We start from the raw sequence: 519382 nt of genomic DNA on the forward strand, positions 1-519382 counted from the left end.
ACTGACTAGTGTTTTGGAGGTGTAACTGCAGAGTGACACAGACACACCATCGCACAAGTATAAATGCTCACAACGGCGTAGGCGACATGCGTAAGGTACGCACTGTAGGGTCTGCCACACAAGTATAAATCCCGCTTAACTCACCTAGCACCACTGAGCTAGCTGGTGTTACAGCTTAGACACCATTACTGTTTACATCTCGTGCTGTCACAAGACCTCTCCTCCATGAGTAGATGCACACTTCCTTCTGCGTGGTCATACAGTTGGTGGGTGTAGTTCGGTAGGAAGAAAAAAGTCCCTACATGAAACTGCTCACAATGTATCCATTGATTTACAGACATCTCTTTCGCTGTGCAAGTCTACGGTAAAAGGTCTTTTTGGGCCACAGGGCATCACATGATGGTGAATGGCCTGGTATGAGCCTCTCATCCATGTGCAGATGCACTCTTCCTTCTCTGTGGTGATATGGTTGGTGTTTGTAGTTTGGTAGAAAGACATTCTTTCTACATGAAACTGCTCACAACAAGGTCTGTGGATTATCTTTAGGTTACTAAAGATAATCCACAGACCGTGTCATGATTCCTGCAAAGAGACATTGTTGCTGACACTGCAGACATCTCTACGGCTGATACCTCCAACACTCCGCAACTCACACTAAAACAATCTAGACTGATAAATACCACTACAGGTAAGAGGAAAAATATGTATTTCTGATTTTGGGGTGTCCCTTCAACATTATTCATGTATCTTATGAGTAATTAGGGTGGGTAAAGTGGGTATAAATCAGTTGTTTCCACACATACATTCATCACAACAACCCAGTTTCTATTTTTTACACTTATGTTTGAATGCTAATGTCCAACCTCAACAGTTTTGCTGTCAAATTTCAGCAAAAACATTAATAATTAAACATCAAGGACTGAGTGTTTCATACTAATTAAAATAATGTAGAGTATTTGGTGTCTGACTCTATCAAATATTTGTCAAAAGCAGTTCTTGTGTCGTGCAATCCCCTTGTAGTGTGCCCTGAAATGTAATGCTAATTATTATGTCATCATGACGTGAAAAAGTTGTAGTTTCATTCCTTTCAGTATCTCCCAAAAAATCAACTTTGACAGAACAGATGCCGGACAAAGTAATGCATTACAAACATTTAAAAGAAACTAAAGTATCTAGAAGCTGAATGTGGAAGCTGTGATGTTGAAATTTACTATAAATTTGCACGTGTTTCACATATTAGAGGACTAGTAACTTCCAGTTAGACAAGTAGAAATGTTAAATTTTGTCACCCTGTCCTAAACAAATACTTATACAAAAAAAATCTCATAGGCCTTCTGTGGGATTAGAAAAGTACATGGTCACTCCATTTCAAAAAGACTGACTGCACTCTTAAATTTTGTTACCGTGTCTCAAAAAACACTCTTTTTTCCCACCTTACTATCTCAAATCTACACACAGTTCAAGATTTAGTTTCAGAATATTAAACAAGAGCTTGAAGGAAATTAGGGGATTTTTTGGGCTCTACAAAATTAGTAAGTCTATTTCTAATTAAAGAAATCTCATGAAATTCTCAACATAACTTTAGAAGCTAGAGTGAGCCGAGTATTAATAAAGTAAAGCATTAGTGGATAAAGACAGGGCTTTTGACAAAGGCCATTTTGATCTAGTTTTGAGTGCATTAAATAAATTACATTCTGGAGAGTTAACGTGGTGCTTGTAGCCTGGTGTTGAACTCAGCGGAGCAATCTCTAAATCCATATTCACCGCATTTCATTTTCAACAATCCATTCTTCAGAACATACACTCCATCTTGGTCCTCTCCTCCAGAAACAAGACCAACAGGATGGGGAAAAAATAAAACACAATACTGCAATGCCAGTGAATGGTGAACACAGTCTGGGGAGAAGAAAGATTCAGAGGTGGGTTTATTTTGAGAAAGTCTCTTCATGGGGTCAGCAGGTGCTGCTGAATCAGTCCTATACAGTCCCCACTTTGCTTTGGTGCTTTCTGGGCTGGGCCAGGCTGTGCTGTGCCGTGCCAAGCCAGGTCAGTGGAGGAAGAGGGGGAGGAGGGGAGGAGGAAGAGGAGACAAGCTCCTCAGGAGAGTTCAGACTTGCTGAGTGCGATGGCCAGCTCCAGGTCCTCTTGTTCCTGCTGGGTGAGCCTGGCAAGTCGCTCCTTTTCCTCTCGCTCGCTCTCGCGCTTTGCCCACTCTATCATGTCTTCCTCTGTTGGATACTGCTCCGTGAACACAGGACACACATGCACACACATGCACACACATGCACACACACACACACATCACACACGAAGGGAAGGAGAGGAAGCACAAATGCAAAGAAATATGGGGAGAAAGGAGACACAAACAGACAAACATACAGTTAACAGATTCTCAAGGATAAATGAACTTATTCTTGCAACCTGCTGATGACAGGTTACCAACAGTAACAGCTGTAACATGATGCATGCTATCACCCAGAGGTGGGACCAAGTCATTGTTCTGCAAGTCACAAGTATGACTCAAGTCTTTGCACGAAAGTCCTAAGTCAAGTTCCACATCTAGACCGACAAGCCTCAAGTGGAGTCCTAAACTCTAAACAAGTCATAATGTGCTCATGACCAAATATCATGCCATTTAAAGAGTAATAATATATTAACTTTTAATTTGTACTTACTTGTTAAAACAAGTTTATTGTAAATTGTTTGTCTCTGTCTGTAATCTTTGACCTGCATGTTTCGCATACTGCAATTCCTTTTTGTTGATCACCGTGTAGTTTTTGTGCACAACAAAATCATCTTTTGGTATCTTTTTTTCCAGCTGGCGCTCAGTAGCGTAAAGTTAGTCGGACTGACTAAAACAAAGTGGTTCTGGGGAAGTGCCGACTTGCTGGGAATGAATGGCGTTAATGTTTGCTGATTCAGGAAATTAAAGGAAATTTATTGATTTATGGCACACTTTTTAAATAACATTTTTTTAATCTTTTGGGCACTGGGGAAGGTATCAAGTATTCTCAGCATTGTCAAAAGGCTCAAGTCCAAAAAAAGTCATGAGTCACTGGTGTTAAAATTTAAGTAAAGTTGCGAGCATTTTATGATTTTGTCAAGTCGAGTCTAAAGTCTTCAATTTGTGACTTGAGTCTGAACCAAATCCAAGTCATGTGACCCGAGTCCACACCTCTGTTATTATCATTTACATGTATAAGCTTCATAAAGCAACTGCTGCCCTGTAACATCCATCAAGGATTCAATGATTTATTGACGTCATTATACAATACAGGACTGCACAATGAAAGTAGCTGTAGTATGTAATGTAATGTGATCATGATTACATGAATAATATCTCAGAGGGATTTTCTTCAATGGTACAAAGGTGTAAAGCCCACTGTGAGGCCAATATCAATATATCAAATAACAACATATCTGTCAATATTATGTTTGTTGATATCATACACGTATTTTCAATAAGAATCTCTTCAATTTAGTGATTATTATAATCATTATAAACTTATCAGAGCTCTGTGATGAACAAACTAGGGATACATGATATATATTGTCCCTTAATTAGGAAATTTATATTATATATTATTTCAATACTGAAATTATATCCAATAAATGACAAATTGCTTTCACTAACTGAACAAGTGCAACATCTGTCGTTGCCTGAGGGGACGTTTTTCAGTTTCAGAGGAAGACATCACGACGAGTTTTAACACAACAAATCTTTTAAGACCTCTACAAAGTTGTCATGGCAACGAAGATGTGTTGAAGGAATAGGAGGCAGGAGGCATTAAAAACTTCGGAGGGTTTACTGGAGACAGCTCAAAGGCTGAAGCAGATGATGACAAAATTCACAAATTATGGCACTTGTCTTTTTCCTGTGGTAGAAGACCAAGGATTTCGCAAACTAATGGCACATTTAGAAACTGGTAAACTCTCCCAAGCCGCTGCTACTTTTACCACGGACATGTAGACTTCTGACATTAAGTCAGTGAGTAGGGTTAGTTTGACAGCTCAGTGGCTGAGTGAAGACTTAAACATACGTGTTACCAACAGTGATGTCAGTTAGATTTGGTTCAGTCAGCGCTATGGAATATAAAATCATCCATTTTTGCTAACCACATCTTACCCTCAGGTGCACATAAATTACAGGTTATGAATTTATTTTACAATAGAAAATTTATCAGTAATCTTATCGGTGTCGGCCATTAGAAGCAGCTTATTGGTATTGGCTGAAAAAAATCCATGTTATGCATCCCCAGAAAAAACTACTGTATGTAAAAGTTAATAACTCAAACTAATTTTTGGCATTTCTGTGGCAAAGTTTCTTGTTTTCTTTTCAGAATTTTTTGAGGCGTTTTTGTCAGAAAGATTAGGAATTTGAGAGGAAAGAGACAGGATGAACATGCAACCAAGGTCCCCAGCCGGGATTAAGCCAGAGATGTTTCAGTTTAAGTCGAGCACATCTTAGCCCTGAGCCACTGTGACAGCTACAACAGACTGATAATACTGGCAACACCAACGTACCAGCCAGGCTTTACAGTGGTGAAGCAGGTCACAGAGAAAGACGCCCTTAACCATGTTGTGGTTTTTATTTAGCACTTTCTGGCTCAAGCTTGATAATGTTTCTAAAATGGTAAGGGTAAGGTACAGTCAGATCTCTGATGTTTATAACAGATACTTTGATGACTCTCTGACAAATAACTTTTCTCAAATACCCCTTTTCTACTAAACTAGCTCTGGTTCTTGAACTGGTTCTGTTCAGGACTGTTGGAAAGTTGGTGCTATCTGGCAAAGCAGCCCATGTTTCCAACAGCTTTGATCAGAATCATTGTAATCAAAGATGTGTCATCAACGCAGGGCATTGCACGATGCACAACAGAGGTAAACCATAGCAGCGAGATGGTGGATCGCATTGATCCAAACTATTGTTCTGTTATTAAAGATATATATATACAGTACAGGCCAAAAGTTTGGACACACCTTCTCATTCAATGCGTTTTCTTTATTTTCATGACTATTTACATTGTAGATTCTCACTGAAGGCATCAAAACTATGAATGAACACATGTGGAGTTATGTACTTAACAAAAAAAGGTGAAATAACTGAAAACATGTTTTATATTCTAGTTTCTTCAAAATAGCCACCCTTTGCTCTGATTACTGCTTTGCACACTCTTGGCATTCTCTCCATGAGCTTCAAGAGGTAGTCACCTGAAATGGTTTCCACTTCACAGGTGTGCCTTATCAGGGTTAATTAGTGGAATTTCTTGCTTTATCAATGGGGTTGGGACCATCAGTTGTGTTGTGCAGAAGTCAGGTTAATACACAGCCGACAGCCCTATTGGACAACTGTTAAAATTCATATTATGGCAAGAACCAATCAGCTAACTAAAGAAAAACGAGTGGCCATCATTACTTTAAGAAATGAAGGTCAGTCAGTCCGGAAAATTGCAAAAACTTTAAATGTGTCCCCAAGTGGAGTCACAAAAACCATCAAGCGCTACAACGAAACTGGCACACATGAGGACCGACCCAGGAAAGGAAGACCAAGAGTCACCTCTGCTTCTGAGGATAAGTTCATCCGAGTCACCAGCCTCAGAAATCGCAAGTTAACAGCAGCTCAGATCAGAGACCAGATGAATGCCACACAGAGTTCTAGCAGCAGACCCATCTCTAGAACAACTGTTAAGAGGAGACTGCGCGAATCAGGCCTTCATGGTCAAATAGCTGCTAGGAAACCACTGCTAAGGAGAGGCAACAAGCAGATGAGATTTGTTTGGGCCAAGAAACACAAGGAATGGACATTAGACCAGTGGAAATCTGTGCTTTGGTCTGATGAGTCCAAATTTGAGATCTTTGGTTCCAACCGCCGTGTCTTTGTGAGACGCAGAAAAGGTGAACGGATGGATTCCACATGCCTGGTTCCCACTGTGAAGCATGGAGGAGGAGGTGTGATGGTGTGGGGGTGTTTTGCTGGTGACACTGTTGGGGATTTATTCAAAATTGAAGGCACACTGAACCAGCATGGCTACCACAGCATCCTGCAGCGACATGCCATCCCATCCGGTTTGCGTTTAGTTGGACGATCATTTATTTTTCAACAGGACAATGACCCCAAACACACCTCCAGGCTGTGTAAGGGCTATTTGACCAAGAAGGAGAGTGATGGAGTGCTGCGGCAGATGACCTGGCCTCCACAGTCACCGGACCTGAACCCAATCGAGATGGTTTGGGGTGAGCTGGACCGCAGAGTGAAGGCAAAGGGGCCAACAAGTGCTAAACACCTCTGGGAAATCCTTCAAGACTGTTGGAAAACCATTTCAGGTGACTACCTCTTGAAGCTCATGGAGAGAATGCCAAGAGTGTGCAAAGCAGTAATCAGAGCAAAGGGTGGCTATTTTGAAGAAACTAGAATATAAAACATGTTTTCAGTTATTTCACCTTTTTTTGTTAAGTACATAACTCCACATGTGTTCATTCATAGTTTTGATGCCTTCAGTGAGAATCTACAATGTAAATAGTCATGAAAATAAAGAAAACGCATTGAATGAGAAGGTGTGTCCAAACTTTTGGCCTGTACTGTATATATATATTTTTAATCCAAAAACAAGCAGGGACCAACAATTAATGATTTGATGATGATTTCTCTGTCATTCTAACCTGTAGAATATGACACAACAACTAATGTCATCATGGTTCCCACTTCAGGTTAAGAAAAGACCTGCTATTTTTTGGTTCCAAACCAATTTATTTTTGTTTAAAATGCTCTAAACGGTTCAAATTAGGTGCAGGAACGAGAGCAGCACCTGATCCATGTTGGTGGAAAAGATATAAAACAGTATTTTGACCTGTCATTGTAGGAGAAGCACACATGTAACCAAAAAAAAAACACATTTGTAATTAAAGGCCCAGTGTGTAGGATTTAGTGACATCTAGTGGTGAGGATGGAGAACTGAAATTACTCCCATGTGCCAAGCGTATAAGAGAACCAGGTGTGGCCGACTTGAAAAAACAAAAATGCAAATGGCCCTATCTAGAGCCTGTGTTTGATTTGTCTGTTCTGGGCTACTGTGGAACAACAAGGCAGCCTCTGTGGAAGAGGACCTGCTCTACATATAGATATAAATGGCTCATTCTAAGGTAACGAAAACACGGTTTTTATTTTCAGGTGATTATAAACTAATGCAAACATAGTTCTGAATATTATATTCCATTTGTGCCGATAGATGCCTCTAAATCCTACACATGGGTCTGTTAATTAACATTTATCTGTGTCAGTCAGCTGTGTGGTCAATAAATCCGAAATGTTGCATTTCAGTCCCCCTACTAAAACTAAAAAAACCCCACTAAAAACCAATTTTTAAGATCAATGATGACCATCAACATGTCAACTTCTTTAAACGTAAACTTAAAACAAACCCATTCAGCCAGGCTTTTGATTAAGAATGATTTATTGACATTATTTTCATTATTTATTTATCTACTTTATTGTATTCATTTTGTCTTTTATTTTATTATTACTAATATTATATACATTTTTATTCCACTTATTTAATTTGTCTTTGTTAAAATTTTGTCTTTTATCTATTTTTTCTACTTTTAGTCCAGCTTTTATTTAACTATACTTTCACTAATATTATTATTATTATTATCACTTTTAAATCTTTAATTTTTTTCATCATTTTTATTGTTAAATTGTTTTTGTCTTTTATGTTGTTTTTATGGTCTGCACTTGTTCTGCCTTATTATCTGCTTGTCAGTCATCTGTAAAGCATATTGAACTGCACTGACATGTATGACAGGTGCTATACAAATAAAATATGACTGACTGATTGATGAACAAAGACAGTCTTTGCCCCTCACGTGTTATTAAACATGATGTGGAACAATGTGCATATAAAAGATGGGATATAAATGTGACAGATGAGATCTCCACTGAGGAATAAATGGGAGTTGTATTACCAAATATCACATTTGGAGATTCATGACAACAGAAAGCGAAGGACGGAAATTTTAAAATACACAGAATGCTGGTTAAGACAGTTAATCATTGCAGACCGGACATGCATTGTGCCAACAGGTTCATTATTCTCATGACAGACAGAAGCATCACAGGTCATCCAGTGTGTTACCCCCCATGCAAATGAAAGTAGGCAGCGATGATGGCGTTCACTAGCAGCAGGTATTTTATGAGCTGATGATTTCAGTGTAGAGTGGCACAGAACATGCACGATGAGAACACTGAAGAAACATCTAATGGATTTAGTAGAGAACATGCATTTATTACTTGTAGGTGGTACATCCCACTGCTGCGTTTAAATATGGATGAAATCAGACGTCAATAAAGTACTTAGCAAAAGGAATGGTGCGATTAATTGTTGAACTTAAACTCTTTACATGGCTTTACGTTCAGTCACTGATGTGATTGGTGGGATTCTGTCAAAGTACTTAAAAGGACCGTACTGGGGTTTTTGCATGTTTTAGCCCATTTAGCACAAATCCTATAAATCTTATTCTATTGTCCAGAGTTGTAGATTATGGGAAGCATTTTTCCTGCTTCCCATGTGGCCACTACAGTGTCAAAATACATCGATATGTACTTGTACAGACATAAAACTTGCTTTAGTTATAACAGTATTAAAGGGACACTGCTGTGTTTTTCAACCTGGACACTATTGTCCCATGTTTTTGTGTCTACGTGACAAATGGAGACAGCCATGTTTGAAATATGTCCTGTTTAAAGAGAGACACCTGCAGGTGCAACGGCAAAGAAGTCTGCCATGTAATCCCTAAGGGCAATTGTGCACCGTCAATTTACATCCACGAATAGTGCTTGTTTCTGCCACTGACAGGTGCTGATTGTTATTTAAAGTGTCTGACAATATTATGGAAAAGACCCTTTAAAGAAATAAAACATTTTTCTTCACCTTTCCTGGTCTGTTTGCTGTTGTGACCAAGTCTCACTCAAGGAGAAGTCTCGTTCTGAAATCTCATGAGAGGTGACTTGTTGCAAAGAAGCAACGATGGAAATGGTAGTGAGAGTTAGAAAGAGTGGTGCTGGGAAGAGTTTGATGTGTTGGAGTAAAGAAAGAGAAGCTTAGTGTTATCTAAAAGATTCTCAATGTCATGGCTGAATATTAAGCTGATTTCCACAATGGGGAAAAGTCCGTGAGATTTCAGAACGAGACTTCTCCATGAGCCAGACTTGGACGCAATAACAAACAGACCAGGTGTAATTCAATTTGTGGGGTGATTTTGTGGAACGCACTGGGTGAAGAAATAAAACAAAGAAAAGATATCAGACAGTTTAAGAACAGGTACAAAGACAGTATCTTCACTTCAAAGTACGGAAATGATTAGAGGGAATGAAACGCAAACTAAGTGTAATACTGTTATCCATTTTCTCAATTCATATTTTCGTATTTGTTTTATACACGGGGTAAAATTGGTTATTGGGTATTAAGAAGTGCAATGGTGTAAATGTGGCCTGCTTCACTACTGCTGCCCTCTCTCTCAATACTGGACCAATTTCAAAAATTGTTGTCTCCATTAGTCACTTAGACAGAAATACATGGGAAAATAGGGGCCAGGTTCAAAATACTGACATTGTCCTTTAATAACGTGTCATGTTGACCTTGAGTATTGTAAAAGTTGTGTTATTATTGTGCAAACCGGACAAATCAGCAATCACAACAATGCAGAAAATATAACCAACAAACAAAAGTAGGCCGCTTGAAAGGTAGGAAATAATCTTACATTTAAATCATGCTTTGGAAAATATCAGCCACAATGTATAAAAACAAAGTAAAAAAGTATAGTGACAACTTGCAGTAAATGAACTGAAAATGCAAAAACACTGCTACAGTCCTTTAAAAGCTCAGGCATTCGCAGATAGTGGTGTCATGGATGCACATAGAAGCCAGAGATGGTGCCCTTGATTCAACTCTTTATTCAACTTTTTTGACAGAGGTGTAAAGACACAGAGAGGAAGAGAATACAGGCGATCTGTTTCTCCACAACACACTGCTGACCAGACAAGGGCTGAACTGATAAACGAAAGGGTGGATGGGTGAACAGGTGGATGCATGAATAAATAGGTAGCGGCATGTGTAAAGGGAAAAAAACAACAAAACACTGAGATGAGGGATGATGGAGGCAGTAGTATGAGTGAGTAAGAGCCAAACACACAGTTAGTGCGTGCAGGTCAGGGTTCAACAGGGACATGCAGGTGCAGTCATGTGATGGGCGAGGAACTAGAATCAATGCTGTCTTATAATAATAGTTATCCATCCCAAATTCACAGCGTGACAGTACATTTCTGTGCAGCGTTACAAAGGGAAGAGCCCAGAGGATTTTAATACTGTTATCAGTTATTCTAAATATATCACCAGGGGTTCAACGCATTTAGATGCATGGTAAATAACTTTCCTATTTTGGCTTCTTTTGTTTTTTTAATGTTAGACATGTGACTATGCGCACATATTTTAATGAGTGAGAGGAAATGGAGGAGCCTCTAACGGGACATCGCGGATAAAAAAAAAGATTGGGGAGAAGAAAAAGAGAAATACTTTTGCGTTTACCGAGAAACTTTTCTGTTATCTCGAATTACTGCTATCATAGTCCATCTGTCTTTGGGTGCACATATGAGGTGATGTGTGTTCATGTTGGGACATTTCCTGAGGTAAAAGCTTTCTATTTGCTGTGGTGTTGCTATCACTTTTAACATTGACTGACACAGCTGCATCAGAGTCATGAGACAGCTGATTTGACAAGCTAAGAAAGTGTTTAATAATCACCATTCATGCTGATCTAGCCTGTATTCACTTTCAACAAACCCTTTACATGTCACGCTGCTGCAGGAGGTGCACATGGAACAAAGGAAAGCAAAAGTTTGTCAGTACTTATCTTTTTATTTCACCCTTCTCTTTTTATTCTCCCTCACAATATTTTTCTCCCCCATGTCCCCTCAGGAGCTCTGTATTCTTCTTGATTAATGTCTATAATTATTTACACCTGGCTCCAGTACATGAGCAGAAATTAATAAATGCAGTATTTCGCAGTATTTCTGTAGTGTAGCTTAGCTGCTACACATTTGGCCTGAAGCATATGTTATCTCTAAGTTTGTAAAACAGCAGCGTCAGGAAACTTCAAGCTTGTAGTCTGAAACAAATGGGATCTCACTCATGATACAGCAGGCACTACTTTGCATCTTGTTAGTAAAGGTCAACTGATGTAATGCCTTTACGCCTCTGAGCCCAGTCACTGGTCAAACCCAGAATAAGTGCTTTTCACCTGAGATGCTATGTCAATGTTAAAAATTGCATAGAATGAAACATTTTGCAATAAAAATACATATCTCATTACACTGTGAAATATGCACAGGCTGTAATGTCTGAGTGCTGAGTTGGGATGGCTAACAAAAGCCAAATGCAAGCAGCCTCTCATCTCTCCATTCACTGCCAACCATGAGGTGGGACTTTGTATGACGAAAACAGATGTGTGTAACCAATTAATATGTAACAAAACTTGTGTCTGTTACTACAAATATGCTGCAAAGTTAGTTTATCAGTGTCTCTGTAATTGCTCTAATGACATTTCTGTACATTTCTTCATTAAGTAAAACAGTGCAACTTCAATTCTGGGGCATAAATTAAGCGCAATCCCAATATAAATCAGTAACAAAAAATAATTACAGGTATAAAGAATCTTTACAGAGCAAAATAAAAATATTGCATTCAGAATAAAGAGCTAAAATATACACCAGCAGCAAACAGTATGCAAGAAAAATGAACTCAAATATGTAAGATTTAATAGCTCATGTTAGCTTAGCTCAAGAAAACGAGGTTATCAAATAAACAAATGCAGCATGAGGAACCTGCGCTACTGTGTGAGCCGGTTAGTTTGCTTCTTTGGGATGTTTTAATGGCAGTGGATGGAGTGATTTATAAAGCTGGCCTGATTTGCTTGGTGGTTGCTTGGTGATACAATTAAACAACTAAATGTGATTTATTAGAAGGAAAAAAAAAAGAGAAGAGGGCAGTGACTATTGAGAGTCATGTGAAGGTGAGGGAGAGGGCGAGAGGGAGGTGCTCACTTTGTCAAAGCTGGCAAATCGGTCAGCTTCCCGTACGTTGTGACGAGGAGGGGAGGAAGGGGCGAAGGGGTCGGCTAAAGGATCCTTGGCAGGCAGGGAAGAGGAGGAGAAGTCTCCTGAGGGCTGCTGGAGGAAGGGTCCTCGTCGCTGGAAGGAGTCAGAGGACTCTGTTCTGGAGATGGACGATCTCTTACCTGAGAAGGCACAGACACGCAGACAAAAGGGTCAGTATAGATGCACAGAACAAATAAATCACACTGTAGAGAGAAAAATCAAGCATTTTCCAACATATTGAATGTAATACAGTCACCTTTCCATAGCATGTACTGACCTGGAGGTGGAGGAGGTGGTCTAGTTGGCGTACCCGTTTTTGGGGGCAGTGCTGGGGGCACATCTGGGCCGGCAGACTGGCTGTCTTCCTGGAACAGGTTCTTATTGTTGATGCCAAACTGGTCAGCACCATTTGACTGAAACAGAAGGTTCGCACCGAATTAAATACATAGAGAATTACAACAGTACAGCTGTGAGTTTGCAATTTGGCGACAGCTTTATTCAGGGTGCCATAAAGTAACTTCAAAGCACATTTGCTGCTTAAAATGGAAGCAGCCAGCTTTCCCACCTCGAGCATTTCCAAGTGGTATTATTGTTGGTTGCACAGACAACCAGATGTTTCTCAGTCCACCATTTCCTCTCCTGGGGATATAAACTGCGTAGAAGTTACATTGCTACTCTTTGGTAACTAGGAACAGCTACCGATAGCTACTGGGAAAAGTGAAAGCACTACCCTCTTCCTGTTGGTTGATGGACTTCCTTTGTGCATTAAATCGAGCCTTCAGAGCTGCTGAGGCTCAGGAGGTAGAGTGGGTCGTTCACTAATCAGAAGATCAGCGGTATGATCCCCAGCTCCTCCAGTTCATATGTCGAAGTAATCTTGAGCAAGATACTGAACCCCATATTGCTCCCGATGGCTGTTACATCGGTGTGTGTGTGTGTGTGTGTGTGTGTGTGTGTGTGTGTGTGTGTGAGAGAGAAAGCACTTTGAGTGGTCAGAAGACTGTAAAGGTATAAGCTATACAAGTGCAGTTCTATTTACCATTTTCCATGGAGATAGTTCCCGGTAGCAGACAGAATTGCAGAGTCAAAGAGTCAAACATTCATAGAACTTGAAGTTTTCAATAATTTATGAAACTGCACATCAAATATTTTGCTAGTTAGTTTGCAGAATCACGAATAAGTGTTCCTCCCAAAAACCACAACGCACTCGACAGCTGACTCACAGCCTTCCTGAATGTTCTGGTTTGGCAGCAGAAAAGAGTTCAATGTGTCACAACAGTTTCTACCATCACCTTAGCCCACAGCCATTATTTACGACTAGATGTTGAGTGTGTTTGACTCCTTACTGACTGTTTCAGCACTGTGTAAAGGAAGCACAGGACATGAACAAGACCTCTTGATTACCTTCGTCAAAGCACTGAAATCTGCAAAGCCCCCTCCGAATGATTCATTACCAAACACAGCAGCAAACGGATCTGAAACACACAAACATATAAAAATCACTAAGCATAGAAAACTGTCAACAATCAGACACTGTAAACATTGTATTTTGCACATTACAATTTCAACAGCTGCAATGGCCTCTGTTCCCAGAGGGTGGCGTTACACCACAAGTCATACCTGGATCTGAGCTTGCATTCACTGTCGTACCACCAGGAGCGAACGGGTCATTTGTTGCTGCCGTGTCCTTCTAAAAACATAGAAACACACAGTGTTTAGCATAATGTACAATAAACTCTGCTGTGGATGTGAATACTAACTCTGATTAACTGGAACTATAAGTGATGTACATCAAACAACATTTAAGACAAAGACTTTTTACGGTCCTATAGACACCCTGCTTCAACATCATCAAACACATTCATGACGACATATAATTATCTTATTGCATATGCAAAAATGCCCAATAACTGCTTGTGACCAGGTTGTAGAGCACGTCTACTCACCACGGCCAGATCAGAGCTGACAGGAGAGCTGCTGAAGGGATCCGTCCCTCCATCCTGAGAACCAAATGGATCCGCCTCCCCGATGGCGTTCACCTTTCCTCCAAACAGGTCAGAGTCGGCCATATTGTTCCTTGTGGAGCTGAATGGATCCTTGGCTGCTAACGCTGGGTTGGTGGGTTTGGAGGTGAAAGGATCTGGACCTGCTGCTGGTGCAGCTGCTGTGTCATTTGGCTTGGCTGCAAACAGGTCTGGTTCAGGCGCGCCAGCGGTGGTACCAAACGGGTCGGCTGAGGCAGAGAAAGGGTCGTCTGGAGTAAAGGGGGCGCCGGAGGGCTGGAAGAAAGCATCTGCAGCAAAGGGGTCCGACCCTTTGAACGGATCTCCTCCAAATGGATCTGATTTAAGAGAAGCATGTAACACAAATATTAGTGTATACTTGCCAGATAATGCTGCATTTTTGAATGATTTTTTAACATAAAAGAGATCAGTTTGGCTGCTCATCACTTTCAAACAGGTTAAACTTACCTGCAACATCTGCTTTTCCAAATGGATCATCTTTGAATGGATCGTCTGTGGGGTAAAAAAAAATATGAACCTGCAACCTATGGTGCATGAATATAGATATAAATTAAGTACATCATTCTGAAAGTGCCCAAAACACTTTAAAATGCACAAAAAATACAACTAAATCTGTAAAACAAATCCGAAGGAGTAGGTCAGCTTTTTCCAAACAATTTCAGTGTTCAGTCATTTTATTTGAAAGCTGAACTTTAGATGTTTTTTGGGGACTCACGGTCAGTAAAGGGGTCCGAATGGAAGAAGTCCATCTCAGGCAGAGAGGGAGGGCTGGTCTGAGGTGGCATCGAGCGAGGGCCAACTTGAGGTGGTAACGAGGATGCGTTGCTTTCTGGGGACTCTGCTGGCTCCTGTTTGCTCTCTGGCTCTGGTGATGAGACCTGCTGAACAGCAACAGAGCTCTGATGACAAGCTTGAACACTGCAGTAAATGACGTGAACACTGTGTTTCTACTACACTTGATTGATTAATGAAAAACCTCTGAGAAACCAAAGTCAGTGGTGGAGGAGTTTTAGAGAATTCAATTGGCTGAACGAGACAAGTATACCTCAGTAACTGGGGGTCTTTACCTTTGGTGGGCTCTCTTTAGGTGATTCCTCTGCATCATCTATAATTTCCGAGGAGACGTCTGGCGTAGGGCTGCTTTGTTCCTGGAGACGTGAAGGGAAAACACCACAATAACAAGTGTTACTTACAGAGATTTAATTCTGAGAAGGGACTGAAGGCAAATATATTTATTACACTCACCGCGTTCTCTTGTGGCTTCATGAGGGTCGCCAGGTTATTGTACATCTCAGAAGAGGCCAAACTGTTATAGAGATCATCCAAGGGGTCAAGTTTCAACTTTTCCTCCTCTGGAGTCTTTGGACTCTCTTCCTCCTTCTCCTCCTCCTCTTCTTGCTTGTTCACCGCTTCTTTCTCTTTTTGATCTGAATGTTCTTTCTGCTGATTGCAGACAGCGGCTGGTTCTTCGTCCTTTAGTTCTTTAGGCTGGTCCTCCTGGAAAAGGTCCTGCTGGAAGGGGTCCCCCTGGTGCAGCTCTGCAGGGCCTGTTGATCCGTTGACCATGACGGGGGAGCTGTCCTCGAGGGCTCTCTTCCAGCTGAGCTGGGCAGTGACTGACCTCTCCTCCACCTGAAGGTCGTTCAGTTTCTGCTGAACCTAAAAGAGCAGAGAGATGGTGTGGTCCAGAGAATACAATATAGATTATGGGGGCATTGTGCCTGCCTAGTTTGGCTCTGTATTTAAAAAAAAAAAAAAAAAAAGCAAAGCTGGCATAATGAAGCGTAATGAAGCGCCTTTATCACGGGATATCTGTGTAAGAAGGGCTTCACATTCACACAAACCAACCTGTGCAACTTGTGTAAAGGAGTCACGGACAGACTCCTGCAGAGGTGTGAGCTGCTCCTGAGCAGCCTGCACCTTCTCCTGCAGCCTCCTGCTCTCCTCCTGCAGAGCGAGGAGCTCTTCTCGGGCCTGGACCAGCTCCTCTTCAAACTGACTTATCTTCTGTTCCTGCTCGTCATGCTCTGACTGCAGGGATGAAATCTGTGACGCATGTAACCTCATGAATATGCTGCATCACTCAGGAGAACTGAGCCATGCACTGTAATGTAATCAATTTATACTACTGATGTGCTTTGCTAGTGGTCAGTCATTTCTGTAGTTACACAGCTTTCCAGTGTTCAATACATTCATCTATCATGCCAAGATAATTATTCCAGACCTACCAGATGGGTCTCTTGGTTTGTCTGCTGGCGAATATGATTCAGCTGCTCCTCCAGGGAGGCTTTCTGTTGGTCCAGCTCCTCCAAGGCATCCTGGACCTTCTGACGCTGAGCCTGGAGCCGCTGCAGCACCTCGCTCTCCCTCGCCACCTCATCCTGTAAGTCCTGAAGGCATCAAGCCAAAGAGAGGACAGAAGGAAATCAGTGTGGGATTGTTTATTCTTTCACAGGCACACATCCTTCCAGGTCCTCACAATAAGCACTGAGAAAATGGACAAAAAGAAGTGCGTGCAAAACACGATGAAAGGAAGAAGATATGAGTAAAAGGTTAGATGGGGGTTGGCTTTTTTGTAATCTCGTGGTCTCAGGGGAATACCAAATAATCGCTTGGCCATCTTTGTTTCATGTCATTCCTCATGTTTTCCTGTCTCTCTATTGTGCTGCTGTCTAATGAAGGCAAAAACTAAAACAGAATTAAGTGGATTCACACAAGCAGTGACTCATCAGCAGAGCGGAAGTGGCACAAAACGACCATATTTCAAGTCAACAGAGACACCAGCTTCTGTAACAAATTCAAATGAGGCCGCCTGTAGCAGCAGCCTTCACAAGGCCGGCTAATAATCAGAAATATCTGCACCAAGAAATCATGGTGACCATGCCCATATTTTTTAGTTTTTTGTCCTTCTATTCAGACTTTCTGGAGGGAAGTAACAACAATCATTTCAAAAACTTTGAGCTTTAGTATTAGTACTACATTCACATCCCTTTTTCTTGGACACATCCCTGATGGACTGAGTAAAGATGATATCTATCTACAAAAGATCCTGCTGGCAGCAAGTAAGAAGGCCATTACAAAAATACTGGCTCCAGAAAAACTGCCCCACTGCTAGCCTCTTTATTAATACTGCTTTACACTTACATCTTCTGGAGCAGATGACATACTCCATACGACTTTAAAAAGAATTGGGGAAAAACGGTGGAGAAATGGTGTGTTTATTTAGCCAATGAGACAGAATCCACTTAGTTACTGTATATACCATATACACACCTTACTTTTAACTAGAAACGCTACTTTCACTACTGTGCAGCACTTACCAGAACTAGGTTTTTATAAGCTGCTGAACTAAAAATCTGAGCCTTAAAGAAGACAAAAGTGGATAGTGGATACAGGCAATAAGACGTGAGGCATCAGCAGGAAAAATGAGACACTCATAAATAAGTTACAGTCACTATTTTGGCCAGACAAACTGTGGAGGATGAAGCTCACTGAGCTGTGCAAGGCCTGGTTTTGATCTTTGTTGGGTTAAGTGATGCTCTTGCCAGGTGATTTTATCAACTACTTGCAAAATAAATATCAAAGTATTTCACTTCTGGCCATTCAGTGAGATCATTTCTTCAAGAGGACACTGAGACAGACGTGTTGTGCTCTGTCTCTATAGTGACAGTCCAGAACAATTGTTGTCAAGATAACAATGAATAAAACCACTCAGTACACACACACAAGAGAAAACAAAATACTGCATGTGAAAAAGAAGGAGGTTGCATTATGACATGCACATCGCAGTCTGTGTGATTTGACACTCTTGTGTAAATACAGGTGTGTCTGTTTCTTTAGACGGACGACTGAAAACACTCCAGAGCTTCTGAAAACTGTATGGGGACAGAAAAGGAGGGAAGGGAAAGGAAATACAATGCAACAAAGGTCTGTGGCTGGACTCAAATCAGGAATGCTGCAGTCACAATTTATACAGTGCATCTTAACCAATAGTTCACCACAATGCCACCCAACCCAACTAGATCTGCTTCCATACCCACAAAAATAACTGTTTGTGTGCATTTTTCTCATTTTCAAACACTTATGGAAAAGCAGCTGAGAGGTCATACTGACTGAAAATTCTTCCAATGTGGTGCTTTCAAGTACAAATGCACTGTGGTGGATTTTCTCCTCGCCTTTATTACCGTTACTTTCATCTAGGCTATACTGTGCATTAATAACTAAAATAAGTGAGGCACCACAAACCTCAGCACGGGTTGGCATTGAAGAGATTGAGACAGACTCTAAGCGAAGTGCAGTTCAAGTCACAGGAGGTTTATTCGCACACACCAGAATATAAATGGACCGAGTTGCAACTGTCTGTCTTTACGTCAGCCTACCTTCTTATATTATACCCTGCATGTACAGTCTCAGACAGCGATCTATCCCATTACCTCATGTTACCTCATGTCTAGCAGTGCATTACAGACAGACATATCTAATGTTCTTCTTACTAAAAGATGCTCATGTTCCTTATTTAGTCTTTCCTGCTAATGATCGGGTCAGTGTGACCTGACCGCAGTATCCCATACTCCTCTTTTCCTTAAAAAGCTTTCCTCTGGACAGCTGCAACTAACCACAATGTGCCCCTACGCCTACATATGGCCAGCTAACTAGGCAAGAGGGTATATCGTATCTTTGGGTCATTAAAACTGAGTTAAACACAACATGCCTACATGAGGTACAGTACTGCGACAAAGTAATAAAAGGTACATTTGTTCCTTGTGTAAAGTGTATATCCCTTCCCACCAGCTGGAAAACATTGATATGGTGACATTAATCTTCCTATGCAGTGCATTAATCTCTCTATGCAGCTCACCACCAGCTCAATTACAGTTCGTTTCAGTTCAAAATTCAGCACAAACACTGGGAAATTACTTTTAGCTTGTGAAACCAATGCCGTTTTGATGGATATCAGAGCTCTATCGCCACAAATAAATTCTTAATCTTAGAGAAAGACTGCAGGGGAAAGTCTTGGTGTGGAGTCTGTGCAGGGGTAGAGGAACACATCACGACAACATGTGATGTCTGGGATAAATTTAGAAAACACAATACAGAGTAAATAGCCAAAAGGCACTTAAGGTGACCCTGCAGTGCGGCCAAAAAATTCAGCTACATCAGCGTGAGGCTCCCTTGAGATCCACCCTCGCACTCAAAAATCTGACTGGATTCCCAAAAGCGGAGCAAACTAGCCCTTTAAGCCATCAGCTCCCAAAATAGAGCCCATCTCTCAGGCTCGGAGCAGGCGGCAGACACGCCTACACAAGGACACCAGCCTCTCCCTCTCTGTTAACTGTGCTTCTGAACAAGCGTCTAGGACTGCCGGCCAAATGTATTATTGATCTCCTCCACCGGTATATACATCACAACAAAAGTGAACAACTGCTTAAGCACCTCTTACCGTCTGCTTTGTCTCTCGAGGATCTTAATACAGCAGAAATACATGCATGCTCATACACTCGCTATGTTCCCACAGCAGTCTTAAGAGAGGCACTGATTACAAAAACAAGAGAGCAAACAAGCAGCATTTCCCCAAATATCTACACAGTCATATTAGCGATTCTGCCTGCCCATAAATTTCTCATTCTCTCTGCGTCCCCTGCACTGGGAACAAAGACAAATTCACAGACAAACAGAGACGGCGAGACCTTACCTGCACCTCACTGCTGCGCTGTCTGATGGCCTCCTCCTTCTCCTTGATCTCCTCTTCCACAGTGCTCTTCTCCCTGGGGGCCCAGCACAAGAGACATGAGTATTTAGCCACCAAGGACAAAGAGGGTAGACCTGGTACTCCGAGCCCACCCAGCCCCAGCCAGTTCTCCACTGTGCCTTCTTTGCCCTGCCCCTGAACCACCGCCACATCCTCTCCTTGAACTACCATGATGTCCTGAAATCACAACTCCACAGCACAGAGCGAGCCGCCTGAACGCCTTCAGCTACAGCAGGTGTGTGTCTGTGTGTGTGTGACGTGATATGAGGAAAGGTGGAGTGTGTGTGTGTCTGTGTGCGTGATGTTGTGGAAAGTGAGAATGTGCTTGCTCAGTCAAATGTGTGGGAGATGAGGAGTGAGAGGCAGATGGCTGCCTTAAGGATGGAGGGAGGAAGGGAGGGAGGAGAGACGAGTGATGATGAGCCAACCTGCAACATCTATCATTTGCGCTGCCCATATGTTCATCCTCTCTGGTTCACTCTTTCATCCACCCAGCCAGAGAGGAAATGGAACGGGGTGGGGTGAGGAGCAGGAAGACATACTGACTTGTGCGCAACTGACAATTAATGAATGCACATTTTATTTTCCATAAGACCATTGTACTTAGTGTGTTACAGTCAAGATGTTGTTACTGTAACAGACACCAGGATTTCAGCTCATTTTCATCTCAAGTCATTAAACCTCATCATTAATCATGCCTGATATAAATCATCTTAATAGGTATGGGGCTGTACCGCATATCATTTTTTTTTCCAAGGCTTCTACTGAGGTTTGCGAATAAAGCTTGAATATCTGTCCTCATTTTTTATGATGTCACCACCCTAAAACAAATAAAAAATCGTTGAACGAAATCTTCAATTTAAATAATAACCTCCTGAGACCCTATGTCCTCATATGACGACATCACATTTTGCTTTTATTTGACCTTTCCTTCATTCTGTGTAACTTAGGCCTGTTGTCCTCGTCTGTGGACACTCTTCTGTGCCCTCTAGTGGTAGTGAGACCGCAACACACTAATCCATGTAAAATCAAGATGGCAGCCATCTTTGCCAAGTCAGTCTGCAGCCGATCTCAACACAAAGTGGACAAAATCTGATCACATTTTATGATTGAAACTTGTTTATGAATGAATAAACATTATAATTAATGTTGGCAGTTTGATATGGCAACAAATTTGACCAATTTTAGCAACAGAAATAAGATGCTATTAACTAAGAAGTACTCATTTGAGGACATTGGGACTTCGTTATATTCTTGTTTGAGGAAATTGGAACATAAATATCGTTGACAATGTTTATTTTTTTAAACTTATCAGGTCCTACTGATCCTAAACAGCTAGGAGAAATTAAAAATGCATACCAAACAAAAATTCGGGTCTCAGGAGGATATGATTCATCAAATTAAAAATATAATAAGCAACTTTTCTGCATTATTATGTCTAAAAATGCCGAGAACAATGTTATACATTTTGTGTTGAGTTGTGTACTTATATTAATCTAAACCTTTCTAACAATGTTCAAACACGCTGTCACATGTCAGTGGTGTCGTATCCCTTTTGTGTATGTATTAGGGTTATGGTTATCTGCCAGAAGCTGTCATTGTCATCTGACTTTTCATCCAGTTTTAAACCACATTCTTACAAGACACTTTTTAGATCTTAGTCGTTTTTAACCATTTGTTTTAAACAGATGAAGGATTTTAGTCATCATACGTCTTAATGTGAAGTCATCAAAGAAACAAGCAAAGCAAACATTAGTGGCGACTCAGCTTTTGCACCTGCCATGTCAGAAAATGTTGGAGAAACACTTGAAGTGAAACTGCTTTATTCACTGTTTTTACCGGTTTTAATTACCGAGTCAGTTTGTTTTAGAGAGGAGGTGACCTTTGCCGATAATACAGCTCACGGTAAACACCTGAGCAAAGAACACTGAAGGAATCCTAATCGAGACACTGACTGCAATGATGGTGTTGCCCTGTCTTTTTTTTACTGTTTTGCTTGAGAGACCCATAGCAGTTAAAAAAGTTTCATATTGTATGTTTACATGAGTTAGTCTTTGTTTATTAAATCAACATTTCTTAATGAATAAATGTAAATTATGATGCTGTTATGATGACTGCTGCTAGACCGTTAATACAGGTGCGTGCCTACTTTTTTGTGCAGCAAGCAGAAGAGCAAACAGTTTCTTGACCTTTTTCAAAGGTTAAACGCTGACAAATATGGACTGAAGCAGAATATTTCATTTGGCAAAAACACATTGGGAATTTTGGAAATAATTACATCGATCTTTTTTCGTTAAATTATGACTTTTGGACAATGCTCTGAAAATGTTTGGATCATATGAGTCAGAAAACAATCCTAAGCAGCCACCACTGGGTATCTAATTCTACAAATCGTAAAACACTGATAATATTATTGTAGCCTTATTTTATCTGCAACTCTGCAGAAATATCATGTTTAAACAGAATGAACAGACGTAGAATTTTTTTTAAATGCTAAATGTTCTAAATGTTATGAATATATCTTCCAACTATTCAGTAAACACACTAATACTTGAAAAGACATCTGCAATTTTTTCTATGAATATTACCATGCAGATGGGGGTTTATTTTGCACCAGATTTGGAAATCCATCGTTAGATTGTGTTGGATTTCATTTAGATACTTAGCTAATATTATATAAAAATACATTACATTACTGTGTGTTAACGTTATGTATAACAAATGTATAAAAAGGAAATGAAACAAAAAGCAGAGGCAAAGCACTGACAACGCTGAGGAAGCTCCTGACAAATATACATCCTGATCAACACTTTGATTTAAATCTGCTACTTGGTTAACCCCTGTAACTATTCATGTAGGGAGGCTGCTCCATTGTTTTCTCACATTTGTTCAGGACAGCCTAATGATAGGATTTATGCATATATTTTGTATCATTGCTTCAGCTCTTAAGAGGATTACATCCTGAACCAAACGGTAACATTTAATATCCATTCTGAGCATTTGGTTTGTAAAACAATACAGAACACTCATTGTTCCTGTTCAGTTTCACATTTAGATGACTGAACCAAAAAAATAAAACAGAAACAGCCATCGACCTGAGAAAGCTCTGATCTTTGCCATTCATTTCAACACCGACTAAAAATAACAGCAGCTATTTTTACATTCTTTGTCTCCTCTCGCATCAAACGCACAATTCCCTCGATAACAATACACTCCTCTCCGAGCAAGCCTACAGTCAACTCAAGCTGAGCATCATTCCCAGTCTCCTCTTACCCATCATCATCCTCAACCTCACCCTTCTCCTCATCTCGAGCAGAAGGCTGCTGCCACATTTTGAAACAGTCACAAACATGAATCATCTTCTCAAACTCCCCTCAATCTGCTGCCTGTCTGAAGCTCTGATCTCTGTCATTTAGTTTCCACTTCTCTCCATCCTTCTTACCTCTCCTTCCTCCCTTGAACAGCTGTCACCTGGTGTGTGCACATCTGTGTGTATGTAATGAAAGGTGGGGGGTGGGGTGGAAGGCCAACTATCTCACTTCTCACTCTCAGCTTTCATGAATAGGGAAGCTGAATTCTTTTCGTTATGAAAATTGAGTTCAAAAGAACTGATACTGAAGACCAACTGTCAGTGAAACCAAGATAACATGTAAAATTACAAATGCTACATTTGTTACTGAAACATATTTTGGTTAATTAAATATTTTACTTGTTTTATGGGCTACATGTTTTAGACCTAAAAACATACTAGTCAAGAGAAAGTGTATATACGAAGTCTGGTGTGTATTGCATATTCTGTCACTCCTTCTTTCACTTCACTGTAAAACAGCACTCAGCTTTAAAGCCATCTGCTGTGTTTAGTAGCCTTAAAGATAAACACAAATGTTTATTTTTTGTCTGAGAGTGTGTGAGTAATATAAGCTTCTTTACTTGAACTAGTATTAAACTCTTCCACCCAGTGTGGTTCACAAATAACTGAGTATAAGTCACTTGTTTCCAGTCAAATTTATTTGGTTCTCTCAATTTGTGGGAAACACTGCATCCTGCTGGTCAGTAGGGGATACAAACATACATTTACCTGCTATGACACAAGACTTTTTTCTGGGGTTTATATCCCAATTTGACATTACATTAAAAATTTTTTCTAAAATCTTTTTCCAAGAATATATACATAGAAGCTGAAAATTCATCTTTTCTGGGTTTTAATAACATTTAAGCACACTGCAGCAAAAAAAAAAGAAGAGGCTTAAATAGCATGTCACCCATTTTTAAAGATGAACATTCAAATTAATTAGCGGAACTCTTAATAAGTGACAGGCCATTTTTATGCTACACCTTGTCACCACCAGTGACAAAACCCACACACACACCACTCAGGCACAACGATAAAACAGGTGCAGTGATTAACAATGATCCTTGGGCCATTCATGTGGATACCACTTGACAGGCTCCACCTACCAGGTACCCCAAGACACCACAGGACACCCCCAGAATTCTTTTGTCCTCACCTCAACAGGTCAAAGGCCTCATCGTGGATTGGACTTGGCTCTGATCAGTTGAGGTACAGACAAAGGACCTCAGAGGTACGGACACATCCCCGAATGCTTGATCAGATTGTGATCTGGGGAATTTGGAGGCCAGGTTGACGCATTGAGCTCTTTGTCATGTTCCACAGGCAATTCCTGAGCAGTTTTTTTGGTGCAGCATGGCATATTGTCCTTCTGGGGTGGCCATTGGCGAGTACCGTTTGCCATGAGGTGGGATACTTGGTCTGCAATTCTGTTTGGATGGGTGATGTGTGTCAAATGGCATCCACATGAATGTCACGACCCAAGGTTTCTTACCAGAGCATTGCATTGTAATGACATAATCAATGTTTTTCACTTCACTTGTCAGTGGTTTTAATGTTGTGGCTGATCAGCGTATATGGCTTCAGTAAGAATATGCATGACTTTACCTTTTTTAAATGAATATGAGAACAACAGCTTACCTTTGTAGTTCGACAATCTCATTACTGAGAGAGTCCAGCTCCTTGATAGCGGAGAAGTCGGCTGCCAGGTTAGCCATGTTGTTCTGAAGAAGAAGCAAGGCAGAGGATACAAGAGGGTTAAAGTCGCTGCTGAGGGTAGAACACCCCAACAATGATGACACGTCCTATACTGTGGGCTACAAATTACCTCTCATCCCAGACTCATTTTGAGAAAACGGCACAATTACTACCATGGTGATGAAAAATCCTGAATATTTAGGACATGTTACAGTGTAAAGAAATAACTGTCACAGCACAAATGAACAACAGAGCTACACTGATAGCTTTAAATTCACACACAAAGCCACTGATGGAGACACAAAATGGCAGGGATGAGAGGGAGACTACGTCAGGGGTAACGTTACTTGGAGGATACTACAATAAATTAAAATCATTTAGCTGATTGATTTGCGTCTACAGACTGGATGTGTTGCCCTCGGTGCATCCCAAAATACTTAAAACAGCAATCTCTGCTCTTGTCAGCTTTCCCCCATAGGCGTATGATGTAAAATGTGATTAAGTTTTGGTAACAGAAACACAAATAAGTGAGACAAGGCGGAAAGATGACAAAGAGAGGCAGCCTATTAGAAGTAATGAGATGCCCCCGAGTCAGTAAACTACCACACACACTCACTCAGGATCATCCCACTGCACGTGTGAAGTGGATGCAATGTAAAAATGTGAAGAGAGAACACAGAGGGAGAAGCATAAAAGTGTTGCATAAGGAAGAAAATAAAGACACAAAGCTGCAAGCTTTAAAAACAATTCATAACTTCCAAAAACAGGAGAAAGAAGGAAAAATATCAGTCAAAATAATTAAGCAAGAAACTTAAATCAGTCAGTTATGATCCAGACATCCCTGATCATTATTCATAGACTTGACTCACCTGTTTGATGTTCTGTCTGTCGGATGGAGGGATCATCTCCGGGGAGAGGCTCTGCGGAGGTTCCAGGCCTTTAGTCAGCTTCTGATTGATTAGATGAAGCGCCAGGGCAAACTGCTCTCGGGTCAGTTTCCCGATGTCTCCAATGTCACACAGCTCCCTGAGAACACAAACCGACACAGGTTACATAAGAGACTAACGATTTACACCTCGGGCAACGACTATTTGTGATAGCCTGGCCGATCATCATGTTCGGGGCAGTTACAACAGGACAGAGGCTAATCAACCATGTGAGGATAAAAATCCATGTGATGTGATGTGTCAGCACGCACTGCAGAGCTATGAACACTACTGTCGCCATCCTGCACCAACATCATCACACCATTATGTGTTTATTCCATATATTGCCATTAGATTAATAACCTCAGGCACAATATTTAAATATTTTTGGGACAGTAAAGGATTTATTGTTGATGTTGCATTGTGATTTAACACAATTTGTGCAGCCTCATGCTAACAAAATGTCCTCCAGCAACTCTGATATTCTTCAAATATGTCTGCATTCTATTTACCTAACATTGTATTCAGTTTCTCCAGAGTGTAACATAACTATTTTGATTCCCTTCCACTCTATTAAATGTCTTTCTGTCCTCTTCCTGAGGTTTATTCCTCAGGGTTCCCACACATTTTCATGGACAAATTTTCAAAACTTTCAAACAAAAAAGCAGGGGAGTGACAACTGACAATTCAGTGGCCTTTTAGCAAATTTCCTACCGGAGTCTGCAAGTTAAAATTGAACACCCTAGGCTGTCCACATCAATTGCTCAATCTCAATATACCGGTACCAGCACCAGTATGGAAACTTTGGGATTGATGACGTGTTAAATCGCACCTTCATAACATTATTTTTCTTGCCCCACTTGCCCAGCATTATTCAAACATATCAGATTCAACCTCCATTCAAACATAGTTCCAGCTAGCTGTCATACATGCGCAGAAGAACCGAACTCCAGGACAAAACGTCACACATCTACGTATGACAGAGCTACGTTACCTCAGTAGCTCAAGAAAATCAATTTTCCGTTATGTTACATTATGTGGAAAGATATCAATGGAAGATGGATGCTTTAACAATTTCATTACCCACAATAAAACTCCATGACTTTTCCAAAACTCTCAAGGATTTAACCGACACCATGACTTTTCCAAGCCTGGAAAATGAGAATCTGGAATTCCACGAATTTCCGTTTCCCTTTCTGTGACCTTGGGAAACCCTACTTTTTTTCCCTTACCCAAATCAAGGTGTCAGGATAGAGCATGTCATATGCTGTACAGATTATATAGCCCTTTGTGGCAAAACACGTGATTTGTAAATTTTGGCAAATATACAACCTCGATTCCAAAAACAGTGGGACGATGTTACAAAGATAAATAAAAATAGAATGCAGTGATTTGCAAATCCTTTTCGACATACAGTGGGGGGAAATAAATACTAAACATGTCTTTTATTTTTCATTAAACATCTCTAATGCAGCTATTCACATGAAATTTAGACCAGACATTGGTATTTACTCAAAAAAAAAAAAAAAAAAAAAAAACTTTGATAGAAATCATAACATTTCATTCCATAAAAAATATGTGCAATAAAGTGGAATGACACAGGAAAAAATGTACTGAACACACTAACTGAAACTTATTTTATACTTGGAGAAGCAAGTGCCAAGTTGAAGATGCTTACTGAATGAAGAAACTAATCTCTCAGTGTTCAAAGGGGATTTTGGCCCATTCCTCCACACAGACAGTCTATAAATGTTGAAGACTTTGGATGGCATGTTAATGAATCTTGAAAAAGAAATTTCACTTTCAAAACCTCAACAATTAGCATCCTCAGTTCCCAAACACTTAGAGAGCGTTGTTAAAAGAAAAGGTGATGTAACACAGTGGTAAGCGTGACCTTGTTCCAGCTTTTTGGATCCTGTTGCAGGCATCAAATTCAATAAAGTTTAGCGTTTGTACACTACATGCCTTTTTGCTGTACGGAATTGAATGTATGTCGAAAAGGAGTTGGAAATCATTTTTCATTTACGTTTAACACAGCAACCCAACTTCTTTGGAATAAAAATAATTTCATGAAGACCAAGTGAAAGGGTTTAAAATCTACACAATCACTGCAACTGCTACATGGTGTGTGTCTGGTGTGTGTGTGTGTGTTTTCGTGTGTGTGTGTGTGTTTTAAAGAAGTAGCCTTATGTGCTGGCAGAGGAGGTGAACGGGAGTTTTGCTGTCCTTACTTACCAGATACGTGCAAGGGTGGCAGAGGGCAGCCCAGTCTTGAGGAAGATGTCTCTGACTTCAGGTCCAGACACGAGGCCGTCCATGTCACTGTCTGTCTTGCTGAATAGCTCATCGTACTTTGCTTTGTCTGCTGGCGACACCACCCACTGCACAGGCAACAAAACACACTTTCAACTAGCACTGGAAGGAAGTTTCTTCATCATAGACTATAATACAGCCTACACAGGTGAGATAACACTAAATCAAAACTTACCTTCAAGCTCCCACTCGTCTTGTTTTTTTGAAAAACACACTGAACTAGCCAGTTTGAAATCATTTTAAATGTTTGACGTTGCAGCTATGTGGAGGTAAAGTAAAACATCCAAAAGCTTATCAGGCAGTGCAGGCACGGCAGAGACAGGTCCAGTACTCACAGGGGCAGCTGCTGGTGTTGGGGCAGGAGCTGGGGCGGGTTTAGGGGGGTGGGGCATGGTCTTAGAGCCAGCATGGGAGGAGCGACTGTCTTTGACTGAGGGGGGCGAGGGTAACAGGGGCATCACAGGAGGCACCGAGGGTTTTTTCCTCTTGGAGGGTGGAACCAGGGGAGGTGGTAGGGACATGGGAACAGGCTCCCCCTCCAGAGCTCTGTACACCAGATACATGGCCTGGGAAAGGGCAACAAAAATCAATGATAGAAGACAATTACCGATAAACACCCTGTGGTTTTTCCGTCCTCACACTTCTTTCGCGTCTCATTCCATTCAGGGATACAGAAATGATTTTCACAGCCTGTAATAGCTGCAAAATTGTTAGTATAATGAAGGCACACAAGTGTAGAAACATTCAAATCTATTCCTAGAACAGGAGATAAAAAGATATGATATGATTTAGACGCCAGGGAGATCAGTGCTGTTATATATTGACAGAAACAGTAGATTTGAATACATCAGTTCAGAAACAGTCTACACTGAAACTGTTACTGTAACCTATGTGGTTTGTTTCTATCTGTGATGTTAGCTTATTTCTTACCACAGAAAATTCATCTCTGTCCAACATGCCATCTCTGTCGATGTCACTGAGCTCCCACACCTTCAATACAAACAGACATTGGTATCAAGCATGCATCATTACAAAACCATGGTATATAATAACACGTCCCTGAAAGCTCTGACTCACTACTGACTCTCACTTCCTTTCAATTTCTCCCCAACTTTCTGCATTCCATTGTCCCCTCAGCTTTCATTTAGACCCATATGGAAAACATTGTGTTATATACAATAAATGTACAGTTGTTTTCATAAGAGATGTTTTAATGAGCTAGTTGGGTTTTTTATAAAGCCACCTACACAAACTGGTAACCATTAACGCCTACATGCATGTTTTTTTTTTTGTCCATACATTAAACTATCGTGTCGTATTTGGGTATCGTACCCTGCCGAGGATGTCCACTGACAGTTTGGAGTTGAGCAGGACCGGCTTGACCTTGTCTCCTGTTAGAATCCCTCCTACTGGACCCAGACTGTCAAAGATGGAGTCAAACTTCATCTTCTCCTCAGGCTGGGAATAAATAAAACAGATGTAAATGATTAAAGACAGATGATTCAGACTTGATGTATTCCTCATGCAGCTACTGTAAAAAAAGTTCTCTAATAAATGATCTTCATACAATTATACACACTCAAATGTATTTTTACAGTCAGTCAAATTAAACATAAATTCTCACAGCAGTGTGTGCCTCAATAACAACTTTAGTAATAAGTAGGCAGCGCTTATACAGCCTCTTTTATTATAGCAGGATGAAGCTGAGGTCAAACTGCTGTGAAGCAACGGAAACCTCACACCATTAAAAACTAACATGCCAATTAGAGCTAGCCACAATCAAGAGGAGAAAGTTGCCATCATATGTCAGTTCTTTACATTCGACAACCTTCACTGAGGTTCAGGTGAGGAAATGACTTGATGTATTGTACTGACACTCCCTTTATGACTGGTCTTTAACTGAACATCCAATATTTTGGTTCAGGTAGCTATTAAAATATATATTTATTTTTTTATTGTTAATATTTTATCAAACTTTTTTGCTTTTTTTCCCCCAAACATAAACAGGGTCACCGAATGTTAATAAATCAAATATATGTGCATACACAAGAGGGAGAAAAAAAAATTAAATAAAATAATAATATAAAAATGCATAAATAACAAGACATATGTAATTCTTAAAATTAAAACAAAGAAAATCTATATTCCTACATTAATATGTACCGCAATCTTCTCTGATCTACAAGCAGCAGATAAGGTCTCAGACACTCAAAAAGTATGCAACAGAGCACTGTCCACATGGCGTATGATTCAATTCCAGATTCAACGTACTACTAGTAGCTTCTCCACATATTTCTCCATCCTGTCCTTAGAACTGACAGATATTTGTTCACATGATGCAACTTTTGCCAACTCTGTGAACCATTCCTCAAAAGAGATCTCACCTTGTTTCCTCCAGTTTCTCATTAGAATTTACTTCCCCACCATTACACTGGTCTGAATCAAGTCCCTGGCTCACCAGTGAGATGTCAAACGTACAGCCTTGGGCAGAACTCGAAGTTAGCCCGGGTTATGTTTTTTATGCATTTGTGAACCTTTATCCAATAGTTCTGAATCATGGGACATTAATAGATCTGTTTTTATAGATTGCTCTTAGATGCAAAGGGTTGGGCGCCAAGAGCTCAAGAGTATTACACAACAGAGATGTGGATATCCTGGACATGTCTCAGTTTTCTCAATGTTTGTAGAGAACATACCTCCAACGTCTTTCCACACTACCAGCAAACCTAATATTCTGATATAAGGAGGTCTTAACAATGGCAAATGACAATACCTTATTACCTATTCACTCTAAACAGTTTATGAATTACTTCGAACTACACCAGCTAATTTGTCTTTTATTAAAATTACTCTAATAAAAGAAGAACGATACAGTAACATGTTCACAGGTAGTGCAACAAGCACCAGAGAAATTCAGGCTGATCAGCTGTTAGAATAAATCATTTCAGCTGTTACTGCTCTGTGCGTCAAGCAGCTCACACGCCCTCAGAATTTTATAGGCACTACTAGTTAATGTTTATGGACAAACAGTACTGACGCTGTACGGCTGTAAATGTCTGTTACATACTGAGCTGATCTGATTTATTTGACATTTTACATGAACACATCGTAAAAGATCAGACTGTCATGCATACATACTATATTGAAGGATTTATTTTTCTGTTGCAGTTCTTTTATGGGGAAGACAAAGATATCAAGGTATATTACAAAGAAAATATAGATTGTGCCTCACCTTGACGACCCAGGGAATGTCGACAGGCACTCCTGCTAAAAGCGGGCTGCTTGTGTCGTGCTGGAGATAAACAAAACTTAGTTATTCTTAGGTTTCATATTAAAAGATAACTATTTCACTGGTATGGGTAGAATATGTGGTAAATTAAATAATGTGTTCGTTATGCACAGTGGCAGACTTACAAATTTTGGGGGAGGAACAGCCAGATGAAGGCTCTTGAGTGCCACCTCCAGGCCATTTTGAGCACAGGCCACCAACCGCAAAGCTATGAAGAACTGCTGCTTGTTAAGAGCACCTTTACGTTCAGAGTCCGCCAAATCCCAGATCTACGGGGACAAACACATTTATTACCATCAGCATCAAAAGCAAAGACGACAGAGATTGTAATGATTCTGCACTGATCTGAGTCTTTGCCCACCTTCCCCAGGACCAAGTCAGCCAAGCCCGACCTCTTCAGGAACAGAGCTGCATCGGCTGCCACCACCCGCCCACTGCCCGTCGGATCAACCTGCACACACACACAGCCAGACACACAGTCATAAGAGCTTACATCATCTCAGAAACATCAGTAACACATCCAAACAGCTGAAAAGGACATTGAATTTTTGTCTCAGCCAATAGCTTTACGACCACAACACTGACAAAAGATTTGAATTGGAGAAAGAGAGAAGCAAATAAAGGACAAATGAAAACTGTGAGAATTGCCCTGTGGGATTGTGGAGTCACTTAAATCAATATGGATAATAAACCAAAGCTATTTTCTCGGCAGCCCATTAGCTTGGTATTGGATCTGTTAGTAGCCTTTCATGAGGCTCCCAGCGAGCTCCCCTGACATGTCGGGCAAAGGGAAAACATTATTAATTCATAGAGATACTTCCTTTACTGGACACAGAACCCGGAACTGATAGGAGAGAAGAGAGATCACTGCTCACTGCAACGCTTCAGTTTATTAAGGCAGCTAAAGCTAGTTGAGAGTTTAAAGGGTGAGTACACCCAAATCACAAGTAATACATTTTCTAAGTGTGAGTATTTTTCCCTTATGTATTTTTGTACTTCAAACATCTCTAAGTATTAGTCTAATCATCTTAAAATGGCTATATCAAAAAATAATATTGGGCTCACTATTGAATGAATTTCCAATATCCGCATTGTTATGTTTCTGGGAAGTTATATTTGCATACCTGCCGATAGTATTTGTCATAGATGGGATTTCCACTGGAGAGCTGCAAAGAAAGAAAAAAAAAATCAAGTTAATAGATTGAATCCAACCAGCGCTAAAGATTTAGACATTGAACGTCTGCCGACAGTTGCAGTCACACAGACGTGACTGTGGTTCGAGTCATAGTACAACTTAAGGTCTGCTGGGAGACGTGCTAACTGTCCTCTTAATGCCAATATCGATTGAAACTTAAACTAAGAAGATGTCCCTAGGTATGGGGAGAATGTCTGTCGAATATCCAACTGAAAAGTAAACCCACCCCTATGCAGCGGCCACGGCCGGCTTGACCACAGTGTTCTGGCTTGAACTGGAGTGTGAAACAAGAGATTATATTTTGTAATGGGAGCATGCGGAGTTGGTGTATTTGCTATGCGCACAATCCGCATGGTTACAAAAAATAGGCTGCATGTGGACGTCTGCAGAGGGGTCCAGATGGACCCTTGCAGACATGGGCAGATGATGAAATTTACATCACACAGCCAAGCAGACCCTCATGGACACGCAGATGCAGAAACTATGGATTGGCCTTAACTTGTACCACATTTTTAGGCACCTCTTAAATCTGTAATAACTCCCACTTGTGTCTGCTGCTCATATGGCTTCTTTTAGGTTTATGCATGAAATTAATCAAATCCCTAAAATCACCTTTAAAATAATGGGACAAAGACTAAACTAACACTTTAAAATTCCTTCTCAATACCACAGTTTACAAGCTGCAATGATCAACAAGTGTTTGCTGGCTACAGTAAGTGTGTCACTCACTGAGCCAAAGCAGCTGTCAGACAGAAAAAAAGGAAAGACTGATCCATTACAGATGGCGGACGCAGACACAGATTCTATAACCAATATGTTAAATTTCAGCCTTATTTGTCATCGTCATGAAACAGCTGAATTTGTCACTAAAACATCTGAATTATCTGTCAACGGCCCAAAACATCTGCCGGGGAGAAATGAACACAAAGAACAAATGCAACACTTCATTTAGTTCACTGTGCCAAAGAACAGTGCTCATAATAAGACCTGTTTTACTGTGAAAGACGACATGACACGGAAGTCAAGTTTTTCCCCCAAGATATAGACTTACAGTTTAAGAAAGTCACATGATTATTCTAGACATGGCAGTGTGCTAGACGTCAGATTAGAGCTGCAATCAATAGTTATTTTCCTTTTCGATTAATCTGTCTCGTATAGCTCTAATTAACCGAATGATCATTGAGTTTTAAAACACTGCGAAACCCAGATACATTCAGTTTACTATGATAAAATGAAAAGGAAAGCAGCTTTACTATGGTGTCACTAGCAAATGTTTGGCACTTTCCCTTGTCTATAAACAATTAATCTATTATCAGAGTGGTCTGCAGCTAATTTTCACAGTCAACTAATCATCTCAGTATTAACTAACTAATTCTACTAATGTTTATTTATGCTTTTGTTTGCTTCCTGGCAAAGATGAGCACATTTTCTGGAGAGATACAAAATGTGTCACACACCATTCAGTGAACATCTATGAGTCACAATGATGAGAGGGTTTCTGTTGAATTGCATGCAGATAGTAATGACATCAGGATAAAGGCTGCACTTCTCAAGGCTACTGATGCTCAGCATTAGACAGTTTCTACAGGGCGTCACTCTGCAGACAACAGCTAATTTTGCCTTCTGTCATATCCTCTCCTAAACACCCCCCTTTCCGGCCCTAACGCAATTGTCCACTGCTGGGCTGAACAGGAAAAGAATCAGCATTTCCTTCTCCATATAGCTAAAGCTTACAATTGGTTGTTGTGCTTTTTAAATCAACAGGTGCAGCGAAGGAGGAAAGGAGTGGACAATAATTGTCTGAGCTATGAATCAACCAGGGAGTGGCTATTTAACCTGTGGTTAGACCTGCCCTAGTGTTCCTCCAAAGAGAAACACATTGACATGCAAAATCATGCCATCATGTAAAACAAGAGCACAGCAAAGATCTGCCAGTCTTGTTACAGACTTGCACACACAGCTCAGGCAGAGAGGAAGACGCACATTTATCTGTCGGCTGTGTCAACTGCCAATTTACAGCGAGACTGACCACACGCACTTATCTTTCTCTGGCCAATGCAACTTATTTTCTGTGACTCACAATAGTGTGCCTGGAACTGTTGGCGGCTGTAACACTGTGGGTCATTGTACTGGTGACTCTTTAATTGAGCATTGAAAAAACACCCCTCAATCATTCCCCCAGCTACGCCATACAAAACTGCAGCAGATAGCAAGATGCATTACAGTGCAGTTGACACACCAGTCTGGTTTGTTCTGGAAATTTCAATTCCCCAATTCAGCCATGACACATTAATGTCACCAGTAACATGAATCAGTGGGTCAGTGTAAAGCTGACAAAAACACATTACTGCCTGACAGACCGATGAAGTTTCACAACACAGAGATATGAGCACAGGTTTTTGAACTCATCTGTGGGAGATAATAATGTCAGAGCTGCTGGTGGCAGATAGCTCCTGTCTGTTGTTAGAGGCAACAGTGGCTCAGGTAACAAGTCTGGGACTGTAACCTACTTATTACACCCGGCTGCTACCTGCTAAATAACTTATTTACTGTGCAAACAAACACACTTCCACACAAATTGCAGGATTTAACTTAGCTAGCAGTACAGTGACATTTTGTGACAGCAGTGCTGACTGGCGGCTACTCAACTCAACTTCCTCTTTCTGGTTTCTAAACAGCTATTAACAGTATTTGGAGTTTTTCTGTTCACATTGTGAACACAAAAACAACCGCAGCAGCTAACAGGCTAACAGTTAACGGTGTCCACTTCAGAAAGGTCATAGGGAAAACACAAACCCGGTCAGTGAAGCATGTTTACGTGTAATAATACAATTTAACTGACTGCCTGTTCAGTTAACCACATAGCAAGCTACACAAGCAGCAATGAAGTCCCCAACGGCTGCTTTAACGTACACTGTGTGTAACTTGCTTTATGTTTTAGCGGACAACAGTGTTAGCAGAGGCTCCACTAGCAAAGATATGACAGTGAAGCCACAACAGAGCCACACATGAGTATCTCGTATTAACATCTCTTTGGCCAGGACCAACTAGCCTGTAGCAAAACGAGGCATCTTAAAACGTTATCATACACACTCCTAACCGAAACGAAGCCAAGTAACGTTACATGGCGAGTGTGAAGTTTGACAAAGCGGCTCTAAAACAGCCCAACACTGCACACTAACTAGCTGTTAGCTAGCATGCTAGCTAGCTAGCTACGCCCTTACGCAGTCCCCAAAGAGATTAACGTTAGGCAGAAACTTTTCCCAGTCACAGCAGCACTAAACTTCCAAAAAGAGGGACGAGGATCGAGGTAGGCTCGCCTCTCCGCCCGCCCGGTTTCACCAACACTGCTAAAATGTCTCCGAGCAGAGCACACAGAGGACACCAGACGTTTGCTGTCGTTAGATTTGAGTTGTAAGACAGTGTTACCTGAGTAAGAGACAGAGTGGCAGCCATAGTGTTTCTGTTTCCCACTGCTTTCATGCTGCGCTGCTGCCAGACACAGACAGAGGCCGCTGAAAAACCTGGCACCGGACCTCTATGACAGGAATAAAATATTAATAAAATATAAAACCTAAAACCATAAAACCTATGGCTGGATAGCAGACTTTACTATCGTCTCTTAAACACGTAGCAAAAAACAAACCCTAAGCCAAAAGAAATATTGATTTTCATTTTATTTTATTTATTTTATTTTATTTTTCAATTTTTTTTTATTTAATTTAATTTAATTTTTATTTTCATTATTATTTTTCTGTTGTTGTTTTTTTAATTTTGTAGCAGAGGTGGAAAAAGAAGCAGATGTCACTGTAGTTTGTATTTATGTATCTATATATACATATACATAGCATATTTTGACAATCTAATTTTCCTGCACATTGATTCACTCTAAATTGCAAGCTGCTTTTAAGTTACAAAAGAAACACAACAATCAGGGCCTGGGCAAGGATTTTAGAAATACTGAGGTCAAAAGTCCCTCTGCTGCACCCCACCACATTTTCTTTAATTATTTGTATATTTATGTGTTATTTTTATTTTTTACAAAATAAATCTTTTTCAAGATTCAAGAGGTTTATTGTCATGTACACAGCAAACATAAACGTGGTTACAGGCAATGAAATTCTTACTTCCTGCCCTGACACCACTAAAATACACATTGACTTAACTAAAATAAATAAAAATAAATAATAAAAAAAAGAGCAAGTATTATGTACAGTCAGATTTGTTGTGCAAATATTGTTGTGCAAATAGTATCAAATATTGTTACATTGTCCAATATGTATACGTACAGAAAGACAGATAACCGGTTTAGTAGTCTGATGGCCTGTGGATAGAAACAGTTTTTTAGTCTGGATGTTCTTGCTTTCACACTTCTGTAGCGTCTACCAGATGGCAGGAGTTTGTAATTGTTTTTATTAGGTGAGCTTTTTAATGTACCTCAGGTTTTGATAGATCTGGGGAAACTGCATCTTCCTACTATGCACCATGGACATGGAACAATTGTCAAAAAGATCTAAAATCAGAAACCCTTATATCCATCAATGATTTTAAGGGCATCATAAACAGTGTGGTGACAGAGACATGTGCTTGTTTCTCTCGAGAGGCCACTATGTTTGAATAGTTGTTGTTTTAATGTGGATTTTTGTATTATATGTTGTATTTGTTGCATTTTAAATGTGTTCTGACTGGCTGCCACTTCAGCCAGGTCTCTCTGGTAAAAGAGATTTTCTGGACTTCCTGGTCAAATAAATAAATAAATAGTTCTGAATACTGTACATTTCCCGTGTTACATAATCATTGTTTTGTCAAGAAACTGAATGTCATGACTTAATCCTGTTTGACTTACTTATCCACAAATGCACTGTGGTCATATACAGCCGTCATCACATGAGATGTTGCATCCTCACCCACACATGCTTATACATACTTACTGCATACATGCACACACCCGCTGCCCACCCACACACTGATACATACATACACACACGTACACACACGTAAACACATGATAAACAAGACAGGATAAACATGCTTTACAGGGTTCCTCAGGGTGTAAAGATGCTGGGTGCGACTCCACTTAGTCTACAGAGCTGCATAGATTGGGCTCCATATCTTATCAAATTCTTTCTCTTTGTTACTGTCTTCTGGTATTGTCCTTTCATTACAACAGATAAGATTTCATTAAAGTTTTCCATTCTTGAAATGTAGGTGCTTCCTTATTTTCCCAGTTTTGCAATATGTGCTCCTCATAAACTTACGACGAATAAATAATTTGCCATCCTGTTGGGAAGAAGATAAATTGTTAAAATAAAAATAAAATAAAAATCAGAATTTTTAGAAGTTTTTTTCAGTTATCTATGGAAGACAGAGTCTAATGAACATGAAACATGTATTCAATCTTTAAAACCAAATTGATCAGGATAAAGTAACAAGTCACTAATGCAGTTATTAAGGAAGTTAGTAATAACTTTTAAGTTACGGTGTAGTTTGGAAAGTCTGAAGACCAACAGGCATATTTTCTTTACAGAAATCAGACAAGATGATGAGAAAAATGTGTGTAATAAGAACTGACGACAGCTGAATAATGTGCAATGTAAGGCAACCATTACTGTAATATGTCATGGTATTTTTCATATTTTGTAACAATTTGTTCAACTTTTCAGTTATAGATCTATAAAATGTATTTCACAACATTGTTTACATGTTGTTTCAAAGCCTCCACACTGCAAGAAATTAAAATCTGAATATCATGAATCTATCTGTCTGTCCATCTATAAGCCAAAAAAGTAGTCTCATTTAATTTAAATGAGTCTGAAAATAGTTATAATGTGTACATTTTCAGTTGTAGGAAGTAAACCCAAAGTAGTTTTTTCAATCGCAGTGAAACAATGTCAGAATACTCCGGTACAGTTACAAGACTTGCATTCAAAATCTTTCTTGAGTAAAAGTACATATGTGCTGGTGTGACACAAATACTTTCTACCATTAGGTGGAGCTCATTTTAAACTTTCCGGGTTGTTCAATTTTTACATAATGGTTTCAGATCATGTGCTTTGTATGTGTAATCTGATTCTGCAAGTAACTGTAGCTATCAGATAAATGTAAAAAGTACATTTCCATCTGAAATTCCATGGAGTAGAGGTACATGAGTAAAAGTGCCTGCAATGATCCTAGGGATGAGTGGGGCACAACCTAACACATTTTAGTTTTGGTTAAATGGTATTAAAACTGTTTGAGAGGATTTTTTGTTTTGTATTATTCTAACAACATGCAAATCCCTCTGCTACAAATACACACAGGGTTTTTTTTTCCTAGAATTTACCTTTCTTCTACAATTACACCAAGAAGTGGTGGAAGTGAAGTGTTAAAACATACCCTATGGGTGGGGTTAATTGTAACAGGCAGAGGGTTAGCTGTAACACCTGCTGCAAAAGTCTGTTTAATACAATTAATTCAATATAATTATAGCTATATACTATAGACCTCCATCTACATCAGGGGAAGGATAGGTATCCATACAAGTATCCATCCATCTGTCAGTCTATCATCAATATTTAATGGCTGGACTAATAGATGTACACTGAATAGGTAACCTAGATCCACATGTCAAAATATGAGTTTTGAATGTATGAATATTGACATGATTGTGAAATGTATGCCCATAAGATACATGACAAATTAAAATACAAAGTATATCTCATTTAAATAAGGACATTAGTTCAAACTGAACACAAGTTTGAAGTGGCGGCTTAGTTTTAACACCACATTACAACTAACCCTGCAGTGTGGAAATTTTATCAAGCCTTGCTAACACTTGCTGGGAATTGGTTACATAATTCAAAAACGGTGCTATGTTTTGGGCAACAGGACAGTTATTAAGATGACATATAGTTGAATTTGGTGACTTACACAGACAGCTCAGCAATCGAAAAACAAGCATGACAAAGAAATTTACTTACGTTGGCTGAAAACACTCTTTGTGACTGAACTCTGCTGAAACTCTGTTGAATTTTGCAGGTCACTCTTTGGCGGTATTGTGGTCAACTGGCCAGAAGCACCAAAGGAATGACCTGTGTAACCACTTAAGAAGTTCATTTACAATTTACCCCATGTTAGGTTGTGCCCCGCGCTCCCCTACTTCATGACTTTCCAACACTGCTACAAGAAAACTGGGTAACACTTTACTTGAAGGTATCTACATAAGGGTGACATGACACTGTCATAACTATGACATGACACTGTCATAACTATGACATGACACTGTCATGAACTTGTCATAAACATTATGTACATATCATAAACGTTTAGTTAGTGCCATTCGGTTTTTGTAATGACAAGTTGACACTGTTTGGGTTGTCTTGACTATGAGAACTTGACATTAACCAGGATGACATTACCAGCAGATGTCTTTGTCATAACAATAATAATCATTATATCAACTTGTCATAAACACAAAAAGAGGTGCATTTCTTGTTAATTTCAAGTTATTATGACAAAGACAACTTCTGGTAATGTCACTTTGATTAATGTCAAGTTGTCATAATCAAGACAACCCAAACAATGTCAGCTTGTCATTACAAAAACCGAATGACACTTAATGACAACAGTCATAAACGTTTACAACACCTACATAATCTTCATGACAGGTTCATGACTGTGTTATGTCATAGTTATGACAGTTTCATGTCACTCTTATGTAGATACCTTCAAGTAAAGTGTTACCGAAAACGGTAATGCAACTAAGAGGAAAACAAATACAAATACCATACAGGCCTGTGCTATCCATGTAAAGGCAGGTATTACAAATAGAAAGCCACTTTTAATATAACAAAACAAAATTGAGGAAGACTCCTGCTCATTTTCTACTGGTTGATTTTATTGGACAGAACACCTGTCTTTGTTTTCTTTTTTTTTTACACAGCAACATGAAAATCTTCCCACTTCAGTTACTACCATTAGTACAAAATATGTCTTTTACAAAAGGGTCATCTCTCAGACTGTTGGGGACAGTGTGTTGGGGTACAGCAGTGCAGAGATATTAGCATCAGAAATGAGGAGAACTGGTTGTGTACACCGACTATGAGGAAACGTAAAGTGAGCACCTACCGGATGAACAGAGGCTTTTCCTGCTACTAGAGTGCTCTCAATGTACATCTGAGTTTGAGCACAGTTTCTTTAGACACACGAGACTACAGTATGTGCATTGAAGTGAAAAAGTGTTAACTATACAGTACAAAACTATGCGAGGGATTTCATCTTAAAGCACCCCGTATTATCCTACGGACGACAGCTTTTTTTACGCACTCTTGTCCCCATGACATTAACCCTTGTTCAAATCAAGACCTTTGAATAACAGGCAATATAACCTGCAAAATGAAGTCTGACCCTGTCGAATCTTTTGAGGTCGACGAGGTCGTTAAAGGGGACCATGTGACAGAGTGACCAACTGCAAAAGATTAACAAAAAACCAACAGATTAATAAGACAAACAACACATGAGGTAAACCAAACAATTTCATGGTATCATCCACATACCAAATATAGCTTCTCATCTCACAACATTACTTCATAAAAACCCAGATTTTCAAAGAACACCAATGACAGTTTATATATTTCTGTTGGGTATCAACTGCGAAACAATTTAGGTGATTGACTTCCTGTCTCGACATTCGTTATGACATCTTCCTTCCTTCTATTACTATTCCTCGTTTAATATTATAATAATAGTAGTAGTAGTAGTAGTAGTAGCACATGGAAACAGGAAAGAGAATAATTGCCCTTTTTCGCCTTCTCCCTCGCTTTGTAAACAAACAAATGAAAACCCCACCCCACCCAGCCCCACCCCAGGGTGTCTGTCATGAGGGGCTATCATCTCGTCAGTCTCCAGCCTCGTTCCAATGGCTCATTGACACAGACAGTCAGTTCCTGCACCGAGTTTATAACTCATCCTTGAGTTTAGAGTCTGTGCCTTCCTCGTCCTCTTCTTCCTCCTCCTGCTCCTCGCCCTCCTCCTCCTCCTCCTCCTCCTCTTCGTCTTCCTCCTCCTCGTCTTTCTCCTCCTCTTCCTCCTCGTCCTCCTCCTTTGCGTCCTCTCTCCTCTGGCTGTCCTCTTCCTCGCGTTTCTTTCTCTCCTCCTCCTCTTGGCTTTCTTTCATCTTCTTCTCTGCATCCTGGAGATGACAAATTAAAAAGTGATGAGTATATTATTTATTATTATTATTTATTATTTTATTATATTGCATATTATATATTATATACATATATATGTATATGCAATTATGTGCATTTTTTCTGTATTTGACTTTATCATGCACATAACTGTACATATTCTATTCTTTTTATTCTATTGATGTATATATTGTATATATTGCCTCCACATAATGACGATATATATTAAAAAAAAAAAAATCGAATATATTAAGTACTAGTGTTAAACACAGTAGCATAATGCACAATTTCATTTTATTTTATTGCTTTATATTTACATACTTTTATTTCATACTCTTAATTCTTCTTCTTAATTCTCTGTTCTTTACATCGAAGCAACTGTAACCAATCACAATTTCCCCTCGGAGACCAATTAAGTATTTCTGATTCTGATATACACACCACAAAATACTAAGATGCAAGAACAGGACACATGACTTAAGATAGAAGCTTTGGACTGACCTTAGTTTTACCCCATGTGTCGTTGCCTACTTCCTCTGCCAGGTTTGGGTCGTTGGTGATCAGGAAGTTATCAAAGATGGTGCCAGACTTGACCTATATCAAAAAGAAGTCAACATTTTACTGTCAGGTACGTCATGCAAACAAATCCAGTGAAAGAAAAGCTACATGAAAAGAAACACTGACTGAAAACAGTTGTGTACGAACCAGAAACACACTTAAAACAGCCTTTGTGTCTATAACTGAAAATAAGGCACAACACGCCGCAAGTCAAATGTTTCTATTTGATGCATATGTTCAAGTTTAAATCGCATACTAGTTTACTGTCATTCATTTAAGCAAATTCTCTTATTAATAATCAGATAATAAAACAGTCAACATCTGTTTTTAAACTGAACTAACTGAACTAAATTTAAGTATGGCAAGCTAACTATACTTGTATGATAATTCACCTGTAAAACACGGATTTGTTTGATTTCTATTAGTTCTTTTTCTTTCTTTTATTTCTATGTTTTTTATCAAATTTATTTTTTGTCTCCTTAATACATCTACTTAAAATACTTCTTCCAAATGTTTAACTGTATGTTTAACCCCAATAAAAACAGTTGCAAAACAATAAAAAAGACATTCAGGGACAGTATCTTCTCACCTGCCACAAGTCAAGTCCAATCACGCCGATGCTGTCGTATTTATAGATCTCAGAATCGGCTGTGTACTCTGGGTTGTCAATCTCAGGGTGGATCCACTTGCCCTTGTAGGCAGGATTGTCGATCTCTCTTGGCTTCCACTCACCCTGTTAACACCCAGACAGGCTGGTTAATGTCAGAGGAATCAGAAAACAAAATACATCTGCTGATTAAGAGCTTTATTTGGAATAAATAATGAAATAGACAGCTCATGCTCGGTGTCACCTACAGGGCTGAGGCGGGGGCCCTAGTGGAGTGGTGTGGGACAGACAACCTGGTTTTAAACTTCACTTAAGGGCCCTGACACACCAAGCTGATGGTCAGCCATTGGTCCTTGGCCACTGGTGAGCATCTATCTCCCTAATTTTTGAAGTGTGTCCCACACTGTTGGCACTAGTCAGCCCTTGGCACCTGTTTTTTGGCTGATTTAGCTTGTTGAATCTGTGTCTGAGACAGCAAAGCCTGTCAGTGAGTGAAATTACTCTGACTGGCAGTTCATCTCAGTACACAAAAAGAGAAACAGAAGTGAGGAAAGTAAACAAACGACGAAGGTCAAGAGGGCGTGAGATCGAAACAAGATTATTTCTTAGCCACAGAGCTCTTAAGCAGGAATGGTTTGTTTTTGTGTTTTTATTCGCAAGCACACAGAAAATATCCTTTGTTCTTTAAACATCGGGTTGTCTTGTTAACGTGCTAGGTGGCTGACTAGAGTCTTGAATCTCTAATAATGAATACAGACTACCGCCCCCTGCTGCTATGGAGAGTTATTTCCTCTCAAGCAGGTGCATGTGCATGAGTTGGCCGTTGGCTGTTGTCTCTGCGGTGTGTTCAAGTGCAACTTTTTGACTAAGACACAGGCAACATGAGGTGATGCAACAGTTGGCCTTCACTGTCACTAGTTCTTTGATGTCAGTTTGGTGTATCTGGGCCTTAGGACAAAAGAGGTGATAACTGACCTCTGGAGGAATGAAGGGGGTCCTACCCATTGGTGATCAGTGACCAGATAGTGGGGAGGGGTGACACTTTAAATTCCTTGGCACCACCGTATGCCACACTTAAGAGGCTTCACTTCCTGCGCCAGCTTAAAAAGTTTGGTGACTGGAGGCAATGCTACAACTCGTCACCTTCTCAGTCACAGTGTGGTCTAGCAACACAGCTGCCCTTCAAAGGGAACAGTTGGTAAGAGTCGTACACACAGTGTCAAAGATCACTGGCTGTGATCTTCCCACTGTCTCCTCCATACATGCCACATGAATCAGATGCATGATGCAGAAGGTGATCGCTGACTCCTCTCACCCTGCTAGCTCCCTCTTCAAATCTCTCCCCTTCAGAAGTAGATTTCAGAGTTTCAGATGTAGGGCATCTTGCCTCAGGAAAAGCACATATCCTGAGGCTGTTCGATCTCGCACAAGGGCTTATAGTAGTAGAGCACGTATTGGCCAACAAGTACTTTAAGAGTAGTTACGTAGCAGCACAAAGCACTTCAGGATGTTATCATATTATGTGTGTTTGAATGTATAAATGTGAAACGGCTCTTATTTTACATATTTTATTTACTTGTGTATTTTCTGTTTTTAAGAGCTGAATTAAGGCAAATTCCTATCAACTGTGTTGACATGGCAATAAAGTATTGCATTTAATTGGACAGACTGCATGTTAGGAACTTAATGAGGCAATAACACAACAATGTGTCGCTGCCTCCCTTGGTGTATTTTCAATAAAGTAAATATTTTAGCACAATTACAACTCAAGCATTGCTCGTGTTGAAACAGGCTGTGCCCAAAATCATTCCCTTATTTACTCATTCATCACTGACAGATTGCGTAATACTGTGTACTTTGGGATTTATGGCAAAAAGTGTCGCACATGGTCTGGAAATCATTGATTTTGTTTTTGTGGGAGTCTTTGATAACACGATATTGCATCACATCCACAGCACACTGAGATACTGGACACCCAAATAAATCAATATGGAGTACTAAGTAGCAAAGAGGGAGTTGGTTCAGACACAGCAATAGTGTCTTCCATCTATTGACTGGATATTGTATATTAATTGTCATAATTATTTGCTGTTACCTTGTAATCAGGGTTAGCAACCATAGGTGGCTCCCACTCTCCGTCCATCTCTTCATCCCAGTCATCAGGCTTCTTTGCGTCGGGATCTGGGATGTTTTCAGGCTTGTCCCAGTCCTACCAAAGAGACACAGGGCATGGCCTCACAAAGACATACACTCTAGGTTTCATACAAATGAAGTGAATGCTGTTTGTAAGCAAAAGATAAATGTGTATCAGTAGGAAAAAATGGCCTCAAAAGAATTATGAAAGTGGTTCAAGCAGACTGACCTCTGGTTTCTTATCATCAGGGTCAGGAATCTTCTCCCTGTCGTCCCAGTCCTCTGGCTTTTTTGCTTCAGGGTCCTTAACTTTTTTGGGAGGCAGGAAGTCCCAGTCATCCTCCAGACTGCCAGACTCGACCTTCTTATTGTCGATCTTGACCTCGTAAGTGTTGTCAGGGTTCACAATCAGTGTGTACAAGTGGGTGTACTCATCATCCTGCAAGACACAAAAGAAATGTTAGCTGCTGTTCTGATTGCATTTTATTCTCCAGTGATTTGCATGTGACGTGTTTAGAATGCAAAGCACTCTCAACGTGTCCTTGGTGGTTTGGATTCATGGTGAGAAAGACAATGTAGTTATTGCAAAATGCTAATGTAATGAAACAAACTTTTGCTTCATGCTGCAGGAATGAACAAAAATGCCAACAGGAACCAATTATGGATGCCTCACCTTGCACCTGATGTCCTTGTTTATCAGATGGTTCTTGCCTTTGTAGTTGAAGATGACGTGAACCTTCTTTGTGCCGGGGCCGCAAATATCAGGACCTGAACAAGAAACAAATAAATAAGTAAAAATGTGGAATCCAGTCCTTAATTTAAGAGCCAAAACTAGGCAAACACAAGGAGGTAAGGGATAATAATTAGGCCTCAATATTAAAGATTATCTAATTGCCCGGGGCAAGCAAAATGCCATGACGGGCTGGTAAATCTAACAACTCATATGCCTGATCAGGAAAGAAAAAAAAGAATTTAAATAACCTTTTTCATCAGAGCAGATGATGAAAGAAGCTAAAGATTGAGCCATCTTGCGTCCTTTTCTTCTCTGTTAAGAGTTGCACATGCAAAGTACCGTACTGACTGGGCACTCGTGAGAAAATGGCGGCGGATCAAGACAAAGTTGATCACATTAAGCACAAGCCAGGTTTTAATTATCCCGTGGAAACAGGAGTTTAGCTGAGTGGTGTTAGAAGATTTGGGAGAAACTCCAACTATTTATTGCACAGTTTGACGCAAGGTGGATAAAACAGGGTTGTTTTTAAAAGGTACGTCTTAGTTGCTTTTTTATAACCACTTATAAATAAAATAATTTGTAGCAGCAAATAAAACTTGACTTTGCACAAGTAGATTTATGAGCCAGTTGCCCGACTGGGCCTTAGAAAGTTAAAAGTTGTCTGTGTGTACAAGCAAACTACAAGTTGTTTAACTGTGATGAAATATTATGAGAAAAAAATGCCAACACAGATCTCCCGACACTGTCAAGGAAACTGTCCACACTCACCAAACATGATGTTGTAGACGGAGTCTCCGTGCATGTCCTCCTGGTTGAGGCCAGAGGGAAACAGTTTGATGTAGCCTCCACCACAGTCAATGCTCTGCTCATGTTTCACAGTGAACTGGATGACCAGAGTCTCGCCCTGGTTGCTGAAGTCATCGAAACGGGACGACAAGGCGTAGAAGCGGGCATCCTGGCTGGTCTGCAGACCTAAAACAAAAACAAAGTTGCTGCAATGTTTCTGCATGAAGGGAAGACCCAGTATTGTGTGTAAGTCACCAATGTTGTTTTTATCAAATTGTTGTTCAGACTGGTTTGAATTTGTGAATTTGAATAAGTCTCTTCTCAAGTTATACAGCAGAGAGAATGGGACAAATACTGAAGTTGCTCCACAGAAAGTTACAATTGGAACAATTCTGAGACACTCTTACAGGACATACCATGATGATTTCACCGGGATAAGAGCAGTTTTAGAGTCACAGCTAGAAGCTCCACATTCAGAGTAATCTAATCTGGGTAAAATATCTTAAAACAATTGTAACATATGAGCCCATTGACTCATTAGTCACTAGTTCAGTGTCGATTTCAGCTTCAAAAAATGTCACCCCCTTCCAGCTTTAATCTCCCATTCAGGTAGAAAGAGTTGCATGTGTACATTTTGATTTTACTTACAAAACTCATTTATATTGTGCCACTTGCAAAAGTCATATTAACAACTAAAGTATCAAGAGAAATGGTCCTTTGAAGATCACAATCAACACCTAATTTAATCCCATACAAGCACCACATTGTTAAGTCTTGGTCAAATCTTCCACTAAACCTCCTCAACACAGACCGCAGACAGACACACACCCTTAGGACACCCACCCTTATCCTATAAAACACACCCAAAACAATGTGGGATGTGGGCGCTTACCAGTTTACACAGCTCCACACTGGGTGGGTATGATTTAACCTTTCCTCTCACCTTTGTCTTTCTCTGCGTCTCCGTAGAACTTCCCTGCAGACAGGACCCACTTGCCGTAGTCTGACTTGTGCTTGGATTCCACCCAGCGACTCTTCCAGGCATCTGCACAAACAAGTGTAGGTTCAGCTGCACAGCCGGCCACTGTGAACACACTCACAAGCTGCTAATCCACCACTGATGATGCATCAGTGCAGGTGCACTGGGAATGTGTTACGCTGCAGGGACAGGCTCTGGGTGATCGCTTTCACTATCTACACTGTGTGTTGTTAAGAGGCTGGTGATGAATGAATAAGACAGCTAGGTAAAGAGGGGTAACAGAGGATGACCAGGGGGGAGATGTGCAGGAGGGGGATGGGGAGGCAGACGGGGTTTGATGGTAGCTGGGGGGTAAAATGGAGATGAGGGGAGGGAAGATGGGGGGTCAAAATACAAATGGTGCCTGTGCAGACTTAATGCATGTAAAACTGAGATGTAAGCAAACACTGCAACACAGAAATTGTTAAATTATGAGCTGTCATGTAAAAAATAAAATCAATGCAACCACCCAACATGAAGAATATCCACTCATGCACTGATTCAGTATTGTAATATGTGATACAATTGCAGTTTCAACAAATCAAAACAGTCTAATAATGTATACTTAAATAAACAAAATGACCTCACCCCCATCTTCAAATTGCTCTCGCAAATACACAGTGGACTCGGCCAGTACAGATGCGGCCGACACGGCCATCAAAAGCAGCGACAGGACTGTCATTGTGACGAGCTCGAGCACCCCGCCAAATAAAAATAAAAATATATAATTACAAACACGTCTCTATAATGTGCTACACCTTGTAGCAGGCGTTGTTAGTCGGTCCAGTCTCTCATACAGTAATGTTACAGTGAAAACGCTGAGACACCGCCGCCGCTCTCCTCTCGCCTCCGAACAGATGTCTGAATCTGATTGGACGGCGGCTCCGAATCTCAACGAGGAAGCGTTGCTCCGCTCGGCCAATCAAAGGAGAGAGAATCTTGACGGACACATGATGCAGCCAATGGGAGCAGACCACGCGTTTGCTTGATACACGCCCAAGAAGGAGTGATGCGCCGGGTGAATCATCTAATAATACATCCATGTGAATCAGATGCATGAAGGAGAGGAGGAAAATCACAATAAACAGGATTAAATCAATGTAAAATATACGATATGGCAGTTTTAAACGTATCTACAGCTAGTCTAATTAGAAATAAGTCAACATACAGCACACTGAATGTGTTCAAGGCTCTCTCCAGACATGTTTTGACATATAAAAATACTGTTTTAAATAACAATGTGTCTGTTTCCCCTCCCAAAAACAATTAAAAACTACCTAAGGGTTTTCAAGATTACACCTACTCCACACTGGACCATGATGGGCTTTCAAGATAGTTGTGATGTCACAAATAATCTGTGTTGGGGAGTAACAAGCATGTAAATTACAAATTAAATGTAACTGCAATGAGTTACAGTTAATAAGAAAAAAAATCTATGATTAAATATTGGTTACTAATCGAATTGTTGCTGACTACAAAATGGTTACATCCCCAGACATATATATATATATATATATATATATATATATATATATATATATATATATATATTGGTATAAAGTTGATGTGTAGAATAATGTACATTCATTTTGTTGTTTTGCATCTATTCACCATGCAGGAATTTCTTCTGTTGGCATGACCTGTTTCCGGACATTTATCAGCTTTTGCCCGGCTTGAAACAACTGTCAATAAAGTCATTAAATAGTAATCAAATGTAGTGAGTTATATATTACTTTGATGGAATAATTAAAATAGTCACATTATTACATTTTAACAGGGTAACTAGTAATGTGTGACATATTGCATTTCAAAAGTAACCTTCCCAACACTGCAAATTATATTCAAATGTTAAACTTTGATATAAAGGTGAGCAAAGAGAAACTTTCCCCCTTCAGCAGATGAATGTAGAGTCCTTCTAGTGTCAAACTCTGCATGTGTATTATTCTGCACAATGAAGTTCAAACATCCACCTGAAGAAGCAATAAGAAAAGACACATTTTTGAGTGCACGGGGGCTTTTTTGTAGGGCTGCAATAACCAATAATTTTTATTATTAAACACTCTGCTGATCACAGGCGCATGTTCCATTTCAACATTGAGGGGAACAAGCGTGAAATGGGAGGTTTGGGTGTCCTCTGTCAGGAAATTTTGAGTGTCAAACACGTGTGCATTTTCTGCATCAGTTTTTGGTGTGAATGTCTGAATATTGAGCGTGACATATCTACTGTATCTTGCCTGAAATGTACATCTACAAGAGCTTTATTTAACAATGTTAATAAAGTTTCCAGTCTCCCCCTGCCTAGAGTTCCATAAAATTTAATTTCCAGCTCAACAGAGCTAATGCTGAATGTCAGAAATAACATAAAATACACACAATTTACACACATGTTTAAACTGTCTTGTTTTGTCCAACCAAAGCTTAAAATATAAATGTAATCCATTTATTGTCATGGAAGACTACACAAAGGGTAATTATTAAATAAAAAAAGTTTAAAAAAAAAGGTAGCTACTTATTGTTCTTTTGATGGATTAACCAAGGTTTTTTTTTAAAATTAATGCATCACTGAAATTGCTTCAGTTTATGACAAATGAATTCCCTACAATGACTGCATTCATTTAAAACAAACACTTTTTGTTGGTTTACAGTGGATGTTTATTTTCTTAAAACCGTTTCTGACATTTCTTTTCACGTTCTTCTTGTTATGTGACCCTGAGTTTTGGCACTCAAATCACTAAAACTGCCAATCTCTGTGTGAGAGGATGTGAAATGCGTGAATGAAAGCATTAAATCAAGTCAGTGAATAAAATTACATTTCTTAACTATGCCCTAAATCAACAGCAATATATTACGTAAAGATGACGCCACCAGGACACGTAACAGGATCATATGAAACAATGAAATTACGGACAATAAAAAAGAAATTATTAAAAGCACTGTTACTAAAAATATTTACACATAAAAAATAAAACCTTCAAATAAATGCATTGCTTTGGACACCTGTACTCTCACACAGTTTCCAGTAACAGTTTCAAGTAACATTTGCATCACAGTAGCATGTACGTCCGCTGTTCACACTAGTGCCATTAATATTGACCAAAACCTTACAGTACCACCAATGTGCATTCAGACAACTCCACAAAAAATAATCTGTTGCATTTAGATGCTCAAATATGGCACAAATGATGTCAATAAATAAACAGTGCTGATATAAACACAATGTCTGACATGCAAATACAAACACATGACGTATGAACTTAAAAAAAAAACAGTGCAGGATTTTGGCCGAGGTGGACAGATATAAATAGTGTGACAAAATATGTCTCAGTATCTCTCTATGACTAGCACTGCACAACCACTCAAACTGTTTAATTCTTCGTCTTAATACTGTGAGGATTCAGGCCGGGCAGGTGTAGAGGAGCAGCCACACTGCTCAGGATGACCGTCTGGCACTTCTCATGTCTTCAGGGTGGGTCGTGCTGCTTTCCCCTCTCATACCGGATCAGCCCTGCTGTCTGGCCTTCTCTGAGGGACCTGGACAGACACGATCTGTAGGGGGAGAGTACGTAGAGCGGAGCAGAGAAGACACATCTCCTCTGTGGCTCTGTATGCAGATGGGCTGGTAAAGCAATCTCACACCTCCTCCAGGTCTCTCTGTCTGTCTCTGACTCCTTCTACGGGAGAAAGAAGTTGATCCTCTGGGGTATGGACTTGCATCCCTGGGCTGAGAACAGTCGCTCCTCTTTGGGGACATACAGCATCGCCTTGGCAACCTCATCCAGCGTAGCTTCATCTGTTTCCAGACCTCGCGCTGCGTAGGCGTCCCGTGCACAGAGCTTGACATGGCGGTACTCCAGAGGCAGGAACGGCACAAAGAAGTCGATCAAGTGGCCAGACATCAGTTCACTCTGAGCAAACCCACCTACAACAGAGAACCATGCAAAGAAATTGCTTAGGAATCCCCAAACACAGTTAAAGCTCCACAAATCAATGTCTTATAATAAGATAGAAAAGACTCACTTTAATGTAAGAGGGCTGCTTATATCACGGATACAGCCAAGAATCAATACTGCAATCTGCAGCACTATGCTCACAGCTTTCAGCTAATTATCTTCATCAATTTCAACAGTAGAGTAACTTTAACCCTAACACACATGTAAAAAGAAGTTTGCAGCTCACTCAGTAACACAAAATTTGTTCACTTCCTGTCCATGTTGAAATGGCAGAGAGCAGAAGTAAACATATAAGCCACTGCTGAACAGAGCTGAACATCTGGTGAGCAGCTGAGAAATGTAAAGCGAGCACTGCAGCATACCATGAGACTCCATAGTTTCAGCTCGTAGCCGATGCTCCAAGTCTTCCATACCAATGTCCTCTCGATTTTGACCCGAGTGCCAGAAGTCCAGCGCTACATCGTTGATCGTTGCCCCGCCAATGTTACTGTAGAGACAACAGGCATGTCAGAAACATGATGTGGAATCTCTGCAGGTGTTTACACTGACTACATCGTTTCAGTGATCACAGATTAGGGTTGGCAAATAATGACATAATAATAATGGCAACTTCTTTTTGCATATTGTCTTTAAAGGTCCCATATTGTAAAATGTGAGATTTCCATGTCTTTTTAAATATAAAGCAGCAATAATGCTACATAAATGTGTGAACGCAAGTGTGTCCAAGGCCAGGTCAAATGACTGCCTACTCAGCTGACGTCCTTGCTCATCTGATGCTCCATTAGATTAAAAAACTTCTGTTGGTGCAGTTGCACAGACGCAGAGCTGAAGGACTGTCTCTGGAGCCACTCTACTCCCCGTGAACAGCTAGTTTAATGTCTGCCCAGTTAGCACGTGCTAACACAACAGCAGCAGCTATTAAACGGTCCCAAACTCACACTGACAGTAAATGACTCGACTCAAAAAAACAAATCTGTTGATAACCGTTACGTAACGTTAACTGTGATGCTAACAGTTAGCCCTGTCACTGTGTGTGTGCAACTGGGCAGATTGGGCTCCAGTACAGAGGTCACTCTCTCTCAGCAGCAGTAAATTTTACTGCACTGGCGCACCTCTTAACACGTAACGGCTTTGGTTGGGAAAATTATTTATAAGGGTGTAATGAATATGACAGCAGCTGCAACCATGCAATCTTCAGCGTACAAAACAAACAACAATGTCGGCCTACAGGACAAAAGCCACAGTCGTTTTCCTACTTGACAAATAATTGCTTGAATGGACAGTAAAGTTCACAATATGGTTTTATTTAAGCCTGAGTGACCTTCATCAGGTCTCTGTCTTGTCAATCACCCTTGACTTGTTTGTGTTTGTATGGACCATGATGTGCGGGTTGACGTTAACACAACTGTCAGCAGGTATAAACAGGCTTTTTGTATATCCAGTTGGAATGTTTTGCAGTGTATGAATGACATCAGCTGACAGGAAGAAAACATGGACTCCAGCTGTTGCCTACCAATGTGATTCCAGTGAAACAGTCTATAAAGATAAAAACTGCTGCTACAGTGTCGTTACAGTCATTCTTCTGGCTACAATGACGGTGCAGTGACACCGAGAGCGCAGATGTTAATACTGAGTAAGACTGAGATATATGGAAAAAACTCCTGAGCCATGTAGAGCTTCCCAACTTAATATAATGGCATTGCATCATCGCTGGGCATATTCTTATCTGCTCCTGCCATTATTCAACATGCATTCTGCGTGTATGTGCGTACATTAACACACATCGTGGACTATGATCTCTGTACACTGCACGTATTTGGTATAGTGTGAAGATGATCAGATGACTAATCAGAGCAGACTGGGCTTTTTGAGAGGAGTGCACACATTTGTGTTTTTTGAACATTAAATCATGTAAACACGTTCAAATAGAAACTAAAATAAAAGTATGAGCATCTCTCTTGTGTCATACGGATTACTGTTAATTTATTATGCTGATCTGTTCTGTATGACATCTATTGCACGTCTGTCCGTCCTGGAAGAGGGATGCAGTTGCTCTACCTGAGGTTTCTACCGTTTTTTCCCCCCGTTAAAAGGGTTTTTTGGGGGAGTTTTTCCTTATCCACTGTGAGGATCCTGAGGACAGAGGGATGTTGTATGCTGTAAAGCCCTGTGAGGCAAATTGTGATTTGTGATATTGGGCTTTATAAATAAAATTGATTTACTGAATTGATTGAAAATAGGTATAATATGGGACCTTTAACACATTAACTTCATAGTTAAATGATGATACTCAGTTACTGTAACCTGAGATCTCTACAAATTAGAAAATGTCCTTTGAAAATATAGTTTAATAAATAATAAAAATTCTCCATGATTATTTAAGTTGTTTTTTTTTTCAAATTACTATAGTATTTTTGTGATCCCAGGCCTCTCCTTCATGATATCACCACACCATAACAGTGCAGTAAGAAAAAAGGTTTCTATATTTGACTGAACAGATGATCCGTCAGCAGAAATTGGACATGAGTAACTGAAAACATGAAAAATCCATAAAGACGGCTAATGGAGACACAGGGAGGAACATCCCTTATCACAGATAAGCTGCCAGAAAACCTGGGACAGAGGTGCAATACATTCTGAGTCTCTGACCGGGCTTTAATAGACAGGCCGTGCCTGACATATCAACCAACCTGAGGAAGAGAAAGATGGCTCTGCGGTAGCTGACGCCATCTACGTTGTCATAGTGATCCATGTAGGGTTTGATGGCGTCGATGAGGCCTGGGTGAAGCTTCTCAGCCTCGTCGAAGATGAAGAGAGTCTGAGGGCAGCGCAACACCATGTCCCGGATCGCCTCTCTCAGCTGGCCCTGGAGACAGAGAGGTGTCGACATCACTAAAACTTCTAGATCTCCAGAAGAATAAGTAGATAAAATGTATTTTTTACTCTGTTCAGGTTTTGAGTGTGACACAAGTTAGAGTTTATGTGAAAGTAAATAATCAAATTTAGGTGAAATTTGAGTTTCAGGCTTTATAAATATTATATTCATTAATTTTCTGTAACCGCTTATCCTGTTGAGGGTCGTGGGGGGGCTGGAGCCTATCCCAGCCGACATTGGGTGAGAGGCAGGTCACTACAGGGCTGACACATAGAGACAGACAGCCATTCATGCTCATATTCACACCTACAGGTAATTTAGAGTCACCAATTAACCTGCATGTCTTTGCAGAAAACCCACGTTGACACAGGGAGAACATGCAAACTCTGCACAGAAGGGCTCCCCCCTGGGTTCGAACCAGAAACCCTCTTGCTGTGAGGCAACAATGCTAACCACTGCAACATTGTGCCTAAGATATTAATGTAAGTTATAGCCGCAATAGTAGCCAGAACACCTTACATTAACATTACAATAAAACTTAATAGGATTTGCAGGATTCTCACGGTCATGGGAAACCTGGAAAAGTTGTGGATTTTCACTTTTCCAGGCCTTGGAAAGTCATGGAATTAGGAAGATTCTTAAAAGTTTTGGAGAAGTCATGGAATTTTGTTGTGTTCTGGCCCTGTGTCCACATAGCACCTTTTTCTGAGCGCCAGAAGAAGGCCAGCGTCTTTTTTCAATTGTTCCCAATGAGGAGAGAGCGTCTGCGGCCGCATGCGGCCGCCTAGGAAAAAGGCGCTGCGCCCAGCGTCTTTTTTCCGGCCGCTCCTCCTTTTTTGTGCAGCCGCTCCGAGCGTTTTGAGTTGAAAATCTCTGAACTTTTCAGAAGGGCGCTGGTGTCGTCACCGGCGCTTTTTCCAGGCAACCAATCATATCGCGGAACTCGTCACCCTGGTAACCAGAAAAAAATGGAGAAGCTGGTGCTGGCCGTGTCCGTCTATCCGGAGTTGTATGACATATCACACAGACATTACCCTAACAGAGACTATATATATATATATATATATATATATATATATATAATAGTAGCTTAGTTAAATTAATTATTTTTCCAGCAATAGGCCTATATAAATTGAGAGATTTTACAGCAACACACATGTAATCAATTCTAACCCATACAGTGGTGGCAAAGTTACTAAGTACATTAACACAAATCCTACTAATAAAACATGATGATGACTTCAGAGAGAGCAGTTCGCGAAGGCTGCTCTCTCCCTGCCGGCTGAGGGACTGTTTGCGCTTTTACGCACGGGTCGGTGGTGAAGCGGCGCACATGACTCGTGCTACGGACGGACGGACGGACAGACAACCACGTATCTAAAACAGGTAATACATTTGGCTACATCTTTCCCACATCAAAGATCCGTGATCACCTACACCCGCGTGCGTAAAAGCGCACACAATTCCGTGTCCTCTCACCGCGGATGCTGTGATTTGATGGCCTTTACTCACTGTAGCCCACTCTTATAAGACCCAATAATAATAATAATAATAATAATAATAATAATGATGATGATAATAAGCTACTGTGGACCCATATGCCATGCCTTTTAATTAAATTACCAGAGGAGTTCGCTGAAAAGCAGGTAATGTCAGCCTGAATTACTCGCGTGCGTCCCCAGTGAAAATCGGCGTGCCCGGCGGCTAACCTAAAATAGGCCTGGAACCGGTCTCCATCTAACCGCAGCTCCTGGACGAGGCGATGGTATTCACCGTATTGATGCCTCCAACGGTTAGTGTCATGCACCCACATCCTCCTTGCTCTACATGTACGTCTGTCAGATTGAGCAGTGACAGCAGGGACATCACTATTAAGCTCATCCAAACATAATATGAGCGCAAGCATCTTCCGGTTGGTGCTCATCGTGAAAGAAATGTCAAACTATAGATAAAAAACAAAGAGGCGATGCTACAAAACGCGTCTACAGGAATTGTCAAGATATTGTTGTCATAGAAACGAAAACCCTCGTGAGCGTTTTTTTTTTTTGGGCGCACAGACGCTTCATCCCAGCGCTCCGCAGCGCCCTTCCAGCGCCTTTCTGCCAGAAAAGGCGCTATGTGTTATGTGCCTGGAACACCTCTAACAGGAGGCGCCCAGGAGGCATGCGCTAACCACCTCAACTGATCCCTTTCGACAAAAAGGAGCAGTGACTCTACTACGAGCTCCCTCCAGATGTACGACCTCCTTACCCTATCTCTAAGGCTGAGCCCAGCCACCCCACGGAGGAAACTTACTTCTGCCGCTTGTGTCTGCGATCTCATTCTTTCAGTCACCACTCAGAGCTCATGACCATAGGTGAGGGTTGGGACTTAGATCGGCCAGTAAATCAAACGCTTCGCTGGTCCGGTCCGGCGCAGCACCTGCATCACTGCAGAAGCTGCACCAAACCGCCAATCCATCTCACGCTCCATTCTACACTCACTCGTGAACAAGACCCCAAGATAGGCCTACCTGAACTCCCCTGCAGGAGGCAGTAACACTCACACAACTAAGAGAGGGCAATCTACTGGTTTCAAGCAGAGAACCACGGCCTCAGATTTGGAGGTGCCCCACTATTAGGCCTACTTTCAAATTGTAAAGCATTTTTGAGGTGGCACAAAGCTTGTGTTATTCATTGAGAATCATCATGGAAGTTTTACTATGGGACCTTGAAATGTCCTGGAAAAAGTATTAGGGGATCAGCATGTCCACATATACAAATTTTGACAGTATCAGAGTTTAAAGGTTACCCTGCACACTGGTTAGTCTGAGTACTATCACCTGTTAAATCTGGACTCAATTGTGCAATAACACTGTCAACATCATTTTGAAATCTTAAGCAGTGATTGTGTAAAAACGTGTATAAATACGACTACACTGGCATCTTTGATCTGGTTGGACAAACGCTGTGTTCGAAAAGGCCAAGAATATCAGTGCCTGTAGTACCGATGTTTGATCTGGAGCATCTGTCCAGACTATTATCATTCATACACTGAATTGCAACACACAGACCAAACATCTGACGCAGCAGATAAGGGTCCTGAGTACACTGCCAGCAAATGTCTGGCAAGGGACGTCACACTCTGTGCCAGGAGGGCTCCGGATATCTCACCTTGTACGTGTCCACCAGTCTGGCGTGCGGGAAGTGAAACGGGGCGATGAACAGTCGGACACACTCGCTCTTCACCCCGTCACGATACAGGTTATCTGCAATGATCCGGGCCACAAAGTTCTTGCCAGTGCCTGACCAGCCGTGGAAGGAGAGCGTCAGCGGCTTGTTGGACTCCGGGTTGTTGATAAAACCCTGGATGGCTTTCAGAACCACAGACTGAGCCAGGTGCTGCCCGTGGAGCTTCGTCTGGAGGTCCCTCGAAAGACCTGCACAAGAACAAGATTTAATAAGAAGAACAAGATTTACTATCAAGAAGGTTTTCATTTACAAGGAATTAACTTTGGTCTTTGATGCATATATTAAACATACAATAAACATGATATAACAAAATTAAAATAAAGACAAAGTACTGTGACAGTCAAGAACATAAATATAGAATAAAAACATTACAATAAAAGATACTTTAAAAATACTATAGCATAAATATGTACAATACAGCTGTTCTGAACAAGCTGTACAAAAATATTAATCAGCAGATGTGCAAAAGATCACACTATACCAAATACTTGCAGTGTACAGAGATCATAGTCCACGATGTGTGTTAATGTACGCACGTACACGTAGAGTGCATATTGAATAATGGCAGGAGCAGATAAGAATATGCCCAGCGATGATGCAATGCCATTATATTAAGTTGGGAAGCTCCACATGGCTCAGGAGCTTTTTCCATATATCTCAGTCTTACTCAGTATTAACATCCCTTGGCATGTTACTGCAGTCCAACACAGATGCTCAGTGGTGTTCACACTATTAGGTTTTAACTGAAGTCACTGATGCGCAGAAATGTGTGACAATATTAAAAGTTAAAGGGCTATGAAGGCAAGCAACGTAAGTATTTAACTCCGCAGCTAAAAAACAGCTGATAAATGAAGGTAAACATGCTGACCTCCGATCAGTGCAATTACAACAGAACCCATAAAGAACACAGCACTCTGAATCCCTTTCTGAGGGGCGTCTCAGGTAACATTTATTTGGATAGTCTGCTGACAGATAGGGTATAGGATATTTGTAACATTTTAACAGCTGTCTGAGTTGAGGTTTAACTGTTTTGTTTTATTCTGTAGATGTTAAACAGATTATCTATAGAGTGTCACAATTCATGGACGTACTGACATTCTCAGGATAACTCAGTTGAACTTGAAGTATTCACTTTGCAGCTGTAAACTGTCACACATTAACATTTACAGACAAAACAAAACAGCTGAATTGTTGAACCTCAAACAACAGGCTGCTGAGATGTTACATACTCCATGAAACCAGGGCTGTCCAATGTGGGGCCCCTGGACCAAAGTTGGCCCGCAATAAGGTTTGATTTGGTTTTTATCATAATATAAATTGCTGTTTATACCTTTTTCTTGAGAGGCAGACAATGCGAGTTAAATTTGTGGGATCCCTTATTATTGATTAGTCAGTCAGATGAGTTTGAATACATTGAGGCAGGAAAAAAATGAAGAGACAGTGGCAAATGGACAAAAGGCATTTCGGCTGACGGAACGAGGGATCCTAGAACTATTTTGCATCTTAACAATACAATACAATAAATAAAATACAACACAACAGGTGTTAACTTTTAGGCTGTGGTCCACCATTAAGTTTCAGTTTTTAAGGTATCCAAGCGAATAAGTTAGATCACCCCTGCTATTAAATATCTGTAGGCGGACAATCCAAATACAGTGTAAAATATTCCTCCTCCATCATTTTGTTCTTCTCAAACATAATTTGAGTTATCCAGTGTTAGAAAACCATAGTAGAAAACCTAAATTACACATCAAATCAGTCTCGCTTCCTGTAAAGTATCATCAAAATAAAAGACCTAATCCATGGTTGCAACTTACTTTATGGACATGGCATGTACTCACATTATAAAGATCATTTATTGTAAATATTTATTGCCATTGAAAGCAAATCTGCTGTCTGTCTTGTGTAAGCAGCCCATGTGAAGCAAGAAATGAAAGTAACTTTGTTTCAGAAGCTGGGTTTGATTGATCACAGATAATAATCTATGACTCAAATAAACAGGCCGACCAGAAACAGTAAAGAGTAGTCCAATTCTTTTTATGATATCTGATACAGATTGCAACACAACACATGATGTTGTTATAAAATCATATAAGGAAGTAAACAATGTGAATTACAGTACAGTATGGCCTGAGACAGGATATTGCTGGCACATGATGGGACTGTCCCAACACATGCACTGGGCCATATAAGCAGACAGTTTGAGTTACCTGTGATGTTGTTGGTTATCCTGCAGTCTCCAGATTCACAGCACTGGCCCAGGCTACAGTACCACTGATGCAGCAGGCTGATGTAGTCCTGGGGAAAACCTGCCCAGAGGTCCCTGGTAGGAACTGATCACATCAACAACAAAACGACTCAATAATGTACCAATACTGTAAGTCACGATGATCAGCTGTGCTTAATATGAGCTGTAATGTAACATACATACTGGTGAATCTGACAAGCATTACATAATAGCATGTGATAGGATAGCTTTCATTACATAAAATCATTTCTTACCTTGCTGTGTGGCATCGTCTTGGTGGGGCTGACACTCCCCCTCCCATATGTTGCAATAAATATAATTAAAATAGTAGGTGGACACATTGGAGATGCTGTCGAACTGGAAGAAGTCTGCCTCTGCGGACAGAGCCCAGAGCACAGGCAGCAACCACCGCACGAACATCGGTGAAGAGGCAGGTGCGAGGCGGCCGAAAAGAGACTGAACACCGCGCCCCGGGTCTCCTCTCCAGGTTTATTCAAACCAGTCTACTGATGGCCTGCTCAGTGTGGGATATTTAACCCTCTCCCCCATTGTAGCGAAGGAGGAGCCCGTTTTTCAACATTGCGTGAACTGCACATGCGCTCACTAACTCCGCCCGTTGTCAAGAGAATCTCGGTTTCCTGTCTCCAGGGGTTAATTAAACTGCATGTCACTAATTATAACACTGGTTCATAATATTTCAAAACATGTTTAGCACCGTAACAGCCCATAAAAGCCAGTGAGGATTAGAATACACCGGGGATGACGTTTTTCTGTAGGCTGTCGCGGACGTTAGCGTCACCCTGGTTGCCTTGTCAAAAAGCCAGTGGGATTTTTCCATTAGAGTTTGAATCGCTGCCGAAAATAAGCTGTGGCAAACAAACGTTTCAGACTTGTTAGACATCTTAATATTCACAAATGAACACTGCTTTCAAGATAATTGAAGCCTAAATGCAAACGCCAGAAGCAAAAGCTAACGTTAAGCTTTAAACGAACTACACAACGGTCGCAAGACCTGACGTCACCACAATCACTGTAAAACTGTTCCGCGCGGCTCGGGGTGATGACGTTTTGAAGTCTCGTTTCGCTAGTGGTAAGTAACCGTTTTTGAGGACACTAACAAGCTTTTAAATTCACGGTTGGGGGAATTTTTCGACGTTGTCTAGTAGAACATAACGTTTATGCATCTTAAGCTTTTGTTAGTGGCATCTAACCAAAAACCATATTAAAAAAAGTTGACTTTAAGACGAGGAAACCATCAATGGTCAAATTTAAGCAATTCCTGTGGCACTGCGCCTCATTTATGCCAAGGCAGCCACTTTGTGCAAGTTATCCGCCCACCTAGTTTACCAACGTCAGCTTAGAGCACACCGGAAGTAGCAAACAGCATTTTTATTGGTACATTGTGCTTTTCTGCTTTCAATAATAGACAAAAGCAAGGTACAGAATTTATTGTATAGTTTATTGCCACAATTTTGCAAAAGCACTTAAAGTTCTTGATATTCATGATAATGCATTCACATTTCTACATGCCACATTCTCACTCACACACACACACACACACACACACACACACACGAGGCTGGGGCTACCCCCGTTAAACATTCACACATACTGATGGCACACCCATTAGGAGCAGTTTGGGGCTCTGTCTTTCTCAAGGATGTTTCAACACAGGCTGGATGCCACAGCTGCTGGGTGGCTTGATCATCAGGGCCAAAGGGCTTCACAGCTGCACTCCTGAGGGGGAACAAACAGACTTCTAATTAAAAACAAAACTAGGAAAATGGGTAACAAAACTTGTTTTATGACCAAACAGCCTCAGAAAAAAATGGAACGGTAAGGAGTATAATCAAGAGCAATCATTTGGCAGAATCTTTTCATCACAGGTAGAGTGGTCAACATGGGTATTTATAAAAAGGCTAGCTGAAGGACTTGAGATGCTTACCAAGGTCAGACTGGCAGATGCAGCGCCTTCCTGGAGATGAAGACACAAAAAAACCTTATTACAAGTGAGTGACTGGTTGATAAAGCATTCAGTATACTGGGTTACTCAGTAACAGATGAGGTCCACATTAAACTTCAGGTCAGACATTTGTTAAGACATCACTGAACCCATGGTATCATTTAGCATCTTGAGTGAGGATCTGCATTCTCACCTCAGCAGATCGTCTTTGCTGTTCAATCCAGCATCGCCATCATAGCCTGAAGAAAGATTAGCCTAAGTTTAATATGCACACCAAACATTAGGATGAGTATTTACAGACTGACCAGGTCAGCTAGAGCTAATATAACAGACTCCATGGTTTACAGTCAGTTGTTACTTTGTCATCACACAGGCCAGTCTACAGGGATCACAAGGGGTTTACTGTGAGCAACCACGATCCAGCTAATGTACATGTGGAGCACTCAGACCCAGATGAGGCAGAGTTCAGGGGACCATTGCCATGAATGTAAACCAATTTTGGTACAGGAAAACTAAAAATTCCATCTTGTGATCAGAAGTTCCCAAGCATCTTAGCCATCTTTGAGTTAAGAGTGAAACAAGTAAATTTAACCAGATGCCAACTCCACTGGTCATTTGGGTCTGTTGTGCTTTTGCTCACTTTGCATACTCACAATGCTTGTGTGTGACCTCTTGTTCACACATCTGTCTCAGTCCCACTTGATCTGCAAGTAGAGAATTTGTTGTGAATTTATGCAATTTAAAAGCACATTTCTTTATCTACAAACAATCCAGATCAGACAAATTGACCAACTTCCTCAACTGGATCAGAGACCTGATTCAAATTCATCACATCTGAATGATTTAGCTACACTGTGCCAAACTTTGACATGATACTTACCAATGCAAGGCTGTAGATTCGCCAAGGTTTTACATGTCTGGATGGGATGAGAAGAGTTTTGTTATTACTGTGTTCTGAACACTTGAGGGCTTTAAGACAAATGTAATGGATACATCAGCTAGGAGCGAAAGACAATAGATAATCGTCACTGTTCAATCTGCTGAACTATGCACTCATCATTGTATCGTGCATCATTCCAGATTCTTATACTTCAGTCTTTAAATCTCACCTTCACTTTGTCTTTAGCTCCGCCATGTTCTTGTTGCTGAAAAATGGGGAAAAAAGTATTTAGAAAACACAGAAATCAAGGAGCCTCACTGATCATTGAGGCCGACACATCAGCTAGGAGCGAAAGACAATAGATAATCTTCACAGTTAAATCTGCTGAACTATGCACTCATCATTGTATCCAGCATCATTAAAGATTCTTATTCTTTACACTTTAATCTCACCGATTCTTGTCTTCAGCCCTGCCATGTTCTTATTCCTGAAAATGAGAAAAATATTTAGGAACCAACCCAGAAATCAAGTAGCCTCAGTGGTCATTGAGGCCAATACATCAGCTAGGAGCGAAAGACAATACATAATCTTCACTGTACAATCTGCTGAACTATGCACTCATCATTGTATCAAAGCAATGTAATTTATAAAAGGTTTACTCTAATAAAATAAAAAAAACTGAACTCACCTGTAACTGCTCTGAGAAGATGAAAGCAAGATCCAAGAACACCAGGACCATCTGCAAGTCAATTGCCAGAAATTAGTAAAATCCCACATTTAAAACATGCAGGCATTTCTTAATCTGCACTGCATCAGTATTAAGTCCTCTTTCACTCTTATTCAGAGAGATTCCCAATGTTTTTTTAAACAAGATCATCATTGACAGTTTGTGTTAGGAGAATGCTCCGAGAGATAATTTGGCCCATTACCTGTCCTGGATGTCACCGAATGGTCAAGTCAACCAACGAAAGCACACCTGCAGAAACAAGACAAAATGAGCAAACACAATAAACTTAAGCTTGTACACATAAAGTTGTCTGTGCCTCAGATAATTCAACTGGTGGGTTGAAATGATCGTCATCCATATTGTCAAGAGTAGCAAATAAAGGTCATCATAGCAGCACAGGGAGGATGTGCAGGAGGGCGGTGGACTGATGCTTCTCTGGGTGTTGCCATGTTTTGAGGGTAAGGCCAAATGTTAGAAGTCTGCAGGAACAGACTCAACTGCTTGGCATTATCTATGTACCTCAGCCAAAGGAGCAGTCTTAGCCTAAATGCTCGCCACTTGAGTTTGTGATGTATGATGAAAGCACTACAGTCTTCATCATGATGTGTTACCAATTCATTAAGACTAAAACCTGTCAAACTAACCATGGACACCAGAGAAGCAGGAATCCATCTTCACTGTCTGTTACATTAAACTGACACTTGCCTTGTTTCTCCATCAGTTCAGATTTTCAGCTTCCAGCTTCATGTCTCCTGACTTTGCCGAGACCTGTGAAAACAGATCTTTCAGTACCATACTAGTCATGTCAAAAGCAAAAAGCATAGCTTGACTAGAAGTCTCAGTGTAAAATTTCTCAGAAATCACTTCTGTCCACTACTCTTACACTTAAAATCATCACTGACTTCCAGTTAAAAAGCAGAATTAATTCCTAAAAGTAACTTACCTGTATAGTAGTTTGTGTTGGTCAATGCTGTACATCATATTGAGCCTGAAGAAACAAAAGCACTTTAGACAAGTCCAACATGCTATTAATCTTTTGAAGTTTGTGAAATGGCACAACTAAATCAATCGTGCCATTGCTTTAACCTCAGTAATGCAGTTCTCAGAAATCACTTCTGTCCACTACTCTTATAATTAAGCATCATTAGTTACATAACGTTATTCACAAGTAATGCATTTATGGTTCCTTACCATCTGACGTCCACCTTCATTTTGCAGAGATACTGTCGACAGGCCTGCAAACAGAAAAGGGAAAATGACATTTTTAGCTTTTAATACTAGTGTTTAAAACGATGCAGCTTCTTTGCAGTATAGTAAAACTTCAAAAACCTCATTAATTCCTGTAAAATAGTGCGCACACGGCAGTTAATAGTACAGGAGCTGTGCAGCTAACAACTAGTTTTAAGTCTTGTCCCATGCAGTCAGAAATGTTGGCATTCTTCACATTGATTCAGATGTCCCTACCAACATTTATTTCATCATATAGTCATGGGAAAATGCTACAGTAAGGTGAATTAAGTTATTTAAAGTGAAAGGATTAGCTCGCTGGCTAATTAGCATCTTGACACGCGCAACGGGGCACGTGGTAGAGGCCTGGCAGCTAACTATGCTAGCACTAACGGTTGTTCTCATTTTCATCTAGGAGACGTCAGCGAAAAATATAGCAAAGGTTCAGAAATATTAATAGATATGTTGCATTTTAATGTCTGCTTTCACACCAAGAAACGTCTATAGTTGTACTACATCGAATTAGGAAGAGTCAATGAGAGTCGGGAAGTCATATTTACCTGCTGCGTGGCAGAAGAGTGAGGACAAGCAGAGGGTGCGGAGCCTTTTTATTGAAGATGTCGCAGTGGCTGATGGGAGAATTTTTCAACGGTCAGCACCCCTGCTGGACATTCGTGTCATCAAAAGAAAAAAGTAAAAAAAAAAAAAAAAAAAAGTTTAAAATATATTTTAAAAATTGAATTACGTGCGAAATAGTAAGTGATGGAAAAAGTATTTAAATCTTTACTCAACTAAAAGTAAAAATACTACACTGTAAAAACGCAGCTACAAGTAAAAGTCCTGCATTCAAAGTCCTACTCAAGTAAAAGGAGGCTACAAAAGTGTTAGCATTAGTCTCTTGTCATTTGTCTCAAATCTTAAAACATAATGTTTTCAATGGCCTTTGGTTGTTTGTAGTGGTACTAATATTTTTATATTGTTCTTACTGGTGTTTTTCTGTTTTATATTTGTGTACGTGTTATATTGCTATATATTTGTGTATCGTTCTTTAATTTGTACAGGACTTTGGTCAACTGCGGTTGTTTTTAAATGTGCTATATACTAAATTTGATTTGATTTACTTAAGCACCAAGAGAAAATACTCATTACACAGAATGGCCCATTTCAGATTCACTGATATTATATTATTATTATTGTATTACATTTATTAATTCATCAGAATTTATAGGTGAATTTGAGTATTAATAATCTGAATTTGTAAAGTGACTAGAAACTAAAGTTATCAAACATATTAGTCAAGTAAAAAGTTCAGTATTTGCCTTCAAAATGTAGTGTAAGTATAAAGTAGTACACAATGGAAATACTTACGTAAAATACAACTACAGTACAGGCCAAAAGTTTGGACACACCTTCTCATTCAATGTGTTTTCTTTATTTTCATGACTATTTACATTGTAGATTCTCACTGAAGGCATCAAAACTATGAATGAACACATGTGGAGTTATGTACTTAACAAAAAAAGGTGAAATAACTGAAAACATGTTTTATATTCTAGTTTCTTCAAAATAGCCACCCTTTGCTCTGATTACTGCTTTGCACACTCTTGGCATTCTCTCCATGAGCTTCAAGAGGTAGTCACCTGAAATGGTTTTCCAACAGTCTTGAAGGAGTTCCCAGAGGTGTTTAGCACTTGTTGGCCCCTTTGCCTTCACTCTGCGGTCCAGCTCACCCCAAACCATCTCGACTGGGTTCAGGTCCGGTGACTGTGGAGGCCAGGTCATCTGCCGCAGCACTCCATCACTCTCCTTCTTGGTCAAATAGCCCTTACACAGCCTGGAGGTGTGTTTGGGGTCATTGTCCTGTTGAAAAATAAATGATCGTCCAACTAAACGCAAACCGGATGGGATGGCATGTCGCTGCAGGATGCTGTGGTAGCCATGCTGGTTCAGTGTGCCTTCAATTTTGAATAAATCCCCAACAGTGTCACCAGCAAAACACCCCCACACCATCACACCTCCTCCTCCATGCTTCACAGTGGGAACCAGGCATGTGGAATCCATCCGTTCACCTTTTCTGCGTCTCACAAAGACACAGCGGTTGGAACCAAAGATCTCAAATTTGGACTCATCAGACCAAAGCACAGATTTCCACTGGTCTAATGTCCATTCTTTGTGTTTCTTGGCCCAAACAAATCTCTTCTGCTTGTTGCCTCTCCTTAGCAGTGGTTTCCTAGCAGCTATTTGACCATGAAGGCCTGATTGGCGCAGTCTCCTCTTAACAGTTGTTCTAGAGATGGGTCTGCTGCTAGAACTCTGTGTGGCATTCATCTGGTCTCTGATCTGAGCTGCTGTTAACTTGCGATTTCTGAGGCTGGTGACTCGGATGAACTTATCCTCAGAAGCAGAGGTGACTCTTGGTCTTCCTTTCCTGGGTCGGTCCTCATGTGTGCCAGTTTCGTTGTAGCGCTTGATGGTTTTTGCGACTCCACTTGGGGACACATTTAAAGTTTTTGCAATTTTCCGGACTGACTGACCTTCATTTCTTAAAGTAATGATGGCCACTCGTTTTTCTTTAGTTAGCTGATTGGTTCTTGCCATAATATGAATTTTAACAGTTGTCCAATAGGGCTGTCAGCTGTGTATTAACCTGACTTCTGCACAACACAACTGATGGTCCCAACCCCATTGATAAAGCAAGAAATTCCACTAATTAACCCTGATAAGGCACACCTGTGAAGTGGAAACCATTTCAGGTGACTACCTCTTGAAGCTCATGGAGAGAATGCCAAGAGTGTGCAAAGCAGTAATCAGAGCAAAGGGTGGCTATTTTGAAGAAACTAGAATATAAAACATGTTTTCAGTTATTTCACCTTTTTTTGTTAAGTACATAACTCCACATGTGTTCATTCATAGTTTTGATGCCTTCAGTGAGAATCTACAATGTAAATAGTCATGAAAATAAAGAAAACGCATTGAATGAGAAGGTGTGTCCAAACTTTTGGCCTGTACTGTACGTCAAAGTTGTACTTAGTGCAGTACATGAGTAAATGTACTTAGTTACATTTTACCACTGGAAACAGTAGTATTGACCTTGAAAAGAGTAGTTTGAGTCATAATAATGTTAACTCAAGGTCCACTTATTCACTTTATCTGGGGCTTTCAAACCCATCTGATCATCTTCCTCAGCTTTATCTCAGGTTGCAGAAGGAGGTTCACTTTATTAAACTTGCAAAGGGAATTTAAAAGAAGTAAGCACCAATATCAAAAACGTATTGTAATAAATATATTCACTTGAGACTTTACTCAACAAAATGCTGAAGCTAATGTTACACATCAGATTTTCTGAGGATGTGTTATCCTGTTTTTGTACATGACGTTACCAAGTTAACTCACAAAGGCTGGATCACCAAACAGGCAAGGTGAGCAACTGCTCGGAGGCCCCAAGACCCTGTGGGCCCCAGAAGCCCCAGGTTCATAGCTGGAGCTGGTCAACTGATTTTGTGTAATTTAATTAAGATTTGTTAAGGTAATACATCAAGTAAAAAAGGCCCTGTGTTATGAGTTAACCTTCTGGCTATGTGTTGTACAGGTAACCAGTGTCAAAAACTGGTTTTAAGAATCCGTTTTTATTATGATGACATGGTGCATGTTCACAAATAAAGTTCTGTTTAAGTGAATTATCATAAACTAATTGACACCAATTAGCGTTTTTCCAGCGTCTAGTAGCACTGGTTGGTTTCTGGATGAATAATGAAGCCGTCATGTTGTCTTTCCTCTCTGACCCCGTCACAAGGTTTTCAGCAACGACACTAATCTGAAATAACCATGACAAAATCTCTCAGGAATAAACTCATGGAGATTTAATATTATGCATCAATAAACAGGAAAATCTGATACAATCAATGGTTATGATCAAAATGAAATAAAAAATACATTTTGATTGCTCTCTATCAGGCGATACTGAGTGATACTGAAATGTATGGCAAGGCCTCGATTCAATATAATTTACAAAGACATAACATGGAGGAAAAAAAAATTAAAAATTTCAAATTTAGCTTGGACACTGGATTTCATTTGGTTTCACTTAAACAGCATTTTGTATGCTTTTAGAGGAGGATTAAATTCAACACATTTTCCACTTGATCTGCATACAGCACCAGGAATATGTTTACCTTTATAGATTCCTTCACCAGATTCACTGATTTTAAGAGTCAGAGGTCTTGTAATCTTCATTTAAATCAACCATATTCATACAGGTCAAAAATCTAGAGCATACGATAATCAAATCTTTAATGTTGACAGATATAACAAGGGACTGCTGTGAGAGATATTCTCGGGCATTTTCAGGTGAAAATTGTTTTTTATTTCTGTATTTTATCCAAGTATCATTGCATTTAGATCCAACCTATGTAGCTGTAAATAAGAGAATGAATGATGATTCAATAAAGCAGAGGTGTACAGGAGGATAGATATTGCCCTCTATGTGGTTGTTATCTCAAAAAACATTGAACAAAAAATATAAGTTTACAAGAAAACTGATCCGGAAGAACACAGTCTGGACTCATAGCAGCTCTAAGAAACAGCAGCAGCGTTTCAAAAGTCTACTCTGGTTCCTCGATTTTTACTCTCCTCTCCCTCTGACAACACGTGAACCGTGAGGGTGATCCACTCTGACATCTTTGGGTTTGGAGAGGACACAGGGACAAAAAGGGAGACTAAACAGACTCGGTCCTAGCCTTACATCATGAACCAGCGAACCAGAAAGACAAAAATATGTAAACAATCATTTGTTCATAAATGCCTTCAGGTAACATGGACACATTTTCAGAGGACTGTTTGATCTCTGTCCAGATGAAAAGTCCCTTTAGCCTTATATCTAAACCTTTTTGGCATAATGGACACCCGAATTTGTCCTTTGACAGGCGATGTCAATGAGCTCTATATTGCATATATTCCACAAATCAGCGTGTTCAGATGCTATGGCTTAGGTAGGGCTTTGCTTCTGGGTAACACTTGAGACACAGAACAGTGTGAAGGACCACATAGGCGGCAAAGTTAACTCGAAATGGGAACATAACACCAAAAGGGTAAATGGAATGATTCCTAAAGATGTAAAGCCATCAAGTTCATATCTTCAAATATTTTACACTATTGCCAGAAAGAAAAAAAATAAACAAAAAGAGCATTGAAAATAAAAAAGAATATATATTTATATATCCATCATATGTATATCTATATATAAACAACAGTTACAACTAGTTGCAGGCAAGCGGAGAATTCCTCTCCCGCCCCTTTAAGATTAGTCCCTTCCACCGTTATAAGGCTGTCAGACTCTCGGAGGGGGCAGCAGCTTTCTTTCCTCAGTCACCAGATTCCCTGAGATGTAGAGCGCCATTTTATTTGTCAAGGTTTATTTGATTTGAACACCATCGACCACACACACTTTTGCCCCCCCTTCCCAAAAAACATCTGTGTAGGGAAACGAGTGGCTCGTCCTGTGGACCTGATGAGAGGTGTGGCCGTGAAGCTGACGGACAGAGCTGAGAGACGTGTCAACCCTCTGCGCTGCCAAGTCTCGTGTTGGCGGGTATCTGTGGCGGTGGAAGTGACATTGCCCAAATAAGGAGAGGAGCTTTACTAGTTTTCATGTTACATCTTAGATGCTTTTCCATTTGATTTCATTCATTTCCATATTGTTGTTTTACAGTCAAATGCAAAGCTGTGTACATATTCAATCATCAGTCATTCCAAGGCTTGGAAAAGAAGTGGTTTTGCAAAAGAGTTCTTATGAAGACTCTGTTGTGTGTGTGCATCTCTTTATGCATACGTATGGTGTGTGTTATCTGTGTGCGTAGTCTGCTCAGTGCCTCTGAGAGGCTAATCTCTTTAATAGAGGCTCGTCGTAGACCCAGCACTCCCCGTCCTCGTGGAATAGCTGCAGAAACACACAAACAATAATTATTACACTCAGATTTTTAAATGGATTGAAAACTAGAATTAGTGTCCTGCGGTTGTCTGCCTCCACAAACCAGTTAAACTGCAGTTTATAACTATGTCTGTCCAGACTCAAATGTGGCAATGACCGCAGACAATGCTTCAAATATGTTGCTGCAAAGAAGCTACACATTCTAAAACACGGATGCTTCACACATATGCTCGCCCCAGCAGCACAGAGGATCTATACAATCAGCACAGTTTCACGGTTGTCACCAAAGGTTAGTGTCACCAAGTCAGTATCTGACCACATGTCTCCCCTTCTGTTCCTGAGATATGGCGTTGAGTAATGGCCAGAAGTGTTTTTAAGAACATAATGTCACGGGGAAGCTGACCTTTGATGTTCTGGATATAAAATGTCACCGCTTCATCATTTTATCCTATTTGACATTTGTGAGAGAAATGTTGTCATGATTAGTGTATGAATGAAGTTATGGTCCAAAACATGTTGTGTGAGGTCACAGTGACCTTTGAGTGTCAAACATACAGTACAGGGCCAAAACCGGCCTGCCAAAGGGTCCAATCCAGCCCACGAGATGACCAGACTAAGAGGTGCCAGGTTTCAGGAGCAAGTTAAACAATGCCTCCTTCATTTGAAATTCTGCTTCAGAGGCTTTCCCACCCTGACCAGAATACAGCTCTCTGATATAACAATAAATACTTACTGTGGCCATGTTTAAATATTAAACATTGCGCAAAATACTGTCAGTCAGCAGCTTCAGTTCAAAACAATCTGTATCAGGAAATGTGTGAATAAATGCACATGTAATGACAGTGAGAAGTAGACTGACTGAATGTGAAAAAGCTTAGACATCCTGCTGAAATTGCACTTATTTTTCTTAAGACATCTCAGGTTGTTCATCAGTTTTGTAAAAAGACAACAATCTACAGACATTACTTGTAATTCTTTACACAAAATAAGGAAAATATTGGAGCTGATGGTACTTTTTGTGCAAAGGTTTTATTGGTCCGGCCCATCTGAGATCAAATTGGGCTGTATGTGATCCATGAACTAAAATGAGTTTGACACCCCTGATCTAATCAGTTCATCACTGAGTCCAAGAGGACAAACTCAAATTTGAGGAAACCCTCTTGGTGTGCTTGAGATACTGCATTCTTGAGAATGGAATGGATGAACGAACAGACAGACAACCCCTACTATCCCTGTACTATCACACAGTGTTCATGTTCTCTCTGGTCGATGAAAAGCAGTCTCACCCTGGTCTCCCACTGCTGCTCGTTCTCCTTCCTCTCTCTGGCTTCGGCTCTCTGTTTCTCCTCCAGCCGGTGTTTGGCATCTGTTGCTGCATCGATGTCTTTCAGCTTCAGGTTCAACGTCACGTCTCTCCACAATCTGGTGGTGAAAAGACAGTTTGTTTCTGAGTGAAGGCCTTTGTTCCTGGATCCTTCGTCCTGTGATATGCAAGAGTGCTCAGTGACCAGTTTCAGTTCTCACCTTCGGGACTCGTAGTCGAGCTGGTCTTCCAGCTTTCTCACTTTCTTCTTAATGATGCCTATCCTCTTAGTGTCTATGAACACTGTGTTCTCCTAGAAACACATATAAACACATTCATTCATGTGTTAATGTATTTATTTATTGCTGAACTCTTTCCTGACGTAGTTATTCTCCAATGAATGCCACATTTTGTACTGGTTACACTAATAAATGATTACAAATGTAGGTAATTACTGTCTAATTTGATAAAAGGAAATGAAAAAAGAAATAAAGGAAATATAATAAAGGAAAGACTCACCCCAGTTGCCCACTTGGCGTACATCACTCCGTTCCATTCTCCTTCGATGGAGCAGAAAGACTTCTTATCATTTGGTGCACTGAAAGAGAAACAGAATTGTGGTATGTGTCATTAAAAGGTCAAACTCTTTTATCCATTATCAGTGATTTTAAATTGTATTTTATAAGTTTTCCTCTTACAAAATCTCAGCGGTGATCCTGTGCTTCTTTCCTCCGTAGAAGGGTTTGGTGTGGAACACGATGTTTGCACTGTAGCCCGACTTAGAGCAGGAGATGCTGCACTCCCCGCCCAGCTCCACCCACGGCACAGTCAGAATCGACCTGGACGGACAGGATCAGGTCAGTGACGCACATATTAATGACCACAGAGACGTAATGAAGTTTTGACATGGACAGACGCAGGAGTACAGTGACACCAACCTGCCATATCCGTTGGGGAAGGTAAGGATGTAGTGTTCATCGTGCTCCAAACACGACACACAACCTGAAACAAGACCGGCAAGTAATTATTACAACTTCATTAAGCTGTGACTGTGTAAAAATATATCATGGAGTGTGTGAGGCTGTTTAGTACCTTGGCCAATATTGTGGACACCTATGGACATGCCTAAGAACTTAGACTTAGTCCAGATGTGGGCGTTGAACTGAATCTTCCTATTTAAACACTCTGCGTAGAATGCAGAAACTGGGGAAGAGAGGAAATAGTCAAGAGATTGTGGAAAAGTGGCAACGTCTTAGTGATTGGTCAAAAAATGAAGCAAACAACCATTAAGTGTCTTAAAAAATACATTTTCAGGCCTAAGACATACTAATTCAACATTTGATCAACTTGCTTTATACATTTTTGGCCTCTAAAAGGTAATGATAGATAATCTACAAAAACAACAACAACAACAACAACAAAAAAAAACAGTGGCTGTTCGTCACTTTACAAAAGCAAACAGTGGTCATCACAGTTTTCTTGACACTACATGACACAAGGTTTTGTATTTGCTGTGTAAACACTCAGGAGAAGAAGGTGTGACACTCACTGGGTGGGTGGTGAGAGACCTGCTCTGCCACAAAACACACGCTGTTGGTTGACGACCACGGTACTGGACCCTCTGACACCGTCTCCTGGTGGGTGGAGGAGAGGAGAGGAGAGGAGAGGAGAGGAGAGGGAGTCAGATTACATTATTATTTATGTTACAAACATATAAAAGATTAAAGAATGTATTATTTTAGAAACTATCTAAACAAAGGTTTCCCAAACATTTTTACCAATGAATATTAAAAAACTTAAACATAATATTTTACTCCACTTCCATGACTTTATTTAAGTAGTTTAAATAGGTAGGTCTACATACATTATTAAACATGAACTTCTCAGACATTTGCAGATAAGCAAACTGCTTACATTTGCTAACTTTACTAGCTACATTTGCCACTCCCCTTTTGGGTGATAGAAAACTTGAGATCACAGAAACGCCAATGCAATTCGACATGTGTTTGGACAATATTTTGACAAGTTTGTAAGCATTTATTTCTTGTTAAACAAACATTTGTTTAATGGACATGTCTAATAATTGTTTTGCGACCTTGCCTAACCTGAGCGTGTGTGATACCTTAATAAATTAAGGTAAATAGCTGTTAGGTCCCATCAGCCTTCCCCCATCTAAGTGGATCAGTGACCCAACACAGTGGCTGGATATTATTATCAATCATGACACCTGTTGATTCAGTGATATATGTAAAGTTTATTGAATCACCAGGGGTCGTTAAGCTAAGTATTGTCTGTAAATGACCAACATGTTAACAGCCAACTGTTTGATCGAGGTGGAGATCTAGCTGGAGGCAAATATCTGATGCTGCTGTACTGTATGACTGTACTGCAGGAGCCTGCCACTCAAGCTAACGTGAGCTATCCATCAGTAGTAACTGTCTTCAGCATCATTTAGCGACCATTAAATCTCTAACAGTGAATATTCATGTATATTACGTGCCTCATATGTCAGTGTGGTCAACACGCTACACAACAGCTGTTTGGCATTATCCTGTTTCTCTCTTGTTGTAGCAGCATTACTTTCCCCCAAGAGGGAGGGTGGGAGACAGCTTTGGCAAAGACATGATCATGCAATCTGGTCTGGTCTATGTGTATCACATGATACTACTGACGGTTCAACGGTCACACAGCGCAGCACTACATGTTAAATTAGTAGGGGATTAATATTTAGTCTAGGATTTAGGGATTTTTATGAAAATATTTTAAACAATATCCGAAATAATGTACATTAAAAACTTTTAAACAGTTTTTCTACCTTTACATTTTCGTTAATTTCATGACAGTGGGAACTCTGTAAACAATATTGAAATGAAGGCTGTGGTGTGTGAAGAAAAAATGTAAAGAACAGAAAACCAGTTCTTATGCAAAAAGATCTTTTTCTTTCTTTTTTTTCCAATTTAGTGTTTGCAAAGGTGGCCCTACTTGCTATTCCAGTCAAGTTTATTTGTATAACCAAAAACACTGTCAATGATACGAAAAAGTTAGTACTTGTAACATTAATCTGAGGTGAAAAAAATTGAACACTACACCATAGTGGATTTTATTCTCGGCAAAGAAGCTTATTCACATGGTCCCAGAAGTAGACAGAAGCCAAATAGGGCCGCAGAAGCATGTGGACTCACCGTGTGTAGGGACGGCTCCTCTGATTCGCTGGGCAGATCCCAGTGGCAGTAGAAGACTTCTCCCAGGATTGGGTTGTAAGGTTTCTTGGCCACTGAACCTTTCCTCCCTGCATGGAACGCTGACAGGTACCACTTTACCACGTGAACCATGCGCTCCCGGGGCTCCGGCTGATCAGCGATACTAGTGGAAGTCACACAGATGAGTTTAACTACTTCATATTTTACCATTTATAGATTTTGGGTATATTTAAATGTGTGTGTGACACAACAGCTCGCACCAATGAGAGAGAGGACCCTTACCTTACAAATAAGTCGGGATGTGCAAAGAAGTCTGCGTACATTTCTAACAAAGATCTCCTCTCTAGGATGAAGGTAGGCAGCACCACCTGTTAAATATAACGAAGGAGAAAAACTGTAAAACTGTTGCTGCGTGGGCTGTTCAAACGAAACAGCCTGCACGGATAATGTTAGTGAGTAAAAGATAAAGGACCACTGCAGAGAGAGGAATGCAGACTGAACAAAGAGAGCATGGAGGGAGTCAGGCTCATAAATAGAAACGCTGGTCTCTACCTTTGTGAGGTCCATTCCCAATCGAACTTGGGAGAGAAGATGCATGATGACACTCTTGTGCTCCTCCACGGACTCGCCCTCGCCTTCATCATCGCGGTCGTCGTGACTGTCAAATGGGTCTGAAGACAACAGCAGGGGACAAATCTCACATGGCTGCTGTAACATTATGTTCCCTGCATTTTCATGTGTTAAACATCACTTATCTTGTAACATTTGACAAACAAATGTTGTTAATACTTTAAACTAACTGGGTGGTGTAATATAAATAGATTTAACAGCTGTCATCTCCTGCTTCACCAAATGAGAGCTGCAGTTTAGTTTTTAATACATTAAGAGGCTTAAAAACAGTTGGGGAAAATTATTGTAATATATTTGTGTGTCTTGTGTGGTTTCCTTTCTTACCTGCATCTGTGGTGCCGTTGGACATGGAAGAGTTGAGGGACTCGGTGGTGTCTGGTCGTTTCAACGCTGTCGCTTCATTAGTGAGGGGCGAGGCAGCTTGAGGCCCTGAGGGACTGAGGAGGAGATAGAGGGAGTGGAAAGGAGGCAGGAAGCAGGAGAGATAAGGAAATAATGAGTGAGCAGGATTTCACTGGCAGTTTTGTTGCAAACTTCTCTGACTTTATTTGCAGTGAACTGCATTTTTGCAGCTGACCTGTTAAACACTATAATGACAGTGTTGTTTTAAGCTGTAGCCCAGTTTCCACTAAGCAGTACAGTACAGTTCAGTTCATGATGCTTTTTTCCTGTTTCCACTGTAAAGAGTTGTGGATGATACCAATGGAACTGTTCCGTACCGTCCCCATTTTTGGTCACCCTTCTGTTGGGGTACCTAGCACACAGATCTGGTACAAAAAAAAAAAAAAAAAAGTGTTGCGGAGCGTCGTTCCTGTGGGTTCCAGTAACACTAAACCCCTGAGCTTGCCTGAGAAGGACTAAATGCACAAACCTGCTATTTTTAAATATCCCATGGAGAGAGACTCTCACTGCAGCCTGTTTTATTTTGTTCTGAAAATGTTGACGTGCAGCCTCATTCTATGGACGATAAAAGAGGTACAGACTTCTGTCTGTGTCACTGGTGATAAGGAAATACAGTGAGTGCTGGACAGAGCAGTGAATGACAACAACCCCGCCCACATGAAAGAGTACGTTTGCGGTGGAAACGCTAGGGTCTAGGTACCATGTCTGAAGGGCTATTTTTGGTTCCAAAGGTACCATACCAAAAGTGCAATAGATTCACTGTCTGCAGTGCTGGCTGCAGCAAGGTGGCGTGATACTATACTCACTCTATGCAGTGTTTGGGGGAAGTGCTGCTCTGGTAGAACTCATCAGCATCATAGAACTCATCCTCGCTGGAGGAGTAGGAGAAGTCTGGCACCGAGTGCGAGGGGAGGGGGATGTGAGCAGGAGAGGCGACGCTGCTGCTGGGGCCTGACGGGCCACTCCCTAACAGAGGAAAAAAAAAACAAGCAAACATTGAGTGACATGTCAGTGCTCTCTTGCAGCATTTTTATTTTATGGATTTAATTAATAAGGCTTCTTTAGACATACAGCATACAGGTCATGGTCACATCTACATTATGTTGTTCATCTAAAGCACTCATTTCTGAGCGTGGTCCAGCTGGCTGTGTACAGTAACATTAAGCTGTCTTTAACATAGTGACAGCTTCCTCTGCAGAGCATATTGATAGTGCTCTCAAGCATGCAGCCTGCCTCCTTAGTGCACAGCGCAGCATTTTAATACTGCAGCCTCAGCACAGAAGACAAACAGGCATGAACCCTGTGCTTTCCTGTGCTTTTACACTTGTCTTTTTAATTTACGACTTTCGTGGAGACAGCACTCCGACTTGAAGAAGTACAGTAATACATTATGTAATTGTTCATTTGGCTCTGGTGGTTGAGTCCTTTTTACATTAACCAACATTCATGTTGCCTGCGAATTAAAGGATCTAACAAGAAATGATTCTGACAAGGATCCACACTGTTCTCCAAATTATGGTGCAATCAAACATTGTTACTGTTGAAACTGCTGATTTTTCCCAGGGAATGAGCAATACAGGATATTGCCATGTAAGAATTTAAAATAAGTAGTTGTTTTTTTGAAGTAGAGCTGCAACAATAAATTGATTCATCAATTAGCTGTCAATTATTTAATCAACTGTCAACCAATTAACCAGTTTGAGTAATAAAAAAAAAAGTCATCCTCTGATTCTTCTTCTTCTTAAATTAAATATTTTTAATTTTCTAATAATAAAATACCATATTTTCTGATTTCTTTACTCCTCTATGAAAAGGAAAATAACAGAATATCTTTGGGTTGTGGACAAAACAAGAAATTTGAGGACTTAATTTTGGGCTTCAGGAAACACTGATTGTGATTTTTCATCATTTTCTGACATTTTATAGACCAAATATCTAATCACTTAATTGAAAATCAGACAGATTAATTGACAATGAAAGAAATCGCTACCTGCAGCCTTATTTTAAAGTTAATTTTCAACTTGGAAACAGAAGCAGAAACAATCTCACCTGCTTGTGAAGCTCATGTGATATAATCAAAGGCTCGAGAACAGGACCTTGAGGTAATTTGTTTTTGTCAGCTGCTGTTTCCAAGGTCAATAGTGAACTTTGAACCTTAACACTTAAGTCAACATGGTTGCAAAGTCCTTTAAGTGCTAAGAAAAAATGGAAAACTGAACATCTACAAGTCCATTAAAACTCTGTTAATGAAGATAATCTGATATTACTGAAAACACCAGACCAGCTAATAAATAAACGAACCTTGAGTTGGGATTGTTCTGTTTGGTAACTATAATAAATATGCCACCAAAAGCCGTACCAAAGCACCAAACCAGGAACACAACTGTAGCTCCTAATATGTCAATGTATGATTTATATTAATAACTGCATCAACAAATTATCTTTTTTTATCATAGTGGCATAACCCCTGATTCTGTGATATAAGTGAAGTGAAGTTTCACCTGTGCTGTTGGGAGTTGGGGTCTGCAGACTGCCCATCACTGTGACGACGGGACCAACAGGTAACGTGGAGGGTCGTTGGTCTGATTTACACACCTGAGAAGCGTCTTTACCAAAAAGAGAAAGTCGATGCTTTAGCACTGACGCCTCAAAGATAAAGCCAAATGACATTAAAAACAGCAGCCCGAAATCCAGGAGGCTGAGGAAATTATCTGAGACGCTGCAGACAGAAGCTTCAGCTGTGAGGGGGATTACACAGTCTATTAAGAGACTGAAATTAGAATGGCCTACTTTGCATGGTTCATTTTCACAGCAGTCTAGTCATAGTCATCTGACCAAAATAGCCCAAAATGTTAGTCAGAGCTTAGTCATGCCATGCAAATCAATGTTGTCATTTATTTATTGACTGAAATTAATTGACCTAAAATATAGTGACACTGAAGGACAGCAATCTGCTTCAAAACAGATTAATGAATTAATTTTCAGAGAGAATTATGTCTGAAAAGTGAAACATAATTAATCACATTAATGTGTAACCAGCGTCGGGAAACCTACTTTAAAGCATCATATACTTCATAGTGGTCAACGCTGAAGTGCAGCAAAGCTACCCTACAGAGAAATCTAGAATGTTTAACTAAAGCTACTTGGAAAAGTAGCTTAAACTACTTTGTGAAAATGATCAAATTGACAATGTGCATGTGATACGAAATCATAGTTATTATATAATTAACAAAATATAGTACAAACAAGTTACATGCCAGCAAAAAATGCCACTCAAGTGCTCACTTTTTCACAGGTCATTCTTAAACTAAAATAATGAAGCACCCCACAATTCATGGGAAAGTGCAAGAGTGTCAGTTTTGGTTTTATGTGGGGGTACTGCACCAAACATGATCAGTTAGCCAGGTAACTTCAAAATTAGCATGCAACATCTGTTAATAGATAACAATAAACACAGCAGGGGGGTTCAATTACAGTAGAGAATGAATGGTAAAATAAAATAAAACTATAATTCCTATTTATGGCCCAAAATTAAATGCAGATTCAGTAGTTAACTACACAAATGATTCTTGAATTAATATGGAAATATGAATGTAGATCAACTTCAAGCAAACTACTGCAAAGCATAGTTAAACTACCAGTTTAATTACATGTCTACTAACACTGGTAATAACCATGGATATCATGCAGCTGGACTCTGCTGTAGATCCTCAACAGTCAGAAAAAATGAATTGTCCATTTACCTTCAAACAACGAAGGAACATTTTGTACATTAATCACGAACCCTGAATGATATCAATGTTGGCCGACTAGAACTTGCTCCCAGTTTTAAGCTACTGTCTTAAACACCACAGTGAAACATTGGAATTTTAAATGCGACAGAGTACTGACTCATTATAGTCTTTGTTCTTTGATAAAATTGTAAAAAAAAAAAAATAAATACATGTCAGCAAGCACTTTTGACTACACGTGTTTAACGCTGTGGCTCCATCAGCTGAAGGAGGTTAAGGTGTGAACAATAGGGGGAGCTGTTGTCAACCTCCCTGGATGATGTTCGGTCTGTGAAGTCTATGACTATGCGAGTGTTGACACATGAAGCACATAACCACAGGTGTCTGAATTTGAACAAGAAACGTCGAGAAAGCAGTCGTCTAGTACCTGTGGGTAGTGTGGTCTGTGTTGGCATCGTGGTGTTGACTACAGGAGTGTCCAGAGGAGGTTGGTAGATCCCATCCACTGGGTTTATGGTGCTCTGGAGGAAACAAAAACAACATTGCCATCAACAACAAAAAAAGCAACACTACATCAGACACTTGCTGCAACAATAGCACACCCACGCCACTGCCTGCTTACTAATCTAAAATGTTGCCTAACAGACAACAACCCTTGAGATTAAAATCCAATACTGCAAAAGAGAGCACAGTTCTGGCTACAGGAAACCTCAACTTATTTTGTAATATCCTGGAACACAACTAACCTATTTTAACATCTATAACAAAATGTACCTACATTCTCACCACAATGAAACCATTTCCTTTAACAATCAAGCCAGAGGTCAATGTAAGCTCTCACCTTCCACTGGACACCAACTTTACAAATTGTGTATTGGTTATATATCAGCTTAATGGTATACCTCCACCACGACAGAAGCAGTGACATAAAATACCCACCACCCAGCCTGGCGGATCAATTTCCTCTCACTTCATTTCCTGGAAAGAGAGTTTCCAGGTTTCATTATTCTGATCAATATGAAACCAACGACACTGCTTCAAACACCAGCAGTGGCTTCTTATGTTATGCTGTATATAGACCCCAGGAAGAGTAGCTGCTACCTTAGTGGCAGCTAATGGGGACCCAAATAAAGAATAAAGTTTTACCCAATAACCAACGGTGCCTCTGGACCTCTGAGCAACCTTCCAGTCTAAAAAGGAGTTAATTAACTCCACTGGGCTGCAGACTAAATCTGTAACATGTTTTAACTGTCTGGCTCTTAATTTCCCTGTGGTCAGAACCAGTTACCTGCAGTGGCCTGCCCTCATCAGTGACACCTCAACATCATGTGTCCATGCATTTGAATACAGGCACAAACATACACATAAAAAGCAGCCAGTTGGCTCATTGCAATGAGGTCACTGGCACCAACGACCCAACTGATAGGAACACTGATGACAACACGAGCTAAAGCAAAACCGTATCGACCCCTCCTTCCCAAACAACTTACCCTCAGGGCTCTGGGTGGCACTAAAATTAGATCCGGTCAATGTGATGTGTATCCTGTTACTCAATCTTGACCTGTAACGTGTGATTTTTTTTTAAAGAGATTTTTTCTCAGGAAGTTTTGATTAAGTCATTTGAGATCAACAGGAACAGGCCCGCTGAGTCATAACATGAGAACAGTAAAGTAAATGGTGTAAGTACCACAGTTGGGCTAGAATACCAGGAAGTAGACAACAGGCCTCCACAATCCCATGATGCAACACTGAGCATGTTACATAGAAGATACTGACTTCTAAGGAAGAAGAGCTGTGGTGTGAAGTCATGGTTGTTTTTCTTAAATGGGAATTCTCCAATAAATGCTGCCATAAGTGCAGTCAAGTCACTGTTTTGCAAGTCACGAGTAAGTCTCAAGTCTTGGCACTAAGTCCCAAATCAAGACAAGCACGTCTTGGGTCAAATCGCAAGACAAGGCTGACAAGTTCTTGGTCGAGCCCCGAGTCTGAAACGTTGAGTTTCGCGTCCTAAACAAATCACAATGTGTTCTTACCCAAATGTAACACTGTTTCAACAACACAGTAATCATAAATTACATTGAAACAAATCTTGAATGCTTTTTAAAAATATTGGTATTTATTAGTTTTGTTGATCACAGCATAGTTTTTGTGTGCCAACAAAATTATCTTTGGTATATTTTTTTCCAACTGGCCCTCAGTAACGTAACATTAACTCTTCCTGGTTCTCCAAACTTGATTGGACGCTGTAAAATTGATTCACACAAAGTGGATCTTGTGAGTTGGAAGTGTGACTTGCTGGGAATGAATGGTGTAATGATAGCTGATTCAGGAAATGGAGGTAAATGAGTTGATTCATGGTGCACTTTTTAAATAAAATATGCTTTAATTTTTGGCCTGGGGGAAGGTATCAAGTATTTTCAAGTCAAAAGGCTCAAGCTCAAGTGAAGTCACAAGTCACTGGTGATGAAGTTGAAGTTGAATTTTTTTGATTTTGTCATGTCTAAAGTCATCAAATGTGTGACTCGAGTCCACACTTCTGAATACTACCCTATGGACCTCCAAATTACTCTCTGATCTTGCTTTTCTTTGTGTCTAAATATGTCCCACCAGACATTTTAATGGCAACAAAAGGCAAGTTATGATCAGAAGAAGACAATGTCATGAAAAGCTTGGTGTGACATCTCTCTCAACTCCTCTCTGTTATCTTCAAGCTTCCTACCTCTGCTCCCTCCTTTCTACCTCCCCTCTGCACTGCCCGACGCACGCCTAGTCCACGTGTCTCCATGAAAGTAAGGCGAAGGCTACTAATTATAGCCAATTACAGAAATATTGGTCGGTCATGGTGGGACCAGCTCGTGGCTTTGCAAGCAGGACTTGAAGCAAAAGCAAAGAGAGAAAGAGTTACAGCTAAAAATGACTTTAAGCACCGTCATGATCGATATATAAATATATATTTTCCTCAGTGAATGTAATATTAATGCAGCAGGAAGCTCGAGCAGCAGAGAAAACCTAAACCAATCACAGCACATCAATTATTTTGATAGATAAAATGCTGAACAGGCTTCTGGTGTGCTTGGTTTAAAAGATTCCTGCACTTTACGGCTATTCCCCTGGCGCAGCAGTGCTAGACAAGGTCAATCAGACATGCTGCTAGTGTTTCAAGCTTTTTAAACGAAGGTCTACAGTGCACTTACTATTTACTCACATTATAGGCGTATGGGCAACGTGACAGACGGTTAGACGTTCTGCAAAGATATCTTTAGCACAAAGCTTAGTATGGCATAAAAAATGTGCAGTTGGGCATATAGACGGAGCTTATGCTATTTATACTATGTAATACTGTACTTAATGACTGTGAGATTAAGTCAGCTATGAGAGCAGTGCAGGCGTACGAGCCCCTGTGAGATTCCTGCTTTGAGGACCACACTGGGATTTTTCCTTGTGTTAGTTCATTACCTACAAACCGTTCACATCACATTACCGACCATTTCCAAAGCATACCACAAGCTTTTAGGTAGATTTTAAACCTTACAGCTACCCACTGAGTTTTGTTCATTCATAGGGTGGGCTAAGCTCTTGGTAAATTTAATTTGGAGTTAAGTCCTCACTTTTTTTCCTCCCTCTTTCCTTTCTATCTGACCACCTCTGCAACCTCTGTTTTTTATTGTACAAAAACTTCACACAGATATGAATCCCATCACATTGAAGGGACAGGGCTGGGTATTGGTAAGCAATACCTTTAAAGTATTGACCAAAATAACCAAGTAGTATCGAAACTTCTCCAGTCAAACATTACCTGCATTTGCTCCTTTTGGCACCTAGAGTCTGATCCTGATCCGCCCCGACTTCCTACCAATGAGCAAACTTTCTGTTGCTGCCTTCTCCGGTAAGCAGTCAGTTTAATGTCTACTTGGTTAGCATAAGCTCACACAGCAGCAGCAGCTAACATCCAACACTAAACAGTTAAACCATCTCAACAAACTCACACCATGACCAAAACGGTTCAAAAGAACAGATAAATCCTTGTAACTGGGTTACAGCATATCACGAAGCATATACTGCCATCCACTGGTGACCTGTCTCAACATATAAAGCCTGTTGCAAGAAATCTTGGCGTCATGTTTGATAGTTATTTATGTTTTGAACATGTCACTTAACTCGTCCAATCATGCTTTTATCACCTCAGAAATATTGCTAAAATAAGACCTATTCTACCTTTTAGAGATACAGAAACAATTTCACATGCTTTTATCTCTTCACGTCTTGATTATTGCAACAGTCTTTATTCCTGTCTTAATCAAAAAACCAAGCACGACCACATCACACCAGTTTTAGGCTCTTTACATTGGCTCCCTGTTTGTTTTAGGATTGACTTTAAAATCTTACTTTTAAGGCTCTTCCTGGCCTGGCCCCAAATTACATTTCAGACCTGTCAGTCCCTTATGAACCTTCACGTAGTTTGAGATCCTCGGCCAGAGGTCTTCTGCTTGTCCCAGAGTTCAGTGTCCAGTGTTTAGTTTTATTATACGGCACTTTGTAACTGTGTTTTGAAAGGCGCTGTATAAATAAAGTTTATTATTCGACTATGTTGTTAGATAACCTGTACGATAATGTTAGCCATTAGATGCTAACAGTTAGCCCTGTCACTAAGTGTGTGTGCAGGTGGAATCTCACCAACTGTCTCCAGCGCAGAGCTAACACTCCCTCAGCAGCAGCTTCAAGCAATTACAGTCTGTGTTGTGGTGAGGTCCAGTGCAGTCTATTGATAGAGTTGTTATATCGTAGGCGACTGGAATTGCTTGAGTTATTGAAGATGTTTCACCTCTCATCCAAGAAGCTTCTTTAGATCCAACTTAGACTTTACTTTTCAACGTCTTCAAGAAACTCATGCAAGTCCAGTTGCCTGCGATGAAGCACTTAGAATTACCATGACCTGGATAATTTTGAATCTTGAATCTCACCAACATATTGATAGAGTTGGCAGTTCACGTGCCAGGACGTCACCAAAACGTTCCACAGTATGGCTATACCACACTCCACTCCACTCCATTTACATTATGGGTGGCAAGACCATCATCACTGTAATATACTGAAAAAATACATATAATTTCCTCAGTTTTGTTAACTTTATTTTAATATAGTACCAAAAGCCAGAAAGACAGCCTTCATTCTGGTTTCTTGGTTAGAGTGGAATTCCATACCCACAAACATTAGAGACTCAGGAAGCTTTGCAGTGTTTAAAACCAGCCTCAAGCTTTGGCTAAAGTCAGCACAAAAATGTTATCACAAATTATTGCCCTGTATTTATTATACTGATACTATTTATCTCACACTGATGGACTGTTATGTATTGTGTATTGTCTTTCTGCTGCTCTGTGTTGTTTCTATTGTGGACCTGCCCTGGGACAACAGATGCAAATTAGCTGCAATTACTTTAAATTGTGCTTACTTTTAATTGTCCCGGAAAATAAACAGTCGAATAGTCGTTAGACTGCACGGCATTACCACTGCGAGCCAGGACTCTTTGGAAAATTTTCCTTGGTGACAGCATTCAAAGAGCTGTGCTGTCTGGAAATCAAACCCGCAAGTCAAAAGTTGATGGATAATGTATGCTTGGTGGTTGTTTGTTCTACTCACTGACAAAGTTTGCTGTTTGGCAGCCCACTCTCGAATCACAGAGGTCAGAGTGTTATTTAGAAGTAAAGAAGACTACAGTGTTTACTGTGATGGACTGTCAATCTAATGCATGCTTCAATTCACATACTAAAAGGAATGGAAACCAGTTGCTCCCAGAAATCAATCTAAATACTTAAAATGAATGCTTTGGAAAAGAACTCCGTAATTTAGTGCCAGTGATTTGTAGTAAAAACATGCAAAACACCCAGTGTGGCCCCTGACATGAAGCCAGGGCTCGATGGTTCAATAAGCAGGCAGTGTGTACATGTTAAATCAATAGTGAATTGGTGGACTCTAATTAGTGGGTGCAGTGAAGTGCAACATTCTCTTTTACACAGGCATGCATATACACATGTGCAGTCTATGTACACATACATATTCTGCAACAATGTGCATTTTCTGCATTTAAAGTTTGCACACATATTAACACTTTGTACACTGATGAAGAAAAGAATAGTTCCCCAACCATTGCTAGAAGAAATCTCAGATGAAATCAGAAAGTTCTTAACTAAATCAGCAGGATAGTGGTGGAAGACATGAGGGAAAGAGTCTGAGATAGAGCGTATCTCCAAATTAGCTGGCATGCACTACAGAGATCTGATTTATCTGATTTTCTACAGTGGAGAGTGAATTAAGCAAGAAAAGAAAGTTAACAGTTTGTTTGATTTAAATTCTTGTCATGGACAGAGAATGTCAAACTTACTATAAGTCCGTTTGCGTGTTGCTGTTCGTTACTTTGGTCCTTAAAATTTTGAGAAGACAATGTTAGACTACTTGTATAGGAAGGTTGAAGAGTCATTTCATAAAGCATCCTGAGCATCTGCCGTGTAGAGAGCAATGAGATCCATCCCTCTCATCACATGGAGCTTCATAATATTCACCAACTTGCCACATGCAGTATTCCTTTCATCACATGGTTAAAATCCTCCATCATTTCTTTTCCCATCAATAAGGACAGGGTTTCTCTATCATGACAATCTGTAATCTACAAGTTTCTTACAAGTTATTCATCATGAGTAAAAGATTTCTGGGTGTTAAAAAAAGTTTCAACTGTCACCTTACAACCACATGAAGCAGAAACAAGTGCTCTACTTCCTTTCAGAGGGCTGAATGGAACATGTGATGAAACGAGTACTGGGCTACACCCTCATCAACCACCGACCCAGATAGCAGGGAACTACCCCAGAGACACATGTAAGGTAACACACAGTGCACACTGATGCAGTCTCACAAGGACAATGACTGGTGAAGTAGCAGGCCAAACTATGGAGAGACGAATTGTGTTTACCTTGGCGATTTGCAGCAGTACAATACAGTGCTTGATGGACTCTACCATGCTCTGAAAGAAAAAAAACAGAAAAGGAATTCAGTAACTAGGAACTAGCTTGTAAACTCAACGGCAGGAAGGAAAGTGTCTTAAGTCCTGACTTACACAAGTAGTCTCCTTCAAATTTTCGATTTTCTGCAAAAAGAAAAGACAACCGTCTGTAAAACCAGTCATTTAAAAAAAAAACTTGTGCAATGTTAAAAAACAGAAGCTGATGCAACCAGTTTGACAGCAAACAAAGCACAACACTGAGGTCACGAGTCTAACTTACAACAGCAACTTTTTGGTTCTTTGGAAATCTACAAGACCGTTTGCCATACTTCAGAGACTGGTGGAGTCTCAGTGACAGACAAGTCAAAGTGACCAAGCGTTAATCTAAGGGAGGAAGTGAATCACACAGCTGCTGGGAAAAAAACACATATGCTCTGAAACTGAACTGCTTCCTCCAACACCTCTAATAGATAACTGTCCCTCAATGGCATATGTTTTAACTTTAATACACAAGCATGGTCTCTTGTTCATCAGCTACCATGCAAACCCTCAATGTTCCATATTTAGCTGAAGAGCTAACTGTGCCAGTCTGTTACAGCTGCAACTCAAAAATATGATAACAGTGATCGTAATAACTAAGAAACAAAAATTGTGAGCTGTTTACATGTTAAATTTTGAGTAAATCTTTGAGTTATGGAGAAGGGCCATGACAATGAAAGTGTATACCACTACTTATTTATGTTGTTTATGAGAAGTTGTATACTGAGAATATGCTTTAGGATTACCGTTCATTTTATGTTGTGTTTCCCACATTGGAAATGCATCAAAACAAATCAAATATTAGTTAATCAAAAGACAAGTAATCAGCAACTATTCATATTATCGACAGGTTACTTAAGTCATTTTTTAAGTAAAAATTGTCAACCTGTTCTGGTTCTTGCATCTCAAATGTGAGGATTTTCTGCTTTTATGCTTTATGTTATTGTAAATCAAATATCTTTGGGTTTGAGACAGTTGATGAGACAAAACCAAGCCATCATATTTGGGTTATGGGGAATTATAATGGGCATTTTCACAATTTTGGGACATTAAGCAGAAGAAAAGGATTAATCAGTAATGAAGATAAGCCTCAGTTTCAACTGTTTTAATCTGTTTTGCTAGCCTTTCAAATAAAAAGCCACAATTTAATTACTTTCTTAATACAAATGATGAGAAACAGGTTGTAATGTATAGTCATTTTTAAACCACTGCAATATATTCTGACAGTTTAAACCTGATAAGCGACACATATCAAATGTCTGCTTCACACTGACAGCCATCATTTTTCATTCCCCGGTGCTATACGTGAGCCTGCATCTCCTGCTGTTAGCCTCGGCACTAATGACAGCGAGAACAACGGACCAGAGAGCAGAGACATGAGGACAGACTAGCACTGCTGGTACTTACTCTGCGTGATTCATCCTCTTTGCAGTCCTTGATCTTCTCATCAAACAGCTGTGTGAGGTTGACAGAGAACAAGAGATGAAAAGGGCTAAACGGGAGATGGAACATGAGCTCTGATGGGTACACAGTCAAATGAGTAATGTGATTATAAGAAGGTGACTGTAAGGGTGTTGTGGCTTGAGATATTGTGGTGACGAGTAGCAAGCTCTTCTCTTACGCGTAGTGTTTTCATTAAGATTTTCTGCCTGTGAGAAGATGCTACCGCTTCTTTAAAAACATGATTCTCTGCTTTATCACCATGCTACCACAAATCTTACTATAACTTCTGCTTTGGTAAAGAAGAGTGAGGTCAGCAAGGAAATGCAAAATAAAAGGAGGGTAATGACGCAGATTCAAATGCAAGTCATGCCGTTTATGTATATGATGTATTTACAGATATAGGGTCAATTTTGGGTTGCAATATGGAATAAACAGTGTTACTTTTGAAGACAGTTATGCAATACTTTACTTAATTACTCCCTGTAGAAAATAGCTTGTTATACTAACCATTACATTACTTGTGCGTTTACTCCATAACATTGACTGAGGCGCAGTCACAGGTTTGCAAGTTAACACCAATACATTGATTAGCTTACATATGCTCACATATGGGCACACAACAAGGACAAGGAGAATCAAAAAGGCACTGAAGTTGACAACAACTGCCTCAAAATAAAACTATATCAATACATAAATGAGGTTTACCTTCTTATACTGCATAGCACAAATATTAACTGCCTCAAAATAATAGGCACCCATGAAATAATATAAAAGACTGGCCTTCCTAACACCATTAAATGATGACAGGCTTAAAAGGAAATAACATGTTGCTTGGGATATGAACTATATTTAGCAGGCCAACACATTTAAACAAACACACTTGAGTCACACACTCACCAAACCATAGCTTTATAGTAAACTGGTCGTGTTTATTGTGAAAACAGTAGTTACACCTCGTGAGTAGGAGATCCTTAAACTGTTTATCAGACAAACTGATCCTTCTCAGAGTCAGCACAGGACTGCCCAGGATAAAGAGCCTCTGCACGGGCACACTGGACCTCATCACTTCTGTCTGCATGTTTATTTATTTTTTTGCTATCTGCCCATTATGCAGATAATTGTTACTGTGTGTGTTGTTACACTCAACACTGGCAATACATTATTTGATCTATGTGGAAACTCTTCTAAATAGACTATATTACCTATTAATGTCCAACAATATATGCCAAAGTGAGTGTCAGATATCCTACATTTCTCAAACCTACATGAAAGATGAAATGATGATGTCAGTTTGGTGTTGCTCTGTGGAGTCCTACCTTTAACTGGTCAATCAGAATCTGCAGGTAGGCATCAGCTTCAGCTAGCTTCTTATCAAAGTCTTGAACACTAGGAACAAATCCTGTCTCGGCCTCCTGAGGATGGAGACAAGCACAGTGAAGCATTACAGTGCAGCCACAAACCAAATCTGTGTCAAACGCCATGCTGGTATTTGCATATTCAAAGTAAAATACACAGCCACACTACCAATAATATAAGCAACAGATTTACTTTTTATCCATTCATAAAAAAAAAGCTTGTCTGTGTCACCTCCTGGCCAGGTAGGCTTTGTAAGCTGTTGCACAAAATGGTGGACAGAAACATCAACAGTTCAGGAGAATCTTCCAGCAGCGTACTGTACTGGGGGAGATATGAATACTATTGTTTAAAGGCTAGCCAGCATAAAAGGCCAGCAGGTCTGTCTGCCTGCCTGACTGACTGGACGCCAGCGAATTTCAGGCTTCAACAAAACTGAATCAAGGAACTCGTGGCTGGAGGGAATTTAGTTACCGACACAGAAGCATGTGTGTAAATGGGTTGAAGTGCACTCAAATTCATTGTTTGTTAATTAGCCTGCCTTAATAGGCACATCAGAATCAGAAACACAGTCTCCACACACACACACATACAGAGACATAGGCACAGACAATTTCATTACATAATATCCATTAAAAGGTAATTACTAGACTATTGGCAGGACAGACGTGACCAGGCATCTGTCTCTATCTGTCTGAGCTCAACCAACCAAGAACAATCCAGCTGGCTGTGCCACAAAACCAGAGACAGGAAAATGAGCAGATAAATGTACGCACAGACGAGATGTCCTTCAAAAAAAAAAAAACAAACTGCTGGATTCTGTCAACTGCAAGGACACTCTGCAGCAATGCCAACACAATAACACCTCTATGCCACACCAGACGAGTCAGTAAGATAACTAACACAGTGTGTCAGCAGTTACTCCACACAGAACAACACCTCTTGCATGAAAAAGCAGAGCAAGTAATAGTAAAGCTGATGATGACTGTTAGAGTCAGACAGAAGTCATGTTAGTAAATCAAGCTCGTATCAAACCATGCTGGGCGCTACCGCTGCTTTGGACTCGCCGAGTTGCAGAGTCCTGGTGTGTCCTGTGTGCGTGGCGGCTTTTCTGCGTGTTACAGACGACCTCACAGGAAAGTGAAGAAAAGCCATCAACAGCAAAATGCTTTTAGCAGCCTGAGAGCCGCTGCAGTTTTAACGGTAAAGACATACTTTAAAGAGAACGAAATGTTAACTCTGCAGTCATGAAGTCTGCAGTCAACAAGCCTCACTTCCTCAAAGGATCAAAGGTTGCTTCAGTGTCAGTGTGACTGCAGAATATAGCTGGCCACATGAGGGCCTGAGCAAAAATGCAAACCAAAACAACTCTGCTGCAGATGTGAATGTCTATATACTGCATCAGTGTGTGGACACAGGTGCATGGATTGGCATTCCAGTGCGAGCAACCCCTCCTCTGTCTGCTTGCTTACACTACACTGGAAAAATCACTCCAGTTTATCAGGAAAACAGCTGCCACCTATATGGGAAGGCATTACATCATCATCATTTCTACCCCAAGCTGCTGACAAAACTACACAGAATTCAGAGCAATGTCAAAACCTGTACAGGTTCTTGTGTAAATACAGGGAGTGGACTACCTTTGCGAATCCTGTAATCTAGTAATGTGAAGTGTTGCCATTCATTTTGGCATCCCTCCTCTATTTACAGTGAGGATTAACTCCATCCACTCTGACATTATAGTATTTACAAAATAACAAACACATTACAACTAGGGATTTTCCTAACGACTAGTTTCCCAGACATTTAAACAGAAGTTTGATTTAGACTAGCCGACTAGTCTGAAAGTAAAAAAACATTTAGAAGACAGACATAATTAAGCTAAATATAATATGTAAGGTTAAACATTGTCCAGAAAATGACTGTGTGTGTCATAAGAGCCATTACAAATCTTTAATCACATTTTTTAATCACCAAATCGTATTTTAAAAGCCACTAAATAAATCAAATTACTGCCAAACCGCACTGGTTTTACGAGATTTCGTCTTTGTCCTACTTACCACTTCACTTCTTGTGGGACAGGGTGAAGCGACCAATGTGTTTTTTCGTCTTTCCCTCATTTCTTTTAATCTGCTGCTGTTAGCATTAGCAGCTAACAGATACTTGTTTTTTTATAAACCAACTCTTGACTAGGAATATATGACATTTCAGTGCAAATTATGTCAATATGTCATTTAAATGTGCACATCAACAAACACAATAAATCATAAGTGTAACTAAGTTTGACTGTATACTATTTTTGGTGCCAGCTAGCAATGGTAGCAATCAACTAGTCGACAAATTGTCCGACTTAAAACAATAGCATACAACCACAATTCAATGTAAATAGAGTTCAATATAAACCTTACATGTATCTGAAAGGTACAATTCACCACAGGGCTTCTACATTAGACAGCATTTAAGTGTACAGGTGTTGTACCATACACTACAACTGGTCATGTTTGCATTATAGGCCTAAATCCTTGTAAAAAGAAACTCAATAGGATCAGGGAAATAAACCATACATGGTGAAAACAAACAAAAAATAAGACAGAGCCCCTATCATTACCTAGTTAATATCTCATGTTCTGTCAACACAAACGATGGAGGGGAAGTGTTCCTTTTTTTTTTTAACAGAGTATGGAAGCGGACAGTCAGAGGCAGGTGGTCGGTTTATCAACAGCCACCGGACAACCACGTCACAGTGCTCACTTCTCCACTGTTCCCGAAATCTTCCCAGACGTCTGCACCTCCACTCCCACTCATTCCTAACGCACACACGCCGTGCATCCTGTCTGTGTGACTGTGACATAGTGGGAATATTTTAGAGCAGCCCGCAAAGTCTCACACATAAACACACACACACACAAACCCACCCTACTACCCCAGACTCTACAAACAACACCCTCACACCCTCCCCTCCTTTCTGTTTCTGTTTGTCTTTCCACGCAGTGTGACCCACTTTAAAATGCTGCTGTCCCGGCAGCGCACTGCAGCCGTTAAAGTTCTCCTTGCTCTGGTGCAGTGGCGTTTGTGTTTTTGTGTGTGTGTGTGTGTGTGTGTGTGTGTGTGTGTGTGTGTGTGTGTTTTACTTACTGGGTGCCTCGCTCCAATGGACATGCTGCGTTAAACCTTGGACATCTCCCCCATCAGGCCATTAAGCCTGACACAAGATCGTTTTCTCTTTCTCTGCCTCCGTTATTCTGTTTTTCCTCTCCCTACAGCAGCAAAACCACCAGCTCTGGTGAAGTTAGCGTTCTTTCTTTCTCCCTCCTCCCTCCTCCCTCCTCCACACAGAAACTGAAAACAATCTCCTCCTCTTGCTCTCCACTGCAGTCTGCCAATATAAACCACAGCAGCAGTTAGCAGTGCAGTCAGTCTGGCTACAGTATATCCTTCGGCAGCAGTTATCAGCTGAGCGTTTGGTATGAGGGCAGACAGAGCTGAGTTAATCCAGGACCCTCCCCTGGCAGGAAAGGCACACTTCCTCTCACGCAGGCAGAAGAGAAAACACACAAAGCAGCAGCAGCAGCAAGTGCTGACAGGGACAGGCACTAACAGCCACTCTGATTGGCTGAGGCAGCAGAGGCAGATGTTTGGCAGCAAGCAGGACCCAGATTGGTCACTGCTGCGTCACATGACGCTATGACAGCAGCTCACCATCACTGCATTAGTGTGTGTATGTGTGTGTGTGCACTGAGCAAGCAGGCACACGTAGCACATCAGAAGGATTTGCCACGGAGGGAGGGAAGGCAGGAAAAAAAAAGGAAGGAGGGAGGGGGAGCAAATGAAAAGGTTGGTCATGAGGGGAAAAAGGAGGAGATGGATGGAAAGAGCCGCACGTACATGACGGTGGGAGGGGAACAACGGGGAAGGTTTGGCTAAAGGAAGGAGAGGAGGAAATAAGGTTGGCCAAAGAAACAACTAGAGGGCAAGAAGAACAGGAAAAAGAACTAGATAAGACACGCTATGTCTCAACACTTAAAATAAACAAACAAAAAAAAATAACCAGACAAAACATGCCACCAGCAGTGATGCAACAGTCTTTCCTTAAAACTCTGCCTGGTCATGATACTGTGCAAAGCAGCCACATATTGCCAAACATTGTCCTTCTATGCTGACATGAATGCCACTATTATTTTCCATTTATACTGACAAGACTCATCCCTGACTCTCAACTGATCTGTTGAGCAATGAAATCAGGTACGAGCAAGAAAAAGTGCTGATAACAAAACCTAAAATGCAAAGTCCCTTTCAAGGTCGTCATATGGGTGTTGTAGTGTAGCACAGTACATGATTTACAGAGTATGCAAATGCATGCTATCTGAGGTGCAATAAAAATCCCACATTGAAAGCTTTGATATCAAGGTAACACATTTAGCTTCATTTTATGCTCACCTGTAGCTTTTTCACTACATCTATAGCTGCACTCTCTTCGGGTAAAGATTAGCATGATTAGGCAAATATGTCATGTAAAATAAAAACTTAAATTCTGACACAGGATTTGGTATGAACAGGCAAAACAACACACAACACAGTTGTCTCGGAACTGTAGTGGATGGATCAGACACGCAGACACACAGAAACTCACACACACATATACAAAAAAAGTGCATGGTTACATACTCGGAGTTGGAGGGTGTGACGGAGGATCGTTCCCTCTAAGGCGTGGATCCACTTCTCCCGCTCGTCTGCATCTCGGGCTGAGGGCAGAAGCATACAGACACACCCAGTGAGCCACGTTTTCCATACAGACACCGTCAGTAACCATTACACTCATGTTACACATTAATGACACTGAGACACAACACTGAAATGACATGAGTACTGGTGACACAGTGATGGACGCTGTGTTTATCTAAAATACCTTAATGTTCAGGGCTGAAGAGTCTATAATCATATGTATATGTAGTTTCACAAATAAGACAGTAATAACCATATACTTTTTATATTAGAGAGGCAAACAATGTGATTTACAGCTGAAGTAAAAAACATATCAAAATAAACAGAGAGGGCAATAAAAAGAAACAGATTTTGATGGGATTTCTGTCTGAAAATCAAATACAGAAACATGTCCAGAGATTTCATATGGCAGACGGCCATAAATGTCCTTAAAAGGAACAGACCAGCATTTTAAGTGACTGTACTCGACCAAGAAATAGTCCAGCACATAGTCCTGGACAGAGCCAGGCTAACTGTTTACCCCTGTTTTTAGTCTTTATGATAAACTAAGCTGATAATTTTCTGACTAGCTTGATATTTAAGGACATAAGGGAGGTATCTTTTCTTCCAAGTCAATTTATTGAGTTTTTTAAGGACAGATAATATGTGCATTGCAAAGGCAGCAACTTAAATGTCACACAAAGGCAAGATAAAGTAATGTCCAGTTGAGACAAATACAGAGAACAAGAAAGTAATAAACAATACAAAAAATAAATAAAGTTGAGGAGAAAAAACAAAAAACAACAACACACACCTTGGCAACCAAAATGTCACAAAAATGAGGATGTGATGTACCATGGATAGGCCCTAGTTACCGTACCTAACGTCAAGACCATAAGCTAGGAGTCAATTCACTTCTGCTGGGTTGGAGACCATTTGTCGAGAAACAGTTTTCAGATTTCCAGGAAGATATTTTCCTTGTTATATGGGGGGTATCTAACTTTCAGCAAGAAAGCAAATAGTGTTGTTCAAAATGTCAAACTGTTCCTTTAAATTAGTCATCAAAAAGACTAGTTAGTTCTGTACACAGGGTAGAAACACATTTTTTACCCCCTTGGGGCAAATCAAATACCTTGAATTTAGGAAGATTTTTGCCCTTTGCCTCTGATTATTTCTGGCACTGCCTGTACCTAAACAGCAGCTTAAAATGTAACAGCTGTCTAGCTGTGCTACTATACTAAACAAATCTAAGGAAAGTTCGCTTTCATATGACATATCTCAGTAAACACTTAAAAAAGAGAATCTCGAAGTGAAGCTAGAAAGGGCTGTGCATGAATATAGTAATACTGTATGATTTAAAGTGGTATCGTGTAGCCAGACCTATCTTGTAATGTGCCAGTGCTGGAAAAAAGGTCCCATCATAATTCCACACTAAGGGAAAAAAATCTCTGGGTTGTATGTATTTCTTTAAACCAATAACAATTGCCTTGGGCTTTGGGTGGGGCTAAGCCCAGGATGCAGGATTGCTTCCCTTGCAAAACAGTGTCGGGATGAACTTGGTTTGGTGGAAAGGCGAGCCTAGGCATTATAGTGGCTAAATCCCTGCAAAAGAAAATGCCACATAATACGTTCAAAGATGTTTTAGCGTGGATGTTGCTAGCTCAGAGGCGCTAAAACAAAGGGTGTAGATAGATCTGGCTATCTGAGATTAGTTTCATGTAACTATGAGGAATTTGCAATTATACACCTTCAAAATACTAGCAGGGTTTCTTTTAAGTGCTGTAAAGTTTAGCTGATTCAAAACACACCCACAACACACATTAAACATGGCTTAATAGAGACAATTTCAAACATAAGTAGACAAATCTGCTTCACTGTAACTCACAGCATTCACAGACACTTGTGTTTATCTGGACACAAATTTCCCCACAAATACAATATGCTAATGTTTTTAGCACAAACCTATGGCATTTTACATTGTATACATTAGCCAAGTGGCCGGCAATCTTTTCCTCTTCTCATAAAACGAAGGACAACAGCAATGTTTAACAAAGGTTACATAATTTGGCTCCATTACAACTCACAAGGTTCACTGACAAAACAACTGTCTTATACTACACATGTTCTACAAACAAATACAACATGCTAATGTTATTAGCACAAGCCTATGACATTTTATATTGTATAAATTAGCCTAACGACAAGCAGAGATTTCCTCTGCCCATATGAAGCAGGGATAAATCCCTGAGTATAAATCCCTGAAGGATAAATTATACACAAGACTTAAATTGCTATTTTTGTGGAGGCTTTATTGTCTTCACAATTTATTGTTTCTTATCTGTGAAATGCAAATAAAAGCTTTGTTTCCACTGAGGGAATTGGTTTCAGCCCACAGAAATAGACAGGAGGTCTGCGTAGGTTACAGCGTAGGCTCCATGTCAACCCAGAGCCTATAAATTCCGTCTTATACCCTCAGTCTGCATCCTGTGAGCCAGACTAAATTTCAAATATCAGTACCAGTATCAGATCAAATACACTAACACTCAAAATCTTGACTGAGCACTTATATTAGGAGTACTGACATAGTAAAATGTCAATATTCCTATGATCATGGTAAAGATGAAGAGATAAAGCTCGCTCCGAGCGGTGAGGCAGTATGGATTCTTGCCTATTTTTTTTTTTTTTTAACACGGAGCCTTTGGGTTCGGAGAGTGAAATGGAGCTGGGTGAGGCAGCACCCTCAGAGCAAAGACAAAGAACAAACAGTCCACCAGTGACATTAAACAGTGACCCATTACAGGACACCACGTGCAAACACACATACACACACTGACTGCAGAAGGCACATGCACAGTTTTTGGTGCCAGTGGCATACAGAGATACAATATCTTGTCCTCTACAAACAGACAGCTAGGATATAAAGATGTACTAGGAAGGATTTTACTAAAAAAAAAATGCATAGACTCATACAGATTCATCACTTAAGACCCACTAGAAGTTTGTGGTGGTGTATTTTTCTGCAGAGATTCCACCATCTGCCTGTATTTTCTGTTTGGGATGTTTATGGGCGTGTATCCCCACTGCGCTCAGGTGAGGCCGGTAGTGATCAGGTGCCAGACCGTAAACAGCGGGCATCCATGAGACACAGCACCGAAAAACACCAACATAGTGAGAGTAAATCTGGGGTTGGCTCTTACTTTTATTTTCACCGGTGATCGTGTTTACAAACAGTAACAGTAACCTATGTATTTACAGATTGTATTTCAAGTTATTAAAGATTTTCAGCAGGTTTACTCCTGCTTTGTGCATGTGGATGGCAGCCACCACAGTCAAACTACATCTCTAAAAGCTGTGAAAGAAAGACTTAATTAGATATATGCCACTGAATTAGCTGGCAAACTATATCCTATGTAAAAGTCATATTTCATTGAGCTGGAAACAAGACAGCTCGGCAGATGAATGCCTGTGCTAGCACAGAGGCTGAGCTTTGCTACAGCAGAAAAGCTTTTAAAGACATTAAAAGGCAGCCAAGGCTCAGGCCAATCCACTCAGACAGCGCCTCACTGGCCTCTCACTTTCCCCCTCAGCCAAACAGACTCTCCAGAGGAACAGATTACTGCGGCTAATGTTGTTTAGCTCTATTCATGACAGAGGAGAGGTAGTAGCAGGACCATTCAACAAAAACAAATACTCTAACTGTATGAACTGTGTTGCAAGTCCAATCTCCAGCCGTGATTTAGATTAGTTAGGTATGAGCAGTTAGTCGACTCAGCACATCTCCAGTGTTTGCCAGACAGCCAGTTGGCCAGTCACATGAGGCATACTGCAAGTCATGACAGTGCCCGTCATCTGACATAAACCTTCTTTGTTAATCTGCAGTTACATATTAAAAACCAAAAAAACACAACAGCATGTTACCTGTTCTTTTAAACATTTACCTGTCTTGATACAGACAAAGGGGAAAGGGACAAGCCAGAGTTAGACGAATAGACAAGATAGAACAAGATTAAGGTACAACTTACAACTCTTTGACCACAGTGTAATAGAGAAGGTAGCCTGCTACCTGGGGAGAGTTGCTCAGAAGTTGGTGGTGCCAACAGACCCAAAATGAATGGACAATGTTTAATAAGGGTTAAAGATATCTGTGACCAGTGTCTTTCTTTTTTTCCCTATCAGAAGATAAGAAATGAGGAGATTTTCCTGGTTTCTGAGTTGACAGTGAGAATACTTTAAGGTCCTACGCAGTGTAAGGGGTGTAAATGGCTTGTTACATGCTCTTCTAAAGCAATTATCAAATTTTATAGAGGAGCAAAAGGGGCAAAAGTCTAACAGTCACTAGGCTTGTTACTTCATACCCTCCTGACATTTCACCAGGGTATGACATATGACGATATTTGTGTAAAAAAAGAAAAAGGGACACCTTAAAAACTGAGCGACTGGTGATAGAAGTCATTACAACATGTATTGTGTTGCCTAAAATGCTGTGTTTCTAATATGGAAGCTGCCTACTTAAACAAGTCTTGATGGATTTAAGTACTTATGGCTCACAGAAAAATGAATAGATAGGAAGTAAGTGCTCTCAATACAGCATCTCTGTATCAGTTCATCAGAAAAAGGAGCATCTGTATTTTTGACGGTATTGAAAATCATACATTCAGGATTTCTAAATACCCAGTATACCACAATACCTTGATACCGCTGCCAACAGTGACCAAGTTCACGTTTTCCCTTTCACTACACAAAGCTGACATTAACAACACACTCGACTGTCATAATGCTGTTTCACCACTGCAACAGTGTAACACAGCCTCAAAGCCCAGCTGCTAAGTAGCGTCACAACAGAGGAAGGTGTGCTGACTAAACCCTATTACCGTAGGCTCTGATGCTTCCCCGCTAGAAGAAAGCAGAGATGCACGGTAAGGCTATTAGAAGATCAAGCACACACAGGAAATACTGTAACTCACACCAATAAACTCCAACCTATCCACCTACACACATGCCTTCCTAATAATCACTGTCAGACCCTGGCAGATATTGGATCAAGACCCATGACAGATACAGACAGACACAGCGAGTTGTTGTTGTGCCTGAAAAGAAAATACTGATGCCAAATGAAACACTGAGTTTCCACATACAGCCAATACAGAGCAGCAGCTCTGTCGGGCTGCAGTTCAGTACACGGATATTCATATCGACAGTGGAGGTCACCTCATGGATACCCGACCAATACATTTCCAAAAAAGTGTATGCCTTGATGTAATTTGTTCACATGATACAACCACTGAACCACCACTGAATGGTAACACAAACCTGCTAACGTGATGATATAAGAAGAGCTGAGATACTAAGAGGAAAACAAACTAATATCACAAACAATAAACTGTGAACACCATCAGAATCAAAAATTATCTCTGTGCTGTACCAAACTGAAGAAAACCACACTCACATATCCACGTTTTGGAACCAGGATTTCAAGTGTCTCACTGAAATATAACGATCCTCCTCTCTGTAGCAATCAGAAGTTGGTAAAAAGTTAAGCCTGAATTGTTTCTCAAACTATTTATGCAGTCAGTGGCTCCACAGCACTGCTGTTTTGTCAATGCATTTCCTCCTGTGAATGCACCAGCAGATGCAGACTATTTGCTAATCAAGGGGAAGTGACCAACTTCCATGTACAGTAATATGTGCATGCCCTTTATTCTGTCTACTTGATTTTCATACAGTTTCAAGTATTTGCCATTTTTAGCTTTTTTGCATAGAGTAAACTAAAGTAAGGAGCTGAATGGAAAACAGGGGAGTTGGAGCCAACATGCAAGGTCCTTCGCTGAGCTTGAACCAAGGACCTCTACCTCCATCGACCCCTACACTGGCACAACACTTCTTACATTGTGTGTTTACATATTTAAAGCCACAGCTGGTAACTTTTATGAAATTAACTCTGTGTCATATCTGCTGAAACTGTCAATATATTACGAAAAAAGTACATTAGACGGATAGTCTGTGAAAAAGAAAATCATGTCCCTTCTTCTCTTCCTACTGTTTCTAATGGCGTTTTTTGGTGTCTAAAATCAGACCGCGCTGCACCAAAAACAATCAACTGACAATTATGTCAGTCATGCTTGTGAACTGCGGTCACATTTTCAAACTAGGCACTGCTGGTCAAATAAGAATCAAGACTTTGTTGCTACATTGCCTGTTTCTCACCTTAAATGTTTTCAGAAACATATTTTAGTGTACTCTTTAGCTGTAAAATGAGTGTGAGGTGCTCAGTCCTCCTGTTAAACTGTACCCAACATGGCAGCCGGGTCACAAACATTCTCATTTTACAGCTAAACAGTACACTAAAACATGTTTCTGAAACATCTGAGGTAAGAAATAGGCAATGCATTCACAGAATCTTGACTCATATTTGATCAGTGCTGCCTAGTTTGACAGTTTGACCGTAGTTCACAAGGCATGACTGACATGACTGACTGCTGCTTTAAAGACTCATCTGCTCTGATTGGTAGTTTTTGTTCACATGCAGTAAGGCCATTAGGAATGCTACAAGGCAATAAAGTAGGCAGATTATAATCTTATATATATATGTATATATATATATATATATATTTTTTTTTAAAGTTACCAACTGCTTTTACTGCACTGTTATTACATATACACTATTATGTGGGCACACTGACGGTGTTAGCTTATACCCACATTAAAAGTAACATTATACTGGTCCCGTATACTTGGCCAATTGTAAAGCAAGTACTTCTGTGATCATTTTTTCCTAGAGTTAGTCATGCCATACTTCTGCCAAATTAGTCACAGAACAAAAGGATCGATCTCTTAAACCAGCTTAACATGTACATGCTTGAAAACCTGACGACCATCTCCTGCTCCAATTTTTACTCATCATATGTGCCTCCGCATACTCTTCTATTCCTAACTTACATCTTCCAGACTGTATTCAGCTTGTGATTGGAAATTGAATGTACATAAATGAAGTTACTGGGAGTTACAGCTACCTAGACTACATAAAAATACCATCAAAGACGGGTAAACAAAAACAGAGGTCTCTAATATCTACATTCAATGTGTACAATTAACACACACACACACACACACACACACACACACAGAGATACCATGTTTAGACAAACAGACAATTTAACACACTATCGGCCCCAGTGATGCATCCTTAACCCAAGGATTTTTCTTCCATCTAAGTGGTCAGGGTATCCAAACAAAGATTTCCCTTTACAATGCTCAGCCTCTCCCCAATAATGCTGCTCCTCCTTTCTCATAAGGCCTCTGTGAATTATTCATCCCTCCCCTCTTCTCTCTCCTCCTGCCATCTTCAGACAAGCTGATGAAATATTTCAGCACATGCTCCAGCGGGAGGACGAAGGGTCTGATGCACAGGACTGCGACTTGTCAGTAACGTGGCAGCTACCAAAATGTGATGCTAAGAGAATGCACAGTTTCAGAGGTCAACGAAGAAACAGTCTTGGTGCTATCTTTTCAGTTTTTTTGTTAATGTCATCTATGATTTTGCCTCAATTGTGTGGTAAAAATGTGAAATGAACTCATCACATCACTCCGGACTGACTGAGTCATATGTTATCTGCACAGTGGGACAACTTTCTGACTAAATACACAAGTCCAGATGCAGTCCTGAAAGAACACAGTGGTAAAAAAAATGATGACCAAGGTGGTTTACTTAAAAAGAGATAACAGCATACAGAGCAGGTGATATCCAGGTCCCTTGAGACAAGGGAGAGAGCATGAGAGGTCTCTCATTCTGGACTGATGGTCAGGGCCGTCAGGGCGGCCTGACAGAGAGGGAGGGGAAGACAAGAGATTGATAACTGCTGTAGATAAGAGGAGGTGTGTGAGAGCAGAGAGGGGGAAAGAGGAAAAGGGAAAGCTAAAGGGCTCTCAGGCAACTCTGATGCACCGCCGGGGGAGAGGGGCCAATGAATAATGGATGCTTCTCTAAATAGAAAGACAGCACAGAGCTGCACTCGGGGCTAACACAGAGGCCGGCCGGCTCAGAACCACACTTAAACCTGAGAGCTGGACTGTCCCATAAGAGGAAGTATCATGGCTCAATCCTGGGTTTCTCTTAAACCATACCATGAGACACACTTGTGGCTGTGTATCAGCAGATGTATTGGCCACTAGGAATTTAAATTCCTGTAAATAATATCAGCCTAGCTCTTTCTTTTTTCTTTTTTACCTCTCTTAACCTTAGCAGTGAGGCTCTACACATCACACAGACACAGTCCATACCTTACCCACGCAGCCAATACAAAATGGCACACAAGCATATATATATATATATATATATATATAGACGGACACATCAGATCCCGCTGTGAATCCTGGGAGACTGACTACATAACACACTCAGACCAGGATTGTTTTACAGCAACAGAGAAATCTCCTCCTGCCCAACATCCTGTGCATCTCTTGATATCCAAGCTAATCTGATGTATCCAGAATCTCATGCTCACAACACAAGTGGTTTTGCCATTTTTATATGATTGTGTCTAGAGCCGTTTCAATACCTTTATTAGTATCGGAAATACCTCTGATACTGCCTAAAATGCTGGATCGGGTAGCAGCAAGTACACAAGTCTATGTACTGATCCAATGCTTTTACTGTCACCGCTCTAAAACAGTAGCCTATAAAGAAAGTTGCACTGTGCGGCCACTGGCAACTACTCTTTTCGAGCGGCATAAAATAATTGATCGCAATAGCATAATCTTACCCATTAACAAATTGTCAGCAATTGGACAATATATTACACTGACAAGTCCCACCAGTATAAAGGCAGCTTGTACAGTATGCATGGTTTTACTTTTTAGGGGTGGCACCAGTGCTGCCAAAGTCAACACTATCAATCTTACAAAGCAGTGGTTCCCAGCTGGTGGGTCACAGTCCAAAAGTTGCTCACGGGTCCATTTTGAATGGACCGCAAGTGACTTGTGAACGTGTCAAGTTTGTAGAAAACACACTTTATTTTGAAGTACAGTGAATTTCTGGCAGAGAGCTTTTATTTTAATGAGCCATTTACTGCTGTAGAGTGAGTGAATAGTGGTCAGCTATTTAACAGAGACAGCAAGCTAGCTTAACAACCTGCCAAACACAAGTATGATACTAATATATTAAACTGTGTGGGCCTTGAACTAATGACTAAGGAGAAATCTGGACCCTGTGGTTGGACTAGATAGGAACCACTCTTATAAAGCAATGCCACACAATAATGATAGCAATCATTTCACATCCATACAGAATTAGTAGTACACAGCTGTTTTTTTAATGCAATGGTATGAGATCAGTAGTTTGTACTCGCTGCTACACAAGTTCAGGTATTGGAATTAGTACTGAGAAAGAAAAAATGGTATCCAAACATCTCTAATTGTGCCACATGTATGAGAATGTCACTATTGATTACGTGCCCAATTCAGCTAATGTACTCATGCTTATGATGATATGTTAAAATAATAATAAGGAAGCACCTTTGAAAACAGAGTTTACAAAGTGCTTTAACAAACAATGCAAAGCAGAAGCAAAATACCCAAGAGTCAATATAATAATTAGAGCCAAACAACAGTGCTGGACAAAGGCAAGCCAGGAATTGAGGTAAAATTAAACAAGTGATAAGACGCAAAAACATAAAAGAAAGAAAACCGACTATAATGACTGTTTTAAGCAGAAATCCTAACCAGAGATAGGTCGCTAATTAGCTCTGGCTAGAAATCCTACATACAATACATCTGTTTCATTTTATTGTAATCTGTTACCTTGACAGATATAAAATAAAAACAGTTAGCACTACTTCTCTCCAGCGGTGATTTGTGAGATGGTACAGCACACGTCTAGGTAAAAGGAAAGCCGCTGGGGTCACTTGAGGCACACTAGCATTGAGCCAAGGATGTATAGTTAAGATGGCTTTATTAGTTTAGGGCATATAAAAGTTACAAAGGAGAACACCGACCGCTTTCAACCCACATTGGGTCTTCCTCAGGGCATTCGGGTTAAGCTCCTCTAGGTGTCTGGAAAACAGATGTGTCTTAGAGACATTTCATGCTTTCTCTCATACAACAAGACGATCATGAAGGGTCACAATGAGCTGCGAGAACTCAGATTGTCCTGCGAAAGAATATGCTGCTTTCAAACAAACTGTCTCATTGGTAAAGACACGTTCAAATATAATATGATTTCACAAATATGCTAATGTCTTATAGTATTGCATTGTCATATTTACTACACATGTTGTATCATCTTTGTTGACTGCTGCCTTTTCATGCCAGCTATACACCCTGCCACAAATTAATTCCCCTCTTTGACTCAGTTAATGAAGGTTTTTGAATAATGCTCTTAAAATTAGAACGTAATTTGCATACATTGCTGCCGTTTGCCCTCTCTCTGATGTAGAAGTCTCTCAGACTAATTATTCAGATAATGAAGCATTATAGCTGATGCGAAAGACTCAGATTAACTGTGGCACAGAAAGTTCCAGAAGAAATTAAGACAATGACATCTGAGCTATTATTCACTGACAAACAAGTCTCTATGAGAAAGTGCATACGATAATTACCATACCGACGGGGAAAAAACACAAGTATTACATCACTGTTTTGCCAAACCAGCCAAATCAATGATGAGCAGAACAAACCCCAGAAACAACAAACATCCTGTTCTACATAACACACCTAGTCTGTACAAACACTGGACTGACACAGGACACTGCACACACTCTTCTCTCCCTAATAAGTCCTCACGGGCAACAGCCACTAAACAGGCTTCTTTATGCCGCTCTGAACTGTCCTTGAACCTCGATAACAAACCAATACACCTGAGCTCTCCGGAACATTCTGCTCCACCCTGACTGCACATCCCAGAAGACAAACAAACAACGCCTCCTCTCGATCCTTTTGCCCAGGACTGGCATGCATATGGACCATGAGACGTGCACGGTTTTCTCCTTACCCTTCCGTTTGTAGAACCACAGCATACAGCTTCGGAACACAGACATGGGAGAGGGCATGGAGGAGGTGAGAGGGGCGGGGAGCCCATGGACTGTGGCTGGTGACCCTCAAAAAGGAGGTGAAAGGGGCAGGGGGGTGGGGTACTGGAGGTGAAGTGTGAGGGGTTAGGTGTTGGTTGGAGGGGAGGGCTGAATACAAATGAACAGATGGAAGGACAGAGATGAAGGAAAGGTGGAGAAGGTTAGTTAGAGACCTTGGTGGAGTGATAGAATAAAAAAGGGTGTCTGCGGTGTACTGGACTGGACAGCTCCCTGTCAAAAAAGAGGGAAGGGTTGGCAGGACGGGAGGGGGGCGATGCTGTAGCTGAGAGCCAATCCTGTCCCTATGGAATGACTGGTGGGGAGATAGCGAGCGGCGGCAGCGGTGCAGCGAAGGGCGAGCAGCGGCAGCAACCAGAAGAGACCTGAGCTCAGCTTCCAGCTCAGCAGTACTCCCTTATTATTCCCAGAGGCTCAACTGCAGAGACACACAAGCAGCAATCTTCCTCCTCAGCCACAGTCAGGAGGGCCAAGGGAAAAAAAAAGAAGTCTTACTTGCTTGTATTTTTCCAGAGGAATCTGCCTAGCTCCCAGTGGAACAAATCTTGTTTATCTACAGAAATACGAGTCAGTCCAACTTCGCAGAGCTTGAGGACGTTCCACAGGAAGGGAGAAAAAGCTCAAGTGCACGCAGCACGCTTTGACATTGTGTAGATGCCTATGTGCATGTGTTTCCTGGCATTAGAGCCGATCAATCCAAGTCTTTAAAAGACGGGGAGGGAGAGAGGAGTGAGCAAGAGAGAGGGAGAGTGAGATAGAGGGAGCAAATGAACAGCAGGGATGGATGCAAAAAAAAAAATATATAAGAAGCCGGAGAAAGAAAGCCGGTGATGACAAGCAGAGAGGAGGGGGCATATAGAGAACAACATAAATAAAAAGGTAGACATCTCACCTTGGAAATGGAAAGTCTTCTGGTCCACAGTGATGGTGAATGTGCTGTCGTCCTCGTCATCAATGCCGATCACAGCTCCCTGGGCAAACAGAGATGGAGAGCGAGAGGGAAAAAAGCAGGCAGTCAGGCAGCGGGACACGTCATACTCCACTTTCCATTTCTATCCTCATGCCCTCCACATGTTCCAGCAGCCCCTGACGGGCTCTCTATTATATATTACCCTTGGTCTGTCTTGGTACCTCACTCTTTCCCCTTCTAAAGCTCCATCTCTTCTTGCATTATCGTCTTTTTCTCACAATCATTCTGTGTTCCTCTCTCTCTCTCTCACACACACACACACACACACACACAAGTGCAGCCTTTTGGAACATGGCAGAGAAGAAGGGAGGGGAGGAGGAGGTGGGATTTGGGAGAGCGAAGGAGGAGAAAGGCAGAGAAGGGTGGAGAGAGACAGGCACCGGGGACCAGCAGCTAGCAGCCAGCAGAACTGCAGAGAAACGGCCTGCTGGCTAGCTGGGACATTAGCTCCTAGCAACCGAAACAGGGTGTGTGACTCAGAGCTTCCTTACACAGCAAACCTGAAAGTAATAAAAATACCAACTACTACAGGGGGTGGATAAGACATAGAAACAGCTGTAAAAAAAAAAAAATTACAGTCCAGTACAATAGTGCTCCATAAACACCACCTTTAAGAAACAAACAATTTTTAACTGATAATTAGTTTTAGACTCTCAGAGTAATTAACACCCCAACCTCACCTAACCTCATACACTCACTCTTTACAAAGACATAATGTCAATTCCACTGTGTTACAGCATTGTCTTTGTTTATTTAAGTAGATAAAGTCGCAACACATGAACAAGGCCGCTCTTAAAGGAACAGTTCACCCCTAAATCAAAAAAAAAAAACAAAACATGTTTTTCCTCTTACCTGTAGTGCTATTTTTCAGTCTAGATTGCTTTGGTGTGAGCTGCCAAGTGTTGGCGATATCAGCCATAGAGATGTCTGCCTTCTCTCTAATATAATGGAACTAGATGGCTCTCCATTTCTGGTGCGCCAAGTGCCCAAAAAAAAAGTAAAACCTTAACAGCAATGTCTCTTTTTAGAAAGCATGACTCGGTTACTCAAGATAATCCACAGACCTTGTTGTGAGCAGTTTCAGGGAGGAACTACTTTCTTTCTACCGGACTACACACCCACCAACTGTATCATCACACAGACGGAATCGTACATCTGCTGACTCATCTAGCACCACTGAGCTAGCTAACTGAGCTGAGGAGGATGCAATTAACGTTTACATCTCATCCTGTTGAGAATGAGCCTCTCGTCCATGAGTAGATGCACACTTCCTTCTGGGTGGAGATAGGGTTGGTGGGTGTAGTTCAGTAGAAAAAAAGGTTCCTACATGAAACAGCTCACAATAAGGTCTGTGGATTATCTTGGGTAACTGCCGTCATGTTCTTTGGAAAGACACATTGCTGTTGAGTTTTTTAAATTCCGTTTTTTGGCGCTTCGAGCACCACAAGCTGAGTGCCATCTAGTTTTGGAGAGAAGGCAGACATCTCTACGGCTGATACCTCCAACACTCAGCCCCTCACAGCTAAACAATCTAGAATGACAAATAGTCCTACAGGTAAAAAAAAAAAAGTATTTTTGATTCAGGGGTGAACCATTCCAAAGTCCATAGAGCATAGTCAGTAAATTTTATTAAGAAAAAAAACTTTGAAGACAAACCAACTAGAGGTTTGGTATGTACAATGTGTGTATTATTGAAGCTAAACAAATTATTTACCACGTGATTTCAGAAGTAACCCAATGCAGTTGGGTTTTTTTTCTTTTTTTCTGAACATCCCAAAAAATCTTATAACAAAGTCCCCCTACTATCAGAGACTACTTGGTGGTCCATAGTGATGCAAAATAAGGAGTTGTCACAACTGATTAAGTTGACATAATGACAGTCTTTTGGTTGTGGAAGATGTGGAGTACACAAACAGTCCTCCACAGGACAGTCACCATTGTCGAATGAAAAGGAAATCTATTGGATTTTCAAATTTATCACATATACCACAGTCTCCATAAAGAAACAGATTTCTCTCTATAAATAGTTCTTTGTTGTACCTCATAATGGAGATGCATTATACTGCATGATCTGATCTGTAAAGTCATCATTTACAAAGTTTGAAATTGCTGTGATAATCTATATCTGTTGTCATTTCGTTCTTTGATGGAATAATGTTTTCATTAATTGTAATGTCTATACAGTACCAGTATGTAATACGGTAGAGTAGTATCTCCGAGTTTAATTCTGTGACACACAGTGTCACCAAAAACCAACACACAAAGGTACAGATTTATTGAAAAGTATTGTAAGTGGACTGTACTTTGTTTTCTAAAGCGCTAAATTTTTATTTCTTTTGGACATGGAGAAAGTTTCACTCTATATTCTATGATTAACATGACACAATTAAAAATTCAGTTGCCCTGTGGCACCTAAAATAATTCAACAACCAGTTTAACACTACATTAGAGGTCACGGCTACACGGTTATTCAAAACAAGACTATGCATGCTTGGTTTAGTGAGACAACAGATAAAGCCTTTGGGAAAGATACTTAACAAACCGAAACTAACATCAGCTAAGGGTTTGGCACAATAAACAAGACTCGGTTTGATAGAAGCAAAGTTATTTTTCTTTCAAGGCATAAAAAGTTTAAGAATGTATTAACAAAAATTCAACTTACATCCTGATTCAAAGTTGTATAGTGACAAATTAGAAGTCTTAGGAAAGAGAATTTTTTTATAACAACTCTAACTGTTGACAGGATATTTACAGCTCTATTATGCACATCCTCAAATGACTGTATCACAATGCACTGTGTCACACTGATCCACTCCTAACAGAAATTTCTGACCTATGACCATGTGCCCATAAATAACACTGGATCCTCTTTTCAGGTAGTTTCAGGAGATACTTCCTCCCTTCATACAGTTCACTGGAAACATTTTCAGGGTTCTTAGCAGTGGTTTTTGTCCCAAAAATGTGGTGGCATTAAATATGGGTTTTGCCACTGCTACTGTGAAAACTCAAGAGAAACTTTGTCTCCTTGATTTTATAATGAAACATGTGGAAAATAACATGAGAGTGCTCAATATGTGGCTGCCAGGTACGGACTCTGGCTTGTAAATGCCACTTGGGGTCTACAGAATTTGGATGAGGAAGCAAAGCCTGGTCTAACTTCACCTTTCATTAAAGTCGTAACTATCTTAATAAAAGAGAGATCATGCTGAGTGTTTTATATGCCAATATATGTAATCCTACCTCTGTTGGCTTCTTTCAATAAAAGCCCTAACCCCCACTGACAAATACACCAGCCCTGTATTTTCAAGAAATAAGAGCTCATTCTTTCAGCACTAATGTAGGCTCAGTGCCTTAAAAATCCTACTGCATTAGGAATCTTCTCTTCCTCTCTCGATAAGTAAGGTATTGTAGCAGGGCAGTTGCTGCCATCTAGTGGACATAGCTGAATACTTAAAACACATTGTGAGGGCAAACATCTACTAGGAGAGCCAAAAAAAGTCGAGTGATGGAGCTAAGAGGTACTGACACGTGTTAAACAAGGCCAATAAATCAAGCAATTATTATATATCAGATGTGAACTGCACGACACTGCATACAGCAATACTACAAAGTCACACATGGGATGTGTTGCACTGCACTCAGGACTAGGGATGCACAATATTGGATTTTTTGCCGATATATAACAACTCATTTGACCCATAACTGATATCGATATATCCACTTTTTTCCCCACCTAAATTTAGTGATCATCAAGTCTCTTATGTAGTGGAATTAACATCATATTATGCATGCATAGCTTTATCATTAAGACCCACCAGTAGATGGAGACATGAAATACAATCCTTTTAATGTGTGTAATACTCAATCATTGTGCAACTTAAGAAAAAGCATGTTGGCCGACTTAGATGGATACCCATGCCGTGCCAATACTATTGCGCATCCCTACCCAGGACAACAGTGAACTTGTGGAAACTCTTTCCAAATACCTTGTAAATGAGGGCAGCAACTCAGCCAAGCATGCAGGGTATTTATTTAGTTTATCAAAAGACAACTGTGTCAGGAAGAGGATGGCCTTGAGATAGGCCAGAGAATCTTACCCTGAGTCGCACACAGCCTCTTCTGGATCCTCGCATCATCTTGTCCTTTGACTGTAAATCAACAACAGAACAAATCAGAAATTAATACAGTCAATAATACAGGGCTATGGCTAACAGCACAGACAGGTTGCATTGTGCTGTGCGTCTTTAGGCTATTAATATCCATGAGCAATTTGATCCAAGTATAGTCTAAGAGTCTCCGTTCTAAATAAGAGTGAAGAGAGAAGACTCTCCACTCTGAACTCGTGCTTTGTATTTCAATGTAATGGAGTTTTTTTAAAAATGATATTACAAAATAATGCTTAAGAAAACAGAGGAAATTTAGACAATAATCAAACAGTGCATGAGAACAGAGGAGGTGAGTGAAGTCATATCACTTGGACGTAGGTCTGACTAAAGCTACAATTTAATCTATTGTTACTGCACGTTTTATGTTTTAATCACTTGTTTAAAACATATACACATTTTATTATACAGTAGATCAGAGCTGCATCTAACATTTTATCAGTTAATCTGCAGATTATTTTCTCAGATAATCATTCTGTCTATCACAATATCTCAGAACCAAATGTGGCATATTGGACTGCTTGTTTTGTCTAACAGTCCGAAACTCAACGATACTCCTTTTTTCATCATAAAAGAAAAAGTAAAAGCAGCAATTTGGGAAGCTGAAACTGGCAAATTTTATCAAAAATATTTACACTTGGAGTTTCCCCAGCAACAGCAGGAAGAAGATCCCGGATGCAGCCTTTGTCAATTACGCCCCGAAGGTATGGAACACACTACTTATAGATATCAGGGAAGCTAGCTCGCTAAATATTTATCAAAAAAAGCTAAAAACGGATTTGTTCACTTTAGCCTTTAACTAGCTCTGACTTCACTCATACACATCTGAAACTCTTTCTTTTCCGCTTTTACTTTCTATTTATGCTTCTTGCTGCTGCAACGCTTTTAAATCTTATTTGATTTCATGATTTATAGTCACACAACTCTATGGTTTTATGAATCAGTTCATCCATGCTTTAAACTGTTTTAAATGTCCTTTTATATCGATTTGCCTTGTCTGTTTTATGTCCATTGTGTCTATTTTCATGTGAAGCACTCAGTGCTTATACTGCCCTTATTGTAAAGGACTTTGTGCTGCACTTCTTGCATGAAAGGTGCTACAAAATTCCTGCGAGACACTTATTCTGCTTTGACTTCAGTCTGACTTTGAACTCAAGCAACAACTGATTAGTTTCAAACCTCTGGATCAGAGTGACTTTGCCCTGAAATGTACAGTAACTTCAGGTTTGTTCTCACAACTCACGAGGCAACATATCTCCACCATCACAATGATTACTTTCATGCAGCTATCCAAACAAAACTAGTAATGTTCTGTCAACAAAACAAACTAAACAATCTCATCAGACAGGCTGTCTCTGATCTGTAAACTACCTTGGAGAACAGGTTGTTGTGCACCATAGATAACATCTCATAACGATCTCCTAGTCAAATAACGGACTGCTTTCTTCTGTGTCAGTGCAAGAGGGTCGACAGGTGAAGCCTAACGGTGTTAACACTAATGCAAACACTCACTCTGGACTCGCACATCTCCTCTCAACTATCTGATCAGTAACTGCACGATAGATAAACATTGCATTTAATTTGCACTACTTGCACTATATCACCACTGGCATGTATGTACAGTATGTTCAGCAACAATCCTCTCATTATTTAAGGTACTGTCCATAAGCACTGAATATGGCTAAGTACTGCATTACTTTACCTGACAGTTACCTGCCTATCTACCTGCCTATCTACCTTACGTCACCTATCTATCAAACTTAGCTAACGTCACCTAGCGTTGTCACAGTATAAATCAATACTTATAGACCCAGTGAACTTGCTGAAGGGAGTGAGCCGCACTTAATCTCAGTTGTCATCTTCCTTACAACTTCACAAACAGTTACACTTACATCTTCTTGTCTGCTGTGACCTCGACATGACTAATCAGAGTATTAATCGACGCTGAAATATTAAATATCTAACGTTAACTGACGTTAGCGTTAGCAGACACGGTCTATTCCCGCGGTGTCTTGGTAGCTATTTAGCTGGCAAACCAGCGACTGTCGGACTCTCTTCTACCTACCAGAGATACATTTCGTCTCGCTAACTCACATAATCAAGTCTCTACCTCGCCTAATGCTGTTTACAAGTCACAATAATGTTTCGCCGACTCGGTGTATCTCAGCTTTTAGCTTCGCTAGCTAGCTAGCTAAATTAGCGGAAGTGTGGAAAATATTCTGTCACGCGATTCGTCAGTTGGTCTTTCGGGACTGTTCCTATTGGCTAACGTGTGGCTCCGACACCATGTAGACCCGCCTCCCCGTGCCAGCTGAGACTCCTGACAAACACAAGGCCCTTATCCCACTTTGACAAGCAGCGACAACTTCTACAATCAAACCTCCTGAGCGGATCGCTTCAGCATGTTCAAACTGTGGAAATGAACGTACTGTGTAGTATGACAGCAAGCCGGCATTGTAGTCCAAAACGAACCAGCGGTACTGCCATCCCTTCATAACGTTAGTCCACTTGCTGAGCGGCCCTTCCATGATGGACGCCATCTTTACAATAGGCTGTGGTTGGGGAGGAGTCAGATAAGGTGCGGGCAGGCGTCACCGGCAGGATGCTGCCGATGAAGATGATCTGAATAATAATCAGAATCCGGTTTATTGACAAGCAGGTGTTCACACACAAGGAATTGGCTTTGGAATGTTATTACACAACATTTAAACATTACGAGAAAATTAACTTAACAGTAAAAGCAAGTATTCCAAAATCAATAGACATTTATGTAGAGTACAATAAAATCATGAAAAAATACTTCTTTATCTAAAAATATGAATAGCATATCTGAATACAAATGAAAGTGCCATGTCGTTTTTAGAAGTGGTACTTATGTGAAGAAATGTGCAGAATGTTCAAGGAACGTCCAAAAGTTCACAAAATGAAGTAGAGCTGCAATGAATAATACATTAGTTGTCACCTATTAAATCAATTGGCAACTAATTTGATAATCCATCAATCTGAGTTTTTTTCTTTCTTTTTGTTTGTTTGTTTTTTAAAGAAAGAAATCAAAATGGTCTAATTCCTGCATCTTAAATGTGAATATTTTTTGTTTCCTTTACTCCTCTGTGACAGTAAACTGAATATCTTTGAGTTGTGGACGAATCAAGACAATTGAGAATGTCATAAAGGGCTTTGGGAAACACTGATCAACCGTTTTCACCATTTTCTGACATGTTATGGACCAAACAGCTGATGAATTGATTGAGAAGATAATCGACAGTGAAAATAATTGTGAGTTGCAGTCCTAGTATGAAGTATAAAAATAATGTGTACGATTTGACCTCTGAAGAAACTGCAACTGATTGGAGTGCAGTTTGGAGCAATATTTTCAGATGTTCATAGAAACCCAATCACCAGTTGATCCATTTCAACACATGCCATAAGGACATATTTGACTTCCAAGAGGAAATACTTCACCAAAGCTATTCCTAATCCTAACTGCACTTTTTGCCAGCCTGAACAAATCGGATTTTTTTTTTCATAAGGTTTGGGTATGAATTTTGGTCTCGAATGACTACAGTGATATCTGACATGATTGGTCACCGAATCCCATAAGACCCAATTGTTCTCTAAGTTAATGATGACTCTAAACTGAACTTGTTTGAATAACAGAGGAAAATTTGTCTTACTGGGTCCACTGCAAGAAAATGATTGCCCAGTGCTGGCCCCCTCCTCACTCACTCAGCATTTATCAGTGGTTAGCTTACTGTCGTGATATAGTGATGCTTGAACTATCCACAGCAAGGATCCACAAAGCAAAGTCCTCGACTGTCAGCCTTTGGAAAGACGCAGCAATGCAGATTTCCAACCTAATAATCTCAGTGCCTCAAGTACCAGTGCTCCAGTGATAACGTGTTAGATGTTAAGTTGAATAGAGACCGTAGGGGTGGGGGGTACAGGGGTGTTCATAAAGTCATTATGTGGTTGGGTGTTTTTGAGTGGGTATGTGTTGAGGGTAGGAGAGGGAATACTCACACCATTTGTTACCTTCTCTGTACTCCAATTCCAGTGCTGAACAAATGGTGTTAATAAAAAGTTGATCGCCAAAAAAAAGAATGTGTACAATTTATCAACAGTCCATGAGATGTGTGTTAATATCACACATAAAGACAGATGAAGACCTTAATGTAATGTGTAGTCTCTCAGGGGCGGTGAGAGTCCATGATGATAATTAATCTATAAATGTGCATCATATTTTAATACATGACAATGTTTTGTATGTATATTATTAATCTGAAAAGCAACAAGTGACTACAGCTACAAACAAAGGTAGTGGAGTTAAAAAGTACAACATTTCCCTTTGAAATGTAGAGAGGTAGAATTACAGAGTACTATTAGGGTTGACTGTGATAAAAGTTCACTGGGTTTGAACATATGGAGTTCATGAAATTAACCTTAGAAAGGCTTTTTTCTTTTTTTTTATCTATTTAATTACACCTCTGCTTATTATATTACATCTGACATTTTCCTGCTTTAATATTTACATTTTGCAGATTTCTTGCATTTAAAGAGATACCATGAGGCTACTGCGCCTTTGCTCTTAAGCCAAAGACAATAAAATGTCATGCACGGAGGCAGATAAACGACCAGGAACAAAACAGTATTCATCAATATCTTTATTATTTACAATAGGCTTAACACTGATAAGCAAAACTTCACAGTAATATAACGTGAGCTTTAAATAAAAAAAAAACAAAACAAAAAACAAAACAAAAACACAAAATATATATTTTGTACAATAAAAAAGTTAATGTTAACATCTCTGCCATTTTTTTTAATCCCTGTTTAGATTCACATATTCCATTATTTTGTGTGTTGGTTTACATTGCACTCGTACAACTGAAGAAGTGGCCTTTGGTATAATGGTGTGTACACACGTTCTCCAGAGCTGATCTCCAAAACAGAGACAGGAGGAAATTAAAAAAACAGATATACAGGATAAATGCAGGCGACATAAATAAAGACAATGCAGGAGACTGATAATGAGAATGAGCAGAAATTTGAGGAGAAAACATGGGCACCAAATCAATTTACTGATTCTGTAATCATTGATTAGATATGCTTTACTTCTTAAAAACAGTCCAGACTTTGAGTGTGTTTCTAGAAGGTTATTTTTTTCTAGATAAGGCTTTTTTTGGGGGGAAACTACTCTGCAGAAATGCACTACAACTCAACAGAAACTTAATTAAGTTTGCTAGGCAATTCAAAAGAGATATTTTAGACAAAACCTTTGATGTGGTCAGAGTCTGAGACACCAGAGCAGCTTCACTTTAGTGCCATGTTTCATTTGTCAGAGAGGAAACATAACCAGACGTGGCTGCACTAACAGTGTTAATGGCCGCTAATGAACGGCCTCTGTAACCGAGTAACTAAATACATAATCTTCATAGACAAAGTGCACCTTTCGGTTTCAAGTTTGCATCTGACTGTTAACCTCCATATGACAGAAATGCACGCTGTAGTGATATGCTTATCACAATCTCATGGCAAAGAAAAGAAAACACATTGTTGTAAAGATGTACTTTAACGCTGCCATAGCTGTGATATCTTTCAGTGATAGTGTACTGTACATAAATTATTTTGTTCACAAAAAGGCACCAAGAATCATGAAAGAAAAGATGATATTTCCGTCCATGTTATTCAGAAACTCACAGTGAATAGAAACCAATCATCAGTTTGTCTCGTAGGATCCTGTTTGGCAAGAAGTCGGACATTAATACTCACACACGACGACGTGAAATGATGATATAAAACGCACCACAACACAAGTTGACATAAACGTTTACTTGGCAATCCATCAAGTGTCATTAACAGGCATTTTGAAAGTGTTATGGACCTGCAGTGATTAGGTTTTGCGGTATGCAACATGTGTGGACGAACCGATGTGTCTGAGGCCTTATCCAGTGTACGTAAAGATGTGAGCCAAAGCAAGGAAAATAAAAGTATCTTGAGTTTTGTGTGCGCTGTACAGTTTTGTTTGTGCTCAAAAAACAGAGCAGCTGTTTCTGGACTTATTAGTGTGACTGAAATTAGGAGTACAGGCCAATAAAAAGAATTATAATAAATAAAATAAAATGGCACCATAAGAGATTAAAGAGTCATGCAGATGAACATTCGCCCGGGTTCAGAACGGAAGAATAATACATTCATAAAGCAGATATTCAGATCTGGGTGGATGAGCCTCAGTCTTGTAATACATCTCTTCAGTCAAAAACATTGCTCTTTATGCTGTAACCACACATAAATCTTTTGTTTCCTGGATATGAAATAAATCAAATATTTACATAACTTTTCTCTCAAAATAGGTCTGTGCTTTTAATAAAAAAAAGGAATAATTTAAAATTCAAGTTCATACATAGACATTCTAAAAAGCATTTTTTCTTTGAACCAAATAATGTACAAATTGCTCATGTGCTGAAGACATACTGCAGTTTTTTGTTTGTTGAGAGATCAGTACTGTGTGATTAGTGTGAAGTAGGTCTCTGCGTTTCGCTGTGTTCATACATGGAAGAATTTGAGGCACTGAGGACACGACAAGGCTACAGGGAATCCAGCACTGTCCATACTCGGAAGGACACTTATAGAAATACTGTCCCAATTCACCTGCTCATGCGCTACCCTGTGCTCTCCCCCCTCTACTCTCTCTACTCTCTTCTGCTCCATCATACAAGGAAGAAATGTAGTGTGCAAGGATTACTGGACATAAATATTGAAATGCTTTAGGAGACTGAGGATTTATTTTTCTCCCCATATTTGTGGCACTGTGTTAAGGTGTGAACATGAGTCACGTCACTGAAGCGAAGACAAATGCTGTGCATATGATAAGACACCCCACCATCATTCATCATGTTTTAGTATTGTGGGAAATAAACAAAATAGATTCCTAAAAGTCTTTTTTTTTTTTTTTTAAATCTTTTCTTTTTTAGATTTGATAAGCCTGTATTTGGTAATACTGAAACGTGCACTTGACGTTTCATCTGAGCTTATTTACATGCTTGTCAAATGCACACAACTTTCAACGATGTAAGTGATCCCTTCAGTCTTGTGAGGACACGTGGGAATGTCAGCGTCAAAACAGTCGATTATTCTCTAAAGATGATTCTTAAAAAACAAGGCTTTAAAGAAGCAGTGTGTAAGATATAAGGATATAGTGGCATGAAACGCTGAGGAATGCAGATTGCAACCAGCTGAAACTTTTACCGGTTAGATTTTCTTCAGTGTTCATTGTTCAGGAGGTTTTTACCAGGAGCTGAATTATCCACAGAGGTCTCTTCCTCTCCAAAAAAACGGACTAGGGGTCAAAAATAGTCACCTATTCCTACAATCAGGCTTCCATCTCCATCTGCATCGCCAATTCCTCCTTTCCAAAATGTTCGAAAGCATGGGTCAAAGTTTCTCCCATCAAGTCTGCTTTTATAGGGGCGTCGGTGATTCAGTGGATAGAGCAGGCGCCCCATGTACAAGGGTGTTGCTTTAGCGGCCCGGGTTCGACTCCCGTCTGTGGCCCTTTGCTGCATGTCCCTCCCTCTCTCTCTACCCCCTTCACACTTGTCTGTACTATCAATTAAAGGCTAAAATGCCCCAAAGAATATCTTATATATATCTTTATAAAAAAAAAACAAAAAACAAAAAAACAGTCTGCTTTTATAGATCACAACTTTTGTGTGGGAGGTGGCGTACGCCTCTTTCAGGCCTTGTTTTATGCGCACGCAATGTTTATAAATAAGACCCCATGTGATTTAAACACTGAATAAAGCAGTTTCATGTTCAAAATAACTTTTCCAATGCTGCTCATCGCGGAAGAGCTACTAACTACGGTGGCCGACGTGAAAACATAAATTGGCCCTATCTCAAGTTTGTGTTTGGCTTGTCTCGTCTGGGCTTCTGTGAAAAACATGGTGGCGCAACATGGCTGACTCTATGGACAAGGACCCGCTCCCTAAGAAGATATAAACAGTTCATCTTAAGGTAACAAAAACTATATAACTGAAGAAAACAATCAATTTCTGCCAATATGTCCCCCTAAATCTTACACACTGCACCTTTAATTATAGGGAGATTTATAATTTTATCACATTTGTCCATCTACTTAAAAAATACTATCATAAAAATGAAATAAAAATACTAAAAAAACCATCTGCACAGAAAACAAGAGTGTCAAATTGAGACCCCAAAACCTTAAATCATACTGAATCCTCATGTTGCTTCCAATCCTTTAGAATACAATGGCTTTAAAAAATGGCTTATGGTCACTCAGTTCCCCAGACACTGAGCAAAATACTCTACTGCGAAACACAGTACACCCAACTGATGATTCACTCGTTTGCAAAGCGCTGTTCGAGCTTAGTCAGTGAAAACAGTTGTCTAGTATTCTCAGTAAGGCTGGGCACAACCACCGTCATTTGCGCTCAGTACGTGACAGACTGACAGATAAGCAGAGTGAGCTTAGACTTGGCCAACTCGCTGGCCTGGCTACACACAGCTGATACACTCGACATTCATTTAACAAGGAGGCCTTTTATCACGGCCAGGTGGAGACGTGGGGCTAAACATTTCATTGTGTGACTTGAACCACATTTAGTTTGGCATAAAGATTTCTGAATATGTACAGGTCAGAGCAAAATTAGTGTCCACACTGGCATTTTATGAAACGGTTGTTTGTAAACAGTAAAAAGAATAGATTTTGTAGTGATTTCTCTGAGGTACTTTAGAGATTCATCTCGTTTCGTCCCCCAAAAAGCTGTCAAAAGAACCAGAAACATAAAAAAAGGGAATATAAGCAGTCTGTCGGGTAGTTAGGGGTGACGGTTGGTGTTGTCACAGTGGCTACCTCTGTACTACGTCACTAATCTCTTTAATACAGCTGTGCAGGTTGTCCAGTACAGTGTTGGGCCCCACGCCGCTCAGCCCTCCACCTCCTGAGGACGAGGCCCTCAGTTCATGCAGGCTGAGCTCCAGCTTCCCCACCGCCTCTCGGAAGGCAAATTTGTTCCTCATCTGAGGGATGCAGTCCACGTAACCTGAGCAGTAGTCTAGCAGCTGGTGGCCAGCGTCCAGCACCTGGCTGCTGGAGGGGCTTTCGGAGCTGGCGTGGAGGGCACTGCTCAGGCACTCAGCGCACTCCAGCAGGGCCTCGCGACTAACTCGCTCCAGGGGCACCCTCTCTGCCTGCTGCCTGGTTCGTCGCAGTGCCACTTTGGAACCGGCAGATGGTGCTGTGTGTGAGGAGGAGGCAGTGGTGGCGGCTCCGTTGGCCATTTTGGTGGGAGTCGTGTTGGTGGTGGCAGAGCAAGATGAGGGAACGGAGGAGGAAGATGCAGGAGGCACTTGTGGTGGTGGCACGGACGGTCTGCCCGTCGCCGCTCCTCCTGACATTCGCCCTGACCTGTGACCTTTCAACGTGTCTCCGTTTACTTCCACAGGTGCTCCTCCTACCTGCTCCTCTCCGTCGCCGCTGTAGGAGTGTTGCAGGCTGCGCAGGGTGGGAGGGGGAGGAGGAGCACACTTGGGTTTTACAAGTCGCGGCCTGTCCCGATCTGCTTGGTGCTCAGACAGCAGTTTGAAGCGGTTCCCCTGAGAGTCTAGCCCGACCAGGTGCACATCAGCTGGGCTGTGCTTCAGCGTGGGGGAGATTAGGACTGGAACTTTGTGGTTGTGAGTTGGTGCGCCTGCTGCAGCTGATGAAGCACTCGAACTAGAAGTCTTAGACGGAGATGGCCAACTCTGCTGCCTGTCCAGTCCTCCCCCACTCTCCTCTCTCCCCTCCCTCACCCGAGACAGACTGTCCGATTCCCCCACCTCCCCCCCAACCCCTGGTGCCCTCACTCCTACAGAAGCACCTCGGGGTAATAGCTTGGCTTTGGGCCTTTCCCTGATCTGTGCTGTCCCCTCATCCATCCTCCTCAGTAGAGTTTCTGAGGGCCGCGCAGCCCCGTTCTCTGGCTGCGAGGCTGTGGATGCAGTCCGCTCTAGAGGGGGTTTTGCACTGCGATTCCTGGGTAAAGTCAGAGCCATGCGCTCCAGGTCTGGCAGCCCAGCTGACATCGAGGAGGTAGAATTGGACCTAGGGAAGGGTTTAGGCCCTCCAGCTATACTTCCACCCTCCTCTGAAGAGGTTGTCTTTCCTGTCCGTAATCCCAGGGTCTTTTTGATGAGTCTAGGGGTAAAAAAACCAGCCAACCCGCTCCAACTGCTGCCGCTTGTAACCTGTGAGGCAAGTCCCCCACCAGAGGGCTTCTGTCCAAAAGCAGCCCCACAGCAGCGTGACTGCGCCTGAGTTGGCTCTCCATGGGAGTGAGACGGAGAGGCAGAGAAGCCACCGAGACTGTCCGACTGGGGAAGGGGAGGAGGAGCGCTGAAATCAGCGGTTGGCTCGTATTTCTTGTGAGGCTGAGTTTCCATCTCCCGGAAAGAACTGCTCCTCTTGGGTGGCGTCGGGAGATTGTGTTGGAGCTGAGAGGATGGTGAGGAGGAAGAAGAGGAAGACTTCTTCTTTATGAAGGAGCTAAAGAAGCCAGTCTTACGATCTCTTGTAAATGTGCCCATATCCTGTGCATCGTCTAAAAGGTTGCCGGGAGATTTGTCTCTTGGTTGCTGTTTTCTGGGCAGAGCTGGGGAGCTGCCTGATCGGCCATCCCCTCCTAACAAAGACGACGCCCAGCCTGGAAAGAGAAGAGAGAGCTGGATTAAAACTACGCAACAAAGCAGCACACACATCTATCTTTGTTAAAAAGTTACTTAATATGTTGCAAGAAACAGGTAATGAACGCTGCTCTGAATTCCCTTAGTCTCTCAATATGGCTGCCTATACATTAATGTCACTCACTCTTTCTAAAAGCTGTTATTTCATCCTTGGGGAGTCATGAGTAAGGAAAAAGCATTTCAGGAAAAGGGATGGAAAGTTTTCAGGCCATGCCAGTCATGCACATGCAGACACTGATTCAATGATTTACAAGGTGCTCTTGTAAAAGATGGGATGATGAATACACTTCCAGGAAGTGATGAAAACACATGCCAAACAGATTCCTCCCTGTCTCTGTTAGCAAGAGGAGCGTTGCGTAACTTCGCTCAAAGAGGGAAACACATTTTCTCAGTTCTGCCGGCCTTTAAATCAATACAGAGTAGTGCAGTCTGCAAACTGTGACTTGTTATAACTTCAAAAGTTATCTCAAGTAAATACAGGCACTAATAATTCAGTCTCTGTTCCTTATTTTGCATTTGCATGTAAATATAAATGCATACAAATAAGCAACATTAACACAACACATATGACACTAACATAAAGTAGAAATTACAGTTGCAGTCTTTGTGGTGTCATTAATGTCATATGTACACTTGGGGGTGTTTTATGAGTAGTGTCTTGTGCTTAATGACATTGTGAAATGTTCTGCTTGTTCCAGTTTTATCAGATTTATGATTTAATGAACGCACTGTTCACTTTATTGGTAAATAAATATGTACAGAGTGAAACATAAAAGCTGAACAATATGGTGACAGTGGGAAAATAGGTGAAAAAAGGGGCAAAGGAAGTGAAAGACAAAGACAGGCTGTCTTATTCACACATCAGGTAAACACACAAACAAAAACAAAAATTTATTTATAATATAAAACCAATAAATAAGCAATAACTTAAACAAGACAAGACAAACAAAAGACAACATATATTGTGGAAATTTAATAGTTGGGTTAGCAAATTAATACATGATTTGTTGCCAAGTATTGATTGGGATATGAGAATAAGAGTCATGCAACGACTGAGACGAGACAGAACATGAGCAAGATCTTCATTCCATTACTGATAACAAACAGTTTCCATAAATACAGACTATAAAATTTGTCAGAGATGAGGAAGAATGGTTGTGTTGAACTTGTAGAACACTCAGTATATTTGGTATCACATTATAGATAAGCTGAAACTACAAATATAATGCTTGAACAAACTGAAATCTTTTAAGGTTAATGATAAAAGTCTTTTAAAAATACTATGCAGGAACTGCTGTATCCTGGGAATTGTTTAAATATCATGATACCAGTGCACTTTAAGTCATACCGACACCAATAAAAAAAACTTAATTGATACCTTTTTATTTATAACATATTTTTCTGCTACATTCAATACCAATTATGTGCATGTAAGCATTCAGATAGCTACTTTAATTACTTAAAAATGTTGTGGGGGAATTTAGGCACGCTGAACTGCCAACTCTGTTATATACACTGCACGCGGCATCACCACACCACAGCCTGTATGGGTCATAGCTACGGCAGTAGTGGGCCATTTGCACGTGGCATTTAATCGAAGAACACCTGTAGTAATTGGCTGTGAGCAAAATAGTGAGTCAGTAGTGGTAGACTCTTCCCTCAGCTGTCCAGGGCTGCTCTCGCTTTCCCGGACCAGGAAACTGCCACTGATGAAGGACGAGAGCATGTGCTCTGCGGCGCTGCGTGACACAGGCCCATGGTATCAGCTGTGGTTCTCTAGACCTCAGCGATACATGATGTGGTAAAGATGGCACTTAACGACTGCAGTATTTCTACAGTTATTTTATTGTTTCTGCAGAAGAATTAGTTTGGTGTTTTGGAATTAATATTTATTCTCTGTATGTATTTGTATATTATGGTTCTTTTACAGTTGTGTTTATCTTTCACATTCTTTAATTGGTGTTGGATGACATGCACATGAGCACTGAAGTTTCATGGCTGAATTAATGAAACCTTGAACTTTAGAAATCAAATACTTCAGAGTGCTGACATAGTTGTAATTTGAGGGCAGTGTGAGGGGACTATGTCAGGCTGTGCTTGCAGATCTGCTTTGAGATCAACCGTATGCCGGACACATGCTTGCACCAGTGATCAGTCGTTGAGGAATATGACGGCCCTTCTTTTCAGGCGTCGGGCTTCGCGGCGCTGCAGTCGACTTGGGGAACCGGATCTCTCTGGCGTACCTGCAGAATCATAACATGGTGCACCTGACTGGTTGGTAGTGAGGCAGGCGTGTCTGGCTGTACCTGAGTGACCGTGCGTGCCGTGGTCAGATCGCCCGTCGAGTCCGCCCTCAATGTTTTCCTTGTTTTCTGTGTGCTTTAGGAGTGTGCGGGATTTGGAAGGCAACAGGGGCATGTCGTGACTGAAAGGGTGAAGTGGTCCACAGTGACCAGAGGAGGCTGTCTTACAGAGCTCCTCTGCTACCTCTGCAATGTACAAAAAAAAGATAACAAGCATAATTAGAAGGCAGTCATGATCCAAATTCAAACCAACATACAAACATTTGCTGACCAAACACACCTACGTTAATTCACGATGTTTTAACTTTCATCAAATGATTAGTCCAAATCTTACATTAAGTGGTGAGGTAAAAACTTTTTATTTTCTAATTTTACACTTTGCTGCTTGAAAGACACTGTTTTTTAATCTTTTCCGTACATCATCTGAAAGCGGGGAACCTGAAGATTAATTTTAAACTTTAAGTGACTTTAGAGTGTATAGGGGCTTAGAAAGTTATAATGGAAGTATATGATGGTCGTTCCAATGCTCACTTATGTCTCAGAAGTTGTTGTAGCAAGTTTGGGTTAACGCCATTTGTTACACAGATTTGGTACTAAGTTTAAGCATTGCTGATCACTCAAGACTGGATAAAAACTCAAAAAACTCAGATCAAAAATCCCTCCCAAATACCACATTAAGGCACCAAGACCTTCAGTAACACCTCATTAAAATCCATGCTGTCAATCGGTATCAAAAACTTATTACATTTGGAGATTTCTCTAAGAATTGTATTTTTTGGCGATTGAATGGTGAGTACTTCTCGTCTAAAAACTGCTGAGAAACCTCCTTTTGTTAAAAAAGCAAAAATGGTTTTTGCCCTAAAGTGCATGGGACTAGCAGAAAGTGGGTATGTCTGTAAAGGGGAGACTTGTGGGTACGAACAGAACCCATCTTCATTCAGATATCTTAAGGTGAGAGTTCAAGGGATCCCTGTGAAAATGGTCATGTAAGTTTTCCCTCGTCAAAATGTAGCCAAACTTTGAAGTGTTATTTGAACCCCCTCCCACTAAGCTAGCATAACATTGTTGGTACCAATAGATTCCTTCGGTATTCTAGTTTTATATGATACTAGTATATCCAGCTTTAAAACTCAGCCTGCTCCAGCCTTTGAATCACAGTATTGTCAGCTGAGGATGCCATGACTATGCTGAGTAACAGGGAATAATAGTTTTATCTGAAATAAGAATTTCGAGTCGTCTCTCAGAGAAGCTGAATTGAACGGGTAACTCAGCTGAGCCAAGTAAAAGTCAGCCTTCTGAATGAGAATGAGAGATCATCTGTTTAACTTAATCGGTGCGGTGATTTTAGAAGCTTTATTGAAGCTGCACAAAAAGTGACAGTTGAACTGCCAGCTGAGGATGAGCTACCGTACCTTCAGAGATGCTGGAGTCATGGAACATTGTTTCGAAGGCTTGGTGGATCTCTGCGAACGAAGGTCGGTCCATTGGGCTCCACTGCCAGCCTATCACAGAGACAGACAAAAGTGCTTGTTACTACTAGAAAGTATTTGACAACTATATATGACTTCAAATTGTTTTGAAGAAATGTGGTCTTTCACAGAAACTGTGACTCCAGACTAAAGTTCTTTCTGATGACAGGATGGTGTGTTTTCAGACAGTATGAAATAAGATGCAGTGAACTGTGACATGTCAAATGCTTGACAAAAATCGAGGAAAGAGTAATGGCCGAGCTAACTTTTTCAAAGCTGTCAGCCTCTATTCATGTCTTCCCACTGGAGTGCAACCACTGGATGAATACGTGAGACAAAGGTAAGATAGCTACTACTCACATGCTCTCATGAGTTCATAGACTTTAGGTGGACATCCTTCGGGCTGTTCCATACGGTAACCTTTCTCCAGGAGGTCATAGACCTGAGACAGATCGATGCCAGGATATGGAGACATGCCATAGGTGGCAATTTCCCATAGCAGCACCCCGAATGCTGTAAGGAGGACCATTTTTAGAGAATAAAACATTAGCACACTGGAAATAAGCTACAAAAGAAAAACACTTAATACTTCGATATTATGAATATATGCATATGTGTTGCTCACCCCAGACATCAGACTTGATGGAGAAGGTGTTGTATGCAAGGCTCTCTGGTGCAGTCCATTTGATGGGGAACTTGGCGCCTGCATGTGCCGTGTAGGTGTCACCAGTCATTAACCTGCTCAGGCCAAAGTCTGCGACCTTCACAACATGATTCTCCCCGACAAGACAGTTCCTCGCTGCAAGATCCCTGAGGGAGGGATAATGAAGTAAGGAGAAGAGAGGAAGAGGAGGAAAGAGACAGAAATTAGACCACTTTGATATACGAGGTGGATAAATATGCAAGACATGCATATACACACACATGTGCGAGTCTAGAGTATCCCCTCACCTGTGTATAAAGTTCTTTTTCTCCAGGTATTCCATGGCAGAGGAGATCTGTGTGGCCATGTACAGCAGCACCACAGCGTTCACTTCCTCCTTGTCACAATCTCTCAAGTAGTCCAGTAGGTTGCCGTGTGGCATGTACTCAGTCACGATGTAGAACGGAGGCTCCAATGTACACACACCTGTGGGAGAGAGGCAGCAGTTAGAATATAGATGGCAATAACCACTAAAGGCCTTTTCATATTAGGTACGATTGATTTGGACCATGCCTGAGTACAATTGCACCTCCCCTCAGCTTTCACATTAGTGATGTTCTGTATGCATGTACACTTGTGTCTTCATCTACATGACATTTCTGTTGTACTACAGCGTAGGAAAGGGCACTGCAGATGGACACTGTTGCCCCAGTGACCGCCATCAATGGGGACTGTCAGAGCAAAGTCCCTGCTGTGAAAGCACCCTAAAAGTATATGTCTGCCGAAGCTACCTCAAGAGTAATTTCAGGAGGTCAGGATGTATTGAGATACATATTAAAACTGATTTGGTTCTGTAGAGGCGCAGTTACTTATTTGTAGAATCAGTGGTATTCATAAATACTCACCAAGTAGCTGAACAAGGTTTGGGTGTTTAACCTCCTTCATAACAGCGGCTTCTTTTAAAAATTCTTCAACTTCCATGGTGTCCTCCTGTCATCACAGAAAAGAGAAAAAAAACTTTTATAAGCGGGTAGACAGACATACCAACATTTATGTTGCAATCACATGTAATACCACAGTTCACCTGCAGGAGGCGATCTATATCCACTTTCACAATTCAGCATTTCACAATGAAGTTCAGTGAAATTAAATGATAAGGGGGCCTTCTTACCTTGAGCGTTTTGACAGCCACTGTGAGGTTGTACTTCTTCCACACTCCCACGTACACCTCTCCGTACTGGCCTCCCCCCAGCTTGTGCTTCATGGTGATATCTGTGCGCTCCATCTCCCACTTGTCGTGGATAGGTGACACACCGTACACTGTGGGCTTGTTACATTTGGGTGCGGGGTAGTGCAGGGTGGTGACCAGGCCATCAGCGACAGTGGAGTGATGATGGACCAGCTCGGCCAGGGTGGCAAAACGGCTCTCAGACGTCACATACACCTGAGGGGGGAGGAATAAGGAAAGGATGAGGAGGGAGACAGGATTAATAAATGCTGTCAAAGTCCTCACACCATTTACAGCACACAGCCACACAACTGGAAATTATAATCTTTTATTTAATTTCAATCTACTAAACTCTACCTTTCCATCAGATGCGGTGTTGATCCGGTAGTGGTAGACTCTCCCCTCATAGCGGAGAGAAATGGACAGCTGTCCGGGGCTGCTCTCACTTTCCCGGACCAGGAAACTGCCATTGATGAGAGACGAGAGCAGGTACTCTGCTGCGCTGCGTGACACGGGCCCGTGGTACCAGCTGTGCTTCTCCAGACTGTTGACTGGTGTGATGTAGTTGGAGGGCACCCAACCTTGGCCGTTCTTAGAGCGCACTTCACTCCACTCTCCATTTTGGTTGTAGCCCAGCACACGCAGCTTCTCACCTGGACACAGGAAGGGAAATGTGTCACACTTGATCCCATGGTGATATAATCAGGAGTAGCGTGGACTGGTGGTTAGAAAATTGATACAGTAAAAAAGCCCCATATTCATGCCTTTTATCTCACACATGCTCAAGTGCCCTTTACCAAGAGACTACGGCTGATCACTGCTTGAATAAATTTTGCAAGTCATTTTGAAAAAAGAAAAAGATAAAAATTCTCTGATCATGAGTTTAAAGGGATAGTTCAGATTTTTTGAAGTGGGGTTATATGAGCCACAGTTAGTGTATTGCTTGCTGTAGATGTCGGTCAGCCTGCCCTCAGTTTGGACAAGCAGGAGTCCGATGCGGAAGTTAAACAATATACTGCTGTGGACGGGGGCAGCAACAAAATGTATTTATGCCACCTAAAAATGGTCCTACTTACCAGTTTAAGTGTACACACTATATCTGAAATATTTTCACTGCTTTAACTTGCCATCAGATGATTTCTGATGAGGAACTGAAGCTGTTACATCGCTCTCTTCAAAGCCAGACTCCATGAAGAAAAACAGTGATCTACATCGCTGAACAAAGGAGCTGCTGGTGTACCGCTGCCTTAATCTGCTAGTTTGTTTGTGTTTTTGTGTGACTTTGGTATGTAAAGGGTTAGTTCGGATTCACCGAAGTCACACAAACACAAACAAACCAACAGATCAAGGCAGCGGTAGACCAGCAGATTCTGTTTTCAGCAAGCCAATTTTGTGAATGGAGTCTGGTGGCTTTGACAAGAGCATAGATGGGGAACTGAAGCCGTTTATGGCTTATCCATAGGACGACTGTTTGACTGACAGGTAAGATAGAGAAAATACTCGCGGTATAGCATACATTTAAACTGATGGCAGTGCCCCTGCCGCTTGTCCAAGCTGGGGGCATCCCGACAGACATCTACTGCACGTAATACACTGACTATGGATATATACCCCATACAACCCTACTTCAAAAAATTTGAACTATCCCTTTAAATTTTAAATTCCTTAGAGAGATACAACATATGATGGAATATCTCTTCAGGTCACAAAGTTCATTATCACGCCTTGATAACAAAGTATATAATACAAAGTGCCTCCCATTGAAACTACATCAAAAGCTATGGAACAATGACAGGGTTGGGTGAACTGCATATCTGTCATAGAGGGCTAGGCAAAACCAGGCATGTAGAGACTTGGTCTGTTGTCTCCATCTCCATCTGTCTCTGACGTCAATGCGGGAGACATGAGCAGAGCGGCTGATGTGCTGGAGACATGAGGAAGGGGGGGTCCTAACATCAGTAAAACAAACAACACAGAATGAAGCAGTGATCAGACCTGTTAGTCTGATGTAGGATTGGGGAAAGACAAGGAGGAGGGCAGTGACTTGCCAGCCTGGGGAAGGAGGAGAAAGTATCAGTCTAACTACCTCTGCACTTCTACCACACACCCTCTACACTGCCTTTCTTCCTGTCCACATCCGTCTTTATCTCTCCCACCACTCTGAAGTTTTACACACAAAGTGTCCTTTAACCATGGTCGTCTTTCATCTCTGATGACATGGAATGTTACCTTTCAGTGGGCTTTCAGACCGAAACAGCTGTGTGTGTTAAAACAACACAGGGGCTGCAGTGGGAGTGTGTGTGTTGCTTCAGACACCGGTGAGTAGGGTTGGGAAGTATCTATTTTGTCATACCTTCATACCTTCCTAATATTTCACCAGGGTATACAGTAGATGATGGTATTTGTGTAATACTATCTCAGCCAATTGCAAGTTCGCCAAACAAGAAAGGAAAAAAAAAATTGTAAACCTATGTACACCTGCTGAATTCAAGTTTCTCTCTTTCACCAAACTAAGACTAGCTTAATTACATTTTTAACTCATTGAAAAACACACTTCATCAACAGGAACAACATATAACTCACCAAAACCATCTTGGTTAGTCACTGTTATATAATCACCAACTCTGGTTTGGTGGAAATAAACCCATGTAAGACATCAAGTAATGCTGGCACATGCTGTTTTTTTTCCTGCGACTTTTCTGCTGTTGCTGGATGTCTTTGTACTAGTCCTGTAATGTTATCCCCACCATTCTCACAGTCACCATCTTTCTCAGCTCAGCTGCCTGTTCAATGAGTAGACACTGACCTCTGGAGGCTGGGGCTACACGATACACAAAACAAATCATACTGCAATTATTTTGACAAATATTGGGATTGCAATGAGTCACGATTTTGTACCAAACAAGCATTTTTGCCTTACGCCTGGAATGTGATTTTTAAGCCGGGGCATCTTTGTGGCACCACAACACCTCATTTATAATATTATGACACACTTCATCTTAATCAAAAAAATTGTAGCTCCTGCAATTTGGATATTGCACTTGGCCATATTGTGCTTTCCGAAATACTTCAGTTAATTTTGCAGCATTCTGTGTACTACATATTTTTGACAGTATTAAAAATAATACAGTTGGGATTTCTAAATACCCTGGTAAACTTTAAAACAGTTATACAGCACAAGCCTACTGGTGAGACAAAGAAATTTGATCCAGGAGGTCCAGGTCGTGTAACAAATCAATGCATTTGAAGGCTTGTCGATGCCAATACACTGCACAGCAGTTCTTAATACTCTTAAAAGTAATCACAGCAACAACTATTTTTTTCCTTTCATTGCGAGTTAAACAGCAGAAATAAGCCATTGAAATTAAAGAAGTTAACCACCATTTCATGCAGAGCTGGAATTGATCTGAATGCAGCTTCAGGCTATCATGACGATGGATGCACAATGCCTTAAACTGTGAGAAATAGCAGACATTTAACTACAGTAAGTCTAGTCAGTACAACAACCATGGCTCACTCACTTGTAACCACTGACCAAAGCTGCAGGTCTAGCCTTTAAAGCTAGACACTGCGCTCGCAATCCACTGAACTACATTAAACAGAGATGGTTATCCACATCCAGCCCACCAATCCACCAGTCTCCTCTGTGTCTGTCCTCTGTGTCTGTAAGTTTTGTGGGAGTGGAAACACTGACTGCCTCCCTGCCTCACACTGGGAGCCATGTGTGCCTGAAGCCGGGCTCTGGTCTGGCCTAGCCTGGTTTGACCTGGCACAGACAAGAGACAAAGATTAGCCCCAGACATGGGTCTGCTAAGTCCCTCTCTCTGATCAGCCTCTGCCCCGCTGTGCTCATCCACCTGTTATTATTACAGTTGAAAGTATTCCATATTAGCGCAGCATTAGAGGCATGCTGAGGGTGTTTCCATGTGACAGAGCAAAGAGCGGGACAGATAGGAAAAGTGCAGTGGAGCCCGGGAGTGCACATGTGCTCGCATGTGGGCAGGAATCTCAGATTCACTCCATGAGTCAGGGTCTAAACATCATTTCCATCCCAGGCAGCTGCTGTGGAAGTCTTAAAACGATGGATAATTAACACACTCTGCCACGTTTAATGCTTTAAATCGGTTGGGTACACAAGCCTGGCTGTCTATGGATAATATTATGAGTGTATTTTAAGCTCATTGCTCGGGGGAGAGCTGGTTGACCGGTTAACTGCTGCTGGTTGACAAAGAGGAGGTTTGGATTGAGGAGTGTGTGTGTGTGTAATGGAGAGAGGAGTAAGAAATAGTGACGAGATTAAGACACAGGACAAGTATCGCTGGTATTTCTGTCATGCTGTCTGCACAGGTCTCAGATAACATTTTCTTGTTACAAACTAATATTATTTTTCAGCGTCTGGACTAGTGGATGACAAAACATAAAAACGTTAAGCTCACAGGTGGTGTAAAAGAATAACAGGTGACGTGGGGTGTGTGGGTGGGTGACGAGGAAAGCTATAGGCTAAGGGTCACATACCAGCTGATGTCACGACAGCAAAATTATAGGGACGGTTGGGAAAGCTCCTTTGACACACAACATTCCTCTGCCATAAGTACACTTTTACTCATCAAATATCCTTTCTAAGAGTTGATGACCTGCCAATCACAGGCACTGCCTCGAGGATATTACTGGTGACTCCTTGCTGCGTTATGTAAGGTAATCCCTCAGTCCTGTAGCAACCAATGTCAACAGTGTTGCCTAGAGGGCGTGGTTGAGAATGATCGATGACATGTAGAAATCTGTACAGGGACTAACATCACGTAGCAAGTGATGATGCATGAGGGACAAGTCTTTCAAGACTTGTTTCAGCATATGACATGACGAAATGGTTTTTGTGAGACCAGAATTTTAAGTCTTGAGGCAAAGAACACCAACATAGTGAGTTATTGCAATCACTTTAAGGTGACTCAGAAAAAGAAATGACAATACCGCTGCATTGTTTACCTTTAGTGATGCTTAGCGTGTTGTCTCCGCTGGCGACAAAGTCATAAAGTGCAACGAACAGGTTAGGGTCGCTCTCAGCCGCCCCCAGTAGGTTCTCCTTGGAGCTCCAGCGTACCGCCTCCGTCAGCGCTGCAGAGTCCAGGCCGAATGGCCGGTGAAGAGCTTCTGAAGGAAAACAGGGAGCAAGGGTCAGGGAGAGAGGAGGTAAACTATTAGACTGGTGAAACAAAATGTGACTGAGAATGCAATATCATTTACACGGGCAAAATCATAGCCATAATCACAGACAGGAAATAATGTGGAGTATACAGTCGAACACATCAAAATCCCAGCAAGTTTTGTGTCTAATAATCACCCTCGCCACGAACAGATAACAAAAGCAGTCCTATTCCAATACTGTCTTGAGGCACAAAGTATTTTGTAAGCAGGGTAGCCGAGATGCAAGACTGATGTCCTCTAACCAAATGATACAGACTGAATTCTCCATAATCCTAAAAGTCCATTTCACAGGTAGTCTACCTGTCTGTCCAGGTTTCCCCTGTCTGAGCCCTGTGTGAAGACGATCGCTACCCAGAGCAGCCCACTCGTCGTCAAAACTGCTGCTTGCCTGCAGGCACCTCAAAAGCATCACTTTAACCAATCCACTCTCTGAAGAACACTGTTACTGCTGGCTACACACAGAGGCCTGTCGTGTCTAGCCCGAGTCAGGTATGATTTGAGGTGGGAGTGTTTTCGTAGGTGTGTATATACGGTGAGCAACGGGGTGGAGCTATGACACCGGGGTTGGAAAGACTCTCTGTACAAGATACAGTGATTACCATAGCTACCTAACACACATCCACAGCCACACAATGATGATCTAGTACATGTGAGCCTACACACACTACACTCAACAGCTGCTGCCAAAGTCACTGCATGTCTGGACAGCTGCTGAGCGAGTGGAAGAGAAGAGTGGTGAAATGGAGGGACGGAGAATGGAGACAAAGTACTGTAATAAAAGCAACTTTTAAAATGGAAAAGCTCTTACTACGTAGCATGTTTTTTCTTGCTTCAAAAGAAGGTGAAAGCAGTGACTCAAACATTAACCTAGTGATGACTTATTTGTATGTAGACTGTTTCCTTTAGTGTATACTCACCTGAAAATATATCTACATAGGGTGCAAATCCTTATTCATGTTTCTACAGTAACCCAGAATGGACAAACCGAACACTGGCTCTAGATAAGCCACTCATGTTTTTTGCAATGGCCACCGTAGTTAGCAGCCCCTCTGCGACGAGCCAAACAGTGTTGGAAAAACACTGATTTTAACGTGACACTGCTTTATTCAGTGTTTTTACCGGTTTAAATTACCTGATCTTTTGTTTTTTTTGGAGAGGAAGGGACCTCTGTGGATGGTTTAGCTCACAGCAAAAACCTCCTGAACAATGAGCACTGAAGGGATCCTAACTGGGAGATCACACTTGGCACATGGGAGACATTCCAGCTGGTTGCAATCTGCAATACTCAATGCTAGATGCCACCGAATCCTACACAGTGCTCCTTTAAATGTACACACAATTTAGTGTAATCCAAAACAACAGCCTATAATGGTGTTCTGTTTTTGTTGAGACTGTAAGAGAGGTGTTCCTATCACTCTATGGTTGTTTTGGGGGCTGTAGTTCAAGGAATAGTAGCATACCGAGTGGTTATATTCTGTCCATGTGAGCACAGTATTTAACTGAGAAACCAATCCAGACCCCAAAATAATGTCAAAATCATAAACAGTGCTGCATTATTTTTAAACAGCAGCTATATGATTTCTACAGTCCAAAATAAAGCGTGGACTAGCAGTGAACTTCATCAGCACAGGCTTGTCATTATTTCTTTATAACAGTTTGGTCTTGAATCCCATGCACTGAATTTTATTTCAGTCAAAATGCAACCAAACAGTTAAAAAAAGTCTAAGATTAAGAAAATAATCACATGTCTATGATTTAGAGAACAGAAAGAGACAGCAAGGCATTTATGAGGAGAGCTAAAGGTCGTCTTCCGGTTTTCAACATCTGCTTGTCACAACACGCTACCACCTCCACATTCAGGCAACGGTTCACCAAAGAACTAGTTGATTCAGACGGTTTCTTTCCTTTAGAGCAGAAGAAACTAAATTTGAGACAGCATGACCGGAAATTTTGTTTCATAATGATGTAGATATATGTCGTAGGTTTAGCAATAGAACAGCTAACCAAACAACAAATGAAAAAGTCATGGAAGCAAAGCTAAAAGGAAACTGATGTAAAACCATGACTGCAATGAACAAAAACTCACTCAGCTAATGTGTGAACAATCACACACAACTCAGAGGTTAACATTTCAGTCAAATATAGCTTTTAATTTGAGAATTGAGAATGCAAGCTTGATAAATGTTAGATGCCAGACCACTCTGTATCATCAGACCATAGTGAGTGAGTCACTGAGAATAATGTAGGCTTTTCACTCTAAGCTTTCGAGACACTCTCTGTGGTTTAACCATGTTAAATACTTCAGTTTTCCTTAGACCACGTTAGGTTGGCCCATGCAAACTCCAAGTATTGAGTGAAATCTGTGTGTCAGTGCTCTAATCTTGCAAAGTTGGCAGAAATTCATCAAGAAATTAAGCATTATCCACTGTTAGTCTACACCATGTGGCAGGCACATGCCATGCATGCGGTTGAGAGCACAGAGATTTTCTGAGTTGTGTTCAAATCAGCACTCGATATCTTTCTCCCTTGCCAAACAGTTTAGCTATGTATTGTCCAGTCTGTCTCCAAATCTACACACAAAGCTTGCCCACCTTTGTTCTGGACCAGCATGCACTGCAGCGCGGCACTGGCCGTGACCTGGCTTAGCCACAGCTCCCAGTACATCTTCTCCCCTGGTCTGGTCAGCCACCAGTCCCAGTATCCAAAGAAACACGGTGGTTTCCTTGATCCGCTGTGCTGACTCTGAACAGTTGTTTTAAATCCTGACTGTGTCTATGTAGACTGAAAAGCACAAGTGTACATTCTCCTGGAGCATGAGCTACTCCTCTAAACCATCTCCTTCGCCGCGGGAGCGCAAATGCTGTGCGCGAAGCAATCAGGGAGAGATGGAGAACCCCCAGACAAAGTATTTACCCACGCTGTCCTTGAATCAAACCACCTAAACTTCTGAAGTTACAGTAGTGACTAGCAGCCTCCTGCTGGGAACTCCCTACGAGCTTTGATGTGGCCTAGGGGAGTCAAGATTTCCAAGGTCCATCTGGAGAGCACAGACATCCATGACTGATGTGCTCTGCGGTTTAACGCACTGTAAGGGATGGCAAAACGTGGCAGAGGGGGGAGCGAGGAAAGCGTGTGGTAAAGGGGGGGCATGTATATACAGAGGTTGGGGGGCAGGGCAGGGTGTATGGTATGGAGGAAAGTTGAATGTGACATGTGTGCATGTGTGTGTATAATGTGTGGTGTGGGAGTGTGTGAGGCCTGTACCAGCACTGTGCCCAACGGCAGATGGCTGGTCTTGTTGCCCTCGAGGAGGGGAGGGGGGGGTCCTATTGACCCACGCTTTTCTTCTGTGTGTATGTGTAAATGTGCATGACTGCAACTGCTGTGGCCAGGCTGAGCCAACTGTCAGACCTGCTCTTCTTACATAGCGACATATCACATCACTCTTGTCAGGAATGTTTTTAATGAAATAGTGATATTACGCCACACATTTGTCAAAGATCTCCATTCGAGGAATCGTTATTCCAGTCATCCGAGACAAACAGTAGGACACAAAACTCAATCACTGATTAGTCACGCACTCCAAGGCGCAAATCAAATAAACTAATTACCTAAAATTGTTTTCTCAGCATGATCCAGATTCATTAAGTCGATCATATTTCTTAAATGGCTTCTAAATCCTTCTTATGCCAGACAAAAAGCAAGATGCTGTTCCACTTGGCTGAGTACAAACCTCATGTGCTGGAGTGTTTGATTGAAGGAGCAGTTGGTCTGCGTGGGGTATGTCGTGTGCCCGTCCGGGTGCCTCAATGTGTGTGTGTGCTGTGAAGTGTAGCACATGTGCGTTCTGAAGAAACGACGGCTTTGTGTTGAGCAGAGCAGAAAGGGTATTTGCAAGACTGAGGGGCATGCCAAGCCTGCGCCCCCTCAGACAGCTGGGACAGAGGTGACCCTGGTCCTGAGGCACTCATATGCACACACACATAACACGTAGAGACACATCAATGGTGGGACTATCTCCTTGGCTGTCCCCCACAACCCTGCTGCTTCCCCTGCAGCTGTTTGTGTGAGAGACTGTGCCTCCATGTGTCTATAAAGCTTTCACTTCACAAACCCACCACTTTGTGCCAAAGTATTAAACAGCACAATAACGTCACTCACACAGCCAAATCAAAAACAATACAGCTCGTATCTGGAGCCCATGACCAGCGAGGTAAGGGTGTATTTTTAGCAGCTGGAGAACAAAACATAGCAGCATGACATCCAGAAATAACTCTGCAGAGCACATAGTGATGGTGGTGCGGAGATAGACGGCTGGCTGCCTGCAGGAAGCCCTGACTAAATCCTGAGACAATACCGCAGATGAGACCCACGTACACAAGACATTACATAAGCTTATAGGACAGGCGAGATCAGCTCCTGTGGCAGGCTCAGACAGAAAAGTTGAACAATACAGGAGAGTCATAGATATCGACAGAAAAGGAGGGTTGGAGCCAGAAAGACTGGGTTACAGTAATGTAGTGTATATAATCTCGAACCAGCATCTGTCTTCTGATATTTACTGATTAATTGAACAGCTCTTTTTTTGGTTCAAAATGTCTCATTAACACAAAAACATGGACATACCGTTTGCAATACCACCAAAGGAGATTTTAAATAAAATTCCAATGTCAGGCAAAGGCAAGTACTTATGTCAAGTCAAGCATATTAAAGTGATAGTTTGCATCTTTAAAATAGGGTTGTATAGGGTACTTATCCATCGTCATTGTATCACATACAGTACCTGTCAAATGGGACACCTCTAGTTTGGAGAAGCAGTACCGCCATGGAAGCTAAGCAATGTACAGCTGTTGATGGGGTCAGCAGCAAATCGTATTTTATCCAACTTAAAACAGTACCACCTAAAAAAATCATTAACAATGTAAGTGTATGGTATATTTTAGTATATTTTCAGCGCTTGACCTTGACACAGACAGCCCTTTGTGTTGGGGATGCTATCACCACTTCAGTTCCCCGTCTATCCTCTCGCCAAAGACACCAGACTCCTTTTACAAAACAGTAATTTTACTTCACAGAACATGGGAGCTGCTGGTCCACTGACTGATAGAGGCAGCAATAAGACCAGCAGCTTCTGTGTTCAGTGGTGTTAAAACACTGTTCTTCCTCGATGGAGTCTAGCTTTGAAGAGAGAGTTCCAACGGCTTCAATTTCCCGGCAACGTAAAGCAGTGAAAATATTCTAAATATAGTGTACACTTAAACTGAAACTGATTTTTTAAGCAACTAAAATATGTTTTTCTGCTGTCCCTGTCCACGACAGTACGTTGCTTAGCTTCTGTGGCCTGCCTGCTTCTCCAAACCGGGGCCGCGCTGACCGCCATCTACTGTACGTAATACACCGACTATGGATACGTACCTCATCCAACCCCACTTCAAAAGATCTGGACTATCTCTGTAATGTAGCAGCTCCTAATTACTCTATGTCTGATGGCTTGTGGCTTTACAGTCTGGACATCTTAAGACACCCTCTAACTTCTGAATCAGAGAAGCAAAAACTCCACTTAAAATCTAAGGGGAAAAAATAGGAGAAACTTAAGGAAGACCAACAAGCATCTTCCTGGGCACAAATACAAATGGTGACACATGGGCTGAGTAGCCTAGAATATATTTTATGTCTATGTTTTGTAGACCAAAACATAAGCCAAACACTATCGTTCATTAAGTAATTAACATACAAATGAATTATGAAATTAATCAGTAGTTGCAGCCCTACATAATATTCAACCAGGAAAAACAAGGTATCAATGCTAGACCAATAACTGTGAAGTAAATACAAGAGCTTGAAACAGACAACAATAAACAGAGGGCTGCCGCATCAGGGCTGAGATGCCAGCCAATCAAATAAACACAGCAATACTTTTTTTCATTTTTAATACCATATTCAAAATCACCACCAATCCATGTGCAACACAATTTATGTTGAAAATATTGAGCTTTTTGGCATCTATCTACAGTTTGAGAGGCAGTCCATAGCTGGAGAGGAGAGGAGAGTCAGTTGTTGTTCATGAGGACTGGACAAAGGACAATAGCCTCATTAATGCTACATCACAAGTGTGTGTGTGTGTGTGTGTGTGTGTGTGTGTGTGTGTCTGTGTCTGTGTGTGTGTGTGTGTGTGTGTGTGTGTGTCTGTGTGTGTTTACTTGCTCCCTTGTTTATGAGAAATTAAAATTCATCATGTGAAAACACAACACTTCTGTTGGTTAATATCAGCCTAAGACACTCCACCAGTTCATCAACTGGTGTGTAGTTCTCACTTCTCACATACATGTATGCACTCGTCTGATGCCTTCAGTCCACGCACGTCCACACTGGCAGATTTGGATGTCTCCCTCAATCACTCAATCAGACCCCCACCTTTAGCACATCCTGTTGTTGCAAACCTCGCTGAGTAAGTAATTACACATGCACATACAGGCCGGCCGCTACCGGGAAGGCCTGTGAATGTTCTCTATTGAGCTCAGCCACCAAGTCGGCGGTCTACATAGAGATACATCAATTAGGGAGTGGACAAACACTAGCCTGGGCCTTAGGGCCAGTGGATCATCCTGGAATGGAGAAGAATAGAGTCCTAACCCACGGCTCACCCTGCCCTGCCCCTTTCAGGGCTTGTTATGGGTTAATAATGGGCTCTAAGTGCTCCCTTCTAGGTGTGCTGGCAACAAAGCTAAGTGCTTCTTTATGTGACAGCGGAGAGGATGGGTGGCATATGATGACTCGAAACAAACTCCTCGTCCAAACTAGACCGGCCTGCTTCATATATAGCACAAATATGGCAGATGCAGCTTGACCTGCTTAAGTCAATTATATATATTCTAAATGAACTGCATGTTAATACAAACACAATTAAGAGTTAACCTGAAGTCACCAAGGTTCTCTGACCTGTCTGGGGCAGACTACACGCTGTCTGGGCTTAAAAACATTATTCAGTCCTCGTGATGTAAAATTTAAAAAAGCTAAAACATGCCTTTGGATTGTTAACAAGCATTTCTACTTTAGCCTCGCTAAAAAAGAGAGCGTGTTCCTTTGTCCAGCAGAAGTCATAAATTCACACAAAGTCCACTGAATGGAAATCTTAAACTGACATGACTACAACTGGTGTCAGAGCTCTGTTCTCACTGCAGATCTGCCTGCTCTTGTCCAACTTATTGTGCAATGTATGTGGGTGATGTAAACTGTCTGGCCTGGGTGTGTGTTTATATTCTCAACTCCTCACAGGTAGAAAGGTGTGTTCATCACAGCACATCTCTCCAAAGCTTTAAAAAGTACATTCTCTTTGCTGCCTCCTTCTTTTTTTGTCATGGCGAGGGTTTACAGAAGCACCCGAGGACTAATCTTAATGTCTGAACAGCTAATCTATGTGTGGTATGGTTAAGCTGTGATAGGGTGTAGCTTTAAGCTGCTTTACAATGATGCAATTTAATGAACTGACCAAAGCCAGAAGGGAAGATTTTACTTTCCCTGCACTCTCAATCAGATAGCAGAGATGCCTCAGGCTGCTAAACCAGCCCAGGTGAGCATCCACATTCAACATATAAGCCATGCCATGCCTCACTTTTATGGCTTCCCTTCTCATATTAATCAAACTACAACATTATTAGCTGAATGCAATGATAATACATACCTTGACAATGGAGCAGCCTTTGCAATGAATTACCTGAGACTAAAAAGTCCCCTGCAATCTTTCACTGAGCCATGTCAAATCAACAACTTGTAGCAGTCTCTTTTCAGAATAATCACATGCCATCAGTCAGACAGGATATTTGAGGACAGCAGTGCCGCAGAGTGCCCATATTAAGGATTTCTGACTGACTGGTCAGCTGGTGGGCGATTACACTGAAGGAGTAGGACATATTGGATAATCCTCAGAAAGAGCTGCACCACAACTTCCCTCACAAGGACAGACAGAAAGACAGTGTGTGTGAGAATGTGTATGCATGTGTGGGTGTTTACTGTAAGTGTGCGCAAGTGTGCATTTCTAGCCAAGTCCCCAGCCTGCAACCCAGAAGATAAGCAGCAGTGATAATGCCAGCTACAGAGGACTGATCCTGGAAGCGAATCAATGCTCAGCAGACTTGGCACAGGGACTGTCCCCCTTTTCCTACCCCATATCTAATTTTTTCCCTGCTACACCATTGCAGCTTAAAAGTGAAAACTGCGATTTAACCAGGAGCCACTACAACAATTTGGCTAGACCTCTGCGCAAGTTTAAAACATTTGGTGTTTCTAAGCTGACAGACGCAAGGGATGGTTTCACCATCTGCACAGCCAATCACTCACTGTTCTGATTAATCCTCACTCTTTAATGATATAAGCTGCAGAGAGCCGAGGCCAAGGAATAGAAACTAGGACTGTGGTTTTGGGAACTACAGCGGGTTGACTGGTAGCAGATGCAAAGGCTCAAGGCTACAACTGGGAGTTTGGGCACAGAAGCATGCAGTCACAATGACACAAAAAACTTTGTGGAGGAAAAAAAACACTCAGCTCAGTTAAACTTTTTTAAATCTTCAGTAAATATTTGTTTAGTTTCTCGAAATATGATAAATTAGATAAACTAATTGTATTTCAGTGTGGTAAAACTGGATTATGGCACATTCTGTTGTGAAGCATTATGAATTAATTAGTGTTTTTAATGGGATAACTCTTCTTAAATAGATTTGGGAAGAAGCCTGCAACAGCCTGAGCGAGCAGAGACAAGGGTTACAGACAGGCAGAGCTGGTCAACTGCAGGGACTAACAGCACAGGCTCAGCTGCTAGTCGTACTACAGAGCAGGCGTGGGATGAGGACGAAGGCACGGAGAGGCATACATTATTTAACACACAACCATTACAGAGTGCACAATGGTACATGCACGTCTTCAGACATAAACCATGTTTGATTGTGTTAAAATGATTTGCACAGGAACACTATGCTTCAGACACATCCACTAAACACACTTAATCCCAGCTCTCAGACAATCAGACTCATCAGTTTTGCCCTAATTTCTTGCCAGTTTCAACCAGAGGAGGTGTGGCCATGGCTCCTCCTAGTGGTTAATGGCAGCCACTAGGACTGACTGACTAGTTTTTATCAACAAATCATCTATACTCCAGGATATTATCTTTCAAAGCCTATTATAATCTCACCCATAGCTGCTGGAGTGTCTCAAACTTGATTTTCCCCAGATATTACAGTGGCTGCTGTGTGACTTATCCCGGTTGTTGGGGGTTTAGCACATAGAGTCCACAGAAAAGTGGATTTGTCTCTAATCTAATTTCACCCGTGATGCAAATCAGCTTACGTCTTTGGATCCTGGATCCAGGCATCTCTCTTCTCCTCTGGGCAGCTTAAACAGTGCCGCACTTTAGGTACAGCCGGCTCTACATTCACTATCAGCACTGCTGCCAAAAAAAAATTCCAATCCACTCATCTGCCCCAATTTCTATGATCTGTTTGGAGTAAAAATAGATTAGCCTACTGCTTTGTTGATTTTATAAAAAATAACACAGTCAATGCACCAATCGCTTCGATTCCTCCAGATTTTTCTTGCAAATAAAAGATGTGAAAGTGACTAATACTGAAAAGCAATAAGCTGCAATGCAACCTTTTTTAAGCAGATTCACCCCTCTGTGTCAGTTCAAAGGACTCTCCCCACTGCAGTGTGTATCAGATGAACCCACTGCAGAGATAGAGATCCCTGAACTCCTGACAAGGCTAAAGGGCTGGAACTGTCGATATGTTGCAGCCACTGATTCACCAATACTGCCCTTCAACCAATTCTCATAGAGGTGGCTGTCTGGCCATCTCCCCTTGAATCAGCACAGAGGCGGTCTGCTCCCTGTCTGTCCTTGTTTAGCTCAGTGTTTTATAGCTGGCCTGTCTGTCCAGTGGGGTAAACATCGTCTTGTCGGGAGACAGGGATGCTCAATTAGTGATGTGCTGCAGAGAACTGCTGCACACCTGAGCAGGGTACAGGAGCTGACTCGCCTTGTCTAAAGTGAAGAACAAGAAAGACACTGATGTTGAAAAATTTCACCTCTACCGAGGAGAGAAACATGAAAGGAAAGGGAAGGTAGGGGCCACTGGGCCAGGCATATTAACAGCCAATTTACATCAACAGCCTCCAGCCTCGCGTTTATCCCCCTAAAATGACTCAGTGGTTTCAGGCATACTGATAGAAACTCTAGTGGAAGCATGTGCACCATATGACACCCACAGATACTCACTAAAAAGGCAGCGACACACAGGCATGAGTTCAACAGACAAAAATGCATTCCTCATAGACTGGCACCTTTCAATTATATCCTGGGAGGGCATCATTTACCCTCTGAAGTGTGCTAGTCTGTTATAAAGTGGTATGAAGCTAGATTAATAAAACCACTTCAACATGTTGATCTTCAGTCGGGAAGACTCTGGAGCCATTCTGCCTAAGAAAACAGATATAGATACTAAAACATACATGAACACCGAATTAGATCATCAGTCAAACAAACACATTATCCGACTTGTTGACTCACAACGATATTATCTGTTCCTGTACTTCCTTTTGCTGCCGTGGCACTTTAACTTCCCTGCATGGGATCAATAAAGTTTATCTTATCTTAACTTCCTCTTGACGAGACCTGGTCACATGATGTCATTGTCAGATTCACAGAAATCAAATCCGGCTGCCTCATCAGTTTAGTCAATGCTGTTGAAAAGATTCATCAAACAAAAGAAAAGTGGTTGATTCTATTGAGTAATTTATCCCATAAATGACTGGGGATGACTATGAATTCTAGGGGCTGCTTGCTTGTATATTTTGTTGTCATATATCATACAGTACATTACGAAAAAATATCACGCTTGTTTTGTGGCTTCTGGTCATACTAAATTAGCATGTGCAGCACATCAATATGGGCTTGTAACTTGTGAGTATTTTGATTTTTGTTTTCAATTTCACAAACTAAATGAAGTACTTTACAAAAAATAACTAAATGACAAATAATTACAATATTTTTTTATTTATCCTTAACGAAAACTGACATTCTTACAACCAAAATAGCCTCCTTAAAAGAACAAGTCCACATTTCAACCACAAAGATGTCCAAGTCAATGCTGCATCATTATCATATAAATAGACAACCAGAAAAAAGACACTTTGATAGTCAGTGTAGGACAGAGTGCACAGTCCCAAGCTTCCTTGCTTAAGAGTCTTTGTTCTATTATTGTGTACTTTGAAGAGTAGCAGTCTCTCTGCAGAGCGGCTGTGTGACTGCATCCTGGCTGCTATAAAAAGGCCACTCCTGCCCCAACATCGCAGAGAACAGAGCAGTGCCGACACTGAGTGGTGCTGCACTTAGTAGGTCTGTCTGTCTGTGTATGTACTTCACGGTGAGGAGGGTTACTTTTAAGATGCGCAAGCCAGGAACTGGAAATGCGTTCCATTCCCAAAAGCTTGCGTTTTCTGTGTGTCCTTGTGGACGTTGGGCCGTGGAAATCAGCGGAAACTGGGAAAGTTACGCCAGTAGTTTTACATCTATGCAGCACATGTGAAGTGACCATCCATTGGAGGACACATAGGAGTGAGAAGCAACGCCAGCTCCAGGTGGACAGACATCAAACATCTAACAAAGTTTACACTAACAATGTGCAATCAAGTTGAGTAGAGGATGTCACAAACACACTGGAGTATTAAGAAAAGCCCTACATAAATAAAAAGCATAAAGTTAATTATGATGATGATGATATTACGCACGCCACCAAGTAGGCATCCTGTCACCACCATTACTCATAACCCAGGATGAGCCACTACGAGACCCTGCCTGAAGGGAAACGGCTAGGAGGAAGGAGGCAGACCATCAAGGGCATGGAGGAGTTACTGCTGGGATACTTCTTCACAGTTCAAATAGGAGATACTGTAGATCAGCACTGTTCTCCATGACTAACAGAGCAGATAACAATATCAGTGCATAGCTGTTGCTCAGATGCAGGAACACGGGTGAGGGGAGGTGCTGCCACACTTCTGTATTGTGGCTTTTTATACATGACTGTTAACCCACACTAGTCATGCAACACACCAGTTACCTCATGAATGCACTGATCACATGAAAGACAGTAGGATATTAAATTATAATCACATAGGAGTAGCTTTAAACGTGCATGTTTGCATGAGTGCAACCATACAATGACAGAAGGTGACTTAAATAATTCACATGCATTTCCCACTGGATCAAACTGTACAGTCAGCTTGCTGAGTGAGTTGTAACCGTAGACATTATCAGACAGAGGATGTAAGTGAGCATGTGAAAACCACTAGGTATTGTAATGTGAGCCTGTGGTAGCTACTATAGTGAGTTAATGGGGTGGAATTGCTACACAACCTCCGGAGGCAACAATCACTGTTTACCAAAGCAAGTATCTCACAAAAGGGGCCTTAGAGGAAAACATAACCAGCTAACCTCCAGTCATGACCCCTGAGGCTGAGCACAGAGGACTCTTCCTCTTTTCAGAAACATTGGCTCTCCTTTAGGGAACATTAGATCACATGCAGCACATGCAACACACTGCTTTATCTGTGTCAGATCTGAGCACTTTAGTTGCCCATTCTCTGACTAAACAGCATCCTGTCTGTATACACAGACAATGGGTAAATTAACAGTCACACAGTAAAATGGATGAGACATGGAAAGCTAAGGTTGGTTGGCATGGCTATTTCCGCTAACGCTTCGTTGTCAAACTAGCATGGACTCGGCTAGCAAACGCTAATGAGCAGCAAACAAATATCAAAGTATTCACCGTCACCCACACATCCGTTATTAACATGGCTCTCTTGTTACCTGAATGCTGTGTGAAAATATTGATCCCTGGGTCGGGCACGTTGACTGCAGCAGCCCTGCCTGGCGGTGTCCCGGTGCTACTGCCGGGTTCTCGGGGTCTCCTCCCGGCGCCGCTCCCCCGGTTCCCCTTCCCTTGGTGCGGTTGGGACGCGTGGGGCTGTGGTGGCTGGAGTCCGGTCGATGTGCTCTCACCGACGCGGCCTACCTGCTGTCCCATCCCGGTAGTTTGGTGTAAGGACGTCTGGGACGAAGCAAGCAAACCCCCCGTGCACCTCTGGTTCACATTCCCCCAAGCTGGAGCGGCCTGGCCCGAATAGTCTTCCTCAATCCCCTCCCCGCTCTTCTTCGCCGAGCTAACGTTAACTAGCCCGTATTAGCTCGCTCGGCTAGCCCGTTAGCTAACGTTAGCAGCTATCAGTGAAACCCACCCACCCTGACTTTAACAATAAAACCCCAACCCCGGCGTGTGACAGCTATTGTCTCTATTCCGGTGATCCAGATGGTGTCCGAGCAGAAATTAACGGTACCTGGCGAGAGAGATTCGGTCAAATCCGGAGCTTTTCAGAATCGTTTTGCCGTTGTCCGGCCGCTACGCGCCCCCTCTGACGCCGCCATCTTTACCGCAGAATAGGAGATGTGTTGCACAAGGCGGGGGGTTCGCCGCGATCCCCTGTCACCGTGATCCTCCACCTCTCCAGCACCAACACCAACCGGGTCCCAACAATCTCGGGCACCAGACCCAGCGGGTGGTGGGCCGAGGTGGGCTGTCTGATCCCGGCGTCCTTGAGAGAAATGCCGAAAAGCTTAAAACACCACTATCAGCTATTGTTTGTCAGGCAAATGCAGAGTGTTGAATGCAGTGAGTGCTTCAGGTTAATTGAAATTCTCTGCACTAACTACCATAATATGACCTGTGTTTGTGTTCAATTTAAAAATATTAAAAGACAGAAATGTATTAAAGTCCTTTATAAAGATAAAATTCAAAAATCCAAATGACAAACAGGCATCAGTAGCTGAGGAAGCACTGTTAAAATAGTGTGGATGGCAGTAAGACTAGACTCATAAGAGCAAAACATACCCTATTAAATAAAATCCTTGCCATTTCTTAATTCAACACAGATGTCAATAGACAGAATAAACTTGTATACAGCCATTGAAGTGCTTAAGTCATGTGTAATACCTGATTATGTGCACATAAACTCTTAATAAATACAACAAGCCCATTATCTAACTGGCACATTCACCTTTATATGCAACATTACTATATTCAACACATACATAAAAGATGAAGTTGATTAAAAAAGGTTAGTTAACATATTTCAGGTTTTTATTCTTAATAGTTCTTATACTTTGATGAGTCTTTTGAGACATTTGTCTACATCAGGAAATAGCAAACAACATACTGATTCATAAAACTATCACCTGACACAAAAAAACTATTCAAGGCCAGAAAAAAGATCACAATGAACACAAATATGACAGTTAAGCTAGCAGACATAAGCTCTGCTCCAACAAAAATAAAGATATAATTCAAATACATGGCATCTTTGCAGCCTGACTCTTTTTACTACCGTCGTTAACAAAATTATCAAAAGGCATAAAGCAAGATTTAAGCTTCAGCCATATGTGGAGCTCTCAAGAGTTAAATACCACAGCGTATTCCAGTGTTTCTGTTATTATATGTACATATTATAAAAATAGGTTGCTGGTACTTGTGTGTGTTAATATAAAATTTGTAAGGGACTCTTGCTCCTGACCACAAATCACAGCCAAATTGAGCAGAGGAAGGATCCAAAGTAAAAGCTTTTAATACAGTGCCACCTTGTGGTGGTCATACAGTTTTTGGAAGTGCTGAGTTTTTCCATTGCTGGTTTTTACTTCATATTGTGCATCTCATTATTCACAAGTGTAAATACAGTCTCCCTGCATTAACTGTGCATTAACTTTGTGATTTCCTCAAAATAATACAAATGTGTAAAGACATTATTTCAAGACCACAGGAACTAAAAGCACACTGAGCATATAGATTCTGTCCATTAGTTTGACATGGAAATCACTGTCGTGTAAAATGTATATGATGATTTAAATAAGAAAACACTGTCTTATTTCGTGTACTCAGTATCTGACAAAGCAATCTGTAGCCCTTAGTGCTAATCAAGTATCATCACTGTTTCAATGTTAAGACATTTTAGCAGCCAGCTGCAACAGTTACAGTAATAAGTTATTCTTTAGCAATTTCACCTCCACATAACTCTCAACAATGGTCATGGAAAAACAAACTTTAGGTTCACATGAAACTGACATTAGATGTATGTTCGAACCATTTCAGCTGAAAGTATTTGATTAATCAAGAATACATTCAGCAGTCAGAATATATTAACACACAACATACGTCCCCAACTGCGACCAACATGTTTAACACCTTCATTTTCCTCTTCAGAAAACCTGACTGCAGTCTTGAAGCTATAATACAGATGCCACAGTTCCTTATAGATTTATACAAATCACCAAACAGTGGCCATTTTTCAAAATAAATCTTATTGGCAGTGAAAATAAATAACATTGGAAGGCTTCCCAAACATACTGAATGTTATCTATAATAGAGTAGTAATTGCACACTCTGTTAAGTATTAACCATTACTGCATATGTGAATCATATTTGTATAGTGTGTTTGTATTCTGCTGCCGTATCATGTTTGTCACCATCATAATGGCACAAGGAGTGGTTTCACACTTGATCAAGGCAAAACGAATGGAAAAAAATAAATAGTGCTTAAAAATAAAAGAGTTCACATGTGATTATATGTGAACTTGTATTTTTGTGTGGTTTGTTTTTGAAAACATAAAACGGGTAAGTAAGGCATCACTGTGACTTTGCTTTCAGAGTAAAGAACATTTTGGCACATACTAAGTGGACCTCTTCCACACATTCATACACCGACTCAGTCATGACCTTAGTGCAATAAAATAAAACAAACTGGAAAGACCACAAGTTATGACAGTAACAGAAAGGCTAGTCAAATTTAAACTGATCAGTGATGGTGCTTTGCAGTAGTCCGAACGTAGATCACAGCCTGTCAGAGTCCGACATCAGTTTCTGGCAGCTCCAGGAGCGGGGCTTCAGTAACTCCAGAAAGGAAGGCTAAAAAAGAAAAGACATGAAGATGAATTTGTTTCTGTGATTGGTTGGCAAAGCAATAACTAACAGCCAGCTGAATTACTGTAGCTACGTAAACCATATATCAGTGTCTATAGGGCAACACAAAGCAATGGTGCAGGTATTACCTCCTTCAGCGGGCAGTAGCGCTGGGCATACCACTCCTGGGAGTACAGACAGATAATGACTCCCTGACCCAGGAAGAGTGACGTCCACATGATTATGTTCCAGATGGGACCTTTCCTTTGGTCATGCAGAATAAAGTTGAACATCACTGTAACATAAAGACAAGGGTGGAAGCGTAATTAAGAGAGACATAACTTGACGACGGTATTGTGTTTGTCATAACACAGGCAGAGCGATATTTATTAGATTTAACTGGATAGCTGAAAAGTCTCCGTGACTGCAATAAAAGCAGAGTGGTGTGAGAATTGTGAGGAGCACCGAGGTCTTTTTTTCTTACTTCCAAAGCACATGAAGAGGCAGAAGAGCACAGGATAGAAGAAGCCGAAGCAGACTGCAAGGATGTACTCGTGGACCACTGCAGACACCGTAAACACAAACAGCATGGCTGCTGGTCTACAGCGCTTCTGAGACATCTGGAACGACAGCAGTGGAGAGAACAGTCAAGTTAAAACAACGGTGGCATGCAGCTACACAGAGCATTTACATGGACATGAGTGACCTGTTCATGATCGAGTTTTAGTATGACCCTGTTTCATTTTAGCATGTGTACACCATATCCAGTTCATCTTACCTGGAGTACTCCAAAAAAGTGGGAAACTGTTGCATGTATACATCTTATCCTGGTTACTGAGAGCCGCTGACTACTTATACAGGTGCAGCTTCAGCCAAGTGATTTTACAGAAATACAAACAATGGCAGCAGCACTAATGTCTCATTTCAGGAGCTATGAAGAAATTGAGTTTTGTCTTTCGGTGATGAAAGCGTGTGCAGATCTTCTTCCACTGCTCCCCTATACTACTTGGTGGAAGTGACAGTAACACATGCACCAGTCAACGTGGAGGACAGCATTGTAAGAGCAGCATAGCTCCTTTCAGGAATAACATTAGGTGAGTAGCTATTATGTTGTGTGCGTGTGTGTGTGGCTGAGACAGAGAGAGAGAGTGACAGTGGATGTGCTCAGAGCAGACAGCTACTGGTTATTGGAGCAGAGAAGAAATTAGCTGTTGAGTTGTAAAGTGGTAGTAAAGGTAGAGTGCAGTGTTTAATATTTCCTGTCACTCTCATCTCCCATTGTTAGTTTCTGTAAACATCACAGTCCCTGCGCAAATAGACTGCTGCAGCAATCAGTAACTGGCTTATTAATATTTTTTTATCTATACTGGGAATATGAAAAACCTGATTTCTCTGTGCTCATGTAAACACTATATTCCGAATATGATCATAATTGGGATAAGCCTCATGAATGGGTTATTCATGTCCGTGTAAATGCACTCACTGTTAACACGTGCCTATGACATACAGTGAGCTTGCAACATTTCCCCCTTCCAAAGGGCGCTCTCTTCTGAGTTTCTTTTTTATCTAGCATCCACTCTAGGAACCTTTTTTTTTATGCTTCTTAGCATTTTCTGCCATAGCTTCTGCCATATTCCTAACTGCTGCTACGTCACTCTGGTCCCTCCCCTCCACCTAATCCTTTTAGGCTGGCTGGTTGATGTAAAATGCATCACTTCTGGTGCACCAACGCTAAAAAGTAGCCACAGGAAGGCAATTTTCGTACTGGCCAAATAGTGGTACTGCAATTACCAGGGCCTGTCACGTGACAACCTGCAGCCCAACTTTTCCCCACTGACTTATATTGGGAAAGACATGCCTGTAAGTCAATGGATAAATTCTTTTGAGCGACACAACCCTCACGAAATGACTTTTTTCACTATCAGGATATGATCCATTCGGTCCGATAACATTTCGGAAGTCTAGAAGACCTGCAAGTTTAACTCATTTTATCCCCATTCAAGTTAGCGAAGCACTAAACTGTGATTTTGGCTCACTCTCTTCCATCCTCCAGCCCTGACAGCAGCAGTGTGGTGGTGACTGAAATAATTTAAACTTTTGCCTTTGTCATCCTTGGTTTGTTTGGAGGTTAGCCATACTGTCTTCAAAAAAATTAAATGTTGTTTGCTGCTACTTCTTGCCTTTTTGTGATTATGATGGACCCTGCGTCTTAAACAGGTGGTCCCAGGAACCTTCTTTTCAAAAATTAAAATATACAGTACAGGCCAAAAGTTTGGACACACCTTCTCATTCAATGCGTTTTCTTTATTTTCATGACTATTTACATTGTAGATTCTCACTGAAGGCATCAAAACTATGAATGAACACATGTGGAGTTATGTACTTAACAAAAAAAGGTGAAATAACTGAAAACATGTTTTATATTCTAGTTTCTTCAAAATAGCCACCCTTTGCTCTGATTACTGCTTTGCACACTCTTGGCATTCTCTCCATGAGCTTCAAGAGGTAGTCACCTGAAATGGTTTCCACTTCACAGGTGTGCCTTATCAGGGTTAATTAGTGGAATTTCTTGCTTTATCAATGGGGTTGGGACCATCAGTTGTGTTGTGCAGAAGTCAGGTTAATACACAGCCGACAGCCCTATTGGACAACTGTTAAAGTTCATATTATGGCAAGAACCAATCAGCTAACTAAAGAAACGAGTGGCCATCATTACTTTAAGAAATGATGGTCAGTCAGTCCGGAAAATTGCAAAAACTTTAAATGTGTCCCCAAGTGGAGTCGCAAAAACCATCAAGCGCTACAACGAAACTGGCACACATGAGGACCGACCCAGGAAAGGAAGACCAAGAGTCACCTCTGCTTCTGAGGATAAGTTCATCCGAGTCACCAGCCTCAGAAATCGCAAGTTAACAGCAGCTCAGATCAGAGACCAGATGAATGCCACACAGAGTTCTAGCAGCAGACCCATCTCTAGAACAACTGTTAAGAGGAGACTGCGCCAATCAGGCCTTCATGGTCAAATAGCTGCTAGGAAACCACTGCTAAGGAGAGGCAACAAGCAGAAGAGATTTGTTTGGGCCAAGAAACACAAGGAATGGACATTAGACCAGTGGAAATCTGTGCTTTGGTCTGATGAGTCCAAATTTGAGATCTTTGGTTCCAACCGCCGTGTCTTTGTGAGACGCAGAAAAGGTGAACGGATGGATTCCACATGCCTGGTTCCCACTGTGAAGCATAGAGGAGGAGGTGTGATGGTGTGGGGGTGTTTTGCTGGTGACACTGTTGGGGATTTATTCAAAATTGAAGGCACACTGAACCAGCATGGCTACCACAGCATCCTGCAGCGACATGCCATCCCATCCGGTTTGCGTTTAGTTGGACGATCATTTATTTTTCAACAGGACAATGACCCCAAACACACCTCCAGGCTGTGTAAGGGCTATTTGACCAAGAAGGAGAGTAATGGAGTGCTGCGGCAGATGACCTGGCCTCCACAGTCACCGGACCTGAACCCAATCGAGATGGTTTGGGGTGAGCTGGACCGCAGAGTGAAGGCAAAGGGGCCAACAAGTGCTAAACACCTCTGGGAACTCCTTCAAGACTGTTGGAAAACCATTTCAGGTGACTACCTCTTGAAGCTCATGGAGAGAATGCCAAGAGTGTGCAAAGCAGTAATCAGAGCAAAGGGTGGCTATTTTGAAGAAACTAGAATATAAAACATGTTTTCAGTTATTTCACCTTTTTTTGTTAAGTACATAACTCCACATGTGTTCATTCATAGTTTTGATGCCTTCAGTGAGAATCTACAATGTAAATAGTCATGAAAATAAAGAAAACGCATTGAATGAGAAAGTGTGTCCAAACTTTTGGCCTGTACTGTATCTGAAAATATACATAAACATAAATCCAGCATATTTTGCCTTTCGCAACAACTGGAAAGCAAACAAGCTCAAGACTGCAGCTGGAGGCTGATATGGCCCTCTGCCTGTCATCCTCAATCTGCCCAGTTTAATATGCAGTACAATTTTAACCTTTAAATGTAGCAGGAGGTCCCTGCTCCATCTCTCTTTCAACTAAGGGGTCCTTGGCCCAACAAACATTGAGGACCCCTGTGTTAGACCTCTTTGTAATGAGCTTCTCTGGGGTTCATAACAGTTATGAATATTCATTTAAATGTGAAAGTCCTTGACTTCAGCTTTAATTTGATCCATGCATTTTTACATTAGCAATAAACATCATCTACATCTGACCTAACACAGAATGCAGCTGCTGTTCTTTATAAAAAATACTGCATCAATGGCAAAACCACTCACCCACAGTAAGTCCCGGTACACGTAGTAGTACAGCCAGTCATGGACCACCACGTTCCAAGTGCGATAGTAATTAGCAAAAGAGGTTGAGTTCCACCAATCCTGTGATGTGTAATCAAAAGTAACTATGTCAAATATAAAGCACAACATAGGAACTTAATTTAAATGTTGCTATAGCTGGCAGTAACAGTGGAATTAACCTTGTAAAACATCCTGTCAGCAAAGCGGAGCATCTCGGCAAAAGCATTAAGCCAACAGTGAAGGAAGGCAAAGAACCCCAGGAAGAGAACCAACACGCCTGCAAATTAAAAAACACGAAACATTGACTGATATGACTGATGTATTACTACTGCATCCCTTGAGACTGAGAGAGACTAAGGGGTGTATAAATGGGTATTTGCTGATGAGGTTGGGTCATCTTACCGGGCAGGATGGAGTTAAAGACACAGAGGACCATGGCCCTCAGGTCAAACAGCTGCAGGCTGATGCTATGGAACTGAGGGATGCACAGCCGCACAAACACGTAATAGGCATAAAACATACAGCCTAGTACCTGTGGGGTGGAAATGAATGAAATTATCAGAAAAAAATGAGCTAATATGTTTTGTTTGCAGTTTTAAACAAAGTCAGCCTTGAAATGTGACAGAGGTTTGTACCTGAAGTAACTTTGTGGCCACGTAGCCCCATCTGATCACTGGGTTTCTGAATTAAGTGAGAAACAAAGTCTTTAGCAAACACATGAGCTATTGCATGGAAAGAAATTACAGAAATTAGAGGGCCTGTTCACCTGGGGTACTTGTCTCTGTAGATGAGTGTGGGCGCAAACAGAAAGTAGAGATACTGAGAGACCTGAGGGACCACTGGGCTGGGACCTACAGATGAAAGGAGAGACTGCTTATCAACTTAAGGGCATAAGGGAAAGGGAACACAGTAGCAATAAGAATAAAAGACATTGTATGACTTTGCAAATAATCATCACTTTCCGTCAGGATAAATAAAGTTTTATCGTATCTTATGGGGAAAAGAAAACATGCTGTAGCTGGAAAGTGACATACTTGTCTTGTCTTTAGCCCAGGTCAGGACTCTTGGTACATTCTCCCTGACAAAGGAGTGAGCTTTCATCATTAGACGCACCTGGAATTAGACAGATAATTAAAACTGACACTCAATTCAGTAAGGGTGAATTTACATAGCATATTTCAAAAGGCATATGAAGGTGCTTTACACAAGGCAAGAAATATGGCAAAACAGGACACACTAATTGCAGATTTGGTCCACACTGATCATCTTACCTGTTCCAGGATGATGATGAAACATGACGCAGGTGGAAAACTGTTGGTCACCACCACATATGTCGGCAGGAATCCCACACCCAGAGCTTGGTAGAGCAGGAACACAGAGCCAAACAGCAAACTGCACAACTTGGGGTGTCTGTTAGACCCAGACTGGGTCTGTGACCACAGGTGGAACAGGGTGTAGGGGACCAGCAACACAGACAGGAACATGCAGATCCACGTGCACACCACCAGAGGGAGCTGTCCAAATGCGTAAACCAGCAGGTCAAAGTGCAGCACCAGTCTGAGGCAAGAGAGATAAAGTAGAGAGGAAACTTGAAGGCTTAGCTTGTGACAGATCTTACGAGATCAAAAGCGATTTAAAGGAATATTCACCCACAAAATGTTAATTTGTGTATCAGTTACTCACCCCGTCTTATGTTGAATTTGTGAAGAAAACTTTGTTTTTCTTGCATGCCTCCACAGTGAATGGAGAATCCCAAAACCGAGAAGAAGTATGGCAATGCTATATCAAAAAAGCTCTCACACAACTCTCTCCAAACACATGCGTATTTGCTAAAACCCTACTAATTATAAGACTTCAACAGCCTCACAGACAAGTAGCAGAGCTGAAACACACACGCTTGCCCAGGCGCATTACTCATATGTGGAAATGTTTAAAATGCAGAGGTTTTAGTGAATATACAGTGTTTGGGAAGCGCTGAACATAACACTGAATAAATGAGACTTGGATTACACTGCATGAGTTGTGTAAGAGTTTGTAAATAGATGCTTTGCTGTAATTTTGCTGTCTTTAAAAGCGGCTCCATTTTACTCCAATTCGTCAAGATTGCTTTTTGCATTTTTGGATTCTTCATTAACCACAAAGTCATGCGAGAAAAACAAAGATTTCTTTATGAAATTAACGCAACAGAGGGTGAGTAACTGATATGCAAATTAACACTGTGTGGGTGAAATATTCCTTTAAAGAATTCATTACTTCAGCAAAATCTTAAGGCATTATATAATCGCAGTATTCTACATTACCTGCCTTCATCAATGAAATCTACCACCAGTGTACTGAGGATAAAGAGAATGAGCAGGGCAATAAACATGTGGTAGATAGTCCTGATGTGGTTCACCTCAAACAGCTCGCTGCAGAGAAACAGACAGCAGGCGATTAGACTCTGGAAAGCTACACTGATGTATATGTGATGAACAAATGTTACATTTTTCCTCACATCAATGTGTAAACTTACTCTAAGAGGGATCTACGACTGACAAATTGCTTGCCCTGGCCATGAGGAGGACGGAAATGCCTAAAGGAAAACAGAATGACATCAGTGACCAGCTAATAAAAAGTGTGTGTATGACCAAGAGAGAAGTAAGGAAAGTTTGTGTTGAAGCCCCACACATCTGGTATGTTTTGCAACTTAAAGGCCCTGACACACCAAGCTGCCAATCAGCCATTGGTCAATGTTGGGCCAACAGCTGACTACGCAACAGCCGGCTTTCATCACCGCTAGTCAGTTTGGTGCGTCTGAGCCTTCAAACAAAATTTGCCTTACAAGGCTGGAAAAAGTTGAAAGGCAGCACCTGAGTTTGCTCCTCTCCTTGTCTGATAGCGGAGGTGAGAAGACAGCAGATACAGGCGCGGGCTCCAGGCTCGCCGACTCTTCAATGAGACTGTCCATGAAGTCGTTCACCTGACTGTCAAACTGACGCATCAGGTCGCTCTTCAAGAACTGAGCAATAGAGCAAAACACATTATCATTCATAGTCTGCAAACACCTGAACAAATATGGAATATTTTGGTGTTAAAGGTGAGAAGTTTCGTAGTTACAGTCACATTCATGCTTTTCATTTTCCGACTCAAGAGAGAAGAGAAGTGGTTTGAAAAAATTAATTTCTCAAGTGTCCTTGAGCAACGAACACCTACACAGTAATCAGCATTGCTCAGAGTAAGAGCATTAACTGAACAGGTAAAATATTAATATAGAAATGTCAAGCACATTTCCTTGAGGTGGAATTTTGTTCGACTATGTAGAAGACCATAAAAAATTGTCATGATAAATTTCACTTCATTGTATCAATTCATTTTCATATAAACTGTAATTCTGCTCTTTCTTCGTGTCGTCAAACCACCTGCTGAAGTTCACAGATAATCCATATTTCTACAGATTTAATGATACAGCTCATAGAGGATTGAGAAACGCTCAGATCAGTCTGGTGGGGATTTGGCTTTACAAAAATATCTCAAACAATGTCTATCTGATTGTAACAGAGAACCCATTAAATCATGAATAAACCCTGTCATTAAAGTGACAAATAAAAGACTACCACAGACGGAAATACCGCACAAACCTATAAAAAAGTACCCTATTTTTGACTGTCACAGTCACGGTGTCAGTCTAAGCTAAATTAGTGATTAACAGCAGGATGACAAACTGAAAATATCAACTGGAGGAAATTCTAGACAACTTGTGTAATAGTGGCCCATTACAACACGCAGGCTGAGCCTTTGCTTAACTCAGATAACTGACTTACTGACCTCTGCTTTCCGTTTCAGTTGTAGCTTTTTGCTGATCACATGTTCCACTTCAATTTTTCCTGAAATCGAAAGAAGAACACACACGTCCGTGTGTATTATACAGTAAAAAATATATGTCAACATGCTCCTTTGTAATCTTCAAATATCATTATAAGGCTAAGTGCTCTGGACACACCTAAATTAACAACAGAGCCAACAGTTGCCAGGTTACCCAACAGAACTTTGACCTGGTACATTTACACATCAATTCACACCATGTCAAATATTTCGAAAAATGACCATTGAATAATCTGCAAGAGGTTATCTGTGGGGCATTTAAAGGGACAGTGCATAAAAAGACACTAGTTTCATTGCTCACAGAGATTTTACATCTGTGTCAACAATACGATGAACTTTGTATTTTGAGATTTAAACAGTCGACAGTGATTTAAATATCTGTTGCTAATAGTTGAGTGCTGTTGAGTTTAGTCATTGTGTTTCAGAAGTGTTGCAGTCTGGGAAAAAGCAGAAGTCAAGTGACACCAGTCTTTATATCCAGTGTTGCAAAAAATGAGACACACCTATGTCATCTCTTTGACTGCTTGTGGTAAAGGTTACTTTAGGTTATTAGACTTGACAGCTGTCTGATGATGAACAAGTTCGCACAGTTAGTGAGGTCAATCACACAAACAATCAGCAGTAGCGCTCCACCCTGTCTACAAACAATAGAGCAAAAAAATTTACACTGTACGTGACACAGCAGCAAAGACAGCCAATACATCATATTTTGTTATCTGAACTCTTTTGTTTCAACCTTCCAAAACATTTAAAGGTCCAGTGTGTAGGATTTAGGGGCATGTATTGGCAGAAATCGTTTCTGATAATAACAAAAGTTGTGTTTTTGCTACCTTAGAATGAGCCGTTTCTAACTACATATGTTGTGGGTCCTCTTCCACGGAGTCCGCCATCTTGTTCTACAGTAGCCCATAACAACCGTAACTCTAGATAGGGCCATTCACGTGAGCCACTGTGGTTCACATACACGCTTGGCACAAACAGTCCAACAGAATGGTAGGATGCTAAGCCTTATTTACTACTATGAATTATATTATATAAAATTATTTCTTGTTTTTCATTTATAAAATGGAATAGAAGAGTAGTAGTATAGCAAATTTGTCTTCGGCCCACCGGACACAAGAGACAACATAATAAAAAGCAGACAAACGGTAAAACAAACATACGAGGTCATTAGAAACAAACTAAATCCATTTACATTGGTGTCTTGTGTGTGGTTTAAAACTCATCAGTCACTTTGTTGAGTTGAGAATACTGATGGCACTTGGGATGAAGGACTTCTTGAACATATATGTCCGTAATATCATGTAGTTTCTCTGGTGATGACACGTGTTTTCGCCATGTTTGGAAGAGCTATGCAACATCCAGTCGTAGATTCCATCACGGATGGTAAAAAGTTAAAATATTTCAACTTTGAACAGCAATGCCATTTACTGTTGCTGTTGCTGGTATTGTCTGCCCACTTCTCCTAATTTTACTGTCCTGCTCTCATCCACTAAAATGATATCCATTTTGCTGTTTACCATCTCACGGATCCCATGTGAACACAGCAAAACTCCTACACACTAGGGGCACCCGGTAGTTCAGTGATTAGAGCAGGCATCCATGTACAAAAGCAATGTCCTTGCTGCTTCCAATCTGCGGGCGTTTGCTGCATGTCATCCCCTCATCCCCCCCCCCCCCTTACAGTTTAGGTCCTGTCAAACAAAAAAAATTCTACACTGTATACCTTTAAGTGGTCAGTGTTTTTTATTTTAAATACACAAAAAGTTGAAGTCATCCAAAGATGTGTCAGATCATTGTTTTACAGTTCATTGACCCTTCCTGGTGATTATCCTGGTTAACCACATCAAATGTGCCACAGGTCACGTCACACTGCATGACTTCAGTGACTAACACATCCAGGGAAATTCACTGACATTAAACAGGGAGCTAGGGGCTGAATCAACATGCACATTGCACCACAGATGTGACTGTAATAAGAGGTTAGTGTCCTCTCTCTTGGTCCTGCTGATGAGGGAGCTGAGATATTCTTACCATTGCTGGTGATGTGGTTGTCTCCACCGCGTTGCTGGTGCTGCTCCTGGTCACAGTCCCCATCCAAAGAGCTATCCAGGTCAGGGAAGGTGGGCAGCTTGGGAATGGCTCTGCAGCGAGACCTGAGGACAGTGTCATCCTCACCCTCCATCCTACAGAAACAGGTAAGTTTAAAGAAACAAATCTGTGGCAGTGTTAGCACAGTGAAAGGTGTCATGCATTGAGGACACATGAGGCAGCTCACGCCACCATCACATGGATGGGAATGCAGAGGATTTTTGACAAACAAACCCAGTTGACAATCAAATCAGTCTCACATGACGCGGACACACAGCAGACAGACGGCTAGCAGTGCAGTTAGCTCCCATCAGCTCAGACTAACATCCAGTATGGCAGGCGGCAGGAGCTAATTAGCCTGCCGGTTAAATGTTAACACAAACCTTTCACTTCCCATAAAGCGCGGCGGCAGCTAGCTCTCAGCTCTAGTCAAATCAGCCCACTTGTTGACGTCTAGCGTTAGCAGGTGACAGAGACGATAAAGGAAATATTTAAATACTGTCCACCGACTTCCTGGACAGAGTCTCACCTCAAACCGCCGGGTGCTCTCGTGCTGTGAAACCGACCTCCGGCGTCGCGAGCTCAAAGTGAGACGTGTGACTCCTTCAGTCACAACAGTCGCTGCTGCTGCTGCTGCTGCTCACCTTCCCCATTGTATACACATAGGAGACGATGAGCAGGGCAGCCGACGCTGATTGGCTGAAAGTCTCTCCTCCTTTTGACGTCACTAGCGCCCACAATGTTGACCACTGCCGTCATTTGACTATAACTCATCTGTATGCTTTATGATTACTTAGAAACCATGCCATGCAAATAAATAATAACATCATTTATCAATTAATTATCTAACATTGGGATGACAGTTTTAAATTTACACCTGCTGCCAGGGGGTATGGTTGGGCATGGGCGGATTATGAAACAATGGGTCCCTGGGCACAGCCATGCAAAAGGCCCCACCCCCTCCTCTACACAGGAGCAACACACACAGACTTTGTGGTGGTGTTGCCCCCCCCTCTCAAATTTGTTTATTCAAAATTTCCAAATAGAGCACACAGAAAGCATAATAATATTTGGTTAATCCAAGTTCAGTTCCTCTGAAAATGGAGACTTGTTGCACATGCACATTACGGTTTCAGTCACACTCCTGAGCTCTGCTTGTGCTGCTCACCCTACTTAATTTATCAACGCTTCTCCAGCAAAGTGTAGATTTACTGTAGCAACTCCACCTCGTCGTCTGTCCAGACAAATGTTCGTGTAGTTGCCATCACCACTAGAGGGAAGGGCATATGCGCAGGCACGTGTTGTTTCATTCCAAAGTCACACTGCCAACTACTGGCCTAGCATGTATACTACAGCGTCATTTTTGCGGATCTGTGTGCACGACGATTGTTATTAAAACGTTGTCGTCTGAATGTGTTTTGTGTCTCATTTTGTATGTCTTTATATTTTTTTGGCCCTTTTTGTAGTTATTTTGTGTCTTTTTGCAGTTCCTTTGCATCTTGCTGGGGTCTTTTGTGTCTTTTACTGGTCAGGACATGTTATTTTGAGTGATGTTTTGCAGGTGAAGTCCAGTGGGGGCCTGTGCCTGGTAGGCCCTTTGCATCTTTTTGTTGTTTTGTGTCTCTCTATAGTAGCTTTGTGTCTCTTTGAATTGATTTTTGTCTTTTATTTGGTCATTTTGTGTCTCTTTGTAATTATTTTTTATGTCTTTACATTTGTTTTTCCCTTTTTGTAGTTATTTTGTGTCTCTTTGTATGAGTTCAGTTCCTCTGCATCTTTTTGTGGTCATTTTGTGTCTTGTCCTGGTCAGTACATGTTAATTTGAGTCATATTGTGCAGGTGTAGGCCAGTCAGGCCCCCTGACGCTCTGGCTCTCCAGGCCTGTGCCTGTTAGGTCCATTCAGTAATCCATCCATGGGTCTGGGGTGTATTTGCCCCAGGAGAAGCATTTTAAAAACGTAACAACTAGCACCATTTTACAGCATTTTAAATCCACAATCTCAGTTCAGGGATTCCAAAGTTTTGATGACTGAGTGCCATTTTGGGGAGCCAGCGTATGATTGAAGCCACACAGAGGAGCACACACTATGATTTTTTTCTGACCTTTTTTTGACATATTTTATGACATGCTAAACTTCAAAAATTCTATTACAGTTGAAAATGATATTGCCTACTGCATGTAACACTCATTTTACATTCTAGGTTTCTGCTTTTTCATACATTTAAAAGTAATGAGACAGAGAGAAAGTACAGTGTTTGACACTGATTGTACCCACAGAAGTCAAGCAATGGCTTCTCTTTGGGTACAGCAACACCACTTTGACAAACCACATGCAGAACTGCAGAACTGATATCAATTATAATGTCAGTTCGTTAAGTTTATTTCTGATTATGATTACATTTAATAATAATTATTTTGGACAGTAGTGCCTGTTTGCCTTTCTTAGAACACTTAGTCATTTTCTGTAACTGCTTATCCTGTTAAGGGTTGCAGTGGGCAGAAGCCTATTATAGCTGACACTGGGCAAGAGGCCAGGTAAACCTTGGACAGGTCGCAGGAGACAGACAACCGTTCACACTCACATTCACACCCATGGCCACTTTAGAGTTACCAATTAACCTGCATGTCTTTGACTGTGGGAGGAAGCCGGAGTACCCAGAGAAGACCCACGCTGACACAGGCTGACAAGGGCTCCCCCACCCTGGGGTTTGAAAACCCCCACCCTTTCATAGAACAACATTTTTTTTCTTGGTGGTGGTAACGTCCCCCCGAAACCTCAAATTAAACTAGACACTGACTGAAAAGCTAAAAGTGTCTAGACATAACTATTTGTCACAACTCAATACCTGGTAATGATTAATGGATATAAAAAAACACAAATCTCTCCACATACACAACATGAAATAGAAAAACAGATGCATTTACTCCCACTTGCAGTGTGTACAGGATTCTCACTGTATGCTGGACTAAGTCATGGCCTCTAGTTACCTCCGCTATGTTTTCGCCAGTGTTGGTCTGTTTGTCTGTTTGTTTGTCTGCAAAATAACTCAAAAAGTTATGAACAGATTTTGATGAAATTATCAGTAAAGGTGGATAATGGGACAAGGAACAGATGATACAATTTTGGTGGTGATCGGTTGAAGCAAAGTGGATAAAATAATAAATAAAGTCTGTCGTCTGAGAGCCTCAGCAGCAATTCCAGTTTCTAATGAGACGGTGAAAATAGCGCCATCTGGTGGCCGGAAAGCACGTCTTGTTCTACTTGCTAAATATTGTTGTAATTCTAAAGTTGAAATTAATGTTCTGTGTTGGAAAAAAAGAAAGTGAAAAACACAAAAAAACATATTATATTCTGTGTTGGTACAAAATAAAAATGAAATAAATACACCACAGTGTCTCCATGGTGAATGCATATATACCCTAATAATGATAGTGATGCAAATAACCTAATTGTGATGCAGGCTGCAAAATCTGATGCAGAGGGGGAGGGAATATCACCTATTTGGCGGAGGTCTGCACTCTCTGAGTGCTTTTCTGTGTGGTCATATGAATAAACACTAACTATTTTATTATTTTAATGGTTTATTTCATGGGGACAAATGCTTATTGATCAACAGAAATAAAAGACTGTAGTCTATTTAAGAACTAATATCCTCATGCAGGTACACTTCCAGCTGAAATAATTAAGACCTCAAAATTTGATCTTGATCCAGATTTTAGACAGGACCAACCTTTCCATGTCCACTGATATTGTACTTTACCAGAGCATACCTCCATAGTAAAGTCCAAAGTTAACCAAGTTACCCCCTTTGGGTCTGAGGCTTTGTGGCAGTTGTTGGCCTCAGCCTTGTTCATGCATTTATTTCAGAGGTGTATATTATACAATATTTCCTCACATGCGATGAACTTCTGCAAACTTTATATGTGTCACAAACAAGGGATAATGTGAATAAAATGAGCAATGTGTAAACACAGGAGAACATCTGTCATCTCAAAATTCATCAATCTCAAAAATAATCATGTGCATGACTATCTCATATCCAGTCCTTACACCACAGATTATTTACATAGGAAGATTATAACTACAACAAGAGTAAAGTTATTCTAATAAAGGCTTACTGATTTGAAATGTGCTCTAAACCGACCCTGAATGCCGCCTGAGTGGGCCACGACGGTTCATAAAACATGAATTGAACTGGTCTCATGAGTCGAGTGTGTCAAATACAGTTAACTGCAAAGACACAGGGATGCATTTATAAAAATCATGAACAACTACGCTATTTGAAATAATGATAACCGACTGAGGGCGTGTATAACCACAGATTTGACTCTGGTCTGTCTTGTGAATGGATCATGAGTAAATGTGTGAGGGGGGCAGGGGTGTGTCTAATGGTCATCACATGCATTTGGAAACAGGCAGTCATATAATACTTTGGGAGCTGTCACCTAAGGAGTATCTTGACTTCTGGACACCCTTAAACTTGGAGTGGCACCAGGCCCTTATCTGCAGCAGAGCAGAGAGGGCTTGAATAAATTGTATTGTGCTCTAGCAGTCTTAGAGATTTCTCACTGTGTGCATAACAGAACTCATCCTCCATTTACAAGGAATGGAGAAGCCATAAAAACATTTAACTATCACCATAAATTCTGGGTAATAGTGTTACTACTGTAAGAGGGCAGCATCAGTCGTAAACTTTAAATCAACTGGTGTAAGATCTCATCCCACAGATGCTGTAGTTACATAAAACATCTTGTTACAGCTTAATAATCACAGAGGAAGGAGCAGAAATCTACATTATCACCTAGATTCTAAATTATACTTCAGTTCAGCATGTACTGTAAGGTGCAGGCAGGCTCAGTAAAAATGCAACAGATTGCTTGATTTCATTCCACACGTTCAAAGTTATGATTTTATTTCCATAGTGCTGCACATCCTCCCCCTGTGAGGATGATGAGACACTAAATATAGTTATGATATAGGCACTTAAAGATCCAAGTCAGTTTCATTTAAGGAAATAAACTTAGGTGCTACATAAACATTTAATAACAATGTAAATAATGCTTAGCATAATAAAATCTATTAGTCCAGCTTATGACAATTCAATAAATACACAACAAAAAAGCAAACAAAAACAAAACAGCATTGAGCAAATAATCCAAACAAAACATCATATATCCCTGCTTTCTATATAAAGAGATATTTACATTTGTGATTCATCATGCACAGACACAGTCACTCTCTCACACACACACACACACACACACACACACACACACACACACTCCTCATAGGTCACAAGAAGCAGAGGGGTCCCAAAACAACAGTGATCTCAGGAACAAGGAGAGTTAACAATGTCGTCTCTACGCCCAGATCCCTGACAGGAAGTAACTCCATATCACCTCGATGTAGCTCTGTGCTCCCCCGAACCATCACAACTACCTCCACCTGAAAAATGACCAGACAGAGGAGACATGACGAGAACATGTGTCCTTTGTTCTTCCTGGATTTATTATTTATTCCTGAGAGCCAGCCCTTTTATGGCCGCTTATGGCACAGTGGAAAATTTTCATAAAAAACAACAAACATAAAATCTCCTGTAAAGTGACAAAATCCCTTTGTTCACATATCTATAGTACATTGGTGACTTACTTGGGAACATGCATTCATTGTCAAATGTCATTCATTTGTCAAAAAAATAGACAAAATGCACAACTAACAATGTTAAAGATAAGTTTGACTTATAGCATTGTTTTTTAGGAAAAAAAACGGGGAGTGCTGCACTGGGTCAAAACATTAATTAATTAGGTGTGGGTAACTATAAAAAATCAGGGGCACTTTAAGGATAGCATAAATAGTCACATGGGAATAAAAAGCAATGACTATCCAACTTTACTCAGAGTAGAGGTCCATGGTGTGGGCTGGCAGTCTAAAAAGGCATCCGAGGCACTCTGATTATGGATACACTAACTCGTTTAGACTTCAGTCTTCTATACCCTGATGAGGACTGTCTGAAGTTGAAACATGTTGGTTTGACCATGTGAATAAAGGATTTTGAACCACAATCAGAGTGCCTCTGATGCTCTTCTACACTGCCAGCCCAAACCGTGGACCTTTACAGTGAGTCACAATCAAAATTGGTTTTATTGCCAAGTAGGTTTTCACATACAAGGAGTTTGGCTTGGTGTATTGGTGCATAACAAAGAATATAAAATATATAAAAAATATACAGTACTTAGAAGCATGCGTATAAAAAGGAAATACTATAAATAATTAAACATAAAATCTGAATGCAAATAACAATAATAATAGTAATATAAAAAAATATGTACACTGTAAACATGAATAGGGAGTCAGTGCCTTTACTGTATTTAATACAAGCAGGAACAGGAGCTGGTGAGAAATCAACTGTCCGCCACTTTCTGCCAAGGAGGTTTGTTTGTCTGACTGTTTGCTAGCAAAATTGCGTAAAAACTACTAGCTTGATTTTATTGAAACTTTGTGGAAGGATGTAGCATGGACCAAAGAAGAGCCCATTAAATTTTGAAATGGATATGAATCACGGGGTGGAAACATGAAATATTTCATTACTTTCTGTAACACTGTGAAATAAGGTATCTGGCCTTGGTGAGGTAAATGCTGTACATCTTTAAATCCAGTGGATGGTAGTGAAGTTCAATGGTGATGAAACATAGCCAGTTGTGGAAACTGGATGACTCCATTTCACAATCCACATTCACAGGTACCAGTAATCGTCTGGGGCAGCTTACATTTCATTCAAGCCCTTTTTACACAGAGATTGTGCTACAGGGCTGCTGCAAAGTCCCGTCTTTATGCCTCCTTTGCATTTTTACGAAGAACCAAACAACGACGGCATCATGCTGCTCCACTGTGTGATTATACACTGCATCGGAGCTTTTGGGAATCAAAGAGGCATGATGGGCATAACATGTAACACCAGAGAGTCAGCATCTAGTGTGATACAAAACATATGCATTGGCAGCGCTTTCTAAACAACAATTGCCTTGAAGTGTCAGTAATGATAAATTACTTGCGGACTTGCCACTGTTCTTCCTCTTTAAGCTAGCCACTAACTGCTAACAGCTACTTTTACAATCTCCCGCAGTGGTTCACATGCATAACACTGTGCCTAAACATCACACCCATGCCTTTCATGATCTCGTCTTGCAGGCTGTCCTGTTCATACAGACACCGTTTGGACACTGTTACTGCCTCTGGTGGCAGATTAAAGGCGAGACCACTCTGCCCCCCCTCTCCTTGATCGTGCCTTATATACAGAATGGCGAGGTGGCATGATAGGGTTCCCACCTTGAACAGGCAGTGTTAAAGGGTCTTCAGACAACAATTGTTGTGAAACACTCAGGGACAGTATTTTCATGGGAGAGCTGGTATGACTATAACACCATGTGGGAGTTTTTTCTATTATGCAAATTTAAATGGCAATGACTCATGGCAAAAATTCTTCCCTGCAAACATCCAGTTTTTTGTAACAACTATTTTTGATAACAAGTTGCCATTTTCATAATGTTATTTTTGCCTAAGCATTTGATATTTGTACATACATATGTACATGATAAAGTATTTTCAGAATTTTACAAATGTCTGTACAATGAGTGAAAATATTTCCAGTTTTGAAGCACATAAATACACAGCTGACATGATAAGTTTACAGACAGGCACGACCATAGTTTGAAAGACTGTATATAGTGGTTAGGCTTGCAGATTTGCATATCACAGAATACTGGACTTTGGCGGCGGTCTGCGCTCTTTGAGTGCCTCTCTGGTTCATAATTATTCTACCTGAATGATTTCTACTTATCTGCAATCTGGTATTTTCTTTCATCCGAAATGAAAGGGCTTTGAACTGACACAAATACACCAGTTTGGTCTATGGTACCTGACAATCTGTTTTTCTGTTTCTTCTCTTGTGATGTCCTCTGCACATCTTTGTAAGCTGCTTGTTCCTTTTTTTTACAACAACAACAAAATATTTCCATCTTACCTCACAGCCTTTCCTGGACACTGTGGTAAGGTGTGAAATGATTTCTTTGCCAGAGTCTCCCAGGAAGTGAATAATCCTATTGGCTGTATTAGCTGTGCCAGTGACAGTGGAGTGGTTCGCTCTACAGCTGACAGTCATGTGCTGGAAAGATGTGTGGCTGTGTAACCGCAGAAACCTCAGCTGGACAACATCCACGCCAGTGTACTCAAACTATCAGAAACAGAAATCATTCATTTTAAGTCTGAGGAAAAGGATCACTGATGTTACCTGTGCTCAATGTTCCTCAGTCAATCCTCAGATGTGTCTCAGCCTTACCTTGTTTCCACCGTGCTGCTGGCTGAACCACTGGACGGACACTTTTGATTTCTTCTTTTCTGGTTCCCAACTTAACTTAATCTAAAGGATAGAATATTAGTGATATGTTTAAAACCATCAGTGGTACCATCAGATTTAGATATTTACATTGATCAAAAAATATGATTGATAATATCTTTCTTTCCCCAGAGCTATTTTTATTAATAGGTCCACACAGCTTTGGTGAAACAGCTTTTTGTATGCTGCTTCTGACACGTGAAATCTGCTGAAGAATCAATTAATATTCCAAACTCTATATATTATATAAGTATATTGTAATGTAAAAAAACATGGAAACCTTCTCATGTTGTTGCAGTTAAAAACAAGAGATTTTCTATTTCCTTGTAACAAGGACACAAGAAAGTGAACCCATTCCTCACTAGAGCTGGGTTGATTTTGCTGGTCAGTGTTCAAGTTTAACCCGGTTTGATTATATGCAAACCAGCTGAGCCAGTGTTGGTAATTATGACACGTTTTGGAAAATGAAGTAGTTGTCTACATCAGCAACCTGTGCCGATGGTGTCACAGCACTATGTGCAGCTCATACTGCATTAGTAACAGGCAATATGACAAAGTGATCAACATAATATTGCATTTGTCCATAAATGGACTAACAGAGCCACTAGTGTCTGACAGGCCTTGTGCAACCTACTGCTGAGTCGAGGCCAGAAACATGGCAGAGATCAAATTTCAGTAGAGCTAGGAGGGAGGAGGAGTGGCGCGCATTGTGTTTGTTTACTAGTTAATGTGTTTTTTGGGTAAGGAGAGGAGACACTGATGAGTTAGTCTCTCAAGGAAACTACAGTTACAACAAAATGGCAAAATTTTGGATTTGAAGCTGATGAAAGAGGCATTATTACTGGCTACAAGTGACACAGTGCGCCTATTCCTCACACAGTACTTCACTCGCTAACATTAGCTCCTGTAGGTGAGTGTACCTGAGACTGCACAGGGTCAATGCAGGTTGTTCCTCCTGCTGTGAAGTTACAGAATACCCTCACAGCATCATATGGACAGCCTTGATTGGGGTCCATGTAAAAGTAACCTGAAAGATAATCAACTTGAGTGCCCGATTTAATTTGGTATACAATATATTGTCAGAAATTGATTTACATATGAGCCTGTTCAGACCCTCACCATCATTCAGATGTGGGTATATGAGTCCCAGTTCATAGCAGGTGGTGGCAGGGTCATCTTTGGTTCCCTGAGGCCAGCTGAAGGATTCCTCCAACTCATCTACTTCAGACCATCTCTTGGACATCGACCTGGGCCGCTACAGAGAAATCCACCATTCAGACATTCAATCAGCCAAATATCGATCATTATACAGCCCCTTCAGTATGAAGAATAATTCAAAACAAAACTAAATGTAATGTAACGTGAATGAGAAAAAAGCTTGTACCAACTTTTTGTTGTCCTCCTCGTCGTTTTAGGAGGCCGGGTCTTTGTCTGGGTCTTGGCACATTTTTCAGTTTCGATCTTGTATTGGGTTTCGTTGTGGGCCTCAGCTCATTTCTTTGACCTGGTTTTGGCTTGTTTTTTGATCCTCGCCTTTGTGTTGGCTTGCGCTTGCCTGGTGCACCTGGTTTTCCCTGTAAAACAAATGACTTTGCTTGAAGAGCATGGCGCAAACCTTTTTGCAAAGTGAGAAACTTGGATCATTGCAAAGTTGTATTTTTCTGTATAATAAGGAAAGAGGTGTAAGAATAGGCTAAACTAGGCCTGGAACTAGTGACTGTGCCACATTTTATGGCCCCACTGATGTGCTGTCACCATAACGACTTACAACAATCGCCATTTTCTTTTGTACTAATATAAATGACCATTGACCTTACAGTTCAATGTTCTTTCTCTTGATTCCATTTCTATGCGATCAAGGCACTGGTACACCAGCAACTCCTGTGTTCTGCAGAGTAAAATTGTTGTTTTTGTCAAAGGGGTCTGGTGGCTTTAAAGAGATGGATATAACGGCTTCACTTCCCCGTTAGAAAGCGCTGTCAGGCAGCAAGATGAAGTGGTTAAAACATTCTAAATATAGCATACACTTAAAACTGATATGAACTCATTTAGATGGCTAAAATACATTTTGCTGCTGCTGCCCCTGTCCACAGCAGTACATTGTTTAGCTTCTATGGCGCTACTCTACAAGGTCTTACTGGTGGTCCACGCTTGCCCTTCACTCCCTTTAGTCCTCTCCTCCCTCGGACACCTTTCATTCCCTGAAATGCACAAACACAGTCAGACTGTCTGAAGACAACTATGCATATCACTATTTGCAATTAAGGTAAGAATAAATCAGACTAAAAGAAATGAAAGACACTATCATTTTAGGTTGACAATTACTGTCTTCCAAAATGCTTAAATTGAAAACTTTACAGGTAAAATAGGAATTTTAAAAAAGCACTGTGACTACATTACGTCAGGGACGACCCAGAAACCTGCAAACTCATGAAAAACATAAAACGAAAATACCTCACCTCAGTTCCACGCTGACCCTGTTATGAAAAAAGAACACAAAACTTCAGTAAAATGTGTCAGTATATTTTTTTTATATAGTAGTTATATAACAGAATATTAAAGCAACGTACAGCGAGTCCAGGAGAGCCTTTTTGCCCACGTGGACCCCGAGGACCAGTAACCCCCTGTGAAAATCAGACAGTTGATTAATAATTTGCCACTTTTTAACAGTATGAAAACAAAAGTAAAACACAACTCACCTGCTTTCCTTTATGACCTCTTCGACCTTTGAGCCCCTGCAAACCTGGATTCCCCTATGATAAAAGTTAGAAATGTGGTAGATCAGCTTTAAATACCCCCATTTTTTAAATTCAAATTATTTCATATTTCAAATAATTTCAACCAACCTTTAACCCAGGTGGTCCGATTGGTCCCAGTATCCCCATATCACCTGGGAGACCCTGTACGCGAAAAAAGAAGGATGAGAATAGGTTAAAACGATCTCCTTCAACAGTTACAAGACTCTTAAACATTACAGTCACATGGTCTGTCTGATTTCTGCACATTTGTCAGGACTCACTGTGAAATCATAATAATATTAGCAATAATATTTGCAAAAAGTCTTCTATAGTCAGTTCATCTATCAGAGTCAGCATCAGTAAACTATGATGGGCAGAATGTATACAGTACAGAAACATGAAAGGACGAAGTGTGGATTCAATTAATGAACATGAGTGAACATGACATATTCTAACATATTACAAATGTTATAAAAACATATTTTATATCTTATCCAGGTGAGGTGAGGTGGTGCACTGTGTGTTTGACGTTTACCTTAAGACCAGTAATGGCAGACTCGCCCTTGCGTCCTCTCAGTCCTGGAATACCCTGTATCAAGACCAATGATGATGCAGATGTTTACCAGGAAAGATGTTGTGTTAATTTATAAAAGTGATTTTATTTTAATGCTGCTGAACAAACGTAAATACCTTTGGTCCCACTGGCCCAGGTGGTCCTTGTTTTCCTTTTGTTCCAGCTTTACCCTGAGAGACACAAGATGACATCAGTAAGACACATGCTAAAGGAATACTTCATCCTCCAAATTATCATTTGTATGGCAGTTATTCACCCTGTGTTACGATGAATTCTCACATGACTCCACGTAGAATTAAGAACACCAAAAACAGAGAAAATTCTTGATGAACTGGAGTAAGAGGGGGCTGTGCTTAACAAAACTATATGAAAATATCCATTGATAAACTCTCACACAGTTTGTGAAATATAATCCAAATCATATACTCAGTACTTTCACGCACTTACATTTTCGCTAAACAGCATAAATAGCGCAGAGTTACTACTCGTACTTGCCTACGACTGCTTATACAAACATGTTTTAAATAGTAATTCTTTTAGTGAATATGCATGTTTGGGAGGTAAAACTGGATAAATGAGATTTGGAAGAGTTGTGTAAAAGTTTCTAAACAGATGCTTTGACATAGTCCTGCTGTTAAACGTGGCTCCATATGACTTTGATTCATGAAGATTTTTCTCTGTTTTTTGGTTTCTTCATTCACCATGGAGGAATGCAAAAAAAACCCCAAACTGTTTTCTTCACAAATTTGACAAAACACAGGTTGAGTAACTGATATACAAATGATCATTTAGGGAGGTGAAATATTCCTTCAAATACTGTTTTTCTTGGCACAATGAATAACATGATTATCTTAAATTTAAATAAATGGCATGATATTGTACCTTGAACCCTGGTGCTCCAATGTTTCCACTGATCCCAGGAGGTCCATGTTTTCCCTACAACACATGTTTTAAATGTATTTAATACCACAAAATGCATCTGTAGGCTAAACTGGCACAGATATTTATGAATAAGGGAAAAATAAGGAAAAATCCCATTTTACGGTGCAGGGTTGCACATTATCTCCATCTGTTTTGGAGCTTACCATTTTGCCAGCCCTGCCAGGTTTTCCAGGAGCTCCTCTGAAACCAATATCACCCTTTGGGATAAATAAGGGAAGGACTTGATTTAGTAAAAAGGCTGAACAACAGACTAAACTGCAGTATGGTACATTTTTACTTACCGGATCTCCTTCATTACCCACAACCCCTAGTAACCCGTCCAAACCGCTGAGGCCCTGAGAGCAAGATCACAAGACAAGAAACAAAAAAACAATCTTCAACAGATGTCCTCACTTTAACCTTGTTGTGAGCGGGAATACAACTATGTCATAACAGTGTATGTTCAAACTTTTGGTTGATTTCAGGTAGCAGTGATGGATTGGGTGATACATGTGTGTATTTTATTTGTCAAAAGGGATACTTGCGGGTTTTCCAGGTCTTCCAGCAGGTCCTGGTCGACCCAGTGGGCCTTCAGCTCCCTACAGAACACACTTCATTACTTCAACAGACTAAGACTGTGAGGCCCAGGATAAACTTTAATTGTGCAAAATCATCATGAATAATCAGAATTCAGTCATTGTTGCATTCTTTGTAGTAAAAGGTATACTACGCGGGACTGTCAGTTACTGTTTGTACATAGCTCGCCTGTAAAAATTGAAAGTACAAACTAACCCCAGATTCACTCTTGTTTGGTGTTACGCCTCACCATATTTGTGTTTTTTCTGCACTGTCTCTCTTGAATGCCTGCTGCTTACAGTCTGGCACCTGGTCAAAACCTTGTTATAAAGCTTGACCCATAAACGTCCTGAACACAGAAAATAAGAGGGAAATAATAAAAATCTCGGCAGAGGGCAGAAAAATACACTGCCATACACTGTAAGTAGGTCACAAGTTAGGATAGAGAGGGATTAGTGTTACTTCAGTATGAGTCTTTGTGTTGGTTTTTAGGAAAACCTGCATAGTATGTCTTTAAGTGGCATACAGTGCATTGCTCAGAAATTGTTTGGTGGATTTTAGATCTATCCAGATATGCTAGTACAGAGGTATCTGCCTTGTTTGTAGATATTAACTCATACAACAAACATTTGTCTTGGGGTATCTGGACCAGAACAATCATATCTGATTTTATTTGAAAATCTATTTTTAGATTAGACACAACTCACAGTTTTTCCAGGAGCTCCTTTGTTTCCTTTCCTTCCACGCTGGGCTCTTTTTCCCTTTATAAAGACATTATTTCCATGATGACAACTTTGTTTCATTTTTATTCTGTTGTAGATATTCATCTGAGCTGAGCAGTGCCTTCCTCTTACCTTTGCCCCCCGAATTCCTTTAGTGCCTGGAAGACCGGGAGGACCAGCAGGCCCAGGTCGACCTTTAGCACCCAAAGTGCCGATGAACCCGAGCTTCCCCACTGTCCCCTAAAAAAATACAGTCACACACTTAAATGATATCATAACATGATCTTTGTTTACTGAAGACATAGACTATTGGAACTGATAAAATACCAGAACATTTAGAAACACTGAATGAGTTCAAACATGTTATTTTACCGTTGCGCCTCTATTCCCAGGTTCTCCTCTTGCACCACTTTGACCTCTAATGCCCTGGGGATTAATGAAGGAGACACTGCGTCATTGTGGTAACATTTTTATACGCATCTCTACATATTCTTCTCCAGACTAGTTATGCAACACATAATGACGTCCCACCATGGGTCCTTTGATGCCTTGAAGACCGGGCTTGCCAGCCTCACCATGACTGCCCTGAATTACACAAACACACAACAAAGATGATATTAAATGAACTAAGTGAACCCCTTCAGTTCGACAGATTACAATTTCAGCATTGAAGCATTTCACTGTGTCAGAATGAATGAATGGTACATTACACCTTTGGTCCAGGCTTTCCAGTTTTTCCCTCAGCACCTCTCTTGCCTGGCAAACCCTGAAAGAAATTAATAAAGAGAAATTAAAAATGAGAAATAAGGAATAAAACAAGATCAGGGCTTAAAGATAAAGATACATCTGGTAACTTTTATGAAAATAAATTTGTGTCATATTTACTGAAACCGTCACTTTATTCTGAGAGAAGTACATGAGACAAACACTGTAAAACTTCTATTAAATGCCCAGTCCCTTTTACTAGCCCCGTGTGGCGACACATTTTGACAAATAAACACCTGTCTTAATTAGATGCCTGGTCTGGTTGCCAAGCTGCTCATTTTTTAGTAGAAGTTCTTCAGATGTATAAAACAGGGTTGTTGGTTACCTCAAATAATGTGTTCATTCCTCGATTACCCTGTAAGTTATTCATATTTATTTAGTCCATAAAAGTCCTCAGATCAAAAGAATCAAAAGGGGTTTTTTTTAATAAAAATAAATCCAAGTTGTGAGTATTGTTTTAACAGGATAAAGTGGTCGGTTGTGTTGGTATGCCTGGTGCCGTAAACCTTGAGTGCCGTAACTCTCCACTCTCTCTGATGCACTGTCTGACGGTTGCCTTTGTCTCACCTAGAATGTTTTCAGAAACATATTTCAGTGTACTGTTTAGCTGTAAAATGAGAAAGTGGGCTAAGTCACAAACTTTCTCATTTTACAGTGAAACAGTACACTAAAATTTGTTAGTGAAAACAGTCGAAGCGAGAAAGGCACAATGCATTAACAGAATCTTGATTCGTATTTGATCAGTGCTGCCTAGTTTAACAGTTTGATCGCAATTCTCAAGCAGTGTTTGACATAACTGACAACTTTGTTTGAGATTTCTCATCTCTGATTGGTTGTTTTTGTTCACATGCAGTAAGGCCATCAGAAATGCTACAAGGCAAAATAATGGGCAGAGAAGCATGATCGGGGTTTTTTTCACAGATTATCTGTCTCATTTAGTGCTGCGTGAATTTAGTGACAGTGTTATCAATTATAAAAAAAGTTGTTTTTTTTTTATGAAAGTTACCAACTGTAGCTTTAAAGAGAATACCTCACATGCAAAATGACTATTTGTGTATCAATTACGTAGCAGTTCATTATTATGTTACCTTGAATTCATGAAGAAAACATTTTTCTTGTAGCCTCCAGAGTGAACAGAGAATCCAACAAAAGGCAAACATTCTTCATGTATTAAAGTTAACAACGACCAGGTCTAACAACAGCAAAACTGTATCACAACATCCTTATACAAAGTCTCACACAACTCCTGCAGTGTAATCAAAGTCTCATAGTTTTGCTGTTGCTAAACATAATCTCTATTGACTTCACTTGATTAAAAATGTTTGCCTTTTTTAAGATTCTTCATTCACTGTGTAGGCATGGAAGAGATGCAGTTTTCTTCACAAATCTAACATAACACTATGTGAGTAATTTATATACAACCGGTAATGCTGTGGGTACAGTATTATTTTAGGTTAAGTCATGTTTTTCATGGCAACCAATTAATGAAAAGCAGTTTTATGCACAGTATATACAAATCTTAATGTACACTAACATTGATTTTTCATTGAGGTGAAATGAAACACATGCTGATAAACTGCTTTTGTTGCCATCTAGTGGTTGAAACTTTTAGTACAGTGTTACATATATTACATTCCAGATCAGAGTTGCCTGGACATAACTAGGTGGAAATGTTCAGTGCACAGAAGTCAACGTTAATGTTTTATAATGCAATAAAATGAGTGGAAGAAAGTGTGGAATTTCTCTTGAATATTATGTGATAAATATGCTAATGCAACAATAATACATATTCTTTTTTTGCACTGTAAACAGTGCACTTGGTGCATTTGATGTAATTCACTGCTCACGCATTGTAGGTTTTATGTCTAAATGTGACTACTGAATGTATGTGTTGAATCTGTCTGCTGCAAACCAAATCGCCATCCAAGGCACAAATTAATAAAGTGAAGTGAAGTGAAGTGAAGATAAGCTTAGTAACACATACTGGTGTCGATGGTCCAATTTGTCCAGGTGGACCTATTCTGCCAGGAGGGCCCTGGAAAGGGAAGGCATACAATTCACAGTGTTTACTTCTAGCTGTGTCTTATTGAAACAAAAGTACATACAGCATCTCTTATAAAAATCCCAACTATATATGGAATACAAATATATGTGTTAGTAACCACATGAAACTTGACACAAAAAGGCAACATGGCTTCAAGCATATGATACATATATATCTAACATGAAGCTCATCATGGGTGGCACGGTGGTGTGGTGGTTAGCACTCTCGCCTCACAGCAAGAGGGTTGCCGGTTTGATCCCGGGCGTGGGAGCCCTTCTGTGCGGAGTTTGCATGTTCTCCCCATGTCAGCGTGGGTTCTCTCCGGGCACTCCAGCTTCCTCCCACAGTCCAAAGACATGCAGATTGGGGACTAGGTTAATTGATAACTCTAAATTGTCCGTAGGTTTCCTCCCACAGTCCAAAGACATGCAGATTGGGGACTAGGTTAATTGATAACTCTAAATTGTCCATAGGTGTGAGCGTGAATGGTTGTTTGTCTCTATGTGTCAGCCCTGCGATAGTCTGGCGACCTGTCCAGGGTGTACCCTGCCTCTCACCCAATGTCAGCTGGGATAGGCTCCAGCCCCCCCGCGACCCTCAAGAGGATGAAGCGGTTAGAAGATGAATGAATGAATGAATGAATGAAGCTCATCATGACTGTTATTAGTCATCACCATACAGCATTTCAGACATCACTGACGATCAAAGAATCTTTATGTGTTACTAACAATGTGTCCCCGCAGCCCCTTCTGGCCTTTCGCCCCTGCTGCCCCAGTGTTGCCCCCTGGTCCGAAAGGTCCAGACATGCCTGATGGACCTTTGGTGCCTGGCTCACCCTGTGAAAACATCATCATCATCATCATCATCATACATTTCAGACTCTTGACAAAACTTTCTGCATGCACTTTGCAAACTTTGACCATCATTGCTTCTGACTGATGAATACGACTGACCTTGAGCCCTGTAACTCCTTGTTTTCCTCTGTCTCCTGGTGAACCCCTGTATCCCTGCAAATGAGGGTATGATGGTGAAGACTGGGCAGAGGGGGCACATTTTCCTTTTTAATTCAAACTTCAAATATATTCGGTGCACCACAGTGGGTCTCAGAAGTCTGTATCAATATTTTAGACATCAGCGGCTGCAAGGCTACCTGACTTTTAGATTCTGAGGATTATTCTGGTATATTTTCAGAGCAGAAACAGTCAAGAATGCAGATGGCACTGTCCTGCGTCACTATACAAAAGTAACAGGGGTTATACAATATTCTAATAAACTGTCCTCCCACCTGTTTCCCCGGTGGGCCCTTTGCACCCTGTGGCCCTTTGTTGCCTCTGTTGCCCTCAGCTCCTTTTGGCCCTTTCTGTCCAGGAGGCCCAGTGCTTCCCTTTTCACCCTGAAATGTACATAAAACAAATGGTTTCCCAAGTTTCATTGATGCATCTATGTTTCATCTACATACAGGGTTCTGCGGGGTCATGAAATTCCTGAAAACTTTAGACAAACTCTTTTCCAGGCCTGGAAATGGTTTGGAATTAACAGAATGTGTTAGATATTTTAAAATGTACATTGTTTTGGATATTGTATAAAATATGCTCATAAAAATCCCAAAACGTCTAACGTTACATGAAATACCTTTCCTGCATTACTAATTTGACATCTAGTACCACAATTTGTGGAGTGGAGTTAGCAAGTGCTAGTAGTTTGCTTATCTAAAAATGCCTGGGAAGTGGGTGTTTAATGATGTATGGCTGTATTGCTTAATCTACTTAAATAAAGTCATGGAAACTGGGTAAAATTGTTTAGTTTATCCACCGTTTTGAAAATAAAACGATGCACTTACAAACTGACATTTACTCACAAAAATGCCTTTCTGTCCAGTTGGCCCCTCAGGTCCCTTCAGTCCAGGTGCACCCTAAACACAAAAGCACTGGGTCACACGTACACATGATGAAGCTTATCATAAAGCTCAATCAAGCCTACAGACTGCATTGGCCTCTTATCCTGTGTTTTTAGAAAATCAGACCTTTTAGTGCCTTCGCATTCAGTTCAGTGAGAAAAGATATAAATCAAATCTGTGACAAACACAGTCTAATCAATCTACCTCCTCACCATCGAGACCAGCAACTCCCTCCTGCCCAACAGTTCCTCTGGATCCCTGAGAAGATGACAGAAACAACTGAGTGACGGATCAACAAGCTGATTGTTTCTGAAGTGGTTTCACAGACCACTCCATCACTTCACTACTCTGTATGCAGTAAAAGAAGCTTTACCTTATCTCCTTTGACACCAGCTGATCCGGGTGGTCCTTGAGGTCCATCTTTACCCTAGATGTAAAAAGAGCAAAGCAACAGTCACACAAAAAAGCCTTCCAACGAGTGCTGAAGGAAGACAAACTCATCTTGCTGAGCTTGGTGCTTGGAGAACTAAGTTTTGTGCATCTTAAAATATGTTTGCATTTGAGTATATTTACAAATAATCAGGGGTAACTTCGGGTCAAGTGTCTTGCTCTAGGACACTTAAACAGGCAGAGCCAAGCCAAGCCTCCAACCTTGGGATTAAAGGACAACTCACTGTACCTCCTGAGCCTAATTCCATGATGTCTGGGTGATTCTGATGAGGCTCCTAACAAGTTCCCCTATTTCAAAGAGGATGAATGGCGCAGACCATGAAAATGAATCTTGAATCTTGTGTTGTAGCATGATTAAGTTTCCTAGAAAATCTTAATGCAATCAGGATGACACTGAGGAGCTCAAATTACCACAGTAATCTACGACATCCTGGATCATCACTTTGACAACAGAGCAACCTGATCTGATGACTAACCCAAACTCTTGCCCCATGCCAAACTGGAAAGAAAGAAACTCATTCACACTTGTTCAGTGTTTGATCTTTTTCCATGCCTAACATTTTGACTTGTCAAACAAAAGTGTGATTAAGAATATTAAGCCTGGATCAGTGCAAAGCACACTGACAACAAAAGCTTGAAAATAAACTTACTGGGTAACCTGGAACTCCAAGTGGGCCAACTGGACCTTGTGGCCCCTGGTTACCTGGAAGGCCACGGGGCCCAACCTCACCCCATGGTCCAATGTTACCCTGGATACCCTGGAGGAAAAAACATGTACTCAGTAAAACAAGATATGTAAATATCTTTTGTATATCAAGACAAATTTCAGGTTTTGTTTGTATGTCATTCAAAACATCTCAGTCGGCAGATAAGCTATGTTTCCCAACTAAACCCAAGCTTTCTGGGAGGACAATGAAAAACCTCAACACAAAAGAGGGAAAAACAATCTTGTAAGCTACGCTTATTGTTGCTTCAAGAGTTCTTCGTACCAAGTGGGACTGACATACAGATGAGTGTCATCTGCAAAGAAGAGTTAAGAAGTGTAGCTGTAGTTGTAAAAAAGCTATTAGAAGAAGGCCAAAGAGGTCAGTCAATGATCAATTAAATACATTCAGTAAATGCTATGAACAGTAAGTATGATGCAGGCATATGCTCAAGACTAAGGGCGCAGTGACACATGAAATTGACATTGGTGAATATTCGCCTCCTGTCCACAAATCCGTCAGATTTGCTTAGTTTTGTATCAAAAAAATCAAACACTGTTTTTCATTAGAGGACTTGTAAGGACAATATTTTAATAATAATCAGAAGCTGACTTAATGAATGAGGAAGTAAAGGACTGGAGGGATCGAATGAATGAAAACATCTTACAGGAGATCCTCTGTATCCCTGTGGTCCAGGCATGCCCATCTCACCCTGAGCACAGAAAACAATCACTTAATAACATTCATATGAGGACATAAAGCAGCAAGGATGCTATATAAACTACAGCAGTGAAACTAATAACAGGAAAACAATCACTTACTGGGCGGCCTTGTTTCCCCCTTGGTCCCTCCTCACCTCTCTTACCCTTCATGACAAATATAACAAGGTGAACACCACATTACATTTCAAGATGTAAACCATGATGGAGTAACCAAGTGAACAAATTTGTCCAACGTGACAAAATGATCCAGTTTATAATGTTGACATATTTTGATAAAAATGCAAGCATTGACAAACTTGGAATTGAAGAATACCTTTAAGCCTTCACTTCCTGGAAGCCCTACTGGGCCCTCTTTACCTTTAACCCCCTAAAGGAAACCAACAGCATCCATCATGACATCATCATGCCTACATTCAGTTATTCCAAGAGTCTGCAATGTAACTTCCTAAAACTAAAGATGGTTATTTTCTAACTCACTCTCTCTCCTGGTTTTCCTGGTGTCCCCTTCATCCCTCTGCTCCCTTCTCCCTGTTGATTGATACAAATGCACAACTACATAAATCATCATATTCAGTCAGCACCACACATAATCTGAGATGCTGAGTAACCTACACTCTTAGAAATAAGGTTTCCAAAAGAGTTCTTCTTGAGGGTTTAAGACTCTACCTAGAACCATTTGCTTCTGTAGATCCCTGTTTTTAAGAAAGAGTTCTTCAACAATTGTTAGTAAGACTAAAGCCTTCTTTCCACCAAGTAGTCCTGTTCCGTTTGGTTTGGTACACATTAGAACAGCTATTTTTGCATTTCTGTGGTGAAAATTTGTGGATGGTACCAACTGAACTGTAGTTTTGTTTACCATCCCCATTTGTCATGATCCCACTGTTGGGGTACCTAACACACTGATCCAACACTAAAAGGTTGAGCTAGAGACAAAGCAGTCCATTGATTGGTTAATAGAGTGCTCCCAGGACAATGTTTTTCTGTAGGCCAACGCGGAAGTTAGCATTGCACTGGTTCCCCCATCAAAAAGCCTGTGGGATATTTCCACTGGATTTTGGATTATTGCTGTAAATAAGCTCTCTGACAAACGAACGTTTAGGATACTTGCATGTTTTGTTTAGCAAGATAATCTTCACAAATGAACAGCATTTTCATGATTATTGAAGCCTTAATGCAATTGCCAGACGTAAAAAGCTAACATTAGGCTATAAGCGAACTATGCTACGGTCACATGACCTGACATCGGCATCATAACAAGACTGTAAAGCCGTGTTCGGCGTGGCTAGGCATGATGATGTTCAATAGTCTCATTTAGCCACTTGTTAACAACCGTTTTTTTAAGCTTCAAAGTTCATGAGTGGAGTATATACTGATTCATTTGATGTCATAGAACAAAACGACAGACCTTATTTCAGGCATCTTACCAAAAATCCATTCAAAACACCCACTGACGAGGGATACATGAGTGGTAAAAGGCTAATTTCTGGGTTTTAGGACTCATTCCTGGCAGACTCTATGGAGAACCGTCACTCTTGCTAAGGGGTAAGTTTTGGCTGGTTTTGAAGGTTATGTAACCTCTGTTCATACTGAGGCAAGTTTTACATAAATCAGGGTTGGGTTGCGTACAGTACTAAAAGTACTATGGCGGATGTTTTTGGTGGAAACATGGCTTTAAGGGTTCCATTGAGAAACCCCTTTTTAGAAGAAAAAGTTCTTTAACCACTTGAAAGTTTGGGTGTTAAAAGTTACTTTATTAAACCTTTTTTAAAGGTTCTACTGGGAGCTAAAAGGGGTATTCTCTAGGGACAAATCAAAGAACCCCATATGGTTCTAGTTAGCACCTTTATTAACAACAACAGAAATGTGATCTTGTTTCATTAGGGTTAAAACAAAATCACATTTCACTCCAAGAAACAAAGGTGATTAACACTCACACTCTTCCCTACAGGTCCTTGGAGGCCAGGAGCTCCTGTTTTACCAGGCAACCCCTGTGGAAGATATTTAGTAGTGTATCAGTTATTTGTGACGCTGTGAGACGAGCAAATCTACTAATCAGTGTTTTTCATCAAACTCACTTTTGGTCCTGGAGGTCCAGTGTCCCCATTCATTCCATTTGCACCAATGGGTCCCTGGTAGAAAGATCATATCTTATCACTGTTCCTATCATGGTCATCCCTTGAATAGTCCAGCTAAAGGGTAATTTATGACAAATATGGACCCCTAGCTTTAAAAGGAGAACAAAAATTTAAACTTAAAGGAAATACCTATACTGTGGCTGGCTGATTGAGCTTCATGATTATGGTAAACTCATCAACAGTTTTTATTAAGTTCATGCTGTATATCTCCATAAATACAAAAACCATGATGAAAGCATCACACACTCTAATTATGAATTTGTAAAACCCAGTCCAGCGTACACAACATGATAGAGAGCCCTTTCTCATATGGAGGCCATAGCTACATTTACATAACCATGGAGTTTATGAACTCTATGAGGTGACAAGCAATTGGACAAAGTCAGAAATACAAATGTTGACATATTGCTGGTCGGTCTTACCCGGGCTCCAAGAAGTCCATCCTGTCCCCTGTTTCCTAAATAACCTTGAAGTCCCTAAGATAGGACACATCTTTAAGAAGGTTTTTTTCCTTTCGGGTGAAATATATGACACATTATTCATTGACCAACACTTAAAATTACAGCCTCAAAATTTCAATAATTTTACTTGACAGTCTCCTTCACCTTCAGGCCTTTAGGTCCCGTCACTCCAATGACTCCAGGCATTCCCTACACAAAAGGTTTACACATATGAAACACATGGTCTCATTAACATCTACAATAGCAGCAACTTGAGGGACACAGTTTAAAAAAGACTATCAAACAGACACATAAATGGAAAACGAATGGTTGAAATTAGTTTGTCTGGGCTACATAAATCAACATGAAGTCAATCTACAAATTCAATTGTAAAGATAGGGATATAATAGAGATTAAATGTTTGAACTGGACACCGTCACAGTCACATAAGGACAGGATAAGAAACGTAGCCACATAGGAACCTTAATACCAGGCTCTCCTTCACGTCCTCTCTCTCCAGATTTTCCCATCTCTCCCTGCAAATGGTTAACACAATTACATAATTAGTGTGGATTTAGCACAATGATCAACATCTAGAATAAATTTAAATCTCCAGTCACTCATACTCACAATTGGACCTGGCAACCCAGAAAATCCAGCTCGACCCTCTCGACCCTTTGATACGAAAAATGATCAGAATTGATTACAATGTAATATCCACACTAGCATTACTTCATCAAGTGAAACAGGATACTACATTCATCACCAGCTGCCACAACGTAGCAACAGCTCGTAGTGTTTTCAGCTTGTGAGTCTGTGTGCGTCATTATGTCCTCTGAAACCTATTTTGGCAGAAACTACTACAGAGGTGGTTTTGTTTATTTTGCCAGATGTTTATATGTCTGTCTGTGGACAGATTTTATTAACATGATAACATCACAACCATGCAAAATAGAGTCATGAAACTTTACAGGTGTGTAGCTGAAGGTGTGTAAATGAAGACTGACTTAAAATATGGGTGTGGTCTAAGCAAGGGGGTCAAAAGTGGGTGTTTGTGTGTGTGTGTGTGTGTGTGTGTGTGTATGTGTGTGTTTGGGGGCGGGGGTTTGGAAGTAGGGAAGGGGCCATTGCTGCCACTACTTTACACCCCAGGCCCACATTTGTTTTAAGTCGCGGATTGGCGTATTGCAGCAAGATGGCTCTAGTGACACCTCTGGTGACTTGAGTGTATATTTGTATCAGTATTGGACTACATTACTACAAACTGTTGTGTATATATGGAATATGACCACATTTATTATGGGTTATTTCTGCCAAGTTGCCGCTATCTGACATATTTTACAAAAATTCCCTCTTTCTCATCAACATCAGTGACCAGTTAATGTGAAACTAGTATTCTATATATATTCTGCACAAATATTAAAGTGAGTGATATTGATATTTTATCAATTTTACACTAACCCCACATGTACTAAAGTACCCAGCATCAATTTGTCCTACCTTGCCGCCCCGAGGGCCAGGAACTCCTTGAATACCATTTGGTCCTCGATCTCCCTACAAAAACAATAAAGAAACAAACATGTATATGCTCTAATTCATTCACACAAATGCACAATTTTACAAACATGATTCGTTCAACTTTCTCAAAACCGACCTTCGGTCCATCTTTTCCCTGCTTCCCTTGCTCCCCCATGATACCATCAAAACCCTACGACAATGATGACAGGTATAAAAAAAACTTGATTATTACAGTTGCTATATTGTTAGTGAAATGTCTTTATTCATCACACTTATTTCACTCACACTGGGTCCAGGAGGTCCTGGTGGCCCTGTTGGTCCTCCAAGTCCCTCAAGTCCCAAAGGGCCTCGATGCCCCTTTAACCCTTGTTTACCTGGAGGCCCTGGAAGTCCCTGTGAACGAACACAACAGGACGTTGAGCTGAGTGATCGGGTCAATAAACTGATCAACAATCAACTGAACAGATTGACAGGAAAGATCAAACTCACCAGGTCTCCTTTAAACCCAGAATCCCCCCTCTCACCTCGCTTGGCTTTAGACCCCTGGAAAAGGAAAGTGCACACACACACACACACACACACACACACACACACACACACACACAAACAAACACACGCAGACAAAAAACATCTACACATTTAGCTCAGTACTTAGAGTAACAGTATAGCAGCTTGATGTGGTTAAAATCATTAAATATTGCCATATATTATAATTGACATAAACACTTTAGCTGCAGTCAATACTGAAATTGCTTTAAGTAATCTTACTGGATCACCTGAGGGTCCAGGCTTTCCTGGATTCCCATTGGCTCCCTGAAATGAGATGGAAAAAAGCTCCAACATGACAAACTCACAACAGCACATCTGAGTTCATATCTTTTCTAGTTATTAATATTGCGTGTGCAGAGGAGGTACATTTAGTCCAGGTGGTCCAGGTTCCCCTATGTCCCCTTCATCTCCTCGATCTCCCTGGTGAAACACATAGACCACAGATGACAAAGTGACCTTAAAATGATGGCTGCAACCTACTGCTTAACTGTTCCTGGTTGTTTTTACATAAAGTGTACTCACAGGGTCTCCTTTAGGACCTGGAGGTCCATCTGGTCCTGGCCTTCCCTGTGAAAAAAAACCCCAAGATGTTTTCTTTATTCATAATTTTTTGTCTTCATGTGATAAAATTGTTATGTATGAGTCCTCTATGTGGAGAGCTTTTCACAAAGAGACAGCCACTAATTTTCCAACCAACTTGGTCAAACAAACATTTGCATCAAACTAAAGCACATTATTGGTCACAACTAAGGAAAAGTCAAATAATAATCTTCATCTGGAATGCACTTCCTGTTGATATACAATCATCAATTTCTGTATCCACTTTGAAAAAACATTTAAAAACACATTTTTTAGGATGGCATTTTATGAGCTTGCAATGTTATTTGTCTGTATATGTATGTATATATATATATATAGATTCACGTGAAGCTTGTGCACAGAGCTTGTGTACAGGTATATTTATATATGTGCCCATTTGTGTGAATGCATGTTCATATTTATGTATATGTATTTGCCTTTATCACCTTGTTTTTGCTTCATTTACCTGGTTTTATTGTCTTGTGAAGCACTTTGTAACATCTGTTTTGAAGTGTGCCAATTAAGTAAATTTCCTCTTCTTATTATTATTATTTTCCTTGAAAAGGACAAAATTTTGTCTCATATTTGTGACGACATGCCCTGCCCTTATGTGTTTTATCTGCGTCTCATTGTCTCCCTTGTCTTAGAGTATTTAAGTCCCTGTCTTCCCCTCCTCTGTTGCCAGATTGTCTTTACGAGAATGCTGGAACACTCACTCAAAGGTAGTGTTTCTTGTGAGTGTGTTTTTGACTGAGTTTGCCTTTTACCACCCTTTTGCCTGTTGATTTGGATACCTTTGCCTGTGGTACTGATCACCCTTGTACTGACCTGAGCCGGATTAAAGACCCTGAACTTTTATCTGCATCTGAGAGTCTGCTTTGTGAGTCCATCTCTAGTTTATGCTTGACAGTGTTGTGGCTAAAGCTACACAATCTTTGGGCCGAAATAACATTTGCTGTTCATGCATGTTAAATTGTTGTCTTTACTGTAGAACACTTTATTGTTGTACTTGTGGTCAGATGCTTGACTTGTAAATATTTACAAAATGAGGCAGCTATCATTAACTTGGTAGATCAGTCAGTATCAGCCATGGATATTCATAGACATAGAAATGTGCCATGGAATCATGTTTATTTTTATTTTTAATATATCAATAAATAAATACAGAAAAAAAATAAAGAAAGCAAACAAGCAGATAAAACAAGCATATATTTTGGCGGGTGACAAATGTTGCTGATGACACTCTGCCTGGTTGCAATTCAATAAGCAGGAGATGAAACGCTGCCAAATCTTGCAAACTTCATTTCCGTTTAGTGCGCAACAGCCATGTTTAAGCTTAGACAACACTACCCTGTCAAAATGCGCACACTACGCAAGGGGATACATAGTGTATGCAGTGTACTACATTTAAGTGCACTAACATAAGTATTGGATTTGAGACACAGCAACTGGTTCTGTTCTGATTCTGTGGCACTATGGGACTAAACACTTCAAAAGGTTTTGTTGTACCTGAGGTCCACGGACACCAGGAAACCCAGCCACTCCATCAGGACCAGGCTCTCCCTTAAGAAACACATGTATATGTACAGTTTAGACTTTTATTAAGGTAAGTAAAGGTCACCATTACTTGGTCTCTGTGAGAAAGTCTGTAAATGTCTTGTCACCTGTGGTCCAATCACTCCTCTGGCACCATGTGCACCTTGATGACCCTGATAACATAAAATATTGTTTCATAAATATCTTTGTCAATGTGGATTACAACTTGATCAGCTAGTTGTTTACTTACTGGAGGTCCTTTAACTCCTGAGACACCTTTTACTCCGCTGGGGCCCATTTTGCCCTGAGCAGAGGACACACTTTAATACTTGCACTTCTTAATTCAATATTATTTCAGTATTTAATCCAACATCATCATTTTATCCATTTTATGAAGACAGCGTTAGAAAACTTACGGGTGGGCCTGGTGGTCCACTGAAGCCTTGAGCTCCAGTCTCTCCCTGAGAATGATCAGCAATGTATCAAACAAGAATATCAGCGTAATTAAAAGCCCCAAATACTGACTGATAATAAAGATGATTGTTATTTATATAGATATGGATAATTGACACTGACCAGAGGTCCTGATGGTCCAGGAAAACCAGAAGGACCCCTGGCTCCAGGTAGTCCCTGTAAAAATGCAACAGTTCAGATGTCAAGTGCAGAAACTCACAACAAAAAGTAATTGTTTTTAGCACAGTAAAAAAAATGTGTATTTGAATTTGCACTTTACAGTGATTTTATGATGATGATGCCACGAGGGGTTTGTCAGCGGCTGAGGCACAGTCCTCCATATCGTAGTGCCCCTGGGCAAGATAATGAACCCCAAACTGCTACTGATAACTGCAAGGTTCATTATCTTGCTGTGTTATCAGTGTGTGATTGTGAGTGGGTGCATTTATCTGATGAGCAGGCAGCACCTTGGACGGTACTACCAGTGTACGAATGGGTGTGTGAATGTGTCATTGTGGCATGACGTGCCAAAGGTGCTATATAAATTTAAGTTTCAATTTGAATCATAAAGTCATCCATACTTACTATATAGCCAGGGACACCAACAACGCCTCTGACTCCTTTATTTCCCTGGTTACAGCAAAGACAGGAAAATCAGAAACACATATAGCAGCCCTCTACTACTGACAGAGATGTGTGTATGTAGTGAATGATGAATCTGACCTTATCTCCTTTTTGTCCTCTGTCTCCCTGCGGTCCAGCCTCACCATCATAACCCTAAAGACAGAGAGAAAGTGGTTTGACAAACAAATTTAAATAAAATGCTCCAGTCCAGCAACATAGTGACAAATTTACTAAAGAACAAAAATACCAACACTCCTGAAATACCCGCTGTTAACAATCTGACAAGTAACTAACTAAAATAGTATGAGAGGTAGGCAAGGTAGATACATAGATACGCATGTATCCATAATTTCAGTCCCCATAACATTAAAAGTCCAGGCCACTCTTACCCACTCACCCAGCTCCCCTTTGCTGCCCTTCTCTCCTTTGTAGCCTTGGGGACCCTATAGCGACAAGCACAAAGAATGCGACTGCCCTTACACGTATGGATGAAAACTACATATAACAAGGTATTAAAGGCCTGTTTGACAGCATTACAACTACTAAAATACACATATATTTTATATATCTGTCAGTGGTTTTACCTGTTCTCCAGGTAAGCCTGGAGGGCCTGGATCACTGTCCTTTCCTGGGGTCCCATCTCTCCCAGGTCGGCCTTGGGGGCCTGGCAGACCCTGTGGTCCAGGTTTGCCCTGAGGTACAACACAAGATGCAGTTGCCCTGGTCTCATGACAACTTTTACTGAGGAAAAACTTCTCACCCAGAATTCCTACAATTACCAGCTAATACATCCAGGTATTCCAGCAACTATCCTGAGCAACCACTTCATTATGATATGGCAACACACCTCAATACCTGAGGAACGACCTCACAGTAAGTCACAAATGCAGTTACTCAATCCACCATAACAACCACCTTCATAGACCGAATTAAAATGTTTGTTTACAATAACTTTATAGAGGTAGAACACGCTTTACAGACATGAAATCAAGGGGCAAATGCTACCTCAATTCGTTGGTTTATAGCCACCTAAAAAAAGGCCTATCTAAAAAAAAAAACAATATCAGTTTAGGTGTACACCATATTTAGAGTATTTTCCACCGCTTTACTTCGGCATCGATTTCCAATGGGGAGTTGAAGCCATTATCTCACAGCCACCAGATTCTGCTAACATGGGAGGTGCTGGTCTACTGCCGCCTCGATCAGTTTGTATATAAAGCTGTGAAAAAATTCCACATATAGTGTGCACTTAAACTAATAGATTATTTTAAGGTGGGTCTTTTTAGGGTGGCTAACATACATTTTGCTGCTGCCTCTGTCCATAGCAATACATTGCTTAGCTCCCTAGTTGGTAGATTTGGTTTATCAAAGACACCAGCAAGGCAACACAATACATAAAATAAGCACAGCAGAAATGTCAGGCAGGTCGGAAAACTGTAATTATTAACCATGATATTTCTTTAAATGTTGTAGTTAGGGCCGAAAATGAAAACAGAAAAAAACAAGTTTAGCAAATTCGCTTATCTCCCCAACTGAAATCAATTGCCAGCTGTGATTGTTGTCCTTACAGCAATGATTCCGTCCATACATCCTATTAACTCTCTTGAAATGCTAAGCAACCACACCTAACACCCTAGCAACTGCCTAGCAACACTGCAGCAACCAACCTCTGGTAATTGTTTGCTTAATCAGCAGAACAGTACAAATACAGTTCATTGAGAAGCTTTGGCCTTTTGTAGTTTCATATTACATTGTCACAACCTGTACATATTGCTCCATACTGTTCTACATATATCAGGCAATGAGTTCAGTGTAGAGTTTTTATGGCAAGAAGAGCTGAGACTAAGTAATGTACTGTAGCATTACCTCTCTTAATGTCTGACACTTAGAGAAGTCTAAATAAGCCTTATCAATGTAGTGTATGATGGAGTGAGCCCATAAACTAGCAAAAAGAGTCTGATAAGATGCAAATCAAGTGGAGATACCTACGATTTCCCCTTGAACTCCTTTTTGTCCTTGCTTCCCAGGTATTCCAGGTGGCCCCTGGAATACAAAATTTGCCACAGGAGTCATTTTATAATCTTTCAGATAGCTGTTTAAATTTTGCCTTCTCGAGTAATCACTTTTGTGTACTTACAAGTGGTCCGTCATCTCCAAGAGGTCCAGGAGGCCCCTGAGGCCCCCTAAGTTTCTGGAGATTAAAAAAAACAAAAACACATTGTCTTATATTTCAGTCACAACATGTCCTACATGTTTTGTTTTTTTTTTTTACACTAAACTGTATTTACACTATAAATAAAGTTATGATACATTATGTTGTTGGAGTTCTGAGCTGCTGTGCAGGATTTTGACTAACTTGTATTTAGGGTTGCAGTGATAAGGTATTAAGGATTAAGGTATACTGCAATAAAAGTTGACAGTTATCATACAGTATATATTTTGCTTATCTATGATACTGAAAAAAAGCAACTAGATGGAGAATCTCCCCTTTATTTTAGTTATTTTCTAAGGGAGACTTTTTACACAAACTTCCATTAACAAAATGGTATCAAGTTTCAATTATAGTGATAAAACATTTGTCGACCCAAGAGTAACCCTTCCATTTTCATCCCTTTACAGGTCATTGTGGTTGATTATAAAATAAATTCTTAAATACCATGATACCATGAAACTGCAATATTTTCTGAGACTGTTATCGTACCATAAAAATCTCATACCATTGCAACTCTACTTTTATCAGTGAAAGGAAAAAATGGATTTTCTGGGCAATAATTTTTGTAAACAAACAACCTACCGGCCAGGAAGAAGTCAGCATTTTATAGATCTTGGTTTTCTGCAAGAGAATGACAGAGAAAGTATTCCTGTTATAATGTAAACCTGTTTATACCACAAATAGTCCTCAAACAAGCTGCACTGAATATAACAAACAATCAGAGCAGTAACCACAGTCCCCACACATTTTCATGGACAAAATTTCAAAACTTTTTAATGACTTTTCAAGGACCCTTTTTTTTTTTTTTTACTTGCCCTACTTGCCAATATTTATAATGACAGCTCACTGGTTACACGGAGGGAGAGACAGAATGCAGGGAGAAATTGAAGACAAGTTTGTGATGGTAAACTAAATGTCACACATCAAAACGTTAGAGCTACATCTTATTGATATCTCCAGCAAATAAATTTGCTGTTATGCTACATTACAAGGAAACTTATCAATGGAAGACCATGGTACATACAACAAAGTCCAAGACTTTTCCAAAGCTTTTAATGATTTTTACTACTATCGTGACTTCTCCAGGTTTGGAAAATGTGCTTGTGAAATTCCGTGACTTTTTAAGGTTTTCCATGAGCATGAGAATCCTGAATAATCCAAGCATGAGGAATGTAATTTTGCTTATAAAAAAAAGGACTTCTCTATCATTAAATGTGAATCTAAATCAAAATATTTGCTATGTAGGACTTTTGTCTGGTTTGTGGTATATTAAATCTTTTACCATGGAATATGTAGAGGTGGCAAGAGTCAAGGATGCGAAACATTTATACCGATATACACATGACTACATGAGTAACACTGTGACTGATATTTATATGCTGGTATAATATACTCATACTACAAGTCTGTTATTTTGTGAGCTCAATATACAGACAAAATCAGTACTTTTGTGAAAACCAGTAAAACAGCCATAATATAACCTATTTTACTGCATATCTCCATATTCATACTTTCAGCGTAAATCCAAACTAGTGTGTAGCACCACCAATGAGCAAGTGGTCACTTGGTCAGAGCTTCAACAGCAGTTTACCTTGAACACCTCCCACTCTTCTTCAGAGGTTTTAAATACAACAATGGCAGGCATCCCAGGCGGACCCACAGGGCCTCTGTATCCTGTCCGTCCGGTCCTACCCATAACGCCTTGATAACCCTGAGAGGACAGAAAACAATATGACTGATGCAGAAAACAGGATGAGTCTAGATTATATTGTTTACGCATCCATCAACATGGACAGAGATAAAAATCTGAACTGATAATCGAGGCTGCATTTAACCAATTTTGATGACTAGGCATCAGAATACCAGGAGGAGCTAACCAAAAAAGCCTTCAGATATAAACTGCCTATCAAGCTGTTGGGGCTGTTGTTGCATCATTTAGCTTCTAGAGCTGAGGTTGATAGTTTAAGATGATTTTAAACCTGTGTGAAATAAATCGAATCTGATTGTGATGCCCTCAGAAGATTAAACTGCAGAGGTGTTGCTGTATCTGAGGTTTAATCAGGAGTGGAGGTTGTTGATTATGTGACAAACTATCACAAGTCACGTATATGAAAACGGGACTGATGGTTTTGTTTGGTTTAAGCAAAGTAGATAGGTGAGGGCTCATATACAGTAATCCAGTGATTGGTGATACTGGACATAAGTTATGCAGAAACACAATTTTAACTTAAATTAATTAAAATCTAATAGAATGTAAAGCTGTCTCTGCTACATACATCAAGACAAAAATTGGGAGAGGGAATTGAACACTGAAATTACAATGGAAGAATGGCTTAATATGTGCAAAACACAACACACCACCTCAAACTCAAAGATATGGAGGGAGTGTGGGTGGAAAAATTAACCTGCTACTTCATTACACCTAAAATATAGAATAAAGAAAGCAAGTGGAAAGATGGTCGACAGTTAAATTAATTACTCAATTCATTGACAATAAAAATGCATAAATGTGACATTTATTAATAAAAAATGAATTTGTATCAAATAAAAAAATTAAACATTGTCTCTAAATTGAACAGTTTCTGATAGACATCTGTTTGAAATGCAGTTTAGTTTAACGTTAACTGTAGAGTTCCCACTGAACTCAGCACAAAGCTGCAGGAAAGTAACACTGAGAGTAACATATCCTTTAACTTCAGTTAAGCTTGTCACATGCACATCTAGCTGACACAGAGCAACACAAACATACTGCCACATTCTTCTTCTACTACTTTATTCTTACAGTATCTGGTTTGACTGACCAACTCCTGTGAAAAATGTGTGGGTATTTAGCTTTCTTGTTACTGCTCTTTAACTGCCACTGTTTAACATCGTTTCTTTGCTATTTTATAACACAAACAGCTTGTCTGCCAACTATTTATCCAATATGTTTATCAAATTATTTCAGCTGATTATCCGTTAATTTAAGATATCCATTTTAGCCATGTAACATTATCCATTACTGTTAGCTAATGTGAACCATTTATCACTTTGAGCTAATTCAACTGTTTATCTATTATTGACAGATAACTGTTTTAACCATTTAGCTATACATTACCCTTAGTGTACAATTTAAATTTGTAATTATCTGTTTTTTAAGAAGAAGATATACTTTATTAATCCCTGAGGCGAAATTCAATTTTTTTCACTCTGTTGTCATATACACACAGACCCTAAATACACAAACTGGACCTATAAATGCATTGAATGCAGAGATGTCAGAGTGAGGGGACTGTCTTGGACAGGCACCCTGAGGTGCTCAGGGGCACTAAGGCAGTGCCCTGGCACCTCTCCAGCTACCAGCCCACGCTCTATGCTTGGTCCGTACAAGGACATGAACCGGTGAACCTCCAGTTTCTAAGCCTCCAAGTCCCTGTGGACTGAGCTACTACTGCCCTTTGTGCAGTGTTGAGCTACTGTAGCTGACACTATATGAGGATAGCCTATATTTTTAAGTTCAAATTGTAATCTCTATTTTTTCCATGTACCCAAGAGTGATGTATAAGGTGATGTATTATTATAAAATGCATAGTACAATCTTCATTGAAACTTCAGAAATACTCCCTGCAGTACAAGCACCCCTGTATCACTGGTCTACACTGCTGCAGGGCAGACAAGTGTCTGTAAACCAAAGCTATGACATAATGTAGACCATGCTGAAAGTAGTTTCTAGCTGCACACTAGGGTTGCATGGTTGGACAGTATATTGGATACTATCTGATTAACACTATGAGCAATTCAACTCAAGTTACAGTCTTTTGATTAATTGTTGATACAAAAAAGATTTCCTGATTCAATACATACTTTGTCTCCTTTAGGCCCTGGTAGTCCTGTCAGCCCAGGTGGACCCTGCAACCCCTGATGAAAGAGTGAGGAGATGCAGTTAGACATGGAAAATCATCACTATCAAAAATAATGTAGGCTACTGTAACCTAAATACAAAAGCAACCCATCAGGATTTATTGCTAAAGTTTTAGGTTAAACTTGAACTTCACTTATCCCTGACAGAGGGCAGTGAAACTAGAGCAGAAATGCAGATATCGAGGATTTATTATATCTGAATTCTGATTATTCTAATCGTTTTTTGTGGTATTGGTTGAGGGTATTGAGGGGAGATTTTGAACCTCTGGTGTAAACACACAGTCTTTAGAGATATCAGGAAAGTTACAGTACCCCAGTTTAGCCAGAGGAGGGTGACAATGGCTTTCAGGGAAGAGAGTAACCCCTCCCTTCTAACACACACACACACACACACACACACACATTTGCATGGCTGTCTAGGTGCTAGAATTGACACAGATATATGCTGCCATCTCAGTCATCAAATCAGCTCCACGCAAACTCAATTTCATCCAAGGTCATGACAGAAGATGAGATGAGAATATCACACAAATGTGATTAAAAATTTCCTATGCAGTTTGTTTATGCATTCATAACATCATTAAAACTCTGTCCTCAGTGTCATTCTGAATAACCCTGACATTTAAAGTATACCACGACCTGACCGACAAAAATAACTCCAAATGTGAAATCTAGATTTGATTGATTTTGAACATTTACACATGTAAATGTAAACAAGTCTTACCCTGATCCCAGGTCGTAATCCTGCCCCGTGATGTCTGACTGTGTATACAGGAGGCTGATTGGCTGCTTTAACAGTCTGCAGTGGAGGTACAGTCTCTAATTGGATGGAGGAGTCTTCAGTGCCAACATGTGAGATCCGATCAGGTGAGGAATGATTATAATCCTCAGAAATGTCAGTGTCATCATCATAACTTTCTTTCTCCATGGCTGCATGGCTGTGCACTTCCTCCTCCTCTAAATCCATCTCACCTTCATCAGTCTCTATCCCACTCTCCTGCGCTCCACCTGGTAGTCGTTGTTGTGGTGGTGTTTCTGTTCTGGGTGAAACAGTTTGCAAGCTGTCATCCATTTCTTCTTTTTCTTTTATCTCACTGGCTGAAACATTAACAATCTCATCCACCATTTTCTTGGTACTTAGTTCTGCGCTTTGTAATGTGGGAGTTGCAAGAGTCAGGTTTTGGGCTGGATCTTTCTCAGGTGCAGCAAAGTCCTCAGTTACATTTTCTTCTGTCTGTCTTAAGAGTTTAACAGGTGGGTCTACTGAAGCTGGAGGTGTAATGACTAGTGGCAATGCCTTTGTCCCCCCTTCAATCGAAGGGTACATGCTGGAAGTTACAAACCCTGGTTCTGTGATGGGGCCTGAGATAAGAGTAGACCTCGTAGCAAACTGTGGCCCATTAGAGAAAGATGCCTGTGTACTTGCGGTTTCTGTATCTCTTGATAAAACACCTGGAGCTGTGGGGGTTTCAATATGAACACTGAGGCCTGAAGTGGCTGTTGCAACACTTTCCAAGATAGATGCATCACTTGTCCAGGAGCTCTCCTTTGCCGCAAGAGTTGGTGGATGAACTTGCTCCTTGTACTGAGTGGTTTGAAGTGTGTGGACAAAAGGAGTCCAGGGTGTGATACTTCCTTCTGTGCTCCATGGCTCCTTCACTGTCTCTAATATGTCAGGCTGTACAGTAGAAAGCTGCTCATTTCCAGTCAGAGATGGAAGCTGTGGCTCAGTGTCTCCACCTTGATTTTCTTCCTCACTCGCAGCTGTTGGTTTGACCTTTTCTTTGTTGGTTGAGGCAACAGTCAGAGTGTCAGTGTCAGTGTTCACTACAGCTTTGGTGTCTGCATCCTCTGGATCAGGATGTGACTTCAGAGGGGACGTGCTGCTCACTGGATCCAGTCTGGGTGTCAGCTCAGTGGGAGCAGTCTGTAGAGTCGTGTCATGCGTGGGATTTTCTGGTCTGGCTGATACTGTGATCTCAGGCTGAGTGGTCACCTCATCTATAGCTGCAACATCCTTAAAAAGATTTATAGGAGGAAAACATTACCCTGTGTCTCCATTTTACAGTCTTTAGTGAGAATAACATTAACCTGAGAGAAGGAAGATTCAAGATTTATCAGTGAATCCTGCTCACCGATCCGTAATTTCCATTCTCCTATGTAGCATTACTGAATAGTTTCAAAGCAGGCAAAAGCATAGGTTTCATTTAAACATTAGGGGGAGGTCATATTAAGGCATTTTTGAGCATCAAACACTTTATTCCCTGCATTCTGATGACTTGTATACACAAATTTGGGCCTTTTCTGCATCTACTTATGGTGGAAATGTCTTAATTTGTGTAAAGGAAATCACTAAATTCAGGTGCCAGGTGACAATTCAAAATATAAAACAAGAGACCATCTTGCTATAATCACAAAAGCCATAATGCTGATATGCGACTTAAAATAAATGTGGGCCAAAGGGGTATAATCAACCCATATTGAAAAATGAAATGCACCGTCCTCTTTCTGAAATAATACCAGAAGTAAACTGTTAGTATAAAGATGGTGTCTTCCTTACTTATCCTACATGCATGTAGTTGACAGAGCTTTGACGCCACTTACAACCAGATGTAGCTCCAGCCTCTCACACATTAGCCAATCCCATTGGCAAAATTGGGTTAGGACTCATAGTAGAGGACTAGATCTGTTAATTTCTTTTGCAGCAAATACAGCGATTGAACAGACACTGACAGGCAACAGTAGTTATATTTTCATGTGGTCATGTCCCTACCGTCCCTACCAAATTCTACACCCCTGGAAGCAAGAATGGATTAGTCCATTGTTGGACAATAAGTAAACAAATAAACCACAGCTGTTAAGTAATAATATTAACTAATGCACAAAGCATATGATACAAACAAACTGCATACAAGAACAAAGACCAAGCCGTTGCTTCCATTGCACAGTTTAGTTTTGAGCTCTCTTTGGTGGAGTGAAAACAGTCTGTTCAGAAACGTAAACAGTCCCATAGAAAAAGACTTGGTGGAATCACACACAAGTAAAACATGCAGTTAGAGTCCAAAGCAAATCACATTTTATGACGGAAAACCTCTCTGAGACAAACATTCCCTGTGTGGCTTCCACAAACAGACAGACAGCCAGACAGCCAGCCAGCCAGACAGCCAGACAGACAGACAGACAGACAGACAGTACTGTACAGTACTGTACAGTACTGTACAGTACTGTACAGTACAGTACTGTGGATTTACACTTTGAAGGCTCATACATTCACACTAACATGCCATCAATAAATAAACAGTAGCACTACCATCTCAGGTCGAACAAACTTACTCTTCAGAACTGCAAACAGTGGATGATGGATGTGATGGAGTGGGGTTGGGAGATTATCAAAGGCCTTATACACACTCAGTTCACCAACTCACTTATTTTGCCTAATTAGACCTCCTCTAATGAGACTGTGTGGGCGTGTACAAACTAAGCTTAACTGATACCTCACTGCCTGTTTGCTTTGTTGCATGAAATTTGATGACCTCACATAATTCCTACCATAGCTCCACCTAACTTTAATTTGTTTCATAAAGTCAAACACTTACTGTGGTTCAAATCAAAGTCAGACTTCAGACAGATGTCTGAATTCACTCGTTGTACAATTCTGTTTCATTCTTGACTGCCCTAAAGGGGCAGTTAACCCCACACAACAAGGTCTGTGGATTGTCTGAGTATCCAGGTGATTTTTGGAAATAAACATTACTGTTTACTGAATTTTTCAAATGTGTTTTTTGGCACTTTGAGCACCACAAGCTGAGTGTCATCGAATTCCATCATATTCCAGAGAAGGCAGACTTCTCAATGGCCGATATTTCCAACATTTGGCAACTCACACCAAAACAATCTAGACGGATGAATAGTACTACAGGTAAAAGAAAACGTATGTATTTTTGATTTTGGGGTGAGCTGTCCCTTTAAGTAGGATCAACCTGCCATGAATCCTGCTTAAATTAGGACTTTTTCATAATAAAAAAAAACATGACAGAAAATGATTTCCCTGTGGAAGAATTGAACATTCAAAATGACATTTTACTGGAAAATTCAAAGACTGTAACACAAAAAAAGATCATAGCATCTCAAATCTCAATGCAGTGCTAACCATGTTCGTCTTAGAGTGGCTAACATGTTAGGCTTATAATAAGTCAGCCTTTGCTTTTGTGAAACTGTGAAATATTCATTAAACTAAGAGTAAATAAGACTGACCTAACACGACAGACCAATGTGAAATATCTTAACACTGGCCCCAGAGGTCTCATCAGCCATTATTACTGAAAACACATATGTGGAAGTGCCAGGCCTTTATCTATAATATAGTAGATTTGGTTATTAAATATTATGCATTAAAAGCAACAAAAAGGATATTTTGGATTAGCACAACAGCAAGCCATTCCCAATTAGACTGTTTATTGTTTGTTATGCTCGACGTAGCTCTGTGCTTGGCTGTTAAGTTCTAATAGAAGGAAACATGTCAATAAAACAGAGGCCATCAGGATGTAGTGTGTTATTTGTACCTGTGTGTTTGCGAGAGCTGAGCAGGTGCTGCTGTGATCTTGACAGTGCTGCTCTGCTGCTTCAGGATCTCCTAAGACAAAGATCATCTGCTGGATGGTGCCCTGAACACACCACAGACACACAGGAGACAGAACATGACCAGCTTAAAGAGTTTTAGCCCAAAATGTGGCTTACAGCTTTAGTGAAATGAGTTTTAATTCTATGTATGTATATATGTATTAGTCTCTGCTGAAAGGTCTTTGTTGATACTCCCACGAAGAAGCGCAGAGGTCAGAGGAAATTCAAATCTTACACACAGCTTTAGAGGTTGCATAACATCTCTATAATGTTTTACTGAACTTGAAATGCAGAAACTTGAAATGCAGAATGCAAATACAGACATTAAATTCAAATGATGATAAAGCGAAGCATAAAGTAGTTCAGATCTTTTGAAGAGGGAATGTATGGGGTACTTATCCATAGTCAGTGTATTTGCCCCCAGTTTAGAAAAGCAGACATGAGACTAACATGGAAGCTAAGCGATGTACTGCTGTTGTAAGCAACAAAAACACATTTTAGCCATCACAGAAAATCAATATTGGTTTAAGTGTACGCTGTATTTAGAATATTTACACTGCTGTACCTTACAGTCAGACAGCAATTTCTGTTATATCACTCTCTTCAGAGCCAAATCCCATTGACAAAAACAGTGATTTAATATTACTAAACACAGGAGCTGCTGCTGGTCTACCTCTGGCTTGATCAGTTATTGTGTTTGTGTTAATGTGTGATTTTGGCATTTAAAAGAATTCATTTGGATTTACCAAAGTCATACAATAACACAAACTAAGTAACTGACTGAGGCAGTGGTAAACCAGCAGCTCCTGTGCTCAGCAAGCCAAAATTACTATTTTTGTCAATGGAGTCTGGTGGCTTTGAAGAGAGCATAGATGGAGAACTGATGCCATGAACTGCTTCAATTCCCCGTCAGAATAGTTGTCTGACAGAGAGGTAAAAGTCTTAGGGCTGCTGTGAAATTGTGCCTACATAGGGCAACAAAAAAGTTTATCTTGGGTGCGCCGTACAATGGACAGCCAAGAAAGGATGGCAGGAGAAATACCCATACACCAATTCAACTAAGCTGGACAGCTACAAAAAAGGTAATAGGAAGTGATTAAAAACAGCAGCAAAGGTTTCAGTTGGCATTGATCTCAGCCTGTGAACCTTTTTTTGTGGCTGTCCAGCTCAGATGAATTGGTGTGCAGGTATTTCTCCTGCCATCCTTTCTTAACAGAGAGGTAAAGCAGTGAAAATATCCTAAATATAGTGTATACCTAAACAATGATAGATTTTTTTTAGGTGTGCCTTTTTTAAATGGCTAAAATATGTTTTGCTGCCCCCATCAATAACAGTACATTATGGCACTCCAAACTAGGGGTGTGTCAACTGCAATCTATTGTATGTAAGACATTGACCATACAACGCCACTACAAAAAAAAAACATTTTCCTTAGCTTCAACTCTTAACGCTATGGATCATGCAATACTGGTATTTCATTTAGCCCTGTTAATGCAGAGAAAGTGGAGGTAAAATAAGAAGTGGAGAGAATAAATGTAGGCAACAGGCTCTATTGTAACTGTGACTCATTGCTGATGTACGAGAGGAACACTCCTGACTGACTAAATAACATTCTAAATAAATTAGCTTGTAATGAAATTATGAAAAAAGATTTAATGACCAAGTCTGAATTTAAATAACAACAGGTGCAGATATTAAGCAGACTCTGAGTCAGTCATGGCAAAAAAGCTGTAAGTGGTCAACATGTAGCACTGAGTATGTTAGGTAAGTTTATCCACTGCTTTGGAAATACATGCATCACTCCTTAAAGTGCAGATACATGAGCGTTTGAGGTTAAATACTTCTTTCTTCAGTTTCCCATGGTGACATTTTCTACTCTGCATTTTATGAGATTTATTTGTCTATGTGAAAATCTTCTCCTGCCTCTTATCCTCTCACATGCACATTTAAGAAAACCCCAAACCTGATGCAGAAACATTTCAGCTTCTGGTAGTAACACCATGTAGCTCATATGAAACTGGTGCACAGCCATTAGTAATGCCTACATTTACAGAAAACCACTTAAAGCCCATTAAATGCAAAAGAAAAGTTGAAGATAAGAGAGACAACTGTGACTCCAAAGCTTTTAAGATGATGAATCTAAATTCACCACAAATTCCCACAGTGTAAGAAAAATAAAGCTCCAAAGACAACAGTTCCAAATCATCTTGATGTAATTAAATACAGAATAAATTACGTTTTTAGCTCTTTCCACTTATAATTTATACAGACATTCAAAATCTAGACCAACACAGTTAATCTTCCTGTCTCTACATTTTACCCCAAGTAGTCAGAAAGTTTGACAAATCTGACCTGAATCCATCAGCGACATTTTAACCAGTGATACGGACAGTCAGACTTACGCAGCTCAGAAGCAGTAGCACCACCACAGCACCCTGCATGGCTTCTGATAAAGGTAACTGCTGGACTCCTCTGACTGTAGCTGCCTTACACACTTAAGTTCAGGGGCTGAACTTGAAAAACACACACACATACCCCTCCCTGGAGGACTGAGCCCAGCGCTGGCCTGGCTGACCACACGTTTACAGCTCAGGGAGGAGAGATGATGAAACCAACAGACCAAGTTGTACAACCAAAGGCTCATACAAACACACACACACACACACACACACACACACACACACACACACACATATATACAGTACATATCCCCTCTGCTTCCTGTGGCAACACAGTGCCAGACACCTCAGGGTCCAACTCTAAAATCTCAGCAGGTTGGAATAGAGTGTGAACAAACACCACAGTCGGCCCTAAACATTACGCAATATAATTAGTTGCTCCCTATAAAAGTTTTTTTTTTTTAACAAGGGATAATAATGAAATAAATTGAATTTCCTGAACAAAAACTCTTTTCTTTTTTGCCAAAAAATAGTGACAAAACAACAAGCTCAGAGGCGGTTGAAATGGACAATTTAGGCAGACAAAGGCCCCGATCAGACGGAGCTGGGGTGGCTTTTTGCAAATGGCTTCAATGAGAGTGAAGTGTTTTGCTCCCTGCTTTTGAGTTGCTGAGCACCTTGTGGTTTTCTGCTCTATGCGTCTTACATTTTTGCAGGAGCTCCTTGAACGCCTCAAGTTGAAAAAACAGAGCAGAAAAAGTGCCCGTCATCATTGGTATTTTTCCCCATTGTCCAATCAGATAAATCGAGAGGTGGACCTTCTATGGTTGCGATGACAACAAGTAGTGGCATCCATGGTTTGTGTGAAGCTAACGTTAGCTCACTTTCAATGTCGCCCGAGGCAAGTTGCAAACACATCTGAGTAAACTGTCATCTCAACACCGTTTTACCAACCGTAATTAGGCCCGACGATTGACAGCAGATTGTCAAACCGTCCTGGACTCATCCTAAAATAAGCCTTCAAGCAACTTTCATCCAAGCGAAGCTCTTGGACCACCTGCTGTCACTTCCTGCTGTGACTTCTCTTTCTGAAGACCTCATGTACCCACACAGATATCCATTTCCCAGTGTCCTGTCCCAGAGTGCCCTCTGCCAGTCCATTTTTTATGCAGATTTTAAGGTTCAGATCCGTGAGTGAGGGTTAAGCTAAGGAGAGATGATTAAGTGGCTGCCTAGCAACCGTTAAAAAGACAGTCAAGCAAGATCAAGACAATCAAGAAAGCTTCTATCTAATCAGGGCAGGCCCTAATGAAAAAAAGCAGTGCTATGCGCTGGTGTCAGTTTAAGAGGATCATTAATAGCGTCAGGGGGTAATGGACAAATGCTGCATTTACTGTAGCCTGTATAACGATAGTGTTGCTGCCAACAGGTCCCACTTTAGTCTTTACATGTTCTTTTGTACATGATATGTGGTTAAACTGATATATACAATACACAAGTTGGTTTAGTTGTTACAATGAGGGGCCCCCCAAGCCAAATCCTACTTATTGCCCCCAAAGGTCTAGGGCCGGCCCTGCGACAGACTCTCAGTTGTGTCTTCTACTCTTTTCATTCTTGTCTTATTCCTGCTCCAACTTCATCAGTCCACACCAAAGACCTACATCTATATATCTGCCGTTTCAAGGGTTAAGTAAGAACCATTTAAAAGATGTGCATGTGCTGTTTGTGCAGTTATTTAAGTGACTAAACCCGACTACTGCAGACTTTTCCCTCAGTTCATGGCTAATTAACCAGTTGGTGACTGTTATGCCTATTCTGCCATTGAACTTCACACTGAGCCCTCCTCCCTCCATCTTTTCTGTCCAGGGTCAAGAGGGGAGGACTAAGGCCCAGGTGAGGAATGTGACATGAAGATTAGAAGAGCGAGGGGCTGCTGCCCGAGGTCAGATGGGGCTTACGGTAAAGGGTGTGTGGTGAGGACGTGAAGCTCCTCCCAGCAGCGTCAGGCCCAAAGTGTCGATCTGCGGTCCCAGGCCCAGACGCCAGGGGGTGCTCTCCTGCAGACAACAGTCCAGATACAGCTCCAGTCTGGATGGAGAGATGGACAGGGAGAGGCTGTGCCACAGTCCGTCCCACAGAGGAGCAGCAGGAAACCTGTCAGACAGATCTATAAGAGCTTTACTGTCGCATACAACAAACATAGTCGATTACTTAGTGTTTCGTGTTTTTAAAAATGCTTCTGTTAAATCTCTACCTCACAGAGTAACTCAACACTGGACTGATAAGCTACGTTTTACTGTGATGTCATGGAGTGAGTTGCACTATGTGTAAAATTAGAAACTTCCCTGCTCCACATATGTGAATATTCAGTTTTTCAACAAAACAAAACTTCACCTGCAAAATGGCCATTTGTATATCAGTTACTCACCGTGTGTCACGTTAAATTCATGAAACAAACTTGCATCTATCCATGGTGAACATAGAATCCAACTAGAAAAGCACTCAGAGAGTGCAGACCTCCGCCAAGTAGGTGATATTCCCTCCCCCTCTGCATCAGATTTTGCAGCCTGCATCCCAAATAGGTTATTTGCATCACTATCATTATTAGGGTATATATGCCTTCACCATGGAGACACTCTGGTGTATTTATTTCGTTTTTTATTTTGTACCAACACAGAATATGATATGTTTTTTTGTATTTTTCACTTTCTTTTTTTCCAACACAGAACATTAATTTCAACTTTAAAATAGCGCTATTTTCACCCTCTCATTAGAAATTGGAACTGCTGCTGATCATCTATTCCTTGTTCCATTACCCACCTTTCCTGAAAATTTCATCAAAATCTGTTCAAAACTTTTTGAGTTATTTTGCAGACAAACAGACCCTAACCCTAATGCCGGCGAAAACATAACCTCCTTGGCGGAGGTAATAAAGGTGAACATTCTTTATGAACTGAAGTCAGCAGAAGCTGTGTTTAACAACAGCAAAACTATATCAAAACATCAGTTTACAAACTCTCACACAACTTGTGCAGTATGAGTCTCATTTATCCAGCAGTATGCTTAGTATTCATGCTAAAGCCTGAGCACACATGAGCACCACTTGAGCAGAATTAAAATGCACGCACATGCCCAGGCGCCCTACTCAGCCTTGCATGAGACTGTTTATACTGACGTGTTTTGAATTATGATGTTTTAGCAAAAATACATGTCTTTAGGAAGCACTGAGCATACTGCTGGATAAATGAGACTTGGATTACACTGCACGAGTTGTGTGAGAGTTTGTAAATGAATGTTTTGATATAGTTTAGGTTCGCCTTTTTTGGATTCTTTGTTCACTGTGGAGGCAAACAAGAAAAACAAAGTCGTTTTCACTAATTCAATATGACATGCCGGGAGTAACTGATATACAAATGGTCATTTTGCAGGTGTAGTATTCTTTAACTTTAAAGTTACTATGTGTAGTGACTTTTTAACAAAACAATATGTCTAAACAAGCCACTGAGGGGCAAATGGGTGAATTTGCTCCGGACGCGTGTTCTGGGCTAACAATAAACCGCTGTCCAGTGCGCTTTTCTCTTTGGATTTGGCGATCCATTTATTCTCCATACAATGTATACATGCTTATCATAACACAGAAAGGTGACAGCATAGTCCATATCATTATTCCATTCAGCAATTCAGTTTTAACACGCTACAAATTTGATGCCTTTCAGCATGCTTCCACAGCACAGTCAAAAACTGTTTGCCTCCCCATTCCACAGACCTGATTCTCATTACATGGAGCTTACGTATATGCCCCTCACATGAGTGCTCCACCCTATGTTCAGTTTAATAATTGCATGTGTATGTTTATCTTTACCTTGTTTAGATAAGGACAGAATAAACAAACACACTATATTATGGCTCCAACACTATGTGTAGAATTTCAGTGTGATTATTAGCATATTTTAAATGGCTCTGATGCCATGGAAGTTTTTGTTGAAAAATCAGACATTCACAAATTTGGAGAAGGGAATTTTTAAATTTTACACATAGTGCAACCTTTGTCAGGACACAATGACATCACTGCTGGGTGTGGTCAGACTTGAAGCTTTCACTCAGAGAGTACAGTAAGACACAGCAAAGTCACAGACTGCTGTAGAGATTTAACAGAAACATGGTAACACTATCTATGAAGACCACATCTATAATGCATTGTAAGGCCATTCATAGTGAATTATAATGCATTCATAATGCTGTATGACTGCACTCATAAACACACATAATGCTTCCTGATGCACTATATCAACAGTCATATAAAATTACAGATGTGACTTATGAGTGTCTTATTGATGTGCTCTTGACTAGTTATTAATCACTTATGATACATCATAGAGTCTTTACTTAGCGCCAACAATGTAACGTTATGATGAAGCATGCATCAGAAAGCATTATGTGTGTTTATGAGTGCAGGCATAGAGCATTATAAATACATTATAATTCACTATTAATGCCATGACATGACATGACACATTATAGATGTGGTCTTTGTAGAAAGTGTTACCAGAATCACAAAGGTAACATGTGCTGAGTAATCGATATACAAATGGTCACTGTGCGGGGTAAGTATTCCTTTGGCTTGAGTTTCACTTTTTGGCTTTAGGGGAATTTGGGGTGACTTCTGCTGGGTCTAACATTCAACCTTATATGTTATATTTTCTAATAGAATCAAGTTTTTCTATTATATTCTCTATTACACATTCAGTGGAGTGTTTTTGTGTTTCCTCACTCATAGTGTTGTTCCCAGGCACTGACGACAGAGAAGAGTCTCGGTCCCACCTTCAGCTGAAAAAGCTCCTCCCCTTCCTGCCCTAAAATAACCAATAGCGGCGTCTCTTCTGACCACTGTCGACCCAGACGCAGACGCATCAGCACACTCAGCTCATCTGGAAAACTGTCATGTAAACGTTAGCACATTCACAAATAAATGTACACATACAGCAGACTGTCTCTGTCTCTCTCTCTCTCTCTCACACACATGATCATACACGTGTTCATATGCACATTGAATTCAGTGGACACCGACCGTTGTGAGATGAGAAAACAGGACTGTATAGATTTTAAACCGATGGATGTGGTGTCACAGAGAGACCAAGGACTTTCCTCCTAGAGAGCCGCCTCACAAGTGAATGTAAACTGTATCACAAAGCTGACAGATTCAGACGGCATTAGCACCCTGTGTGTGTAAACAGCCAAGGTCAAGTTTAACACCAAAGCCTTCAGCTAAATCCTTTCAACCTACACACCATGGAAAAAAGAAAAGACGCCCTAGATAAACAGGTTCACTGCAGTCACGTGTGACCTTGTCAACTCTCTGGAAATGAAAAATGATCCTTTGTAGTAAAGGATAAAGATTTACAGTGGAAACTTGTAAATAAGAAATATTTTACAAAGTGTTTTTGATTTTCAACATATTATATTAATTAGAATTGTAGAATATCAATGGACAATGTACAATGAATATTGACATATCATGTTTGTTAGAAAGACTGGTAATGTAAAAAACTAATAGTATTGGTATAGTATAGTAGAGGAGTATAGGTGAAATGGGCTTGAGATGACTTCCTTCAATTATATTGTGGTCGTGACTTAATGATACCAAACCCTTTTTAACTAACTGAAAATTTCACCTTAGACATAATGCACCTAGTTTTCACATCAGCTCCTGTGATGAGCCAAATTAATAATACTTACACAGGGCCAAAAACTGTAACTGTTGGTAGATTCAGAGTAGCATACTGTCCGATCTGATATGCTGGACATCCTCGGTCATCTTCTGTTACTGAGACGTTGTAATGACTGGCTGACTGCATGTCCAAGAGCTCTAATAGATCCACTACTGCAAACACAAAATGAAAGATTATTGACACTAACTTACATTTCTAACAAGGTCGATACTGCCAGAATTTTTAATTGCAATGTTTAGGAAAATAAAAGTCAAATAAAACATTTTCTAACTCATAACTTTGATATACAAAATAAAAAATATAACACTTTTGCCACTAAATAAAACTATCTGTGGGTGATGTGGAAGTTTTGGTGGATGCTTTACACCTCATACAGACAAATCCTAACAAATTTTTTATGCTTATTCACTTGGAATTTGAACATTTAAAATAAGTTGTCTGTTCCAGAGGCCCAACTGAAAACTTAAGGAGACAGAGCGTTTGCTGTCAGGGCCCCAAGAATCTGGAACAGTCCGCCCGAGGAGATCAGGTCGGCCGAGTCAGTGATCTCTTTTAAGTCGCTTCTTAAAACATACTTTTATCAGAGAGCCTTTCCGGATTTTACTCGAGTTTTAAGTTCATTTAGACGGTCTTTCATTTCCTCAGTCTTTGTACAGTAGTATTTTATCAGTTCTTTTAAAAGTTGTTTTCATGTCTTGTCTGTTTTAATTACTGACATGTAAAGCACTTTGTAACTGTCTTGAAAAGCGCCTTTGAAGCTAAATAAAGATTATTATTACTATTATATGAAGGCAACAACTTTAGTATCAAATTTCATATTGTACCCAGGCATTTATGTATGCCCGGGACACAAAGGGTGTAGAAGCTCAAACTCAAACCAAGCTCAGACAAGCGTTAAAACTAGGCAGTGCTGATCAAATATAAACCAGGATTATGTCACTGTATGGTCTATTTCTTGCGTAAAATGTCTTCAGAAACATATTTTAGTGCATTGTTTTGCTGTAATAAAAGAATTTGTAAACAGGAAGTAGGCACCTTCCTGTTTCCCGTATTGTAAAACAGAGGCTGAAAATACTGAGGTCAAACGGTAAAACTATGCAGAGCTGATCAAATATGAACAAAGATTCTGATACTGAGTTCAACATTTCTCACCTCAAATGTTTTCAGCAATATATTGTACTGTAATTCGAGATTGTTTGTTACCAGCCACCAGCCAATTAGTCTCATATGGAAAAATGGGAAAGCTTGCATTACGTCATCTACCAACGGGAGTGTTTATTGGTCAGGTGTCGTAGTTGGTCTCGTAGTGCAATCTGGTAGCTGTAGGTTTTCTGCCTCTTGAGCAAAAGCGAATAGCACAGCCCTTTTCCTCTGTTTTCTCTGGTCTTGTAGCACCAATTTCACAAGTGTTTACATCTTTCTACTGCACAGACAGCCTAGTTTATCAAAAGATCGTCTTCCCAGCAGTGAAATACTTCTTAAACAGCTGGATGAAGTGGATGAGTAATGCTCTCAGTAACAGGCAACTTCTTGGTAACATCTTAGTAACATTTTACCCACACACAGCCATCAATGTGCCTTGTCCTAAGTTTGCTTACCTTTCACATCTGCAAGTGTCACATCTCCTCTGTTCCTCCCATGATCCTTTGCTTTAGGATGGAGATAACACTGCTGTGCTGTGCTCACATCCCGAGACAGCGTGTCTGGTTTCACTATAAACGAGTAGGCTTGAACCCAGCAGAGCACCAAGAGCACAGATGAGCTCGGCATCATGTCCTCAGCAGACTGCAGAGAGAGAAGTGGTGCTGGGAGAACATCTCAGCTGCTGATACACATGGACCAGAGGGCCGGGCCTAACTGGCATCTCTGTCTTCTCACAAACACCCTCAGCTCATGTTTTGATCTCTCAACAGCAAACTAGATATCTCACCTATGTCTCCACTCTGTTTCCAGGGCACTGACACCTTTGCACCTGCGTATTTTGGGAATATGTGAACATACACACACCAATGCAAAAACACAGGTTCCTGGAGGAGTCAGTAGGTTCAGTGAGAACCATGAAATATCACAGTACCATTAAATTCTGTGCTTATGCAGACTCAGCCTGTGTTACTTATCCAAACATGGACTATACCTTAGCTACATTAAATTACATTAATTTGACACTTTTATCTAAAGTGCACTGGATGTAACTGTAATTGTTGCAGATAAAGACCATCATGCATTGCTTTTTTGAATTTTTTTGAAGCCTACAAAGTTGGAAGGATGTTTGCAGACAGTACAAATGTGTCGGTATCAAATTTCTAAAGGCCATTATACCCTTGAGGATGTCACTTAGTGTATGCATCTGATAACAAAATTTGCTTTAAAGGTCTAATGTTGGGAATTTAGTGGCATCTAGTGGTGACGTTGTAGAACTGAAGCTGCAAAAAACACTGCCAAACACGAAGGAGGACTACAGTAGACAGTGCAAAAATGTGAATGGCCCTATCTCGAGCCAGTGTTTTGTTTGTCAATTCTGGGCCACTGTAGAAAACACTGCAAACTCTACAGGTGACTAAGAACTAATGAAAACATAGCAATGAACATGATATACCATCTCTGCCAATAGATGCCCCTAAATCCTAAAGATTGTACCTTTAAAAGGTCCAGTGTGTAAGACAATAATAACACTAACGTTTTGGCCCTCATGGACCTTGGTCAAGAGTGTTGAACGAGACGTTAGTGTTACTAATAAATCGTGAGGCTGCGCAAGAGCAGTGTGTGGGATTTTCTGTTCTCAGACTTAAGTATACAGTAGTAACATGGTATCTGGTGGTCTCAGAGTGTAAGATATATACACCTATCAGCCAAAACATTAAAACCATTGGTGGGTGAAGTGAATAACATTGATCATCTTGTTACAGTGCAATGTTCTGCTGGGAGACCTTTGAACCTGGCATTCATGTGGATGCTTCTTGACACACTCCACCCACCAAACACCATTGCAGACAAAATAAACCCCCTCATGGCAACGGCACTTGTCGAAGGTAGTAGCCACACCACGAAAACTGCTCAGGAATGACCCCAGGAATGGCACAAAGAGCTCAAGGTGTTGGAATTTGCTTCCAAATACCCCAGATCACAAAGTAATCGAACATTTGTGGGACGCGCCGGTACACTAGAGATAACCCCGATCCATGGTGGGTGCTCCTTGGACTGGACTTGGCTCTGACCTGTCAAGGCATGGACACAGGACATCTGGGGGTGTGCTTTGGAGTGTGGCACTAGGGCGTTGGCAGTGGATCCTTTGAGACCTGTCTGTTGTGAGGAGGGGTACTGGCATGTCCCACGGATACTCGATCAGATTGAAATCTGGGGAATTTGGAGGCCAGATCAATGCCTTGCTTCTTGTTCCTCAGGCCATTTCTGAGCATTTGTTGTGGTGTGGCATGGTGGGGGGGGCTTGGTCCACAGCGGTGTTTGGATGAGTGAAGTGCTTCAAGTAGCATCCACAAGAATGCCAGGACCAAAGATTTCCCAGCAGAACATTGCATTGTAACAAGATGGTCATTATTATTCACATCATCTGTCAGTGGTTTTAATGTTTTGGCCGATCGGTGTATATACATAGTTAAATTCTTAAGTATCTGAAAGGTAGTAATATCAGCCAGTACAGAAAAGACAAGTGATCTCTCTTTAATGGTCCTTTGAACAGATATGTAAACACTTCTTTTGTTAAAGTCAAAGACAGGCATCATGATTCAAATGAAATATAAACGGTGCAATAAATTAAACATGAATTTATTTTGTACAGTTTATACTACATATTTACCAGAAAGCTTCTCTATCTATGAAATCCAGGCTTGAAAGGGAAGTCTTTGTGCGAGCTTCCCCAGGCACAGATTAGGTTGTTCTGTACAGAGATGGACATCAAGGTTAAGTCCTAGGCTGCACTGTACATGTTAAGCACGGTCCTATAAACTACAGGCTGAAGCCTTAACCTAACCTGTGTACTGTATGAGTCCAGCCTTGTAGTCGACACACTTCAGAGGAGGTTGCTCTGCTAAAATACATCTTTTTCAGTTCAGGACTTTCTGTCTGGGACTCCAGCAGGGGGCCTCTTCTGGCATTTGGATCCTCAGACCAGATAAGTCCTGTGTTCACATTTCAGAAACATGTCAAACTCAACATATTACATTAACACAACAGCACATGATATAAATATACATCTTATTTAGGGGAAACAACAAATAGTTGGAATGTTCAAAGATATGGACAGTGGATGCTGCGACTGAAAAAAACATTTCTCTGCCTGCTGTTCATCATAACTCTGTTGGTAAAGTGGTTAAAATCCTATTTAATATCATGAACACATTAAAATAAGAACAATCAGGCAGCTCTAAGACACGTCTCTCTCACACGTCACACCATGATCATGCATGTGGAAAATACTATAACTCTGGAGCACGGGAAATACCGTAATGCTTGTTTCTACCGACCAAACCAAATGTAACATAAACAAAGTGGCAACTAACACACAGACAAACCATACTGTGCCTTTGATTGCTCTTTTGTAAAAGCATCCATGTTGCATCACATGTAGAAAGAACGTTAGTTTCGCATCGTCACATGAAAGAAGGCAACACATCCTGAAGAAGACACGTCCCTGGCTCTATGAGCCAAGAGAAAATGGCTTTAGTCACCTCTCTGACTCAACATTGACAGCGGTTATCCAGCACAGAGACGTGAAAAACGAGCATCCATTTGCCTCCACGCAGGCTGTCTGTCCGACAGATGGTTGTACCTCAGGCCAAAGCTGTTACAGTCCATGGACAGTAGATGCAGACAACTGGGCCTGTGTGAAATCTCCTCTGGTCTCGTCCTCACGATGATGTCATCATGTTGATATCATGCTGACTGGCCTGTAGGAGACACTTTGGATCCTCACACGTCTTCATTTTGGATCCAAGAGATTTCAGAATGTAATATATTACAAATTCAGTGGTCCAGTATCCTGAGACAAAACATCTCTTACTCTGTAATCTGTCATCTTGAGCAACATGTTCACACCACAGAGTCAACAAAACCTGCACGGGGCTGCTCCAGCTGAAGGTACATTGTCATTGTTTTCACATAAGGACAGAAAAATAACCATTACTACAAGTTCTGCTCACTTAAAGGTCTGGAACATGATTACCTGTATTGACTACCTATTGATAAATGACTGTATAATGCCCATGAACCATGTGGATACTCTTGTTGTAAACAGGAACTGTGTGAAGTGGCTGGTTGCCAGTTACAAACCGGCAAAACCTGACTGAATCAGCCTCTGTTTCATTGCTACTCTTACAACTACGCACAGTCAAGATGAACAGCAATCCTCTCAAATGACCTGAACATAAGAACCAAAAGCTATAATACATTCATCGTATTACATCTGTACATGCTACCTCTATGTTCACCTACACAAACGCACTTAGATCGGTTTTCTTGGATTCAAACAGAGGTTTGGACGCCTTAGATCAACGTCTCACTGTATTTTGTTCAAATAACAATCAATACATTAACTTGTGTGGGAAGCCTTGGCAATGCTTGGGTTTGCCTGCAGTGATCTACGTATAGTATAGTGAGTCTCTGCTGTTCTCTTGATTTGGCAAGTTTTCTCTATTGAGAGCACACACACACACACACACACACATAAACACACACCTGTTTCCACACATACACAGACACACACACGCACACACAAACAAACACAGCATCCCTCCAGCTACAACATACACACAAAAGCACGTCTCAGATAGACACCCAAGTATCCAGACAAACAGCAGTGGAGTTCAATCCTGTCTGTTATGCTACTGGTACTGAGAGTACAAGTTCTCAGAGCCACAGAGGAGCTAAAGCCTTGTAGTGCCACGTGGAGCTTCTCCGAGGTGCCCAGTTGCTCTGTGCGTCCTCTTCATCTCTGGTTTTTAGCAGCGGTCATCCTCATCTGTATCACTTAACAGCTCGCTGGCTCCAGCCGGACTTGCTTGGCCCAAGTGCTTCCGGAAATGCCCGTTAGGAACCTGCCAGGAGTGTCTGAGCTGAGGGGCGGAGCTTATGGCGTTGGCCCGTCCCAGGCTGGTTGCCATGGCAGTCTCAAAAGTTAGGGTCTCCTGCCCGTCGCCTGCCTCTCCACCGCTGATGTCCTCATGGAATGGGAGGTAGGGCTCTGAGATGTAGCGGTGAGGAGACGGGTTACTCGGTCCTGAAACCTGACCTCTGGATGACTCCTGACCTGCAGTTAGGGGGGCGCCCTCCTTGTCAGCCCTCCATGAGGTCTCCGTGGAGCCACCACCTCCATCCTGAGGCTGGGTCTGTCCCTCAGAGGAGGCTGCTGGTGTAGGAGAGTTTTGGGCTTGGCAGACTAGAGGGGAGTAGGAGATGTATGGCCGCGGGCGAGAGGGTGTCTGTGGCAGCTGGCGCCGATTACGAGGAGTACCGGAGTCTGAGGCTGAGTGGACGGGGCTGCCTGATGTGTTTACCTGCAGACAACACAAGCACCATAGTGAGGAAAGTACCGTTGTAAACTCTTTCAGCTAAAGCCTCCTACAGTGAAGCGTATTGCTCCCTGCTTCTGAGTCACTGAGTGCCTTGCGTCTTTGCAGGAGCATCCTGAGCTTCGCATATAAAAAAAGAACTTCAACTCAGAGGCAGGCCTTGTGTTAAGCTAACATTAGCTCACCTTCCTCATAGCAGTAGGCTGCTAGACATACCTGAACAAACTGTAACCTCAACTACTTTGTAATGTTTTACCAACCGTAAACAGGGCTGACAACTGACAGCAGATTGTCAAACTGTCCCCGATTCGTCCTACAATAAGCCTTGAACTGATCATCAATCAGGCAAAGCTCTTGGACCAGCTGGTGGACAGATCTCTGTTTCCCTGTGTCCAGTCCCCAAGTACCCCTTGCCTGCCCATTTTTTATGCAGACTTTAATCTATAGATCAGTGAGTTTACTTCACAACAAAAAGGGGGTTAAGCTAAGGAAAGGTGATTAGGTGGTTGCCTAGCAACAACAACAAAAAGACACAGCAACCTGCAAACCGTGCTCCGTCTGATTGGGACCTACTGTTGGTTTTCTTTTCCAGGTGGTTCACTGGGTTCATTTCCGATCACAGGTACAAAACAGTCCCTGTTTTCATCCTACCTGGTGTGTGCGTCCTTCGCTAGGTGAACGGGACTTGCTCCTTTCACAGGATGGGTCGCGGCTGCGCTCTTCAGAGTTGCAGCGGGACACGTCCGGAGACAGTAGGTGGCGTCGTTCCTTAGATCGCCCTCTCTCATGACTGCTTGCTTCTCTGTGGTTGATTCTGGGACCTAAGAGGCGGAGAGATTTCTGTTAGTCCAAAAAGTTTAAAGGGAATAAAACCACCTTGGGTGTCCAACAGTAAAACATATCGTACAACACCCAAATTATCCAGTTTAAAGGCTCAATGAGTATTTTTCTTACTCTATAAATTGCAGGTGTGATGATGTAATTTAGGGAAATTGAAACTTATTTTGGCATTATCAATTTAACACATAGGTTAAAATATATTGAATTCAGTCTATTTTTAATTATAGTTTTAATTCAACAGACTAGTACATTGGTTCACTATTAGTCCATCTCAATGCCCCTCTTGAACACATCAAAAACTCTGTGTCATTAAATGATTTCAGTTTGCATAACCAACTGTCCATATCCATTCAAAATTTGCACTTCAGGTGGCAGGAAAAATCTAATTTCCGTTAATAATACTTTTTCATACTGGTTGTTCAATCAGTATAAATAAACCTCAATATTCAGTTTGCAATGAGGACTTTTCACCCAGTCCTTAAGGTCACTGCAGCTAAAATGTGTTAATCCTGATATTAAAGTCAACTGTGATTCTGAAGCAGCTAAATTTATTCGCAATAGCTCGAAGCAGATACTGTACATGTATTTTGCTTCTATTGTACTTCTCTTACTTCTAAACATCGCCATGAATATGTATCTGACTATAAGAAGTGTTGCGATGTGTGTACAGTGACCTCTGTAGCTCCTTTGGCGAGGCCTGTATGTGTCATCAGGACTGACTCTCTCCAGAGAGTGTTGCTCCTGCCAGAGGCCGTTCACACACTGGTCTCCGATGGTGGAGAAGGAGCGCTTCATCAGCTTACTGTCTGCTGACATCCCAGGCTACAAACACATTGAACAACCAGAGGAGAAATCACTTAAGTAACTATGAGTAAGACCTAATCAGCAAACACTCTCTCTCATAACCAAACACACACAAACATATAGACGTGCTTGCATTATGTGATTAGCAAAGTCTACAGTTTATCGATTTTAAAAACACTTTCAAATCCAACATTTGTTAGGTACTGAGTATGCGTTTGAAAAAAGGTTATCAGTCTCTATTACCTGTGGATCAACAGCCAGTCGGGGCATGGAGGACGCTCTGATTGATGCAGTCCGCTGAGGTGATTTAATAACTGTTGCATCTTGCCTGGCCTGCTGCATCGCTTTGTTGTACTCCACTACATCTGACACCTACACAAATACCACAGAAAAGGAGGTTGCTTGTTTCTCATTTATTTCTTCATTTGAGTTTCAAGAATCAAACTAGAGTCAAATTAGAGTCTCTCTAATGACGCTCTGATAATGGTTTAACAACAAAGCAAACCAATAAACAGTGTATCCCAGTACAGCTGTTGCATTTAGTTCTTGTGTCCACTTTAAGTGGAAACAGACAACTTTTCAGACCATTGACCTTTAGCCCAAATAAAATTCTGACATGCTTATGACATATGAACCTTTTAGGACACTGAGGACATCTGGGGCCGGGCTACTGATTGTCCGAAGAGTCAGAACAAAACATACACTTCCTACTCCACCCTGTAATGACTGCAACCTTATTTTAAAACTCACTTTTAAATCATTTTAAATTATCTTTTTATCTTTGCACCTCTTGTCTGCACTTGTATTGTAAATTATTTAGTAATTAAATTTACCTTTCACATCTTTTTTTCTTTTTACACTTTTCTGTATCCATTATTATGTTTTATATTCTTTTGCTCTGTAAAGCACTTTAAATTGCCCTTGTGTATGAAATGTGCTATACAAATAAAGCTGTTTTGCCTTGCCTAGGGCTTAGAAGTTGTATTGTTGTTGCCCTCGTAAAGACAACCAAATTGCTTTCCATTTTCATCAGAGCCTGTCAGCAAGTACCAAGTACCTACAATTCTTCACCATACACCATTTCTGCTACTGGGGAAAGTAACTGCAAAGAACTTAAAATGAAACTATTTGGTATCTGGGGATAGCTATCAATAGCTACAAGAAAAAAACAAACCTGAAAACAAAAGTGCTATCATCGTCCTGTTTTGGCCTCATTTTCCTGGGAGATAGTACCCAATGGCAGACAGAATTACATAATTGTGAGGCTTACAGGGAACCAGTCTGAACGCTGATGGTGTCATTATTTTAGAGCCATTGGATTGAAACAACATTTACCTCATCGTGGTAAGTTAAAGCAAAAAAGACTTGTCTATTTCCACTTTAAATTGTATTATCTTATTAGTAAAACTTGCATATAACAGGCTGAGAAATCACATAACTGTGCAACTTTCTACCAGGCTACTGTATGACTGACTGGGTTTTGTTGACCTTATGATCACCTCCAGTCAGCTTCAGAGTCACTTGCTGCTGACATTTACGCAGACTGAATGCAAAGATATATGTGGTTACCAGCGTGTGTAAATGATGGTGGTGATGTGGGTGGAGATAGGGATGGTAGGGTGAACGGTATTCGTCATCCTCCTCCTCCTCCTCCTCCTCCTTCTCCTCCCTGGAGCGGGACAGTGGCTGCAGGAACATCTCTTGTGGAGAAATGGGGCTGAGTGCCACAAAACCTCCTCTTGTGCTGAAGGAGCCCAAACAGACACAGACGGGGCAACTGCATTACTTACCCACAAAATCAATTATTGTTATTGTTAATGACCAAGATTCCAGCTACAGAAAACAAGATTTTTCTGTTCCTACCAACATAAATAAACACAAATCAATATAAATAACCGTGTGAGGAAAAGCTGAATATTTACAGAGCAGATCCGGCACTGTGTCTGAGGAATGAAAGGGATTTAGCATTGCATAGGATTTCTTGTGGCAGAGAGGAGGCATCCATACGCTGGAACATGGGAGCATGTTTCTATGGAGAAAAACACAAGGGGGAGATAGGAAATTAAAACAAATTGTCTCCTGTAAATACAGCTAAATGTCAGTGACACAATATTATTGTCAGTGGCCAGGTGCTTCTCGAGTTTACATCAAATTTTGGATGAACATGCTGTCTCTTCAGTTTGTTAATACAAACAAGTTGTACTCAGTTCAATCTAAATCTGACTGGTTCCTGGTACAAATAATTTAGTCTTAATTCTGAACCAAAGATAAATCATGCATAATCTAAAATGTTAAACAATAACCAATGTGAAAAGAGTAGAATTACGTAATAAAATACTGCACATCTGTGGTTGCTGGTTGCTTCATGGGAATTTATTTTGACTTAAAATTTGTCACAATACACCTATAAATTAAAAAGAAGAAGAGTACCTGTTCCTCCAGTTGCTGTCGGAGCTTCTTGGCCTTGCTCTGCTTGTAGTAGTCCATGATCATCATGGCGGCATAGATCTTCCCAATGGTCATGTCACTGGCTGAAAAGGGTGAAACCATCAGACTGTAAACACATGACCCTTCAGGAGTACATTATCAAATGAAACACCATTCACTAATACACTCTTAGAAATAAGGGTTCTCTCTGAAGGACTGAGTTTTATCCAGCACCATCAGCTTCTGAAGAACCTTTTTTTTTTTTTAAAAAAAAAAGGGATCTTCAACATAAGACTAAAGGCCTTTACACACTGAGTCAATTTTTTCTGATTTCTGATTTTTTCTGATGTCCTCAGAGGTGAAAAGGTTCTGCATAAAACCCCCAAAGAGAGTTCTAGGTACAGGTTTCACAGATACTTCTAGGTATGATCTTTATAAAAAGGTTCTACCAGGACCTAGGGATGCACCGAAATGAAAATTTGTAGCCGAAGCCGAAGCCAAATAATATTAAGCGCTTGGCCGAATACCGAGTACCGAATACCGAATATCGTTGTTTAGTTTTTCATTAGTTTTAGCAGATGAACCCCTTCCAGATTAGTGTTGTCACGGTACCAAAATTAGGACCCACTGTACGATACCAATGGAAATATCATGGTTCTGAGTAGTATCACGATACCACAGCGAAAATGAGGCAGATGTGCCTTTTGTCATTTATAAAAAGATAAATCACTTTTCTATAATACATCACTGATATTTCAATGGAATAAATTACTTACTGACTTATTCATACTTCAAAAACAGCATCAATAAGTGATTAACATAGGGAGGATCAAAATAAAATAAATTAAAAAAATAAGAATCAACCAGCCACCCTCCTCCCTTGACAAGTCACTTCATATGTAAAGAACAGTCCCTAAAGTGCGGTGAGGTTTGTGGGCCGTGAACGGCTCGTTTCTCCTCTGACACATCATGTACAGTCTGTGTTCGGCTGGCTCGGCTGTTCAGGTACTTCTGGGCAGCCCACACGCCAAGAAGAGGATATTTTTGGAGCCGCCTTCTCCGTCGCTGGTAAGCCGATGGCTGCCGTATTTGACAGGAATACATTACTGTCTGTGTCTGTGACCCCCGTTCAACCCACAATTGGTGGGATTCGCCTTTCGTTTCTGCTGGTGGTTGAAATCTGTAGGCTTCTCGCACAGCGTGCACAGCGTGCTGAATGATTTAAGCCTTGCTCGCTCCAAACTATTTTTAGTCGCAAATGCGAGTGCGGTGACGGACGGATCGCCACACTGCCGACATTTTACTCCGCCCGTCACGGCACACTGTTTGATTGCATTATCAAAACATGCCACTATTATTCGGCCTTGTTTTTAACTTATTCCACCGAATACTGAATGTGTGTTTTTTTGCAATATTCGGCCAAATATATTCGGTTACCGAATATTCGGTGCATCCCTACCAAGAACCAAAGAGAGTTCTCCTATGGAGACAAGCCGAAGAGCTCCATATGGTTCTAGTTAGCACCTTCATTTCTAAGAGTGTATAGCTACCAGCTATTGATATATACTGATATATAAATGTACTGTTAAATGGATAACTCTGATTTTTTTTAAGTTGGTTTGTATGAAGTACTTATTTATAGTCAGTGTATTACTATGGTACATGTCAGTCGGCACGTCCCCAGTTTGGAGAAGCAGGAAGGTGTACCAACATGGAAGCTAAGCAATGTACTGCTGTGGATGGGGGCACTTTGGTAAATCCAAACTAACCCTATAAATCACAATAACACAAACTAACTAGCAGATTGAGGCATCAGTAGCCCAAAAGCTCCTGTGTTCTGCAAAGTAAAGTGACTGTTTTTGTTAATGGAGTTTGGTGGTTTTGAAGAGAGCACAGGTAAGGGATTTAGTTCCTCTTCGGAAAGGGCTGTCCGACAGTAAGATAAACCAGTGAAAATATTGTAAATATAGTCTACACTTGAACTGATATATAATTTCAGGTGGCAAAAATACATTTTGCTGCTGTCCCCGTCCACAGCAGAACATAGCTTAGCTTCCATGACAGTACTCCTGCCTACTTCTCCAAAGTGGGAGCGTGCAGACCGCAATTTACTGCATGCAATACTCACACTATGGATAAGTACCTCATAGAACCCCACTTCTAACAATCTAAAGTATCTCTTTAGGTTGCAGGCTGACATCACCTTTGTGAATGGGAACCAGCAGGTCTAGTGTCTTCTGAGAGAGATGAGGCCAGATGACACCAATCTCCTTCTGCAGGTCCAGGTCCATCTGATTTCTATCCTCCCCTCCTGGAGATTAAAAAGAAATGAAAAAGAAATATGAAGTGTGATTTAATTAGTTTTCCGTAACAATGAAAGTGTGTCTGTAAGGTTTTGATTCTTGGTCTGACCTCTGGCTATCTTGATCTCCAGGGCGGTGCGGATGAGAGCCATGAGGGTGGAGGTGAAGTGAACAGACATGTCATCATCCACAGGCATGTTCATCAGGACTAGTCTCTGATGGCAGCAGAAAGAGCATCATAGTCACACAAAACCCAGTGCACCAAAAATTATAAAACATCACAGTGCAAAAGTGGAAGCTCAGAGTGGCTGTGGTGGATTGTAATGACGTACATAATAACTTAATATTCTCATTATATCAAGACAACAAATTATAATGTTGTGGCACTGATCTTTCAAAGCCCAAGATGACAATTCATTTAGCTTTTAGACAGTTAAAGTGTGACATTATCAAGGTCACACACAGGCAAGAACATAACTGTATTACTCTGTTATAAACAACATTTGAATATATTTCTGTACAAAAGAAAAAAAAAGCCTAGCTGGAACATAAGTGAGGTTGCCTACTCACCCATAAATGTGTTATGGAGATAATTAGAGAATCAAATTATGATTTCAGGGCAACTGGCCTGTAATAACTGATGAACAACCACAACCTTTCTGGGCGTCACTTTGCATTTCAATCATAATTTCACATAGCATAGTTTGCTTTGTTTAAATGAAATCAACTTTGAAATTAGACTACACTAGATAGACACAGAAGGATGGAGAGGACAATCTTGTAATTATTTACCATATCTTATTCTGAGACACAATATACAGTTATTATGTTTAGATGGAGAAGTAATGAGAAATAGCAATTTAGCAACCTTGACAAAAAGAGGTAGGGATGGGAATTGAGAACCAGTTTCAAAGTGTCTGATCCATTGATTCTGTATGCCTCTGAGCTTATTAGTTCCTTTTATTGATGCGCAGTGCAAAACAAGGATGTCAAACTCATACATCTTTGCTGCTGGAAATGTGCAACCACAAGGAGTCATGGTGGAGAGGAAGAAATTGTCCAGAGTATGGCTTCGTTTCAGGAAAAAAGGTGACAACAGTGCTGCTGTAATGTCTGTAAAATTATCATTTCAAGCAAAGGTTAAAACACCAACAATATGCTGAAGCATCTTTCTACACAACATGGGCTGAAACTCCAGGAATGCATGTATCTGACACTCTACCCACAAGTGCCACTGCTCCCCAACTGAGCAGCTTGTCCGTTACCAAGGGTTAATATCCTTTTATAGTGACATTTGTGCCACATACAGTCAGGTCCATAAATATTTGGACATTGACACAATTTTCAGCATTCCAGCTCTGTACAACACCACAATGGATTTGAAATGAAACAATCAAGATGTGCTTTAAGTGCAGACTCTGAGCTTTAATTTGAGGGTATTTACATCCAAATCAGGTGAACGGTGTAGGAATTACAACACATTTTCTATGTGCCTTCCACCTTTTTAAGGGACCAAAAGTAATTGGACAATTGGCTACTCAGCTGTTCCATGGCCAGGTGTGCGTTATTCCCTCGTTATTTCACTTACAAGGAGCAGATAAAAGGCTTAGAGTTCATTTCAAGTGTGGTATATTCATTTGGAATCTGGTGAGGTCATCTCTCAATATGAAGTCCAAAGAGCTGTCACTATCAATGAAGCAAGCCATCATTAGGCTGAAAAATCAAAACAAACCCATCAGAAAGATAGCAAAAACATTAGGTGTGGCCAAATCAACTGTTTGGTACATTCTTAAAAAGAGAGAACGCGCTGGTGAGCTCAGCAACACCAAAAGACCTGGAAGACCACAGAAAACAAGTGTGGTGGATGACAGACGAATCCTCTCCCTTGTCAAGAAAAACCCCTTCACAACAGTTGGCCAGATCAAGAAAACTCTCCAGGAGGTGGGTGTATCTGTGTCCAAGTCAACAATTAAGAGACGACTTCACCAGAGGAAATACAGAGGTTTCACCACAAGGTGTAAACCATTGATGAGCCTCAAAAACAGGAAGGCCAGATTAGAGTTTGCCAAGAAACATCTAAAAGAGCCTGTACAGTTCTGGAACAACATCTTATGGACAGATGAGACAAAGATCAACTTGTACCAGAATGATGGAAAGAGAAAAGTATGGAGAAGGGAAGGAACTGCTCAAGATCCAAAGCATACCACCTCATCAGTGAAGCATGGTGGTGGTAGTGTAATGGCGTGGGCATGTGTGGCTGCCAGTGGAACTGGATCTCTTATATTTATTGATGACAAGAGCAGCAGAATGAATTCTGAAGTGTTTCGGGCAATATTATCTGCTCATATTCAGACAAATGCTTCAAAACTCATTGGACGGTGCTTCACAATGCAGATGGACAATGACCCGAAGCATACTGCGAAAGAAACCAAAGAGTTTTTAAAGGCAAAGAAGTGGAATGTTCTGCAATGGCCAAGTCAATCACCTGACCTGAATCCAATTGAACATGCATTTCACTTGCTGAAGACAAAACTGAAAGGAAAATGCCCAAAGAACAAGCAGGAACTGAAGACAGCTGCAGCAGAGGCCTGGCAGAGCATCACCAGAGACGAAACCCAGCATCTGGTGATGTCCATGGGTTTGAGACTTCAGGCTGTCATTGACTGCAAAGGATTTGCAACAAAGTATTAAGAAGTGACAATTTGATTTATGATTATGTTAGTTTGTCCAATTACTTTTGGTCCCTTAAAAAGGTGGAAGGCACATAGAAAATGTGTTGTAATTCCTACACCGTTCACCTGATTTGGATGTAAATACCCTCAAATTAAAGATCAGAGTCTGCACTTAAAGCACATCTTGATTGTTTCATTTCAAATCCATTGTGGTGTTGTACAGAGCTGGAATGCTGAAAATTGTGTCAATGTCCAAATATTTATGGACCTGACTGTAGGTGGGCTCAACACATTTTTTCTTTGACTAAGAAGACCTAAATGGAAACACTGCTGTACAAATGTTTTCTCATTTCATCTACACTGTGTTTGGACTCAGAAATCATTAAACAGTTCACAGTCAATATAGGGAATCCACAAGACTCGGACCAATAAGCAGAATCAATAATGACACTGGCATCAATAAAATCTTACCAATTCCCATCCCTAAAACGAGGTCACAAAATAAATACAGGCAAAATCTTAAAAAATCATTTTTACTCTTGGCCTCTCCTGTTCTTCTGCAAAAGGAGGTCTCATAGTGGACACTGTTTATCTAGTTTTTAAAAGAAGAATCAAAGCACTCAAAGCACAAAGTACAAGAACAGCATTCATCTGCGATGGAGCATGCTTGCAGGCTCACAAATTCTCACACACACACACACACACACACACACACACACACTGTACACACAACCCACACATACAGTCAGTAGGCGATTAGTTAATTTCTAACAGGCAATATAGTTTTGAGAATATTTTTCGATCCATCACGAAACTCAAATTACAAATCCATCTGCTACTTCAGCACCACAGACAGCGCCATGGAGTTATCAATACACAGTCCAGTTAGGCTGCTCCATATTTCAGAGTTATGGTCAGGGCCACAGATTGCACAAACCTCTGTCAGTAAGGGATCAGTCACGTTTACATGCACAAAATATTCTGGGTTTTGCCCTTATTTCGAAAAAGACAATATTGATACTTAACTGTTTATATGGCTAATGAAAATAATATTCCACTGATATTCCTGTTTACATGTAGAGGTGAATACTCCCACTCCTCCTACTTAACGTGCCCTAAAATGTCAATTATCATTTCAAAATATGGAAAAGTGGAATGGTGGGAGTCTGGTGCCATTGGCTTCTTTGCCACAAAATAGGAGTTTTTCATAGTTTTCCACAGCTGGCAGACTTGTTGTACCCTATAAACACAGCCTCCCTCTTTCATTCCTTCAAACACCTTCTTGAAAAGGTTGGCGTTGTTGATTATGAAGTTTTTCATAATGTCTAAAAGTAGGTGTGTTTCTCCCTCCAACCAGAGTTGTGGGATTTTCTTTTGGGCATGCATCCAGCCTTGCAAACTGCTGGCTAGCTGGTTTTGTGTACAATGTATCCATGACAACAAACAATGCTGACCGTAAACAGACAAGAGGCTGTGTGTGATCCACCTGTGGTAAAAACCGCAACTGAGACTCATTTTCTGAATGTGCTGTATACATGTCCAATGAATGCTCCTAAAACCTGAACAGCATGTCCCATGTGACTTAGCTGGAAAATGCCACATGTGGAAAAAAGGCCTAATTCGGAGTATCCAAACAGAAAGTGCTGTTTATAAGATCTGTATCCAGGGGACTTTTCAAGGACTACTATTTTTTTTCTTGCCCCACTTGCCTGGTGTTTTTCAAACATATCAGATTCAAACCCTATTCAAACATAATTTCAGCTAGAGGGCATGTCTTGACCCATCAAGCTACCTAAATTCATGTTTATTTGTCATCCATGTGTATCCTGTTTTGGCCATCATTGTCTCATCTTGTTTCAGATCCAAGTTGTCAAGTTTCCCTCCTTTGTGATTACATCCTCTGCTCACCTGTGTGTCATTGTCTACCTTGTCTTAGTTTATTTAAGTCCCTGTCTTCCCCTCCTTTGTTGCCAGATCCTCTCTACCTTTGAGTTAGAGTTGTAGCATTTCCCTAGTGTTCCTTTTGACCACCCTTTTTGTCTGCTGAACTGGATACCTTTGTCTGTGTAACTGAATACACGTGTAGTGACCTGAGCCTGATTAAAAAGCTTGAACTTTTCTCTGAGTCTGTGAGTATGCTTTGTGAGTCCTTCTCTAGTTTGTGCTTGATAGGGCACATACAAAGAGAGAGACAGAACGCGGGAAGACTGTGGAGTAACATACATGATGGTAAACAAAATGTTGTCACACATCCACCCATATCAGAGCTACGTTATGTTGTCAGCTCCAAAAAATAAATCTGCTGTTATGTTACATTATATGGAGGGTTATCCATGGAAAATTATTGTAACAATTTCATTACACAACAAAATTTCATGACTTTACCAAAACTTTTAATGATTTGTACTTATTCCATGACTTTTCCAGGTTTTCCATGACTGTGGGAACCCCGTGTGACAAATTCAGAATACTGTCATCCGGAACAAGAGTGGAATATTAGTGTGCATGTAAACATGGTGAGTCATGCAGACTAGACTAACATAGTCAACTGAACAATCCCCTGTCCCTGCTCTTTCTCTGCTACTACGGGATGGAGAGAAGGGATGGCAGGTTAACAAGGGGCATCCATTTTAATCTTTTTGCTAATACTGGGGATTGCATCCTCCCTCAAATCGCCTACTGTTTAGAGTATATTTCATATTACACACAGATATAACATTGGGCTGTGGCAGGAGGCACATGCAGACATGTAAATGTAAGAAACAGAGAAGTATGAAAGACATGAGAACATTTGACGGCACACTTCACACACAACAAATGACTACAAAAGATTCAGCATGTAGATGTTTGACAACTTTCTGATCAATATTTTCCGACAGCTGCTTAGAGAAATAAACTCCACCACGACTCTTTCATCAGATAACAGCAAACAGATAATGATGTATTATTTTTTCTGCCAAGATGCAAAGCAAAACAGGCAAATCATTACTGTAGCGCTAATCATCTGCCAATGAAAAAACACTGGAGCTTCAACAAGCAATACTGCATTGGATAACCAACAGAAAAAAATGCCTTGTTTTTCCAATGAGCAACACATAAAATGAGCTCTTACAGTGCCTGTCCTTGTTGATTAACATATGAAGGCAGTGTCTGTTAGGCTCTAGTGTTTAGTCTACCTTATATGCCACCTTGGAGGGGCATTTCTTGCCCAGGCCTAGAGGTGGCGACATGTTGGTCAACATCTCATACATGTCAGTGTAATGGATACGACCACTGGGGGCGCCAGGTAACCATGAAGATGGGGGTGAGAAAGAGGGAAAAAGAGAGAGGGGGAGGAAAGACGGGGAGGAAAGAGGGAGAGGATGGGAGAGTGATGATGTTGGAGTGAAGGAGAAATTGAATAACAGTGGAGGAGTTGGGGAGAGTGTTCCCAAGGGATGGAGGAGGTAAAGAGCACAGGAGGGGGTGGAGGGTAAAAGAGAGGAACAAGAATGGAGGAGATACAAGAGAAAGAATTATTTCAAGGCATCACACAGGAGTAGGGAAAAAAGTAGGAGGAAATAAAACAGGTTGTATCTTTCTATGCTGCCATCAGAGCATAGAAATCTCGGGAAGGAGGAAACCTCGAACAAGGTGAGCAAAGAAATGACAGCCTCACTGGATCTGGTGCAAATATCAAATACTTACGTTATATGTGTGTCAGAGAGAACGAAAAACATCTTAAACCATAAACCAGATCCAAAGGTAGAAAGAGACAGGCTTCCCCCAAGTAGTTATACAACTGCTTTAAAAGCATTTTAAGTGCTTTGATAAAATTAAAATTATATATGTTCACTTATAATCCTGAATGAGGGACATCCTGTGCCTTAGTACCCTGAGACTTGAGTATCGTCATTCTTTGACCTCAGTAACACACCCCTAAAGGTCAAGCAGGGCGGTGACAGCTGGTGAAGGGAAGGAAAGGAGGGATAGGAGGAGGTCAGGAAGGATCCCACATGAGAGAGGCAGAGGGGGGTTTGTTGACATGGGGGAACCAAACCTTGCAAGCCACCCTGTGTGGGCAGTTCTTTCCAAAGCCCAGGGGAGGTGAGATAGTGCGTACAACTTTGTACATCTCCTTATAGTGGATCCTTCCACTAAGAAAGAACATACATGTAAGGTGAGGTCTAAATAAAGGCTCAGTCCTCCGGTCCTCACAGGAGCAGTTTTAGGACATTTAAACAGCATTTAAACAGCAACAGCAACGTTTTTTTAAAAATATGCATTGAGCACATGTATAAATATTGTACATTAGCATCATGGTTATTAGTCTCTCAAAGGAGCTGTATGCGACATTTGGAGCATATCTATGATTCAGAGTTTGGGCCGGGATTGCCTGCACACGGCTCTCAAACAGCGCTAACAGCGCTAACAACAGCAACAGTACTGTCAGACCTAACAGTGTTAACGAGGGGGGAACTTGAGGTAGGGTGTCGCAACGATGTCATTTCGCCACAGTGGGTCAGGATGGTGTTTGAAGTAGTAACTGTTGTATGAGTGCAGTGCAGAGCAGTAGTGATTAGCTTGTCACCACAGGGACTCACAGGCACTGACGCAGTGGCCCCAACTGGTGGGTTGTGGTCCAAAAGTGGGCCACAGGTCCATTCTGAATGGAACACAATCTTTCCATAGTGAATAGCTGTTTGCTGCTTAATTAATGCTCTGAATGTCCCATACAGTTCCTTAAAAGAATACATTTATATAGGCAGGTGAAGTTGGTTAGGCATGCTTATCAGTAGCTGTTGTCATAAATCTTGGATGCAGCTTGTTCAGATGCTGCTAAATGTGCTAGACATACACTCTAAAATAACATTTCTACTTATCACATGAGACACAATTTCAACCGCATTAGATGTGGACAAAGGGGAGTTTATATTCTACAGCATGACTTTGTAACACATCATTTAAAGGGGACCTATTACACTCATTTTACAGGTTAACACTTGTGTTTTGGGTTTCTACTCGAACATGTTAACATGCTTTAATAGTTAAAAAACACTTCATTTTCCACATACTGTCTGTGCTCAAACACCTTTACACATCGTTTTAGTGCTGTCTTTTTAAGCCCCTCTCCTGAAAAAGCCCAGTCTGCTCTGACATACCTTTTTCACAGCAGACATTTTGGAACTGAGCCATTGTTAATGTTATCAATGTCACCTGTGCTTTACCTGTGACAAGTCATAATGTCTGCTGTGAAAAAGGTCAATTGGTCAGCATTTCCGGGTTTTCCATATATCTGAGTCTCAGTACCATCGTTGCAGCCGGGGAACAAATGTAATGGAGTAGAACTGCACTTTCTACTCTGAAAAATTACCAATAAAAGCTTCCAAACAAAAACTCTGGAAGTAATCAACATCAGCAACCAATATTACATGTTTCCCTGATGTTAGCATGTAGCTACATGTAGGAGCGTAGGCTATGTAAACACTTGTAGTAGTGTGCCTGGAGTAGATGACCAAAGAAATCTGATGTCTGCTTGTCTTTTAAGTAGAAAAAAACATTGGTAACATAGTATTTAGAACAGTCTGAAGCCTCATTATTTGAAACTTTGGTCAGTTTTAACATGAACATCCGACATTGCAACGTTATGCATATATGAATGGAAATAAAGAAAAGTATAATACATCCCCTTTGTCTTTACTGAAAACTTTAGCATTTGTATGTGCACAGCTGCACTTTTGCTGAAACGTTGGTGTAGCATTAAGATAGAGAGACACTGACCAGGCAGCTCGGTCATATTCCCCCCAGATCCGGACAAACTCATCCAGATGGTGAGGACCCAAGATGGACGAGTCTCTCGTTAGATACTCAAAGTTATCCATGATCACAGCCACAAACAGGTTCAGCATCTGGACAGAAGATGAACAGCAGAAGAAAGGAGAAATATGAAGATGGAAGGTTCTAGAGGGGGAAACATCAGCTTAGTGCTTAAAATATAAAGCTGCTCAAAAACAACACGAGACAGGGAGTTTCTAACACCAGGTTACAACATCAAAAGAGGTATTGTTGCAGTTTAGAGGAGTCATTCACTCTCCAGTTTCCCCGTCTCACCAGGAAGGAGCTGAAGAAGATGAACGAGACAAAGTAGAAATAGGCAAAGTCAGAGCCACAGCCCCCCTCCTGGTCGGACGGCGTCGCTGCTGGGGGAAGCGAGGGGTCCGTCTCACACTTCTGTCCCCCCAGACACGACAACATGATCTCCTGCCATGACTCCCCTGTGGCACTCCTGAACACACACACGCATTACACAACACCATAAGGAGGAGGGGTCGGTCAGGACTTGAGTGGTCCAGCTCACAGTTTATTCACAGTTATGTCTGCCATCATCTGGAAGGTGTAATCAAAGCATTGAGACTCGCACCACTTCAGAGACAGCTTTTAGGTGCTCCAAATGTGAGACCTTGTTACGTAGTCTAAAAGGCATTTACAGATCATTCTGTATGCAACAGTGCTGAACTTTTAATGGATTTAAATGTTAATGTGAATGTTTAATGCAGCTGGTTTTTATTGTAATTTTTCCGCATGTGTTATGTATCAAGTTATTCTGCCATGCGTAGCGTCACAGGTTTCAAAAAGCACGAGCCAAGAAGATACAACACTTACCACGTTTAAATGTACTTATTTTTTCTCAAAGGCTTATGACAACAAACGTAAACTTTAGCTTGGAGAAATAAACACAAAATCAACACTCAGCACTTTGGTCCACAAATTGTGTAGTTTGAATCACTGCTGGGTCTCAATTTAACAGAGACACAAAGTTGATAACTACTCTGGAGTACTGAAGCGAGGCCACTGGTCTTGGCACAGTGTTGACTTCATCATGGAATAACTCCCACTATTGTGTTTAGGGCTGTTGCGATAATTATACTATTGCAATACTGCACTACTGACAAGTCAACTACAGGGTGTGGCAAGCAACTGCCACACCCTGTATGTTCACATTTTTTATTTTTTATATATAAAAAAAAAAAAATTCTAATAATCACGATATTTCAGGGGATTTTTGCGATAATTATATTCTTTACGAAAATAAATGACAAATATGACAGTTTGCCTTCAAATATTCAGTAACAACTAAACAAAAATGATTTCTTTAGTTTGTAAACAACAACAGTAACTCAGAGTGATATTCAGATTCTGTATACAATATTATTAGGTCAACAAAATAAAATCTACCACAAATTACACATTTAAACAGCTCCCAAATACAAAAAAATGTACCCTGGGATCTATATATATATAAATCAACAGGTGATTTCCTTCTTTTAGCAAAATCCTGAATGATTGAGTTGTTTTCTTTCCACCTGGACCTTTATGCTCTGCCATTTCTCCTCTAATCATCACACTGTAACCTGTGACAGCCTGTTATGATACAATAACTACTGCACAAGTTACATATATGTAGCTTTTTGTTGAGCTGTGAGCGTCATGTAGGTTTACATTTCCAAAGGTTTATGACAAAATCACTTGACTACACCGACTCTCATGTGCGCACGGTGAAAAAAGAAGAGAGAGAGACATTGTGCTGCTGCCAGAGGAGCCAGCCCGCTGAATGAGTTCCCTCTGGAGGGAGGGTAACTCCTGTTTTGTTTTCTTTCTTCTTGTTTTAGCTGAAAAAAACGCTGAGCCCTATATTGTGCCTCATTGCCCTCCTGTATTCTGCATTAAACAATACACTTTTACTGAATTTGGTTTGAAACTGTGTTGTCTTTTTAATTTAAAAGCAATATACCCAATTGTAGCCTAACAACAAAGCTTCTTTACAAAGCACTAAAATCAGGATATATCAAGTAAATTGCAAAAACAACAAAAACATGGCGACAATACTGCTTATCGTGCTGTTGAGCCACCTGTAATCACACAGGGGATATTCTTTCACTGTAACAGCCCTGGTTGTGTTTACACTGATCTGAAACAAATGACACAAAGTCCAAAGCTACCTGAAGAACAGGACTGACGATCTCAATGTGTCCTACCTGAACAGCAGCATCAGAGCACCAGAGAAGGTCTTGAAGTTGTTGTGCTGCGTAATGTGAGTCTCCTCATTCAGCTTAATGTTCCCAAACACCTGATTCACACAGATATATACACAACCAGAAAATGTAAAATGTGTAGAGCATGAAAACACTGTCACTGTAAAGGATTTTATTTAACTATGATACAAATATACTTATGGTGCTGTGGGACGCTGGATAAAAATGGTAAACACCATCTCCACAGACCTACAAAGACTGATAGTGCACGTGTCTTTCTAACCTGCATGCCAATGATGGCGTAGATGAAGAAGAGCATGGCGATGAGCAGGCAGACGTAGGGCAAGGCCTTGAAGGACTGGACGAAGGTCCACAGTAGAATCCGGATGGTGTAGCCTTGTCTGAGCAGTTTGATCAGACGAGCTGCTCGGAACAGCTTCAAAAAACTCATGTTGAACGTATCAACAAACTGGCATAAAGACACAGGGGAGGAGGGGGACCGTTGTTTACTGGCGGTGTTGTGGGATGTCAGCTTGTCATACACATGAATACATTATTGATGTTCACAGAAATACTTCAAACTGAGGAAAACTGTGCAGAGAAAAAGAGAGTCAGAAAGGTAACTCCCTCTTTCAGTCAAAGAGTCTAAATACTTGAAGCTGGGGAAGGAAGTTAACTGGAAAAAACCCAACAACAAACCAAAACAAAACACCAGAATCTGAAAGTCCACCCTCCTCCTGCAGCTCTCTGTCTAACCCTCTCTGTCACCAGACAAGCATAGGCATATGTTCAGCAAGAGTCATTCATTTCAGTCATCCCTATCATGATCCTATCATGATCCCAATCATATAGAATTACCGTCCTGTTTTCTTCGTAAACTTGTGGATCTGCAAAGCCCTCTGAGATGACACACTGTGACTTAAGACTCTAGCTAGCTATTTAAACATGAACTTGAATTAGCCGCTGCCGTGAGCCTTCGGCTAGGGTTACCAGAAGGCTCAGCTTTTTGAAACATATTCTCTCCATCTCTGAAATGCTTCCAAGATATTGATGTGTTTTCATTTGTTTATTGTCAGACTCTCTTTTAGACTCCCTTTATGATAAGTCTGTCTTCTGTTGTTGGGGTTGCTTTGCAGCATAGGAAGTTGTTGCCAGTGCTGGAATAGCAACTTTCTATGCAGGATTTTCTGCCATTTAATCAGGATTTCAACAAAGGGTTCATGCAGACACATCTGCATTTGTAGGACAGCCAATAGGAACCACCTCCCTCTGAAATGATTTGTGATCAGAGTTATTATAGTTTTGTATTTTTCTTTAGTTTTTATTTTAAAAACTAAAATGTTTTGTTATAGTGTAGTTTTTAGTTTAGCTTTAGTTTATTAGTTTCAGAATTAGTTTTAGGTTTTTTATAGAAGTTTAGGTAGGTATAGGTATTACAATACAAACACAAGACTAAAAATAAAGACATTTCTTCTATATTTTCCTTTTATTTTAGTCTGCTTCAGTTATTTATTTATTTATTCTTTAAAGTTCAGTTTTTACTTCAGTTCTAGTTAACTATAATAACCTTGCTTGTGGTTGGCCAGTCTCCCCTCATCGGCTAGATTTTTTAAAGCCTGAAAACAGACCCAAGAGGAGATACACAGGTCTAGTCACTCAGACCACTTGAGTAACAGTATGCTAAAAGGTTATCATGGAAATCTTGCCTGGGGACTCAAGAAAAACCCCTGCCTACCCCAGCTTTAATCATGTTTTTCTTATTACCTGCAAGTCTACCACGATCTCTGTGATGCTTCCCAAAACTGTGATGAAGTCAAAAATGTTCCACGTGTCTCGAAAGTAGTTCTGCAAAAAACAGAAAAGATGCTCTGAGCCATTTCTAAAGAGGATCGTGAATTCACATTGAGGCTGTGCGTTGCTCTTTTCTCTCACCAGAAAGCCGAAGGCCATGATCTTGAGGACACATTCAACAGAGAAGAGAACAGTGAACGCTGTGTTCAGGTGCTTCAGTACGGCCTCGTATGCTGGCGGGGCAGAATAATACTGAAAATAGAAAGGTTGCAGGGGTTAAACTACAAGAAATCTGTGTTATGAGAAGGATAAAAAAGTGGAATATTCCCTAACCATTTCACTGCAACCTCATGATACCATTCTGATATCAGTGTGAACATCAGCGCTGCACCCTGCAGATCTACAGGTTGATGAAAGATTCCTCCAGACCCATAAATAGTGCCTCAGTCTCTGCACCTCTCATCTGTCGCACTATAAAAGGAGTCATTCCTCTAGGGGTGGCAGCCACAGTTAATGAGGTCATGCTAAATAGCAGCCCCTGGACATTATAGATCAATATTTAATACAGGCTGAGTCACCCTGCGTCTGTCTGTCTGTCTGACTGAACAACCAGCACAGACCAAGAAAAGACCAGAGCAGAAAATAAATAGAGGTGAGAGAGGGATGGAAAAAACACTAAAATATCAGCAGATCCAAACGAAAACATCACAGTGTGTTGAGGTGCTACTGTGGGACCTAAAAAAGGACACATCCATGTTTCCAGTAAGGAGTGACACATCTCAGCTTATTTTAAAACCACAGTGTTAACTGTCGCAAGTTCGTGGCAGAATATGTTGCTGAGAAGCAAAACAAGGTGTGTTTTTCTCTGATTAGCAAACAAGGATGTGTGGAAAATGGTACGTCATCTTTAGGAGTGAGAAGACAGACGTAGATGATGGTAGAACCTGTCACACCAGTTTTCATCATCTCATTCTGGTCCTTGTAAAACATAGTGTTGTACAGGTTTTTCTTTCTTTTCTCTCTTCATTATCCTCACCTTCATCATCAGTACAATGGTGTTCAGAGCGATCATGGCCAGGACTGTGTACTCAAAAGAGGGTGACACCACAAAATGCCACAGACGGTACTGGAACGTGTGCCGGTTCTGGGGCATGTAACGGGTCAGGGGTTTAGCACTGATGGCAAAGTCTATGCACGCCCTCTGAAATACAGAGAACAGTAGAAAGAGGAAGGGAAGAAGAATGAAACGGTAGAAACACACAAAACACAGTCTAACTATCCGCCTTGTTTTCAAAGTTCAGTATGCAGTTCAGGGAGAAAGACAGGTGATTGTTGAATCTCATTCCCAGGTCATCAAATACCAACGACCTTGAGTTGGTAGTCAGGTCGAAAAACTAACCCAAAGCTTTGGTACTTGATGACCTGGGGATGATACTCAACAATTAATTTTCTGCCGAATTACATACTGCATCTTCAGTGACAGGATCATTTGTTTTTCCTTTTTTTTCTGTTTGCTTACATGAGGGCTGCAACTAATGATTGTTCTCATAATTAATTAATCTGCCCATTATTTTCTATTTAATCGCTCTGTCAATAAAATGTCAGGAAATAGTAAGTGAGTAATTTCCCAGAGCCTAAAGTGAAGTGTTTTCAAATAGTATGTTTTATCTGACCAACAGTCCAAATATCCAAAGCTTTCAGTTTATTAACATATATAACAAAGGAAAGCATAAAATTCTCACATTCAAGAGGCTTGAAATCTGCAAATGTTTGGCTCTTTGCTTAAAATATTTAATTGATCAACTTATTCAATAATTAAATAATCCAGGGGTAGGCAACCTGTGGCCCCGAAGCCACATGCAGCTCTTTAGCCCCTCTCCAGTGGCTCCTTGTGGCTTTGACAAAAAAAAAAAGAAAATAATGGTTATTTTTAAACATTTTAATTTTCATTCATCATTGTTGTAGGCATAAACTGACTCTAACATTCTCCAGCTGTAAAAATGTGTAGTCTATACACTGAATAAAAAATGTAACACTTTATCAACTAAAAGTATGTCATGCGTATAAAGCCTGGCGTCTTTTCCTCTAAATTTCAAGTATGTTTCAAGTATCTGTTCATTATCTATACCACTTGCCCACCATACCAACATGTCAGTCCACCATCAGCCCTCTTTGCTCCTTGGCCCGGAAGCTGAAACCCTAATGAAAATTCTAAGTTAGCGATTAGCTAGCTATCAAGTATTACGTCAAAAGAGAGGTGCCTAAGGTTAGAGTAAGGATACTGCAAAGGGCTACATCTCGTTACTAATAATGTGAATCACATCTTCATGTATAATGAGTTATGAAGTGGATTACTGATAGTTTGGCCTCATATTTTATACTTCAGGGTTGCGTTATAACAGGGTTCAGATAACCATCATGAAGGTGAGTTTGTCTTTTACAAGCAGTGGGCACAGTTTGTAGGGGCTTCTCATGTAAGCAACAAAGGGAATGCATCTGTAGCTATACATGTCTCCTTAAGTTTGCTGAACCTCAATAGCATAGGCTAGCTGTGGATTCCAAATTTAAAACAGGAAAGTCTCGGTGGACAATAAAGAATTTAATAATGCCAAATAATGCCAAAATAATCACAAATAGCACCCTGCAGAGTAGTCACCTTGTGGTAAAACATATTAATAATTGCTCATTTAAACCTGTTAGCCTAGACTTAATAGTCTGTGTTACCTTCATTATGAGGCTCAAACAAGAGAACTGATGCGCTCAACTCAGATGTCTTTAAAGTATAACAGGTGCTAATCGGAAAAATCACAAAATAGTTGTCAACACTCACTAATAAGAATGTAAAACTTTTGATGATGCAATGCTTATGGCTTAACACAGCCAGTCAGAGTAAATTTGATCTATTCATGCTCCACAGACTAGACAGTAAATCTATACTTTGAATAAAGTAAAGAGACAGAGAAAGGAAGAGATATGGAACATCAAAGTGTGACCAGATTAAGTGAGAAAAAATAAAATGAAAAAAGCTGATTAGACGAGAAAGAAGCTTATGGGTCAATAACCACGAAAAGACACAGAGAAAGCGTTTGTTTGTTCACCTCATTCTTTTCCAGGCTGCACTCCTCCATCATCTTATCCCCCTGTTCCTGGAAAGTGATGATGATGAGGGCCACAAAGATGTTGACAAAGAAGAAAGGGAAGACGACAAAGTAGATGACGTAGAAGATAGACATCTCCATCCTGTTGCCGTGGCTCGGACCTCTGTCTTCCTCTGTCACATCCACTGAGTGCTGCAGAACCCTGGAAGAGCAGAGACACGTTGCTGACCAAAGCTAATGCTAATGCTATTATGAGAACTTCCACTGTTTAGCAGGACAGAAACAGCAATAATTTTACTATAACATTCACTGAGGATATATCAAAATGCAAAACTGAGAATCTTGCACACTTACTGCTACTTATAGCAGTTATTAGTTTAGGAAGAAACTGTTTTGAATTATTTGCTCAGTGGGGTGGAGATCAAATGCCAATTTGCTATTTGGAAGAGGATATCATTTTAATTTATATCCACAGCGGCAGTCAATTAACAAGGGTTGGAACAGTACAAACCCACAAGCACTGTCAGTGAATTATTGGCGTAACCTTATTGTGAGATAATGAATAGCAAAAATCTTTTCTAAGTTAATCACATCTATTATATTTCCTTCATCAAAGGTCAGATTTGACCATTACCAAAGAACAAGCCACATGTTAAAAGGTTATAATGCTCATAAAAGCTAATGAGCCCTCTAAGAATGGAAGATGATATGTGGGAAAGTTCCTGCTGAATTTCCTTAACCAGCATGAGAATTAGTACTCTGCCGCTGATTCCAGGCAAACACTCACTGAGGCCATCCCTCCCCGGTGGAAACAGTGAAGAGAGTGAGCAGAGCCCAGATGACGTTGTCGTAGTGAAAGTCATGTCTCTTCCAGTCTCTTCTCTTCACCTCTTTCTTGTCCTTCCCGTAGTCGATGTAGTAACCCCTGGAGGAGGAGGAGGAGGAGAAGGAGGAGGAGGAGGAGGAGGAGGAGAGCAGGGGCAACAGAAGAAAGGTTGTAACAAGGAAATATCACCACTGCATACAGGGTTAGTAGTATACAGTCAACTTTTTTTAGAACAAAGGTATCAGATTGGTACTCTGTATTGGTTGATACACAAGTTCAGATATCTGAATCAGTATCGGGAAGGAAAAACACAACAGTGCTCATAAAAAGTAGGGATTTAAGAAAGATAAAGGAAAAATAAAGAAAAAAAGCCTTACTGGCAGTCCTTCTCTGTGTCCTTCGAACTGTCTGTGCAGTAGAAAAACTTCCCCTTGAAGAGCTGCACAGCGATGACGGCAAAGATGAACATGAAAAGCTTGTAGACGATCAGGATGTTGAAGACGTTTTTCAGAGACGTCACCACACAGTCAAACACCGCCTGGAAGAGAGAGACACATGAGATGAATAACGTGGTGAGATCAGGGAGTGAACGGGGTCTGTGCAGATACTGCAGCAAAAAACAGGCAGCATTTTCAGGATTTTCCCTGATGTGCATAACTGTTTATTTATTCTGGGGCATTGGTGGCTTAGTGGATAGAGCAGGCGCCCCATGTACAAGGCTGTTGCCGCAGCGGCCTGGGTTCGAGTCCAGCCTGTGGCCCTTTGCTGCATGTCATCCCCTCTCTCTCTCTCCCCCTTTCATACTTGGCTGTCCTATCCATTAAAAAGGCAAAAAATGCCCAAAAACATATCTTAAAAAAAAAAAAAAAAAAAAATAAAAAAAATTATCTATTCAGTCAAATTTATGGTGTCATCACACGATAATGCAGCTGCTGTGGACAGGGGCAGCAGCAAAACATATTTTATCCACCTTCAAAAAGTCCCACCTCAAAAATCAATCTGTACACTCAAATAATTTTAATTGTATAGTATATTGAGAATATTTTCACTACTTTATCTTGCTGTCAGACTGTCCTTTCCAACAGGGAACCGAAGCCGTTATATTTATCTATGCTCTCTTTGAAACCACCAAACTCCATTAACAAAAACAGTAATTTTACCTTGCAGAACACAGGAGCTACTAGTCTACAACTACCTCAATAAGTTAGTTTGTTTGTGTTATTGTGTCACTTTGGTTTTTTTAAAGGGTTAGTCAGATTCACTAGAGTCACACAATAACACAAACTAACCAATCGAAGCAGCGGTAGACCAGGTGCTCCCGTATTCTGTGAGATTATAAAGTAGTGTTTTTGTAAAAGGAGTCTGGTGGCTTTGAAGACAGCATAGATGGATACAACAGCTTCAGTTCCCCAGCAAGGTAAAGCTATGAAAATATACTCAATATAGCATATAAAACTTGTCTAACTGGAGATCCATGTTTGCCCCTCACACCCTATGGTCCTCTCCTGCCTTGGATGGTACCTCATAAGACCCCACTATAGAAAATCTGAACTATCCGTTTAATGTTGCAGTTTCACACCAGTACTCAAAAACAGCAAGTGTGAGTTTTACTGGCATGAACTGAAACCAGTGGCTGCCTGGAAGGTGCGAAATGAATGTAAAGCAGAGGTCTTTAACTTTTTTCAGGCCAAGGATCCCTTAGCTCAAAGAGAGATGGAGCAGGGACCCCATTCTACAGTATATATACTGAATAAAACTGAGTCGCACTCAAGATAATTCTCTAAATATTTTTGAGTCTTCTCTCATAGCAGTTGTAGCGTGGCTTGGTGTGTTTGCCTCACCCTCAGCACTTTTTTTTTTTAAAGATATTTTTTGGGGCATTTTGGCCTTTAATTGATAGGACAGACAAGCATGAAAGGGGGAGAGAGAGAGGCAATGACATGCAGCAAAGGGCCACAGGCTGGAGTCAAACCCGGGCCGCTGCGGCAACAGCCTTGTACATGGGGCGCCTGCTCTACCACTAAGCCACTGACGCCCCCACCCTTAGCACTTCTGTGGTTTTTGAGGTGGACGGTACATCATATGCTTGAAAAGTAACAAGACAATCCATTGTGACTCACGAGAATGTCCTTACACTTGTAATAAATTATACAGCTAACTGATAAATATGTTTCAATAGTACATAAATGTTAGCTAACTAGTCCATCTTGTCATTGCGTATAAGTGCTGACACTGATTTCGCACTAGCCAGCTCACATCATAGTACAAGGATTCATGGGTTCTATAAATTAAATGGTTTTTTTTTTCATCCTGATCAGATGCCCGAACCCCCTCAACTGACCCCTTTCGATGCGAAGGAGCAGCGGCTCTACTCCGAGCTAAAAATGTGATCAAGAACTGTATGTTTAAAGGTATGAAATGGCCCTTTGGGTAAAATGAATGTTCTTTACTGCCTCTCCCTGTGATTATAACGCGATGTGTCTATCTGTCACTCACTGCTCTGTGTGAATGGTATTAGTAACAATCCTAAAATGAGTACCTGTTAGCACACTCAGATGGTCCTCCAGCTGCCTCTTACACTGCCTAATTCCCTGCCTCCCCTCTCTTATTGTCTGTTCCTTCTTTATTCTTTTTTCTTCATTCTCTATTCTCTTCCTGTCTGCAGTTCACCACCTCAGTTTCCATTTTCTATTACTCCTTCTCCCACTGAGGAGTGTATTTGGTGCTTTAAAGTTTTTCAGGAGCCTGCCACCTGTGTATGCGCAAGCTTTTATGCTTTGTTTTCTCCCTGCAGACAGACTACGTGTGAGGTTTGACAACAAGTCTTCATGCCCTGATGCTCACAGTTTGTCACTTCATTGCTTATCCCCTCATCTCTCTACTCACTCTGCGTCTGCTCTCAGGTCTGCAACCAAGATATCAAAGACAAAGCAATTCTGACCTTGAGTTTAGGAAGTCTCTTGATGGTCTTAAGCGGTCTGAGGACACGCAGCACTCTCAGAGATTTGATGGTCTTAATGTCCCGCCCTTTGTTGTTTCTGTGCAGAAAGACAAACAGTGTGAGCATCACATCATTGCAGAATAGTAAATATAAAATTTTTAGACACTTCTTTGTTTGTTTTTCCCACCTTATTTGTCCGTTGTTATGTTATGTTTAATCTGACATATTCTACACTCTGAAATTTGCATACTTAAATACAGTATTTGTTCTAAAAGAGGAGGACTATTTTGATTTTTACCCCAAAACATTGCTGATGGTCAATCCCAAAGAGGCATCACCCATAGATGGAGAAAAACAGGAAAGAGGGACAAGTATATCAACAGTTATAATGTTATAAACAACATGGAGAGGATGACTGCATGAAGTGCAACATTTACAGCAGATAAAGCTCATTAACATCTGATTTAAAGACGCTTTGATGTTTAGACGTATGACTAGTGCATGTGATTAATTAGATGTATATAAATAATGTGACTGACGAGAGGGCGAAGGCCACCAGCGCTCCCACCACGACGATGAAGTCGAGGATGTTCCACAGGTCTCTGAAGTAGGAGCCATCGTGGAGGATCAGACCCTGGTCAATCATCTGAAGACAAAACAAGAGTGTTAAGAAAAAATGTCCTTCTCCAGGATAATTTGGATTCAACTACGAATTCACATCTTCTTATGCATTTCGAGTTTCAGTGTCAAGCTCCTGAACAAGTTAAATTAAATGAGCATTGGGCCTGACAAAGCTGTTTGTTGCTCCGAGGGTAACATGAATCAGTGGTTCCCAACGTGAGGATAGGAACCCCTACAAGGAGTCGTGAGATGATTAACAGCAGAGGAAAGTAGAAAGAACTGTTAACCACTGCTGCTGCACAACAACAGGCTCTTTTATCAGACAACCCTTGAATCTTTAAATAATTTTTAGATTCCCAAGGAGGACAAATTAACTGGTAATTTGCAAAAAAAGGGGCAAATAAAACATTATATTCTATTACACTTTCTGTCCAAAAAAATCTGGTGTACACATACAGCCCTGGCTCTGTAAATGGGAAACAAAGTGGCTTGGACCAAGGCTGTTCTCCTGCACTATTTGTATGTACTGTATATCTACGAAAAGTAATGCACCAAAATTTGTACATAACCCACATAATTGGGATGACTGTAATCACATGACCAGTGCACTGACAGGTTAAAAAGGGAAAGAAGTAATACAAAGAGTTATTTTAAGGAGGCAAGTTGGGGTGCTGGGTGGGTCAAACAAACACAAGACTTTCCCCCAGAAGAAAGGCAATCATGTCTTGAGTAAAACCAAGTGAACTTTGAGTTATTTTAAAGTATGCCATCACTACATGTCTTTTCCCAAACCTAGCCTACATAACTTGACTTACCTACCTACGTAACTTTATGTTAACTATGTTAGATGACGACACCATTAGTGGGGCACTATTTTGTTAGACATCATAAAAACTGTGTAACACAACACTAGTGAGTGGGATGGTAATACATAGCTTCTGAGGAAGCAGTGATGGGAGGGGTGTATTAATTTGGGTGCTGAGTTCAAATATAAAAAATCTGTCTTCAGAATCACAGAATTAATCTTTAAACTGGTCACAACCAATAAACATATACAACTGGAGATGAGGGGTCGCAAGTAAACACTGCTTTTTTGAAGGGCTCATGAGCCAAAATGATTTGAAACTGTGCGTCAAATGACACGGTTGAACTCTGGTTGAAAAAGTTATACATGTATATTCCACCACCACCATTTCTTGCAATCAATCACAACACAGTGACATGTCATTATCACACCATCTTCACATAGTAACTCACCTTTATAATCATTTCAAATGTGAAGACTCCGGTGAACACATAATCAAAATACCTCAGAACCTGGAATAAGTGTGAGACAGAAAGACCATCAAAGAGAAGGCTCAGAAGGTCAGATGAATTTAGGATGTAACAAACATAAATAATTAAAAAGGTTTCAGCTGGTTACATTGACTTCTAGACATTCAGGACTATTTGATTTCAGAGTCTCATCTTGTGGTTTGGTATGAAACAGTCCCCTCAAATGATGATTAGCCTAATTCCTCCCATAAACAACCAGCCTCAGTTTGTCTCACACTGTAATTTCCTCACTCATCAACAATTTAACTGCCCCCCATCAAGTCTCATTAGCGGCCTTTTGCAAAACAACTGAAGGAAATCTTTTTCTTTAAGGCACTTCTGCTGCTTAGTGCAGATGAAGCTATGAGACCCAGGGTACAGATAAACAATGATTGAAATTGTATTTCAGAGTGGTTCAGGAGAATGTAGAAACGGAAGAGATATACTGGCTCCTGATGTTACAGCTGTCCCTGTGTCAGACAGATGATAAACACATGAACGTGAACACACAAACCTTATTCCAGTTAGAGGAAGTGGCTACAGGGTCCTCAGCAGCCAGCGCTATACTGCTAGCAGCTATGACCAGCAGGATGGACATTTCAAAGTACCTGAGGTTCACCACGTAGTGACATGCTCGACGCACCCTGAGGGAGAGCAGATGGCAGAGTGGAGATGTGATGCAGAGGTCAGGGTCTATATCTACTAAGAGTCAGACTGTGCAGGCTTAAAGGGACAGTTCAACCCCAAATCAAAAACATATGTTTTTCCTTTCACCTGGAGTGCTATTTATCAGTCTAGATTGTTTTGGTGTGAGTTGCAGCGTGTTGGAGTAATTGGCTGTAGAGATGTCTGCCTTCTCTCCAATATAATGGAACTAGGTGGCACTTGGCTTGTGGTGCTAAAAGCGCCAAAAAATACACTTTAAATACTCAGCAGCAATGTCTTGTCGTGATCTGGTTACTCAAGATAATCCACAGACCTCGCTCAGAGCAGTCATGTAGGAACTATTTTCTTTCCACAGAACTACATCTGCCAGCCGTTTCACTGCACAGAAGAACTACTACTCATGGTCAAGAGGCTCGGGCTTGTGACAGTGCGATACGTAAACATTAATGGCCTCCTCCTAAAATGAGCTGTGAAGCTCAGTGCTGCAAGGCAAGGGTGGGTAGTAATGCATCACAACCAACACACACGAGTAAAAACAAAATTTTAATCAAACAAGTACATTTTTTATGTGTCTTTTTATAACTATACTTCTATTCTTTACTTGAGTGTATTTTTGAGCCACTAATCCACTTTTTAATTCACTACATTTCTCATTTATACCTTTATTACAAAGAGTCTGTTCTAAATGAGAGGATTTAGTGTGGGGGACAGAGCGCAGAGGGAGCACCTCAACTGTAGCTGCCTTGAAGAAAAACAAGCACCATGTCTCTTGACCACGATGCAATGATGAATTTTTCATGAATAATGTTAATCTTTGATGTAATGATGAAGAAGAGAGGAGTAGAGAGGAAATGGAGAGACAGTGGGAGATTGTTCATATCTCAAATGTATAGGCTTTCCTTATTTGTTTGTTTTATTATCAAAAGTTTGTTTATCAACCAGACCTGTCTTATTATCATTATTATTATTTTATTTTATTTTTTTGTGCTGGCCAACACATCCTAAAAATATTAAAATGGAAATTAACTTATACTAAAATTAATTTCTAAACCTTTTAAAAAAAAAAAAAAAAAAACTTTTACTTGAACAGGTTTTTGAAACAGTAATTTTCACTTTTACTTGAGTATAGATTTTCAGTACTCTACCCACCTCTTACCAGGCTAGGTGGGCTGGCAGTAGATGTACCACAGAGCTAGCTAATGTTACAGCTTAGTAAAGGAAGATGCCATTGGTGTTTACATCTCTCACTGTCATGAGCCCAAGCGTCTTGACCATGAGTAGATGCAAGCTTCTTTCTGCTCGGTGATACAGGTGGCAGGTGTAGTTTGGTAGAAAGAAAATAGTTCCAACATAAAACTGCTCACAACAAGCTCTGTGGATCATCTTGAGTAACCAGGTCATGATTTCTGGAAAAAGACATTGCTGTTTTTCACATGTATTTTTTTGGCACGCTGAGCACCACAAGCCAAGTGCCATCTAGTTCCGTTATACTGGAGAGAAGGCAGACATCTCTACGGCCCAGTCCCAGTAATGCCAATTTTTTCCGAGGTCATGCAATGTTTGTCATCATTTCTCAGTTTTATTGAGTCCATCCTGGCGGCAGCAACTTACGGGTTGTCAGGTTTGAAAATGAACATGCTGTCTGGAGTCACAGTGTTGACAGGCTTTGTCTCATCTGCCTCCTCCTTCTCTGACTTGCAGGTTTCAGGGTCCTTACTGTTGACTGGGGAAGGTCAGGAGAAGAAGATGAATAGGTGTGAGGAGGAGGAGTAGGGTAGAATGAGAAGATGGTAGAGTGGAGGAGGCCTCACACAGCCACGTTAAAACTTGTAAATTTAGTTTACAAAAAGGGATTTTGATGTGGAAAACATCCACTGAGCCTATACCAAGCTCAGCAGCAGTAAGCCAAATCAGTGAGCTATGGGGACTAGCTTAGACAATAACATGACTCACCGCTTCTAAAAATGCCTGAACTGTGGAGGCAACGATTTAGCTTAGGTGTAATAGATATAAAATGAAGCATGACTCTGCATGGCCTATTTCTCATCTCAAATACCTGTGATCGTGGAGAGCTCTAGAGATGACTGCACGTTGGGCACCTCGATGATCACACTGGAGCTGAGCTGAGACTTGTCCTGCTCCTGCTCTGTCTCCTTCTCTTCTTTGTTGCTCTCTGGGATGACAGGAGGTGACGGCTCTGATTGCTGAGGAGGTTGTTCTTGCTTCTGAGGACACTGGTCGTCACTGTGGCTCTGGTTGTCTGGTGGGTCAGCGTCTCCTCCTTCACTCCTGTCACCCTGTCTGAAAATACAAAGACAAAGCTGTTACTGGACACACAGGAGGACAGTGATACACTTACAATATGGTCAGTGCTGTCAGGAGGTGAATCGATAGCCGACTATAAACCACAATGTCCCCAGTTACATCAGGTCGGTTGCATGTCGTTTCTCATCTTTGTTTTTTCATTTCTGTAATTTCTCTACTGTTGACTACCTAATTAAGGTGTAAATAATAAAAACATGCAGCCGTGAATCATTCTTCAGTAAATAAATGTCGTTACATTTGAATGTGTTTTAGCAGCCTCTCGTCATTTTGGGTAAACTTGTTATGTTACTCCCTGCGTTCCCCTAAACAAGGTCATAATATATATTCACAGCACAGATGAATCTATTTGTGCAGAGTGCTGATACACAGTCCTGTGCTTAGATCTACTGAGTACATAAAAACAATGTCTGTGTTTTGTTACATAACATCTACAGGTCACTGAAAATCTCTGGCATTAAAAATCTAAATGTGACATCCTGGGATGAATCTCTTCTAACTTTGACTTTATCTGTTTCTTGAATTTGAAACATACTGCCAAACAAATACAACCAAACACATTGAATAAGCAGCTGTTTCACCTGCTCTCATCAGGTTTGGACACCTCTTCCTCCTTTGTCGTCCCTGCCTCCTTGTCCTCCACTTTCCCTGGATTTCTCCTCCTCTCTCTGCTGACTGAGCGACTTGACAAGTGGCTTCCCTTCCCAGGTGACGACCCCTGACTTCTGGAACCGCTCTGATGGTCGCAGTGATGCAGGGCCCTCCTGCCTCTGATTCCACCATGACCTCCTATCTCAGGAGTCAGTGTGTCAAGGTTATCTGGTGGTCTGAACTTCTTTACTGCCCTGTGCTGACGCTCGCCATTCAATCTGGGGCTGCGGCGCTCACTGACGGAGTTTTGACTCCGATTAATGCCCAGTTTTCCTTTTTCAGTGATGGGGTCTGACTCAGGAGGCTCTGGTATGGCCACAGATACAGAAGCATCAGGAAGGGGCTCGTTTGTAGGATCCAATGGCTCTGGCACCAGCACTGATGGTGGTTCAGGTATGACACCACAGAGGGCGGCGTTAAGAGACATATCCATAGACATGGAAGAGCCTAAGCCCTGTTTTTTGACTGGGGAGGCTAAGGGGTCGGTCAGGTGCTTCAAACTCCCGGTATGCGTGTGCTCCATGGCCTTGCGATGCAGTGACAGGGGACGTCCTTGGTGGGTCTGGGATGAAGCAGGGGGCCCGTCCTTCTCCTCGCTGGGGTTGCTGAACAGGATCTCTCGGCTGGACATCTGGCGGTGTCTCCGCAGCTGGCTGGTCCTCTGCTCCCACACTGACATGGTCATCCTTTTTCTTCTCTCTCTCCTGGACATGAAAGAGTTAGAGGGGTTGAGAGGTGGGGGTGGGCGGCCCTCCCTGATGCTGCCCAGGGGCTCCTCCAGGGAGCAGGAGTAGGTTGGCCGGCTGCGGTGGATGGCTCTTTTCCTGTACAGGTAGGGCCGCCTCCTCCGGCTTCCCCTGAGAAGAGAAAGAAAAGACAGAATGTCAGTATATAGAAGCAAATTTTATTATATGCAGCCCCACATTTAAAGCTCGGGTAGGCAGTTTCATATTGGCATCTTTAGGCACAAATCCCATAATAAACTTTGAGCATATTGTCACTGAAGTGGACTGAGAGAAAACTAGACCTCTGCACCTCCTCTTGACTCGGTGGCAGACTTTAGCCAACCACAGGTCATTTAAAAGAGAGCGTGTTCATACTGGCTGTTCTACCAATGCAGATGCATGTGCACGTCCCTTCGGTGACAGCCTGATTCAATGGCAGAGAATCCTGCTGAGAAAGTTGCTATTCCAGCATTGGCAACAACTGGCAATATTGCAAAGCAACCAAAAAAAAGAGAGTCTAAGAGAGTTTGACAATAAATGAAACAAAGTGTGTCACTATTCGCGAAGTGTTTCAGAGATGGACAGAAAATGTTGCTAATAGTTCAGCCTTCTGCTAACCAGAGCCAAATGCTCACAGCTGCAGAATAAAGGTTACATTTATGGAGCTAATTTTAGCTAAGGCCTAGAATCACAGCATGTCCTCTGCCTCACACCCCGCTGCTACAGACCACCTTGCTACAGGAGAGTTGGCAGCCAACTTTGAATCCAGCCAGTGCAACCCCAGCTCCGGGGGACCAGAAAGCCCTAGCTCCCTGCCGGAGCAGCTAACAGGTTAGACCCGGCGCTGCTGCTGGCCACCCAGTGCTAGGAGGGTTTGTGTTGGCCGAATGAGAGCCGCCACGGCCATTGACTGGCTGCTGCTAGATTTCCTTCCAAAAAAGTAGTCCGCAGTGGTGGGGAGCGAGGCAAAAGGACAGTGGGTTACTAACATTAGCTTGCTAATTTTTTGTCTTATTTATGGGCTGATAAAGGAGGATCTGAGTAAATGAGCTGTGTGCAACTCTACATGGCAACAATATTAAATAAATCAATGTATGGGAAACACTGGGTTACTACTGAAGCACCTGCATCTACCTGTGTTCTTCTGGAGGAAGGGGTTTTGGACAGAGAGCAGAGAGCTGCAGGAGGAGGCTATATTTTCAAATTCTGCAGTGTTTTCTTTTTTGCCTTTTCCAGATACTGCCTACCCCAGCTTTAAAGTTCAGAGGGGTTAAATGAAGGTCATTGTCTCTCACTTTAATTTTTTAATCTTGTATTGTTATTTGAAATCATTTTTCTTTTGCATGCTGAGTTTTCACCAAAATTTGAGTTTCTGAATCTGCTTTGATGGACTTAAGATTCTTTCTAGGTTCCCTTTTTGTTTAATAAAATGTAAATTAGCAATCAAGACGTTTGAGCCAAAAAAATGAATATCACAGTACATGTACTAACAAGAGGTTTGGTCTAATGTTTGAGTCGTTTCTCAACAACAAAGAGTTATTTCATGTCAACATGTAGCATTGTACTGAATCAATGAAGATGTTAGGTGATAAATTAACCAAGCCAGAGGTTGTTGTGTGACTGTAATAACAAAAAATGCAGAATGAAACCAGTGGAATAGATATAAAAAAGGTGGAGTAAAATAAGGTTGGAGAGTTTGGAGGTACAGGACAGAGCATGAGACAGAAAACCACACAGGATGAGACTGGGACATTTACCCACGTAAGAAAATCAGACAGGCGTTAGTGAGAGATTCAGAGAGCTGAACAGACAGTGTTACTTACTGGAACGTGGACTCTTGTGTGGTCCGTGTTATCAATGAGCGATTGGTTGAAAACAAGACATTAGTGCTTTTGTGAGCAGAGACAAAACAGACTAGGAGACACACAGCAAACAATCCTCAAAGACAAACGCAAAGATCAAAGTCATCAAAACAACTGTATGTAGACTTTTAAAGTCATTTACCAGCTGTTCTGAATTTGTTATTCATTGCTTAAGTGTAAAACTGGAATAGAAGACTACAGGCACAGATGAATTATTCATTGAACATTTAGTTGCTACATCGTGTATTCTGTTTGCAACAGAATATTTCCACTGCACACATCTCTTCTTTTAGATGTTTGTAATGATAAAAGAAACACTTTGAGACCAAAAACTGACTGAACCCCTGATGCTTTGCTGTGTGTCTCCACTGGAGCCAAGCGGCACATTGACAAACAAGATGGTAGCAGTATTAGAAACAATTAAACAACATTCATAAACATCAACAGTAAGCGCAACATTGATAAGAAGACATCTTAAGTAAGATTGAGATGTTAAGACAGTCTGAGCTACGATATGGGTACAGGTAGAAAACACAGAGATGGGCTCCATCAGCAAACACAGCAGAAGAGTGCATATTTAGATACCCTTTGAACAAAAACCACCACATTGGGATGCAGCTCTGAACACCACCCTCACCTCAGAGCACTCACACATTAGCATTCTTTTAGGACATGCTAGTAGAGCTGAATGAGGGAATTTATATGCGGAGCTTCAAAATATTAGTTTGAAAAATATTCAGAATACTCAAGAGCATTTGGGGGAGGGATTAAAGACTTCACAGTGGAAGAAAAACTGTACACACACTGATAACACTATCCAAATATTCCAGTCTATGTATCACTTGTTATAAACTGTATGTAAAAAACAGAGTGTGTAATTTCTGTTTTTCTTCCTTTGATCATGCCGACCAGACGCATGCGTTCCCAAAGTGAAATCATCATCAGCTTCCAACATGCTGCATCTCTTTCTTTATAGAGCAAATGCTGTCATGCAAGTTTCTTCAAGGTCAGCGGGGGCAGGTACCACCGGGGTTTCATAGCTGACATCGGAGATGAGACCAGAGCCCCCTAAAGTTCAGAGTGTCGTCTCTGAATGCAGATGCCGGCCCAGACGACCCCGTGGTATTCCTGTCTTCTCTATGGGCTCTGACAGGAGCCTGACCCTCGGATGGCTAAACCCAAACTGATGCACATCTCTACTTTTCTTTCTGCTCTGCTTTAATTTTTATTTCCGTTAGGTAAGTTTTAGGAAAATGGCCTCCAGAAAGAAAGACAAAAAGTGGGGCTGCACAATTAATTAAAATATTATCGAAACTGCAATATGGCCTAGTGCAACATCCAAATTACAGGAACTGCAGTTTTTTGGATAAAGGTAAAATGTTTCATAACATCCATTATAAATAAAGCATTGTGGTGCTACAGAGAGGCTTCGTCCAAATCATATTCTAGATGTAAGAGGACATATTTGTTTGGTACAGATCCCAGGAAAATCTCCACTTCAATCAAGACTCGTATCGCAATTGCAATATCTGTCAAAATAATTGCAATATCTTTTTTTTTGTATATCGTGCAGCCCTGACAGAAAGCGAGAAAGAAGGAGGTACATAATTATGTTAACAAAATGTTGTCTTGTTAAATCTTCCACATGCCCATGCAACAAACTGCTTGTTTCTCAATACACAGCGTGCACACAGAGCCAGAGGTCCTCACTCTTGTGCATGCACATGCACTTCCACCACCTACAACAAGGCACTGTGCAATCAATCCCTGAGAAAAAAACACACACACAATCTATTCTGCAAGCTGGAAACCTGAGCATTGAGAAAACAAGGTCATGTTATCAAAAATGTCCACAAGTGAAATCAACAGATCAAAGTCTGCACACACTTTATTTCACGTCCTTACACTCTTTACTAGCAACCACTTTGCTGAATCCAGGAGTCTATTACTGAAATGGACACACCATGTTAATTTGGACACTAAGTAACCCTGTCACCATGACAACATCATAAGCACCTCCCATCCTGGAGTGGAACCAGTAACCATGGAGACATGGACTTCAATTTGGAGCAAATTACAGTGCTGGGAGCAGGCAGAGGCTACATAGTAGACCTTTCAGTAAAGACCTATCAACAAGTCTGTAATGGGGCAGCATCAAATACTGATTCTCTCAACAGGCCCTGAAGTGCACAAGTTAAAGTTCTGTATTGATAACCCTACAACTGTTCTGCATGACATGTCTAGTTAGTCAAATCTACTGCACCTAATGATGAACTTGCCATTTGCTGCGGGTTACAGCAACTCGTGCTAAATATTGGCACTTTGGGTCAGTCCTATATACACAATCTGGAGGAAGGAAGGAAGGAGGGAGAGGAAGAGAGAGACAGAGTGAGGAGAGGAGGAGGTCAGGCAGGGAGAGCGGCTGCATACAGCACTTACTCTGAAGACATGAAGGAGGACAACGGTCCGACCTCCTTCGCTTTCTGTAGAGCGTGCTTCTGGTTGAACGCTGCCTCTGCCTCCTCTTCATCCTGATCAAAAAAGAAGAGGAGTAAAAGGCAGCGGAACAACTGTAGCATCTGTGAGTTTAAATAATTAAACAGAATCAAAGTGATGAGAGGAGATGAGAGCAGGACTGAACACGGCAGAGTGGAAAGATTATTAAGACTATTTAGCATTAAGTCACAGACTCTAACAAGAACAAGAGCAGGCTTGTTCTTTCTTTGCCACCTTTTTATTACCTTGGTGAGTTCTTGTGCGTTGGCGAGGTTATCCACAGCAATGGCCAAGAAGACATTCAGCAGGGTGTCTTGTCACAGTTGAGTTAAGGACATGGTCAAAGTGCAGCTGGGCAACCCTACCAATACTGACTGACACAACATTAACTGCTTGTTAAGAGACAGATAATAGAACCACAGATCCTCCCCTTCCTACCCAGAAACATACACGAATCTTACCTTAAAATGACTGATCAAGCTTTAGCTGTTAAAGTTAAGTGAAAAGTGAAAGTTGCACAATCTTAAGCTCTGGTCAGATCAAAGATTTACATAAGACAAGTTGAAACTTGCAGCTACGTGCAATGCGCCAGCCTGCAACATTCTGAAACCTGCCACTTTACACCTTTTCAACTAGACAAGATGGTGTATCGTCTATAGCTGCAATGATTAGCCAACTAATCAATTAGTTGATCGACAAAACACTAATTCAGAAACAAATTTGATCATCGATTTATTGAAATTTTTTGTGCAATAACGGCAGAAAGTTATGTTTTCTGTGTAGTTCTGTTCTAACATCCAGTTTTGGGTCTTTATTTGTGGCTGGATATAATTTGTAGCTTCTTAAAATATGAATGGGGATAGTGAGACACTTGCTATAGCTGCAAGTCTAGTTAAAATGACACAGTGACAACATAAAAAAGTGGAGTAGAGAATTTGGAGCATTCCACAGGGGCTTCATTGGAATACCTAGGGGGCTTATACAAATTTATGCTGTAAACTTGAGACAGGTGATCTCCTCACTTTTGTCAGTTTCTCCCATCTATTCCCAGAGCAGTTCTTTCAGTGAGAGGAGTTGGTGTTAGCTCTCTTTCCTCTGTCCAAAACTCCATTTTCAACCAGCTTACAGTTTGTAATTGACTTGACCAGTTGACTTTGCCACAAGATGACTGGCTGTTGAAACAGGTGACGTGCCTTATCTTCTAAAACAAGGAACTGGTGACTTGGCAAGCTGATTTACAGGCAACACCATCAGCTGGCTTGAGTCGAGCTGAGACAGGCCGGTATCTATTTTAGTATATTTTATTACTGATGGTAGTTAGTATAGGCTACTGACTAAAAAGAAGGCATTAAGTGCTGTGTATGGCACTTGGAAATGAAACCATTCATATTTAATTAAGGAGTGATAAAGGATACAGTTTCCAAACAGCGTGAGCACTATAAAGTAGATAGAGGACCACATGCCAGACTTCACTCCTCCTTGAGAGCGAATACCGTTGTACATCACCTCGTTCCAGTCCTCTCCAGTCAGGATCTGAGAAAACACACCCACAACGACACACACAAACACACAGAACATTATCTACAAAACTATCCTGAGCATCACCGTTGAGCTTAGCTATAAACTCCACACTTCCTGTATATTGTGAGTGTCTGCAGTACATTGTGTTAGCAATAAACTGACAGGTTTATTTCCAGACCTGAAAGACGGTCATGATGGCTGCAGGAAAGGTGTCAAAGTTTGTCGGGGTGTAGTCTTCAAAGATGAACCTGTGAGAAAGAGACACACTTAAAAAAGCAGGGCTGGGTCTACTTTTCTGTTTATTTTATTTTCTCGGTCAGAGAGAAATCAATTCTCCTCCTCTCCAGCTGGCTGGCTGATGTTTTTTTTCCATGTGCTCTGTATTCTTGAGGCCAGTTCATACACAAGGCCGGCCTTTATTGAAGTGACAGCTTGTGGGAAACAGCATCGACTCGGGGGAAAACAAAGCAACAAAAGCTGTGTGTGTGTGTGTGACAGAGAAAGTCTGAGATCTCCACCAAGCTCACACAGTCTGTTGGTATAATGAAAACAACTGTGAACAGGCCACAGGACAATCTATTCTCCTCTAAACTGAGTGTATTCAATAAAGAGGAATCTACTGAGCCATGGAGTCTACCTCAGCCTTGTTTTTAATGTTTGTAAATCTGTCTTCGCAGGAACCACAGGAAATGAGTAATGAGCTGAGTGGGAGAGAAAAACAGTCTATATTTTCTGCCAGATTAAATAGATTTGTCTTTCTGCCCAGATGGTTCCTCACTTGACTCAATTTCTTTACAGAACTACAAGCACTTTATTCTGTAGGTGACTAGTTAGTGTTACCTGCCACCAAAGAGCTGCATGCCAAGGAGTGCAAAGACAACGATGAAGAGGAACAGGAGGAAGATGAGGGAGATGATGGACTTCATGGAGTTCATGAGAGAGACGACAAGGTTTCTCAGCGACGCCCAGTACCTTAAAAGTCACAAAATATCACATTAGTGCAAGAAAAGGTTTTTAAAATGTGAATGTAATACTTAATGTTATTGTTTAAGAGGAATTAAAATGGATAGTTCAGATTTTTTGACGTGGGGTTATATGAGGTACTTACAGTATATAATCAGTATAGTCAGTGCATTACCTGCAGTAGATGGCGGTCAGCAGCAATGCAATGTAACATTTATTCAAGTACTGTACTTAAGTACGAAATTAAGGGCACCTGCATGTACTTGAGTATTTTAATCTTATGCCACTTTCAACTTTTACTGCACTACATCTCACTTTAGTTACTAGTCACTTTACAAATTAAGATTGTTGCACACAAGACATATGAAAATATACAAGTGCAGCTGAAATGATTAGTCGATTGATCAATTGACCAAAAAAATTAACTAACTGGCAACAGGCATTTTCCTGATTGCACTTACACACTTTTACTTGAGTAACATGTTCAATGCAGGACTTTTACTTGTGACGGAGTATTTTTACAGCGTGGTATCAGTACTTTTACATAAGCAAAGGATCTTAATACTTCATCCACCACTGGCAGTCGGCACACGCCCAGTTTGAAGAGGCAGGTGGGAGAACTGCCACAGGCACTAAGCAATGTACTGCTGTGGAAGGGGCAGCAGCAACAAATGTATCTAAGGCATGTAAAAAAAAAAAAGACAGTATCAGTTTAAGTGTATACTATACGTAGATAGCCCTTTCCAACAGAGAACTGAAGCTGTTATATCCATCTATGGTCACTTCAAAGCCACCAGACTCCTTTGACAAAAACAATAATTTTACCTTGTAAAATACAGGAGCTGCTAGTCTCTGCTGCCTCGATCAGTTAGTTAGTTTGTGTTACTGTGTGATTTTGGTGAATCCAAACTAACCCTATGAAACACCAAAATTACACAATAATACACACTAACTAACCGATCGAGGCAGAGGTAAACCAGCAACTCCCCGAGTTCTGCAAGGTAAGAAATACATTTTGGTGCTGCTCACATCCAGAGGAGTACATTGCTTAGCTTCTGTGCTGGTACTCGGTGTCTGCTTGATCAAACTGGGGTGTGCCAACTGTGGTTGTATAAAGTCTTTGGTGGCTCCAGAGGAATCTGTGTGAAGTCTGATAAATTGCCCCAAGTGATGTCGCTCCTAATCTCTGCTTGAGGCTAAGTAAGCCGCTACTAGCATGACACACCCAAATCCTGAAACAAACAGTCGCAAACAGTTAATTGTTTTCATTGTGGTTGATGTAGGTACCATGTTTTGACAAGGAGGTACGACTCATTGTATAGTTAGAGAATATCTGAGGTTCTGCTGCATCAATTTTGATTTGTTTTTTCAACTGCCCATCGAGAGATACAGATTTACAAATTTTAAGAAATGCAATAAAAAAGAATTCTCTACACAACACACACACACACACAAAAACTGCATATTACATCAACACTACAAACTCAACATGACTGCTAGCTTTCAGTCAACAGTGAAATGCACCATGTAAATAACATGAAACATCTCAACAGATGGCAAAGAGCGAGGAAGGCTGCAGCACTAACTTGGTGATCTTGAAGATCCTCAGCAGACGGAGAGCTCGCAGGACACTGATGCCAAAGGAAGTGCCAGGCCTGAAGAAACCCCACAGCACTTCAAAGATGCTGCCAATGATCACCTACAGACATATAAACGTACATGCATCTTCAATAAAAACCGCCAGAAACAAATGAGTCTAGGCTAACAGCTAGGACAGAGCCACAGTGAGACAGGAGAGAAGATCCAACAGAGACAGGTATAGAGGAAGAGAGGGCTGGTGCTGCATAATTTAAGAACACAAGCAGCTGGATTTTGGGGAAAACAAATATGTAGAGAGGGAGACAAAGTACTGACACTGCAGTCGAAACAGTTGAAGGAAGAGTGGAAGTAGAGACGCGGTCCCAGGCTGTACATCTTCAGAAACATCTCAGTCAGAAACAGAGCAAGAAACAGGAACTCTGCATAATCTGGAAAACAACAAAAAAAGGAATTTAGATTTGGAACTTTACATGATGAAGAAGAGCCATTTGATTAATTCACAGCAGGTGTTTAAAACTGCCTCAAGGTCAAATGAAGTGTGACTCACAAAGGAAGTTGGAAAGCCAGAGGGGCTGGTTATGGTGAACAATGGCCACACACAGCGTGTTGAGAGCTACGAGGCCCAGCACTGTCCAGTAGAAAGTGTGTGTCTTTACCACACGGCGAATGGAGATGCGCAGGAGACGTTCCTTGCGGCGAAAATACGCTGTTGGACCTCGTTTGGCACTCCTGATACTTGCTCTAGCCATGGGGATGCCTTGAGGGATAAGCAGGAGACAGAGAGGGAAAGGTAGAGAGATACTGTTTCCCAACTAGCAGTGCTTGTACAACATGTTCCTGTTCTGAATCTCTAACTATGTCCCCAATTCTGTTTACAACCAGACTGCAGCAGAGCTCAGTGTGCCCTACTGAAGTATGCCTTACATTTTATGTGCCCATATTCATGAGGCTGTCCAGCTCCCACTCACCCACAGAGGAGATGTCACCATATTGTTCCTCCCCTGGTTGTCCTCGATGCACCGCATCCATCCCTCTCCTCTTGATGGTGGTGGCTCTCTTCAACACTGCGGACAGAGCAGGTTGAGCATGAAAAGTCCCAGAACAAGATGGAATGAAAAGATGAAATTAGAGGGGACATACTGTGTGCATAATAATAAGAAGCTTCATTTAAATGGCTCTTCTCCTAACAAGGTAATAAAGAGCTTTTCAGAAAAAAACACAGACAAAAAAAATTAAAAAAAAATAGAATAACATACAAACAAATACCAAAAATATAAAATATAATATTATATTTCAGGATGGTGACACAAAGCAGACTTTAGGGCAACATGACCACAAAATACTGTTTACTTTTTGCTATTTGTTTTATTTAAACCCCCAAATTCAGTTTATCACTCCACCCTAAGATTTATATTTGCTAACCATCACTCTACTTATCAATGCATCTTGTATGAAAACATTGGGTGACCATCTCTAACAGTTAGATGTGATAGGCACTGGTTTCTAGTTATTTATAAAGCCTTAAATGGCAACATGGCTTCATATGTCATTTCTTTATTAATGTTTTTTTTAATTGTGAACAACACAGTGTAACCATTGCAACATATCATCGTGCATGTTTGGTTTTAGAGGCCGTTTACACGTTGCCGGCTATTTTCATAAACGGACATTTCACCGTCTCCGTTTTCAAAAAATTCACTTACCCATGTATATATACACAAGAGCATGCCAAACCTGTAGGTGGCAGTGTAACGAGAAGCTCAAGCCTTCCATGTATCCATTGTCACCATAGCAACATAGGTCGCACTTTTGACACAGGCACAAGTTCCGGCGCATACTGTGACGTCTGCTGCCTATAACTCCGTCTATCTCCGTTTATCTCAGTTTACATGCAAACGCGCAACCGGAGTTTTCCAAAATCTCCACTCTGGCCGGAGTCTTTAGAAAGACTCGTTTTCAGAGGAGAAATCTCCGTTTGCGTGTAAACGAAGGGCACGAAGGAAGATGTCTCCGTTTATCAAAATCACCGTGTACATGTAAACAGCCTCTTACTGTCCTGTCACTTTGTCTCCATCCGTCTGTTCTCCTGTGCCCTCCAGAAGGTGTAGTGTTTCTGTGTTTTAATTTGCTTTAATTTTACTCTTGACATCATTGCCTCAATGCTTCCTCAAGATTTAAATAAAAGTTGGATGAATAAATGAATAAATGTTTTGATCACATTGGGCTGAATCATAGATTTTTGAAGTTTTGCTGGTTGCATGTTTACGTGGCCCAAAAAACAGCCTTGTGTGACCACCTTTACATCTTAAAACACTAATAGGCAGACTCAGGCAGTATGTAACTGTGGAAACTTATATAATGATGAAGCAAATGACAAAGGAATCACAATGAGGATCATCTACACGACAAGCTAATGTCTGTGAAGTTTCAGCTGAGAGGGAAAGTTGAGCTCATTAACATTGCAGCTGAATGAGATAAAAATGATCATTTAATGTACAATGTGTAATGATCCAAACAAACTGACTGCAAACCTTCTGCTGCTGTAATATGATTTCCGTCATAGCAAACCATGCTCTGAGGCGACTTGACGGTCCATGCATTTCTCTTATTTGAGCTGCGGCCATACAGTATCGGTGACACGCCGTGCAGTGCACACATGCTGGAGTGAGTGTGATGAGTATGTTTTGGCCTTTTCACTGACTGTTCATGATTACCTTTCAGCCTATCCTTCCCTCGCTCACACACACATCTCCCTGCTACCTTGTGATTTCTGAATCTACTTGTAGTCAATATTTGCTTGGGGACTTTATTTAATAAGCTGTTGATCAAACACACACAGAAACACACAGATACACAAAAAGATTGCTGCCATTTCACTCACTCACACACACACACTCACACACACACACACACACACACACACAGAGGAGTGTTTGCTAAAGGCATGAACACTGAGCCCTGTCAACAAATACAGACACACACACACACACACCCAAGCACATGCATGCTGCTGCCTTTTCAGACCAATGGTTGCTATGGCAACCGCACTGTGCCGCCTTTCTTTTTAATCAAAGCTATCACAGCTTCCGCATTTATTTCCATCCCAACAGCTGGAGCCACTATCTGTTTCTACTACAGATTTGTATCATCCAATTTATTTCTACCTTGTCAGAGTGGCTTTGTTCTTCAAGTGACAGAAACATACTGAACAAGAAACACACCTGAACCAAGGATTTGCTCTCCTTTTTCTATGTCAAAGTGTTTGTATGTTTGTATTTGACCAACAGTGTGTGCGCATGTGTGTGTGTGTGTGTGTGTGTGTGGGGCAAATGAGGTGGAGAAGTTGGTGAGGGCGAGAGCAGAACAGAGGACGGTTCTCACCATAGGCACCACCTGTACTCCACTCTGGGAGGCTCCTGAGAGCTGCCAATCAATCAACATTTAATAAAAGCCGTGCTGGTTTAGCGAGGAGGAAAGGTCAAAGTAGAGTTGAGAGGGTCAGAGTAGGCACTTACAGTAACTGTCTGTAGGGTACCGTGTCTAGTGTCACTACCAGCGCTAATTTTCTCTATGTGACATTGAGAGTTGTAGAGAGCGATGTAATGGTGTATAATCTGTGCAAGTGCACCACACTCAATACAACATGTCCTGAACTTACGTAATATACTGCACTGTATATATTTATGTATTTATTTTCTGCAGTTGGGGTCAATATTGAATCCTTTTCAAGTTTTCCAGCTCAGCAGTGAAATATCAACAAGGCTAAAAGACTATAGCCACGCTAGCAGCTTTTTGAGGCTGTAGGTACAGCAATGATTTGTGCTAGTGAGCATGTTCACAGTGACAATGCTAAGATTTATGACAGCAACGCCTGATACCAACTGTGGGGCATAAAGATTGGTTACAACATTATTTGACATTGGTACTGGGCTGCTCACCCAATTTATGCTGATGTTAAAGTAAGACAAGGGTAGCTTTGCAGGGGTGATGAATCCAAGTACTGGAAAAATTCAAATTCTGACCTAGTGATGTCACTAGATAAAAGCTAGAGGATCACCTAAAGCCGGGCTGAGACTACAGGAATTTTAAAATCCTACCTGACTTTAAATTTGGGTCGCATCACACACATAAGTAGAAATGTTCTGCTCTCTGATTTCAAACATGCGCACACTACAAGATTTGAAAATAATGGCGCATCACAGACCACAGGATATCATTAACATTATTGTGCTAGAGGAGCATGAATGCACCACCTCACGTGATCTCATGGGGAAGCAGATGTAAGCAAAATGGAGATTGACGAGGTGCGACACTTTGCTGTAATGTTGATGATGCTTTGCTTTGAAAACAAAAGCAGAAGGCTAAACGAGAAAATGATTGGGGAGACGCAGTCAACACGAGATGTTTATTTTAAAGTGGGAGCTGGAGGTGAGATTTAATAGTCAGTTTTAATCTCAACAGCAGTATCCTAACTAACACTAGCCTCAAGGGCTAGAATGTTTAGCATTACTTAGCAACACCGTCAGCTGCTCTATTCTGATGTAATCATAACCATAATCATCCAGATGTTAAATTCTAAATGTGAAACATGTTTGAAACGATCAGGGCAGCCCTGATGAGTATGTGAGCAGTTCATGAGGTTTAAAACAGGGTCTGTAAACTTCTCACATCACTAAATAATCTGGGCTGAGTATTGGTTCCGACCAAGGACCCAGACTGGATTTCTCCTGATAGTCAGGAGGGGTGAAGTGGGGATAACTCAGCCCAAAACGTCTCTAGTCTGAGCCCAGCTTAAGTCTGTAGGATTCATCCTCCAGGAGTGTTTGAACAAAAATTCATGGCAATCCAGTTTTGAGACATTTCAGCCTGGACCAAAGTGGTGGTCCTATAACTAACTGACATTGACACTGCTTGCTGCTAGTATGGCTAAAAATGATCAACTAGCTTGAAATGTAATTTAATTTCACTGGAAAGAGCTTTTATAACTCCAATATGTATACCTTTAAAAATAGCGTGTCAAGCTAAAATCACAGACAAATACATAATACAGACTCTAATAGCATTTGCTTGAGTAGCCTTTACAAAGCACAGTTAGTGCATTTAGTGTGCATGCCAGCATTAAACTGATTCAGTCGAAGATAGACAGAATGTAAAGCAATGTGAGGATAGCAGAAAGACAATGTGCACAATGAAACCAGGAAAAATAATGATCTCTGCTTACTTACCGTCGAGGGCAGAAGGTCCTGAATTCTTATTCTCCTCAGCGAGCATCACTTCCTCTAGAAAGCAAAAAGTCAAGCCACAATCAGAAATGAGCAGCAGATGATGGCTCAGATGGAGAAAGAGATATACTGGCATCTTTTGTGACTATATCTAAATCTCAATTACGGTGGAGAAAGCAGCTGACAGAAAGCAGGTCGCATCAGATAGTCCCACGTTCCACTATTGAAAGGATTAGTCTTAAAGCTTAAAGTGAAATATCGATTTTGCTTTTCTCATCAAGAGTCTTGGTCTCCCTGCGCTGTGACTGGGACTAAAGCTACCTGCTCTGTCGATCCAGGCCCGATAGCCATTGAGCTCTCTCTCAATCTGCTGTTGGCGTCTCAGTTTCATGAAGGCCCTGCGGTTTTCCACCCTCTCCCTCTCCTTGGCAAATTCCCTGCAGAACAGAATCAAACCACAGAATCATTTGTTTACTCTTTGAGGATACGGGGATTTACTGTCACATGGATAAATAATTCCTCTTGGAGACAATCACCCGGGAAGAGCTATTGTTGTCTTGAACTAAGCTCCTCTCATTGTTCATTCAAACACAAGAGGAGAGGAGAGCAAGGCAAAGGAGGTCTCTTCTCTCGCTCAGTGGAGATAATGATAATGTGGATCCCCCATTAACCTTTCTGTAGTACTAATTAACTTGTATAGACTTTAACACCATGTACTCAAACAGCACAGTTTGGCTTGACAGTAGCTTGTTTGCCAGCCACCTCACTAGTCAGTGAAAAAACAACTTACAGTGTGTTGTCTGGTTTTCAGACTGCCAGGTCCTAAATCAACAGCAACAACACCACCAGCTGACTGTGTGGCTGTAGCTCATTTCAGGGGGTGTCTGCTTTGACGGATGTGGTGTAGACTTGAAAGGGCCTGAAAACTAGTAGGCAGAACCTGTACCCACTCCACAAAAGATTCAATCTATCCTGACAAAGACCAAACTAATGGTGTGTTTGAGTGGCCCTTACTCAGCGAAAGTAATGCCTTTGTCCCTTGTGGCACATGGCACCACAATGCGCCAAAGCCCCACACCCAAACCCCCTTACCTGCCGTGTCGGTGTGCTGTTTTGTAAGGCCCGTCACCTAAGACGAATTTGGCATGGGAGCTAATAATCAAGTCATAAAGTGAAACATTTCACCTGCATCACCAATGAGTTAAAAAGGACCACCTAAAGGCCCCATTGGGCAGCTGTAGCACGGGAGCTAGAGCAGCTGTCTACGAATCAGAAGGTCAGTAGGTCAATGCCTGGTCCCTGCAGGCTAGAAAAGCACCACCTTGGTTCAGATTTTTAGGTGAAAAGATGTGCTTAGACACAAATACGATCAACAGAAAGTTGTATTATTTCATATTTGGTTGATAAAGGCCAATGTAGTCATGGCAAGCATAATAAAAAGCTGGTAAAATTATGTATTTATGAGCTATGAGCTAGAAAAGCCCCATAAATCTCCCTCACAAAAGGCGGAAACCTTAATGAGTTTAAAATGAACCTGGATTGAACTTCCTGGTAACTGTTTGTAAACATACTTGGCAGCGAAAATGAAAGTCAAACCCATATTCATTCTCGTTTGGCATTTCACCTCGCCATATGTGCTTTTCTTTGGCGCTGGGTCTCTTGGATGCCTGCTGTACGCCCATAAATAGCCCGAACACAGAAAATAAGAGGAAAATATAAAAACACAGGCAGACAGCAGAGTCTCTGCAGGAAACAAAACTCAACACACTTCTAGTGGGTCATAACTCATGTTTGAGAGGGATTACTTCTGTATGAGTCCATGCTTTGTTTTTAGGAAAACCCTGCATAGTGTATCTTTAAACATGAACCTACCCAGAGAGGACTCCCAGCACCAGGTTCAGGACAAAGAAAGAGCCGATGATGATGAGAGGGATGAAATAGAGCCAGTTCCAGTTGGGGCCCAAGGCATCGTCGGTCTGAAACATCAAAATAAATTCTAAATTCAGTAAAATCACGTCACGGCTGGAGCAGACTCATGCTGCCACTGGGATACAAGACAGAAATACACAGGTGTAGGTGTTTGGGTGGCTGCTGAAAGTTTAAGTCGGAGGGCAGGCAGGGCATCGAACAGAGACATCATGTGTATTGATCTACTCTGGCCTCACAGGAAGAGTGTGGAGGAGAGTGGAGAAGTTACTGTATGAAGCCAATATAGAAACAGAGTATTACATCTTTACTTTAGTCAGTAAGTCTGTATGGTCAGCAGTTCTTTTTCAGCTGCACAGTAGCAGCGCGTCGTCCCCCTCTTTCCTTCCTCCTTTATTGTTCATCTGCAAAGCTCATTCAGCATCACTTTAGACAACATAATACAATCACTCTGGAAAATCATCTGCCTTCATCCGTCTCAATAAAAACTGAAAGAGCCGGCAGCTGACCGCAAATTAAACCCTGGGACAGCAGTTTGTGTGTGAGTGTGTGCTTATGGTTGTTGCTTTACCAAGATAATCTAAGGTAGAAGAAGAGACAACTAAAAAGACAAAGAAATTAATACTCATAGGTGTTCTGTTTCTCCCACAGGATGAGTAAGGCTCAAACTTTTACTTCTGCAATTGTCTTTAGGTTTCCACATATTTATTAACTGGCAATAGTGATTTTTGGCCACAATAAGTACATATATAATTTTTTTTAGAAATAGTATATACAAGACACATAACTTGTCTATTCTTCTTTCTTTTATAATGATTAAAACTGGCTCATTAATGGAAATCTTTAGACTATAGCTAAACAAAATTCATAAAGTCCACCACCCTGACTTCTTAAATACTTATTATTATCTGTTATCAAATCTAATGCTTAAGAGTTTGGGATAAATTCAGTGTTTTTTGGCCTTGGGGGAGTGTCGCAACTATTATTTTTTATTTTAATCAATCTTCAACTGATTAAATTTCAACAAAACTTCTGTAAGCAGTTTGGACCTTGATGAGTGTGTTTCTTTATTGGTTTGAAAATTGATTAAAAACTGGGCCTGAAACACTCAAAAATGTTTGACTGGAAAAGCTTTGGAACAATAATTTTTCATAATTTTCTTCTATTGCCAAAAGTAAATGAAAGTGAAATACACAAACTTTTTCAGAATGATCCAGTCTCATCTTAAATAATAAAGCAATTTAAACTGAGAGAACTGTTGTTCTGATGGCAGCACTGAGCCAGGCATCTGAATGTTGAAATTAAATATTTTATCCATCTATGTAGTGACTTTGCAAATACCAAAGTGTCCAGGCCTTCGTGAGCAGAATGATATATATTTTTTTGCAGTCGCTACTCCCATGTGTTTTAACATGGGCAGTGTTTTGTACAGTGTCCCTATCTGAGGACTGGATCTTGTAATTCAGCTGCAGCCAGAGGTGGACATGATTGGACTTGATTTGTTGGATGGTCATGCAGGCAACAGATATATCAAATTAGCAAATGGTGCCGCTGCTTGCTTTTCTGTTTACATACTCTGTGTGTGTGTGTGTGTGTGTGTGTGTGTCTGCGGTCCAGCTCCTCTCACTCTGACATAGATGCCCAAGAAGCGCACTGCAGCACCTCATCCCTGTTTTACAGTTACGCTACAGCACAAAAAGGCATTGTTTCTGGCTTCATCACTCACTAAGAACATGATAGAGTATTTTCCTTTTTTCTTTTACATAACTGCAGGGGAATTCAAAACACATTCTCTAGCTTTTGCAATTGGACTAAGAGTCCTTGAGCATTAAAAACATTCAGTTCACTTGACTTCCTGTCAATCCTACAGAGCAACAATATTTCTGACTCAGTCTACTCTTATTCGAAATCAATCTTGAACAATTGACTGCTCCAGGATGTGGACCAGGAGGACTTGAAGATACCAGTCAAGCAGGATGACAAAACTACATGCCAATAGATGCCACTGAGTCACATGAACATGAGAGAATAAAAATACTTTAAGATGCATGGTTCTGCTAAACCTGCCTTGAGAATCATGGTAAAATAAATAATACACATTAGTTCCTTGTACTGAAATATGGGTAAACAGAAAAGACTATTTTTAAATCTACTCTTTGTATTGATATTCACACAGAACATAGCAGAGGTGTATACAGTCATTAATCCTAGATTACATTTCTAAGAGATTCTGAAGCGTGCCATATTTCATAACTAGTAGGTGGGCAGTCTAATCTCTATTCAGCTGTTGCAGCATGTTGCAGCAGGTTATACATGTCTCAGGATAGATGGAATAAAAATGGCAAGCTGAGAGCAAAACAGGAATCAACAGAGCACTCTGCAGTTTCAACAGAAAAATCACAAGCCAGTAACCCCCTGTCCCCATGTTCTCCATCCACAGACAGACCGCCTGGCAGAGGAGGATACAGGGGTTACAGACCTCCACTCAGCTAGTATCAGAGTGCTGGAGCCAAAGCCGCTTCTCTTCTTTAGCGTTAATGGAATCTAAATTGTGACAAAATGCTGCTGCACCTCAATAATTTGCAGCAATTCTGGGAAATATTATGAGTGGCACATATATCTGTGTGTGTGTGTGTGTGTGTGTGTGTGAGCAGTCTCACATTGTAGAGTACAGTGGTCCATCCCTCCATGGTGATGCACTGGAAGACAGTGAGAACAGCAAACAGGATGTTGTCAAACTGAGTGATGCCGTCATTAGGGCCAATCCAGGTATCGGAGCAGGTGTATTTGGCCGGACACTGACGCACGCCACACGGGACCTCGTACTCAGAGGAGTCCACTGTCTCGTTTTCTGAACAGAATGGTGCATAGAGAGATAGAGAGAGAAAAAAGGAAGAAAAATGTTATGTGTCTTACAAGAGTCCATAGTTCCCAACATCAGACAACAGACCTTACCTTGTTCAGTGAATGAATTTGAAAACTATTCAACACTTTTCACACAGAATCTGAGAGTATGAATCTTTTGTTTTTTCGCCTACTGGTTTTTATGCTTCATCACATGAAGTTTAATTCTGCTAGATGATCTAGGCCAATCCATAAGTACCCATCATATCATGCTAGCTTGTCGGGAGGGGGCTAATTAACAAAATTTAGCTACATTTTGATGAGGGAAAAAACTGGCATGGCCATTTTCACAGTGGTCATTTGACCTCTAACCTCAAGGTATCTGACTGAAAGTGGGCTCTATGGGTACCCAAAAGTCTCCCCTTCACAAGCATGCCCATTTTATGCTAGTCCCATGCAGTTTAGGGCAATGTAGCTTTTTACATACAGTAAATGGTTGCCTGCTGTATTTGAATATTTCTGCATAATGGGGTCCCTTAAAAGTCTTGAAATTGCACCTGTTGGGTATGACTGAGATGCTGAGACTGTTGTGGGCTCATTGGTCCCAGGTTTATTCATGCGTAATGAAGCTAGTCCCCATTGAACCCATTTTTCTATTTGAATAAAGTGACCTATCATGGCCTTTAGGATTATCACAGCCTCATGAAACTTGAAAACTACAAACTAGAGACCCTGGGCCTTCAGAGGATGAATGGCTTTTATAGGTAAGTTGAAAATATTTCTTTTCTTTCAGTACAGAAGTGTTTGCCATCCAATCTCTGAAAACTGCAATTCTTACAGAAATCTTTAAATGTCAAAGTTTTTGATACCAAATAATATTTTTCTGTGGTGTTCCTCAAGGACTTGGTGTCTTAGTGTGGTGTTATGGAGGGTTTTTTGACCATTTAAACAATTCCAATTCTAAAAAATTATTTAATTTAGCACCAAATCTGTCTAACACATGGTATAAACCCAAAAATGCTGCGACGACGTTTATTACATTTTTATGACTAGAAAAACTTGACACACAGCATTGGGCTGCATCTCAAATTAATATTCAGGTTCATATACTATTGACCTGCTATATCCCCTTAAACATTACCTTGTACACAAGTCATCATTTAAGCTAAATTTGAAAAAATTCCCTGATGCGTTCTTGAGATATCACGTTCATGAGAATGAGATGGACACAACGTTACAGTGACCTTTTATCACCAAAATGTAATCAATTAATCCTTAAGTCCAAGTGGACATCTGTTAGCCTGTTGAGACCATCCTGATAACGAGCTCATCATTCTCTTTTCGTCTCTGTAGAAGTCTGGACTCGGAGCCGCCCCAAACACTTTCAGTGGGAGGGAGTACTCGCCTTGACAGACAAACACTGTAACAAAATACCCAGGAACATCTTTATCACCAACAGAGTAATGAATCAAGCTTTTGCCAAATCCAGTCAGAAGAACTGTGAATATGTCTTTTCCTCTGAGAAACTTGAGTGCTTCTTGTTTAATTGCTGTTAAAGGGAAATTTCGGTTTATTTCAACCCGTCTCCTATCGTCCTAGATTTGTTTCAAGTGACTAGTGACATAGAAATAATAGTTAGCATGTTAGCCGTTAGCCTAGATACAGCCGTAGCGTCAGACCTGTTAAAACGCAAGTGAACGGGCATCCCTTCAAGTGCAAAGTTAGTCCACTAAACAAGCTTTTTTTCCACAAAGACCGCCTCATATCGTTAGGATAAATGTCAGAGAACATATAGAAAACGACATGTAAACGTGTTGTCTTACCTTACCGGTGTGGTGCCATGTTTGTTTAAATCTTTAATAAAATAAATGAATGAACTTTTCAGGCTACTGTCCGGTTCTGCCTTCCAGCTGTTGATGCTTGTTCAGGCACGCTATGAGATCGCTGCTTGCTCTCGCAATATTTCGGTCGCGCTTTGGAAAGCAGAGCTAGATGGTAAACAAACATGGCACCACACCGGTTCTTGAGATATCACATTCACGAGTGAGATGGATGGACAGAAGGACAGACGGACAGACAGATAAACGGACAGACAGACAGACAGACAGACAGACAGACAACATGAAAACTTGATGGCTCCGGCCTGCGTCCATAATGCCCCCGGCCTCCTTATGCCTCTGTCCCAGCTGAGGCATAAAATCCCTCTGTATTAAACAGTGGAGCAGCTTGTCTGAACTGTAACGTGACCATTCAGTGACAGAAAATACTCACTTCAGTCTGTCTGTATTATCTAACTGTCCATTCAGCTTCAGTGTGATGGGAGCAGCTCGAAGGTTAATGACAGCTGTGAATGTACAATGAGCCATTGTGGCACGCTGCATTGTTGGTTTTAATTATACAGGACAACACTGCCAGTTTGGTTTGATCAAGCCTGCAGGTGCAGCCTGGCGTGCCATTGTGCGTACGTGTGTATGCATTTGTGATTACGACAATGGAGCTACTACATAAGGAGCTACGTACACGTCACGCAGCAGCCACACACATACAGAAGATCCACAAAAACAGCAGCAACAGAATGAGCTCAGTCCCGACTCTTTGCTTTTATCTTCTGTGTTGCAGTTTGCTGTCAAAATAGTTCTAATATTAGTCTTTTATCTGTTTACATTTATGAATTATTCACAGCCATTTCAGGCCCTTTCTGCAAATTGCTCTCTTTTGTTTCATTCATGCCATCAGTTCGTGGCAGAGGTGTTGAGACAATTCTCTGTTTTGCAGTAGAGTTCAAATTAGAGCTTGGCTGAAGATGAATAAAATATCTGAACAACAGTAATCACAAGATGTCACTATTGGCTACCAACACAAATGGAGCACTATGAATCATTGCACATGTGTGTGTGTATCTAAACTGGAAGACTGAATTAGTACAAATAACAGACTCACCAGTTATGTGGAATAAAGTCCTAACACACAGTGATTTAGCCAAATTTAAGACAGATCTTTGGACAAATCATTTTTTTCTTATTCAAGCATTGCAGGTAAGTAAAAAGGTAAGTAGTATATACTTGGTTCTATGCAAAGACAATGGGAATATTGTTAATAGAGCGAGTTAGATAAATTTACATTTTGCCGACAGGTAAGTAAAGGTGTAAAGAAAAAAGACAGTATTAGGTTGAGTGAAGGTTTGTTACATCTAAAATGGGGCCTTTCTTGTAGACTTGACTCATTTTGATCAACAAATTAAAATATGGATAAATAACATTAGAAAAAAGGTTTGTGGCAAAGACTTCAGACTACAAATTCAAATGTAAGACATAATAATTTCAGACTCTTTAAGACATTTTAAGGGCCTGCAGACCTCCTGATAATACACAGCATAGACCTGTGTGCGATAGAGACATTATACACTGAGTGAATCTCTACCCAGTATTCCAGGCTGTGGCGTGCAGGTGTAGTGCAGTTTGCCGCTGTAAAACTCCAGGCCGATGATGGCGAACATGAGGATTGCAAAAAAGAGCAGCAGGCCGATCTGCAGCAGAGGAACCATGGCCTTCATTATGGACTTTAGGACGATCTGCAGACCTGGAGGAAGAGCACACAGTGAGCTGAAGTGAAAACGCACTTAGAACAGTACAAATATGTAAAACATGCACGTCATAAAACATAATATTTGAACGTCACTTCACAATGATTGAAAAAATGTAATTTTCGAGGGGTGCTCAAGCGATTGGTTAATTTAACAATTGGCTGATCATCGGAAATTGTCAGTTATTCTGTTAATAAATCATTTAAGTAATTTAAGCAAAAACATCAAGGATACACTCGTCCCAATTTCTCAATGTGAATATTTGCTTGTTGTCTAAGTGTTTTATGATTGTTATCTTATTTCTTTGAAATTTTTAATGTTGGTCAGACAAAACAAGCAGTTTGAAGATGTTAGCTTGGGCTCTAAGAAATTGTTATTTTTTTCTGCTTTTTTCCTGACATTGTACAAACCACATTAATCAAAAGATTAATTACAAAAATAATCTGCAGATTAATCAATATTGAAAATACTCATTAGTTGCAGCACTTAGCCTTGGGTTATTGCAAAACTTCATGCTGATCACTGATTCATTTAAGGGGACCGATCATGCTTTTGCTATATACATATACATATATATATATATATATATATATATATATAATCCTACAATGTCCATATGTTGATGTTAAATGTGGACAAAGTTTTAAATAATAGGGTAAATATAAAAGTAATCCCTGTGAGCAAAAAAGACTCAGGCTTCAGACTGTACTGAATACTCTCTTCCCAAGGTTTTTTTTTTTTTTTTTCCAAATTTTGGCTACAAGCTGCAACATCAGCTCCTGAAGGATATATATATCATATGGTCATCTACTTCAGGCACGCTACTGCAAGTGTTTACATAACATAGCCTACACTGCAATATGTAGCTACACCCTGATGCCAGGGAAATGTGCAATCTTTGTCGCTAATGTTTCTCCCTGATTTCGGATCATATTACTGCTGGATCATTTCCTGTTCTGTTAAGAAACGTTTACTGGTTATTCTTCACATTAAAAAGTTCTGCCCTTCTGTTACAGTTATTTCCCCCGGCTGCAGTACACTGCTAACCTAACTGTAGCTAACATGTAAACTTTGTTGCCAATGTTGTAAATTTCTCCCTGAATTTCAGATCATATTCCTGCTGGAACATGTTCGGTTGTGTTAGGAAGCTTTTAGTGATGATTTTTGACAGTAAAAAGTGCTGCTATTCTCTGTTACAGTTATCCATCTGGCTGCTGTGACGCTGAGATACGGAAGACCATGAAATGCTGACCAATCACAACAAACTAAGCTTTTTCAGTAGGGGGACTTTGGATTTTGGCGAAGCAGAGACACTTTTTTTTAAAAGACATTTAGATTTAGATATTCTAATGTATGTATTTTTAAGTTTGTCTGAGGATGGAGGCTAAATTTCAGAGGCGATGTCTAAAAGCCAAATACCACCAACTGCTCAACTAGATACACTTTTTTTTTTAAACTTGACTCTTCAACTCTTCATATTTGGTACTCACTGGGGATGCCTGAGACCAGTTTAAGGGGTCGAAGCACTCGCACCGCCCTCAGGGTCCTCAGGTCCACTGAGATGTTCATATGCGCCCCTGCAGCGGCCAGGATCCTGCAGAGATGAACACAAATCCACATCAACAGAGTCACAGTGCAGAATGCTACAATTTTATGCTTTATAATCTATTGCAGAGCAGTGTCAAAAAGGGGACTCAGACACCACGCATAAACACGCTGAGGCCATCACACACAGTGTTGGTGGATGGCTGCAGTGCTTAGATATGGAGCGTGAGGACATGAGGGTCTCCAGTATGCAGCGAGAAAACAGAGAAAACAACAGGGATGTTTTTGGGGGCTTTTGGCTGTTTCGCAGTGTGTGGGAGGATGGCTGTGACAACTGCTATTTAGGAGGAGAACAAAGAAAGACACCCTCAGGCTGGAGAGACATGAGGCTTGCGGACAAGCACATGCGTGGACACACACACATCGCAAACACATCGACCTCTTATCTGCTACACAAAGTCCTAAAAAAGTTCCATTTTTACTTTATCTTGTTTTGTGTCCTCTATCCCCCCCGCCCTCTAAATACACCTCTGTGGCCTTCAGCCATCACACTGATGAGAAAAAGAAAGGCAGTGTCTGGTGATCTCCCCCCTGCTTCCTCATTAGTCTGCCCTCCTGCTTCCTTTCTCTCTCTGCTCTCTATACCCTCATATCTTGCTCTTCATCCCTAAACCTCTCTCCTCTCATCTCCCTCTTCCTCCACCTGTTTTTACAACCTCCTTCCAATTAGACTTGCACTTCTGACTCTGTTTATCCATTTTCCACTGACCTGAACACACATTTATTCCCCTTTCACCCGGATGCCTACTGAGAGAGAGACAGAGATGGATGGGGAAGTGAGGTAAAAACAAAAGAAAAATTGCAAACGGGGAGTTGAGGAAATGGTCTTGCCGAAGAGAGGATACAGCAGCAAAACTTTGAAGACAGAGTAACATAAGATTTACATGCTCCAAACTCTAAAACATAGATTCATACTGTATGTAAATGCACATTGCTTATCTGGTCAGTTGCAACCATTGAAAGATAAATAATTGTACTCATTAAATGTTCTGTATGTAACTTTCAGAAAATCTTTGTTAGTGACACCTCTCTTTAAGTTTGTTAAGAGAACTGCAGTCAGTATCATCCAGCACCTGCATCCACCACAACAGTGACAAACACAAGATTGACCATGACTGACCACCATCATGTTGTTAACTTTACTATCAGCAGTATTTCTGTGTTTCATCTGGCTCTATGATACTAACTAGCTTGCCGTTCGCAAATGACTTTCTCAGCTGATGTTACAAAGCAACCAATGGAGAACCATGCAGTGAACCTTTACAGTAAGTTGGCTAACCTTAACTTAGGTTATGGTTAGCTTGTTTGCTGCCCAGCTAGTTAGCTATGCTGCATCGATCTCGTTGCCTGGTAAATGTTAAATTAATTTTGCGAACCAACTCTGAGAGTCTGGACCATCTGGACGAAGCTGACGTTAACCACTCAATACAGTTTTTTGCAATGCTTGCTCACTAACAATGCATCCGCATTAGAAAGCATTCAGAGTTAGCTAACATTAGCCTGTTAAAACCACAATATATATCATGTCAGTGTTTTCTCTGGGATTTTTTTTCAACACCAGGAGAACTGACGTTTTGATATAGGGCACTGAATTTGATGAATACACCTTTTATCACACCACAATTGAGACAAGAAATGAGAAGAGAATGATCCCCAGTCAGCAACTGTAACAGTTCGAATGCAGCCAACGCAAACCTCAGTGGTAAGTGAAGGCCTGTGTCCTGCTGCTGCAAAATGTAAATAATGGAAACACAGCATGTGCAGACTCTGTGATGCGATAGGCGCCAGTGTTGTGTCGAAAACTCTTTCCCCGTTGATGTATGTTTCAGCCCTAACCCTAACCACCGGGGGGCGCTACGCATTAACGGGGAAAACACTTTTCAATGAAGGAACACATTTTGATACAGCATTGGTTGTTTTTTTATGTTAACAGACTCCATTTCTTAGCTAACAGCAGCTACTGTTGCACACTGTAGTGCTGTAGCAGAGTTGAAGAGAGATGCAGCATGATGTTGGGAGAAGGTGACCTTGAGGGCTTTCCGCCAGAAAGGGATTTCTGGGTTAAGGTTCATCACATCCTTTGGATTTTCTGTGAAAGATTTGGCCCAAATATTTTACAAAGAAGTTAGTCCACAGACTGTTACAGACAACTGAGAAAGTCAGGAAAGTCTTGTTTTTTTAAGTTACCTTACAGTCTGTTCACCCATTACCAAGAAAATGTGATTAATACATGTAAAAAGTTACATATAGTACCTTTAAATTCACTTTGATCATGAAGACTGGATAAAAATGAAGGCAACAGCATATAAAGAAATACTTTCTAAAGTAACTGAAAGGTGGATTAAGTAAAAGATTACAGCTTTGTAAACAGATGATTTATGTGCAGCACAGTGTTAAAGAACCGTCTTTATGCACAGTACTGTAATTTGCTCTAAGATGATAGCACAGTAGATCATCACACAGCTAGAAAAACAGATGCAATTACATTCCTGTGATACAGTGGTGAGAATCAGTCCCGTCTATATTGTTAGGAGACACAGAGCGCCATCTGATTTAATTAACAGAAGAAAGAGAGAGAGGAAGAGGTGAGAGAAAGATTAAAATAGCTCACCATCATCCACACACATACAGAAATACAATGATCCTCATGGGTTTCACACCTCTAACAATTCCCTTTTGGATTTTCTCCTCTTTCCCCTCTCACTCAGCACTCCACGTCTTTGTACTTCTCCCCTTATTCCCTCCTTTTACTCCAATCACTCCCTCTGCTGCCTCCTGCAACCTCTGTCATTTCATCCCCCACTTCCTCCATCTCTCAATCTTTCTTCAGACCATTAGTCAGTCCTGGCTGCTCTTTAGTTGTTATGGAGACTAGGGGATGGAGGGTCTAAAAATGGCTTCCTCATTTAGTCCGCTGTTCAGTGGATGTCCTGGGCCCTGTTTCCCAATTCCCAAAACGATTGTTTGTATAAGTTAAAAATGTCCAAACAAACTCCTCCTTTTTGCAGATGGAAATCGTGTAAAAGGGAGTTTTGTTTGTCAGCTTGTTTAAGCCAAGATTTAGTATGTGTTCCTGCTTGCAGATAAGAAAGGGGCATTACAGCTGTGAAGATAATGCTTGCTGCTGGTTCTAAGTCCGGGTCTTTTTTTGTATCTATGTCTTGGGTAGCTGTCTGGGCGTCAGCAGTATCACCATAACACCAAGAGAACAGTGGCAACTTCTGATAAAGCCTGCAACTGCACATTAGAAATGAACTGTTCTGGTTGGCTAGATGCAAAGATATTCTCTTTATCTGTAGATGTACAGACAGAAAATATCAAATGTCAATTTCTCTGTGTTACATACTGATATTCTTACTTTAAAGAGGATGCCGATGTGTATGCATAGAGGGATTACTGAACTGGCATACCAAGCACAGGCCCAGGGGGTCTACGTGTCAGGCCTCCCGCTGCAAACCTTCATCTGCAAAATATCACTCAAAGAGGCATGTATAGAGCAGGAAGAGGCTGAAAATGACCTCAAAGAAACATAAAAGGACAAAAGGGAAAAACAAAAACACCACATTGATGCATAACAGCTGCACAGAGACACACAGACAGGCACAAAAGGGGCAAAACAACCACAAGGAGACATAAAATGACTACCAAGAGATGCATAACAGCTAAAGACTCAAAATGACTATAGAGGCACAAAATGACTACAAAGAGCTGCAAAACAACAAAAACGAGACGCAAAGCAACTACAAAAAGACTTAAAATGACCACTGAGAGACACAAAACAACTACAAAGAGATGGTAAACAACCTCAAGACTTAAAACAACCAAAGAGAAACAAAATATCCACAAAGAGACACAAAATAACTAGAGACACAAAATAAACATAAAGAGACACAAAATGACTACAAAAACACACAAAGAGACTAAGTACGACTACGAAAAGGGGCAAAATAACCACAAAGAGACACAAAATGACCATAAACAGATGCAAATCAACAAAAAGGTGATGCAAAGCAACTACACAGACCTAAAATAGACAAACAGATGCTAAACGACCACGAGACTCAAAATGATTAAAAAGAAACAAAATGACCACAATGACACACAAAATATCAAAAGATACACAGAATAACCATGAAGAGACACAAAATGCCCACAAAGACATGAAGATTACAGAGACTCAAAATGACCACTGCGAGACACAAAACAACTAAAAAGAGATGCTAAGCCACCACAAGGAGACTCAAAATGACTACAAAAAGATGCAAAACCACAAAGAAATGTGTAACGACAACAAAGAGACAAAAAAACGATCAACAAAATGTAAAGCTAAACAGCTATGACGTCTGTGTGTCTTGCTCCTATGTAAGAGAGGTGGTGGGGCCCTCTCCATGCCCTGGCATCCCAATGTGTCATAATCCACCAATGTGCGTATGATGTTCCAGTTGTATGAGAGGCCCTTTGAGACATAATTCATACTTGGTTTCACATGTAACATCATACTCTCATACATACACCACTATACTCTTACACAAACACCACTATACCCTCTTACATGCACAATCATACTGTCGTACATACACTATACTCTCACACAAACACTACTACTGTATACCCTCTTACATGCACAATCATACTCTTATACATACACCACTATACTCTTACAAAAACACAACTATACCCTCTTACATGCACAATCATACTCTTATACATACACCACTATACTACACTCTCTTATATTTATCATCATGTTTTCTTTTATTTACTGTCATACTCTTAGTGTAACAGAGGATAATATTATATGTATGTAAGTATGATAGTATGTACATGAAAGTAATCACTTTCACAGTGCTTTGTAATCATCATTACGACAGCTAAGCTTCATACTACTGCCGTCTGGACATTGGCACCCTCTATATGACCGAGATGAGGAAGGTGAAGGTTGGCCACAAAAACTGGCAGATGTAAATCAGCCAAGGGAAACACAACACATGGCTGATTTGGCATAAATGACAGATTTTGGCAGACAGTTTATCTCCTCCCTGTAGTTTCCCCTCTCCCTATTGTAGAGCAATTCATTGATCTGTTTGTTATTTGTATTAGGTTGCATCTAATTTATGATTTAAATGCAATCACTCATATTGTGTTAAAGACTATTTAATTCGTACAGAACCTCAGTGGTCATGATGACAGTATGTGCCAAGATTAAATAAAATTAACAAAATGATAAAGACTGTTGCTTCTGCCAGTGTTGTTTTATTTTTTTTCTAACTGCTTTCTATCAGTGCACCGCAACCTCTACTACAATTTCATAACTCTATAATAATTTCTAGAAGTGTCTTAATTTCATAACACCAGTGCAGTGTCTGTTCAAACGTGCCTGTTCAGAATGGGCTGCTGCTTGTAGCTTTCTCGAGAGCTGCTCATCCAAACAACTTCACACAACACTGCACTTCTTTGGTTCCTGGATAATATATCCGCCATTTGACCAGGAATATCTGTTGAAGTCAGGCATGTTTAAATCTCTCCTGTCATAATGTCCAGTAAAAATATTTCCCTCTGAGGATATGTAGGCTTAACGACGTGTCCTAACAGCAAGCAAGCAAGCAAGAGTTTCTCTGTCCACACTGAATACGTTAAATATGCACTACTGTTACATCAAACAAACCACTGTATTATATTGTATATATATTGTGATACTTACTGGAAATGCCATACAATATAGACAACAGTAAGTAGGTTGTTATTAGTGATTATCATTTACCAGAAACTTTCAGCTCAACACATGTGTTTGCAGGTCGGGTGGGGAGGATTGGCTCTCATAACAGGCTGGTTTGACCCAATTTTTAAAAAAACCCTGACCCACGCATCACTAACAGACATGCATACAGACTGATGAGACTCCTTCTTTATTAGTTGGATTTCAGATTCAACACTAAATTTCAAGAAAAATGATTTTGTAGCCTGCTGCAGTTCCAACACCTCTTCCAGTTTCTCTATTTTTTTCTTTCTCCCAACTAAAGTAGACAGTAAAGAAAAGTTTGTGTTACAGTTTAGGCCTGGAGGCGATGAGTGGGTCTTGCACTGGTTGAACCCCAGCGGTCACTTCATGGACACCTTGACTGATCTCAGAGACAACACACATCTAACAGGTGCCTGGTGTATCTACAAGTCATTTTTAGTCACCGGTAGCTGTCGCACAGAAAAACATCTTTGTTCAGCCTGCATGTATCTGCAGGCGTTATGTGAGATACACACTGCAGTGAACTGAGCCGAAGCCCTGGTCAGAGTTGTCAGCCATGATAAGTGAGTAACAGTGACATACCCTGAAGAACTGACAGCTCGCTGCTGCGTGAAAAATCTATTGTGACAACCACCATGCCATGATACTGATAACGTTGTGACTTATGCTCCATGTCATTGTCAAGCTGCTAACTAATATGATATGAGTGCACCTGACTATTGTAGTGATATTAATTCCACAGCATGTGTTATTTACACCACCAGTTCTGAGCTCAGGGGTTACAGGATAATTTGGGTGTATCACAAGATTTGTTTATTGTGTTTTATTGCCTTTATTATCAGTGTTATCAATCATACATCTGCTTTTCTGCAATGACATGTCAAAACAGCCGCTGTGAAAAAGGTCTTTCCTTGTTATTTCTATGTGTTAAGGCCAGCTGGAGAACTTCTGTACAAGCTATTTGGTGACACGGACATTTTTCTTGGTTCCTCGAAATTTGACTTCTGGAAGGTTTTCCACTCAACAAAAAGCAATATACAGTATATAGTCATTAATGTTTCAGTGTGTACAATTCAGCAGCATGACTTGCAGTAGATTGCATCAGGAGGAAGAAATCCAGCAGCACTAAGCACTTTTGAGAGACACACCAATAATGCTTAAGTCGAACTGGATATAAAAATGTGGCATTTTCCCCCTGGTTATGTTTATTAGGGCCATTTTGGTGTAATATTGTGAAAGAATGACAGCGGGTTTTATAGCAATAGATGATGCAGTTTTTCCTTTGGCATATCTTTGGCATATTCCATATGAAACTGTTGGTTGCGTTGGTGATATCTTCCAATGCTTCAGGCTGTATTCAGTTATTTTCTGATCATAAATCGCTCCCCTTTGCTCACCCAGAATAGACTGAAGAATCTGCTAGTGACAGGCTCCCACTAATGGCTCAGTTGTTGCATTCACATGTGACAATTTAGTGAAAGAGCTCTGAATAAAAGGTTCTTCTGCAGCTTTTATAATTTTAAGAGCATTTTAGCCTCAGAGCCAAAATCATTTCTAACATTTAATACCAGTAGGAAAAAGGGATGGGTATCGGTACTCAATACCTATAAGTCAGTGGTTCCCAACTGGTGCAGCCACAAGGTCCAGATTTCTCTGGGTTCAACGTCCACACAGTCTAACACATTCAGCGTCATACTTGCGTTTGCCATGTCCTGACTCCCCACCGGATCAGCAAACTTTCAGTTGCTGTCTTCTCCAGAGCTGTCTACCAGCAGCAGCTAACAACCAACACCGAGCCATTAAACAGTGATGTTGGCCAAGGGTTGCTATCAGTAAACCCGTTCACCTTGTGTGTGTGCAGAGCTCACACTCCAGCAGCAGCAGCTAGCAACCAACACCGAGCCGTTAAACGATCCCAACAAACTCACACTGCAACAGCTTGTCTCTGTCATTAAACCCATAATAACTGTTAAGTAATGTTAGCCAGGGGTTGCTATCAGTAAGCCTTGTCACTCTGTGTGTGTGTGTTTTTTTTCCGCCTGAAATAAATGATGCTACGCTGATTCAACAACATTTAAGTGTTGAACAACTTCATTTCAGGCAACTGGTCTGCCACACAGTGAGCTGTCTACATCTCCTTCGAAGTTTAGCACCTACACTTGTGTACACTGCAGTCTGACCTCTCGTACATTCTTACGTTTTGAAGATCTGTGATTCTGCAGGACGATGAATACATATATCTGCTCTGGTGGCCCACAGCACAGTGGGTGGTGTGTGTACAGCGGATTGTCTTGACAGAATAAGGAATCGTGTGGAGCAACTCCTACAGTGCTGCTCTGGATGGTTTAGTTAATACAAGCCTCTCTGCCTCCCACAGTGTGCTCTCTCATTTTTACCTCCCCCCTCATCCTTTTTACTCTCTCTCCCTGAAACACACACACACAAAAAACACAAACATACACACTGAACCCCCTACATTCACACACAAGATATACAAGTTGTTATGCAAGATCAAATGTTACCGCTCCTTAAATCGACAGCCTGAAATAGTGGTTTGGCTTGATGTGAATCAGTTGAATATCAGCGTGCATATTGGTTTATGTGTCAGTTAGGTAAATGTTTGTTCTTTGGCCAGGATGAATAATTGATTTGGGTAAATGATTTATTAGCCATCTGTTGGAAGAGAGAGAGAGGGAGGCAGAGAGAGATAGACAAAATGTTAATTTAGTACTGTGCGGAGATGAGTCGTTGGCACACCGACTCTTTCAAGGTCTCAAAAGTTCACATGCAGCACGCAAAACCAATGAGAAAATTGAAAATCAGATGGTTGCATAATATCTTAATCAAACTGCCTGCATACAGTATCACTGTATTAATGAACCCAATCAAAAGCAAGAACATTGCTGAATTAAAACGTTAATCATTAAGGAAAACATAAAACACATTACTAAATAAACAGACATTATCTCCTGCTAAGCAAGTTTAAGAATTAAAATTAAGACTTTTTTATAATCTTGAAAGGACTGTGAATCTCAGCAGGCAGGCTGTGATTAGAAAAGTATCCAGAGCCTTTAAAAAACTGAAATAACACAATGTAAGACAATCAACTACAGGTAAAAAGTCCTGCATTCAAAATGTTACTTCTGTATTATATTATAAACAAAATGTATATCAGTATCAAAAGCAAAAGTAGTCCTTGTACAGCTGCATTGTTCCAGTCCAGTGTTATATTATGGTTGATTATATTATTGGATTATTGTTAGAATTACTCGTCTTCTTTACTTTTGAGTAGCTAAAGAAGTATTTCACTGCTAGAAAGGTGGTCTCCTCATAAAACTGTTTATATAATAAAAAGACACAAATGCTTTGACCAGAGGAAACTTAGGAAAAGGGCTGTGGCATTTGCTGTCGCTCAGGAGGTAGAAAACCTACAACTACCAGAATGCACTGTGCTGCAGCGCACCAATAAACGCTCCTGCTAGTGGGTGACGTATAGTGCATTCCATTTGCACCAGGAAGTTGAAATTTCCCAGGTTCCCAGTTGGAAATTGCTACTGGAATGCCCCCTGTAGTCGGAAACCTGACTTTGGAAAGGAGGAGGAACCTCTCAAACCCTGACCTCAAAATCAAATACAGTATGGCTGCTTCGCACATCAAGAGACGTGTAAGCTGTTGTAGCATACTGTTTATTAGCACCTCTGTCTTATTTGTGTCTCAATAAAAATGCTGACACAGTACTGTCCAACTTTTATCTCTGGACATGTTACTACAGTGTTTGTCTGCGCAAAATACAGTGTAGTGCATTGTTTTCAATCAGTGTTGCTGACAGTATCTTGTTTTAATTGACTTATTATACTGGAACTTGGTCAGCTCGGGTGTGACTATATCCCCAGCACTGACCTTCGACTTTCAAGGTAAACTGAACGTAGCAGTAATGCAAGCTTGTCCATTTTGACACAGGAAACAATATGGTGGCCAGCTGGTAACAAATGATTTCCAATTAAAGTCAAACAGTAAGCTAAAAATATGTTTCTGCAGAATTTTGGTTTATGTTTGATTAGCACTGCCTAGCTGTTGACACGTCCAAAAGGTAGGAGGCCCCGGGGCAGACCGAGTCCACGCGGGAGGAACTGTATATCTGGTCTGGCCTGGGAACCCCTTGGGATTCCCCAGGAGAAGCTGGAAAGTGTTGCTGCAGAGAGGGGTGTCTAGACTACTTTGCTCAGCCTGCTGCCCTCGCGACCCAGCTTCAGATAAGCAGTTGAAAATGGATAGATGGACGGATGCCTAGTTTCACCACTTGATCTGAGTATGGTCTAAGTTTGAGACAGATTTTTTGTATGTAATGTCTCTCAGTAGAGCGACTAAGAACGACAGCTGTCAGATAAATGCAGTGGAGTATTTCTCTCTGAAACGCAGAGGACTTTAGTGGCTTCTTAGGTCTTAGGTTTCTTTGTGAGATACCAGTCTGGAAAACATCCAGAGAAAAAAACACATCATTATCTTATCGATCACATTAACGCACAGTATATATTATTCAAATATACAGACATAAAAGTGAGTGCATTTTGGCTCTTGGAGCTCTGTTTTGTCTCTTGCAGACAATGAAATCAAAATGCAACACACTGCTTTTTGGCAATGATACAGCTCTGACAGCAAAACTGCTTAAGACGCTGCTACTGTGCTGACTCTGTAGTGACAAGGCACAGTGTCCTCAAAAAACCCTGCTCTTTATTTTATGTCTCTAACTTACAATATTATTATCTTGAATCAAATTTCAAAAAAGTTCATATAATGGATGCACTTGTATTGCTCCAAACATCAGACTGACCGATGATCATTGATTACATAAGTAATTTTGCTGACGCTAATTTATGGTGCATTGACTGGGAGATCCTTTGATGATGCAATTTCCAGCCCAGTCAGACTCCTGCTGAACTCAAAGGGGATCTTCTATAGGTCAGAGTCTCGAAAGGCAGACATACTGTGCAATTCACTGTCAGCCATAGTTTCTGCATTCAGGCGTGGGGCTTCATTTAAAGAGATAGTTCAGATTTTCAAAGTGGGGTTTTAGGGGTACGTTTCCATAATCAGTGTATTGCATACACTGCACACTCTCAGTTTGGAAAAGTTGCAGGAGTGCCGACACTGAAGCTTGCGCATTTTAGCCACCTGAAAAAAAACTATCACAATTTAAGTGAATGCTATAGTTAGAAGATTTTAAGCACTTCACCTTGATGCAGACAGCCCTTTCTGATGGGGAAACTGTTAACAGCTTCAGTTCCTCATCTATGATCTCGAAGCCATCAGAATCTACAAAATTTTGGCTCGCTGAATGCGGGAGCTGCTGGTCTATTGCTGATTCACTTTGTGAGTACTGTGTGGCTTTGGTGTCACACAATAACACAATCAAAATACCTGATCAAGGCAGCGGTAGACCAGCAGCTCCGGTGTTTAGCGATGTTAACTACTTTTCGTTACTTTTTCGTTAACTGCTTTTCTCAATGGATCTGGCTTTGAAGAGAGCGCAGATAACAGAATAAGTTCCTCATCAAAAATTTCTGTCTGATGGCCAGATAAAGTATAGTACGGATTTGTTTTTTCTTTAGGTGGAACTTTTCTCAGGTGGTTAAAATACGTTTTTCTGCTGACCCTGTCCACAGCAGAACATTGCTTAGCTTTAGCTTAGCAACCTGCTTCTCCAAACTGGGGGCATGCCAGCTGACATCTACTGTGTGTAATACACTGCCTGAGTGCCTCAAACAACCAAAATTCAAATGATCCAAACTATCCCTTTAATATCTGTGTCAGTGAGGGTTTAAGCTAATATTAAGTGTATAACTGAAACTAAGTGAAATTTGTTGTCTCTCTACATTGTGTTAATCTTGTTTTACTGCCCTAATTCAAATTAAACTCCACAATAGATAATTTTTTGGTCTTTGATTTCACTTCATTTTCTGCCACTGATAATTCAGCACACTGGACTATGGCTCACTGAACACTGGAGATATTTCAAACTACCTGCAGTCTCTTGAATTTCTCTCTGGCACACTTAACATCCCTCCCCTCTGGACACTCATCCATTCAATCTAGCTACTTGTCAGCAGCACTCGCTCCAGTAATGCTCAACATCCTTGGCCTGTAACCAGGTAAAGAGAAGAGACACGGGTGTTAGCTGGTATCATAAAATGTTCAAAAACAATTCCTCTAAATTAGTTCCGCTTGAGACTCCCATATGGACTGTGTAGAAAAATAACTGAGGATTTGCAGAGAAACTGTGGCTGTAACAGAGCACACACTCTTCTCCTGCCAACAACTCTGATGGTTGATTCTGACGCCTCTCAGAAGACATCTGATGCTGGTTAAAACAAAAACTGACTGCCATATAAATACTGCATCTCCCCAGTGTTTTTGATTCAGCACCAGAAACAAGTAATTATTTAAAATAAAAAAATAAAAGATGAAGAAAAACGGCTGGGACGGTATTTGAAGCAGCAATTGCAAGGTTCAACCTGTACATCACAGCAATTAGGTTCAACCATGGGCCATTTTTTTAGGATTGTTCACTGGTGTATGGAAGACCACAGAGAGTTGTTATAAAGGATCCCATTTACTGATATCCAATGAACAATAAAAACAACAATTACTAACAGGCTTTACAAATGACTGAACTAGCCTGGCTTCAGGAGAAAACTGATTTGCATTGCATTGTTTTAACTTGATTTAACAACACAATCCGTGTCACATAAATGGCGTTTTAGGAAGCAAATTATAAAGTAACAAGCAGCCACGGTAGTGCTTTGTACATCTCTCCACATGTGAGGACTTTAATTATTACCTTTGCCAAGATGATTGTCTTTTCAGTTGGTTTGTTTGTCAGAAGGATTACAGAAAACTACTGGCCTGATATCCATGAAACTTTGTGGAAGGAAGAATGCAATCAAATTTTGGAGCTGATCCTAAACACGAGGCAGATATGGGGTATTTGGCCTTGGCGGATGTCTGCACTCTCTGAGTGCCCTGCTAGTTAGTAGATGATGTGAGTTAACATTCATCGGGATTCATATGAGCATGGTATTTACATTTTTATCTACAGCAGATTTATAAAAATCTTGTTCAAGAGATAGAATGACATTTTGGGGAATATACTTATTTACTTTTTTGCTGCAAGGTAGATGAGAAGATGATACCAATCTTACATCTGTATGTTAAATACGTAGCTGGAGCCAGCAGCCGGCTAGCTTTGCTTAGCACAGAGACTGGAAACAAGGGGAAACAGCTGGCGTGGCTATGTCGAATGGTAACATATCTGCTGTCCAGCAACTCTACAGCTCACTTATTGAGATGTAATGTCTCGTTTGTTTATCTGTGCAAAAACCAAAGCGTGAAAACAACAATTTGCCATTCTCCTGGAGTTTCTTCTTGTTGTTTGGAAATTATTGCCATATTTACCAAAATGTTGCACTGCTGCTTTAGTGGCCATACACATGCCATGTTTTTGCGTCCTCATATTCATTGTTTTTAATGTAGACACGCAGCAGGCGTGCTCTGAGGCCAGAGCGACGCTGTCACACACGTTGCCGAACATCTATTTTTCAGGGCACGACAGCTGCCCCCTAAGATAAACCGAGTTCACCTCTTGTAACGCAGCCCATGTCATGTGAGGAGGAACAACCAATTACAGCCGACAGACATCTTTCCCTTCGTCAGTAAATATCAGTCTGTGGTAAAAATGGAAAAGTTGATCATTTTAGTCCAGCGCTGCCAGAGCTTTTCATCTGCCCACACACTTATAAACAGCACATGGAGGAAGATTAGCTCTGCACTCAGGATTTCAGGTAAAAAGGCTTTGATGCAGTGCTTGTTAAGGTTGCTTTGCAACCTCAGACGCAACCTGCCCCCGTGCTCTTGAAAGCTGGCACAAAAAAAAAGGCACAAGAAGAGCACCCAACACCTGACTTTGCATTTTCCAGGAGATTAAAGATGTGGATGTGTATGGCCCCTTTAAATTCTGATGTAGGGAGACTTTAACTTTGTCATGGGATGAAATTCTTGTTTGCATTAGGGATGTTCCTAACTAATTTCCTTTAACTTAAGTTTAACTTTGATTAGTCGACTAGTCTAAGAATAAGAAAACAGAGAAAACTCAAAATTGAGAATAATTTTATCTATATGCGTATTTTATAGGATCCATTTGAAATTGTTAATCACATTTTTCAGTCACCAAATCTTATTTAAATGCCACCGAAATGTTTGGCACTTTGCACCTGACATTATGAACACTGAACATTAGCCTACAAAACATTACAACAACTCACTAAACAAGAGGTAATAACATTCATTGAAAACAATATTCTTTAGGAAAATGAATCTTCTGGTAATGTGCCTGATTATTACAATACAATTTTCATTAGGTGAACGCAATCACATAAAATGCTATGTGTTTGCCTCTCTCACTGTGCAGTGAACAAGGCCTTTAAGTCAGAGTGCAGCCTGCCTGGCGCTGACACCTGCTGCGCCTCCATCTCTGTCTGTCTCTGAAACATGTAATTTCATTCTGAACTCCGTCTGAGGAGATTCAACAGTAATTTAAGTTCTGGGAAGACCGTGTTCCTCATGTATTTTGTTAAGCAGGTCTCTTACCAGAGCCCGTTCCAGAGGAAAATGTTAGGCTGAACTCACATAAGGGTTGTCTGCCTGAAATTCAATTTGTGAAGACAAATTGCCCGTTCATCATTGAGAATGGTTCTTCTAAATTTCAGCTCAACCTTTTTTAAGTTCTGTAACTTTCACTGGAACCTGAACTGGATTTAATTTGACATGAGTTCCAGTTAACATCAGGACCGCTTTCATCTCAGTGTAGCACCTCATCTTCTCTGATCAGATACCAGACTAGACTGTATAAAGGCCCTTGACATAGTCTTTGTTTCACGGCCCACTCAGCCTCTTTATAATGACTAGAAACATGGAGAGACAGGGAGGGCATACGGGGACAGAGAGTGAGCTTGTTAGACTGTCAATTTCCTCGACACCATCATTATTCACTCACTTAATTCAGAATCAGTGAAAAAAACACTTTTACTCTGAGGGTGTCATTTGAATGTCACAAGCTACGCACTCTGTCTTCATCTTATTCACATACATATTCATGTTTTCATTTTGTTTTGATTTGTGAAACAAAGGTTTGTTGAAAAGTGAAAGAAAAGTGTTGCCAGCGCTCAGCCTGTTCCCCTGTCTGTCATACACACATATATACAGACACACACACACAGACACAAAAGCAGGTCCATAAGCACATTCCCCCATCAGACTTATAAGAAAAGACAAATCTATCCTGGTCTGGTCTAATTGTAGAGACATTGACCAGAGAAGCAGCAGGACCGGAGCCAGTGACAGCCTAACCTGAGGCGGGGTCCTCCGTCACCACGGTAACAGCTCAGGGGGACATATCCACCCCATGCTGTGTCTGAACTCATCAATCGATCAGACAACAGATGGAAAATAAGATTGGAGAGGACAGGTCTGTCTGTGTATCTGTGTGTGTGCGTGTTTGTGTGTGTGTCTGTGACAGTTTGAGATAGCCGGTTCCACCAGGTGTATGACTGCCAAACAGACAGACGGTGTTGTTGGCTAAAAGACATGCAGTAGTGGCACATTTGGTTCATACACATGAATGCACCGACACACATACAAGCAGACACACACATCAGACAGATTGTGGTTTCAGCTTTCAGTGAGTCAGGTACAGTGACAGTGTGTTCACACCCCGACAGCTTCTCTGAGATAAGAATATCACGCAACACTGTCAGAGCATATCCGGAGGAAAGAAGAGGAGGAAAGGAAAGGAAAGGAAAGGAAAGGAAAGGAACTAGAAGTAAAGAAAATGAAATGCAACGAAAGCAAATACAAGGAAACAAAGGTAAAGGAAACAACAGGAAATGAAAGGAAAGGGAAAAGGCAGAATAATGGTCAGGGCAGGAGGACGGTTGGAGCTGAAGAGAAAAAAATAAAACCAAAATGTCGAGATATATAGGCAACAAAAGTCTTGATATTCTTGCATTTGTCTCACTGGCTCATATTAAGGCTGGTGTGATCGATGTGAAGCTCTCATGTTAGCTCTCCCTCCTGGCTAGACATGGTAATAGAGTAGGAACAGTCCAGTTTTGACACCCAGTGAGGAATAAAGACTGATGGCTGCAGCATCTTTCTATTCACACAGCAAAGAGGACACCACCTCTCTCTGTTAATTAAGACTGGAGGTCTACAGGGTCGGACACAACTCCCACCTTTCTTTTTTTAGCCACATGCACCAAAATTCAGTTTACACAACTTTAACAAAAGGAGAAAAAACAAACTAATTTAAAGGATAATGTCAGCATTTTTCAACCTGGACCCTACATTTCCATGAATATGTATCTAAGTTACTGATGTAGACAACAATTTTTGAAATTGGTCCAATATTTAGTTAGGTGGCAGCAGCTGGGCAGCCGCACAGCAGCACAGCCACATTGGAGTATAGACAAACATAGTTTAGTGTTATGTAAAATATTTAAAATGCCATGTATGATTATTTAGCTGATTTTAACGTTGTTGACAAGACCTTTAAATTCAATGTTTGCCCATATTTATTTGAGCCGGAGTATATGGATGAGGAGTGAGTAAGGAAAGAGATTTAACAGGCAGCAGAGGGTGAACCAGCTGCTGCAAGGCTGTGCCTATGTCCACAGAGGATGAATGCCTATGTTGTAATAAGTGGTTCGTGTTTGCTCATTTCCAAACTGTGCCCACAACATTAAGAGCTACACTTTATGCAGCTTTCATAGACTATCGTTGTGGGACATGGACACGCTCAAGTTTTGGCTGGTTTTGCTACAAATGGATCCTAACACTCCTGTCCATAGTCTGGACATTCTTTCCTAAAGAAAACTGCTGTTCCAAGAGCAGAGGTACCTGCTGCAGACAGAGTGGAGGTTGGCTAATGTTGTTAGCTACAGTTATTAAGTTGCCACTGCATGTCGTTACATATGAATGCATGGTAGGATAACAGCGAAAAAGTAAATCAATAAATGATCAGTAGGTGTAAAACATCATCTGATTCAGCACTGATTAAAAAAAAAAAAAAAGATTTATTACACATTTAAGCAGCTGACACTCAAAATAATAAAATGAGTGATATTAAAACTGATATTATGCCAAAGTGTGTGTGTGTGTGTGTATGTGTGTGTGTGTGTGTTGTATTAAAATATTTATGCTTCGGTGTTATAGAACCCATAATATATTTTTATAATATTTTACACTTACATTTGCCCTTCCAGGGTGATACCTACTGGCAATAAATGAAGAGCTCCTATACATGGTCTTTTCTAATAAGATAATCAATTGCTATTCCCACAGCGAGGACATTTGCAGTGCTACAGCAGCAAGGGAGATGCTAGTGCAATAACAACAAGCATCAGCAAGATATGATGAATATGTAAAAGAGTCAAATTAAAACATCTGCTGCCTGCTGTCCCTCTCTCTCGCTCCTCTTCCGCTCTTCATGTGTATACTCCACATTGTCTCCACAGTCAATATCCATCCATGACACTGAAAATCTTTTGGATAACACTAAACTACATTTTCTGTAAAGTACTGTGGTTACTATACTTTTTAAAAATCTCACACACATTTCCTCTGTTGTGTTCCTATAACAAGTGGCATCTCCTGAGATTTCCTCTTAACAAGGCAATAACAAACAGACCAACTTGGATCAAGTATAAAGGGAAAAAGACATTTCAGCCACTTATAATAACAATCTGAGCCTTTCTGTGAAATAACCACCTTTAATGGAGCTAGAGTGAGGGTGTTCAGTTGCCCCATATGCTTCCATTGCGGCTCCTGGTGCAGCTGCTGGCTGCTGCCCTCTCACTAAATACTAGACCAATTTCAAACATTGCTGTTCACATCAGTCTCTTAGACACATACACGGGTCCAGGGTGAAAATGCCGAAGTTATCCTACAGATTAAAAGAAGGCATATTGTTGCAGTAACATAAGCTATGAATGAGCTATTGAAAAGTAACATAACTAAATTTCTTTGAGAACTAAACTGATTGAGTTTTATTGAGTGGATTATCTGATTTACTCTAATAAGAATTAGGCATCTGAGGCATCCTCTTGGTCTACTTTTACTCAAAAGTACATGTTGTTCCTGTTACCTGTGGTGCTGTTTATCAGTCTAGATTGTTTGGTGAGAGTTGTCTAGTGCTGGGCGGTATACCGGTTCATACCGAATACTGGTGTTTATTTTTCTTATGATATGAATTTTTCATATACCCCAATACCGGTGAGTACGTAGCGTACACAACGTTGGGAACGCCGCGCGGCGGAACGTAGCGCCACAGGACATTGTTTGACAGGGGACTGTTTTGCAGTTCCACTAAACAAGTATGTGAGGGCACAACGGTGTGTTGAGCAGTGAAGATGGATAAAAACAGTGAAAGTTCCGAAACTGAAGTTCCAGAACGAGAACATGACACAGAAGAACTTGTACCGACAAGAGGAGCCGTGTCTGTTGTTTGGAAGTTCTTTGGCTTTAAAAAAAACCCGATGTCGATCAAACAACAATTCTCTGCAAATGTTGTAGAGCTAAAGTTGTAGCCGCAGGAGGCAACACGAGCAATTTGCTTCACCACCTCAGCCGCAAACATGTCTTGGAATATCAAGAATGCATGAAACTAAGATCTGCGTCCTCCACGTCTGCAGGTAACGTTAGCACTGCAAGAGAAAAGTCGAGTCAGATGTCACTAAAGACGCGTTTGCTAGGGGGACTGCCTACGACAAGAAAAGCAAACAGTGGATTGAGATTACCAACGCTATCACTATCCACTTAGCCAAAGACATGGTACCCCTGTCATGCATTCTGATTCCTTCACTTCATTAGAATCATGAGTGCCACCTCTTTGTAAACAGCATCATTTTGTGAGGCCATGCAAACCTGTATTAATACTAGTGTGGACATTAATGTTTTTCTACAATATTCACTCCTCATGACAGTAAAATAGGCCATTCTAAGCCAATTTACTGCAGCAATTCCTCTCTAAATCATTAGAAAATGTGGTTAACACCCAGTCGTGCATGAAAAAAAAATACCGTCATATACCATGAAACCGATATAATTTTGAAAAATACCGTGATATAAATTTTTGGTCATACTGCCCAGCACTAGAGTTGTCGAGTGTTTGAGATATCGGCCTCCCTTCTCTTGAATGTAACACAACTGGATGGCACTCTAACAAATGTGATGCATATAAAGACTCAGTATCACCCTGCAAAACAATGTCTTTAGCTTCACGACACACACACACACATCTCAAATTTCTCAAAGGTCTGGTAAAACAGTATCTTAGTGTATCTGCGAGATCAAAGCTTTGTCATGTCATCTATTCTTCTCAGCATTTCCTTTTTCAGGCTTTTCTGAATAAGTCCTTGAAAACGCTCTTTTCTTCTCCTCTCTCCTCTCTTCTTGTCGCCTCGCCTGCATATCAATGCTGTTTCTCATTTTCCATTTCATTCTGGAATTTTACTTTTCAGGTATTCGGCTGATTTGAAAAGCATAATAGATTTTAATTTCCAAGGTAAAGAAGAAGAAGGCTGAAATGTTTGTGCTCCTGAAACTATGCTGTGGGTGACAACAATGGAGAAATGCTCTGAAACACTCCTTTCTCCTCATCTTTACTCTAATCAACTCCCTCTGAGCTAACTCCATCTCTCTCCCATCCTCCTCTAAGTGTCTGGCACACAGTGGTGACACAATCCCTTAGTGGGCGTCGCCTCCTGCCAACTGTTGCCAGTCTAATAGAGGGCTTGCCAGCGAATGAGATTGCCAAGGTGCCAATTAGTACGTACGATTACGCATAGAGGCATCCTTCTCATTTCCACCAGCTCCATCTCCTCTCTCATCTCTTTACTTTGTTTCTCTCCTGCTACGTTTTCCTGGTTACAACCTCCTCTGTGCTCTTTCCCTCACAACTCGCCATCTTAGCAGGAGTAACAGGCTGGTAAAGCGTGTGTGATGGCCTGAGAAATCCCACAGCCCCTCTATTTGAATTTCAGTCACAACATTGCTCAGCTACACGATAACAGCCTTTAAGAAAACAGCAAGTGCCATCTGTTTTTTTATACCTCCCTCCCACTCACGCTTTCTCTCTATAATACAGGCCATCTTGAAACACTAAGGCAGCTTGCTGAGGTAATCATGGCCTCCAGCGTTGACACCGTTAGCAAATGGTTCCATAATTACACATGTTCACACATAATGTTGAATGTGAGTCAGGGGTATCCACTGTGGAAAGGTTCACACGCTTTGTAGTCTGAGAAGCTGTGTTCTGCCTCCAAGGGCAAACATTTCTACAATACAGTTAAATTAAGGCTCCTGCCTGAATGACTCAAGCTGTCACATAAACCTTGAATCAAAGTCAATCATGGGAGTTGAACCAACACCTCTCTGACACAGTGTCAAAAAAACTGAACATTATAAACTTCACAGATTATGGGATTTACTGCAGGGCAACTGTACTGAATTAGATGATACAGGCAAAATTAATAAACTGGTAAGTCAGTGTAGTTGGTAATTTTAAAAATATACTGTACAGTTTTTTTTCTAAAAGACAATGCATAGACTCATACAGAAGTAATCCCTCTCAATCATCACTTATGATCCTTTTCTGTGTGTTCGGGACATTTATGGGCGTGAACCCTCACAGCGCTCAGGTAAGGTTGGGGCTATATAAAAAGGTAGAGACCAGGTGCCAAACTGTAGGCAGCAGGCATACACACAGCAACACAGCACCTAAAAATGCAAATATAGCGAGCCAAAACGCCAAACTGAAGTGAATCTAGGGTTGGCTTTTACTTTCACTTTTGCTGCCAAGCATGTTTACAAAAAGTAATCGACAGCATTTATTTACTTATGCACTTTTCTGACTACTTGCTGCACACAAAGCCTGAAGTGACAAGTTGCGCCTGTGTATGTAATAAGAATCACTCAGTGTCTGGGGTCTCTGAGATATATAATCCCGCATCTCCACTGCTTAAGACCATTTTATAAATGATGCTCAGAAAGGTTATTTTCAGTTTTATCATGTGAATTTTAAGTTTTCATGGTCTTCTGTGTACTTCATCTCTTTAAGATTCATTGAGAACTCAAAACATGTTCTATCATTTCATAATATATCAAGTATTTTAATTGACCAACTCAAACACTGTGTGGATCTCAGGCTCTAAACTACTTAGACATTCTCATCAAATGCTTTAGCAGCACTTCAAGTCTCTTAACGTCTTGTCTAATCTTTATTTTTCACATGGGTTTGCACTTTATTTGCCTCATATTGTCTTTTGAATATCTATCCATTCTGCAAAAGGAACTCCTCCTCTGTTTCCCATCAGTTGTATTTTGGGGTGAGTTTTTTATCATCTGTATCAAGGATGACATCCTGCAAGAATAGAAGGTATCATATGTTGTAAATATTGTAAAGCCCTTTGAGGGGAGTTTGTGATTCTGTACGATAAAGATGAAATTGCCACAGGGTGCCCTGTAACCTATGGGGGTTAGCACACCAACCATGAACTACAACTTCCCTCATATGAATCTAACTAGGGACCTTTGACACCCTTTACACCTTGCATCAAAATGTGTCTTGTCCCTAAATTGTATCTAGATGTTATTTAGCCTGATTAAACCTGGTATTAATATGTGTCTTCTGTGTCTACATTGAGATCTGATCGCTCTGTCAAGGTCAAGCAACTGAATGGTTGCTTTATAAATAGCTCAGTTGCAATATGAGTTGCCAGGTTTTGCTTGTATAGTTTTGTCAGACCGAACTGAAAGCAGACACTTGATTTCATCTTGACTCCATCCACAAGTGTCTTGAATATCCTTGACTTTCTTGGCACTTTCTTGGTAGTAGCTTCGCTCAATACCTGGCTAATGGCTGCTATGCTTGCTGGATTGGAACAGTCACACACAATTATGTATTTCCACCCACGTCATTGTTGTATGTGGTTTGAATACGCAACTGCATATACACTTGAGTTAAATGTGTCCCTGACTACCTCTGGAGATGGTTTGGCCACTTAGATCACAATGCGTCTTCTATGCAACTTGGATGCATTTACACCTGTAATTACACGTGGTCAAGCACTTTTTGATTGCAATGTGATCACCCAAGACACATTTTAATGCAAGGTTCAAAAGGTGTCACGTTTCGTTCCCCATCTCTCTCTATCATCTCACTGCTCTTATCCATAATAAAGGCGTAAACATGCCCCCCAAACACATTATATAATATCCTGACTCATCTCAAATAGGATTCTTTTTAATCCTCTTGCTAATACTTTAATTCAGTCCCTGGGTTTAGTCTTTTCTCACTCAGTCACCCCCGTGGGTAATCTTGTATGTAGCCATAATGTTTCTTTGCAGTTACATGGACAAAACTGTGTGTAATACTCATTAATTTAACAGCACAAGATGATGTTATAAAGTGCTTCACAAGAAAGATAATTACAGAATAGTCATACCAGGAAAAAATACATTTATTGCTGATTCTTTTAAATAATTCTTTTACAGCGCATTATGCTTATGATGTTAGATGTTTGCGTGTAATCTGTGAGAGTTGGGGTTTTGGGGCTCTGTGTCTGTATTTGTAACACACTCTGTGACCATTCCTGTCTGTCTAGGCCCCCTAATTACTAACTGATAGACAGCGCTGGTGACTCATCTAATATTATCACCAGATCTCATAATCTTCATTCACTCTCTAATAAGGTTGCAAACATCGAATGATGGCCTGCAGGTGAGTGAATGTGTCCATGTGAGTGTGTGTGTTCTGGATGGTCTGTGTGTGTTTCAGAGAAATAGAGAGCGAGACAGAGCAAGAACATTTTCATTAATTTGTCTTTGCTGTGGCCAGAATGATAATTTAGAGAGGGATCTATCTGCAGCTCACTTCATCACGCTGAATATTAATAAAATGAGACCTGGAAGGCTAATTCATCCAGATCGAGCACGTCTCGTCCCTAAGTCACAATCAGTAGCTTAAATTCAACCCACGAAAGATGCCTTCATCTCACTGCCAAGCAACAATTCAGTAAATTACAGAGAACATTTTCAGTTTATGTTGGCAAAATGAGTATCTGCTTTTTGAAACCTGTTCAGGAAAATATCCATATGTATTTAGATTGGGTTATTTTGGGCAAGTCAAATGAAAGTCAGCCTCGGCATACACTGACCTCTGTACCAGGAGAAGCCAGCACATCAATAAGTGCTGCCTGATCTATACACAGAGCTAACAGAAAGGTAAAGTCTGATTACAGCATCTGTCACCCTTGGGGCTACCTTGACAAGCCCTGGTCGCCTCTTGTCTGTCCCCATTCAGGTAGGTGAGATTAAAACAATCCATTAACATGTGTCTATCTCGCGGTGTTTTAATTAAGTTTCTAATTTTGGCTGTATAGTAACAAGCCGTGGGGTTGAATGTCCCCACTGATGTCACACGTCAACTGATAAAGAGGCGAGAGGGGCAGCAGTAAGCTCTCTGACCATACCTTTCCCTACCTTCCAAAACACTTCTCTTTATGCCTTCCCTCTCTTATGCTCTTCTCTCCTCCTCCAACCTCGCACCCTTCCTCTCTCCAACAGCGAGTGAGTATCGTTAAGAAGCCTGAGCTCGGCTCATCAATAATTGAACAACCAGAATCATGTAGAATTCTCTAAGAACCCTGCCACCCTTTGTACTTCTCCACTGTGAATTGATTAATATTTCCTTTGTGTGTGATTGCAGGTGTGTGCGAAACTGGTTCATCTGCTGAAACCGTAAACATTTCCTCTCTTTGCTCTGATGGTGAGGCACCTACCTCTCTTACCTCTCTGGTTAGTGTTGTAAAATGCTCTTTAATATAACACCTTTCCCCCCCTACAGAATATATTAACGTAAATGTAAGCCCCCTGGGCCTTTAACTGCAATGTCACTGAAGTACTGTACATACATACATAGAGTGAGGTGATGGTGTACAAGCTGTAACCATGTTACAGTCTCTGTCCACAGCAGACTGTAGTATCACTTCACATGGTTGTTAATCCACTGTCGTGCTCAGGTAGTGGCAGGTGTCTATTTGTTTCCAGGTCCACTATATTTATGGCTATCTGAAAATGGAGTTACTACAATAGAACAAACAATGTAGCGCCCTGAGGATCTACACCACTTTTGGTTAAACATTGCACAATGTAACACCTAAACTTTGATGGCTGTATAAATAATTTTCAGTGCCTCAAACCCTCTATGACGTCACACAATGAAAGAAGAATTTTTTTTGCCTTTAATGCCAGCACAGTCTGAAATGTGAAGGGGGGAGAGAGGGGACAACATGCAGTTAATGGCCATGAGCCGGAATGGTCGCTGCAACAGACACAGCCTTTGTGCAGAGGGCACCTGCTCTACCTACTAAGCTACTTGGCACCCCAAAGTCATTTATTTCCAAAATCTTACTTTGCTACTCATTATACAGTAAACTATTGAGTGTTTATTATGTAATCAATAAGACAACAAGGGAGTGACTTTGACCACAGCAAGACTTCAGTTAGAATGACATCGCCAGACCACATTGCAAATGTGAATTAGTCTGGAACCTCTCAATTCATTTTTGATTTCCAAGGGGCGTAATCAACAGGTTATCAAGGTGGCGTAGCAGTGAGTGACCAGTGACCAGGTCCCCACAGTGTAGATGGGTAATTACAGCACATTCATGCAGGACATGGTGCAAAGAAAAAAAATAACACCGGAGCGATGAAGAAATGTACACAGACTACAGCATGTAGAGATGAGCTTCCTGTCAGAAGTACGACAAACACATCTTTCTTCTCAAGAAAAGCAGATTGTTTTTCTCTTACCAAAAATATACAATCATCTTTGTTTTTTAAAACGTCTCAGTGATGCTCCTTTTCACAATCTTCATCTTAAACATGCCGTATATGAGATAAGTAATTGTGGCCCGACACGTCTCAGGCTGCTGAAAATTTGTCCAGTGCAAAGAGGGACTAGCAGGCCAGCCCTTTGCAATTATGGAGAGGGGGAAAACATGTTCGAAATTGGGCCCCTCATCCACATCCGCTCAGGCACTGGCACCCACCCTTAAAACCAACACGAGCAATTTCAAATAAGCTCATGGCCATTAGCCTTGTAGTGACAGAGATGAAGTGTCTAGCAAGCATTTCCAAATCCATTGTTATGGACCCAAACAGGCCACGCTCTGTTTGCAGTATGACTTACACGTACACTGTCTGTGGCTCCCAGCCCAATAAAGACACTCAATATGATTACAAAACACAAAAGGTCAAGTCGGTTATTTCAAAACACAGAAAATAATATTTCAAACAAGGCTGTGGCAGATATATTCCTCCTTTAACCTTAAAACAAAACAGGAAGAGAACAGAAATACCCTCCAGTGAATGATTAGAGAAAAGCAAAATCAATTTGGGCCAGGGTCAATTGGACGCTTTAACCCCGCACTGATGGTGAGCCTGGGGACCAGACAAATATTCCCTGAGCAAATAAAACATCAGCCCCCAGATTTGTCTGGTTCCCAGGTGAAAGTGTATTTGGACTACTGTGACATTTTCCAGTAATTTTGATTGATCAAATTACACATAAAGAAAAAGGGAAACAAAAAGTCAGAGTAAAACAAAGACATGTCTCTTTAATGTGGATATATTCAACACTGGATGAGGTATCCAAACATGGCCCATTTATTTTGATGAAACCCGTTCATGAAGCACATTTAACTGGTCTGAAAAAGTATAATGTAAATTTTGGTTTAAATCTTTCTGAGCTGAGAGTTGTCAGAGACCTACATTTCAGACAGTTTTGCAACTGTTACTATACAGCCCTGCACAGTGAGCTCGATATACACAGACCTACACAGGGATCTTTGCACACTGACCCTCATCTGTTCCTTCCCTGAGCAGGAAATGAAGTGCAGATAGTTACTGTAACACCTTAAGTGGTCAGGCAGGGACAATAATTCACACTGATGCCACTTCTGGAGACATGGAGATGAGTTATGGTGAGTGAGTGTTGACGTGCAGAAGGAAGGTGGTGTTGCCATCTGATAGATAGCAAATCTTCACGCTTGGAAAGCCTTACATAACAGAATGGAAAATGAGAAAACCAAAAATAATGAAATATTCAAGATATTCATTAAAATCATGACAATCAGATTCACCATCAACCTCAAACTTCTAATATCACGGGGTGAAAAGTAAGCAAAACTCCATTACACAACCTCCCTGTGTGACTTTTTTTGCCTGCCCCACATCCCTTAAAGTTTAGGACAAAACCTCAAGTGGTTCGGTATTAATACCCAGTAAAGATCAACAAGCAATAAAGACGTGAACTGTTTGTCAAACTTAAGCAAACAAACCAGCATGAAATAACTGGGCACCTTAAACAAGAGCTCAAGAACATCTGGTGTTTTGAATACAGTAAATCTCACTGAATCACCATCCCTTTCAATTCATAACCTTAATCCTGTTTCACAGATCTGCATCCAAACACACACACACACACACACACACACACACTGTTGGACTCACCCACTGAGGACCACAATGAAGTCCATGACGTTCCATCCGTTCCTGAGGTAGGAGCCTTTATGAAAAACAAAGCCCAAGGCGATGATCTTTATTCCAGCTTCAAAACAGAACATCCCAATGAAGTAGGGCTCTGTCTTCTCCTGTAAGTGCAAGGCAGATGTGAAGGCGTCATGTGTGCATTTTTTAAGGATCTAAAGGCTCCATCAAAGGCACTTCATACTTATCTTTTAATGTGGGCTACTTGACAGAAATGCGTGAAGCATGTTTGTGTGTTTAGTGAGTATCTCACCAATCTCTTAGACATGGGCGTTTTGTCCTCTCCAGGAAGGTGCTGCTCCAGAGCCAAGACGATACAGTTGGCAATGATGGTGGTAAGGATCATGTACTCGAACGGAGTGGAAGAACAAAGTTAAGGAACTTTTGACTAATGTTGAGATCAAAACCAGACGCATGTAAGTAACCCTCCCAGCATGACTTAAATGTACTCTGTCTGTGGCTCTCAGCCCATTAATGATACAGTTGGTAACAAAACAGTACATGAGACAAGTACATGAGACAGATAATCAATGAAAAAAAAATTGGTGGCTTCTTTTCCCACCCCTTGTGCTTCTAATGGCATTCCCTAGAATTGACCGTGGGTCATAGAAAACCTGTTTTATCTCGAAATGTGTTCTCATTGTGTTTACTGTTTCTTTTACTTCCTGAGCTTCCTTTGTTGATTACCTCATGTGTTTCACCTGTGTCTTATTCCAATCATCAGTGTGTAGTTAGTAATCAGCATTTGTGTATTTAAATCCCAGTGTTTCTCCCATTCTGTTGCCAGATTGTACTGTAATAGTCACCTTAGTGTATCCAGCCTTTTCCTTGTGTTCGATTTCTTGGTTTATGACTTCTTTTTGTGTGATTTCCCTGAACAGATTTTACTGGCTTTGCTGACTGCCTTCACATGTATGACCTTCTACGTTAAGATTTGGATTTGATAAACTGCTTTTGGTGTTTTGTGTTTTTCTCTGCAACCAGGTCACAGTTTTGTACTAAATCGTTACAAGCTGTCAATTATATAAATCACTGCTGCCAGACTACGCAGCACTGATCAAATATGAATCAAGATTCTATAACGGCATTGCCTTTTTCTCACCTCCAGTGTTTTCAGAAACATATTTTAGTGTACTGTTTAGCTGTAAAATGAGACACTTTGTGACCCTTTTGAGAACAGTTGAGCCAAAAACTAAGTACCTCCCACCCAACTAAAAAGTAAAATATGTGTCTGAAAACACTGCCACCGATTTGCACTGTGCTCATACAGCTGTTACCACTGACACTGGGACAGCATCGCCACAGAAGTGTACCGCCCACCCTCCAGTTCCCACTTGGTTAATGCCGTTAGCTTTGTCAACACTGTTGCCATGACGAAGCCCTAATGGAGTTAGCACTTTTAGCTGCTAGCTGCTGGCTCAGCCACGTAATTCTTGAGAACCATGTCCAGACATGCAGACACATGCAGCCACTTGAAACAGCTGAACACTGAGCAAACACCACCTAGTAAACTTCAGTGCTCATGTTCATAGTTATGAAGGGACATGTAAACCAGTGCAACAATGTGGCTTATTGATTTGTTTAAATAGTTTTTGGACAACGCTAGAAGTTTAAACACAGAGAAATATGCTACATCAGCCTTTGGATACACAAACATGTTGCTTCATTGATGTTTTTTTTTTCTTTATACAATTTTTCAACAATAAGAAATATATGGTAAATTGCCAGCCACATCCTTTAAGGAACAGGTTTAAGCAACATATGGGTTATTTAAAAGAAAAGCAAATAGACAGAGACAGAGAAAGTTCTAAACAGGTTTCTAGGTCACAGTCAGACACAAATGTGATGTTGTCTATTCATCAGAGCCCAACAATAGTTCGGGAAATCTGTTATAAATTAACTGCACTAAATCCTATACAGAGCAAAGAACATCTACGCTCTTTTAGAGAACACAGATTAACATTCAGATACTAAATAAAAGAAAAAAATAAGTTAGTTAATTACAATATATCAAACCCAGCAGCTCTGCAATCAAACTTTCATATGAGCATGAATAAACAGGCTCAAATTGATTCCTCTGTATGAAACAAAATTAACCTACATGTTATGAGCCTCAGGGCTATAGACACAACCAGACACAGGCTGTACCTTATCTGAGGTCAGCTGCAACGGACAGCCACACACACGCAGACATCCACACGCACACACTGAGGCACCATAAGGCTTATCAAGGAGGGATGAGTGGGTGGGCCTGAGACGTGATCCCATAAACAGGGTCACTCTTACTACAAGCTTCACTGCCTGTTCCATGGGACCTGCACTGGTTGTCGGTTCAACACCAGCCGCTCTGGGGTTGAGCTAAGCCAGCAATGTGCTCTTTATCTAATGCTCTGCGTGGGCAGGCCCCTTTCTCCTGGTTATGTGCAGAAGAGGTAGGAAGGAAGGGAGCTTAAATCTGCAGAGTGGAGACAAGCAGGGAGAGCGGAAGTAAGAAGGAGGCAGAGATAACAGGGAAGAATGAAACAGGAGAAAGTGATAAGGGGGGATGACGGTTGATCTGTGGAGAAGAAGATGATGGTTATAGAGACTGTCAGAAGCTTGCTAAACAGGTGGGTGAGGAAGAGGCAATGAGACCAGATAAGACTGACACCGGACAGATCGATGCAGCGCTGGCAGCTGTACCCAGCAGGGTTACTTAGGGACATGTAAGCGACGAGAGTCTAAACAAACAAAGCAAATACAATCTTATTCTCACCAGCCTGCGGGGGTTCAAACTTAAACCTAGGCTGAGCCACAGATTTTACTCAGTGATTGCAAGTTAATCACTGACAGACTGTGGAAAAACAAAACCACAGCAGCCATCAGAGTCTAGTACATGATTCGCATGAAAACAAATAGCAAAAAGTGGTTCAATTGCATAATGTCTGTCTCTGTTGCTGAGGGTTTCTTTTCAAGTTTGTTTTTTTTGCCTTTTCAAGATTATCTTTTGATTCCCTACAATAACTAACATCACACCGTCTCACTGAGAGCTCGCAGCAGCAGTCGCCACGCCCTGCATTCCCTCAAACACACATCACAAACAGGAGGAGAAGGGAGATGAGACAAAGGTAGAGACAGACGGAGAGAGGGAGGAAAGAAAAGGGGAGGAAAGACAGAAAATGAAGACAGAAAGAGAGAGGTATCCACGGCAACAGGCTTTCCTCAAGCCAAAAGTCAATGCTACAACACGATTGCTGGGCAGCTGAACTATCTCTGTGGTCACACGGTCACACACACACACACACACACACTGAGGCCACAGCATTGTGCTGCTGTATATCAGGCTAATTTAAACCACAACATGACAAGATGAAGAGCAATAACAGGTTAGTATCAGTCAGATAAAAGAAAATATTATTGTCGAAGGCATCACAGAGAAATGCTTTTGACGTTGTACTAGATTGGAATGTATGGTCATTTCTTAAAATAGAAAGTGATACATTCATAACCTTTTACTGACCACTTGAACAATATCTATAACCCATCCTAAAAATTAGTCTGAATTAAACACGATTCACAAAAGCACTACTTATTTAACATCAACTTCTCCAACTTTGCTAGTTATTACTAATTTGACTACTTTATTCCCCCTTTTAGTTTCCCTAATCCATCTTATTTTAACACATTTTTTTACACATTGCAAACTAATTTGCAATAGTGCTTTTTCCTCATATGTGTATGATAATCCACCTATGGAATATTGATTTCTTTCCGCTGTTACATCTGATTCAGGTCTTTTTTATTTCTTATGTCCCTGTAATACCTGGATTTTTCTGTCAGTTTGGACTTATTGATGTTTCCAAAACCTTGCATCAATACCTTACTTGAAATACAACTTCTTTCTTTTCAACTGAATGTTTAACTCTGAGAACCAAATAATCTTTGTATTTGGGTAATGGAACAATTATGACTGCTGTACTGTCTTTATAAAACAGCACGTAGCAAGTATAAAATGCTATTTTGTGAAGTAGCACATTTAATTAAACTATTTTTAAGACACTGAGGTCAAAAGCAGATGATGTTTTAAATAATTTTTCTCATTGTTCTACCAAAGCGTGCTTGAAAAATTATTTTTATTTCTGTGATCAGTTAGTTTTTTTAAGTAAAACCACCTTAAAGGTGCCGTAACTGATGTTTTGGCCACCCTGGGGGCAGCAGGAAAAGGCTATAAGCACAACACAAACAAGTTAAACCTTTTGCTAGTGTGTTGACAAATTGCCATGTACACATCCAGCAGATAAGGAACAGTTAACCTCACAAATTCAAGTTAAAAAAAATCACCCTCACTTATGCTCTCTTTTTGGTCTCCACCAAATTAGCTCTGTTGTTTCGAGGAAATTGGATCCTTAGCAGCTAAATGCTCCTTTGTGTTCAACCTTTGTCTGTCTGCCGTTCAGTACTGAGCAGGTAGTGTACAGTCGTTTACAAAGCTCTTTCAATAAAAAAACATCTGCCTGCTGTGGCCCAACGCACTGCAATGAGAGCAGTGAAAGTGAATCAAAACAGCAAAGTTGTGGTCTGGAAATCCAAAACAATGAGCTGAAAGATGCTAAAGAGCTCCATAGTGCTAAAAAGAACTGCAGAGTTGGTATTAATTCTCTGTTGTCTCATCACAAGAAGCAACGTCCTTTATATATACACAGTCATTGTTATCTATTGTTCTCACTGATTTGAGCCTCAGCAGCCTTGTTGATGCACTTACGTACTCTGCTATTTCAGAAGTGTGCTGACTTATTTGTCTAAGAGCCTCCAAACAACAAACGGGTTATGCCTGATGCCTGATTCTTTCCATGTTGAGTTCACCAGAAGTTACACACTCAACAAGTGCCTTTAACCCATTTCCCCTCCTCTGTGGTGCTCTGGGGTGTGACGTCTATCATGGATCGTCTACCAGCTTTAGCAGCGAGGCGTCTCGTGACCAATCCTGTGAGTCACAGTGACGCTGGCTCTCTGCCTCGACTCCTCAAACATGCATGTAAAAATAGACATGGAGACAGAGTGTGATGCCCTGTGCATCTGTGAATAGGCTCAGGCCCTGACTGGATCCAAGCCCCTGTGTATTACTATTACGCAGAAGTGAAAATCAAAATGAATCACAGGCATCTCAGCCTGGATTATTAGAAATCTCTGAATTATCAGCAGTGTTTCAATGTGTGTGTGTGTGTGTGTGTGTGTGTGTGTGTTAAAGGCAGAGAGCAGCATTAAATATACAAACACAGATGAAAGCCATGCTGTAATCTCCATTTGGAGTCAAATTAACTCTATTTTAGCCTGAGGAATGAAAAAGCTAATATACTACAACTTACATCTCTATTGCTGTGCTGTTACTCAAATATGCGTAAGATTAAAGATGTTGTCAAATGAATGGATTTAATGGACTGCGGCATCAAACACTGTCCAATCTATCTTCAATTCCACATCATCTCCACACCTCAGTGGTCTGCTTGAGCCAGCCGATCAATCCCAAGGATAAATGCGTCCATAGTTCAGTCACTCCTGTTTATATGCAGCAGCCCTGCGAGATGTCAACTCAGAACCATAGCCATATCTTATATATACCTCTCTGTCAGGTGGTTTATACAGTCATAATACCAGAGGAGGGGTGATCATACTTCATGTGATGTTTGGTGGATTGGTTAAATTAACTTCCTGTGAGCAGATCGGAGACCAGTGAATGCCTAGCATAGTGCAGGGTCACATTTTCTAGTCTCATTTTCTTCAGCTACATTCACTCTAAAACTCTGCTCTCATTAAAGAAGCAAAAGAGCAAGCAATAAGCGGAAAAACTGTTTTTGTAATTGGAGATAAATGAGAGGAGGACTGAAACAACACTGGGGACAGCAGGGTCATTTCCTTGCTAATTTTCCATTTCCATTTTTCATGCAAGGATGCAATTTAGTTAGAGGAAAATTAATGGTCTTTCTTACGTTTGAGCTGGCTCTAGAGACACAGCCAAAGGATTTACAACTTAAAATGCTTAATTAAATTACCATTTGTGCATTTTTAATCCAAAAGTGCAGTGACACAATCCCTAAAATGTCCACCCACAGTCATACGTAACTAAGTCTGGCAACCAGTAAGCACATGGTTATTTCTGTGTGGCCTGATGAAACAAACTATTAAATCCAACTATCAATTATTTAGAAGTGTACCTTCTCAATGGGAAACTTCCCACTGCGGGGGATCCCAGTGGGGATCAGACAGGAGGAGCAGCTGTCGGTCCTCACCACGCCTGCCACACTAAACTCAGACTGTGGGCTTAATTAGCCCTGCCTCTTCCCTACCAGGCCTCCATCAGCCTTCCATCGACTGCAACCTCAGCGGGCAGAGTAGGCTAGCAGTCAGGCTCACACATACATGTTCACACGCTTTTACCACCTCTTATTCATGTGAGCTTGCACAGAAGCATGTATGAGAGAATATGTACTCAATAAATGTCGAAACAGAGTGTAATATGCTCTCACAATGCCACACACAGAGCACTCTGGCTCCAGTATTACAAGCTCAACCACAGCGGCCTCTGGATGATTCCTGGATTGATCATCTGTTGTTAATTGAGTACTCAGAGAAAAAAAAAGTGCCTCTTACTGCGAGGTGACAGTGGCAAGTTGTTCTCCAAACACATGGCTGACCTTTAGCAGTTGTCCTGCTGAGATTGTAGGGGTGTGTGTGTGTGTGTGTGTGTGTGTGTGTGTGTGCTTGTATGTCTATTTCTGTGAGGACAAATTAGAGTTTTACGCAATGAGAGCAATGGTGTCTGTATCGACGGTAAAACCAGTGCAGTGCACAGTGACCCAGAAGCTGTCAGGAGTTCATGTAGGAAGGCAGTTTTTTGCCACTGAGTCCCAGGCAGGCTGTTAGATTTGCGTTGATGAATTTGGAGGACATTTTTAAATGAAGTTTGGCACTGCAAGACTGCTGTGTGTGGTGCTGATTAAAGGTTGCTTTTGGGCATAGGAGGGAAGACCTTCAGTTCATAACAAGGGTGGCTGGCTGTTTTGACACGCCACTCTGCACTGTATTTCGGCCTTCCCCGAGAGGAGAGCAGGCAGCAGCTCACAAACTGCAGCTTTAGTAACTTGTCACCGCCCTGACCGCCCTTACTCCCTGCCAGATCAGCAAAGGTTCTGTTCCTCCTGTTAAACCCCAGACATCCCTTGCTCAGTTTACTCCTGGTTGATTTTGTCCATGCGTGTGTGCACATGGCGTCCCTTATGTGGACAACTGTGGAAAGTGATGATGTTTTAGAGTGATCTTCACTGTTAAAGTGCTGTATGTAACTACAGAGTAAGATGGCTGATTGTTGAGTCTCACTGCCAGGTCGTCAAATACTGACACTTTGGGCTGGTATTCAGACTGAGCTACCTACCCAAAGTGTCAATATTTGACGACCCATGGATGAGACTCAACAATCAGCTATCTTTCTCCCAAGTACTGTTAAAGGTTAGGACTTTCAGGATTTAAAATACAGTAAGGTCTATGTTAAGTTAAGGGTAAGGGCCAAGGTTAAAGATGTACAAAAAATGGATTTAAACACCCCAGTATATCAAATTTATCCTCAAATTCAGTTTTCCATTTCAAAGCATGGGAGAAAAATGCACCAATTAAAACAGTGAAAAAGCATAGACAAAAACTCTGATGATTGTCAGGCGACCTCACTGTGATGACCACACCGCAGAAGGCCACTTCAAGCTAAGTTTATGATGATATAATAACATCGTATTGAGCTTTCATAGCCTACCTCTATACAAGTGGGATGCTGAATCAATGCATTAAAATAAATATATTATCATTATTAATGTAAACTTGCACATGATGACTGCAAGTATAGTTCCAAAACTCAAAAAGTCTGAAAAGTTTGATATATTTAAATGTATGTGTGTGTGTTTGATACATTTAAATGTATGTGTGTGTGGCAAATGTATGTTGTATCTGTGGGGTATATGTATATGTTGGGTTGGCACTCAAGATGTACGGAAGCGTGAAGAAAATTTTCCTAATAGGACAAATAAACTAATCTAATCTGATATATTAACTCGAAGGAAACATCAACTGGTCCACCCATCACTACATCAAATTAGCTTAAAAGGTGATGATATGTCATTGTTGTGTTCACGACATGTTTCTGCTCCCCCCAAGTGGCCAAAGAAGGTCAGTTACTAAAGGTCTAAGTGTACAATTGCATGCAGGGCACACTTGAGTATCATTCCTTTTACTAAAGTAATATATCTACCACTAGGGATTATAGAAAGGAAAAAGGCTAAAGATTGCATCCTGTCAGTCGTCAGGTTTCTATCCAAATGTAGCACGAATTTAACCGAATTTTAGACAGACAAAAGAAAATGCGAATTTTTGCCCTTTTCCATCCATTACTGCTATGCGAATACTGGGAGTTGGTTCATCAAGAAAAGCAGATGGAAGCACTAATTCCCCAGTCAGGTGGTGCTGCAGAAGCGAGTGCAACAAGATGACGTAGGTAAGAGAGAGCCAGTCAAACCTCAAATGAAGGAAGACTATGAATTAAAGGGAGAGCACACTGGACAATGGAACAGAGAGTTTTGAATACCTAATATTACAGCTATGTGCTCTAAGAGAGTTTTATGAACAGCCCTGTGTGCACAAGCGTGTAAAACGCCTCCAGAGACAATAAAGAGAGCTTACAGTGGCCAATGCAGTGACGGCACATCATGTCTTATCTGTTTCCAATTCACTTATAGTCACATTTACCTTTTATCACACTAACTTTTCAAACTCCCCCAAGAGTAAAACCTTTTTTCCCAATACTACTTCCAACTCTACTTTCCAGTACTTTCTCACTCGCAAATGAAAATGTGCATAAAAACAGGTAGATGGAAATGCACCTAACGAGGAACCTCACAAGTACAGAAACACAAAGCATGAATGTGTATCATTGCTAACATGTTTATATATCTTTAAATGTACAGTATGTGTTATTATTGGTGCTTACTTGTGTATTCACTGTGCATGAATCGTCACCCTCCAGACATGATTCACATACTGCAGAGCACCACTCATCACAGCCACAGTGGATATTGACCAGAACACAGAAACACTCAGCTCAGCATCACTCCCTTCAAAACCATATTAGCAAACAATGTAATATAGTATGACTCAGTGAGTAATGACTTGTTGTAATAGCATATGACACTGCGATCAGACATCATTACATATAATTCCTGTTAATGTCTGTTAATCAGATACAGTAGAGCTCATTAGATGTAATGAGACACTCCCTCCACTACAGCACATTAACCTGAAGGTTATTCAGTCTAGCTGCTTTCCTTCTGGTCACCACAGCACACATAATATTTACCTTGTATTCTCAATGCGGAGTGTAAGATGTGCCTGTGGGTGCAGTGATAGCATCACTATTAGTTATGACCCAACCGCTCGGGGGCTGAAATATCTGTAATATGATAACCAACACACACACACACACACACACACACACACACACTACAACCCTTTTTCCTCAGCTGTTGATTGAAATTCATCCCGTTTCTATTTTTAATCACCTCAATGGACAGGCAAGCCCAGGGAAAACAACAATAGACAACGATCAACAATAGAGTCCTCCCTCATTCTATTTGCTTGGTTTTTATAATCAGCAGTGGGCCAGTCAGTCAGTCAGGAAGCTGCTGAATGGAGCAGAACAATAGCAGAGAAGAGGCCACACCTGGCCCTGGACACCTGGTGAGCTGCACAGCAGCAGCACAAACACGCCACCAATGGACATTTGCGTGTGGTCGTTCTCTTCAGCAACAGGCAGGGGAAATAATAGTGTCTCTCAATTTCCAGTAATGGAGTAGCGAGTCATTGGGTTTGAGAAAGCAGCCAAATAATCATTACTGAAAATCATTAAAACTGTTGCGGAACACACATTTGGATAATGCCACTCTCTGACTTAATAGCAGTATTTAAGCAGATAGTGGCAGATAACATTGTAGGTGGTCAGGCTGTGATATGTTGTTGAGTTTAGGGCTGCCACTTCCCTGCAACACAATATAAAATAGTACAAAAATGCCAATAAGAGTTTCCCAAAGCCCAAGGAGATGTCTTCAAATGTCTTGTTTTGTCTGATTAACAGTCCAAAACCCAAAGATGTTCAGTTTAGTGGTATAAAAAAGAGAAAACCAGCGAACCCTAACATTGGAGAAGCTGGAACCAGAGAATATTTGATGTTTTGGCTTCAAAAAATGACAAAAACGATAGGTAAAATAGTTGCAATTCCGTTTGTCGATCCACTAATAGATTAATCGACCAATCATTGCAGCTGTTGGTGTGCTTGATATATTTACTGTACATAACTCATCAGGGAGGACAGTATGGTGGCAACGGCAGGTCCTCATAGCCCTTTGTTGACAGAAAAGATTTACAGCCATAAACGGAGAAACTCCTGTGTGTTCCTCTAATCCACTTTCCATTGACACCTCCTCCCCTTCTGCACCAGGTTTTGTCTAGATATAGCTGTAGTCATGACCTATTATATTAGTTCATCCACTTTTTGATCATTGTTCTATAAAATAGTAAAAAATTGCCACTCATAAGGTCTAATTTAGTGCTTGTTTTTGCATGTGCTACTTTATTTTCTCAATCACTATCCCCTGTTGTACATTACTAGATTGTATTTAAATTAATGTACAACTAAAGAGCACAATCTCATGTATTGCCCTATGTGTGCTGTCCATGGTGCTGAATCTCCCCATGTAATCTCTATAGCACAGACAAACTAGGGGCCACACACTGAAAAGAATTTGGCTGTTCAAGGACTTCAGCCTTCTGGGAAATTGTGTACACGAGTGGAAATATGAGGGAAAAAACGTGTTCTTTATTTGTTGAGCACAGTTTACCCACCTCCTACATGACTCCGTGCACCTCTTGGATGAATGTGTTTGTATATTTCACACCTTAATACCCGCTTCATTTACACCACGAAGCAGAAAAAGGATATGGCCACTCAATGATTTTCTTGGCGTACTTCCTGACCACGTTGTCCTCACCAAAGATGAAGAGGGACCTGTTGACGGTGAAGCAGTTCTCCCTGACCGGGATGGGGTTGTACAAGGCCATGGTGCGGGCACGCTGCGCTTTGGTCTGCTTGAAGGCTGGGGAGATGCCACCTGTGGACACGGCCGCCCCATCGCGGTTCCGGTTGCGCTCGGACCCTCCATCCCCTGAGCTCAACAAGCCCGGCACGTCGTCTCCAAACCGGGCCATTCTGTCGGGAAGGAAGACAGGAGAGGGGGGAAAAGGAGGTTATAGTCTCCTAGAAAGCAGGGCGCGGTGCTGTGCTCGGTGTGACAGCGGCGGAGTGGCGAGATCTTGACCAGTTTTAGTCCATCATCAGTTTTATTCGCAAAAACACCCAACTCAGTGTTCCTGAACTTCAAAATACGTTCAAAACATTGACAGGGTTTTCTCCAGTCGGTCCTGCTAGAGAAGCACGTCGATTTCAAGCGCGCTCTGCGTAAAACAAAGGACACAAATCCAAAAAGTAATTCAATCCCGCCTCATTTAAATCCGTCGTCTTAAACGAAGCTGTGAAAACTGATTCATTTCGCAGCCTTTTATCCATCCACACACTAATATGTTAATAAAGAAAAGCGGCAACAGGTCACGTCTTCAGCCATCCTCAGTCCCCGAGCGAGAAGCAGAAGAGCAGGTTGATCCATGGATTTTTAAATAAACTAGCAACAGTCCTCTGAGTAATACAGAGCACATCACCCCTGTCTCCTCTCTCCTCTTCTGTTGACCACCTACCACAGGAGCACCATCCTACTGCGTGCTTAAGAGGACGACCGCGGAGGAAAACTTTTGCATTTTCCACGACCTTTTTCCCACCGAAATAATGTAAACAAAACAACTGTCAATAGGTGTCATGCGGAGGAAAAATAAATCCGTCTTGTCTGCAGTAGGACGGTGAGGGAAGTAGGCTATCTCCCTTTCCCCCGCACTGTAAGAGCAGGAGGAGACAACAGTGTCTCCTAATGCGACAGGCACCTCTCCTAACCTCTGTCCAACCCCACTCATGCACTTTAATGAGCGCTGACAGTAAAGGATAAACACAGGACAATTGATGAAGTCACCATCTAATGAAAACAAATATTAGAAGCCCCCATCTTGACGAGTAGAGATTATGTAAACCAATTACAGTGAATGTTTGACAGCATGTAAACCTGCAGTTATTAAGACCTTCACTGACTTTAAGCTCTTGCAGAAAATGTGCGTAAAATTCTTGCAAAATGCTGAAGCTTTAACGTCGGATCACTCCAGTTTTTCACGTGAGTGGTCATTTGAAGAGGGTGTTCACTGTGATATTCGCTTTAATTTATGTTATTCATCTCGCACAGTCTTCAGCACAAGCAAGCTGAATGCTGGTCACGCATCGAGTCTGGAGAGGAGTAAACACCTGTTGTGAAATAAACCAGCGCCAGCAAAGACACTCAGGAGGACATCAGCGAGCATCTTTGGCTAATTACAGGGTTCAGAACCTACTATTGAAAGGCATGGTAGTGGGGGGGAGAAGTGCTGCTGTGTGCTGACTGGAAGTGATCATATCTGCTTTCATGAGGATGTAGGTCTTCCACAATGAAGAGGAGAAGAGCAGGGACCGATGCATGTTGGAAGGGTGGAGTTGAAATCTTACATCCCTCAGACATGAGAGAAATGACTATAGATTAAGCAATGAAGAGAATTAGGTTTAAAGGATGGTCTGGTGATGTTCTATATTTTTCTTATTGTCAACAAATGCCTTGAAAAGAGCAAAATCAATGATGAATTGATTCTACTAACAAGTTTTATCTGTGTAGCCAAAGTCTGATATAGCTTGTCCTTTGTGCCACAGTCTTCCACAATTATCCAACAAGACAGTACAGTATAAGGCTGTACTATGACAGAGCAGTGCATTGTGCTAAACAGCATGCTAACAATCTCAGAATAATAATGCTAAGATCTTAGCTTACCATCTTAGCCACAGACCTTCTAAAATTAATGGATAGCCCCTGTACCATCACCAATTGTTTTCCACTCCTGTTTTGAAGCCTCAAGTTCAGCATTTTTGCTCCATTTTGGATTTTTGGAGGAAGACGTTATCATATTTGGACGAGAGGGTGGAGCTGCTTGACAGGTGTATTTCACTTTACAACCTGCAAACAGCCTGTCACTCAAAGTGGCAATGCCTGTGATTATGCATAACTTTTAAACTTTTAACTTTAAAATTTAAATGGGCTAGGCCTATACATATATATATATCCACCCCTGTACAGTTGTCAAGAAGGGGGAACAAGTTTTAGAGACCGAAACCATTCTTTGTACCAGGCTGTAAACATGTTTATTTCTGCTGTAAAGGCAGGCACCTTAACCAATGACTGTATATAAATAGGGACATGTTTCCACTTCCCCCCACTGTACACAAATGAAGCCAAAATGTCCCAGATACAGCTGCCGCCATCTTGCCCTGGCTACGGAGCCAGAGTCTGCGCAATCTCTGTGGTATAAACTTTCCATCCATACACCTGTTTGACCAATCGTAAGCACCACCATTATTTTTGAGCACACCTATTGGCACAAACAGCTGCCAATCATTATGTCAAACAACCTTTTTATAGCATCAAATTAATTACAAACTAATTACAACCAAACGATTACAAAAACAAACACTTTAACATACATCAGTGTGATAAAAACTACCTAAAATTACAAAAATCATTTAGGGGATGTTTGATCTTTTAGTTTGGTCCATGTCCTATCCGCTAACATGAAAGGAGCACAATCTATGAGCTATATTGCAGCCAGCCACCAGTAGGTAATCAAGATGTTTTGGCTTCACTTTTGTGGAGCTGTCATGACATCAGGGTCTCTGGGGATTGACTTGCTTTCGGAGCCAGCTTCAAGTGGCCATTTGAGGAACTGCAGTTTCTAGCACTTCCACATTGACTCCATCCTTCAGCCCCCGAGGTTGCGTTTGATGCTGGCAAACAAACTTTTTCGAAGAAGCTCTAAACAAATGTGTACTTGATGGTAGTGCTAGAGAAAAAAAGTCAAGGGATCACCAAAAGCTGTCTGTACAAAATATTCCAATCAATACACTGTAGTAGATACTGAGATATTTCACAAGATAAGTGAAAACTTTGACCTGCTGGTGGTACTAGAAGACAGGTCAAGTGGAATTATTCTTAAAATGTAATGGTTATCTATCCAATAGTTGTTGGGATATTCTAATCTAAACCCAAGTGGTGAACGAACTGACTTTGCCATCTGCTAAATACTATTACATCAGGGGCAGCTGTGGCTCAGAAGGAAGAGCGGATCATCAACTAATTGGATGATCAGCGGTTTGATCCCCGGCTCCTCCAGTCTGAAGTATCCTTGAGCAAGATACTGACCCCAGAATTGCTCCCAATGGCTGTTCCATCTGTGTGTGTGTTTTTAACCAACAGGTGGCACCTTGTATGGTAGCCTTGGCCACCAGTGTACGAATGTGTGTGAATGGGTGAATGTGACTCATAGTGTAAAAAAAATGCATTGAGTGGTCGCAAAACTAGAAAGGCGCTATACGAGTGCAAGTCCATTTGCCAATAAAAACATGTCAGTATACCACAACTTTGCAGTAACTAGGGAAGTGAGGGAAGTGGAAGTGAGTGAGTCCTGTGGGAGATGGACTAAAGCATTGGTGGCATTGGTCTGTGCATTAATAATTATCTAATTTAAGAAAAATGTAGAATAACACCAGTCTTCTCCTTTAAATGTGACTCAGAGGCTCTACAAAAAAAACCCACTATCCCAAGTGATATGAAGAAAAAAGTGAAATCCATCAGCCACCGTCATCTTTTTTAATCTGAGATAATAAACTGCTGTTGATGGAAACAGAAGTCTAAGAAAAGATGAACCACAGGAGAGAGTTAAGCATGATGCTGACACTGATGGGTATTTAGTGATGGTGGTATGACAAAGGCAGTGATCAATGGTGTGTGGCCTCCAACTCATTAGTGCTCTAACACATTATGGGCATTAAAAATAGAACACATAACAGACAGATTTCTGACGTCTCCTCATTATGAATGGTGAGAAGAGACGGCAAAGTTTTCCTTAACGGTCTCCTCCAGTTATGAGGCGAAGAAAAGTTGAAAGAAAAATCACACTTTACTTGCTTTTTGTTATTTCAGTCTCAGCCAAGTGTGGCAGAAATGTTACTTGTGCCACTTCCCCTGCGCAGCAGTGATACCATTACATTGTTTTCTGCCAGGAGGAGAGGGTGCAGCAGGCACAGCTCTGTTGGCTGAGAGGTGAGGGGTGAATTATGGTAATTAGGTGTTAGCAACAGGGATGATTAAGGTGGAAGGATGATGGCTCTTTCCTGGAAAAAGGCAGAGAGCAAGCTGGTGGAGTCCCTTTGTCGTAGATGATGCTTTGAATCATTTTTCTTTAATTAAAAATGGTTATTGTATTTGAAGGACTGTGACTGAACCTAACTGAAATATGACTTCAGTGACTTTGCTCAAGGGCTCAGATCAACCAGTCACTCCAGCTTTGATCAAGTCAATAAAATGTTAAAACTGACACCACTGGCCCTAACATTCGTGGATAGCAGTTTCTAATAAGGCACCCTTTATATTAATCTTATAAGCTGTACCTAAATAATGGCTTTATTGACGATTAATAAACAATTTACTAATGCTTCATCAGTTATAAGTCACTAATAACAGTTAGGTTTCCAGGTTTTGATAAATCCTTTTGTCTGGGGTTTATCCTTTTTTGAGAACTGCAGGGATGGTGCTTTGTAGGTCAATCCAAAAGTCAGTGTTGCCCTGGGTTCCTTGACAAAGAACCAATTGGATTTTTCCAATGGATATTGGATTACTGCACAAAATAAGATCTGTGGCAAACAAAAGTTTATGATACTCACATGTCTTGTTCAACAAGATCATTAATTTTCAAATGGACACCACTTCAAGGATTTTTGAAGCATAAATGCAGTTGCCAGAAGTAAGAAGCTAGCACCAGGCTATACATAAACTAAACCACAGTTGCATGACTTCAGCCTCACTACCACTTGTGCCATCATCATGACAGACAAGCTTGTTATTTGGCATCATGATATTTAATGTCCCTGACCACCTAGGCAGTCTCAGTTAGCCACTTGTTAGGACTTGCCTTTTTTAAGATGCGTAAAGGCTTCAAAATTCACAAGTGGGGTATCTATTGATGCACTTTGTCATATTTATGTCATAGAACTGAAAGTGAATGCCTGTTAAACTTGTCTTAACCACAGACCTAATTTCAAGCATCGAACCAAAAACCCATTTAAAAAAACCACTGACTTTAAGACTCCGGAACAGGAAGTGCAAACATGCCAACTCTTTTCTGGGTTTTAGGACTCATTGCTGCAGTACACTATTTGGTAATAAATATTAGTAGACCATTAATAAAAACTAATGGGCTCCTAACTTTTTAATAATCCATCAACTTTGCAGTTATAACTGTTAAGAAGTCCAGATTCAGTGCAGCCCTTTTTCAATAAGGGATCAAACAGTCCATTGAGACGTCTTCCTGATGAAGTGAGGAATGCAAAAAATAAAACAAGCATCATGTTGGAGGACCAATTTTCACAACCTGGCAACCTAAAAGTTGGTCTTATGAAGTGCATATAACAGATCAACAAAGCATAGCAAGTGTTTATAAACCATTAATAAGGTAAATGGTTAAAGCTTATAAACCTTTGAAAAGAGTAACATATTTGGAAGTTTGTCTGAAAATCTACTGATAATATTTGACATTACATAATTCAAAATGTTGGATACTAAAGCTAAAACATGTGTCAGTATTTCACAAGTCTATTCTAATCAAATTATGTGAACATTTTACTTTAAGCCTCCCTGTAAGGTATTTATAAGCAGTACATAAACATTTAAGAAATGGTTTATAACTCTATAATTTATGTTTCTGATGTTTTGTCAAACATCTATAACGCCTCCTGTGGATACCCACAAGTAGAGGCTGCTGTATAAACAGATGATGGATGACAATTAGTATTAATACATAGTAAAACACAGTTGTAACAATAAATAACACCCATCATAAGAAAAGTTATAATCATTGACAAATACTATACAATAAAAACATTAAAATGTCCTTACAACCTTGCTTATAACCACTTTATAATGTGTTAGAAACCATATTAAATGTTTATGTACTGCTAATAAATGCTAAATAGGGGGACTTGAAGTAAAGTGTTACTTCTTATTGGAAATTTAAATTGGGTAAGACTCCTACAGCAACAAATGATTCTTATTAAAGAGAGAGAACATCTTTTAAAACATTTAAAAATGTCCCACAAAATCAACTGACATTTCAAAAAGGACTAAGAAAATTTCAACAACTAAAACTCTAACTCATGAAGGCAACAGGAAGTCTTACAGTTTTTTTGAAAATTTACAGGAACCCTAAAAATAGTCTACTGAATTGTACTGTCTATACTTCTATAGGTTAGAAGGTAAATATTGGTGGAGACATTTAATTTGACATCGTAGACATGTATTCAATGCTGGAAAGTCATCTCTTAGCCGTAAGAGATGTCTAGCTTGCAAAAATCTAGCCAAGGAACACAGGGTTACCAAGGTTACTTACTGTCATGACAGCAGTTTGACATTCCCTGCTCCGGTAATGGGACTAAGTGACACAGGCCTGAGGTGAGAACAAAGATTTCAATTCAAAAATAGAACATGTGAACAGAGATACTTGGCAGGATTGTATCTGAAACCTGGTCATTATCAGGCTCTTCGCTTAAAGGTGCAGTGTATAAGATTTAAGGGGACAGATTGTCAGAAACGGAATATAATATTCATAATTGTGTTTTCATTAGTGTTTAATCACCTGAAACTAAGAATCGTGTTTTTGTTAGCTTAGAATGAGCCGTTTATATCTACTTCGGGAACAGATCCTCATCCACGGAGCCCTCCATGTTGCACCGCCACAGTAGACCAGAATGGACAAACTAAACACTGGTTTTAGATGGGCCATTCACATTTTCACGCCAGCCATTGTAGCTCTCCTCAACGCTTGGCAAACAGGAGAAGTTTCCATTCAGCAACCTCACCACTAGATGCCACTAAATCCTACACACTGCTCCTTTAATAGTCTTGTAACTTAAGTAATTTCCTAAAAAGGGAGCAATTATGCTTTCCCTTATTTTCTGACATACATATGTAGGTGTTTCTCATTTTTGTTCCTTTGTGGAACGCTTCAGTTTGAAACCAAGTCAGGTAGGTGAACAGTAATAAGGGAAAGAAAAAAAAGGAAAGATTAATCATTGACTAAATGACAAGTAGTGTAATTGGAGGAGTGCAAGTGCTGGCAGCTATAGTAGTGAGTAACATACGACAGAAGACTCATTATTTACACAGCGCTATAAAACAGAGAGACACAGAAAGAAAAGACATCAGATAAGGAATCTGTGTGTCTGAGTAAGACATGTCAACACATTTTCATCAGCGTGGAGGACACGCTTGTTGACAGCTATGGGAGGGGCTTTAGATATTTACATGCAGTACACTCATAACAATAAAGTGATCATAATTCACTCCATTTCTTTTATCTCATTGTACCTCTGTTGTAACTAGATGTATTTCTAAAAAGTTTCCATTTCCTTCCCCATTTTATGTAGTTAGGAGGTTTAAAAACCAAACACGTCAAATAAAAATCCTTGCACCAAGGGATCTTGGGTAGTGTAGTGTGTTGTATATTTCTCATCAAGAAGCACAAATGCTTTAAATCGACTATTTACTGGACTGGTTTACACTGTGCATTTAAGGAGTTAACACTAAAGTTTTTTTGGGTTCTTGCCAGACTAACCTGAAATAAAAGTTTTCCACCTGTCACTGTCAGATTAGTCTCTATAGCAACAAGACAGCCGTGAGGAGATAATGTTGTCCAGCTTCCACATACTGCCCAATTTTGCTGCAGTGCATGTACTTCAAGCTTTGAGCCATCAGTGTCAAATTATCTGATAAGTCATCAGAACCGTCGAGCGCATACAGTATATTCTGCAGTTTCTTGCACAGCATAAAATATCAAAAGGCATTTCATTAACTGAAGACACAATGCTGTAACTAATGACAAATAGAAACTTAATACACCTACTGTATGAAATCCAAAACTGCCATATACTATGACTAAACAAGAGGGTGCTGGATGCAAAAACACACACTGCACACTTATCTTCACTGAATCAAATGTATTATCTAAGCTTGTAATCTAAAGGACATTTGGATTTATCCTAACATTAACAGTAATTCATCATAATAGGACAACCTTAACACAGAAGGGGTCTCATTTCAGATCATACCCTTGATTTACTATTTGATTATTATCCATCATCCAACCAACGTGTTACTGATCATGTTCAACTTTCTCCTTTAGATTTCATGCATTTAGGAGGATTGTGCACATAACAAGATAACTCCAGCTGACTGCAAATTCTGCTGGATTTACAACCTACACGTCACACAGTTTGCAAGGTACAGTTGCAATTCCAGCAGGCGTATTGACAAGGAGAAACTTTAACTTATAATGCATAGAAACTCCAATGACAGCAGAGTGGGTGCACCACAAAGCCTGGAAGGGAGCTGCACTGAAAAAGTTTGAAAAAGACTTTTAGAAAGAGTAGGGCTGACATTCACTGGGCTGTGAGCTCTTCAAAGCACATATATATATGTCAAAAGAGTTCATTCGCCCTCCATAGTGAGGCAGCAGCTCAATAACATCAAATTCAACTTCAAGTTGAGGATTAATGACCGCAGAGCCATAACTTGGTGTTTGGTGTTTTAACACACTCAGATATCATGTTCAGTCATCCGTCTCTCAGCACAGGTCTCTGAAGAACTCCTCACCACCACCTTCCCTTATACTTGTTTATATTTGCACCTGCTCTTTAGAGGCAGATTCTAACACATAAAACAGAATAGGGCTGGGCGGTATGACAAAATGTTCATATCACGGTTTTAAGAAAAAATCATATCGTTTCACGGTATTTCACGGTATTTTGCTCAGGTTCAGCCAACTTGACATGCTGATGTGTTGTGCTATGGCCTATTCAAGTGCCGGAGTTTATTATTTACCTGACAACGCCTGAACACAACACACGCTCCGCTCCATTAGTGCTGTGCTCGGTTATAACTGTCTCAGACTCGGGACGGGTCGTCTTCGGTCAGGAAAATGAGGCCTGAACCGTGCTCTAGTGTGCTCACCTGTGTGTGAGCGCTTTGTCTGTGTGTGTGCGCTTTGTCTGTGTGTGTGTGTGTGTGTGTGTGTGTGTGTGTGTGTGTGTGTGTGGGTGGGTGTGTGCACATCGGAGCGAAACTCCGCCGTGCACGATACAGAGAGCAGAGGAGAATTGTAAACGTCGGTGCGCCGCTGCTAGTTGCATATAGGGGAACACTGCTCTTTTTGGTATGAGTTCTTCTGGGTCACCGTGTACAGTTGCTTCACTTTCAGGACTCTCTCCAGCAGCCATTCTCACCTCTAAACTTTTCTATATGCTCTCACTCTCACCCGCTCAAGTGTGCCTGTGGTGTGCAGCGGTGAAATGGGTCCCCGCTGAAACACTTTCCCGCCGCGCACGTTCCAGACGTTGTTTGGGCTATTCACCGGTATTACGGTATATGAAAAATTCATATCATAACGAAAATAAATACTGGTTTTCGGTACGAACCGGTATACCGCCCAGCCCTAAAACAGAATGAAAATTCTCATCTCTCATGTTTTATTTCCTCCTGTTATTTGCATGGGGGCGCAGTGCATGTTTGTCCCTGGCCACAAGATGCATAATAAGGGAGCCACAAATGCATTGGCACCAATACCAAGCTGTTGGTTGTGTTACACCCAGAGACATCTTTTCAATTGCTTCAGACTTCTTGAGCTTTGCAACAATACCTTTGTGGTACTACAGAAAACAACATATTATGTTACCATAATTATGCAGATGACACACAAGTTAACACAACCATATCACCAGGGGGCTATAGTCCAATACAAGCACTAAAGTAGTAAGGGCACTAAACAAATTAACAACTGGATATGGCATAATGTTTTTCAATTAAACCAAGACAAAATTGAGGCAGTTGTTTTTGGAGCCAAGGAAGAACAATTAAAAGTCAGTGCTTAGCTTCAATCAACAACATTAAAAACCACGGACCAAGCAAGAAATCTTAGGGTGCTTTCAGACCTACAGTTTGCTTACTTTCATCCGAATCAGGGACTAATTGTGTTACAAAGTTGCATAATTGCCTCGAGTTGGTTCGTGTTCTCACGGCAGCATTTACAAGCGGACCAGATAAAATGCCTTGCGCATCCAGGAATTTAACAAAAAGTTGAAGGAGAGTACACTTGCAAGATATGCGCAACACTTTCTAATGTCATGGAGGGACAACTACGCAGGTTGATTTTAGCACTGGTCATTGTGAACTATAATGCTGTCATTGTACATTTTAGTCAGTACAGCAGTACAGGAGCAGGTCCACATTAATAATCCTCCAGGACTGTAACATGCTTATGTTTAACCCAAACAATGTGTAATGTGACTGCAGTTGGTTCAGTTCGAGGTCGAAACACGTTCTCACCACAAACGAACCCCACCAGAGTTTGTTTGTAGCCGGACTGAGACCACTTCTTCAAGAAGGTCTCGGTCGGGTTGCTTTGGGGCGCACCCGAGTGCAATTGCTGTGTTCACACATGCCTAAACGAACTGCACTTAGGGGGCAAACAAACGTGAGTTTGACTGAACCAAACAGGGCAGGTGTGAAAGCATCCGTAGTGTAGTCATGGACTCAGACCTGAATTTCAACAGCCACATCAAGACAATTACAAAGTCAGCTTACTATTCCCTTAAGAATCAAGGACTAAAGGAATTATGTCTCAGCAGGATTAGAAAAAAATAATTCATGCATTTATCTTCAGAAGACTCGACTATTGTAATAGTGTCTTTACAGGTCTCCCTGAAAAATTTATCAGACAGCTGCAGCTGATTCGCTGCTCAAGCCCTCATTAAGATCAAGAAAGCGGATTGCATCACTGCAGATTTGAAGTCTTTACACTGGCGTCCAGACTGTCAATGAATTACAGTAATTTCAAGATACTACTGTTGGTTTATAAATAATAATGGTTTAGGGCCAAAATATATTTCTGATCTACTGCTACACTATGAACCACCCAGACCTCTCAGCAAGTCATCTAGGACAGGTATGCTTCATGTCCCCAGAGTCAAAACTAAACATGGAGAAGCAGTGTTCAGTTTTTATGCTCCATATATCTGGAACAAACTCCCAGAACGCTGCAAATCAGCTGCAACTCTCAGTTTTTTCAAGGATGGAGACTTTTCTGTTTGCCACTGCTTCTTATTTATTCCTGTCATACACTGCATTGTAACTTTTGCTCTTGTATTTTACACCAACCTTATTCTACTTAAGCTTGTTTTTATTTTCTTGTCTTTTGCCGTTTAATGGCTGTTTTAATTGCATTTAAAAGTCCTTTTTTAACAACTTTCCCAGGCACTGCCCTGTTGCTGAAATGTGCTATATAAATAAACTTGCTTTATGCTTGGTCTGAAATCAATTCTGGTTTTGCATATTGTTTCACAGATATGGCTTAAAACAAAAATAATCATGGACTGCTGGAAAATGTAGAAATGCATCAGCACAAAAACAATCTGTTCACACAATCTGTCCGCACAGCTGATGTATGCTGCTGAATGTCTGGAAAAACTAATTAATATGAGTGAAAACATAACCAAACTGGCAAATGTAAAAACAGAATATTTTCAGTGGAAATGAGCTGTGAGCACAGTTGGAGAGGTGGACAACCACATGGTTTCAGCCACGGCTACAACAACTGTATTGAACTGATTATTTACTACTAAAAATGGTGTTATTTTATATATCATTCACCTGCAACAACACCTCTAATTAGTATAGTATACCAGGTAATGCTCAAATCTCAAAAAACTCAACACATCTTAAACCCATAAAGTTCCCCAAAAATAACCATTGTGCTGGGTCAGTGTGCCATCGGCCAGACCCCAGAATTGACATAGAAGAGCTCCAGGCAAACACTGAAGGACAGACAGACGACAAAGCCAGACCTATTGATGTGGCAAGATGAAGGGGCTGGGGGATTGGACTATATTTAGCTTCATTGAGATGGAAATGGCTAGAACATGAGAGGACTACGTGTGTATGTGTGTGTGTGTGTGTGTGGCTTTGCATGTGTCTGGGTGTGTTAATGATGAGCTGTACAAGAACCACCGTTTGAATTTCTGTGCTTTACATTGACAAAGGGTTTTTGATCATGGAAACAGGAATAATTATAAGTGGGTTTGGCAGAATCAGTAGTCATCTCTCTGGAATAACACGGCATGGAAATAGCAGCACTGTTGATTTCTTTCCTGGCCTTGATCAGCGCCCGAAGGAAATATGATGAAACACATTTACCCTGTGGCACGATTTCTCCGCCGGTCTCTCGCACTCCTTCTGTCTCACCCTGTTCTATCTCTCCAGCTGTCTAACCCGCTCTCTCTCTCTTTACCCAACCCAGATTTATGCCTTCCACTGTTGTCTTCCTCCTACTTGTTTCCTAGCAACTGAACTGACATGCCCCCTATTCTCAGCCCCGTGAATCTGTCACCGTAACCCTAGATTTTATGGAATAAGCTATATAAATCATCGTTCCCTACGGGGGGGGGGGTGAGTTATGATCGTCGTCTCCAGACAAATGACTCCACCTACAAGCATGTTGTTAACCTGGTTTCTGCCATATTGCAAGTTTAAAGTGGTTAAAGCAACAGTTGGGCTGTGAATGGTGTGCTGCACGCAACAACCAGATAACAACATGCTGACATTTATACAGCTGACTGAGATGCTCGATTAATTTAAGTGACTTCATTTAGAAAGATAAAGAGCAGTGGATTAGGATTTTGCAGCATTAGTTGTAGACAGCTGTGTCTTTTTCCTCCTCTGGATCTGCTGCGGTGAACTTATTGACTTAGAAGAGGATTAGCTGTACACTGACCAAATGTGTTTCAGAGATTCATTCAAACAGGCTTTACACAGCTTTTGAGACTCAAGGGACAAGATGAAAACACTGCAGTACAGCGCACTGTTGAGTTAACGTTAAGATGAGCATAGCATAGAAGTATTTGACTGCTGGAAAGATGGAAGTGAAGTAGAAAGACACAAATACTTTTGATACCGATGCTATATGACCAGAGAGAACAGAGAAAAAGTGCTGCGGCATTCACTTTTGTTCAGAAGGTAGAAAACCTACAACTACCAGAATGCACTGCATCCCACCAGACCAATAACTGCTCCTGTTGGTGGGCAACGTAATTTGAGCTTAGCTGTTTTGACACAGGAAAGAATAAAGTGGCTGTCTGGTAACAAATAATCTCTAACTACAGTTGAAGGGTAAGTTAAAATACCATAAAACTTCAATTAGAGGCGAAGGCTATTATCACTGAAGTCAAAAGGCTTATTTTTGGGAGAGCGTCTATATGGGACAGGCCTTAAATTACTTTTGAGCAAAACTGTTGCTCAACAAAGATGAGGAAAAACAATCAAACTGTTTATTTAAAGCAGTATGAACATTACTTGTATAAAAATTAGGCTTCAAATACCATATCAATTACAAATCATTCATTTAATCTAGCTCTGACAGACAGTTCATCAGAGAAAGTGAGTGTTAAGACACTCTTTTTACAGCACTTGAGGATTATAGCACCTGACATACTGATACAACACCACTTTATCCTGTTAAAACAATATTGACATCTTGGATTGATTTGTATGAAAAACCCTTTTCATCCTTTTCATCAGTGGAACATTATAGACTAAAGGAATATGAATAACTTACAGAGGAAGGGAGTTACCATTTTTGACCGTTATGCCAGTAAATCTGACTGAATTGCGGCCTTTTCTGGTGCTCATGGTTTCTTAAAACAAACTGATTGATTGAATTGTGGAGAATCTAACTGAGCTAATGATGTTTAGCATCTCCATGTTGATAAAAGTTCAAACATTTACATCTGTATACACAATCTAAACAGCTATCTAACATTAGCTCAAGTGGGTAGCCAACAACCTGGTTTTATGCATCCAAAGAACATCTATAAAAAATAAACTGCCTGGCAACCAGACCAGACGTCTAATTGAGACAGGCATTTATTTGTCATGTGTTTAATTTGGACTAGGCTTTTAATTGAAGTTTTACGGTATGTTTCTGAAAACATGTGAGGCCAGAAATAAGAAACACAGTCACATAATCTTGGTTCACATTTGAACAGAACTGATTAGTTTTAGCATTTCATCTCAGTTCTTTCAGCCTCTGAAAAAAAATCTGATATGAGCTCTGAGATGATAAGAGAGATCTGGGCGCTGGTAGGGAGGTTTAACAGAGTTCATTGGAACATACTACCCACATTGCTACGATACAAAGCTGGTTTAAAATCGCAAAGTATTCCTTAAATGTCCTCATAATAATTTAGAGTTAACTGTGGAAAACCCTCTGAAATAGCACTTACATTTTATTAAAGTCCAATTTATAATTTTCGATAATTGTTGTCCTATGTTTGTCAGTGTATACAAAAAAACTGTTAATGACATTGGGACAGACTTTGAATGTCATTGGAGCGCAACTTCTCTTTACTCTTTACCTTTTAGCACCTGTTTCTTGAGGCTATGTGATACATCACACCAATAATACAGAAAACTCTGGGAAACATTACGTCTTAAAATGAAGAATCAAGCTATGAAAGACATAATTAAACAGTTAATGAAGGAATTAATTGTGCAAAGAAGATTGAATGTCTTGGCAGGTTTGGCAGGCTGTTTTAACGTACTATACCTGTCAAGGAAGCCACCATCACAGCTAATGTTTCATATTTAATTAAGAGGCCAGTGTTGGCCTTGTACATCAGTCTGACACTAATTTATATGTGTACTAACCCTACTGTCACATTATGCTTCCTAAAATCTGTCTAATGCTACATAATCTTCCCTTGAATAAAGGCAAAGGTGGTGAGAAATATGATTGCTGAGCAACTATCTCCATCTAGTGACACATAGAGGTACTACATTATTTAACAGGACAGAAATTGCAGCAATTCAAGTTCAAAGATGCAGAATTTGACAAATAAAAGTACGGTTGATGTCTAACAATTGATGCTTTTGTCTGACAACAGCAGTTATTCATTTTTCTATATTTTTATATAAACAATTAACATTAGAGGGATATATTCTTTAAAGTTGTGACCCATGTGAAAACCATTTACTGTCACAGCAGCTGCCTCAGCTGTTTTTATTTTGCTCAGTTTACCCTCTCCCTCCAGCCACTTCTCACGTCCCTCTGTACCATGATGCATTTCTTAGGAACTTTCCAGACCTGCTGTTCTCCATCCACCCACCAGATGCCCTCAGACCTTCCATATGGTCCCATTAACCTGACTCCGACATCTACCTGCTCAACTGCTCCTCACCCCGACCCAGTTACTCCTCACAGTATATATACACCAGCCCATCTCCACATGCTCCTAACCTGCTCACCGGTTGTGCCCTCTTAGATTAATGAGTCTTTGGACTTAAACTACCATCCTGTTGCCAGTTTATAAGCCTGTCTCTGACGACTGCCTTTATTACGTTCTCCTTCATCCTACTATTATCAGCCCCCTGAGGCAATGCAAGGATTTTATCTGAGGGTAGAACTGTCAAATTTCATGATGAGAGCTGAAAGGAGCTTGAAAAGAGGAAAGCATAGGTTTGTAGGTTTGCATTTTCTTGTTTGACAAAAGTAACTCATTTAGGTGATTGGGGGAAAGTTTACACAGCATCGATAGGCAATGATATAGAGATCAGAAACATGGTGCAAAACCAAGAAAAAAAACCCCATTATATCCTGATGATGGAAATCCATCATAATATACAGTGAAAAGGGAGCAGGTGGGTTAATCAAGAAAAGCCATGAATAAGGATTTCTGAGTGAGTGATTGGTGCTGCAGCTATTTACTTTTTAAATTAAACCATCCATGAGTCCATATATCTATTGGGCTCAAAATCAGAGCGAATGAAATGGGTGTTAATAATCAAACTGGCAGCCCGACAGATCAATACTGTCAACAGGCAGCTGTAAATTTGCCAAAGAGGTGTGCAAGGGTCTGCTAGTCATAAGCAGAAGGCTGGTAGGGTGGTGGATACTTTACTTAGATTACTAAAACTGCCCCAGCAGCTGCAGATTTGGTGTGCTTGATTTTTCACTCCACGGGACAGTATTTCCCCACATCATTACCTAATGGCTTCTTAAGTGGCAGCTGCTCAGATCTGCAAAACATACTGTGCAGAAAAGCTCAGCTGAAGCTGCAGTGAATCACTAAGACTGTGGATTATGAATGGCCTCTGGTGGGCTAAACAACGTTAATCTAACACAAGCAGGATCAAATCAAACTTTGGCTTGAGATGAATAAGATGGAGGAATGATTCATCAGTTCTGTGTGTGTTTGCAGTCCAGACGGCTGCTTCTCTTTATCAATGTTTCAGCATGCAGGGGGAGGTCCAGTGTGCCACATTAAACCTGAAAAGAGCCTTAAATATGGGAGGTGGCAGTTTCTTGATCTCGTTGTACCCCTGCATGAATAATTCTCAAGAAAATCAATTTCAATTATTCCTTTTCTTCTGTGGATCTTGATGCCTTATTCAACACATTTACTTACTAATTTCAAATGGCATCATGGTATAAACAAACGATTACTTCTCAGGTTAAAACACCATCCATTTGTCTCATGAATGCATGCATGAGCCTGTCTGTTCAGTAAGAAGTTCTCAGCGGCTCCACTAGGGGTCACAGACAAGACGCTGAAGTTGCAATTTGCCTCTGTGTTGGATATTGATAACAACTCAGTTTGCTTACCCAGCATCCTTCTTCCCCATTTGTCAGAACTACTCCCCTCCTGGGGCAACATAAGTCATGCAGCTGCAACATTTGGGCTCCCTCTGGTTTTGGGGTGGAAATGGATGTGATGAATATCTCACACACACACACACTTCAGGCGTGTCTCTGGCTTGTTTCCCTGCATATTATTCTCCAACAAAGCCTAATGTGTGGATCTTGATGCTGGCCACATACTCCCCAGCCTGCCACTGAATTGTAATCTGAAAACAGGGGCCAAAAAAGGCAATTTAGATATAGCTTAGGCCCCCTGCTAAGTCCATTTGGCTTGAAAGCATCAATGGCTGAAAGAAATCCTGTTGCACTACAAAGGTATTATTTGCTCCAATAAGCTAACAGCATTGAACTCTCAGGGCACAGCACAATCATCTTTGATATTTAAATCTGAAGCTTTGAATTAACGGAGGGGAGTGAATTCAAGGTCTATGACCAGGCGCACATTCATCCTCCTCAGAGTGTCAGGACTTTAATGTCCAAAGAAACACATGACAGCTAAGCCAGTTTTATCATGTATGCAGACACACTCAGTCTTCCCACACAGCTATTAAAACACTGTAGGTATTAAAGCTTTGTTCTAGACATAATAAAAAGGAGCACTGAGGACTGTTTTCACACTTCAGTTGATATTTCCAACTAATCCCTGACTTAAAGCTATAAATTATAATAGTTTTCCCCAAGAAGCAAAGGAATTTTAAGAATTAAAGTGCTTTTGTTGTTTAAAATACATTTTTCAATAGACCAAATCATGATGTTTATTTACAATAACCTCTGCTTAGAACAACCCCGTGGCACATAAAAAGGCCCCCAGGAACAGTGCCAGCCTCTAAAGCCAATTTTACATAGTGACCAAACATGGAACTACAACTTCCAGGTCTGTCACGTGATGCCATGGGGCCCAAAAAGACTTTTACCTATTGACTTACATTGTGAAAGAGACATCTTAAATCAATAGATACATTTTTCTGAGTGTCACAACCCCCACGAAATGAGTAGTTTCACCAGGGATTTGATCACTTTGGTCCCAGAACATTTCAAAAGTCTAGAAGAGCTGTTTGATTCAAGTTAGGGCTAAACCAGACGTTAGCCGCTCGGCCAGTCTCTAGTAGTGCACTTGCTCTATGGGCCCCACAGTGCGGAAGATCCAACAAATATCATACCACGAAAACCGAGCTCTTCTTGGCTTCATGTGCCACTGAGCAACTTCAAATGAACAGGGGCCTGCCAATGCAGTTTCCAAATCTCTTTATACATCCATGGCATACATAAAATGAAACAGCCTGAAGCAAACACTGCCTCAATTGGTTAGTTTTTAGCCACCTACAAAATTCCCACCCAAAATAATCCAAGTGTAAGTGTTCAAGTGTATGTTTAGAATATTTTCAGCGCTTTACCTTGCTGTCAGACAGCCCTGTCCGACGGGGAACTGAAGCTCTTATCCTAAAGCCACCAGAATCCACTGTCAAAAACAGTAATTTTTTTTACAGAACAAAGAGCTGTTGATCGACTGCTGCCTCAGTTGGTTAGTGTGTAAGGTTAAGTGCTGAAATACAGCATACGCTTAAACTAATTTGTCTCTTTAGGTGGCTAAAATACATTTTGCTGCATTGCATTATGCTACATTTCCTGCACTGGTAGATTTGGTTTATTAAAAATGCTAATAAGACAGCTGTTAGCCGCTGTTAGTTGTGATTCTCCTTCAGCAGCTCTCTCCACCTGGGAAAGGCTACCCCGATGTTGACCCTCGTTTTTTGAAATCGCCGGTCACGTTCCTTTTTTCAAATGCACCGGCACTTGTGACTAGCCTGCTTACTGCTGCTTTTCATCATTCTACCTGCAGGCGGAAACCAAAAGGCGATTCCGTATTTCTCAAGTATGTCCCTGTACATACCTGTATTTTTAAGATGTCGCACGTACGTGATGAGACACCGGTCGCAATGTATATGTAAATGAGAATTTCGGAGCTTACGGACGTCTTTAGATACGCTGATGGAGGTAAATACACATATGCTAGGACACACTTTTGACTGCAAAATTTGTTTGTCTCAAAGAACAACTGAAATTGCTGCACATAGTGCCTTTAAATCACTTCCTTGCTCATGTTACCTGATAGCATGTTCCCATTTTTAAAGGGGGGTTAAGGTGTCACTTCTCAAGCCAAACATCATTACACAAGGGTGTTTTATTTGCTTCTGTGCGTGTGTACGGGTTGACAGGTCACACTGCTTCCTGTGCTAAATGGTTTCATATCATAGAGCAGAGTGGGAGGTCATCACAAAGTGCAGCTTTAGTCTGTATAGCAAACCAGCTGCTCAGAAAAATGCATCCCTCCTGCGAATAAATCTTTCTGCGAGTAAATCAAGTTAAAGTAATTATCTAACATGAATTCATTATTCGTTATTTTGACAGTGGCTGATCGAAGATGCTTCTAGGTCGATAAATAATGTTTTTCTTAATCAAGATTAACTTGGATCTAGCTTTATGTTCCTCAGGCAGCCTTCTGTTTTATTTCCCAGAATTACATTTAGGACAGTTACACTTCTTCGAGCTCACTCACTTACTTAAAATAAACATAAAATGAGACATAAAAATCCATCCAGCTCAGAGCCTGAAATAGTATTTCAAGATATTGCTTCTAGCAAGTGAGTTATCGGCACATCTATGGGCTTATTAATTATTAAACAGATAATAAATGCTCTACATTTGCAAGTGCAAGTGCTGGCAAACCATATGCATTTCGACTCGGAGCTGAACAAAATGTGTCTGTTTTTGGTGTGTGTCAATCTGAATGTGAACGTGCAAGTGTATATGAGAGAGCAGGCAACATCATGTGGTGTTGAATGGGAAGACCGGAGGCCATATTTCACAGAGAGCTCCCTCAGGAGACATAGCTGGTGTCAGTAAAGCAGGGCACGAGCCCGGAGATGCATGGTAGTAACATTTAAGGCTATAATACTGAAAGAATGGGGAACAGAGAAATGGGGACACACAGATGATCCTCGGCGTGGAGCCAAATATAGGCCATTGGAGGGTGTTGAGCTCTGGACTAATGTCTCTTTATAATTTAATTACAAAATAGCGACACTGATCTGTTCATGGTCCCCACAGCATGAAATGTAATCACTTTGGTAATCTCTTACCTTTTCATCTAGCACCATCCTCAGGTCAAAATTTTAATTTGTCCAATACTTTAGTCTATATCTAGCCTGACATAGCCAGGACAAATCATGACTGCGAATTAGGCTGTAACCTTTAAGTTCATTTTAGATTCCCAAGGGGCATTATCAACGGGTAATTAACATGTGACATCACACTGAGCAACCAGTGACCAGGTATGCTCAGTGTAGATGGCCAATCACAGTGCCTTAGGGTAGAACTTGGCACAAAGCGGGACAAAAATAACGCCCTGAGCAACAGACAAATATAAACAGACTACAGCATGCAGAGATGAGTTGGCATATGAGTATACTAAACTTTAGTCAGATCCTGTTGAATAAATGACTGTTCTTCCTGTTCTCAACGAAAATATACCATCCAGTTTGTTCAATACTAATGCAAAGCAGACAGAAAGTTCCCCATCAGCTGCAGCCATCTTAGTTGTTTTTGTAAATGCCTCAATAGTGTTCCTTTTTATGGTCTTTGTCTCAAATATGCCCCGTATTAAATAAATGGTTGTGATTGGCCAAGCATGTCTCAGGCTGCTGAAAATCTGCGCAAAGCGGGGGGAGGAAGAGATGCATCTGCCAGAGCAAATAAAACATCCCAGGCAAGTTTTATGTCCTATTAACTTTGCCAGTACTACGTGTTTAGTGCTAATTAGCATATATTAGCATGCTAACATGCTGAACTTAGAGGTAAACATTATACCTGCTTAACATCAGCATGTTAGCATTGTCATTGTTGGCATGCTGATGTGAGCATTTAGCTCAAAGCAATGCTGGCATTTTTGCCTTTATTGATAGTGACAATAGAGACTGAGAGGTACATAGGTGCAGAAAGAGAGAAAGGAATGGCATGCAAAAAGGTCCCCAGCCTGAATCATATCGAGGATTTTGTGACAATACCATATGCATCACGAAAGCCATTTCTAAACACTAACTGGTTTCATCAATCTTTGCAGCAACTGTAATAATCAAAACCACAGAGAGCAATGACTATGCAATAATTAGAGCAATAAAATATAAATGTTATTATTCGCAGGCTTTAAAGCATTCACAAATGAGAAAGCAACATGAGGTCAATCATGTACGCTCAAAAAAATCTGTCAAAAAAAAGTTTCATACCACTTCTCTCTGTATCTGTTTGCTTTTGCTGCACTTCTAAACTCTTTCCCATCTCTTCACTGTCTTCATTTTACACCCCGAGCAACATTTAGTCAAACTTGGACACCATCATCTCCTGACAGATCACACATCCTGATAACTCATGATCTCTCTCCGTCTCTGTGATGGTCATCAGCAGTGTCAGTTTGCAACATTTTGCCATCCAAACAGAGGAAGACAGACAGAGAAAGACAGCAAACAAAGAAACAAGGGAGGCTGAGTGTGAAACTGAGCACAGCAGTATATCATTTTATCAGTTAATGAGAAGCTCTCCACCCTTAATGCAGCACAAACAAATACATCCTTGTCATAAAACAAATATGCTGGCTTGAATGAAACGAAAACATTATTATGGAGTGCGCAAGCGAACAAACATTTATACAGTTTTCTCTCGACGCACGTTCTCCTTCAATATTGTCGCCTTCCCCATTCTGCACATTGTTTGACAGACACATGGTTTTGTGGCACGGAAAATGGCTTTTCAGCGTGTCATCATTAATAATTCACTTATGACAAACAGCTCTGACATTTACACTGCGCTGGGTGTCTGTCTGACTCTGACAGGGAGACAATAATGAAGGAGAAGAAGACAGATACAAGGAGAGACAGATTCTCCTTTAGTTGTGTACTGATGAAATTAGAAAGGGTCAGACTGAATAAAGTGTCAAACCTTCAGTAGTAAAACATAGATGGAAGTAGCAAAGCTGCCAAAGATGACCTTTTAGGAAAATCGACCATTGACCTCAAACTGAGCACAAGTGAGTAACTGTAGCTCTAAGAATAAGGCGGAGTATAATAAAACTAAATTTAACCTACGACTGCAGTCGAGCCCCTTAAGCAAATCTTGTGAAACTGATATGAATGAACAAACAGGCTTGCATGACATTTAGATTGCATGGCTTGCTGTCCAATTATACGACTGTTTGAAACATCAATCACACGCTCCCTCAGTTTTCGAAAGAATGTGTGAATGAGCCAGTGGCGGACTTGCTGGCTGACTAAGTGACGGACTTTGTAAATCCCTGAGCCTTCCCTCCTGAATATGCGTCTGACTGGCAGCTCAACAGGTTAACAATAAACCGATGTGTGAGGCCCTCCAAGGGCAGCAGAGTGTAAGTGCTCTTTGAGAGCTAATGCTTTATGTGGACAGACAAACACTGAGAGGCAGACAGACTGAACCCAGAGGTAGCATCACTGTTCCCCTGACAAGATTATTGCTTCACAGCTCTGCAGAGCAGCTTCACAGAACACTCAAGGGCGACTGTGCGGCTTTTGCGGTTGCTAAACCTGTACATGTAAGACAAAAAGAAACCGTGTAATTCTGAAAGCACCCACACAGAATGAAATGCACCTCTAACTGTGCTACCAAGCAGGTAGCATCTCAGTGCTCCTGTGCTATTTGTACATATTTAAATTAGGTAATATGCATACAGTTGGCACACAATTGAATCCTTTCAATGCAAATAGGCACCATTGTAAAAACAGTCCAATTCACAAAGATCAGCACTAACAGCCACATGCACCTACAGTAAAATTCTTAACATCTTCAGAGAGTTGGTTTTGAAGGGCATTTATAAGGGATCTCAGGCCCAGGCTTTTCAGTGATCAAATTTCCTTGCCTGAATTTTTTTAGAAATCGGTTTTCTTCTTCTCTCTGCCATTGTTGTGCCTTCTGTGTTCATGGCACAAAAGCAAGATTCACAAAAAGGGAAAATTGCACTGAGCTGCAAATCTTAATAGGTGAGTTTGCTCTATAATATCATAATGTATTATCTTTTTTGAATCTGACCTTGAAGACAGGGCAGATAGTGGTTGCAAGTGATGCACAATTCATGATGCTATCAGCGGCCATAATCCAGTCTTTGTGAACTCATCAGTGAGTTTTATCGAAAAGAGCCAGACATGGAAGCAAGAAATTGCATGGATCAAATTGTGCAGATACTATTTCTTCAAATGTTTTTTTTTTTTTTAAGAGGAAGAGGACACACAGTTATAGATTTTCTCTGACAGTCAAGTCTGTAAAAAAGACCAGAAAGAAAAACAGAGAGAAAACCAAGAGTAAACTGTGTACTCTGAGGATTAACTCGCTGAAAAAGTTAATGTCGACATTTTGCCAAATCAATGCTCATGCTGAATATGAACAAGTATCTCAACAGGCTTTTGGCAAAATTAGCACAACCAAAGTGAAATGATGAACGCAGGAAAAGTACAACTTATAAATATCAATGAGAAAGGAAACATTACTAAAAAGGTCTTTATTTTAGGGGCTAAATACTTAAAAACGTCGACATGTTGTGAGCTGCTGATGTTTATTGGGGCTTTTCCCAACAACTGAGGCTATTGTGAATGTCATTAGTTTTGCAAGTATTTGATCATAAACCAAAGTATTGGACAAATCAAAATACCTGATGATGTTACAATAAAAAATGAAGGGATTAGCAGAGTTATTAAAAATCATCCCGAGGAGGATATTAATGTCTGCGCAAAACTTAATGTCAACCTATCAAATACACTGCCTGGCCAAAAAAAAAGTCGCCACCTGGATTTAACTAAGCAAATAGGTACGAGCCTCCTATTGGATAATTACTGCATGGGCGATTATCTTTCAGCTGGCAACAAGTTATTTAACCCCAACTGGTGCAATGAGTTGCTTCTCATTTTCTAAACAACCATGTCGAAAGACACATCCCGTGGTCGTGGAAAAGATGTTAGTCTGTTTGAGAAGGGTCAAATCATTGGCATGCATCAAGCAGAGAAAACATTTAAGGAGATTGCAGAAACTACTAAAATTGGGTTAAGAACTGTCCAACGCATTATTAAAAACTGGAAGGATAGTGGGGACCCATCGTCTTCGAGGAAGAAATGTGGCCGGAAAAAAATCCTCAATGATTGTGATCGGCGATCACTTAAACATTTGGTGAGATCAAATTGAAGAAAAACAACAGTAGAACTCAGGGCTATGTTTAATAGTGAAAGTAAGAGCATTTCCACACGCACAATGCGAAGGGAACTCAAGGGATTGGGACTGAACAGCTGTGTAGCCTTAAGAAAACCACTAATCAGTGAGGCTAACCGGAAAAAAAGGCTTCAATTTGCTAGGGAGCATAAAGATTGGACTCTGGAGCAATGGAAGAAGGTCATGTGGTCTGATGAGTCCAGATTTACCCTGTTCCAGAGTTAAGGGCGCATCAGGGTAAGAAGAGAGGCAGATGAAGTGATGCACCCATCATGCCTAGTGCCTACTGTACAAGCCTGTGGGGGCAGTGTTATGATCTGGGGTTGCTGCAGTTGGTCAGGTCTAGGTTCAGCAACAGTATGTGCTCAAAGAATGAGGTCAGCTGACTACCTGAATATACTGAATGACCAGGTTATTCCATCAATGGATTTTTTCTTCCCTGATGGCACGGGCATATTCCAAGATGACAATGCCAGGATTCATCGGGCTCAAATTGTGAAAGACTGGTTCAGGGAGCATGAGACATCATTTTCACACATGGATTGGCCACCACAGAGTCCAGACCTTAACCCCATTGAGAATCTTTGGGATGTGCTGGAGAAGGCTTTGCGCAGCGGTCAGACTCTACCATCATCAATGCAAGATCTTGGTGAAAAATTAATGCAACACTGGATGGAAATAAATCTTGTGACATTGCAGAAGCTTATCGAAACAATGCCACAGCGAATGCGTGCCGTAATCAAAGCTAAAGGCGGTCCAACGAAATATTAGAGTGTATGACCTTTTTTTTTGGTGGTGACTTTTTTTTTGGCCAGGCAGTGTAGTTGCCAAGACATTTCATTCAAAACCACAAATGTACCCCTCATGGTGGAGCTACGAGAAAGGTCTAGGGATCACCAAGCCAGTCGGCTTCATCCTTTGAGGACCACGAATGCATTTATAAAATTTAATGTCAGTCCAACAATAACCAATGTTTAGGTATTTCAGTCAGGTCCAAAGAGTCCAAGAGCCATGCCGCTTACAAAAAGTCATTTGGTTTTGGTCTTGCTACACTCAGAATGCTTCATGCAGACTTCAACTAAAACAAGAACCTTGAACCCTGTTCTTTGTACCAGTGGAAAAATAATGAGGCTTGTGCTTTGTGTGTAAAGAATAAAAACACTGACACCGCTGTAAACAGGCAATTTTCCAACTGCAGCTGTGAGCAATGAAGTCAGGCAAACGCTTTATGGATGGCCAGCGGCATAGCCAGTGTGCTCCAATCAGGTTGTGATCAGAAGAAATGAGGATCACACACACTGTGTCCAAGTCTGTAAACACTCCTGCCGAGAATAGAGCCAATATGGACAGGACGCACAGCCCTGCACAGATGACCACTGATAACACAATGCACGCACACACGCACACACGCACACACACACACACACACACACACACACACACAGAGTGGCAACAGCAATGATGATGTGCTGGTGTCTTCATCTTTCTTGTGTAACCACTGAGGCCTGCAGCATATACAGAATACATCACCGGTGAAGTACTGCATGAACTGTTGATCTGACATCCCTCAATACCGCTTCAGTGTGCAGATATTTATATAAATGTGTGTGTGTATGCGCGTGTGTTGCTGGTCAGCACGGGAGCCAAGGAACTACTACACCATACAGACAGTGTGTCAGGCCATAAAAAATGTAATAGCTATAAAATAACGACTAGGGTTAGACCTATGTGAACATTTTTTAGACTGGTTTGATAATATGCCAAACACCAGAGTGGATGGGTATACTATCCTTTTGCCAGGCATCGCACTTAAATCAGCAGCTGCTCCAGAGTCTGACAAGACACTGTATCCTAACAGCAAGTGTCAGAATATCGTGTTGCATTGCATAAAATCGTAGCGATGACAGATGGATGAGTAACCTACCTGCTATCTTACTACGTTTGTAATGTTACTTTTTAAACTGTAAACACATATGAAATTGTAGTATTTACAGGGAAAATGACAGTACAGTGCACTGTAGCCAACAGCAAGTTGCCTAGCTTGTCATTAGCGAGGGTCATTTACCTTACTAGAAACTTTCAGCTTCCCAGGGATCTCCTTCCGGCCAGCTACCACCTTATTTTGTTTTTTGTTTGTTGAAATAATGTGTTGTATAGATAAATCCTCATTTCAACATCATTAAGCCGCCATTGCAGTGCTTTTTAAATAAGCGGTGGGAATAAATACAAAAGACAAAAGGTCAACAACTGATCAGCTTGAAGCGGTGCACTGCGTCACCTGTGGCCAGTCTGGGCAGTTATTTTGCAAGCTTTAAATCCAAAAAGTTGCACATTGGCACTCTGTTTTCTTGAGAGACTAACTCTGCCATGTCTCGACAACCCCCAAAAAACACATGAACTTTCTTGTAAACAAACACAGTGTTTGTCCTTTTATGAACAAACATAATATCATGCTAATCTCTGTGTCATATTGCTTATTATTAGTGCAATACAGGTTAAATTTCGCACCATAATGCCATCAGCACAAGCTACTGATTAAGACTATGCTTTAATGTGCCAGAACATGTTAATAATGAATGCCAGTTTAGCCAGTTTACATAAAATCAAGTCTGAGCCTGTACACTATACCATACCAGGAAAATGGAAACCAACCCAACTCTAATATGACACCATCTGCATTTAGATCGGTAAAAAACAGACTCGATTTACATCCGCATCAACAACTATGCAACTAAAACAGAAAGAATATAGTGCTTTTGTCTTCCCCAGTGGCTTTTGGTAGTTATTTCTAGTTAAGTATCAGTGAAGGTTATTTGCAGTTACTGTCCCCAGTAGTGGAAATGGTGGACGGTGAAACAACTGGAGTAACTGTGAAAAACAAGCTGCAGTTCGTCTTGTATTGTCCGCAGATACAAGGCTCTAAGAAAGCGGTCGAATTGTTGTTGCGACAGTGGCGCCAACAACAATACCAGTTAGAAATGCTAAGGGACGCCAAGTGGAAAGATTGTTTAAGTGCAAGGTAATCCATCTGGGGACAAATGTAAATTTACGAATGTTTCAAAATTATATAAAAAGGGTGACATATTTTCTCTAAAAAAACAAAAATCAGCTTTGATGTGAAGCACACAAATGTGAGTAGAGAGAGGGTAAAGTATTTCCTGCTTTAACTGTTAGAAATTAAATTGTTGTTTTTTTTAACAACAATAATTATGTCTAAAGAAACCTTGGTCCAATGATAAGTTAGCAAAGTTAAACGTCTAATGAGACTGCATGTATTCATTCAGTCTCATTTTCGACATTGTCAAAGTGCATTGGAATACACAATGTAAATTTACCCATCTTTCTAAATGCTTTTAGTAAAACATTAAAACAAAAACAGATGATTACTGATGTTTACGCTCTGTGTTTGTCTCTGTGCGTGTCAAGAGGAGGAAAAAGAAAAGTGCCATTTACTCTTTTATGAAATCTCTTTTAACAACACCACGAAGAAGCTTTAGTGATTACTGTCCAATTGAATCGTCCAGAGACTGTGGAGAGCCGCTATTGTATTAACACTGCACTCAGCCACTTCAGTCTCATTCATCCTGCATTCATTTACTGTAAATGTGTGCCGGCAGAGCTGAGGAGTGCATAAGAGCCCTCAGACAGAGGAGTTATTCAGTGTAGAAGATGACAAACACACAAATGCAGGTGTGACATTGGACCCAAGAGAATGGAAATCAAAGCAAATCAAGGAACGAATTCAAGACTCCACATTAGACAACAACTCCTAGTACACACACTATCTACATACTAAAAAATGACTACCAGTTGTTCCCAGAAAACATTAAAAATCATCCTGGGGTATAGTCTCATTCAAAGTGCTGTCACTTGGAAACTGGCCTTGTGCTCAGGCTTGATAGTCTTCCCGCTCTTTCAGAAGTCTGCACTGGCTACGTTTTCAAGTTCAGTTTAATGAGTCATGGATTTAGCATATGCTGCCATTAGTTTAACAACTCTAACTGCCTTGAATCTTTGGCTTGCATCATTTAAATTAACCACACAGCCAGCAGTTCCCCTTTTACGGCTCCTCTCTTTACTTCGATAAGGCCATTCTGGAAATGCGTCTTCTGTCCTGCAATACACAGCATGACATACCAGCTGGCGACCCTACTGATATTGAGGGTCTGTCTTAAGGTCTAAACAATTATGCCACAACACCAAGAATTGTAACCAAGCTGACCAGTTTGTGTTGTACAGAAAAGTTTTTCAAGAATCTGCAGAACTTTTGTGGAATCCGCTTATGTGTTTAAGCATGTAAATACAATATCCCATTTTCAGAGACCAGGATAAAACCTTATCCCACTTATGAGAAACACAAATATGCAAGGTGGAGTGTCCCAAAAGAAATCAGGATACTGTTGCATGTATACACCTTATCCTGGTTATTGAAAGCCACCGACTACCAGCACAGGTGCATCTTCAGTCGAGTGACATAACAAACATACAAACTATGGCGGAAGAGAAACCATCTTATATCTGGAGCAATGAAGAAACAGAGTTTTGTCTTTCAGTAATTAAAGAGGCTGTGTATCTCCATCCACTGCTCGTTAGGTGAGTAACTACATAGTTTGTGTGTGTGTGTTGGTTAAGGTTTGGAGAGAGAGAGATAGATAAGCACAGAACAGAAAGCCGTTTGCGATTGAAGCAGAGAAGAAATTAGCCATTGAGTTGTAAAGTTGAAGTAAATGTACAGTGTAGTGTTCAATATGTCCTATAATTCTTATCTCCCATTGTTGGTTTGTCACAGCACCTGCACAAACAGACAGCTGCAGCAATCAGTAACTGGGTTACTAGTATTTTTGTGTATACAGGTAATATAAATAACCCAGTTCTCTGTGCTCCTGTAAAACACCATATCCTGAATATGGTCATAACCCAGACAAGCCTCATAAATGGGTTATGCATGTCCATGTACAAGCAGTCAATGTTTCAAAAGATTTCTAATTCTGTTTGTACAGCTAAATTTAATAAAATGTGTATAAAATTGTGCACAAAACAAGAAGAACATTTTGACATGGCAATCTCTCTTCCTCTCTATGCTACCTTGTCCCTCAGAGGTGAAAACACACACATTTCAAGCACAAACACACACACACACACACACACACACACACACACACACACACACACACACACAAACACACACGGCACCAAGGTCAAACAAAGACCAAAACATTTTTAGTGCTCTCCTCTATTTGTGACCAACATCTACTCCTGATGTGGTCTAAATGCCAGATTGATTCAGTCTGATTACTGTCATTAAGGCCACGTGAACCCAAGCTCTAAGTACTGTTATTTCATCAAGCACTTCCGAAAGGATGTTTTTATCCAGACCGCCAAGTGTCAAATGCTACAAATGTACATACACACAGATTCACACACAAATGCATTTGTAAATAGCCACAAACATGCAAAACACACTTTCAGTCCTCGCCAAAAGCAGGACAAGTTACCAGAACTGGAGGTTTAATTGCTTCATTTACAAAGTAGTGTTTGCTGTTTCAACATGTCTATCAAGAGAAGCCCGCTATGTGACATGCTAATTATGTTCAGGCAAACCAAACAGAGGGATAAAAATGTGCAGTATGACAGAGTAGCACTACAGGTCATGGAAACACCAGACTCAAATGCGTTCTTCCTCTTGGAATACACTCAGCAAAGGTTATCAGGCAGAGTATATATCTATGCATGTTAAATTACAACATCTAGGGGTGTATTTAAACGATCTCTAGCGCATGTTCTATGTAAAGTGCATGTTGCAAGTGCATTTAGGGCACATCCAACTCCACTGTGATGATTAAACATAGCATCTGCACCTGGGTTATCGCTATTTACATTGTGGATTCAGCAAACTGGAGGAGGGAGCAGTTTTCTGCAGAGAGTAATGCAGTGCATGCAGTAATGTTACAGCAGCCAATATCGTGGGACATTTAAGGTACGTTCACATAGAAGTGACTGCAGGTGAGTCACCATTGCCTACCAAGGTGATATTCCTGCTAAATGTGGGCAGTGCTGGACGTGACAGACACGGAAACCTAGCTTGCCGGGTAATGTTAGCTAGCTTGCTAATAAATACAGCAAAGTATAATATTTTTGAACATTTTTCCTTTTTCTTACGTACCATGCCTGTTTCCTGACTCACTGGCAGCCAGGCAGCATCTCTCATGTAGGGCTGTTTGTATCTTTCATGGCCAATATCATAAGATATTGGCTGGTAAGACAAGGCAACAGTCAATGTTTCCTCCACACATACTCCTTTGCTACTGTTGAGGCTGTGACTTGGATGGTGAAAGTTTACCAAAGTTGAACTCCACACAATGCCAAGATGTGAATTTGCTTTGCCAACAGAAGCAAATGTTTTGTTCTGCTCAAAATGAATGGAAGTGAACGGGAGGCGAATATTGACCAATGTTAATTCAACTCACGTGTGACTATACTACAGGGAAAACTGTAGTTATAATCTTTTAGCTTCTGAAATAATCAAAGAAGTTACACTCATGTATAAATGCGCACAGCATCTCTCATAATGGCAAGTCTGCTGTGGAGCAGCAACGGACAACAGCTCTGCTCTGCACTACAATCATATTTCAGACAATGTCATTAATATTTTCTTCAATGATGATGTATTTCACCCCCCGCAACCCCCACTTTCTGCTGTCTCAAAGCAGCAGTCCGCCTACAATGCGTCTGACCATGTGTCAATTTAAGACCTATACACCTGTGGGTGCACAGATGGACACAAGTAGGCTACATTTGCTACTTACACAATGTGGGTTGGTCTGAAACTAGCAATGACAGTGGTACTGTACTGTGCACCGCTGTGCACCACTTTGCGGTGGGTGTAAAGGGTGCCCTTAATGTGCTAGCAAGTAGCTATCATGTGTACAACACGGGTTGTGCAAAAGGGAAGGTCATGTCTCGGCCAAATTGGACAGAGATCCTCTTGAGAGTGTGAAAACATTTTTCATGGCAATCTGGGAAATTTGGCCTGATGATGACTCTAGAGAAAACTTAAGGGAACATGTTCAGGGAGTCATGAATGTCCACAGCAAATGCCTTGGCAATCTAGCCATGAGTTTTAAGCCACATTGTCATGAATATAAGTATACATTGAGGGGAAATTTTAACATGCTGATGGCGCTATATGACAGGCCATGGGGTAGGTATAGTTTCAGAAGTACTTCACTGGGGATTGCAAGCATGCATCCAAAAGTTCATGGCAATGTGACCAGCAGTTGAGACATCTTGCTACAGGCTAAAATGAAAAGAGGGACAAACTGAGTGATGGACCGAGTAATATTACCATGCATGAGCTCTGCTGATAACTGGGCAAAACCTCACATAAGCTCTCTTTTTCCTAACATATTGCTCTCACTTGGATTGAATACAGACTAATTTCCTTTGAAAAACAAAAACAGGTGCACACTTTGGCTCAGGTGCAACATCTCATTTTCCATCCTCCCGTCAGGTGGCTGCGGGTTTGTCGCTAAGTGGCCCTGAGAGGTGGATGTTCATGGTTGTAACACATCCTGACTCACTCTTGTCATTGTCCTCTCAACAGATGAAGTGTAGATATATCATGTAGTATTGTGATAATTATATCAGGCAGTGGAGTGAATAGTTATCAGGTCCATGACGGAGCATCTCTACAGGCCTGGTGAGCCAGTAATCAGCCACATCAATACCACTGTCACATGGACTTAAATATCAAATGCAAATTAAAGCAGGGAAAGGTTCTCAGTCCGCAAATTACTCCTCTTACTTCAACTTCACATTTGTCTCTCCCCTCCTCATCTCTTCCCCTGCATTCACTGTACGTCATCCATCTCCTCTCCACCTCCCATCTATCCTCCCACTTTCCCTCTGCTGTCATGCTCACCAAGCCTGTCTCTTTAGCTATAGACATAACTCATAAAGGGATGTGGCATCCTGTACCTGTGGTGAGGCAGGAGGGAGGGCACAGAGGGTGCCTACACCACTAGAGGTGAAGCTCCAGCTTCAGCAGGGAAACAGAGGGGGGCGTCACCGCTATAATCAGCTAGAAATTTCACAGCGCCACAGGGCAGGAAACCAGTAAATACACACGCACACACACACACGGGGACTTTAACATTCACACACACACACACACACATGCATGTGATATGAGCATGTGAATGAGCACACAGTGAACACACAGTGCTACCTATTAAGAATGCAAGAGCCAAATGTTTTTTCAAGTATTAATGAGAATAGCTGCCATAATCCAAGAATCTTATTCAGCACCACTGACTCTGTTATAAAACTCCCTCATAGACCGAGCCTGGACCCCTCAACAATAACTTGCAAGGACGTTAAAAAAATTCCTTTTAGACAAGGTTGAAAATATGAAGCTGAATACATCACCCCTAATAAAGCCACTCTGCACAAGAGTCTACCAGCATTTGAGATTTTTCTGCCCATTTCTCTTCCTCTACTTGATAAAATCATTTATGACATGAAGCCCACTGCCAGCTGCCTTGATATTGTTCTAACCAAGTTGGTGAAAGAGGTTTTTAGGGGAAACTGGCTTGAGAATTCTCAGTATTACATAGAACTTTATTATACCAGGAACTGATATGAAACATTTCTACAGAGTGACGTCTGAAGACAGGTGTGAACATCAATTTCGAATGTTCTCTGACTCAGACTTTTTGTTGTATTGTCTCGAAAATTGACTATTTCACAATGAAGTTACAGTTATACCAGATTTTGTCTGTATCATCCAGCCCTACCTGAGCCCTGGCTGAATACTATTATTGGACTATACAGATTAAGTGTTTCCCAAAGTGTGGCTGCAACAAAGCTATGCACTATATCCAAGGGACAGTTCATCCCAAGATCAAAAATACTACTTTTCCCCTTACCCGTAGTGCTATTTATCTATCTAGACTGCTTTGGTGTAGGTTGCCAAGTGTTGGAGATATCGGCTGTAGAGATGTCTGCCTTCTGTCTAATACAATTTAACTAGATGGCACTCTTCTTGTGGTGTTCAAACTGCCGAAAAAATATATTTGAAAAACTCAACAGCAATGTCTCTTTACAGAAATCATGATCGGGTTACTTAAGATAATCCTTAGACTTTGTTGTGAGCTGTTTTATGTAATCATTTTCCTTCTACCAAACTACACCCACCAACTGTATCACCGCACAGAAGGATGAGTGCATCTAACACTGAGCTAGTTAACGTTACAGCTCAGATAAGGAGGATGCCATTAATGTTTACATTTCATGATGTCACAAGCACAAGCCTCTTGTCCATGAGAAGATACATGCTTCCTTTTGCGCTGTGATACAATTGGTGGGTGTAGTTTGGTAGAAAGAAAATTGTTGCTACATGAAACCCCTCACAACAAGGTCTGTGGATTATCTTGAGTAACCAGGTCATGATTTCTTGAAAGACACATTGCTGTTTTTTGGGGGGGCACTTTGAGCACCACAAGCCGAGTGCCATCTTGTTTCATTATATGAAAGAAGGCAAACATCTCTACAGCCGATATCTCCAACACTTTGCAACACCTACCAAAATAATCTAGACTGATAAATAGCACTACAGGAAAAAATATGTTTTTGATTTTGGGATGAACTGTCCCTTTAAATATAATAACATTGTACTCTGAGATTCCAAAACATCTTCATATACAACAAAATGAAAAAATCATAGTCACAAATGTTAAAGCAATTATAGTATGCAGCTGTGGTCTGTTTTTATATGACTGTCAAGGATAATTTAGCAGGTGAGAAAATAGATACAGTACAGGCCAAAAGTTTGGACACACCTTCTCATTCAATGCGTTTTCTTTATTTTCATGACTATTTACATTGTAGATTCTCACTGAAGGCATCAAAACTATGAATGAACACATGTGGAGTTATGTACTTAACAAAAAAAGGTGAAATAACTGAAAACATGTTTTATATTCTAGTTTCTTCAAAATAGCCACCCTTTGCTCTGATTACTGCTTTGCACACTCTTGGCATTCTCTCCATGAGCTTCAAGAGGTAGTCACCTGAAATGGTTTCCACTTCACAGGTGTGCCTTATCAGGGTTAATTAGTGGAATTTCTTGCTTTATCAATGGGGTTGGGACCATCAGTTGTGTTGTGCAGAAGTCAGGTTAATACACAGCCGACAGCCCTATTGGACAACGAAATGAAATGAAGGTCAGTCAGTCCGGAAAATTGCAAAAACTTTAAATGTGTCCCCAAGTGGAGTCGCAAAAACCATCAAGCGCTACAACGAAACTGGCACACATGAGGACCGACCCAGGAAAGGAAGACCAAGAGTCACCTCTGCTTCTGAGGATAAGTTCATCCGAGTCACCAGCCTCAGAAATCGCAAGTTAACAGCAGCTCAGATCAGAGACCAGATGAATGCCACACAGAGTTCTAGCAGCAGACCCATCTCTAGAACAACTGTTAAGAGGAGACTGCGCCAATCAGGCCTTCATGGTCAAATAGCTGCTAGGAAACCACTGCTAAGGAGAGGCAACAAGCAGAAGAGATTTGTTTGGGCCAAGAAACACAAGGAATGGACATTAGACCAGTGGAAATCTGTGCTTTGGTCTGATGAGTCCAAATTTGAGATCTTTGGTTCCAACCGCCGTGTCTTTGTGAGACGCAGAAAAGGTGAACGGATGGATTCCACATGCCTGGTTCCCACTGTGAAGCATGGAGGAGGAGGTGTGATGGTGTGGGGGTGTTTTGCTGGTGACACTGTTGGGGATTTATTCAAAATTGAAGGCACACTGAACCAGCATGGCTACCACAGCATCCTGCAGCGACATGCCATCCTATCCGGTTTGCGTTTAGTTGGACGATCATTTATTTTTCAACAGGACAATGACCCCAAACACACCTCCAGGCTGTGTAAGGGCTATTTGACCAAGAAGGAGAGTGATGGAGTGCTGCGGCAGATGACCTGGCCTCCACAGTCACCGGACCTGAACCCAATCGAGATGGTTTGGGGTGAGCTGGACCGCAGAGTGAAGGCAAAGGGGCCAACAAGTGCTAAACACCTCTGGGAACTCCTTCAAGACTGTTGGAAACCATTTCAAGTGACTACCTCTTGAAGCTCATGGAGAGAATGCCAAGAGTGTGCAAAGCAGTAATCAGAGCAAAGGGTGGCTATTTTGAAGAAACTAGAATATAAAACATGTTTTCAGTTATTTCACCTTTTTTTGTTAAGTACATAACTCCACATGTGTTCATTCATAGTTTTGATGCCTTCAGTGAGAATCTACAATGTAAATAGTCATGAAAATAAAGAAAACGCATTGAATGAGAAGGTGTGTCCAAACTTTTAGCCTGTACTGTAGATGAATGATTCTGTATTTGTATCAGCATCATACTCACTCCCATTCCTTGCGTCGTGCCTGCGGTGTGCTGTGAATCTTATGAGCTTGGTGGGCTTTGACAATGTCCCTCTGCTCAATCAGGCCGCCCCGACGTCTCTTCATCACATTGGGACTGACTGCCAAATCTCCATCCACCCCCAGCATTCCCCCTCCGACGTCAAACGTCGAGGCCACGTCAAGAGAGAGGCCGAGACGGTTCGGATGTAAAGGGGGAGCATTGCCAGATATGTGTGGGAGGTAGAGGGCATCATAACTGGTTGAGAGACTTTGGGGTTCCAGGAGGGAGTGGGACTCAGACAACAGGCTGGACCTTTCGGCCAGCCCTGCACGATGCTTCTGCCAGTTCTCACAGTCTGTTGGGGACGACTGAAGCATGTGGTGCCTCGGGGTGCTGCTACCACACATCGCCCCCATGCCCAGACCCCCCACTGGACACTCCGGCCCTGATGAGGCCCTAGGTAGCCCCAAAGCATTGTGGTCCCCTGTCAGAGACTGAGAGCTGACCGAACAGGAGCCCAGTTCCAGCATGGTGGGAAGGCTGCCCAGGATCTCAGCATAGTGCTGCAGGAAGGAAATAGAAAAGGAAATAAGAGGGAGGAAATGGAGTACAAGGAAAGAAACAGAGAGAGACACATAACATTAATGTACAAACCCTGACAGACATCAAAGATTCCCAAGACTGTCTGGATCTTTATTCAGTGAAATTAACTCTGACTGTAAATGAAGCTATGCAGACTAGGGATGTAAACAAATTTGATTTTTTTTTTTTTTTTTGGCATGAAAAGATGATGTGCTGAAATACAAACACCCAGATTTGAGACTTTACAATAGGAAATTGATTTTTGGAGACAGCTTTCAAATTTCTCATCATAAACACTTCAGAGCAACTTCACACTTATCTGTCCCAGTGCAATTCTGACTTGTATTTCCACACTGTTAAAACCTCTTATTATATTTCACACAATATAAGCGACTGCATAGCTTTTATTCAGACTCAGTTTAGATTTTTCTTTTCAAATTTTTTGACGATGCACTTAAAATACAAATTACAAGTAGGTGATTTCTAAAAATTTTCAGTATAAGCCCTGCTCACTTCCAGCATGCTGTCAATCAGTATTCAAATGCAGATATCTTTTTGTGAAATACACAGATATAGATAGTATCCCTAGATTTGCAAAACTCTCCCAAGCTGCTTCAAAGTGTTCTTGACTCGCTGTACCAAACACTCTAGTTATGGTCTGGTTGGATTTAGGCAAAAATAGCACTTGGTAGGGTTAGAAAAAGATAATGTTTTGGGTTAAAAAAATCACTTGAAACATGGGATATGCAATTTAGTGAGAGTTTTCACCAATCTGGGGTTACCATCTAGACACGACCCACATACAGGTGCAGCCACTCAGCCATCTTGTGCTTGGGGGTCGCGTTAAAGCTGCAGTACATCAAAAGCCTGAAGACATCCAGCTCCTGGGTATAAATTTGTTCATCTAACCCCCTGAGGCAATATCCCAGTGGCCCAACAGCTCTAACTGTCTTCATAGAGTTTAACATGTTACCACTCCTCTGAGCACCAGAACCAATTAGATAAGCTGTAACACAACCCCTGAAAACAAATAATCATATGATAGTACCAGTGCTGGGCTTAATGGTCCAATTAAGAAGTGCGAAGAAATAGAGAGAAATTAATTTTATCAACCCATCTTCTCCTTTATCTGGTAAGAACATTTACGAGTGAGCACTACTCTGCTTTCAGGTACGTGCTAAGCAAGTACATTTTATTGCCTGCCATGCTGCAAAAGCCTGCATGTTTCTGCTGCTCCGTCTCTAGCTTTATGGAGTCCTCACCATTTTTGTTAGCCGAATGATAGATTTCTGCTTTTACAGGCCCTTGGAGAAAAATGGTTCTAAATAACTCTTGCCTTGAAGATATGGAGCTGTAAAAGGAGGATGTTGTGTTGTTGTAGTACAGGGCAGGTAAGAATAAAAGGATGAAAGCTATTCAACTGTCTTGAGCATCTACTTAAAATGCGTCAGACTGCTTAAACACCCCTAGAGCCTTTAATTAGACTGCTGTCAATAAGTGGACGCACTGCTATGAATGAGGCACTAATGATCAGAGACCCTCTTGAGCTGACGATGCTATCACTTGTACAAGAAAGCTGCACCTCATTGATTTCTGGAGGTCTCCACCAACAGCTCCACGTATCAACATTTTTGCACAAACTGAAATGACGCCCTGTTTGATTTGCTAATATTTTCTGTTTACTAAATCCCAGTGAATAACAATGAGCTTTAGGGTGAGGAGCAGTAGAACAGAGATTGATAAGAGAGATTTGTTCCTTTGTACTGTGTTTATGGCAACGCAAATAAACCAGCAACAATGTGATTTATTAAATTCATGAAGCCGAAAGTGACAGAAATTTTACTGGGGTAAAAAAACAAATTTAATAAATGGAAAAAATGTGGCAAAAGTCTACTGCAAATTAATCATCAAACAGTGTTTTCCTGAGGCAAGGCAGACAGGCTCAGCTCATTAGAGTTAATATGGGCCAACGGGTAGCCTGGTATAAATGTTGTTCAGCTGAACAATTATTTACCAATTCCCACACAGACAGTGGACTCTCTCTTATAGCATCTTCCAATTCATTGTTTTACAGTTTACAGTCTTATAACCACTCTTTTCGTTGTATTTAAGTTAAACCAACTGTAAGCTAGCAGCTCAGCACCAAACAGCAGGTAGACACAATTAGCAGTTAGCCGTTAGCAGTTAACGGTAGCCGCTAGCCGTTAGCCTGTGAGCATAGTGAAGCATTTAGCGGCTAAAAGAGCCAACTTTTCCCCCTAAGGAGTTGAAAAAAGAGCGTAAATATTCAACCTACATTTGTCAGGTAAACAGGAACACGAGTCCAAATAAATTATACTTTCGCTTCTCGTCTGTTGTATGTGTAATTTAGCAACTGTAAGCTAGTATTTGTTAGCTATCATATTTACAGCGACGTCATCTGGCATTAAAATGTAGACGTTGTGTTTACATGTGGGTGTGCTGCCCTCATGTGGCCAATAAAGGGATTGATAATGCAAGTGTGACTGAGCAGAAATCAAAAAGACAAACATACATTTACCCACTTTAGTTGCAAAAATAACTTGTGTTTTGTTACATTATACATTAAACAAAAACATTTTTGTTTTAGCTCCAGTTTTTCACAGATTTAAGTTAAAAATGTGGGACTTTTTATGCACATCGAAGACTTTATCTCTCAGATTGTGGTTGCAAATTTGTTAAAATCCATGTTGGTGAGAACTTTTCCAAGATAATCCACCCCACCTGACAGGTGTGGCATATCTAGCTGCTAATTAAATAGCATCATTACTACACAGGTGTGCCTTGTAATGGTCACAATCTTTTATTGGGGTGCTTCTTTTATTTATTTAACCACGTAAGTCCTGTTGAAATCAATGATTGCTTTTACAAGGTAGACCTGGCCAAGACAGCAGCACACAAAAAGTTACAGCCAAACAACCACGCAATAAAAAACAGAAAAGATACACAGTTACATGTAGAAATAGAACACCTACGCACAATGGCAAGACCCAACCGACTCATTCATCCTTGCACTTATGAAAGCTTTAAAATCAGGCAGAGAAACCACTAAAAGGCTGCTCTAAAATTTGCTGTTTCATCTTGACAAAAAACTTTTATGATGATTTCACATGACTACCACTAAAGAAATGCTTGTAGAAGTGCCCACTAACACAAATTCCAACAACTTTGCAACCATGATTTGAGAGAAATAAGGCTTTTGTGTGCATAAAAAAAGTCTCATATCTTAACTTAAACCTGTGAAAATGGGAGCAAAAACCAAAGTGTTGCATTTAAAGTTTTGTAATTAATATAAAAGACACTGGAAAACATCATGCAGCGATGCACCTAAGCTCCATATCTCACTTAGCAGGGAAATATCATACTTCAATGCTTTTTTTCCAGCTACTTTTGAGCTAATTTCATTTATCATAATTAGTATGATAATTGGAGAGAAACAATGTGACAGTCAGACAGTGGTGGTCACAACAACAACAGGCAACAGGTTCTACGCCCAGATGAAGCAGAGTTGTTTTTAAACTACTGTGCTGCTGCAGGATCACACGTCTGCCTTTCTGACAACTCCTAAAATATATATTTTATTTTTATACTGAGTAACTGGCAAATAAACAAATTTACTGGAATAGCCTAGCAGGCCATTTCCTCCACATGAAGAAGGGACTAAAATCAAATTATTGCACTCAGGTTCCACACTGATTGGAATGACCAGCCCTGCCCGAAATCAAGTAATTGTAACTCATTCACTGAAGCACACTTTAATAGGTTTTCTTTTCAGGGAAACAATTCAAACAAAATCTCATTGACCAAGCCCATTACCTCTGACATGTTGAATCCAGCTCTCCTGGGGTTTATGGGACAATAGGTAAAGGGACTTAAATTATATGTAGCTGCTTAATGATTATGAGCTGACAGAAAACACTGGGTGCTATCAAGTCCTGTCCTCTTTCCTTTGATACATAGGCTATCTATATGTATAGTTATGAGTTTATAGCCAATGTATTTGTCTGTACCGTTGTCCATTGTGGTGTTCCTGGCAGGGGGAGCAGTGTCTGAGAAATAGATGGGGGAAGTACCATTGATCTGGTGCTTACTGAATCCATTTTGCAAATTATGTTTTCAAACTGGCTGAACAGGAATGCCAACACAATTTAGCTGATATATATATATAAGGGTGTTTGAGCACAGACAGCTGGATCTGGGTATTATACTCCCAGAAAAGCACCAGTCACACCAACGGGAAAATACAACAAAGACAAAAGAAATCGACTCAGAAAGGTGCCGCGTTCATGATCGATAGTAATAAAATAGACGAAACACCCAAAGCTTTTCCAGACAAATATGGTTAGTAAAGGGTTGAATGACAAATAGGCCTCTTCCAGAATATGAAAGCTATTAAAATGGACACAGACATTGATGTTGGCAGCAAAGTTGATACAATAAATACAATACAATAAACATTAACTGTATAATGCTACAAGCACAAGGCTGCTCTTTAAGTCACTCCAGATCTTATCAGCACATGGCTCATCTGTAGTGCATTTACATAAAGGCCATTTGGAGTGTGCTTATGTATACATACCATATGTGGCCTACAGTATATTCAATACTGACACACTTTAATAACACTTGAATTTGTTTATGGTCATTTACCATCTGCTAGTGAGATCGCTACACTCAGATAAAAAGACACATACTCTAATCAATCTCCTCTGTGGTGTCTTTTGTCTGTGATCATTCAAAATGTTGGAAAACACACTTATTCACTTAGATCAGAAGATTAGCATCACTCTCATGTCTAGTCATATCGATCTTCTCATCTAACTCTCTGCAAGGACACGAATAAGCGTCCAAAAGGTCTAACTGCTCCTTTAAAGCGGCTACAAGGAGCTTTTATCTGGTTATGAAACAGTCTCAGTTTAATACTGATGCCTCTATGTGACCTACATAAGCAAACAAGTCCATCAGCGAGAAGACAGACTTTTTTCTATAAAGGTATTCTTAATGCCTGACCCTTTGTCCGATTCCTCAGATGAAATGGTTTACAGCATGCAGATCGGAAGAGCCTAAGTTTACACTTTCCCACGTAAAGTTTAACAGCGAGTGATATATAAGCCAGATAACAGGAATCAGGAGGAGAATTCATTTATCTATTTTATTTCCTACATCATATTTTGTGGTTATGGCTGATACTGAGGCAGGATGAGCAAAGAGAAAAAGAAAAAAAATTATAGCTGCTGTGCAGCGATGGGTCGGGTCTGGGCATTTTTAGGCAATTCTGACCAACAAGCAGAAGAATTAGAAGACATTTAGCAACACAATCTGCCTTTTGCATCAACTGAGGCTTGAACTCACAACCTCTGAGACCAAGAATCAATTTCTATCTCACTGAGCTATTTAGTCAGTGACAGTTCATGTGTAGCTTCACAAATTGACTACGCCAGACGTGCAGGTTTAGCAGCCGTCCATGCATGGAATTTATTTTAACAATGATTGATTTGCTTCATAAGTGAAAAACTGATGTTTAACTAGTTGAGCTATGTGAAAGAGAGAAGCCTCAGATGGTTTCACACTTAAGTATTGACACTGGATCTTTGTGCAAAGTTTGGTTTATTTTCAAGCATGAGAAGGCAGATTTTCTAGCAGAAAAAAGATGTGTAGATGCTGCACAGTGATCAGTCACGCTCAGGCAATTTTAAGCAATAAGCTGGAGGACAAGAAGATGTTTACATTACAATGTGGATTCTGCACCAGTTGAGGCTTGAATCCGCAACCTCTGGAACCTAAGATGGTCATATACTGCTCTGACCAACTGGCAAGTAGCAACTCAACAGTGGCTTCACAAATTGAGTAAGCCATTCACTGTTGTGTAGGAAAGCAGCCATCCGTGCATTGAAAGGCAGATTTGAAACCACTGTAAAAAATTCAGTTATTAAGACAAAAATATGAAAATACACATATTGCATCTAGACTGTCTGGAGATGTTGGTAATTTGTTTGTAATAATGATTGATTTGCTCCATAAGTGAAAAACTGATGTTTAAAATTGCCATTTTTACATTGACTCCAATTGTTCACATTAGAGCAAAATTCAAAATGCTGTCAAAAATTCAGTTTTTGAGATAAAATTCTGAAATTTGCCACACATCATCTAACATGACTCTAGAATTTTTTCATGAACATTGAAGATTTATTTAGCAAGAATTTGCATGTATAAGTTTACAGTACCGTTTACAGTCAAACATTTTGATGCACTGTAGGCTCAATTTTTGATAAATCAAAAATCGGAGAAACATAGTTTTTGTAGGACAGTCTGAAGATGCTCTGTAGCAAGTTTGGTGTCAATTGAGCAAAAATTGTGGGAGGAGATAGGTTTAAGAAGTTTTACAGTTTTTGAAAAAAACAGAGTGATGAACTTAATAACTTTTAATAGGTTTAAGTGTACAAAAGTTTCTTCAGTATTGGGGCTACAGTTTGAAAGTTGTGAAGTTGTAGCACGTATGGTTGATTTGTTATGAATTTTCAGAGTTTCGAACTTTAGACGCTTGCTGTAGCGCCACCATCAGGACTATTGGTTTGAGTTTACAGCTGAGGATATCTGGCATGAGACTGGACCTTTGTTCAAAGTTTGGTGAGTTTTCACCCATGGGAAGTATGATTTCCTCGGAAGAAGAAGAAGAAGAAGAAGAAGAACTAGGATTACAATAGTGTCTTGGCAGCTTAGCTGCCCGGACCCTAAAAATCACCAAAGAACAAAAAAAGTTGGCATATTTCTTCGTCTTTCTCTTGGCAAGTTGGTGTGTGTACAACGTTGGTGAAGCTTCTCAGTCATCCAGGTCATAGCGCTATGTCGTAGGCGACTTGCTAGCGTTTCTTGAAGACGTTTCACCTCTCATCCAAGAAGCTTCTTCAGTTCTAACTGACTGGTGTGGAGTCACAGATTTTTAAACTCTGTGTGGGTGTGAACCCTTACAGAGTCGTTGAGTTCACATGTGGAATACACAGAGTTGACCGTAAACAGGTAAGAGGACGTCGTCTGCAAACTGCAATAAAAATCCCAGTGTGGACACATATTCCAAGTGCGCTGTATACATATCCAAAGAATGCTCCTAAAACCCAAATATTATCGGCGCATCCCATGTCTTAATTGGAAAATGCCACATTCGGAAAAGGGCCTGCTTCGGAATATCCAAAAAGGATATGCTGTTTACAAGACCTGTATCAAATGTATTATACTGTTACATTCTGAATAATAGCGGAAATTAGTGTGCATGTAAATGTAGTGAGTGATAAAGCACGGGCGAAAACATGAGTCGACCTTAGTCAGTCATTAAACAGATGCAGGATTTGAAAGGATTCAAAACCGACCTTGAACTGGCCATCTTCCTCCTCGATTGCTATGTAGTACATCTATTTTGTTTATGAAATACATTGTGAGAGGTGTTTTTTACATCCATATATGACCAGATCTAAATCTTTACGACACCAGGCACTGGTGCTCATGGAAACAATACTGCTTTTGTCCACAGGGGCTGCCAAAATCAACAGAAGAAGAAAGTTCCTTGTAGATGCTTTAATATTGACATGAAATTTAGAAAAACAATTGAAAACAATGGCTTGTGACCAGGAATGAGGAGGAAGAAGAGGTATTAATTTGTATAATTAGACAAAGATAAAGGTTGATTTTTTTTTTTTCAAGCATTATCAGAACCATTAGTCCAGCCAGACCCACAGCGCCAGTACAAAAACAGACCTTCACCACAGAGTCCTAAAAAACATCCACACCGCAAAGCAATGACTAAAACATCAGTGCTCAGCTGCTTCCTCTGCACTCCACTGTGGTTGCTCCACACAATTATCAAAACCACTCTACCAAGAAAGTTGACTGTAGTTTGATCCGATTCTCCTAATTGGCTCTTAAGAGGTTGGTTGCTGATCACTCACTGAGCTTTCAGACTGCCATTATCCGAAATTGTCAACAAACTATCTAAAGTGTTACTCACAGCTGTGCGGTGACTTTCCAGTTACTGGGGTCAGATAAAGCAGACGAAAGACTGTGAGTCTTTACGAAAACTCAACCACAGTATGAGAGGGAAATTGTTTTTAACGCTCTTTGTTGAACAGCCAGGTGTCTGTAAGGTTACTAATGAGGAGTGAAGGAGAGGCTCAGGCAGGCGAGGAACCTTCTCACACCTGCTGCCCCTGACGGCCCACGCAACTGCCTGACTGCACATCATGTTTCACCACATCCTCCCCTCAACCTGGATGTCAACCTGGTGAGTGGCCAACCATGCGTCAGGAAGTGTTATGTCACCTGAAGCCACTCTAATGGGAGATGCGTTTGGAAGGAAATCTGGTGTAAAATTTAAGCCGGCTGAAAATAACCATGTTTGGTGCAGGAGATTCAACAACAATGTCAAGAATCTTGAGGACAGCTTAAAGGATCCGGGTGGAATTGAGGAAATATACATTTAATGCCAGAAATCTGATCATTTCAGTCATAAAATATGGCCTGCTGATGGCTGTAAGGATCAAGTTGTTCTATCTGTGCTTCAATGTTGTACAGGCAAAATGGAAGAATATGGCAATATGATGACAAGTTAAAACAGATATTACAAAGGAAACCTTTTTATCAACTGACTAAGAACACACTGTAAGACCACTGCCTTTAGGAGTTATCCAACACAGTCGAGTGGGAACAGAGGACACAGAACATGTTCTGTACACACCTACTATGACTCAAGTGTTTCAAAGTTACAGTGTCCAATCACCTTTAGTTACACTCTATGCTGTGAGTTATCTTATGGCTTTGTTTGCCTTATACAAACAGAAGAACAAAGACTAATTAAACAGACAGCTCATCCAAGAGGAAGGAACACTGACTCCACATAAATACTGTAGTAGCCAAGGCACATATAGTATGAATGTGTAAGTGTCCCCTCAATGAGAAGTCTAATTTTCTCTACAGCTCAGCCAGCCTCTAATATAAAGCCGTGACTCCCTCATAATATAGCCACTGCATATTACTGTTCTGTATTATACAGAGTGCATCAGGCAGTGCCAACATCTACAATTTACAACTTTCTATTACACACTGTGGTGCATTTCAGTGAGCAAATGGAGCCAGCGAATAGAGCCAGATGTATAGAGTGTAATGGGCAAAATGTATTTAAACTTTTCTGAATGTAGCATCAACATTCAGGACACAAAGAGGATGAAACTACAATGATGTTTCTACTCAACAGACTCAAAAGTCGATGACAAGGAGCACACACTAGCACTGTGGTGCTTTGAGCTAAATGTCAGCATCCTAATATGCTCATGGTGACAATGCTAACATGCTAATGTTTAGCAGGTTAAATCTTTAATACCTTTATGTTCATCATCAGTGTTGGCAATTGTTTGGTCATAAACCAAAGCATTAGACAAATTTAAATTTTGACCTGATGATGGCGATATAGAAATTTTTAAAGGGAATGCCACTGACTTTACACATCAATGTCTGCTTACAGGTGTTGGAGGGTGCTACTGAAAGTGTGAAAAAAACAATGCTCTCTAATACCTAATTGACAGAATAGGTCAATTTCCACTGACTTCCAAAACGACATATCACCATTACGGATGCACAATACTGGATTTTTTGCTGATATCCAATATGCCGATATAAAACAACTTATTTTGCCGATGACTGATACAGATATATCCACTTTTTTCTCAACCTAATTTTAGTGATCATCAAGTCTCTTCTGTAGTGGAGTTAACATCATATTATACATGCATGCTCTTATCGTGATGGCCCACCAGCAGATGGAGACATGAAATTGAATGCTTTTCAGTGCATGTAACATTCATTCATAGTGCAAATTAAGAAAAAGCATGTTGGCTCATTTTAAAGCCAATATCGGCTGATGCTGATTATCGTGCATCCCTACTTTAATTCACTTTGAAATTCTTGGCCAGGCCTCTTCCTAGTGAAGTTTGTGTGCACTGCTGCTAACGTATTGCTGTGAACAGCTGTTGCTCTTACATGTAGGTTTGTCCTGTTGTGGGGATGTAGTGCAGCCTGACCTCTACTTTAGGTCTCAGTACTGTCCTTGAGTTGCTGGTGGACAACCATGACAAGTATGAATGGTCACTGTTACACTATAAAACTGGCTGTGGTTAGGTTTAGGCAACAGGACTAAGTGATGAGGATCAAAACAACATCAGAGTTTGGCTTTAAACAAGTACTTTTGTTACTAGATATGTCACTAACATAGTATGCTACACATACTAGCATACTAGGCCACATTGTCATCAAAAGAAGTCAACGTTGACTATGGGCCACAAACACCACTTTCTTGGGTAAAAGTCCTGTGCTTGATCCATCTTTATGCAACATTACATGGACTATGACCACTAGAGTGTGCTGCCTTACAATAAACTTGAGTATGGGTCGTAATAAGCTGCTTACACAGTCGACCTACAGTTAATGGCTGTTTTTCTAGTGAGAGCGCCTGGAAAAAAAAAAGTTGTATAAAGCTTTTCTTGGTTTCAGAGGGAGCTGTGCAAAATATTCCTCCATTGCCTCAAGTGATGTCAATTGAGTCTGCCTTGGTTGGAGCTGAAGACAACAATTAAAAAAAATAACTAGAAATACCACCCCACAGTTTTATGCCTTTGCATGCCAGTCAAGTGTCTCCTACAGTTTACATCCATGTCCGTGAAAACATTGATGCTTCACACACGTTTCCCCCCTGGCAGCACAGAGAAGATCTATACAAACAGCACAGTTTCAAGATTTATGTCATCAATTCAGTATCTGACCAAAGGTCTCCCCTTCTGGTCCTGACATATGATGTTGAATAATGTCCAGAAAAGTGTTTTATGCAGAATATTGTGATGTCACAGTGAAGCTGACCTTTGACCTTTTGGATATAAAATGTCATCACATCTTTAATTTATCCTGTTAGACATCTCTGTAAAGGTTTGTCATAATTTGTATATAAATTCTTGAGTTATGACCCTCAATCTTCCACCACCAAATCCTAATCAGTTTATTCCTCAGTCCAAGTGAACATCTATGCCAAATTTAAAGATAATCCCTCAAGGTGCTCTTGAGATATTACGTGCACAAAAGTGGGACGGATGGATGGGCAAACCTTCCAGCTACGGAGGCAATCACCCATTCACACACACTTAAATGAAAGCTACTAAAATCACTTAAATGCAAAGGCTTGCCTGCCCATCAGGCAGAAACTTGGAGTTCACGTTGACATGCAGACAGGAACAGAGGGTGAACGAACCTCGTGATTAATGGATGATCGCTCCTCTTCCTGAGTTACAGCCACCCAGCAATAATAACTGGTGAAGAATACAAGGATAATAACTAAACCAGCAAAACTTCTCCACTGCACCTCAGCAGCACAGTCTATTCCACCCACAGTCACTATTGTTGTCTCTATATTAACACCTCATCTCCTCTGCATCTGGAAAAAAATGAATGTATTTAATGACAAAGACAGTTCTTTTCAACCTACACGTTTCCTATGCAGATGTAGCACCTTCTGTAGATGTGTTAATGTGAATACTGTGCACGTTTTGCTCATCCTGTACGTGTGCTGTAAATTCGCTTTTGTTCCTGTTATGTTGCACATCCTGTATATGCTGCATAATTTCGCACACTTTTTTTTGTTAATTCATATTAGTCTCTCTATTTAACACTCCCATTGTACAGTGTGATGCTGTTCTTGCCATTCATTTCAAGCATCCATTTACTTCAATCTTATTTTTAGTATCTGTATCCTTCCACTGTGATATTCTGTAACAACAACAACCCAATTTTCCTGCAGGGTTTATTAAAATTTCATATTATTGTTGTGTTAGCAGTATGCCATGAGCACTGAATTACCTCAGTTTGAATAGATCAATTAATTGGAAGCCTGGGTAACAGACATTTGAGAGTGAACATACAAGGCAACTCAACTTGGGAATTAGTTTTCTGTGTTATCTCGTACATTTTGCTCTCAAATTGGACATGTATACCCGGGAGCTCAGTCAGACCTAATAAAAAGCATTATCAAACAACAAAGAATAGTTTTAAATTCATGGTATTCTTGTGTTTGGCAAGTTTTTCAGCTGCTGAGCATTGATGTATTACTAAACAGGCCTACCGGGCACAGGCCCAGGCACCTAAAGTGTGAGGTGGCTTCCTTGGCCTTCTCCTGCAAAATGTCACTTAAATTAGCATGCACCAACAAGGAAGAGACTCCGTATGACCACAAAAGTGCACAAAAGGCTGCAAAGAGATGTAAAGGAACTGCAAAGAGACACAAAATCACTACAAAAAGGGGCAAAACAACCACAAAGAGACACAAAACGACCAAAAGAGAAACAAAATTACCCCAAAGAGACAACTACAACAAACGACTACAAACAGGACATCCAAAATTAGAGACACAAAACCACAGAAAGATTTATAATGACTACAAAGACCCGCAAAACAACAAAAAAAATGAGGCAAAAACCCACCACAAAGTCTGTGTGTCTTCCTCCTGTGTAGGAGAGGTTGTGAGGCCTTTTGCATATTTCTGCCTAGGGGCCCACTCTTTCATAATCCCCCCATGCTACTGAGACTCTCTCTCTCACACACACACACACACACATACACACACACACACACACACACAAGCTTTATATTCATTTTCTTCAATAGTTTATAAGGCAGTTGGGCTTTTTGTCTTTAACTGTAGCCAGGTAGACCATGACAGATGCTTCTCAAAGGGATCCCACTGCGATGACCTTCAAAGCTAAGCCATTACGTAACACCACTGACACATCAGATCAGTAATGATCAACACTACTAATAGGACCACCACACTGTTATGGGTATATCAGTGGATGGCAAAGAAACCTCATGGGAAAAACCTGGCAGAGGGACTGACATAGGGTGGAGTATGATGCATTTCCACAACCCTGTGCTGTCATTATTAATTTAGACTTTATAATCTGGTCTCTAAACATATAGGGCTGTGCCATATAATGGTTTGATATAGATATTGTACCTTGAACATATTCAGAAAGGACATATCCAGGTCCTAAAGTCTGCCTTGAAATAGTGGACTAATTTTTTACAAATTCTCCTTCTGCTAAACATAAACACATGCTTCACCGCTCATTTTAATGATTTCTGTTGCATGTCTGTTTGGAGCTGCAACAATTAATTGATTAGCTGACAAAACAAAGTAATTGAATTCTGTGGGAAAGAATTGTCCAGGCATAAAATCCTATGAAAAGGCTTTTACAACATAATGTCTGCACAGTGACATTACAGCACTCCACCTGTATACATATGATATTAGAAAGATTTGTCTTGCATATACACATTACTGCTGCGCAATATTGTTTTCCACAGGGAACACATAGCAATAAGGCCAGTGACATTTAAATCTTTGCCAAATTTATCCACAAGGCTGCGGGGAAACCACATTGTATTTGAAGCATAGGCCCATTCTACACAAACATATAAATGAATGATTGCTGATTTTAGCTGCTCTGAGATGAAAGAAATGTGTGAGAATATATATGCGTGTATCTTGGGGATAGCAGAGATAAGTATCTGTTGCAGTCATTACTCAGATTCAGTGTTGGGCTCATTGAGAAGCCACTGTGTCACTGTACTAACATCTTTAAACCTGTACATTTTCTGATTGAATGCACACTGACTTGGCTTCTTGTTGTCAGTGCTTTGTTTTTGGCACATCAGAAATGTCTGAGAGACAAACCACACCAATGTAGCACACAGTTAAGATGAAGCAGACTACAAAAAGGAAAAAGCAAAGTGTTCTAGTGGTCGGAAGAACTACAACAAAACTGTAAAGTTTGGACCCAGCTACAGCCATGTATTTTGTCAAAGTAGCACTGAGCCTTAAAGCAAAGCCTGCTCATTTGTTTTAGACAGCAGCAGCAACTGAATGAGAAAAACACCACATGAAAGAAATGCATTTATTAATACTGTCAGAGCTGGATCTGGTTATATCAATAAAAATAACTAATTGCCTTTGTTAAGATGGTGTACAAACTGCAGTGAAGACAAAGTGTCAACATCTGAGCAAACAAAGTACAGTCATCACCAGTCTCTAGACCACGGATACTTAACTTGCCTTGCCTGAGGGCCGCTTTTGCAAAATGGCAAGAGGCCAGGGGCCAGTTGATAAACAAACATTGTTAATATGTAATGTAAATAATACATAATAAAATGAATAATGATGAATTAAACAGTCTCATGACTTATTTTTCTTTGAAATTCTTTATTTTTATATTAACTGACTTAACTTTCTGTTGGTGTCACCAGGCGGAAATGCTGTGCTGAAGCTAGCATGTTCTAACTCATGATGATGCCTGATTATTAGCAACCTTGCTTACAGCCATTGTTATTTCGCAAATTTAACATAAAGGTTTAGGATTGGTCTGAGGTGGCAAAAAATGAAGGCAAATTCATCCGTTCAATTTTCACTGAATTCCCTGTTTTCAAACTTTCAGTGTTTTCTGTCCACTCTCGTCTTTCCCAAGAGGCAAATCCAATCACAGCAGCCCCACACAAGCCAGGTATACGCAGGACTACAACCAATATAATAAATGTTTTAACATTTCATCGACTAAAATGTGAGCAATGTCTACAGCCTGGTGCCTTTTCTTTAAACAGCAAGATGAGTGGCTTGTCTTTAGTCTCCTTAGCGAAGCTAGCCATGGATTCCAAATCCAGACAGGGAAAGTCTTGGAGGAAAACAGTGAATTTAATAGTGCATAGACAGATTTATTTACTGCAAGGTACCAAATATCCATTAATACCTAACTGCAGAGTAGCCATCTAATGGTAAAACATATTAATGAGTAAGTGGATTTATACTTGTGTGGCAGACCTGCCTACACACGTGGCAACTTGTGCGGTGGTGTGTTTGCATCACTCTGCAGTTACACCTCCAAAACACTAGTCTGCGATGGAGGTTTCTGTGAAGTGCTTTAATTGATTCAAAACACACCCAAAACACACATTAAACATGGCTTATGAGAGATAATTTCAAACATAAGTACACAAATCGGCTTCACTATAACTTGCAGCATTCACAGAGCATTTGTCTTTATCTGGACACATTTTCCCCACAAATACAACATGCTAAAGTTTTTAGCACAAGCCTATGGCATTTTACATTGTATAAATTAGCCTAGCTGCTAGCGGACTTTTCCTCTTCTCATATGAAGCCAAGGACAACAGCAACATTTAACAAAGGTAACGATACAAAATTCGGCTCCATTACAACTCACAAGGTTCACTGACAAAACAACTGTCTTATACTAAACACATTTTCCAAACAAATATAACATGTTAACATTATTAGCACAAGCCTATGGCATCTTAGGTTGCATAAAGTAGCCTAGCGACAAGCGGAGATTACCTCTGCTCGTATAAAGCCAGGATGAATCCCCCGAAGGATAAATCATACACAAGAGACTGATATTCTAATTTTGTGGAGGCTTCATTGTCTTCAGGTTTTATTGTTTCTTATCTGTGAAATTAAAGGAAATAAAAGCTTCCTTTCTATTCATTTTTTGGACGCAAAATGGCTCTTCTGGTAGTACAGGTTGCTGACCCCTGGTCTAGAGAATCCTCCCCTGGCATTTTTTCTTTATAAACAAGCTCTATTTGAAGTGTTTTATGCACTCTTTTTATGCACACTAATGCCAATCTAATGTGAATTTATTTTCATTATAGAAATAGGTTGGAGGGACACCTGGCACCCTAGGTGCTCTAGACCCATAGACTGTAAGCAGAAACTAATACCACAGGTTGATAAAATGAGTAGTGTCTTATTTACAGTACGTTTGTTTTTGCCTCTCATTGACTGCCTTTGTCTCTAACAGAAAGAGTGACAGTTTGTGTCAACTTAACATGTATTCATTGTGCTTCCTGAGGCTATAAAAGACAGAATTAATCATCTTTGTAAATGATGAATCACAATTATTCAGTATTGTGAATATGCATTGCAGGTGGCACAAGGAAACATACAGCTTGTCACAGTTCAAGAGGTATAGTTAGGTTCAGTTTTATGCTGAACAGAGGCACTAATTTATACACCATGAAAACCAATTTGCACCCCTTCCAAGGAAAGTGGTGTTATTCATCCTGGACAATCAGAGCAGTTAACAAGAAAGGACAATAACAGGAAGATATAGCCAAACTAGATTGGGGGTGGGAAGTGACAAATGTTAATGTGATGGAATAATTAAGAAGACACTACAGAGAAGCAGGAATGATCGAAGCAATGGCCCATTTGCCCTCATTCAGGGGGTCTTTTGATCAATACCAGGCAGCACAAAACTGATCACCTGCCTGATGAACCACTGACTGGTAACTGGGTGTTGCAGGAGATTGCATGGCTGCAATTTTAAGACCCCACTTAAGGAAAAAGAGAGATGTGAGGAGAACTGGCAACACAGTGTCGCTTCCAGCAGCATGTCATCTGTAACACTGATTTTTCAACTGCCTCTTCCTGTATTGTCAAACTCCTCATGACGTGATGTTATTCAGCTTGTGATTGATTACTTTATCTAAATACATCACCTGTTTTCAAAAGAGATAATACACATCTGACAAAGAGCCCAAGATTAGATGAATGATACAAACAAATCAAAACATTTTAGAATCCAAAACCTCATCAAAAGCTCCACTTCCTTCCTATTCACTGCAGCAAATGTAGTCTCGATTTTCTCATCTGTAATTAATCCCTCCTTCCTCGAGGTAATGATCAATCCCCAACATCTGAGATTAAACTAGAGAGATTTCTTCTCCTGCACTTCAAATTGTATCATTATCTGGTCTGAGCCCACTTAGTAATTAGCAGAGCCTAATTCAAGTCTGCCTCCATGTGGCCTCTACTCTCACACCTGCTTTGTAACTCTGAGCAACACACTCAATATAAAGGTCTGAATCTTCTTGTATTAGTCTAATGACTCAGTCTCCTGTGTCATCCTGTTGCTCTGGCAAAAGTGAAGACAGATTAGTGCTCTGTCACTGTCTTTGCACATTGCTCTTCTGGTCATTTTTAGGCTAAAGGAGTGGAGTTGAAAACAGCTATTTAATAGATAACATGCCCTCCACAACCACTTAGACACAGGGGAGTCTTATCTTAATGGCAAAAGTAACATGCTTTGTAATATTGTTAATCAAGAACTGCAGCAGAATTATAAGCTGTTGTGTTTCAAGTCACATAAAAGCTTCACAATCATCCACTTATTCATTGATCAGTATTATCAGTAAGGACTGAAGCACCCTGTTCCTCTGGCACACAGACACAACCTCTGCCAAAGCAGCTGCATACGCTCCATACAGTGGTTTTCTTTAACTAACACCTGTTTTAGAATATAAATCATGCAGGATTTCTTACCTAAAAAGAGAGAACTCCTTTCCATGTCGTTCACCTTTCAATAGAAAATGAAAATGTGGCGGCAGGTCCGTAGCTACTATCCCCCTGCCAGTGCTGAGAGAGAGTCAGAGAGATAGAAAGAGGGAGACACAGGGAGGGAGGGAGAGACGTGCCGGGTTATTAGCCAGGGGGAATCGGGGGAATTGGAGCAGTTGCCAGTTACAACAGCTTTTATTGAAAGGACCCCCAAACACTATAAAAGCCGATATTATATGGCATGGTCGAAATGTTGATGAGATCTCACGTAACCATGTGTTTAGAGTGCTCTCATAAACAGCACAGGTAACCTACTTGTTGCCTCCTGCGTGGTCAAACACGCAGCCATAACCTGGGAGCAGGAGTCTTATGGCTCCATGGCTGCACCGCGGTTTATATATTTATGACTCACCTGTTAGCGGTGAGCACACATGCTATCACCAAACTATTTCGCCCTCCTTTTTATTTTAGTTTTTTACAATGTGCACTCCATTTGTTGCCATAGGGACCAGTAAAAAAGAAACCAAGCTCGTGCCCGCAATAAAAATCAGTCAAATGGAAAGAATGAAGCGATAATCTCGTGAGGTAAAAATGACTCAGGTGAGCTGGACTCAGGGTTAGTGGGCTATGCTGATTTTTTTTTTTTTTTTTTTTTTTTTTTTTGGAATGAGTGGTGCGTTGGCTGTATGTGTGTTCATGAGTGTGTGTATCTGGGTGTGATACACACTCAGGCCGCTGGGTGGCAGTAAATGCATATACATTGTGGTAAGTAAGCTCTGCTTTGTTTGCCATGCATATAAACTGCATGTATTTACAGTCTGTGGCTCTGACTAATTAATGATGTTTCAGTTTACCCTTTAAAAGAAAGAAAGAAACCCAACATTATATGTAAAAAAAAAAAAGTCAATCAAACTCGCAAATGTACATTGTGTGTAACCATAGTGTTTGTGTAGCCTACTTGTCATATTATCATGAGTTATTTTATATATTTATTTATTTGTCTTTTTTCCATTTCACTTTTCTCTACCTGACACTTATGATTTTCTTTAACTGCAAATGTATGTGTTTACTTAAAGTTTATTATCTATTTTATTTGTATGTATGCTATAAGTAAACTTACTGATGGTCCAGTACTTGGGGTGGATTTGATGTCATTGTTCTGTGTTTAAGTTGTCCACTTTTTTATATTTGAAAATAAAAAAGACCATGATCCAAAAAAAAAAAAAAAACACTTGCAAATGTAGGTACCTTCATTACTGGTTTTATGTAGGATGAAGTCAGGTCATTTGACATTTTATGGGGATAGATTACCAAGAAAATCACCTAAAACTCTGAAGAAGAGTGTTACTTTTACTTTTATGGATGTCTACTATATTTGCATAAAGAAAAAATGTACTTATCCTCCTTTTGTTACTGAACTTCTTTTTTTTTTTTTTTTTTTTTTTTTACGTTGAATCAGTGTGTGTTGAACCTGTACCTCCATGGACTATCAAGGTATGGGCAGGAGGGGATGGGTGGGAGATGGGAGGGATGTTTGTTCAGAAAAGAAAAAAATGGAAGGAAAAGTATTGTTTCAATTGTAATTCTGTATGTTTTGCAATTAACTTTCAATAAAACAACAGTTTTTTTTTTTTTTTAAAAAGAAGAAAGAAAATATGTTGCTAAGTAAAACACTTTAGAAATGTTGGACCTTCAAACACACGAGGAACCCCTACCTCACTCTGATGACATGCTCAGCGAAAATGGGACAGCTCAAATTAAATGAAAGCCTTTATTGTCATTGCATGTTCACATACAACAAAATTTGATGTCTGTCATTAAAGAAAAACTGTTTCTTTCACTGTGCCTAAACACACACTCACATACCCACACATTAAAAAGGATAAGGCCAAAATATGATAAATAAGGTGCTATAAAAAGGACAAGATAAAGTGCATATGCTGTTGTACATCAGTCCGTGGATGTGCAATTTAAAATTGTTGTGGTGATGGGAGAGGGAGAGTTCAGTCTGTATATGGCTATAGGGTAAAAACTGCTCCTCAGTCTGGAGGTGCAGCATTTCAGGGCCCTGTAGTGTCTTCCAGAGGGCAGCAGTAGAACAGGTCCAATAATTTTTTGTGCTGTGTTAACCACCCTCTGGAGAGCTCCCATACCAGGCTGTGATGCAGTACGTCAAGATGCTCTCCACTGAGCAGTGGTAGAAAGACTCAAGCAATTTTGTAGAGAGGTTGGTCCTTCTCAGCGTCCTGAGGTAATATAGTCTCTGTTGGGCCTTTTTCACCAGAGCAGTGGAGTTTACAGTCCATTTGAGGTCCTCGCTGATGTGGCTGGTGAGGTAAAAATGGGACAATCATGTTTGTTTTTTTAATGGTTAAACACATTTATCAGTTTAATCATAATTCATTAAATCATTAATGTATCCTCCTGTGGCTATTCATTAAAAAAGATTGTCCAACTTTTCTGCCATGCTTTCCCTGTTCCCATACTACCTGTTTCCTTGGTGCCATATTGTCTACAATGGGCAAGTATGTGCTTGCATGCATATAACACTGATGGCTAATTGTAGACTACTGTAGCTGACATGGACTCACTGCATCAGCTCTGATATTTTTTAAATGACAAAAATATTGAAAGTGTCTGTAATATGACAGGGTGGCACACAATAGCATACATTACGATTTTATGGCACCTGGTAGCCTAAAAACAAAAATATTCCATTTAAACTTAATTTTTGTTGTCCAATTTCATTTAAATGCATAAAGTATTCAATCAAAACTCTGCCCCATAAAAAGGCAAAGCAAACAGTAAAAAGGGTTTTGCTTATAAGTCAAACTGTTAATAAAATGCAACATCCTACAGCCATTTTTTTTTTATTATAGTCATACTGATTCAGCTGCAGTACTCTTATTAGCAAAATGAGAAAATCAGCATGCAACATGGTTTACCTTGGAAGTTCTTGGACCAGTGATTTTTTTTATCCTTTGATTCTTTAGTGTGCCCAAACTGGTTATATCAGACCAGTATGAGTCCTTGTTTCATATAAAGCACAGTTGTATTGACAGTGCCATAAATGTTTGGTTATTGGCTGCTAACATTCAAAGCCCAAGTCCCATTTTACTGTATTTACTAGTGACCTGAGTTTACCCTAGTTATTTATACTCAATCATGATAATCTATTAATTTATAGTTTAATATTTTTAACTATTAATCAGAATAATTTTCTTGTGTATTAATTGTGTTCGTGTGGCTAATTATTTGACTTTTGTCATCCCATGGCTTCTCTATTTTATTCCAGAATATCCAAATATGTGAATTACTTATTAAATAAAGTTATTGAGTTGAAAAAAAAAAAACACTTTCCTTTACATATTTACATCTATCATATGGACAAATAGTGTAGTCCTGAGGCAAATATGCCCAGTGATGTGGGATGGGTTCAGTGGAAGTAGGACACTGATCTACTGTGCTGTCAATCATCACTTATAGGCTACAATCTGGTGCTCCATATATACTAGGACGTTAATATGGGCGAATTAATTTAGGTTCAATCCATATAACTGTATGTGATATATTTACATTTTGATATGCTATCATAATAATCTATTTATATTTATATATATATATATATATATATATATATATTCCCCTTATGTATTCATTAATTGTGGAACGAAAAGTAACGAAAAAACGCGTGTGTGCGTGTGTGTGTGTGTGTGTTCGTCTGTGCCTGCGGGGTGGGGCTTTCCTAACGTTTGACGTCATCCAACGCTCGCGATACTTCGGTCTCTCGGTTATCTACCCGTCTTGGATACCCCAGTTTCACTGTTGGGAAACATCAACATAGTAACCCGGGAAAGGCGACCTCAGAGGCGGGTAGCGACATTTCTTTCTAGGAATCTCACAGCTGACCTGGATATTTGGTTACCTGGACAAACACCGAGACAATAACAATGGGTGCATGTCGCTAGAAAAAGTTGCTAGCTTAGTTGGCACAACTGCTAGCTAACATTGGTTTGCTAACGTTAGCTGGCTAACGCTAACGTTAGCAAACAGACAGCTGAACCAAACTGAGGAAGAAGTCTGGAGAAGTTAGGTTTTTCTTATAATGAGGACATCGGCATGAATGTGGACATCTAGACACGTCGGATCGTTTCCCTAAAGGTATGTGTTATGTCTCTCCAAAGAGGTTATCGGCTAAGTTAATACATGACTTTCCTGTCAGCTAGCGTTAACGTCAACTCTCGAGTTAGCGGCTCCGACTATTCCCTGGACCGAACACATTTCGAAATAAGTCATCTTGGAAGTCAGATGTTATAGTGAGTTGTAGGGATACTTTTTGGACGTACAGCGATTGTATTAGAAAATCAATCAGGGTTATTGAAAAACAGAGGTTGTGTTAATTAGTATCAGGTTTTTAAATAAAACATTAATACCCCGGCTGTAAATTCACACCCGAAAGTAGATTAATGATGGATTGTGTTGAGTTCGCGGATGAGTAATTCCCGGACTCGGTGTTTGAGTAGTAGCCGTTAAACAGGTGATTTCTCGATTGTAACTTGGGGAATTGGATGATCATTAACTTCTGTTTCATTTAGTGTTGCTGTAATTTATTATATTCAACAATAAAAGCGCTGTCGTTAACACAGACGACAGCTAGCGTTTGACTATACCTTGTTCGGGTTCAGAAGTAGGATAAGTGTGAGCCCACCTATTTAAGGCTCTCGGTGTTTTACAAAATAATATTGAAGTTGCTGAATGGAAGGTAGACTTCTCAGCGACCTATCCGCGGCCAAAAGGGCAATGCTAGGTGGATGTAAAGAGATAAAAATACGATTTACCGCGATGCAGTGAGGGTGATTGTAGTTAAAGTCAATACAAACCATGAAAAGTCAAAGATGGCTCATTATTTCTTCCTCGCTGAAAGCTGGGGTGCTGCCAAGCAACATTTTGCACAATGATGACAGTAGTGGTCGGAAGCTGTATTGCAACAGTCTATGTGCCGTCAACAGTATTTTTGTAATGTGGCGCGCACCCATAGGTGGCAGCACGGAGCCGATACTGCTGAGCGACGCTTCAGTTGGTGTGCGAAGAAGAAATTATGCGCCATGTTGGATTCACATGGATCGTATTTGCTTTAATGGAAATCACCCGCACTCTCACGACAAAGTTGTGTATTACTCACTTAAAATCGCCGGACATTGTTGTTTTCTTTTCCTGATAGGTCGCTAATAGTTTCACCTTCCATCTTATGTGTCTACAATGTCAAAATACGATCGTCAACGAACTATATGAGCTCTAAATGGCAAAATTGGATGCATTCACTATGACAGCAATACAGGACTAATATACGGCGCTTAAGTCATTGATCAAGCTTGCCGTTTGTAGACATTTGATTGTTAACCTGAGCCAACTGGCTTGTTTGGGGGTATTGAGTTTGTCTTATTAACGGTAATTCCCAGCGTTACGTTTGCGTTGAATAGAGAAGTGTTTCGAGTAATGCTTGCGTGTGCACTTTTCATTTCAAGTCACAACTTCTGACAAAAGTAGCTAACGTCAGCTAATCCTTATAGTCAAGATGACAGGCTGGAAACGTTACTTCCTTGCATGAATTTACTAACGTTACGCACAGTCCACCACTATGTCATTTTAGCCGCTCTTGGCTCTTCTATCATACGTTTTGGATTCTGTCCCATCTGGATTCAGATACCAGGAAAGACACGGACTGCTCTCCGTAGTCTGGGTTAGTAAAACTAATGTCGTTCAACTAATTTAGTTCATGCGGTCTGCATTGTTAATTTGAGTTTATAATCACGGTCATCGGTGTGTGGCCATATTGTAATCGGGAAGACTGTTACAAGGAAATGCTGTTGTTGTAGAAGTATGTATCACTTTCTTTATCTTCCTGTTTGCCCTCTCAGCCTGAGGTGATCGTCTCAGCGATGCGTCACGTGATTGTTATGAGTAAAAGGCATGACTTATGAAGAGCAACTTGTGACTCACAGGGTGTTAAATATGTGTTAAAAACACACAGTGAACAGACTAACTTGGCTACACTTGCTTATATATACATACATGGATACAATTAACTGATTAAAGTGATAAAGATATGGACAGTTTAACCCACAGTTGTCTCATGAAGAGGGTTTCCTAATCAGCACACAAGTGTTTGTGAGAGTAGTGCATAAGTAAAACAAGACACCTGCACTCTAGCTAAACAGGTGTTTTAAGTAAACATTACGTGGTCGACATGTGACGAACTTCAGTTCTGCTCACCCTCCCACATGGAAAACATGTGAGGAATGTGCTGTTGTGTAACTGGTTTTAAATGGCAGACTGACATTAATCTGCTGTCAGCAAGCTGTCATACTAGTTACATGTGTTATACAAGGAACTGATTGGGCTATACGCATAGTATTTATGACGTACTTTAATTTGTTCACTTGGTAGGCATGGATAACAGCTCGCCATCTAGGCTGTTGCCCCTAAAGCTTGTTTCTGTCTGTGGCATTTTGTTTTTTTTGTTTTTTTTTTAAAGTGCTTGATGTGTTTTATATTTGTGTATTATTCCTTGTTTTAGTTTGTTATCATTTATGTTTTTATCTGCCTGGTTAAAAGCAACTGCTTTTGTCTCCAGGTTGTCCATATGGTATGTGGTATAAGCGTTCAATACTTTTAATGGTGTTGTGTGTGTTGATGTTATTCATGTCACGTCTACCGTCACTCAGTGTTGTTCTTTTTAATTATTTGCTTCTGTCTAATCTTGGCGTCAGGTGAATGAGAGAGATGAGGAGTAGCAGGAGGACTGAGGCGTCTCTTAAAAGCTCTGCTCAGCAGCTTACAGATCACAATATTGGCACAGGTGTGTAAAAAAATAAAATAAAAATGCAGTCCAATTATATTCATGTCTATTCTCAGTGGGTATAGTGTTCTCACATAACTTCATTTGAATTCTGAATCTCATAATGTAAATGTGTCATAAGTATCATTTACATAGCCAGATGTTATCACCTGTAATGACTTGTATTCTGTTTCTCTTTGTCAGAGCTGACAACTACATGGAAAAGCTTGTCTCAGTCCAAAGCTGCTGTAAGTACACCTGGAACAGTTTTGTGCTGAAGGACTTTGTGTGTTTGTCAGCCTCTCAGAAAGAATTGCCATTTCATTAAAGTAATAAAACACAGTCTGCAGTATCTAATCATGATGAAGATGACTCCCTTTCACCTTTGCATACCAAAAGGAGTCTGATGTGTATTCTCTCTCTGTAGTTGCGGCATATAGAAAACCGTTTAGAGGCAGTTCCAGGGACAGGGGTTCTCCTGGACTCTGTCATGGACCCTCCCAAGAAGAAATCCTCCAAGACAGTGCGCTGCAGGGGTAAGTTATTTCAAAATGCCATTACAGTTAGTTAAATTCTACCCTTAAACTATAACTATTTTAACATTGCTGTCTCTTGCAAAGATGGACAACAAGCTGATGACAGTGGAAGGCCTTCAAAACGCAGAGGCCGAAGTCAGCAGAGTCCAGAAAAGAGCAGCTCACGCAGCCCATTAAGAAATACCACCCAGGACAGCAACGTCCGTAGGAACAACAGCGTGGAGTTCAGGGAACCACTGGCCTCTTACAGGTACAACTACTGCATTAAAACTCACTAATAAAAGATCCTTATCCACCACTCTCTAGGTACATTGCTGTATTTGGATAGAGGGCTATGCTTTCATATTCAGGACTGGTCATCTGTGGTTAATGCTTTCCAGCACTGATCACATCACATTGGTGATTGTTTTTTAAATCTTACACAAAACACAAAACTTAAACTCTACCTGGAAGCATAATTCCTTTATTGCACATGCTTACCAACATAATCCTATCAATATTACAATTTTAAATTGTATTAAAGTGACACCAAATCTAGTCTACTATAAAGTGTGTGTGCTGTGTAGAGTGACTACAGAACAAGATGGTGTTTGTTCCCACCTGGGCTGTGACATTTTCATTATAGTTATTGTGTCGGCTCATTGTTTAACCTTGATACATCAGGAGAGCTCTTCCATCTAAATAACAGTCAGTCCCCAATGCTCTGTACTCTTCAACATTTCCATTCACAGACCATATGTTCTTGACATTGACTGAGTAGCTTGTAGCTGAATGGATCGCAAACACTTCAGTAGCTCAAGACTGCAGTTTCCAGTGATACCACAAAACCTGAAGTTTTGTCCTTAGTATTGTCACTCATTGCAACAGAATGACTGGATTTCAAATGTGAATATGTTCTCAAACGTTGTTGGAGAACAAATACAGAACTAAAGGAGAATGAATATTGGACTTATATTCGCCATGTGTACACAAACATGACTCAACACAGCAAATGAATGATAATGTTCCTCTGGGTTTGCTGCATGCATAAAAAAGCAACTGTTTGCCGATAAATTTGTCTTATGGGTGTAAAAGGTGATTATATGTCAATGTTGTGTTCACAACTTGTTTCAGCTGCTCCCAAGTTGCCAAAACATCAGGTCTTGCAGGTTTAACCAAAACAAGTCTTTGAAATGAACTGTCTGAAGTTTCTGTTTCTGTTTGGCTATTACTAGCAAATTCACACAATAGCATATGATATTCTGATCACTTTTTGATATTATCCTGAAGAGACAGACCAGTATTCTTTTTCTGCAATCATGTCAGCCAGTGAGCACAGTAGAAGTGCACCAGAATCATTATTGTTGTACATTTTTAATACAGTAGCTATCCTCACTGAACTAAAGTGATGTCTTGAGTGAATATGTCACTCCATCCCTTTTTACCCTTTGACCACCCATACATGTACTGTTCTGTACCCTCAGTGAGTGGTAAATTAAGAGTAAATCTTGATCCCCTTCTTGATCCCATGTAATCTCTTTTTTTTCCAGAGAGGCCACCCCTCCACCACGTCCCTCCTCTCAGCTGGAGGCCTACAGCCTGCAGTCAGTGCCAGGGTCTTCATACCCATCCTCTCCACCTCCCTCAGATCCGCTGCTCAGCCAGCTGGTCTACCAGAGAGACACCAGGGACAAACAGACGGACAGGGACCTGGACAGCACACACTCCTCGGCTCTGGAGAGCACCGAGGTTCGCTACCTCAATGACCAGCCAGCCCTGGACACCCTGAGGACTGTTGAAAACCAGTCACAACTCACAGGTGTAAGAGTCCCTGCATTGGAGCGGGCTGAGGAGGAAAGCTCTCCAAAAGCACAAGTTGGCATGGAAGGCCAGGAGTCGAACCCATGTCTAGCTACAACCCCAGGCTCCGTACGCAGAGGGGAGAGCACTCCTTCAACCAGCCCTGGCTCAGCTTCCCAGCGGTTGGAGAACCTAAGGCGTCATCAGCCTGATGATAAGCTGGAGAAGCTCAAAGAGCGTATTCGAAGGCAGAGACAACATTTGGAGGAGGCTGCGGAGAGAGAGAAGCTGCTGGGTTTTCTGGAACAGCCCGTTATGGCAGCTGTGGGAAATAGCAATTCTGGTACTAGCAACATGCCCACAGCCAAAATACGGAAAGTAGCAGCGGCACCGCCTGCACCAATATACAGAGGTATCCAAAATGTGTACTTTGTCATTTATTTGACTTTTTGTTATGTAGCGATAATAATATGTGAAGGAATCAGGATGCCACAACTTAGCTCTTCAATCCTTCTACTCTCAGGTTTTAACAGTACTGAGACAAAGATCCGCACACCTGATGGGAAAGTTTGGAAGGAGGAGGAGTTTCACAACCTCAGCAGGGAAATATACAGAGACCTGTCACGACAATTTGCTGGTATGCTTTGGACACAAACATTTGTTTTTGTTGCTATCATTCCATGTTTGCAATATTTTCTGATATGGTAATGATATAAAGATACTTTATTTGGTTTTGCTTGTTACTGTTATCCTGAACTGAGGTGATGGGTGATCTCTGACATGCTTGCGTCCTTGTATGTTCCTGGGCTTTAATCCAGGTTATGATGCCCTCTAGTATTAAATATAGAGAGCTGCCTGAAAAACTGCATTGCACATCAATGCATGGCCTGGAGTTGTATTGATCTGTCAGAGGCGCCAAAAAAACTAATTGTAGCAGCTGTTTTCTATCGAGGATGTTTGCATAAACAAACATGGATTATGCTCATAGTCTTTGGTTAATGACATCAGAGATTTTATTTCTCCAGACACAGGCTTTGTTTTTGAGTCAGCTGACACCTTTTGATTCAATTTAGAAATGTTTGTCAGTCTATGGTGTTTGTGGCTTATTCTCTATGTGTGTCATCTGTGTACAGAGAGCACTAGATCCAGACATCAACAGCAGAGGGAACAGAGAGCAGACAGGTCCAGAGAGAGGAGGCCTCCCAAACCAGTTAGGAAGGTGCACAGAGCTGCCCCTTCCTCTGAACTAAATGCAAAACCAGGTATAGTAATCCTTTTTTTTTTTTTTAATGTAAGAGGGCCAACCCACACTCTGATCTATTTTTAATTAGTGACAGTTGGGAAGCTAAGCATGTGGAACAGTCTGACAGGATTTTATCATGGGTCAGTGCATGTGGTCCGAAACCAAGAGCCTCAAATGTTGAACTATCAATGTGCTTAAAAGGTTTTTATCAACTGGATTTGCTACTCCGGTGTCTCTGCCTTTAAAAGTCTGCTTTATTCTATATTTAATATCTGTCTTTAGTCCCCTGTTCATTTTTGCATAGATTTTGCTCTGCACACAGACTCTCACTGATGTTAGTTCAGTAATTAATTCGTAATGCATGTGTTTTAGCAATTGTATACACAGTGAGAGTGGTACGGTCTGATACAGTGCTGACATGCAGGCTAAACATCAAATAAAAGCAGTCAGTGGGTAAAGATAATAATAGTAAAAATACGTTACTAAATTCCTTAAACAGGCAGTAGAAACCAGCACTCGGGCTATAATATTCAGTGTCCTCTTTCCATCTGCTCACTTGTTCCATACCAAGCCTGTGTGTGTTCTAGTACATGAACCAGAGACATAGCTGGCTTCTAAAGCTGTGTTAAGATTCTAATCCCTGTAGAAATGTTCAGTATGATTGACATGCAGTTTGTGTAACATACAAACACCCACATAGAAGAATCATACCGCTGTACCCATTGCATAGGAGACCTCTAACAGCTGAGAAAAGTACCCCCTCCCCATTCACAAAGATGGTTTCAAAGGCACATATGTAAATGCGAGTGATGGCTATTTTCATCTTTCTGTCTGTGTGGACCTGGACACAAGGAAAGATACCGTTATAATGTCAGTTTGGCATGATCGTCCCAGTGAATGATTCAGTGTCAATGCAGAGACAGTTGAAGTAGTAGCAGTACAGTACTTATCCTGATAGATATCCTGAAAGCTAACTGCAAAAATATCTTTCTCCTGCACTCTGCCTCTCATTCACTCTGTGCTTGGGATCCTCCAACTTTTGTGCTGTCTCTAAAGTCTGGCTGGTCTCTGTTTCGTGCTGGCACAGCGCTATAAATAGCCCTCTGAAATCTGCGGCCAGGTTCAGTTCACTCATCCATCCAGTACAAACAGCTGCTTGGTTAGTGGATGTACAGCTTCATTACCAGGAACTGCTCTTTGGTGGAATACAGTCACAGTGAAAAGAGCTCCAGTGATTAGTCCATGTAGAGAGACATTGCTGGTTTTGCAATGTAATTTTCCAAAGCTCTGAGCACCACAAATGTGATTCTATGCAAACTCAGTGTACTGGGCTGCTGGCAGAAAACTGAACAGCAGAGATTGGTAGGAATAGCTGGGTGAAATAAAAACAAATTTATCTGCCAGATAGTTACTGGGGGTAAGGAGGCAAATGTATTTGGGGGCAATTTGGGCAAACTACAAAAACGTGTTCTTAAATTGCATCACCTCTTCCACACAACAACTTCAGTAACTTGAAAAAAGTAAACTGAGCCGAGACCCTCATGTCTCATGTCTTACTTCCAATCATTAGGTTTGGGTTAAATGACCATTAAATTGGTCTTACTATTGTGATGCACCCTGTCTATCATATGCTTTTCTTGTGTCTCTTCCGTTTCTATAATGTGTGTATTTTTAAGTTCAAGTGAGTCTGCTGCAGTGTTGGCATGTCTCCATGTGCTAGCACATGCCTCATGTTACATGAGGTCAACATGAACACTATTGAATTGCATTGCTCTTCACTGGCAGCATCTAAGGTGGTAATGTTCTGTGTCACTGCAGTGATTAGCCCTGCATCATGGCGGGAGGGCCAAAAGCTGGTAAAGATGGTACTGGGTCCAGTTCCCAAGGTGCCCAGGGAGGAGGACAGACCACAGACAGCTGACAGACTGAGCAGAACAGGTGGGACCTGGAGACCCAAACCCTTACCCTTCTATACATGCCACTACACCCCTATCTTATATTACATTTCATAATACCAACAGCCGACCTAGCTTGCTGATAACAGTCGTCTCTGATCTAATCATTTCTCCTATGGTCTTGCTCATCTTGACATAAGGTGATTAGCTTTCCACTAGCATTTAAATAGCTGCCCAAAATGTGCCTGCTTGATGTTAAAAATGTTTTCTCTGCATTATTTATGTCCAGTGGCATGTAGAAAAAGACAAAGTGTGAATTAGGATTTCCTCCTGACCATCTACCTTCCCCCTCCCCCATCTCTCAGACATGTTGTTTCCTCATTTTACTTTTATCTGTTTTCTAATGTTGCTACAGTACTTTCATTTTCACTTAAAATTAAGCATGGATTTCTTCACTTGGTGCTATTACATATAATGGAGTATATCCATGTAACACGAAGGTGTTGTAAAATGAATATCTCTAGTTTTGCATGTCTGGGACCCACAGTTAGACTGGCAGCAGCGCCTGCCAAAGAATATCAATAAATAAAAAGTCTTTGGCTGCTGCTGTACACACAGCCAGCCTTAGACTCTCTCTCACACTCTCACTTACCCACACACTATCTGCATCCATCTCTATCTTTGCTATCTGAATCTGTACTGGGTACCACTGACCGGAAGGAATTGAGATTGACTGGCTGTTCTGGTTGGGTGCACAATTAGACATGGCCTGATTTCCAGAGGTTGCCCCCTGTGCAGGCTGCATGCACTCTGGGGAAAGGCAGAGTGGGGCAGAGAGGAGCTCACTGCAGCCATGTTCTGGAACAAACACTGTCTGGATTAGATACTGTAAAAGCGAGATAGGAGTTTTCAATTTGGCCGAGATTAGAGTTGCCATGGCAAGCCTGACCCCCGAGCCTCATTTAGTATGCGCATTCTGTCTGTGTCTAGTGCTTTAGCTTTGGAGTATTTTTTTTTAATCTGCTACAGTCACTGGTCAGAGCATCCAGTGTTTTGTTAGCTGTGACAAACCTGTTTATTAAATATGTTGGTCATAGATAAAGAGGAAAAGAGTTTAAAGGAAGGAAGGAAAGGAGTTTAAAGACTGCACACACTCTATACCTCTTATTAGATATGAACAGTGAAAGGGAATTTAAAATTTTTAGTGTTTTATCAGCAAGCGTCCACTTAGAGGTCTTAGGCCTTGTTCAGACTGCCAGCTCAAATTGTTTTTTGGCATATCCAGATTCCATCCAGATTGATTTTAGGAAGTCTGGACAGAAAACACATGAAATACGCTTGTTACAAATCTGATCTAAACCACATTTGGAGGTGGTTTGAAATGCGATGCCAATCGGATTTCAATAGATGCGTAACGGTCCGGACTCCCTGGCCACTTATATTGGATTTGTCTTTGAACACATCACACAATGACAGCGCCAGATCCAGAGTGACGCTTATGCTGTTACCCATGCAGATAAGTTGGTGATGTCTGGACACAAAAATCCAATCTGACCACTGGCACTGAAACTGTTTAGCAGGGGGCACTAGTATGAAGTCTGTGCTTACGTTAGTAAGTCCATTACTAGTTACTAACTGTAACATTTTGCCTTTCTGTAAATGTCCACCAGCTTCCCGCCACCGTTCCAGTTCACAACCACGCTCACAATCAAACCCACAGCCTCGCCCTAGCAGCACAGAAAGACCTCATAGTGGATTTCAGTCCAAAAGCCACACCACAGCCACATCCACACCCTCATCTGCAGATCGGGAGAAGGCCCCAGTGGGTGTTAGCACGGACCTGTTGTCAGCAGACATCCAGGGGATACTTGATGACCTTGAACTGGAGTGCAAATCAGTTGAGAGGGAGGAGAGAGCCAGGCAAAGATCCCGGGGTGGGAGCAGTGGCAGGAGAGGGAGAGGGGGATCGGGGTCATGTACAAGGACTCCAGTCTCTGTTTGGGGAACTGCTGCGGCAACAGGTAGCTCCTCAAGAGGCTGCCGAAGCGCCAGCCCCACCACACACCGATCAGAGGCTGCTGACACGGGGCACAAGAAGCGACACTATGATGCAGACACTGTTCGCCAGTACATTTCTAGGCAACAAGAGGAGAGGAAGAGGCGTCAAGCAGAAGAGAAGAGGGCACTGAGGGAGGAGGCAGAGAGGAGAAATCAAAGATTGCAGGAGCTCTACAGGAAGCAAAGAGAAGTGGCTAAAGCAGCGGCCCTTCCCAGCGAGGCACCTGTGGCCCCAGTGCAAAAGAGACTACAGGAGACCTACAACAAACTGCTGCTGGAGGAGGCACAGCTGGGCGAGGAGGCCACACAAACGCAACCTACTGCTCCTGCTATTCAAATGGTATTGTACATACGCATGAAACATGGTCAGCTTAGTTATATATGGAAGCTGTATTGTGTAGAATGAGTATCCAAGTGAAATAAATTAATGAAATTATCACATATGTAATGGGAAAAAAGACTTTTAAAATATGTTTCAACTTATGTTCTTCCACAGAGGCCGATGTACCAGCCCTCAGGAGAGTCGGACAAAGAGAACAAAAGACTGGAGGTACCACAGAGCCCCTCGAGCAGTGATATGTCTTTAAATGAACGGCCACCTCCTCCTTTATCCAGGTACACACATGCACACTACCGGCTCACCTCTGTCACTCTCCAGAATAACAAACACTCAGATTTACTGACCCAGATAAACAACAAACAATTCTCTGCACAGTACACTTATTCTGCTATCTACTGGAAATAATGTGTGGGTGATAAATTCTCGGAAATCACCTGACTTTACCAAACAGAGAAGCTGTTTGTTCCCAGATGGTTTGTTTTTATGAACTCCCCTTGCAAGTGCCCCCAAAGCCTTATTGCTCTGCGTTTTAGTACAAAATTAAACAAGCGCGCTTTTACAGTCACTGCTCCTTTTTTAGATGCATGAAAGAACATCTCAGATAATTGACTGGAAATTAAGATGAGGGTGTGTAAACAGATGTAATAATCATCTTTCTCTGTTTATTCAGTGATTGTTGTAATTCTGATTCATAGTTTTCCGTCCAGTTAAAGTGTATGTTCTTATCTTTTCATTATGTTCTGTACCATTAACAGTTAAAAAATCAGGCTGATGAATACATTTATGCTAAAGCTATAGCCCTTTTTAGTTAGAGATCCAGCTACAGAGGCTCAACGAAGACCCTTTAAGTTCCACCTTTACAATTTACAACTGTCAGACGTGTAACATAAAAGTGTCAGCCTCTAGTGCACTTTATAAGCAATCATTTACTGTCGCTGTTGTATGGCAGTTGATCTCGTCCTTTGCTTGGAGGGTAACTTTAGGAGCTCCCTGACCTCATTGTCTCCCCAGTTTGCGGACATTTTTGGTTGCTGTTCTTCTTTGAGTTAGCTGCTAACTGTTATTGGCTGTGATTTAAATCTCCCGGCAGTGGGTCACACATAGCACGTTGTCAAAATGTCACACCCATCCCATCCTTGGTCCCGTCCTGCCGCCTATCCCCTTTACAAAGACGTCAATTTGGGGCTGTTAGTGCCTCTGCTGTCGGCTTAAAGGTGACACATTTCTGTCACCTATTTCTGGAATTGTACCTTTTATACAGAGCAGTGGGGCGGGATAATGGTGCGACAGTGTAAAGACAGAGTTAAAGGGGCTAATGCTGCATAAATAAAAGTGTTTTTACAGGATTGAGAGAAGGCACAAATATCAAGTGAAAATTAATTCTGGGTACTCACAATGAAAGTTCTCTCATTTGCTTTTTCTTCAGTTGCAAGCATGATAAATACACTTACATATGTTCAATTTGATCTCTGTTTTCAAGCAAGCTGTAGACACCTTTTTGTCTCTCTTAACTTCTTCATTCTTTGTTGCTCCCTTTATTGCAGGAATGATCTGGATGTTGGAGTTTCCTCTTTGCTTCAGCCTGACCGTCTGAGCCCAGCTGTTCGACCTGCGACTGGTCCGAGCAGCAGTGCGCTAGCCCCTTTTGGTGATCGTCTCCTCTCTCAGCTTCTCAGGCTGGAGACTGCAGCAGCAACTAGTGATGTCAAGCACACCCAGCGGCCAGCCACATCACCTTGCAACAGGCCGAGGTCCAAGATGTCCCGCATTGAGGCCATCAAGGCCACAGCCGTGTCCCTCTCCAACCGTATAGAGAGTGAGGCAAGGAAGCTTGCTGGAGAGGGGATCAACTTTGGTACAGAAACTTCAATGGATGTTGATACTATCAGGCCCTCTCAAGTTAATCTTGATGATGGATGCTGGGCAAATGCAGCTGCCACAGAAAATGAAGATGTAGCGTTGAGGATCCAGAGGATTTTGACTAGCACAGGTCATAGTTCATACAATGGCACAGCGCTTCCAGGAGTAGGCAATCTACACGCCCTCAGGGGACAGAAAGAGAAGAAGAGTACACACTGCAATTTTAACAATCCACAAACAACTTCTGCTGATGTAACAGGGCCCATTCTCAACAGGAGGGGCCTCGTCAACGGCTTGGAAAAGGTAGAGAGAACAGATAGAATGGAACAAAGGAGAGGATATGGATTGATGGAGGACCAGGATAAGAATCGGACAGATCTCCATGACTCAAGTGCTGGTTCCATCAGTGAGGGTCCTCTTCTGAGTGAAGGGAGTTTTTCTGAGGATGAGGCCATCCTGCCTCACCCCTCCAAGAATCATGTACCTAGACTGGCAGATCGCCTGGAGGCAGTGGAATACTGTGCAGGTCAAAGAAGGGATTATCAGCGCTTGTCAGAGTTCCAGAGGGAGGCAGCAAGGTGCTCGGCCCTCAGCTCACCTTTTGCACAGCAAGATGGCAGCAAAGCAGCCTGGGAGGAGCTGAACAAAGGAAGCCCTCTAAGCGTAATCAACATTTTTACTAAGAACCTTCACGACCACGTTAAAGGTTAGTTCACATATGAGTACCTTTGCACTACTGTTAAGTTTTCCATATTAGATGTAGGTTATGAGAAAAAATATGCGTCTGATGAGAAATAGTAAGAGTGGTGTTGTTACTGTCTATGGGTAAACCACAGACACAGCTTCACAGAGTATTTGTCATAGTAAAACTGTGGTGTTTGTGCTAGATGATAAATATTTCTCCTCCGTTGTCCTGTAGCGAGTGAGAGGAACTCTCCCTCGGGCCATTCTTTGCACTCTGGAAATGGCCCTGTAGACGCAGCCGTCTATGAAGATGACTTTGTGTCGTCACATAGCAGCGGAGCCAGTAGCCAGTTAAAGAGAGGCACAAATTCACGCAGGTAAGAGAAAAAAAAGTGGATGTCACTTTTTAAAGTGACCACTGGATGGCATTCATGTCACACAAATAGAAGGCGCATGCAGTCCTGTCAGACAGCAATCTCCCCCTGAGTTCCTGAGTTCATAGATTTTTCCTTTCAGGTTTCTTAGAATAAACAGTAGAGCTGCAACGATTAATCAATTAACCCATTAGTTGTCAAATACTTAATTAATTGCCAACTGATTTGATAATCGCTTAATTGTTTTGAGTCATTTTTAAAGTAAAAAAAAAAAAAAGTAATGTTAATGTAATTTTTTGTGTTGTGTCAAATTCCTGAATTTTATTTTAGAGTGATTTATCGTACATCTCTTCTTTCTTAATCAGTGTGAACAGTCACTTTGAGGAGCTGATGAGAAGGTCTCCTTATGACAAAAGCACAGGAGGCATAAACTCCCACCATTCATCCTTTCACTCATCTATTCACTCACCTCATCTTTCCTCTGGTTCAACATCTGGCTCCTCACCCTTCTCCAAGCACTCTAGCAGAAGAAGAGGTAAGAATGAATACTTTTGCAGAATTTCTTGGACAACTCTGAATTTTTAATTTTCTTATATTTCTTTATAAAGAAAATATGGCCAAATGTTTTGTTTTTGCAATAAACAAACGACATTGCTGCACAATATAACTACTCCACTGCTCTGCAGGCACAGCATCAGACCAGAGTGATGCTACTCTGGTGGAAGAGCAAAGGAGCTCCTGCTCACCTCCCTCTGAGGAGTTATCCTCTGACTCCAGGAAGAGAGCTTCAGACAAAAGCTCTGCCCACAGCCAGGCCAAGAGTGTCCACTCTAATGACACCACAGGGGAAACATCAGGGCTTTCTCACCAAAGGTAACGATCACTGTCTCTCTACATTAAAAGGGACGTTTGTTGGTTTTGGTTTTGTCTACTGCTGTCAGTCTTTTCACCTGCAATGTTTCACTGAGTGTTTTCAGTTAAAAGCAACTCTAAGATATAAAACTAAAGAGACTGTGCAGCGGCAGAGAGGTGAATGAATGGTGAATTGTTTTCCCACAAGTTTGAATTACCTATACATCCAACTGTCTCTGGTATTTCCTTCCTTCCTGGTTTTCTGTAACCTTCAGTGAAACATTGCTTTGTGGGAAGAGCAGTGGTGCTATATGCTTACACGGGGATATTTTGATGCTGGTTTAGATATAAGTTATAGATGTTTCTTTATCTTTGGGTACTTTTGTTTTTACTGGATACAAATTAATATTGTAAGAATGCAAAGCCATGTGTATTTCCAAGTGGAACTAAAATGTCATTTAAAAATCTGTGTACACTTAGACATGAATGGGATCTTTTCAGCACTGGGTCATCTCAGTTGTTGCTGTTGCAACCGCTCAGAAACCTCCACTTGGTATATAATCAGTAAGAGGTTAATTTATCCGGGCATGTCTAATTACTAAACTACATTCAGAGAACCCTAGTTAAGGCTGCCAGTCTAAACAGTCTTGTGGCTTGCTGTTTCTGTTGAAGACTTGAGGGCTTAAGCAGCCATTTAGTGCCCAGCAACAGGAGGAGGCTGCAGTTCGACCCGAGACAGAAAACAGTGGTTATTTTGTTTTGGGGGCCTGCAGGGTTGTTGGTTGGGTCAGCCAGCTCCGCCACAGCTTGGGCCTGCTGCCAAAGGAAAGGAGAGAGGGTTTTTTTTTCTTTTAATCTGAGTGCCCAGTAGTGACATTAGAGCCTGTTAATGATACTCCAAAGCCCAGGTGACAGATTCCTGCCACTCTGTGGAACCTGTGTGCCTTACACGATAAAGGCAAGACATTCAGACAGGATTGTAGCCTACTTTGCAGCATTTACAAAGTAGGTTGCTTTTTAACTTGTGGTGTCTTAATAGTCATTAGTGTTTTCTTTTCTGTCGTGACAGCACATGCATCACTATAGCTTTTAATGAGGTCTGTAAGCTTTTGGCAGATTGCATTTATATCAGTTTCTGTTATGATAGCTAACTGTTTAAGCATTGAGATTGTAGTACTATTGTTGCATTATGACTTATGAATTGAGCCAGTTTGTTATCCTTCGAGAAAAAAGGTGCCACAGTGTGCTTTCCTTCTTGGGGGAGTGTATCCTGATCTCTGCAGACATCGTCCTTGGCCTCTGATCATCTCTGAGCAGCACAATATAGCCATTCATAGTCTGGGCCTCTCACAGTAGGGATATGCTGCCTCAGTCAGTCCTAGGTTTTGCAGGACAAGGGCCCCCCTCTTTCTTTATCATGTAGTTAAGCTGGCCTTCTATTCAAAATGGTCAGCACTCTCTGCAAGCTTGCAACATCCCTTTTTCATATATATGACTCAAAAACTCATTTTAGAATTTGTTTTAACAAAACAACAAAACACTGTGTTGTATAGAATCTGTATGGTTTTAAAAGCATCTTAACGAGTGTTAGATATAAGTCAATTACCCATCAACCTGAATGCTGCAAACAAATCCAATTAAGATGAGATGCCTGGTTTTATAAGAGTTAATGATTTTTTTATTTTTTACTTACCTGAACTTTTTTTCTGTCTCTGTTTTTCTAAATATATTTCTAGTTTGGGACTCGACAGTAAGAGGTCCTCAGCAGCCAGGCCCAAACAGTCTTCTCTGTCAGGCTCTCCATACTCTGGTTCTCCTCCAGGAGCAGACTCTCCCAGTGAGCTGGTGAGAAGTGGCTCTCTGGGGGCAAATAATGGAAACCCAGGCACCACAGGTCACAGTGGTAGAGCAGAGACCAAGACCACAGGTAAATAAAAATGGTTTGAATGCACATGAGCTTTAAGTACTTGTGATTTCAGCTGGGTCATATATAAAAAAGCTTTCCAGTCATTTGGAGATTCCTAAATCCATCAGTTAAAGACTTCACTTTCTTTTCACCCCCCCACTCAACATATTCAAGAATTGATTATTTTTTAATTTTTGGAACGGATGCCAGCAGGGTGCAAAATTGTCATATTGGTACAATGGAAATTTCAGATCACTGCCCAATATATCTGTCATTAACAACAAGCAATATAAGGAAGCTTACTCAATGGAGATTTAATTCTAGTATCCTGAATAAACAAATGAATGAAAAGCTCGCCAAAGAAGTATCAGACTACCTAGAACATAATGACAATGGAGAGGTGTCTCCCCCAGTGCTCTGGGATGCATGTAAAGCTGTACTGAGGGGGAAGGTGATCACAATAACATCTTTCCTTAAAAAACAAAGGGCAGAAAAACTTATCACTCTTCAAACTGAATTGAAAAAAATAGAATCTGAGCACATGAATTCAATGGATCCTAAAATAAAAGTGGAAATATCAAAAACAAGGAACCAGATTGAAGAAATATATGCACAAGAAATTCAAAGGAAACTACTATACACCAAACAAAAATATTATGAAGGAGGTAGTAAATACACAAAATTATTGGCCTATAAATTACGAAAACAGCAGGCAGACAACACAATATTTAAAATAAGAGACTCAAAAACAAACAATATCCATCACCAAACGAAGGAAATAAAATATAGTTTTAAGGAGTACTATGAAAAATTATATTCACAACCTCAGGTTGAAAATGATAAAAAAATGGAGTCACTGCTTGAATCATTGAATTTGCCGGTCCTTACAGAGGATCAAAACAAATTATTAATCTCACAAATAACGAAAATAGAAATATATTCAGCTATATCCAGATTGAAAACTAATAAGTCCCCGGGCCCGGATGGATTCACCTCCGAGTTCTACAAGAGTCTGAAAGAGGTTCTGACGCCAGTTCTATTAAACACATTTAACTGGGTTTTGACAAAAGGAGAAACCCCAGCCTCTTGGAAAGAAGCGATTATTTCAGTCATACCGAAAGAAGGAAAAGATAAATTAGATTGTGCAAACTATAGGCCAATTAGTATACTTAATCTAGATTACAAATTGTTCACTTCAATAATTGCTAAAAGACTTGAAAATATTTTACCCCAAATAATTAACATGGACCAAACAGGATTTGTGGTGACACGTCAGACCCATGACAATATCAGAAGATCTTTACAAATAATTAGACATATAAAAGAAAAGAAATTGCAGGCCATGCTAATAAGTTTAGATGCTGAAAAGGCTTTTGATTCGGTTAGATGGAAATTTTTATTTAAAGTCATGGAAAAACTAGGGTTTAATGAGCGTATTATTAAGACGATAGAAGCTCTATACAATCGACCATCAGCTAGACTGAAAATTAATGGCGAGCTCACCGATTCTTTTGCATTGGAGAGATCCACAAGACAAGGATGCCCATTGAGTCCTCTTTTATTTGCAATTTTTATAGAATCACTGGCGCAATGGATTAGACAGAACAAGAATATAAAAGGCATAGAAATGGCAGCGGGGGAACAAAAATTGGCCCTTTTTGCAGACGATATTATTGTATATCTTTCCAGTCCAACAGAGTCTCTTCCTGAGTTGATGTCGGTACTCACTGAATTTGGATCATATTTGGGCTATAAACTGAATGAGCAAAAAACACAGATTCTTAGGATGGGCTACAACCCCCCCCAGTATCTTCGCTCTAGGTATCGAATGGATTGGGATAAGAAAATTGTAAAATATTTGGGAATTAACTTGCCTACAGACATATCCAAATTAGAAGAAATCAACTACGGCCCCCTCAAAAAGGAAATTATAGCAGATGTTAATCGCTGGAATTTAATTCCTTATGTAAGTATTAGTTCTCGTATAGAGGTAGTAAAGACGAATATCTTACCAAGATTTTTATACTTATTTCAATCAGTACCTATTGGAAAGCCAGAGCAGTATTTTCAGGAATGGGATAAAGTCATCTCCAGATTTGTTTGGGCAGGGAAGAAACCTAGAGTAAAATTTAAAAGTTTGCAATTAGCAGGGGAGAGGGGAGGGTTGGCCCTCCCATGTTTAAAGGACTATTATAGAGCAGCTCAAATTCGACCACTAATCGGGTGGTGTAAACCCAGCTATAGTTCAAGATGGAAAGAAATAGAAACTTCAATGGGCAGAGGAATACCAGTCAATATGTTAGTCGGAGATCCTTCATTAGCAGCCAACCATCTTACAGATCCCAATAATCCCTGGATAACGAGTGTTTTAAAAACATGGAATAGTATAATAAGCAGGCACCAATTGAAAGGCAGGGTTGAAATTTTTAAATGGTTTGCTTACGACCCAGTCTTTAGACCGGGCACATATGATACCAGATTCAAATGCTAGACAGAAAATGGGCTTACTGTGTATTGTACACTTCTAAATCAGGGTGAGGTTTCAAGCTTCCAGGACCTGAAAGACAATTTCAAGCTTCAAAATCAGGACCATTTCAGATATCTACAAATCAGAGACTTTATTGGAAAGAAATTTCTAAAGGATAACCAAATTCAAATGGGACATGAAATACTTGACATTTTTCAGAAGGCCTATAGAGATGCCAAATATCAAAAAATAATATCTAAATTATATGTAGCTTTACAAAATCTTAAAGGAGACAATACTTTGGCTGTCAAAGCAAGATGGCAAGCAGAGGGCAATATTACAATAACACAGGAAGAATGGAACAGGATCTGCAAACAGCGATGGCAAACGACAAGTTCTCTCTTCTGGAGAGAATTTAGTTGGAAGAACATGTCTCGTTTCTTTTCTACTCCAGCGCAAAAGACTGGGTATTCTAATCAGACAGCTTGCTGGAGATCATGTGGCAATGTAGTAGCTAACCACTTTCATATTTTTGGGAATTGCCCCTCTGTGGCTCCATTTTGGAGAGCTGTCCATGGTGTCTTGGAAGCAGCCTTTAAGAAGAAGGTCAAACTCAATTTCAAAACCATGTACCTTGGTGATCTAGAAGAACTTTGCTGGGCAAAGCCAGATAACTATCTGATTCGAGTGTTATTGGTTGCCTGTAAAAAAGCCTTAACTAAAAAGTGGCTGAAAACGGAAGTGTCAACTATGAATGAGTGGATTGATATAGTTTATAACATATACACAATGGAAAGAATTACATTCAAACTAAGAAATCAAGTAGATATCTTTGAAGAATATTGGTTCAAATGGCTTGCTCATGTGTCAACTATAAGGCCTGACTTTGTATAATATATCTATGCAAAGAGTGTTTGTGAATATGTAAATTCATTTTAATTCCATTTTGCTGTTCCTTCCCCCTCTCTCTCTCTTGAATGTAGACTTGAGAATATAAAATGTAATTCTAAGAAATAAAAGATATAAGTGCACACGAATATTTAAGTACAATGCCAGATATACAAAACTCAGACCCTCCAGATCCTCCCCGGGATGTTTGTTCTTATGTTGTTTAGTTTATTGTGTTCTCCCCCTCCTTGTTGGGGTGTGTCTCTTTTCATTTGTATGAATACCTTAAATGAAAACTCAATAAAAAGTAAATGACCAAAAAAAAAAAAAAAAAGCTTTCCAGTCAGAGTGTACCAGGTCTTACCCTTAGCTGAAGCCACAACTTCAGCTAAGGGTAAAAGTTGCGACTTATTTTTAAATCTAGTTATTTCTTAAGTGCCACACTCCACCAACATCTATTTTTATTAATCTTTCTCACTTTCTGCCCTTCCTTTCTCCCAGGTGAACTACAGTATTCACCTGCCGTGTTGCAGCAGCGCATGGCAGCAGAGCTTCAGTACCTGGAGTCCATCGAGGAGTCAGTCCGACAGCTGGGCGACGTGGAGAGGGTGATGGGTGTGTCGATGGCACAGCAGGAGAGTGTGTCATTGGCCCAGATGCTCAAGGTAAAGAAGGGGTTTGTCACTAAAGGCCAAAATCTGGAAAGTCTCTGACACATGTGTTTTGAAGTAATGTATTTACACACAGCTTCCATCATTTTGTTTTTGGCTGACACGGTGACAATTTGACATTTTGGATATAGCTTATTATTAATGATTTTAAGGCAGCACATCCTCTAAACTGTGCTTTTTTCTGTACAATACAAATGTCAGTTACATATAATTAAGTAATTCCCAATAATTGTATTTATCGGGGACTTAAATGAATTATTGTCACTGCATAACATTTACATGACAAATACTTAAAGAGCTTTTTTGGCCTCCATACATTTGAGTGACTTACTACCTCACTAATGCCTGTATTGATGCCCTGTATTGACCTGCTCACTGACCTTTGACCCTGCAGGCCAGGCAGCAGAGTCATGCGCGTGAACTCTATGAGCTGAAGATCAAGGCTGAAAGGGAAGCACTGGAGGCACAGCTGCAGCTGGAGGAAAACAGGCAGAGAGTGGCCAGGGTACATCATCAGCACACACACATGCATGCATACACACAACTATATACAGTACAGGCCAAAAGTTTGGACACACCTTCTCATTCAATGCGTTTTCTTTATTTTCATGACTATTTACATTGTAGATTCTCACTGAAGGCATCAAAACTATAAATGAACACATGTGGAGTTATGTACTTAACAAAAAAAGGTGAAATAACTGAAAACATGTTTTATATTCTAGTTTCTTCAAAATAGCCACCCTTTGCTCTGATTACTGCTTTGCACACTCTTGGCATTCTCTCGATGAGCTTCAAGAGGTAGTCACCTGAAATGGTTTCCACTTCACAGGTGTGCCTTATCAGGGTCAATTAGTGGAATTTCTTGCTTTATCAATGGGGTTGGGACCATCAGTTGTGTTGTGCAGAAGTCAGGTTAATACACAGCCGACAGCCCTATTGGACAACTGTTAAAATTCATATTATGGCAAGAACCAATCAACTAACTAAAGAAAAACGAGTGGCCATCATTACTTTAAGAAATGAAGGTCAGTCAGTCCGGAAAATTGCAAAAACTTTAAATGTGTCCCCAAGTGGAGTCGCAAAAACCATCAAGCGCTACAACGAAACTGGCACACATGAGGACCGACCCAGGAAAGGAAGACCAAGAGTCACCTCTGCTTCTGAGGATAAGTTCATCCGAGTCACCAGCCTCAGAAATCGCAAGTTAACAGCAGCTCAGATCAGAGACCAGATGAATGCCACACAGAGTTCTAGCAGCAGACCCATCTCTAGAACAACTGTTAAGAGGAGACTGCGCCAATCAGGCCTTCATGGTCAAATAGCTGCTAGGAAACCACTGCTAAGGAGAGGCAACAAGCAGAAGAGATTTGTTTGGGCCAAGAAACACAAGGAATGGACATTAGACCAGTGGAAATCTGTGCTTTGGTCTGATGAGTCCAAATTTGAGATCTTTGGTTCCAACCGCCGTGTCTTTGTGAGACGCAGAAAAGGTGAACGGATGGATTCCACATGCCTGGTTCCCACTGTGAAGCATGGAGGAGGAGGTGTGATGGTGTGGGGGTGTTTTGCTGGTGACACTGTTGGGGATTTATTCAAAATTGAAGGCACACTGAACCAGCATGGCTACCACAGCATCCTGCAGCGACATGCCATCCCATCCGGTTTGCGTTTAGTTGGACGATCATTTATTTTTCAACAGGACAATGACCCCAAACACACCTCCAGGCTGTGTAAGGGCTATTTGACCAAGAAGGAGAGTGATGGAGTGCTGCGGCAGATGACCTGGCCTCCACAGTCACCGGACCTGAACCCAATCGAGATGGTTTGGGGTGAGCTGGACCGCAGAGTGAAGGCAAAGGGGCCAACAAGTGCTAAACACCTCTGGGAACTCCTTCAAGACTGTTGGAAACCATTTCAGGTGACTACCTCTTGAAGCTCATGGAGAGAATGCCAAGAGTGTGCAAAGCAGTAATCAGAGCAAAGGGTGGCTATTTTGAAGAAACTAGAATATAAAACATGTTTTCAGTTATTTCACCTTTTTTTGTTAAGTACATAACTCCACATGTGTTCATTCATAGTTTTGATGCCTTCAGTGAGAATCTACAATGTAAATAGTCATGAAAATAAAGAAAACGCATTGAATGAGAAGGTGTGTCCAAACTTTTGGCCTGTACTGTATGTGCATTTGCAGATAATACCTTTAGTGTTTGCTTCCTCACCTTTTGAATTCTAAGGTATGAGTGCTTTTATTTTTCTGTGTGTGTGATGTCCATGCTTGGTTTTGTCCAGGCTCATTTAGAACTGCAGGAAAACTTGGCTGCAAATCAAAAAGAGACCTTGGAGGGCCTCCAGGAGGCAACTACGAAGATGATGAGTCAACAGGCTGAGGCAGCACGGTACACAGCCGACACTGCCCGACACATCAAGGAGGTTAGCAATCCCTGCCTTCCTCTCTGCCTGGAAAACAGCCCATGTCTTCATTTTGTAACAAAAGCTGATTGATTGTTGAGTTTCAGTAAAGAAATAACAATAAATGCAGAGGAAAGTGTAAAATCCAGTATAGGACTCATCAGATTGTGTTCTTGTCCGTCAGATGACAGAATTGGCGCGGTCGCAGGTAGCAGGAGCTCTGGCTGTCCCTCGTGATGTTTCCGATTCCTCCATGTTGGACGAGCGGGAAGAAGAGCAGAGCTCCTATTCAGAGCAGCGACAGGAAAAAAATGACTCTGACAGGTAAACTAAAAACACCTTCTGTGTTTGATCATAGAGACTGCATACTAAATTGAACTTTCATTTTAAATTTAGTATCTGTTTCATTTTTAAGTGTCTTCTGCATGCTCTCTTACAGCTTCCCTAGTGAGGTGTCAAGCAGACGGACCAGGACAGAGGAACCGCTGTCTTCCCTGAACAGCCTCAGTCACTCTGACTCTCTGTCCTTCAGAAGACCCAACCTCAGGTATCACACAGGCTTCTTATGTAGCACTAGTTTCTCTGGTTTCAGGAAGAGAAATCAAAGTAGACACTAACTCTGTCCTTTGCCTCGTTCCTTAGTTGTGCAGACTCCAGCAGCCACCATAGCCCGTCACATGTCTCCTCAGACCGCAGAGAACGGGCGAAAAAAGAAACAGCAGAGGGGAAACGGAGGAAAGGTGGAGCTGAAGAGAGGACGGACAAGGAAGCAGGCACCAGCTCCATAGAGGAGGAAGTTCTTACAGCAGCAAATGATTCCCTCTGCAGTGACAGCGTCCCCTCTGTAGTGGATGAGAAAGGTATCAGATGACAACCACAGTTCATAGTTTAAAAGTTTTTTCATGTGCACACAGCATTGCCCTATTATTTGTTCAACTGGGATAGACTGCTGTTACATAAGTGTGACCACCACTGTTAGAGAAAATGTGAAATTCTCATTACTATGATTTATTTTGTACTGAAGCCAAAACTGTGTGAACACTCGGTGCCACCTAAAAATCACACTTACACTGAGCTCATCTTGTTTATGGCCCTCCAGGAGACAGTACGTCAGTGGCAACAGAGTATTCCCTGAAGTTTGATGAGTCCATGACAGAGGATGAGATAGAAGAGCGCTCCTTCCGCTCTCTGCTGCCGTCTGAGGCGCACCGCCGTGGAACTATGGAGAAGAAGTCCCGCCACCATGAAGAATCAGAGGATGATGGAGCCAGTCACACCATGACATCAGTTTCAGGGGCACACAGTATCTTAAAGGTGAGGGGGCGGAGTCATCGTACAAACTTTTGCCAGTGCATATCCTTCCTCGTGGATGTTCCTTGTTGCACATGTGGTTTTTGTCTTTCTTTTGTTGACTCACACATAATAACTTTTCATTACCTCACTTTACTCCTCCTGTTTTCCCTTGCTCCCCCTTTAATCTCCTTTCCTCATAACCTCAATCTTTTTACCTTTGCTCTGCTGCAGTCTCAGGATGCAAACATGGCCTTTTCTGGCGGACAGGACAGCTTTTCCCAGTTCACCATGGACATGGTGCGTCAGTACATGAAGGACGAGGAGGTAAGACTGCAGCACCAGAGCTCTCTGCTGCATCTTCGCCAGAAAGCCCTCAAAGAGAAGACCAGAACTGAGCTTGCCTGGCTTGAGCACCAGAAAAAGAAGCTGAGGGACAAGGGAGAGGATGACAAAATGCCACCCATCAGGAAGAAGCAGAGGGGCCTTCTGATGAAGTTGCAACAAGAACAGGTACATGCAGAAGGAAATATACTGACATTAAGTGGCAATAAAGCTTTGAGGTATACTGTGATCTTAACCAACTTTCTCTCCCGCTGTACTCATGTTCCCAGGCTGAGATCAAACGACTTCAGGAGGCCAACAAAGCAGCCAGGAAGGAAAGGCAGCTGCTGCTGAAGCAGCAGGAGGAGATTGAGCGGATGAGAAACTCTACATTAAGACTGAAGGAGCGTCTCAAGTGTGCCGGGGGTGAAGCGCCACCTGTGAGTAGTGCAGCAGTTACTAATCACCGTCACAGCCTATACCTAGGAACATATAGCTTTAAGGGGTTTCATTGCAGTGTTGTTGTCCTACAGAGGTTGGATCTTAATGGAATCAAGAAAGAAACAAATAACTACAGTACATGCTGCCATTTTTTTTACTGGCTTCACTAATACTTGGCATGTCTGTATGTCCATTCATCCATCCTCCAGGAAACCCCTGTGTCAGAAACCCCTGTGTCTGAGGCAGCCTCCCCAGACATGAGACATGCTGAAGATATTCGCAGCCCCTCTCCCTCACTCTCCATCTCTGGAAGTGAGACCAGCAGCATCATGCAGAAGCTGAAGAAGATGCGCTGTCACATGGATGAGAAGTAAAGGCTTTTCTTTCATTTTTCATTTATTAACTGCATTTTCTCCTCTTACTGAGAATTTAACTAGTGAATTATCAGAAGTCTTGCTCCCCTGTCAGTGTTTTAACAGTGCTTACTCCTGGTGTGTCCTGCTGCTTTTCCCCTCTGGGTTTTACTTTTCTTGTGCTTGTAAAAATATTTTCAAAAAATTGAAGGAATGCTCAGTTCTTTTTACTTTTCTGGTTAGTTTTTGCCCCTGATCACAGTCTGAGTCCATTAACATGGTCTATGTGTTGATACAGACTATGATTTAGTATTACTGTTTCCTTGCGCCTTTCTCCTGTGGTAGGGCTTTTATTAAAATTGGTAAAGCTTTGTTTTGATATATTTTACACCTGAGTGGCTCTGAATTAGTGACGTGCTATGCTTTTTGCAAAAGTGCCATTTATTTTGTATTCATTCTGCCATGACAAATCATAAAAATCAGAAATATTGTAATTCTACACACAAGGTTTTAACCTCAACTAGGAACTAAACTAATGAATATACTAATAGTGCATGCCATCTTAACTTTGCTGTTTAAAATGCTGTGGATGTGTGAATGTGTGGATGTGAAGATAAGCATGCTCCATGTTGTTCTCCCTCCAAAGCAGACCAGAATCCAGACTCTCTGCTACAATGCCACCTTAACTTCAGATTAGTACAAGCTATAACTTTGTAGGAGAATCTGAGAGTGATCTGCTGCAGTCCTAAATAAATGTAACAAAGCAAAAACATCACAGTATTACACTTAAATAATTGTAACACTATGTAATGTTAGTACTAAAACTTTCAGTTGCAGAGGCAGTTATTTTCCAGATAATACAGACATTGGTTGTGCATACCATCATTTTTATTCTACCCACTTCCTCTTGCATTGACAAGTAACTGCATGTGCTTGGAGTTCCTGTACATCCTCCAGGGTTTTTAGACTTGGCCAACAGCTTTGGTCAGGTGATTGTCGAGCCTCTTATGACCGGGTAGCTCCAGTAAGTGGGTTAATTGTTCTGAGGTTTAGGATTTATAACTTGGCTCTGAATCACAGGACATCCGTGGTAGCACTTCAACATTTTTAGGTCTAGATTTGTTTAAAGTTATAGTAGCAACACAATTTGGGATTTGTGCTCCTGTTAATTGTAATCCATTATGAAGTTTATAATCACCACCATTAGGTTTAGATCACAGCAAAAGAAAATTATTAAGAGGATCTGACAAAAACAAAAAAGTGTTAACATGTTTCTGTCAGATCATGCATTTACTGGCTTGCTTGCTTGCTATGGTCCTTTTTTAATAAACTATCATTGTTTCTTCCCTTCCCTCTGTCACGCTCTATTACCACTGTCTATATTCAGCTTGATATAACAAACTAACAATGTTGTAATCACTTCATCTAAAGCGGTTTACTGATAACTCTATCATTTAACCCCCTCCATAAGCAGGTTTTGTAGTGATCATACCCCCAACCAACCCCCCGTGCTCCATACCCACAGGCTAGCTTAAATGTTCATGGTTGTCCGAAACATATTCATCTAAAAGTAGCCATATTCTAACAGAAACCTGTCAGACTGACACCTTGGGTGCAATTAAAACCACATTTGCTCATATTGCTCTTCTCTCTCCCTTTCTCTCTACTTGTCCTTTCCCTTTACGTCTCCTGTGTATTTAATGTTTCCCCCCCCTTCTGCATTGTGTGTTGTTTGTTTCCATTCCCGTGTTTGTGCGACTCTTTTGACGTTGTCTGTCACATGCTTGTGTGTTATAGACACTGTTCCCCTGTCCACTACTTCTTCTCTGTGTTCACGGCCCACCACTGGGCCTCCCTCAGTGTCTGTCTTCCCAACCTCCACCCTAAATTCCAGCTCTTTATCTACAACCAGTTGGTCAGGTACTGTATAGTGCTCTCTACCTCTTGCCCAGCACTTCCACCTAGCCCTGCCCTGCCCTGCCTCACCCCCCCCCCCCCACCCTATGGAACATGCTTGTGTTCATCCACTGGCACTGGGACGTTGTGTGGGTGGGGGGCGGTGAATGATGACTGATTGGATGTGTTGGTTTGTTTCCAGGATGAAATTTGTCGGGGGAAGAGTTTGAGTGAAAGTTTGAAAAGTGCCCAAGGAAGGCTGCCTCGCTGAAATAAACTAACCCTTTAACAGCTTCACTTAAAACATATTTTTTATGCCAGTGTTTCTGGTTAAATTACATTACTATGTGCATTAAAGCATTTTGGTTGAAGAGTAATATAAACCAAAAACAAAATGGTTACATTGACAGTGTTAGAGGTGAGATCCATTTTTTGTGAAGGTTAAGGGTTGTGTTTATTTTAAATAGGAGCCTTCCTTGTTGGATGGGAATCTCAGACTCAACACTGGGATTTCACTGATTTCTGTGGTGTTAAATTAACAACTCTTCCCCTCTTTCTTTCTTGCCTCTTGAAATGAATGTTGCAGTGCATCTCTCTTCAGTGTCCTTATATTGTGGCTGTTGGCTGGTCAGCTCCAGCCCCAGTTGTTGATACAAAATGTTCTGAGATAAAACCACACTATGACATGGAAGTAAAGGACTTCTTGCAGAGAACAGACCAGAGATAGAGTAGTCTATCTCTTTAATGAGCCCAGTAAATCTTAACTAGCCCTCTTTATTAGGTAACTGTTGCATAGGATTGGATAATAAGTACAGATGGCCATTGGCTGTAATAGAGTTTGGGAAGGCACTAGAAGAACCTCCCAGTCTGGTTCTTTAGTATCTGGCTTGTCATCAGTATACATTAGGTCGAGAGAAGGGCCTCTGAATTAGATTAAGGCTAAATAATACTGCACTGTAATGGCACCCAAAGCTGTGGGGGGCCACATTTCACAACAGCTATACCTGACTGCACTTTATTCTGATACATCTACAGAGAAATGTTCGTAAAATAGACTTAGAAATTAGAAATTCTGTATGTTTCTTCATTGTTCAGGGGAAGAAGATGTCTTTCTAAAGAGACATTCATACAGATGTTTTTCTATCTGCTTTAACTGCTACGTGTGTTTAAGGTGTGTGTGACTGCACCCAATCAGCGTTCAACCCCTGGGTTTCAGTCTGATGCATGAATCTGGCATCTTCACTGTTATTTCCCTGCTCTCCTTTTCTCCCGAGTGACATGTCATCACTTAATGCTTGTTATTTAATGGGTGCTTGTACACTTCTTTATTTGGATGATTGTTCTAGGGAAATAAATAAGTAAAGCATGTACTGGGTGTGTATGTGTGTGTGTCTGAGTTAGAGGTTTGAGGTGAGTTTGCAGTGATAACTTGATGTCCAGGTGATTTGGGTCTGCTTGCTTCTGCGATGTCATGTTTAACATTCTTTACGCTAAATGTTTTTGTCAAACTCTTCTCTCCCTCTTCACTGCTACCTCCTTCATCACCCATCTTTTTCCTGTCTCTTCCCTAATTTTTTCATTTCCTCACCTTTCCTCTCACCATCATCTCTTCCTCCACTCCTTCCTCATCTCTTTATTCTCTTTTCCCATTATTCTTACCATCCTCTTCCTCAGGTTCCTGACAAAGCGGGAGCAGCAGCTGATGCAGAGGCGTCACCATGCCGAGGAGCTGCTGCAGTGGAAACAGCGTCTCGACCAGGAAGAGGCAGAGGTCCGTAGGATGGAAAAAGAGGCCCTGGCTGTGTGGGACAGACAAACGCCTCGGGACGGGGCAGAGAGTCAGGAAAAGGAGATCTCAGACATTAGCCCCAGCCCCAGTCATCACCGAAGCTCAGAGCCCAGAACCGACAGTGAGAAAGGTGAAGCAACGGGATCCTCACTGTTTTTTGAAAGGATTAAAGTCAAAATCAGGTCAAAATTAATCTGGACAAATAATAATGACTTCATGTTTTGTCTGTTTTCAGAGTATGTGAGTGAAGGCGACTGTTCCTCAGTAACGCCTGAGTCCAGCATACACACAGAGGGACTGGGGTCCCAGCAGCCAGGAAGCCCATCTCCAGTACAACCTGCGTCAGTCCCTGAAACGCCTTTGGCCTCCGTGCAGAGCAGCCCTGCAAATTACACCCAGGACTTTACGTCAGCTTCCCAGTCACCTGGCAGACAAGTACGCATGAATGTTTTTTTAATTTCAGTATTTAGTCTCATCTCTGCAACAGGGTATCTGCAGGTTCTTAAAATGTGTTAAATTCATTTTATAAATATCAGGCCTTAAAAGTAATTAGTCTTAAATTTGAATTTGCTATGTCTTAATTGCCACAGACATTTTATTTAATTTAATTTATCCATCTTTTGATTTATTTTTGTCAAAATGAGTCAAGCTCTTCAGCCTGAAAGTCTAAAATACGAATATTACACATCTTAAACCTACCAATGAACCTGACACTGTCTTTTTTTCATACTCTTTACTCCTACATATAACCTACCTCTGCACAGGACTACATATACACTACTTACCTTTGTACTCAGCCTCAATGTTGAATAAGAAAAATATGATTTGTCTAAAAATCAGTGTTGAATTTGGTTAAATTTATATTGAAAAGGTCTTAAAAAGCATTAAATATAAGTATATGATACCTGTAGACACCCTGTTTGATGCTAGCTGCGTTCATTTTGAGTGTAAATATAGCTTTTCTAAAACTGCCCTCATATGTCCGAGAGAGTGTACAGGCTTCAGTTGACTTCATCCCAAAGAACTCTGTTTAGATGCTGTTCCGGATTATTTATAGTTTTTATTGAACTAAAGAAAATACTTAGTGTTGCTTTATATTTTCTGAGGGACATGCAAGGGGGTAACTAGCAGTTGTTAGTTTACTGTGCTTGTAAAATATTAATTCAGGCATGCCTCTTTTAGTCCATCTGACTGTTGTTATACCCAGAGTAATGTTCCTTTCTCTTCCGCTCCTCCTCTTTAGTCTCTCCAGTCTCCATTCAAAGGCAGCCACAGCCCTGCTGCCTCTCCTTCGGATGGCAGCAGCAAAACCAAGATGCAGCTTCGGTCCTCCTCCCGGACCCCCAACCAGGCCCGCACTCAGCCAGCTGAATCCCCCCTGCCCACGCAGACTGGTGAGTTACCCAACAACATAACACACATACACAGAATATACACTGTAATATTTTTGGGGGGCGTATCGTTGTTCCTGGTAGTTCTCGGAGAAGGTAGAATGGGGAGAGAAGAGAGAGTGGATATAATGCAGCTATATTGCTGGCGCTGTGTAGTCAGGCATAATGTGATGCTGCCAGGAATACATTATGCAAGCACTTCCTTGATACCTAACCTGCTTAGCTGTGGGATGGGAGGAGAGAACACTTTGCATTGGACTTAGTTACTGCACCAGTAAAGTCAGTTCTGCTGGCCCAGTATTATAGCTGAATGTGTTTTATTCATTTTCAGGCCACTTTTTAAACCTCTAATCTTTGTAATACTGTTTGTTCATTGTGTACAAGCCACAGCAACATGCACCAAAATGACCCTAACACATTCTTAGTAAAGAAAATGTACACTAATCTCCAAAGAATTGGGTTTGAGTTCGAGTGGGCACAAAGTTGGATTACCCTTTGCTAATCAGAGATCTGGCGCTTGTTTCACATTCTAACTGTGATTTATCATCAAAATTTTCCTTCAGAACCCATTTCAGACCAGAGTGACATAGAGAGTCGAATCAAGGCCCTGAAAGAAGAGCTCCGAAAACGAAAGTTTATGGCCTACCAGCTGAAGAAAGAGCAGAAGAAGAGGCACAAAGAGCGCCTGAAGGCACAGGAGGCCAGTTTGCTGAAACAGTTGGAGGTAAATGTGTATGAGTGTGTGCTTCTAGATGGGTGTTTGTTTGAATGTTGAGATGTAGTTTGAACATTCAAACTTGGATGATTATGTTTTTGTTAATGTGTCTGTATGTGTTGCTCTCCTGGTTTTCCTTTCAGAGCTACAACAACTTCATCGAGAAAACAAAGGCAGAACTGAACAAGGAGCCAGACTCGACATCTGATACGAAGGTTCAGAATAAAGATTCCACCTCAATCGCAGAGCAGTCCAGTATTAAAACACCTGCTCACAGGTAACAAGAACAGCTGTAAACATGACAATATGTCTAATACTGTCATATGAGTTAGGAAAAATTGGTGTTTAATTAAAGCAAATCTTTTTTTTTTTTTTTTTTTTTCAGGTTAGAAACCAGCAAAATCTCTGACTCTGAAAGGACACAAATTGATGCTTCATTAGATCACAGTGAGTGATGTCCTCATCATAACTAGCATATACCTAAAGTTTTTTAAAGTGTGTTTTAACAGATGTTCCAATAATAATTTGACCCTTTCCTTTCATGACAGATGCCCGTCCTGAACCTGATCTCAGTAGATCCACCTCAGTGCCTGAAGAATTGTCTGATGATGACCCACCAACAGTCACTCCAACCCCAGTACATGGCAGCCCAGAGTGTCCACCCTCAGGACACAGGAGCCGCCTGTCCACAGAGGGTCTTGTAAGACCTTCCTCTAAGGAAGCCAAGGCACAGATAATCGAGTCTGGTGATGAAAACGTTCCGTCTTATCAAAAATCTGACATTCAAGAAGAGCTGGAGGTGAAAGTGAGCTCCACATCTGAGGATCGACATTCTGAACATCTTTTCAAATTAGAAAAGGAAGACAGACTTGACTCCCAAGAGAAGCTGTCTACATCTAAACAGGTTTCTTCTTCCATGAGTGAAGAACATCGATACTCCCCATCTGTCAGCTTAGAACAAGATAAACAAATTAAGACAAGGGAAATATCTGAAGCTGAGGAAGCTGCAAAATCTAACATCATCTCCTCTAATAAGTCACAATCAGCTGCAATGGACCTCAAAACATCACAACATTTAAGCTATAGTGCTGCATCCAGCGACCATTCCTGCTCCCCTGACTCGGTTGCCTTCTCTTCAAAGAACGAGGCACCCGTAAAGGATGTCGAGGCCTCCTCTCCTGTAGCAGATGGCTATCATGATGACTTTGAGTCTTCAGTGGATTCTTCACCCAGGGAGGAGCGTCAGAGTTCCAAGCCTGTCTCTCACATCTCAGTGTCCCCTACTGAGATCAAGGGCTCGAGAAAGGACTCACCTAGCAGAGCCACACCGTACGACAGCCAGGATGAGGAGGTAGAGGAGGAAATAGCTGAAGAACTGAGTCATCATTCGGGGACTAGTGGAGCTAGCCACCAGTCTGGGAGACTGCTGGATCTTCATAACCACACAGAAGACTCCAAACATGACGGCAAGGATATTGTTAATTCCAGCCACTCACCGCCCATCTCTCCTTTGCACACCCCTCTCTCTCCTGTTAAAGATGAAATGCCAAGTTTTACCATCGGAGATCGTGTTCTTGTCGGCGGTGTTCAGCCCGGTACTCTGAGATTCAAAGGTCCAACCAGCTTTGCTAATGGCTTCTGGGCTGGCGTTGAGTTGGATAAGTCTGAGGGGAGCAACAACGGCACTTATGATGGGGTGGTTTACTTTGAGTGTGATGAGAGTCATGGAATCTTTGCTCCTCCAGACAAGATCACACACCTGCCAGACAAGTATGAGATCTACACAGACACCACGGAGGATGAGGATTCATTCTTTGATGGTCTGTCAGATAAAGGTGGAGATAAACATAATACAGATGAGCACAAATCCCAGAAACAAGGAAATCTACAGAGTGAAAATGAACAAACATCTAATAAGGTCTTTGGGCCTGGAGATAAAAAGGCAACAGATGAGTCTGCTCACAAGCCTGGATTACACCTCAATTCACAGCATTACAAGGAGTCCAAGCATCCCATTTCTAATGGCAACATAATATTAGACTTTGAAGATGCACCAACCACCCTCCTCATCTCTGACTTGGACACGGTTGGCCTTGGGAAGCAGAGTCAGAAGGAGATTACTACACTTGTTGAGAACGAAGAAGACTCACAACCCCAGCGTAGTCTTGCTGCTCTTTCCACAGGTATCAGGGATGTTAAGAAAGAACAGACGGACAAAGACTTACTAGACACATTTGCAGACAAGCTCCTCAACAACTTTGTGAAAGACACTTTAAAGCAGTTTGTTGAAATTAAAAAGGCTAAAGAGCAGAAGATAGAAGCTGCCAACCAGATGAATGGAGACCTATTTGGTGAAAATGTTGAAGAAGAAGAATGGTTCTCTTCGCAAAAAGATGATCTGCCCTTCTTCCTACCTGCGGAAAAAGAGGAGCTGTCTTCTCCAGAGCTGTGTAACCGACCGGTGAGTGAATATTTCTGATTCTTTAGTAACCTGTCAATAAAATTTTGAAAAATTCAAGCTACAAATAGTAATATATTGTCTCCATGTATTGTCATGCCTGTGTAATATCAAAGTCATAGAATCAGAATATCACTATGAGTGAACAAAAACCTTACAAATGTGACAGTACTGTACACGATTGAACTGTGGAATTTTTCATTGTGTGGAAACACCAGCGATGACACGATAGAGTTACTGACAAACAGTACTTGTTGATTTGACCTGGGGAACCCTTGTTTTTGGTATGTGCTCAGCCAAAGTCCAACTTAATGTTGACAGACTTTATTGAATTTTGGTGCTCTTTGCTGAAACCTTTTGTGTCTGAAACATCAGTAAGAAAGAATAATCTTTAAATCTGTGTAAAACCATGATTTATAATGGGACTTGTTTTGTCATGGTTCAGTTAGATATTCATAGTTATGGAAGGTTTGAATCTAAAATTGGAAGTGAGCCTGACATTCACTTTTTCCTGTTTTTTCCTTTCACAATAGGAGAGTCCAGTACTCGGTGCCAGTGGTCAGGAGGAGCTCGCCAAGCGACTTGCAGAGCTGGAACTGAGCCGTGAACTGCTGGATGAGTTAGGTGATGATCAGGACTGGTTTGATGAGGACTTTGGCCTCAGCTCCCGTAGAGAACAACAGAGACTCAAACAGAAACAGAGAGAGGAAGAGGAGGAGGCGAGGCTGGGGAGGTCTAGCTCACCAGCTGGAGCATCCCTGACGGGGCTGGTCCCGTCATCAGGTGGGGAACCGCAGGTAAAAACTCCACCTAGACCTGAGCTGCCTCTCCCCCTGCCCCCCAAATTACCTGAGCAGCCTGCAATGGTGGTACCCCACTCAGCCGCAGAGGTGGAGAAAATGGTTCATGCTGCCACTCAGGAGATCTGGGAGAACTACGGCCTTGGGAAAGAGGGAGCAGTGACCCTTGCACAACAGCCAAACCCCAAACCGTCACAAGAGTATCTGGGTAAAGAGGCCAGCAGCCAGGACCCGGAGGCCCTCTGTGTCCGCAGCTACAGAAAGGTGAAAAGGAGAACTTGTAAAACATCAAAAAAGAAGTATAACAAAAGCAGCCATACAGATAGCCCACTGAAAACTTGAATGCATGTGTATAATACCACAATCAGTGTGTCTGTGTCACTCTGCAATTACACCTCTGAAACGCTAGTTGACAGAAGGGGTTTTATGCTGCTTTGTTGAGTTTCTGTGAAATGCAGTGAAGTTTGATTGATTCAACTAACACTCCAAAAACACATATAAAACATTGATTAATCACAACACTATTAAACAAAAGCACAATATTTGACTCCATTATAACTCTCAAGTGCTTACAGACATAACAGTTGTCTTTTGCTACACACATTTTCCCCACATATACAACATGCTGACATTGTTAGCATAAGCCTATGACATTTCTCTCTGCATAAATTAGGCTAGCAAACTTTCCTACACTCATGTAGCGAGGCTAAATAACACACAAGATGCTATTTTGTGAGGGCTCTATTGACTTCACAATTTATTGTTTATCTGTGAAATTAATGTGAATAAAAGCCTTGTTTTTAGTGAGGGAAATGGTTTTAAGTTGCAGTTAGATTTCTGGGAGGTGAAAGTCAGGGTATGTAAGTACAGCGTCGATTCAGTGCAGAAGTATAAACCCAGCTGAGGCAGACAGCAGCTGTACTTGCAGTGTAGTCATCAAGACAGAACTTACTCTGAGCTGACCGAGGTTAAATGCCAGACAAGTTTCCAATGTTCAGCAGATTCCTCTCTGATTAGCAACTTGATGTTTTCAAGACTACTCAGCTATTTCAGTTGCCTTTGTCTTCCAACTATGAGATTACTCCTCTGCTACTGACAAACTTCAGACTCTTGCTCCAAAAATGGCCTCAGTTGGTCAGATGCTTTGCTTTGAGTGTGAATACTGGAGCTGCTGAGCAGTAAATTCTGACATTTTCACATGCTGTCTGACTCATTTATGTTCACTTACGGGATTACCGAACCTGAGAAACTACTGCAGCTTGAAGCGCAGTTTTATTTAATATTATACATTTATGCACTCAAATCTCATTTCTCTCTGTCGCTCCCCAGGCTGTGTATGACCTGACGTGGGAGATACTTCAGGATATCTATGCTGAGGACCCCAATGCCGATCAGCCTCAGTGGGTCAAACCAAGACGAGTCAAGTCCTCCTCCTTCCACAGAGTAAAAACAACAGGAGACCTCTCCAAGATCCAGGTACAGTACTGCAGGACGGTCACCACCAGCAGAAAGACATTCTACATTTACGTGTTTATTTTAAAATACAAATTGCCTTACCTTTAAAGGCAACTAGATGAGTTAGTTGGTTTGTTTCTTATCTTCCAAAGTGACTGGAAAAGTAAACAAACTTCACAGTTAGGCTTTGTTAAATCACCTTGGTTACAGGCAAATTTTATGGAGTGCAGTAATAAAATCCTTTGCAGTCTTACAAATTCAAATGTATTGTAATGCCTTGTACACACATCATGACATGGTCTGTTTCTTTTTTCACATTGTGCACCAGGAACTGATCTCAACAGAAGTACTGAAACTGTATGGTCTGACAAAAGATCACAGCCAGAAGACTGACTGGCAGAAGATGCTTAAATTTGGCAGAAAGAAGCGAGACAGAGTTGATCACATTCTGGTAGGTCCCAAACTTTAAAAAGTATTTTGGGGGTTTGTACAGTGTTGTTCAGATCCTATTCTAATACACAATTCCTTTGAGTTTAGTGGACACTGACATGTAACTTTCAGTTATTAAATGTTCCCACTTTACTCACAGCAATATAAACAACTGATGTCAGTCACTGTGCTTCAGTAGTTGACCCTGTTTGTCTCTCAGGTTCAGGAACTTCACGAGGAGGAAGCCCAGTGGGTCAACTATGATGAGGACGAGCTGTTTGTCAAGATGCAGCTGGCAGACAGCATATTCGATGCTCTGCTGAAGGACACTGCAAACGTGCTGACGCTAATCTACGACAAGAGGGCCAAAAGAGAAAACACCCTCTCCTGACAGCTTTCCCGCTCAGATTTTAACTACAACCTCTAGCTCAATCCCAGTCTTTCTTCACCCCCAGTGAACTCCAGCCAACCTCCCGCCGCTTGGTCTTCCACCAGCTGATGTGCCAACAGCAACCCTCAGATGCCTTCAGTCCCAGCATTACCTCTCAGCTGAACAACTCCTACTTATCTCTGTGACAATAATTTGCTGAATTTTGCTTCAGCTAACTGTAGTGGTTACATAATTTGTTCTACACACAAAATGCCTCTTGAGCAACCCAGCCTTCTTAAACCTTAACACCACCTAGTCTCAGTTCTCACCTCCTGGACTGGTCCTTTTGTAAATGCCAGTTGGAGAATGAGTAGATGTTTTCATAGAATGGACTGAGCCATTTGTTCGCATTTAAAGTCCATCGATGCTGCTAAGTTGATCGTTCCATGGGAGACTGTAAAATAAAATCCACCTGGAACAAAAGTAGGTTGTTATATTTGTATTGAATCTTAAAGTAAATATATATATATATATATATGGATTCAAAGATTAGAGTAGCAGATAAAGAATATACAGTGTAGTCCATAAGTGATTTGACAGTGACACATTATTGTGTTGGCTTTGTAATCCAGCTCATTGACATTAAACAGTGGCTATGAAGTTAAACTTTTAGCTGTAATTTGAGGGTTTTTACATCCATATTAGGTGATCAGTGATCAGCTCCCACATTTAAGTGGTGTATAAGCAAGCTTTAAGTTAATATCATAATGCATTATTGCAGCAATCTTCACATCTTGGTTGTTTCTGAGACTTTTTGCCTGAAGTCTGGTCTTCAGCAAGTACAACATATGCTCAGTTGGACGCCAGTCACTGTTTGGCCCTAAATACTTCTTGTTTGCTTTGGCGTCATGTCCTGTTGCATTGGCTCTTAATTGGGAGACTATGTTTACAAAAAAGCTGAGAGTCTAACTTTATAACCATTGTTGAATTTCTAACTCAGTGTGCCGGAGGAGAGCTAAAACGGTTTCAGTTCGTCACTGATCGAATATTGTGAGACTATGCTGCATTGGAGTGTCACTGAGATCAGATATTGTGTGGGGGAAAAAAATATTTGCCTCCATAATTATATTATTTATTGCGTGAAAACGTTTGATTAGAGGAGTAAGGAACATTTTGAACTGTAAATGATCTTGAGAACAGATTTTAACATCTAATGAAAACTGTACAAAAAGCACAAACAGAAATGTGAATGTGAACACGGCAATATATTATGTAGGAGGTTTTAAAGAATGCTATTGAAACCAGAAAAAGAACATGGGGAGAAAAAAAACTGTTTTAATATTTAAATGTCGTAGTGTTAATGATTAATTAGAAGTGTTCTGTATGACTTTTATCGAGGCCACAGCTGTCCAAGTGGTCGACACAATCACTGTGTCCCACTTTCATACTACACATACACTGTGTCCTTATGTTAACAGGTTGAAAACATCTTAAACAACCAGCAAAGAAAATGCTTCAAAGCTTTTGCGCCCCATTTAACAATGTTTATGAGTTAGCATTTGGAGACAAACCCAAAAGTAATTTTAATATACATGCTGGTATTTTCATATTTCATTTGGTCTTTTTTGTGTGTGTAACACTACATACTTAAACAAAAAAAAAACAACAGAGTATATAGTATGCAAGTGGGACACAGAAGACTGGCAGTAGGCCTGACTTTATATATTTTAGACTTACATCATAGGACAGAACTGAAATGCTGGATTTGAGCCTTACTTTTCCTACAGTCCATTTACTTTCTCTGACCTGAGAAAACACCTGTGGTTGTCTTGTTTCTTCATCCCCCGCCCTTGCAAAGGAAGCCAGCTGAACATTTGCCCAAAAACTATTGAGTCGTGTAGCAGCATGGTTCTGTGCTCCACTTGCCGCTGTGACAGATTTGGCTTTACAGCGATCAGCAAGTTCAAACCAGCCATCAGAATGTAGCCTGGCGATGTAGTCAGACAACAGAGGTAGTCTTTTTCAACATTCAGTTTAAGTGCCTGTTTAAGTTGGTTTATAACAAACTTTGTTGATGTCTCAACATCCTTTTGGACCTATTTTCTTTGAATGTCTCTTTCAACTGCTGTATACTACGGTTTTGTAAATGATCCTTAAATGGCCGCTCTTCCTTCTCACCGGTTTGCCAATACTTAAGTTTCTGCCTTATCAATCTTTATGTATTGAAGCATAGATGAGGAAGCATTTTCTATGCCTCAAAGGAAATGTCTATGCTGACTCACCCTTAAGGTTTCCTGCTTCTTACCCGTGTCACCCCAGCATCTGTGCATATAGACACAGTTGAATCATTTTATTGATAAACTGTATCAGGAACTAGATTGTTGACACTCCACACGCACACACACAGTGTGAGTCATAGAGGTGATGAGACTGAGCACGTAGGACTGTGTCCAAGGGCTTGTTTTAGTCCTCACTGTCGGCGCTGCTTTGATCCAACAAACTGTGTACAGACTCATTGTGGCATGAGTGACAGAGCTTGTTAATCTTTACTGACTGTTTGGAGCTAAAGTGACCTTAAACTGAGACTTTTTTTTTTCTACTGTCAGTGTTTTAGGAGTTGCTAATGTGTATGTTCAAAATGTAAGTTATATAATGTAGAAAAAGACCAAAAACATTTGACACCAATCTCTCCATGCTGTATGACTTGTATGTCTGGTCTGTAGGCATATGTAACTGTAATGGTGACATGATTCGTACTTTAGAAACTCTTTCTCTCTTTCTGTAAGGCTTTATCTCAAACCCTGTAGGATTGTCCTCTTGATTTGATTGTATGTGGGGAGAGTTAAGTTCCCCTCTGTAACTATGCAGTACTTGGTCTTATGCATTGCTCTCCATGTGTGGACCAAATAGCTTAGACTTCTGCTGTAGTGTGTAGATAAATTAATCGTCAAGAAGCTTGAAGCTGTTTGGTGTAGGGCAGAGTTGCTTCTATCTGCTGGTCCGAGGTGGATAGAGCAACTTTACCTTCTAATCGAGTTTGATCTGAATAACTGAATTAAAAAGTAGGCACAAAAGATTTGATCATCAAATTAACCCAGTCAGAGTAGATTCATCTTTTTGAAATGTTTATGAATATTTATAATAATAATGTGTTATAAGTGTGTGCCAAGTGCACTTGGAGACTTGTACAATTCTTTTAAGGTTGTAAATATACTGTCTATCCGATCTGACCCACTGTTACTGTAACCTGAACGATTGTTGTAAGATAAACACTGTTTACTTTGCAAATATGTGCAAAATATATATTTGTTAACTAAATGAACTTTGAAATTGTAAATAAAGCTTTCATTGTTTCTAAAGCAATGCTGACTGGTTTGGTTTTGAGTTTGCAGTAGTTACCACACAGTGCTCTCACAGCACTGACAGCAGGCCAAGATATCTCCTCCTAAAAGTCTAAATGTTGAGTGTTTTTCTGCTGGTTCCATTTGAACTGTGAATCCATGTTAACAATCTCAAAATGCAGAAAAATTGAAGTCAGTAACTCCTGAATTGATTGCAGGGTTGCAGTGACTGCTGTGGACACCACTGTCACGTTCAGTGGCAATGTGGGAGTTACATGGCATCAAAAGGACGTTACATCCTATGATTACACACACATTTTACACGTGTTCTTCTTGAGGTTTCTACCATTTTTTTCCCTGATGAAGGGTTTTTGTGGGGAGGGTGTCATTTGCTGTACAGATCCTAAAATGCCCTGAGCGATATTGTGATTTGTAATATTGGACCACAGTATATAATAAAATTGACTTGACATGTTTTGAAATGTTTTTAAGGCTTATATTTATTAGTTTAAAAACCTTAAAACGTGACTAAAAGATAATGTGCAGAGATAAAAAAAAATTTGGAGCTTTGTAATTTTTTTTTAGATACACAGAAAACTATGTAAAGAAATCCTAGCTAAGGCCCTTTTGATACAAAGATAATTACTAAGGATATTACCATTTACCAGAGGTGTAGACTTGAGTCACATGACATACTTGGGTCATAAATGACTTTAGATTTGACAAAATCAAAAAAAGACTTGCAACATAACCTGGAAATTAACACCAATGACTCATGACTTTACTTGGACTTGAGACATTTGACTTGGAAATACTTGATACCTTTCCCCAAGCACAGAGATAAAAAAAATTATATTAAATAAAATTTGTGCCATGAATGAATTATTTTCCTCTTATTTCCTGAATCAACTAATGTTAACATTATTTTTTGAATTCAGACATAAAACATGCAACAACATACAAGTATCATTTTGAAGGTAGACAATTTTGGAAGACTGTTGCTGTTGCTAAAATTGGTCAAATTTGTTGCCATATCAAACTACAAACATTATTAATCATAAATCAACAAGGACAATGGGTTTAAGTTAATCGGAAAGATTTATAAGGTCAAGTAAACCCAAAATGTGATGTCCTCATATGGGGACACGGGGTCTCAGGAGGTTAACACAACAAGCAAGGAACATACAAAATTAATTCTGTTTTGGTGCTAGTTAATATCATTATGTTTGGTGGGGAACGCTTGATGACTTGTCTTGAAACTCAAAGTTCAGGACTTTGGATTTTGCTTTTTCCTTGTTAGTCTTGACCTGGAATTTGACTAGGGACTTACCGCTCTTGGCTTGGGACTGGACTGGGGACTTTGACTTGCAAAACAATGACTTGGTTCCACCTCTGCTGATGCTTTTAACAGGTTGTTTGCATAACAGAAAATGTAGTCAGAGAGCCTTATATTTAGCCAAGAATATCACAATATAAGAAAATTGCTTCTTCAGTGACATACTGTGTGAGAACATACCTGTGATGTATATGGCCAAAAATAGTGATTTTGACTTCTCTTGAAGTAAAGTGGAAACTAAATTAAGGTATATTTTAAAGGTATTATTTGTTACTGTATTTGTTAAACTCTTTGTGGAGGTCAAGAATGAAATGCTAATGTAACTTTTTTGAAATGGTCGTTTAAGTTGCTTACAAAAATACTGTTGCACATCGTTTTATTTGTCAGTTTTTTTACACATATATTTTATTTTCTATGTTCGAGATAAAATATATTTAATTCAAATCAATGAAAGTTTACGATCAGCTAATATTTTTTATTAATCGATATTTAATATTATTAATATTTAATTCTATTTCCTGTATGAGGGCCGTGAAGGGGCAAAAGACTAAACTTCTTGTCCTCGCGCGTCACTGTAACACGGCCGTTATCAACGTTTCATCTTCAACCATCAGAAGTTAACGAGCGAAATGAGTGATGGTGGAGAGGGTGTGTGACTCTGTTGTGAGAGGTGTTTTTTTAAATGACTAGGAGCTCCTCAGGGGGAGGACCCATGAAGCCTGCTGACCGGGAAAAGAGGGGGAGAAAAAGTTGTGTCAAGTTTTGTGACACGGAGGTGAAAACTTGCGTTCACACCGACGGTTAGCAGCAGCTCGGACGGGGAAGATGGCGCGGCGCTACTGCCGTGCCACGTCTCGGTTTATCGGAGAAATACAAGTATATCCCTCAAAGGTAGCAACATCTGCGGTTTTGTTATGTTTTTGTCTCATTTTCCCTCCTGCCGCGGAGGCTGGACTGTACACCGCTACTGACCAAGTCATCGTGTTAAGTACGGAAAATGTGGAGTGGGTTTTGGTGAACTCCTCAGCAGCTATACTGGCAGAGTTTTATGCTTCATGGTGCGGACACTGCATCGCCTTTTCTCCGGTGTACAAAAGTCTGGCGAGAGACATCAGAGGTTGGTACGGAGCTGCTGCAAGTCACGTAGCTGCAGCTGCTTATAATGGCAATTAATTATGAGTATTAGTCCAGTGTAATCATTCATAATCATGATTGTTTGTAAACATTGTTCAGAGCTCGTTGTACTCACATGACAAGCCAGCAAAAAGTCCCACAATTAAACACTTAGCACTAACAGTCATTTGTCTCTAGCTTTAATACCGCCTTGTTTAAATATTTTGTATCATCTGCATGGAGACAGTGAGTACACCAAGCTGTTTCTGTCTGTTAATTAGAGCATGTGATCTAATGAAAGCCTTTTTATTCTGGCTCTCCATCACATCCTCCAACTGTCTCTGTAGCTCTGCAACTCATGAGCCAAGAGAAATATCACACAGCCATGAGAATAAATATAATTAGGATGATAGCAGAGGGCAAAGTTTCTGATGATGGCAAGAGGCCTGACACAGTCATGGGGTATTTCAGTCCTGTGTTTGACTCCCACACACAGTCAACAATGGCAACTGATGTCTTGGCATGCTATCAAATGCCTTGCTTTGGAGTTAAGGGGGTCATCCAGTGTCAGAAATTAGCAGGGGCCACGGGCCATTTGGCCCGCAATTTATCCAAGAATGCCCCCAAAAGCCATGTTCCAGGGGCCAAAATTGCCCCCAAGTTTTCTAAACAACTATATGTATTTATATTTTTAACAGTATTACAATCTGACATTAAAGTATAATTTTATTTTCATTAAATTAATTTACCGTCACACATTTTCCAGATATAATCGACGAGATTGTACTGATTACGTGAGAGTAATCTGACAGAGAAGGGGAGGGGGCTTTGCTGTACCATAAGTATAAATTAACCATTTCTTGGGTGATCTGTGTCTACACAATGACAAATTAATGAAAAATTAAGGTAGAATGAATGTTCAATTTTAAATTAACTTACTTCCAGGATTGCATCTAAGGAATTTATAGTAATTTGGCCTTTTTAACAGTAAAAGTAACTGTAATGTGGTGAAACAGTAGTACTGCTATCAGTAGATTAATGGTTAAATCATCACATTTAAACTGGTTGAATTATAGGAAATCTGAGTGATATTTTGCAATCATAACTTTCTGCTAACTAACTATCTTAGTTGGTTTTGCTTTTCATGTGCTTATTGTTAGAACATAATTACAATTTTTTGATGGCCCCCAAACATTTTGAAAATGCCCCCATTTTTTAGACCGTGGGGGCCAAAATTGCCCCCAAAATATTTTGTTAATTTCATACCCTGAGGTCATCCACCTGATATTTATGAGAATACAAGGATTGCATGCATCATTGGCACCATGACAACCTTCAAACTGTGGATCGGCCTCAAAATACCTGTTTATAATATGTAAAATGATCAGTACTTAGGCCCACCAGTTAGGCTACCCCACATGTGATGAGCTCATTGTCTTTCACAAATTAATAGTAAATTTTTCTTGACAGTATGAACTCCTTGTATGTTGATCTACCAAAGTGCATATTGGCACGCATGGCACAAGGACAACACACAGGACCCAGTTCAGTGTCAGCAGCCTGCACCAGGTGCAGTCGACAGTACTCTGAATATTTACTGTAGCTCCATTTGATGTCTGTTCTTCAGAGTGGAAGCCAGCTGTGGACCTGGCAGCAATCGACTGTGCCGCAGAGGAGAACAGGAAGGTCTGCACCAGCTTCAAAATCAGGGCTTATCCCACGATAAAGGTATTATACAGTATGTAAACTGTTTACACAAGCTCCATATACTGTGCTCTCAGCTCTTTCATGATGTCTGCTGTGTGAACATTCACTTAGTTATATTATGTGAAGTTGATGACCAGGGACAGATGTGATTAGGAGAAGGTAAACATTTTGCTCCACTATGTCTACTGTTGCCAACTTTAGGGACTTTTAAAGAAAGTATTGGAGCCAATCTTAAAGGCGCAGTGTGTAGGATTTAGGGGAGTATATTGGCAGAAATGGAATATCATATAATAAGTATGTTTTCCTTAGTGTGTAGTCACCTGAAAATAGGATTTGCTGTGTTTTCGTTATCTTCGAATGTTTCATTTATATCTACATAGGGAGTGGGTCCTTGGCCCCAGAGCCTGCCATGCTGCACCGCCATGTTTGTACAGTAGCCCACAACAGACAAACCAAACAATGGCTCTAGATCGAGCCATTCATGTTTGCGCATTGGCTACTGTTCTCAGCAGCAGCCCCTCTGTGACAAGAGTATCCAGAAAACTGCTTTATTCAGTGTTTTTAATCAGCTGCTCCATTTGTTTTGGAGAGGAACAGACCCCTGCGGATAATTTGACTCCCGTTGAAAACCTTCTGAACAATAAATTTTGAAGGAATCTTACGCTTAGCACAGGGGAGGCATTTTAGTTGGTTGCAATCTGTAGTCCAACTAGATGCCACTAAATCCTACCCACTGCCCCTTTAAAAATCGAGAGAAGCAGGTGCTGTCGAAGCACAACTGTAAAAAGTCCTTATTCTTTTATCTTTCTTTATTCTTTATTCCATAAATTAAATAAAATAATACTTCTGAAGCAACTCCACCATATTTCAGCAGTGCTGTGGTCTCTTATCTTACAGCAGCACACCAGACTACATTTCTAGTCCCCTCACTTCCATGCCACTCCAGCACATTTTTCTGAAGTGACAATAAAACCAGGAATGTTCACAGTTTTGCTCGAACATGGCTGGGAGCTCCTTTGTTTAACACTTATACTGTATGTTTAATTTAGATTAGCATGTGGTGTATAATGTACATAAGCATGTGTGGAAACAAAAGACTCATTTGCAGGCAAATTACAAAGGTATTTGATGAACCAGAGTCAATTCAAGAGTTTAACTTTTCATTCCTAAGTGATCAGGCTCTATCTATCCTATCGGTTCCTGTGTTTTCGTTGTTATCATTTCTTTTGTGGTTCTGTGCTTAAGAATGGGCCAAAATCCTATCTGAACACTGAGAGATCAGATTCTTCATACAGGAAATGTCTTGAAGCTGGCATTGCAAACAAAAGCTTCTTCATATTTTAATAAATTTAATTTAGGATGTTTAATGCTAGTTTTTCTGTGTCACTCCACTATATTGCCCGTAACTTCTATGCAATGTTAGGATTTCTTCATCAGCGTAGTTTTATTGAGTTAATACCATTGTCTGGCATAAATTTTAATGTAAATAGCAGCATTGGAACTATGTTTGATGAAAAAAATGAATGTCTTGAATACTCGTTTCCCCCATTTGTGTGTCAAAAAGGATTTGCAAATCATTGCTTTCTGTATTTATTTATGTTTCACACAGTGTCCCACTTTTTTTGGAATCAGGATCATAAATAAACACTAAAATTAAAAAAAAGTGAAATTATTATCTAATTACAAGTTAGTAGTCAGTCACCAAGGGACTTTTCTACTTTTATCTTTAGTAGTTATAAGTCTGTAAGAGGGTTTTTTCTTTTATCACTGGGTTAGATACTGTTGATGCAAAAATCTATTCACCAGCAGTGTCAACTTTTGCACAATCTGCAGAAACACTCCAGTGTCAAACATCTGCATTTGTATTTGTAGCCTATCTGATTAGTCAGCAGTAGTGTGTGTGTCACACACTCTCCTCTCTGTCACCCAGCGAGAGCCAATGAAACAAAGAGCTCCTTCTGTTTGAACACACAATGAAGCTTTAACATCTGCGACTCATTTTAACCAGGAGGGATTTAGGGGTCAAGGCAGGCAGAGGGGAAAGCTGTACCCCCCCCTACGAACCGAACATTACACAACATGGCTGTGTGAGGGCTGTCTCATCTGATGTCATTTCTCTATTTCTCTGCACTTCCTGTGTAACCCAAACCTCCTCTCTCTTTCACTTTGCAGTTCTTCCATGCTTATTCTGAGGCTGATTCTGCAGGACAGTCTTTTAAAGGTACCACATCTCAGACCAGTGAGAAATAAAGAAGCCATCACCTTAAATTGTCTGCAATTTTTACATGCTCAGTTATTCATTAATGAATGATAATCAACATCAATGTATAATGTTCTCTTGATGCTCTTTGACCTCCAGTTGGCACTCATGATGTTCGGGTGCTCCGTCACAGGATCATAGACAAACTGGAAAGTCATAAGGAGCCCTGGCCCCCTGCCTGCCCTCCACTGGAGCCCGCTAGGTAGACACATACACACAAACAGACACATACCCATATTCATTGTTGGAATTTAGCTGTTAGACTGCATGATTTTCATTAGGTGACAAATGCCATTGGTTAATCTGTCAGGCAATCACTGTTTATCTACAGTCAGGTCCATAATTATTTGGACAATGATACAGTTGTCGTCATTTTGGCTCTGTACACCACCACAATGGGTTTTAAATGAAACAATGAATACCTGCTTAAAGTGCAGACTCTCAGCTTTCATTTAAGGCTTTTTTCAAAAATGTAGTATGAACCGTGTAGGAATTACAACCATTTCTTCACACAGTCCCCCAACTTTAAGGGCTCATAAGTATTTGGACAAACTAACATAATCATCAATTAAACAGTCAGTTTTAATACTTGGTTGCAAATCCTTTACAGTCAATGACTGCCTGAAGTGTTGGACACATAGGCATCATCAGATGCTGGGTTTCTTCCCTGGTGATGCTCTGCCAGCCCTTTACTGCAGCCGTCTGCACTTCCTGCTTGTGTTTTGGGTGTTTTGCCCTCAGTTTTGGCTTCAGCAAGAGAAACGCATGCTCAATTGGATTCAGGTCAGATGATATGACTTGGCCATTGCAGAACATTCCACTTCTTTGCCTTAAAAATGTCTTTGGTTGCTTTTGCAGTATGCTTCAGGTCATTGTCCAACTGCACTGTGAAGCATTGTCCAATGAGTTTTGAAGCATTTGGTTGAATCTGAGCAGATAATGAAGCCCCAAACACTTCAGCTTTCATCCTGACTTCACAGGAAACAGGCACCATACAGACAGTTTATTATCATAGTGTTACAGGAAAAGGAAGCAGGAAGTCAAAGTTTATTCTTTTTTTTTTTTTTTTTTTTTTAAAGCGAAAGTAGCGTTGCTCCGGTCAGAATTATGAAGTTCCCTCTTCTCCTTTTGTACTTGTTTTCTTGTTTTTTTAAGAAAATAGGTGGGTTTCAACCATCATGCTTTCTTGCTTTGCAACTTTTGTCAACCAAAAGAACATTCTTAAGTTGAAATCAGATATCAGACAGCAGTTTTAGTGTTAATGATTTTGGGTGTGGGTGCTCTTCGGATAAAAATAGTTTTGTTTGGGGGGGAAAGGAGATAAAGGCAATTCAAAAATAGCCTATTCAAATGACCTGAAGTCTCAATTTGATTTCAGATTGTCCCTTTGTTTCTTTCTAAATAAAATATTGCACATATTTTGTTTCTTCCTTTATTTTACAAGACAAGCAGCTGATCCCTTTAAGATTTAGTGATGATGTTTGGCATTTGTCGCGGCTTAGCGTAACTCGTACCTGTCTCATTGGTTTTGTCTGCTGTTTTTTGTCTCTCTCCAGCCAAGCAGAGATCGACAGCTTTTTTGAGACCAACAATGTTCAGCACCTTGCTCTGATCTTCGAGGACGCTAAATCCTACATCGGCCGAGAGGTAAAGGCTCATAGTTTCATCAGCCTGAAGAAGATTTGTGTTTCTTTGTCGTATAGAATATTATTTCTTGTGGGGCTGCAGAAGAGATGAGCTTTTAGAAATACTGAATATGGTTTCTCTACAACTACTGTATGTACCACCACTTAACTAACAAAACTCTCTTATGGCTGGCTTTACAGCTTCAGCCAGAAAGAGAACATTTGTTGTTAGAATAATCTGTTGTAATGTTTGAATTGAAATTATATCATAGGCATACATGATATAAGCCAAGTTATACTGTATAAAATTACTTTTTTTTTGTAAATCTGTGTGTGTGTGTGTGCGCGCTGTGTTCCTCAGGTAACCTTGGACCTGTTACAGTTTGAAAACATCGCAGTACGGAGAGTCCTGAGCACTGAGGAAGGTCTGGTAACCAAACTGGGAGTGACTGAGTTTCCCTCCTGCTACCTTTACTCTCCTGGAGGTAACTTCACCAGACTTAAAGTGTGAGTATCTGTGAAGTCTTTAACATCCACTACATTACACAGTGCTGTGAAATTAAAGTATTATCATCCTGACAATGTTTGGCAGCTTGTAGATTAAGGAACAGTGTGTAGGATTGAGGGACATCTATAAGCAGAAATGGAATATGATATTCAGAATTATGTTTTTACCTTAGAACAAGCCCTTCGTATTTACATAGGGAGCAGACCTATTCCACTGAGCCTGGCTTGTTGCACCACCATGTTTTTACAGTAGCCCAGAATGAACAAACCAAACACGGGCTGCAGTCTTTTTTGCCTTCAAAAGGTTGGTTTCTAACTGGGTGAAATGACCTGAAAATATCTAAGTGGCAGCCATCATAAAAGCTGCTCAAATTCAATAAATGCTAAGGAAAGGTGCTTTAGTGCTTTCTTTGTTATCTCCATTATAAAAGGAAGGGAGATAATGCTGTCTCTGTGGCAACAACATTTAAAATCACCCCTGGTAATAGCACCCGCTTCCACATAGTTATGTAGCCCTGTGTGAGTACAGTTGCATTCTCTTAGCACCACAATTGTACTTCACATCCCTCCCTGACCTCATGATGATTTCCACTTTGTGTGACTGTACATAACCTAAAGGCCACAGTAGGTTCTACTCCATGCTTGGAAATGGATGGATGAGGGAAGGGGTATTCACTTGCAATCTGTAATATCAACGCTAGGTGCCACTAAATCCTACACACTGGTCCTTCAAGAAAATCTAAGAAAATATGTGCAAAGATATGCAAAGCTTGAGATTTTGTATTCGTTTCAAATAGACATAATGTAGTCTAGGGATTTATGATGATGATAATAATAATTACAGTTTTCTGCGTTCTCATTATAGATGTATACCTAATAGTAATATGACTAAATAGGGATCTTTTAGTTCATGAAAGCACCAGTTGATAAGCTTAATAGTTGTCTTTCTTAGACAAATGACAAGGACTGGATAGTAAGCATGAGGATTATTTCTTAAACAGATCACTACAGTGCTAGGTCACCCAGGCGTGGAGGGCAGACTACATTATATTAAAAAGATATGGGACACTTCGCCTCTCTCCACCATAACCTAAACATCTGTCACCATAGATATGCCTTGCTTGTTCAGCCTTTTATTTACATCACACACTTTAGAACAGATGGTGTGTTCTTCTTTTATTGAGTCACTGAAAGTGACTAAACCCACATTATTTCCTGTCGCCTCCTGCTTTTGGCGACACCACTTGACTAAATGACGCCAGCCAAATTTTGGTCTGACCGCACTATGAGGGTGGTAGAGGTTACACCCTCATCATTGTCTTTGGTTTATGAGGTGCAGTGAGCTTGTAAATTTGGCACAGCTCTGTCCAGCTTCCACCTGAGCAGAAGTGTAATTAGCTAGAATAAGTGAAAACACCTGTGTGGGTGTGCAGGGCAGAGCTTCAATTTGCACACTATTTACCCTCTCCTCTGTTGTTGCACTAAAAATGAGCTGTACAGGAGAATGAAGTACCGGAGTGGACTCGCTGTTTGAAGGTTTTATTATTTACATTCTGTCCTTACAGCCTGCTTTGGTACAGCCCTAAAAATGACACACCCTCTTTGTAAATATTCAGATAGACAGTGCAGATTGTGGTTGAACCAAGCTGTAATAGTAACCATGGCTACACAGGAACAAGCACCACCTGCTACAGGATGTAACAATACGTTCAGCTTCACTTGAGAATATACAGAATTGCTGATCGTTAACTGTGATGCACAGGACAGTACACTGGTACAATATGAAAAACACTGTTGTTGCTATAAGATTTAAAAAAAAAAAAAACAATCCAGTCCATGTCCATGGTATAGGCTGGCAGTCTAAAAAGCATCTGGGGTACTCTGATTATAAGTAAAAATCCTTGATTAATGACGATCCATTATGATATTAATGATTAATAAAGGATTTTTACTTACAATCAGAGTGCCCCGGATGCTTTTCAGACTGCCAACCTATACCATGAGCCTCTACATTAAGCAAGCTGGACAGTCATTGCTTTTATTCTTAATGAACTACTCGCCCTATCTTTAAAGACCACCTTATATTTTTACTATCACCAACACCTAGTTTCTTGACCCAGTGCAGCATTCCCTGTTATTTGTCCAGCCAGAATTGATTGTTGTCTGAAGTGATCAAAAGGGCAACAGGCTGCATTTACAAAAGAGTTGTTCAGATACCAATTCCAGTATCATACACATACTGTTACATAAAATGCTGGGTCATGTATCAGCAACAAGTCTATGCACTGATCTGATACCATGTAATTTATGGATAAACTTTAAAGTAGTTTAACAGCCAGATAAAATGGCAGTATTCAGTCGGTACTGGATAACAGCTGATATGCAAGTTCAGGAATCAGAATCGCTATTGAGAAGGGAAAATGGTATCAGAACATCTCTAATGTACAGATTCTACACAAAGTTTTACCTGCTAGATTTTCAACATTATTATTAACCTGAAGAAAGGACAACACCTGATGTACATTTAAGAGTTACTATTTCTCCATCCTCATCAAAACATTTAAAATAGAGACAGACATGCAGGATACATCTGCAAGCTGAATACTTGTTAAACTGTAAACTTTAGTATGTATTGAAGAACTACCACTTTCAAAAGCAAATGGGTGGATTGACATGAACATGAGCTGTTTTTGTGTAAAACTCATATGTTCTGTACCTGTTACATATTGATAACATCCCAAACTTTTTACAGTAATTTCCATTTTGCCTCATCTGAAATACACAAACACCAAGTTTGTTTCCCTTTGGTTCCTATTGTTTTGCACATGACAACTTTGCTTTCTGCCGTAAACCTTCATCGTGTGCTCATTATCTGAACCCTATTCATGAGAATACTTTTAAACATCTGGCCTCTTAATGGGATCAGAGCATCAAAATCGCTCCCATTATTCACTATCATAAAGCGATGCTGATCATTCCTCACCCTGCAAATTCATCTGCTGTTTCTGCCTCTTTGTTTGGCTGTTTCAATAACTTGGCATGCAAAGAGGACTCTTTTTAGTTGACAAATGCAAAAAGGAAATGATTTATTGCTGATTTATTTATTCACCCTCCATCTCTCCCCTTCCAACCCCCCTCATCTCCATCACTGTACAGAGGGGAGGTTTTTTAATTTCTTGCATGAAAACAATGCCATTGCTTTTCTGGCTTCACCTGCCAAACAAGCCCCAGCCGCACACGGCGACAGATGGCCTCCCATCATCACTGAATGTCTGATTGATCCTGGGAGAGCGGAGTGTGCCTGTGTGTATGTGTGTGTGTCTGCGTGTGTGCGGGGGCGTCTCACATCCGTCATGCATGTAATGTGTGCTGGTCCCAGGTGAATGCATTCCCTCCCAGCCCACCCTGATGCCTGCCTGCCCGCCGGCCCTGGGGATCGCTGGATGAATGGCTCTCCCTCCACATCTGTACACTCCCACCAGACACGCAGGTGTAATTGAGTCCTGGGCTGGTGTGAGTGAGCGTGGGCCCAGAGTATCCATCCTCCTTATTACCATCCTGTTCCAGTTTTACGATGCTCTCTCTCTCCCGCTCTCTCTCTGTGTCCCTGACAAGGGGAGAAAGCAAATGAGTGGAGGATGTGAGAGAGAGAGAGAGAGAGAGAGAGAGAGAGAGAGAGAGAGAGAGAGAGAGAGAGAGAGAGAGAGAGAGAGAGAGAGAGAGAGAGAGAGAGAGAGAGAGAGAGAGAGAGAGAGAGAGAGAGAGAGAGAGAGAGAGAGAGAGAGAGAGAGAGAGAGAGAGAGAGAGAGAGAGAGAGAGAGAGAGAGAGAGAGAGAGAGAGAGAGAGAGAGAGAGAGAGAGAGAGAGAGAGAGAGAGAGAGAGAGAACATTAATGGCTGTGGTTCCAGTTGCGGGGTTATCACATGGCTAAATGATCAGCGATCTCTCTCTCTCTCTCTCAGTTCCACGCTACTCTGGCACCATCTGCTCAGTGTTTAAAATGCATTCCCGTAAGTGTGTAAAATATATGGCCACAAAAAATACAGGTCATAAAACAATTTTTATGGCTGTGGACTGCTGAAACAAAAGGTTGAAATAAAAAAACAGCGCATTTGTTTCAGGTTTGCTGCAGGATTAGAGTCTTAACACATGGCTGTACAAACTGGGTTACATGGACACTACATGGCCAAAAGTGTGTGGACTTTTTTGTATTTTATTGATTTAAAATGTATTTTGCCAGGGTTTCCCTCTGAGATCAAAATTCTCCTTTACAAGAGAGACCTGGCCGAGGTAGCAGCTGTACAAAATCACAGTATATTAAAATACAACATGACGTTCACAGTAAAGTAGAAGACCAGCTGTTTAACACAGTAGCCTCTCAACAAAAACAACCACATGCATCCATGACCACATTGTTCATGATGCCCTTAAAGTCATAAATGCATATAAAAGTTTCTAATTTTAGATTTTTTTTAACAGTTTTTCCATGTTCAGAGTTTATAGTAGGAGAATACAGTTTTCCCCAGATCTGTCAAAACTAACTCCCAGAGCTAAGACAGAGAACAGTACAAAAGTAAGCTGGACGTTTATCGAATGCATCTGTTCATTACTCCCACATGTGATTGTTGAATCTCGTTCCAAAATGATGGCCTTTAACATTATGCTGTCACAGCTTCTGCTCTTGTATGGAGGCCACAGATGTTGGGCAATAAGTTCTGACGTGCAGTTGGTGTTTCAGTTCATCCCAAAGGTGTTGGATGGGTCAAATTCCTCCACACCAAACCAGAAAAATGTTTCTTCGTGGACCTCTCTTTGTGCATTGGGTCATTGTCTTGTTGAAACATGAAAGCTAGAGAGTGGTGTCCGCATACTTTTGTGCATACAGCTTATCATGAATGACCTAAGGGTCAGCCTCACCTGTCTTCCTTTCCCACAGCAACATCGAGGCTCGTGCTTTCTACTCTTACGCCCTCCAGAGGCTGCCGGGGGTGGTGCGGTCAGGGAAGCCTCCACCGGTCACCATAGATGTCATCTCCAACAGCACAAAGGAGCCCTGGAGACCTTTCAACAGGTATGAACTTCACAAAACCATCTTTATCTACTCATCCTCATTATTTGTTGACATGATGTTTATGATTGTGTGCCCAGTTCCAGGGTGTACATGGCAGACCTCGAGTCAACGCTGTACTACTCTCTGCGTGTGGAGGTGGCTGCTCATACTCTCATGGATAAAGAGGCCTTGACCTGTCTCAGGAATTATATCTCTGTCCTGGCAAAGGTAAAGTTAGCAGAAAGAGCACACATTTAATACATACACACACACACACACAGGACACACTGAATGTGTAAACCAAATGATACACAATGTCCAGGCCTCATTATTTTTTATTTTAAATATTAGAAACATTCAAAACAGGAAAATTGGATAAGAAAATCAGTAACACAAAATCCAGGTAAAATATTTTATTTATTTATTTTTTTAAAGTGCTTGCCCTGCAAACATGCTGTATTTGGGTAATTCATCGTTTTCAATTCAGTTCAATCATTTTTCCTTCATTTTACTCTTCACTTTATGTTATCAAAAACCTTTTCTTAGCTGTGCTTTGGGGATTTTTAGGTACATAAAACCTGTCTCAAATTGATTTACCTCAAAAAAAATCTGTTTTGTTTACTCGAAATTGGTCTGAAAACAGAAATGATAAGCATCTTCACATGTATTAAACTGCAGGGTTTTGATGAACATCTAGTCCAGAGATATATGCAGTTACAGCAAGTCACCACTAGATGGAGAGTGAGACAGCAGAATATGTTTCCACATTGTAGATTTGAGCTGTTGTTTGGCAGTTTTTACCTCAAGTTTCCCTCTTTATAACATGTTTTTTATTTGGAATCCATTAGATTATTTAGAAAATGTACCTAATTAATTGTTTTTGTCAAAGGCACGTTTGCTTTTCACCCCACACAAAACACACTCAATTGAAAGCAGAAGTGGATGCCATTGACTAGAGCAGGAGCCCAAACACTCTCATGGGTGTTGTTGACCCTCTTGATGTGGGCTCCCAGGGGGATTGAAGCGTGGCTGCCACCCAGTCGCTGCCCACAGGCAACCACTGCTCCTCCTCTGTCATCTCCTCCTATTTATCCTCATGCAGCTTTTGGTTTCACACAGGCATCTCTGTAAATACTTGTGAACTAACAGCCCTCTGTGGTTCACCAAAACCAAAACACCCCTCCTCTTTCACCACTTACTTTTCCATTTCGTTTCTGCGCTCTTCTCTCTTTCACTTTAACTGATACATGTTTCTTTTTATACTTTTTCCAGGCTCTCATGTTTGGCTGACTATTATTTACATAATTTCACTCACTTCTGGCTGCTTTTCCATTTTCCCGTTGCTGATCACATGCTCCCTCATTCCCTCCTTTCCTCGTTGAATTGTGCCAGCCAGGCAAACATGTTGTGATGATGAGGCCTGACCTGCTAGCCCTGTCCCTATTGGATACGCACCAGGCTGTCTTACTGCCCTAGTCTGCAACCAATCTCTCTGATTATATCTCACTCTCTAGGGAGGCATTGTAGCAAGCCAGCATGTATCTGTGTGTGTGTGTTTGTGTGTGTGTGTGGGGGGAGCAGAGCACTGAGGCCTCCCATTAGCTCCAGTTTGTTTAGTCAATAGCAGCAGGTCCCAGTGGTATTTTTAGCCTGTCCCCCTACCATGATGGACCAGCCGCTCAGCAGGGCTTTGTGTAGCTGAGGAGGCCTTCATTGTTGTAGCTGACTTCGACTTGTGACAGTCCTTATTGTCGTTTGACTGAGCGATCTCGCTACAAAGAGGCCGAATCCTTTCAGTCAGTCAGCTTGTTAGCAACAGTTAATGTAAGACAAGTGAGGAGATGTGATACCAGAACTGAACAAGATTCGGGATGCAAGTGGATGACACTTGAAGTGGGAGAAAATTAGCCAATTGTTGACTTTGAATTGATTTAATGAGTACATTTTATATTAAGTTTCATATGCAGTTCAATTAAATGTATTTTTAGGTTAGACGAATCCTGAACTTCTTTTTGTCTTCTGCTGTTTCTCATCTATTTTGAAAAAACTGCTGGTTGATGAAGAAATTATCTCATAGCCAAACCAAACAATCTTCTTGATTACTGACGCAATATGTAAAACTGCCTGCGTGAGTCATGTGATTAGATTAGAGTGAAAGTGACTCACGATGTCCTGACCACAGTGTGAGTGTCATCACTTCAACCTGATGACACATTTCCTCAATTATGACACACTTTTTAATTTTTGCCAGGCGGAATAATTCGTTAAGAGCGTATTTGCATACATGTGGGGTGTATTGGCTTGGGTGAGTTGACGCAGGCTAGTGGCTATGCATGTGTGTGTAGGGGTTGCACCAAATAATTATTTTCGTTGTTGATTAATCTGCCAATTATTTTTTTGATTGATTGATTAGTAATTTTTGTCTACAATTTATCTGAAAATTGTGAAAAATGCCAATTGCGTATCTTCAGATGGAGCATGAGTTTCATCTCAGCATTGTGGGGACACATTAAATGGGGAGTGCCTAGGGTTTTCTGCATCTTGGTGAATTTTTATGCACCAATTTCTGCATTTCTGCATCAATATATGGTGTAAATGTCTTACATTTTATCATAACTATACTATAATAACTAAAACTATAATGAAAAACAAGAAAAAACAAGTAATACTCACATTTGAGAAGCTGAAACTATCAATTATTTGGCTACTTTGCTTGGAAATGACTTAAATATGAAAATAGTTGCCTATAAGTGTCCTGTTACAAATTGTTGATGTCGACATCTTGAGGATATCTCATTTGTATTCATCTCCTTCATGTTTTTTTTTTTACCCTGACCTAAAAACAAAAACACTCTGGTCTGTCTAAGAATTGTAATTCCATGAATTTTGTTTCTTTCAATCCACAATCATCCCATCATTGCATCTCCATCCAAACATGTAAACATGTTTTTTTTTTTGTCTTTCTTTCTTTCTCTCTTTTTTTTTTGCACTCGGTCATAATATTACTAGATTTACTGTCTTGTCAGGCTGAAGCCGGATTTATGAAGCCTCTACATGTATATGAGGATTAAAAAAGTGGATCTTGGGAAGCATGAGAGCATTACGGTGAGGTTTTTAAGGATTACACCTCTATCCTGCTTTTCTTGAAAGAAGCCCTTCAGCCCAGAGGGGACACAGGGGCAGGGGAATAAAACAAAGAATTAAGAGGGGGGCTTTGGTCTGAAGGGACACAGGCTTCGCTCTTCTCACGCCAGGGCTTAGGACATAATGTTCACATATACCTACATTACAAAGATGCTCTTCTTAAAACCAGCTGTCCATGTAATTATGGATCATGTTACTGTTTTTTCAGTCTTTTTTATTCATTGAACTGTTGTCATTTGTAGTTTCCAGTCTGTGTCAGTATAAAAGTGAATATGTGTGTGTAAAGATGAGGCTGCTGTGCCTGGCACGTGTCCGCAGCGTTCCCCCCACGCCTCCCTAGGTTTACTGCAGTTAGATTATGACCAAGGGGCTTCACCCCTCTTTTCTGCCCTGCGCCTGGCCCAGTCTGCCCTGTTGCAGCCAACAGATGCCTCCCTCTCGGGACCCTCACCACAAGGAGCTTGCGGTTTCTCAAGTGCTGCTGATACTAATCGGATCAGGGATGACATATTGCCGGGGTGAAGGGGATTGTCATGGTCCAACTGGGATGGGGCAGGAGGGATACAGGGTTAGAGGAGGAGAAGTGTACGTGTTTGTGTGTGTTTTCTCTCCCTACAAATGTAGAGGAAGATATCTAGTAGAGATGATAGAGTTTAAATAGAGTTTATTCACTAGGTATTCCCAATATGTCTACAATATATGTATATGAATTTCTGTGTATGGATTTGTGGATGAATTCTAATGTGTATATTTGTGGATGCATATTCTTTTTTCAGTTTTAATGTATGAAAAGCCTCCTGTCGACAGGTCTTGAGAATCTAGCATCTCACTAATTCACTTAACACTGAACACAGTACAATAACTATTATAACTATAACTTATTATACTACTACTGAATTTTATCTTATAATTGATTAAATCGCTATGTCGGCTAGAGTTGTTCCTAATGACTACTTTCCCCTCATGTAGTTTAAACTTAGACAAGTGGACTAGTCTAAAATTAAGGAAACATTCAGACAACAGTAAACGTTGACCATTAATCTGTAAGGTTGAACATTGTCCAAAAAAATACTGTGTATATTATACGAGCCATTTGAAATTGTTCATCACATTTTTCTATAGCCAAATAGTATTATAAATACCGCTGAAACGTGTGGCACCTTGCACATTATCCTGCAAAACATGACAACAACTCACTGAATAAAAGTTTTCAATTAACATTTATTGAGAAGAATAGAAGAAATAAATCTTCAGAAATGTGCCTGATTATTACAATCACATTTTCCTTGGGTGATTGCAATCGCATAAAATAAAAATAACTTTACCGACTAATATTGTTGGTGCTGTGAGGTAGCGTACGGTAACATTTAATCATCATCATCTAAAACATGCATTACTGTTGCCTCTCATAGTTAATTACTAAACACTTACACTGAGAGTGAGTATTCATAAAGGAGAGGAGTGTTCTGTAAGTACATTTTATATGTGAAAAACAGGCAGCATTGGTTTTGGTATAACATTTTTTGAATCGCTTTAGTGTCGCATCTTTTTTTACTGCAAGTCTGTTAAATTAAATTTGAAGTGTCCCACTGTTGCCTGAAAGTGTCGGCTGTGGCTCGTGCTGTGTCTTTCCTTCATCGCCTGTCACTGTTTTTGGCACATAATTCATCAACATATCAGTGAAATACATTTGGCATATTGATTGACATTGTGCGCCATCAGTGATCAAGGCCAGCAGTGAGGTTAGGAGGAGAAATCAATGTAAGATAAGACGTATGGTAATGAAACAGAGCAAGATGACACAGACTAATATCTGAGTGCATAAATAGCATTTGCACAACTAAAAAGTTGAACATGGTGAATGTTTTAGTTTTTAGGCGATCACCAGATGCAGCGAGCTCATGAATAGTGTTGCTGTGGTGATGCTGAGTTAAGCCCATTAGCGGGAAACACCTGCGTTTTCTCTTCTGGTTAAATTCATGTGGCTGTTTAATGAGCTTTTCTGACCAGTTGGCATCCGGACCTCAGATCCAGACCTAAACCTATTATATCACTTTCCCAGCAGTGAGCAGCATACATCAGAGGCCTTTGTCAGCTCTTTACATCCCACCTTTAGTGTAGTGTGTGTGCGTGCATGGGTGCATGCATGCGTGTGTGTAGCCAGATATCTGCTGCTGAAAGGGAAAGTGTTTGAAGTGCAACAGCATTTAAATCAGTTATAGTAAATGATTAATATCAGGAGGGATTTATAAAAGTGTTGTTTTTTCGCCCGTATCTGATAACTGGTTATGTGATCAGACGTGTTGTTGCTGTCACCAGTATTGTGAGTGTTTGGTGTTTAAGTGATTGACTGTGATTCTTACTTATGTAAGGCAGCTGCTCATGTGTTGCTTGTAGTTTAAACTTTAATGGTCCGGTACGAACTGATATGTTGAAATACAGCTGTTTACACAGCGACACAGTTTTCTGCAGGCCAAGTTGATGAAAGGTGAAAGGCGCTGCATGGAGTCATGGGCACTCTGGGGCAGATGGAAGGACGCAGGACAGAGCAGGACTCTGTTGGCCTTGGACAAGAAGGTTTAAGCAAATCACTGGGGGTCTGGTTAAGTGGTCAGGGTGTAACACACAGATCCTGTTAGAGGGCGATGAATAGACGGCTGAGCCGCCGACTGAAAGTCGTGTGTGTGTGCAAGATTGCCAGTGTATGCAGGTGTATTTAGTTGGACAAATGGTGGAGGCCAAGTTAAAAGGACTCAGTGATGCAAATCGAAAAAGGTCCACGTGTTGGATGACGCAAGTTCTGCTTTCTTTGTCTCTCAGATTCACCACAACTTTATAGAAATCTTTAGTCCCTATACACTTTTACAAGAGCTTTGATTAGAAAAATAATTGAGTAATGCTTTTACCATGTTATTTTCATTAAAAACAACTAAAGTAGAGCTGTAACAATCACTCTGTTAGTCTTAGTTCATTGACAGAAAGTAACTTGGCAACTATTTTTTAAATTAAATAATGGTTTTAGTAATTTTTTAAGCAAGAATACCAAAGAATGCAGCTTCTTAGATGTGCAGATTTGATGCCCTTTTATCATACATCATGATAAACTGATTACCTTTTTTTTTGTTTGTTTGTTTGGGCTGTTGGTCTGACTAAAAAAGACATTTGAAGATGTCACCTAGAAATTTGGGGAATTATAACGGGAATTGTGTTTTCTGACATTTTATAGATTAATGATTATTCAATTACTTGAAAGAAAATTGCTGATCATTCCCTAATGAAAATCCTTTACTGTAGTTTTAGACCCAAACGAAAGTTACCATGGAAGTCGTCTATTTGCCTGATGTTTAGGTCTTGAATAAAAGCTTGATCCCTTTGCTGTGCCTGTTTCTGAGAAATGGGACCATTACCATAAAGTGTTCCACAGAGAGGCTTACAGTAAGAATAGAAAGCACATTTAGCTGAAATTTATAAAAGTGCTCTTTTCTGAAGACATCAGCTGTTTCTATTGTTGGTACCTTATGTGTGAAGACACGTTTGTCTGTATCTGTCTTCACTCTGTCATCACTGGTCTCAGACTTCCATCAGCTGGATTTCCTCCTTCTCTTCGTGTACCTACCTCTGCTAGTTACAGTATCATGTTTCCTCTAGTTGTGGTTGTTACTATGGTGGTACTGGTTTGAAAGGATGTAAATACACATCAGGAGGAAGCACTGAGTAGACATTGGCTAAGTGGTTGTTTGTGGCTTAGGAAATGGATCTTAATGAAGGAAGAGGCTTAAGTTCGGCTGCTGTCACATGTAGTGAGTTTCTTTAGAGGAAAAACACTCAAACCACAACTTCTGTGCAGCACATAAAACGTTTGCACAACATAGTTGAGGGTGAGTTTGTTAACTGACAACCTAGGCATCACATTTCTGCTTGGTATATCATGTGTAACAGAAGGACAAAAATTATGTTAATCAAAGGTGAATATGTTGATCTGAACAATTCATGTCAGACAAGGGAGTGTGAAAGTATCAATATTAGCACATGGAAAATAACAGTCATAAAGCTTTTATAAATAAAAGATATATACATGACAACATGAACAGTCTACATTTTAAAGCTGATATGTGGTGAAAACTTTTAACATTTAGAGTTTTGTATACTGACTAGGGTTGTAATGATATGAGATTCTGACAGTAAGACTACTGTCACAGAAATTAGCATGATTTTATGGCCTCATGTATACAGTATGACACAGCTATTATTATTATTAGTAGTAGTAGTGGTAGTAGTATCAGTTACAGTGACCCTTAAAGGAATGAAAAGGGAAGTTGTTTTTTTTATTAGAAGTGAAACTTGGGACCATTTTGTAAAGGAAGTTTATATAAAAAGTCTGACAGGCATTGGAGGAGAAAAGGAGATGCACAGGTGAGATTCTCTGTCTGGCTGCAATACTTTTCGATACTTCAGATAAGCACATGTACTTAGTAGGATAACCATCTGTTTTTAGTCCATGGTATATTTATCACTGTAACGCTAGTGTTGACTAAAACATGCCATTAATATCAGAGCTGTAACTTTATTTAGATTTTATAAACTATACTGAATGAATAAATCTAACAGTAATCTACCGATAGAAATATCACAATTGAAGGAAGTGATTAAAAGTAACTGACAGTGTGCAGGATTTTTGGTTTCTTCTCAATAAACTATACTTGCACTTACAGCTAAAACAATTAGTTGATTAATCAGTTACTCAGTAAGAGATGAAATGGCATAAAAATATCACAGTAATAGTGAGCTAAATCATTACTATTATCAGTATTGTTGCAGTATTGTTTAAATGTGCTGATGTTGTTAAAAATTGAAAACCACTAATAAAATTAAGAACACTTTGTTTAGATAAGTATGAAAACAACACAGCCAAAACTTTATGCAAGACACGTGAAAACCATATCATCATAACATTAAAGATAGCACCTTGTGACCGTGCATCCAGGAGACTGTTGGACTTTGGTTGATGCTGGACAGTATTTATCGTGAGTTTTTCAAAGCACCGTAATCAAACACAGTTTTAATGATTATTGAATTTTGAAACAGCAGTACTAGTCCATAGGTAATTTTACCATGGTCTATCATAAAATCGGCAACCATTTCATCTCTATACTGTGGCAGATTTCTTCTCCAATGTGATAGAAAATTGAACACTTTTTGGTTTTGAGCTGTCAGTTGCACAAAACAAGCAGTCTGATGATGTCACTTTGGTTCCTGGGAAAATGTGATGGGTATTTCTCACCTTTTTTCAGACTAAATGTCGAACAGATTAATAAAAAAAAAATAAAAGGTCAGTTGCATTCCTTGTTGCTTCTCACCTGCTCCAAAATCAACATTTAACACCTATTTCCATTGTGCCCTGTTGTTTATGTCCACAGTACTTTCCAGGCCGTCCAGTGGTGATGAACCTCTTGAGGTCTGTCCACGCTCAGCTACAGAACTACACTGGCGAAAAGATAACCTATGAGGCATTCAGACAGATGCTGGATAACACAACTCAGGTGAGTCAAAACAAAGCTGTGTAGCTAAAGATCCAATATGTTTTGACCTTATGCATCAATATTAATATGAACTTGGGCTCATTATTGTCAGTCAAGCCGACATCTAAAGTACGCTTAGTTAACTTTTTAAGCCTGTCTTCCATCTTTGGTATTCATTTGATTCAGAAGTGGTCTGTCCATTACATGCTGCATCGAGGAAGCACATTAATGCAAATTGAGAGAAAGAACATACTTTTGTGAGCCTGAGCAGGCGGGCATCTTAAAGGGAGAGGAAGAGAGGAGCAGACAGGTAAGCAGCTGCAGGGAGAACAGAGGGTAGGGCATCACAAAATGCACCCAGACTGATGTGAGCACGTCCGTCTGGGAGTAGCCTCTTCATTACACCGAGATATCAAGGTCACCTGTCAGTCTGGACACATAATGAGTTCAGAACCACCTCAGAGGCACCAAAGTGATGCCTACTGTTTCAAAGAAATGTTAAACTGTCATCTTGTAAATTAAGATAGAGTAGGTAAAAAGATATTTTATAAATATCCAGATATTTCAATATGTACTTTGCCCTTGTCTCGGTGCCAGCACATACAGCTGAGGATCTATGTGCTGTTGTCTTTGGAATGAAGCCTGCATGCCTCCAGTACCGCCCCTCACAAATTGAAAGAGTCACTTACTTACATCATTAGCTTTTAGCAGGCAAATCAATTGATCAATGAATCAATGGGAAGGTATGAATAGACTTCGTCCTCAGAGGAAATGGACTCTGTACACACACACACTCACATACCAAATCTTTACTATTGACATGTGAGTAACCCTGTCAATCACGGCAGCGATGGCGATGCAGTGCGGCGAGAGAAACGACTTTATGTCAGAGAAAATATGTTATTGGATTCAACTGTGGCTCGTGGTTAGAGATCTGGATAGCTTCTGTTCATTAGTGGAGGGCTGAGCCATTAACCTGAGATTGACTTCTTATTGATCAAGAAAACTATGTGGAACAGCTTTTATTAAGTTGAACAGGTTAGGAGATGCTGAAGAGGCTCCACTTTTTAGGGAATCTTTGGAATTTGGTCTCATTCAAAGTGGAATTAGGCGTGTTTTTTGCTTAAACTTATCATTATGAAGTAAATGTTGATTGCCATAGTATAATGATACTATCAGCGTTCATACTGGTTCCCTATAAGCTTCACTTTCACTATGCAGTTCTGTCTGCCACCGGGTTCAATCTCCTGGCAAAATCAAGGCTTGAACGAAGTACCTCAATGATTGCACAACCACAACAGGAAGAGGATAGCGCGTTTGTTTTCCCTGGTAACTCCCGGTAGCTATCTCCTGTTACCAAAGCAGATTAGTAGAAGTTCTTTGTAGTTACTTTCCCAAGTAGTGAAAATGGCGGACTGTGGAGCAACAGAAGTAGCTGTGGAAAACAAAATGCAGTGTATCATGTGTTGTTGGTAGTTGCTGGGCTCTGAGGAAACGGAAAGTGACCCAGTTGTTTTTACCACAGTGGCATCCAGGGCTGTAATACTTGAGTCCAGTCTTGATCACACGTTTTTTTAAGTCTTGCACTTGTCTTGTTCTTGTGCTTTGTTGGACGGTCTTGGGCTATTTCAGTCATCTCAGTCTGCAGTCTTTCGTCCAACGCCACTGCATTTTACAAAAGCACACAAGCACTCGACTAATAGTGAAATGTTACACACACTTATTTCAGCAACAGGCCAAAGCAGTCAATGCAGGGTCTCTGTACATGTCTGTAGTCTTTGTACGCTGTGTGTCTTAAAATTGGCAAATTCTTGTAAACTTGGCTGCTGGCTGAGACAAACCAGCCCCTTCTCCCTCTTCCAGCGGTATCTGCAGGCAGTGATAGGCATCAGCAAAATAAGATGGTCTTGACTACAAGGGGATTTGTCAACAAATCCCATGAAAAGACCAAAACCATCAATGCTAGTTAGTCCAGCACTTAGTGCTTTTCAACTTCCCTACTTTCTCTGAGGCACATAGACATTCAGTCCCACTGAGGATGTCATAAAATTGGTTGTGTGTACTTATATTTTAAGTAAAGGCTAAATTTCCTGAAACAATCATTCAACAACATTCAAACTCAAAAAGGATTAAATCATTTATTTGTTATATTTTCATCTGTATATGGTTCACAGTGGTTCCCAACCAGGGCTGTTTTCACTTAAAAGAAAGATGTTGGTGCCAGAGTGCAGGGTTGAGAGTTTTTTTGTCTGCAATGGAGACATAAAACAAAAACATTAACAGAATCAGACTTTGGTTACGCCGATAGTACTTGTTATGGGATCAGGTTGTTGGTTGTTGGTTTTGGTCTTCTTGGGGGATTTGTTGACAATAGGAGGAATATAGACTATAACCAGACTGATCCTTTAAGCTATTTACTTTGTTTGCTGCTTCCCATTTGAGGGTTATCTGTTTGTCTGTTTTCTTTCTTTCTCTCGCCCTCAGTCTCTAGATGCTGCCCTGCCTGATGGAGTGAGGTGGGTGGGCTGTCAGGGTTCACAACCCCACCTGAGACGTTATCCTTGTGGGATGTGGACTCTCTTCCATGTCCTCACTGTCCAGGCTAAGAACGCTGGGACAGGCAGAGGTACACACACACACACACACACACACACAGATTGTCTTGCTTTGAATGAAAACGGCCACTGAAAGTTCACAAAGACAGGGGCAGACTGAGGATGAGGGCTTTGTGAGGCTTTGTAAACAAATTAGCTCAGGAATGTTTGATCCATTTTTTTCCACACTGACCTGATTTAACATCACACAGAGACAAGATTTAACACAGAAAAACAAACAAATATTTCAGAAAAGTCTTCACCAGATTTCTTTCTTCTTCTCTTCCCTGCTTTCCTTTTTTTGTCATTGTCATAAACAAAATTGAGCCTAATTGTGACTGTGTGAAAAGGGATTAAGTTAGATTAGTGGAATGTGAGTGGTTAATAAAACAGGCAGATGACCAGAGGCTCCACTCCTGGCAGAGACGTTAATCTCCCTTCAACAGACACACACACACACACACACACACACACAGAGGTTAATCCTGAGGTTTACGGACGATCATGTGACCTGCAGATGGACTGGTCAAAAGGGGCGTCCATCTGGCCCCCCACAGACCACCAACTTAATGGATGGATACACAAACATACTGTACAGTATTGACCATAACATAAAACCATTTACACAATACACAGATTATTAAAGGTGTGAACACATTAGTAAAGGTTTAAACACCAGCCCATCCTTACTTTCATAAAGAGCACACACACACACTCCAACTGTCAGTACGGTTCATCTGAAGGTCCTGTTAAGCCGAGAACAAAGGCAAACAGCTCCAGGACAATATGTTTGTGGACTGTTAAAGTCCTGAGACAACAGCACAGCCACCATTCACACAGAGGGTTAACTGTATTTAATCTCCAGATTGGGTTATCCATTCGCATAGATAATTCATCACAATGTGGGGTTAACCCAGCTCTCTGTGACTCCTGGCCCACATAACCGTGGGAATCCAGGAAGCTGTGGACCCACACTGCCATTAGCAAGCAGGTTAATGTATAGAGACAACCAGCATTGTAAGAGCAGGTGATTGTGCTTTATAAAAGAAAAAATGACTGGTTTCTACTTGTGAAGAGGAGGTAATCCATGATATTCATTTAAACATGCTGGTTTTTTTGTAACAGCATTAACCACCGTTTTTATGCCTTTCTCTGGCCAGAGGCATTATCATGAACATAATATCTGAAGAATTCTTCATATTTGTCACAAACGTCCACTTGGACAAGTAATTCAATATTGGTGGCCAAAGGTCGCTGTGTCCTTTCAAAACATGTTTTGGCCTTTGGGCCATAACACAAGAATTCATATGCTAATTATGACAAAACTTCACACAAATGTCTAATAGGATGTAATGATAGTAATGATATTTAACATCCAAAAGGTCAAAGGTCAGCTTCTCTGTGACATCATAGTTTTCTGCAAAAACACTTCTGGCCATTACTCAAAGTCATATCTCAGGAACAGAAGGGAAAACGTTTGGTTAGATACTGAATTGGTGACACTAATCTTGGGTGGCCATCTTGAAACTGAAATTGTTTGGAACTCCTGTGCTGTTGGGGGGAAAATGTGTGTGAAGCATCCATGTTTTCACAGACATGGATGTAAATTGGAACTGCAACTTGACTTGCATGCTCAGGCATACAACAATGAAGTGGTAATTCTAGTTTTGTAGCATATTACTAAAGATATTACCCACAAAACATATAAAGTAACAATATTGGGGCATAGCCCGTTCTCATTCCCTAGGTCAGCGTCAGATTCTGACGCCCTTTAGTGTCTGTATTAGACAAACCAAGCTTTCAGCTAACTCCAGTGTAAACCCCTCTGCGGCAAGTCTTGAGTAGGGTGGCAGGAAGGGGTGAGTGGATGAGTCAAACAAACATAGGACTTTTACCCAGAGAATGATGTTCGTATCCCACGTGAAACCAAAAGTCAGTGTTTAGGTTTTTTAACTGCGTAACATCTTGACTCAGAACAAAATTTGGTGTTAAGATGGAGTTTGTGATATTGTTTTTATTTTGACATACATAGCACATTTAAATGTTCTCGAAATTAATTTTCATCACAAAATGTCATCCTTCTCTAGATTCCCAGGAGGTGCTGAATGCGATGAGAAACTACGTCCACAACTTCTTTGGCTGCAGGGCGTGTGCTGAGCACTTTGAGTCCATGGCGAGGGAGAGTCTGGTGGAGGTGAACACATGGTCGTCAGCGGTCCTGTGGCTTTGGTCCAGACACAATCAAGTCAACAGCAGACTGGCAGGTAGGAGTCAGTGTGATCGTCTGTCACCAGCTTGCAGAATCCCTTTGGTGCAAACTAGACGTCATTCTCCTCTCTGTTATTTCAGTTACAGCTGTCGTAAAGTTTCTTTTATTGGAAGTTTCCTTAAAATTTCAGTGAGGCAGCTGTCACAGCATCTTAAGCTTCCATTTTTGTGATGGATTTCTGGGTAAAATAAACTATGTGGGCGGGGAGAGGATTTAAATGTTCCAAAAGTGGGGGTGGCTTAGCGAATATAACCGACGGTTCTTTGCTGTATGTTGTCCCCCTTCTCTTCCCCCCCTCACGCCAACAACTGACCTGTTGATTAAAAAAGAGTGCTGCGAAGCTAATCGAAGTCCATGTTGCACACCTTACTGTGCTAAGCCATCCATGTCCCTCCTACTTTTTCCTTCTTTCCTCTTTCCACACTCCTCTTAGCTGCATCTACACATCCACACCTTAAGCATTACTTAACTCAGTTTTGGGGCAAGATCTTCAGTTCCAGTTTCCACTCATGGTCAGTTAGTCGTTTTTATAATACGACTAAGAGGGTGAGGGGTGGATGGATCCTGAGATCAGACACCAGCTGTCACCCCGTCTTAGTCCTCCAAGTATCATCTGCCTCTGCCTCACCCATTTTCTCTTGACCCCCACTGCCATCCTCCATCCTTCTCCACACCCTTTGATTCTCTCCCACACCCCACTGTCCTCCCACGGTCGCCTCATCAGTCGCCAACCGTGTCTCATTCATATCTTCTCTAGATGCATTTCCCTAAATCCTGCCCTTTCACCTTGTCCTCGTAGGTCTGTATCCCAGACTCCACCCCTACTCTCCACTGTAGGATTTGTGTCTTTGAGGAATGTATGACTACAAATTTTTATCCAGGTCATCCATTTAAACACAGCATAATTACCCACTTATTCACTTTTAGTAGGCTGTACACAGATAAGCATATAAATATACATTTTCTCTCTTTTTTGACCGTGCTGTATGAGCATATCACACTTCTGCACATTCGCTCGGGAGTATTAAACAGCTCCTAAGCATCCCTCCTCCCTTGTCTGTGTTCATATGATTTTATTAGGCACAGGAATGTCATTAACAGCCCACTTTGTTAAATCACTATCTTTTGTTTGTGTTGACTGCCCCCTCTTCTCTCTCAGGGACAGCTTGTGTTCTGAACAGCAGGGGCCAGAAGGACACCCGTCCCTGCGTGTGTCTGCCCCCCAGACACTTAAACACTATTCAACCCGCCACCTTCATCCATCCGTCTTCCCTCTCTTCCTCTATCTCTGCTGCGGTCTTTCTCTCTTTCCACTCACCGTCCCCTGGGACTCATATCCTGCGCTTGACAAGTAATGGCACAGCATCCTTGCAGGATGGGTCCCCCAGGAACTAGTCCTCTTCTTGCCCACACACACACACACACACACACACACAATTCCCAAGGTATTGTGTGACAGCAGGTGGCAAACACCATGACACAAGCCACACACGCTCCCCCTTCCCTCCCCATCCCAAACAAACACACACACACACACACACACACACACACACAGCCTTCCCAAGCATGGGTCAAGTTGTGGCGTGTGGCGGGGGAGTTAGTCATGGTGGAGGGTGAGTCAGGGTCCACAGGGGATAAGTCGGGTGAATCGGAAGGAGAGAGAGAGAGAGAGAGAGAGAGGGAGGAGACGGGGGTTTGGCTTGTGTTTGTAGCAATGAGTAGCGGCGTCTCCCTGAGGAGAGCACACTCCATCCCTCCATCCACTCAACCCCTCCTCTCGCCTTTGCCTAAAGTGGAGCTCTTTAGCAGGCCTCCCCACCCCTCCTTTCAGGAGCAGCCAAGCATGAAAGAGCAGCTATTTGTAAAGCAGCCGAACAATTAATTTAGCTGGCAACAAAGAGGCCCCAGGGCCCTCGGCCTCCTCGTAGCAGCAGAATTAAGACCAGTGGCAGCTCAGTCCTGTTGCTGCTTGTCAACAGGCTGAGACTGATTCACATTTCTACAGACTAACAGCAGCAGGCCAGACTGCCTTCAGGACTGAGTGTTCACATGCAGAGCAGGGTTTGTGCATTTCTTCATGCAGGATAACATAACATACTGGGATTTATTAGACTGTGTATCCTTTGAAATATTTTAATTCTATTGTCCAGTGGTGTAGTGGAGGGTGTACGCAGGTATACATGGTGTACCCACCTTATTTTCTGGCTGTTAACCGTACACTCACCTGTCAGCCAAAAAGCTGCTAGAATATATAGGAGAGTATACCCACTTTCTCCCAAGTAACCCACCCACAGAGTAGTACACCCTCCTCATCAACTACCCCGACACCACTGCTAGTGCCAAAATGGCACCTGAGTATTTCGTGCTAATACAGGGGTGGATTACATAACCTTAAAATATTATTGCTATATGCAGATGGCTTTTGTGATAATTATATCATTTAAAATAAAACAAAAGAACTGTATTAATTGCTGTTTGCCCTGTTGTTTTCATAATGTTTTGTCATAATAGGTTTGTGTTGTCCCCTTTTGCCTTTACCGTCTTCTTGCACTGTAGGTCTCACCTTTTATAACCACAACACTTCCATATTAACATAATTCCCATTTTTGGAAACGAACCAGCAGAAGTGTTACACTTATTGTCAGCCATGCATGTTGCTTTATGAACAAAATGATATGGAACAAACCTCAAGAAAGATAAGCAGATTTATTTTTCATTTAAACTTTAAATATTGTCCGTATGCAAACAGCCATATAAGAAATCTGACTAAATAAAGTAGTATTAAACTATTACAGTTTTGACTTAAATCATGAACTAACTGTTCAAGGAGACAAGAAGGACAAACTACAGGTAGGGTTACATTAGGCTTGAAGTCAGTGACACATGATGGGAAACAGCAGTTCCAACAGCTGGATGGTTACCCTTAAAGGATAGAGCTGTAAAAATGCAGCACAATGTGGTCCATAATATTTAATTGTAACAACAGAGCCTCGATGATCTCAATGTCGTGTTCAGTGCCCAGATGGCAATCTGTTCCTTTGTTTTCTGTTGTGCTGGGACTTAAAACAAGTTACCTGTAGGTCGAAATGTTTCCTCTAGGGTTGCAGCGATGTAACGGTTTGAAGGTAAACTGTACAGTGTACAGTTACTTATCTACGATATTGAAAAAAAAATGCATGGATGGAAAACTCTGACCTTTATTTGAGTTATTTTCTAAGAGGAGACTTTTTACACATACTACCATTAACACAGTGGTTTCACGTTTCAATTACAGTGATAAAACAATTTTCCAACCAACAATAACCCTTCCATTTTCATTCCTTTGAGAGCCATTCTGACTGATAATAATGCAAATTCTGTAACACCGTGATACTGTGAAACCTCAATATTTTCTGAGGCGGTTATCATACTGTGAAAATCTCATATCGTTGCAACCCTAGTTGCATCGTTGTGCAATATTCTGGGAGCGTGCCGATTTCAGCATGCAGACAGCCTCTCTTTGTTTATATGGAAATTAGTCTGGGACTCAATTGTATCATTCCTGAAATATTGTGATAGGGGTGTCATACTAATCACGATATTAAAAATGAAACAATAATACATGTATTATAATGTATAATAATAATCAGCGCCTCTTAAATAAATCAGTTTCTTTCCGTTCCTGCTGCATCCCTCCCAGATTGCCATTTGATTGCCTTTTCACTATCCATTGAGTTTAACTGCTCTTTTTGTACACTTTTGTACAGTATTAGTGACAGACTCTGTCTCTGTGACAGATAGTGTGGTTTTGTTGTTTGGTTAAATGTTATTTATTCTTTATTGTGTATTTAGGTGAAACAGTTGACGTCCTGGGACACAAGACAAATTTCACATTTTTTTCTTATAATAAAGTGAATTCTTATCTTAGAGATATTGCGGTGATATCATTATTATGAACTCTTCTGGCCGCGATAATTGTGTAGTGAAAATGTAACATGGTTCCAGCCCTAGTTTGTAACTGTGATTTAATGTTCAGTTTTCAGTTATATGTACTGTATGTTTTAATGTGTGCTCGAGACACATTAAAGTCAGTATTGATAAAACTATTGAGGCCCACCCAAGTGTTAGATCTGTCATACATTAAACAGAATTCCTAGTTAAGGTTTTGTCTCGATTATTTTAATGAGCATAAAATGTCTGACATCATGAGCTCTCCCCAGCAGCCATGATGGCTCAGTGTGCCGTGCGGTGTAGCTGATCCTCACTTACAGAATTAGTGCTGAGGAAGCTAGTTTGACGTGCTGAACAATACATATTTATACCTGATGAATATGTATGCACGGCGGTGATGACATCTCCGTGACAGGCCATTGTGGCAATCTCAATATGGCTGGTATGGCTAAAGTCACCCTGGCCGCAAACGTGGCAAGCTGATTAGAATAAGGAAAGAGATCTGAGGCATCTGTGGCGTGTGTGTGTGGGTGTGTGTGTGTGTGTACATATGTGTGTGCTCTCACCTGCTGAAATGTATAAAAGCACCCACATGCTGCAGCCCATCCAGGACACAGTAAAATTGATGTATCCTTTATGTAAAGTACTGTATGCAGAGTACATACACACATGCATATGACTGAGATTAATCTTGAGCGGCGGAGAGGAGGAGGAGGAGGGAGCGGGACGGAGGTGGTGGAGGATGTAAATTGACAGTGCTGTAAAGTGACAGACCTGCTGCTGCTGCTGCTCTGCTTTTTTTCCTTCTTTTCACACACACATACACACACACACAATGGCCTGTTGGTGACAACAAGCAATTTATTACTAGATGCTGCCCTGTGTGTGTGTCCTTGTGGGCATTTGTGCAGAGTGTGTCTGTTGTGCGTGAGTATTTTTTGTACCTTTTCCTCTGCCAGTCTGTTTGCATGGATACCGTGTTGTGTGTGAGTGAAGAGGGGTGTTAGTGGGCAGTGGCTACATGAAAGAAAACATGTTAAAGGAGAAAGTTTCTAATTCATTAGAAGAGCAGCTCCCCTCTGGGGTTTCTTTTGCTCTCATGTTCAATTTGGAGATTGGACTTTGCTTTCAAAGGGGTGTGAAGGGACAAGACAGGTGGTCCAGAGCACCGAGGTCTGCTGCCTGAAAACAGCTGTGTGTTTGTGTGTGTGTGTGTGTGTGTGTGTGTGTGTGTGTGGGTGTGGGTGTGTGGGTGTCTGTGTGTGTACATGTGGAGAAGCTGTCCACTTTGGCCACATCTATTATCTCACCACCCCTCCCACTGGGACATCCCAGAAGCCCATTGATCATTGTTAGACCCTGTCATACACTCTCTCTCACACACACATACACACACATACACACAAATATCAATCCCTAGATTACATGCACACAAACACAGACAGATGATTTACATATACACACTTAAACACATACATACACATATGCATATAGGCACTTAGTCTTTACGAGCACTGTGACAAGATCAAATGGGTTCAACACAGATTGCATCCAGTCCTCAGAGCACTTACATCTTCAAGTCAATGCACCAACAAGGAGAATAAAAGAAACAACAATGGATGAAGCAGCTGACTAGAGCGCTTTATGGTGTGTGATTCCTGTATGTGACAATGAATCTGATCCCCTGTAACCTTTTTCTGACCTTGTATGTTGTATTTTATAAGTTAGTGAAGTACTAAGGAAATATGCTTCTTTACTTAAATTCCTGCATTCAAAAATATACTTAAAAAGAATACTGGCAGCCAGTTTACTTAAAGGAATACTTAACCCACAAAATGATCATTAGTGTTATCAGTTACTCACTCTACCTGATGTTGAATTTGGGAAGAAAACTGTGTTTTTCTTGCATGTCTATAAATTAATGGTGTCTCCTAATGCTATGTAGGTTGGGCTAAATGTCTGGCATGACACAAAAATTTAAAAAAATAAATAAAGTGATGTACAATACAGTAAGTCTACTTCTGCGTTTATGTCTGCAGGTGCTTTGAGTGAAGACCCCAACTTCCCAAAGATCCAGTGGCCTTCACCAGAAATGTGTCCAGCCTGCCATATGGTGAAGGACAATGGGGATCACAAGTGGAGCCAGGAGAACATTCTCCCTTTCCTCATGTCCTACTTCTCATCCAGCAGCATCCTCACAGGTACAGGTTAACGCCATAGTATCTTTTCTGAAGACCTCATATCCCATACATTTAATTATTTAACCCGTTCAGAAGCCAATAATGTTCCAAACACCCAAAAAGTATTGTAATGGTGGATTTTTAGTTAGCAGGAAAAAATCTGATTAGGAGACTTAATTATGTCGTTGTTTGTTTGTTTTTTTTTTCTATCCATTCCAATGGATAAAAAAATCTTAACGCAGAAATCACAGAATTCTACAAATGACAATAAATGGTCTTAACAGGCCTTTTTTCTTTAGCAAAAAACATGAGATTATTTATTATTTATGAATTGGTAAGTCATATCAATGAATAAAGTGATGCTTCAACACACATTTCATATATATTTTGTATTGTATTTGTCATCATGTCTCAAAATATCCTTAATTTCTTAAGTATCTCCAGAAAACAGTACATTGGAAACCTCTTGATATAGAATATCATACAGAATAGAATATTCCATGTAAAATGTATTATAAGCTGTCTCTATCTCTAGAAAATCAATTCAGAACAGCATTTTCCTTTTCATTTTCCACTGACACACAGATTCACTGTCCAATCCAGTGGACACACATTTAATATCTTTCATGTGATTTTTTTGACATGTATAAGTCATATTACATCTCATGTGTACTTTGAACACAGTTTAAACACAAATTATGTACTTTTTAACAATATGATTAATAGAATAAAATTTGCCTTTCACTTCTTCCTTGCCTCATAGGCCATGCTTGTTAAAAAAGGGGGCGTGGCTCTACTGTAGCAACTCAAGTGTGTTTAACATAGTGCTAAAGAAGCAAGGGAGATACATACCAACAGTAACCCCAATGAACAAAGAAGACAAAAAAGGTTACAAGGCAACAAAGAGTGTAGGTAATCCCACTGTCACCCTAAAACTCCCATATTCATATTACAGTACATCTTTCAGTCATTTCTAATGTGTTAAGTGTCATACTTAATTTGAGTTTGCTAAACTCTGTCAAATTAAAAGCATTTATTCTATAAATCATATCAAATCTAGTGTTTTCATCAGTAGTTTTCTTTCAGTATGTATAAGCTTTTTGCTGTCACACTTCAGTTTTAAAGAAAGAATATCTGAGCTGAATTAAAGGTTTACCATTGATTCAAATAAACTAAGGATGATGATAAAGCATTTGATTCTGTGACTTTAGAAATCATTCACCCGTGTTTTTCTTTTCTTGCCCTGTCAGACTACCTTGAAGATGAAAGTGAGATCCTGGAAAAACAAAGGGAAAAACTTGTGAGACAGCAGCAAGCTTTAGAAGATCAGAAACATTCACAGAGGAAAGCCAGGGAGGCCTTGGACTCCATGACACACCCTCTGCCATCGCAACCCACTGTGCAAGAAGAGGAGGAAGAGGAGGAGGAAGAGGGGCCGCAGGATGAAGCAGATGAAGAGGAGGAAGGCAGGGAAGGAGCGGCAGCAGCAGCTGAGATCGCAGGTAAGACATCTGAGACGACACCGTGGGCCAAACCCCAAATGGAAGTGGGTCGAGGCCGGCGGCAGCCCCACAGGAAGCCGAGCATCGTGGGGATGAGGATGCGAGAGCTGCAGGAGGACATCGTGGATCTCGACTCATTCGTCAACCAGCACTACAAGGCCAAGGCGCTGCGGGTGGCTGCCTCCAGCAGGGTCAAACAGCGCACCCTGCAGAGGAAGGAGGAGCAGGAGCCCGGGCCTGTGTTCGGGCTCGGCATGGAACTGGACGCGGGGCTCGGGATGGTGGGCCTGCAGCCTATGGAGGCAGACTTTGACATGGATGTGGAGCGGCAAAGGAAGCAGCTGCAGAAGCGGGAACTGTCTGGTCAGTACTTTATTGAGGAGGCCGAATTGAGCCGCAGAGGACGCTGGATGTCTGTGCTGAGCATCGGATTCTCCAAAGTGGACATCAGCCTGTGTGTCATCCTTTACTTCCTTTCCTCCATGTGTCTCCTGGCCATGTACCTTTTCTTTAAAAACCGCCTCAGGCTACGGCGGGCTAAAGTTTCCCTACCCTGAACCAAAGTGTATCCAAATTTGTAGAGAGGCAGCAATAATTAACATTCATTAGGTTCATGTAGGCTAAGGTTGGGTTAGTGTAAGGGGATGTGTCGAGATTAGGGCAATCTTAGGTGGTTCACTTATCTGTTACCTACGGCCAAAGTAGGCAACAGCGTGTTTTACCCTGAATGTTGTGGTGTCTAACTGGAGAGGAAGAGAAGGGAGAATTAGCAGATTACCTTCCAAATATTTGAAAATTGTGTAAATTATCTAACCTTACACTTAATCTGGCCTCCAGAGCTTTTCAGGCAGCGCCTTAACTGTGGAAAATCTGTACGTATAGATGTATGTTTCCATCAGTGGGTTCCTTTGTGTGGGTTTGAGGTTTGCGCCTGAGTTAAGGATAATTCATTTCTGATTTTTGTTTGACCAGTTATGAAGGCTGAAATTGAACCCAGTATGAGATTTTTTTTAAAATTTAGATTAAGTAAATGCAACTAACTTTTTTGTTGGGATTTTTGTTGCTTTACGCAAGTTATGGTCATTTGTAGCAGTCTGATTTTTTTTTTTTTTTTAATCTCACAGTAGGCAAAGACCTACGCTGCTTCACTGTGTACTATGCCAAAAAAAAAATACATTTTTTATATATTTACATATAAAAAATATTTGAATCATTTGAATTAAATACTCAGATAGGTTATTCTTTGATTTTAAAAAATGTTCTGTTGTATCTTAAATTACAGATGGACTGTTTTTCCCTCCAATCAATGAGATTTTTGTGTTTTAATTATTAAGTGAGATGTTTCTGCATTTCATTAAATAGTCAGATTGTAAAAACAGCCCCGGGTCTTAATGCTTTGTGGGGTTTTACCATTTGTTGTAGGCTCAACTGTTGCATCATATTATTACATACTGTGACAGGACCAGCAGGTCCATACTAACTTTCACCAGAGAAGAGCGGATCAGCCTTCTGTTGTTCAGCTCCTTTTGAGGTGGCTTACTGTACATCACACTGAGGGTTATGTCACCTCTTTGATTATTACATCACACTGCTGAGTCCACATAACAGCTACTCTGGTTGTTTATGAAGTGTTGTGGAGCAACGCATATGTTCACACTGGACAAGGTTTAAGAATAAGCAGGATTTGTTTTTGGCTTGTGTCCATGACGGAGAGCTTTGGCTGGTCATCTCAAAAACACTGTGTTTTTCTGTTTGCTTCTTTGCTTCTGTCTGAATCAATAAAATTATTTTTGATAAGGACTCAGTGCTTCTTTCAATTCTCTGATCTGACACTGAAACCTGTGATTTGTTGAGGCAGGTCTTCTGAAAGGGACACAATACATATTTTCCCTCTTACGTGTAGGACTATTTATCAGTCTGGATTGTTTTGATGTGAGTTGCCGAGTGTTATGGATATTGTCCATAGAGATGTTGCCATCTCTCCAATATAATAAAACCAGATAACACTCAGCTTGTGGTGCTCAAAGTGCCAGAAAAATACACCTGAAAACTCAACAGCAACCTTTCTTTCCAGAAATCATGACCTGTTTATTTAAGATAATCCACAAACCTTGTTGTGAGCAGTTTCATGAAGGAACTATTTTCCCTCTACCAAACTACACCTGCCCACCGTATCACCGCACAGAAGGAAGAGTGCATCTACTGCTAGTACCACTGAGCTAGCTAGTGTTACACCCACTACAGGTCTCTAGAATAAGAAATTATGGGAAATTATAGAAGTTCGACCTCACCCTCCTCAGCATCGCCCCCCCAGCTATCACTTACAAGGCAGGGTTTTAGTTCCAATGTCACATCAGTGCACACTGCAATCAATGCGTCTCACACTCAAAGTGTTAACACATTTTCATAATTTCCAGGTGTGATTATCTTCACTGCAAACAGTTCAGCCACAGCACACCTTAAGCCTGACCTGACCGTCTGACTGGGTTTAACCTGAGTGAGTCGGTAATTAGTGGGGGAAGCAGGCAGATGAAAACAAACAAAAATTAAAGAAAGAAAAGTAGTCTATCCCAAGGACAACACCCATATCTTTTTGCCCTTATCCAGCTCATGTGCCAGGGTAGACTAGACAAAGAAAAAGACAAAACAAAACAAAACCAGAAAGAGCAGCTAATGGACCACTGATGCTCTGCAGAGATACAAATAGATAATCTTAAAAATTACAAAACATTAAAATACATACATACAGATTAAATGTTAAAAAGCTACATGGCTAAAATTTAAAATACCTGGTATGTCAATCTACTGTCCTATGACTACCTAGCACGGAAGCAGGTCTGAAATGCATGGAAACAGTAAATGTGAAAAACATTCAACAGCATGAAACATTACACACAGATCACAGCTTTAGGCCCACCAGTTTTTCTGCATTTCACTGCCCCAGTCTTCCCAACACAGCAGCATGGGATGACGTGTATCTGTCTCAACTAACATCACAGCCTCCATTCCTCCTCCTCCTCCTCCTCCCGATATTAAAGGTGTGAGGAGTGAAACATGCAAGAGATATATTCACTGGGAACACACTGCATTATAAGACTGTGCCACAACTTTTTTGATGGAGCAGCATCCTTGGTCCAAATGAGCAGAATATTTCTCCTGGCAGCAAAAGTCTAAAGATTGAAGAGTCTCTTATGTTAGATATTTGTAATATGACCATCTGGGAGACTCAGTAAGAGGCACATAGGGTGGTTGTGCAATGGTTGGCGCACTTCTTTTGTGTTGTAAATGGAGCCGTCATTTTCACAGGAGGTCGTACCTGGTGGCAGATAGAACTGCATGGTGAAAGAGAGGCTTATAGTGAATCGATCTAAACACCAATGGTGTCATTATTCCCTAGCCATTACATTATACAATCAACATTTACTTCCTAATGATAAGTTAAAGAGAAAAAAGGCCCATCAATCACACTCTTTCTTTTTACCAAATAACATGAAGTTACAGAAGGGGTGAAGCTTGATCACATCTGTATTGTCTCAGTACCAAAATATGTTTGGAGAACCTCCCAGATGTTATTCACTGCAGGTTTGTTAAAAACAAACCTCTCTTTGTTTTTTTGTTTTGACCAAGACTAGCAGGCCACGAGGCAAGGAGGGCCGGGGGTGGTGCATGTAGAAATGGGGGGCTAAAGCATCCAAGGTTGAAGGAAAAAGCCTGTTGCCATCTGCTGTGCAGCGCAAGCTAAATCCTAACAATTTCATTGGGATTATAGCAAGTGAATAATCCAGCTTTCCTTTAGGGACTAGAGGGGAGAGATTACCCTTGAGGATTAGCTCCCTGCAGATAATAAACTTTATTAAAACGCAATCGGATTTCGTGGGGCTTCTTCCCTCACACACTTGGAGGTGAGCTCCGCAGGGGGGCGGGCAGAAGCAGACCCTCGGGGAGGGTGACATGGGTGAGGCAGTTGGGTGAGGTGGATGAAAGAGGGAGCAGTGTGTGCGAGGGATGGAAGAATGGAAGACGAGGGTCTGATGTGGTCTGGATTACAACAAGCCCATCTGAGGGACAACTGATGCTTGATCTTGAGCTTTGTGTTTCCTGGAACAGTGGCTTGAATTCCCTTGACTCTTGTCCACAGCCTCTCTCTCTCTCTCTCACACACACACACACACACACACACACACACACACACATACACACACTCTGATCTTGTCCAAAAACCCACTCCATTTCTTCATCCAAACCACGTTTTCAGCATCAGCAATATGACAGGTTTTGATGGTGAATTAGTTAAGGCACTCGATTCCTCTAACATCACACACACACACACACACACACACACACACACACACAATAGGCTGATTAATAGCCCTACATTAAAGCATAGGAGCATCAAGGCTGAGCAGCTGTGGTTCTGTGACTTAATCAAACTCTCGGATACTTTGAATTAGACCCTCAGTGACACATTATGATTGCCAGAATGGATTGAGAAAAACACAGTTTGTCACGGGGAAGCTTCTGCATGTTATTTATTCCTTTTTCAAACATTATCCAATATATCACCTGACAAATTTTAATATCAGGGTGGGCTGTGGGGTTTTTTATACTTAGGAAACTGTCAGACTAAAGGAGGAATTATGTGTCCTTCTTAAACTTTTTTTTTCTGTGTTTATTTGTTTAATATCTGACTGTACTCACTGCCTGATATTTTGTTTGCTTTGCTATCACTTTATCACAGAAAAGGATCTTGAAAATAACATGAAACACATTCATGACATGTCTCTTGGTGTAAGTACTTTTCCTCCACACATCTGATCTGTTAATCTGTTTAAATGTTTACCTGTGTTCGTTATGGGATTGGAGTCAGCGATGCTTCGTGCTGCTTACTCTACAGAAGCCCTTTATCAGGTGCCGAGAGCCTCAGTGAGTTGCAAGTGTTATGCTGGTTCAGACTAATGATGGTTAATGAGGAAGTTGGCAGCGATGTAATATCTGTTCGCAGCTCTGCCAAGGCTGAGGTGAGCGGTTCACATTGAGGACAGACGCCTTAAATTGAAATCAAGACACATTGAGGGCTGTTTTTGCTCTGTGTCTGTCTGAATGCAGACCAAGAATCAATTTATATACAGGAATTTGATTTGAGGGATGTTGCTGCAGATCAAATGAAACAGAACAACAGAAAAATAGTTAAAATATAAACTGTACATATTTGGAGTGATGACATGTTAAAGGGAAATTTCGGTTTATTTCAACCTGTTTCCTATCGTCCTAAATTTGTTTCAAGTGACTAGTGACATAAAAATAATAGTTAGCATGTTAGCCGTTAGCCTAGATACAGCCGGGGCGCATAGTAGCGTCAGACCTGTTAAAACGTAAGTGAATGGGCATACTTCAAGTGCAAAGTTAGTCCACTAAACAAGCTTTTTTCCACAAAGACCGCCTCATTTTGTTAGGATAAATGTCAGAGAACATATAGAAAACGACATGTAAACGTGTTGTCTTACCTTACCGGTGTGCTGCCATGTTTGTTTACCATTTAGCTCTGCTTTCCAAAGCGCGGCCGAAATATCGCGAGAACAAGCAGCGATCTCATACCGTGCCTGAACAAGCAGCAACAGCTGGAAGGCAGAACTAGACAGTAGCCTGAAAAGTTCATTCATTTATTTTATGAAAGATTTATAGAATAATGGCTGACTTTTTGCCAGACTTCGACTTTGTGGAGGAGGAATTTGATTTTGCAGAGTTTGATGGCCGCCCTTATTTATTTGAGCCAGAATACACTGACGAAGAGCTTCGTGAAATTGAAGAACAGAGGAAGAAGGAGAGAGAGAGAGAGAGGCGCAACAGGTAGAGGACGAGAAAGGAGGAATGGCTGCTGCAAGGCTGTGTAGCTCTGGAGATTGGTGGTGTACCTGTGAATGCTGTGCCCCAGTGCCCACAGAAGAGGAATGCATCTGTTGCAAGGAATGGGACCGGTTGCAGCTTTATTTTCAAGGTCTGGATGTGACCGAGGATGAGACACCTCCACCTGGAGTAGTATCCAGCTGTATCTAGGCTAACGGTTAACATGCTAACTATTATTTTTATGTCACTAGTCACTTGAAACAAATTTAAGACGATAGGAGACAGGTTGAAATAAACCGAAATTTCCCTTTAAAGGAAAAATCATTAGGTGTTGGGCTACTCTTGTGTGTGTAGTTGCACAGTTATGCTGCAAGCTTAACTTTACAGCAAGATGGCCTTCGAAATAAACATATTATAATGATCTATTGTAAAAAATTAACTAGTATAAATTAGTAACATTATCTCTCGTGCCAAGAAGAAACAAAGTGGTGACAGAAGTGTATGAACAGTGATGCAGTGGAGAGTATACTGGCCATTTACAGTATACCCACCTATCAGCCAAAAAGCCATTGGAATATATAGGCATTTACCCACTTCCTCCTTAGTAACCTTTCCCTCTACCCATGGGTGTATTACCGAAGGGGCCTACCGGGCCCAGGCCCAGAGCCAGAGCCTTTGCTTTAAGTCACCATTATTAACTTTGACTTTCTTGTCAAAGAGCTTAGTCATTCATGTCAGTAACATAAGCTGTGTCTCAATTCAGGGGCTGCAGCCTTCGAAAGCTGCATTTGAAGACCGATTTCGTCACAACGGTGCAACCAAGGTTATCCCATTTTGAAGGCTCCTTCCAATGCAGCTGAGAAATGTCGCCTTCTTTCCCAGAATTTTGAGGATGCAATAGATGAATCCTTCGTGGTCCAGCCTATCTGAAGATGCATTGGGCACCCGTGACGATTTGGTTGTTTTCATTATGGCTGTAAAAATAATGGACATAGCAACTGTGACGTCACCCATTGGTTTGTGGACTCAAGTTTTAAAGCCTTGAGGCATTTCTGCTGTCACCATCTTGTTTTTTGGAGCCATAAGTGTCCATATCTGGGTGAGAGGCTGGCGCCGTGGAGCAGTGAGAGGTGGATCTGACTGAGAAGCTGAAGATGCTATCAGCAGACAGTCTGTCACTCAAAGCATCCCACCCCAAATCATATGTAACTTTAAGCTTTAATAAAATGTAAACAGTTGAGTTACCAAAAATATTCACCCACTGTACAGTTGTCCAGGCCCAGGTGCCCATTTTGTCATAATCCACCTATGCCTCTACCGGGTAGTACACCCACCTCATTAACTACCACAACACTAATCTAGTAAAATATATGCAGAGTCCTCAAAAGTAAAATAATAAATTACATGACCAGTAGCAACTTAAATGTTATCAGCAACACATTAGGCTCAGACTCTCAACATCCCCTCCATGTTGAGTTTCAGATGCTTCCATCAGGGCAGAGGTTTTGCCTCCCTAAATGTTGCACTAAACATTACAGATCATCCTTTGTCCTGTCTGCTATCGCTTATCTTAACCAGCAGTGACCACTAATTGTCCATGATTTACCTCTGACAGTGTGTGATAGTGGTTTCTGTGTGTTATGTGTTATACTGTCTGTTTTTTGTACTAATGAGTACTGTCTGTATCTCAAATTGCCCCTCAGGGATATAAAATTTTTACCTTACCTTACATTACTATACCTTACCTTACCTTACCGCTCCGTACTGTACCATACCGTACCGAACCATACTGTACCTTACCTTCACTTACCTTACCTTACCTTATTGTACTGTATCATACTGTACCATACCTTACCGTACTGCACTGTATCATACCATACCGTACAGTACTGTATCATATCTTACCGTACCGCACCATACTGCACTGTACCTTACCTTACCTTACCTTACCTTACCTTACCTTACCAGGCCAGAGTGCTGGAATAATGGCCAGCATTGTTTATAGTAAATTGGTTGCAGAAAAATACAGCATCACAAATCAACAGTCACGGCTATAATAGAACCTTGAAGGTCAAGAACAAACTTTGAAACTCAACTTTTCAGCCAGTGTGGACAAGAAGTCCTTAAAGTGCTTAAGAAAAATTTAAAAAGAGAAGAAATTTGAACAATAACTGGACAAGCTCCATCTGTCGATGAAGCTCATGTGATATAAATGTCCACAGCAGATCAACTTCTTTTTGTAATTTCTGTTTTACCGAAAATGTCCAGTTCCTCATCCCTCCTCCAGGCACATTATGTGGCATTCACTCAGAGAGTCCGGATTACTTTCTTCAGAACTTTTCCTGTGTTTATTCACTGCAAAACAAATGTGGTGCACTGAGACGTTGTTGTGTTATGAAAGCAGGGAGTGAAGGGTAAAAACCTCACCTTGCTGCCCTGTTGTTGTCTTCCATAAATTAGACAATGTAGGGTTTTATAGTCGCTCCTCTCCTGTATGCTCTCTGCCTCAATGTTTATTACCCCTCCGGTATTGATATTAAAATGCAGGAGGGGCCTGATGCATTTTTCTGTCATCTCTCTTTCTGACTTTAATAATACTATAAAGCTTCCTGCTGTGGACAGAGCGAGAGAGAAGGGAAGGAGAGTGAGGGGGGGTGAATAAATTATGAAAAGGAGGTTAATATATGGTGTTGGTATATATCACATCCAAACTAAGCCAGATCTCCTTTCAGTTTTAAACATTCAGCCTTTAAAAGGCAGGAGTCAAGTAGGGTCAGATCCATCTCATTTTACTGCTGCGTTCCCTCCCCCTTCATGTGGACGCTCATCTGCTGATCTCCCAAACATCTCATCTCACCATCAGTGTGCTGGGATGCTGTTTGTCCCAATGAGGCTGTCACTTTACTGCACTGCCAGTCAGACAGTAATCAACCAAAACAAACCGGGAGCGTGTATTTCTGTCTGTTTCCAACCTGTTTACAATCAATATCTGTCCAGCTGTGTGACTGCGTGTCCTCCCATGTTGGTTTGTGTACCTGCTGTGTGTGTTTTCAATGGCTTTAAGGAGAAGTATCTTTGATTTTTAGCAAACTGGGAGTCCTTGCAGTTCATCTGTGCATGGCAGATAGTGCAGGAGTGTGGACAGGAGGGAGGGAGGATCAATAACCTCCTACTATCAACTGCATTTAGGCCTTGATAATATGCTCCACTGCACTATTTTAATTTCAACACAAATCTGACCTTTACTTCTTCTCTTCTCTTCTGTTTCTGGTCTTTTATGCTCCGCCCCCCTCCCCCCTCCTCCTCCAGTGTTAGCATATAGCTTACAGGAAGTGAAGGTAATGACGTTGGAGACGATCCAACACTTGTCAGTCACTTTGTTTTCATTCACTCAGCTGACTCTGCTCCTGTCATTGAAAGTGGAAAGATTCACTCCTTGCTTTCCACGAGAAATCTTGAGTTATAAATGACTTTGATAAGACTTTGTTTAATTATTGTTTGTTTAATCTTTTTTTTTTTAATGTCAATGGTAAAATACAGCACTTCAGCATGCAGGACATAGGCTTTGTATATGATATGGGGGCTTTGTGGTTCCTCTGCCAGATCATTTTAAGCATCAAACATTTAATGCCCTGCATTCTGGTGATTTTTTATGAACTTATTTGTGCCTTTTTGTTAATGATGTCAAAAAATAAAAATCCTCTGCTACTGTCATGTTACTGCCACTTCTTCCAAGGGGGTTCGGGCCGGGGCACAGATGCACCTGTTGTAAATATTAAGGGGAGCATGTTTCCTCTGTCCCCCCCAAAAATCTACACCTATGTAAGCATCCAGTGTCTCAGGAAGACAAAAATTAGCTGGCGGTCAAGTTTTAATTGAGATGTACTCATAAGACAATGGGCCCCTGGGCAAAGATATGCAGACAGGAGGACGACACAGAATTTTTTTGTGATTTTGTGTCTCTTTTGGTTGTTTTGTGTTGCGTTGTATTCATTTCATGTATCCCTGTGGTTGTTTTGCCCATTTTAGTAGTTAGTTTGCATCTCTTTGTGGTCTTTTTGAGTCTCTTCCTGGTCAGTACGTGTTACTTTAAGTGACATTTTGCAGGTGAAGACCCATTTAGTAATCTGTCCATGTGTGTACTGTTTGTTGTGTCTTCGTTAGTCCTCTGAGATTTGTAATCCAAATGGAATTAAGTACACCCTTGAAAAAAAGGTTACCTTTGGGAGACTGTCAGACCCTCATCTTGAGGGCTCTGAAGGAAATCCTCTTCAGATCAAACTCTGACAGTAGAACAAACAACTGATAATGGAAGTCTTTGACAACCATGGTGGTGAGAAATACAGAGCCAAGATTTGCTTAAAAAAAGTACTAATATTTTGCACATATGTTTAATGTGGGGTTTTTCCTGTATGATTTTTGTGTCATAGTTCTTGTTGTGCACTCATCAGTCTCATTCAGGCATTATTGGTTACAGGTGTCAGATCAATAGGTCCCACATTTCTCATATTTCTCTGTCACAAAGGAACGAGTCAAACTTAACATGCAAGTTTTGTTGAGCTTGATTTTTAAAAAAATAAAAAACATTTGTGTTCACAGTTAATAACTGAATAGATTCAGAATTTACATTAAAAGAGGAGAACTATATATATTTGATTTTATATAAAAACTATGTACACACATGCACCCATACAGTCATACTCCTACACACCACACATCACTTATATACAATTATGTATACATTTTAAATACCAGAACAATAAACAACATACTACAGGAAAACATCTTTTGTTTTATTCAGTTCTGTAGTCTGATTGCTGAAGGCAGGGATGCTGCTTTCACCCTGTGTGTTCTGCACTGGATGTGTGTAAGATCGTTGCTGCTCCAAGGCAGTCTACTTTTTCAGGATTTCATTCATTAATTTACTCTCCAGGCTTATGTAGGCTCATGCAGTGGGCAGCATGGAGGGTAACATCTTGGGCAGGTGCCAGTGAATCACGGGACTAAAATTAAACTGGATAATATATCTGAATTATGTTTTTGCTGTCCAGAGAAATTAAAGAAAAAAACCCTCCAGAGTTTGTCAGTGCATTTGATTTAGTAATACCACTAAAAATAATATAATAATAATACTGATGATGATGAAACTGGGAATTTTCTGTAATGTTTGTGACAAGTGCAGACTTTATCAACCTGCAGGGTGTCTTGAAAATAATAAGACTCCTCTCTCAGGTTATTTTTAAAACCTCCATCAGGTCTTTCATCAGGCAGGCTTGGCTGGACTGTTGCACGAGTTATTTGAGTCAAATGAGCCTATTACCGCCTCGTCTTAGCACGACAGGGTCAGGTTCAATCAGGGAATTGGAAAATATCATTTCTGACGGGAATAGATTTCGTTTGTTCAACCAATCTCTTCTACTAATTACCCAAATGGACAGGAGCTGTCAGGAGACAATAACTATTCCCTAATAGAATTTGCCCCACAAGTGCAATTTAATTTTCTCCTCCGTGCTCTCTCCTAAGGTTTCCCCCCTCGCTTTCTGCCTCTCTCCCTCTCTCTGTTCCTCTCCTGCTTTCGGACCAAATGCTTAGGGACACGGTGCCATCGCTACCTAATGTTGTTTTGTCAGTGGAAGCCGGGGAGATTGTGGACTGTTTCTGTGCGAGCTGCGGCTCATCCTGCTGAGAAAACCCCCCCTTCAGCGGCGGCATGGAGGAGAAGAGGAAGAGGAGGAGGAGGAGACACTCTGCCTCAGAATCACCGGCGAGCTGCGGTGATTAGGTAGGTCTGCACGGTGGTGTTATATATTCATCCTGCAAGCATGGAGGGGATTTACAGTTCTCTAAAATATGCATCTGCTTTGAAGTAAAGTCATTGAGATGTGATGCATTTTGTTTTTTATTGATCAAAACCGTCACGGTGGATTGTAAGTGCTGTTTTGCAATCATTTGCACACAAAGTGAGTGTGCGGTGTGGAGTTGTCACCATTTGTAATGTGCATGTGCTCTTGTGCTGTTTGATTTTGTGTGTGTGTGGGTGGTTGGGTGGCTGATTGACCTCTGTATAACTGGAAATAATGTCCAACATATTAATGCATAAATCCTGTATTTACACACATAAAAAATAATAAATTAAACCCATTAAATATGTGATGTTTTGGCTCGTGATAAACCAGGCCTGCTGCACAGGCACAGTCAGATATGACAGCACAGGGTGACACACACACCTGTGTTATCAGCTTGCTCTCCCTGCACAGATGGATGTGTTTCTGTATTTCTGACTCCCTGCTCAGTAAGATGGATCTGTGAATCTCACATGTCAATGAACTCGTCCACTGAAATATTAGATCTAATTAGAGGTGGCTGGGTCAACAGCGGTGGCAAAGGAGTCGCCCTCTGTGTGAATTATTGCCCGAGAGCTGCTTCCTCCACAGCTTTTTTCCTCTCTCTTACAGTAGCACCTACACATGGACAAAGATCCGTCATTTCTCCTATCTCAGAGAGTGCATTATTCTAATCATTTCATCATTATTCTTGCTCTGCTTTCTCGTGTTTGAGTGCATTATTTAAGGATAAAAAATGATTTGGTGTTTTGTTAAATCTGATTTATGTGCGAGGGCCTAGCAGTAAACAACTGGTTGAATTTTGTCAATATTAAAATATAGATTTTGCAGCCTAATTATTCATATATCACCTCCTCTTTTAAATATTTTCAGTCATCTTGTGCAGTGTATTTTTCTTGATGGATCCAGATGTGCATTGTTTTGCAATTCGTTTTGTCAATCCCACATTTTTTATTTTTTAGGTGCCATCTCATTTAACGATGCAAAAAACGTCATTTAGTGTCCCACCAAACCAGATGTGCGCGCTCACATCTTTTCTCTTTCTGCATTTTGCATCCGTCAATTATTCTAATTGTGTTGCCCTTTGCTGACAGGTTAAGAGCATTTTTATCTGCATTGTTTTCCAGGGCAGCTAAAGGGGTCTCGATACCAACAATCAGAGTAATTGAATAGTTGAATAAATTGAATGATCTTGAGGGGAAAAGTGTATAATGAAAATAAAGTAAGACCAGATGACTCCTTTGCTGCACATGCACGCCATGGATGGATGGATGGATGGATGGATGGACACCTGGCCTGAGAGACTGCAGCTTTGAATCGCTTTGATAGAAAAAAAAATATTCCAGTATTATCCCATGCCTGCTTTTTTAATCAGCTTGATGTGCGTTTTCATTTTACTAAATTACATTTGAAACATTAACCACACAAGGCGCACGGCTTATGGGATTGAGGGTCCCTCCAGTATATAAACGGTGTGCGACAATGGAATAAACAGTCCGATGGAAATACGGGAACAGATATGAGGATAAATCAGCATAATGTAGCAGCAAAGACAATGTGTCTTGTTTGAAATGGACACACGCAAAATCTCATTTATTTCCCCCAAAGCTGGAGGACACTCATTTGTGTCATTTGTGCACACACTTTCTGCACACTGCAGATTGTTCATTGATAATTGAATTCCAATTTCTTTAAATATATTCTTTAGTGGAAATATTTTTCCACACACAAAAAAAAATTCCATACATTTTCTGGGGTTAACAATAAATGTAGAGCATCTTTTTTTAAAAATAATTTATAATTATTATCGTCATTTTAATTATAATTGTGGCACAGAAATGTGTTGAATTGATACCATGATAATAATTATTGTATCAAATAAATTATTTAAAATTTATATAAATAAAATATTGATTTGTAAAATTTAAAAAAAGAAACCTAATTTCTAGTTCAAAATAAACTCTGGTTGCAGTTAAGCGTGTAACCAGATGTGTCTGTGCAGATGTGGTGTGACCTGCAGACGGACTCCCTGTTGATGAAAACTACCTGCGCCGCGTTTGGAGGCGGACCGGCGGGGGAAAGCACCACTGTGTGCTTTTCTTTCCACGCTTGAAGTAAATTGGAAGCGAAGATTGAGTTCATCTAGCTTGAACTAGCGGCCCTCCGGGGGGAATATCTTATCCGGGAGAGCAGTCTCAGACGATGGGGTTTGAAATGAACAGTGTCAGGAGGACTGCGCCCAGACTCCTAATCCTACCTGTCACTGAGAGCTGAGAGACATCCAGCTGGATGGGCGCTGCTGCCACGCTGCCGGGAGAGTGTACACGGCTCAGGCAGGTGAAGGCGCTGTGGATTTGACTCAGACATGTGTCCAATAATAACACTTCTGTGTGTGGTTTCACTTTTGCTCCGAGTGACACCTTTTCACTGTGAAATGATATTTGAACTGAGACAAGAGGGGAAAACGTGTGCACGAATATCCTTCTATTTTGTGGGAGATATGCACCTTTCATATTTGCAACCACGTGCAATGACAAAAACTTGCATCTTGTCTAAAGCATCTTGTGCATGGGGAAGATATGCGCAGCAGTGAAACCTTCAAGGACAGCTCCCCTTTCTTTATGAATGCTCTTATTGTTAATTCCCAAAACAAAAGTGAGCTGTTCCTCGTTTTCCTGGCTGCATGGATGTCACCCCCCCTCCTCCTCCTCCTCCTCCGCCTTCTTACCAGAAGGAGCCCTGCTGGCCCGGGGCCCCTCCAGGAGCCACTGCAGTGAGCTATTTATGGTCTCCACAGGAACAAGGTCCCGCCTCTCTGGAGACATTTTCATATACCATGTTAGACGCCTCTCCTCCTCTCGCTTTTTCCTCCTCTGCTTGTACACCTATGGAGGATGCTTTCCGCCCCCGGGGGCCTCCTCTTCCTGCTCTCCCATTGGCCCCCGATGAGCCTCTGCCGCGGTGACGTCAGGCCCCGCCGCCCCTGCAGCGCTGAATGGACCGAGCAGCCTGTCTGATTCACTCCAAAACAGCTCGGCACGGCACGGCACGGACAACATCCCGGGAATAGAGGCATAACAGGGATAGAGGCTTGACGGGGGACAGCGAGGACAGACAGCCTGCAGAGAGGAAGGAGAGAGGCCTCATCATCAGCAGCATCATACTTTTGTTTCTCTCCAGAAGACAGGACGGGGGAGTGCGCCCACCGTGTTGCGGGTGTATGTGCGTGCGTTTGTCTCCCGGTTTGGATCACGATGATGCAAAGTGCGGCGGTCCTACCGACAGAGAGTCCTGTAAAGAGTTTACCGGAGATTCTCGGAGTGCCACTGCAACGTAAGACATTTTTTACCCTCCTTTTTTTGGTGTCGATTATCAGTGTGGAAAGCGACTGGCGGGTGCAACCTGTCCTGCAGGGTTTGGCTGTAAGGGAGAGGGGGGTTCAGTTTCAGTAACTCGGCCGAGGATGAGGATGAAGAGAGGAGGCTGAACCTCTCTGTCTTAGACTGTCACGTACAGGCCAATGATGTGTCATGCTGCTTATATTTCAACGAGCATAGACGTCTTAAATAATACTAATTATTGGCCTCAGAGCCAAGCAAAGACCATCCCGCATGTCCATGAATCTTTGCAGCCTCGCCGGGCTCTGCAATAGGCTGCAACACTCACAGTGCAAAGGATGGCACTTAGGATGAAATAATAATTCTCTTATTTAAAAAAAACAGCTTTTAATATTCCAATTTGGCCTCAAACTTTGCTGCATCCCCTGTCAGGTTGCTGGGCTCACAGTGAGCCTTCAGAGGCAGCTGTTAATTTGTAAACGAGCCTGCATGGTCAAGAGATCAGACGCAGTTGTCATCACCCATCAGACAAACACACACTGACTTTGATTGACACGCATTACTGGGTCAAATCAACGCCTCATGCGTTTTATTTAGTCGATTTCGCCTCTGATACAAGGCCTATATTTCTGTTTTTATTTTTTGCAATTAAGAATGATATAAATAATTCGGCCACTATTTAACAGATATTCATCACAGTTATTCTGCAGCATCCCATTGTAGTTTCTACCTTTAAGCATCAAAGGCGAGAATTACCTTACATCTGTTCGTCCCGGCGTGTTAATCTGTCCCAGGCCCTTCATAATCTGATCGTGCAATCAAGATAGCAGTGCAATGGGATACATCTCTGCTCTGACCTAATTATTCAGAGGCGAGGTGCTCAAATGTACAGATGGACCTACTCTAATAGGCTAAAAACAAAAACAAAATTTGATAACACAGGGAGATAATTAATAGAGTGCTCCCTGGTTTCAAAACACTCATAATAAAATGTGTTGTAGCTCTGAATATTTAAGTTAATGGCCTCTAAATTACCCCAAAAATACAGAATAATTGTTTAATTTGTGGCACATTGCTGTTTAGTGTAACAAAAATACAGGTGGTGCCATTTGGAGTTCCTCGCAGCCTGTTCAGCAAAGTATTTAAATGAAAAGGAGACTATATGTGCTCGGCTTATGCTCTTTAATTTTATAAATCGAGGCAGATTAAAAGATTGGATAAGGATCCTGCCACTCAGCCCCCTGCGGTACCAGCATTCATCCTGGATTTAAACCTGGATTATTCCAGGAATAAAAGCAACAGAGAATTTATCTAAACATTTATTCTACACCGTGGACAGAGTGCTCTGCTGACTCAGGGCAATTACACCCAAACTTTAACCTGCAGGCTATTAGTCTGGGATATAAAGTGTTTACCTCACGTTTAATTACCACAAATCATTCGACAATTGAAAGTATGAGAGGCTGCCAGAGTGCACTTATTCTTATAAGAGGAGGGGAGAGGGAAAAAAACCCTGTTAAAGCAGTTTGGAGTTCTCTGAAAATGCGTTTCACTTCTTGTGTGTGGGATGATGGAGGCGATGAGACTGGATGGTAGGAGTGAATTGAAGGAGTGGAGTGGTGGCAACTGATACTGAGATATGAAGACCTCCTGGACACACGAGGTTTACTCTCTCTCTCTCTCTCTCTCTCTCTCTCTCTCTCATACACACACACACACAGGAGCTGGACAGTGGACCCTCTGCCAAGATCGTGCTGCTGTCCTTTCAGCACCACTTCTCTCGGTCCCGCTCAGCTTCATCCACCCCACCACTTATCTCCAGATATTTAAAACGACTCTAATTTCTCCTCACATAAAAAACAAGATCAGTGCACTTCTTTCCAAATATATATTTCTATTATCCATGTGCGAATTGACTCACTATCAAGGTGGGAAAAGGCCAGTGCAGCCGATGGTCCTGTGTCTGTGTCTGTGCAGGAATGTTGCTCTATTTACTGTGTGCATCGCTTGGGCCGGATATTTTCTGCAACATGCATCCCTCCCTCCTCCCTCAGAAAAACGACACCTAATCAAAAATATTAATATGCTTTTTCCACTGATTTAAACATATTTAATTTTAGCCACAAATGCCTCAAATTAAAGCTGCAAAAATGCACAAAAAATGCAAAAACACACATTTTAAATATATAAAACGCGTGTCCACATCCTGTGCAGGCTGCTCAGACCTCCATGTTGCATTAACCGGGAGCTTTGTGTGTTTCTTTGCAGACTGTGTGCTGTGATGAGATTAAGGCGGTTATTGTTAGATGATGTTTTGTCTCGACAGTAAACAGCCTCGCCGCCGCAGCTGTTTATAGCTGCTGGGTGTTTTCTGACGTTTGCTCTGTCCATTTCTCCTCCATATTGATTTTTCATTATCGGATATCATGTGGATGTTTGACTAAGTGAAGCCGCGAGAGACAATTTAGTAAATATAAATGCACTGCCATTTACAGAATAATTAAAGATGATTAAAGGTTGTTTTTTAGATGATGGGAGGAGGCCTTTTTCATGATATAAATCTCTGTTAAATAATTATCTGTTAAAGGATGCCTTTAATTATGTTTAAAGACACTTAAATTTCTTTAAAATGGTAGCAGTATATTAATAGACTAAATTAAGGTATCTGGTTGTGAGGGTTCAGCTTTGAGAGGAAATGTGTATTTTGTTAAATACATATTCGACTGGTTCATGAATTAAATTTCTTTTTTTGTAATTTACTGTAGTAGATAATTAATGCCGCTGCAGAATTATGTGAAGGAAGGTTAGATATTGTATGGTCCCTGTTTCTGTAGATGTGCACATGTGGTCTGCTGCTGCATCCCAGATGTGTTTTTCTCGTCTCGTCTTTTTGTGAATCTCGCCTTGACCCCAACATATAGCTCCTATAAAACCATCTAGAAAAATAACCAGGCTTCAGAGGTACAGAATTGTGTAACAAAATCAATAATGATAAAAAATAAATTAAGAAAATGTCATTAAAAATAAATATCTCTGCACTGCTGGGAAACAGCTCCGAGTTCAGCACCTTGGACAGTGACGGACACTTTTTACAAAGCGCTTTAAATACAAAGGTTAGCAGACAATTTTATTTATTTTTTCAAATATAACATCCTTTGTTATTAAAGACAAAAAACACCTAATTAATAACACGATTTATAAGGATTAAAAATAAGAAAGCAGCGAGACAAAAGTGGGTCAAAAATATAATAAAAATAACATTCAAAAAACAAATAGGACCAAGATTTTTTAAAAAAAATGCATCACAAGGTTATATGATAACCTTGTGATGCATTTATTTTAAATTCTTGGTCCTTTTATTAATTAAAATTAAAATTACATCATCTAAATTAAAATATTAGACTGATAAAAGCTTTTGAAATTGCATCTTGTATCTTTGAATATCATATAATTTAATACAACTAATAATATAAATGTATCACTTGACATATTGTGAGGACTGAGCTGCAGGTTGGGACATGATGGAGGGAAAACTCACTTGTTTTAATGCGCAAATTCAGATTTAAATTCATGTAAGCGTTAATGAAACTGTTGTTATTTTACTGTTTAATAACGCGTGCATTAAAGCATTTATTTCTGTGGATATCATGGGTTGCTCACCTTTGTCTTTATTAACTGTCTATATTCACTGTCTATGTGTGTGTTTTGTTGTTTCCCCCGCAGAGATCCCTCAGTGTGCCGGCTGTAGTCAGCACATCCTGGACAAGTTCATCCTGAAGGTGCTGGACAGACACTGGCACTCCAAGTGCCTCAAGTGCGCCGACTGTCAGACTCCGCTGGCGGACAAATGTTTCTCCCGGGCAGGAAGCGTCTACTGCAAAGAGGATTTTTTCAAGTCAGTGTCTTTTATTATTTGACTTTGTTACTCACGTTTATATGTCTTCATAATTAAGCTAACGTTCAGCTCTCTGAAATAATTAGCTGGTTTCTTGGCCTGAACTGTGACCGGAAATACGACTAACGTCAACAAGATGAAATTCAAACAAGCTAACGTTAGCTTAGTTGCATCAACGGAAAGTTACATTTTGGTTATTTTTACCACTAATAAATGTGACTGTATACCGTAAAACTGATTCTGAGGGAATAAGTCTTTAATTAATTTGTCTATATTTGATATTTACTTTCATATGACTTCATAATTAAGCTAAATAATTAGCTGGTTTCTTGACCTGAACTGTGACGGAAATACGACTAACATCAACAGGATGAAATTCAAACAAGCTAACATTAGCTTAGTTGCACCGACGGAAAGTTACATTTTGGTCATTTTTTCCAGTAATTAATGTGACTGTATACTGTGTAACTGAGGGAGATAAGTCTTTAATTAATTTGTCTATATTCGATATCTACAAAATAACCTACTGGTTTATATTTTATCTGGTATAAAATCAAACTAGCAACATTAGCTTAAATCGTTAGCCTACTTGCGTGCTATTAGCATGTTAGCATTACCCCTTTAGCTTACATCTTTTTTTTTTTTTTTTAGGAATTTAAACAGTTACCTTTTAAAATTTTTTTTTTTAGAAAAGCATGCTTTATTATAATGAAAGAAGATGTATTTTTTAAATTGTTTTTACAGTAAGGTTTTATCTCTAAGTGCATTTTATTATTTATTATAAAATTATAAACCATAATATCCAGCATTTTTTTCTCAATATTTTGATATGGTATGGCATTAATCATAATTTTTCAAATAGTATTTATTTTTCCCTTTTTATTAAAATACAATTGTTATGGTCTGGATTTAATTACTTTTTAATTTTATTTTTTTCTAATCGTTAAAATGATTTTGTATTAAACAGCTATCATTTTCTGATATAAAATGATACCATTAGTAAGCTCAAGGCAACTCAGTGGACTATTTGCTGATTTATTTCAGAACTGACAAATATGTTGATGCAGATAATATTCATATGTATTCATAATTTCCATTTTTACTGACCGTTTCATACTGCTGACATAATGAGAGAAACAAAAATATCAATACGAGAACTCAAAAACTCCTTTTCTCCTTTTTCACTCTCTTCTTTCTTTCTTTCTTTCTTTCTAACGATAGGATTTCTGAGGCATTACAGAAGAAAATTGAGTTTGACTTTTATCAAAAACAGGATCAGCAGATCCAAGCTTTTTACTAAATCATGTTTGAAAGGTTTTAATGCTCAAAGCTTGAATGAAACCTAAAGAGCTCTGGAGTCTTAACTGAGAGCTAACTGTATTAGCCGACCCCGGGGGACGGCAGGGAGACGTTTGCATGTTCAAACTGTGGCAAGGGACACGTGTGACTGGAGAACATGCACATACATAAACACAGAGATACACACATGTGTAAACGCACAGATTCAGTGGTGTATGCTTCCCGGTAGTGATTTGGAGGCTTCACCTTGCTCTTTTTTATTTCTGTGGGTTGGTTGTGTGATTTAAAGCCTCTCCTGAGTCAGTGTTTTATTGGTTCTCCTCAGGGTGTGTTTACTGTGAGCACCCCTCCTCCTCCTCTTCCTCTTTTTCCTCTTCTTCCTCTTCCTTCACCTCCTCCTCCTCCTTAGCTTTCAGGACTTCATCTGCAAACACATAAACATGCAAACATGCACACACACACTCACACAGGCGTGCACACGCCACACAGTGCATTGATCGTCTCCATCCATCAACCTGCGGACAGGTCTATCGTTAACAGAAATGCATTCCAGTGCTGATTTTTCTCTCCACAACAGCTGGAGCTTCTATTAATACAGACACTGTGCCATCATTCTTGGCTGCAGTTGAAGAAATATCTGTCTGGCATGTGAAATTTTAATCTAGGTTGGTCTCGCTATCTCCACCAGCCTGTAAAGTGGGCATAAATAGGAGAGGGATGTCAGTCTACCCTGCTGGTGTTTTGCATTTAATGTTCTAATGGCAGCTCTCTTCTTCATGTTTTCCTGCAGGCGTTTTGGAACAAAATGTGCATCATGCCAACAGGGGATCCCTCCGACGCAGGTTGTGCGGAAGGCACAGGACTTTGTGTATCACCTGCACTGCTTCGCCTGCATCATGTGCAGCCGGCAACTGGCCACCGGGGACGAGTTTTACCTCATGGAGGATGGGAGGCTGGTGTGCAAGGTGGATTATGAGACTGCAAAACAAAACGGTAGGTTGGGATGCATCCAAAATATTAACATCAGCTAAAATCCAGTCAACTGAAAGGAAAAATACAGGCTGAAACTTTACTTAAAAAGATTTTTTTTAAATCAGAATCACAGCAGAGGATGTGACAGATGAAGCTATGTACATTGTGTAATGCAGTGACTGTGGATCTATGTTGTTTGTCGTCTGGGTGTGTATGCTGTCTCTTTCCCTCCCTCTCCTCTGAGATTTCCATGCATCTCTGATTGATTATGTAAAGTGAAACTATGCTCTTATATGGTGGGGCCCCAATAACTACATTCCTCTGGCACTCGGGCTGTGTAGATTTATGTCCTCTGCTGTGGGAGTGGGACAGATGCACAAGGACAATAATACACTTCCATACATGACCATTCACTTCATTTAACGCGCATACACTCCACGCAAAGGCCGAGGGGCACCGGCTGTTAAGGCAACGTGATGAATGTAAGAAGAAGTCACTCACACTTGTAATGATGTTTTCAGATGATTCAGAGGCGGGGACCAAGCGACCGAGGACCACCATCACGGCCAAGCAGCTAGAGACCCTCAAAAGTGCCTACAAAAACTCGCCGAAGCCGGCACGCCATGTCAGAGAGCAGCTGTCCTCGGAGACGGGGCTGGACATGAGAGTAGTGCAGGTAGAGGATTTTGTCTATTGTCCATATTCCTGCAAAAGGCTCTCTGTTATCTGCAACGTCGACAAAAAGCAGTAGCAAAAAGACAACATCATGTCACTCTGATTATTTTTAATAATTATCACAAATGTGTTTGCCCCATACGACCTGACTACAAGCTGAGCTCCTTAGGTAGCTACTTAATGTTCATTATAAAAACAGATCATGTAAAACCAGCATACAGGCCTTTATTATCAGACTTTGAAGCTAAAAAGACTTCATTTTATTTAAAAGATGAACAAAGACACGATAAAACACATCTTAATGATATCTCAAACTTAATATTTTTTATTTTACTCTATGGTCAGCTTTAACATTTCTTTCAACGATATTTTCTTTTTCTGTTTATTTAATATTCTGTTGTGAATATTTTTGCACCACTATTTTGAACAGTGTTTTTTGAAGTTTATTTAGATGAGAATCAGGAAATTATTTTAGAGGTGGTTATGTATTCCACCATGTATTCCAATGTGTTCACAACTATTTTGTGTCAAACTAAATGGTTTTAAGATTTGAAGATCAGAAAAATGTTGAATAATTCCAATTTAATGACAAAAAAAAAAAATTCATGATGATTTTATCAGTTTTTATTTTCACTTAATGATCCAAGGTCAAGGTCGAAGCACATGGGGAGTTTGCGCCTTTTAAGTTGCAGCACCCAAACATTTTAAGTGTTGCCTTTCTATATTATTGTCCTTTTGACTTTTAAACTGGCCTTTGTTTTTCTATTGTGATGTGTATATGTTTTTTGCTATTTATTGATGGTACAGCACTGTACAACTCTTGTTGTTTTTAAAAGTGTTTTATAACTAAATTGGGATTGGACTGGATTTTGGATAACGATAATTGTTATTATCTGTGTCAGGTGTGGTTCCAGAACCGACGAGCAAAGGAAAAGCGCCTGAAGAAAGATGCAGGTCGACATCGCTGGACTCAGTTTTACAAAAGTGTTAAACGCAGCAGAGGAGGAACTAAAGTAGAGAAGGAAAGCTCGGCCGACGACGCAGGACTCAGTGACAGTGAACTCAGCTTCAGAGGTACGTGTTGTGTGGAAAACTTTAACTGAGTCCATATCTGTAATTACTAAAGAGAGAGATTCCTGAAAGGGAGTTGTCAGTCATGCTGTTGTGTTAATGGGATCAAGGGAGCCTACAAGCTGCTAAATGATACGGTGCAGCAGCACATGAATGTGTCTTTGTGGCAGTTCATTTGTTTTCTTGCATTGTTTGGTGCACGGTGTCAGGAAAATCCAAAATGGCATTCTCATTTCGCATTCCCCTCACACGTCCCCGCAGTCGCTGACGCATCCTCCTGTTTCCGTTTGTCGCCATGATGGAGCTTATTGCAAAAGAGAGAGGCTTCTTAGTGGGATGCAAACGACATTTTAGACATCCCTGTGTTATTTAATGTCCGCAAAACCCGTTTTGGGTAGTCATAAAAGTCTTCAAGCCACTTTTAAAAAGAAGGCCATTTTTATGAGAAATGAAAACATGGTGACAGAAACTCTATAAAGCATGTGAAGCTTTTAGTCAATTAGAGAGAAAGCGCTCTGGGGCATTGTTGTTATTGAAGCGGCTCGGGGGAGGGATTGATATGGAAACAAATATTTTGTGCTGCAGTAATTGCACACATACAGACCTCCTTTGTTCGAGAAGAAAGTGAAGCACATCCTTTCTCACCAACAAAACTCAAACGCTTGTCAGATACTTAGCAGTGGCTCAGCAGTCCACTTACTGTACCTGTGAAATTCACATAATGTTTCCACAATAAATCTCACTCATAAAAGCACTTAACTGTATTGAAATATAACAACTATATAATGCTCTTGCAGTCAACAGCTCTGTTGAAGTGTTAAAGTTTTTACGCCCCTCATGCTAAGTGATGGTATCTCCTCTACAGACGACCAGGTCCTGTCAGATCTCGGCCACACCAACGGGCTTTACGGGAGTGTCGGTGATGTGACCAACAGTGCAGTTCTGAACGGCGGCTTCTCTGTCGACGCAGCAGGACAACCCTACCACGACATCCGAGCAGGAAGCCCCTACGGTCTCCCTCAGTCGCCCTCCTCCATCGCCTCTCTGCCCGGCCACACCCCTCTCCTCAACAATCTGGGCTTCAGCATGGACAGTCTGGTGGCGCAGGGCGGGCCGGGCGGCGTGGGACAGGCTCTGAGGGCCATGGCAGGGGGCCCCACCTCAGACCTCTCCACAGGCAGCAGTACGGGATACCCCGACTTCCCCACCAGCCCTGCGTCATGGCTGGACGAGATGGACCATTCCCAATTTTGAATCTAGAACACGACAGAAGATCGCTGTGGGGATAAAACAGACTCACAAGGCTTTTTACATTTCTTTCTTTCACCCTCCAAGACTGGTACGTTTTGTGACTTTGGGTGAAGAGGAGAAGGAAGAGAAGAAATGTGTGACTCCCTCAGCAGTCGTGACGGTGAGAAAACAACCGGGTCCAGATGTGTAGTTCGGACAAAAGCAGTGAAGAACACCTCCACACCGCTGAATGTTCAAAATCAACACTGTATCATACAATTTTTGGTATCACCTGACTTTATTTTGTTCTTTCACTCTGAGAATGAGACTCGGTGGATTAATGCTCACAGGGGAGGTGATACTGTCGCCCCCAAAATAAACCATCCCTGTCTAACAGCTACAACAATAGGGCTACAATCTAGGTCAAAGTCCCTATGAGACCCAGGAGGCACCTGCATGCTTCTGATTCATGATGAGTAGGACTGCTGTCTGGCCATATCAAAGCCTTTTACATTGGCGATGCACTTTACTCTCCTCTTCTTTTTCTACACACATGGACAGGAATGCAGAGAGAGGACGAGAGAGAAAAAGAGGAGAGACATATGCACAAGGCAAAAACACAGTGTTTCATTGGGAGAGAAATTTACAAGAACAGTGGCACAAGTGTGAATTTTGAACCATGCTGATGTTTTTTAAATGTATTGCTGAAGCTTACAAGTTATTAGGAAGTAGATGGCCGTTGGTCTGTCTGTCCGTCTGTCCGTAGAAACCGATGTCTCCTCTGTTTGAATGAGGGCGAACTCTGTTTGCTACACAGCAGGTCTCTCTTCTATATTTATAGGTGCTTGACTTGTTCTTGTCTGTGTAAAAGCTGCCTGAGAGCGGACGTCCGTCAGTATTAAATGATCTGTTTCCAGACTCGCCAGGCATCAAAGCTCAAGTGTTGGAGGACAGTCAAGAAGTTTAGGGTTCTGGAGAAATTTGACTCAAGTTAATATATCACACGTCTAAATTATTATTAATTTATTTTTTTGAATGCACAGATGTAAGACGAGCGGATGTCCATTAATAAGATATGCAGATTCCTTTGCAGATGTTATAAATTAGATGGTTATGCAACATTAATTTGACATTCAAAACACCAACAAGTATTAGCAGGAGTAAAAAGTCCCTTTGTGTTGGCTCCCCCTGTTTCCTCAGTCTGCTCCAGGCTTCTCTTGGTAATCTACTCAGTCCAGCAGAGCTCTAGCTTTGCCTGCTATCAACCTACTTACTGACCCCAGATGTGTTGTCAATCTGTTCTCCCTCTGCCTGGCCTCCATGTCAGAGGGATTACCACAGAGCCCCCCACTATCACCCTACTGTCGCTTCAGTGCTGGCATGACTGCTGGGCTGATATGTTTCTTACAGTTCAGGCCACATCAGCTTAAAGCCCCCCCCCCCCCCCCCCCCCACACACACACACACACGACAACTGACACAGGAGACTGATTCACAAAAAAGTCTCATGAAATACAAACTTTCTTTCAGCTGTAATGGCAAAAAATAGTTTGCTTTGACCTGTTGAGCATGTCAGAACCAGTAGCTATTCTATTAAAAACATCCTCATTCTTATTTCTGAAGAAAAGAAATCTTATATATGTGGTCACCTTTTCATGAAGAATTGCCAAGTCCTTTTTTTAACCAGAGCATCCTATAGAGTGGCGCAGGAATGAAGCCTAAAACCTGGAAATGACTTAGCATTTTTGCACTCCTGCTTTCTTCTCTTCTGTCTCGAAGCCAGTGGTTTTTCAAATGGGTTTTTGGTTAGTTGCCTAAAATAAGGTCTGTGGTTACAACAAGCTTAAGAGACTTTCACGTTTTGTTCAACGACATAAAATGCATCAGTAAATATCCCACTCTTGAATTTTGAAGCCTTTAGGTGTCCTAAAAAGAGGTGGCTGAATGAGACTAGAAAACGTCATCATGCGAAATGTGGTTTTAAAGCCTCGTTGTGGTGGTGACCTTAAGTCATGCGTCTACAATAGCTTTTGACTTCTGGCGATCGCATTTATGCTTCAAAACTCATAGAAGTGGTGTTGATTTGTTAAGATTATCTTGCTGAACAAGACGTGTAAATCTTAAACTTTTGTTTGCCATAGAGGTTATTTTCTGCAATGATCCTGAATTCATTGGAAAAATACCATAGGCATTTTGATGACGGAATTAGGGTGACACTAACTTTCATGTCGGCCTACTAAAAAAACAAAACATCATCCCTGCAGCACTCTATTTAAGAGCCAGAAAAACCAACAAACAGGAAGTAACACCATTAAGAAAATCGGGGTAGCACTTTGGACTACAGCCTGCAGACTGCAGCGTAATGATCTAGGAAATACATGATATCAATGAAATACTTATTGTATAGCTATACTGGGATTAAAACAACGGTACAGGGCAAGATGACAATAGGTTTGGGGATTAAAGGGGTTTGGAAAAAAAGAAGGTAACAGTGTTGATAGTTCAGTGACATTATGTTGCGGCATAATAATTTATTTTAAAAGTTATTGCTGTTTCTTGGGAACCAAACAACAGTTTTTCATGACCAAGCTAAGTCCTTTCTATACTCCGCCCTAACTACAAATTATTCCCAGTATTCTCCCCTTCTACATACCAGTAGATACCCAGTGTTTCACTGGTAGCCTACTTCATATCTATAAACTGTGAGATTTGCGGGCTGTAATCTGAAGTGTTCAGTCAATCATCCACAAACACATTATACCACTACAGTTTTGTTACATCTGTGTTGCCTCAGAAGTTTGCATCTTAATTGTTGTAAATTTTGTACAGTTTGAAAACGTGTTGATCGTCTTGTTTCATGATCGCTATTTATTATTATTGCCATGTGTCTTTGAAAAAGATGTAAAAGAGAGCACTGAATTTATTCATTTATGCCTTCTGTGTAATGGTATGAACCGTGTACAGTCAAATCTATATGAGGAAAATAAAGCTGAATTGTCTTTGGGTTATCTGCGAGTGCGTTTCTCTTTAACCGACCGGGCTGGCCTGCGGTGATGAATGTGAGAGTTAAGATTTTCAGCTAAACTTTGTTTTCGATATATCAAAAGAAAAATATGTGCTGTAGGTGTTTTTATTATTTTTGCCTTATCTAAACGCTCTTAGGGCGAGTTAACCCGCAAATTCATTTACCCATTGAGAGCATTTACCACACACTTAGGCCTCTATTCAATTGTGGAGATCCATTTAGTACCACCAGCAGACAGTGGTCAGTCAGTTAACAGTGATTGATGCTGCTTTCCTCTCTCGCTCTCGGGGTGGGGGGGTGACAAGAAAGATACATGAAGAGAGAGGGAGACTGAGAAAAAATAAAACAAGTGGGGAAACAGATGCCTCGCTGGCTTCACTGATCCTCTCAGTGCTAAAGAGACGCAGCAGCAGATTGCAGCGCTGCACTGTCAAATCTATCCTTAATCCCTGTGCTGTTAACTAATTGTAGAGTGCTTTGTGAAATATGGGAAAATACGCTTTGTGGTCAGGCAAAGAGGGAATATGGCCCATATGCTGGCAGTTAGCTTGTATGTCAATATGTCAAACTGCTAGAAAGACTCAGATGCAGGGCTGTAGCCAGGATTTTTAACCACTGAGGTCACAAGCCCCATTTTCCTGAGGGCCATGATACACCAAGCCGACAGTTGGCAGTTAGTTGATGTCAGACTGACGGCATCTGTCACCCTAGTTTTTGTGTTCTGTCTAACACCATTGGCACTAGTCGGCCCTTGTTGGCTTTTTTTCGGCCGATTCAGCATGTTGAATCGGCGTCGGAGATGGTGGAGTCCCTCTGTGAATGAAATCACTCTGATTGGTTGTTCAGCTCAGCGCACAGAAGAGAAACAGAAGAGAAGAAAGCAAGCAACCACTAAAGTCAAGAGGGCGGCGAGATCAAAACAAAATTGTTATATAAGGTATGACTCAGAAATGGTTTGTAACTGTTTGTGTTACTGTTCCCTGGTGCACAGTAAACATCCTTTATTCTTCCAACTGCAGGCTATGTTGTTAATGTGCTAATTGGCTAACTAGCGTCTTGAATCCGAATCCTACCTAAAAGCAAACATTTCTTGCCTGGTAGCAGACATGGCCACAAGCAAAAACGAATAAAGTCGACGGTGAGGACCAGCTTTTGGGAGAGCAGTGGAAAGATGGATGGATGTATGTTGGATAAACTTTGTTCCTGGTCGTCAGGTATAACAAGTTGAAGGGATTAGTTCCTGAGGTTTGTGACATAAAACCCGACTATCTAATTCCGTGTTTTTGAGACTGTTATTGGTACTGCAGTTGCAAGGCGTAAATGCTCAGTCATGGTGTTGACGGCTTATTTCACTAATGTCATATGTTAATTTTCACGGGAGGGGCTCTTTCATATTTCATTTTAATTTGGGAAAAAAGTCAAACTGAGAGAATATTGAGTCTAAACACAACTGAGAGTCTACAGGTGCGACTAAGAGCTCTGTGAGGCTGTACCTCCAGGCACAATGGTGCTTTGGGTTAAATGGAGACATGCTCACAATAACAATGGCAGCATGAAAATGTTAGTAGACATAGTTTACCATATTCACCATCAACTGTTGCAGATTTTAAAGCCAAAGTTTTGGACAAATCTAAATTCTAACCTGACGATGACACTAGATGAAAAGTTGAGAGATCACAAAAGTTATTCCAGTTCATCCTGAGGGGAACATGAACATCTGTGCCAGATTTCACAGCAATCCATCAAATATAAAATCATTTAAAAAACACAATTGGCCAACTGGTGGAATAGGAGTTAAAACTATGAACCGCAATGTTACTGGTTTGCATCCAGCTGAGGGCCTTTGTAATATATCATTCTCCGCCTTCTCTCCCCTCATTTCCTGCCATCTTTCTACTGTTGGCTTTTAAATAAAATATCCAACTAATAATTTAGTCATGTCATTGAAGCCCCTAAATTCCCCAAAACAATATGGATGACATGACTTAAGTGTTTCTGTTTGTAGCTTTGGCCCTGATCGTATGTGTGCGTGTGACTGCTCGCTGTTTGCTATTGTTCTTAGTTGCTGCATTGCTAAAACCTCTCAGGTTACAGCGGATTTATTCCCTGTAACTACGGTGTTGGCTAACTATGTATAGAATTATAATGAAATTACACCACAGTGTACATCTGTATGAAGCTCATTTGTATGCAGCAATGTGCAGCACTTGTCTGAGAGCAGGCCAACCTAACCCAAACTTAAGTGTTATCGATTCCTTTGTGTTTTAGCTATTCCTGTTACATTATAAAAACAAAAAGCAAAGAGTCAGCCTGGTGGGAGTTTGCACGTTTGCATAAAACGCCACAAATTGAGCTGATTTTTATTTAAGCATTGATTGGCTGGGCTATGGGCATTAATGGATAGGCTCTAATAGTACGGCCTTACAAAGATAAAAAGCCACACAGACAGTTAGGATAATTTACACGCCACTTACAGCACTAGTATACAAATAAATCTGTGGAAACTCCACCACTGTTGCTTTTGCGAAGATGACAAACACAAGCACAAATGCCATTATCATCGATCGCAAGGCTTTTATTACAAACTTCCTGAAGGAAACAGTTTTTTTTCCGTCTGAAGCAAAAGGGAATAAATTAACATGCAAAATAGATAGGATTTGTTTTGGCCCGAAAGTCAATCTCGCAGCACCGAGACAGGGCATTTTTCTCCCCAAACGACTCCATTGGCCCGCAGTGAACAATGATCCGCAGGATGACGGAGTGAGTCTTAAAGAGGGGCTGGAGTCAAACAGAGGCCTCTCAATGACACCCTCAAGGTTGTGAGCTCAATGCTGTTTTAATGTGAAACTGGGCCTTTTCCACTCAATGATTATCCTGCTGCACATATCGGATAGATGACAGGTAACCAAAGGAGGAAGGTTCACGACCCCGAGGAAACCATGATAAATACAGCAGTGATGATAATATGTCTGCTGTATTGAAGGCCATGGTCTTTAGTGTAGTTCTCTAGTGGTTTTCATGTGTTTAAGTGACACAGAAGCTGTGAGAGAGTGTAATGAGACTCTTTACTGTTTGTCTGAAGGCTCCGGCCCTCGCTGTTGGTGGATACCAGAAACGCTTGTTCATCACCATAAACCATACACACACACACACACACACACACACACACACACACACACACACACACACACACACTCCTGGACACCAGTGAATGAGCCTCTGATATTAGTGGGAAGTGTTTCAGCAGCAGAGGGATTTCTGCTTACTGTTGGGTTCGCAGCAACGCTGCTCAGGGTGGGGGTGCTGCAGCGTGGAGAAAAAAAGGGGGGGGGGGTAAAGAGTTGCATTAAGAGCTGGCCAAAGCAACGACATGGTATTGCTTTTACAGGAGAGAAGAAGGAGTGGAGAGGTAAAAGAAGAGAGAGAGAGAGCCTGCGTGCAGAATGACGGTGAGAGAAAGATGAAAAGGGGAGTGATGAGAGTGGTGAGGAGGAGAGATGGAGGAGTCCCTCTGGAGGAATTGTTTAAGAGGCGCACACACTTCCACAAATACATCACAGGTTCCTGACAATAAACACAGCCATTGAGAACAGGGCAAAAGTACTCTCACTCTGGTGTTTGAGTGAGTACGTCTACATGCACATTAGCATCCTAGCAATGAGTCATATTCTGTTTTTTTAAATCATTTGCTGTTTACATGAAATGTGGTTATTCACATCCTGCACGCATCATTCTAACAGGTTTCTTATCATCCAATCTTGGAACCCATCTGCTATTGGTCTGACGATGTTTTAGCCCCTGGGGGCAACAGGCAATATTTCAGGGGTTCCAGAGTAGCTAGTAGATATCCTGATAACGGATATCTGGGCCAAGACTTCATCTTTTGCGCACTGGTCATTGTTTTCAGTCCAATTTGAGATGCAGGTGTTTTAGGTCCAGACGACGATTCAGCAAATATCTATAAACAGATGTATGCTTTTAAGTGCAGAGTCTGTGGGCAACGGGACAAGATTTTGGTATTTGAAGTGTAGTGTTATATTTGTAGTCCGCTTGTAGTCGAAAAGCATTGACCAATCATGTTTGAATGAAGCAGCAACCTCCAGAGCTGAAAAATGAAGCCAATCCAAAGTGCCAAAAACTGCAGTTCCTTAAAAGGCCACTTGAGGCTGGCTCCCAAAGCCAGTAAATCCCCATAGACACAAATATTAAAATGCCCAACTTTACAGCAGAAATAAACACCTTTAAAGCCTGGTACAAAAACAATTGTGGTCTTTAATAAATTCACCCATTCACAACAACTGTACGGCAGGGTGAGGCCCAAAGTTATGCATATTTATCAGTGGGTGGGTTGCTTGAGTGATAGGCTGTCTGTGAGGAGTGGCTACAGTCTACAAGTGAGATCAACACCGTGCTCTTATGTCCATAAGAGTCCATTATTCTGTACAGTCTATGGTTTGAACGACAGGTAAACGGTCTGTGTGGCGAGGCAAATCACATTGGCAGATGCTACCGTCTGATGATGAGTTAGTTCTATATTAGCTTATTTTAAATTTGCATTCATATACAGATATCCGTTTATAGAGATTAGCTGAAAAGACCAGTGCTCAGAAGAGGCTTGGCCCAGATATCCACTGGCTACGCTGGATTGGCCCCAGATATTGGCCCTCGCCCCCCGAGGCTTTACTGTCATCAGACTGATAGCTGATGGGTTCTGAGATTGATCTGCATGCAACCAAAGCCTGCTCAAACGTGACTGGTCACTCGGAAAACACTCTGTCATATTAAACAGACTGACTTGGAATACAAACTGAAAAATCTTGTCCCATTGCCTACAGATTCTGCACTCTCTGTTCAAAGAGATTACTTCATCTGCCTGCGTGTGTGTGTTGATTTCTTCACATCTTAACCACTCAAAGAGTTTACTCAACAGCTGAGAACAAACACATTTTGGTATCTGGGTGTCTCTTTTTTGATTTAGAGTCTCCATCCGATCACTGGTAGTGGACAACAAGAGTAACAAACAATTTATGATCTGCATCGCATTACTGAGGTCAGACTTCCCTTTATTTCAGCTTGTAGATCGTCATTACATTACATCATTTACCATCATATTTCTTCCTTTAATGACTAACTACTATGTAACTTGAGTTAAAACTAAACACCAGCTCCTCTTGTGTTTAATGCAGACGTAATTTGCTATGTTTGGACCATAAATAGGCTTTGTTAGATAAATGTGGCCCCACGTACAGACAGTAAGTGACAAAACATGTCAAGTCATCATCTCCTAATAAGATAATGAATTGAATAAATACAAGAACACTATGTCTACTGTTCAACATGGACCTTGCACATTGGGGACACGCTAAAGAATTGTTAGGGGATTAAAAAGCTCCCCTGATTTTTCTTCAAAATTAACTGCATTAAAAGTATAAAGTTGCACAAAATGAAAGCACTCAAGCAAAGTACATGTACTTCAAAACTGTACTTAAGTTTACTACTTGAGAAAATGTAGTTTATTACTTTTCACCTCTGAAAAATGCATAAATATTCAGAGCGGCTGAGCATATTGGGCTGAGGGGGGGTGTGTGAGTCTGCGGTTTGGAGAGGGAGGAAGCTGCAGTGTCAAAAGTGAAAAGCTCAGAGGAAAATTGAAGCCCCATAATGGAAGCATAATGGGCTTAGTGTCAGAGTCTCGCAGACGAGCCGGGGGGGAAGCACGACTGCCGTCACCCTCTCTTACCTCTAGCCAGTATAACGGGGTTTAGGAAGCAACGAGGAGACAACAACGGGCCCCAAACAGGCTTTAGAGATACACCAACAGCCTAATGGCTGGATGTGGATGGAATTCTTAACAACAAGATGGTCACTGTTCGTCTCTTTGTGGGATTGTAGCACATCGCGTCTCAGACTCAGGTTGAATACTCAAAAGGTTTCCTCTCAAATCATGTAGGGTTCCTCCTCAAAATGCATGAGGGGAGAGGCAGAAAATTTCATTGAGGAAGGCTCTGTGGTTGGAGTTTGCAAAAGTGAATGATGATACTTTTGGGGGGAAAAAAAGTCCCGGCCCTCTTCTCCAGTGTGATTTGTGAAGTAGGGAAGGACAGGACATGGATGCAGATGCAAACATCACGTGGAAGCATTTTAATTCACCTCATGTAAAGCACGGCTCACTTGCATCTCAATTCACTACAGGCACTGTACAACAGCTGTCAAGACAAAAATTGAATTTGAAGTGGTGCCCCTGGTGATGACTACCAATGCTGTGTAGACCATCTACTGCTGTCATAGATCTGTGAGTGACGGACAGGCTGCAACCAGACATGTTGAGGCGGTTATCTAACGCCTTGTGTCGAGGCAGGTTTCCACTTAAGTAAAACATTTGGGGGGGGGTGAGGGCAGACGCCGAGGAAGGGAGTGTGTTAGAGAGTAAAGGATTAAGCTTTGTCCCCGCTGCTGTGTACAAAATATGCATTTGCATCTTCGTGAAGCCGTAGTTAAGATCCAGGATCCAGATTTAGTGTATTCTCATCTGGTGGAGTGAGTGTGTGTGTGTTTGTGTTTGTGTGTGTGTGAGTGCGTGTGTGCTGAGACAGAGAGAATGTGCTGATCAGAGGGGCTTGAGGATGAGTAAAGCAGATTTGGACTCAGACCATGTGTTGGTTATTTTTGGAGAACATCCAGATCTCTCCTATATGACATAATAGTACAAAGGCAGGTTGTAGAGTCCAGTGTTGTGTGTACAGTATGGTGTGTGTATGCTGTGTGGACGATGAAGACAGGCCAGTTGGGTGGGCTCTGGATTAAAGTTTCGGATTAAAACTTTAGTGTGCTGCGTGTCAGGACCGTTTGGAACAATAGTTCATTATACAGTAGTCAAAAATTTGACAATAAATAAATGTGTATTGATGTATGTGCCGATGTACATGCACTTTAAAGATTATATCTACGCTTGTGTGCATTTGTCTGTATGTACTGTACATACAAACTTTTTTTCCAATCACACTTTTTAGGCTAGCCTAATCATGTTTTAAAGGTCTGGTGTGTAGGATTTAGTGGCATCTGGTGGCGAAGTAGCAGATTGCAGCCAACTGAAACTTCTCTGTCACGTGCCAAGCATGTAGGAGAATTATGCAAAAATGCAAATGGCCGTATCCAGAGCCAGTGGGTACATGTACATGTATGCTGATATTCTACTGGTATTCCAAATATGAAAAAATTCTGAATTTGGTGTTATTCCGAAAGTAGCATTTTCCAATTAAGAATGTGGGATATTCTGGCATTATTTGGGTTTTAATAGCATTCTTTGGACATGTATAAAGTACATTCAGAATGTTTTTACCACAGTTTGCAACACACGTCATCATGCCTGTTTATGGTCAGCTCTGTGCATTGTCATGGATACACAAGCTGAGTTATCAACACTTTGCTGGGGTAGACATGTATGTCAAAAAGAAAATCCCACATTTCTGGTCAGAAGGAGAAACACACCTATTTTTAAACACTATGAAAGACTTTGATGTTGACAGGTTTATGTACAGTACAGGCCAAAAGTTTGGACACACCTTCTCATTCAATGCGTTTTCTTTATTTTCATGACTATTTACATTGTAGATTCTCACTGAAGGCATCAAAACTATGAATGAACACGTGGAGTTATGTACTTAACAAAAAAAGGTGAAATAACTGAAAACATGTTTTATATTCTAGTTTCTTCAAAATAGCCACCCTTTGCTCTGATTACTGCTTTGCACACTCTTGGCATTCTCTCCATGAGCTTCAAGAGGTAGTCACCTGAAATGGTTTCCACTTCACAGGTGTGCCTTATCAGGGTTAATTAGTGGAATTTCTTGCTTTATCAATGGGGTTGGGACCATCAGTTGTGTTGTGCAGAAGTCAGGTTAATACACAGCCGACAGCCCTATTGGACAACGAAATGAAATGAAGGTCAGTCAGTCCGGAAAATTGCAAAAACTTTAAATGTGTCCCCAAGTGGAGTCGCAAAAACCATCAAGCGCTACAACGAAACTGGCACACATGAGGACCGACCCAGGAAAGGAAGACCAAGAGTCACCTCTGCTTCTGAGGATAAGTTCATCCGAGTCACCAGCCTCAGAAATCGCAAGTTAACAGCAGCTCAGATCAGAGACCAGATGAATGCCACACAGAGTTCTAGCAGCAGACCCATCTCTAGAACAACTGTTAAGAGGAGACTGCGCGAATCAGGCCTTCATGGTCAAATAGCTGCTAGGAAACCACTGCTAAGGAGAGGCAACAAGCAGAAGAGATTTGTTTGGGCCAAGAAACACAAGGAATGGACATTAGACCAGTGGAAATCTGTGCTTTGGTCTGATGAGTCCAAATTTGAGATCTTTGGTTCCAACCGCCGTGTCTTTGTGAGACGCAGAAAAGGTGAACGGATGGATTCCACATGCCTGGTTCCCACTGTGAAGCATGGAGGAGGAGGTGTGATGGTGTGGGGGTGTTTTGCTGGTGACACTGTTGGGGATTTATTCAAAATTGAAGGCACACTGAACCAGCATGGCTACCACAGCATCCTGCAGCGACATGCCATCCCATCCGGTTTGCGTTTAGTTGGACCATCATTTATTTTTCAACAGGACAATGACCCCAAACACACCTCCAGGCTGTGTAAGGGCTATTTGACCAAGAAGGAGAGTGATGGATTGCTGCGGCAGATGACCTGGCCTCCACAGTCACCGGACCTGAACCCAATCGAGATGGTTTGGGGTGAGCTGGACCGCAGAGTGAAGGCAAAGGGGCCAACAAGTGCTAAACACCTCTGGGAACTCCTTCAAGACTGTTGGAAAACCATTTCAGGTGACTACCTCTTGAAGCTCATGGAGAGAATGCCAAGAGTGTGCAAAGCAGTAATCAGAGCAAAGGGTGGCTATTTTGAAGAAACTAGAATATAAAACATGTTTTCAGTTATTTCACCTTTTTTTGTTAAGTACATAACTCCACATGTGTTCATTCATAGTTTTGATGCCTTCAGTGAGAATCTACAATGTAAATAGTCATGAAAATAAAGAAAACGCATTGAATGAGAAGGTGTGTCCAAACTTTTGGCCTGTACTGTATATGTGAAAATATCACAATACTGAACTTTTCAAGGAGGTGGTGGGAGGAATAAAAGTGGGAGGCTGTGTTCGTATGGTCAATCACGTCCACCAGTGATAGAAAACTTTAAAAAATCCTGGCACAAGTGACAGCTGTTCCACTTTTCCATATGTTGATGTGATAAAAAAACAAGTCAGGGCATGTTAATCAGGGTACACATGGCTGCAAGTAAACAGGAATATCAGTGGAATATTCATTTTCATGAGTCATGTAATGGCAAGGCAGGAATATCGTCTTGAATATTGAATATTTTGTGTAAATGTAGTCAGTGTTTGGTTTGTTCGCCTGCTTTGTAGGGGATGTTTTATGTAACTTACCCATTTTGTAAAGCATTTAACCTCTAACACAAATGTTATTCTGATAAAAAATTATCATAAAATATCTGTTCCCAAACTGTTTTTGCTTAAGAGGTACATCAATGATTGGCTCAGTTATTTTAATCTGTATGGATAATGTATGATTTAGGTTCACTGTGGTGCTCACTGAGGCGGGATGTGAGTTTAAGTTTTACTTGTAGGGCTGCAGTATACACAGGTATGCACCATATACTTGCAGTGTGTATTTTCACTCCCAATGTTAAAGTACAATAGAGCAGTGGTTCTCAATTGGTCCAGCCACAGGGTCCAGATTTCTCCTTACTCATTAGTTCAAGGTCCACACACTTCAATTCATTCAGTGCCATATTTGCTTTTGGCCTTGTCGTCAAGCTAGTTTTCTGTCTCTGTCAAGTAGCTGTCTGTTAGTCACTCACTCTACAACAGAAAACAGCACTAAAAAAATAAAAGCTCTGTGCTGGAAATGTATTGTACCTAAAAATTAAGTGTGTTTTTTGCAAAGTTGACACATTTGTGAGTCACTTGCGGTCATTCAGAACGGACCAGCTATCCACTTTTGGACCGCAACCCACCAGTTGGGAACCACTGTGAGCATACCACACTATGACCTGATTATAAGTTATCTAATGAGCAGAGAACAAGTCAGAGGGAAAGTATTTGTTGAAGACTTTAATGAGATAAATGACAAATGTTTAAAGCATTCCTTGAATGTAACAACTGAATCATGAACAGATGGTCAGAGAGGGCTGACCCAGACTAAAAGGCCTGGCTGATTGTCAGACCTGGGCAGTAGGAGTGGGTGATATGTATAAAATGTTCTATCACAGTATGTAGTTTCATATCGCTGTGACATGAATTTTCGCAAATTTTATACCGTTAGCAGATAAAACAAGTGAATGGGAATGTCTGTGTTTGGTTCCTCCAGTGACGTTAATACCTGACAGATCCAGATACTTCATCACAGTGATGCACAAATCCTGTTATTCCAGTATCACCAATAAGCTGATCTGCTCATTGATTTGCATCATTGCCTACAGTGTTGGAATACAACAAGAGATATTTAAAGGTAGAACTACCTCAGTACAGTACTCACAGTAACTGTCATATCACCCAACCCTACTGGGCTTATAAAGTCAATATACAGCATTTAATAATTTAAAATACATGCAGTGTGCTTCATTTCATGTGTCTCACCAAATGGAAGGGCTAACATTTACACCCTGTTGTTCCAAAGAGCTAAGCCAATGAAATTAAACTCACCTCAAGTATTTGGAACCAATATCAAATAAAACTGTTGCAATCCTGGTCTACTAACTGCAGGGGATGAACACAGTCTCTTCAGGGATAAAGGAGGGATGATGAGGAGGATGGGCGAATAAGTGGAGCAGGGCTGAGACAAGGAAGGGGGGCGGGGACCGGGTGGTGTCAGGTGGACAATCTAGCCTTTCGGAGCCGTGTACTGACGCAGGAGAGAGGAGATGGCACTGGATTCAGTGACCTCCTCAGGGAGAGAGCCCTCCATGTCTTTGATGGACGGGTCGGCTCCGGCGTTCAGCAGTAGCTCCACGATGTCGGCAAACTCGCATGCCGATGCTACGGAAAGAAGAGTTCAAAATATAGGATGAGTGAGGGAGGAGAAAACAGAAACGACAAGAAATAAACGAAGTAAAGCACGAAAAGCAAACATTAATGCAAACATCCTGCAAGGCATTTAGCTTGTTAACCGTGCTAGCAGCTATGTCGACCTCTCAGTGTGTTCACCACTTTGGTCCAGACTGTATTTTGCGTCTATGATTGTTGCAGGTTTGAAAATAAATACCTCAGCTGGTGTATATGAAGTTTACACACTTCAAAACGTTCGTCTGTCATTTAAGTTTTCAGGACAGGTTTGATTGTCTCAGATTTTTTCACATCTGTCAGAAGTCTAGAGAGTTGTTTGACCAAGAAGCAGTGAAGAAAATGTGGCATAATCTGCAGGACAGATAGCTACATCCACAACAATGGAGAGGAACAGGGCACACAGTATCATTTCATAACTCAGTTAGTCTACTTTCAGCAGATCAGACAGTAATATTCAGATGGATGATGATGAGGAGGAGAATGTAAAAGAGAATGAGGACTGCACACAGACAGAGACAAAGAGAGAGCAACAGTGTGGAGATATAAGTTTCATAAATATTAATCGATTGATTGTGAACTATTAAATTAAGCGCCAACTACTTTGATAATCGATTAATTTGTTAAAATTTTTAAGAAAAAAAAAAGTCTAAATTCTCTGATTACTCTCTGATTAGTATTTTCTGGGTTCTTTACTCGGTAAACTGAATATCTTTGGGTTGTGGACAAAACAAGATACTTGAGGGCATCGTCTTGGTTTTTGGGAACCACTGACTGACATTTTTCACCATTTTCCGACATTTTATAAACCAAACAACTAATCGATAACATAAGAAAAACAAAGAGAAAAAGTTAAATAAATAAGAAAATAAATTAAAAAGGAAATTAAACCAATAAATAAATTGTTAGTCGTAACCCTAATGGAGACCGAGAGGGAGGGCAGCTCAGCCCCCTCAGGTAGATGTGGTGCCAATTGCAAGATGCGGGCTGAAAGTGCTGACAGCCAGAGAGGTTTCTCCAGGGGAGAGAAGCAAGGGAGCAAATGTGTCGTTCCATGTTGTCTCGTATTGTAAATTTTGGCAAGGAATAATAAAACAAAAGTACAAAACAAAGTATGATGCATCAGACTCTGTGCAAGGTTTCCGAGCACAACAATTTTTTGCAGATGATGGATTAAAAAGGAAAAAAAAAGAAAAAAGGCAGACAAAAAATACAGACTTATTAGCATGGCGAATCACGCCTTCAACATCCTAAAGAAAATAACAAACCTGCATCCACCACTTTGGTTGATGACCAGATTACTACAAATCTAATGGTTTCCATCAGCCTCAGCTGTACTTTGATTTTAGTGCTAATTAGCAAACGTTAGCATGCTAACACCCTAAACCAGCTGCTCTTCAATGATTTTCTGGCCAAGGACAAGTTAGCTGAAAGAGAGACAGAGCAGGGCCCCCCTACTACATATGTTGCACTAAACTCAGGTGCGTATTAAACTGGGTGGATAGAGGCTGTCAGGCAGAAGGACATAAGAACCTCAGGTTGCAGTCCTAACCTGTAAATACCTACTCAACATCAATATGTTAGCATTGTCATTGTGAGCATGTTATTATGCTGATGTTAGCATTTAGCTCAGAGCACCACAGTGCCTGTAAGAGCAGCCTCAAAGAGCTGTGAGTGTTCCTGTAGTCTTTGAGCCTCGAGGTGCAACCAGCAGAGGAGCTTTGTTATACTGTAATTAATTCTTGTGTGGATAAATGTCATAATTGAGATCTGATTGATTTGATGGATCACTGCACCTCATGTCAGAGCGTTATGATGGCGTGAACCAGGTTTGAGTAAATATGGCTCATCCCTTTCCTCAGCGTACTGTAGTTTAGTCCAATTTGTACAGTAATGCAGTTAATGAAAAGCCCATCTGCAGGTCCAGCATTGACACTGGCCTGAACCTGTGGTTCTCTCAAACACTTCATTTCTGCCCCATTGGCAATTTGTGCCCCACTAAAAGGGTCTTCTCTCTCTGTTTAAGAGGGAGAGAGCGGGGGAGGCTTGCACTTTCTTAACCCAGTTAGCAGGTCCCTGCTTTCCCGATGCACCTCTGGCACCTCGCCCCCTCCCCATCCCCTCTCTCTTCCTCTCTTGTTCTGAGTGCTCTTCTCTGTCGGTGTCAATCGCCCGCTCCTCTTAAAGAGCAGACTCTGTGCTGCGCCATGATCGCTGATGTCAGCATCCACAGTGATTGACAGCCAGGCCTTTTAACCTCCAGCACAGAGGTGGCTGGTGGGCTGACTGGAGTGTGTGTGCATGAGATATGATGATACATCGGAATGCATGGGAGTGTGTAGGCAAGTGCGTGCTCAAGTTGTGTCTATGAATAGCATGAGGTGTGTGAGTATCAAACACTACAAGAATCACTTATCTTTTAGCCAAATCAGACTAACAAAGCTTGGCTGATTTTTCCAGCCATGCTTGCAGTCCTCCTCTTGTTGCTCTAAACAGTATTTTATTTAGCCAGAGGTGTGTGTGTGTGGCGTGTGGCGGGTGTCTCGCCTGGGCCTTGAGCTGTTAAAAGTGGCTGGCCCTCAGGGGAGCCGTAGAGGAGGAGAACAATTTATGGTGAGCAGTAAACCCTCAATTAATCACTTGCCAGCCACTGTGGCCCTGTGCAAAGAGAGGTGGGAATGAATTTTCATTCTCTGCTATTTGTCTCTTGGAGTTCATCGCTTATGTTTATTAGTCATCTTTTTATGCCCCATCCTTGGGACTTCCTCTGCCGAGTGTGTTTGTGTGTGCAGGTCTCCAGTGGGTGATGCAACATGCCCACACCAACGCCACAAAGCTGGGGGACAGATGGTGCAGCCACACACACGCACACACTCAGAGGACAGGGGAAACGCCCCTCAGGGACATGTGTGTTGGGGCACGAGAGGGTCAGGGGAGTCTAAGGACCACTACTGATTTCCTCTGGGAGGCTTGCCGATTATTACACACACACACACACACACACACACACACACAGAACAAAACCAGACACGCATCCACAAATACATACCAAAGGATGCACACACATGCACCCACAGGATACAACCCAGAGGAATATAAGAAACTGGGTGAAAAAAGACTGTGGAAAATAAAGATGAGGAATGGAGGTGAGAGCGTGGGAGGAAGAGGAGGGGAAAATGACAAATTTGAGACAAATGCTGGCAAAGTGCAAAAAACAAGCTGCTGTATATAAAGAGAGTACGCACACACAAAACAAAATGATGTCAGTGTACAATAGATATGTAAAGTATCGTTCCAAAATGAGATGCTCACGATTTGCAAAACAGACACATAAACTCACAAAAAGCTTTATGGCAGAAAAATAAATTTAAAGTGCATATACAACATTTTGGACTGCATAGATTAAGAGAGAGGCCTTCTTACCATAATGTAGCGCTGTCTGTCCTTCATTATCCTGCAAGACAAAAACAACTCTTAATAATACCACACAGAACAAAATATACACTGCAAGCATTTGGTGTGAGATAAATTGTTTTGCTCAAACTACCCAAGAGTCAACAGGAAAACTTTGAGTTACCAGAATACCAATCACCTCCTACTTGTTGGCTGTCTGAGAACAAAAGGTGCCACGTTTTCATTGTACCAAAGGGGGATTATGAGATGATGAGATATTGATTTGAGAAACGCGTGACGTGACCTGCAAATCAAACTTTTCAACTTGCAGGTGACTTGTAGCACTAATCAACCAAAACCAATGAACTACTGAAACTCAACATATTACAGTGGAAGTGCCTTCAGCAGTTTGTATCCAACCACACACCGACCACCAATCCCATCTCTACATCTCAACCCATGTCAACAGCTCCCTGACATAGTCACAGCAGAAACTAGAGTCTTAGAGAGTCTTGAAGATTAAGGCTTTTATTACTCTATACTGTTAATAAACAAAAATGTACTACACTGTATTTGAGTAGTTTGGGCAGAATGGGAAAAACAGGAAAACCTGCCATTACCTTTGGACTTTGGAGTGTTTATGCTTTATTAAATAACTACTTTTATTGAGCTACGCATTTGCAGCAGCCTTTCAACCAAAGGAAAGTAAATATAGACAGTGTATAGCTTTATTTAAATGAACTGGAATGATTATAATCGTGTTAATATTGGACCTTAGACATAATTCCAGCAATTCCTGCAGCTGTTTCCAGCTGTTTATTCACACTTGTGTAGTTCTTTATGCCAAATGAGAGATAGTACAGTTGTCAGAGACCCCTGATGTGAGGGTTTAAGGTAAGGGGGTGTAGTATGTTGTAAAGCCCTCTGAGGCAAATTGTGATTTGTGATATTGGGCTGTATAAATAAAACTGAACTGAAACTAAATTAACTGAATATCTCAGACTCTAATAATAAAATCTGTCTGCATCTGTCTTTTTGACTTCCCTATCACTGAGTCCCAAGCACATTTGTTCCTGCTGAGTGTGTACATCTTAAAAAATGTCTCAAAAATACAGTTTCATATCATTTTTTTGAAAAAACACAGCTGTGCACTGTGGTTTTTTGCAAACGTTACTCAAATAGGAGAAAACTGCATTCATTAGGGATAATTTTTTTCGCTGTGGATTAATATACATTTGTAGCTCTAGTGAGTATATACAGCAGCAGCACAGTGTTTGTGGGATTGACCCATTACAAACTAACTACAGTGCTCACGTTCATCGTAATGAAGAAACATGCCACCCTGTGCAACAATGTTGCCCATTCAGCCTGTTTACACCTGGCATTGACACGTGTTTCGGTGATCTGATCGCAAGTGGAAAGCTGAGACACACTGCTGCTAAAACCTGTGCCTATTATTCTTCTCCAGCTAATCACTTGTGCTCAGATTTTGTTACTGCTGTGTCACTTATGCTAGAAGGCAAAAGGACTCAAAGTTAGTACACCCACACTCTCACTAGCTGCTCAGTGGTTACGTTAGCGGTTGTGTCGGTACAGTTGAAGATATTGCTGTCAGCAGAATTCAATGCATCTCCTTCAATAGGGGAAACTGATGGACAGTCATTCAATGCTTTTTCCAACTTGTAAAAAGGGTAAGTTATAAAGCATTAACGCACTGTCACCGAAACAACCACCAAGTCCTGCATAGATGATGTAGTTCTTGTCCAGGACGCACACATTAGCACATAAGCATTTACACTACAAAAGATATGTGGACAAATGTATCCTAGACCACCACGGCAAGTGGTTTGAGTGATCGGATCACAATGTGTCTTGGTGGTTGTTTACACTTGTATTCAGAGCTGTCTACTTGTGATCGGATCTCCCAAGACACACGTTATTACCATGTGTAAACAAGCTCATTGATGTGTTTTTTAAAGATATTTTTGGGGCTTTTTGCCTTTAATCTATAGGACAGCATGAAGGGGGGAGAGACGGCAGCAAAGGGCTGTGGGTCAGAATCAACCCCTGGCTGCCGTGGCAAGGACAAAGCCTTTGAACATGGGGCACCCGCTCTACTAGGGGAGCTACTGGGTGCCCCATTGATGTGTTTTTAATAATTTTTGGTCAACAATGGAGGTCTGTGGCACAGAGGAATAAGTGACGTCAGACTTTGGATAGACAGAAAATACTTGTTGGTAGAGAAAGTCATTGTGGTTTTGTTTTTTTCATGTGACTTGTAACAATAAGAAAAATAAAGAATATTTACAGCCTCATCTTTAAAATGAATTAACCATGGAGGCCGTGTGACCCTGACACACAACAGCTCAGGGAGTGTCAGAGGGTGACCAGAAAATCAGTGGTGGTGTCCTGTGCTCATGTGTGTGTGAGTGTGTGTGTCTTTTGAACAGTAAAAATGATACTTAGGATCAAGGGGTCAATGGTAGAGATATAATTCTTGTTAGAAGTGTGGATTGCGGACAGGGATGGGGAAATGTGTGTGTGTGTGTGTGCAGGTATAATAAGACACAATATATGACAGGCATCATCAACAGGAGATTCAGTTCTTAATCACTGTTCCAGCCTGCCTTTGCACCTCATAATGATGATGAATGGTCAAACTGTTGCCTCCAGTCTCAGAACAAGAGCAGTCGTTAAGTCAAGCACAATGGTCTCAAACGCTCAGAGACAGATTAAAAACCAGCAGATGCAGTGACATTTCCTTCTGCGCCGTAAAATGTCACTGCAGTGGAAATACCTCTAAATTACTAAAACTGTTATGGTGAAATTATTCATTAGTCTTTCCACCTTTGCCCTTCTCACAGCAGATCCTCTCGTGCACCTTCCCGTTTTTGGTTACTTCCATGTCCTTCCTCGACTCTCTTCCAATCCGTCCTCCTCTTCTTCTTCTTCTGACCCCTCTTCCTCCAAGCCACACCTCCCTCCTCTCTTTTCTTTCATTACCTCGCCCACCGTCACCTCTCTCATTCTCCAGTCACTCCTCTCTTTCCTCTTCTCTCCCCTTTCATTACCACTTCTACCTTTCTCTCTCCTCTCCGTTCAGTCTCCTCTTCAATCTTAATCCTTTTCCTTTCCTTCTTCGTCCCTTTCCTGTCTTCCCTCTCTAGCTGGGCCCAGTGCAGAGTGATCCTATTGTTGTGTGTCTCTCTCTCTCTCAGGGGCAGCACTTCGGGGACCTGCTGATTGGATTAGAGCTTTCTATTCCCTCTGGGTGGATCACAGAGCACAGATGCAAATCGCCACCAGCGTGGAAAGCGTGCTGTAGTTAACCCAAGACAACAATGCTGTCTGTCTGCGAGTCAAATCACAACCTGTGATGTATTGAGGACATTGTGTCTGTCTCTCCAAATGATAATGATTCTTGAGAGAGAGAGGGCAGATTTGCATGTTACCATGTAGCAGATAACTTTATGTTCCAACAACACTGTGGTTAATGTGTGTTAGGTTTAGGCAGAAGAGGTTATGGTGGGGAAAAGATTATGTTTTGGCTTAAAGTACCCCATATACAGGACACAATCATGGCAGGAAAATCAGAGATGTCTAAGCAAAAAACAGATGCTTTTGGGCCACTATCCCCGCAGGAAAAACAGCTGTGTCCTAGTCCTAGCAGTGTCCCATTTTGGGCCACTATCCTGGGAGGAAAAGCAGTGATGTCTCTGTTAAAAAAACCCCAAAGAACAACCACTTTTCATGTCACTATCTCAGGAGGAAAAGCAGCAATGTCTCTGTAAAAAACAAACAAAAAAACACAAACTGCTTTTCATGCCACTTTCTCAGGAATAAAAGCAGCGATGTATCTGTTAAAAAAACCCAAACACTTTTCATGCCACTTTCTCAGGAGGAAAAGTAGTGATGTCTCTGTAAAAAACAACTGCTTTTCATGTCTAAGAGGCTACTGTAAAAATAGACACAAGTGGCTACAAAAAAACCATGTTTGGTGCCTAAAAAGCTGCTGGGGACACAGCAATGACTCCCTAAATCACAACCAGCATCCCCTTCACCACACGATTGCACTAACAAATGACTTGTATGAAACGTACAAATGTCACATATTTGTGGTCTGCAGTAAAGTACAATGGCAAAATTTACAAAGTTACATTTAGATATAGATGCATCAAGAAAAAAACATACTCAACTAGTTTTATTTTCATTTTACAGCATAGAGTGCACACACACACACACACACACACACACAAAAGGGGCACAACAGGGCAGTGACAGATGTTTAAAGCCGGGGCCAAGAGAAAGACCTTGATGCACATAAATACATACAGTTATAATTAAAGTGTAAGGGGTTTAAGCCCTAATCTGTAGTGAGCACTAATCTGCCATTCGGTGTTCAACAAGCACACACACACACACACCACACACCACACACACACACAGTATGAATGACTATCGGAGAATTCACAAGCAAAAAATATATGTCTTAAAGTGCAGTGAGACGGTACACTGAAAGAAATACAGATACACAGTGTGTTGCCTGCAGAAGTGCATGTTTGTGAGGAGATATTTTGCCAGTGTGTGTGTGGTGTACATGCTTCTTGCATGTTCATGTGAGGGGTCAGCGGCCTGTCCTCTCAGCGTTCCCTAATGCCCCTTCATCCAGGACGGAGGCTTGATGGAATCACAGGAAATTGGATTGTCTTCCATTTGCTTTGGAAGCAGCCTGGAAGAGACACTCCATCCCCTCTCCTCTCCATCCCACCACTCTCCCCCCAATACCTGCAGTTAGCTTCTGTAGCATTACCCCCCCTCACCACCGCTGCTGCCCCATCTCTGGTGCACCCCTGTTCCCATCCCATTACGGAGGCATGTCGCACCGAACCCCTGCTTTTACATGTCATCCAAAGTTTCCCCTTGCGGTGCAGAAATGCTGGGCTGGATGTCAGCAGAGTGCTCAATAAAGCTCCTGCTTGCACAATACCAGCAGCAGCAGCAGAGATCCAGCACTGTGTATTGTATCACCCTAATGGGGTGGAGCAATATGCTTAGGAGCAGCATGGATAGGGATTGATCTATTAGTACAATTGCAGTTTTGCTGAATTTAAGTCACACCAATCTATCATTTCTACCACAAAAGGGATGTGAAGCAAGATGGATGAAAGATAAAGACAGCAAGTAAAGGATGTAGGAAGATATGCAGACATCAAAACAATACACTAACTAGTCCAAAATTGGTCCAATGAAAGATGATCCGTTTGTATATATTTGGGTCTTTTTCGGTCAGACTGTCCTGACAGAGCGTAGGACTGACCAGAGTCAGACTGAGGCCAACTGGGATCAAATAAAAAACGGTCTGTAACTCTGTTTATCTGCAGAGAACACACAAAGGGACTGTCACAGATGTTGTGTTCATTTCTGGAAAGTGGTTTAACTTGTTTTCCCCGTCAGTCTGCTTTCTCAGACGTTGGACGACGGGACGAGAATACTGCAAACGTTCATCCCAAGCTGTTTACACCAGCATTAAGTGGAGGGATCAAGGGCATATCAGAGGCGGAAACTTAACTCAGTCAGGGATACAAGTAGGACACAGAGGTCCCTTGAGTCTATCTGTGCTTGGAAATAGGTTTCAGTCTGTCTGTGTTTCATTCTGTTTGTCTTTGTCCGAGTCAAAGGAGAGATTATGGGTAGAGGTTAAAGGTCTGTCAAATCCATCGCAATCAGTGGGGTCTGCTGCAGCATGTAAGACTGAAGAAAGCACGGTGTGTGTGTATGTGTGGTTTTCATGTTTCATACAATGCCAATCCAACTGCCAATGATCTTTGGTATGAGGTGGATGTGATCTGAAGGCCATGATTGGGGCCGCGTGACTGACAAGCCAACTGCAGGGGATGGCAAGCATGCCACTAGTGCTATGCGCAGAAGAAGAAGGAGAAGAAGAAGAAGAAGAAGATGATATACTTGGGGGTTCAGTGTCTTGCTCAAGGGCACCTCAACAGTGCTCAAGAGGTTAACTGGGCACCTCTCCACGCTCCATATGTGGTCCGTGTGGGGAACCTAAACTGCCGACCCTCCGGTTCCCAAGTCAAGTCCCTATGGACTGAGCTACTGCTGCCCCTGAGCATCCACTCTACGTTGAGTGCTTCATGGTTGCCATTTTTTTCCGAGTACTGAGAGTTGGAAACTACTCAACAGGTAAAACACTGCTACCTCTTGTCACTGTAAATTTTTTACCCAGCCTTCCAATCATAGTGGAGGGTCGGGACAAATACCATAAAGATCAACCATCACGTCGCTGAACAACAACAACAACAATGGAGGAGAAATTAATACCGAACCCACACAGACCGGTGGGTCCATTCTCTCTCCCTATGTGTTTCAGCCTTCCCTTCATCCAGAGTGAGGGTCACAGATACTTTACCATGTGTCAACAATTTTACTCTTGCAGACATTCTGTATCTTAGCACAGCAAATAAAGCATCTCGGCATATTGCAACTCCACCACCACAACAGCCCTAGCTACTGAAAGGATCTCTTTCCTTAACACCATTTCCTTTTCTGCTGCAAAATCAAAGCCTGTTCTCTTTCTTATGAGCCATCTTTCCAATATCTATTAATAAGAACTGTGTCATTGTCAACAGTAACAATTATTTAAGTGGTATTCATTTTAGGATGGAGAACACATTATTGGCACACAATGACTTCAACACTGTCTTTCACTAACAAATGTTTTGTCTGGAAATAAAAATACAACTTAAAGGTGCTGGAATTTGCCATCAATAAATCATCGCCACAGTCATTTTGAGACATTAGTGTAATTACTGCAACCAAACAAAGACCTTAGCCAAGGTGACTGGCAGTCGTCTCGGCTTCATCACAAAACAAGAGGGTTTTATTCTCCCAGAGTGAGCAGTGCAACACTTTCAGAGGCTGCGGAGTATCTGCAAAAGCTAAAGAAAATCACTTCCAATATGTTTCTCCAGAGGGGAAACCAAAGCTAATGCAGAGACGCCCTGAGCTGCAATTCCTCTAACGGCCACTAGCTGTAACTCACTACATCTATTTCTTTCTCACCATCATATCCTCTTTTTCCAACTCTTCCTTCCTGTTTCTCTTTCAGCTCTTTTTCTCTGTCTCATCTTTCTGTGTCTCAGTGAACTTTCTCAGGGCTTTTCCTCCTCTCCTCCTCTCCCCGCCCCCCACCTTTCTCCCCCCCCCTACTGTCCCTGACAGCAACATTAAACAAGTGGGGAAAAATGGACAAGCAATTATGATTTATGATCAATGCATGCAGCAGCTGCTGACTTTTATAATGACAGTGGTTGGGAGGAGGGAGCGAGGGGATGAATGTGTGTGTGTGTGTGTGTGTGTGTGTGTGTGTGTGCCTTGATCAGTCTCCAGGGTGCGTGTGGGGAAGATGAGGGGTGAATCGATAGGCGACTGGGATCATTGGTATGCAGATTCCGGCAGATAGCATTATGATGAGCAGGTGCCATTAATCAGAAAGCAGAGCACAAATCTGAGTAAGATGGAGGAGAGGAAGACTTTCCCTCACCGGGTCCCATCTGTAACCAGAGCAGCTACTGTGGCACCAACATCACTGACCACACAGAACTTTAAGCAGTTTTTTAGAGGATTAATCACAGATTCTGCACACTTCTGCTATTTTACTAAACATACACTACCATGAGTTGTTTTAGTTTTGTTGCATGTAGTCATTTTGGATTTTCAGAATGGTACGAAAATCAGCTTGCAGTGACTTGTAACCTGCTTTACATAGGTATTCTAGAACAGAGAACATTTACTGCAGCTTTATTTCAATGTTAAAGTTGTATTATTGTCACACAAATTTGGATTTGAAAATGTAAGGAAACAGCTATAGAACGGAGGCCTTACAATAAATGAGCTTTATACGACATTTAGAACATTAATCTCGCAGCAAACAACTATGTGCTATGTAGTGGAGTAACAGCGTCCTAAGCAGAGAATGAAATCACACTCCCTCTGTGTGTGTTGTAATCCAGGCCTCTCTGTTCGTTGTTGTGGTAGACATGCATGCATGTGAGTCCCTGCATGTGTATTCCACTGGCTGGCTAATCGCTGCCGCTCTGCACTGTGTTCATCTAGCAGATACCGTTGATGTCCAGACCCATGGTGGCGGAGCAGCACTGTAGCTTAGGTGTCATGCCCATCCCATAGTTAACCCCTAATGTTAACACTTTAAGCTGTGTCAGCACTGTTGCTGCTGCTAGCACCATTAGCTGCTAGCTACCGGCTCAGCCACCTTCATGTTGAGAGCCATGTGCAGACAATCCCAGCTCAGACTCTGAATCAGACATAACTCTGAATGTTGAGTACAGCTGCTATTACTGACTTAAAATTATACGGTATAAGAGGTATCTCTCAGTTGCCTTTGCCTAAGCTTGGAGCAGATTTTGCAGCTTTTGCAACATTACTGACTAGGCCTCCAATACTAATGAGATGGCAATCACCAACACCACCTTACCACACTTCATAGATAAAAGAGATTCTCAGTCATTTACAGGTTAAAAAAAATCCAATATACATTTAAAGGCTCTTCAAGGAAATTAGAAAAGATGTGGGGGGCTGTTCTTTGCCTATGTGGAGAAAATAACCTTTTTAGCTATCCCTGAATAATATCCTACTTAATTTTATCTACTTTTTAGCCATATCTTCACTCTTACCCTGACTTTAAGGGCAAGATTATTGTTTACTGTAATAAGTGATATATGATCAGGTTTCTCAGTACTGTATGTTTTTTTGTTTTTTTATTTGTGCTTTCCCTACTGTACTACTGTTACATTACACTGTCATTCACCTGTGCTTTAACACTATTGTCAGTTTGTCTGTAAAAAATTAATGAACAAAGTTTGTAAAAAAAAAAGAAAGAAAAATAATAATAATAATAAAGAAAACAAAAGCCAAATGCAAAAAAAAATCACCAAATTCATGCAATACTTTTCATAACGTTGTTATGAATCTTGTTTTTCCCACCAAAAAAGCAGCTAATTCCCAAATCTCATTATATGCATCAGTAAGTTTACAAAGTTTGACTGAAACCTGCATTATGATAACATCATTTTGACAAAAGGAAAAGTAGGAAAAAATTCTATTGTGATATGCAACCCTGAAGATAGGGGATCAAGCTAAAAACATGTGCTCTGCTATGCTTTGGAAAATACTAGCCGCTAATGTACATTGAATAATCACTGAAATTCCAAAATGCAGCATACTGTGTCTAAGTAAGTACTGTTTGTAAAGGCCGGTGAATGCATGTAAGTTTGCCCTATGTTTGCTGTGTGTGTTCACTGTCAGATGTATGTATGTGTGTGCACTGGGAAGGCCCCCAGTGTTAAAAGGATCTGCAGACCCGGGCCAGCCCTAATTGAATCTGGGTCTCCTCTCAGAGCAGGGAGAGGTAACCTTGCCACTCAGTGTGTGAGCACTGCCACCCACGGTCAAATTAGCCTGACGCCAAAACTCACTGCCCTTCACACCTCCTGGGAGTGTCCTTCAGGTGCCCGGGTGACCCCCCCCAGCCCCCTCACACCCATAGCTGCCATCAGCAACATCACAGTTTGGGGGGAAATCCTGAATGATTCACAGGTCCAGAGTTTGACAGGGGTCCCACAGGATGCCAGGGATTATAGATATTTATTGTGTCACAGTTGTCAAGATGCCTAAAAGTGTGACACACCTGATTTCAGCACAGGGTGTCCATCCTAAAACACCTCCTGTGGGTCTGGAGCAAAGGGAAATTAGAGTATCTGAGCTCCATCTGAGTGTAAAAGCTCCTTTAAAAGGCTGAACATACTTTTACCCACAATAGTCTGATTTTCTCTGCCACACCAGACAAAAGAAGGCTCTCTTTTTCTCCAAATCTCCATTCTCTCCAACCCCATTCTCTTCTTCCCCCTCTATACTACACCCCTCCCCATGTCGCTGGGCTTGCTTGTTCCCGTGGGACACCTTAGCCTCCATTAAAGCCATCAGAGAGGAGGATGAGGTTGAGACTGAGAATTAACATCGCCAGAGGCCCCGTCTGTCCTCCTGCGGCTCATCGATGATGTTTAAAAAGAAATATATGAAATAAATAAATACATAAAAGAGTGTAATATGAAAATCAATGGCCAGGCAGCGGGGGCTGCGGCTGAGGCATTTGGAGTGAGGGACTCATAAAGCTGAGTACTGCGGGAGACTGATGGAAGGCAAAACACTTACTTTGTTTATTCTCTCTCCTCACCCCCGTCCCCTCCCCTCGCTGTCTGTATCCAGCTCTCACTCTCTCACTCTCTCCCCCCCTCCTCTGTCTGAAATGGTCGAGGACAGCTTTAATGCTCCTGACAATTTATGTGGACGGTTAAGAACGATGGAAATCAAATAGTTGAGTGTAGGCAAGGCCCAGTGAGTGGCCAATAAGAAAGAAACAACAGCTGATGATGGCAAAGAGGACTGTTACCTGCTGGAATGGCTCTTTAGGCCGCACTATTACTGTCAAGTCGCTGGCTCTTTTCTGAGTGCTCATATTATAGATTCATAACTGTATCTATGTCCGATAGGCCCTTTTAACACAGCGTGGCAACAGCTTTCATTTCATCGAGTCGAGCTAATGTGCAGCAAGTACTAAATATGAATCCTATAAGAGCAGCTTACAGTGTGGTGTATAAAATGTCAAGTGGTGTGTGCTGTAGTTACGGTGCTTTTTATGTGTGTGTGTTATACGTTACCAAGGTGTGCTCTGATTCCTCTACTTTAACAGATGCGCACAGACACAAAAACACACACACACACACACTTTAAAATGCAGAAGCAATAAATTACACTTGGTCCTATTATGAAGACGAAGCAAGGAATGACTTTCTTAAATATCTGCATAATGTGTGCGCTAAGATGTGGGAGTATCTCAGAGTCCACTATTAATCTGTTTTAGAGACACAAGAGTGTGTGAAGGTGCTCACTGTAGCTCTGACACCCTGTCTGCATCTATGCTCAGCTCAATAGATACAATTTACATGCTCCAAGCTGTGGACACATGTAGATGAACATGCATGTACATATCCACACTGTAGTGTGTTGTTCTGCTTCTTCTCCGCTTGTCTCCAGGGTTGGGAAATACGGATAAAAATCCCTATCACAGTATTTTATGTTGTTGAGCAATCATGAATGGTAGATATATTCAAATTTTTTTGTTGAAAGATGTAAACTAATTGTTATCTGTAAATGTTTCTGTCTCTGAATTCAAAGGCATGTTTTCGCCCCATAAAGGTACAAGATGGCATGTCGCTCCAGCTGTATCTCATTAGATACCAATTCTGTACCTTTCTAGTTGGTACATTTTTGTCACTCAGGGTGCAGAAATGTTCTTTTAGAGGTAAAGAAAAGAAGGTATGAGAATGTACCAATTTTCAAGGGCTGGGTGATAAATGATAATGATAATTATCACAATAGAAGTTTCGATTGAATTATAACAGGTACTGTGGTGCAGTGGTTAGCATTGTCAGTGGTTTGAATCCCTGGGAGCCCTTCTGTGCGGAGTTTGCATGTTCTCCCCGTGTCAGCGTGGGTTTTCTCCAGGTACTCCAGCTTCCTCCCACAGTCCAAAGACATACAGGTTAATCGGTGACTCTAAATTGTCCATAGGTGTGAATGTGAGCGTGAATGGTTGTCTGTCTCTATGTGTCAGCCCTGTGATAGTCTGGTGACCTGTCCAGGGCGTACCCTGCCTCTCGCCCAGTGTCAGCTGGGAAACGCTCCAGCCTCCCTGCGACCCCTAACAGGATAAGCGGTTACGGAAAATGAAAGAATGAATGAGAATTATAACAAATGTGCTTATGCACCTAAAACACTAGGTACCACCCGCAATTAAACAGAAGAAGATGAGACCAGCCACCAAGGCTGACCATCACCAAGCTAATGTTCACTGTAGCTTTATAACGCCACAACATAATTATTATAATTTGATGTTGTTGTATCAATATATAGAAAGGAATCATTTCAGGAAAAAAATTAAACATTTCTGACAAATCAGATAAAGTTTTTTTTAAAGGTACAATATGTCATTTTCTGCCGCTAGGGGTCCATCAATCAAAATGATAACAAGACAGAGCAATGCCATCACTGCAGTCAGTTTATTCTGATTATGATCCCCTCAGTGTTCATTGTTTTTAGCGGGAGCTGAATTACCCACAAATGTTGGACCAGGTGACTGAAACTGGTAAAAACACTGAATAAAGCAGTTTCATGTTAAAATCAGTGCTCATCCGGGTCTGGAGCCGAGTTGCTACTAATGTTTTCTGAGCTTGTTTCTCTGATTACTTAAGATCCAGACATCTGATGACTTAAAATCCTTCATCTGGTGAAAATATATAGTAAAAAACGTCCAATATCTAAAAAGTGCATTGTAACAACATGGCTTAAACTAAAGAAAAAGCCCATTTATGACAGCTTCTCACAGACAACCACAACCCTGACGCATGTATGAAGGGGATATGGCACTACTGACTGGTGATGGGGACAATGAAGTGGTCCATGTCCTTGATTCAAATTACAGACATCTCTGAGTCTTAACATTGTTGGAAACATTTAGGTTAATGTAAGTACACGACTCAACAAAATATATATCATTGGTCTAGTTGTTTTTAGTCATTTTGATGGGGAAAAGTTGCGTATTATATCTTTAAGAGACCCATGCAAATATGGTATGATACTGCCATAAAGCCGTCATGCTGATTGATTTGTTAGATGGTCAATAATGTCCTAATACACCCAGAGACGTGAAAGGGACACATACCATGGTATAAACAGTACGAGTCCGTCTCATATCTTTGTTTACCTGCTCTATTTCTCCCTCCATCTTATTTTATTCTCCATTTTTATCCCTTGAATACTTGATTTATTCCGTCTTCTTACTTTCCCACCTTGCTGCCTTCCCTTTCTTAAAGACCCTATATATTCTGGGGGATAGGTTGCACAATTACAAACACACGTACACACACAAACACACATGCGCACACACACAATTATGACGAATCTTGCTGGATATTTGTTATGACTGGCCTGACTGAGCCATTAGTTATAGGAGGCTGTGCTGGGAAAGGGGAGGGATACAAACGTGTAATAATGCCTCCACCATAGAATTTCAATCAACCCCCATGGTGTGTGTGTGTGTGTGTGTGTGTGTGTGTGTGTTTTGATCACACAAGTAGTTGACACCACAGTAGAGGACACAGATGAGACGGTTCAGTGTTCTTTGTTTGCTACAACAGCAGGCTGAGCTTGAATTCCCAAAGCCTTAAAATGCCAACAGTAGAGCTGCATAATATCCACAATAAAGACTGCAGTGTTTAATTTTTGCTGAATGTTGCAACTTCAATATGAGATGTCATAAATATTGATACAGGTTTACTATGCTTTTTCATGAAAAATGAGCATGAACAGATGCTAATGCTTACAATTTGTTCAGTTTGATTAAAATGGAATATTTTCTCTGACGTGCTACTTGATTTGTGAACCGCCGATTTGGCACAAACCAAGAATACCTTCTTTAGTGAAGCGGTCTGAAACACTTTTTCCTTTGAGAAAAAAGAACAGCCTTGTGCTATTTGGTAATTGCAGAGGTCCATATTTATATGGCAGTCTGATGATTTATACATTTTTTCCTTTCATTTAACATACAGTACATCTGCACTATTTTTATAGCAATGCTGGATTATCAAACAAATTAGCGAGATACAATGGTTTTCATCAAGAGCAGGGCTAACCTGTGTACATGTTACCAAACTGTCAGTGATTTATGATGATTAATCTAACAGTGTACTGATGGAAAACAAATCTGCAAACTTTTTGATAACTAATTAATGGTTGAAATCTTAAATTAAAACAATGGTAGGTAATGGTAGCTAAGCAATAGGTATCTGGTAGGTAATTGGTAACTAACTGGCAGGTAATTGGTAACCAACTGGTAGGTAATCAGTAATTAACTGTAGGTAATTGATAACTTACTGGTGGGTAACTGGAAAGTAATTTGTAACTTACTAGTAGGTAACTGGTAGGTAATTGGTGACTTACTAGTAGGTAACTGGTAGGTAATTGGTGACTTACTAGTAGGTAAGTGGTTACTAACTAGTAGGTTACTGATAGGTAATTTGTAACTAACCACTAGGTTACTGGTAGGTAATTGGTAACTTACTGGTAGGTAAGTGGTTACTAACTACTAGGTTACTCATAGGTAATTTGTAACTAACTAGTAGGAAGGTAATTGGTGAGTAACTGGTAGGTAAATGGAAGGTATATGGCAACTAGTCTCTATGTACAAACTCTGTCTGTAGGCAAACCCCGGAGATCTTGCCTCCGGAAGAAGAGCGGAAGAGCCCTGGTTTCCGGTTGTAGGCTGTTTGTAGTCAGCATGATATTGACCAATCATGTTTGAGCCGGCTGCAGTTGTTGCCAGGTTAAATGGTCCGTGCGGTGAACTAATGAGGCGGAACATAATTGGTGTCACTGCAAACTCTAAATCCATTGCAATGGTTCAGCATATTTACTTATATATAAACGGAAGTCGGAAACAGAAGTTCGCTTCCTTCGCCCAAATCAAACCGGAATGCCAAAAAATCGGGGGTCTGCCCCCAGAGGCTGTATCGCCGTCTGCCGGAAGTCAGATGCCGAATACAGTCAATGGTTTCTGAGAATGTATGGCAACTAACTGGTAAGTAATTGGTAAGTAACTGGTAGGTAATCCGTAATTGGTAGGTAACTGGAGGGTAATGGGAAACTAACTGGTGGGTTACTGGTAGGTAATTGGTAACTAACTGGTTGGTAATTAGTCATTAACTGGTGGGTAACTGGTAACTTACTGGTAGGTCACTGGTTGGTAATTGGTAACTAACTGGCAGGTAATTGGTAGGTCTGCCTGTATCAATGTCAATATCAGTATTTCAGAGTTTTGATCTTTTTTTCATATTTTAAACATAAACAAACATTGTGAGAAGGATCTTTTATATTTGGGTATTAAAGAACTGTGACTAAGATCTGTGTTGTGTGGGACGCTTTACACTTGAAAATTAAAAAATCAGAGCTCTCTAAGGAACAAACTATGTATTAAAGTCACTGTTCCTAGATTACCTTAAACAAACTATATCTGTGACATTCTGTGCTGCAATGTCTTGTTACTTATCAGCCAAAATCTATGGCGATACTGACATTGCAATGACCTAATATCAGAGGATATATCAGTCTGGCCAATTTACTGGTCCAGCTTTAGAGAGTAACAACAGCTTATATGAAAATGTGACTGTTCACTAACATCGGAGGAAATATTCTTTTATATTATAAAGATTTCCCAAGTTCTGCACGGACGTCTCTCAGTATTATCAGTAAAGTTGAGGTCTTATATAATCATGAATTCACTGTTTTCCAATATGTAGATAGTCCAACAGTCTGAGTCCACCCAAACTACTCAAATCAGTATCAAATCAGTGGACGCATACCTTAAGATAGACTATCCCATTACGAATGAGTCACATACGTGTATGTGCAGAGCTCCCTCGCTGTATTTCACACAAAAGCAGACAAACACAAACTGTTGATTCCAGTAAAGAATACTTCTCTACCATCTGACTAAAATAATAAAACTGTGCATTTAAGAAACTTAAGAACACATAAATTCAATAAGATAAGCCAGTCTGCCAGTCTTGAAGGCTCAACTCCTCCCACACACACATAAACAAACACACACACACAGATATCCCTGCAGGTTCTACATGCAGACTACGTGTATGGGACTTGTTGTGTGCTCTCTAGCCACCAATTGTAGGCCGCCCAGTCAGATATTTATTACTATTGATCTAGCTGGTCCTGGCTGGAGACTTTTGTTCTGCCGGCTCGAGGCTCTGACCTCAATTAAGTTATGAATTTCTATCTGATAGACTGGGAGCGCTTGGGGCCTGCCGTGGCCGTGCTACCACGCTGGATTAATTAGAATTAGCGGTGCTGCGAGTCGCCCTCCCCGCCTCATGGATCATGTTGTTTTAATACAAAGTAGAGGCGGAGGCGTGGGAGGGATGGAGTGAAGGGGACGGGAGCTTTGGGGGGAGGGGAGAGTGATGAGGAGAGGGGAAAGATGGAGACAGACAGAAAGGCAAAAAAAAAAAGCAAGCATGAGTTGAGTAAAAGGATGCGAGACACGGCCATGTCCTTAAAACCTGCGCTGCCTTTCCAAGAATACTTTAGACTTTAACAATGTCTCCTTCCTGGCATTGTGTTTGTGTTGTGTTAACCTGCATCTCACCTGTCCTTCCTCTTTGTCCCCCTAATCCCACCTATGCACCGTCACTTAACCTCCCAGTAATCTCCTCAAGTCAGACATTGTGTAAATCTACTCTGGACCATTCCTGACCTTTGTTGTAGGTCTGCAGCACCTCCGAACCAAAGCCCTGCCTTTCCGACTCCAATTCACATGAATGGGCACGTCCTCTCTATAAATGCATATTTCCATGGTAACCCTACAGCTTGTTGGGAGGGTAAGGGGAGGGTTTCAGGTGGGATTTCCACCTGTGGGTGTGGGATTACACCGTCTGGACAGAGAATGACCACAGGGAGAGTGGACACACACAAACACACGTCTAGACCAATGAAAGAACAAAATCCTCAAGTCTTAGTCACACAAAAGGAAACAATCACCAAATATCTGAGACTGCCCAAATTTGAATCAATTATCTTCACTGGAACAGTTCAGGATTTTGGGAAACACACTCATTTGCTTTCTTGTGGAAAATTAGATGAGAAGATCGATACCACTGTCACACCTGTATGGTAAATATGTAGCCGGTGCCAGCAGACAGTTAGCTTAGCTTAGCTTAGCACAAAGACTTGAAATGAAGGTAAACAGCCAGCCTATATCAACCAGCACCTCTAGAGATCCCTATACAGTATAACACGTTATATGTTGTGTGTTTAATCCATATAAAAAAAACAACGAGTAAAAATGATAATTCAGTGCTTTTTCTTGGCTGGGAGCTGAAACTTTGTGGAGTCTCTGCAGGTTGGCTGACACTTGGTTCCAGCCAAAAAAATAGTCCGGCACAAAACCACCATTTGTCATTTTTACACTTTGGCTTGTCTAAGGGTTGTGTTCGAATATAAGCTATATATTTTTAATTAATAAAATAGTTTATAGCCTTATTTTTTTGAGGGTAGTAGAGAATCTTCCTGCAGGTGTAACTGTTTTCTGTTGATAGTGATCACATGATGTATCCTTTCAAAAGAGAGCTTTCTGCTGTCACACGAGCACTGGTGCAATAACAGATCAGCACAATTGTCAGTTCATTGAATGTAAAAAATTTTCAGCTGAGAAATCAGTTTGTTTTTAAAAAATCAGACATTATTGTTGTTACTGCATTTAATTTGACACAAAGCAGCTGCTTCTGTTTAATAAAAATCAGTCTACTAAACAAGATTCAAAGTTTTTTCTTCTTATTGGAAGTACCCTCACAAAAGTGCTCAAAAAATCTAAACATCCAAAATTTAATGAAAGCTGAAGAATCTGTAAAGAAGATCATGTGACCTGATTGAAAGTAGCAAATAAATTGACATTGCAAATCGACTGCACTTGTATTGCGCCTTTCTTTCTAGTCTAGTCCGACCACTCAAAGCGCTTGTCACTCTACGAGTGACATTCACACACTGGTGGCCGAGGCTACCACACAAGGTGCCACCTGTTACTCAGTTTTTTTCTTTAACACACTCACACACCCATGGAACAGCCATCGGCTCGGGTTCAGTATTTTGCACAAGAAAGGGTAAGATTAGGTAAGATTATCCTAACAATAGGGCTGGGAAATATGTGGATACTATGATATGAGACTAGATATTGTCTCAGATTTGGATACAGTAACATTGTAATTCAATGCCAGCTTTCGCTACTCAGGAACAGACATATTTTGGTAATTACCAACAAAATATTGGAGTCTGATATCTGGCCTAATTTGTAATGACAATTATACTTCCCCTAGTTCAACAAAACCTTACCCTAATTAGTGATGAGTTTGTATTGTGGGATGTGTTTTCACTGCTGTTGTGATATGATGGAATGCCTTAAAGTTAATCTGATGCCTCATTAATGCTCTTAAATACATTCTAGCACATAAAATGCAAATCTAGGCCTTAATAATGTTAAGCCTTAATTTCCATTATCACATTAAGTGAGGTTTTACAGTACTGTCATCTTTCCCACAGTTTGTGCTCCACTTTCTCTGGGTGTATTAGCTGAGGGAGCGGTGATACGATGAGGGTGGGGAGGTGGAGGGGTGTTTAATGTACAGTACCAGCACCAGGGCCTGATCTACAACTGGCAGGTGGCAGAGCTGTGATCTGCGTATTCAAACACACACACACACACACACACACACACACACACACACACACACACACACACACACACACACAGCTACCTATTGTAGTCCCTTCCCGCCCTGATCCAGGATTAACTATCAAACGAGTCTTTAATGCAGGTTACCGGGGTTTGGGAACAATTCACTAAAACAATCAGTTGATTAATTTCAAACGATTTTCCTCCTCTGCCAAGCAAATAATAATACTTTTTGTTTGAACTCTGAAAGTCCCCCTCCCCTTTTTAATCAACAAATTAAGCATAAATCATGTTTGATCTTTATTTACTGGTTGCTCGCAGTTGGTAGAGGTCAAGAGAGATTACTGGTTCGCTCTAATAGCCTGCAAACAACTCAAACATTCCTCTATTCCTCTCGTGCTCTTTGTTTCATGTGACAGGGGCTTTGGGCAAAAAGGACAGAAGCATAAAGCTGCTCTATCAAGTTTTTTATCTTTCTCTAATGTAACAAACGTTCCTTTCCTGCCTTAATTCCTTTCCTCAATGACTTAACCCCAAGTGAAATAACAAAACAAAAGGATGTTCGAGCAAGTTCTAATGAGAGGCATATCGTTCTGTAAGCTTTACATAGTGAGATAATTTGGCATTGCGACAGAGTGGTATGATTTAGCTGACTATATTTTTCTCTCAGCCACCTCTTTGCCACCTCATAAATCTGCTACCAGTAACTCTGCTGCAGAGGTCCAGTGTCTTTAATATTCAGTCTTTTCCACGGCCAGCTCCGTTTAACACCTGAGAGACAGGCAGGTGAAAAGGTCCTGATGGCCTGAATGCATGAATCCAGGATATGTCTGCACTCTGACTGGCAAGAAAATGCACTCTTCTAAAACAATATTTCTGGTTTTCCTTCCTTTGCGTACATACTTGCTCAAAAAGGCACATTTATAAAGCAGAGCAGAACTTTGCAAAATTAAATACACCTCTAGATTGCCGTCATCCTCGCTCTGTTTGCTCCAATAATTCAGAATAATTAAAAAACATTGGATTATTTCCCTCTTTATGTTTGTATACAAAAAGCAGTTTACTCAGACAAAAGTGCGAGGGACATAAATTAAAAGTCTACTCAAATTCAGCCATACATTATCACTACCTGGCTAAAGATTTATGTTTCCTACTTTGAGTGCTGAAAAATCTTGGCACATTGAGATATCAATTTATACTTCATTGATAGATACATGACTGTAAATACGCACCATCTTACAAAAGGACAAAAGCCTCCATCCATACATCAATCCTCCTCTGCTGTCATTATCTTGATATGGCTCTAAATCATTAGTGAAGTGTTTTCGTAGTTATCCCACTGTTAAGTCTTTTATGAACCATTCGCCACAAATCCACCCCCTCCCTGCGAGCATTCAAAACAAAAGGGGTCCACGCATGACCACAAAAGAGAAAGTCATTTGTGAAATGTCCTGATTATGTGGGGTTGTGCAACGTAAAACAATTTGCCTGATTACTTCCAATTGATTCGGCCTTACAGTTAAAGCCTCACTGTGCAGCCCGGTGAACTGCGCTGTGTCGTGCCGCTGGGCAGGGAAGAGGAGTAATTTCTCCAATGTGCAGCTGAGCCAGCTTACCGCCAAAGCTAAAGCCTCCTGGATGCTGCTAAAACCTTGGGGAGGCTAAACACTAGGCTAGCTACCAGCTAACTCTGTCTGTTAAAGCCCTGGGGGATTTGTCTGTGGCACAAAGTGAATTAAAGGTGACCTTCTGGAAGGGATGGAGAGAGAAAAGAGAAGGGCAATGGGGAAGCTGGAGATGTCACTATTTGCTTTGGGTTTGCATGTACATGTGTGCATGACAGTATCACAAAGAATGAGAGGGCTTCTGTGACTTTCCTTTCATCCTCACCTTAAATCCATCTATGACACACTCAAACGCACATCTTCATATTCTGTAAATACAACATACAAGCCAAATGCTCCAATATATCTTCATTAACTTCAAGGGCCAACTTAAAGAAAACAAGCAAAGCAAAGCATTTCAACTGAACGAATAAGTGCTATTAAAAAATACTTTGCACTGCATGAATAAACTTCTATTGTTCTACCACCTAAAAACTGTCCCTGATTCCTGCTCTCAGGTTCACTAATTTATGCAATTACAGAGGTGGAATCTAATAACATAATAGAGATCTGCAGTCCCGCTCCTATTACAGGCATGTCGCTGTTCCACAAAGTATTTTCCCAAAGAAGGTGTCTATCATTGATCTTTTTGAGAAGCTGAATCACAGTACTGGTGTTTTCAATCCATATAAGGTCAAAACTCATGTGAGCTGTAGCTGTTGAACACTAACAAAACAAATGTTTGTTAAAAATGGGAACAGAAATTGACAGGTAAGACAGAAACTAGGATATAAAAGAGCCTGAACAGAAGTTGGGGTGGGACCAGTGATGAAGTGAAGAAGAGCACTTAAACTGAGAACAAGTCATGACCGAGACCTGAGTGTAGCGAGACCAAGACTTTGACGGGTTGATATTGAGACCACTGTGAGTCCCACACCGCATGACACACTTTCAATATAATGTGGAACATGCAAACCTCCTGAAATTGATCTGAAAGATCCACATAAACACTCAGAGAAAGCTAATAAAGGTTCCTCATCATTCACCTCTTTTATTGCCATATGCTGCATAAAGGTGTGTATGTGTGAATCTACCATGAAAAACTGTCTTAATAAAATAGTCAGAGGGCACTGCAGTGGTGAATTTTATGCAGGGGAAGTGTCCTTTAATTTCTATGATCAAACAAAGGAGCTAAAATCAACTTAACTATTTTTATTCAACTTTCAGGGTTCCTGCAGTCATGGAAAACCTGGAGAAGTCACATTTTCCAGGCCTGGAAAAATCATTCAAAGTTTTTAAAAAGTCATGGAATTGTGGTCGTGTGGAATTAAATTGTTACAGAAATCTTCAGTGGATTATCTTCCACATAATGTAACATAACAGCTAATTTATTTTCTGAAACTTTCAATGTAACGTAGCTCTAATATGTGTTGATGTTAGACAACGTTTTGTCCATAATCACACACGTTTCTTTATTCTTTCCCCATGTTCTGGCTCTCCCTTAATGTATGCCAGCTTGATGAAATTATGTTTGAATAGAGTCTGAATCTGATATGTTGAACAAAGTTTTATAATTTTGTCCATGAAAATGTGTGGGAACCTTGAACACTCCTTTTTTGCGCAGGCAGTTAAGTGATGTGGTTTTGACCAACTTGAAATAAATCCTGAGTCTTCTTTGTTTGAGACAAGACCATCAAAAAGTGGTCTTGAGACAAAGTAGGCAGGACATTGGTTCAAAACACATATACCAGGTAAATAGTCGTAATACAGTTTGAAACAAGAGTGGCTCATTCGGTTTCCACTCATTTATTTACCAATTGATTATCACAGGAAACAGAGAGAAAAATTCAGCTCACCTGACAGTTGATGTCAGCTTTGTGCTGCAGTAGTACAGAAACTAGCTCCTTGTGTCCTCTGTCACAGGCCCAGTGCAGGAGAGCCCGACCCTGTGAACACAAACACACATTAGATGATTGACAGGAACCTGCACACTTTAAATGGCATGTACAAAAGTTTGAGAGTGTGATGTAACATTTACCAATGCAGCAGTATTTAAATTACATTCATTGCATGTAGTGTCATTTTGTCATTTGAGACGATGTGGATCAGCAAACCAACAAACAAAAGACAGATTCTCCTCCTCCTCTACCTCGTGCTCCTCAAAGTTAACTTCCACTTCAATTTGTTTCTTTGCTTTCAGACAAAATAAATTATGCACAAGCATTCAGAACTCAGAGCCTTTGGGTCCCAGTTCCATAATGACCTGCGGACAGGGTGACGAGATGTGTGTGTGTGTTTGTGTGTCCTTGCATGTGTGTGCAAAGAAGAGCAGTAAGGTGGTTCAAACACAGACCGAGGAGGGCTCACGGACAAATTGCAGTAACCTGCATACAGTCTGTAAAGCTTGATTGATGGGACACTGTGCACAAAACAAGAGCAGCCCCTTGATCAGCAACCCCCTACTCTATCTGACACACACACACACACACACACACACACGCACACACACACACGCACACGCACACACGCACACGCACACACACACACACACACACACACACACCACTCCTTAGGTCCAAGATCCTTGTTCTAATAAAACCACGCAAGCTCATTTTTCAGTGAGGCCAATTAGGCAAAGCAAACTCTCCAAGTTCAATTCTGTTGCTTAAATCATATTGATCACTGTGGCTGCATGTTAAAATGGATACTTATGAGCCAGGCCAGAATACCAATAAGTTTCTCTCTCTCCCTCTCCCTCCCTCACTGTCTCTTTCCTACTCTCTTCCAGGTGTTTGTGCTGCTGACTGCCGGCCACATTCTCACTGAAGACCTGAGTTTACTACCTCCAACGGGACACTGCACACATTAAGTGGGCTTTTTGGGGAGTTGCAGTGATTAATAAAACATTGAATGTGTCAAATAGAATAAGTGCGGCATTCAAAGTTGAGCACACACCATTAACAGAAACAGAGTTTGGGCATTTAGAAGAGTCTCCTCTGATTAGGGCTGAAATAGTCTTATTTGGGAGGGTAAACCACAGGTAATAAATGTTAATCATGCTCTGCTCAAGTGGGCAGATCAGTAAAAACACCATTCTCTTTGTCTGAAGAGGAGGACTAACTCCTGCTCACTGTGGAGGACAGAAACACTGCTATATAAAAGGATTAGCAGTTGCTAGAAATGGTAAAATAGGAGACATCTCTAACCAGACACACACAGACATAACATGCACACTTGGTCATACATATGTCTTCTCCTATCCCCTCTTCCAACTTAAATATGCTCTTTCCTCTGCCCTGATACACACTTTTTGTTCAGTTTTGCATCCTTACGGTGGCATGAAAACATTCGTATGCAGTGTAGGCAAGTATGAAAAAAAGTATGTATGTGTGTTGCACATCTGACAGATGAATAAATGCAGTCATATATTGATAAAACATTGTTAAAACAACATAAAACAAAGGAAAAAGTCATAATCTAATAAACATTTGCAATATTGAGATTATACTTAATCTTGAGAAGGGTCTTTACAGGTGTGTAGATGTTGTCTGTTGGATTTTTACTAAAGACTATTCCACAATTCTGGTCAAAATAAACCTTTTCTAGACTCCTCTGTCTTGACCAAGAAAAATTTAGAAACGGAACAGTCATGACGACATTGACAACATTTGAGGAGCCAGATTTTGATATCAGTTCTGTTGGAGTTAACGGGGTGGGCACAGCAAATCACACTATAACTCATCATATTTTTGTTGTTTCAAATTTGACTGAAAAATCTTTCCACCACATTAAAAAACACACATTATGTGATGCTTACTGATGTTTTTTTTTATCTAAATATGTACGTTTGTTTTTCTTGCTAATGGTCTCCAGAGAGATCATGGCTCTGTCCAGCATTTACATTTCAGCCTCTGCTGGACAGAGACTAATAACAAGGAAAACAAACGTGCATATTTATAAGAAATGTCAGTCGACATCACGTAATGCATGATTTGTAAAAACAACAAAGATATGATGGATTAAAGTATGATTTGCAGTGCCTGCCCCATTTGCTCCAACAGAACTGACACCAAAGTCTGGCCCCTTGAACGCTTTCACTGTCATTGTGACTGTTCCTTCTTTATATTTTCCTTGGTCTTGACTGCAGGTGAACTTGACCAACAAATGATGCACACTTATCCCAGCACTGCTTTGGAGTGGTATCCAATCTATGCTTAGTCTATGAGCTCATAGGTGTAGTGTTATGTATGGTTTTTTTTGCATATTTTGGTAATGCTGCTCATGACTATTTTATTGTATGTATTTTAGGCGTCAAATGTTCTGTTTGTAATGCTGTATATTACATTTACCTCACTTGTATATGGTCTTGTGTTTTGCTAATGTTGCACATTGTTGTTTGTATTTTTTGTACAGCCCTTAATGCATGATAATATAAATACCTCTTCAATATTAGCCGATATTTGGCTTTAAAATGAACTATCTGAATCTGCCAACATGCTAATAATATTGGTCCATCATCCGAATCGGCTAATATCAACTTTAAAATGAACCATCAGAATTGGCCAACATGCTTTTTCTTGTTTTGCACAATGAATGAATAGCACATATGTACACTGAAAAGCACTGTGTTTCACGTCTCCATCTGCTGGTGGGCCATCACGATAAGAGTATGCATGCATTGTATGATGTTAACTCCACTACAGAAGAGTCCTGATGATCACTTACATAAGTTGGGAAAAAGTGAATATCAATATTGGTTCCAAATAAGTTGTTACATATCGGCATATCGCTTACTGGTAAAAAATCCAATATCTTGCATCCTTTCTTTAAGGCATGCTTTGTGATATAGTGCTATAATAAACTTTGAATTGACCTGTATTTAGAGGGTCACTGTATCCCACAGTTCAGGAATTTCTACCCTGCTACATTAGTTCATGTGGCAGTAAGGCACCTAGTTGTTGGTTTGTGGCAACAATGAATAAATAAAAAGTTACATGTTTGAGAGTCAAATAATCTGGTGTCAGAGTAACTGTTCCTGATTTAAAAATGAACCGCATTCATATAAAAAGAGCAATCATAAATAGATAGGAATGGCTATAAAATGCAAGCATTTGAATGATTTTGGAAGAGCGATTATATGATATAACGTGATCAAAAAGAACCCAATAATGACAAATATGGTAAATAAGTAAACTGACCAGCATCTCCTCAACTAAAGGAATTCAACACAAAATCACAAATGACATCTATCTTGCTTCAGAATTCTTAATCAACAGGTTTTACTTGAGGACAACACCTGTGCCTATGCTCATGGCAAGCTATAAACAAATAACGTATTCAATTTTTATCCTAACAATGCACGTCTTCTTGTCAGGTCTTTCAGCAGTGATTAAAACTCAAGTTAGAAACTGCATCCTTTTTAAGTCATCCTATATTTATATGAATTAAATGAAAGTATAATCATATAAGCATGTCCTAAACTGGTATCTGGCTTTGTTGGCATCTACTAGAAATACATAACACGGTGGATATTTGGCCATACACCTACAGAGTGAGTACCAGGACAGAGCCTCTGTCTGCCTCTCTCTCTGTCTTGAGGCTCGTCAGGCTTCCTGCTGATGTGAAACTTCACCACTGCCCTCTGCTGTTCAGCCATCTGCGCTGCAGGAGTGCAAACAACAACAATGGCAATGGAGAGACAAAGCTTTCTCTGCCGAGGTCTCTCAACCATCTGGCCTCTGACTGGGAGCTCACCAGCCGACTGCCCGCTTATCTGAGAAGCGGCTGTGATGAAAGGGAGGCAGGGAGCGAGCCATTTGGCCGGGACGATAATGAATCGGGGACAGATGAATGGGTTTCAGGGTCAATCCAGAAAACAGCTATGGTAATAGCTGCTCGCACAATTTACTCATCTCCGCCTTAGGAGTGATTCCCATGTGTTTGTGGCTTCAGATCATTGAAACCATTATGTAACGATTGTAAAAAGAGCTGCATGAACCATCCCCCAGTGACCTGTATTTTCCATCATACACCGCTGATCATTTTCTCCTGCCCTCCTGCATAAAGGGTCAAAGCACAGGACGATAACCCCGCAACTGGTACAGTGCCTTGCTAAAGTGCACTTCAGCAGTGTGAATCCCTCCTGACATGGGGGTTTAACATGCCACATACCAATGCTATGTTATAAAGGTGTTGTCATGGTACAGTCATGTACAGTAGCGCTATTAATAGCAGCTCTCCTGTGCCATCAATACAGTTTCACTTGACATTGTTCCAGGTGCTGTGTTCTGCAGTTACCTCCTCATCTTTAATATTGACGTCCACTTTCTGGGAGATGATGGCCTTGCTGATGTGGTCGATGTTATTTTCTCTGCAGTAGTCAAAGATGTTTTTATCCTCTTCCCTGAGAGAGATACAGAAACAGAGAAAGGAGAAGACTCAGTCAACTTTAGTATTTTGAACCACCACTTGAGGATAAAGAATCAGATCCTTCACTTTGATTCCTGTGTTTTTACTTGTCCAGATTTTAAGATAAATGTCTAAGGTTTCATTTCAGGAACCTCTGCACCAGGGATACTCAACTAGCTTAGCTCAGGGGGCCACTTTGCAAAATGACAAGGGACCAGGGGCCAGTTAATAAACAAATATTAACAATATGTATCAGAATATATAATAAATAAATTGCCTGTTTTTAAACCTTTTGACATTTGTTGTCATTACTCATCTTTACCAAGAGACAACCCAGTCACAGGAGCCTCACACAGGTCAGGTGTACGCAGGGGTGTTTCTAGAATTTGAGAATATTCAGGGCTTTGCCCAGACCTCTGTTTGGGGGGCAGAGGCATCATCCCATGGCACTTCTTTTGGGTACACAAGCTCTTTTTGGATCTGCTTTGTTTTTGCACTCTGGCACCTTATTTACATTCAAAGTACAAAAAAATTCCCAATGTGAATCAATGGAGCTCGTAAGTTGCGTGTTTCCATTTCCGGTACATGGGCCTTAAAAATAAATTTCTCATAATGTATTTCAATGGCTAGATGAAAATCATTTTCTGGTCCCGTTTGAATTGTGCCATGAATTTTACATATGTTGTTTGTGAATTTTTTAATATATTTTTTCATGCAAAGAAGGCTACAATTTAGCAGGAAGAAGTTTGATACTGTTAGGTTTTGTGTGAGAGCGCTTTGCTCTTCGCTGCTCTCGACGCGCATGATACACATCACCACTCGCACTCGGAACATGGCTGTGTCTCTGGTACACTTTACTGCCTTCTTCCAAGGAGAGGACAAAAGCCTTAAGCGTGGCGAAAACCACTACAAGTCTGGACATGTGGAAACTTTCAGCTACGTCAACATCTTGATCTGATGGCCCGGTAGATCGTAGAAGACGCGGCAGCAGCACTGTGAGTTGAGAAGTGGAGGGAATGTGTGATGACGTGACGTCACATAGGCGACATGCAGTCTTTCTCGTTACGTTGATTCCACAGCCTTTAACTGAAGAATAATACAATAAACTGTCAAACTCTTAACATGAAAAAATATTATTTAGACCCACACAAAACATTCGTGTAATCCAAGGCATTTAATGACTGGGACCAGAAAATAATAATTTTCTCTCCATTGACTCCCATTCATATTTTCTGAGCCTAGAGGTCCGATGGGGGTCTACCAGAAGGGGCGTGACTTACGAGCTCTATAGACTTTTATTGTGAATTAGAAAATGGTTGGCAGTTTAGCGCTCAGGGAAAAAAATTGATACTGCATAGTATTTTGATATCTTACGTGGCAATATTTTATCGATACATATATGCTATTAGTATTGATTGTTTTTATTATATAAATTATTAATATTGCAAATACAAATTAAACTTTTGGTAGCTTGCTAGAATAGCAAACTCAGTCCACTAGATACATTTTGCTGCAAGAAAAATGCTTGAAGTGACATGAACAGACTTAAAACTGTCTTATTAGATAAAACAAATGTTGTCCTTCGCAGACTTAATTTGCAGTTGAAAAAGAGGTAATAAATCGCAATATATGTTATTGCAATACTCAGCATATCACGTGTAATGGTTAAAATTGTGATAATATTGTACTGTGATGCCTCTAATGTTTCCCACTCCTGTTGACAGGCCACCTTACTGTGAACATTTTTCATAGGAACTACTTTATGGTGACAGTGTGTGTAGTCCATGAACCAGAATAACCAGGACACTGAGAGAATACGCCTTCTGTGATTTGTGTGAAGCGACTCTTTAACTGCTTTGTGTGTCAGTTTAAGTGCTTCATGTGTGAGGCGTGTGCACGTCCAGGAAAGCAAACACCACGCTACCACGCTACTAGATCATTTAGTCATCAAACACACAGATGTAACAGATAATACAAACACATAACTGCTCTCTGTCTCACACACAAGCAGCAGCCACACGTGCCACATCCCTCGGGAACACTGGCAAACGCCACACAAACACATCCTATCCCACCTCTGATTATATCTCTGTGTCTCTAATCACCTCCTGGCATTGGGGACAGGAGTGAGTGCTGGGGGGAGACAGGGTGCAGTGGTGGTGGTGGTGGTGGTAGGCTGTTGGGTGAAGGGGAGAGAAGGGGCGAAATCTCATTTAGAGCTTTACGCCTTCCCCTCCCCTCTTACCCAGTGCCGGCCATTCAGATTGATTGAATTTAGTGCTCTATTGTCTGACAGAAACCCCGCATGCCGGCCGCTTTACCACTCCCACGCAGTAAGTCAGTCATCCCCAAGGCCAAATCCCCCAGTTCCTGTCTCTGATGCCGGCTTGCTCTGCTGCACTGGGCCTCACAAATCCCACAGCACACACCTGGCTCCAGTCACACAGGAGACACCGCGGACTGTTGCCCCGTTAGGACTGAGGATGTTGTTCAGCTTTGTGTTGAATGTCTGGCTTTGACACTGTCACAGTTAGATGTTGAGTTACTTACACAGCCAATCATGTATAAGCATGAAGTTAGAGGTCTGGCTCTAGCCATGGGACGATACAAAAATTGAATGTCACGATTACCCTGGCCAAATAATTCTGATTCACGATATTATCCTGGTAATTATAAAAATGGGCTTGAAACTCTTAGAATAGCATTAAAACATACTAAAATCACTCTAAGAAAGAAATACTGTTATTGCATTAAACATGGAAAACATCTTTTTTTGTGAACATCCCTTTTAGTAAAAAACAAACAATCCAAAAAAGCCAGGCTTTCCAACTATTTGAAATGACATCATATCTTTGTATATAAAATATGCAATTGCGTGATTAAGATCATTTGTATTTATTGAGGTTGGTGTGTATGCAGCCTATTTTTGCAGAGTTTCTGTCATTGTTGCTTGTCCAGCAGTCTCTTTGGGCGCTGCTGGACATGATTATCCAAACAATGGAAATTCATCACAATGAACTTATTGTGAATGTTTTTTTATTGCAATCCACGATCAAAAACACTCATTATATATTGTCCCTTTCCTATCTGGCAATGAACGTTCAAGCACAAAAGCACAAAACTGAAAAAGACAAACTCAGAACATAATCTATCTTTGTTGTCCAAGATGGTATAAATTTGTCTACGGCTCGCCAAACACAAGAAACAACATAAAAAGCAGACAAGCAGTAAAACAAACACATGGAAAGGGTTAATGTCAATGTCTGTGGCTTAAATCTTATCAGTCACTTTGTGGAGAACTTCAGGGTTTTCCACAATGTTTTGCCTGAAATAAAAACCAGCCCCACTCACTATCATCAACCAAAAAGTTTTAGGGAAAAAGAGTGGAGGGGCTCCTGTACACAACATTGTGCTGGCATTTATTTAAAGATTGAAGATTTTGTTTAGGTCATTGTGTACTAACTAAATTAATCACAAGCCAAGATGTGTAAGGACATGGGTTTAAAGCTGCAATGACTAATAAATTAATCAATTATCTGTCTATCGTCACATGAAAATGGCAATAACAATCAATCATTTCAAGTCCTTTTTTTTAAAGAAAAGACATACACGCCAAAGGTTGTCTTCGTTCTACAATTGTAAACTGAATATCTTTGAGGTTTTGGACTGTTGGTCGGACAAAACAAGACATCACCTTGACTTTTGGAAAATTGTGATGGCCATCTTTCACCCTTTTCTTACACTGTAATCAAATTCATCAATTAACTGAGAAAAATTACTGAAACATTTATGAATTATTAAAATAAATGTTAATTGCAGCCCTCTCTGGACTCCTTGCCTCCTGCTAGACAATTTCCTTTGGGAAATCCTTGTTTGTACACTCCCAAAAACCAATCAGAGACATTGTTGGACTTTGTTTTCTTTAAACTCTCAACTACAGCTGCAACGATAAGTCGATTAATCTTTAAGTTGACTGAAAGAAATATAATTAGCAACTATTTTTGCTAATTGCTTCAGTATTTTTTTAAGCAAAAATGTCAAACATTTGCTGGTTCCAGCTTCTTAAATGTGAGACTTTGCTGATTTTCTTTGTCATTTACAATATTAAATGGAGAGTCTTTAAGTTTTTGACTGCTGGCTGAACAAAAGAAGGAATCTGATGAGGTCACTTTGGGCTTTGGGAAATTGTGATGAGGATTTTTTTCCACATTTTTTTTGACATTTTAGAGACAATTAATCGGCAGATTAATTCATACAAAAATAATTGTTAGCTGCAGCCCTACTCACAATCAATCAAATGGTTTTCTCAGGATTTCCAAAAGTCTTTATGCTGACTGACTTCTTTGAGGTTGAAGAGAAGGTAGTTGCATACTGTATAAAAAATGTGGTTATCTAACCTCCTTGCAGAAAATTGCAACGCAAATAGGAACAAAAAACTGTTGGCAGCATCACTAGCAGGCAATCTGTGATGTGGAAGTGCTCGACAGGCTTTGTATCTGTTTGATAAAAAGAACAACTACTGAATCAGATCATTTTAGCATAGTTCCTCTGCCCCACTGCGACCCACTGCCCTCCAACATCCACCCTCCCTCCATATACAGCTGGCTCAACTACAACTTCAAACTACCCCCAGAGCACGTAAACCATTCTGACTTCTAATCAACACACTTTATTGTTTACTGTGAGGATACACAAACAAAGTTTTGTCTGCCGTTTGTTCTTTAATGAACCTCTGCACTTCCCTTTCTTCAGCTTTTCATCTACACGCTTTATCTCTCCCGGCTCTCTCGTTCCTCCCCTCCCTCTTCCCGCCATCCCCTCATCAGCCCGTGATGAATTATGAATAACTCATTACACTTTTATCACTGCTGGGTTATGTATGAGCACATTCATTTACATACTCCTGATTACCGGAGCTATGTTTATTCATGAGTCTCCACACTGGGCCACACCCACTTCCTTGTCTGATGGCCATGGTGACCCCAAGTGTCCCTGATGTGTGGCTGCCATCCGTCTCCCCGGCAACTAATCAATAGGCCAGCTCATCAGTCTTTCGTCGATGGTCGGACAGGGCCAGCCTGACGGGCGCATGACACGTCCTCACACATATAAAGCACAAGCACACATCTAATGTAGTGCGAGGTTATATAATATGCACAATGAGCTCGCATGTGAACGTACACACACACAACCAACACCTGTGTTCAGTCCACACCACACTGAGAGCAACACACAAACACACACACACACACAGGCTATAAACAAACAAATGATTAATGTGGGTCCTATAAACGACGTGACATCAGCAGCACCGCGCTGCATGCTGGGAAGGTCACGGGCTACTCTGTCATCACATAAGCTGGGGGTACCAAGGGTTTTGTGTGTGTTTGTGTACATCTGTGTGTGAGTGTGAGAGTGTTATGCGCTCACATGTGTGTGTCCAGTCTGGTGTACTGGCAGATATGTCCTTCATCCATCAGGCTAAACTGGCCACAGTGGTGGAGAACACTCATCTACCTGGCCTGAGCTTCACTGATCAACACCACGGTCACACCATCCATCACACACACACACGTGCGCACACACAGGCCTACACAAGCTGTCATCACAACCCCTATAGGACCCTGGCTGACGCTCTCAACATGGCTGAGCTCCACCCAAGTACGAGGAACAATGAGAACTCAGAAATAACTCAGCAGCGGCTTCCAGCAAAGTGTCCGGACAACAAAGCCTACAGTGTTTATCAGAGTCCTTTTTCAAGGAGGGTGTGAGAATTACAAATGTAGCATTCAAAGCCTCTTCAATCACACACTGATCAGCTCAGTAGCCCAGGGATATTGCTAATCAATCCCGCTTTTGTCGATACACACTGCAACCACCTACACACACACACATATACACAGAGATCGAGATGAGCAATGCAATTAACTCTCTGTCTGGTTAACAGGTGCTTAGCTGTTTAATATGGAGCGTGTCTGTGTGTGTGTGTGAGGGAGAGGAAATTGAAATGCAGCAGAGCAGTGAGTGTGACAGTTCCAGCAGGTTATGCATGGATTCGGATGCAATCGCGTCGACGTATAGCGGTAAGTGTATGTTTGTGTGTGCACATGTGTGCATAGGTGTGTGTACGTGCCATGTTAATGACTTCCTCCATGCTGGTTTCCTCCTCCGGGCATCGTTGCTACTGGATATCACCGAGGGGAGCATCGTTCTGGGAAACCTGCTGTACCTGCCTCCCTCTGCTATACCCGGCACGTCTTCATCACCGCCCCCCCCCTCCCCCAAAGTACCCCCCGAATCGTAACGTAATTAAAAAGGGGAGACTCTGGCCGCCTCCTCCCAAGACCGTGCATACTAATCATATACAGCCATTTAGGAGGAAAACCTGCAGGATTCACACATCTCATTTTCATCTCCAAAAGAGCTCTTTTTTCATTGAAATGAAGATGAGGTTTTTAAGCTTGAGTAAGTCTGCCAGGCAGAAGTAAATGGAGAATATATTTCATTAACATAAATCAGAAGTGTATGACGTCTCCGGGCCCTGACTGCAGTTACGGTCTGTTGAATAGAATCAAATACAGCATCAGGACCACTAGTTAACAAAGCCAGACTTGGATCGCGTTGACCTAAGCATTAAATAAGTAGTGATTCACAACTGGAGGAAAAGGCTGAGTCTGTTCCAGCACTATCAAGAACTGGGAAATTGCATTTAGATGCTCTGGCCTCTGAGAACACAACCTACGAGAACACATACTTAAATAAAGAGTGTGTGTGATGTGTATGGAGAGAACAATGCACAATGTGTGTCAGTGAAATCCTATGAGATGCTTCCCTGTGTAATCAGTATAATAGGTAGTTTCTAATGTATGGGTGTCTCTGTGTGTGTGTGTGTGTGTGTGTGTGTGTGTGTGTGTGTGTGTGTTACTTCTGATACCTGATCATCTCTTCCTGGTATAGAGAGCTGACTGCTGCTCCTCCAAAGCCCGTTCGTCTTTCTGCTCCTCGTCTTTCCTGTCAAATAAAAGACAGCCACACATTAATGAACAACTTCACCTTAGATGCAGTTCAAACTAAAAATGACATTTTGAGCACTGTTAACAACTTACACCTTGTTCAGTGAAAGCTAGTATGAAACACCAGCCTAGTCTAGTTAGGCTTAGTTCTGCAGCCTATGTTTCTATACCATATGAACAGAGGTAGTGACCTCATTGTTTTCTGTGCTCAGCGCAGTACAAAAGAGTTGGTTTCATCTATTCACTGAACCTACAGCTTTTCACCTATAGACTTTGCTAAGCTAAGCGTAGACAAAGTTTAAAAGTCTCCAGGGCTTTAGACATGACCTCATAGGTAATAAATGTCCAACAATATGCACAAGACCAATATAAAATATATAGCGCCTTAATTTGTGACTCTTGTTAATCTTCTGTGTTTTACATTCAGTTCAGCCAAGGCTTTATTACCCGGCCTATTCTTCACTGACCAACCTCGGCTCACAAAAGAACCCACACAAATCTGATTTCGGAAAATAGCGAGAGTGGGGGGAGAACATGACAAGCGAAGCAAAACAACTGTGCGTGCACTTTTGGGGACAACCTAATTCACTTCAGAAACTCAGAATATTCGCTGATGCACTGGCCCTGCTCCTCTGCAGTGTAATGTAATATAAAGCCAGTGTCTGCTCAACAATTGAGGCAGGAACAGAGGTCAAATTCTGGCTATTATTCTCTCCCTTGCTTCTCTGTCTATGCACTCCTACTTACACTATTTGACTGTGCTTCCAAAAGAATAGCAACTGCCACGCCGTGGTGCTTTGTTAACACTAATACAATCAGCTTCTTTTCAGAGGAGGGGGGCATTTGTGCGTTTGCTGGCCTGTCTGCTGGGCTCTCTCCTGGCATTGTGCAGATTTGGGGGCAGAGTCAGCGTGTATTGCCCCGCAGCACGGATGAGGAGAAAAGAATGTGTCAGGATTGGACGTGTGGTTGACAGTGACGCTATTAAAGGGACATAAATATGGACGGAGAGCAAAGAAAAGGGGGGTGAGGTAATAAAAGAGTGAGGAGGGTAAAGATTAATAGAGGAAAAGCAGGAAGCATAGAGGTGGAGAACAAAGGGAAAAGAGTAAAAAGGGCAGTAAGGAAGAGGTGAGGGTTATCAGAGGACGAGGAGGAAATGGAAAGAACAGTACAGTAGGTCATGTGACAGGCCTCTGAAGGCACACATAAATGTATTCTCTGGCTTTTCAATTCTCGAAAAAACAACCTAAATCCATCTCTCTGGGGCCGTGCTTGTAGAGCATTATGTGACTGTGAGTCATCCCCCTTGTTTGGAGAGTGTGCTACACTTCTAGAGGGAATCCACACACTGTTCAGATCTTTGCCTCTTGTGGACATGGCAGGCACATTCAGGTGTGACGCCTTCTGTTAAAGTGATGCCACACAAGCTATGGCATCATGTAGGCCCAAAACCATGGACAAGTTGGGTAACATTTTTTTCTGGTTAGTTTAAAAATTCATCAATAGTAAACCATCAGAATCTCATATACTATCGCAGACTCTTCTTTGGATTCTTCTAGTGGCAGCCATTAAGGGAATCACTGTAACCTGCTTAAAGCCACCATCCCAACATGTCAGTCATGGGTAAAGTGGTTGTGGTTACTCCATTTATTTACTTATGTTTATTTATTTATTTTATCTTTATTTGATAAGGACAACGAAGTTTAACATAGTTCCAAAAGTCAGTTTCCAGAGTATGGGACTGATGTGTTGCACAGAGAGTTTATAGCTATTGCGAATTTTCAGCTCTTGTCCCTAGTTGGGCTTTTACATGTAGACCTAAAATGTTATTAAAAATATACAGTTCAAAACATAATATATATAATATTACAGAAATAAGTCATAACTTGAAGCTCCAGAGAAAATAAATTCCTAAATTCCTCTGAACACCCCGCCTCCCTGTTATTTATTTAATTTGTTCTGTCTGTTTTCTCTCTCTTTTCTCATTTATGGACAGTGTACACTGTAGCTGTTTGACTTAATTTGTTGGTCTGGTTGAACTTTGCTAATTGTCTTTGTACCAATAAAGAATAACTTTAAAAAAAAAACAGTATGGAGAGATTTATATAATCACAGACTTACATGAAAGCTGCAGCCTCATGACCTTGACATATTTATGGCAACATGGTACAGCAGTCTATTTCACAGTTTGATTTCAAATACAAAACGAATATGAATTGCAGGCCATCAAAAGTTATCTGGTTTTATTAATGAATAAAAATTACCCAAATTTAGCAGAATGGTCCAGTCTTTGTCCAAACCAAAGAGGATCACATTCAGAAAACAACTGTTGGCCTAATAGCAACCATCTCAATTTAAGAACATTATTTTTTGAGGCAAATCCCCTTAATGTGTCAATGAACCAAGACTACTTCCGCCTGTCTTGTTTAATTTTTACATTCACCTAACTCAGCACAAATTTATTTGTGAAAATCACGCCTGTTAAGTCTTTTTCCATGTTCAAAAAAATCATACTCTTCCTCACTAAGTAGACACTACAAAGTTGTTGTTGTAACTGAATGCTTCTGCTGGTGCCCCAAAGGACAGCCTGTCCATGGCAACACAACTCTCCTGACACAGTTGAGTGATATGACACAGGAGCGTGCACAGATGTAAACAGTCCTCCCTTATGTGACCAAACACGCAGGTACATCTTGACGACCATACTTTGACAGTTTCTTGAATTATTCATATCCCAAAATGTCAGCTATTGAGGAAGACAACATAACCTTCTCATGCATTTTTCATGCTACATGTGCAGAATAAAGAGCCACTGAAATGCCAGGGACAAAATGACACTGTGACACTGACCTCTACTGGCAACAAAACAGCACTGCATCTGAAAAGGGCAGCGATGACATTGGATGTTTCTATATTTGTCATCATTTTCAGCTTACTGTGGAGCAGAGCTGAATCAAAGACTTGTGTTTATCTGAAATGCCTCTAAAGGCTAATTTCAATAATGAAGGTAGGTGAGAATGCTGTTATCCAGTCATCAATGTATAATTTACTGAACAGTAGTAGGAGCGTCTCTGTTTGGATGAAATTGACCTTCAGCACAGTATCATCACAAGTGACAAATTCCACCAGCATCAACCTTTAAGCAGGACAAAATGTGCGCTGCAAACAAAATATGTCTTTATTTCATCAAGTCTGCAACTAGTTCACCATCTGTGATGATTACATCATTCACTTCAGAAGGTTTTCATTAAACCTCCCTGCTCCTACCCCACTGAATCCACTATATAAGGATCAGAATGATGCAGTTGTATAGTACAGTACACTGTATACAGTATTCATAGTCAATATTGTTGTTGTGAATCAGCTTTGACCTCTCAGAAACGGTTCTTATTACCTTTGTACAGCCTTCAGGGTCTAACACATTGACACAGGAAATGTACTCCTGCATTGCCTGATCCGCGTCCATGTCTCCCAGCTGCTTCCAAGCTTGCCTGTAATGAAATCACATCTGTCACCATAATCATAAACTGACAGTTGTAAAAGGAGGGTGCGCCTTTGGCCTATAAAATGTAGTGTAATGTTTTATGAAGCTTTTCAGAGTGGGAATGAAATGCTTTAACAGAGAAGAAACTTTGATATGAACTGTCACTAAGGCAGAAAACAGATTTTAAGAATTAAAATGAACCCTTAACTGTTGATAGTTGTTCTATAATGTATATTACAGTGAATGTATATAGTGATTTTTTGGAGGGGGTGGTGTGTGTCTGTGTGTCTCTGTGTCTATGTGCGTGTCACTCTCACTGTCATACACACACACCCACACACTCTAAAATCCAGTGCCATTTCAACATCAATCAAAGGCCACTTATCATACATGTCTGTAGCATTTTAAATATGTTCAAACCATATTTTTTTAGTCTACATACCATTTTCTCTGTCCTTCAAAGTCAAAGAAGCCAGGCTTTTGTGTATTGCACTTCCCCACTTTGGCCTGAAAAGAAAAAACAAGTCTGAGTTATTCAGCTGATCCAGTATCATCCAGATCAGATCATCCTCAGATGCCAACAGGGAGGTGTCAGGGCCTACCTCGTCTGTCAACAATTAGTAATGACACAATGATGTGGGGAATTCAATGTATGTGGCTCTTATGTAAAACCACTTGGTGTCAGTATGTGAGGGGTTAAATCTGGCCTACACGACCACAGTACCGTCTAATCCGACACTCACCTGTTTGTAGCGTGCATACAGGTACAGCAGCTGGTCCCTGCTGGCCGTCTGAACCAGATCCCGTACGCGGTCGGCTGCTGACTCAAACTCCCGCACCAGCTCATCTCCCTCCAGCCGGTCCCCCATTTCCATGGCGCTGCAGTCAAATTTACCCAAACCCAGGTCCGAGTCCGAATCTGAGCCTGCTCCACCGAGAGGCTCCCCTGTGTCGGGCCGGGCTGGGTCTGTACCTGAGCCCGTCGCAGTGTCCGGAGAGGACGACGGCGACCCAGAAGCCATTGTTATTGTTGTTTATAATGTTAGCGTACCGTCAGAGACGACGTGCGCCGTAGATCCGTGTGAAAACCGTTAAAGACGAACGGAAGGTAGCTGCCTTAAATATATTTGTTGCGTATTTCGGCGCCGATTTCGTTTTTTAATCCGTTATCGTTGAGAATCCATGACAGTCGGATTTGTTTCTACCGTTGGTCCGTCTCTGGTACGGTGACGTAAAAGCGTCGGCTAAACTCACTGCTAGCAAGAAAGGTTCCGGTTGCACACCTGTCAGTGCTCCGCCGCGGTGGTTATTTGATAAGAGAAAACACGGTGGAAACAACGAAACAAACGACGAAAACGCCTTAAAACTGTGGGTATATTTTTGTATATCTGTGTTTTTTATGGTAAGTAGCAAAGTTAACATGAAAAGAACATCCTTTTGGGGCGTTTGTTGTGTATTGTGTGCATGGTAACCACTCGGTTAACCTGAAAACAACCACCGTTAATTTGCTAACCGCTTGCAGTTAACCAACCGTTAAATTAAACCTAAAGTTAGCTTATTTAGCACCAATAGCTAACTATAGCTAATGTAGCTTGCAGTGGGAAAACGGCAAAAGGGCTATTAAATTCTCCTCAAATATAGAACTATTTTTATTATACGTTAACAGTTGGAAGTTGGAATGACAGACACACAATTAAAGGATAACACAATTTTTTATACTATAACTAAGTTTTGCAAGACTAGAAAATTACAAGAATAAGACACTAAAATATTAAAAAAGCAAACCAAACAATACAAAACAAACTAACAAAAAAAGACAATTACAAGTCCATAGAATAAAAAGAAAGAAAATAAATCAAATAGAATAAAAATGAAGAGGAGGGAAAAAATAATGTAAAAACCAGAGGCTTAAACTTAAAAATCAAGACTGTAATGTTACTTCACATTAAAAAGCCAGATTAAATTGAATATCTAACATACAGATTTAAAAGTAAAATGAGTGACTTTTTAAAGACTTGGTCATCCTTTTTTAAATATACAGGGAAAAGAGTCACACGTACTATATTAAAGGGATGGACTGCAGTATTGAATATTTGGCAAAGCGACATTTTTGGATGATGAGGTTGGATATGTTATTATTAATATTATTATTACTAATTTATTTATTTACCTACTTTCCGTCTCTTACTGATGTGTCCTGTTTTGTTCTTGTTTCACGCCTGTCTTCTACCCAGTTGTAATGCTTTTTCTTTTAATTGGTATTTATTTTCCTTTCTCTTATTCAGATGCATTCAGTGGGTATTGTGTGCTTTGGACATTTTCAAAATCAGACAGATTAAAAGATAGGTCTTTAATGTACTTTAAAAAATACCGGGAGACTTTGCCATTCTAATATCCAGAGGCAGTGAATTCCACAGTTTAGGGGCATTATAACAGAGAGCGCTCTTACCAGTAGGCTACTTTTTTGGGACACATGAGGAACATTTAAAAGTAAAGTAGTGGAGGACCTTAGTGATCTGTCTGGGACATAAAATCTCTGATGTATGGAGGGCAAGGTCATTTAAAGCTTTCTAAACAAGTAAAAGAACTTTAAAATCACTTCTAAAAGATACAGGTAGCCAGTGTAGAGCCTTAAGCAGTGGGGTAATGTGATCTATTTTCTCTGTTTTAGTCAACACTGGCTGCTGCATTCTGGACTAACTGTAGTTTTCATATCGACTTTTTGGCTAGTCCAGTGAAAAGGGAATTGCAGTAGTCTAAATGGCTGGTAATGTGAGTAAATTTGCATCTTTCTAGGTTAAAAAAAAGTCTGACTTTAGCAATGTTCCAAAGATGAATGGATGATTTGATATAAGAATAAGAAGTAAAATTTAAATCTGAGTCTAAAACCACTTCCAAGTTTGTAATATTAAAGGACTTAATGTCTTTTCTCCATCTAGAAAAAATCAAGTACACAGTCAGAGGATTTGTGAGAAGATTCCACAGAAGTTGGGACCCCTTCTCTTCTAAATTAACTCTCTAACGTAAATAGACTATTACTTTGTTCAGTACCTCTTTTTATCCCCTTTATTTTTAGAATTTTATTTATTATTCA

General features: G+C 40.8%; 12 protein-coding genes, 1 long non-coding RNA gene and 8 other non-coding genes across 41 annotated transcripts; 3 read left to right on the forward strand and 18 right to left on the reverse strand.

Moving 5' to 3' along the window:
- Positions 1 to 1483: 1483 nt before the first annotated feature.
- On the reverse strand, positions 1484 to 36194 carry eps15 (epidermal growth factor receptor pathway substrate 15). Of its 7 annotated transcripts, none has more exons than XM_078168757.1 (25): positions 36121 to 36194; positions 32621 to 32662; positions 31858 to 31947; positions 31622 to 31765; positions 31440 to 31499; positions 29540 to 29665; positions 29138 to 29197; positions 28543 to 28773; positions 28130 to 28275; positions 25838 to 25994; positions 24912 to 24994; positions 19865 to 19937; positions 16401 to 16562; positions 16021 to 16203; positions 15418 to 15831; positions 15240 to 15320; positions 14888 to 15053; positions 14620 to 14664; positions 14095 to 14489; positions 13769 to 13838; positions 13553 to 13623; positions 12426 to 12561; positions 12095 to 12288; positions 8288 to 8309; positions 1484 to 2238 (listed from the first exon to the last, which is right to left on the reverse strand). In XM_078168757.1, exons 1-25 carry the CDS (start codon positions 36172 to 36174, stop codon positions 2108 to 2110), a joined length of 3336 nt encoding a protein of 1111 aa, XP_078024883.1. In that variant the 5' UTR covers positions 36175 to 36194; the 3' UTR covers positions 1484 to 2107. The 7 variants fall into 7 exon arrangements, with proteins under 7 accessions (XP_078024883.1, XP_033477606.2, XP_033477605.2 ...); XM_033621715.2 differs by having other exon boundaries at positions 14888 to 15050; positions 16021 to 16218; XM_033621714.2 differs by having other exon boundaries at positions 16021 to 16218.
- Positions 36195 to 40546: 4352 nt separating this feature from the next.
- On the reverse strand, positions 40547 to 48557 carry LOC117253366 (calreticulin). Its single transcript, XM_033620747.2, has 9 exons — positions 48282 to 48557; positions 47619 to 47720; positions 46658 to 46861; positions 45830 to 45924; positions 45386 to 45595; positions 45119 to 45232; positions 43006 to 43149; positions 42360 to 42452; positions 40547 to 41860 (listed from the first exon to the last, which is right to left on the reverse strand). Exons 1-9 carry the CDS (start codon positions 48373 to 48375, stop codon positions 41627 to 41629), a joined length of 1290 nt encoding a protein of 429 aa, XP_033476638.1. The 5' UTR covers positions 48376 to 48557; the 3' UTR covers positions 40547 to 41626.
- Positions 48558 to 50321: 1764 nt separating this feature from the next.
- Positions 50322 to 60601, reverse strand: tor3a (torsin family 3, member A). Its single transcript, XM_033621043.2, has 6 exons — positions 60251 to 60601; positions 59959 to 60081; positions 57671 to 57936; positions 54334 to 54509; positions 52006 to 52130; positions 50322 to 51612 (listed from the first exon to the last, which is right to left on the reverse strand). Exons 1-6 carry the CDS (start codon positions 60414 to 60416, stop codon positions 51365 to 51367), a joined length of 1104 nt encoding a protein of 367 aa, XP_033476934.1. The 5' UTR covers positions 60417 to 60601; the 3' UTR covers positions 50322 to 51364.
- A 942-nt stretch (positions 60602 to 61543) lies between these two features.
- LOC117253530 (uncharacterized) lies at positions 61544 to 64866 on the reverse strand. Its single transcript, XR_004501402.2, has 12 exons — positions 64758 to 64866; positions 64510 to 64554; positions 64272 to 64334; positions 63769 to 63815; positions 63528 to 63578; positions 63292 to 63326; positions 63069 to 63104; positions 62840 to 62876; positions 62613 to 62663; positions 62153 to 62198; positions 61942 to 61971; positions 61544 to 61733 (listed from the first exon to the last, which is right to left on the reverse strand). It is a non-coding gene; the product is annotated as an uncharacterized LOC117253530 (long non-coding RNA).
- On the reverse strand, positions 61811 to 61885 carry LOC117254515 (small nucleolar RNA SNORD47). The gene has a single exon (XR_004501473.1). It is a non-coding gene; the product is annotated as a small nucleolar RNA SNORD47 (small nucleolar RNA).
- On the reverse strand, positions 62946 to 63027 carry LOC117254517 (small nucleolar RNA snR60/Z15/Z230/Z193/J17). Its single transcript, XR_004501475.1, has one exon. It is a non-coding gene; the product is annotated as a small nucleolar RNA snR60/Z15/Z230/Z193/J17 (small nucleolar RNA).
- On the reverse strand, positions 63170 to 63251 carry LOC117254519 (small nucleolar RNA snR60/Z15/Z230/Z193/J17). The gene has a single exon (XR_004501477.1). It is a non-coding gene; the product is annotated as a small nucleolar RNA snR60/Z15/Z230/Z193/J17 (small nucleolar RNA).
- Positions 63391 to 63472, reverse strand: LOC117254518 (small nucleolar RNA snR60/Z15/Z230/Z193/J17). Its single transcript, XR_004501476.1, has one exon. It is a non-coding gene; the product is annotated as a small nucleolar RNA snR60/Z15/Z230/Z193/J17 (small nucleolar RNA).
- LOC117254526 (small nucleolar RNA SNORD79) lies at positions 63645 to 63727 on the reverse strand. The gene has a single exon (XR_004501483.1). It is a non-coding gene; the product is annotated as a small nucleolar RNA SNORD79 (small nucleolar RNA).
- Positions 64401 to 64469, reverse strand: LOC117254523 (small nucleolar RNA SNORD75). The gene has a single exon (XR_004501480.1). It is a non-coding gene; the product is annotated as a small nucleolar RNA SNORD75 (small nucleolar RNA).
- Positions 64650 to 64716, reverse strand: LOC117254524 (small nucleolar RNA SNORD75). Its single transcript, XR_004501481.1, has one exon. It is a non-coding gene; the product is annotated as a small nucleolar RNA SNORD75 (small nucleolar RNA).
- Positions 64867 to 64978: 112 nt separating the features above from the next.
- Positions 64979 to 65059, reverse strand: LOC117254516 (small nucleolar RNA SNORD74). Its single transcript, XR_004501474.1, has one exon. It is a non-coding gene; the product is annotated as a small nucleolar RNA SNORD74 (small nucleolar RNA).
- A 3572-nt stretch (positions 65060 to 68631) lies between these two features.
- On the reverse strand, positions 68632 to 113282 carry osbpl9 (oxysterol binding protein-like 9). Of its 7 annotated transcripts, XM_033621382.2 has the most exons (24): positions 113159 to 113282; positions 110664 to 110714; positions 106489 to 106567; positions 94480 to 94556; positions 89778 to 89873; positions 88426 to 88473; positions 87094 to 87123; positions 86950 to 87000; positions 86365 to 86403; positions 80413 to 80506; positions 78756 to 78860; positions 77061 to 77220; positions 76177 to 76289; positions 75775 to 75893; positions 75505 to 75590; positions 75205 to 75385; positions 73572 to 73656; positions 73115 to 73225; positions 72961 to 73024; positions 72721 to 72861; positions 72542 to 72620; positions 72244 to 72335; positions 72006 to 72141; positions 68632 to 70728 (listed from the first exon to the last, which is right to left on the reverse strand). In XM_033621382.2, exons 1-24 carry the CDS (start codon positions 113267 to 113269, stop codon positions 70654 to 70656), a joined length of 2223 nt encoding a protein of 740 aa, XP_033477273.1. In that variant the 5' UTR covers positions 113270 to 113282; the 3' UTR covers positions 68632 to 70653. The 7 variants fall into 7 exon arrangements, with proteins under 7 accessions (XP_033477273.1, XP_033477274.1, XP_033477275.1 ...); XM_033621383.2 differs by lacking the exon at positions 86365 to 86403; XM_033621384.2 differs by lacking the exon at positions 78756 to 78860.
- Positions 113283 to 115375: 2093 nt separating this feature from the next.
- abl2 (c-abl oncogene 2, non-receptor tyrosine kinase) lies at positions 115376 to 145934 on the reverse strand. 4 transcript variants are annotated; one of them, XM_033622165.2, is made up of 11 exons: positions 145177 to 145934; positions 132102 to 132263; positions 127476 to 127771; positions 127062 to 127334; positions 126796 to 126880; positions 126199 to 126376; positions 125873 to 126057; positions 125608 to 125760; positions 125191 to 125280; positions 123782 to 123964; positions 115376 to 121435 (listed from the first exon to the last, which is right to left on the reverse strand). In XM_033622165.2, exons 1-11 carry the CDS (start codon positions 145391 to 145393, stop codon positions 119601 to 119603), a joined length of 3657 nt encoding a protein of 1218 aa, XP_033478056.1. In that variant the 5' UTR covers positions 145394 to 145934; the 3' UTR covers positions 115376 to 119600. The 4 variants fall into 4 exon arrangements, with proteins under 4 accessions (XP_033478056.1, XP_033478055.1, XP_033478058.1 ...); XM_033622164.2 differs by having other exon boundaries at positions 132102 to 132266; XM_033622167.2 differs by lacking the exon at positions 145177 to 145934 and adding an exon at positions 132621 to 132819.
- A 547-nt stretch (positions 145935 to 146481) lies between these two features.
- soat1 (sterol O-acyltransferase 1) lies at positions 146482 to 159273 on the reverse strand. The gene is made up of 16 exons (XM_033620971.2): positions 159128 to 159273; positions 158542 to 158693; positions 156451 to 156509; positions 155496 to 155644; positions 155159 to 155218; positions 154947 to 155054; positions 153918 to 154203; positions 153681 to 153759; positions 153413 to 153497; positions 153282 to 153327; positions 153049 to 153178; positions 152826 to 152923; positions 152629 to 152727; positions 148797 to 148932; positions 148462 to 148607; positions 146482 to 148318 (listed from the first exon to the last, which is right to left on the reverse strand). Exons 2-16 carry the CDS (start codon positions 158690 to 158692, stop codon positions 148244 to 148246), a joined length of 1707 nt encoding a protein of 568 aa, XP_033476862.1. The 5' UTR covers position 158693; positions 159128 to 159273; the 3' UTR covers positions 146482 to 148243.
- Positions 159274 to 171385: 12112 nt separating this feature from the next.
- Positions 171386 to 202271, reverse strand: LOC117253558 (uncharacterized). The gene is made up of 49 exons (XM_078169116.1): positions 202029 to 202271; positions 197614 to 197715; positions 193776 to 195068; positions 192995 to 193048; positions 190743 to 190862; positions 189734 to 189772; positions 189077 to 189130; positions 188929 to 188982; positions 187524 to 187631; positions 187329 to 187382; positions 187039 to 187092; positions 186901 to 186945; positions 186439 to 186492; positions 186279 to 186323; positions 186113 to 186166; positions 185991 to 186035; positions 185836 to 185889; positions 184270 to 184314; positions 184114 to 184167; positions 183967 to 184011; positions 183688 to 183741; positions 183484 to 183591; positions 183335 to 183388; positions 183181 to 183234; positions 182311 to 182355; positions 182163 to 182216; positions 181846 to 181890; positions 181663 to 181716; positions 181181 to 181234; positions 181040 to 181093; positions 179583 to 179633; positions 179419 to 179472; positions 179205 to 179249; positions 179051 to 179095; positions 178330 to 178437; positions 177603 to 177656; positions 177434 to 177487; positions 177191 to 177244; positions 176618 to 176725; positions 176286 to 176339; positions 176061 to 176168; positions 175273 to 175323; positions 173236 to 173289; positions 173055 to 173108; positions 172896 to 172949; positions 172656 to 172763; positions 172509 to 172562; positions 171528 to 171824; positions 171386 to 171443 (listed from the first exon to the last, which is right to left on the reverse strand). The coding sequence occupies exons 1-48, from the start codon at positions 202269 to 202271 to the stop codon at positions 171747 to 171749; spliced, it is 4380 nt and encodes a 1459-aa protein (XP_078025242.1). The 3' UTR covers positions 171386 to 171443; positions 171528 to 171746.
- Positions 202272 to 209461: 7190 nt separating this feature from the next.
- Positions 209462 to 359194, reverse strand: cacna1ea (calcium channel, voltage-dependent, R type, alpha 1E subunit a). Of its 5 annotated transcripts, none has more exons than XM_078168762.1 (48): positions 359108 to 359194; positions 341089 to 341651; positions 305370 to 305636; positions 294612 to 294717; positions 294323 to 294462; positions 267843 to 267946; positions 266190 to 266348; positions 262586 to 262776; positions 259872 to 259975; positions 258321 to 258436; positions 258003 to 258056; positions 256159 to 256200; positions 253746 to 253841; positions 253325 to 253534; positions 253093 to 253205; positions 252765 to 252877; positions 251056 to 251187; positions 250394 to 250463; positions 250110 to 250227; positions 248940 to 249007; positions 248638 to 248729; positions 243542 to 244315; positions 242695 to 242939; positions 242250 to 242361; positions 240487 to 240616; positions 239916 to 239975; positions 238577 to 238683; positions 238038 to 238134; positions 235474 to 235634; positions 235058 to 235195; positions 234271 to 234472; positions 232209 to 232373; positions 231314 to 231424; positions 231146 to 231226; positions 229665 to 229850; positions 229385 to 229476; positions 227460 to 227634; positions 227130 to 227257; positions 224546 to 224642; positions 218807 to 218912; positions 218598 to 218705; positions 216398 to 216498; positions 215890 to 215996; positions 215537 to 215711; positions 214211 to 214339; positions 213838 to 213985; positions 212975 to 213144; positions 209462 to 212308 (listed from the first exon to the last, which is right to left on the reverse strand). In XM_078168762.1, the coding sequence occupies exons 2-48, from the start codon at positions 341616 to 341618 to the stop codon at positions 211754 to 211756; spliced, it is 7485 nt and encodes a 2494-aa protein (XP_078024888.1). In that variant the 5' UTR covers positions 341619 to 341651; positions 359108 to 359194; the 3' UTR covers positions 209462 to 211753. The 5 variants fall into 5 exon arrangements, with proteins under 5 accessions (XP_078024888.1, XP_033477260.2, XP_033477259.2 ...); XM_033621369.2 differs by having other exon boundaries at positions 243542 to 244468; XM_033621368.2 differs by lacking the exon at positions 224546 to 224642 and adding an exon at positions 225409 to 225505 and having other exon boundaries at positions 243542 to 244468.
- A 3723-nt stretch (positions 359195 to 362917) lies between these two features.
- cep350 (centrosomal protein 350) lies at positions 362918 to 402999 on the forward strand. 2 transcript variants are annotated; one of them, XM_033621313.2, is made up of 38 exons: positions 362918 to 363283; positions 365893 to 365981; positions 366165 to 366208; positions 366388 to 366496; positions 366581 to 366746; positions 368026 to 368687; positions 368799 to 368912; positions 369409 to 369537; positions 371337 to 371456; positions 373084 to 373811; positions 373968 to 374086; positions 375356 to 376377; positions 376591 to 376732; positions 377095 to 377264; positions 377416 to 377602; positions 379318 to 379508; positions 383344 to 383507; positions 383908 to 384018; positions 385806 to 385946; positions 386110 to 386249; positions 386365 to 386472; positions 386568 to 386785; positions 387025 to 387239; positions 387450 to 387728; positions 387830 to 387979; positions 388190 to 388350; positions 390131 to 390253; positions 391904 to 392148; positions 392254 to 392453; positions 393262 to 393412; positions 393973 to 394133; positions 394268 to 394401; positions 394510 to 394571; positions 394673 to 396585; positions 397116 to 397646; positions 398712 to 398858; positions 399166 to 399288; positions 399487 to 402999. In XM_033621313.2, exons 2-38 carry the CDS (start codon positions 365897 to 365899, stop codon positions 399655 to 399657), a joined length of 9636 nt encoding a protein of 3211 aa, XP_033477204.2. In that variant the 5' UTR covers positions 362918 to 363283; positions 365893 to 365896; the 3' UTR covers positions 399658 to 402999. The 2 variants fall into 2 exon arrangements, with proteins under 2 accessions (XP_033477204.2, XP_033477206.2); XM_033621315.2 differs by lacking the exon at positions 390131 to 390253.
- A 2040-nt stretch (positions 403000 to 405039) lies between these two features.
- On the forward strand, positions 405040 to 439513 carry qsox1 (quiescin Q6 sulfhydryl oxidase 1). The gene is made up of 13 exons (XM_033621936.2): positions 405040 to 405430; positions 407054 to 407154; positions 409306 to 409354; positions 409493 to 409595; positions 410950 to 411040; positions 411380 to 411525; positions 416462 to 416596; positions 416674 to 416803; positions 425137 to 425259; positions 427723 to 427864; positions 429920 to 430096; positions 436071 to 436232; positions 437462 to 439513. Exons 1-13 carry the CDS (start codon positions 405139 to 405141, stop codon positions 438268 to 438270), a joined length of 2460 nt encoding a protein of 819 aa, XP_033477827.1. The 5' UTR covers positions 405040 to 405138; the 3' UTR covers positions 438271 to 439513.
- Positions 439514 to 452427: 12914 nt separating this feature from the next.
- lhx4 (LIM homeobox 4) lies at positions 452428 to 464888 on the forward strand. Its single transcript, XM_033620925.2, has 6 exons — positions 452428 to 452733; positions 456462 to 456633; positions 458723 to 458925; positions 459426 to 459580; positions 460482 to 460653; positions 461516 to 464888. Exons 1-6 carry the CDS (start codon positions 452655 to 452657, stop codon positions 461902 to 461904), a joined length of 1170 nt encoding a protein of 389 aa, XP_033476816.1. The 5' UTR covers positions 452428 to 452654; the 3' UTR covers positions 461905 to 464888.
- Positions 464889 to 475027: 10139 nt separating this feature from the next.
- On the reverse strand, positions 475028 to 517511 carry acbd6 (acyl-CoA binding domain containing 6). Its single transcript, XM_033622823.2, has 8 exons — positions 517032 to 517511; positions 516731 to 516795; positions 516199 to 516295; positions 512723 to 512799; positions 505678 to 505783; positions 501237 to 501326; positions 479419 to 479449; positions 475028 to 475971 (listed from the first exon to the last, which is right to left on the reverse strand). The coding sequence occupies exons 1-8, from the start codon at positions 517308 to 517310 to the stop codon at positions 475817 to 475819; spliced, it is 900 nt and encodes a 299-aa protein (XP_033478714.1). The 5' UTR covers positions 517311 to 517511; the 3' UTR covers positions 475028 to 475816.
- Positions 517512 to 519382: the final 1871 nt, after the last annotated feature.

Source organism: Epinephelus lanceolatus, chromosome 6 (assembly GCF_041903045.1).
Source record: "Epinephelus lanceolatus isolate andai-2023 chromosome 6, ASM4190304v1, whole genome shotgun sequence".
Lineage (NCBI taxonomy): Eukaryota > Metazoa > Chordata > Actinopteri > Perciformes > Serranidae > Epinephelus > Epinephelus lanceolatus.

Excerpts from the sequence above, each read along its gene's own strand:
- eps15 (XM_033621714.2), bottom strand. The coding sequence starts at position 36,174 with ATGAAAGCAGTGGGAAACAGAAACACTATGGCTGCCACTCTGTCTCTT. Across the intron at positions 32,663-36,120 it reads CCACTCTGTCTCTTACTCAG|CTCTCCAGTGGAAATCCCAT; the intron begins GTAACACTGTCT and ends CTTTCTTTGCAG. Across the intron at positions 29,666-31,439 it reads ACATTCCCTGGGTCGTCAAG|CCTGAGGAGAAGATGAAGTT; the intron begins GTGAGGCACAAT and ends ATTTATTCCCAG.
- LOC117253366 (XM_033620747.2), bottom strand. The coding sequence starts at position 48,375 with ATGACAGTCCTGTCGCTGCTTTTGATGGCCGTGTCGGCCGCATCTGTA. Across the intron at positions 45,596-45,829 it reads ACAAGGACATCAGGTGCAAG|GATGATGAGTACACCCACTT; the intron begins GTGAGGCATCCA and ends TGTGTCTTGCAG. Across the intron at positions 45,233-45,385 it reads CTGATGATAAGAAACCAGAG|GACTGGGACAAGCCTGAAAA; the intron begins GTCAGTCTGCTT and ends TCTCTTTGGTAG.
- tor3a (XM_033621043.2), bottom strand. The coding sequence starts at position 60,416 with ATGTTCGTGCGGTGGTTGCTGCCTGTGCTCTGGGCTCTGTCCGCAGAG. Across the intron at positions 54,510-57,670 it reads GACTGGTGGACACGTACAAG|GGCCAGCTGAGAGAGGCGAT; the intron begins GTGAGATATCCG and ends CTCTGTCTCCAG. Across the intron at positions 52,131-54,333 it reads GCCATCTTTCTCTTCCTCAG|TAACATTGGCGGGGCAACGA; the intron begins GTTGGTTGATAT and ends TTGTCTCTACAG.
- osbpl9 (XM_033621382.2), bottom strand. The coding sequence starts at position 113,269 with ATGGCGTCCATCATGGAAGGGCCGCTCAGCAAGTGGACTAACGTTATG. Across the intron at positions 94,557-106,488 it reads GAAGACTTTCCATTTCCAAG|CCCGAGATGCAGACGAGCGG; the intron begins GTGAGATGTCTA and ends TTCTGCCCTCAG. Across the intron at positions 73,226-73,571 it reads GGTCTCTCACCACCCACCCA|TTTCTGCATTCTACGCAGAG; the intron begins GTGAGTGTCACA and ends TCTCTTCCCCAG.
- abl2 (XM_033622164.2), bottom strand. The coding sequence starts at position 145,393 with ATGGGACAGCAGGTAGGCCGCGTCGGTGAGAGCACATCGACCGGACTC. Across the intron at positions 127,772-132,101 it reads CACGCTAAGCATCACTAAAG|GTGAGAAGCTGCGTGTGCTG; the intron begins GTAAACAATGCA and ends TCCTGTGTCCAG. Across the intron at positions 123,965-125,190 it reads TGACTCCAGCATCTCTGAAG|AGGTAGCAGAGGAGCTCTGT; the intron begins GTACGGTAGCTC and ends TGTACATTGCAG.
- soat1 (XM_033620971.2), bottom strand. The coding sequence starts at position 158,692 with ATGGAGGGTGAGGATGACACTGTCCTCAGGTCTCGCTGCAGAGCCATT. Across the intron at positions 155,055-155,158 it reads AGTCGTAGATCCCTCTTAGA|CGAGCTGTTTGAGGTGAACC; the intron begins GTAAGTTTACAC and ends GTTTCTCTGCAG. Across the intron at positions 153,328-153,412 it reads TACAGAGACAAGTACCCCAG|AAACCCAGTGATCAGATGGG; the intron begins GTGAACAGGCCC and ends CACTTAATTCAG.
- LOC117253558 (XM_078169116.1), bottom strand. The coding sequence starts at position 202,271 with ATGTTTGTTGTATGCGACAGTAAAGCTCTTATAGATCTGTCTGACAGG. Across the intron at positions 189,131-189,733 it reads TGCTGACTTCTTCCTGGCCG|AAACTTAGGGGGCCTCAGGG; the intron begins GTAGGTTGTTTG and ends TTTAATCTCCAG. Across the intron at positions 183,235-183,334 it reads AGGGAAAAGATGGACCGAAG|GGAGATCGAGGACCAAATGG; the intron begins GTCGGTTTTGAG and ends TTGTTTTTGTAG.
- cacna1ea (XM_033621369.2), bottom strand. The coding sequence starts at position 341,618 with ATGCTGGAACTGGGCTCCTGTTCGGTCAGCTCTCAGTCTCTGACAGGG. Across the intron at positions 251,188-252,764 it reads AGGATCTTCAAGATCACCAA|GTACTGGGCGTCGCTGAGAA; the intron begins GTTAGTGCTGCA and ends GTGACTTTTAAG. Across the intron at positions 224,643-227,129 it reads GAATATGACCGAGCTGCCTG|TGGTCGTATCCATTACACTG; the intron begins GTCAGTGTCTCT and ends TGGCGCCCCCAG.
- cep350 (XM_033621313.2), top strand. The coding sequence starts at position 365,897 with ATGAGAGAGATGAGGAGTAGCAGGAGGACTGAGGCGTCTCTTAAAAGC. Across the intron at positions 376,378-376,590 it reads CCTTCACGACCACGTTAAAG|CGAGTGAGAGGAACTCTCCC; the intron begins GTTAGTTCACAT and ends GTTGTCCTGTAG. Across the intron at positions 386,786-387,024 it reads CTCTGTAGTGGATGAGAAAG|GAGACAGTACGTCAGTGGCA; the intron begins GTATCAGATGAC and ends ATGGCCCTCCAG.
- qsox1 (XM_033621936.2), top strand. The coding sequence starts at position 405,139 with ATGGCGCGGCGCTACTGCCGTGCCACGTCTCGGTTTATCGGAGAAATA. Across the intron at positions 416,597-416,673 it reads CCCTGGAGACCTTTCAACAG|TTCCAGGGTGTACATGGCAG; the intron begins GTATGAACTTCA and ends TTGTGTGCCCAG. Across the intron at positions 416,804-425,136 it reads ATATCTCTGTCCTGGCAAAG|TACTTTCCAGGCCGTCCAGT; the intron begins GTAAAGTTAGCA and ends TTATGTCCACAG.
- lhx4 (XM_033620925.2), top strand. The coding sequence starts at position 452,655 with ATGATGCAAAGTGCGGCGGTCCTACCGACAGAGAGTCCTGTAAAGAGT. Across the intron at positions 456,634-458,722 it reads TGCAAAGAGGATTTTTTCAA|GCGTTTTGGAACAAAATGTG; the intron begins GTCAGTGTCTTT and ends GTTTTCCTGCAG. Across the intron at positions 458,926-459,425 it reads TGAGACTGCAAAACAAAACG|ATGATTCAGAGGCGGGGACC; the intron begins GTAGGTTGGGAT and ends TGATGTTTTCAG.
- acbd6 (XM_033622823.2), bottom strand. The coding sequence starts at position 517,310 with ATGGCTTCTGGGTCGCCGTCGTCCTCTCCGGACACTGCGACGGGCTCA. Across the intron at positions 516,796-517,031 it reads TGTATGCACGCTACAAACAG|GCCAAAGTGGGGAAGTGCAA; the intron begins GTGAGTGTCGGA and ends TTTTCTTTTCAG. Across the intron at positions 475,972-479,418 it reads ACAGACAGCGCTACATTATG|CATCGGCATGCGAGTTTGCC; the intron begins GTAAGAAGGCCT and ends TTCTTTCCGTAG.